General features: G+C 40.4%; 3 protein-coding genes and 1 long non-coding RNA gene across 16 annotated transcripts; 3 read left to right on the plus strand and 1 right to left on the minus strand.

Moving 5' to 3' along the window:
* Window positions 1-68566: 68566 nt before the first annotated feature.
* FMNL2 (formin like 2) lies at window positions 68567-401370 on the plus strand. Of its 6 annotated transcripts, none has more exons than XM_047772630.1 (27): window positions 68567-68887; window positions 258168-258251; window positions 288073-288153; window positions 292023-292099; window positions 302509-302592; window positions 305607-305759; window positions 326310-326418; window positions 333577-333653; window positions 335633-335726; window positions 359996-360070; window positions 365527-365637; window positions 368668-368817; window positions 371511-371612; window positions 373294-373606; window positions 373931-374143; window positions 380285-380409; window positions 381030-381232; window positions 382869-383103; window positions 384236-384304; window positions 384421-384501; window positions 386320-386449; window positions 388898-389061; window positions 389980-390081; window positions 391719-391817; window positions 392590-392713; window positions 397398-397444; window positions 399307-401370. In XM_047772630.1, exons 1-27 carry the CDS (start codon window positions 68771-68773, stop codon window positions 399343-399345), a joined length of 3258 nt encoding a protein of 1085 aa, XP_047628586.1. In that variant the 5' UTR covers window positions 68567-68770; the 3' UTR covers window positions 399346-401370. The 6 variants fall into 6 exon arrangements, with proteins under 6 accessions (XP_047628586.1, XP_047628585.1, XP_047628583.1 ...); XM_047772629.1 differs by having other exon boundaries at window positions 397398-397491; window positions 399307-399439; XM_047772627.1 differs by lacking the exon at window positions 397398-397444.
* A 6564-nt stretch (window positions 401371-407934) lies between these two features.
* PRPF40A (pre-mRNA processing factor 40 homolog A) lies at window positions 407935-456548 on the minus strand. Of its 8 annotated transcripts, none has more exons than XM_047772634.1 (26): window positions 455974-456548; window positions 454710-454841; window positions 439739-439819; window positions 437572-437602; window positions 435176-435192; window positions 431368-431478; window positions 429653-429773; window positions 429374-429427; window positions 427473-427497; window positions 426159-426530; window positions 423902-424010; window positions 422841-422905; window positions 422316-422480; window positions 420996-421104; window positions 420092-420242; window positions 419157-419290; window positions 415078-415192; window positions 414822-414925; window positions 414603-414719; window positions 414269-414406; window positions 413718-413813; window positions 411304-411390; window positions 411121-411217; window positions 410976-411037; window positions 409686-409817; window positions 407935-408303 (listed from the first exon to the last, which is right to left on the minus strand). In XM_047772634.1, exons 1-26 carry the CDS (start codon window positions 456460-456462, stop codon window positions 408211-408213), a joined length of 3207 nt encoding a protein of 1068 aa, XP_047628590.1. In that variant the 5' UTR covers window positions 456463-456548; the 3' UTR covers window positions 407935-408210. The 8 variants fall into 8 exon arrangements, with proteins under 8 accessions (XP_047628590.1, XP_047628591.1, XP_047628595.1 ...); XM_047772635.1 differs by having other exon boundaries at window positions 414822-414913; window positions 455974-456547; XM_047772639.1 differs by having other exon boundaries at window positions 414822-414913; window positions 456100-456546.
* Window positions 456549-456930: 382 nt separating this feature from the next.
* ARL6IP6 (ADP ribosylation factor like GTPase 6 interacting protein 6) lies at window positions 456931-483639 on the plus strand. Its single transcript, XM_047772642.1, has 4 exons — window positions 456931-457772; window positions 459485-459538; window positions 464454-464586; window positions 482776-483639. Exons 1-4 carry the CDS (start codon window positions 457376-457378, stop codon window positions 482867-482869), a joined length of 678 nt encoding a protein of 225 aa, XP_047628598.1. The 5' UTR covers window positions 456931-457375; the 3' UTR covers window positions 482870-483639.
* Window positions 483640-512428: 28789 nt separating this feature from the next.
* LOC125122194 (uncharacterized) lies at window positions 512429-536138 on the plus strand. The gene is made up of 2 exons (XR_007133724.1): window positions 512429-512459; window positions 534467-536138. It is a non-coding gene; the product is annotated as an uncharacterized LOC125122194 (long non-coding RNA).
* The last annotated feature ends 40578 nt before the right edge of the window (window positions 536139-576716 follow it).

A 576716-nucleotide genomic window follows, 5' to 3' on the forward strand; every position in this document is an offset into this window, starting at 1 on the left:
GCAGTAATAAACCCGACTAGTATCCATGAGGACGCAATTTGATCCCTGGCCTCACTCAGTTGTGTTGCCATGGGCTGTGGTATAGGTCGCAGATGCAGCTTGGATCCTATGTTGCTGTGGTTGTGGTGTAGGCTGGCAGCTATAGCTAGCCTGACCCCTAGCCAGGGAACTTCCAACTTTAGGTATAGTCCTAAAAAGACAAAAAAAAATTATATTTATAGTCAAAGTATAAGCAGCATATGATAAATAAAGATGAAGTTTAAGTGAATTATACAGAAATGAGAAAAAAAAAACTTCTCTGTCATTAAGTTCCTTCTTTCCTTTTTGTTTCACATTGTTAGATGCTTTAACTATGGAGGGTGACTCAAGTTAATAAATTACTCTTAAATTACAAAGTATGCAGTTATCAGACTTTGGTCAAGGCTGTTTAACATATTTTATAAATTATCCATTTACAATACTAAATGCAACTTATGGAAAATATTTTTAATGTATTTGGAATGCCTGTCTAGCATTTTAAGAATGTTCTGTAATTCATTCATCCTGATTTTTGTTATACAAAATAAAATGTTAAACCAGGAGTTCCCGTCGTGGCGCAGTGGTTAACGAATCCGACTAGGAATCATGAGGTTGCAGGTTCGGTCCCTGGCCTTGCTCAGTGGGTTGATGATCCGGCGTTGCCGTGAGCTGTGGTGTAGGTTGCAGACGTGGCTCGGATCCAGTGTTGCTGTGGCTCTGGCGTAGGCCGGTGGCTGCAGCTCTGATTGGACCCCTAGCCTGGGAACTTCCATATGCTGCGGGAGCGGCCCAAGAAATAGCAAAAAGGCAAAAAAAAAAAAAAAGTTAAACCACAATATACCATTAGTGATTTATTCCTTTTCATTAAAATTAAGGTGCTTAAATGTTAAAAAAATTTCTCAAAATATCTTACATGTTATATCTCCCTAAACTTTGTAACATGCATTTGATATATTAGCAAAATGGTAGAAAATTTAGTGACTAAAAAATTAAAATAGGAGTTCCCATCGTGGCTTAGTGGTTAACGAATCCGACTAGGAACTATGGGGTTGCGGGTTTGATCCCTGGCCTTGCTCAGTGGGTTAGGGATCTGGCGTTGCCATGAGCTGTGGTGTAGGTTGCAGATTCGGCTCGGATCCCATGTTGCTGTGGCTCTGGCCTAGGCCAGCAGCTACAGCTCAGATTCGACCTCTAGCCTGGGAACCTCCATATGCCATGGGAGCGGCCCAAGAAATGGCAAAAAAAAGACCAAAAAAAAAATTAAAATAGATGAGATGATTCCATTTTTACATAAATAAGTAACTATTGAGAATTCTGTTTGGGAATAATATATAAGCTAATCAATTTATATTTCCATATACAACTATGTAGATATAGGTATATAAAGATTTTTTTAAAAAACCGTCTTAGTTTGCATATGATATTTGTATACTACAGCCCCCAACAGAGAAGAAGAAGCATTATTTTATAATACTGTAGTATGCATTTAATGAAAAAAATTCATGTGTAGAAATGAACTTGTGCAGTTAAAACCCATGTTTTGAGGGTTTGTTTCAAGGGTCAACTATATATGCACAATCTAAATAGATATATAATGTACAATTGTGTCTGTATCCATCCCCCCAAACACTCAGACACACCATACATATGCCAAAGAAAAGGAAAATTAATATGACCATGAATCTTGAACTATACTTTATCATTGCTTCTTTTAAAGTAGCGTCTATTCATTAAGCTTAAAAATAAACAACAAAACTGTTTTATCCAAGGAAGTGATTATTGAGCACAGATCTCTGATAAGTTTGTACAAAATGTGAGAATTCACGTTAGATATAGAAGCATTTATTAGGGACAGTTACCCTTTGGGTATGTCTAGCATTTGATAAAATCATGAAATAATTGCTTTGTATTTCAGAAGAGGCTCCAATTAGTGAATGAGTCAGTTGACTTTCTTGGCCTACATGACATTATCCATTTGCCTGACATATTTCTTGAAGCAATTATTTTACAAATTCAGGTTTTACATTGGTTTAGGGTTTTTTTTCTTTTTTATTTTTTTCTTTTTAGTGCCGCAGCTGAGGCATATGGAGGTTCCCAGGTTAGGGGTCAAATTGGAGCTACAGCTGCCAGCCTACACCACAGCCACAGCAATGCTGGATCCGAGCCATGTCTGCAAACTACACTACAGCTCACAGCGATGCCAGATCCTTAACCCACTGAGCAGGGCCAAGGATCGAACCCACAACCTCATGGTTCCTAGATGGATTCATTTCCGGTGCGCCACAATGGGAACTCCTTATGTTGGTTTAGGTTTTTATAAAATATCTTTTTAACCATAAAATCAAAGGGAGGTTTTAGCACATGACGATTTAAAAAAAAAAAATGAGATACATAAAAAAAAATCTATAATTCCACCATTTGTTTCACTTCCTCCCTCTCCTCCTGCTCCCACTGTTCATTAGTACTCCAAGAAGAGCCTACTGTTTACACTTTGATGCTACAAATTCTTTTCAATTTTCCCTTTCATACACTATATCAATCAATCTGTCTACACAGGTTTTACAAAAATAGATCAGGCTAGCCGTACTTATCAGAACAAGGGCCTAAATCTGAAAAGACTTGGAATGAAAGGCTTGGGCAAATATACCCTAAACCAAGGACCACTAAAGACTATTTTATAGAGTTGGACCTAGATGTTTGTAACTGACCCTCATAGGCCCTCACTATCCCAATAAGGTGGTAATCTTTTTTTTGTCCCCCTAGGTGTTTTGGGTTTTTGTTTTTTTTTAATTTGTTTTGTTTTGGTTTTTTGTTGGTTTTTTTGGGGGGGCGGGGATTTTTAGGGCTGTACCCGAGGCATATGGAGGTTCCCAGGCTAGGGGGCAAATCAGAGCTATAGCCACTGGCCTACACCATAGCCACAACAACTCAGGATCTGAGCTGCAGCTGTGACCTACACCACAGCTCACGGCAACGCCGGATCCTTAACCCACTGAGTGAGGCCAGGGGTTGAATCTGCGTCCTCATGGATACTAGTCAGATTCATTTCCACTGAGCCACAGTGGGAACTCCAAGGTGGTATTCTTGCAAAGAAACAGGACATTGTCTTTTAAGAAGGGCCCTGGGAGACCAGGGGAAGGGCTTAGCTCCATAGCCCATAAATTCAAGGCCCTGAGGCTATGGTTGCCCATTTACGGCAATGAGGAATTATGAGCAGGGATGCAAGATTCTGGACACCAAAATCCTGGGTGCGGCAGTAGTCACAGAGTCTCTAGAGCCCTAACCCAGTCATGGACTTAATACTAAGTCCTGTCAGACTGAGGGCAGGGGAAGGAGTGAGAGGGCAGGATATTTGAATTAGCCTAAGGACTGAGACAAAGCTGAAAGAAATTATGAATTGAGTTACAAAAGCTGGGGAAGAGGACAGATGAAGGTGAGGTGGGGTCTAGCAGTGGCAAAGCCCAGGGATTCTGCATGGTCTGTCTATCGAAGCTGAATTACTTAGATGTTCACCTCCACCTTCATTATGTACCATATCAATTAATTTTACAATTAGTTTCAGAAGGTTTGGGGATTAAGTTGTTTCCTGTGCTAACATATGGATGGGAAGAAATGATTTCTTTAGGAACATTATGTCCTAAAATGCTGAAATGTGAAGAAGCACTGACGCTTAGTCCATGCGTTTCCCCTTTGGGAAGGATTTCCCTCTACATTTTCTAGTGCAGTGTCCAGGCTGGTTTTCAATGCTTCATTTGCTATGGATTTCTTTTTCTTAGCAGTATGTACCTCACTCTTAAGTGTCTCACTGCCAGGAAGTCAAATAGGTTCCCTCCATTTTCCCATTTTGTTTCACCTCCTTATTTGTAACTTGTGATAGTAAATAATTCCTTTCCCAGTATGGCACTTCGAAATAAGCACCACTGTGTTTTCACAAAGCTCTTTAAGACTTTCTATTGCATTCCAATCCAACATTTTACCTACAGGGTCTCCTGGTTTCAAGTACAACCATCGATTTGAGTCAGCACAATGCACTTGAGTGCTCATTGCCTGTTCCACCTAGATGAATATTTGTAAGTGTAGCACCTTTAAAATAGGATAGAAATCCCTTTGGGTATCTCTGGGGTTATTGGTGCTAGAAATAAGGAAGAGAAAAAAATCTGTATTTCATGAGATTGTTCCAGTGAATTTTGAACCTTTAAAAAATTCTAGCTACAAAAACAACAAATCTTAACCACGATAAATCACCAATGGTTTCATTGTCCTGCTTTTATTCATAAAGACAAATATAATTTTCCTAGCCTATCTTCTATTTAAATGAAGCCAGTATAATATTTAGGGTATTTTGGTAGCAACTAGGATATTTCACCTGTAACAGCTAATTTTTCAAGAAAGAATTAAGAGATGGTATCTTCCTATGGGAAAAAAGAATCACGTTCCTGAAAAAGATAACTCACTGTCAAGCCACAAATGCTAGCCGACTGCTGAACAGAAGCTTGCCGCTGTCCAGGCAATTTAGTTGGCAACCCTAACACTACCTGCTGTGTGTGTGTGTGTGTGTGTGTGTGTGTGTGTGTGTGTGTGTGTGTGTCCAGATGGCCAAAATGCCAAGCAAATCCTTGAATCGCAGGTGGTGCTGAGATGCTAATTCTGCATGGGAGATTGTGGGTGGGCACCCACCCGCCGCAGCAGGTAGGCTCTCCTGGCAAGCCACAGAATATTGCCATCCATATGTGGGTGGTGATTGATGATGCTGACACAGGGGAGTCCCAGCCATGGAACCAGGCAGCTGAGTGAAAGGGCATTTTCTTTCCCTGAATACCTGATCTGAGATGTTTCTCAAGGTATTGTTTGAGGACCACCTGAATTGGGATCATGTGAGTACCTAATAAAACTCTTCAGTGGATCCCATCCCTGGCTTATTCAAAATAAACATCTAGAGACAGAATTCAGGAGTCTAAACTTTAAAAAAAAAAATGCATTTAAAATAAGCTCTCTGGATGATTTTTTATGAGCACTAAATTTGAGAACCATTGATTCAATATTAGTGAGAAGATACTTAACATATGCAAAAACATTGCTTTATGGACTTAAAGAGAGCACAAAGGCCCATCTGTCCACTGGCACAGCTACATGCTGGCAGTAACCAAATGGCTAACCATGCAGCTTTCTCTGACCCCTGGGGGTCTTTCCCAAACAGTGAGTTCCCTCAATATTCACATATGTACAATGCAACTTATGGCAACCATGCAATTGTGATTTTCCAGGACAATTCCGATTTCATACTATTTCATCCTTTTCAGTAAAGCAGAGTCTATCTAAAGGAATTAAAATCTTTTAGAATTCTATAGCAAAAAAAGTATTTTGATATAAAATCACCTATTTAAAAAAAAAAACCCTCATTTTCTTTTTCCACATCAATCAAACAGCACCAAGAACACTCTATATGCATTCTCCTCTAGATTGGGGCGATGCACAGAGAGAGGAATTAGTGAAATTGCCAGCTTTAAGCTTTTAAGAAGTCTTAACAATTTCATAAGAGAGGCAATAGTCTGAAATTAAAGCACTTTTGAGTTGCATGAAGCAGAATCCAGATAGAAGTATTGTCTTTGTGGATTGTTTTTAACTCTAAAAACTTGATTTTGAAGATCGCGAGCCAGGTTTGAGAGAGAATATTCTATGTGAAAAAGCAGAGTGGTGAAAATGGAGCCATGACGTCAAGATTAATCTCTTCACAGATAGAACACGAAGTACATTTCTTACCTGCTGGAGTGAGAAATAAGCTGAGTGAACACAACTAAATTTGCCATGGATTATCCTTGAGAAAGGGCCTAAGGCCCTGGGCCACACTCTGAAGGGTGTAGTAGGGGTGGTTTGCTGCAGAGAGAAACTCTGAATAAACTGGGCAAGAATTGGGTCTTGGAGCAGAAGGACTGCTATTACATGTCTTCTTGGGATATTGCTTGGGAGTTTGCAAAGCTCACAGCAAAGCCCTCTGTGCCACGTGAATGGTAGAATGACTGTCTATGTGGAGGGGTCTGAGGGTGGTCAGCTGACTTGGAGAAGCTTAGTATTGGATGGAGGATACAGAATGACTTGCTGGACCCAAAAGCCAGGCAAAAAGGGTTACCAGAACCCTCAGCCGCTGAAGACAATGAACAGAGTATGAAATGAACAACTCCTGGAAGGTCCACAAAGGCAAGCACATCCCCTTTCTCCGTGCCGGGATGTTACATATGTGATATGGAAATGGGGTGAAAAAAAATCTCAAGTTTACCTGAGGGTTTTCACACAAAAGACATGAAGTTTTAAACTGGAAGTCACTGTGTCATGAGGTCAGTGAAACATCAATCTCCATACACCTTCATGAGACTTCATATGAACAAATTCGCAAGTTAATAAAAGAATATTTTTTATACAATATGTTCTAACCAATGGTCATCGTATTGATACTAGCCTGTTCTACCTTTTATTTTCCTAGAACTGTTCTCCAGATATTTTAGGCTATGTAACTTTCAGCTCTCCAGTGGACTTAAGAATAACATGTCCCTTATTCTCTCTCATACCTTCTGCATCTCTGAAATGGGAAGGGACAGAATGAATGAAGGAATGGTACTCAGATTTGTATGGAGTCCCAATTTCAATAAATTAGGTGTTGAGGAGGCAAGCTAATCAATAACCAAGAGGAAAAATATGCCTGGGATTTTTTTTTCCCTTAAAAACTTAGGAGGCCCTTAAACATGAGTATTTATACAATGTATTAGGGTACCTGAACTGAAACAAATCTCATTAAAACAACAAGCTGTTAAAAGTGTCTCTTGTCTCCGTTTTTCTTACTCTGGGTGCCAGAATCTTGAAAATGACAGTCAGCTCAAGAATACAAATCGACATTTTGATCTGGAGGATTCTTTACATCAGAAATAAAAAGATTAGCATTAGTAGAAAGTGGTTGAATACCCACCAGGGGAAAAATTATATACATTTTGCAATAGAGTATGTTTTCTTTTTTGTTGTTCATGTCAGTTCGTTGACATATTGGTGCTATACTTTGAGGCAGAGACTACTGTATAATAACCAAATGACCTGGGCCCTTAGCTAGACTACTAACTGTCTTGCAGGTAGGTTTGGCCGTGTGTCTGATTTCTAGCTAATAGAATGTGATTGGAAGTGATGTAGGCCCTTCGGAGCCTATTCCTAGAAGACTCCCTCATGTGATAACATTCAGTAAACTTTCCTTGTCTGGCTTAATCTAATGAATACGGTGGCCTTGAGGGTCACGTGTTGAAAATGGCAGAATGACAAAGTGGAACAAGTCTGGGTCTCTGAATCACCACTTGCTTGGAGAAGAGTTGCCCACCAACAAGAAGAACCCATTTTGAACATTGAGTGAGTAAGACATAAACTATCACATTAATTCACTGAAATTTCAGGGATTTCTTATTTCAATTACATTAACTAATGTACTTTATTTACAATTTCATATAACAGTTCACAAATATTATACAGAAAGTCTATGATATAAACTTGCATTTTCTTCCTCAATAAGAAATTTGTGGAGTTCCCATCGTGGCATGGTGGAAACGAATCTGACTAGGAACCATGAGGTTGCGGGGTTCGATCCCTGGCCTCACTCAGTGAGTTAAGGATCTGGCGTTGCTGTGAGCTGGGGTGTAGGTCGAAGATGTGGCTTGGATGTGGTGTTGCTATGGCTCTGGCATAGGCCAGTGGCTACAGCTCCAATTGAACCCCTAGCCTGGGAACCTCCATATGCCATGGGAGCGGCCCAAGAAATGGCAAAAAAAAGACCAAAAAAAAAAATTAAAATAGATGAGATGATTCCATTTTTACATAAATAAGTAACTATTGAGAATTCTCAGGTGTGGCCTGAGAAAAACAAAAAGACAAAAACAAAAACAAAAATAAATAAAAGAAAAAGAAAGAAAGAAATTGGTGAAAGCACTTAGATAAATAGGCTCTGATGTTATTCAAGAAAAATATACAAAACAACTGAAATCATTAGAGTGTAATATAATTGCTACTTTATATTAAGAACCTACTATATTCTAGGCATGATAATAAGCATGTTTGCAGTTATCCTCTCTTTTAATACTCATTTATGGTTTTACATTTCAGTACTAAGGTTATAAACTCAGGGAGACGAAGTCAGTATACCAAGATCATACTGCTGGTAAGTGACAGTCACACGATTCACACCCAGACTTGTGATTCCAAACCTCAAGCTCTTGACTCAATGGTATGCCTTGCATCTTCCTTTTGCTTATTTTCTATTCTGGCGTGGTCTGTGATAACTTTTTTTTTTAATTAAAATATGATTGATTTACATTTTTGTGCCAATTTCTGCTGCACAGCATAGTGGCCCAGTCATACATATATATACATTCTTTTTCTCAAACTATCTTCCATCATGTTCTATCCCAAGATATTGTACATAGTTCCCTGTGCTGTACACTAGGACCCCATTGCTCACCCATTCTAAATGTAATAAGTTTGTATCTATCAAACCCAAACTCCCTCCCCCCGCCTTGATAACCACAATCTGTTCTCTACTCTGAGTCTTTCTACCTGTTTTTTTTTTCTCGTTTGTTTGGTTTTTTTTTAAGCTTTTTAGGGCTGCACCTGCAGCATACAAAAATTCCCAGGCTGGAGGTTGAATTGGAGCTGCAGCTGCCAGCCACAGCCACAGCCACAGCAATATGAGGTCTGAGCCATGTCTTCTACCTACACTACACCTCATTGCAACGCTGGATCCTTAACTCACTGAACAAGGCCAGAGGTTGAACCTACATCCTCATGGATACTGGTCGGGTTGTTTACTGCTGAGTCGCAACAGGAACTCCTGGGTATTCTTTTTTAATGTAATTTTTATTTTATATTAGAGGATACTTTATTTATAATGTTGTGTTATTTTCAGGTGTACAGTAAAGTGATTCAGTTATACATATACATATATCCATTCTTTTTTGTTTTTTTCATATAGGTTATTATGGAATATTTTTTAATTTAATTTTTCTTTAAAGTATAGTTGATTTACAATGTTATGCCAATTTCTGCTCTATAGTAAAGTGACTCGGTTAAACACATATATACATTATTTTTTGTATTCTTTTCCATGGTCTATCCCAGGCCATGAACTACTGGATATAGTTCCCTGTGCTGTACAGTAGGACCTTGTTTTTTACCCATTCTAAATGTAATAGATTGCATCTACTAACCCTAAACTCCCAGTCCACCCCTCTCCCTCCCTCCTCCCCCTTGGCAACCACAAGTCTGTTCTTTTAGTCTGTGAGTCTGTTTTTCTTTTTTAGACAGATTCATTTGTGCTGTATTTTAGATTCTGTATATACGTGATATCATATGGTATTTGTCTTTCTCTTTCTGATTTATTTCACTTAGTATGATAATCTCTAGTTGCATTCATGTTGCTGTGAGTGGCATTATTTCATTCTTTTTTATGACTGAGCAATATTCCATTGTATTCTTAATCCATTCATCTGTTGGTAGACAGTTAGACTGGTTCCATATCTTGGCTATTGTGAAGAGTGAGATTTTGCACAGCAAAGGAAATCATTAAAAAATGAAAAGACAATCTATGGAATGGGAGAAAGTATTTGTAACAATCTAGCCAACAAGGAGTTAATCTTCAAAATATAGAAACAACTCCTATAACTCAACAACAAAAAAGTAAACAACCCAATCAATAATGGGCAGAAGACCTAAATAGACATTTCTCCAAAGAAGACATATAGATGGCTAGTAGACACATGAAAAGATGCTCAACATCACTGAATATTAGAGAAATGCAAATCAAAACTATAATGAGGTTCCACCTCAAACCAGTCAGAATGGCCATTATTAAAAACCTACAAATGACAAATGCTAGAGAGAATGTGGAGAAAAGGGAACCCTCCTACAGTTTTGGTGAGAATATAAGTTGGTGCAACCACTATGGAAAACATTATGAGGTTTCCTCAGAAAACTAAATATAGAATTACCATATGATCCAGAAATCCCACTCTGGGAAATATATCCAGTCAAAACTACAATTCAAAAAGATAAATGTGATAGGTTATTCTTTTCTTATGTCAGAGTCTTACTGCTTTTTTACAGTGATTTTTTTTTTAATTTTCCACCTACATTTGTGCCAAATTCTTTTTTTTCTTTTTATTTGTATTGGATTTTCCTGCAAATACCTTCCACAAGTCACATACTTTCCCAGGAATTTCTCCAGTTGCTGGTCCATAATGAGAGTCCTTTGTTTTCTGATGGGAAGTGTGGGTTTTTTGGTTTGTTTGTTTTTGCTCCTTTTGGTGGGAAGAGTAAGTAACCTCATGATTGGTATCCAAACTGAAAGTGGATCCCTTCATTGGGTAAAACATAGATGCCACTTTGTTACAATCATATCTGGCTATAGCAGCTCAGGAATATGACTGAAAACAATTTCATACTTTGTGTTGTAAAGGCTGTTCCAATTATCTGCTGCTATAAATGACCACCCAAACAGTCAAAGGTTTTTGTTTTGTTTTGTTTTATGGTGCAATCAATTGTTTTTAAACTTACTCTTATCTCTCCTAATTCTGTGGATTCACTGGACTTAGTGGGGTCATTCTAATTTGGGGTCTCTGTAGAGTTGAAGTTAGGTGTTGTCTGGGGCTGGAGTTTTCTGAGAACTCAACTGGATCCAAGGGAGTTTATTTCTTCATATCTGGTGCCTGGACTGAGACGGCTGGAATAGCTCAGGGCTTCCTGGGACTATCAATCCACATGGCCCCTCCATGTGGCTAGCTGGAGTTTTATGAAAATTTGAAAGTCTTAGGGAAATCTGAGGTCTTACATGATAACAATCTTCCCCTAGAGTGAACATTCCAAGAGACCAGGGTGGAAGTCGCAGGGTTCTTCTGACCTAGCCTTGAAAGCCTTACGGCATCACTTTCCCTGCATTCTGCTGATTCTGTGATAACCAATAGAATCAAGAGAAGGAAGTACACACAGGCATGAGTACTGGGAGGCATGGTTCATTGAAAGACCCCTGATTTACATGGGATGGTCTTTCCATCAGCACCTATATTGGGGGTTTTTGATTGGGGTCCTGAAAGGGTAGTTCAGTTCCCTCAAAATCTTACAGATCCTTCCATCACTGTATTTTGGTCAAGTTCCTCCAGGTCAAAGGAATTCGGGTGGTGTCATTCAGAGACACACTCAGAATTATTTCTATTCCTCGCCGCGAGTCAGCGGCTTTCTGTTTCCTGGGATTTCTCTATTGGTTCCATATTCCCTTCACTGTGTAACCCAACAGCCCTTTGATCAGAGGTGCTATGTGATGGGATTACTGGGGGTGAGGGAGACAGCAAATGCACAACTTTCATGATCTCAACTCACCATTCTGCAATGTTGGGCTTTTTAGGGGTCAAAACTAAGGCTAAGTTCAAACTATGTAAGAGTGAAGGCACAGAGAGGAGCAGATGAAAATTAAAATGTCAGATTTATAGCTAGAAGTCAGTTTTATTACTGATTTGCGCTCTGCTTTAAATCTGTAGCCAAAGGGATTGCTAACGATCCCACACCCACCTTTCCCATAGGTTAAACTTTCCCCCTGCCGAAACCTGCCGCTAAGTTATCATATCACAGAGAAAAAACCCAGAATGCCAAAGTCATATGGCCAGGCTGGCGCCTCAAAAAACCCCAGGGCAGCCAAAAGTTACCCATAAGGCTAGTCATTTCTCTCAGAAGGTAAAGTGAGGAGGTGGAGAGAGGCTGAAAAGTCTTTTCTTCCACTCATCTCTTTACAGGAAACATGAGAACGGGGTGGGGAGGGTGAGGGTGGGGGGAGGAGGGGTGCTTTTCCTTACTGTGTACTTGGCTACCGCCCCTCCCCCAGGGATGCTGAGAAGGAAGCGCAGAGCACTCGGAAATTCCCAGCATTCACACCTCTCTCTGTAAGGAGGGCTGTTGGTGGCCTGCAGCAGCACGCCAGACTTCCTGAATTAGACATGTATATAAGCACCCCACCTACCTCTGAACTGTTTTTATACTGCTTCAAAAATACCATTGTAATGACCAAACTAAACCACATCTACAGAAGTGAGGTAGGAAGATAAGGATACATACAACTTGGAATTTAGGTTTATGATCCAGATCCTGATTATACTCTTCAATTACGACCTGGTAATTCCAGTTTTTTCCTGGGGTGGCTTATTTGAAGAACTATTTGTCATTGTCTGGTACAAATGAAGCAGGAATAAATACCACATGTTTTATATGTAGGTATATATATATATATATACACACACACACATATGCACACACGTGTGTGTGCAAATATGGGTGTAAATTGCCAGTTCATGGGAGAATATACATGTAAATGTGAGGTCTGTGCTTTTCCAACATAAATATTTCATTGTTTCTTTCTTTCTTTCTTTCTTTTTTTTTTGTCTTTTCGTCATTTCTTGAGCCGTTCCCTTGGCATATGGAGGTTCCCAGGTTAGGGGTCCAATTGGAGCTGTAGCCACCAGCCTACACCAGAGCCACAGCAACACAGGATCCAAGCCACATCTGCAACCCACACCACAGCTCACGGCAATGCCAGATCCTTAACCCACTGAGCAAGGCCAGGGATTGAACCCGCAACCCCATGGTTCCTAGTTGGATTCGTTAACCACTGAGCAACGACAGAAACTCCAATATTTCATTGTTTCTTATTAGGAGTTTTGAAACTGGAGGTTTGGACCCTTGTGTGTTGCCATTGATCTCCCTCTCATTGTTTAATTTGTGCATTAAACATGTATGTGTGCTTTGTTATTTGATAATTGTCACATTTACATAATATATGTGCTAAATAGACAAAGAGCTTATTTTCCTTTTAAATTAAAATTTCAAAAATATGAATCCATCTTTAGAAGCAAGAGCACTGATCAAAGGATGCAGTGATACTAACATCAGGTGATGAAAGACTGCTGTGACTCTGATGAGAAGTGGATTCTGGTGGTGGGCATGGGGAACCATGTGATGAGCTTTACAGGTTACAACTCCACCACAACGCTGCCTGACAAGCAGCCAGCCTCTACTCTGGGTCTCCAGTAGTTACCCAATATCCCAGGAATGTTGTGCACATCAGTTTCTAAGAAAATTTTTTAAGATAATGTAAGTAGATAAGGAGCAAAATGTTATGTTTAATAAATACTTACATAGCACTTATCAAGCATAGTTCTAGGTTCTTGACAGACATTAGCTCATCCAGTCCTCAGAGCAAACCTTTCAAGTGAGAAACTCCTATTAGCCGTGTGCTCCCTCTTGCCTGAGCACATGAACTCAATAGTGTTCCTTTTTTTTTTTTGGCTTTTTAAGCCGAACCTACAGCATATGGAAGTTCCCAGCCTAGGAGTCGAATCTGAGCTGCAGCCACAGCAACTTGGGATCCAAGCCGCATCTGCGACCTACACCACAGCTCATGGCAATGTGGGATCCTCAACCCCCTGAGCAAGGCCAGGGGTAAAAGCTGCATCCTCATGGATACTAGTTGGGCTCATTATCACTGAGCCACAGCAGGAACTTGCGCCCAGTAGTGCTCTAATCCTAGCCATCCTACTGTTCACCTAATAAGCAAATTACTTCATCTTGCTGGGGTTTAAATTCACCTTCTTTAAAAAATGATTGATCTGGAGTTCCCGTCGTGGCGCAGCGGTTAATGAATCCGACTAGGAACCATGAGGTTGCAGGTTCGGTCCCTGCCCTTGCTCAGTGGGTTAACGATCCGGCGTTGCCGTGAGCTGTGGTGTAGGTCGCAGATGTGGCTCGGATCCCGCGTTGCTGTGGCTCTGGCGTAGGCCAGTGGCTACAGCTCCGATTGGACCCCTAGCCTGGGAACCTCCATGTGCCGTGGGAGCGGCCCAAGAAATGGCAAAAAAAAGACCAAAAAAAAAAAAAAAGATTCATCTATAACTATTCTTTATGAAACATACCTTAGTGGTAGGGTAAGAACAAATGGAATGAACTATGATCTTCTCAAATGATTACCCTGATTCAATAGACTTCTAAATGTCCGCAAGTCTTTTGAGTATTTTAAGGCAAGTTTATTGGAGTCCACTATGACCGAACAGTTAAGTATTGAGTGTTGGATTTCCCTCTTTGCTCAGTGGTTAATAAGTCTGACTAGGATCCATGAGGTTGCAGGTTCGATCCCGGCCTCGCTCAGTGGGTAAAGAATCCGCATTGCCGTGAGCTGTAGTGTAGGTCACAGATGAGGCTCAGATCCCACATTGCTGTGGCTGTGGTATAAGCTGGCAGCTGTAGCTCCAATTCAACCCCTAGCCTGGGAACTTCCATACGTCATGAGTGTGGCCCTAAAAAGCAAAAAAAAAAAAAAAGGGATTGAGTATCGTCACTGCTGTGGCTCAAGCTCAAACCCAATCCCTGGCCCAGGAACTTCTGAAGCTGGATGCAGCAAAACAAACAAACAAACAAACAAACAAAAAACAAAGGTAACCTTATCAATTGTAGAGTATTTGTCAACAAATGTCTGGCTTTGTTGTGCTATTCTAATTGTAGCAAATAAGATTTGAGGCAAATTGATCGATGTCACAGGAAAGGGCTTAAATGGAGAAAGTTTCCAAACTTGAAGCTTTAACTCCCCCAGGTTGTTATTTCACTTTGTGAGTTGCTTTCCCTGTGTTCTATCAGATTCCTTCTTCATAGTCTAGCTCCTGAAATGAATCCATCTACTCAGTTGTGTTCCCGTGTCCAGACCTTACACTCTGGCCACCATTATAAACACTAATTGGTAGGCTCTGCGGAGAGGCTGAGGGCTGAATGAGCACCAGGAACAAAAGTAGGTCCTCTCCTTAGAACTGTATGAATGAAAAGGGTGGGAAAGGTCAGCTTGCTGCTGCCTGCCCTGAATCCGCTGTGCAAGAAAGGACTTCGTCTGGCATACCTCCCAGCCAACACAATTTAAAAGAAATCCCATGAGGCAAAATTGTCTCGTTTCATTTTATCAGATCATATAGACCCTGTTATAAAGAAAAACACAAAAAAGAAACCAATCTCTTCCATACCCTCTGGGCCGAAATGAGATTATGTTTAGGCAATGACTTTACGTACTATGAACTTTGCCTGTGGAGCCCTGGTCCTGAGACTTTGCTCTGCTTGGAGCTTCCATTACTGTTGAAGTAGCCAGCGACTTACTCCAGGATCCTAGGGGGGGTCTTGTGGTCATGATTGTAGGGTATTCTGTACCCATAGTGCCAAAGGACAGGAAGGGCAACAGCAGGAGGACTCTCCAGATTCAAATAATCAGAGGAGGGACTCTTGGCAGCTGCAATGGGAAAAACATCACACACAACTTTTCTTTTATTGTGGCAGTGAAATTGTTAGATGGATAGATTTTTATTGGAGCACAGAGATGGGAGAAATTTCTCTAGAGATATCTGCTTGCATTTTTGGGTAATAGGAATGCATGATGTGAATTTAGGCAGAAGTAGAAAAGTAAATGCCTAATGGATTCCAAGACTATGCCTTTAGTTGATCATGACTACCTTCAAAACTTGGAAAATCTGGAGCTCCCACTGTGGCACAATGGGATGGGCAGTGTCTTGGGGGCGCTGATCCCCCGCCCAGCCCAGTGGGTTAAGGATCTGGCGTTGCCTCAGCTGTGGCTTAGTTTGCAGCTGTGGCTCAGATTTGATCCCTGGCCCAGGAGTTCTATGTCCCTCGGGGCGGCCCAAACAAACAAACAAATCTGGATACTCTTATTTCTGAAGAATTTTAGGTGAAAACCACAAATGGTTTTTCCCTCTGCCTAGAATAGATACATGTGTAAGAAGTTGGATAGGAGTTCCCATTGTGGCTCAGTGGTTAACAAACCCCATTAGGATCCATGAGTATGCAGGTTCAATCCCTGGCCTCACTCAGTGGGTTAAAGATCCAGCATTGCCATGAGCTCTGGTGTAGGCTGTGGACTCAGCTTGGATCTTGCCTTGCTGTGGTTGTGATGTGGGCTGGCAGCTGCAGCTCTGATTTGACCCCTAGCCTGGGAACTTACATATGCTGCAGGTGCAAACCTAAAAAGCAAAAAAAGAAAAAAGAAAGAAGTTGAATAATATGCAGCTCATGGACAATGGTTTAAGACAGTCCAAATGCTTTCATAAAATGACCTGATCAAATGAGAAATTGAGTACAAGGTCATTCAACTCAATTATGATGTTCAAGTGCACAGAAAACACTTTAAAGACACACCTCATATCGATGAGTAAAAACTATCCAGTATGTGAGTGTTTTATTTATTTATTTATTTATTTATTTATTTATTTATTTATTTATTTATGCCTGTTTGTCCTTTTAGGGCTGTGTCCGAAGCATATGGAGGTTCCCAGGCTGTGGCCCAACAGGAGCTGTAGCCACTGGCCTATGCCACAGCCATAGCAACTCAGGATCCGAGCCACATCTGCGACCCACACCACAGCTCACGGCAATGCTGGATCTTTAACCCACCGAGCGAGGCCAGGGATTGAACCCAAGTCTTCATGGATGCCAGTTGGATTTGTTGACCTCTGAGACCCAACGGGAACTCCTGTTGTTTTTTTTCAATCAAGCTCATCAAAGACTTGCCACAGACAAACGTACTTTGAAGGCCGTTTAGGTGTTGAAGCAAACTTGAATAACTTCATAAACCCAGTGAACATTTATGACCACTTTTTGATAATAAAAATAGAACTCTTCAGGGTTATTGATATAGACTCAGAATTGCCAATTTTTTTTTTTAACCTAGACTCCCATTTTCTAAACCTAGATTCTCCTTTTTCTTTGTATTTGATTTGACTGGTCTTTCTTAATGCTTGGATGAGTTTATCAGTCCCTTCCCCTTACAGATTTCCTCCATCCTTACAACCATGGAGAAACTCAAGAAAGAGTTGTGCCTTGGTTTTTAGCTTTAATGCCCTTATGTGTTGACTCACTTCTATAGTGAAACATACAAGGACTCAGGCAAACTAAGATCTGTGTGAATATTACAACTTTAGGATTCTTTTTCTTTCCTCTTTTTTGGACACTCTGTGGCATATGGAGTTCCTAGGCCAGGGATCAGATCCAAATTTTGGTTGCAACCTATGCTGCAGCTGCAACAAAGCCAGGCTAGTGATCAAACCTGTATCCCAGCACTGCAGAAGTGTCACAGATACCAGTGTGTCACCGCAGAGATTCCTGGGATTCTTCTAAAATGTGTTTTATTTTTGTACCATGTTATACAGAAATCATTACGGTAGATATTTTAATTGACCTGTATGAATGTATGTAAATTGTGACATATTTACAATACAAGGAATACACTTTTTTACTTTAGCTGGTCCTTTAGTTTATGGGTAAAATTTTTACATAAAAACAGCACAATGCCATTTTCTGGAAATGTTTGCAGCTAAGCAGCTAGACCAATGCATTTTTCCTTCAAAACTACCTTTTTATATAAGAGTTTCATAGCATATCATAGACATTTCCAGGACCTTTGTTCAGCAAACTGACATTAGAACCCTAATAAATTAATTTAATGAAAAAGGAGACGTGCTTCTAAAGCATATATGTGGTGAGACTAATGTCCTGAGGAATTGTTGATTGTAGCAGATGTGCTTCACCTGTCAAAATGATAAAATCTAGAAAGCTTTTACTTCTCCTGAAGATCACAACAATTTGGCTTTCAGACATATCATGGAGAGCCATATTCACCAAAGGCCCAAAAATGAATGTTAACCCCATAAGTACTGGTACCTCATTTAAAATTTTTCTTTTATTTTTTAATTAAAGTATGGTTGGTTTACAATGTTGTGCTGATTTCTGCTGTACAGAAAAGTAACCCAGTCATACATATATATACATTCCCTTTCTTATATTATCTTCCATCATGGTCTATCCCAAGAGACTGGATATGGTTTCCTATGCTATAGAGTAGGACCTCATTGCTTATCCATTCTAAGTGTAATCTACTAATTCCCAATTCCAGTCTATCCCACTGCCTCTCCCCTCCCCCTTGGAAACCACAAGTCTATTCTCTATGTCTGTGAGTCCTATTAATATATAAATTCATTTGTACTGTATTTTAGATCCCACATATAAGTGATATCATATGGTATTTGTCTTTCTCTTTCTGACCTACTTCACGTATGAGAATCCCCAATTGCATCCATGTTGCTGCAAATGGCATTATTTCATTCTTTTTTATGGCTGAGTAGTGTTCCATTGTGTGTATATACCACATCTTAATCTATTCTTCAGCTGATGGACATTTAGGCTGTTTCTGTTTTATAAATAAGTTATTTTGTATCATTTTATTTGATTCCATATATAAGAGATATCATACGATGGTTGTATTTCTATGTCTGACTTACTTCACTTAGTATGGTATTCTCTAAGTCCATCCATGTTCTTCAAATGACATTCTTTTTTATGGTTGAGTAATATTTCATTGTATGTAAATACCACATCTTCTTTATCCAGTCATCTATTGATGGACATTTAGGTTGCTTCCATGTCTTGGCTATTGTAAATAGTGCTGCAATGAACAATGGTATTATTAACTGTAGTCACCAAGCTGTACATTTCCTCCCCAGGACTAATAGCTAGAAGTTTGTACCTTTTGACTCCTTTTACTCATTTCACCTACTCCCCATATTCTACCTTGATAATTTTAACTTTAATTACTTGGTTCATGTTTCTTCACTGTAAAGTTATTTATGTGTACCTAATTACTAACTTATGAGGAGATACTTTGAGATTATGTAAGCAAAAGGTTTATTATAGTTTGGTCTTCCAATATTAGCATTCATTGATGATTCTTTCCTGAAACAATTATTACTGCAGTGTTTGTGAAGTGGTGATTTTCTATTTTCAACATTCCTTCTATTAGTTAGAAATCTGCTATTATTTCAGGAGAAATTCTCTCTTCTTCCTCATTTGTTTATTTATATTAGTATGCACTCAAATTCTTATTTTATTTAATGGGCTGCCATTAATTGCACACACAAATGTACACACATGCACACACTTGTATTTCATCTGTATATATTTATGAAAGTTGAAAACCATGAATTTACAACAATATCTCCAATTCTAATCCAAACACCATAGGGGTCATTAGTTTTCACCTTTTTGCTAACTCCTTTCACTGACAGTGAGATCTAGCCCCAATTACTTGTAATATATTCCTTCTTTGATCAATTCTTCTGAATGTAGCCAATCCCCCATACGTTGTAGCCACCCATCTGTGCATGGATGCCAACCTCACTACACTTGGGCTATAACACATTTTCAGTGTTGCTCTGTGAACATGATGCCTTCCTCATCCTGCCTAGACTCTGACACTCTGTGCCTGGCTATCCCTCCACATGGAGGGGAGTAAATACCTAAACATAACCAAGGTTCAGTTAATGGGCAAGACTAGGAAAGTGGATTTTGGATAGGCAGCCAGCACTGTCTGCTAAAGCACCCATTTCTACTTGATGTTAGTAACACAGTTTTCCTTTGGGGAACCATGTACCTTCTCAAACCAACCTTGTGATCTGAGTTGGGCAGGACCCACTCTTAGCTCCAATGAGAGCAGGTTAACCACATAGCAAGCCCTTGACCAATGTGGTCAGTTCAAGGATGGGCACATGACCTAAGTCAGGCCAAAGAGAATCTCTTTCTACTGATGTTGCAAATCCTTGGACTTCTGTCAGTCATCCTTCCATCACACATGAAAATGAAGCCAACACAGAGAAAAGTATATCTATTATTTGGAGAGAGAGAAAGATTCCATACATCATTGTTTAAGCACTTTGATCAAGCCATGTCTGAAACTAGATACTCCTAGGCTTCTCTGTTATATGAGCCAATAATTTCTACTTTTTGCTTAAGCCAATTTGAAATGGGTTTCTGTCACTTGCAACCAAAAGTGTTCTAACCAATACAGTTGTACCTTAGATGGCTATTATATTCTCCCGATCACTAGGGAAGGCTTAAATACCATAATTCTTAGCCTAATATAGTGGAATGAAGCAAAGACAGTAACTTTAGACTTTAAGTGAAAACTCAATGGAAGAATTGAAGGGTCAACAATTGTTTAAAAAACTTCTGTCGGCTCTAATATATTTTTGAATTTTATGCCAGACCTACTTAACTAGTCTGTTTCCTTTCCACATGTGAAAACTGGTGACAACAATACCAAAACTTTCAAATCACACAAAGATCAGGCAAGGAATTCTGAGCACACATTTTAAAGCAGCATCGGTTCTTCAAGAGATGCAGCAAAGTGTGTTCTTTATTTTCTTTTCCTGTACTGGACTTCGATTCATCCTCCAGCTGCAGCCAATGACAAGTACTGCTATTAGACTCTCCAACATATGGTATATATCACTTTAAAAAACAAACTCATACAAAGAGACTTAGAAGGCCACATCTGGGCATCTCAAGAGAGTGGTTCCAAAAGTCAGAAGCCTGACATGAACAAAATGGGTGTTGCTGTCCAAAGACAATGATTTGGCTTTCTATGTTTACTTTAGTCATCTGTCCAGCATTGGGACAGAGGTCAAGCTCCCAGCCAGGCACCACAGCATCTTGCTTGGGGTTTGCAGAGAGAACCCAGACAAGGAGGAGCTGAGTCGGCAGGACTCAACTAGCAGCTGTGACAGGAAGCAGCTTTTCCCACAGCTGTGCATTTTGCGTTGTCTCTGTAAACCTAAAAGTTGGAATTGGGGGTTTTCTTTCTTTAAGATAACAGATTCCTCTTTGTCTTTGTCTCACCAGTGATTCCCGGGCCCCATCTGTGTTGGCTCCGCCCTTGGTTTGAGGCAGTGATAGTGTGACCCAGCCATGTGGTAGAACCACATGGTCCCCACCAAACTGCCACCCTGTTCCCAGTGGAAAAGACTTCACAGCCATAATCCTATAATCTTTGCTTCAAACCATGACTCCATTTCACTTGAAGAGGTTGAAATGAATGGCTTTTGTTATTTGGAATCTGAACACATCTGGATGAACTTTTAGTTAAACCGTAAAAATGGCAACAATATTCCCATTTTGAGGACAAATGTGATTTCATCATATCAAACCCTTGGAAAGTTCTGCTAGTTCTTGTTTTTTCATCCTGCTGAAGGTGACAAAGATAGCTAAGCTACTTAGTACTCTGCCTCATGCTAATCAGATAAGAAATGTCGTATGGAGTCAGGATAGAGGTGGACTAGTTCTGGCCGCATAGCATTTTAAAGACCTGACGAACAGAAAGCAGATAAAGCTACAAAAGATTGCTGGCAATTTGTATATATATTCTTTGCCCTTGTAGGTATTACAAGGTACTGAATATAGTTCCGTGGACTACACAATAGGCCCTTGTTGATTATCTATCTTATATATAGTAATATGTATCTGTTAATCCCAAACTCCTAATATATCCCTCTCCCTTTTTTCCTCTTTGGTAACCATAAGTTTGTTTTCTGTCTGTGAGTCTATTTCTGTTTTGCAGATAAGTTCTTTTGTATCATATTTTTAAATTCTTCATATATGAGTGATATCAGATGATGTTTGTCTTTCTGAGTTACTTCACTTAATATGATAATTTCTAGGTCCATCCATGTTGCTGCAAATGGCATTATTTCATTCCTTTTATGGTTGAATAATATTTCCATCGTGGCAATTACTTTTAATTATCATAACTAGAATAACTCTAACAAAAAAATTTAGATCTTTTTGAAAAGACAGTCTGTCCAAACTTTCCTCCAAAGACGACAAACCCAGAGTCCAAACACAGGGAAACTCATGATTCCCTAGATAAAAGAGAAGTTTTACAACTTAATTTTTACTTGAATTATACACTTCTAGGGTAGTATGTCTAAGGAATAAATGGGGCTTTGTACCCCCAGTTAGATCTTTGGAAGATAGAAAACATCGTCACTTGATACCTTTAATCTTCCAGCCTGCCACAAGGATGATCTTTATGTTCCATGCTGTAAAGTGTCCTTCCTTTGCTTAAATTGTATTAAACTATTTCTTTATTGAAGTATAGTTGATTTACAATACTGTGTTAGTTTATGGTGTAGAGCAGAGGGATTCTGCTACATATATGTTTTTCAGATTTTTTCCATTATCGTTTTTTACAAGATACTGAATATAGTTCCCTCTTCCATACAGTAGGACTTTGTTGTTTATCTATTTTATGTATGATAGCTTGTATCTGTTAATCCCAAACTCCTAATTTATCCCTCTCCCCCTTACCCTTTGTTAACCATAGTTTTGTTTTCTATGTCTGTGTGAGTCTGTTTCTGTTTTGTAAATAAGTCCATTTGTGTTATTTTTTTTTTCCACTCTCAGGGCCTGTGGAAGTTCCAGGCCAGGAATTGAACCAACCCCACAGCAGTGACAATGCCAGATCCTTAACCCACTGAGTCACTAGGGAAGTCTTGTATCATATTTTAGATTCCACATATAAGTGATATCATATGTTATTTGTCTTTCTCCTTCTGACTTACTTCATTTAGTATGAGAATCTCTAGGTCTATCCATGTTGCTGCAAATGGCAATATTTCATTCTTTTTTATTGATGAGCAATATTCCATTGTGTGTGTGTGTGTGACATTTTCCTTATCCACTCATCTGTCCGTCTATTGATGGACACAGATTGCTTCCACGTCTTGGCTATTATAAATAGTTTCCTTTACTTAAACTTGATCAATGGCTCTAAGTTGCCTCCTGCAGAGTATATACATTCTCTTAAATCTGGTCCTGCTTATTTCTCCTGCTTCAACTCTCTCCCTATCCTCTACCTGATGCTCCAAAATACTGAATTATTCAGGACATCCCTTAACTCTCTCTGGTGAGCCTCTCTCTCACTTGAGCCTTTGCATTTGCAGCTTCCACCACCAGGAACCCACTCTGCTGGTTCATAGCTGGTTAAAAAATCACTGCCGGAATTTTAAAACTTAAGAATACCAATGCTTTGGACTTCCCGTGTGGCTTACAACAAGAATACCACTGCTTCTTAGACATCTTTCCTGGCTTCTCATCTGTTTCTAGGTAGGGAAACTCTTCTTATTTGCATCTGTGTTTACCGTCATCATAGCACTTATTAGTGTCTTTTTAAATTGTTTGCCTTGCCCTCTAGCCTAGGAAGGGCTTTTTCTTAATTCCTATATCCCCATAACCTACCATGGTTCTTGGTTTATTGTTGGTGCTCAAATGTTGAATGAATGATGTGGAACATGGAGAATTGTTCTTAGTTAAATAAAGTTTAATCATTTGTGTTTGGTTGTTTTTAATTGGCAATGGCAACCACCATCTCTAGGTCACCATGTAAATCTATTTTGTTGGACATTTTTGGTTACATTGTTAGAAGCTTTGAAATGCATATCGAATCTCTGCTTCAGTCAACTGTAGCTGCACTAAATTATTCAACACGGAACACTGTAAGGCAAGCACATAAATTCACCATATGGAGCCAATAAAAGGTGTTAAAAACAGGAGGAAAAGTTACTGATAAAATGTGACAAGGTTTTCAAACAGGGGCAATATTTTCCATTTAAATTGTAGAGACCTTATTCACACTCATTGCAAACAAAGGAATAAAGTCTATAGATTTGTTTTGGAATAGTTGGAAGATGGAAATAGTCCTTGTACTCCCTGTACCCGAGTCATTATCTTGCAACACTTATTATCAAAATGTATGCCCCACTAACTCTCCAACCTAAACTTTATATCCTAGTAAAGCTGATTTTCTAACTATTTTCTAAATCCACTGTCGTTAGTGCAGGCTTCATCCCTTGTCCATATAAGCCCTCAATTTGAAATAGTCTGGCTTCTATCCTTTGTCTAAATGACTTGAATTCTTTATTATCTTTTATTCTCCGGCTAAATCCTACTACATTCAGAGAAACCTCCCCCTAGCTATTCTGGCCCATAGGAATTGTACCTTTTCTTCTTTTCCACTGGACTCATGTCTGCAGGACTTGTGCAGCCTCTCTCATACCCTGATTCCAACAATCCTCACAGCCACTGGGATCTACAATCCATGGACACCATTTCACTGTCCCCACATCCCTCCTGTCTCCTCCCCACACCTGGAGTAAGTGACATCCATGAGCAATCATTATAATCTCTCCTTTGAATATATGTCAACTCTTATTTATGATACTTTCTGAGTAAAACTCCAATCCAGGTATAGTTCTAACTCTTTGTCCATGGGACAACTGCACTCACACAGCTGAGCATGGCTAGAAAATTGTCACCATGCTGACTGGTCTCACTTTGAATATATGAACACTAACCTTGAATGGGTTATTAATGCTGCCTGGCAATCTTTTTCTATTTCCTTATTCCTCTTACTTTCCCATCATCACAGACATTGATATTACATTCTCACAGGATTATACATTGGTTTGTCCTCTAGTTATTTGAGGAAACTTGTGTTTGCAAGGCTGTATATAACTTGAGGGCAGGAGCGCATCGTCTGAGGCCCCTTTTATATCCTTAAGAATTCTAAGCACAGGAGCGGTACCCTGTTAATGGACTAAGGTCTTTGAGTAGTTCCCCATCCAATCCTCAGCATGTGACAAGGAATTCTGAGAGGTGAGGAGATTCAGCTAAGTGTAGAAGGCCCAAAGCCATTTAATAGTGCCCCTTACAGAGAATATTGACAGAGAAGGTGACAGGAGAGAGAAAAGTGAGGGTCCTCTGTATTCACTGGAGGCAGCCAATCACGAGGCAAAAAAGCTAATTGTTAGGAGGACCGGCCATAGAGGCAAATGCCTGGGTTTGAATCCCAGTTCCATTACTAACCAGCCACGTGCCACAGGAATATTAGTAACTGATCTTTGCATCTATTTCCTTTTTGGCAAGTGACACCAAAAGTAGAACCTAACACATACAGTTTAGAAAGTTTCCATGAGATATGCATATCAAGCACTAGCACATACTGCTAAATGTCCAATAAACATCAGCTATTATTGTCAAGAATAGGGTGAGGCTGAACAGGTTTGCTTGAGCTTTTCTAGCTTAAACAGCAACATAAATCCTCTAATTCTGGTTACAGTATCTTTAGGATGTTATGTGACCTTAAATTTTTAATCCTGAGACCCTACGAGTTCCTGTTGTGGCACAGTGAAAATGAATCTGACTAGGAACCATGAAGCTGTGGATTCAATCCCTGGCCTTGCTCAGTGGGTTAAGGATCTGGCGTTGCTGTGGCTGTGGTGTAGGCCGGCAGCTACAGCTCCAATTTGACCCCTAGCCTGGGAACCTCCATAAGCGGTCCTAAAAAGCCAAAAAAAAAAAAAAAAAAGAGGGATGAGCAAAAGATGTGAGGTGAGGCTGATGAGCAGGGGACACACCCAGCAAGGTGTACATTTCCTTTTGCTGCTCTTCTCTGCTGTGGCCCTTAGAGTTGGCTTGAAGGGGAGTGAATAGTGTTCTGATTGATGAAGCCTCCAAAATGCTGAGGGAGTAAGCTGTGGCTCAGGGGTAACCAAGTTGAGAAATCTAAGTCTTTAAATCATTCATTCTTTCTTCTCTTCAGTCACTGACTTTCTGGCCTCTTTAGACGTTATATTCGTTTGGGCAGAGAGGGAAGGAAGGAGTGACATCAATAATTAAGAACGGACTTCAGGGAGAGGCAGTAACGAGACACATCGTCCCATAACAGTATTCTTACAAAAACATGTCTGGGCAGTAGCTTCTGACAGCAGTCACTTATTTCCGGAGGTTTTTTCCCCCCTCCTATTAACTCTGTCAGAATCTGATGTAAACTAGTCCATGCTAGATTTTATGAGATTTCTTAAAAAAAAAAAAAAGCCTTCCTCTACTCAATTAAAGCTTTCCTCAACTTTAATATTAGATGAGGGAAAACCCAATGACCTAATTAACATCATTATATTTTGCCAGGAATCTGAGATCTTCATCTGGTTTGAATTAATTTGGGCTGGTTAATAATTGTCATTTGACAATTATTTGTCAAAGTCAAGTCCAAGCAGTTACTAGTCTTATTTGATATAAAGTGCATGATGTGATAATCTGCTAACGTTTCGAGTTTTTTTATACGCCAGTCATTTGCTGAGCAAGGAATCTAATTGCATTGCCCTTGATCTAAGCGAACAGCAGCTTTCAACTTCAGTTGAGTTGGGAGTGGTTATGAATCAACTAATCAGAGTTGATTAAAGTGGAGAATCACCAAAAATAATATATAGAAGCCTTAAAACATTTTGTTTTCACTTATAACATAGAACTTATATTCAGCTGCCAACTTTTTGATGTTTAGCCAATTTTTTTTTTAATATAAGTCTGCTGAATGAAGTTGGGTGGGGGGTGGTTTTTCTTTTGTTTGCTTATTTGATTTCATAACCAACACCCATTTTCAATGGTCTATGATTTCCATGTTTAGTTTATTTTTTATTCTTATTTTATTTATTTATTTATTTATTTATTTATTTATTTTTTGTCTTTTTGTCGTTGTTGTTATTGTTGTTGCTATTTCTTGGGCCCCTCCCGCGGCATATGGAGGTTCCTAGGCTAGGGGTCCAATCGGAGCTGTAGCCACCGGCCTACGCCAGAGCCACAGCAATGCGGGATCCGAGCCACGTCTGCAACCTACACCACAGCTCATGGCAATGCCGGATCGTTAACCCACTGAGCAAGGGCAGGGACCGAACCCGCAACCTCATGGTTCCTAGTCGGATTCGTTAACCACTGCGCCACGACGGGAACTCCCATGTTTAGTTTTTTAAAAGAGCAGCAGGGACTTCAACACATTTGGAAAGCATCTTAGATGCAGACTCTTCCTAGAGTTTTAAGATTGTTCCCTTAATTTTTCATAGTCATTGAATTTAAAGGTATCCATAAGGATATTGGGTGTTTTTTGTTTTTAGGGCTGCACCCGAGAAACATATAGAAGTTCCCAGGCTAGGGTTTGTATCAGAGCCACGTCTGCGACCTACACCACAGCTCACAGCAATGCCCCATCCTTAACCCACTGTCTGGGGCCAGGGATTGAACTTGCATCCTCAAGGGTACAAGTTAGGTTCATTACTGCTGAGCCACAGTGGGAACTCTGAGGATATTGATTTTTGATTGTCATCATGACAGGGACAGCACGTGGCTGAGACTTCCCCTTACTGCTTCCAAGTAGACCAGGAGTTTGACTCTGCTTTCAATTTTAGTGTTGCCAAATTCAATAGTGTTCTGGCCCACAAACTAGTTGAGCAGGAAAGGATTTCCAAAAGCAGTCCAACAGTCATCACATGTCAAACATCCTGTGTTTATTTCCAAGGGACATCTGGATGTAAGACTCAGGATTGTTCTCCCCGAAAGTTCTTATTCAACCAACATATACAGAAGTATCTTCTGTCACAGTCACTTTCAGGAGCCCACGATAACTGCTTCTTAAGTGAATTCATGGAATTTTTTAAAAAACACAAAAATTTTAGACATCAGAAAAAAGATATGGATGGGTGGGTGCTGTTAATGACACTTGGTTGCAGGGTATGGTTAAGTAACCCAGTTCCCAAGTTAATTGCCTCAGGGACAATTCTAAATTGTCCCACAGTCATCTTGGCTCAGTGTTTTATAAATATAATCCTTATGCTTTCCATTATTTTCTAAAACATCGCTTCAGCACCTGGGCTGTTCATGAATCCAGAAAGTGACTTTTAAAAATACCTTCTGAGAAGCAGTGTTGGGCATTAGGTCTATAAGACAACTTTGAATTGTTTCCTAAACAATTACTGAAAAATTGTGGTTTTATTTTCTTTGGATCTTATGGGCTAGATGAGCTGCCCCAAAGCATTCTGCACTGACAGACATATTTATTCTGAGCTGTTTCCACAATAGCCACTAGTTACTTACTAAGCACTTGAAATGGAGCTAGAATGACTAAGGAACCAAATTTTAATTTTAATTTAATGATTTTATTTAAATTGTAAATAGCCACATATGATTAGCATCTACCATACTGGACAGGACAGCCCAGGATGTTAGTAATTACCCCTCTCAGGAAGTCCTGGCCATCCTACCAACAACACAGCTTAATACTGAGGAAATATTTTGTGCAGAGAATGCTGAGCTTTTGTGTTAACTATTTCACTGAAGTTTCTCAGGAATTTGGTGGGAATAATAAGAATTTCTGTGTAGTTAATTCAATTGGACTCCACAAGCATTTATTGGCCACTTCCGTTGTATCAGACTCCATGCTGGTAAAATGGTCTTTGTTTTGAGGAAGCCCACAGACTAGCTTGAGAGAAACAAATAAGCAGGTGATGTCAATTCAATGTGGAGAAGTAGCAGAGGGAACCAGAAGTGGGAGAGGGAACCCCAGACAAGGGCGGGGGCAGAGCGCCTCATCAAGGGCTTCCTGGTCAATCCTGAACTGAGTCTTGAAGGCTTGGTATGTAGGTTAGGCAAAAGGATAAGGGGTGAAGATGAAAGAAGGCTACTTAAGGCAAATGTTACAGCATGGGCAAAGCCTCAGGACTAAGAACAGCGCCCTTTGTTGCTTTAAGGAAAAGTGCAAGTCAAGGAATCACAGAGACAAGGCTGGAAAGGTAGGTGAGTGTCCTACCTCAAAGGGGCTGATTGATTCAGCAAATATTCATTGACGACCTAGTATGTATCAGACACTATTGGAAGCTAAGTTCTGGGAACATAGAGATGAACACATGACTTGTCCTCATATTCACTGAGGAATAGAGAAACACAAGTGGGCGACTCTGAAATTGTGACAGAACAAGAGAGAAAGAGCAAGATGCTCTGGGAACACATAAAACGGGTACATATTCAACGCTGATGTTGGGAAAACCTTCCTTAAACATTCCCATCCATTTATAAAGGGTCAAAATCAAAAGGCAGAGGTTGTAACTCTCATTTGAAAGAGAACTGGGATTTCCCATTGTGACTCAGCAGGTTACGAACCTGACCAGTATCCACGAGGATCCCTGGCCTCGCTCAGTGAGTTAAGGATCTGGCATTGCCGTGAGCTATGGTGTAGGGTGTGGGTGCAGCTTGGATCTGGTGTTGCTGTGGCTGTGGTGTAGGGGGCTGCTGCAGCTCTGATTTGACCCCTAGTCTGAGAACTTCCATATGCTGTAAGTGCAGCTTTAAAAAAAAAAGAAAGAAAAAAGAAAGAGAATTGGACAGCTGTTCTCAATGCTGAGGTTGTGCAGTACAGAATGGATGGGTACACCCCAAACAGCATATCACTTGTCACTCACAGATATGTAATGTATAAAAAGTGTACTGCTCATTAATTCTTCTGGGATTTAGGAGTTCCCATCGTGGCGCAGTGGTTAACGAATCCGACTAGGAACCATGAGGTTGCGGGTTCGGTCCCTGCCCTTGCTCAGTGGGTTAACGATCCGGCGTTGCCGTAAGCTGTGGTGTAGGTTGCAGACGCGGCTCGGATCCCACGTTGCTGTGGCTCTGGCGTAGGCCAGCGGCTACAGCTCCGATTCAACCCCTAGCCTGGGAACCTCCATATGCCGTGGGAGCGGCCCAAGAAATAGCAACAACAACAACAACAACAAAAAGACAAAAGACAAAAAATAATAATAATAATTCTTCTGGGATTTTGAATGTTTCAGTTATCTGTGATAAGACTCTGGAAGGAGAATGGGGTCTGGCAACCCACAGATAATTGGTACTCTTGAAATAAGTTTCCTTTTAGGAATTCTCTCTATTTCCCTCAGCCCAAAGTGCTCTGACTTGTAATTATGTTTAAACCATTAGGTGCCCTTTGCATGTCGCTTCAACTAACATTCATGGAAGATTCTTTTTGAATGTGGGCTCCTTGAGGGCAGAAAGCATATGATTCATCTCTTCCTCTCACCCCCCCAAGCATGGACTCTAACATATAGAGAGGTTCAGATAATATTTGTTGAAAAATAATGAATGTCGGAGTTCCCGTCGTGGTGCAGTGGTTAACAAATCCAACTAGGAACCATGAGGTTGTGGGTTCGATCCCTGGTACTGCTCATTGGGTTAAGGATCCGGTGTTGCTGTGGGCTGTGGTGTAGGTCGCAGATATGGCTCGGATCCCTAGTTGCTGTGGCTCTGGCGTAGGCCGGTGGCTACAGCTCCTATTGGACCCCTAGACTGGGAACCTCCATGTGCCACAAATGTGGCCCTAGAAAAGATTAAAAAAAAGAGAGAGAGAAAGAGAGAGAAATAATGAATGAATTAGTGAAAGAAGGCCAGGCAGGAGATAGATGTTACAAATATGAATTTGGTATCATGGCTTTGGTTGACAAGCTCATGCATGGTCCACGTAAAGAATCAGACACACACTGTCTACCTAATATAAAGTTGCATTTCCCAGGGTGTGTTCCATGAAACTCCTTTGAAAGATGATCTAAGGAAAGTCCATGGTCAAATAAATATATGGAAAGTCATGTATAACATATCCCATCTCTTATAGATTTGCAATTTACTCTAGGATATTAAAAACTCCTGAGAAGTCTGGCAGTAAAGAAACCTATTTAGACTATCATTTGCCAAATTACTTTGATCTGTTCTTTTCACACAACTTCCACTAACATGCCACAGAGCTAAAGTTCTAAAGAGCACATTTTGGGCATTTCAGATAAAATGTGAAAAACACTTTTTGACCGTAGAGATATTATAAATGGATTATGATTATAATAAATAATGTTATAATTATAAACGCAATGTATATGTAACATCTAAAGTGCAAATCTGTGTTACCATAAAGAACCAAACCAACCCCCCCAAAAAAAAACAGAAAAAAAAAGTGATCTTCTCAATATGTACAGAATGAGTATTTGACAGGGACATCCACACTCAGGCACAGCAGAGTCAAACTGCTGAAAACTGAAGAGAAAACCAAAAAACTATATCTTGTGGTATCTGGTGGGGTATAGGACTACAAGAGAAATTTTGTATTCTTCTAACCGAGAAGGAAAAACATGAAAGCATAATGCCTTGGGAACCTTTACATTTTCTTCCCAAGCTTTTGCCACGTTTCTAGGTATGCGATAGACATTGATAGTGGTAACCATAACAAGGAGAACTGCTCATATTAGGCGAGCATTTGTTTAGAAGTAGAAGGCTGTCTAAATGAAACACATTCTCAAAGTTTCTTTAATAATCTGTGTTTACCAAGGAAAGGATCAAAGACTATGGAATAAAACTGAACCCATTGCATTACATGACCCACTGCACATGAAATAGCTTCTGAAACACACCTACTTCCTGCAGTATTAGTTGGCATCACGTTGCAAGCCACATGAGTTTCTAATAATGAAATACGAGCTGGAAAAGCAGGCTTTTAAAAATAAAGTAACACCATTATAGTATACATGCTGGAGGTCATAATTACCAGTTGCTTAACATATATTGTATAGGTGGGAACGGCTTTAAAAAGAGCATTATAAGTGCCGATTTAAAAAAAAATTCCCATTTCTCATATAACTGACAACTGGCAGATAATTTGCTTCCATGGGGGGAGATTCTTGTTCTGTAACATGTTCTGCCTTTATCATTGTGAAGAAGTCAAATGCTTTCCCCTTCTGGGGCCTTGGGCTGAGGTTCCTTCAGCTCTGAGAAGGTACTTAACCATGAATGGTTGTGTCCAAATTCTACCACTAATTCTGTGATTTTGCTGTGAGCAAAGGCGGGGCTTCATAGAAATGTCTTTTTTGGCCCTTGACGGTGTTTCCAGGTTTGACTTCATGTATCTGTGAAACATAGACTGTGTCCTTGACCTTCCATGCTTCATAACTTGTGGTGACCATTGTAATATCATGATTTTACATAGAGCATTTATCCATGTGATATTTACTGTCTCCATACCTTTAAAAGTAGACTTTTATAATTTGCCCAAAGTAACACACTAAGTCAGTGGCAGAGCCAAAATATGAGCTAGGATTTCTTCATTTTTCACTGTTTTGCTCTCATAGCAACTCTAAATTTTGAAGATATTGCAAATAGAAATAAAGGGGGGAGGATGATGCAGCTTAGTGGAATGATGTTTTTCTTTTTTTTTTTTTTGCTATTTCTTTTGGCCGCTTCTGCAGCATATGGAGGTTCCCAGGCTAGGGGTCCAATCGGAGCTGGAGCCGCTGGCCTACGCCAGAGCCACAGCAACGCGGGATCTGAGCCGCGTCTGCAACCTACACCACAGCTCATGGCAATGCCGGATTGTTAACCCACTGAGCAAGGGCAGGGACCGAACCGCAACCTCATGGTTCCTAGTCGGATTCGTTAACCACTGCGCCACAACGGGAACTCCATGAATGATGTTTTTCTAGTGACAAGGAAAAGTCCAGTGAGAGAGAAATACAAGGTCCTGCCCACTCCCCACCTTCATCTCATCCTTTCTCCCCAGTTGCTTTCTCTACTCCAGCCTCACTGGTCTTTTATCCACACCTGGAAACGATCAAGCTTTTTCCCACATCAGGACTTTCACACAAACTCTTTGCTGAACTTGGACCCCTCCTTTACTCCCTCGGCCTCCCTCACCTGATCTTTTAGGTTTTTGTTGACATGTCCCTGCTTCCCAATCTAAGTAAAAACCATGTCTTATGTATCTCAAGTTTCCTCCAAAGCCGAGGCTGAGACTTGTGTGTGAGTGAGGACGGAGGAATGAAAGAGACAAGAAAGATGAGTCAACGCAGGATGGGTGGTTGAGTTGAGCACTGCTATGGGCAACTAGTTTCTTGATCACCCAGGACCTTCTGGGAATCTTAAGAACTGCACCTCAGATCCTTTTGGTCATTTATCCATTGGCTCCTGCAGGGCATTTGGTTGAAAGAGGTTTGGCTGGCAGTCCAGTGCTATGAGGTTTAAAGGTCTCTAAACAACATTCAGTCTTCATACAGCGCAATCTTAAAAACAGGTGAGGTGGCTATTTTCACTGGGCTCTCCTAACCTTTCAGCCTCTGAGCCATAACTAAAGTGCTAGCAAATGTGTAGAATCAAGAAAACTTCATGGTTCCCACTGTAGCTCAGCTGTTTAAGAACCTGTTTAGTATCCATGAGGATGCAGACTCCATCCCTGGCCTTGCTCAGTGGGTTAAGGCTCTGACGTAGCCTCAAGCTGTGGTGTAGGTCACAGATGCATCTTAGATCTGGTGTTGCTGTGGTGTAGGCTGGCAGCTGCAGCTCCAACTTGACCCATTGCCTGGGAACCTCCATATGCCATGGGTTCAGCCCTAAGAAAGACAAAAAGAACAAAAAATAAAAATAAATAATAATGAAATAGCCATTTGTAGCAACATGGATGACCCTAGAGATCATCATACTAAATAAAGTCAGTCAAATACAAACACATATATGATATCACATACATGGAATCTAAAAAATGATACAAAAGAACTTGTTTACAAAACAGAAATAGACTCAGACATGGAAGACAAACTTATGATTTCCAAAGGGGAATAGAGGGGGAGGGGTAAATTGGGAATTTGGGATTAACAGATACATGCACGCGCGCGTGCGCGCACGCGCACACACACACACATACACATAATAGAAAATCAGCAAGGACCTACTGCATAGCACAGGAAACTACATTCAATATCTTGTAATAACCTATAATGGAAAAAAATCTGAAAAACATCATCATATATATATTCAGTTTTGGGGGGTTTTCTTTGGTCTTTTTTTTTTTGCCATTTCTTGGGCCGATCCTTAGGCATATGGAGGTTCCTTAGGCATATGGAGGCTAGGGGTCAAATCGGAGCTGCAGCCACCGGCCTACACCAGAGCCACAGCAACATGGGATCCGAGCCTCGTCTGCAACCTACACCACAGCTCACGGCAACGCCGGATCCATAACCCACTGAGCAAGGCTAGGGATCGAACCCGCAACCTCATGGTTCCTAGTCAGATTCGTTAACCACTGAGCCATGACGGGAACTCCTAGTTTTTTATGTATATATATAAACTGAATCACTTTGCTATACACCCAAAACTAATACAACTATGCTTCCAAAAAAAATTAGTCTATTTAAAAAAACTCAGGGAGGGAGTTACTGTCATGGCTCAGCGGTTGACAAACCTGACTAGCATCCATGAGGACGTGGGTTTGATTCCTGGCCTCACTCAGTGGGTTAAGGATCCAGCATTGCTGTAAGCTGTGGTGTGGGTCACAGAGACATCTCGGATCCTGCATTGCTGTGGCTGTGGTATAGGCTGGCAGCTGAAGCTTTGATTGGACCCCTAGCCTCAGAACTTCCATATGCTGCAGGTGCAGCCCTAAAAAGCAATAATTAAATAAATACCAGGAGTTCCCGTTGTGATGCAAGAGGATAGGCAGCATCTCTGTTACACCAGGATGCAGGTTCTATCCCCAGCCTGGCACAGTGGGTTAAAGGATGCTATGTTTTTTACAGCTATGGTGTGTGTCACAACCGTGGCTCAGATCTATCTGATCCCTTGACCAGAATCTCCATATGCCATGGGGTGACCAAAAAAGAAAAAAATAAAAAGAAACCAAAAAAAACAAACAAATTGCAAAAAACAAAAGGTGAATAGTAAAGCATTTCATGTCACAGGCCCAGAAAACTTACTACTAACTCTCCCACTGCAGAGTAGGAGTATGTGTTTTGTGTGTAAACAAGTTAAGTGTTTTGACCTCTAAAGAAGCAATCTTTTTTTTTTTTTGTCTTTTTTCCCTTTTTCTAGGGCCGATCCTGTGGCATATGGAGGTTTCCCAGGCTAGGGGTTGAATTGGAACTGGAGTAGCCGGCCTACTCCAGGGCCACAGCAACGCAGGATCCGGGCTGTTTCTGCAACCTACATCACAGCTCATGGCAACGCTGGATCCCTAACCCACTGAGCAAGGCCAGCTATTGAACCCGCAACCTCATGGCTCCCAGTCAGATTCATTAACCACTGTGCCACGATGGGAACTCCTAAAGAAGCAATCTTAATGACTCCTTCTTTACTGTACAATTGAAAAACATATCCCTCTGAGATTACATAAGGCAAGAAATTTATTAAGGGATTTTGGTCCGTATTAAACTGTTGTCCTATGTACTTTGTATATCCATTCCTGTCTTCGTGGAATGTGTCAGACATGTTAGACTGTGAACCTTTAGGTAAAGACCACACTGAGTAAGTTGCCCTTTTCTGTGCAAAGCAAAATATTCTGGTGTAAATGCTAATTGTAAAGTTGTAGTATTTTTGAGGAACAGTTGTGAACCAGGATCATGAACATATCAAGGCGGATAAACATAGGAAGTTTACTAGAAGCTGCAATAGTGGCAAATCAGAAGATTGTGAAATGTAATAATTTAACATATATTTTTGCGCTCTAGCATGGCTTTAGCCTTTTTTGTATACAGATCTGTGTGCTTAGTTTGATATCCTGCTGGTATCTTGAAAGTCTTAATGATTTTGTCTTTGAACTTGTGCTCTGTGAGTGAGGTCTGAGGGGACTGCAGAGCATGTGCATGAGCAGAGGAAATGCACAACACTCATATCCACTGTTTCTTCACATCCTATTTGCATATGGCGTTTCCAATGCCCCACAAGCACAAGCATTCTGGTAAACCCACAGAGAGACTCAATACAAGCAAGAGTAAATGTTATATCTGTGGCTAAGGAAGTGGCCCAAGAGGCAGAGCTTTCCGTTCAAACTAGAATTTGTTTCAAACGCCTGAAAGCCAAGGAGCCCTCTCACATCCTTTCTCACTGGTATTGCTTCCCTGTCTTAGCCAGACACTTACACTGAAATGATGACATTTTAGGGAAGGGAAGGCTAAAGCAACCCATAGATCCTTTCCCTTTCTGTTTTTCTCAACATACCAGTAGGCCAAAGTGGAGTGCTGGTAGAATGTGCCCATATCACAAAAGGAAATAACAATAGTTGAGTTTGTCTCGTGCAGCTTTTTTAGTGTTCTGGTAAGGATGAAATGCATGTGCATGTTTGCACTAGGAAATAAGAATTGTGAAATTTCAAGAGTTTCTGTTGTGGCTCAGCGGAAAGGAACCCCTACTAGTAACGATGAGGATGCGGGTTCAATCCCTGGCCTCGCTCAGTGGGTTAAGGATCTGGCATTCTGTGAGCTATGGCGTAGGTTGCAGACATGGCTCAGATCCAGCGTTGCTGTGGCTGTGGTGTAGACTGCAGCTACAGCTCTGATTCGACCCCTAGCCTGGGAACTTCATATGCCACAGGTACAGCCCTAAAAAAAAAAAAAAAAAAAAAAATTGTGAAATTTCAGTGATTCCATATAGGAGTTATTTATTTATTTACTTATTTATTTTTGGCCATGCCTGTGACATGCAGAAGTTCTTGGGACAGAGATCAAACCCATACCACTGCAGCAATCCACAGTAGTGACAACATGAGATCCTTAACCTGCTGAGCCAACAGGGACCTCACACATACGAGTTAATGCTCTTATGTTCAAAACTGGTGTTGAAAAGTATAAAGAGGAGTTGTAAAATTCATGCTAATAATTTTAAACTTTTTTTTTTACTTAGAACGTTTACTAGCAAATAAAAAATATATATATTACAAGTCAACAGAGAGACCAGAGAAGAAAGGAAAAACTTTTACATTTTAGTTTATTTGACACCACTGTTAAATTTTTATTTATTTATTTGTCTTTTTAGGACCACATCCACAGCACATGGAATTTCCCAGGCTAAGGGTCGAATTGGTGCTGCAGCTGCTGGCCTACACCACAGCCATAGAAATGCAGGATCCGGAGTTCCCGTCGTGGCGCAGTGGTTAACGAATCCGACTAGGAACCATGAGGTTGCGGGTTCGGTCCCTGCCCTTGCTCAGTGGGTTAACGATCCGGTGTTGCCATGAGCTGTGGTGTAGGTTGCAGATGCGGCTCGGATCCCGTGTTGCTGTGGCTCTGGCGTAGGCCGGTGGCTACAGCTCCGATTAGACCCCTAGCCTGGGAACCTCCATATGCCGCGGGAGCGGCCCAAGAAATAGCAGCAACAACAACAACAAAAAAAGACAAAAAGACAAAAAAAATGTTATAAGAAATGCAGGATCTGAGCATCTGCTCACGGCAACACCAGTTCCTTAACCCACTGAGCAAGGCCAGGGATTGAGCCCATGTCCTCATGGATACTAACTAGCTGGGTTCATTATCACTGAGCCACAGTGGGAAATCCAGGACACCACTTAAAACAAAACAAAACAACAACAACTTTTTGAACCAGGGTTTCCACAAACAAGTAGCCTTCATTGTTTGCAGAGAGTGGTTTATAAAAGCAGTCTCGACTAAATGTAGAAAGATAGACTAGTGTGGTTTCTAATGGTACTTTTCAGGCCAAATATTCTCCAATTCCTTGTACCTTAGATAAATCTCACAAATCCTTGAAGGTTCTGCTGGGCTAGCCCTACTGAGTGAATCGTCAGAGCATCTCTGCCCAACAAGGACATCCATCACCACCCTTCTGTGCAACTACTAGACACTCTACTTAGTTTTCCTTGAATATACGCAGGACAAAACTTCTTTCCTTATAAATGTGTCTCCCTTTTTAGGCCATGGGCTTCATAGAGGAGAGAGACTTAATTTACCTGATTCTATAACCTCTAGTATCTGGCTTAGAGTAGATATTCAATAAATGTGTTAATAAATCTTTCAAATTATTTTTATTTTTATTTTTTATTACATACGAGTTCTTTATTTCTAATCCCTGAATCACCAGTATAGATTATTATTTGACCAGTTCAAAGTGTGCTGTGTTGGAACAGTAACGATGCATAATATGATTATTACCAGTAGGATACAAGTATTAAAATTGAGGTTAAGCATTTATAGTATTTTACAGAAATTTGGCAGACTAATTGTATGTCTGATAAATCTAATAATTAAAAATGTGAACTTTCATTTTGTATTCCTCCTTTCTTGTTTTCATCCATTTTTTGCTGATAATTCATTTTTATTGCATTATACTGAAATTTAGGTTTGGGATCAATTCAGAAAAAAATCGATTCTCCACCATAGATAGTTTGAAAAGCACTGAATTCTAGAGATAATGATTTTCACAAATTTTTGAGATACTATGCAAAACTCCATCTTTGAAAAAGTTAAAGTGTAGCTTCTCTATTAAAGTGTAGAGGAGGGTAAAAAAGCTCCACTTTTCTCGTTGAGGCAGAAACAAGAGAACCTAGAGAATAGAAAATAATTAACACAAAGGACAAGAGTCATTAAAAAACATAGCATGAATAATGTTTAAAACCTGCTGTGGAGATCAATAACATTTGCATGATTATAGACAATCAAAAGTATAAATATGATTTACAATTAAAAATATTAAGGAAAGATAAAAAAGATCAGAGAAATAGTTAAAGAATAATTCCTGTTGTGGCTCAGTGGTAATAAATTCAGATAGTATCCATGAGGATGCAGTTCAAATTATTTTTAAAAATCATTCAAATTATCATCATCATCATTGCTTTTTTTTTTTTTTGTCTTTTTGCCATTTCTAGGGCCACTCCCATGGCATATGGAGGTTCCCAGGCTAGGGGTCCAATTGGAGCTGCAGCCACCGTCTTACACCACAGCTCACAGCAAAGCCGGATCCTTAACCCACTGAGTGAGGCCAGGGATTGAACCGGAAACCTCATGGTTGCTAGTCAGATTCATTAACCACTGTGCCACGATGGGAACTCCATCATCATTGCTTTTTAGGGTCACATCCAGGGCATATGGAAGTTCCCAGGCTAGGGGTCAAACTGGAGCCACAGCTGCCAGCCACAGCCACAGCCACAGCAACGTCAGATCTGAGCCACGTCTGTGACCTATACCACAGCTCACAACAACACCGGAACCTTAACCCACTGAGGAAGGCCAGGGATCAAACCTGCATCCTCGTGGATGTTAGTCAGATTTGTTTCCACTGAGTCACGACAGGAACTTCCTCAAATTATTTTTAATTACTTATGTATAGAATAGATTCAGGAATGTCTCTAAAGTAGGTGATTTTTCCCCTGAATTATCTGTCCATTTGAGTCAGAAGAGCTCTGGACAGGCACGATACCAAAGGAAGTGCTGGAGCTGGGATTTGGGTGGTGTGTCCAAAACCTGTGCTCTTCTCACTATACTGCACTGTTTGCAATGAGAGGAGAGCTGAGTAGAAAAGCAGGAGCTTGCAGGGTATGGTTCCACCCACCTGCTACAGCTTTAGATGTGGCTCAGGGGCCCAGAAGTGAAAGAGATCCCAGGGACTTGCAGCCTCACCTGTTTTCAAGCCTGCACTATGTAAAAAACAGAGGGTCAGTTAGCAATTCTGAAACCTCCTGCAACATTGAATTGAGAACCAAACATATTTCAGCCAAATGCCTTATTTTGAAATAGATGCCCACTTAGCAAAGATTCATTACCTACCAGAAACTTAGGTGGATCATGCAGATGTAGTGACCTACTTGGTAGCTCTTGGCTCTCTCCCTCCTTTTCTTGTTCCTTCCACGTCACACCCTTGGCTTAGATGTGTTTTGGTGGATGCTGTGTTTGTGAAGCCATTGTGTATATTCCTTTAATGACAAAATATTTGGTTTTAACCATCATAAAAAGGAACATTTTTGGACTTAACAAATAATAACACATCCACTGCACCAAAGGTAACTTTTATTCTCTTTTATGCTCCTTTCAAGGTAACATCCTTGGATATACTAATAGGCTCAAGTCAAGCAAAGCCAAGAAAGTTCCACTGATGCAGCAGATAATTAACCCCCTGGCTAAATCCCACGGCCGAGACCAGTGTTGACTTGGGAAATCAGCCTATATTTTCAAGTGCTCATTAACTGTAAGCCTTTTAAAAATTTCTTGCTTAGTGCATTTTAGTTCATAAGCTCCAGGTATAGGTTTAAGGGCACAGCAAGAGAAATGGTGGCTATCGTTAATGGAAACTCTTGAATCATGTTAATACCCAAGGTCTGTGTGTGTTTGTGTAAGAACAAGGGGCGGGGTAGGGGGTGGGGGGGGTGGAGGTGGAGAAGGAGAGAGAGAGAGAGGAAGGGAGGGGGGAGGAAAGAGAGAGCAGCCAACCTTCCCTCATTCACAAATGGACCAGTTGCCCTCCCAGTAGCAGTGTGGCAAGGCGAAAACCCCAGACTTGCTCTCAGGAGACTTGGGCTCTAATTCTACCTCTGCCATAAGATATCCGTGACCTTGCTTCAGCTCCCCTGAACTCTGATGGAATGAAGAGTTTGAGTATAATGATGATTGAGTTTCTACCAGCCTATAATGTTCTAAGATCTAATCCTAGGATTATCAAAAAGACAGAATTTCTTTCTCTAGTTCATTTCATTCCAATAGGAGGTTCAGATGTGCTTAAGCGAGCTTCCTTCATCATTATTCCTCCTGCCTGGGCTTGCTCCTACACCCCAAACTGGATCTTCTAATTTCTTATACATGGAGACTGTATATAACCTCATTTCTTTATGAGCCAAGAAGCAAGTCGCTAAGGCCCCTCTTCTCCAGTTCATCCAAGCTTGGTGCAGTATGATGTACTTCTAGGAACCAGGATATTGTGCTCTAGTGCTAACCACCGACCACTTTTACTGTGCTCTGAGTTGCGGGTCCACTAGCATCCTCAGGGTCTGATAATAAGCCCCTGAGTTCCTTCTCCTGACCCCTCCTCTCTACCCTAGGCCATACCACTGGGTTTCAGGCCTCTTCCTATTGACTGTCCAATTTCTTATTATAAAAGTACTATGTGATTACCAAAAGAAATTAGAAAAATTAAAGAAGTAGAGAAAAAAACACAAACTATAATCCCACTACCCAGACAACCACGCTCAACTGTTTGGCGTTTATCTGTAGTAAATTGTTGGGACAGGGACTCCACATTTGTCTAGACCTTCCTGTAGCCACGCTCTTGGGTATGCCTCTCTGACCAATAACTCTGGGCTTGACCAATGGGACAGTAGCCAATGGGTCACAAGCAGAGACTAGAAAAATGCTTATGACTGTGCTTGGTTTCTCTTACTGTCCTTGGAACATACTGCCACCTTGTATACAGGACTATGCTAGCCTTCTGAATGACGAGATGCATGCCTAGATGCCCCTGTCATATCAAGACAACACTTAACAAATCCCCAGAAGCAGAGCTGCCCAGCTGATTCGCTCACAGGCATGTTGGTGAATCGAGTCAAGACCAGCAGAAGAACCACCAGCTAAGCCCAGGCCAGAGCTCAAACCCATGGAATCCCCAGCTAAATAAATAGTTGCTGTTTGCAACAAAACACTGTTTTATAGTCTGTAATGCAGCAAAAGCTAACTGATAAAATAAGCTTTAAGTCTTTATATATATATATTTAAGATTATACCAGACATGCTATTCCATAACAAGTTTTCTTCACATGACATTTACCCAGGTCTTTAATATTATTTTCTTCCTCCATGTAAGTTCACCAGAGTGAGGATTTATGTCTGTTTTGTTCAATGCTATATTTCCAGCAAATATTATAGCACTGTAAACATAGAACTCAGTAAACATTTTTTGAATGAGCGAGTGGAGGACATGATCTTTTCTTTTTTTAAGATAATTGAATAGTCATGTGAAGTCACCACCTTTGCCCCATTCTGAGTTCATGTTTCTCTAATAGGTTTGGCATCTCAGGGTCCCACCAGAACTGAAGTTCACAGGGGCTCTCCTACCACTTGGGAAATAGATCTCTAGTCCTAAGTCCCAACCAGGGGGTAGCCTTTGCTAAGCAGCCTTTACAATTCAGTTTAAATAGCATGTCCTGTGGGGACATACTCGTCCCTCATCAGGGTTTGCAGACTGTATTAACCATGTCACGGTACTTTACAGGTTTATTTCTTCTCCTTCTTTGTGAACTTATAAGAATAAGGGTTCAGCTTCCAGAGTGCCTGGGACACAATAGGCACTCAATCAATGGTTGTGGGATAAATGAACAAATTAACTCACAAATCCAACTAGGAACCATAAGGTAGTGTATTCGATCCCTGGCCTTGCTCAGTGGGTTAAGAATCCGGCATTGCCGTGAGCTGCGGTGTAGGTCGCAAATGTGGCTCAGATCTGGCATTGCTGTACTTCTGGTGTAGGCCGGAGGCTACAGCTCTGATTCGACCCCTAGCCTGGGAACCTCCATATGCTGTAGGTGAAAAAAATAATAATAATAATAATAACTCACACTGCAAAGGACTCCTCTGACAGCTGCACATATACAATCTTTCTCTTTTTTTTAAGAAATGCAGTCTTGTTACAAATAATGAATACAAATAATTACAGTACCATTGTGAAAAAGCATATTTATATCCCCCCCAAATCATAATTAAGAAATACCACCAAAGAAGATATTTCTTAAATAGCTTTTATTCCATTTGGATCTTTTTAAGGCATGAGGAAATGAAGAAACTAGGGAAGTGGAAAACCAAAGTGGGACACGGGAAGAGAGCATAATACTCTAATTTAGTTTGTCATGGTCCATTATCTGCTGTGGATAGGAGGGTGACAGTATCGGTTTACATATTGGTTTAAACATAATTAAAACTTAGAGGTTAAAGCCTGAACTTAGGCTAATATCAAGTAAAGAAGGGATATTAGGTCTGCCGTGAATTAGAGTTCTGTTTGGGATTCTTTGTTGAAGAGAAAACACTGTGCTATTGTGAAAACTGCCATTCTGTGAAAACACTACCTAAAAGAGGACTCTGCTCAGGGACATCAAGACATGCATTATTCATGCACACATACACACATGAAATTCCAACACATTACTCTGATTGCTGTAATAAACTTAAAAGTCTGTGGTTTAGACAAGCAGCCTGGCTTTGTTATAATAAGGCGTAAACATAAACTCTAATTAATTAATGTGTAACAGTTCTTTCCTTTTAAAGGATTTTAGAAGTTCTGACTTCAGCTGAACATAATTCACACACATGAACGTTTTAATATAATCACCTCTAAATCTATGCCAATGACATCACTGGCCATTCTTTAACTCTTAGAGGGCAGAGATAATATCTTTTTTAGCGCTCTTAGGCCATGGGAGTGCATTTGAACGTCAGCTCTGTCAGGCCTTTGGCTCCGGCCAGGGGTTTTAACTGTTCTAGAAGAGTTTGGGAAAGCTACCCCAGCCCGCGATCTAGATTCAGGCAAGTAGCTCTGATGATATCTGATTCATCTGTTTACACTTCCTCATAAGATTTCATTTAAACAAAGATTAAAAACAGGTTTTATGTCCCAGTGCTATTAAGGACAAAGTCTTCTATTGAATTTCCTGACCCACAACACTGGCCCATGGCTGTGGTCTCACAACCACAGGCTGCACCTGGAACCATTTTTGTCCATTTTGTAAACAAGAACCCTTTACTCTCAAGAGGGAAGCAGAGAAAGAGGCTGTCAGCAGGTGGCAGGGGGACAGGCTGGAGCCCCTCAGCTGGCCTTTCAGGACCAAGCAAGACTGGAAATCATGGAGGAGCACCTGCATAGTAAACACTGCTAGCTCCATAACACACATCTAGTAAACAAAACAGGGACTACAACAACATTGTGAGGAATCATCTTTATATCCAGAAAATTCATCTTCATTGGGAAATACCTTGCTAACAAAACTTCAGTTTAGTTCAGGGCATCTGTGTTCCCAGTCCCAGGCAAATGAAAATGATTCGTCTACGTCAATAATGACAATCCTGTTTCCTCCTCTCTCTGCCTTTTAAAAAAACGCTTTGTTTTTAAAGACAGTTTTATGTTCACAGCAGGGTATAGAACAGAAGGTACAGAGACTTGATGTATACCCCCCTGCCTCTCATGCCCACAGCCTCCCCAGCTACTGACATCCTGGACCATTTGTTACAACTGATAAACCTAACTGATACATCATCACCCCAAAACCTTAGGATTCATGCTTGGTGTGGTACATTCTATGAGTCTTGACAAATACATGACATGTATTCAGCAGTGTATTATCACACAGAGTAGTTTCACTGCTCTAAAAATCCTCTGTGCTCTGCCTATTTATCTCTCTGCCCGCTAACCCCATTCCGATCCCTGGCACCCACTGATCTTTTTACTGTCTCCACAGTTTTGTCTTTTCCAGGATGCCATATTCTTAGAAGCATATGGTATGTAACCTTTTCTGATAGGCTTATTTCATCTAGTAATATGTATTTAAATTTCCTCCATGTCTTTTCATCGATTGATAGCTCATTTCTTTTGATTGGTGAATAATATTCTATTGCCTGGATGTATGCATTCACTTATCAAAGGACATCTTGGTTGCAGCTGAATTTTGGCAATTATGAATAAAGCTGCTATAAACATATAAACCCTGGAGTTCCCGTCGTGGCTCAGCAGAAATGAATCCGACTAGTATCCATGAGGACACAGGTTCGATCCCTGGCCTTGCTCAGTGGGTTAAGGATCCAGCATTGCCATGAGCTGTGGTGCAGGTCCCAGACTCAGCTCAGAGCTGCCATTGCCGTGGTTGTGGTGTAGGCCAGCAGCTACAGTTCTGATTTGACCCCTAGCCTGGAAGCCTCCATATGCTGTGGGTGCAGCCCTAAAAAAAGACTGGGTATATATATATATACCCAGTCTGCTGAGTGTGTGTAGGGGGATGTGTTTGGGAAAGATTTCACTTTCTTAGGTTTTTGTGTGGATATAATTTTTCAGTTCATTTGGGTAAATACCAAAGAGTGTGATTGCTGGACTGCATGGTAAGAGTATGTTTTGTAAGACATTCCCAAACTGTCTTCCAAAGTGGCTGGACCGTTTTGCATTCCCACCAGAAGTGAATGAGAGTTCCTCTTGCTCCACATCCTTGCCAGCATTTGCTGTTGTCAGTGTTTTGGGTTTTGGCCATTCTAATAGGTATATAGTAGTGTCTTGTTGTTTTAATCTGTAATTCTCTAATGATGTGATACCGAACATCTTTTTATAAGCTCTCTGGCCAAGTATAACTTCTTTGGCGAGGTGTCTGTTAGGATCTTTTCCCCATTTTTTAATCAGGTAGTTATTTTCTTATTGTTGAGTTTTAAGGGTTCTTTGTAAATTTTGGATTATAATCCTTTATCAGATGTGTCTTTTGCAAGTATTTTCTCCCAATCTGTGGACTGTCCTGTCATTCTCTTGACAGTGTCTTTTACAGAGCAGAAGTTTTTTTGTTTGTTTGTTTGTTGGTTTGTCTTTTCTAGGGCCATTCCCATGGCATATGGAGGTTCCCAGGCTAAGGGGTCCAATCAGAGCTGTAGCCATTGGCCTATGCCAGAGCCACAGCAATGCCAGATTCGAGCTATGTCTGCGACCCACACCACAGCTCACAGCAATGCCGGATCCTTAACCCTTATACTAAGCAAGGCCAGGGATCGAACCCACAACCTCATGGTTCCTAGTCGGATTAGTTAACCACTGTGCCAGGACGGGAACTCCCGGAGCAGAAGTTTCTGATTCATTTAAGTCCAGCTTATCAATTATTTCTTTCACAGATTATGCCTTTGGTGTTGTAGCTAAAAAGCCATCACCATACTCAAGATCATCTAGGTTTTTCCCTATGTTATCTTCTAGGGACTTTATACTTTTGCATTTTACATTTAAGTCTATAACTTACTTAGTGTTAATTTTTGTGAAGAGTTTAGTCTGTATCTAAAATCATCTCTTTTTTTTGCATGAAGATGTCCAGTTATTCCAGCACCATTTCTTGAAAAGATTATTTTTGTTTCATTGTGTTGCCTTTGCGTTATTGTCAAAAATCAGTTGAACATATTTCTGTGGATCTATTTCTGGGCTCTCGTTTGTTTTATTAGTCTAGTTGTCTACTCCTTCACCATTACCTCACTGTCTTGATCATTGTAGGTTTATAGTAAATCTTGAAGTTGGGTACTGTCAGTGTTCCAGCTTTGTTCTTCTCTATTATCATGGTGGCTACTCTGGACCTTTTGCCTCTCCATGTAAAATTTAGAATCAGTTTGTTGGTATCCACAACAACTTTCTGGGATTTTGACTGAGATTGCATCGGATCCATAGATCAAGTTGGGAAGAACTGACATCTTGACAATACCAAGTCTTCCTATTCATGAACATGGACTATCTCTCCATTTATTTAGTTCTTTGAGTTTATCCATCAGAGTTTTGTAATTTTCCTTATATAGATCTTGTACATATTTTGATAGATTTTACCTCAATATTTCATTATTTATACTAAATGTTTCATTGAGGATGCTCATGTAAATGCTATTTATTTTTAAATTTCAAATTCCACTTGTTCACTGTTAGTATATAGGAAAGCAATTGACTTGTATATTAGCCTATGATCCCCAAATCATACTATAATCCCTTATTAGTTCTAGGAGTTTTGGTTGATTTTTTTTCCGATTTTCTTCCCAAATAATCATGTCATCTTCAGACAGTTTTATTTCTTCCTTTCTAAACTGTATGCATTTTCTTTCTTTATTCCTTCCTTCCTTTCTTTCTCTTTTTTTCTTTTTTTTGTCCTATTTCATTAGCTAGGACTCTTAGCATGAGGTTGAAAAGGAGTAACGAGAGGGGACATCCTTACCTTTTTCCTGATCTTATCAGGAAAGCGTCTAGTTTTTCACTATTGACATTAGCTGTAGAATTTTTTGTTGTTGCTGTTTTTGTTTGTTTGTAGGTGATGGTCTTTATCCACTTGAAGAAGTTTTCCTCTATTCCTAATTTTTGGTAAGTTTTTATCATGAATGAGTGTTGGGTTTTGTCAAATGCTTTTTATATATCTATTGATATGATCACATCGTGATTGTTCTTTAGCCAGCTAATTTTTTAGATTACCTTAATTGATTTTCAAGTACTTTTCTGCTTTTTAACAGCTGTTGGGGGGTGGGGGTGGAGTTGGGGGCTTGTGACCTTGTTCTGCATGGCCTTAGGTGAAGTCTTCTGAGTGCGTGTAGGGGAAAGTGTTCTAAGAGAGATTTCACTTTCATGGTAAATAAGGAGGAATATAACACCACTCTTCTCTCTTTTATTTGGTTTTGAATGCAGATGTGAAAGCTGGATATACCACTGCTACTTTGCCATCATAAGGGAGGGAAAGGCCAGTAGACTTACAAAGACATTATCTTTGAAATCATTACAGCATCTTGTTATATGAGAAAAATATACTACTTTATGTTTAGTCACTACAGTTGGTGTTATGTTATATGCAGTCAAGCCTACTTTCAATTAATCTCATGTCATATCCATAATAAGACACATAGAAGTCATCAAAGAAGATGACATTATTGCTTTGATTCTGCAAATGCTGCTTTGGTACCTAAGCTTAGGAAAGACTGGCTCGAAGGGGAAGCTGACGGAGGACTGAGTGACAGGGAATCGACAGAGCATCTCATTGCTAGGGAACTCCTGGGTGATACCACTTCAGAGTAGGTAGATGAACATATGGCCAACGGCAAGACCCATGTCTCAGGAAGAGGGCAAAAAGCTATTCAAGAAATGGCAAAGTAGGAGTTCCTGTCGTGGCTCAGCGGTAACGAACCCAAGTAGTATCCATGAGGACGAGAGTTCAATCCCTGGCCTCGCTCAGTGGGTTAAGAATCTGGCGTTGCCATGAGCTGTGGTGTAGGTCACAGATGCGGCTCCCTAGTTGCTATGGCTGTGGTATAGGCCAGTGGCTACAGCTCCAACTTGACCCCTAACCTGGGAACCTCCACATGCCATGGGTGCGGCCCTAAGAAGACAAAAAAAAAAAAAAAGAAGTGGCAAAGTAAAGTGAGGAAGCAACATGGTAGTAGAAAGTAGATGAGCCGAGGAAAGAAATGGGAAATTGAGTCCTGGCTCTGCACCTTTTTCTGCTATATGACTTAGTCTAATTATATAATCATTATTAGCCTCAAGTATCTCTTCTATAATATGAGAAGGAATTGTCTTCCTCACAAGATCATTGTAAAGATTAAAAGCTGTAGCATATTTAGAGATTAGTTACATCACCTTTGCTCCGTTATTCATTTCATATGTTCAGAACCAAAGTAAGGTTAGCAAGGAGATCAAGGCAACCTCTACTAGAAAGGCGTAGAATGGAAGCTGGGGTGTTAATGAGTTATGCTGATAGAAGCTCTATGAATTAGAGGTCTCTTAAAGTCAGCCATCCAAAGCATCTACCTAGAGTCACTCAGCCTTAAACAGGCTGCAGCTAGGGAGCAAAAGAAAAAAGGCTTCCAAACCTAATTGAATACAGGTCAAAATATTAATATTCCCAGGGAGCAACAGAAAATCACAGGTTTCTTGTACTGCTTGTGATAATCTGAATGTTTAAGTACAGTAAATATTTGTTGAATTAATGATATGTTAGAATATTAGTGGTCTCTATAACAATGTTTACCTAGCTTATAAAATCATTTCAGTATTTTTTTCCAGTTTTTCCTGGAGGAAACTACCCAGGAGGAGGTCTAAACTGAATTAAAGAACACCTTGAGAGTTTGGGAATAAATTTGATATGATATTTCATCACAACCAAAGTAAATTAAAACTACATTATTTTAGGAAGAAGGAAAATCCGAAGGAGATTTAGGCAGTTTAACTTGTGAAGGAATGAGGATTAAACTAATTGAAATTGGTATTATGGGCACATTTAGCGAAAATTGCAAATATTTCCTTAGAGTAGGGAAGATTTCCCATGACTGGATTTCCTTCTAAAGTTAGATTTATTCATTCCTTAATCCAATAAGCAATTAGTGGGAATCTTCCATGTGCTAAGCAGAGAACTAGTAGTGCCTGGAGTATTAACAAAAAGCATATGATTGTACTTGGGATCCATTGCTCCTCCTATGCAATGGGTCTCAAGCTCTGTATGCATAAGAACCTGGGTAGCCTGTTAAAGTGCATACTTCTTGGCCTACCATAGAAATTCTGATTCATGATGATGGGACTAAAAATCCTTATTTCCATCAATCATTCCAGATGACTCAAGTGCAGATGGGTTGAGAATCACACTGTGAAGCACATTATTCTCCAGCTAGGACCTATAAGCTAATTGGAGGAAAAAAATATATATATATATGTATATGTATATATATGTATATATTAGGAGTTCAAGGATACAATATGACAGATCAGGATGAAGTGTGTCAAGGCAGAGGCAGGAAATCAGAATATGCTGGTTTAGGAGGCAGATGGACCTGACATTGTCTAGAAAGCTGTGATCATGGGTAATTAGAGCTAGACAAATAAAGAGTCCTGATTAGAACATATAATTATCCCACAAGTCAGTGCAAAGTGATAATTGAGACTAAGCAGAAGGTCACAAGAACCAAGGGCAGTTAAGAATTACAGACTTTAATAGTTCACGTTGGGAGTTCCCATCATGGTGCACTGGAAACGAATCCAGCTAGGAACCATGAGGTTGCAGATTCAGTCCCTGGCCTTGATCAGTGGGTTAAGGATCTGGCATTTCCATGAGCTGTGGTGTAGCATCACAGATGCAGCTTGGATCTGGCGTTGCTATGGCTCTGGTGTAGGCTGGCAGCTGTAGCTCTGATTATAGCCCTAGTCTGAGAACTTCCATATGCTGCGGGTGTGGCCCTAAAAAGACCAAAAAAAAAAGAAAAAAAAATTACAGATTTAAAAAAAAAAAAAGACTAGAAATAAAGAGATAATTTGGGTGGTAATTCAGTTTTATCCAAAAGTTCCTTACAGGCTTCCCATTGGGAAAGAAAACAGCTCCAGGGTGAGGCTTGCAAGCAGAAGCAGGTCAGTGGTGCCCAGAGGAAAGTGAAGGGCTGAAATGGAACCAGGGGGCATGCCCACATTCAGAGAGCAAGAAGGAAAGTCTCCTGGGAAAGTGAAATACGTATGGTTCTCCAGCCTGAGTTTAAACCCCATTAGCGACAGAATAGCCATTTCACTGACTTAGCTACTGACCAGTAACCAAGGCAAGCTGATGGACAAAGGAGACAGCAAAAAGTGAGAAATAACCACTTCTTTTAAATGCACTTGACCAATCACCCTCAAGGCACTGGAACACCACACTCTTGATGACCAATCTTCTTGAAGGCATAGTTCAACATTATGCATCAGTATCCTCATCTGTAAGACAGGAATAAGAATGAAACCTAACTCATCTAGTGGTAGTAAGTATTTAAGATATTAGATGTAAACCACTTAGCTTCCTGCTTTGTCCACGGTTAGCATTCAGGGAAATGATTTATTATTATTATCGTCATTAACCCTTTTCTGGGTTTCCCTTGGGGCCTGAGCAATAATAGGCCACTTTTTGCCATGCTTGGAGCTTTGGGGGCACTTTTGTTAAAATTTTAGTCAGCTGCCTAATTCAGGAATATTTTTCTAATGAGCAGTGCCAGAGATCTCATCATCATGTCCTTTGAATGTGGGACCTACTCCTGGCACTTATCGTTTCTTAACCCCATGCCTGGGGGTGCTTAGTGCCTGGTGTTTATGGATATAAACGACATCTCTCCCTGTGTTGGGTCCAGTATTCAGTGATTTATATGAATTATCAAATTGTTCCTCACCAAAACTACTTGAAGTAAAAACTACTACTGCCCTTATTCTACAGATAAGGAAACAGAGAATTTTTAAAATTGTGTCCACTTACCAACTGCCTTGTTATTGCATGAGCATGATTTCCAGGAAAATTTTTCTTTCCATCTTGCATCTCTGCAACTCATTTTTCTTTTTCTTTTCTTTCTTCCTTTTTTTTTTTTTTGCCTTTCTAGGGCCATACTTATGGCATATGGAAGTTCCCAGGCTAGAGATCGAATAGGGGCTGTAGCTGCTGACCCACACCACAGCCACAGCAGCGCAGGATCCGAGCCTTGACTGCGACCTACACACTCATGGCAACGCTGGATCCTTAACCCACTGAGCAGGGCCTCATGGATACTTGTTGGGTTTGTTACTGCTGAGCCACGACGGGAACTCCTCTGAAACTCATTTTTCATCTGCTTCTTTTCTCTCTGCTTATCAGTCACGATTGTCACCAGGCACCTTTTTTGGGGGGGCGGGGGCGGTGCTTGGCTGCACCCACAGCATGTGGAATTTCTCAGGCCAGGGATCGAACCATTGTCATAGTAGTGGCAACACTGAATCCTTAACCACTGAACCACCAGGGAACTCCTGTCACCACACACATCTAAACTTCAGCCACTTGGAGAAAATGTAACCTGATACTTTAGTCCAAGTCAAAAAGCAGAGGGGAGGGGGAAGGATTATTGCCAAGCCTGGGGGAGTTAGACTCTACCCTATAACAGGTCAACTATGTCCAACAGGCCTAAAGAACTATGGCAGCTTCTTTGTTAACAGCCAGATGGAGTGGAAGGAAGAACAGTTCCTAGAAGAAGGGGGTGCTCTTCCAAGATAAAGCAGTGTTGAAGGAGCAAAAAAAAAAAAAGATGTCTACCGCCTCTGTCTGGGCTATGCATTCTCCACAACCTCATTGCATTTTTAATATTTTGAACTCAAATTTTTAATCATTGTCAGTTCAATACAGATTTAAGAAATACATATTTATTGCTTTGGGGGCTTGCTTCTTTTCATAGATTTCAATTCAGTATTTGGGGTTGTTTCTTTAAGAATTTAAACCAACACATCCCATTCCCTAAAATTGACAAAACAAAGCAACCACGCAATGAGAATTGGATGTGAGACAGGCCTGTCTGGCCCCTGTTGTAAGCACTTTTCTAGAACAGTTGGACAAGGTTAGCAGGGTTCAGTTCTCTTGAGGGCGTTGAGCTCTGCAGGTGTTCGTAACTAGTGATTACAGAGCAGGCAAAGGGCTTGATCCTTTGAGGGAGATCTTTTAGTTCTCCTAATTAGCTGCCCAGCCCTCTCCCCTTTCCTTCCATCAGCGGACTTGTCTTTGATCTTAACTGTGTATGGAAAATGATTGCAACTAACATAATAAAATGCCATAAACATTTGTTTTTTAAATTAATTTGGTAAAGTCAAATGGTATAAGTAGCATTCAGTAGCTCTGGACAATTTTATGTCTTCTATGCATCATGTAATGTTTGGCATGTACTCAGTCTATTTTTGCATATAAATATGAGTTAGGGGGCAGGAGGAAATCTGCATAACCAAAATTCCACCTCAAAATCGGATGCCTGACATCTACCCATGCATCAGTCATGCAATGGAATATACCATAGAACAAAGGATGTTTTCTTTCCCTCCAAAACCTGAAAAAAAATTCAAATATGATGAACTTTTTATTTTTTAAAAGTAAAAAAAAATTAGCAATGAGATCCTGCTGTGTAGCCCTGGGAACTATGTCTAGTCACTTGTGATGGAGCATGATAATGTGGGAAAATAGAATATGTACATGTATGTGTAACTGGGTCACCATCCTGTACAGTAGAAAAAAAATTGTATTGAAATAATTTTAAAAATAAAATAAAATTTTAAAAAAGTAAAAAATTGTGTAAATGTATTTTAAAAGGAACAATCCTTCTGATTGAATAACACTATTTCAATTTTTAGAGTAGTGTATATAATTATTCAATTGCTTTAAAATAACTTGGCATTGTTCCTTCAGTAGAGGCATTATTGCTTAATTGCAGCTGAGTCATTACCCCAGTCCCAAGCAATTAATCAGTGTTTCCTAAACTTGCCTAAAATAGGAATCACTTGGGGCTTTTGCTAAACATACAGATTCCTGGGCCCACCCCAGACCAATTGAATTAGAATTTCTAGGGAAGGCATGTGAGAATCCGTATGGTCAGAAAGCAACCCATGTGGATCTCATTATCAGAGAGGTTTGGAAAATACCTTTGTATTCCTTTGACAGTGGCATTATCTTTTTGAATTACTGTTATACACAGTGACCAGAAGAGTTTTATCGTTGGAAGAACTAGAACATTAGAAGTGCTCATAGATTATAAACCAGCACATGTTCTACTTTATAGATACTGCTTTATAAATTCCTATGATCTGAAACCAGGACCATGGAGTTACATATTTAACCTTTACTCATTCAGGTACTGCAGACATTTTTATTTCCTCAATAATATGCCCAAGATTAAATTCATTACCACCTTGAAAAAAGAACACAAGGAGGAGTTCCTGTCATGATTAGTATCCTTGAGGATGCAGGTTCCCATCCCTGGCCTCGCTCAGTGGGTTAAGGATCTGGCGTTGCTGTGAGCTGCGGTGTAGGTTGCAGACGCAGCTCAGATCTGGCATTGCTGTGGCTGTGGCGTAGGCCAGCTGCTGTGGCTCAGATTCGACCCCTAGCCTGGGGACTTCCATGTGCTGTGGGTGCGGCCCCAAAAAGACAAAACAAACACACAAAAAACAAGGAGGAAAATATCTCTTACTGAACATCTCATCATACGTTGGGCATAATCTTAATAGTTGGTTTATGTAAGTTATTTACCTTAACCTTAACGATTACCTGGTGGGGTAAGTATTCATTTCCATTTATAAATGCAGAAACTGAAGCTTGAAGAGGTTAATGAATTCTTCCACTGTCACTCAGTAAGCAAGAGAGACAGGGGTCAAATCTACCAAGCCCGTATTCTTACCACATACTAACCTTTAGAGTTTAAATTCCAAGTTGCGAAGAATTAAAATTCACCAGGCAGAATAATCATGGGTTTGTGAACATTTCTTCTCTGAAGGCCAAAAGGGGGGCTTCTTTTTTGTTGTTGTTGTTTTGTTTGTGTGTGTGTGTGCTTGTGCTGAGCCAAAGAGGGAGGAAAGGACAGATTTCAGAGAGTCTGATCGCCTCTTCCAGGATGAGAAGCCTCTTCTTGTAATCCGAAAGATATCTAGTTCTCCCCCTAAATATTAACTCTCTGAAGAACAAATGAGAAAATTAATAAAATTGTAAATCTAGATATGTAATATGTGTGATATATAACTGTGGAACTGGATTCTGCTCCCATTCATTCTCTTTTCTTACTCCCCCATGCTGTTTATTCTGGTTAAAGTGGTTGCAGCCAGCAACAAAAATGCACCCTTTAGGCTTTCTTGTTTTTTTTTTTAAAAAAAACATTTTTTAAAGGGTTTGTTTTCTTAGACTTGGAAGCTGTTGAAAGGTGCCAGATGGATGGCCTTGGAGGCCATGAGGGGTGTTTATCTGCAGAGGAGGGCAGGTGTGGATGAGGCATCCTGAGCTTCCCACACAGCCCCGGTTCGGAGCCCTCACCCTCCTGGACCACAGTTAATATTAAGGTGGGAAGTTAAGAGGACTCCCTGAAACAAAAACAGACACTACAAGTCAGCAGCACATTCCTTTGTTGTTGCCTTATGGTTGATATTACAAGCTAAGATCCTCCCATCCAGTTAGTTTTAAAGTAGGCTGTTAAGGAAGTTTTTGGAGGAGGCAATACAGTAGAGGAATGCAGGATGAAGAGAGAAAGTAGGTGACAGAGGTGGGAGGATGGTGAGAAATACTCTGAACTTGACTTTTCATTCAAGGCTATCTGCATTTTGTGAAGATTTCTCCCCCCCCCCCACCTTTTCTCTCTCTTTCCCTTTTTCCCTCCTTCCTTCCTTCCTCCCATTACAAGTGACTTCAAGAGGATAACTAATTAGTCTTTACCCAACTCAGCTACCTTTAAGTTGACCAATTGCAAAGCATTGGGGGTGGGGGAGTATCCATTCACAAAGCCTCAGTGTTTCACCTGTTTTTCCTTCTTTACTGTTAACTTACATTTTTTTGTTTGCTTTTTTTTTTTTTTTTTTTTTTTTTTTTTTTTTTAGGGCCACACCTGTGGCATATGGCAGTTCCCAGGCTCGAGGTCGAATCAGAGCTGTAGCTGCTGGCCTATGCCACAGCCACAGCAACACAGGGCCTGAGCCGTGTCTGCAAACTACACTGCAGCTCACAGCAATGCCGTATCCTTAACCTACTGAGTAAGGCCAGGGATGGGAACCTGCATCCTAAAGGATACTAGTCAGATTCGTTTCCGATGCACCACAATGGGAACTTCTGACTTACAGTTTTTTAAGGTGTTTTGATTTCTGTAGAAACATACTTGCTTAGCATATCAGCTCTTTTGAAAGAATTTTCAGGATTTTTTTCATATATTTATATATGCATATATTCACAAATGTGTATTAAACTTATATAAATGAAATTGTCTGTTTTACTATTTCTATATTATTCAAAAATGATCCAAATTGGGAGCTTCCTGAGTTCCCTGGTGGCCCAGTTGGTTAACGATCTGGCTTTGTCACTCCTGTGCTCAGGTTTGATCCCTGGCCTGGGAATTTTCATTTGTTTTGGGTACAGCCAAAAAACAAAAACCGAAATACAGAAACAACAGATGTGGAGTTTCTTGGTGGTCTAATGGTTAGGATTCAGTGCTTTCACCCCTGTGGCCTGGGTTATATCCCTGGTCTGAGAACTGAGATCCCACATCAAGCCACTATGTGTGGCAGCTAAAAAGAAAAAGATCCAGATGGATTTTTGCCAAATTGAAGGTATGTTTATGTGACAAGGTATACTTGTGGGGCTTACAGAAGGTGGTATCTCAGAGACATAGGCAAAATAAGAGCTGGGATTTTTAAATTTACAAATAGTTTATAATTCTCTGGAACAGGGTTGGAGAAGCTAGCATCTACTAAAATTTTTTAAAGTTACAAAATGGCATTATTTAATTAAGATACTGTTAAAAATCCTGATGTCTGTTAAACAAAAAAGAAGCAGGTAGTAGGTTTCTATCAAAATGGTGAACAGAATATATGTTTATCTTTTTTTCTTCCCAAAAAATCTCTTGAAATGATGGAGCAGAATTAGAAGGAAACAGGCATACCTGACAAAGAACTAGAACTTATCAAAATATCATCCATGAAATTTAAATATCAGTGAATACAGAAACAATAGATTAGACAAGACTATCTGTATTGGAATGCTGAAGAAAACCTTCCAGAGCTGGAATGCTGCAGACAAAGATATGCCAAATATGAAAGAATAGTTCAGAAACTATAGATAGACAATATTTTAAAAGATGACATCTGAGAACTTTTTAGAACTGAAAACAAAAAACAACAAAAACCCCAAACCCCATGAGGTTTCAAACTGAGGAAGCAAACAAAACCCTGAGCAGGATAAACAGGTTCATTAGCATATAGACTCCAGGTAGTAAAAATGCAGAATATTAAAGACAAGAAAATGTTAAAAGAAACCAGAGAAAAAGATACAATATCTATTTTTTCAAGAAACTGACAATGACAGTGACAGATTTCTTATCACCAATGATAAAGGCTAAGAGTGAATGGTATCATATCTTCAAAACGGGGAGGGAGAAGAACTTTCATCCTAGCTTAATACAACCGAATAAACTACATTCAAAGGAAGGCAAAAAACAAAAAACAAAAACAGTGTCAGATACTTTTGCCATTCGCAAGCTCTCATTGAAAGAAACACTGAAGAATGTACTTCTGGAAAATGAAAAATTAATCCAGGAGAAAAGAGCAAATGAATTTGTAAGCACATTGGTAGAAAGAAATCAGGATTGTCTATGCTAGTAATACCACTACTACTAAACTAAGAGCTAATGTGAATAAATAAAGAGGAATTAATAGACAACATGAACATGGAAGGTAAGAGCGAAGAAATTTCTTGGAGGAAGAGGAGAGAGAAAATGACTTATTTTTGTAACAGCTTTATTAAGATATAATTAAACAATAATAAACTGTATATATTTATAATTTACAACTTGATATGTTTAACATACAAATGTACCCATGAAACCAGCACCATAATCAAGTTCATAAATATATCCACTACCCTCAAAAGTGTCCTCAGGACATGTGAAATTCTTTCTGGTCTCACCCTCTCCCCAAACAAACATTAGTCTGCTTTCCATTCCTATACATTAGTTGGCATTCTTTAGAATATTATATCAATGGAATCATACAATACACACAATGTTTTGGAATCTGGCTTTTTTCAGTCAGCATAATTATTTTGAGATTCAACCACTTTGCTGGTATCAATTGTTCACACTTTTACTGTCAGTATTGTATTCTGTGAATATACCCAGGTTTGCTTCTTCCTTCATCTGATGATGGGCCCTTGAATTGATTCCAGCTTTTGGTCATCACAAATAAAGCTGCTATGAATATTATGTAAAAGTTTCTGTTTGGACATACGCATTCTTATTTCTTGAGTGGAATGGCTGGACTGTATGGTTAGGCGTATATTTGAATTTTTAAGAAACACCAAGTTGTTTTCCAAAGTGGTTATACCATTTTATAATCCCATCAGCTATGTATGAGAGTTCTAGATATTCTAAATCCTTGCCAACATTTGGTGTGGTCTTTTTTTTTTTTTGTCTTTTTGCCATTTCTTGGGCCGCTCCTGCAGCATGTGGAGGTTCCCAGGCTAGGGGTCCAATTGGAGCTGTAGCCACCAGCGGACGCCAGAGCCACAGCAACGCAGGATCCGAGCCGCGTCTGCAACCTACACCACAACTCACGTCAATGACGGATCCTCAACCCACTGAGCAAGGCCAGGGATCGAACCCACAACCTCATGGTTCCTAGTCGGATTCGTTAACCACTGAGCCACAGCGGGAACTCCACAAAGAAACAATTTTTAAAAATGCTTTCTAGGGCCCCACCCGCAGCACATGGAGGTTCCCAGGCTAGGGGTCTAATCGGAGCTGTAGCTGCCAGCCTACGCCAGAGCCGCAGCAACGCGGGATCCGAGCCCTGGCTGTGACCTACACCACACCTCATGGCAATGCTGCCGGATTGTTAACCCACTGAGCAAGGGCAGGGGTGAACCCGCAACCTCATGGTTCCTAGTTGGATTCGTTAACCACTGCGCCATGACGGGAACTCCTGGGTGTGGTCTTTTTAAATTTTTGCCATTCTGATAGTTCTGTAGCAGAATCTCACTGTGGTTTTATTTGCATTTCCCTTATGAGGCATGATGTTGACAAATTTTTTGGGGGGGGCCACACCTGCAGCATATGGAAGTTTCAGGGCCAGGGATTAAACCTGTGCCACAGCAGCAATCCGAGCCTCAGCAGTAACAATGCCAGATCCGTAACCGGCTGAGCCGTGAGGGAATTCCAAACATCTTTTTATATGTTTACTAGCATGGATGTATTTCATTGAGTGAGTGTCTGTTCAAGGCTTTTGTCCATTGTTTTCTTTTTACTGAATTTTGAGAATACTCTATGTATTCTGGGTACAGCTCTTTCATCAGATATGTAATTGACTTATATTTTCTTTTAGTTTGTGGCTTGTCTTTTGACTCTGTTAACTGTATCTTTCAAAAAGCAGATGTTTTGATATTTGATAAAGTACAATTTATCAATTCTTGCTAGTAAATCTAAGAAATCTTTGCCTTTACCCAAGGTCTTTTAAAAGGCTTTTTGCTAATAATCTCCAATAGAAGTTACATAGTTTTGGGTTTTGCACTTAAGTCTCTGATCCATTTTGAGTTGTTTCGTACTTGGTGTGGGGTATATATTGAACTTCTTTTTCTACATGTAGATACTGAGAATTCCTCCACAATCACGATTTCAACCATTTGTTGCAAAGACTATTCTTCACCAAATTGCCATTGCAGTTTTTTCCAAAAATCTGATGTCCTTATATGTGTGTGGGGGGGTGTCCTTTTTCTGAACTCTCCATTCTATTTCATCTGCCTATTTGATACCAGTATCATACTCTCTTGATTACTATAGCTTTATAACAAGTCTTGTAATCAGATAGAACGAGTCCTCCCATTTTTTTTCAAAGGAATAATGGAATATTATTCAGCAATAAAAAGAAATGAGCCAGACCCAGAGACTGTACAACACCAAGAGTGAACTCGAAGGTAAACTATGGACTTTAGGTGATTGTGATATATCAGTGTAGGTTTGTCCTTGGTAAAAAATATACCACTCTGGTGAGTGATGTGCATTATGTAAGAGGCTATATATGCTTGGAGCATGGAAATCTCTGCACCTTCCTCTCAATTTTATTGTAAGCCTAAAACTGCTTTAAAATTAGCAAAGTCTTTTTTTTTTTAAAGAAATGTTAAAAAAGTAAAAGTTCCTATAACTTTTTAAATTAAAGCTATACAATTATCATCTAACCAAAATCTGTTTTTTGAAATGAATCCCAAAATCACACACACACACACACAAATGAACTATCAAGTCATAAAAAGACATGGAGGAATCGGAAAGATATATTTCTAAACAAAAGAAGCCTATCTGAAAAGGCTATATACTGTATGATTCCAGCTATATAACATTCCAAAAAAGGCAAAACCTATGGAGACAGTAAAAATACTAGTAGTTGCCAGGGGTCAGGGGAGAGGGAGGGATGACTATATGGAGCATAGGAGGTTTGGGGGGGGCAGTGAAATTATTATTCTGTATGACACTAATGACGAATAGAAGTAATTATATATATTAACCAAAACCCACAGAATGTACAACACAAAGAAGGAAACCTAATGTAAATTATGGGCTTTAGTTAAAAATAGTGTATCAATATTGGCTCATCAATTGCAGCAAATGTGTCATAATGCAAGAAGTTAATATCAGAGGAAGTGGGTGGGGTAGGGAGAGCCCATGGGAACTCTTTGTACTTTCTGCTCAATTTTCCTATAAATCTAAAACTGCACTAAAAAACAAAGTCTATTAATTCTTTAAAAATTAATATTTCATTATGCATTTATTTAATCAGATGTGATTATCTAAATTCACATATTAAAATGTAAACTTTAAAGCCAAAGCCATGCATTTAAGTAATTTTAATAAAGATTTATATTCCAAAGGAAAAAAACAAAACAAACAAACAGAAAAACAAAGTTGTTCTGGCTATTCTAAATCCTTAATATTTCCATGTGAATTTTAGAAGTGGCTTGTTAATTTCTACAAAATAAATCTACGGCATTTTGTTTTTGTTTTTGTTTTGAATGCATGAAACCTATAGATCCATTTGGGGAGAATTTCATCTTAAAAACATTGAGTCCTCTGATCAATGTACACAGTATATTGGAGAGTTTTCAGTGTATAGAACTTTCACATCTTTTGCCGGATTTATCCCTGGTAAAAGGAAAAATATTACATTACTATATTTTATATTTTTGATGTTATTTTAAATGGCATCTTTAGTTTTAAAAAATTTTAAGTTGTATACATGGAGAAATTCTCTGTCCTGAGAAAATGGGAATCATGTGGGTACTGTTTTTTAATTTTTTTGTTTTTTGCCACCCTGCAGCATATGGAGTTCCCAGGGATCAGATTTGAGGTGCAGTTGAGATCTATGCCACAGCTGTGGCAATGCTGGATCCTTAACCCACTGTACTGGACTGGGGATCAAACCTGTGTCCCAGTGCTGCAGAGACTCCACCGATCCTGTGGTGCCACAGTGGGAACTCCTAATTTAAATTTTTGAAAGTTTATTGGTACTACATAGTAATACGATTTTGTGTATCAATCTTGTATTCCTGAAATCTTGCTAAACTCATATATTAGATCTAGTAACCAGTTTATGGATTCCATAAGAGCGTCTATATAGAAGATAATGTCAGTTGTGAATTAAAACAGTTGACTTTATCTTTTCCAAATTGGATTTTTTTTTTTTTTTTTTTTTTTGCTTTTTAGGGCCACACTCTCAGCATATGGAGATTCCCAGGCTAGGGGTCAAATTGGAGCTACAGCTGTTGGCCTATGCCACAGCCACAGCCACACAGGATCCAAGCCATGTCTGCAACCTACACCACAGCTCACAGCAACACCAGATCCTTAACCCACTGATAGAGGTCAGGGATCGAACCTGCATCCTCATGGATGCTGATCAGATTTGTTAACTGCTGAGCCACAAAGGGAACTCCAAACTGAATGTATTTTTTTTTCCTACCTCATTGCACTGCCTAGACTCTTTCATATAATGTTGAATTAAAATGGTGAAAACAGATATTCTTGCTTTACTCCTGATTTTAGGGAGAAAGCATCTTATCTTTAACCATTTTATCTGCATGTTATTGGCAGTACATTTTTTTGTAGATGTCTTTTATCAAGCTGAGTAAGTTTTTTGCTATTTCTAGTCAGTTGAGGGTTTTTATCAGGAAGGGCTGTTGGATTTTGTCAAGTGATTATTTGCCATCTCTTGAAATGATCATGTGTTTTCTTTTTCAGTCTGCTATGGTGAATTACACTGAAATTTCGTGTTGAAACAACCTTGCATTCCTGGAACAAACCCCACTTCCTCTTGACCTATTATCCTTGTTCTATATTGTTGAATTACATTTGCTAAATTTCGTTAAGAATTTTTGCATCTATGTTCATGAGAGATTTTGTTTTCCTTGTAATACCTTGTAATGGCTGGTTTTGGTGTCAGGGTAATGTTTGCCTTCAGAAAAAGTCAGGAAATATTCATTCATTTTCAGTTTTCTGGAATAGTTTGGATATTGTATTCTTTCTACCTTAGGTAGAAATTCCCAGTGAAGCTCTCTGGGCCTATAATTTTCTTTGTGGGAAGATTTAAATGCAGATTTAATTTCCTTAATAAGCATATGACTATTCAGGTCAACTATTTCATCTTGAATCAGCTTTGGTAGTTTGTATCTTTCAAGGGATAAATGTGTCAATTTCATCTACACTATAGAACTTGTTGACATAAACTTCAAAACATACCCTAATTATTCTTTTTAATATGTGTAAAATATACAGTGATGTTCACTGTCATTTATGATACTGGTTATTTGTGTCTTTTCACTTTTCCTGGTGAGTCTCACTAAAGTTTTATTGATTTTATTGATTTCAAGAACTAGCTTTTGGTTTCCTACTATTTTCCTGTTTTCTGTTTCATTGATTTCGGCTCTCTTTGTTATTCCTTTCTTCTGCTTAGTTTGGTTTTCACTTGCTTTTTCTGATTTCTTTTTTTATAATTAAAAAATATTTTTTCTTCTTTTTACTGCCACACCTGTGGCATATATATGTTCCCAGGCTAGGGGTCAAATCAGAGGTGCATGCCTATACCACAGCCACATCTTTGCTGCAGTTTGCAGCAATGCCAGACCCTTAACCCACCAAGAAAGGCCAGGGATCGAACCTACATCCTCATGGGTACTATGTTTGGTTCTTAACCTGCTGAACTACAACAGAAATTCCTTTCTCTGATTTCTTAAGATGTAAACTGAAGACATTGATTTATTCTTTTCCAGTGTAGGCACTTAGTGTTTTAAATTTTTTTCTAAGTACTGTTTTAGTTGCATCTACAAATTTTTAATACATGGCGTTTTCAGTTTCACTCAGTTCAAAATGTGCTATAATTAATTCTTTAATGAAAAAAATAGATCCAGGTGTTCCCATTCTGGCACAGCGGAAACAAATCCAACTAGGAGCCATGAGGTTGTGGGTTCAATCCATCCCTGGCCTCGATCAGTGGGTTAAGGATCCAGTGTTGCCATGAGCTGTGGTGTAGGTCTCAGACACGGCTCGGATCTGGTGTTGCTGTGGCTGTGGCACAGGCCTGCGGCTACAGCTCCAATTTGACCCCCTAGCCTGGGAACCTCCATATGCCATGGGTGTGGCCCTAAAAAGGCCAAAAAAAAAAAATTGATCCATGGTTTTTTTAGAAGTGCATATATAGTTTCCAAATATTTGAGTATTTACCCAATATCTTTATGTCCTTGATTCCTAATGTAAGTTCATTGTGGTAAGCATATATACTTTGTAATATTGGAATGTTTTAAAATTTGTTGAGAATATGGTTAATCTTTTTTTTTAAATATGTAAATGTCTATTTTGTTTCAATATTGATGATTGCCATGAGTATGGTTAATTTTGATAAATGTTTCTTGTATACTTGAAAAGTTATGTCTTCTGCTGCTGTTGGGTGAGGTGATCTGTAAATATCAATCAGATCAAGTTGATAGTATTTTTGAAGTTTTCTGCATCTTTACTGATTTTCTGCCTACTTGTTCTAACAAATATTAAAAGTGTCGAGCTCTCAACTATAACTGTAGATTTGTGTGCTTTTCCTTGAAGTTCATATATTTTGAAGCACTGTTCAGGGCATGTTCTTTTGATGAATTTACTCATTTATTATCATAAAATGGCCAGCCTTGGGTTTTTACCTCACATGCACTTACTAATCAGTACTCAACTAAATACTGGAATGGGAACCTCCACAGACCTATGCTGTACTCTCTTCTTGAAGCTCTCTTCTCTGGGATTGTGTCCTGAGAACACTAGCCTCCCTGGGATCACTGTAGTCCCAGCTCTGTCTTTTCAAGGCAGGGACTCCATCAAGCTCAGTCTGGATTCTCTCTCTTTGCACCATGGCCTGGAAACTTTCTCTAGACTATAAACTGGGGTAATTTCTCCTCATTTATTGATTCATTTCATTTATTTCCCATCTCTTAGGGTCACTGTTCTTCATTGTCTGATGGTCAATGTCTTGAGGGCCATTGTTTAATATTATTTTGTCCATTTTATTTAAAGATTTTATTTCATTTTATTTATTTATTTTTGTCTTTTGTCTTTATAGGGCCATACCCACAGCATATGGAGGTTCCCAGGCTAGGAGTCCTTTCGGAGCTGTAGCCGCCAGCCTACGTCACAGCCACAGCAACCCCAGATCCAAACCTCATCTGCAACCTACACCACAGCTCACAGAAATGCCAGATCCTTAACCCACTGAGCTAGGCCAGGGATGGATTGAACCGACAACCTCATGGTTCTTAGTTGGATTTGTTTCTGCTGCACCACAATGGGAACTCCTGTCCATTTTTTTAAAAATTAGTTTCAAATGGGAGGGTAAATCTGGTCCCTATTATTCCAATCTTGACCAGAGGTGTACGTTTCATTATACTTCTACCTCTAAAAGATTATTTCAGACATTTATTATTTATTTTTTTTAAAGACAGTGAGGGGTAATGGTTTGGGAATCAAGATATGTAAGTTTCTTTTTTTTTTTTGTCTTTTTGCTATTTCTTGGGCCGCTCCCGTGGCATATGGAGATTCCCAGGCTAGGGGTCTAATCGGAGCCGCAGCCACCAGCCTACACCAGAGCCACAGCAACGCGTGATCCGAGCTGCGTCTGCAACCTGCACCACAGCTCACAGCAACGCCGGATCGTCAACCCACTGAGCAAGGGCAGGGACTGAACCCGCAACCTCATGGCTCCTAGTCGGATTCTTTAACCACTGTGCCACGACGGGAACTCCAAGATATGTAAGTTTCAATTCTATGACTTGTATAAACTAGGAAAAAAAATCACTTTTTAAAGCCTTAAATTTCTCATTGTTGTAGTGACAGGATAAAATAAGATAAAGCAAGTAAAAGTACTTTGTAAAATATGAAGCCATATGCAAATGTAAAGTAATATTTCAAGATGCAAAATCTGTAGGGGGTGGTTAGAAGATGTTCCTGTCTACTCATTGTTTCCCATGTCTGTTCTTTTCCTTTTTTGCTATTGGGATCTTGATTCTATCCAGGCGAGGACATATGTCTAGCCCCAGGTTTTATCTCACTCCCCAGTTCTCCCTGTAGCTGGAATGGCCATGTCATTCAGTCCTGGAGAAGGAGAAAAAATGGGCAGTCAGGTAGTGGTAATTCCTGGAAAACCTTTGATTTCCTGATAAAAGAAACAGACTTAACTGACATTGCCTCCTCCTCTCTTTTTGCTCTCAATACAAACTTGATACATGACACTCTAGCAATGATTTATAAGTACTATGTGGGAAGGACCAAGCTATTGCACAGATACTGCTCTCAGCCTAATAGAGCTGCTGAACCAACACTAGCATTCACCTTTCTCCAGATTTCTTGTTCTGTGAGAAAAACAATATTTAAGCCACTTTCACCCCAGTACTCTTTTATTTGGTGGCATAAATATTAGGTCTTAACTGATTTAGGAGGAGAAGGGAGAATTGAGGTATATTTTTGTAAGTTAACTGTCTGGTGTTTATATGAAGCAGAAATTGGATAAACCATGTTTAAATTTTGTTTAAAATCAATAGCAGTCTTGGGCCCATAGTAAGTTATCAGTACATATTAAAAAAAAATATATGGATGGGTATGTGACTCTTGCACTACTTTTGTGAATGTAAATTGACATGAAGCAATCCTTCTAAAATTTCAGCTATTACAACTTCACAATTTTGATTCAGGGCTATTGATGATTTTTGTTCATCACATGGCACTTATTTCTGTATAAGTATCCCCACAAGGAGTCTCTCTCTTTTTTTTTTTTTGTCGTTGTTGTTGTTGCTATTTCTTGGGCCGCACCCGCGGCATATGGAGGTTCCCAGGTCAGGGGTCGAATCGGAGCTGTAGCCACCGGCCTACGCCAGAGCCATAGCAGGAGGAGTCTCTTAAGGTAATACCAGTGCCTTTTAAAGAAGCTGAGTGAACTTAGCTACAGAGCACTTTCTTACATTTAAAACCTGAGGAGATGCCAACAAAATACAGCTGATCTTGTATTTGCTGAGTATTTGCTGTGAATGAAGGAAGAGCTTCTTTGAAAACAATTACACCGTTAAGGGGGAATTCCTGATCAAGCCATCTCTAACATAGCTTGCAAATGCCTGGCACAGGGAAGATAAAGTTCTTAACGTTTCATTTTCTGTGGAAGATGAATGGATAGTTTTAATAGATACCTATCTATCTATCTATGTTTTGGCCAATATTTTGCAACGTTTCATTTTCTGTGGAAGATGAATGGATAGTTTTAATAGATACCTATCTATCTATCTATGTTTTGGCCAATATTTTGCAACATTGCAAGTCATAGCAAATCATATGTATTAATGATCAGAACATGGAATACATATTTAAAAACAATAAACTGATTTTAATTTTGTGGAGAGGGAGCAACAGAGCTACAATGAAAGGAATAGACATGTCTTCTTCCTCTCTCTCCACGCAAATATTTTACTGAGATTTTGGTAGAAATTCCTAGAGAAACTAACATAATGAATGTTTTATTTTTGCACTAATAATAGTCATAAATATAACCAAATATTAGAGATTGCAAACCTTGAAATGGCAGAGAAGTTCATTTCATTCATGGATTTGCACACATTGTCCTTGGCTGCTCTCAAAGTGTGAGATTATGAGAGAGACTTGATGTGATAAGACTTAAGGGGAGAAAAAGGTCCTGGTCACTGCAGAAATATGGCCAGAGGGAGCCATTAAATGTAATTTTAAAAAAGGATTTCTCAACTGAAGAAAAGAATTTTAGCTTTTCCATCCAGATGGGCAACCCTCTGGGTGGGCTGATTTTGTGAGTCAATCAGACCCAAAGTGTATGTCTAGAGATTACAAAGAAAATAAATACATTTGTGGGTCAGAAATGTCTCATTTGGTCTGAACTAACTGCTTTTCTTTCTCACTCATTTGCACTAGTTGGAGTGTGTGTGTGTGTGTGTGTCCCTGTTCTTCTTTTCTTGATTGGTATTACATTTACTATTACTTTGGATGCAGTGTAATTTTAGAAATACAGATTGAATTTATTCAGATTTTAAAATTGAATTTATTTATACTCACTCCCTTCTTTAAAACACTATAGGTGGTTTACTCAAGAGACCATACACAAACAAGATGTATTTGTGTGTGTATTTACTCCATAGGCTTTTATTAAAAATCACTTGTCAGGAGTTCCCATCGTGGCTCAGAGGTTAACGAATCCGACTAGGAACCATGAAGTTGAGGGTTCGATCCCTGGCCTTACTCAGTGGGTTAAGGATCTGATGTTCCCATGAGCTGTGGTGTAGGTCACAGACATGGCTCGGATATAGCATTGCTGCAGCTGTGGCATAGGCCAGCGGCTACAGCTCCGATTAGACCCCTAGCCTGGGAACCTCTATATACTATGGGAGCAGCGCTAGAAAAGGGAAAAAAAAATTACTTGTCAATTCAACAAATAGTCATTGAACATCTACTGTGCTCAAGGCATCTTGGTATTTATAAAGTGGAATAAAATGTGGCCCTTGGTGCTTGAGTCTTCGTGTGTAACCTCATCCAGAAGCAGTGGCTTTTTAACAAAAGAGTAGCAATTCTGGTTTCATATCAGAACCACCTGGGGAGCTTGTTAAACATACACCTGCCCAGGCCCCAGCTCTCAGCTTAGAGGAATTCTGACAAAAGTCAAGGCCCATCGTGTGTGCAGTTTTAACAAGCTCCCCATAAGAATCTGATACACAAACTAGGATTAAGAAACACTGCTTTGGAGTTCCCGTCGTGGCGCAGTGGTTAACGAATCCAACTAGGAATCATGAGGTTGCGGGTTTGGTCCCTGGCCTTGCGCAGTGGGTTAAGGATCCAGGTTGCCTGTGAGCTGTGGTGTAGGTTGCAGACGCGGCTCAGATCCCACGTTGCTATGGCTCTGGTGTAGGCCGGTGACTACAGCTCTGATTCGACCCCTAGCCTGGGAACCTTCATATGCCGTGGGAAGTGGCCCTAGAAAAGACAAAAAGACACACACACACACAAAAGAAACACTGCTTTAAGCTAAGAAAGGACTAATTGCTGGAGTTCAGCCACAAGTCAACCAGGTGGATGGCCCTTGAAATCCACAAAGTGAGCAGCTGGCTCAAGTCGGTTATAAGGCTGTTTCTCTCTATTCCCACTGCTTCAGAAGGGATCCTTAGAATCTGAAAAGCACCCCAGAGGCTAGACTATCTTCTATGTAAAACACCTGGAACAAGAATGTTCTAAAGGAATAGCTACAACCAAAGACCATCTCCAAAGCCTCCCCAAACACTTTATTCTTATTTCTATCTCACACAACGTATGGTTATTTGTGTAAATTTTCTCTTTCCACCAGATAGGAAAGTATTCCAGAGCAAGAGCAAATTCTCTTTTGTTCTCTAGTTAAGGAACACAGTAACCCACACATAATAGCTATTTGGTAAGTGTTTGTTTTGAATTGAATTGAATCCTTCTCATCCAAATCGTGGGGTCTGGCTATATATACCTATATCCGTTGTGGATAGTTATAAATATCCATCAAGGCATATATTTATTAATATTTCAAACGCACAAAAGAATATCTAATATACATACGGAAGAAAACACCCACGGGCCCACATTCCAGTTTATGATGTAGGACCTTGCCAATACCTTTGAGATCTCCTGTTGAACTAGATCCTCTTGAAGAGCTCTTGAAATTTAAATCGGAATGCGTGCATTCAATTACTGACTGGCCCAGTCATTCATTTGCCAAATGGACCTACTAAGTGTCAGAATCAATGTAGACAAGACATCTGACAACGGTCATTTCTTCTATTGAAGTGAGCGGGTGTCAAAAGTGACAAACTCTTTCCAGAGGTGTACAGATTGCCTTTGCTGCAGGCGGTCCTAACCCCTCCTGGGCCCCTAGAGCGGGCGTAGTTTCTGAGTGCGGACACTTGGGGCAGAAACTACGCGTCCCGGCAGTCCGCGGGGCGAGTGGGCGGAGCCGGGCCGGGGGCGGGGGCCGGGCTAGAGGGGGCATTGTGTCGGGAGCGCGGAGCTGCATTTGTCTGCTCGAGGTGCTGGCTGAGAGAGCGTAGTGTTCGCCAGCATAGAGCTAGAAGTGTCAGCGGCGGCCCCGGCCCGGGCCCCGGCTGGAGACGGACTCGGAGCAACCACGCGCCCACTGGCAGGGGGCGGCGTGCCCGCGGTGCAACATGCAGATAGGCGCCCGGCGCCCTGACGACCCCTCCCGAGAAAAGGAGGCCGGGGCGGCGCTGGGGCGGCGGGGAGCATGAGGGAGGCTGGGGGGCGGCTCGGCTCGGAACGCTGCTAGGGAGCGGCGCGCGCCGCACACTCGCCGGGGCGCAGCGGAGGGCGGGGAGCCGGGCAGGTCGCGCCAGCGGGCGGGAGCCGGCTGCCCGGAGCTGTTCTGATTTCCGACGCTGACGCAAGGGGCCCGGAGTAGCCCCCGGCCCCGGCGTGCAGCCAACATGGGCAATGCTGGGAGCATGGATTCGCAGCAGACCGATTTCAGGGCGCACAACGTACCTTTGAAGCTGCCGATGCCCGAACCAGGTGAACTGGAGGAGCGATTTGCCATCGTGCTGGTGAGTGCGCAGCGGTGGTTGGGAGCAGGGCACCCGGGCCCCCGGCTGGGCGGTGCAGGTGACCCCCGCCCCTTTCCTTTCTCTCCTCGCCGGGAGTGAGCCCCTGTCCCGAGGGGTAGGTGCCCCCCTCCCCCATTGTGGCCTCCCCTGCCTCCTCTCTGCCCTCCTTCGAGCCCCTCCGCGCTCAGACTTCTTGGGGTCCCAGGATGGGGCCGGGGACTCGGGGTTGGCTGCCTAGCCGGCCCCGAAGCCATTGTCTGGCGGGAGAGGCACCTCGCAGCGTGTGTGTCCGGGAGGTGCGGTGTGGGCGTGAAGGGAAGGTGGCGCGGGCCGGGGAGGAGGGGGCGGCGAGCTGCTAAGGCTTTTTGTCTAAGAAGAAGAAGAAGAAGAAAAAAAAAAATCCGGCAGACCCCGAGTCCCCGTAGATGTTCCGGCGGGCGCCCAGAGCCGGCCCTGCGGGCTCCGGGACAGATGCGCATGTGGCTGGCCTCGGGCGCCGCGCGGTGAGCGAAAGCGAACTTGGGAGGCGGACGTAGCTGCTTGGCCGAGGGGCGCTCCCCCCAAAAGGGAAGGAGAAGACCCGCGGCAGTGCGGCGCCCCAGTCCCTAAGCGAGAAGGGGGACGTCTGAAACCCATTCGAGAGGGAAGCTTCGCCTCAGCGCGTTCCTTTTAGTCTTAAATCTTAAAACCACAAAAATGTGTAGTTTTGCGGGGACGTGTTGCGAGCTGTCTTGACTCCGGGGACGACCCCTCCCCCCCCCCCCAGCACACCCAGCCAAATCTCTGGCTCCCTCCTGAAATCAGCTGCTCCTAGCTTCCCAGCTTCTAAATCTAAGACACTGACGACTCCCTTCTCTTTCCTGCTGGGTCTAAGTTTCTTGGGCCCCTCCCAGCTAGGGCTTGTCAGCGCTGCGAGCCCAGGAGGGTGTGGCGGCCTCCCCCTCGCCTGAGTCGGAATCTGTACTACAGTTGGTACCAAGATTTCAAATTGTAGTGTCCCAGTCTCTCTTACGGGGCGTTGAGGGGCAGGGGGGAAACGGGCAAGATCGGACACGTTCCTAATACTTTCACTTGTATATTTCCCTTTTCCTAGCTAGTTATCTCTACATTCTGCAATGTTAGGCAGCAAGAGAAATTTGTGTTTAAGGCAGTGGAATTTTGAGTCGGCCTGCGGGGTTTTGGCATGTAACCTCACAACTTTGAGAAACGACCGGAGTCTGAACTCTGGGACGTTAAAATTGCCTTTCTTTAGGCCTTTAAAAGGGACTGCTTTGATATGGGGAGTAGTGTTTTGGATGTTAAGTTGGCTCTGTGCTTTTTGGAAGAAGAGGCCACGAGCTTTTTCACGCCACCTGGAAACTCTGGTGTGGAGATAAATGAGGCTGCCTGCCTTGCTTTGCATCTTCTGTGATCTCCCCCAGCTGCTCCCACTGTTGTGCAGAGTGAGACACTCTGAAATGAAACAGCATAGGCTTAATTACTTCTCAAGGCAGCCTGGATGCATACTTGACCTGTCTTTCAAAATCCTCTTCCTACCAGACGGCAGGGTTCTTACCTCCTAGCTCTGGGTTTTCTGTTTGTCAGCCCACGATGTGTGTGTTTGTGTGTATGTGTGTACTCTTGAAGTGTGAGGACCAGTGATAACAGGAAAACCAGATAATAACAATAATGCAATTAAGTTCTCAACTTGGATAGCCTGGTTTGCATGAGCTATCAGTTACCCTGCTGATTAATAACACCTGGTATGAATTAATCTTTAGACAAATAATGTCCCATCATTAACACGGTGGATTTGCGTTACTTTTAAGTCTAGGAGTATTTATATATATATAATATACATATTATATATTTAGTATGTAGAAATTCATGATTCTACATCACAAGTTGTGTGGGGGCAATGATTGGTTGTGTGGCTTCTTTTACTGTGTGTCACACACAATTACTGGACATGGTTCCTTTCTTAATTGTTTACAATATTGTAAGCCTTTCAAAATAAAAAAACACCAGGCTGACCTTTTTGGGATTGAGACAAAGCTTTAGGAAAAGTCTCAGCTTGAGGGCCCTCTTGTTAGGAATCCACTGGGACCATTGATGTAATGTTTAATGTAACTCTCCGTAGTTGACTCCAGCTGCTCTTTGGAAGCCTACAAGAGTTAAAAGGAATCATCTTTATGGGCTGATAAAAGTAGAGTTATGGTGACTTCTCTTGTTGGGTTTTTTTTTTTTTTTTTTTTGAAGTTGTACATGTGATGCTCTCAACTGTGCTTTTCTTCATGAGTTGCTTAAGAAATCAGCTCAAACCACTTAATTCTGGAGATCAAGCTTAAAGGACAGATAATATATATAGGTGGTAACATTTAAAGTGTATACCTGGAGGAATTCTCTGTCCTGAGACAAAGGGAATCGTGGGGGTATTATTGATACTAGTTTTATTTTCCTATATGGTAAAGATCATATATGTGTTTTGGGAGGAAAATAGGGTAGTAATACTGTACACAAAAGTATACAAGCACTTCCTTGCATCTATGGCAATAATTACAGCCATTTCAGGTATGGAAAACAATTCCTCTCACCCCCAAACTCTGCAGTATTTAAAGTGTTAAAGTAAATAAAAGTTTAAATGACAGAAATCCATCTATCTCTGGAAAATCTTTTTTTTTTTTTTTTGCTTTTGAGGGGCCACACCCAAGGCATATGGAGATTTCCAGGCTAAGGGTCTAATCAGAGCTACAGCTGCTGGCCTATGCTAGAGCCACAGCAACTCAGGATCCGAGCCACATCTGTAACCTATACCACAGCTCATGGCATGGCTGGATCCTTAATCCGCTGAGCGAGGCCAGGGATTGAACCCGCAACCTCATGGTTCCTAGTCGGATTCGTTTCTGCTGTGCCACGACAGGAACTCCTTATTTCTGGAAAATCTCAGAGGAACCAAACCTACTCAATGACTACACCTCCTGCCCCATATTGGTCTATATGAGTTAAATGGTTTATTTCTTAAAAAAAATGAATGGGCATGAGTAGAAAGATTAGAGAGTAAAAGATTAATTAAGTGGAAGGATAGACTTTAAAAAGTATTTTTTTAAAGAGGAAAAAATGAGTTTTTTGAATAGAGATTTGAGTTACTGAACTTTATAGTTAATGACTAGTAAAGGTTGGATCCAAGTCTGAGAAGCTTAATCTTCCTAAGGAGTCTCCTCCCTCTCAGAGCTTGTCTTCAGCATTATTATAATAGTTACAAAACTTATATTTAAGGGAAAAGATTACTGACTGCTTGTATACACTTGACTATTTGCATCCTTGGACGTACCTATCAGTTATAAGGTGCCTTTGTGTGATGTTTCTGTTACACTCTTCGATGGAAGTGTTTCATAAATTATAAATTCAATTCATCTACTTCAGTCTTTGTTCCCTTAAGGTGTATATATTTTATGAGTAATATTGGTTTCTATTTTTTGGGTCCCACACATATGTAATTATCTAAGTGGATCTCCATTGTATTTTAGACATCATCTAATTATTCAGAATATATGCATGTGCACAAAAATATTCCCATGTCCTTATTTACAAAGATGATGCTATGAAGGTGACTTTGGGTGTGGTGAACAACTGGTAGTCTTTGTCCAAGAATGCCTCTTGAGACATTTAAGCATTAGATGCTCCATGTATTGTTCACTAGTTTTTGGCTTGCAGTCACCATTTACAACTTAAAATGTAAGCCCCTCAATTCCTTTGTAGAGGAGTTGTCCTAGGGATCCTTTTTGAGTCTCAAGAGGAGAGATAATTGTAAACCCTTCATCCTGGCTGACTTATCTGTGTGGTAGCAGATGTCGGGTTGCTCTTCGAATTCAAAGATTCAAAAAGATGAGGCAGTGATGATTTAGGGCAGTATTGTCTTACGTTTAATACTGGGAACTACTTGGTGATTAATTTGAGTCAGTTTCCTTTTCAGTTCTTCTCTTGCCCTGAGATTGAATGTAGTTTCCCACTCATTCAATCAGGAAAAACTGTACTCAGGAAAAAGTGGGAACATTTTCTGAACACCTACTATGAGTATGCCTGATGCTTACCTGTTCTTATTTAATCCTCACAATAACTCCAGCTATCAGCAGCATTATAGATGAGGAAATAAACATTACCTAAGTGGCTGGAAGCCATGCAGTTATTGAGTAACCAGTTGAGGATTTTTAACTCAGGTTTGGATTTCTCCTTCCCACTCCCCCTCTCCCCCATTATATTGTGCTTTTTTAGGCCTAGAACTGGAAGAAAGAAAAAAAAAAAGGCCTGGAACTAGAAATAAAGCTGTTAGATTTTTTTCCCCTAAATCTGGAAAGTGCAAGTTTCAAACTATAAAATTGGCAGAAATGTCTTAGCGACCCAAGTGTGATGTACGTGATGTTTTTCTTTAGATGTCATCCATTTTGGCATCTTTACGGACTGTTCTATTTTCAGTCATGGAGTTAAATATTGATTTGGTCCAGAAGTATACTCTTCAGTTTTTCCTTTCCAGGCAGACTTCAACTACCTTGTTTGGGAAGTTTAGGTTTTCCAAATCAGGGGGGGAGAGACAACCTGTCAGTGCAATGCATACATTCCAGGTGTAATTACTTGTGAACGGGCAGCGAAGGTCAAGTTCTAACATTGAAGCTTATTTCCCCTCTGCAAGGTGTTGTTACCTTTCAACCACTTCCAAGGAGAGCCTTTGCCATGAAGTCTGCTAAGCAGATGGATGGGTGGGAGTGTAGTTAGGTCAGATGAGTGCTGATTTGTTTTCTCACTTCCTCTCTCCTGTTGAGAGGGAAGGAGGGAGATGGAGAAGGGGGATGGATGGAGTGTTGTCATTTTGAGCCATTACAGTCTCATCTAGGCAACAACCCCCTCTTACTCTCCAGAGTGGGAATATTTGCTCGTTATCAGGGGTGCATTTCCCCTCTAATAGTACCAGTAAAAATCATGAAGATATATTTGAGTATATAGAAGGTGATCAGAGGCTCTTCTCTGAATTGTGAATGCTTGGCGCCAGGGAGAGACTGGCAGCAAGGTAAACTGATGAAATGTGAGGGAGAGAAGGTGTGCATGCATGCAAACCCCTATGTGATAAGTATTATTTTCACTTAGCAAACAACTTCGGCCAAGGAGGTGGGAGACTTAGTTTCTAGAATCATCTCTGCTGCACCAGCTTGGGCAAGTTAAACTTTTCTTTCTAGTCCTTGGTTCTCCTCCTCTCTCTGCATGGGAATACAATTTTTTTTTTGTCTTTTTGCTATTTCTTGGGCTGCTCCCGCGGCATATGGAGGTTCCCAGGCTAGGGGTCGAATCGGAGCTGTAGCCACCGGCCTACGCCAGACCCACAGCAACGCGGGATCCGAGCCGCGTCTGCGACCTACACCACAGCTCACGGCAATGCCGGATCGTCAACCCACTGAGCAAGGGCAGGGACCGAACCTGCAACCTCATGGTTCCTAGTCGGATTCGTTAACCACTGCGCCACGATGGGAACTCCCGGGAATACAATTTGACAGAACTGGTAGGATAGTCATAAGATTTTTGAAGTCATAACACTTGGAAGTATTACCATTTCTGCAACGTGATCTTTTGTGATCCATTAGCTGACTTTTTGCTTTGAAGATCTTTTGTGTAGAAAAGAGTTGTAGCTGTATTCTATGTGGTCTAGAGAGTAGAATTTCCAGGGCCAGTGACTGAACATCATATAAGCATAAGGAAGAGTATTCTGACATTTAGAGTTGTCCAAAAATATAGAGTGGGCTTTTCATTAGAGTTGTTCAGACAGATGCTGTTATGAAAAATGCTAATAATTTTTTCCAGGTCTTTCCAACCCTAGGCTCTAGCACATCCATTGTTGGCTTGCATGGTGCCCCCTCCCCCTTTTTTGTCTTTTTAGGGCTGCACCCATGGCAAATGGAGATTCCCAGGCTAGGGGTCATATGGGAGCTGTAGCTGCCAGTCTACGCCACAGTGTGTCTGCGACCTATACCACAGCTCGTGGCAATGCTAGATCCGTAACCCACTGAACAAGGCCAGGGAGCGAACCTGTGTCCTCATGGATACTAGTCAGATTTATTTCCACTGAGCCATGATGGGAACTCCTGCATGGTGCCCTTCTTGAGGCAAGTCAGCCTCCTGCAGGTTTTAGAGTTACAGCACCCGAAAGTGAGGAAGCGTCTTCTTGAGGTTTCTCCTGGGCTCAAAGAACAAAAAGGTAGGATAAGGCTCATACTTACTCTGGAAACTCATTTGACTTTACAAAAACTGTTACCTGTTGGTCTTCATGAACTGTGCTCTTCTTTTCATACTTAGGGCTTGGGGAACAAGGACAAGGTGAAGTGGGCTCCTTGGCTCTTGTATCTGAGCAAGCAATAGATCTAAAAGTGGCTAATTAAGGAGGCACTGATTCCAGATGACTATCTCTCTGTCATAAGAGATCTCTGGTACCTGGACTCCTTGAGGCAAGGCAGCGAATCCCTATTAAAAAACAGCTTAGGAGGGAGGGTTTCTAGCTTTGGAGCTGCTTGGCAGACCTCTCCTAGAGCAGCTCTAACACTCTACAGTGGGAGGTGTCTCCCACCTTCCTCCATCAGAGAAATAGATCCTTGGACTTTGGGGTCTTGGTTTCTGTAGAGAGGCTCATGCACCTTCTTGGTTCTCACCTGCTTGAACACTGTAGGCAGAGCTAACTCATTTCTTGTGATTTCTTTAAGATGATAGCTGTTTAGACTGCCCAGTGATCTTCCTTCTCCTCGCCAGTCACCCCATCCTCTTCTCCACACTCCACCCCCTCCACCTTCAGCATAACACCAAGGACTGTGCCATTTCCAGTGGATGTGATACAATTTGGAAGTGATGTCTAGGGAAGAGCTGGTAGGTTAGAGGGCTGCCTCATGCACTCTTACTCAACTGAGGCCCAAAATGTGGACTACGGTGGCTCAGAATCCCCAATGTGGGAAAACCAAATCCCTTCTTGGAGGTCTGGTGGTATTTGATGTAGACAGGTGGAAGTGAACTTTTCACACTCTTAAAAAAAAGCAACAAAGGAAACATGACCAGTGACAGTGGAGCTTATGGGTTGGCACTTTATCACAAACTTTTTATAGTTTTTAGGACACACCAAAACAGTTGCCTTGATCCTATCTTCAGCATCCTTGTGTGGCCTGGAACTGACCTCAGTGACTCTTATTTCATAAGTAATCTTAGTCCACTTTCTTCTTTGCTGAAGAAGCTTTGTTGCATTGATAAACTGCTGTGTCCATTGCTACAGAGGCTTAAAACTTTGAGGTGTTAAATCTTGCTCTCTCCAGGGGTAATCTCCTTTGACTGACCTCTGTGTGGTGGATGGTACACCTGGCCTGGTTTATCCTAAAACCTTGTTGGCTTTGGGAAAGGTGTCAAAGGTGTCAAGTCGTTCACACTTTGGCCCTGAGCCTGGTGCTGGTCACTCTCACCTATCTCAGGTCCTGCCCTTGAGTTAAGGATTTGCTCAGGAATCTGTCTTCTCTTCCTTGTTTTTCTTTCTCCCATGGGAGTTTGGCTGAGCACTTTATTTAAAGGTAGGCGAAGTGAGATTGACAAGCTAAAGTGATGCTTCTCAAACTTGGTTGCGTATCAACATCACCTGGACCCTCAAGAAAGACAGATGCCTGGGGCCTGCTCCAGGTTCTAAATTTGGAGTGTGACCTGGGCATCAGGATTTTTTTTTTTGTCTTTTTGCCATTTCTTGGGCAGCATATGGAGGTTCCCAGGCTAGGGGTCGAATTGAAGCTGTAGCCACCAGCCTACACCAGAGCCACAGCAATTCGGGATCCAAGCCGCATCTGCGGCCTACACCACAGCTCACGGCAATGCCGGATCCTTAGCCCACTGAGCAAGGCCAGGGACCGAACCTGCAACCTTATGGTTCCTAGTCAGATTCGTTAACCACTGAGCCACGGCAGGAACTCCGGCATCAGGATTTTTAAAACCTCCTTAGGAAATGCGAATTCGCAGTCGTGGTTGAGAGCCACATGGTAGAACAGTGGTTTTCCCTTTTCCTACCTGCCCCAGAGACCAAGCATAAGACCATACGAAAATTTAGAGAAATTAGGCAACATTGAGAAGGGTTTTTTTTTTGTTTTTTTTTTCTTTAAAAACTCTTAAAGATACTGATTCAAACAAAAGCACCAAGATGAGAAATAGAGATGGGTCCAAGCCTGCTGAATGTTAGACTTACTTAACTATGCATATAAGAAATGACCATAAAATAATCATAATGAGAATTTGCGGAGAAAGTTCAGTGTAGTATAGCTAAATAGTGAACAGTGACCCTGAGGTGTACTACTGGAGTACAACAATCAATAAATCAATTGTACTTTTGCTTAGGCTCTATTCTCAAGCCTAATTGTTTGTTGGTTCAGTGCAGGCCTTTTGCTTTGATCTCTGGTTTTACCGCTTACAAAGACTTGATGAGCTTGGCTTCCCGGAGTGAAATTCAAATACACTCGTGAAATGTAAACAACATTCACTTAATAAGAATCCTGTAATCAAGGCAAATTGGCATGCTTATATGAGCAATTAGCTTTGAGAATAGAAAGATAAATAGGATGCGAGGTCAAGAATGAGCTGATTGTTCTCAATGCTAGACTCTAGTTATTTCTTTAATAGTTATAACATAAGTAAATAGACATTCCCCTTATTCATAATCTTTAGCATTTGTGGTTTGGGGTTTTAGGGACAGCGCATGTGGTTTTCTGAACTGAGAGGATAGAATCAATTACTGTCTCATTTTCCTCTAGATATAAAAATCTTTCCAGGAAATGTAGGTAGGTTTTGAGCAGATGAAACTTTCTAGTAATTGGACAAAAGAAGGCATAGATTTAGATGGGAATATCAAGGAATAATGGTGTTTTACTTTGGTGCAGAAGATTAAGAATGTGATTGTTGTACAGTGGCAGAAAGATTGAATATAATCTCATCTGCCTTTGGTGAATAATGTTCTCTGTGTGTGTGTGTGTGTGTGTGTGTAGAAGCACATGGGATAACTAATAGTAGTAGGAGAGGTTGGATAAAACAACACTGGACCTGCACCATGGCAACGTTGCTCAGAGAATTCGGTACCACCAAATGTCTCATTTGTGCAAAGGCGATGAATCCTATGAATAGCTTTATGGGTCACTTTCAGTTTGGACCCTTTCAGTTCCCAGTATGGTCAGCTTTGTGGTTCTTCCAGGGATGCTTTTCCTCTTGAGTGACAGTCTTGACTAATTGGGATTCTTTATCCCTAAGGACTTCTGCTTGATGAACCTAGAAAGGCCATTCAGTCCAGGTGTCTTGGCATCAGGATGCTATAAACTTAGAACTGGGGATTCCCCAGGCCTTATCACAACATCATGCTTCTGTTATCAACTAATCAGGCCGTCTAGGTGTGAATCTGGAGAGACCATTGAGAACTGTGTGGCCTCCTGGGTTTGTGGAGCCATTCACTGGAAAAGTTTTGAGTGTCAGGGCAGGCTTTTTGGAAAGCATTTATTTGGTTTGGAAATCTCCAGGTAATCTGTGAATTTACCAGGTCTCAGTCTTCGTCTAATGGGGTAATTCTTTAACATTAGATGTCTACATTTTACCAATAATGATCAGAAATTCCATTAACTTTTCGATTGATAATGGGAAGTTTGAACAATTCCCCTTCTGTTGTTGTTCTCTGGGATGATGTCTTCTAACCATTCTTTTTTTTTTTTTTGTCTTTTTGCCATTTCCTGGGTCACTCCCGTGGCATATGGAGGTTCCCAGGCTAGGGGTCTAATCAGAGCTGTTGATGCCAGCCTACGCCAGAGCCACAGCAATGTGGGATCTGAGCCGCATCTGCGACCTACACCACAGCTCACTGCAATGCCGGATCCTTAACCCACTGAGCAAGGCCAGGGATCAAACCCTCAACCTCATGGTTCCTAGTTGGATTTGTTAACCACTGCGCCACGACGGGAACTCCCTTCTAACCATTCTTAAGAAAATCTTTTTATTGGAGAATAATATACAAATACAGATGGGTCCATGTCATGAGTGCACAGCCTGGTGGATTTTCACAGACCGAACATGCCATTGTAACCAGCCCTGAGATCAGGAATCGGATTCTTCAGCATCCCTGTTTTTCTTCAAACGTGGTGTGTCTTCCCCCTTTGCCTCCCCAGCCACAGTTGCTCACCAGAACTTACTTTCTGAGTGGCCAGATTTACGTGGAAGAGAATAGGTCACAGGATTGTGCCTTGTGGTGTGATTCTAGATGACTCTTAATCGTGAGGTTTCTACCACTTCCCTTGAGAAAATTTCCTCCGTCCAAGTAGGCCTCACCATTAGGAAATACTGACATGACAGTAGCATATTGCTGCTTTTAGTTATATCATTATTGATAACCTTAGTGGCTTTTTTTTTTTTTTTTTTTGGTAGTACTGAGAACATATTTTGATTTGTGTTCCTAGAGTAAAGCATGAATAGAGGAGGGATTTCCATGGGGATGGTGAGCATTTGCCCTTTTGGGTCTAATACTTGGAATTAGACACTTGCAAATAGAGGTTCTGTGGATTCACTTTTAAGCCTAGGTTTTGGCTTGTAGCTTTTGTCATCTCGATGATTCTTTTGACATAGTAAAAGGTAGAAGATGGTGAATTTCATCTTCAGTGCAGTTTTCCCATCAAAGTCCTGTGATCTTGTTCCAGATGTTGATCCAGTTTGAGAGGCTCTTTGGCCATGTTCGTTAACGGTTTACTTTCCATCTTAACCCCTGTAGCTTCCGTATTCCCCTACTCTCCACCCGCTTTCTCATTGGAGCCCTCCACTGTCTGGTCGGACCCATCATCTCGTCCGTTTCCTTACAAGACCCTGACATGGAGTTTGCTTTGTCTCTGTCCACAGAACAGGCCTGTACTTTCCTTCCAGTATGTCTCTTCTTACACGATTCTCCTGCACATTTTGTACTTCCTTTGCTCTCTACTTAATGAAATTATAGGAGTTCCTGTCGTGGCTCAGTGGTATCGAACCAACTAGTATCCATGAGGATGTGGGTTTGGTCCCTGGCCCCGCTCAGTGGGTTAACATGAGCTGTGATGTAGGCTGGCAGCTGCAGCTCTGATTCAGTCCCTAGCCTGGGAACTTCTATATGCTGCAGATTCAGCCCTAAAATGCACGCGCGCATGTACGCGCATGCACACACACACACGAAGAAAAAAAAATTATATCCAGTCTTAAAGTCTCTTCAGAAATCCTACTTCTTTCTTCCCTGTGTCTATGCAAACCCACACCAGCTTGGGGGAGGTGGGAAAAACAACTTTTCTTTCTTTGATCTCTTTATAGTATGAATTATTTCTCTTATGAGGCCCCAGATTAAATATCACCTTATGTGAAGTGTGATAGTAAAATCAGGGGATGCTTTTATGTGTAGCTTTGTAGTCAATCATGACACTCTCGGTCGTCTGTTTATGTTCCTGTTTGATTTGCTGGTTTGCGCTGTGGGCTTCTGGAAGGCAAGAATCCCATCTTACAGGTCCTGCCAGCTTCTCCTTAATCCAGCACAGTGCTTTGGTCCAGGGAAAGGTCTTAGCAGATAATTCCTGACTGGATCAGAGAATGATGCTTGCTGAAACAGGCCAGGGGAATTGAGTAGCTGCTCAGGGAACCTATGAAATTGACTGGGGCTGAATGTTAATTGTACACAACTTGCCTTTGTGTTGAAATGACACTTTGTTGCAGATTCTCACTCATCTTGGTGTTGCCAACCATCACTTGACTGTAGTAGGTGCCCAGGAACACTAAGAATTCAGAGATAAGGTGACATCATCCTTGCATGACTCCCTATGGAAAACTGGTGAATTAGGAGAGGAGGAGGCAGGCCATGGAAACGGCCAAAGGAAATTAGTGGGCTTTTACTGTCACTAAGCCAGATTGGTGTGTCCTGATGTGCTGTCATCAAGTGACTGGTCACACAGTAGCTAGGGCTTTTCTAAAGAAGTCCTTCACAGCATTCCCTGGTGTTCTCTTTGTAATTGAGAACTAGGCAGGTTTCAGTGGGCAGCATTCCTTCTTTTGGCATTTTAATGCTTTGCTGTTTGCAAAGTACTTGCAGATGATGTTTTGTGATTCTAAGAGTTCTTAATAAGGCAAATTGGGCCTGAGGGTATGTGGCTTGACGTTCCGTAGGAGGGTGGTGAGGTTGGTGAGCCGAGCCTAGATCCTAGGTCACTGAAATTCCAGGGGCATTCCAGTGCAAAATAAGATGCAGTTTGTATGTTCTGTGCTTGCTGAGCATTATCTTTGGTGCTCTTGGCAACGCTTGGAGAGAGAGATTATCTTTTACAAAAGAGGTAATGGGGCTCAGCGTGATAAGGTGGCTGCTCCCAAAGGATGGAGGCAGAATTTGAATCTGGGCCTATCTGATGAGAGAACTTGGTTGTTTCTACCGTACCACACTGTGTATTTTCAGTTAGTTATAAGATGTCATCAAATGTTGGCTTGTTTTTTGTTCTTCACATATCCCCTAGACTAAATTAATTAATTCACACAATAGCTATGCCTGGTGTGTATGAGTCTTGCATCAGTATAGTTATAGATACACTGAGCTTTGAGGGTTCAGAAGGAAAGTATCATGTCTGTATTTTGAGTGTTCAGAAATAGCTTCCTTGGCATAGAAAGTAGAGCGATGCCAGCTTGGTCCCAACTGCTGCTAGACTACACTTTTTTTGGGGGGGGGGAGGCTTTTTAGGGCCGCACCTGTGGCATATGGAAATTCCCAGGCTAGGAGTCAAATTAGAGCTGCAGCTGCCTGCCACAGCCAAGCAGGGATTTGAGCCATGTCTACCACCTACACTGCAGCTTACAGCAATGCCAGATCCTTGACCCACTGAGTGAGGCCAGGGAGAGAACCCACGTCCTCATGGATACTAGTTGGGTTCTTAACCTGCTGAGCCACAACGGGAGCTCCTACAATGTGCAGTTTTGGTCATTTGTCACTGCTTAAGAAGGGCTTAACCTTTTATCACACAGTCCAGAATTGTTTATTGAGCAGTTATGTGCTGGGCAGTATGATGGGTACTGGAGAATGTGGTGTTGCATGATGTCCCCCAATCATCAGTCAGACATGAAAGGGGTACACAGATGCCTAAATGGACCTGGGTTTCCCATGCTGCAAAGTGCAGTGAGGAGAATAAAGTAGGACAGTGTGGAGGTGCCTTCTGGTTTCAGATCTGCGTGATGGGAGCAGACAGCCTGTATGTGAAGATCAGGTGAGAGCCCTCAAGCAGGAGTAACCTGGGCTTGATTTGTTCCTTCCCTGCTGGGCTAGGGTGAGGTTCCTCTGGCCCTGAAGTAGCTGGAGGAAACAGCAAGGGGAATGTCCTCCTCCCTGTCAGCTTCAGACCTCATCTCTGGGGAAGCCTCTGGGTAGAGGTGCAGGAGTCTGCTTCCTTGTCACAGTAGAACTGTTTCTTGTAACTGGCTCTATTAAATTCAGACGGTTGTTAAATTTCTAACACATGGTCATTACAATCTTGTCACTGTTCTAAACCCTTGAGACATGAGTATGGAGTATTTGATTATTACGAGCAGTACTCTTTTAAGGAAAGGCCCTCTGAAAGCATTCTCATACTGAGAATGGCCCATTTTAGCTTCTTGAAGCCAGGGGTTGAAAAGAAACTTTTCTGTGTAACTTGTCACTAGCTTGTTGCTCAGATCCTTTCCCTTCTTTTTCTTTCTTAATTTTTTTTTTTTAATTTTAAGGGGCATGTGAGAATTTTATATAAAGATTTGAATTGAAAGTTAAACATAAGATAAAAATTGGTATAGACAAAATTATCCTTCCTAAAGTCCCTTAAGTTGCCCATAAAGGTACAGTATATGAAAATGTGGATAAATAACCTTAGAAAGTAATTCTTTTTTTAATATAATGATTTTAATTTTTTTTATTATAGCTAGTTTACAGTGTTCTGTCAGTTTTCTACTGTACAGCATGGTGACCCAGTTACACATAAAAGTATACATTCTTTTTTTTTTACATTATCATGCTCCATCATAAGTGACTATATATAGTTCCCAGTGCTACACAGCAGGATCTCATTGCTAATTCATTCCAAAGGCAGTAGTCTGCATCTATTAACTCCAAGTTCCCAATCCATCCCACTCCCTCCCCCTTCCCTTCAGGAGAAGTATTCCATTGTGTATATATACCACATCTTCCTAATCCAATTCTCTGTTGATGGGCATTTGGGTTGTTTCCATTTGTTGGCTATTGTGAATAGTGGTGCAATGAACATGCAGGTGCATGTGTCTTTTTCAAGGAAAGTTTTGTCTGGATATATGCCCAAGAGTGGGATTGCTGGGTCATATGGTAGTTCTATGTATAGATTTCTAAGGTACCTCCATACTGTTTTTTCATAGTGGTTGTACCAGCTTACATTCCCACCAACAGTGCAGGAGTGTTCCCTTTTCTTCACACCCCTTCCAGCATTTGTGATTTGTGGACTTATTAATGATGGCCATCTGACTGGTGTGCGGTGGTATCTCATGGTAGTTTTGATTTGCATTTCTCTAATAATCAGGGATGCTGAGCATTTTTTTCATGTGCTTGTTGGCAATCTGTAAGAAAGTAATTATTATGCATGTGAAAGTTCGAGAACCTTTGGGCTTGACTAAAGGAGAAGCCGTGGAAGAGAAGTCTATGTACAGATGTCCAGGCATCCTGTTCATTCTGCCTTAAGCTCTCAAACCTCCAGCAATGACTGAAAAATGGGTGGGAACACTAACTTGTGCATAAATTTACTCAGTATTATATCAAGTCTTTAAATACATATCAGTGGATTTTGTGTCTGGTGAGGATTTTAAGGCGGTCCTTTAGTTAAATGTGGGTTGGATACATGGACAGCAGTTGTAGCAGTCTAGGTCACTATACTAGGTCATTGCTTATTTCTGTGATTATTTCCATAAACATGAAAGGTGACTCAGGAAAGCTGAGAAGTAGGGATCATCCTGTTTTCATCTGGGAGAAACTCAGGATTCCAGTGGTGAAGGAACTTGCCTGAGGATGCACATTTCTAGGAGATGCTGGATCTGAAAATCAAATTTTGCTGATTCTAAAGCTATGCTCTTAACATACTCTTTTGACTCGATTACAAAAATAGAATACAAATATGATACGTGTAAACTTAGTGGTTCAGAGTAAATTGAAAGCCCTGTGAGGATAAGTGCAGTAACTTTTCAGGCCGTATTAATTTTGTTGGTATATACCTAGAACCACTGTAACTATATGTCTTTCAAAAAAAAAATTGAGGATAAAATATCTGGGTGAATAAGCCACTGTCCGCTGTTGAAATAGTAAAGGGCAAGTAAGCTTGTGATCAAATTGGCTTTTTTTTCTGTTAACAGTTGTCCTCTGAAGCCTTTCTGAAGGCTCTTTCAGACAACTGTCGCTGAACCTTTGTTTTTTTTTAAAATGTCCGTAGTAAAATGGCTGTGTTGTTACAGCTTGAAGGCTGTGGAATAAGCCTTTTGATCAGCCCTTGGTGATAACGCATAACTTGGACCTCCTTGTGAGGGAACAACTGTTATTATCTTGTATTAGTAGGCTTTATGTTGGAGGCTGCTTATTTTTAATAAACAGAGCCCAGGCAGTCCCACTGATCAACAAATATGGTATTTTGGTGTTTGCTCCAGGCCAGTCACTGTTAAGATGCTGGGACATAAAGGTGATCAAGCATCATCACTACCTTTGAGGAGTTAACTGCCTCTTGGAAGAGAGAGGCGAGAAAATGAAAATAGTAGCATTTTAAAAGGCATTTCTCTTCAGTTTTGTCCCCCAAATAAACCATAATTCTTAAAAAAACAAACAGAAAATCAAACCAAAAATATAAAAGGCATTTCTCATATCTGTATGTGCTCCGTATATAATGAGCTATAGAAGGGTACATTAAGGTCAAAGGTTTACATTTTAGTAAGCTGATAAACCTTGACAAGTTTGTTAATTTGGCTAGAAGTTGTAATTCATAAGGTAGGACAAAATAACTTTGGCTCTGAGCATAAATTCTTAAAGATTCAGGTGTGTATGAGAGCAGGCACCTGTACCAACCCCTTGGGGGAATCTGGTAAAAAGGGCTGATGCCCAGGGACAACCTTTCAGGTGGCAGAGGATTCTACTCTGAAGAGTCACAGACCCGGGAGGCTTCCTCCTTTAGGCCTCACACCTTAGAAACTGAGCAAATGGCTGCCACGCTCACTTTGCTAGAACGTTGGCAGCCTTCTCTACAGAACTAATCATGGGAAGTGATGGTGTCCGACCATCAGGACCCAGAATTAGGCATTTAATGGAGATGTTTGCAAAGGCTTACTTTAGGAGTTCCCATTGTAGCTCAGCCGTTAACGACCCCGACTATATCCACGAGGACTTGGGTTCCATCCCTGGCCTTGCTTAGTGGGTAAAGGATCCAGTGTTTCTGTGGGCTGTGGTATAGGTCACAGACGAGGCTCAGTTCCTGTGTTGCTGTGGCTGTGTTGTGTAGGCCGGCGGCTACAACTCTGATTTGACCCCTGGCCTGGGAAAGTCCATATGCCATGGGTTCACCTCTAAAAAGACGAAAAGAAAGCCTGTTTCTGCTGTTTCTGGAGTGCCTGCTTTGTATAGTGGGTTAAGGATCTGGCATTGTCTCTGTGGAGGTGCTGGTTTGATTCCTGGCCCAGCACAGTGAGTTAAGGATCTGGCATTACTGTGGTGTAGGCTGCATCTGTGGCTAAGATTTGATCCCTGGCCTGGAAACTTCCATGTGCTGCAGGTGTGGCTGGGGAAAAAAAAAAAAAAAAAGCTTGTTTCTGAGCACAGGTTTTGGGATGAAAACCGAGTTGGAATCAGGATTTTGCTGCTCACTGGTAGGATGATCTTTTAAACCTCGCCTGAGCTCTGGAACTGCTTCTTTGGATTGTTGTGAATATTAAGTGATAATGTTTGGTCCAGTCACATTGTGGTACTCAGGGAAGCAAAAGGGGTGGTTCTGATTATTTTGCTGCCTTTTAATCTGCCTTTATTAAAGCCCTACTCTTTGTCTCAGGGCTAGGCTGGCTGTGGGCTGTCATGGGCCACAGTGTATCTCGTGGGCTGGTGGAACCATTACCAGCCACAGATCTGAAGAGCATCTAGACTTGAACTGCTGGTGGCTTGTATTTGCTCTTCTGCCTTGAGATTGCTCCTGCTGACCTTCCTTCATAAATGAATGTTTCCAAAGATCTGGTCCATTGTATGCAGCCTCTACTTGGATGTTTTTATCCTGATTCCTGTTATGTTTTGTTCTGTCCAGAAAGAAAAGCTTATCATTTCAGGGCATTGGCCTATTCTATTTCAGCGCCAATGGAAGTGTTAGCATTTTCATAATTGGAGCAGACAACCACCATGCAGTATACAACAGTGTGGTCACTAGGCAACTAGTTCACATGAGAAAATATATTCAAGGTTGTGACCATCTAGGCCTCGAAGAAGCTGTGGTTAAAGTTTTGTTTGGTCAGCTCCAATCTGGGATGGATAGAGTCATGTGGATTTTATTCTGAATTCCAATAGTGGCAAAGAAGGGATTTCTGTAACTTGTATTTTTGTTGGAGATAAGAGCATTGTCCAATAAAAACATCATCCTTGTTTCAAATCAAGAATGCGGTGCTACCTGACTTGATCTAGGAAACAAAGGACTAGGAAAAAGTAATTACAGGTGCCTTCCTCCAGTAACCCCTTGCCATACACACACACACACACACACACACAATTTTTTTTTTCTCCAAAAGGTTCTTTATTATCTGTTTGGGTTATGTCCTACACAGTAGGTTTTACTGAATCAGACAGAGTTTGGGAAACTGAGACTAGTCCCAAATCAGATCAATACATTACCACCATCCTGAAATGAGAGCCTAGAATTTGCTGAAGATGCTTTTACACACTTTTCTTTGTTCTTCACTTTCTAGTGAGGAACACTGCCCTTTGTCTCTCAGCTGATAAATGTCACTTGTGCCCTAAAATTTAGAGTAGCATTCTACTTTTTAAAGTTACTGAGATAAAAGACTATTTGGTAGAACTGTCAGGCCAGTATGATGACATTCTCTGTGTTCCCAGACCCTTGAGGGTTCTTAAGTCTCTTGGGCTGAAGTTCTGTGCGTATTTTCCTCAGTGCCCTATTTCCATATCAAATAGCTTTAATTTTCGGATTTGGGTAATGAAGGTAGGAACCCAATCTGTCAGGCTTCTTAATGCCATTTATTATAGCCCTTAGCTTAGATGGCATGAAAGGAAGTAATAAGCCAACTCTAAGAAAGTCCAGATGAAAAGGATTATAACATGGTACAAAAATATTAGCTTGCCTGGTCCAGCCATGTGACTCATTCCTTTTGGAGAATCCATTTTGACAGCTTTTTTAAATCACACATCAATCACCATGTTGGTATTTTTGGCGAGGTGCTAGACTTTACCCCAGTGTTCATGGTGATAACGGCCAAAAGTGAACAAAGAGGAGAATTAGAAGTGAAACATGATAGCATCACAAACACTTTTTTTTTTTTCTCTTGAGCAGAAACCAATTTGGGAGCTAGATGATGTCTTTTCCATCACTCCCAAGAAAACCACTGCTTTATCCCAATGAAAATAAGGCCCTGATGGGTCATCCCATCTTTGGCTATTGAAATTATGCTTCTTAGGCTAGTTTCCATTCAAGAGTTTTCCTTCCCAAACCCTCTCCCCTCTGCTAGGAATCATTCTTTTAGGGCTTAAGGTTTTTTCTCCTGATGTTCTGGTTACTAAGCTTGCTTTGGGATTGTTCCACCCTGGACTGCGTGTTGTCCTTCTGGGAAGCAACTCCTGTGCACTTCAAAGGAGCATCGAGATAGACAGGGTGTATCCAGAAATAAAACTTTGACCCTTTGTCTCTCTCCTTTTCATCTCTCTCTCTCGCAGGCATCCTTTCCTTCTGTGCAAACAGAGACTTGTAATTGTTGTAGTCGATTCATGCTGTTAAATGGTTTGCATCATTGCTCCAAAAATGCTGCAGTTTTACACAGAAATCTCCCTCCATGCAGTTTAATGCTGTTTATGAAGTACATGTATATTTTGCAGCATGTGTATTTCACTACATTAATAGGTCTAATGGACATGTTCTTAATAGTCCCAACATTATGGAATAGTGGGGTAAAATATCACCTACCTCAAGAAATATATATGTCCAAGAGTCACTGTCCTCATCCGCCTTCCCTGTTCAGAGGAAAATTACTCAGAATTGGCATGTGTCCTTCCTATACACAGTGGGCAAAAATAAATTCCAGTTGTCAGAGATTATAGAAATGGTGTCATAACCTATGTGTCCTGTTGAATCTTTTACCTTTGGTTGGGGAAGTATCCACGTTGATGCGTGTAACTCTAGGTTATTTAACTTTTTTTGCTTATTAGGGCCACACCGGTGGCATATGGAGGTTTCCAGGCTAGGGGTTGAATCAGAGCTGTAGCCGCCAGCTACGCCAGAGAGCCACAGCAACACAGGATCCAAGCTTTGTCTGTGACCTACACCATAGCTCTCGGTAATGCTGTATCCTTACCCACTGAGCGAGGCGAGGGATCGAACCCGCAACCTCATCGTTCTCAGTCGGATTCTTTTCCTCTGAGCCATGATGGGAACTCCTATTTAACTTTTGATTCCTGTTCATTGACTGAACGTACCAAAAATTAGAGTTGGTCCTCGTTATTCGTGGATTCTAGATTTGCAGATTTGCGTGTTCAGTGTCATTTACTTGTAATCTTCACATCAATAATTGTGGCACTCCTGTGGTCATTCACGGATTTCAGGGTGTGAAAAATCTGAATCACTTGATGAGCAGTTGCCCAGATGAGGTTGAACACGTGATGCTCTGCTTCTTGTTTCCGCTCTCTGCCTGCAAGTGTTCTTCTGTGTTCTGGTTGGTGCCTTGTTTTTCACATGTTCGCGTTTTTGTTGGGGAATCTCATTGTGTCACATGGCCTCCAGGTGGAGTGCTGAAGTGCTCTCTGGTGCGCCCCAGCACAAGGGGACTGTGGTGTGCTTGTGGAGGAAGTATGCATGTTGGATAGCTTTGTTCAGCTGTTGGGTTGAGGTTAATGGTCATCAGTCAGCAATATCTATTAAGGTAAGTTTAAACAGAATCGCACTTAACAAGTCTTCTGTATTGATGTGACCAGAGGCTCATAGAAACCTCACCAGTGGTGAGGTAGGATGTACCTGGGACCATCTTATCCAGTCCATCTGCGATTTTGGGGGGAGGAATTACTTAATATCCAGCTGTTTTTTTTTTTTTTTTTTTAAATCACCATTTACAAAGCTATTGAGTAGGTTTGGAAGAAGGGGAAAATTGGCGAAATCTATCTGACCTGGTTTATTTGCTCAAGTGAGGATTTCGCTCCTTCTAGAAGAGTTGCATTCATGATCTTTACCACTTTCTGAGGGCTGGCTGTGGGCCCAGCATGCTGGGAGTGCTCCAGGTGTATTTCTCAGAATAATCCCATGGTGTTTAGTAATTTTTTTTTTTTGGTCTTTTTGCTATTTCTTGGGCCGCTCCCGCAGCATATGGAGGTTCCCAGGCTAGGGGTCCAATCGGAGCTGTAGCCGCTGGCCTACGCCAGAGCCACAGCAACGCGGGATCCGAGTTGCGTCTGCGACCTACACCACAGCTCACGGCAACGGCGGATCGTCAACCCACTGAGCAAGGGCAGGGGCGGAATCCGCAACCTCATGGTTCCTAGTCGGATTCGTTAACCACTGCGCCACGACGGGAACTCCCAAGATGTTTTGTTTTGTTTTGTTTTTTGTCCTTTTGTCCTTTTGCCTTTTCTAGGGCCACTCCTGCAGCATATGGAGGTTCCCAGGCTAGGGGTCGAATTGTAGCTGCAGCCGCCGGCCTACGCCAGAGCCACAGCAACATAGGATCCGAGCTGCATCTGCAACCTACACCACAGCTCACGGCAATGCTGGATCCCCAATTAGTAATTTTTAATAAATGGTTTTGTGTGTGATCTGAAGTAGGCACTCTGGGTCCACAGCATACCTTGAGCTATTCTGTTCTGTACTCTCCTTGGTGAAGATGGAGGGTGGAGTGGGCAAGGGTGGAGGGGCCTGGAGTAGAGATCAGGAAGGTGATGTCCCTCAGTAACAAGGGGCAGCCTGGAACCCCAGAGGACTGCTTATGGAAAAGGAAATGCCACTATTTGTTAATTTCTCATTAGCAGAAAGGAGAAACTGCAACTAAAGCACAGTAAGCCACCGATACAATCATTGTTCTTCAGAGGGCTCTCATTTCCTCCTAGGAAGGTGGGTGAACTGTAGGAGATTCAGTTCACCATAAAGAGAGTGAGAGCAGTTGAGGCCATTGCATAGAGTCAGTGCCTTTTTTTTTCTGCTTTTGAGGACTGCACATGCGGCATATGGAATTTCCTAGGCTAGAGGTCAAATGGGAGCTGTAGTTGCTGGCCTATGCCACAGCCACAGCAATGTCAGATCCTAACAGTGTATAGCTCATGGCAATGCCAGATCCTTAACCCACTGAGCAAGACCAGGGATTGAACCCTGTATCCTCATGGATACTAGTCAGGTTTGTAATTGCTGAGCCACAACAGGAACTCCTAAATCAATGACTTTTTTCTTATTGGTAAATAATCTAGGAGTTCCTGTTGTGGCTCAGCAGGTTAAGAAACCAACAGGTATCTATGAGGATATGGGTTCGATCCCAGGCCTTGCTCAGTGGGTTAAGGGTCTGGCTTTGCCATGAGCTGTGGCATAGATTGCAGATGTTGCCCAGATCTAGCATTGCAGTGGCTGTGGTGTAGGCTGGCAGCTGCAGCTCTGATTCTACCCCTAACCTGGGAACTTCCATGGTGCAGGTGTGGCCCTGAAAAGAAAAGGAAAAAAAAAATCTGCACTTTATCTACTGAAGGTAAATTGTCATGGTTGACTCTGAATTAAGATTATTCTTTGAAATTCTTGTCTTTCTAACTCTTGAGAGGGACTAAAGCTACAACATACTCTACATTCATGGCCTAATAATATACATTCTGTATATCCAAATAAAAAGCAATTTTTATAAAATAATACTTACCTTTACTAAGTGGATTGTACTCCATTTTTTATGCCATTCTGTTCTTTTAAAACCTGGTTTTCTTATTTTAGATGGAAGAAGATCCACTATATGATAATTAAATTCCAGAAATTGTTTGTAGTACCATGTTGAAGCAACCAGGTCAGATACCATTTCAACTTCTTAGCTCATTAAAGCCCACACCAAAGAAATTGTTTGCTCTTCAGATTTGATCTTCAGATGATTCCTTAAGTCTTTGATGAGTTGCCAATGTCTATTCCTTGTGGTTATGCTGAGATTGGAAACATTTGCTTTGTAAAAATTTGGACTGCATAATAAACAGTGGAGAAGAATCAAGACTCCAGAGGGTATTGAGAATAGAGCTTAGTTGCAGCAGGTATGTTAATATCTTTGGATCCATAGCCTCATTTTTTTTCTCCCTAGAAAAGCATTTATCTGCAAAATACTATACTTACAAAGTAAAAAACATTTTTTTATTCTTTGATAACTTCTGATTTGTGTCTCCCGAGTTTTGCATATGAATCTGGATAATGATAACAGTTTTGCACATTTTTGTTTGAAATTTAGCTTGATATCTTCAACTTAGTTTTAATTCAATGAAATGCTACCGTTACAATAAAAATCAGAAACCCAAATCACAGGGCGGCCTTTTGGGGGTGTCTGCGCTAAATTGTTAGTGGGTGATTTCTGGGGCCTTTTTTTTTTTTTTTTTTGCTTTGTTTCAAGAATACTTTTGAACTTTCCAATGACTTGATAGATAATTGTTCTCATTTATTATGTCTTTGTTTCCAGTCACATCTGCTCCCCTTGACTTCAGTAGTAAAATATTACCACAGTGGGAGGTGGTTTGATATTTTGTTGCTGAGTGCCTAAATTTGCCGTCTATAGACTTCACAAGGTAGCATTACTCTCAAAAAATCATTCCTTTTCTTGGGTTTATGTTTCTGATTTACGCTTTATCTGTGAGGGCCAGAGAGGAAAACCCAGGGATTTTAATCCCAACTGTGCCAGCCACATTCCTAAGATATCCTGTATTTTAACTTCATCATCCGCAAATGAGAATAAAGACTGCTCTTCCCATCTTAGAATATTGATGTGGGATAAATCCTGTAGAGAGCTTTGGTAGAAGGAAATTCTTTCATAGGTAATGATGTGGAAAGAGGAATTACACTCAATCTCAAAGTCCTGTTACTGTAATGTTATCAAATAGAATGTAATAGTTTACATTCAGTGTGAATGCTAAACACATTTAAAAGCAATTTTTTTCTACTGGTGCAAATAATATATTCTCATGTGGAAGATTAGGAAACGCAGTTTGGAAACAGATATTAACATTTCTATTTCCATTGCCCAGAGATAAGCGCCATTGACTATTTTGGTGTGTATTTTTCCAGTGTGGGTTTGTTTTGTGTGCATCCATGTCATGAACATCTTTTCTTTAATTAGAATTTCTAAGTGCTTGTAAACTGTTACAGTGATGGGCCTTTCCCAGTTTATTTAACTAGTTGCTTGTTGTTGGAATCTCTGGATAGTCTGTCTCAGGATGGTCTGTCTGTCTCTCTTTAAAGTTTCACCAAGATGACTCTCCATGTAGCTGAGTCTCTGCACACATTCTAGGTCATTTTCTTAGGATGATGTTGAATACAGTTTAAAGAGGGGGTTCAGAATGTTAAAAATAAAATGAGAATTAGAGAACGAGCGTTGACTTTTAACTTTGCCATTAATTGTTGCTGTAACCCTTAAATCACTTTCTTTCCTGGACTTCATGTTCTTTTTGAGTACCAGGTAAAATGAGCTAACTCCTGAAGGGGATTTCATTCTGACTACAGTCAATTGGGATATTTTATAGCCAGTAAACTAGGACTTAAATGGACTTCAGTGTCTCTTCTTCTAATGAATTCTGTGTTGAGTGGTTTACTTTTTGTGTGTGTGTGTGATGTAGGAAGTCCTGAGCAGCCTGTGGTGCTTTAAGAGTCATAGTTAAAATTATCAATAATCATTGATTAGAATTAATCATGTCTGAGGCTGAACCTATTCTGACTTCAGGAAACCCCTTCATTGACAAAATTTCACTTACTAAGTTAGTGACTTTAGCATTGTTTTCTCTAATAGAGTCTCATCTCATGGATGGATATATAAAATGATATCTGTTCAGTGGATACTGTTGGGCCATAAAGAGGATCAAAGTCTTGATCATGCTACAAGATGGGTGAATCTATAGAAAATACTATGCTGAAATCTAAGAAGCTAGGCACAAAAGACCATATATCAGAATTCCATTTGTAGGAAATGCCCCTAACAGGCAAATCTTTAGAGACAAAGGATTACTGGTTGCTTAGGGCTGGGGGGGGGGGGGGGGGGGGGTGGGGGGGGTGGGCCCTGGTTACAGGGGACAGGGTTTCTTGTGATGGTGATAAACCCATTCTAAAACTGATTGTGGTGATGGTTGCACAGCTCTTGAATATACTAAAAACTGTTGAATTTTATACTTTTAAAGGGATGAATGGTGTGGTATGTGACTTATCTCAATAAAGCTGTTAGCAAAACCAAAAAAGATGGATCCTAAAAACCTTTTGTTTCATGTTTCTAGATGTTTGAATTATAGCTCAATGGAAGTTGCTATTAAGGTTCTTATGTGTTTTTTCCTTTCCCAAGAATCTGTTTGAATCTCATTGTGGGAGGATGACTGAATTATAAGGCTCTGCTCTTCCCACTTGGAGTTTCTTCAGAGGACCTTTCCTAAGACACTCACTAATCTCAGAACAGTTTCTAAACTGTCACCCTTGTTTCTCAGGGTTTCTGAAGTGCTTTGTACGGTATTCATACTGGATGCTTTTGAAAAGTCATCAGTTTGATAGTGTCATTGATGGGCTGAGTCTCACATTTGGTAACTGATACCTGATAGGCAGTATTGTTCATTAATTTTGCCATAGCAAACCCCAAATAGCTTGGAGTTATTTCTTGATTTTTGTTCTTAATGCTATTTCACTGGAATTCATAGCTTTGGGTTTTCTTGGTTATTGGCCTCTTAATGAGTAGCTCATAAGGTAGTTGTCTGAGGTGCCTCAGATGCTGCTCTGCTGCTTGGGCACTTCTTCCTCTTTGGCGTATTCATCACGGAGAAGTGAGTTGAGCCAGAGAGGGTAGAAGTCGGGGGTGAAAATGGGCTTCCTTGGAAATCTAGACGATGTTTGGTCATGTTCAGTGAAAACGTCACATCCTTGCAGAGTTTCTACCAGATCCATAAACATTAAGGTTAACATTCAGCCAACTAACTTTGTTTTTCCTTACAGAGGCTTACAGGATATGTGTATAGTTATTAAACAGAAGATTTACCTAAGGGATGAATGAAAGAAAATGACAGTTTTGTCCTAAGCCTCTCTTGGTCTGTCATTGCCTGCTGTCATAATACCAAGTAGAGAGCCAGGCTTCCACATTCAAACATGAGTAAACAAAAAACATTATCTTGAGGCAATCTAAGGCAGCAAGAGCAAATTTGGCAGCATTTCTGAAGCAATTCCACAATGACTATTTCTAATAAATCTATTTAGATATGTTTTGGGTACTTTTCTTGGCAAAATGGTAAGTTGTGCAACTAGAGGAGACTAACTCAGATCTTGGAATAAGCCTGTGACTTCGATGTTACCTAAATGAGTTTCTTCATCAACATTTCTGTTTAGTATCTGAAATAAATCCAGCTTTATTCAAGAGAGTTTTAGCTGGACTGTTTTCTGTGCTGTTACTGAGAGTTCAGGATGATGAGTGACATTGGGTTAACAGTGGATTCTTGGGAGATTGAGAGGCCTTTCCCTCCGATCTAGAACATCCCTTCTGCGAACCCTGAATATTTGGTTCAAGCTGTAAATTGAGATCTAAAATGAAGATAGAAAATAAAGTTGAAGACTTTTCAATCCCCGAATAGTATAGCATACCTACTGCGTGCCCAGCACATAACATGTGATTTATTCATTCAGTCAGGACGCATTGGGTGGCCATGGTGTGCTGGGCACTATATTGACGTCTACAGAGATTTAAAAGGCAATGTACTTACATATTTTTATTACAGTGTTTAGAATATATATTAAATGGCAGTCCAGAGGTGGTATATGCTGTTTGTGGGCAGAGGTGAAAGGAATTAACAAAGAAATAAAGAGTGAACTCCTGAGTTGGAGAGTGGAAGATGAGTGCGATGACTTGGAGTTAGAGGCGGGGAGCAGTTTTAGAGGAAGGCGCTCTAGGGAAAGGCATGGAAATGTAGTGGGGCTCTTTTTTTTTTGTCTTTTTGCTATTTCTTTGGGCCGCTCCCGCGGCATATGGAGGTTCCCAGGCTAGGGGTCCAATCGGAGCTGTAGCCACTGGCCTACGCCAGAGCCACAGCAACACGGGATCCGAGCCGCGTCTGCAACCTACACCACAGCTCACGGCAACGCCTGATCCTTAACCCACTGAGCAAGGGGAGGGACCGAACCCGCAACCTCATAGTTCCTAGTCGGATTCGTTAACCACTGCGCCACGATGGGAACTCCTTTTTTTTTTTCCTCTTTATAGCTGCACCTGTGGCATTTGGCCAGGGGTTGAATCAGACCTGCAGCTGTAGCCTATGCCACAGCCATGGCAACACTGGATCTGAGCTGCAGCCTGTGCCACAGCCATGGCGACACTGACCTATGCCATGGCTTGCAGGAATGCCAGATCCTTAACCCACTGAGTGAGGCCAGGGATCAAACTTGGATCCTCACAGACAACATGGGTCCTTAACCTGTTGAGCCGGAATGTGAACTCCAGTGTGGTGGGCTTTGAGGGACTGCATGTAGTTGATATGGCTAGAACATAGGGTGCCAGTAGAAATGACAAGAGGGGAGTTCCCTGGTGGCCTGGTGGTTAAGGATTCTGTGTTGTCACTGCTATGGTGCAGATTCCATCCCTGACTTGGGAATTTCTGCATGCTGTGGGCATGGCCAAAAAAAAAAAAAAGTGACAAGAGAAGTTGTGCTACAAGTTACGTTTTAGGAATGTTATCTGTGAGCAATCTTAAGATGACTTCGAGTGGATGAAGTCAGAGTGAGAAGAGTCAATCCCAGCTCTGCTGCAATAACTGGGCGTGAGCAGCAATGGAGATAGACAAGGCAGGAGTCTCTAAAAGCTGGTGCCAAGGAAGAAAGGGGCTTGGAATCAAATTGGCTCTTACTTGGATCAGGGACTCCTTTGACATTCTCATGAAAGCTATGGATCCTTAGCCCAAGAGACACCTGTAGATATATCTACATGTCAGAATTAACAAGCAGTTCCAGAAACCCATGCACAGAGTGTTGGCGGTGTGTGGATTCCAGGTTCCGAACCCTTAGTCATTAGATGGTGGAGAGACGAGAATAGCCCCATGTTTCCTCGAGCCTGGGAATTAGAAAGATAATTTGTGCAGCCAATAGTCTGGACCAATTGGGTAGATATTTTGTATCATAGAAGGCAAGGATGTATTGTGATTTCTCTGTTAGGATAAGAATAGTGCATTTGCCTCTCTTAAAGTTGGTTGAACATGTACTCTGTGCTAGAGACTGCCTCATGCTGGATTAAGCAGAACACATACTTGACTAGATGCAGAGTGTAGACATACAGACAAATATTACTCCTAGTAGAGCTGTAGCTTCAAGTATAGTTGCTCTGGTTTAAAATACTCTGGTTTTAATTTGCTCATTTAGTATAGGAGGCCGTACGCTTATTGTGTATTATCTGTTTTGACTTTAGGCATTTAGTAGGCATGTACATTCCTAATCTTTAAAAATGTGGCTTATTGGAGTTCCCGTTGTGGCGCAGTGGTTAACGAATCCGACTAGGAACCATGAGGTTGCGGGTTTGGTCCCTGCCCTTGCTCAGTGGGTTAAGGATCCGGCGTTGCCATGAGCTGTGGTGTAGGTTGCAGACGCGGCTCGGATCCCGCGTTGCTGTGGCTCTGGCGTAGGCCAGCGGCTACAGCTCCGATTCAACCCCTACCCTGGGAACCTCCATATGCCGAGGGAGCAGCCCAAGAAATAGCAAAAAGACAAAAAAAAAAAATGTGGCTTATTGCTGAAGAATACTCAGAATGAGGCTGGAAAAAAACATGCATTATCACCTCTAAGCAGGTCCCATTTCTACATATTTAATATCTTTTCACTCAGATACACCATATTTTAGTTGACAGAGTTCTTAAGCAATAATTTCCACATCTGAGGAGTCACTGGAGAATTTCTTGGATTCCTGAGAGCACCGGGTGGAAGGACATTGCGAAGTCAGAGTCTGTCTTCCAGGTGTGTGAGGTCATCTCTTGCTTCCTCTCGACCAGGTTAAAACCACACCTCAGGGCTCCAGGAAGCTGACTGCGTACCTGGTTCAAAGAGATTTTGTGTCCTGGTCATTTAACAGCCACTTTTCCGTGTTCTTTATGATTTCCATCTTGCAGCTCATTGATGAGGAATGCTTACAGGATCTGTTCCTTTGGTCTGACTTCCTGATTCATCCCAATGCCTGTAGCTCAGGCAGTCCTGCAGTGACCCTGCTATACCAGATTGACAGCTGACACCACTCTCATCTAGCTCCTCACTTCTCAGAGTGGTGCCAGGATTAGGAGCGTCATTATCACCTGGCAGCTTGTTAGAAATCAGTGTGGATTCTCAGTTCTGCTCCTAAATTACTGATGCACTCTATATTTTAACAAGATCCCACAAGTGATTCAAGTGCATGGTAAAAGTTCGAGGCTTCCCGGACTAGTTTACCTACTGTACAGAAATCCGGGCTCTTAGAGCCCTTTTGCTGAAGTTCAAGGCTTTTTCCATTTATCTTCTGTTCAGAAGTGATGGGGACCATCTAGTCACTATCATATATAAAGTTTTTGTGGCGTTAAAGATGATTTAAGTGCCTTTTAACCTTTTTAAGTTTTAATAACTGACGTTTGTATAATCGCTTTCCTCATAGAGAAGATTATCTTCTAGCCTTTCATCCTGTAATACTTCTGGTCTCTGTTTCCTAGATGATTAAAAAAATTTCTTTTTATCCTGAAACGGGCAAAATACTCTTATCAGAGTCTGGGTTACTACTAAGTCAGCAAAATAGCTCCAGATCTATGATTTTATATTCCTGATCTAGGGACATTTAGCTGTATTTTTGGTTTCATTTTGAAAGGTTAGTTTTTAAAGCTGTAACAAATAGCAACTAATTCTTCTTTGAGTGAACCTTAAAACCCTCAAAGTACTGACTTTTTTTTTAAGGATGGAACAAGTTGACATGGGGTGTTTGAAGTAACTCTGGGTTGGTTCTTCAGGCTTATTTTTTATTTTAAAAGAAGGAAAGGAAAGAAGAAATTATTAAAATGCATAAAGGGAGGCGAGAAGTGAGGGAATGAAGGAAACTAGATGAATAATCCGAAGTGGAAAAATTACTGAAAATCAGTCACATGGGAAGTGAGAAGTATGCATTTTTTGGTTTGGGGATTCAAAGGCGAATTCTTTGAAGAATTAACACTTTTCTCCTAACTTTTGAATATCAGAGCTTTATCTAACTCTTGTTTATATAAAAAGTTCAATTTTGGTGAAGAAAGAAAGTCATAAAATTATGTCTGCTCTGGTATGTCTGCTCTGGTCCTTTTTTCTCTTTTGCTTCAGAGATATATCTTAATCTTTCTGTTTTGTGTTTTTTTTTTTTTTTTCCTTTTTGCCATTTCCAGGGCCGCTCCCACGGCATATGGAGGTTCCCAGGCTAGGGGTCCAATCGGAGCTGTAGCCTCCGGCCTAGGCCAGAGCCACAGCAACGCGGGATCCGAGCCGCGTCTGCAACCTACACCACAGCTTACGGCAACGCCGGATCATTAACCCACTGAGCAAGGGCAGGGACCAAACCCGCAACCTCATGGTTCCTAGTCGGATTCGTTAACCACTGCGCCACGACGGGAACTCCTGTTTTGTGTTTTTAGTCTGGGCATCTTTGAATTTAGTTGTAGTTCTAAATGAGATGTTCCTTAGTTTTCTGAAATAAAGTATCCATTTGAGAAAGGGGCACTATTTCAGGCAAGTATCTTAAGGTGATTTTTAAAATCTTTTTTTTTTTTTAAGGATTTTATTTGTGTAGTTTTAAAACATTACAACAGCTGGAAAAACCTTGGCATATTTAGGATTTGTATGGTTGTCTTGTCACAAAGGGAGGAAACAGTAGTGGTTAATTCATTAATTGCTTCCTATTACATTTCCATCGGGTTGTAGGTTCAACATTATTTGCTGGACATAATTTAATGAACCTGAAAGGTCTGTCTCACTCAAGTCCAGATGAGTACTTTAAAAAGCCGTGTGTCCCATTGACAGTGGAGATGTGGACAAGTACTTGCCATGCAGTTAAATCGTAGTCGCCTCACTTTAAGTCTGGCTTTGATTGTATAGTAATGTCTACTTACGTTCTCCTTTGATACTCCATTTTATTGAGTTTGTTTGAATCCCTGTTAATCCTCAAAATTTGTAGGTTTAGAAAGGCTGATAGGGGAAGGAGATAGAAGTTCGTTTGTGCACTCAGTGCCGATTGTCTAAACCCCTGAGACGTGTAATTTAGCTTCCATGACTGGACATGTGCATCGTTAACATGAAAGCATTTCTTTTTCTCTAGGCGGACACATACGTCAGAGTTACTGTGAAAGAATGCAAGGATGTGGGATCTTAAGGTTCTAAATGCTTCTGTGTCATTTGAAAACAGCCATTGCCGCCTTTTTTTTTTTTCCTTTTTAAGATTTGGTTGGGGAGAAGCTCATTTTCTAGGGACGCTATAAAAGTCAATAGTGCTTCATGAAGATAAGGCATAGTAACAAATGCTGGGCTGTTGTTGGCTATTTATATACATCTCCTCTCCTCTCTTTGATTTTGTATTTTTGTTCATGTCGTCTTTTGTCACTGAGTAAGGAGTAGAGGATGAAACCTGAGCGAAGGGAGGGTGGGTGGAGAGGCATTAGAACTATAGGGATTAGAGTTGATTTCGTCAAAAGTTTGGGTGACTAAAGATGATTTGTGAACACAGTAGTTATGGCCTCATTCCTTCAGATAATAGGAGCTTTTATTAGCATTAGGGTGGACTCTATTGATTGAGTGAGGTGGATTTTCAGAATTAACTTCTAGCATCTACGGATACTGGAAAGAGGGTGACTAGTAAATGTCAGGACCTGTGTTGGTCACTTAGGAATGTTGTGTGTTTCGCAGAGAATTGACCAAGAAGGGATACAGGTCACTTTGAACTATTGGAAAGGACGAAATTAAAAATAATTTAAAAACAGAAGATGCTGAACTTTTACTTCCTGAGAGTTGAGTTAATCGGGAAAAGTATATTAGGAATCTTGCTGTATGGCAAATTGTTTCAAAGCCTAGAGGCTTAAAGTAATAGCACACATTTATTATCTCTGTTTCTGTGGGTCAGGAATTTGGGTGGTTCTGCCTTCAGGGCCTCCCAAGAGGTGGTAATCCTATGAAGGGGCCGCTGGCCTGTTGAAGGCTTAGTTGGGGGTGGGGGATTTGCTTCAAGGGTGTCTCATTGATGTGGTTGGTGAGTTGCTGCTGGCTGTTGTCTAGAGGCCTAGTGCTTCTTCCTGGAAGCACGTCCCTTGACTGCTCGCTCTTCCCTGCAGCATGGCAGTTGGGTTTCCCCTGAACAAGTGAGCAGTCTGAGAGATAGTAAGATGGAAACCACAGTGTTTATTCCCTAGGCTTGGAAGTTCTACACTGTCATTTTTGTGCTATCCCATTGGTAACACAAGCCAGCCCTGTCATCTTGGGTGGTAACTATGCCAAGAAGCTGGGGTCGTTGGAGGCCATCTTGTTGGTTGGCTACCATAGAAGGACACTTGCTTTTTGTCATCTTAGGTGCCTTTTCCTTCTAATGATAATGCAACACTAATTTACAGCTTTTCTAAGATCACACAGGGAGTGGCGTATATGGGAGATGAGTTCTCAGTTCAGTAAGGAGAAATCATACACGTTTTTCCTGTATCTAACGGTTTTCCTGGATCTAATGAGAGTATTTCAGTAATATAAAAGCATGTACTTATGAGCAAGCATTACTAGCCTGTTACATTTTTGAGCCCTGAGATGACTCTATAGGGATGAACTCTAGTTAGAGGCCCACCAATTGAGGCTCTAATTTAGTATTTGAGGCACATTTATGATTTATAATGTCTTCATTACATGGGAGCTTCTTGTAGACACTGGTTAGTTGCCTGGCCTCAGGGAGCTTAAGCGTCCATTGTGAATCGATAGTTGGAGCTTTTGGCTTATTTTTAGATTTTCATTTTGGCATAGAGTCCTATGGGAGAAAGTTTATTATCACATCTGACAAAGACCCATGTTGGCCATAAGTCTCATCTCACTGGTTTATTTTTTGGGTGCCTTCTACGTGCTAGTGGAGTTTTCATTGAATTCTGCTCATTCACTTGACAAAGATCTTGAATGCACCCATTGTCCTCTAACCTTGGCAAGGTCTTTATGGCTGACCTTGCACTTTTGAGAACTTCTCTGCAATTTCCTCCGGGCAGCCTGAGCTCTGGCCATTTAATACCAATTAGAGGCAAGGGCTCTTCCTCTCAATGGATTGTGATTAATTACAGTCCATATTCCAGTCATCTGAGACGGAGCTGCTTCCTCTAGTTTCATTGAAGACTTATTTAGCTCCTTTTTTTTGGGCGTTGGTTGTTGGCAGATAAAATCTAAGGAAGAGGCAAATGCTCATTTGAGACTGGGAAGAGTATTTTGACCTCAGGGAGAGGTGTCTGGGAATCAGAAGACAGGAGCTCTGTTCTTAAGTTACTGTGAGTGTCTTTGGGCTGGGTTGGGCATATACAGGAACGTGGTCAGATAGCCTTGAACCCAAGTCAGGGGTCAGGGTTCTAGTTCCAGCCTTGACCCTAACCGATTGTGTGACTTGGAGAGAATCATTTCATCTCTTTCTGCACAAGTTTCCTGATCCATAAAATAAAGAATTTAAACTAAGTTATCTTTTATCACCCCTCTGCCTTGAAAATTCTGTTAAAAATTGGCTATTCTCCATACGGGTGATATGAAATGTTAGAGGACTAATCAAGTTTAATTCTTCAACTGGAGGTTTTGAGAATCAGACTTTTACAAGTTCTTTGGGCAGTTAATGGTGATGGGAGATGTCTGGTCCCTCATGACAGGTATGATTAGTAGAAGATTTTCTCCATGAGCAGTTTGAGAGAGTTTGTGTGCCAGAATGTGGATGGAAGGGTGGAATTGGGCTTGGTGTTTCGGAGGCCCTTAAGCTCAGTGGGATTGTAAGGGAAATTCTTAGATGGAGATGATGATTTTTAACTCTTAGAACTCTGGGGTAGGGGAGACCAACCTAATTTATAAAGTGTGATTCATCCGTATGTATATTTTTGCACTAAAAATCTGGGCACATGATTGGTTGAGGCTTTTCTGGGTTTGAGAGGTAGGCTAGGAGATGTTCTTTGCATTCAAAATAACAGGATTTCTTGTACATTGTGATTGGTTAATGTGGACAGTGGGAATGTATATTTGAAACAGTGGTTAATCTATATGATTCTGGACATAAAGAGGCTTTGCCTCTGGGAACTTTTCCCCTTTGGAGTGAAGTTCAGTGTAGAAAACAGCTCAATTGTTTATGTACTACTCATTAAATCAATGTTCTTGAATGAAGAGACATAGTAACTGGTTTAGCATTTAAATTCTGAAGAGGGGGTGAAGGACTGACCACTTTGAAGGCTGGGACATTGTATTTTCCAAGTACTGAAAGGGAGATTATCCTGTTTGGCATATGAATGAGGATCTTGGTCATCAGGGCCAGGTAACACTTTTGCTACAAATATATGGACGAAAATCATTTATTGTGTTCTTTAGCAGTCAGACATTCTTGATCAGATAATACCTTGACAGTTCCAGAAAACTGAATGCTGATCCTGAGTCAGTTGTGACTATGTGAGTTTAGAAGACAATTTATATCAGTGGGTTATCTCAGCTAAAGTTTTTGGAAAAATAAAATAGATAACTGGAATAAGAATGAGGTAGATAACTGCAGAGTCTTTAATGGCCTTACACTTATTCAGGCTTGCTTTGGAATATTTGATAACTACAGACATGGACCAGAGAGAAGGAACTGTCAAAGTAGACTTTACAATTGATTTTCTCTGGGAACCCCATCACTGCCATTTGTTGAAACCCACTCTTCTTCTATTGAATATAGATTTAGATAAGGCTAGTTGGCTGCCACATCATCTTCCAACAGGCCTGTGATCCTATGTACTGATTATTTTCCTTTGCCCCCAGATTCATTCTGTGCACCCCTCCCCCACCTGGCTCACTTTTATAGACTATGTCATAGGGCCCTGTGCGCTCATGTCCAGTTGCATTTAGCCAGTGAAACTCAGAGCAAAGTGAGTTGTCAGCATTTATCCTGTTCCCACTCCCTGCTAAGCTATTCTGCCTTTAGGCCTTGAGGCGGTCACCACTCCTCACTGTTACTGTTGAGTTGGAACTATAGTTTTCTCTTGGTGAATGTGAGATGTACTACAGTTATATATAATATATAATTAAACTCTGTGTGTGTGTGTGTATATATATATGTATTTACATATGAATATGTGTATGTTGTTTCTCCAATAAGTTAAGTCCCTGGAGAATGGAGTTTTATTACTTTCTAGTGCCCAAGAATATTGCTCCCTATTTTTGTAACAGAACCTTCTCATGGAGGAAGAGCTTTGAAATCTTAGCTATTTGCAGTTAATGAAGAAGCAGTAAACTAGGTCTGGAACACTGACCGGGTGTTAGAGGCCTGACAGTTCAGGTCTGTCCACTATTCTCTGCTGACTAGCAGGTCTTCAGACTCTGAAGGAATGGCCAGGAGGCATTGGAGCAGGACTCTAGATAACCCTAAATGCCTGAAGATGGGGGCTTTTGAGGATTGTTATACAAGATAGAGTGCGTGCTTAGAACAGTACGTGGCACATGGCAGGTAGGCAAGGACTGTTTATGATCTGGTACAATCCATTCATCTTATTTCAGGTGAAAAAATGACAGCTGGGAATGTTGAGTTTAATTCAGACAAGGTCTCTCTGATACCATTTTTTTGGTATTCTACTCTGTGGGGCATCTAGACATGTACACCCAGGGCTTAGTTTCTTTATCCATCAGTTGGAGGTGATTTTAGCTCTTCTTTGACTTTTGTATCTTTAAGCTTTCAATGAAAGACAGTTTGCGAAGTCCTTTTTTTTTTGTGGTGTCTTAAACTGAATTTAGGGGACATTTCATAAAAATATCACTGTGAGGCTTTCTCATTTTAATTAACATTTTAAACACACCAGGACTTGGTTATGTCCCACCTCCTGTTTCTTTGTTATGATTGTCTTTGTAGGTTTTCTTTTAAAACTTTGAGATGTAATCCGCATACCATAAAATTCACTTTTAAAATTTACAATTCAGTGGTTTTTAGTGTATTTAGAGTTGTGCAGCCATCACCTGTGTTTTTGGTTAGAGCCTTTTTTTTTTTTTTTTGGCTTTTCAGGGTTACACTTGCGGCATATGGAGGTTCCCAGACTAGGGGTCTAATCAGAGCTACAGCTGCCGGCCACAGCAATGCCAGATCCGGAGCCATGTCTGTGGCCCATATCACAGCCCATGGCAACACCAGATCCTTAACCCACTGACCGAGGCCAGGGATTGAACCTGCAACCTCATCATTCCTAGACAGATTTGTTTCCGCTGTGCCACGACGGGAACTCCAGTTAGAGCATTTTTATTATTCCATTAAGAAACCTCTCTCCAGTTAGCCTCACTTCCTCCTTTCCCCTCCTCCTAGCCCCTAGCAACTACTCTTCCACTTTCTGTCTTTTACTTATTTTGGATATTTCATAAAAATGGAATCATATTTTGTGGTCTTTTGTGACTTGGCTTCTTCCACTTGGCATGATATTTTAAAGGTCATCCATGTTATGGTGTATTAACAGTACCTCATCCCATTTTAATGGCTGGATAATCCGTTGTTGAGTTACACCCAATTTTCTTTATCCATTATCAGTTGATGGACATTGAGTTGTTTCTGCTTTTGGGCTCTTATGAATGATGCTGCTGTGAACAATCAGGACATGTTTTGTGTGGACATGTATTTTCCTGGGAGCTTTTCTTGCTTTGTTTCTAGCTGAATTGTCCAGGGCTGGGATCCTTTTGAGCTGTGCACATTTCTCTGGTACTGTCGGAGGAGAGGGAAGCATTCCTCTGGGGTTAAAGATCTGCTCTTAGGAATTCTACAAGGGATCAGATAAAGCTTTAAGAAGGATCCTTGAGACAGGGTGTCTGAGGAATGGAGAGTTCAGGCACAGGTGCATTATGGCCTTGGGTGATCAGCCTGCCAGCTGCCGTATCTGCAGGGGAAGAGTGATGTTGCTCCTGAAAGGAGTGACCTCTCCAGACACTAGTGAGGATCAATGAGTAGATGTGGCTGTGCTAAGCTTTTTCTTTGATTACTCTCATCTCAGAGGCAGCCTTGTTACAGAGCTGAAAGTAGTAAAATCTATAAAAAAAAGCCTGGACAGGTGCAACTTGTCATTGCTTTCTTGGGAATGGGGGGTTATCGTGTGCTTGGTTGGTTGGGATACTAGTTCATGTCCAGCATTCTAGGTGGAGAGTATCAGATACTGGAAACTTTGTAGACATGTGAGCAACCATTTCGATGAAAGTCTGAGGATCAGAGGACCCACAGAGACCTTGAGAAGAGGCAGTGTTGGGGGTTATGGAAATAAATGCCCTTGGGAGTTGGATAGATCTGAGTTGGAATCCTGCTTGTACCCATCTCTTTAGAGTTACTAAGTAGGAGTGGTGATGACTACTTGTTAGAATTGTGGTGAGAGTGAAATAAGACTGCAAATGTAAAGAACTGTCACAGTGGCTGACACATAAGAGATTATTTGTAAATATTAATTTCCTTTTTTATCTGGTTCATTGTTGCACTTTTAGGCAAACTGTCATCTTGGAGAGAGATTGGGATTGGAGGGCCAACCTAGCTTGTACCTGTTAGAAATCATTTGACCTTGGACAAGATTTTACTTCCCTTTGCTAGATCTTGAAGGTCTATGTTAGTATTAAAACTCTTAGATAGGCATTTGGTATTGTTTTTAGACTTGTAGGAGTGAGTCTGTCCTTTTTAAAAAGAGTTATTGAAATTTAATGCGTTTCCTCTTTATTTTATGTAGCTGTTTTCTCCAATATGGCAGCCACCAGCAGTACATGTGGCCATTTAAATGTTAATTCATTAAACTTACATAAAACTGCAAGTTGTTTCTCACCTACAGTAGCCATGTTTCAAGTTCACATATGGCTGGTCACTACTGCATTGGACAGTGCAGACATAGAAAACTTCCATCATTCCAGGAGAAAGTTCTGTTACCCAGTCTGTTCTTATTCTGTAGAGTAAGTGGGAACTTCAGTAAAAGCTCATTCTTGGCATTTGTTTGTATAAATTCCGTGGCTAGAACTCTCTCATCCTCTTGCTTTGGATTACCAAAATGATCAACCCCTGCAGTAATGACCCATGATACCATCTTTATTCAGACATGTCTCTCAAGTCCCCTCCATTTCAAACTTAAAGATACAAGATACATTTAGCCCATATTTACCCTACAAACAATCTCACCAGCTCTCCAGACCTCCACCAAGTCAGAGAGATTGATATGCTTTTAGTGAAAGTTTATATTATATGCAAGCATCTTTTCAAGGAGGATTATTTGAAAAGAATGTGTTTGAGTTTGCGGTGAGTAGTATTTAACACTTTAATATCTTTTTCCATTTGTAGAAACATCTAAACTAACATATACATCATTATCAGAATTCCAGTGTTTTTCTTCATTCTTTAGTAACTATATATCCACATCTTAATGTGGACTTATAAATCTGTCTGGTCACATTTGGATGTAAGTATCTAGATTTTATTTTTTTGCTTTTTAGGGCTGCACTTGTAGCATATGGAAGTTCCTAGGCTAGGGGTCAAACTGGAGCTGCAGCTGCCAGCCTGTGCCACACCCACAGCAACGTGGGATCCGAGCCATGTTTGTGACCTACACCACAACTTGCAGCAACACCAGATCCTTAACACATTGAGCGAGGCCAGGGATCAAACCTGCATCCTCATGGATACTAGTCAGGTTCATTTCTGCTGAGCCACAATGGGAACTCCTAACTAGATATTTGTAACATGCATTTGATTTCATGTTTTATCTATTCTTCTGTTTTTCTTTTGTATTTTCTTTTCACCATTGGGTTAGCAATTAGAAGACCTCATGTTTGTTCTTTCCACCACCGCAAATCCCTTTCTTGGTTTCCTATTTATTAAGCATTGTCTGTGGAAATTGCTGAGGGTGCAAAATTGATCCAAATGTGGTGTCTCTTCTGTAGGGGCTCCCAGTTCTCTCATGTGTGAAGTGGGGCTGTAATGCATGGCCTGTCTGCCTTATTGCTTTGTCAGTGGATTGACTGAAAACTTAAGTGTGAGCTGCTGTAGACTGCTTATGGTTATACAACCATCAGGTATCATCAGCATCCTTTTAATTTTTTTATTAAACTTAAAAATTTGTTTTTCATTTTTGGCCATCCTGTGGCACATGGAGTTCCCAGGCCAAGGATTGGATCCGAACTGCAGTTGAGACCTAAGCTGCAACTGTGGCAACACCAGATCCTGAACCTACTGTGCTGGGGTGGAGATTGAACCCATATCCCAGTGCTCCCAGCAGGAACTCAGCATCCTTTTTAAAGGGGTAGCTGGAAGTGTGGAGAATCTTCATGGAATGTGTTTTCTGGAGAGATTTTTTTTAAGAGTAAGTAGAGGTGTGCCTTGGACCAGGTGAGGCAAGAGAACCTGTGGCAGGTGTTGTGAGGGATGACTAGGGAAGGATGGAATGGAACAACCACAAAACAAGCCTGGGCAGAGGGAATGGAGTGAAACCCATCTGTCTGTCCTGCTGTCTCTGTGTTTTCTTATGTTCTCATATAGGAGAAGTGGAAACAGATCAGCAGAGTGATGCTGAGCCCTGCTGAAGAGGAGGGGGATAAATTGAGAGGCTGATAATGATATTTTAAAGGTCTTTCCCATGTGTCCATGCACTAAACATGAACCATTTGAGTCAGAAGCCAGTCTCCTGCTTCAGGGCAGGTGCTGGGATGTGCCTGCTAGGACAGTCTCAGCACTGGATTGGTTTATTTGACAAACCATTATCAGTGCTACCTTCCATGTTACTGACCTCTGACTATCCAATAGTCTGTTTGCAATAACTTCATATAAAACTAAGAAGGTTTGTGGTGAGGCATATATAATTTTTAAGAGTGTCGACATGTCATTTTTTACTTAGCTTTCCTTCTAAAACCCCAATATTTTGACAGCCTACTAAAGATGTAGCAGTACTAGAAAGGAATGCTTGCATCAGGTTTAAGAAATGCTATTCTGTTTTCAGGACTGGAGTGGTGTTTGGGGTATATGTGTGCCATATTCCTAGTTTTGTGATAGTAAATGGAATGCTATGAAAACTTACCAGAAAGAGAAGTCTTGAATATTTGGGACAATTGTGATATTATTGTGCATTCTGGTTGATAATTTTTTTTTTTTTTGGTCTTTTTAGGACCATACCTGTGGCATAGGGAAGTTCCTGGGCTAGGGGTCAAATGGGAGCTGCAGCTGCTGGCCTATACCACAGCTACAGCAATGCCAGATCCACCCCGAAATGTATCTGCAACCTACCCTGTGGCTCACGGCAACACCGGACCCTTAAGCCACCGAGCTAGGCCAGGGATTGAACCCGTGTCCTCGGGGATACTAAGCAGGTTCATTGCCACTGAGTCACAACAGGAACTCCTGAGTTGATAATTTTTAGTTGACTCTCTTAAATAAGTAACAGGACCCACAAATGTGGGGAGTGATACAGAACAGATATAAAGGCATTTGTTTGAAGAACTTTGCCTTACCAGATCAAGTTGATTATTTCTCTAATGACAGAGACAAAGACTGGTAAAATCTGTAAGAAAAAAAAAATGAAGAGGTAGGTAAGAATTCAGTAGATTTGTGAAAATGTATGTAAATATGTAAACTTGAAATAGATGCAGCCATATCAAACGTAAGCCTGGATGTGGACAAAAGGGGAATTAAAAATATTTCTGCTGCTCTCCTTTGAACGTGGACCTAGTTAAGCAGCACTAGTCACTCCGATTTGCTATTTTTATAGCACTCGTCACCTTTTCATTATTGTGGCCATCTCCTCCTGGGCTTTGAGCAGCCAAGAATAAAGTTGGTTCATCTTTGTATCCCTAGCATCTAGCACGGTGCCTGGCACGTAAAAGGCATTCAGTAACTATGGACTGAGTGAATGAACCATTTGTACGTGCAAAATCCAGTCCCTGTGTTTGAGCCAAAGGAGCCCATTGTCAACTTTGGCAGCAGACTGCTGGGCAAGCTTTTTGCTGGTGCAGCCAGTTAGCAGCTGAGATCTTTTGTAAAAAGTGAAAACACCTTCACCAGAGTTATCTTTTTCTGATCTTTGTTAAGACAGCAGTGTTGTATCCACACTCTCCTATTTGTAGGTAGTAACTTCTCAGAAGTTTATGAGGTGTTTGTAGCCTTGAGAGGTTTCACAGTCCTGGCATGGAGAAGTCAGAGTGAGGTTGGAGGAATGGCTCATTCTTTCTTCCACAGCCTGGGCTCTTGTCACCTTTACATCTCTCCTCACGTGTTCTTTCCTCTTACCTGCAGTGCCCATCCTCTCTTGCCTTCTTCCCTTTGTCAGTCTCCTAATAGTCACTCTCCAGATTATTTCCATCCTAGGCTGAGTTCATACTTAACCTCTGTAAAAAGACTTTATTTTTTATTGGAGTATAGTTGCTACACAGCGTTGTGTTAGTTTCAGGTGTACAGCAGTGATTCAGTTACATACACACATACATTCTTTTTCAGATTCTTTTTCATTATAGGTTATTACAAGATAATGGGAAAAAAATGAAAAGGAGTTCCCGTGGTGGATTAGCGGTAATGAACCTGATTGGTATCCATGAGGATGTGGTTTTGGTCCCTGGCCTCACTTAGTGGGTTAAGGATCCGGTGTTGCCATGAGCTGTGGTGTAGGCTGGCAGCTGCAGCTCCAGTTCAACCCCCAGCCTGGGATCTTCCGTATGCCATGGGTGTGGCCTTAAAAAAAAAAAAAAACAAAAAAACCCCCACAAGGTAATGAATATAGTTCCTTATGCTCTAGAGTAAATCCTTGTTTATCTATTTTATATATGGTACTGTGTACCTGTTTTAATTTATCCCCCTCTTCCCTTTTGGTGACCATAGTTTGTTTTTTCTGTGAGTCTGTTTTGTAAATAAATTTATTTGTATCAGTTTTTAGATTCCACATATAAATGTTAAATCATATAATATTTGTCTTTTGCTGATTGACTTCACTTAGTCTGATGATGTTTAGGTCCATCCGTGTTGCTGCAAATGGCATTATTTCATTCTTTTTAATGGCTGAGTAATATTCCACCCCCACATTTTCTTTATTCATTCATTTGTTGATGGACATTTAGGTTGCTTCCATGTTTTGGCTGTTGTAAATAGTGCTGTTAATGAACATTGGGGTTATATGTTATCTCTCCAGATTAGTTTTTGTGTTCTCCAGATAGATACCCAGGAGTGGGATTGCTGGATCATATAGTAATTCTATTTTTAGTTATAAAAGGAACCTCCATACTGTTCTTCATAGTGGCTGCACCAATTTACATTCCTATCAACAGTGTAGAAGGGTTCCCTTTTCTCCATACCCCCCTAGCATTTATTATTTGTAGACTTTTTTTTTATGTCCCTAATATTTATTTAGACTCTATACCAGATGCTATTCTTTTTTTTTAATTATTTATAGGCTTTTTGATGATGGTCATTCTGACTGGTGTGAAGTGATGCCTCATTGTAGTTTTGATTTGCATTTCTATGATAATTAGTGATGTTGAGCATCTTTTCATGTGCCTGTTGGTCATCTGTATGTCTTAGGAGAAATGTCTGCTTAGGTCTTCGCCAAGTTTTTGATTTTCCTTTTTTTTTTTGATATTGAGCTGTATGAGCTGTTTTTTTTTTTTTTTGTCTTTTTGTCTTTTTGTTGTTGTTTTTTTTGCTATTTCTTGGGCTGCTCCCGCGGCATATGGAGGTTCCCAGGCTAGGGGTTGAATCGGAGCTATAGCCACCGGCCTACGCCAGAGCCACAGCAACGCGGGATCCGAGCCGCGTCTGCAACCTACACCACAGCTCACGGCAACGCCGGATTGTCGTTAACCCACTGAGCAAGGGCAGGGACCGAACCCACAACCTCATGGTTCCTAGTTGGATTCGTTAACCACTGTGCCACGACGGGAACTCCTGTATGAGCTGTTTTGTATATTTTTGAAACTAAGCCCTTGTCAGTTGCATTGTTTGCAAATATTTTTTTCCCAGAAAAGACTATCTTTTAAATTAGGGGAGAACTTTCTCTGCCCATGTATTCAGTACAGCTGGCTTGCAGATGAATGTTTAGGTTAGTTTACACCGGGTATATTGCACTATGGCTACTTTATAATGTCTGTGCAGACATAGCAACATAAAGGGCAGCATGGATGAGATGATACTGGCACCATCAGTTACTAATGGTGTGGTTTGTGGCACATAAACTGAGCCTCAGTTTTCTCACAAACAAAATGGGCATTGAGCCTAAGTGGGAGAAGGGATGTGGCATTTAGGGATGGCTTTTAGTAGATGCCTGTTAAGTAGAGATTGCTTCCCTCCCCTTTGTTTCAGATGGTGTCGGAGGAGCTTTGTTTCGATACCAAGACTTGGTGATCTTACCAAGTCTTGTCAGCACATATTGATAATTACATACCTGTTGTCAGTTTGGTAACACCGGACTTGTTTTCTGAATCCCTGTGGGATTTAAATACCTGAGACTGATATTACTGAAAACGATAGTTCACAGAAGATGGTGAAAAAGAAACTGCCATGAGAGCGGGAGGTCTTGCAGTCTCGGCCACGGTGTTTTCCCTAAGTCTCAAGTTGGTGTCCAGGGCTTCCTGAGAAGGAATTTTGTGATACATGAGTCCACATGCGTCCTCTGCCTTGTGCCTCTTGCCAGGTCTCCAGGGATGCTCACCGCGGGGGCAGCACCGAGCGGGGCTTCTTGTTTGAATATCGCTGTTCACAGCAGAGATCTTATTTGAAGTTTTTCTCTCCACAGAAAGAGCAGAATGGAAAATGGTTTAATATTCCTGCCCTTGGGGTTCCCACTCTGCGTGTGGTCTCGAGAGTCCTGGCCCTTATTCTGGATTCTGAAATAACCCTTGTTTTATATTTGAAAATGCATCTCAGGGTTTTGGGAAATTGAGAAATGTTTCTGTGAACTTCCCAACAGGGGGGCAGTTGCTGTGGCGTTTTTTTTAAGGAAGAAATTAAAGTGCTGTTTTAAATGGACCACTTCAAGAAATCACCTAACTCCTGATTAGTTAGCATGACAAATAGCAAAATAGATCCCTACATGGCTGTGTTAATGATTTTGTTCTATTCTTTGAAACAGTTAATAGAAGATAAATGTACTTGGAAATGGCATGCTTAATGGAAACCCAGGTACATGAATGGTTCCTGAAGAGTCAATCCCGTACCACCACCACCCCAGGGGTGGTGGTGGAGTATTGCGCTCCAGTTACCTGTGGAGGTTTTGGGCCAGCCAACTGCATTTACTGAGGCAGCCACACAGACTTAGTTGGGATGTGAGGGGAGGCTGCCATTAAGGAAGGTGTTCCCTATGTTCTGCTGCCTCTGGACATCCTGAAGGGATCAGCCTGGATTCTCCAGTAGGAGATGCTGGGAGGCTTCTGTAAATAAGGTGTGGGAGGGCTTTTTGGACCCTCTTCAGTGCTTTCAGGGTCCTAGCATGAGAAGCAGGGCTTAGCAGAGGCTAGAAGGGGGTCCACCCACCTATACAGAGCACCTGAAGCCAACACAGCCTGGCTAGGGAGTAGCTGGAGGCTTCAACTCCTGACTGCATTCTTTTTTTTTTTTCTTTTGTCTTTGTTGGGCTGCTCCTGAGGCATATGGAGGTTCCCAGGCTAGGGGTCTAATCAGAACTGTTGACGCCAGCCTACGCCAGAGCCATAGCAACGCGGGATCCGAGCCGCATCTGCAACCTTCACCATAGCTCACGGCAACACCGGATCCTTAACCCACTGAGCAAGGGCAGGGATTGAACCCGCAACCTCATGGTTCCTAGTCGGATTCATTAACCACTGACTGCATTCTTAAGGCGCTTCAAAATAGGAGTGTGGGAGTTCCATTCACGGCTCAGCGGAAATGAATCCGTCGAGGATCCCTGAGGATGTGGGTTTGATCCTGGCCTCACTCAGTTGGTCGGGGTTCCGGCATTGCTGTGAGCTGTGGTGTAGGTTGAAGATGTGCCTTGGATCATGTGTTGGCTGTGGTGTAGGCTGGCAGCTGTATCTCTGATTCGACTCCTAGCCTGGGAATACATATGCCGAGGGTGTCCCCAAAAAGCAAACAAAAACAAAATAGGAGTGTGGTGAGGGAGGACCCAGAGGGTCTTAATTTCTGGAAGGAGAGATGCTGACGTGAAGCTGGGGAAGGGGTGTGAAGCAAATGGGTCCTGGAACTCTAGAGGAAACTTTTTAGGTGTAAACTCCTGAAGGGTAATATTTCTTCCCTCCCTCTCCCTGCTTTCTTTCCTTGCCATAGTTTGGGAGCCACTAAATTTGAGTTTTGCGGCTTCCTTTTATGAAATGCATTTTATTTTCCCTTTGGAATTTGTTTCTTACAATGATCATTAATTGTTCTTCAGGCAGAGTGTTATAAGCTTACCAATATAAGCTCTAAATATAGCAAATACTTTATATAAGAGCTGCTCTTAATAACAGTATAATTATGATATATTGTCATTATTATATTTGCTGAATGGTTCTAACAGACTTGATGCTCTTTTTCTTCTTAAAATTACTGTGGCAGTTAACCTTGGAAACCCAAGAAGTTGATTAAAGACTTCTTAGCCATCCCCAAACTTAGAGAAAGTGACTTAGGACATTTACTTCATCTTTGAGGGTCTTGATTATTTGTGGTGAAGAAATGAGCAAAAGTCATCATGCAGTTTGATCATTAGCATCTGTTTTGTTGAGAGAATTTTGACATCATAAACCAGGAATTTGTAAAACCTGTGTGTGTGTGTTTTTCTGCATCAGGATAGCAACCATATGTTATACAGATCTCATCCATTACATTTCTAGAGTTGTACTGTCAGAGTGGTGTCTAGTAAAATCTCAATCTCAGCTGGGGTGCCTTTGGAATTGCCCTTTGATATGATAAAGAAATAGGAATATTAACTACCACTTACTGAACGCCTCCTTTGTATGTACTTAATTTTCACAGCAGCTGGGCAAAGTAGGCATTTTAATCTTTTACAGATGAGGGAACTGAGATTCTGAAGGGTGACAGATTTACTCCAAGTGTTGCGACAGATCAGTGCCCAGGTTGGGATCAAGGATTCCATGGCTCGTTTTCTCTTTACTACAGTGGTTTAGCATCCACATTTCACATGTTCTTTTTATCATGCCTTGCCCTCACTGTAGAGTCTGGATTATCAACTTTTTTGGAGTGCAGTAGAAGTTGAGAATATCAAGGCAGGGTTTGGGCATCGGTATTGCTGGCCAGGCCAAGGCATGATGATGGGTGGGAGGTATGGCCTGAGAGATGACTGACATTCAAGAGGGGACAACAGAGTCCTCTTAATGGTGGGCTGGTCCCCCAGTAGTGAAGCCGAGCTTCTTCTCAGGCTTAGCAGGTGGTTAGAGCATCTTTCAAGCTTCATCACGATGAAAGAAGGGTGCTTCTCTCCTTAGCTCAGTTGAGGCAGCCTTGCTGGTTCCTTAGGTTCTCTTTCTCCAGAGTGTCTCAGTTCCTTTTTTGTTTTTTAAGGGCCGCACCCATGACATATGGATGTTCCCAGGCTAGGGGTTGAATTGTCACTACAGCTGCCAGCCTACGCCACAGCAGTACGGGATCCAAGCTGCATCTGTGACCTACACCACAGCTCATGGCAACGCCAGATCCTTATCCCACTGAGCAAGGCCAGGGATCGAACCTGCATCCTAATGGACACCAGTCAGATTCGTTTCCACTGAGCCACTACGAGAACTCTGTGTCTCAGTTCTTAAGAAGCTTGTATCTGGATTTTGGGATAGACTTTTGGTGCAGGGGGCGTTTTATCTTTAGCTAAGGTTGGCCTTCCCTGGTCCAGAGCCTGCACCTTGTTCTAAAATCCTCTCTTAAATTTTCTGCTTTGTCCACCAAGAAAGAAAAGAAAAAGCTACACCCCAGATTTGTTTTATTTCTTCAGTGACACTCCCTTATCTCCTAGTCCTAGAATAATCAGCTGACCTAGTAGATGAATCCCTTTTAATAGGGCTGTTACAAGTGTGTTAGAGGAGGTATTTTTTTTTTTTAGCCGGAAACTCCAAAGGCCATGCTCTAACTCCTTGGTGACTCTAGCGATGAGGTGTGTTTTTTTTTTTTTTTTTTTTTTTTTTTGAGTTTTAGGGCCATACCCATGGCATATAGAAGTTCCCAGGCTAAGGGTTGAATTGGAGCTGCAGCTGCCAGCCTACATTACAGCCATAGTACACTGGATTGGAGCCATGCCTGCGACCTACATTGCAGCTCATGGCAGCGCTGGATCCTTAACCCACTGAACAAGGCCAGGGATCGAACCGGCGTCCTCATGGATACTGGTCAGATTTGTTACCGCTGAGCCACAGCAGAAACTCCTAGTGTTGAGAATTTTAATCCAGGAGCTCCAGGGGAGATATCCCTCCCCACAGAGCCTGGTGTTGCTCCTGTGTTCAGCTAATGCCTGTTTGCTGGAAGAGTTAACAGTGACCCTGAACAATGAAGCATCTGTTTTTGGTGCTAGAAGCAGAAGCATCTAAATTGGGAATGAAGTCATTTGCCCTTGCTGTTGGTTGGCAGGTACATGGTCTCTTCGAGAGGAAAGATGAAATCGAATCCCATCCAGAGAAGGTGGGAGGAAGGGAGGCTGGGAGTGGGAACATGAGCCTGGTGGGTTTGTGAAGGGCTTGCAGCTTTGAAGCTCAGGCTGAGGCCTTTTACCTCATAGTGTTCTCACAAATATGCTTCCAATAAAAACAAATTAAAAGGTGCAATATAGAATTCTTCCATTTAGGAGCACCTTGCTGGGATCTAGGGTAGCTGTTTAAACTGTGCTGTGATTAGAACCATACTCTGTGAATGTGTAAGATGTTGTCAGACCAGATGGTCATAGAAGGTTCACTGTCCCGGTGAGTTTGAATTAAGGAGGACCCCACTTCCCGACTGACCGACCCCCATGGTGGGGGCACCGTGCCTGGGAAAAGCTTGGTTAAGGCAAAATGGATCTGTCTGAGGGGCAGAGTTGCATTCAGTTGATTTGACCTCTGCAAAGGTTTACTGTAGCAGTTCGTCAGTATTCTGTGATTTTTACTATTAATTGGAGTCGTAGGTGTGTGCTTTATGGTTTGTTCATGATGTTTTTTATTTAAATGACTTAGAAGAGTTATTAAAATGATTGCTTTAAAGGCCTAAACTAAGCACTTATGCTGTGGGTTTGCTTCAGATGACCAGCTTAACACCATGCATCAGCAGGATGGCTGCAAAATTGTAAGGAAAGGCTGTCAGTAGGGTCTCACCTTTCTTGCCCCCTTCCTGGATATGCTGTCTTCTCACTAAGCCCAAGTGGCATTCTCTCAGCACTGCAAGTATCTGTCTGTCAGCATCTCAGAGGTGGAGGTCTCATACAGTCCTTATTTCTTTTGGAAGGGAAGGTGCTCAAGTGTTAGAAGAAATTAGAAATACGAGTATCAGGAAAGATTCCATAGTTAGTGACAGTAGAAGGCAGGACCATTTAGAGAAACAAGAAAATGAGCTGAGCTTGCTGAGGTTTATCACTAACACCATCGAGGGTGATTGCTTTGGAATTTATTCACCAGTGGCCTCTGTAAAAGAGAAGAAGTAATGCCTGGAGTCCCCTGCTAGTGTGCTCTGATCCTGCCATGTGCTTTCCTCCTTGATCTGTAGGTGGGAGCGGGGCGTGGGCTGCACTGGATGTAAGGCTCTTCAGAGGACCCTGAACGTGATCTGCTTAGAACCTACCTGAGCTCACCTGCGTGAAGCCTCCTTATTCTAAGATCTCCCCTATTGGCTCTCTTCACTTCTCCCTGAGAATGTTACATCTTAGGAGTGGATGAGCTATGTGATATTTAAATACCTCTTGGAGTTCCCATCGTGGCTCAGTGGTTAACGAATCCAACTAGGAACCTTGAGGTTGTGGGTTTGATCCCTGGCTGTGCTCAGTGGGTTAAGGATCCGGTGTTACCGTGAGCTGTGGTGTAGGTTGCAGACGGGACTCGGATCCCGCATTGCTGTGGCTGTGGCCGGTGGATACAGCTCCGATTCGACCCCTAGCCTGGGAACCTCCATATGCCATGGGAACAGCCCAAGAAATGGCAAAAAGACGAAAAAAAACAAAAACAAAAACAAAAAAACCTCTTAAGTTGGTGGGGTCTGTGCATGTGGTAAGTAGTTTGGCCATCCATTTGTTACCTCAGTCACCAAACTTCAGGCTTCAGCTCATCACTTTTTAATTATCAGTCTCCCTTTAATTTTTACTTTGATCTTCATACTCTTTACCTTAAAGATGCCTGTTCTTCCCTGTAGGACTTTGGTGCTCCTACTCTTTCCTCAGTTTGTTGTCTAATATAATAGTATTTCTTTGAGGCCTGGGGACTTCTTAGGGGTGTTTTCCATTGTCCTGGTTAAACTCGGAAGCAAATTACCATAAAACAATTGACTTTAGACATCCTCCCATACCCTATTTCTATAGCAAATATTCACCATGATCTAATTAAATACAGTAAGTAGTGATACAGAATGAAGTGGCTTCTGCTTTCAGAGTGTATTTAATTCCTCTCAACAGTAAGTAGAGATTCACTTTGTTGCTTCAGGAGGCTGGGGAGTCTCCTGGCCAGTGTTGGCCCTTCTGGCTTCCCGAATTGTCTTCCCTCTTCACCATTTGTCTAAAAAAACTTGAGAGATGGTGAGTTCAAGTAAAAAGGTCACAGGGGAAGAACTGTTCCTAGACATTCATGAAAAAGTGTGTCTCTTATGGTTGAGCCCTTCCTAGGAAGTAGGAGTAGGCTCTTTATTGTTTTGTGGGTGAACATACCATGTAAATGCCTTTCAAAGTCTGGGTTAAATACTAAAGTCCAAGCCTTTATCTGGAACATCTGTGCCATTGCCAGGCTCCCAGTGAAGTGGTAGCTGAGGAGACCATGTTGAAAAACAATGCTTTTGTGTTATCACCCTATTGGATGAGTTTCTACATGGATGCCTTTCTTCACGATGAGCACCAGCCCTTTGATAAATGTTTGTTAAATTTAATTGCCTGCCCATTTGTTGGGAGAGGTGTGATTAATTTAAGCCTAATATGTCTTCACTAAGAATTGTCATTCCGTCACAAACTAGAAAATTCTTCTTTTCCTTATTCTTACACATACATGAAGTATAAAACACAGTTATAAAATAAGTTTGATGGAGAAAGATTGTGGCTTACCAGGGGAAATGTGCATGCCCTGTTGATACTGCACTTGATAGCTGACGTTCAGTTCAGGTTAATGTTTGAGTTTGCATAGTTGTTTAGAAATATTTTTTAATGGAACCTGTCAAGTGGAGGTGTGATTAACAGGGCGTAACACGCCATGGGAAATGTGTTTCTCTTGGACATAGTGCACAGAATGTCATGTTGAGTGCATTGGAACACTCCTTGCTGGCCACTCCACTTCCCCATGGAATGAATGAGAACAGTGCTCTGAAAGCAGTCCTTTTCTGCACTTGGGGGCTTTGCCCTTTACAAACAGATTGCTTGGATTTGGCCGATTGGAAACTCAGCTGCTTTTCTTTTTCTTTTGTCCATTTTAGGGCCGCTCCCATAGCATGTGGAGGTTCCCAGTCTAGGGGTCTAATCGGAGCTGTAGCCACTGGCCTACACCAGAGCCACAGCAACGCAACCCGAGATCCGAGCTGCATCTGCAACCACAGCTCATGGCAACGCCAGATCCTTAACCCACTGAGTGAGGCCAGGGATTGAACTCACCTCATGGTTCCTAGTTGGATTTGTTTCCACTGTGCCACAATGGGAACTCCCAGCTGCTCCTCAACCCATGTTCTCCTGGGCTCTCCTGCTCTTTTGATAGGTGTGGAAAGCCCTGTCTCCTTCCAAGTTTGAGCTCCGTGTTCTAGATGGGCCATGGAGTGATTTCAGCAGTTGCCCAATGCAATTAAAATAATTTACTGCTAAACAAATTGTTGTGGTGGCTAAGAGACTACTTAATTTTAAAGTAATTTTTAAAAAGTGCTTTCATTGGGAGTTTCTGTTGTGGCTCAGTGGAAACAAGTCTGATTTGTACCTATCAGGGTGCAGGTTTGATCCCTGGCCTCACTCAGTGGGTTAAGGATCCGGCATTGCTGTGAGCTGTGGTGTAGGTCGCAGACGTGGCTCAGATCCCGAGTTGCTGTGGCTGTGATGTAGGCCAGCAGCTACAGCTCCAATTCGACCCCTAGCCTGGGAACTTCCATATGCCGTGGGTGTGGTTCCCCCCCAAAGAAAGTGCTTTCATTTATGTTTATTCCTCAGGTCCACCTGTTGAGCTAGGTAGGTACTTTTGGTCTCATTCTGGTAAATCTAGAGATCCATGATTTCCATGATAAGCTTTGTAAATATTACTATCTATAGAGCCAAGAGCAATGTTAGGATTCTAGAACCTTCACCATCACACCTTATTGAGGACACTCAAGGTCATGATCTCTGTGTTTTTAAACAAAGACATTCTCGACCTTCCCTTCAAAGTCATTCCTGATGTTTCCCGTCAAGAAGTCCTTCCTCGTATCTGCCTGGGATGTCTGTGACTTTGCACATTTTCTTTTTCTTACTCAATGAATTTATTACATTTATAGTTGTACAATGATCATCACAATCCAATTTTATAGGATTTCCATCCTGCAACCCCAGCACATCCCCCCACCCCCCAACCTTTCTTCTTTGGGAAGCATAAGTTTTTCAAAGTCTGTGAGTCAGGATCTGTTCTGCAAAGAAGTTCATACTGTGTCCTTTTTTCAGATTCCACATGTTAGTGATAGGATTTGATGTTGGTGTCTCATTGTCTGACTGACTTCACTTAGCATGATAATTTTGAGGTCCATCCATGTTGCTGCGAATGCCATCATTTCTTCGTTTTTAATACTACTTTGCTGGGTAGTATTCCATTGTGTATATGTACCACATCTTTTTTTTTTTTTTTTTTTTTTAAAGAGGCTTAAAACAGCATGCTTTTATTGTATCAATTTCTGTGGGTTAGGAATCCAGGTGCAGCTTTGATGAATCCTCTGGCTGAGAGTGTCAGCCTGAGCTGCAGTGTCATCTTAAGGCTCAGCTGGGGATGGATCTGTGTCATTGGCAGGATTCAGTTCCTCAGGAACTTTAGGACTGAGGGCCTCTGTTTCTGATGAGCTGTTGCCTGGGGACCCCCCTCAGTTCCTTGCCTTGTGGGCCTCTCAGAGGGCAACTCATAACCTGAGAACTGGTTTCATCAGAGCCAGCAAGGGAGGGGCCAGAGAAAGCACCTGGCAGGTAGAGGTCACAGTAACCTAATCTCAGAAGTGACATCCCATCACTGTTGCCCTAGTCTACTCATTAGAAGTGAGCACTAGATCCAGCCCACAGTCAAGGGGAGGAGATTACACCAGAATGTGAAGGCGGGAGATGGGGACCACTGGGCACTGTTTCAGAAGCAGCCTACCACACCTCCCCTCTCCACCATTCTCTTGGCCTCACTGGGTCCCCTGAGACCACAGTTCTCCTTCTTGGACTTTTACTCTTGTAAAAGATGTGCACCACATCTTCTTGATCCACTCCTCTGTTGATGGACATTTAGGTTGTTTCCATGTCTTGGCTATTGAAAATTGTGCTGCAATGAACATTGGAGTACATAAGTCTTTTTGAGGCATGGTTTTCTCTGGACTTTGAACATTTTCTTAAATTTTTTTTCTTTGTTTATTGAAAAGCTTCTGCTTATTTGACTAGTAGGTTAAGGATTAGGACACCTCTGCTTTATTATCTTTCCTTAGTTGAGGTTAGTGCTCCACAGAGGAGAAAAATGCTGGCGGACTAGGGATCAGTTTAAATGTCTCAAGATAAAGGAATGTTATCTTCACCTTCACTCTGCATGAATTTAAAAGGCTATTGATAATAATAGCTGAATAATTCAAGTGCCTAAGGTCACCATAGGGTTTTTTTTTTTTTTTCCTTTCACTTTTTTAGGGCTGCATGTGGGGCATATGGAACTTCCCAGGCTTGGGGTCTAATCAGAATTACAGCTGCCAGCCACAGACATGCCAGATCCGAGCCGAGTCTGCAACCTACGGCACAGCTCATGGCAACACTGGATCCTTAACCCATTGAGCAAGGCCGGGGTTTGAACCCACAACCCCATGGTTACTAATCGGGTTTTTAACCCACTGAGACACAAGGGGAACTCCCACAGTTTCTTTTTTTTTTAATTGCTGATTTTCTAATGGCATTGAAGGGTCTTCTTTAGTGATAGTTTGTGCCCAAATGTTCAAAATAAGGGAAGTTCATGTTACTTTTACAGAAGATGCGTGAACTATAGTGCAATTAGAACCAGTCAACCAGATATTGACAGTTGCACTTGTCACTTTGTGGATGTCTGTGGCTGTCTGCTTTGTATTTATAGAGCTCATGACTTTTTTTTTTTCTTTCTTTTTTTTTAGGGCTGCATCTGCGGCACATGAAAATTCCCAGGCTAGGTGGTCTAATCAGAGCTACAGCTGCTGGCCTATACCACAGCCACAGAAACATGGGATCCATGCCATGCCTGCAACCTACACCACAGCTCATGGCAATGCTGGATCCCTGACCCACTGAGCAGGGCCAGGGATCAAATCCTCATCTTCATGGATACTAGTTGAATTTGTTTCTGCTAAGCCACAATGGGAACCCCTATTTTTTTCATTTTTTAAATGTTTTATTGAAGTTTATTTGATTTACAATGTTGTGATAATTTCTGCTGTACAACAAAGTGATTCAGTTATACACACATCCATTCTTTTTCAGATTTCTTCTCCTCTATAGGTTATCACAGAATAGTGGGTAGACTTCCCTGTCTGTACAGCAGGTCCCTGTTGACCATCCATTCCATATACAACAGTGTGCATATGCCAGTCCCAAGCCCCCAACCCCCTTCCCCTTTCCCCTTTGGTAACCATAGTTTGTTTTTGAAGTCTGTGAATCTGTTTTGTAAACTAGATGATTTGTATCTGTTTTTTTAAAAGATTCCACATATAAGTGATATCATATGATATTTGTCTTTCTTCGTCATGACTATTTTTAAATGAAAATAATCACTTCAGTTATCACTAAAAACAATAATTGCCAGCAGCAATTAAATAAACACTAAAAAACCAAGTTAAGTATAAGTGTGAATGATTATAGCAGCTTTGGTTAGAGCCTAAGTGCTGTTTCCCAATTCATACTGAACTGGGAGGGTGATATAAATGGAACATGTTTTGTTTTGCTTTGTCTTTTTGTCTTTATAGGGCCGCATCCATGGCATATGGATCCCAGGCTAGGGGTCAAATCGGAGCTGTAGCTGCCAGCCTATACCACAGCTCACAGCAATGCCAGATCCTTAACCCACTGAGCAAGGCCTGGGATCGAACTCGCAACCTCATGGATCCTAGTAGGATTCGTTTCTGCTGTGCCAAGATGGGAATTCCTGGAACATGTTTTTTTGTTTTTTGTTTTGTCACAAAAGACATACATGGTTCGAGGGAGATACTTAACCTTAAGACTTTAGGAGTTCCCACTGTGGCACAGTGGGTTAAGAATCCAACTGCAGTGGCTTAGGTCGCTGTGGAGGCACGGGTTTAATCCTTGGCCTGGGTACTTCCATATATTGCGGGTGCGGCCATTTAAAAAAAAAAAAAAAGGACTCTTCAGTTGAAATTCTTTCATACCTCTTAGTAATTAGAACTAATTTATTTCCTCATTTGTGATGCCCAATTACAATGATTAAGGTAATTAATTGTTCAACTAAGGCATGAAAATTTGTGACTTGTAGGAGACAAAGGCATATATTGGCAACGTTTACACCCCGGTTTGTGAAAGGGTTGTTATTTCCCTTTCTTTGCTAAGCCGAGGCATGGATAAAAAAAGGGGGGACAACACTCTTGTGTTTTATTTCTTCAGTTACCATCTGTTCTTACAGCTCTAGCTAAAGCACAGATTCCCTAAATTTCCAGCCTGATTTACAGCACTATGTCTTGGTGAATCGGTAGAAGTTAGTGTCTAAGTTAGACTCACCTGTTTGGGCCTTTTGGACCACTTCACCTTGAGCACTCAAGGTGAATGTGACTTAGAGGATGCCAAATAAACACTCTGGAGACTGGTAGTGACCTTCTGGGAGATTCAGATAGATTGGTGGTTCACAACAAACACAGATAAAATATTGATAGAATAACTGAGAAGGTTATTCCTTTTTTTCTTTCCCCAGATCTATTCTGTGGCCGCCTCTTGGGTGGGCAGTGGTGCTGACTGTATCCTCTGGGATTTTGATTGGATCGGCCAGTGGGAGTGCTTGGGGAGGGAGGAGGGAGCTACCAGGGTCAAGACCCTGCACCCTCGCTGCTTCTCTGCTGTGGTTTCGGCTGTGTCCCACCAAGGAACCACTTTGCCAGGTGGGCACTCTTTAGTGCAGTAACACGCTTTCCTCCCCTTGGTCGTCAGGTCACTTTCTGCCTGGACATCCCTTGGTGATTCCCTTCATCGTCCCCCACATCTCTTCAAGTCAGTCCTTCAAGTCTCTTGGTGGAACTCTGAGTTATTACCTCTTTGCAGTAATCAAGCATACGCAGGACACCGTTGATTAAAAGGCAGATCACCATTTAAAGATCAGGAAATAAATAGTGTGTTAAATGTATGTCATTATAAGATATATCTTGACTTCAGATATAATAAAATTTGAAAAGACTCTTAAAATTGAGGGAAATTTACGAGGTTGTATGAGTACTGGTTTTTCATTGTGTTAATGATACTATAATAAGTATCTTTTTATGCAAACTTGCCCAAATTCCAGGTTGTGTCCTTTGATATATGACAAGTGAGTTAGGGACAATTTTTTGAGACTTGTTTCTTTTTGTCACATGGATTTCTAAAAGGCTGTAACTTTTAGAGTGCCACCAGCAGTATGTTAGCTCTTGTTTCACTGTAACCGTACCAGCATTGCATGTCGTTTCCAAAAATCTTCATTAATTTGAAAGTGATTATTTTCTGCTTTATTAACCAGTTAAATTAACTTAAAAAAAAAAAAAACAAAAAACTCCTTTGCCTACTTTTATCGGGTCTCATTGTTTTTCTTTTTTTTTTTTTTTTTTTTTTTGCGATTTCTTGGCCTGCTCCCACGGCATATGGAGGGTTCCCAGGCTAGGGGTCGAATCGGAGCTGTAGCCACTGGCCTACGCCAGAGCCACAGCAACGCGGGATCCGAGCCGCATCTGCAGCCTACACCACAGCTCATCTTAACACCAGATCCTTAACCCACTGAGCAAGGCCAGGAATTGAACCTGCAATCTCATGGTTCCTAGTTGGATTTGTTAACCTCTGAGCCACAATGGGAACTCCTCTCATTGTTTTTCTTATGCATAAACCCTTTATATAACAGATTAGGGGCCAGTTTTTTTCTGCCAAGAGCCAGATAGTAAATACTTGAGGTTTTTTGGGCCCTGCAGATTCAGTCCCAACTACCCAGCCCTGCTGTTTTAGGGCAAAAGCAGCCTCAGACAATAGGCAAAGGAGTGGTGTAGCTCTGTTCCAGTATGGACACTGAAATGTGAATTTCATGTAGTTTTTACATGTCCTGAAATAATCTCCCTCTTGTTTTTTTTCCCTCTTGTTTTTTTTCCCCACCATGTAAAAATGTGAAAACCATTCTTAGCTCTTGAGCTGTGTAAAAAACAGGCCATGGGCTGGATTTGGTCCGAAGGCTCGTTTGCCAACCCCTGTAATAGAGAACTCATTTAATTCTTTACCATTTTTCTCATTTCCCTTTTTAGAGCAGCATTTTAGACCTACAGAAGTTTAACTTTTTTACATAATCAAAAAAATTTAAGTTTCTGATCATTTTTGTTGCTATTTTGAATGTAAGAATGTCACTGCTAAAGATTGAATCCAAAATACGCATTATTTGTTTTAGCTTTGCAAACTTATATTTTAAAGAATTAATTTTTTTTTTTCATCTGGAATTTATTTTGGTGTGCAGTGGGATTCGGAGGTTGAACTTTATTTACTTCTTTCCAAGTAGCAAACCAATTGTGGATTGTTTTTGAACACTCAGTTTGTACTGGGTTCCCAGCTATGCTTGGGGTGGTTTTGACCTCAGCCTTGCCCATGGTAATGTCCACACTTTGCATTTATGTGATTGAAGTACACCACCAACTTGTGACGAAAGTTCCACTTAGTTCTTCTTGGCTTGTCTGTTCCCCATTTGAACAGGTATTTATAGGATAGTCCATTGGAACCCCTGTAGGAATCGTAGATACATGTGGAAATAGTTGTTGTCTAAAAAAAAAGTTTGTTTTACATAGATACAATTTTTTCTTTTTCTTTTTCTTTTTTCCTTTTTTTGTTGTACCTACGGCATACAGAATTTCCTGGGCTGGGGATTGAACCTGAGACCTAAGCTACTGCATTGACAATACCAGATCCTTAACCTGCTATGCCACAAGAGAACTTCCAGAGATAAATATTTTAAATGAAGAATGACAATTTATCTCTTGTACTATGAAAGAAACGTACAGCTAATAGTTTATATTACAAAATTTTATCTGCTTTTTTTTTTTTTTACCTTTGGAAAATACTTAAGTGTAAGAAAATAACTGATCACAGGATGTCCTGTAAAGTTTGGTAATTACCTTTTATTTCGTCAGTGTAGTTGTGGTGAAATGACTGAAAATACAATTTGAGGATAAGCAAAAATCTGTTGTACTGAAAATTGGAAAAGTAGAATTTCAGGAATGGCTTTCTTATTCTTGAGACTTAAAAACTTATCTGCTCTCAGTTCAGTTGATAACAAAGAATAGATAGAATGCTTTTATTTTCTGATAGCACCAAGCTATTACTGCTGGATGAAAATATTACTAGAGTGTCAGTGATGGGTTTGTCTTATTTTCCCACAAAGCTGTAATTTTTACACATTGGTTCAAATTCCTTTGTTGATTCTTTGGTTCACAGAAGAAAAAACCCTGCTGCAGAACTTCTCTTGATACCAGCAGTTGGTACCAGCAGTTTGAGTGTCCTTTCAGACTTAGGCATGTCTGTATGTTCAGACTGAGTTGCCATGGTGCTGGGTGACATGAAATGGCAAACCCCATGAAGGACTTAAAGAGATGAGTAGTGCTTGCGATACAGATGATGGAAACGTCAACTTGCCAATGAGTTCTAGGTGGGAGGTTGAATGAAATGCCCTAATTCAGAGAGGAAGAATTCCATTCCAAGGTGCCTTGAGTTTGAGTGAGATTCATTGCTTGACTGTGTCCCAGATGGGCTGCTAACCTCACTTGAGAAACTAGTGGTAGTTTCGTGTCTCCACAGTGGTCCACAATTGCCATCTGGACGGATCTCTTAAAAGTAAAATTCCATGTCATCTTTCACCTTGAAATTTGAAACCTGTGTTTGTATCCCGCTAGACTGCGGTGACAGACGTAGAATTTTTGTTCAACATCCCCCATTCTCTGCGAATTTGGAGAAAAAGAGGGATGAGTTAAAAATCAATAGGCTCACATGAAGTGAGAGGGCAGTGTGGAAATCTTGAATTCCTATTTGTGAGCCAATTTTATTTTTATAGGCCTCTAACGGAAGACAGCTTGTTCTTTGGGTAATTGGCCCAGGCTTTGTCCTCTTCTTGTAAATATGTTTCAACCAAAGACCCAACTGTGAGATGAATAGGAAAATAAATTTGAGAAGTAAAAGAAAATTTTTTTTTGTTCTTAACATGAAAACAACAGTCATGTGGAATCTTCCATTTTTTTTTCATTTGTTTTTGATTCTTATGAGCTGCTTTCAGAGTCAGAAAGTCATTGCTTAAGTCTGTTACTAGAGAAAGTAAATGGGATTCTGAAGTCTTTAATGTGGTTCTGTAAATGTAAACCTTGTTGTTCAATTAGGGCATTTCTGCAAAAGTGAACTCCTGCGCCTGCCTCTTTCCCGCCCTCTTTCCTTTTAGTGTCTTAGATCTAGACTAAGCATTTGAACCACCATCACTAAGTATTTCCACATTGGAAAACAAGAGGAACTTGGCTGGATACAGTTCTGGTTTTCATGGAAGGGAATTACTTTTCTCTTTTCTGCTTTTGAAGTCATATACTGTATACTTGCTATTTAGGCTGAACAGGCTTGAAAAGTCAAACAGGAATGAGTCTAGCTACTAAATTTAGAGAACTGATTCATAATTTCTTGATCTTATATAGTAGGCACTATTGTCATTGACCATTTCATTGTTTCAACACTTGCCAGTTAAGAATGAAGTCCAAGTCCCCCGTCTGACCGTCTGTGGCTCTGAAAATTCATGTCTATGTGTCCCATTCACTTCTGAAGAAACAAGGGTAACCAAGTGTCCATAGGTCTTGGCATAGATAGGTCCTGCTATGAGCAAATTTTGGTACTTCTGCAAGCATTTCAGCATTCAGACATTGTCTCATTTTCTTCTCCTAATTAACAAGTATGTTTTTATTTAAGATGAGCTTTAACTCTTGTTTCCTTGATATTTTCCAAGCCCTCTTCCAAATATAGTTAAAATGAGATTTAGAATAACTGGGAAATGACTTTTATTGTAGATGTCACATAAGGATAAATTTAAGATAAAAGAACATTTCCATTTGCCATTTGCTTATTCTCAAAGAGAAATACCTAAATTGCATCCTTTTTGCAGGTTCACTCCCTGGCCTAGCCCAGTGGGTTAAGGGTCTGGCATTGCCGTGAACTGTGGTGTAGGCCAGCAGCTACAGCTCTGATTGGACTCCTAGCCTGGGAACTTCCATATGTCACAGGTGTGGACCTAAAAAGCAAAAACAAAAAAAAAACAAAAAAACAACAAAAAAAACCCAATCCTTTAAAAAAATTTGTGGCCTCCTCTGTATACCACCCCATCCTTATTTCCGAAGCTCTCTGAATTCCTGTTTCCCTTAAGGAATCATAAGACCACGGAGGTGCAGTGTACTTGGCATGTTTAGTATTCTACAAATTTCCAGACTAAATATATTATTCTTTCTGTGGCTCATCCAGAGGACGTCGTCATCTTTTAAGTTTGCAATTAGCACTGTTCTAAAATTGGCTGATGGAAGACGATATACTAAGGTAATGTATGTTTTGGATTTAACATTACTTTACTTACGGATGTTAGATTGGACCTAATCCTGCTTCACCTGGGATATTCAGGAAGGAAAGTTGAAAAAAAACATACTTTTAATTCATAAATTACTAATGGAAGAACTTGGTAACTGGTGGTTTGGAGAATTTAAAAAAGAAATCATAAGAACAGATGACTCACCTGGGTAAGTTGCCTGGAAACCAGATGGGGAGAATGGAAGGGGAGATTTGGGGAAATTGTGTGAATAATTCAGCCTTTTGTTTTACTTTCAAGCCATTTAGATTAGGTTGGGTTTTTGGATGTCAGAATTACCTGCAGGAATTTTACGTGAACTTTGCAGAGTGAATGTCCAAAGGGAGAAGTTTAATTTTACAGTGTACTGTAAGTTAGACAACAAATAAACTGAGCCGTCCGTGCTGGGGTGGGTGAGAGAGCACTTCCAGGCTGTGAATCTCAGGTAACTTCCTGGCCAAGACTTGCAGCTTAGAGTTTTCCCTCCCTCTCTCTTCCCTCTCCTTTTCTCCCTTGCTTCCTTCTCTTAGTCCTTCCATTTGTCAAGGTAAGGTCTTTGCCGAAAAGTAGCCATAATATAGCCTCTCTAACTTCTCATTCCCTTGTAGTTTTTCCCTGAGAGCTGGCATTGGTAAAAAGCCTCAGCCTATTTGTCCTCTGGCCTGAGAACTTGCCAGGGAGGGTAGGGGGGAGAGGAAGCCTGGTATTTAATCACTGTTGTCTCCCAGGGCTACATAAATGTCTGGCCTGTGAATAGGGAAAATTCCACATTATAGAGGCGGTGGGCTGAGTGGAAAGAACTTGGCATTTATAGTCGAGACTAGTTATATGACTTGAGGCAAGACACTTAATTTATCTGATCCTTATCAGTAAAAGTGAAATAATAGCTAGTTCAAAGAGATGGGAGATATGTAAGTTACATAGGAAGTAAAGTGCTTTATATGTTGCATGGTACACATGGTAGGTCCTCAGGAAATAAATTTCTTTCCTTCTCGGCCTTCATAATTAGAATTTTGGATGACTAAATTCACATTCAAGCAATACTTTTTTTTTCTTTAGGGCCACACCCACAGCATAAGGAAGTTCCCAGGATAAGGGTCAAATCAGAACTACAGCTGCGAGCCTACGCCACAGCCATAGCAATGTGGGATCCAAGCTGCGTCTCCAACTTACACTACAGCTCATAGCAATGCCGGATCCCCGACCCACTTAGCAAGGCCAAGGATTGAACCTGCATCCTCACGGAAAATAGATTCATTTCCACTGAGCCATGACGGGAACTCTCTCAAGTGATATTTTTTGAGCAGTTAACAGTGTCAGACTTTTCTAAGCCTTGAGAAGGGTAGAACATGAATAGTGTCTCTGTGTACACAAGACACTGTTTTGAACCACATGCACATTTTATCAGTTTTAATCTTCTCTACATGTCTGCGAGATATGCATCATTATTTCCAGTTTCTAGATGAAGAAAGAGGGTAGGGAATTTATCTGAGGTTACGCAGGTAGTAGGTGGTGGAGTTGGTGGAGACAAAAAGAGAGAAACTTGGGAGTTCCCTGGTGGTCTAGTGGTCTAGCCACTGTTGTGGCTCGGGTTTAATATCTGTTCTGGGAACTGAGATCTCATATCAAGCTGCTGTATACCACGGCCAAAAAAAAAAAAGAAGAAGAAGAAACTGAGTGATGTAATATAAGGCTCAATATGGCACTTACTTTAAGAGAATGAACCATCAACAAAATGAAAGGGCAACCTATGGGAGAAAATATTTGCAAATCATGTATTTGGCAAGAAGTTAATAGGCAAAACACATGAAGAACCCTTATAACGAAATAGCAAAAAGCTAAAACAATCTGGTTTAAAAATGGGCAGAGGACCTGAATAGACATTTTTCCATAAAAGACCCACAGATGGCCAACAGGTATATGAAAAAATGCTCGACATCACTAATCATCAGGGAAATGCAAATCAAAACCACAATGAGATATCACCTCTTACCAGTCAGAATGGTTATTATCCAAAAGACAACAAATAGCAAGTGTTGGCAAGGCTGTGGAGAAAAGGGAACCCTCATGCACAATTGTAAACTTGTGCAACTACTGTGGAAAACAGTAAAGAGGTTCTTCAAAAGGTTAAAAATAGAACTGCCATGTGATCCAGCAATCTCGAATCTGGGTATCTGAAGAAGGCAACTTGAATTCAAAAAGATAACATGCATACCTATATGTTCATTGTAGTATTTACAACAGCCAAGATATGAAAGCTCCTTAAGCACCCATCAATGGATTAATGGATAAAGAAGATGTGGGGGTATATACAGTGGAATATCATTCAGCCATAAAAAGCAAATAGTGACATTTGGAACAATTTGGATGGACCTTAAAGGCATTATACTAAGAGAAATGTCAGAAAGACAAATACTGTGTGCTCTCAGTTACAGGTGGAATTTCAAAAACAAAAAATAAATCTGAGCTCATTAGGTACAGAGAACAGATTGGTGATTGAGAGAGATAGGGGCAAGATGAGGAAAGAGGGCCAAAAAGTACAAACTTCTAGTAATAAAAAGCCATGGAATGTAATTTACAGCATGGTGACTTTAATTAATACTGTATTGTATATTTGAAAGTTGCTAAGTGAATAGATCTTGGAAGTTCTCATCACAAGAAAAAAATCTGGAGAGTTCCCATTGTGGCTCAGTGGAAATGAACCCAACTAATACTTGGGTTTGATCCCTGGCTTCGCTTGTGGGTTAAGGATCCGGTGTTGCTATGGCTCTGGCGTATGCCAGCAGCTGTAGCTCTGGTTCGACCTCTAGCCTGGGAACTTCCATATGCCTTGGGCGCAGCCCTAAAAAGCAAAAAAAAGAAAGAAAAAGAAATTTTGTAACTTCATGGTGATGGATAACTAGACTTACTGTGGTGATTATTTTGAAATACAGTACCCTTGAGCAATGGGGCTTTGAATGGCATGAGTTCACTTATTTTTTTTTCAATAACTGGAACTAATAGCTAATACTAGAAATTACACAGTCCCTGGTTGGTTGAATCTGTGATGTGGATCTGTGAATATGGAGGGCCGATGATAAATTCTATATGGTTTTTGACTGTGCAGAGGGTGGGCACCCCTGCCCCCAGAAGTGGTTCAAGGGTCAACTATGTATACAAATATCAAATCACTATTTTGTAGTGATTTTACATCTGAAATTAATAAAATGTTTTATGTTAGATTCTGTCCCAGTTTTTTTTAAAAAGGTGACAATGACCAGATGATTTAGAAGAGCAAACAATTCTGTTTGGGTTGGGTGGGAAAACTAGGAAAGGCTTCAGGGAGAATGTCACACTGAGCTGGGCGTAGAAGGAACAAGTGCATGGTGGAGAGGTATAGATGGATCTGGAGAGAGAAGGAAGTGGTGCTCTCAGAGGCAGGAAAGCTGGGGGTGGTGCCCAGAGCAGCAGACAGCTTGCTTGGCTTTATGAGGAATTCTGGAAGTGGCCCCTGGACACTGGTGTGCAGATTCCAGACCTGAGGGGGTTTGGGGGGAAGGCTTCCCTGGCCTACGGCTGCGTTGTGACTGTGGTGGAGGCTGAATACTGACAGAAGCCAAATCAGAAGCCAGATGACTATGCCAAAGAAAAGGTGTGCATGTGGCAGAGAAGTGGAAAGTGACCCAGTAGGACATGAGTTGGAATGTTTGAAGTAGTGGTTGCAAGGGGAACCTGGAGAATTCCGTGAGCCAAGGATGGTCTCTACTGTATCTCTTTAATAAATGCTGGAGTTTTTGGACATGGGTGAGACTACCGTGTTCAATGTTCTTTTCATGGTCTTGACAATGAGTAGGAGACAGAAGGCTGCATGGGTAACCTGAGGTGTGGTGTTGGAAACATGGAATCCTTAGTGCTGGTTTAGACTAGAAGAATCTAATAGTCTGTGAAGGTTTTTCAGAAGGTTGGGGAGCAGGAAATAGTGACAAAGTGGGGATTAGGCTTGAGGAAGATGGAGTGTGGGGATGGATTGCATTGTTTTGACTTTTCAGGTTGGTGCTTTTGTATCTGGTGGTGGAATTCATAAGGCTTTGCAAATCATGTGGAGGCTGGGAAGGAGGAAGGAGTTTAAAAAAAAAACTTTCACGGAGTTCCCGCTATAGTGCAGTGGGTTAAGAATCTGACGGCAGCGGCATGAGTCACTGCCGAGGATCAGGTTCCATCTCCAGCTCGGCACAGTGGGTTAAAGGATCCGGCACTGCTATACCTGTAGCTTGAATTCAATCCCTGGCCCAAGACTTTCCATATGCTGAGGGTGCAGCCATTAAAAAAAAAAAAAGACCTGCATGTTTTTAATACTGGGTTTATTCATTTAATAGAGATTTGCATGAGTTCTTTGTGCCAGACCAAGTGTTAGGTAGTGGGTGTGCAGAGCTGAGCAAAACTGTGTGCCTGGATAGGTGGGGAGGAGGAATGGAGTAGGTGGCTCTGAGGTTTTAAACCTCTGTCATGGGGAAAGTGGTGAGGCATTTTCTGAAATGGCAGGTAGTTGCTCAGAGTTGGCTTGGAGGCCCTGGTGATAAAATTTTTGATGACTTGAGTTTGAGGTCGATCATGGCAAATAAACAGTTATAAAATTAGACATCATGGGGGAGTTCCCATTGTGGCACAGTGGTTAACGATTTGACTGGGAACCATGAGGTTGCGGGTTCCATCCCTGGCCTTGCTCAATGGGTTAAGGATCTGGTGTTGCTGTGAGCTGTGGTGTAGGTTGCAGATGCGGCTCAGATTCCCTGTAGCTGTGGCTCTGGAGAAGGCTGGCAGCTACAGCTCTGATTTGACCCCTACCCTGGGAACCTCCATATGTTGTGGGCACGGCCCTAGAAAAGACCCAAAAAAAAAAAAAAAAGACATTATGGGCTAAGGTTGGAGATGGTGATCAATGAGAGTAGATCAGAAAAGTCATGTAGAATTTCAAGGGAAGAGGACAGACAGAATTGTGAGCAAAGCTTACCTTTTAGGGGGCAGAAAGAAGATGCTATGAAGAGAGGATTGAGGAGGAATCAGCGTAGCTTACTTAGGTTTTTCTCCATAGATGTTTTCTAAAGCAGTTTTGGAGTTTGTTGTACAGATTTAGAACAAGGCATCTTAAGCACTAGTTTGGGCTAGATAATTGTTGCATGTTGGGGGAGGAGGGCGGGGGGCTGTATGTAGAATGTTGAACAGCATCCCTGACCTCTGCACAGATGCCAGTGGGTAGCACTGGGCAGCACCTTCCCCTTCCAGTTACACCAATCAAAAATGTCTGCAGACATTTCCACATGTGCGGGGAGGGGCCCGATCACCCATCATGGAGAACTATGGCTTGAGAGGTTTTTCTTTCCCAAACCAGAGCCAGGGAGGAATGATGGGGCAGACAAAGCCAGCAAAAGGTTTGAACCTTAGTATTCTGGGCTGCAAGTGTTTTGTGACTTGGTTCTCAAGAAAGTTGCCGATAGGAAAACATTGAAACTTACACTGTGAAGGGGTTTCCTGTACCAGAGGAGGTGTGGGCTTGCAAGCCGATTTCATTTCAGCTCTCAACAGGCCTGTGCCTGTGATGTGACTATATGTGTGGATATCCGTGTCGGATAGAGTAGGGGAACTTCAGCTCTGGAAGTTTGGGGAATTTATCAGTTTCAAAAAGCATATTATTTTACAGAAGTCCTTGTGCAGTTCTTCAGTGTTTTTAGGAAAAACCATCCATCTAACTGGGTCCTGTCAGAGAAAAAGATGTGTGTCTTAGTAATGGTACGTAAAAAAGTTCACATTGAACGCCTTGCCAAGTGAGTGGACACAAGCGGCGTGCGTGATTCCAGTGGTTTCTCTGTACCCAGCACACTCCCTTTCACCTGTAGATGAGTTAACTGGACTTGAATTGAGATTTTGGCTGTCCTTTATGCTTGAGGAGTTCTTCCTTTTTGATCTTGAAAGAGGAGGAAAAAGTGCTGGGAGGCAGAGAGCGATAGTGAAATCAGCGCACAATATCAAAGGCCAAGTTTATGAGGATGTCAGGAGTGTCCTTGCTTTCACATGGAGCCTGTATTTTCAGGTTGACTGTGGATTCAGGTGTGTTTGTGGGGCAGCAGAGGGGGGAGGGTCCTGATTTTCGGCTGGGGCTGTCTTCCTCCTCCCTGCAGTCCTGCAGGTGCCCCCCTCTTGCCTTTGAACCTCAGATTGTTTTCTGACAGGTGCTGGATGAAGAAGTGGTTACTGGGATCCTTTGGCCTGCTAAGCTATTCATGGGGCTGGAGAAACTGTCAGAAAGAGAAGTACATGGCTGGGGTGGGGGGCGGCGGCATGGGAACTGTTTCTAAGCAGTGTCAGTTATTGTGCTTAATCCTTTAAAAGCCTACAAATGCTAAGAGTTGTTCTCATGTATAAAAAGTGGTGCAAAAAAGCAAAGAGCTATGAACGGGTGTGCTCTCACTGGGGGGTGGGCCTCAGCAGGCCACGCAGACCCTTAATTCCAAGTGGGGATTGGTGGGGAGAAGGCTCTGGGGAACCTTTACCTTGACGAAGGACAGGAAGTGCCCGTTACACCTCTGGCCACCAAGTAAAATCTGGACTACTCTCTAAGTATGGTCCAGCTCTTAGCTGAAGCAGGATTAGACTCCAGCAGAGTTCTGCCTTTAAGACCTTGAGTGACATCTTTAGTCCTTGAGGATGGGAGAGTGAAGGGCCAAAAGGGGCCACGGTGGGCAGCTGCTGCCGAGATGAGCTGGCAGGGCCCCGTCCCTTCTTTCTTGCTCACCACTCTCTTATTCCCTCCTCTGTACCTTTGTGAAATAAAGTTCTTACTGTCAAACAGTTTCAGATTTATGGAAAAATTGAAGAGGTAGTACAGAGAGTTCCCATATACCCTGCACCCAGTTTCCATATTACTGACACTTGACTTTAGTGTGGTACATTTGTCATAATGAGCCAGAGTTGACACATGATTAGTAACTAAAGCCCCTACTTCATTACTTAGTTCTTACCTCATGTCCTTTTTCTGCTCCTGGATCCCATCAAGGACACCCTATGACACTCAGTCTTGTCTCCTTAAAGCTCCTTTTGGTTTCTTAGTCCATCCATGTTGCTAAAAATGATGGTATTTCGTTCTTTTTAATGGCTGAGTAATATTCCATTGTGTATATGTACCATGTCTTCTTGATCCACTCCTCTGTCGATGGACATTTAGGTTGTTTCCATGTCTTGGCTATTGTAAATAGTGCTGCAATGAACATTGGAGTATGTGTGTCTTTGCGAATTGTGGTTTTCTCTGGATAGATGCCCAGGAGTGGGATTGCTGGATCAAATGGTAGTTCTATTTTCAGTTTTCTGAGGAATCTCCATACTGCTTTCCACAGTGGTTGCACCAATTTACAATCCCACCAACAGTGTACTAGTGTTCCTTTTTCTCCACACCCTCTCCAGCACTTACTGTTTGTAGACTTTTGGGTGATGGTCATTCTGGCTGGTGTAAGGTGGTACCTCAGAGTGGTTTTGATGTGCATTTCTCTAATAATGAGTGATGTTGAACATCTTTTCATGTGTTTCTCGGCCATCATGGATGGAGCTATCATGCTAAGTGCAGTCAGCCATACAATGAGACACCAACATCAAATGCTTTCACTGACATGTGGAATCTGAAAAAAGGACAGACGGAACTTCTTTGCAGAACAGATGCTGACTCACAGACACTGAAAAACTCATGGTCGCCAGAGGAGACAGTTTGGGGGATGGGGGGATGTGCTTGGGCTGTGGGATGGAAATCTTGTGAAATCAGATTGTTATGATCATTATACAACTACAGATGTGATAAATTCATTTGAGTAATTTAAATAAATAAAAATTTAAAAAAAATAAAAAAATAAAATTTTTATTGAAGTATTAAAAAAAAAAAAAAAGCTCCTTTTGGTTTGACAGTTCTTGTCATCTGATGACCTTGACGATTTTGAGCAGTACTCATCAGGTATTTTGTAGAATGCCCCTTGGCTGGGATTTGCTTGATGTTTTTCTCTGATGGTTGGACAGGGTCGTGGGTTTTGGGGAGGAGGACCACAGAGGTCAAGGGTCATTTTTTTACCACATGTCAAGGGGAACATGACTCATCCTTGTTATGTTGGCCTTGCTCACCTGGCAGAGGTTGCGTTTGCCAAGTTTCTCCACTGTAAACTGTAATTCATACACCGCCACCCCCTTCTTCCTTTGCACGTTGCAAATTTGGGAAGGGAGCCACTTTGAGTAGTGCACACTTAAGGAGCAGGGGAGGGGGGTGGGCAACCCTGCCTTGAGAATGGAGAATTTCATAAATTATTTGGAGTTCTTGTGCTTGGGAGATGTGCGGCTCCCTTCCCCTCCCCCCTTTATTTAGTCAGTAGTTTATTTATCTCAGTATGGACTCATGGATATTTTATTCTTTGGATTATATATAGTCCAGCACTGTTTTGTCTGGATTGTTCCAGCTTTGACCATTGGAAGCTTTCTGATTGGCTCCTATGTCCCTTTAGCATACGTTCAGGTTCTGTTTTTTTGGAAGCTCTTCCTTCCCTTCTGGCACTGCAGGTTCCTTTTTGACTTTGGATGTGCTCTTGTGATGCTTTGTGTCCAGTGTGGAGTAGTGGCAGATCACTGGCCGAATGGCCTAGAAGTTCCAGTTTCTCTTCGGCTCAGTCGACCAGTTCTCCTCACTTTGTGACTCTGTTGTCTCTAAAATAAATGCACCACTAGTGTATAGCTCACAGAGTTGTACAAATCAAATGAATGTAAGAGGGTTTTACCACGTGGGTTATCACCCCCCCCCCCCCCCTTTGGACATTGAAGCATGTCTTCTGATTCTTTCTCTGCATTTCCTCGGCTGCAGTGCGTGTTTGTTGACTGAACCAGTGCTTGTTCAAGGAATGCAACTCCTGTACTGTGTTTTGTCAGTTGTTTGACCAATTTAATGTCAAAGCTTTTCCTTTCCTACATAAACATTTTGTCTTTGGAGTTAATTATCCTTTATCCCCTCACCCTGCATAGCGTAGCATTGGGTCACAGGTACTCACATCTGCTGAGAAGACAATACTGGAGAAAGTGGATACCAAACTGATTTTAAATAGGAAAAAAAAAAAGGACTATAAATAAACTTTGTGGGTAGTGTCATTTCCTCTTTTTTTCTTAAAATGATCTCTGTTGCTTATATCACTAGCTTGCTTGTGATGAGCGAATGACTGAGTAAATGCCTGGTGGGAACTGAGTGAATGCCTGGTGAGAACTGCATAGAATTCTTTTTTTGTGTGTGTGTGTCTTTTTAGGGCTGTACCCATGGCATATGGAGGTTCCCAGGCTAGGGGTCGAATTGGAGCTGTGGCCACCGACACGACACCACAGCTCACAGCAACACCGGATCCCCAGCCCACTAAATGAAGCCAGGGATGGAACCTGCGTCCTCATGGATACTAGTCAGATTTGTTTCCCTGAGCTACGATGGGAACTCCATAATTCTGATTGAAGTTAGGGCTTCAGAAGAGTTACTTCTTTGGGTATTTCATCAGTGAGTTCTCTTGGACTCCATTTGGCAACGTGGTGGTGGCGTTAAACACGGCAAAGGTAAAGGAGAAGCCCTGTTCATGTTGTTAAGTCCAGTAGGGAGTCAGGGTGCAGTCAGCCACTGTCCCTAGAGGAGGTGCAGGATAGATGTATATTTGTAAACAACTAAATACATAGCATGTATACGAATTAAAAACATCTTTTTGAGGAGAAGGAGATGGTCAGATGTGATATATTAGAAATAACACACTCCAAAATAACATGAACTGGAGGACACTGCACGTTGCTGTTTCTCAAAGGGTCGGGCTTGTCAATGACAAGGTAAATGGGACCCTCCCTCTGGGTGACAGTCCTGGAGCGCTCAGGACCCCAGCTACTACTCATTCTCTTCACCTCTGCCCTTTTAAAAAAAACCTATCAGGGATTCTTACTGGTGGTGGTTCATTCCTGCATCTGCAGGGCATGGTTGGTAGCAGATATATTTCTGTTCTGACATGTGGGGAGAAGGGGTGGGTGCTTGGAACAGAAGGCGGCGAGGGGCAAATTGTTGGTTGTCTTGGTGGTATTGGGAAGCTGCCTGGTCCATAGAGCATCTAGTTGCTCGTATGGACTCTGGGGTTCTAGAAGTAGTTCATTCACTCTTTCTGCCGAAATGAATGTGGGCATTACTATTAAAAAGCTGGATCAGGAAGGGCTTGCGAAGCGAAGGTCCTTCTGACGTTCAAAGCATCCTTTTTTTTACCCCCCATAGTAAGTTTGTCTTCTGTCCTCTCTTGGAAGCCGGTCTGGTTCCTGTCCTCTCACTGACCAGTACCTAGAATGTCAACAGAATGACTCATGTTCCCAACATCCTGTCCTTGTTCTGGAGAAAGGGAACTGTTTGCTTTTGGAAAACACAAAGCTTACCTCTGGAAAAACCCTGAAGCGAGCATTGCTTTGACACACAATTTTCCTTACGTGATGTCTGATTTTGTGTGAGTCTGTGTGTGTGAGACTTAAAGAAAAAGCAACTGTTAGGTTTTCCTGAGTCTACTGTGTGTGCATGAGAATTTGAAAGCTTTAGATAGGGGAAGGACCTGGGCAAGTCTTACCTCTTGGGACTTTACTCAGAAGGGGGCTGGACTGGACTGTTGCTTTTGCTGTCTTAAACTTGGAAATTTTGTGGGTGTTATATATCTATGAAAGCATGCTGTACATCTACTCCACAGTGATCCAGAATGTCTGCAATGTGGGCAAATCCTTAGCCTTTAATTCCAGTATTACAGAATATAGGCGTATGTTGTTGACCTGAATGTTGTTTTAGTTGAAGAGGGGTTACCTTAGTTCTAAAGTTACCTTCCGTGTTTAGTAGTATCTGAGCGAGGAGAGAAAGAGTAAGGTTACTACTGGGCCAGCCTTGGGGTAGAGGTGGTGTTACAGCAGAGAGAAGGGCTGTGGAACGAGAAAGAAAGCAATTAGTGTGTGTGAGTTATGGTCCCATCATTTGATTTCCCATTTCAGTGGTCATAAATGCTGTGGTTGAAGCTATTTGGCAAGTTCTGTAACTATGATACTTTCAATTCCTTCCACAACCCACACTTTCTCATTTCAGAGTCTGGCTTTTATGAGGGTAGTATAACTTTTGTCTGAATGCTGTTAGAGATTGAATCACTGATTTTGCCATTGTTATTTCCTTTTCACAGATGAGAATCTGAGTCTTCGAGAGCTTAGGTAACTTGCCCCAAATTACACAGCTGGTGTAGATAGGTCCTCAGACCCTAACTTCAGAGTTCATGCTTTAACCACAGTACCTTCCAGGTGCTGCATTTTGAGTATATGTTTTATTTATCCCACTTTCTTACTGATTTGAAGTTCAGTGTTCTCTTTTTTCACACTACTCTCTCGTGCCTGGCATAGGACCATAATAGAAACATTTTTATCAATAAGTTAAAGGTAGTGAATGATGAACTGAAAGGGAAAAAGAAAAGCAGAGGCTTCTCTGAGTCACTTAATTGTTCTCTTTGTAATCTTGGGCAAAAAAAAATTCTTTTTTTTCCACCTGAAAAAGTAGGGAAACTCCTATTTGCTGTGCTGGGCTATTGTGACATTAGAAGGAGTGTGTTAAACTCCCTGCATAGTGCTTAGCACATAATAGGTAATGAGCTGTGGCCCTTATGGTTATGTTGCTGTTAAGTTAATACAAACCTAAAATGTGCCTTTCACTTTTTTTTTTGAAATCCCCCTAAGGATAGAACATGTCATTTCTCCTAAATGTCTGCTGCCCTCAGGGAATTCTCAGTAATGGGATGAGCATATCATCCTCAGAATAGGAGGGCTTAATGTTATCTGATAGCATTTCTTTTGATGCCGTTTTTCCCCAGTGTTCAGGGAAGCTCATGTAGCCGGAGGCGCTGCCGAGTATTAGCCTCAGCCCTGCCTGCTGAGGGCTGGCAGGGCCTCTCTTCTGGGATTGGGATGAAGCTTACATGGTAATCAGTTTCTCTTCTACATGCCTCCGTCTCCTCTCATACATCGCAGTTCACTGGAAAAGTCCCTAGAGCTTTTCCTCTGAGAAAGGATGGCCCAGTGGCCAGAAGCGGCCTGTGTATTAATTGGAGAGGAGCCCATTTTTATTCCCTTGGTGGCATTTTGGCATCTGAATTTCTATCTGGACGTTGAGTCTGTTGGCTCCTGCTGCTGCTCTCACCAGCCATCCCTTTTCTGTGCTCGGAAGCAACTCAGGTGCACATCCAGGGCCTGGGTTAGCCTCCTTTCCTCCAGTTTCTGGGGAGGAATAGGTTTTCCAGGCAGAGAAAATGTATCACAGGGTTGAATTAATTAAAAAAGATCACCAGTGCAGTACCTGGCACATAGTAGATGCTTAGTAGATGGAAGAAACTATGGATGGCTCCAGTTGCTGTCCAGTGCCTGGGGCCTGAGGGATCTGTTTGTAAAGGATGAGAGTTACACTCAATGACTTGTGTTGGAAGATGACTCTTGGAACTGAGTGACACATGAGGGTGGGCAGGTGCAGGGAATAGGGATAGATTTGGAGACTCTCAGTAAGTGGGTTAGGGTAGTCCCCAATTCAGAATAAGGTACATACTTGAAAATGACTTAACAGAGAGCTTGGATTAGTTTCTCCTTGTAGAATAATTGACAGATATTAAATAGTTGTGATAGGTTATAATATATACCTCTTGTCTTTTTATCTTCAAAAAACTTATTTTTTAAAAAACACTTTAAACAGTGTATCTACCTGTTTCATAGCCTAATGTTCTCTTCTGTGTCTTTGTTGTGTTGCATTTTTGAGGATGAGTGAGTAAGCTTTGCCAATTGGTTTATAAAACATGTATGAATTTTAAGTCTTTATGAGTGGATCACTTTGCTGTACAGCAGAAATCGGCACCACATTGTAAATCTACTATACTCGAATAAAAAATTAGAAAATAAAGTCTCTGGGGAGTGAGAATTGAAATGACAGTATTTGCAGCTTCACATTTGCTGGTTAATTGCTGGTTTAGCATTCTTTGCCTGTTTGACCCAGGCTTTAGACTCTATCCGTCACTCTGGAATTGTGTGCAGGTTTTATGTTTTTTTTTGGTCCTTGAAGTAGTTAGCTCTGACTGCCACACCTGGGAGAGCTGGTTTCTGTGCAATGATTTCTAAAGTCAATCCTTAGCAGATGCTTAATAATTTTTAGAAGTTTACCAGTTAACTTTACAAAATTCTTCTCAGACTTTTCAAGTCATGAGTCAAGAAGCTTCGATGGGACACTAGGAGGTAATCCTTTTTCATCCCTTCATTTTCATAATGAGATACTGAGGGGCTCCAAGGAATCAAAATATTATTCTAAATGATTACCTGTTTTTTTGCCCAAATCCAGTTGCCATGTACAAGGCCTAAAAAATTCACTGTCTATAGAGGATTAGGAAAGCTGCAGTTGGTGAAACCAACTTTCGTATAAAGGTGATAGAATATCAATTATTCTTTAATTTTTACATATAGCAATTTTTTTTTTTTTTTTTTTTAAGTAAGGAGGTAGCGAAAGGAAGGAAAATCACAGCCCCTGCCCTGGACTAAAAGTGCTCTCAGAGCACTTTCTAGAAGTTTGAAAAAGAGACCAAGAGCTGAGACTGTTTTCTTGCCTGTGGAGGAAGTTAAGGAGAGGTGTGGATGGAGGTCATGGGAAAGGCATTGGTAGTGGAGAGTTTTACAGACTGGTAAGAGCTCCCTCTTTCATTTGGAATGTGATGGTGAGTGATAAGTGAAGTTGACATCACCCAGGCTGTAAGTAGTGACTCTGGGTGCCGGAAAATGTGTTGGCTGTGGTTCATTGGAGTGGAGATCAAGACCTGGTTTATGACAATACTACTGATATTGACGCATTTTTGAGGACTTAGCACGTGCCAAGCACTTGACATACTTTTCCCCCATTTGCTTCTAACAGTGACCATTTTCAGGTGGTAGCTTGGAGGAGTAAACTATTTGCCTGGGGTTTTATCCTTAGGAATAGAGCTTGGATCTGAAACCGTTATATGGTACTGCAACTGTAGATGAAGGCATGGTTATCAAAATAAAAAGAATTGAACCAGAGAAATGTTTCAGAGACAGAAGTCACAATGTTTAGTAACAGACAGGTTCCTGAACTTGAGGCAAAATGAGAAGATTTTAAAATTACAGTTTTTGGTGTTCCCCTTGTGGCTCAGTGGATTAAGAGCCTGACATAGTCCTGGTGAGGATGTGGGCTTGATCCCTGGCCTTGCTCAGTGGGTTAAGGATCTGGTGCTGCCATAAGCTGTGGTATAGGTCACAGATGTGGTTCAGATCCTGAACTGTAGCACAGGCCTCAGCTTCAGCTCCGTTTTGACCCCTAGCCTGGGAACTTTCCATCTGCCACAGATGTGGCCATAAAAAATAAATAAAATTACAATTTGGGGGAGAAAGTCAGATCATAGTGCTAGTGATGGGGGCAGGAAGAATAATCAAAGGCTTCATCTCAGCCATGTTTATGGACTCGTCTTCCTAGAAAACAACCAACAACCTTTTGTCAGTGTTAATTTGATCTTTCAGAGAACAGCTGTCACTCCAAGCACCTGCTGCCAACATGGAGCACAGGTTGTGAGCATTGTGGTTTTGTGCCAGTGCCTGTCATGCGTGGGTGCTGATTCTAGCAGCAGACCAGGGCCCCATTCCCAGTGGAGCCCAGGTTCACACATCACATTGTCAACTTGTTCTCTGATTGAGCTTTCCTGGGCATCTCATCATAGGAGGACAGTGAAAGTCACTAATTGACAGACCCTCCCTGGGGAGGACGACTTTTATTGCAATGCCTCTAGATCGGCCCTTCAGGACCCCGAGGAGAGTCAGCTCTTGGTGGGCCTTCACACTGAGTGGGTGTCACATTCTGAAAGCCCTTGTGCTAAGGTCCCAGGATTCTCGGGCCTGACTGAACAGTGTAGCTGATGAGATTTCTCACTGACTCAGGAAGGATGCTGGCTGAATCTTGACTTTGGTGTTGTGTGACTTCAACAGGCATCTGTCAAGGGCCCAAGCCTGGTTGACTACCCCCCTCCCCCCATGTCTATCCATGCGAGGTTCTCTGAATTCACTGTGAGTCATCAAATATTTTTATTCCCTTTATGCAAGCTTCTTGTTTTGTTTTTCTGGGTGAAAAAGTGAATCTTTCCCAATGAGGCATTTCCTTGGTTAAAATAAGCCTCTCCTTAGAAGAGAATACTAATGTTGTGAGCAGTGTGGCCTCGTGGGCAGCTGGCCGGCTGCCTAGAGATGTACTTACGCCCTTTGTCCAAAATTATTTCCTCCACCTGCTTGCTACACAATCACCCAACGTACTGGTAGCTCTTAATTACCTCTAGTTAGAGAGGAGCCAGCCATATGCACACACCCTCTCCTCTGCCCCTCCCATGGTCTCTGGATCACTTAGAGCAACACTCTCTCTTTCTCTCCCTTCTCATCACCCCCCCGGCCCGCCCCCCACATTTTTCATAGGAACATTAGGAAACAAATTTGAAGCCTTCATTTAGTTTGCAGTTCCTTTCCTAAGGGATAGTCACCAAATATGCCATCCAGAGAGCATTAGACATAGGTAGGGAAGTGTGGGTTGTTGTTTTTGTTTTTTTTTTCTGGCTTTTTAGGGCCACACCTGTGGCATATGGAGGTTCCCAGGCTAGGGGTCGAATTGGAGCTGTAGATGGCAGACGTACACCACAGTAGCACGGGATCCAAGACACGTCTCCGACCTACACCACAGCTCATGGCAACGCCAGATCCTTAACCCACTGAGCGAGGCCAGGGATCAAACCTGAGTCCTCATAGTGAGTAGTCAGATTTGTTTCCGCTGCACCACAACGGGAACTCCAGGCAGGGAAGCTTTTGATAAGTGTTGAGAAAGAGGGAAATTCTGGGAAGGAAATGTCACACTGTGTTCCCTAATAAGAGCCTGAATAAATAGTAGACATACTTGGTTGTGTCTTTGGTTGTGTGCATCAGTAAAGGGTGAGTATTGTAGATAGCACCGATGGGAAGGAGAGGGTTGGTTGTAAGAGGGGTAGATGTTTGCTTGGGACAAGAAATGCACCCTTCCCTTAGGAATCTGCCCATAGCCTACCTTTGCTCATAATGTCCATTCATTTCATTGACAGTATTCTTCTGGAGAGAGGAATAATGAGGTTGTCTTAAATCTGCTCCTTCCCTCTCCTGAGAAGCTCTCTTTATGCTTAACCTACTTTGAGCTAAGGCAAGGGCCAGCCAGCTGTTTTTCGCCCTTACTTGGGTAGGATTATGACTTAGTTCATGCACTGGGGCCTGCACCCCTACCTCTAGTTCCCCCTCCATCTACTCACATTGAATCTCAGCCAGTTTCTGTTACTCCTAACAGCCTTTTACTTAAATGATTCCTGTGTGACCAAGTTCCTGGTGTGCTGAGCACGTGGTGGTACCCTGTTGATGTCATGAGATAACCCTTTGTACCCTTTGGACTTTGAGCTTTCAATTAAGCTTATAGCTAATTCCCCAGTGGACATTTTTTAGGGAGCAGGGTATGTGTTGGCCCTAAGTGTAGCTGTTGTAGTCAGAGGAAGTGACCCAATATAGTGACCCCACAGCTGAGATCATAAGAGCATCCCAGGTGTCATTTGGAGTCAGATGCTGGTTTTCTAGTTTCTTGGAGGGTTCATCTCCTTTCTAAAACTTTATACCCAGTGATTGTTTATCAGTATGAATGCTAACTGCAAACTTCCATTTCCTTTACTGTGTTACCACTCACTAGGAGTTCCCTGGTGGCCTAGATCCCTGGTTAAGGATCCAGCATTGCTGTGGCTCGGGTCACTGCTGTGGGTTCGAACCCTGGCCCGAAAACTTACACATGCTACAGGCTTGGCGAAAACAAAACAAAAAAACAAAAACCCCCTTAACACTCATTAAATTCTTTCTTCTTTGTCTAACCTACATAAATGGGACTGGTTCTTGCTCTTTTGTATTGTCTGTGGCAGGTGGCATTGGGAGCCCTGTGAAGGCTGTCCTTGTGTATTGTTTTCATAAGCTAAATAAGGCACAGACAGAAAACCAAAAGATCGACTTCCCCCCCAGGCTAAAAGGGAAGGGAGGACAGTTTGCAGTTTACATTTGAATGCCCTTCAGAAGGTAATATTTTCTGATTCTGTTTTGTCTTCAGTCCTATATTTCTTCTTCCCTTTCTTTCTTCCATGCAAGTTTGGTACACATTACTTTTTTTTTTTTTTTAATTAGGAGCAAAATTTATGCCAGTCTACTGGTAAATTTTAATTTTAACTGTTTTTCTGGATTAATTTTATTTTTAAAGCCCCTATGAATGAGAGATACAGGTCTTTCTAATGACAGTAGAGCTCATATGGAATAGGAGAAAGAAGGAAAGAATTCCAGTCTAATACATATATGTATATATGTGTGTGTGTGTGTGTGTGTATACATATGTATATTCTGTGGCTAAATGACTACATATTCAAAGTATTTGATTTCATATCAAGAAGCAGCGATTTTAGAACAGGCATTTCTAACAGATTCAGTCTTGACATGTATCAAAGCCCTTCATGGAAAATTTGAAGCCTGTTCATTTCCTTCTATGGCTCTTCCTTCTGCCATAGCCACTTCCTCTATCCACCTGCCTTCTCTTCCTCATTTCTGTAGCTTCTTCACACTCACTCAGGTTTTTGATGTGTTTCTGTTCTTCTTCTTTTTTTTTTCTCCTATTCCTTTTTGTGCAAAAGGTAAGTTTGACATTGAGGTGGCTTTCCTCTTTAGGGAAGGGATGGGGGAATCTTCCTGGTATTTCTTCACCCATAGAGGGAGTCCCTTTGTACCTACCTAAGAAAAAATCAAAACAAAGCCCCTACCACCTCCAATGAAAAACGAGAGCGGTCTTTTGGTAGCGAAAAATGGAGACATTTGGATTGTGACCTAATGTTACCAGAATACTTGAGACAGCTCATGCAAGTGGCTATTATCATGCTTGGCCAAGGTGGGCAGTTTCAGTCATTGGTCCCTTAACACTTGTAGCTAGTAACTGTACTAAAGAAAATTTTTTATTTTATTTTTTATTAATTTTATTACATTTATAGGTATACAACAATCATCACATCCAAATTTTATAGCATTTCCACCACAAACCCTCAGTGCATCCTCCCACCCCCAAACCTGTCTCATTTGGAAACCATAAGTTTTTCAAAAGTCTGTGAGTCAGTATCTGTTCTGCAAAGAAGTTCATTGTGTCCTTTTTTTTAGATTCCACATGTAAGTGATAGCATTCAATGTTGGTGTCTCATTGTCTGACTGACTTCACTTAGAATGATAATTTCGGAACTTGCTATTGTAACAGGTCAAAAATCGTTGAACAGCTGCAGTCTTATAGGAATCAATCCTGTGAACCTGATGAGGAACTGGAGACCCAGGAAGGCTAATCCCTTCATCCTGTCCTTGAACCCAGATAAAGAAAAGCTGAAAGCTGAGATACAGCTATTTTATTGGATCCCCCACCCTTTCTTCCTTCCATCCTTCCTTTTCTTCTTCCTGTCTTACTCTTTCCCATTACTTTTTATCTGTCTTGAAGAGTGAGCAGATATGAAGGAATAAAGGGTATCTTTGTAGGAGAGGCTGTTGGGAGATCAAGGTAACTGATATCTTGGAGCGTGAGCAGGCAGCAACAGCAACACTACCGCTCAACACTAGAACGGTAGGTATACCCAGAGTTTAAGACAAACATGTAGTAGAGGTAGCCTCCATAGAAATCAGTGTATGTAGTCACCGGTCATTTTGTTTGATTGTCTGAGCCACATCGTGTTGTCCTTGAGGAGCACGGATTGTGTAATTTTTCATTGCATTCCTGGCAAGCTGAAAAAAGGCTGCTACCATTTATTGCCGTGTTGATTGATGCCGGGAAAGTTCGCTGCACCTAACAATAGCCCTTCTCCATGAAGCACTGCATTGATGCTTTTAGAACTCATTACTGCTAACCAAACAGTAGTGGTTTTATTACTGCACTAATGGAGCCTGGTACTTGGAGGCTGGGGCTTGGAGGAGGGGGAGAGGGTGGGGCAAGGAATGTGGGCAGGAAAAAAAGACTCCCTTTCCATGGTTAGTGGTGTCCTCCTGAAAAGTTATTAGGCAGTTTCCAATAAAACAATGTGATGATCTAGATACAGTGCGGGGTTTAATATGCATATGCAAGGATGCACTAAATGAATTATTCCTAGCTGTGTGGGACAAGGGCGTTCTCAATAAAGAATCAGCAAGACAGCGGAGTTTTCTGTGGCCTTCCCAGTGAAGTGATTTGCTTTCCTAACGGTGCATGGAGGCGAACAAATGAGTTGTGAAAGATCGGGATGCTGATGCACACAGGACTGGGCTGGGAAACTTGGCAGGCCCTTCATTGTGGGCAGCCAGACAGACCCAAGTGACGGTGGCTGTCCTCGCTCACGTTTGTTGAAATGTACTTGGGTCTTTCGATTCTTTCCAACCTTTGTTTTTGTATATGCTTTTAATTGGGTGGCTTTCCATTTATCTTTCATAGTTACTGACCTTTTTTTTTTTTTTTTTAAATCTACCATCTTACAGTTTGTTTTCTATGCAACCTACCTGTTTTAAGTTCTTTTCTTGACTTCTTTTGGGTTAAGTGAAAGGTTATTCTATTTTCCATGTTTATTGATGGACTGGTTAATTCTTTGACTCTTCTTTCCGTAATTAACCTCGAGAGTACAGGGTTGCATCCTTGACTTTTTACCGTCTAATACAGACTCTTCCTTTTGCTTCTTTGTCTTGGTCCACTGCTTTCATTTGGGAAAGTTTTCATAACTTGATGAATCCCACTGGCAGCGGAATGATTTTGTCCTTACTTCCTGCTTGAATCCCTCCCACGTAGCCCTTATTTTCTGAAATTGCTTATAGCGTTCATCAAAGCTCTTGCCCCGGAATCATCTGCCCTTGGAGACGTGCTCCAGACAGAAGTGGCCGCCCTGCTGCTGGGTCTCGGCTCCCTGGAATAGGTGTGGGAGCTTTCTAGAATCCGCATGAGGCTGTCAGATCTTCCATAGTAAGGGCTTTGCCTTGTACCGTGATAGCTGGTGCACAGGAGCCTGTCGATGGAGATGTGCATGCCTAGGCTCCCCTAAACCAGATGCCAGGGCTCACCTCTGAGCCAGGATGCAAGCTGGAGGGTGTTAGCCTGTTGTAGGTAAGCTCTAATTTTAAAACTCTTCCAGTCCCTTCTAGTTGTTTCAGTTGAATCAAATTTGTTCTTTACTTCTTTTCTTATATCTCTGATGTCACTCAGGGTCCTACACATTCATAACGACTTTCAGCCATACTCACTTGCTGGTTGCTTGCTACCTATAATGCTTTTATTATTATTAAAAAATAAAGTGATAGCGCTCCCTGAAATCTAGTACCTACCATCGTTTTTCAGGGAAAACCTGAGCCATAGGCATGGAAATCCTGGTGGAAAGATCCTTGAATTTCTCTTGGACTTAATGAGCTTTGTGCCTGAAGCATATAGAATATAAAACCCCAGTGCAAAATGTCTTACTGCAGAGTCAGCTGTGCTGTAGGTCAGTAATAGTTAGGTTCTTTTAAGCTGTGATAAGGAAAGCCTACACCTGAGGTATGGACCTTGTCTCTCTGTGTCAGCTTTATGTCAGTTCTGTAACGTTTCTGGTTTTGAAAATAACCCCCGAGATTTATCATGATGAAGTGAACACCCATTTCTCAGTGATGGGAGTTTTGAGATCATGCAGTTCTTTGCTTGGGGACAACATAGTCTGTGCAGAAGCAGCTTGAATTTGTCAAGATTCAAGTTCATCGTCCAGCTGTGCCAGGTTTTTGAATACTTGTGGGGAAGTTATATCGCCTCTTTCAGCCTTACATGTGTAACAGGGGTGATGAGACTCAGCTTACCTCACAGACTTGTTGTAGGGCTAAAGTTACATGTTGGTTCCTGAAAGTATTTTTGAAAACTGTGAGTCACTCTTACAAATTGGATTTGTGCATATGCAGTTTTTTCTCTCACTAGACGTCTTCCGTTTGGGCTGCTTAGTATACAGGCCCACTGCAGGTAGAGCTTGCTAACATTGGTTTATTTATTTTTGAGGTAGGTGGTGAAAGATTGAAACCACTAACCAATATATTGAATTCAAGAGAATCTTTTTTCCCCTCTCTTAACTATGCTATCCTTGAAATGTACTCCAAGGCTATTGTTTGTTTGTTCCAAATGAGCCAGCTTTGGGCTCTGAGATAATGTAGCAGAAGTCAGAGAGGAGAGAGATAGCGCTGCCTTAAAGATTGTAAACTTTTCAGAGAAGAGTTTTCTCAAGATAAATTACCAAGACGTTGTTTCTGAAACAAAGGCACTGGGTTGATGCAAATTGACTCTCCAGAGAAATATTTACCACTACAGCCTCTGCCAAAGTGAATGTGGTCACCAGGGGCAACAGGAGCAGCCGTCTTTATCCAGACAAGTGCTGGGCTTGAATTCAGATGCCCCTTCCTTGGGCTGCCACCCGGTCTGGAGTTTGGAGGATGGAAATGGATGTTCAGTGGCAGCTTTCCTGGGTGGTGGACAGACCCTGTTTGTTGGAGCATCTGCCAAACGTGGATGGAGGAGAGTTTTTCAGGTTCGTAGAAATGCTTCTTGAGAGACGGGTAAGCTGAGGGACAGTTGCATAGATGTCCTGCTCAGGGCTCAAAGGCACTATTGAAACTGTTGTTTAGGCATCTGGGAGAGAAGGGGCAGAGTTCTTCTCTTAATCAGAGTACCTATGAGGGGTGATGGAAGCTAGGATGCCTCCTGGGACAGGGCAGGGCATTTGGTACTTACCACATTCCTGGAACTGTCTTGGAAGAGTGCTGTTAGCTTCATTGGTTAAAACAAGATTAGTTGATAGCAGCCGTAAGTGGTGACCAGCATTTTATCTTCAACTGTCATGAAGAAGGAACTCGTTTCCCAATTTTTAGAAAAACTGCGCCTGTTTAGCCCTCACTGTAGAGGACTGGCTAGCTGTTCGGCAGAACTTCCATGAAATCTCAGTTTTTCCAGCATTTGAAGTGAAAATCTGAAGTTATTATCAAATATGTTTGGTGTGGACTTGTCATTGCAGCCTTTAAAGATGTGTGGTGGTTGGAAGTGCCTGGATCCAGCGTTGTCTGTGCTGACTTCTAGCCAGACCAAATGGTGATGCTTTGGTGATTTGGAGGAGACTTTCCATGGGATGAGATTTTAGTTGCTATATTTAACTTTTAATTATATCCTATTATGGTAAGTTTTAATTTCCCAAGTGTTATAGCCAAGCCATGAGAATATGGGTCAGGTAAACGAACACAATTTAAAAAACAACAACAACAGCATAACAAGCCCTGAAATCTACCATAGTATCCCAGGCAGAGTAAGCAGTGGGTACTAATGTGCGTGAATATATCATGGGTATAGAAAACACAGACTCAGAGGCTCCCACATTGGCAGTCTGCTCTCAATAGGACTTGAAATAATGGGATTTGACTTGAATCTGTGGATCTGGGTCATCAGGCCTTAGTGATTCAGGTATAAGTTTTTCTCTGTGGGTATCTGCCCTGAATTCCAGCTGTGTGTTGACTGCCACGTCACCATTTATCACCCCAGTGTCATCAGGGAACTCAGTCATGTGAGCAAACATTAGCTAGCTTAGACACACAGATTGGACAGACGTGAGGGTCCTTAAGCTAGGCAGAAAATAAGTGAGTTGACCTTTGAATCCTGATGATTGATGCTCCTTGGAGGCCCAGTGATTGAGAGGTGACCAAATTTGTGTTGAACTTCTGCTTGAACTCGCCAGTGTGGAAGTTCAAGGTTCTGGCGGAACTAAAAGAATGCGAAAGTTCTTTGAATCTCATTGACACTCAATGTCAATGAGAGTGCCAAGAGAGCTTGACTTTCTGGCCCCTGAAATCTGCTGACTGGGTTAGGCTGTGGGGCTAGGGGACAGCCTTGCTGTTGGTCAGTGTGGTGTGCTGATGGTGGGGCCAAGAGATGCCAGTCCATAGTGTGGGATGCTGGGGCTGTTGGATGTGCACACGCAGACGTGTTCCTGTGATCTGTGCACATACAGCAAGATAACCAGGGCCTTGAGCCTCAGAACAGATGGGCTGGCTTTCAAGGCAAAAGAAGAGAAGAAGGAGAACATGCCACTGCATGATATATCCCCTGCTTTGCTCTGCTCCCTCTTGCATTTGCCACCCTCACATATTGCCTTACCTGCCATGTGTCCCACTGAGTCAGTACTAAATTCTCACCAGACCTGAACTGTTGTTTTCAGACCTGCCCCATCTGTTCCTTTGTGCACCAGGGAGTGTGTGAGTAAATGCACTGATTTTTAAAATTATAGCAGCTCTCGAAATAGTTGGAACCTAGAAAAGTCACCCATTATTAACCCATTATTTTCATGGGAAACTTCCCTTTCCTCTTCATTTATTATTAACTCATTGTTTTCATGTGGAAATTTCCCTTTCCTCTTCATTTATATACATAGAGATTTTTTTTTTGGCTGCACCTGTAAGCATGCAGAGGTTCCTGGGCTAGGGATTGAACCCATGCCACAGCAGTGACAATGCCAGAGCCTTAATTGCTAGGCCACCAGGGAACTCTAGGTACATGTAATTTTTTTGGCTTTTTTTTTGTTTGTTTGTTTGTTTTGTCTTTTCTAGGGTCACACCTGAGGCATGCGGAGGTTCTCAGGCTAGGGGTTGAATTGGAGCTGTAGCTGCCAGCCTACACCAGAGCCACAGCAATGCCAGATCTGAGCCGAGTCTGCAATCTACACCACAGCTCATGGCAATGCCGGATCCTTAACCCACAAAGCGAGGCCAGGGATCAAACCTGCAACCTCATGGTTCCTAGCCGGATTCGTTAACCACTGAGCCACGACGGGAACTCCTGGCCATTTTTTTTTTTTAATCATAGTAAGATATACATAAGATAAAAATTTATCATTTTAACTATTTTTAGGTGTACAATTCAGTGGCATTCGGTATATTCACATTGTTGTGCAACCATCACCACTGTTTATCTCCAGAGCTGTCATCTTCTCAAACTGAAAGTCTCTACCCATTAGGCAATAGCTCCCCTTTCCTCCCTTTCCCCAACCTGGGTAACCTCTGTCCTAATTCTCAGTCACTGTGAATGTACCTGTTATAGGCATCTCATGTTAGTGGAATCGTACAGCATTTGTCCTTTGTGTCTGGGGTGCTTCACTTAGCATAGTGTCTTCAAGATTCGTACGTGTCATAGTATGTGTTTTTAGGGCTGAATAATATTCCATTATATGTGTATGGCACATTTTGCATATTCATCTATTAATAGACATTTGGGTTGTTTCTGCCTTTTGGCTATTGTGAATAATGCAGTTCTGAAAGGTACTGTCACCTGTTTGTTTCTGCTTTCATTACCTTTGGGTGTATACTTGGAAGTGGACTTGCTGGATCACATGATAGTTCATGTTTAACTTTTTCAGGTAATTCTATGTTTAGCTTTATGCAGTGGTTGCACCATTGCATATTCCAAACAGTGGTGCATGAGGGTTCCAGTTTTTCCATGTTTTCTTTTTTCTTTCCTTCCTCTCTCTTTTTCTCCCTTTCTTTCTCTCTCTCCTCTCTTTCTATCCCTTTCTTCCTCCCTCCCTCCTTCTTTGCCATCCTAAAGGGTGTAAAGTAGTATCTCACACAAAATGTTGTGATTTTGATTTGCACGTGTGCATAAATTTTAAAAAGTTTCAGCAGAACATATATGTTATTTTGTATTCTTGCTTATTAATATTTTATCATGTTTTGCTTTTATTTATTTATTTTTGGCTGTGCTGGCAGCATGCAATTTCTGGGCCAAGAACTGAACCCACACCATAGCAGTAACTCAAGCCACTGCAGTAACAATGCTGGATCCTTAACCCGCTGTGCCGCAGGAGAGTTCTGTATCATGTTTTGCTTTTAAATGACAGTTTTTAATTGCATCTTTCTGGATCCACCTGGAAGCTACCAGTTCTCTGAGAAGTTAGAATTTGGACCAAGAACTCAAACGTGGCCTTGACTACACAAGGGAAAAGGGCAGAGTAGAAGAGCCTGTAGGTGCCCCTGAGAACACCCCAGAGGGGCACCAAAGGGCTGCCTACGGCCATTTTGGGCCTGTGAGCAACACCACCAGTAAATATACAATGGATGCTACAGGCTATGGGAGGGAGTCTGCTTGTAAGAAGCAAATTCCTGGTGAGACAATAATGGATTAGACCCAGGCAACACTAGGCAACAGGGACACAGCAAAATCATCTCATTTATCATCATTTACCCCAAGGCTGAGAGGCTTTTAAGTAGTTTGGGAAAACTTTGAAGGGGTAGGGAAAGCTTGAGAGTAATTTAAAAACTTGTCCCCTACAGGGCAGTTTGTTCAAAGACCAGTTTTACCAAAAGGCTAAGGCTGTGATTAAGCAAAGCCTTTGAAAAAGAATCTTTAAATACCCCATTAGGAGAGATGACAGGGTGTGGCTGCTGAACCTCAGAGTATCTGAAAGTGAACAGTGAAGCAAAAATAAGAACTTTGTGCGGAGACTTAATTTGGTCACCAAAAATTACAAGAAACTTTGAGAAGATGCAGAAGATGCTTGCAAGGGAAATGGAACTCTTTGTAGAACTTAGTTTTGTGGAGATTCATTTGTAAACATTTCTAAAACCAAAGCTAAGTGTTACTTAGTATGCCGATATGAAACCATCCATATCCCTTTGCTATTGACTACTTTTTAACCTGGAGTTTTTGGAAAGAAGCATCTATTCATGAGTCTTATCTGAAAGAACCAGCTCTTAACCACGTCCCGTCCAGAGACTGGATACTTGTTCTATGAGGCAGAGGTCACCAGGATCACATTTGACACTGGGCTATTGGGCATCAGGGGTGAGTTCATCTGGGTTTCAGGAAGTAGCTGACCAATCACCTATGAGTCCAAAAATTGCCAGACAGACGGTCAGCTCTGAGCTGCGTGGTAATTCCAGTTGATTATGTGGAGATTTGCAGATTAGAGCAAAGAGAAGAGGGGATTGAATGGGCCCAAGGGGGCTTTATCCACATCTGCATAATTCAGCTCCATGGTGGGGGCGGCAGGGAGTTCCCCCCATGACAACAGTGCCCCTGTAAAGCTATTGAGAAACCCACTGGTGGAAGGAACATGACCAGGTTCCTCTCTGCATCTGAGCTGTGGAGGCATCCTGAGACTGGTGCAGACGAGAAACAGGAGACCTGAGTTCCTGATTCAGGTTTGCCTCTTAATAGCCTGAGACGTCAGAGGTTGGTGGCTTAATCTTTCTGCAGGGTTTGCTGGCTGCTGTCGGGTGCATTGTGTATGTAGCTCATTTTGGAACTGTAGTTTACGGTAAGCATTGCTATTAGTAAGTCAGATAGTAAAAATGAAAGAATAACTGCCCTGCCCCACCCTGCCCTGCCTTTGTTGACTCATTTCCTCCTCTCTTGGCATCACACAGGGTTCCTTTGCCAGCGGGTGCAAAGCTCCCATTAAAGACTTTGGCCCGGAAGTCATCAGAGTTGAATGAATGGCTTCAGAATTTGAGAAAATAAATTATTGGCTTCTTATGGACCCTATTGTGGCTTGCCTTATCCTCAATCCAATAACGTGAGGTACTTGAACCAACAGTGAATTAATTCTCCTCCTTTTTGGAGTTCCCATTGTGGTTCAGAGGAAATGAATCTGACTAGCACCCACAAGGATGCAGGTTTGATCCCTGGCTTTGCCCAGTGCGTTAAGGATCTGGTGTTGCTGTGAGCTGTAGTGTAGATAACAAACGTGGCTTGGATCTGGTATTGCTGTGGCTGTGGCCCGCAGCTGTAGCTCTGATTCAGCCCCTAGCCTGGGAACCTCCATATGTCATGGGTGCAGCTTTAAAAAGACCAAAAAAAAAAAAAAAATAATTTACCTCCTTTTTCTATTAGTGTTAAGCCCCCACAGCCTTGTCATGCTGCTTTTGGACAGTTAATAAGGTCCAGCCATGTTGGGGCAACGAATCAGTGCTCATGTCTCTGGGAACCTTGGGTGCAATTGTGAAATAGGTGTCCATGTACAGGCCTGGCAAGGGGGTGCCAGAGGAGTGGCTGCTTACTTTGTGGAACCTGCAGACGTGGCCAAGAGTATGTGGTCAGAACATTGACTCCCTCGACTCTTCTTCATAGGATTTCTCCCAGATGCTGCTCACAGGACCATGGATCACCTAGAAACTCCTGGAAATGTAAGAGGGGTCAATTCTGTGGTCAGGATACCTTCCTGCTACTGAACCTCTGCTACTGTGGAGCTCATTGCCTTTTGTGTGGAGTTAGTGGAGTACAGAGTGATGACCTAGGATGTTACAGGAATAGTGTGAGTGTAGGGAAGGGGAGAGGGTGAACTGCCTTGTTGTTTTCTATGATGCTGTCTTCACATAGATTTTATTGTGTTTCCATGTAATTATAGTGAACTGCCCTCACTCTGAGCGCCTGCCACGTGCCATATACAAGGTGCTTGACGTTCATTGTCTCTGATCCTTAGTGACACCTGCAAGATTGATGGTTTTATTAACGAGGAGACTGGCTGAATAGGTCAGAGTAAACTGTCCCAGCTCAAGCAGGCGGAGTTTGGAATCATCTTTGTATCTCTTGGAAGGCCTGAGCTGGTTAGGTCATACTCTTCAGGCCCCTGTATTTAGGGGAATAAACTTCAGGTCAGGGAACGTACTTTCTTGTTGAGGCATGTGTTCTTAGTCACCAGGTGCTTGAACTGTTTTGTGCTTGTGTGAAACATTCTTCCCAGAAGCTGAAAACTTCCCAGGGCTTCTCTGGTTCCCATGATTTAAGTCACGGATACCCAGTGTGGGGAGGTTGTGTGTGTTCATGCTGTCTTGGGAAGAGGAACCAGGAATAAAAGTTTGCATCCTGGATTCAGAGCTCAGCTGAGTTCAAAACTTTCTTTTTCTGGACTTCCCATTGTGGTTCAGTGGTAATGAACCCAACTAGTATCCATGAGGTTGCAGGTTTGATCCCAGGTCCTGCTCAGTGGGTTAAGGATCCAGCATTGTCATGAGCTTTGGTGTGGGTCAGAGATGTGGCTCAGATCTGGCTTTGCTCTGGCTGTGGTGTAGGCCATCATCTGTAATTCTGATTTAACCCCTAGCCTGGAAACTTCCATATGTCGTGGGTACGACCCTAAAAAAAAATTCTTTTCCATTATTGTGAGTAAATAGTTGACTCAGGTTGGTATGTGGTTGTCTCATTCCTTGTTTTTTTTTTTTTTTTATGATATCCAGTTTATCTAGTTTTTCTTTTTTTTTTCTTTTTGCCTTTTTGCCATTTCCAGGGCCGCTCCCACGGCATATGGAGGTTCCCAGGCTAGGGGTTGAATCGGAGCTGTAGCCACCGGCCTACGCCAGAGCCACAGCAACGCGGGATCCGAACCGTGTCAGCAACCTACACCACAGCTCACGGCAACGCCGGATCGTTAACCCACTGAGCAAGGTCAGGGACCGAACCCTCAACCTCATGGTTCCTAGTCGGATTCGTTAACCACTGCGCCACGACGGGAACTCCCCTCATTCCTTGTTTTAAAACTGCTTGATTGAGGCATAATTTATATGTCATGAAATTCACTCATTTTTAGAGCATGTTAAGGTTTTTAGTAGATTTGCAGAATTGTGTCCCCATTGCTACAGTCTATTTTTAGAGCACTTCCTTTGCCCCTAAAAGACACTTGGCTCAGGTTGTCTCCATTTTTTTTTAACTTAATGAATTTTATTATATTTATAGTTGTACAACCATCATCACAACCCAGTTTTACTGATTGTCTCAATTTTTAGCTTCTCTTTTGTGATACCCTCCTCTGTTTTTAAAACCCGATTGATGAAGTTTTCTAAAAGCTGGCTGTGAAGGAAGAAAGCATTTTTTAAAATTACCTTTCAATTTTATCAAACACTTAATATGACGTTCACCACATCAGGCACTGTTCTAAGTGCTTTGCGAACTTATTTAGTTCGTTGATTCCTGGTAACTCCCTTTGAGACAGGCACTCTTATGTATATTTTACAGATGAGGGAACAGAAATACAGAACTGTCTTGACCAGTGTTATGGTGCTGGAGTGACATGGTAGAGTCAGGAATCAGAACATGTTATTCTAAATATTCTGACATACCTGGTGAGACCAGAAAGAGTAGGGGAAACTGTTCATCTTTCCAGATGGATGGAAAACAGCAGAAAGAGTAAGCTAGTGCCCTCCAGGGAAGAGTCATGGCCTTTGGTCAGGCCCTGCTCTTAGACGCCTTAGGAAGGATTAAATCAGATAAATCCATCCTAGTGGTCTGCGTAGCACTGTCTTCTGAGATTCATCCCTCCATTCATGCTCCCTTTTGCTTTGATGTCATAGGGAGCAACCCATGTTTTCATGGATGTACTTTGGTTTATATACTGGACACCAAGAGTTAGAGTGTTTGCTAGAGGTCCCTTACCTGAGAGGGGTGTCTGTTGGGGGATTGGCGAGGAGGTGGAGGCTGTGTTCTGGTCAAGAGTTCCTTGGTGAGAAACTGGTTTGGCGTAATCTAGGGTTGGAACTGGGCCCAGTCCATTGCCCTGGGTCCTGTCCTTTGCCCAGTTCCATTACTCTTCTCTTGCAAATGGTTGTATTAGGACTCTTGGGAGTCTTAATCTTTCCTACTTGGGAGCCTGGGAACCCTTCTCTATTTAGGGGAGGGTATTAGAATTCTCGGGAGCAAGCCCAGAAGGGTGGTAGAGTAATTGAGTTCAGCTCCTCACCAGAAACAAACTCTTTTGGCAATGGGGGAATCTGGAAAATGCCAACTATGAGAATAATTCCATCTTAGCCTCAAAGGGAAAAATGCCACTCTAGTTTTTGCTTGGCATTCCCCTGTGTCCTAGGGACACAGAAAGATTGTGGAACCTTTGGTAGTATAAATGAGGAGACCCCTCACGCTAGGTGTGTGTTCACCTTTGTATTTAATAAATATTAATTAGTGCATTCTGGTGGGTGAAAAATTTGGATCTTCAAATTTAATCTGTAAAGTACTTGGGATTTAATAATTGGTTTTTGCCTTTTTTTTTTGTCTTTAGGGCTGAACCAGTGGCATATGGAGGTTCCCAGGCTAGGGGTTGAGTCGGAGCTATAGCCACCAGCCTACACCATAGCCACGTGAGATCAGAGCCCCGTCTGTGACCTACACCACAGTTCACAGCAATGCCGGATCCTTAACCCACTGAGTGAGGCCAGGGATTGAATCTGTATCCTCGTGGATACTAGTTGGGTTTGTTAATCACTGAGCCATGATGGGAACTGGCTTCTTGTGTTTTGTTTCTTGTATTTTTGTTTTGTTTGGCTTGGGGGCCAACCATCTTTTTATTCTGCTAGTAGGTACAGCCCTCATCTGGCTCCTGGCAGCTATACATCCAGTTGAGAGCATCTTATTACAGATCCCGAGAACATGCCCAAGAAGGAATCAGACAGTATGTGGAATGCAGGGCAATCTGCCAGAACTGCTTGAAAGTATTAAAAATTGGAAAACTGCTAAAGTTGAAACTCCACTGCTTCCCCCCCCCCCCCTTGCACCAGCTTGTGTGGGTTTGTTTTGGATTATAGACTTTAAAAGCAAAATAGGGACATGGGAATCTACATTGGGATCCAGATGAGAACATTGGTCTTAAGTAACTTACATTGACTAGTTTTATAAATTGAATAGCAGCCACAGCATTTGGGCACCTCTGTTGAGTGCTAGGTTCTGAGAATACCTGAAATGTAATGAGACCTTTTTTCCTGGTCAGTGAGTTTTTAGTCTGGCTTCTCTCTCTTGCCTTAATCTGCTTCTTTCTGCTGAGCTCATGAGCTAGGCGTCAAGCGGAGCCACGTTTTGCTTGTAGAGATTAAGTGACATTGATGATGATGTGACTTGGCAGAGAGGCATTTTTTCCTCTTGATTATGCAGCCTCTGCTCTGACCGTAGGAGTCCATGGTATCGGCTTGGTGACAGTGTAGCTTTAGAGTCAAAACTGTCAACCATTTGGAGCCTGCCTTCCTTATTTGAAGGAATGAAGATAATTGGCTCCGTGCTCTCCTTGTAGCTCTCAGAGGGTTTGTGTCTGTTAGATCCAGTTTGGCTAATGTTTGCTAGAATCTTCGAGTCCTAGGTGTTATGTCTTGGGCTGACCCCTGGAGCAACTGGGTTTGAGCTTCGGGAGCCAGAAGAAGGGAGGATTTGAGAGCATGGAAGATGCCTCTTTCCAAAGGATGGTGTGGATTGACGATGGGAAGCTTTTTGGGAACTCAGGGCTGAAGTTCTAGCCTTTGCCCTTCTGAGTTTGCCCACAAATGATGTAGTTCTTTCAGGGTTTAGGGACATTCTTTGGTAAGTACAATGGGTCAGGTGCCCAGTTGAAGAGACTTCCTTGGGAGTTCCTGCTGTGGCACAGTGAGTTAAGAATCCGATTGCAGTAGCTTGGGCCGCTGCAGAGGTGTGGGTTCAATCCCTGGCCCGGTGCAGGGGGTTAAAGGATCTGGTGTTGTCACAACTGCAGTGTAGGTCACAGCTGTGGCTCAGATGCAGTCCTTGGCCCAGGAACCCCCATATGCTGTGGGTGCAGCTTTAAAGAAACTTCCTGGAGTTCCCGTCGTGGCGCAGTGGTTAACGAATCCGACTAGGAACCATGAGGTTGCAGGTTCGGTCCCTGCCCTTGCTCAGTGGGTTAATGATCCGGCATTGCCGTGAGCTGTGGTCTAGGTTGCAGACGCGGCTCAGATCCCGCATTGCTGTGGCTCTGGCGTAGGCCGGTGGCTACAGCTCCGATTCAACCCCTAGCCTGGGAACCTCCATATGCCGGGGAGCGGCCCAAGAAATAGCAACAACAACAATAACAACAACAACAAAAGACAAAAAAAGAAAAAAAGAAAAAAAAGAAACTTCCTTGGCATTTGTGCCTATGCAGATGTAGTTTCTGGTAGTGCAGGAGGCCAGTGCATAGGATTAAGTTCAACTTGCCCTTCTTTGGGAGGACTTTCTCAGCCCTGTGAGATGCCTCCGTCATGCTGTTGAACATGAAGAGCTGTTAGGATGTTCTTACTTGTCCAGTGTAAGCACTAGCTACCTCATGGTTTAAATTAGTTGACACTAAAGCTGTGATAATAGTTTCTGGGACTTGGTAGTTCCATAAATATTTCCTCCTGCCCCATTTCCACCCCAGACTATTGGCTGCCCTGTCTCTTGGTTCTCACTGACCTTTCTTTCCGTCTCTACAGCTTGTTCCGTTCTGCAGTCTCACACTGCCTTGGTCCATCACTTAACTGCTTCATATATGTGTGTAAATATTTATATTTATAAAGGAGCTTCCCAAATGTGTAGAGGTCGGGAATCTGTCCATTCCTTTGTGTTTCCCGTCAAGTCTGGTAAAACATGCGTACATCAGACACCCGCAGGGAATGTTGATCAAAGACAGTGTTGGTGAGAGTGCTGAGGCTGTCATATTTATTCATTCTTAAGCTTTCAGGTGTCTTTTTTTTCCCCTAGCTGTGAATTAGAAGAACAACTTGAAGATGAAAGGAATTGTAGCAAATCTTTAAGCACAGCCAGCTTACATTACATAGGTAGGCACTGAAGCCTGGTATAGTTAGGTCAGCCTTCCAAAGTTCTGTAAGGAGTTAGTTGAAATAAGCAGTATAGTTTTCTGACTTAATTTTCTGGTATTTCATTCCCCCAAAATGCAGTACGGAGCCTTATTAAAACGCTAAGACATAGGCCTGTGAGACCTTACTTTCTAGCTAAGAGTGCCATGTGCTACTGCGACAGTGGGATTGGAGGCAGAGCTGTTTGAGATCAAGTAACTGCAAATAGTCTTACAGTTTCATTCCATTCTGTACTATTGAGTAATGTTAAGTCAGACTTAATAAGGATTTCCAGTGCATATATCAGAAATATTGGTAAAATCCCTGTATGTTAATGGAACATTTTTATTAATTACACAGTATTTTTCTGACTATTCTTCTTGCATACCTTGGTTTAATTTCCAAATAGAAACCAAAAGTAAAAATGATCAGGAGTCCTACTTAAAATTGTACTGATGGTACCACCTATTTATAATCAAAATAAAATAACAAAACTACTATATCCTTACATGTAGGAATCAGTTAGAATTTATTGGTCACATTTTTTTTTACCAGGTATTTTATGGTGAAAGATGCCCTCCACCCCTCATCACACCTTGAATGGAGTTCTACTTAGGACATGTCTGTAACATTGGTAAGGGATATGAACCTCCCCCTAGGCTAGTATAAGTCAAGGTAATGCCTTTTGTGATTTTCCATGTATTTCCAATGAGTATTTCCAAATGATTTCCCCCATCCCCATCAACTCTGGAATGAGCTCCAAGAAACAAACTATATGGTCTTTGACTAGAATACACAGAGAGGGTTGTGAGGCTTTTGCGCAGTTTTTGCTTGGAGGAGCCTCTGACTTCACAGATTGAACATGGCCTCTGTTAGTATTTGGTTATGCATTGTGGCAGAGTTGTAGGAATGGCATATCATCTCTAGGACGATGAAGGTATTTTTTTCCATCTCTCTCATTGCTGTCGTGGAAAATGATTTAAGTCTTACGGCATCTCAATATATGGAAATGGGAGATGAGAAAAGCTCTTTCAGGCTGCAGTGGGCCTTGGGATGTGAATTGAATTATTTTTGTAGTTGTCTGTGGCTGAAATGGCTACCAGAATGGCTATAGGCATTGGGAGTAGCAGCCTAGCAAGGTACCTGCGTATTTAGAAGACCTTTCTAAGCATCTTTAACAGCATGATCAGCTAGTGGAGAGACCTAATGACACCCTCCTACCACCGTCCCAGTTGTGGTAACATCTTAATATCACTTGTTTTATTCCATCCTCCATTAGCATTAACTCCAAAGGCAAAGGCCATGTTACTGTACCCTCTGAGTGCCCAAGAATTGTTGGTGTGTGTAATTCTTGAAAATTCATCTCTTACTTGGTCAAGTAACAGAATGACTAAATGTGCAGCTTTGATGCGTGTGTGCTCTTTGATCATCATTTAAGACACAGGGTTTCTTTTTTTTTGTCTTTTTTTTCTTTTCTGTTGTTGCTGTTGTTGTTGCTATTTCTTGGGCCGCTCCTGCGGCATATGGAGGTTCCCAGGCTAGGGGTCGAATCGGAGCTGCAGCCACTGGCCTACGCCAGAGCCACAGCAACGCAGGATCTGAGCCGTGTCTGCAACCTAGACCACAGCTCACGGCAACGCCGGATCATTAACCCACTGAGCAAGGGCAGGGACCGAACCCTCAACCTCATGGTTCCTAGTCGGATTCGTTAACCACTGCGCCACGACGGGAACTCCCAAGACACAGGGTTTCTGAATTTATTGCTCTGAAATGTGGCACCTTTTAAAAGCTTCCAGGAAGTTCTCTAATGGCTCATTGTCCCTGCTGTGGTGCAGGTTAGATTCCTGGCCTGGGAACTTACATGTGCCCATGGGCATGGCCAGAAATAAACAAATAGAGATATATTTTCCTTAGAGAACACAAAAAGGCATATAAAGCAGTGATAGATTTTACACATGCTTACTACTGGATATTTTTTAGTAAAGCTGTTTATAGACTATACCTATTGTTCATTTGAACTACTGTAGGAAGTAGACTTAATGGTCATGTTCATTGCCTGTTCACATCTACGTAACATCTCTAAGAAACTTAGGAGGGGAGGTCCTGTTGTGGCTCAGTGGTTAATGAATCCGACTGGTAACCATGAGGTTGCGGGTTTGATCCCTGGCCTTGGTCAGTTGGTTAAGGATCCGGCATTGTCGTGAGCTGTGGTGTAGGTTGCAGACGCGGCTCGGACCCCAAGTTGCCGTGGCTGTGGTGTAGGCTGGCAGCTACAGTTCCGATTAGACCCCTAACCTGGAAACCTCAATATGCCATGGGTGCGGCCCTAAAAAGATAAAAGACAAAAAAAAAGAAAGAAAAAGAAACTTAGGAGGTATGTGTAAGAAAAGTAAAGTTGTGGAGTTCCCGTCGTGACGCAGTGGTTAACGAATCTGACTAGGAACCATGAGGTTTTGGGTTCAATCCCTGGCCTTGCTCAGTGGGTTAAGGATCCAGTGTTACCGTGAGCTGTGGTGTAGGTTGCAGACTCGGCTCGGATCCTGTGTTGCTGTGGCTTTGGTGTAGGCCAGTGGCTACCGCTCTGATTAGACCCCTAGTCTGGGAACCTCCATATGCCGTGGGAGCAGCCCTAGAAAAGACAAAAAGACAAAAAAAAAAAAAAAGAAAAGAAAAGAAAGGTAAAGTTGTAAGCACAGCCGGTCCACTTGAAGAAACAAAAATCCAATGCTTGCTGTCTATGAGGCCTGCTTCTGATGCCTGGCCTCCTGGTCTCCAGCCCAAAGGGTAAGCTGGTATAGGTAATAGCAAGCCCGTGGTTTTGTGTTACAGACTCCCTCACTAGACCCTTTCTTACCCCTGGTAGGGGAGAGTTGTGTCTGGTTTGTTTCTCCCCCTCTGATGTTGGAATGATTGGAAACGGGAAATGATTCTGATTAGGCCCCAAACGAGTGTAAAATGAAAACCAATGGTCTAGCCACTGACTCTTAAAATAAACTATGTGAAAGAGGGAAGAGAAGCAAGGGAGAAGTGACAACATAAAATCATGTGTTGTTTTACTTGCTATAATTTTCTTTCTTTCCTTTTTTTTTTTTTTTTTAAAGCAATGTGACAACTCTCTTAAAAAGGAGATTAAGGAGGTCCCATCGTAGCTCAGAGGAAACGAACCTGGCTAGCATCCATGAGGATGCAGGTTCAATCCCTAGCCTCTCTCAATGGGTTAAGGAACTGGCATTGCTGTGAACTCTGTGGTGTAGGTCACAGATTCAGCTCGGATCTGGTGTGGCTGTGGTGTAGGCCGGCAGCTATGGCTCTGATTGACCCAGCCTGGGAACTTCCATATACTGTGAGTGTGGCTCTAAAAAGATAAAAAAAAAAAAAAAAAGGAAAAAAGAGAGTAAAACTTTCAAATATGTGAAGTGAAGACACTTCAAAAGGGTAGATGATGAAAAAAGACTTTTTACCCCTTTCGATGCCAATTTCATTCCCTAGTATTGCCTTTCCAGGTAGCCGTAGCCCAGTGAAGCTTATTTGTAAATCCTTCCAGGATTAGATAGGTATTCAGGCAGGGTCCCTGGAATTGGCTGTGTGGATTGCACGTAGGTTACACCATGAATGTTTCTTCTAGTACAGTTGCCCCATGTGCAGAGTGAGTATACTACTCCCTTTAAAACAAAACAAAATAGGATTACACTCAATGTTCTGCACTGTCGGACGTCTTTTCCATGTAACAGTGTATGTAATGGAAGCTTTGCTGTTATTTTTAAATGGTATTGCTGTATTGCCATATTGTCAAGTTACCCTTTAAAGTAATGATTTACGTTACCATGTATGAGACTGTTTCCTTCCTTCTACTCTTGCCAACTTTGCACTTTATCAAATTCGAAAACTTTGCCAATTGTTTGGTAGAAAACTCATTCCAGAATCATTTTAAGTGACTTCTGTGTGCTCTGTGCTGGAAAACAACAGTAAATCACAGGCATGTTTCCTGCTCTTACAGACGTTTATGGTTTAGTGACAGAAAGGGACAAAAAAGTAAGCGAGTCACAATTTATAATTACTTTATCCATAAATTTCTCCCAGAAACAAAGGGGCACCTGTAGTAATCTGTATGGTTTAATTTAAAGCTTAAAATGCCACAGAAATAGGGCTTATTGCTGCTTATGTTGCTGCATTGTTTTTATTTGTAGTATATTTTCTGTTTGATTTGTTCATGAGTCTTCTGAGTAAACCCATCTCTATAATTCAAAAACCTTTTCCTTTTCACTCCAGATGCAACACAGAGTAGGTACCAAGTCTTTAGAGACCCTTCTCAAAGCTTTTCTGAAATGATACTGCTTTTATTTTTTGAGTGGCTACTGTACAGTGTGTTGGGAAGGTGAGAAATGTCTAGCAATTTGAAACAAGAGTTTGTAGAAGTCCTGTGTTTTAAATAGCGTTTTCTAATTCTGTAATGTGGCTATTGGTCTCAAGTCATTAATGACTTTAGGTGGACATCAAGTTGTGGGGGAGAAAATGTTCCTAGTTATTACACTATGTCATATACATCTTAATATAATGTGAGATGCTGTTTTTCTGGTCTGCCTAGACATCTGCCTAGCACCGTTGCATGAAAATGGTGCAAGCTGAAGGCAGCATGCAGTATCCATTCACTTGTGATCATGCAGAGTTGTCCCCCTTCTGGCCCCTGCTTTCTGTTGTGTTTAAACCCCCTTACTAGAATCTGGTTAAGGGCCTACTGTGAGAACTAGATCATGAATTTGTAGTAATGCCCTACCTTCTGTGAGTTTTTCTTTTCTACACCCTTTCAGATAGAGGCCTTATTGAAATTTAAGGGGAGAAAAGGATCAAAGCTTAGTATTTGCATTTGTCAGCTACTGCTGACCTGAGGGAAAGAACCCTTGCCAAATTGGTGCAGTTGGTTATTATTGACAGATCCCTTAGATGACCCACTTCTCTGATTTCTTTCCTTTCTAAGACTTTTTGTGGTGCCTGTCTTCACCTTGCCTTCAGTGTTGGTGGAATTCTCTTTCATTTTGATTCCCAGGTTTTTAGAAGTTGATTCTCTCAGCCTTGTCCGTGAATTGACACAGGATGATAAGAACCCAAGACCAGATTTTGCTCCTTGGGGCCATGAATGTTATGTCAGTCAGGTTGAAATGTCCTTTTTTCTTCTCCGTAGTTTCCTTCTATCTTCTAAAATGAAGGCACCAGACTCAGTTATCTCCATCTTTTCCATTCAGCTCAACAGTTCCATGCATGTATTGCATCTGTGTATCTGTCTGGAATCTTTAAAAGAAAATGTGGCAGCAGATGTGTACTCTGAACAGTTGATTATTTGGGGGACTTTGTAACACCAGCTTTAACAAAACAGGATTATCCTCTTACTTGCAGAGTGCAGGGTTGTTCATTTTCTGTGTGGAACTCAAGAGATTGTCATCTGAGTTGAGGGAGCGTGTTTTCCTATTAGCCCTCTTTGGAACTTGGGGCTATGCAATCTTTTTTTTTTTGCTTTTTAGGACCACATCCATGGCAAACAGAAGTTCCCAGGCTGGGGGTCAAATCAGAGCTGCAGCTGCCAGCCTACACCACAGCCACAGCAACGTGGGATCTAAGCCCAGTCTTTGACCTACACCACAGCTCATGGCAATACCAGATGGAACCTGAGTCCTCATGGATACTAGTCAGGTTCATTTCCACTGGACCACAATGGGAACTCCCAGTCTTTTGTCTCTTCCTTGGCAAAAGGCACCCCTTTGCTGATCTGCACTTGTATGTGTGTTCACGGCTTTACTTCTCTTTGTTAATGCTCTGTTCTGGGCTAAATGACCATTGTGCTCAACCTGTTTTACTTAATTGGAATGAAAGTGAAATCTCATTCCTGTGGCCTTGGGATTGCTAAGCGCCCAGGTCCCTGGGAAGACATGAGCATTGTCGAGCAAGTTAATGTTTATATACCCACTTTCAGCTCCATTAGCCCCTTAGCTTTTTTTAAGGGTGTGATTCAGGATTTATTTCAACAAATTCTAGCATTAGAAACTTTTTGCTCATTGATAGTTAAAAGTAGACCTAAATAATGCAGTTTCCCAGACTGCCTTGCATCTATTTTGAATGATAGTGTATTGTGTTTTGCTTGACAAAGGCCAAAGTAACTTCCGGGCTGAAAACTCAACTGACCCCCCCCCCCCCCCCCCCCCCCGTTTTCTGCAAGGATCTGGAAAATAATGGCCCTTTTTAGGTCAGTTACTATTTTCTTTATCACACAAAGAAAGAGAGATCACCTTTAGGAATGACTGCTTTAAATCATCTTCCTTGAATATTAGTTTTCTTACATTTCATCCAAAAGTGAAACTGACAGTACTAATGGCCTGAACCCAGGCAGAACACAAATTGGGACTTGAACCATGTGCTGGGGCTCAAACCCAGTCTAAACCCAGATTGGAACTTGAACCCACAGTCTTAAATTAGAATCACTCACCCTGTGTCTGGACTCACTGAGGTTCAGGTTCTTCATGTTTCCACGCAGAAGGAATTCAGCGAGAGACAAAGTGATAGGCAAGAAACATTTATTGATAGGACGCTTTCGAGAGGTGCAGGCAGGCAGGCAGGGAAGCTCTGCCCCAAGGATCCAGTGGGCTACAGTTTTATCCTCCAAGGGAAGTGTGGGGGTTTGGAAAAGCCTGCCTCTTCCTTTCTGGGAATAGTAAGTAGCTCCTCCATGGTATCCGGTAAGGTGTGTATTCACATCAGCAGAAGGGTGGTCCTCAAACTCTTGCCCTTGGTCTGAATCTGAATGCAGGCCTCGTCCAATGACCCGAGGCAGTTCTCCCACTTCCACTAGTCAAGCAAGGCTGCCTTGTTTTGATGGCTTTTTTTGAGCAATTTATTAATTTACAGCGATCTCCCAAAGTTCCCTAGGTTTCCCTCTCTATCTGTGGGCCTCTACTGGGACTTCTATAACTGCCTGTGCCTACTCCATCCCTATCAAAAGTAGAAGAAATTAATCCTTACCCTCATAGGCTCATTATAAAGTTCATTTGAGATAATGATGTGAAGACTTTGAAAATTAGACTTAAGAGAAATTGAGTTAATCTAGGATTACTTATCAAGACTTAAGTAACCTGAAGTTTAAAAGGTGTTTTGTCTACCAGCTTGTTGCCTGTGAACAGTTAATCCAAGAGGGTCCGCTATTTAGCAGATGGAGAACGATTCATTTTTATATGGATCTTATCAGGAGATGAAACAGATTCCATTCTAGCTGCCATAGTAAATGAGGAATATGTTTTTGAAATTAATGTGATTGTGGATTAGTCATTTGGACATCAAGTATACCATTTTTAGGTTTACTATCATAATTCGTGTTAGCATTATATAAAACTTGGAGTACATTGACTAAATAGGTGCCATGTCCCTCTTTTAAAGATTAAATCTGAAAATTTTAAATCTGAGAAGTGTTTTGAATATTTTTGAGAAAAGTTTCTCCCTTTCCCTCTGTTATATGTATGAAATCTTATGAAATAGGCTTTATGTTATCATTTGTTAGTATTTGGCTGACATCCATGTAAAAGGAAGTAGGGTCCTCATATGCTGAATTTGAGTTTTCTTCTCATAAATGGGGATCAGTGGTTCCATTTTTTTTTTTTTTTTTAATTTTTAAAAAATTTTTTTAGGGCTGCACCCGAGGCATGCGGAGGTTCCTGCTAGGGGTCTTAATCAGTGCTGTAGCCGCCGGCCTGCGCCAGAGCCACAGCAATGCATGATCTGAGCCGTGTCTGCAACTTACACCACCACTCACAGCAACACCAGACCCTTAACCCACTGAGCGAGGCCAGGGATCGAACCTGCAACCTCATGGTTCCTAGTCGGATTCATTTCTGCTGTGCCATGAGGGTAACTGGTTCCATTTTTTAAGCGTCTCAATGGTTCTGTTTCATCTCTGCTTTGCTTTCATTCTGGTATTGCCTGAGTTGATCGAGCATGTGAAAGCTTGACATCATGATTCAATCATTTTCTGATTTTTGCAATAATTCAGAGTGGAGCGGAAGCACTGTGAGAATCATGCCAGTTTTCTTAAGGTTCAACACACCCTTCTTAATTCATAGTATTGTTTTAAAGATACACCAGGAAATACACACACACACACATACACACACCAGTGAGACATCTGAAAGGACTTGGCTGTCTCCTGTTCTTTTCCTGTCTCCTCCTTTTGTTTTCCAGATGCATCAGCAGATGGCTTTCCAAATCTCAAAATTTGCACCTTGGGTGACCTTTAGCCTGGAGAAAGGTAGGCAGATCTCTCCTTGGTGTAGATTTTCAGGAGATCTTTTGTAAGTTGTCATAAATAAATCCAAGTCTTTGGCTGTTTCTTCTGAGATTTATCTAGTGTAGGCTTTCTTGGGACTGTAGCAGCTTTCAAGATGAGGGAGAACTGGAGAACAGCACTCCATGGTAGTTCCTGAGTCCTGCTTTGTGAGAGAATACAGAAGCAGCTTCAGTATACTTCTGCAGAGGGCTGGCTTTGAAAAGTTTTCAGGCTGCCTAGCAGATAAGGCATTGTCTTTGGAGCCTGGCAGACTTGAGTTTGAGTTCTGCCTCTGCTGGGTGCTAGCAGACCAAGTGATCTTGCACCTCAATCTAAAATCTCTGTGTTCAAAACAGAAGCCTCTAGAACTAATGAAGAAAAGGGAAGTTGTGTGCCACTAAGCAGAGAATCAGAAACATAATCATGCAGATAATTTTATTGGCTCCTTTATCATTTATTGTGTAATGCATTGTCTTAGGTACTTTTCAACTCTTGTAACCCAGCCAGCAGAGAATGCAGCTTGTCTTAAAGAGGTGGCATGCCCTTGTTTGTGACAACTCATTTTTGGGGGATGAGTTCTGTAGGTTATGTGTGTTTACAGACAAAAGACCTGAAGGAGGAAGAAAGGAATTGATGTGCTCATTCTGGAGAAGAGAAAATAAACTCTGGGGTTCCTGTTGTGGCTCAGTGGGTTAAGAACCTGATTTAGCTTTCATGAGGATTTGGGTTAGATTCCTGGCCTCACTCAGTGGGTAAAGATCTGGCGTGGCCACAGTCTGCTGCATAGGTCTTCAGATGGGGCTAAGATTTGTGTTGCCATGGTGGTGGCAGAGGCCAGCAGCTGCAGCTCCTACTTGACCCTTAGCCTGGGAACTTCCATATGCTGCAGGTGCATCCATAAAAGGAAAAAAATAAAGGAAAAATAGAAGAAAATAAATCCAACCTTGTCCCTCCCATCGGTGGGATGTGGGGTTGGCTGAGAATGGGAGGTCACGTCTCATGTTGGGTTTAACTCTTAATATAGTGTAGTAGGGGTATCATGTTTGGTCTGACCATAAAGTTAAATGCACCTGGGTATGATGTTTGGTTGAGAGATGGCAGGAAAAGTTGGGAAGAATAAGGTTGTTGAGGATATAATGACCTGGGAGTCCTTGAGAAAGATGTCACCCCGTTAAGTCAGCTGTGACTGCTTGACCAAGCCGTTTTCAGAGGGTGGTGGGTAAAAGCAGGGTCAGCTTTTCCCTTCCTCTCATTGCTCTATTCTTCTGGTCCTTCCCTGCTGTTGTCCTCACCCTGCTAAAGAAAAAGCTTTGTAGATGACAGTGGGAGAAAATTAATCTGATGTAGTCTGGAGAAAATTTGTGTCCCGCCCTGCTTTCCCCTGACTTTGAAAATCTCAAATGCAGGGCCAAACAATAAATTATTACTAATAACATGATAGAGGAAGCTGGTACTATTAATGTCATGTAAGGAGAAAGCCCATTTTGAGGAGAAACAGAAGGACGTTTATGAGGGGAAAGTTGGCTGGCGATGGCAAAACTGAGCAGTAGGAAATTTAACTGTAATTATTCCATTGAATTTTTTAGAAGGACTCCTCAAACTATTGAAAGTTGACTGGTAATTAGCAGATTTTTGTTTATGGCTACTATGCTGTGACCTAGAGCAGCAGGGAAGGGAAGGGAAGAGGTCAGCTGTGTAAATTTTGTGTTGACTGTGTTGTAGGGCAGAAAAGTATGTGCAGAGAGTTTCCACAAGAGATCAGCCCCTTTAAAATTTACGAATGCCAGGGCCTGGAGGTGGATGAAGGCATTAGGATTGTCTGTAATTTGGTGGCTCCTTGAAAACTTCATGTTTGGGGGTTATGTTTCTAGTTGCAGCTAAATCTGATTTTGAGATTTTAATCCCTTTGAATCAAACTAGGTATAAGAATTAGACATTTGATCTCATGCATCTTAACCAATACACAGGAACGCTTATGCTTTGTCAGCTGTGACATGACCTGATCCCTGCTTTCCTTTGATTTTGGTTTGTGTACAGTGATTAGGTGGCACCTTGGTGATGGTGGGATCTTCCCTAAAACTGAAGCCCCACCCCCACCCCAGAACACAGCAGGGGGGTTATTAACCAGTCTGAGTCCCGCTTGCCCCAGTGAGCTAGAAGTTGGCTTTAGGTGGCTGATTGGTTTGTTACTGGCTGTAATTAGGCAGGTAGGCTTAGCTCCTTTAATTATTCATGCCACTTGAGGAAAGCATAAACCGCCTATTCAGAGTTCCAGGGCCTGGATTTGGGTGGGAATTCTTCCGCCAGGCCAGCTGCAGGATTAGCATGAATGCGATACTAATCCCTGGGACGGGATTGTTTTTCAAGTCCAGAATTCACAAGCACGAGCTCAGCAGGCCCTAGCACCTAATATTAGACTGTGTGATTATGGCCTAGGAGGTTTGGAGCATTTGTCAGTCTCGGAGAGGGAGACCAGAGATCGTCTGAAAGGTGTTCTGGGACTTCATGTCTCTGGAGGCTCGGGGATCGTTTGGCTTTAATTTCTTTACTCAGGTACCGGTAGGTACACACCCTTCACTGTGCCCTCTCACACACTTGTTTAAGGGGATGTGGAAAGGGATATGTAAAAATCTTTGAGGATTTAGTTTTAAGTTCTCCGTGGATCCAAGGTAATTCTATTTAGGTATCCCATAATTGGTTACACCTGGACATCTTCTTACAGTCCATTTGTGTTTAGGATTTGTTGACAAATGTGATAAATTGCAGACTACTGTCGCTGAAGAGATGTTTTTCCATACCAGTTAGTGGGATGTAAATTGCTAATGTAAATTGCTCTCTCCCTCAGAGAGACCGAATAAAAAACAATTTTTTTTTAAAGCCCTGTATTATCTGGAGAGAACTCTAATTGGAGAAGATACATGCACCCCAATGTTCATAGCAGCACTATTTACAATAGTCAGGACATGGAAACAACCTAAATGTCCATCGACAGGAGTGGCTAAAAAACGTGTGGTACATATATACAGTGGAATGCTACTCAGCCATAAAAAGCATGAAATAATGCCATTTGCAGCAACATGGATGGACCTAGAGATTATCATACTAGATGAAGTAAGTCAGAAAGAGAAAGACAAATACCATGTGATACCACTTATATATGGAATCTAAAAGTGATAAAAATGTGTTTACAAAACAGAAAGACTCATAGACTCATAGAAAACAAACGTACAGTAACCAGAGGGGAAAGGGGGTGGAGGAGGGATAAATTAGGAGTTTGGAATTAGCAGATATAAATTACTATAAATAGATAAACAACAAGGTCCTGCTCTGTATAACACTGGGGATTATGCTCAATATCCTATAATAAACCATAATGTAAAAGAATATAAAAAAGAATACATATAAAAACTAAAGTGGAATTTCCATTGTGTCTCAGCAGAAACAAACCTGACTAGGATCCATGAGGATGCAAGTTCAATTCCTGGCCTTGCTTGGTAGATTAAGGATCCAGCATTGCCATGAGCTGTGGTGTAGGTCTCAGATGTGGCTTGGATCCTGCCTTGCTGTGGCTATGGGGTAGGCCAGCAGCTATAGCTTTAATCCGACCCCTAGCCTGGAAACTTTCATATGCCAAAGATGAAGCCCTAAAAAGACCAAGAAAACAAACAAACCAATAAACTTGAAAACTGTCATTTTGCTGCACACCAGAAACTTAACACAACATTGTAAATCAACTACATGTCAATTAAAAAACCAAAAGCCTAAACAAATGATGGTGCATTGTGTGTCTGTAAAGGTGATACAAAGAGATACAGGTGTGTGCAGGGGGTTCTAGACTCTCCCTCTTGAATATAGATTTTCCAGCATTTTAATTTTGTTCATCGTGAGACTAGAGAGCTAACTGAATCATCTAATCATCTAATCAGCTAATTGAGAGAAATGAAAAATAATTTCACAAACTTAAGTTGGTGATCATATCCTCAGGAAGTCCCTGTGATGGTCTCGTATTTTGTGATACTTTATCGGAATTAGAGGGAACCTGACTGACTCTTCTAGAAGTAAGCCAGGGTACAGAGACTTGACGAGGCTGCCACCACCATGTGCTTCCTCCACCCACTTGAGCCCCAAGATTTTTCCTTCCACATTTTCTTCCCTCACTCTTCCACTATGCAGATGTGAATGAAAAATGTCCCCACTGCTAGGAGACCTTTCTGACTTTTCGTCTCGGACCTTCTTCAATGAAGATTTCTCAAATTGAAAACACCTTGAAGCATTGCAATCCCATGCTTGATAAACTCCAACCTTTCCCCACTGCCTCACCCTGTCACAGACCCAATGTCAAAGTTAGGACCTGAATGCTATCTGCTGCACTGTATTTCAGAATTTCACTGGCTTCTTGTTAGTCTGCTCAAGTTACAGCTCAGTGTAGATATTCTTATTAGGTGAATGGGTTGCCAGACTTGTTTCTTTTTCTGTCTTCCTGTCTCTTCTTTGGACTCCTCCAAGTTTAGCTAACGGTCAGAAAGAGAAGGCGAAGATGCTCCATTTCTTTGCCACCTTTCCCCAGAAGTGATGTTTATCATTTCCCCTTGGTATCTCCGGTACTGAGAAATAATGTCCCTCTTAGACTCAAAGAGCCTGGAAAATGCTATCTTGGGTAGAAACCCACTTTCCAGTGACAAACTGACAGAATGAAGGAAAAGTAGGAATCTTGGTGGACACGTCATCCCCTCTGCCCACATGTATTCCAAGAATCTAGATTGGATAGTATTTGGATGTGGTGGGGCTGGACATTAGATTATCACTGTGTATCTGAGATGGAATCAAGTTAACACTTCTTGGGGTATGTTTTACTGCCCGCCATGCCTGTTTGCACAGGTAGTAGAAAAGATTAAATGAAAGAGAGTGAGAACACATTGACAAGGCAAATCGCCTCTAGCTGCCAAGTAGTGGAATGATGATAGTGAGCCCTCTTTGTGGTGAAAAAGATGCTATAGTGCAGCGAAAATGATACTGACTTTGTGAAACCTTTCCTGACTTGGTTCCAGTCCAGGTTGTTGGATTGATTTAATGCTGCTTTTTTGAAAACAGATAAATCTTGATGATGCCTTTTTTACAGTCTATCAGTTTGTCTGAAACAATCTTTATAATCCCAGTGACAGGGAGAACAGCCAGGGTACCATGGTCCATTGGTAAAACCTCAAATTCAAACAGTAGAAACAAAACTGACACAGTATCCTCCTTGGCCATTCTTCATCACATCTACAAGAATCATCTTTGAACGTCATTAACTTTTTGAGTGTTTCTTGGATTTAGCTATTAAGAGGCCAGCAAGAGACCATTTAGTCAGTTCTCTGTCTCTCATCTGTAGTAAAAGATATATTAGACAGTGTTGGGGTGGTGGGGGGAGAATCCAAAGCTTTTATGAAATGTATGCTTGAAACGAGAGATGGTTGCCTTAACTTTGGCCATGACTGATGAGAGAGAGTGACATGGACATTTTGGAAGGTGTTTTTAGTGAATTTCCCCTTAAAATCTGACTTCTCTCTTCTCAGTGCCAAAATGAGAGGATAGAATGCCCAAATGCTAGCATTTGACACATTAAAAGGGAAATTAGGATAGAAAGTAGGAAATGTATTCAAATGAGCCCACACAGAGGTTTGAAGGCATGAGATGGCCTGTTTGCCATGGGGTTTCAGTGGAGTAAATAGGCGGTGGTGTCATGCACTGTTGACTCATCCTTCTCCTGGACATAGTCATCCAGAAATCAAAAGCAGTTGGCCAGCTTCCTCTTGTATCTAGAAGCAAACTCAGAGGTGGGCCAAGGCCTTGCATTTAACCTAAGGCAGTGGTGCAGGCTTGACCTTAGAGGGGCTGGTGGGGAGGTCAAGTCTCTGGGGAAAGGGAGGGGAAGTAGGCTTTGAGGCTTTATACAGAAATGCAGGACCAGTGTTGTCAGATCTTCAGATTTTTGAAGAGAAGCTGGGAATCTGTTGTGGGGAGGTGGGGATGCATGTACTGTGTAGGTTAGTGAATATTGATCTACTGGTCTTATTTGTCCTGAGAGCCACTTGTCTGTGGCTTCTACTTTAGAGGCATGAGAAGCCGTATTTGCTTCTGTCCACGAGATGGACAGGGAGAGCTCCCTTGTTTGTTAAAGGATTCTTAGAGTAAACGATCAGACTCATACAGTCATGGCTGTGGAGGGGAGGGCTAATATTATTTTGAATCAACAAGGTTATAGAGTTAGATGGAGAACTTGCAATAGTTTGATACTCTTTTTTTAACCTGAAATTTTATTTACTTTATAGAAATGCCATAGTCATTAGTTGCCTACACTTCAGCTTCTAGTACTTGAGATTGGGAAATCAATAAAGAAGGTTTATTTGGGATTGAATGCATAACCGGTTTAAAATCTCTTCAGCTACTGAAAAGAAAGTAAAATAAAAGCATTTAAGTTCTTGGCTGGTCTGTAAAATAGATGGAATTCAGTTTAATTTTTTGTGTGTGTGTGCGTGAGTTGCCATAGCCGATGTAAGTGTTCCAGGTTTAATATCCTTACTTTCTTAGGGGGTTTGGTGTTTAGGGAAAAAAAGTTGCTAGTGTAGAAAAGAAATTATTATGTTACATATGGACATTGACAAAAATGAAACATAACCAGAAATAAACTATAAGAATATTGCATGTCGATTTAAAAATGGCTAGTTTGAAGATTGAAAAATCTAAAAAACTATTCCAAAAAAAAAAAAAACACCTCTGAAAACAATTCAAGTCAGAAACTGAATGCTATATTAGTTTTAAGATTTATTTTTCCTTTTAGAGGACAAGCCTTGGGGGGCGGGGTGTGAGAGAGAGAGAGCATGCATGTGTGGATGCTTTGTTTTTCAGTCAAGCCAAATTTTATTTTACATAATGGGTATTGTAATTAAATAAGAAAATAGCTTTTGGAGTTCCCGTCGTGGCGCAGTGGTTAACGAATCCGACTAGGAACCATGAGGTTGCGGGTTCGGTCCCTGCCCTTGCTCAGTGGGTTAAGGATCCAGTGTTACCGTGAGCTGTGGTGTAGGTTGCAGACGCGGCTCGGATCCCAAGTTGCTGTGGCTCTGGTGTAGGCCTGTGGCTACAGCTCCGATTAGACCCCTAGCCTGGGAACCTCCATATGCTGTGGGAGTGGCCCTAGAAATAGCAAAAAAGACAAAAAAATAAAAAAAAATTTAAAAATAAATAAAAAATAAAAAATTTTAAAAAAGAAAATAGCTTTTAAAACAAGCATTTTTTACCTTAAAAGGCGTTTTGTTGGATGTATGAAAGTGATCCTTCTGTAAGTCATTGTCTCTCTTTAAACTTTGATGTGTAAATTAGGAATAATTTCCCCTACCTTACAGATTGTTCTTTTTTTTTGTTTTAATGTATTTTATTGAAGTGTAGTTGACTTAGAATGTTGTGTTAATTTCTACTGTATAGTGAAGTGATTCAGTTATACATATTGTTGTTACCTGTGCTGTACAGTAGGACTTTGTTGTCTGTCCATTCTTTTAATAATAGTTTGCATATGCTAATCCCAAACTCCTGATCCTCCCCCACACCCCAGGTCATTGTTCAGCATTGAACTTGAGTAACTCTATAATGTGCCTGTTACAAGACCTGGCACTTAATACTCATTCCTTTTTGCAGTGTCCTTGGGGTTAAAGATGGCAGGGCACTCACTCCTAAGGAGGCTACCACACTGATCCTAGCGGGGGAAAGAAGAGAGCTTGGACAATTTATTTGGGTGCTGGATGATGTTTGACTTAGTTCGCTATAGTGTGCCATGACTGTAATTATTATGCAGCAGTTACCTTTTCCCCTAAACTCTTTGAGTTTAGGAAATTCCTTGTATCATATGCTCCTAAACTTCTTGTATCATGTGCTCCTTGTGAGCGTATGATACAGAGGGTACTTAGAGTTAAACTTTTATCACACTTTGTGGAACTGGACAGAAGACTCAGCATCTAGCCCACTAGTAAAAAACAGATAATGAACTTGCAGTACTGCTAAGTGGACTTTTCTACTGAGAGCATCTAAGGAAGACCTACAAAGTGAGAGGTGGGCTTGTCAGTCCCTTGGGGTCAGCCTGCCTTCCCAGATGGAAGAGTTGGGGCCTTATTGCTCATTAATGTGACGTTTAGTACTGAATTCAACTGTGAAGTTGCTTGCTTTTTGGAAGATATGAAAGAGAGAAAAGTTCGATAAATTTGTGTGCTGTGACTTTATGCTTGCAAAGAACCAAAATCTTCTGCCCCTTAGTATGGCTGTAAATACTGACATGTCCTTTTGCTTCTTGACAAACACTGCTGATAAGGACAAGGGAAATGGCGTGATTGACTGTGTTTAGGGTCAGGAATTGCCTTAGCATAAAGAACAGTTTTCTTGGAAGGTGAAGTTGAGACTGTCTTCAGTTTCAGAAGTCCTCCTTGATAGCTTTCTGTGGTTCACAAGAGTGATTAATTTTGTGGTTAAAAATAAACAAAAAGGGAGTTCATGTCGTGGCGCAGTGGTTAACAAATCCGACTAGGAACCATGAGGTTGCGGGTTCGATCCCTGGCCTTGCTCAGTGGGTTAACGATCCAGCGTTGCCGTGAGCTGTGGTGTAGGTTGCAGACGCGGCTCGGATCCCGAGTTGCTGTGGCTGTGATGTAGGCCAGGGGCTACAGCTCTGATTAGACCCTTAGCCTGGGAACCTCCATATGCCTAAGGATCGGCCCAAGAAATGGCAAAAAGACACACAAAACAAAAAAGAGCAGTCTGGGAGTTCCCATCATGGCATAGTGAAAACGCATCCAACTAGGAACCATGAGGTTGCAGGTTCGATCTCTGGCCTTGCTCAGTAGGTTAAGGATCTGGCATTACCGTGAGCTGTGGTGTAGATTGCAGATGGGGCTTAGATCCCACATTGCTGTGGCTGTGGTGTAGGCCAGCAGCTGTAGCTCGGATTCCATCCCTAGAGCCTGGGAACCTCCACATGCCGAAGGTGTGGCCCTAAAAAAAAAAAAAGAAGAAAAGAATAATTTGTTTCAGATGGAGCTTTGTGGAGATCACATCCTTGTTCAAGCTGTGAGTCCTTGGCAGGGGTTCTGCCTGTAGAAGACCCTGACCAGTTTTCATTCTTGCCCCATTGAAGCATCTGCTCTAGTCTCCCTGCCCCAGAAATGGGAGACTATAGGAATAATCAGAATGCTATTGTGGAAAGATTATTGAATTCTTGTTTACTTAAATCTGAAATACGGCTAAATCTTACTAACCTATGATGTGGCTGAAATGCAAACCTCTCAAAAGGTGAGAAGCAAAGAAATACTGCCCTTAAAACGAGAGAGATAGGGAAAGCAAGGTCCTCTGTGACTTGTTAGAAGTATGACTTTTGGAGCCTTAAGCAGCCCCATTTATGGACTGTTTAATATATGCACAGCACTAAATGCGACTATAGGTAATGAAATTTTAGAGTTGGAATTGACCTTAGTTGTCATTTTACTCAGCCTGCTTATTTAGAAAATGAAACCATTGAGAAACAGTTTTGCCCTTGAGGAAGTCAAACTGTTGAACAGATACATGTGTCTTTATAAGTGTTCTTGAGTTTGAAGGTATAGCTGGTGATTGGTATTTATACCGACACATAACACATTTAAATGCTGAGGATCCGAGGGGCCATAAGTTTGCCTGATTGTAGTGCTGTTTCCTAGGAGGAGGTGCGATTTGAACCAGTTTTAGCAAATGGAGAAGGACCTGGGGTAGTGAAGTTAAAGTAGATGTAGGACTGTGATGGGAAATGAGTAACTGATGAGAGCCTTAAAGGCCAATTTGAAGTGTGGGTATAATTTATCAGATCAGATGTTGAGGGTGTAGGTTTTTAAGCAGGAAATAGTGGCTAGGGAGTTTGGTATGTTAACTCTGTGTTGTGGCAGCTCTTGGTTGGTGAAGGTGGGTGGGCAGGATGCCCAGATGAGAAACAGGTAACATTTTGATACCCCAGAAAGGCAGGGCAGAAAGTATGATTTGCAACTGTGTGTTTAGATAGCTTACCTCCTCTGTCTCTGATCCTTCTGAAGGTTACCAATTCCCTCAGTGTGCCGTATTTCTCTTCTTAGTCATTTTCATGTGCTATTCCTTTTGTCAGTAATGTCTTTTTCATACTCCCACCCTTTGACTGACTCATATCTGTTCATTTGTGTGTTTAGTCTCTGTTCACTCCCCACTTCTCATATTGGGAATGATGGTTTCTACAATAAGTGATACTGAAGAATTTGATCTTTATTGATGGGATTATTCCGAGCCGCTGAAGGCTTTCAATCAGGAGAGTGATATGAGCAGATTTATATTTTAAAACAGTGGTTCTCAAACTTAATCATGCATCACAGTTACCTGAGGGACTTGTAACACAAATCGCTGGGCCCCACTCCTTTCTGATTTGGTAGGTCTGGGCTGGAGCCTGAGAATTTGCCTTTGTAACAAGTTCCCAGGTGCTGCTGCTGATCTGAGGCCCTTCTTCCAGAACCACCCTTTTAGTGGGACCAACGCAGCCTCAAGTGGGAGCTGGATGGATGGTTGGGCAAGTCAGGAGGCAGAGAAAATTGGAAGCCATATCACCATTTCAAGATGAGAAATGGTGATGTGGGGGTGGAGATAAGTAAGGCTGTTGAGATGCTTAAGAGATAGCGATTGGTTAGATATGAGAAAGGAAGGAAAAATGGAAGCCCCAGTTTCTCACGGAATGCCATGTTGCTGGGGGTGCCACTCACCAAAAAGCACACAGTGATCGGGTTGGTTGTGAGCAGTCAAGGGGCAGGATGGTGGTGAGATCGTGTGCCTTTTTGGGGGGCAGGGGGTGCGCCTGCATCATATGAAAATTCCCAGAGCGGGGGTTAAACCCGTGCGACCCAAGCCACTAGTAGGGACAACACCAGATCCTTAACCCTTTGCACCACAGGAGAGCTCTGAGAGTGTGCGCCTTTGAGACACATGAGTTGGCTGTTGGGATGCTGGCCTTAAGCTCAGAGGGGAGTGAAGTTGCTGATAACTGCTTGGGAGTCATCAGTGGGGACTGAGAGTGGACGAGATTGGTAGGCAAATGAGTAAGGAGAAGAGCACCCGGGACGGAACCCAGAGCATCACAGTAATCAAGGGAAGCTAGAGGAGGAAGCGAGGGACCAGCCAGAGGTGAAGAAACCCAGGGTGTGTGCTGCTTTCTGTCAAGGAGGCCAAGAGATTGCGTGTTTCAGAAGGGCGGGGAGTAGAAACAGTGTCAGCGCTGCTGGGAATGCAAGGAAACTAAGCACCGAGGAGGGTCCATTTGGTCTCATAGCCTGAAAGTCCCCCATGCATTCATTCAGTGTTGACTCAGCCTGTGTGGGGCCAGGCCCTGGGCTAGACACTGAGGCTTTAACCGTGACCTAGATTTTTGATGGCTGGGAAGAGGCTGAAGCCAGACAGTACTGAGTTTGGGAGGATCAGGACAGAGACAGACTGTTTAAACAGTGTGTTCTAGAAGGTTGGCTGGAAGAGAGAGGAGGCAGGGCAGAGAGGGGAGCTGGTGGTGTGAGGTTTGGGAGGAGGATTTTTTTGTTCTCATTATGATGGAAGAGGCTCGAGCACATTTAAATGTAGTAGGAAGAGTCAAAGAGGGTTGAGGATTTGCAGGAGTGGGGAATGTTGACAAAGGAATGTGGGTGCGGAGGTGGAGGTGGGGTGGGAAGGAAACCACAGCACAGGCCCTGTGTGGGATGGTCTGCCTGCCTGTCCCGCAGTGGCCAACTTTCTGTTTAGACCAAACAGATGCTGGGATGTGAGGGTGCCCTCAGCTAGATTTCCCTCATGGACAGGTCACACAACCTGAATTTCTAGCATTAAAGATTTATTTCTTTGGGCTGTTTTCCTTATGAACATCAAAGATACTCCTCGGAGGCGTAACATATTACAGAAATAGGCTTCACTGAGCAGGTGAGTTCTTGGCTCCTCATTCACCCTAATGGGAGGTGGGTGAGCTTGCGGGGGGCTGAAAGGGAGAAGTGGAATCTTGAAGATACTCGCTTAGCCTGATACCTTTAATTTCTGGTTCAGTGCGGATAAAGGGCCCTGTATCCTATTAGCACAGTTTTTACAGTCATTTCCACGAGATCAGTTTGAAGATGGCATGAAAATAGGACAGAGTCCAGTCAGTGTTCAGCAAGCATGTGGGTACCTTGGTGTCCCCTGCCCCTTGCCCTGTGGGAGGTACACACAGGGTCACAGCAGCAGTATTCATATGGAAATGTCACCAATGCTTTGGGCCCTTCTAGATGAGAGGCAGCATCTCAGTCCTCTTCTTGACTGCTCTGGCTTTTCTCTGAGAGTATCACAAATGGTTCAAGAACAGTCTTGTTTTCCTATGACAGAGCCTCTGGAGGGAGGTTTCTCGCCTCTGCTGCTGCTGCGGGGGCTTTCCTGGAGGATGGGGAAACCTCCCAGGATTCCTATTGAGTCTGTATCTGCAAAGCTTTGACAGAGCCCATTTATATGGATACCTTTGGTCCTGGAGCACCAGAGTCTCATCTCTTTAAAGAAATGAGGAACTCTAATTGCTCCAGTCTGTTTCACTAAGTGCCTGGTGAAGACAGAAGCTTCAGCAGCTGCCTGTAACCACATCTGTTTTCCATGGGCCCAGACCTGGCTTCTGTGGCCAAGTTAGGCTCTAGTCACTAGGCTTTCCTCTTTACCCCAATTCTCTGATGCTTCCTGCTGTGGAATCCAGTTGTGCAATAGATACCTGGAGGCTACAGGCTCTTGAGAGCCAGCTAGAGTCAGAATTTCAATTTTGAGTCCCTCAGAATTAGAGAAGCATTGTCTTCTATGGACTGTCAAATTAAAGTTCAGTTTAAATATTCTGGACGATTGCTGCGCTTTGACACTTTATGATGGTAGAAATGTTCTGGATTTCCCTTCGTGGCGCAGTGGTTAACGAATCTGACTAGGAACCATGAGGTTGTGGGTTCGATCCCTGGCCTTGCTCAGTGGGTTAAGGATTCAGCATTGCCGTGAGCTGTGGTGTAGGTCGCAGACGCGGCTCGGATCCCTTGCTGCCGTGGCTGTGGTGTAGGCTGGCGGCTACAGCTCCGATTCGATCCCTAGCCTGGGAACCTCCATATGCCGCAGGAGTGGCCCTAGAAAAGGCAAAAAGACAAAAAAAAAGAGAGAAATGTTCTATAATCTGTGCTGACTGATGTGATAGCTGCTTGTTAGCTGAGTTTTAAATTTTATTTAATTTTAGCTGCTTAAAGTGAGATAGTGATATGTGGTAAGTGGCTACCATGATAGGCCAGCAGTTCTAAGATTTGGGGTGTCGCAGAATCATCAGGAGGGCTTGATAAAGCATAGATTGCTGGGCGCTACCCCCAAAGTTTCAGATTCAGTAGGTTGGGTTAAGGCTTGAAAGTTTGCCTTTCCCAACAAGTTTCCAGGTCTGGGGAAGCCCACACTTGGGGAACAGCCACTGTAGACCTATTGCTAGCATTTAGTTTCATCTAAGTACCACAGATAGAGAAACCATCAGCCCATACTCAGGGCCCCCGGTCAGTTGGTTGACAAGCAGCCGGGTACCCACCCACCCACCCCCTTTCCCAGACCCACAGTAGAATCCTTTCTCCAAATGAGCACAGCTCATCTTTAAAACTGACTCATGATACTTTCTGAGTGGCCACAGTAGCTGAAACAATGGCCTTCTGGGGAAGGTCCAGCCTTGAACAGACTTTGGTTTTCATTCCAGCTTTATTAATTCATTTTCTAACCGTATAAGAAATTAGACCGTGTGTGTGGTGTATGTAGAGTGTGAGTAATTTTATTTTTGCCAAGTTCATACTTGGCATTATAGTGAATGATTTCTGCATTCATTCTGGCTGGCTGGCTGGCCTGGACTCAAATGGACTGTCCCTAAAATCATGTTTTAACTAGTAGACTTTATTTTTAAGCAAATGACAAAATCATTTTTTAATACTCAGAAATGCCCTCAAATAAAAAATGGTTTCTGTAATAACTAAGCATTCTCTTGTGGGTGATTGCTTATAAAAAGATCCTGCTCAGAATGCATGTGGAATTGTTTATAGATGAAATGACGCGCTGTCTGAAATTCTCTTTAAACTACTGGGTGGGGGAGGGTAGCTGAAACAAGATTGAAGAATGTTGATTGTAGAAGGTCCATGGAGGCGTGGTGCACTAGTCTCTCTGCTTTTGTGAGTGTTTGGAATTTTACATAATAAGGAAAAAATGCTCTTAGAAAAAACTAAATACAGTATTTTTGTGAAGAATTAGGTGAATAGTTGAAGCTGAAAATGAAAAGTAGTTTGTTGGTTTTACCTGAAGGACTTCAACTGGACTAAGATTTTAATTTAAAGGATGCTCTAGGAGTTCCCGTCATGGCGCAGGGGTTAATGAATCTGACTAGGAACGATGAGGTTGCAGGTTCGATCCCTGGCCTTGCTCAGTGGGTTAAGGATCTGGCGTTGCCGTGAGCTGTGGTGTAGGTTGCAGACACGGCTCTGATCCCGTGTTGCTGTGGCTGTGGCATAGGCTGGCAGCTGTAGCTCTGATTTGACCCCTAACCTGGGAATCTCCATATGCCGTGGAAGCGGCCCTGGAAAAGGCAAGAAAAAAAAAAAAGAAAAAAAGAAATAAAGGATGCTCTAAAGTAAATGGCGGAGAATAGTGTTTGCTTCAGTGTAGTGGATTACGGACCATCATTAATGAAGAAACTGCAAATAAGCAAGGTACTTCATTTGTGTGTATGGCATTTAAGGAGGGGGAAATACACGCCAATTTTTTGCACACTTTTGTCTCTTCTTACCAACATACATCCCCAGCATAATGGTGCTCACTCTGGTGTGTCAACATTTCCTTCGTTTGGACAAAGGTAAACTTTTGAAAAGTTTTTTTTAAAGTGGGGGAGGAAAGGAGGTGGTGCCACATGGTATCACAGGAGTCTTTAGGCAGCAAAACACTCCTGATGGCTGAGTTTACATTTTTTTCAAGTAGAGTGATGATATTCATCCTGAAGGAGATAAGAGTGTATTACAAAGAAAAAAAGCAAAAAAAAAAAAAAAAAGGACTTTTCTTGATCTGCACAAGGCTGTGTGCACAAATTCAACTTACTTTTGGTTTAGGACAGGGTCTTAGATTTTCTTTAACTAGATGATGGTAGGAGTTTGGTATTTTTGATTTTCTTGATAATTATAAGACGTTTGAAAGTGGTTTATTAAATAGTAGTGTCATGCCAGTTTATAGTATAGAACCTACCCCCCCATTCCCTTTCTTACAGTTTGTCATCCATCTTTCCCCATTCGAAAAGTCCCTTTAATACATTTCCATCCCATTTCTATCCCCATCACCTTGAAACCCTAGTTCACCCTCTGCTTCAAGTACAGCCTGTGATAGTGCTTCTCCCTTCCATTCCGCTTCCCTCCAGGATTTCCATCTTTTTTTTTTTTAATGATTTTAATTTTTTCCATCATAGCTGGTTTATAGTATTCTGTCAGTTTTCTACTGTACAGCAAGGTGACCCAGTCACACATACATATATACATTCTTTTTCTCACATTATCATGTTCCATCATAAGTGACTAGATTCAGTTCCCAGTGCTATACAGCAGAATCTCATTGCTTATCCATTCCAAAGGCATCTATTGACCCCAAATTCCCTATCCATCCCACTCCCTCCCCCTCCCCCCTGGCAACCACAAGTCTGTTCTCCATGATTTTCTTTTCTGTGGAAAGGTTCATTTGTGCCATATATTAGATTCCAGATATAAGTGATGTCATATGGTATTTGTCTGTCTTTTTCTGATTTAGTTCATTTATTATGAGTCTCTAGTTCTGTCTATGTTGCTGCAAATGGCATTATTTTGTTCTTTTTATGGCTGAGTAGTATTCCATTGTGTATATATAGCACATCTTCCTAATCCAGTTGTCTGTTGATGGACATTTGGGTTTTTTCCATGTCTTGGCTATTGTGAATAGTGCTGCAATGAACTTAAGGGTGCGTGTGTCTTTTTCAAGGAAAGGTTTGTCTGGATATATGCCCAAGAGAGGGATGACTGCCATCTTGACTGTCTTCTGTATTTGGGCCACGTGATTCAGCATGCATTGATTTTTTTTTTTTTTAAGACAAATGGGCCACCTTTGTTTGCCAATTAGTATGCCTCTGTGCACCTGTGGGATCTCTTAAAGTACCTGACACTGCTGGCATTCACTTGAAAATGTCGGTAAAACCAAACAAGACTGTAATGCTATAGAGAATAAATGTTTTGAAGGTGGCATCTTCATCAGTATAAGGCACTGCCTCCAAGCTTGCAGGTTGTACTAATTGTTGTAAACATGTTTCTCCTAAAACTATTGAATTTGTTGAAACACACCTGGCTGCATCTGTAAGGGAGTTGCTTAACATAAATATTTTGCAGCAGAGAGTTTTGCACCTAGGATTTGGGTCTTGGAAAAAAGAAACATGTAATAACGCAAAGGCTGTTCTCTATTTGATTGTGTCAGCAGTTCTTGGTGTTTAAGTATTGCTTGATGTCAAATTGTTGGATACTACTCGTGTAGTCTTGCCCTTTTATGGAGCTGCTTCTAAGGGTGTGTGTAAAGCATTAGTCAAGCCAGTGTTTATACCTGCTTGGGCCTGATTTTGTGTGTGTGTTTGTGTGTGTGTGTGTGTGTTATAAAGGACGCGGCACCTTTGTCCCTTGAATGACACTTTAGTAATGTTCATACAAGAATAACATAAAAGAATCCTCCAGGGACATGAAATGTGAATCGTCAGGACAAGCCTAGACTGCCTCTCCGTCAAACCAATGAGACAAAGACCTTGCTCAGAAACCTCTTTTTTTGACTGATCTTGGAAAGACAGGTGAAACGTGGAATACCATTCTTGGGGTTTTTCTCTTTTGGTTTTTGTTGTTGTTGTTGTTGTTTAAAGCATGGTATAAAAGGAAATCTTTTATAACTTGAGCATGCTCTCTGGAGCTGGATGCATTTACCAAAGTGTTTGTCGAACACCTAGGCATCAGGCTCTGCAATTCTCTTGAAGCCTTGCACCTTTCTCGTGATGAATTTAAAAGTAGGTCAGTGACCACTTACTTAGGTAAGAAAAAAATTTTTGAAAAAAGAAAATCCTTGGGGAGTGCTGCTTTGAAAAGATCTATAAGCTTGCTCCCCAGATGACTGATTCAATGCATGTGTCTGGATTTTTCTCTCTCTCTCATGCTCTTATCCCTTGAAGAGTCTCTGAAATGCAGAATTGTTTAGTGCTTTTAAGCTGTGCACTTTGGCTTTGTGAGAAAAAAATGAAAGACCTGTGCCTGACAAAGGCACGTTGAAGCCTCAATGTCTTTGGGTTAGGTGGCACTCAGTAGTCAAGTTCAACTTTGAACTCAGCCATTCAAGGGTACCAGAAGGGGGCTATCGAATGTGTCCCTTTTTGTAAATGCCTTTGTGCCCCTCAGTTGCTAGAAAAGACTACATGGACGTCCATTTTATAGACACATTTCTTCCCTCACTTTTTTTTTCTTTTTTCTTTCACTCTGGGGTTTTTCTCTCTTAAATGATGGGACGGTTATTGCAGGAGGCCTCTTAAGATGTGTGTAACCTTTAAGCTTAATCCATGGTTATGTGCAGGGAGCAGATGCAGACATTCTGGGATGACTACCTTTTTTTTTGTTGTTCCTCAATCCGAATAGGCTTTGGGATATAAGATTTTTTTTTTTTTTTTGGTTTCCCTGCCATCTTATGGATTTCTGCAAAATTAATCAACAAGTGTAGGATTTCTCAGTTCTTTTTGTGTCCCCCCCCCCCCCCCCCCGTCAATAATATGTGGTTTTATGGCAAGACTGTGAGGCTCCCAACCCCACAGGGAAGGACCAGTCAAGGTTTTTATGGTAAATGCCTCTTTCAGACATTTGAAATTACCTGCTGTTAGCTTCCAGACGGGACGGAAAACCTTGCATTGACGTCCATACCATTTGAGCAGGACTTTGGGGGTTGCACAGAGTAAATGTTCCTACCTGGCTTTTCAGTGCCCGGTCCCTTAGTGCAAATAGTTTATGTAAAAGGTTGTGGCTTTTTAGAATAGAGACAGTCATTTAAAAATCTGTAAGCTTTAAAAATGAAATTGGCTTATAGAAGCTTCTCTGATGTGGTGTCAAACCTATTGGCTACAGCATATTTGACGGACCATATAAAAGCCCTATACTTTCCTACTGTGGTCTAAAGAATTACCATCCCCCTTAGACATTCCAACCCAGGTATAAACTTTTCCTCATTCAGACACATTTCAAGGCTGAGTGTTAGCTTTATTCCACATCTGCCCATTGCTAGAGTTCTCCTGTGTCTAAGCAGGTTTGGAATCTGGCGTTGTCACTGCTGCGACATAGGTTGGTGCCATGGCTCGGGTTTAATCTCTGGCCTGGGAACTTCTGCATGCTGTGGGCATGGCTAGAAAAAAAAAGATTTACCTGTTGCCACTTCTATACTCTTTGCTTACTTTGAAGGGCTCTGTAACTCTCGCACTTTCTCCGTTATCCATGTGGAAAATAATCTAATTCTTGAAAAATGCCCCATGAGGCATTTTGATCACTGAGTGCTCAGGGACTAAAAATCTAATTTTAATATTTGCCTTCGCAAAATAAATAGAAAAATATGCTAAGGATGATTATTTACTTTTCAAAACCAAGTATACAAAACCTGTATTAGAACTTGGGATTAAAGTTGTATTTTTTCTTTGCTTTATGTAGATGGGAAAGCACACACAAGAAAAGCTGAAAGAAAGGATTTAATAAGAACACAAGCTCACTTTTGAGTCAAATAATGAGGTGAGGACATGGCCACAGCTTAAATTTTTACTTCTGGAGTATTCTACAGTAAGAATTGATTGGACAGTACCTTTCTACACACTTCCATGTATTGTAATTACAGTAGCCAGAAATGTGAATGATGGGTTTTGGTGTTATATTTAAGGATAAAGACCAAAAATCTTTTCTCCTTTTAACTAGATTGATTATTCAAAATGACATTCCCCTAAATTTATTTATTTATTTGGCTGTACCCGTGGCTCATGAAAGTTCCCGGGCCAGGAACTGAATCCAGGCTGCAGCAGTGTTGGATCCTTTAACCCACTGTGTCAGGCCAGCGATAGAACCGGTGCCTCCCCAGGGACCTGAGCTGCTGCAGATAGGTTCTTAACTCACTGTGCCACAGTGGGAACTCCATTCCTCCAGATTTAAAAAGTGCTCGTTTCGTCTTCATATCTGTTACACTGCATAGGACAGACACACACACACAGGCCATAAAGTATCATCTTCAGCTCTTCTTCTCCTTCCCTTCCTTTTTCTTCTGTACCACACCCCTCCTCCCTTCTGTGTAAGTCAGTCTCCCCACCTCACTGTCTCCTGTTCAAACACTCACAAAAGTTTTCAGAGCCAGCCTCTCTGTCTTCCTCCTCTACCCTCTTTACTCCACACTTCAAAATCATTGAATGTTGTCTTCTCAAAAAAACATGACAAGGTCATGAGAGTAGGTCCCTGCTCCGTGTGTCTGTAGCCTGTGGTGGTGATTTTCAAAGGTGGTTCTCAGATGTGGCTGGGTCACTGGGTCCCCAGGTTGTTGTTTGCCCCACCTCCATCCTCACAGTTTCAGTTGGAGCAGCTCCACTTTTGTTCTGCCTCTTGAACTTGGAGTAAGATTTTGCTGAACAAAATGTTCCAGAACTTTGAAAAGAAAAAAAAAAAAAAAGGGTTTGAAAACCATGGAATCAGATAACTACCAAACTGCGGAGTCTTCCTCCATGTTCTGCTGGAGATGCTAACTCTGACCTTTTAGCATTCTTTTTTTTTTTTTTTAGGTTTTTATATTATTAAAAATACATCGAATGTGTGTTTATGTTCAAATCACTCAGAGTCCTCCAGTTTGTGGGCTCCTGTTTATTGTGTCTAGGACTTCTCTGCATATTAATTCATTCCGTCTTAATTGACGTCAGTGCTGTTATTTAGCATCATGTTATGGATGGGGAGACTGAGCCACAGAGGTGGACTCTTTCATTCAAGGTATCACAGTTACTAGTGCAGAGCCAAGATTTTGACCTCAGTAACTTACTGCAGAGCCCACATTCTCAAAACACTCCGTGCGTTAACACAATGAAGTGGCTTTCAGAGCCATGACTGGAAGCAGCACAGCCATCAGATGCTTCTGTCTACAGGCTGAACTTTTCAGTTTGGGGCTGATGTGCCCTCACATTATTTTTGAGCCCAGGCCTGTGTAGGGCAAGTCGGGAGTGGGCAGAGGGAGAGGAATGGGAGCAGGAGAGACTGGACCACAAAATTGGGAAGACAGAGTCCACAGGCCATCTTCCCCAAACCCAAAAGGACTTGTCCAGTGGGCTCCTGGGCCTTGGTCTGAAGTCTCTGGACCATCAATTTCTGATGTCAGGATAGTGCCCATGGTCACCTGACCCAGTGGAAGCCTCCCCTATCCCCTTCACTCTGTTCACTCTTAAGTGAACCACTGCTTTGGTTCCTCAAGGTATTAGGATCTCCTTCCTCCCCACAGCCTGAGAGATGGTTGAGGCCTGCAGATGCTGAAGCAGAGTCTCTGATCACTGAAATCAGATTCTTAGGCACGTGGCTCATTGTATCACCAGAAGCACCACCAGAAATGCTGGCAGAGGCAGCCTCTGTGCCCAGTGCCCTGCCTGCATTTCAGTGGCAGACTGGTCGGTCTCTTGCGTGTTCTTTCTCTCTCTCACTCTCACTCTTTCTCTCACACACACACATATACACACACAACGTTTTGCTCCTGAGGGTCATCACTGGAGGGCAAGGGCAGGCTGCCACTTAATTTTTGTGGGCAGAAACCACTACGTAGTGGGTTGGTGGAGCAAAAACTTCTTTACAAAGACAAATGTGGGTTGCTAGGAATTTGAGCAAAAAAAAGTCTTTTTAAAAACACTTTTGTAATGGGACAAATGTGGCTACTCAGAACGGGACAAATATGACTGCTCAGATCATTCCCACATGGGTGCTTCAGAAGATACTTTCTCTCTCTACACATACACACACCTCTTTCCTTTGTCTGTCTCTCTTTCTCTCTCATGTGGGTCAGGGGATAGTTTGTGCAGGACAAGCAGCTGAGCAACTATCTTAACTGAAGCAGAGGGCCTATCTCGGCCCCAGGGCTGCCTGTGCAGACTTTGGTCAGGCCAAGAGGGGAGGGCTGCTGTGCCAGGTCAGATGCAATTAGTGGTTGAGGGCATGTGGGGGAAGCAGCAGGGCTGGTCCCAGCTTCTCAGTCCAAGTGTAAACCAGAGTTTAGCCTCAGTGTGGGCCAGGATTAGGAAGAAACTGCAGTGGAATCAAAGGTCAGGAGTGGATTCCGGGGCCTGGCTGACCTTCAGTAAAAGCAGTCTGTTAAGAAATATCCTATATAAACACATATTTAAAAAGAGCTTTCTGCATCATGCCCAAAAGGTGAATTACTGGACATTATTAACACTTGATGGCGAGGGGTGGATGTTTAGAGTCCTCAGCCTTGGAGGAGGGGAGTTCAGTTTGTGGATTGCAGGGCGCTTGTTTTGTTCTTTTCCTCCCCCTGCAGCCCAGCCTTCTGGCTGTTTTATTGCCTCTTTGTTAGAGGAAGAAACAGACGAGAGGAGTTAAAATTCAACTTCTGGTTTTGCTTCTGGTTTAGCAGCTTGCATTGAAGGTTGGCTGGGCGGGTCAGGAGTGTGGGAGGTGAAGATCTAGTGACCTGTTAGGGTTGGGGGTTAGTCCAGACTGGTCTGCCCGTCTGTCCCTCGCGTGCTCTCTCTTTGGGGTAGAGCCATTATGAGCAGAAAGTGAAAAGGGAGCATCTTTGTAACAAAAAGATGAGGCCTTGGAGCCGAATTGGAAAATATGCATGTCCAAAATGTGCTCTCTTGTAGTCAAGAAAATGGTTTCAAAAACTTGAACAACAGGAAAATTCAATGCAAACAACTGTAGAAACCTTTGATAGCTCAGATACTGTGTGTCAAGAAATGAACAAGTTAATATTTTTTTTTCTTTGTAGTTGGGAAAAGGATATGCAATAAACTGATAAAGATGGCTATTTTTCAGTGTTTACTTAAAAAAAATTTTTTTTTTTTTTTGGTCTTGTATTCAGTTTAAGACTGTAGATTTATCACTAGTTCTTGGAGACATCTAGGTGAAAATCCTCACACATCAAGTTGAAAATCTTTCTCTTCAGGTAGGTGTAGTGTTTCATTTGCAAAAGAACTGTTAAAATTCTTTGGGATCACAGGTAACAGAGTGCAAAAGGCACAGGAGAAACTCACTTTTTGGCTGTGGATGATGCTTTCTGAGCCTACGTCAGGTGACAATCTCTTATTCCTGCTACCATCTGTGCAGATTGGCTCATTGCTGGCTTGCTGTGAAAGAATGTGGGCCTTGAGGAGATCCCAGGAGCTTTTCATTAAGCTCAGGCACCATGTCTTCAAGGGGCACTGAATAACTGGAACTTTAATCAGCGTACATGAGGAAGGGACCTAAGGTGGCTGTTAATGCCATTGAATTAATCAGAGCAAGGACTGAGGAAGGGGCAGGAAGGGGCAGTGACCCCCAGGGAAGCCCTTACCACCTGCAGCTATTTCTACTTGGATGCAAAAAGCAGTGTCCCTTGAGCATGAGCTCCAGCCCTGAGTAGAAGCTTGCATCCCTTGCAGCCGCAGGGCAGGAAAACCCTATCCAGATACCCACCTTTGAAGTAGAGGTAATTGAGGGGCTCCAGGCTTTTGTGGGGAGTCTCTAGTTATGGAGGTAGAAGCTGTTGCACACGGAGGGCATCACAATATTCAAAACCCACCTCAGAGCTTTTCTCTTCTGATGCAGTTCCCTGGAGGGGACCCCTGGAGCGGGGAGGCAGTCCTCCTTTTTATCTGGCCCACCACAGGGAGGCCAGAGAGGGAGGGCGAGGGGAAACCCAGCACCAGAAGGCAGACAGAAAAGAAAAAAAAGAAGCAGACGGAAAACATACTTAAAAGGTTTGGGAGTGGGGGCACGCTACCTTTTAAAGGCAAAAGGAATAAGGCCTTCGAGAGAGAACACAAAAAAGGAAATGAAATCAAATCAGATGAAGTCCTTTTCAGGAAAGGATGGTATTAACCAAACAAATCTATAGATGGAAGATGACGACAGGCACACTTGTGGAAGTGCCAGCGGAATGTTCCAGCTAGTGTATAGGAGAGAGGGAAGCTCCTGTTTGAGAAGGAGGCTGTGGTGCTAAAAGATTGGACCTTGGGGGGTGGGGACATCATTGAGAAGGGACCACCACTGCATGTCATGTCATGGTTCCATGTATTTTCGTGCATCATATGTATTGATTGATGCATTTGAATATAAAGGTGGAACATGAGGTAAATGCAGGAAGGGAAGGTTTTGCGATAATGAGCTTTTAGAACTAGAAATTCTATTCTTTAAGCTCCCTGTAGATCTGTTTCTTTGGCAAATTTCTGTATTAGTCAAAATTTCCCTCCAACTATCCTTTGAAAAGGAAGAGAGAGACTTCACTTAACCTCATTTCTTAGAATCATAGATTTGGTAAATGAGTTTCAAAGAAGTCAAATAAATGAGGCCTCCATCTCTTAACTTGCCCTTCAGTGAGTTAGAAATAAGAAGAGTACCAGAATGTTGCATTTAATAGTTGTCTATGAAGTAGATTGTGAGGAATGTTCTGTTTATGAGTCAAGACCCATTTGTAAATAGTATGCCCTTGAGCTTATTCTTGCTACAAAGAACTTAAGAAATGCAAGCAGCTCATATACCTCAACAACAACAAAGAACAACCCAATGGAAAAATGGGCAGAAAACCTAAATAGACATTTCTTCAAAGAAGATATACTGATGGTCAGTAGGCACGTGAAAAGATGCTCAGCATCACTAATTATTAGAGAAATGCAAATCAAAACTACATTGAGGTACCACCTCAGACCACTCATAGTGGCCATCATTAATAAGTCTACAAGTAACAAATACTGGAGAGGGTGTGGAGAAAAAGGAATCCTCCCACATTGTTGGTGGGAAAATGAGTTGGTATAACCACTATGGAAAACAGTGTGGCAGTTCCTCAGAAAACTAAATAAAGAGCTAGTATGTGATATAGCAATCCCACTCTTGGGCATATATCTGGACAAAACTTTCATTCAAGAAGATATATGCACCCCTATGTTCATAGCAGCACTATTCATAATAGCTAAGACATGGAAACAAGCTAAATGTCCATCAACAGATGAATGGATTAAGAAGATGTGGTAGGTATACACAATGAAATACTTCTCAGCCATAAAAGAGAATGAAATAATGTCATTTGCAGCAACATGGATTCAACTAAAGATTCTCATGACAAGTAAGTCAGAAAGAGACAAATACCATATGCTGTCACTTAGGTGTGGGATCTAAAATATGGCACACTATCCACAAAAACAGACTCACAGACATAGAGAACAGACTTGTGTTTGCCAAGGGGAGGGGGAAGGTGATGGGATGGACTGGGAGTTTGGGGTTAGTAGATGCAAACTGTTAGATTTAGAATGGATAAACAAGGTCCTACTGTATAGCACAGGAAACTATATCCAGTCTCCTGGGATAGACCATGAGAGAAAAGGATATTTTAAAAAATGTGTATATATGTGTAATTGGGTCACTTTGCTGTGCAGCAGAGATTGGCACAACATTGTAAATTATAGTTTAGAAAATTAAAAAGAATATAGAAAGAAATGGTGATTTTTGAAAGTACTAACCAGTAGAGAATACCATTTGATGGTGGTTTCATTATTAAAATATTTTTGAATGACACTGTGTACTTGCTACCATATTTTGATTATGATTATGGGTAGCTTTTTCTGCCTAAAGAGTGGAATTTGCCCTTAATCAGAGTCTGATAAGTATCTGAGACAAATTGAAGAGTTGTGGGAAAGAAATGAAGGTGTGAGATTGGATAGGGTAGAATTAACTTTGAGAACTTAAGACCTGTCTGTTTATTTATTGAGCAAATACCATAGGCTAGGCCCTGTCCTAGGACCCAGCAAAATAAAAGTGTTTAGCATGGTTCTTTATGGCGCCCATGGTAAAATGTGGCGACAACAATGAACAAATGCTTGCTTATTGATTTATTTAAAAATTGAAGTAGAGTTGTTTTATGTTGTGTTAGTTTAAGGTGTATAGCAAAGTGATTCAGTTATATATGTCTTTTTCATTATAGGTTATTATAAGATACTGAATGTAGTTCCCTGTGTTGTTTATCTTTTTTATATATAGTAGTGTGTATCTGTTAATCCCAAACTCTTACTTTGTCCATCCCCACCCCTTCCCTTTGGTAACCATTAATTTGTTTTCTGTGTCAGAGTCTGTTTCTGTTTTGAAAATAAGTTTGTACATTTTAAAAGATTCCATATGTAAGTGATATATCTGATATTTGTCTTTCTCTGACTTGGTATGACACTCCATAGGTCCATCCATGTTGCTGCAAATGGCATTATTTCATTCTTTATGGCTGATGATTAATATTCTATTGTATGTATATCTATATATCTACATTTATATCTATTATATCTTTATCCAGTCAACAGAGATGCTTTTAAACATTACAGTAATTGCAGTGATATGGATTTGCTCCAAGACTTGCCATTGTTTCTGGAGATAAGTGATAAAGGCAGAGAAGTTTCAAAGCTGATGTTAGGCGAAAGCACACTAATTAGACTGGTGCCTAACTGCCCCTTTTTCACTCCTGTGACTTTAAAGCTCTAAAACTTGTGACAGTTACACAGAGTCAGGACCCCATATTGAACTCCAGAGATCTTTCCCTAGTCTTTGTGCTGGGTGGTTATAGGTCTGAGCAGATGATGTAGGTGTAGGCCTGGGTAAGAAAAAAGGATTAAAAGATGCATTCATTTTCTACTGCTGCTGTAACAAATTGCCACAGACGTACTGTCATAAAGCAACAACATGCATTTATTGTCTCATAGCTCTGGAGGTCAGAAGTCAGACATGGATGTCACTGGGCTAAAATCATGGTGTTGGCAGGGCTGCATTCCTTCCGGGGGCTTTAAGGGAGAACTTGTTTCCTTGCCTCTTCCTGTTGCCCATGTTTCTTGGCTCATGGCCTCGTTTCTCCATATTCAAAACAAGTACTGTCATATCTCTGTTTCTCTGGCCATGGCCTTGAAAGGCCCTCCAACTCCGAGCACTCAGATTGTGGTTTGGGCCCACGCCAATAAGCCACCGTAACCTCCCCATCCCAGAGTCCTTAACGTTAATCTTTTTTTTTTTTTTAAATGATTTTTATTTTTTCCATTATAGCTGATTTACAGTGTTCTGTCAGTTTTCTACTGTACAGCAAGGTGACCAAGTCACACATACATATATGCATTCTTTTTCTCACATTATCCTCCATCATGCTCCATCATAAGTGACTAGATATAGTTCCCAGTGCTATACAGCACTTAACTTTAGTCTTAACTTGGAAGTCCCTTTGGCCATGTAATATAACATGATCACAGGTTCTGGGGATTAGGGAGTGGACGTCTTTGTCTATCAGAAAAGGAGGGCTGGGTTCTTTCCCTGCATTTTCTGTGATTCTCTGACCAGGGTGAATGTGCCTTCAGATTAGTTTTCCCCCAGGCTGTTACATCACTGCCATAATTGCTAGAGAGTTCTCCTTCATAGGTCTTTCCTTGGCTCAAAGTACTCCTTGGCCAGGCACTCCGGTCACTCCACAGGAGGTCCTTAATCACCCCTTCTCATCCTGGTCTTGAATGAGAACTCTGTGTTCTGGTTGGATGTGTTTATTTGCCATTGCCCTCTGTCCCCTCTTCCGTTCTGCACATTCCGACTCCACGCCTTTGCTTGATCGTCCCTGCCAAACAGAACATCCTCTTTTATTTCTGCCCATCCTTCCTATAAAATCCTGTGACATTGGTTATCATTATTCCACATTTGGAGTTTATCATAATTACTGCTATTTAACTTTTATGTGAGTGTGTTTAATCTTCTCATCCTGACTGGTCATCCTAGGTTGCTTGTTGAAAGGCAATATACTGGGACTCACCCCCAGAGAGATTGATTGAATGGCCTGGGATGGGGCCCAGGAGTTTGGCTTTTTAACAGACCCTGTGGGTGATGCTGATAGAGGTGGCGCACACGAAGCATGTACTGGAAAGTCCTTGAGGGAAGGAATGAATGATCTGTCCTCTCATGGTGGTGGACATCATGCTGTCCTTGTGTGTGTAGGGGGATTATGATTTTGAGAAATAAATTTTCTGCAAGTTAGTTTTAACCTGGAGAGAAAGAGAGGGTCTTGTGGGAAGTGTGTGATAGTGCACAGTTTGGTGTCCTTCCTTAACTCTGTCTTTCTGGAATGTTCAGTGATGGACAGAGAGTCAGCCTGTGTACCCCGATGAGAATGGGTAAGATCAACAGTACAATTGTGATTCAGAAACAACCTATTGAGATGGCACATTTGCCGTGCCTCTAGATTGACTTAACTTTTCTGTGTTTTAGGGACCTAATGTGAAGCATCAAAAGCAGAAATTCTGTTGTGGAAAAAAGATGGCTAATACTTGGGACCATGCAGAGGGAATTCTGTGCTTTCAGTGTTCATACTGATCACTAGTTCTTGATGACTAGAATGCAAAGAATACCCCCCTCTAATCTGAATTCCCACTGAACCAAGCATTTTTGGAATGAGGCCCTTCATGAATATGCCATGATTTTAATTTCTTCTTTTGTTAAGACCAGAGTGGAGTCTTTGTTATTTTACATTGTTTTCTAGCCCTCTTGGAGAGGTTAAGTCCAAATGATTGGATTTATTTTATGAAATTGGTTTTTTGCCTTTTCCTGTTTTGGGGGGATCTTATAGCATAAACTGAAACTATTAACCAGCTAATTAAGTAAAATATTGCTGTGTTTCTTTCAGTATTCTACTTGTTAATTTTCTGTCAACTTTATGGCAGAAAGGGAAGACATTAATTTTTATTGAGAGTAGAGCTTTAAATAAGGAGCTCTTTTTAGAGTTCCTGTTATAATAGGATTCTACCCAGTGTAAATAATTAAATGAATTTAACCTGGACTAGAAGAGGCAGTAGTAAAAATAGCAGATGTTCCTGTGAGCTGGAGCTGTCACAGTAGTGATATACTTGAATTGGAAATTACCAAAATTTCCTTCTGCTTCCCCAATCATGAAACAAAACAGGCCTTTATTTTTATATTACTGTCTTCTGTTTTAAGGAGAAGCTCTGTAAGATGAGTTGTGCTATGCATTTAATAGGTCTTTGTTTCAGTTTAAGCCCATTCTCTACATGCTGTCTACATTTATAAAATTGCATAAATTAAGTTGTGAAATTTTTTTTCAGTGGGTTCATTTGCATACCTGGTCATGTTGTCTTCACTTGGATCTGTGATGATTTCTGATTCTGATGGAGCTTATAACCAAGTGGGACCCGCAGGGGGTACAGAGCAGCATGCATTGTGCGTCTAGAGCTAATATAAAACGTTGATGATTAATGTAATTATTTGGTTGGAAATGTTTTTTTGCTTTTTTTAAGTAGCCATGGTATGTGCAATGTCCTTCCAGATAAAATGAAATGAAAGGCTGGGGAAGTGACTACTAGGTTGTCCCTGCATATATAATTTCTTCTGGATGGAAACCTGCACTTTGTCACAAAGCTCACAGTTAAAATTCACTGCAGTATCACCAAACTGAGGAATCATCAAGGTATTTTGGCCTAGTATTGAATGAAATGAAGTCAGTATTTGTCTACTGTCTTTCCTGCCCACAATGGCCCTCTCAGTAGAGAATAAGAGAGAAGTAATGTAATCCTTGCCTTCAAAGAATTGATAATTTAGAACAGAATTATGCATTAGAAATATTATGTGAACAGATAACTTGAATTTTCCAGTAGCCACATTAAAAGATTAAAAAAGAAACTGGTGAAATTAATAATGTGTTCAAAATCCAGGTTTTGTTATTTTAATTGTTAATAGATAAAAGCAACTCACTATCAAAGATATCACTCAAGCATGAACTTGGTATAAAAATTACTAATGAGATTTTACATTCTTTTAAAAATACCAAGTTTTCAAAATCTGGTGTGTGATTTATTCTTAAAGTACACCTTAGTTTGGATGCTAAATTTTCATTAGAAATACTTGATCTTTATTTAAATTACAAAATACAGAGTTGAAAAAATACTACTAAAGTTGTCCGGTAACCAAAGTGAACATCTCTTTTTAAATTTGAATTAAAAATTAAGGGAGTTCCCATTGTGGCTCAGCAGGTTACAAACCCGACTAGAAACCAGAAGGTTGCAGGTTCAATCAATCCCTGGCCTATCTCAGTGGGTTAAGGATCCGGGGTTGACATGTTTGTGGTGTGGTTTGCAGATGTGGCTCAGATTGAGCATTGCTATGGCTGTGGTATAGGCTGGCAGCTGTAGCTCCGATTGGACCCCTAGCCTGGGAGCTTCTCCAGGTGCGCCCCCCTCAAATAAATTTCAGTTCATCAGTCACTGTAACCACATTTCAAGTGCCAGCATCCCCATGTGGCAGGTGGCTGTTGTATTCGATAGCACAGATTTAAATGTTATGGCAAGACTTTTTGCAGCTTCAATAGTTAAATAAATGAAGATGGTATGTAATTATAAAATGAACTCCTATGTATTTGTATTGGGTAATTAAGAGAAATCTGGGCTACAGCAGTATTGTACATTAAAACTTTCTGTGATGAAAATGCTCCATATTGGCACAACCCAGTAAGGTAGCCACTAGCCCTGTGTGGCTTTTGAACACATGAAATGTGGCAAGTGCAACTAGAAGCTATATTTTAATTTTAATGAATTCAAAATTAGCCACATGGGGCTAGTAGCTACCATATTGGATAGTGGTGCACTAGTCTCCTAAAGGGGCCACACCGAGAATTAGTATAGACAGTGAGAAAAGGAGAAGACATCACTGAGTGGGGAATAGCATAGACCAGTTGTTCCCAATCATTAGTGCTCGTTGGAATTACAGAGGGATCTTGAAAAAAAAAGATCTCTATTCAGCTACCATGTCTAGACATGATATAATGGATATACGTGACCTAGTTATTAGAGTTTTCCAAAGCTCTCCAGGAACAAATTGGTGCTTGCATTATAAATCTATTTTCTCTTCATATCACACATAAGTTTGCTGGGAACAAGCACAAATAAAGAATGAACCATATTCAGCACATGGTATTTTCTAGGTTCCTAAGACCATTGAATACATACTCTTTTTGGATCATACAAAGCCCTGGAGCAGAAATGATTCCATTTGGCTAGTAAAAAAGAGGCTTGCAGGTTAGTTCACTTGCTGAGGGTCACAGAGCTGGGGGTGAATGTCGTGTCTTGAATCTGGATCTCGTGTTTCTGCCACCACATAAGCAGGGCAATATAGGGTATCCAGCTTCCGCCAGTTTGTGGCTTGTTTTCTCTCTCTTCATAATAGAGCCCTTGTGCTTAGATTTATAAAGAATGTTTCTTTTGATATTTAGGAAAAAAAATCTCATTAACAATTGGATGTTTGTAGTCCAACAGATTCATGATCCTCTAAAGAGCACTGTGCTGGGTGTTGGGAGATCTCTGCCCTTTTCTTGGTACAGCATATGAGCCCAGTGACCTTGAGCCAACCAGTTAGTTGGTGCATCAGATTTCTTGTTGTTAGAATAGGAATGATCAAACCTGCCTGTTTTATAACTTAAAGGATTGCTGTCAAAAAAGTTATTGCCCTGGCTGAAAGACTATTTATACTTCTGCAAATTGTACTTGAAATACCTATGGGAGTAAAACTTTTTTTTTGTTTTTTATTTTTCTCTTGACTCTCTTTAACTAATACATAGTATTTTTCCAATGCCAGAATGAATTGACTCAATGCTCACAAACAGCTTTGGGAGATAGGGTTATTACCCCATCTTATTATTGAAGAAATCAGCGTTCAGTGACTTGCCCAAGGTTGCACATCCTAGGAGAGGCAGAGCTGGGATTCAAACCAAGGTACATTTGCTCCAGAGCCCCTGGTAACATCTGTTCTGGAAAACTAAGTCATACCCTGTGGCCTGAGTGCAGTTTGCCTTCAATTGGGTGCCTACTTGTGTTCTATATTAGTGGTACCAAGAGGTGTCAGGATTCATTAGTGACTTTGAAATTCCTCTACTTAGGCTTAAAATAGATGGTGGGTATTTCCTCAGTCTTAAGTAAAATGTGAGTAAAAGCATCTTTAGAAAATCGTGCTGTTTGGAGTTTCTTTCATGGCTTAGTGGCTAACAAACTCGACTAGGATCCATGAGGACATGGGTTTGATCCCTGGCCTTGTTCAGTGGGTTAAGGATCCAGCGTTGCCATGCGCTGTGGTGTGGGTCACAGACGCGGGCTTGGATCCTGAGTTGCTGTGGCTGTGATGTAGTCTGGTGGCTACAGTTCCCATTTGACTCTTAACCAGGGAACCTCCATGTGCCTCAGGTGCGGCCCTAAAAAACAAAAAACAAAAAGGAAATAGTGCTGTTCATATGGCTAAACTTTATGAGCAGTAAGCTTGCTGTGCAAAGGCAGCTTTCAGACTGTCGTCTTCCCTCTGGCTTTTTCTAATAGGGATCCTGGAGATACTCGTACCGTTCATCCAGATTTAATTTGAATTAGTTAATTAAATGCTGTTTTCTATTCTCTCTGACTCCTCCCCCTTAGAGGAAATTACTTTAAATCTAGAAGTGGGTATCTGCCTTCCATGATGGTTAATCAAACACTGTCTGCATTTTCCCCTTTTTCTTTTCTGTTTGAGTGGTAACAAATAGAAAGCAGGTCTTTTTTTGTGTTTAAATCTTCTCCTTAGGCTAGTTTTAAACATGTTCTTTTAGCTTTATTATTTTTCTAAAGGCTCAGTGCAGACATTTTTTGCTTGGCTCCCATTCTCTGGATATGGTAATTTTCAAAGTTTCTGTGGCTCCTTGGGAATGCATCTTGATGAATTGAACTTTGTCCACTCCCGTGAAATTGTTTGGGGGAAGAGGGAGCAGAATATACTTTCTATAAGTTTCCTCCTGGCATTTGTCTGTTGATGAGCTTTTATTATTTCCATTTCACTGTCCTTGCCCCTAGAGGATAACCTTGGATCTTAGCATAGACTTGATTGAATGTAAAATGAGTTAGCACAAATGAAGTGGAAACAGATTGGTCCATGAGGAGGAGGTTCGGATGCTAAATCCTCTAGTTCGGTGAGATTGAAAGCATTTCCCCCAGAGCTGCTTCGGGTATTGCCTGTTCCATTTCATAGAGGGATAAGCTACTGTGTGCATGCAGTTACTGTTCATGCCTTTGACGTTTGTGCTCGGTTCTGTGGGGAGTGCAAAAAGTGCTCTTATCTCTGGCCTTGGGAGGCTTACAGAATTGAGAAGATGACCGTATTTTCCAGACACTCATCTAGCCCCTTTTTGCTGGGCACAAGATGTGCAAAGATGAAAAAAGCCACAAGTGCTGCTTTCTTGCGGTTCACAGCGGAGAACCCTCCATGTCTTGTGTAACAGTGTGATCTGTACACTACAGGGTTATGAGCAAGAAGCAGTGTGAAGGCACACAGTCCAGAGTGGGTGAGAAACTCTGTCACAGAAGCCAGGGAGACGTCCTCACAGGTGGAGCTGAGAGTTTTGACAAGGTTTCTCCTCAGCCTTACTCAGCAGTGAGCTCGCCTCCAAAGATACCTTATGTGCAAAGGCCCTGAGGTATGAACCTGCCTGGTGTGATGGAGAATGTGCCACAAGAGTAGGGGAAAACCTTAACTATTACTCTGTATGTGGTGGGCAGTGCAGAGGAGCCCAAGAGCAGAGCGCACCAGATTTGGAAACACACTTCTAGGATGTTCCAGATCAGCAGGCTGCATGGACACAGTGGTTAAATGGAGAAAAAGGCATAGGATAGGAAGCAATTCATGAAGTTTAAGGGAAGATACATGGCCCTTTTCATGTCCTGAACAAGACTTTAGATATGAGTCCAAGTATGGTGCTATATTTTGATAATTTTTGCTCTTCTTTAAGGATGTCTTTTACTTCAACACTAGTAATTATTCCAGATGTGACAGTGGATCTTTGCTTCTCCTGTTCAGATTAAACAGTTCGCATGTGTGGGGAGTAGAAGGCTCCATGTTGTGGCCTAGAAGTATTTGCTTTTGAGAGGTCTTCTTTCTTCCAAGGAAGAAAGATGTCAACACATGTGTCTTAATGCCTGGGCCCTGGGACACTGGTGGCTTTGTACCCACAGCAAAGTAAAGGGGTTTCCTAAAATTGTTCTTCTGTTCTGGGAACATACAAGGGTGACTGGGAGACTGTCCTTGATGAAGGCATCAGTTAACAGTGGAGATGCAGGTTTGTGATGGACTGGAGTGCTTCTGGGAAGGAAGCTAAATAGAGGATTGTGGTTTGCTGTTTTCAAGGGGCACTTTGATATTGTCGGGAAAAAAGTGTTGAACAAGGATTTGTGATCTAATCCTTATTTTTAGCCTAACTAGTCCCATCCCTTAGATCTTTCTGAGCTTTAGTTTCCTAATAGACAACTGAGGAATCTACCATTATGTTCCTCAAAATGTCACAGCACTTTACAATTAGCTCTGAGTGACTCCTGTCCTTTGGCACCTCCTGTCCTGTCCTTTGGCCACTGTGTGTCCTCCCGTTGTGGTGAAAGAGGAGGTGCTTCTCAGGGGCCCGGGCTGAACTAGCCTCTAGGCCACGCCCCCCCCCCGCCCCCCGCCCCTGCATAGTTCTGCAAAGCACCTTATCTTTGAAAAGGTTTTCATTATCCGTGACTCTTTTTTTCTTTTCTTTCCTTTTTTTACACTACGCCTACAGCATGTGGAAGTTCCCAGGCCAGATATTGATCCTGCATCACAGAAGCAGCCTAGGCTGCTATGGTGACACCACCAGATCCTTAGCCTGCTGAGCCACCAGGGAACTCCAGACCTTCATTTCTTTAGTTTATTTTCTCTTTGGCATTTTCTTAAACTGAGGTGATTTCCAATAAGAGTCTGGAATTCTCTTTTCTCCTTTAACCCTTTGCAGCCCATCTTTCCCCAGGTACCATGTTAGTATCTGTAATTAGTGGTAGATATAGAGTCTGGGCCACTTTGTTTTTTTGTTTGTTTGTTTTTTCTTTTTGCCGTTTCTAGGGCCGCTCCTGTGGCATATAGAGGTTCCCAGGCTAGGGGGCGAATCGGAGCTGTAGCTGCCAGCCTACACCAGAGCCACAGCAACACGGGATCCAAGCCGCATCTGCAACCTACACCACAGCTCACGGCAACTCCGAATCCTTAACCCACTGAGCAAGGCCAGAGATTGAACCTGCAACCTCATGGTTCCTGGTCAGATTCGTTAACCACTGAGCCACGACGGGAACTCCGAGTCTGGGCTACTTTGGATATGAGTGATCATACTGAGAGTCTGGCCAGTAACTGGCTTTGAAGAAGTGTTGAACCAAAGCCACCTCATGAAATGAAAATGACACCAGGCCATTCTTTTAAGGCTTGGCCTCCTTTGTCCTTTTCTCTCATAAGACGTCTCAAGGGTTGGGTTTTTTTTTTTTTTTTTTTTTTGGCCTTGCGGGGCAGTGGGGAAAAGGAGGTGTTGTGTAGACAGCCCAATAGCTGTAGTATTCCTGAACTCGTTCTATCTGGGGTGTTGTAAATTCTCGCAGATTTCGTCCTTTGTCCTCGATAGAGGAGATCTCTTCTCAGCTCGATCCAAAGAAACATAGCAACAACATCTGCTGTTCTCTGGAGGTGCTGTACTCGGGAGGCCAGCCGTAATAGTCACGTCTTTCTGTGCACTTGCGTTGGTGCTGTTGAGTCTGTAGCTTTCTTCCTTAGAATCGCGCTGCTTGGATTGTTTCTCTGAAGTTTCTAGCGTGGTGGAGAATGATTCCTTCTTCCTGCCTCCTGCCCTTTCCAGCCTGGGAAGCCTTGCTTAGAGCCAGAGGGGCCAAGTGAGGCCTGGCTGCTTCTGCAGCAGAGAGGCCGTGGTGTTCTTGGCCTTCCCCTTGTACTTATTTCTTCCCTGGACTGACACCACCTTAGCTTAACCCTTGAGTAAGCCCAGTGCCTGAGCAAAATATTCCTTCTCCTTTTTTCTTGGTAATTCACACCCCCCCCACCCCCCGCCGCCTCTCCACCAAGAGGTGGGATCGTGGCCCTTGCCATCCACTCCACCACCCTACTCGTTTTTCCTGAAAGTGCCAATACGTTTCTCTGTGTGCTGAACCTGCTCATCAGTAATTCTCAATGGATTGTCATTCCTTTTGGCAAACTGAAATTTAAAAAAACACAAAAATCTCTAAAGAAATGTAACCAGACTCCTCAGACTTAATAAAGACCACATGTGCTTACACTTGGAATTTCGTTTGTTCTGTTTGGTACGTGGTACTTCTCCCACTCTTCTGCCTCTCCCTACCTCCCTGTTTCCTGCAGATGGACAGCTAACAGAGCTTCTCCAGGAGCTCATGACTGTGTAGTTATGCTGCATCTTTTTTGATCCTATGCCCCATTTTGATAGGATACACAACATGTTTAAAGCACTGTCTGTACACACATCGTTTTGTTTATGGAGGTTATTAATGGTATAGGGTCACTTATGCTTGACGCTTTCATAGTGACAGAGCTGTGATCTCTTTCTATTCTATGCATGCATGCGTACACGCTAGTTTTTGCCATACAGCACTTTAGTACTTCTTGGTGAGAGGTGGTGCAAGCCAATAGCGTTCTTTTATTGAGTTGTTAATGTGCACTGGGCAGTGTGCTCAGCTATGTGTTTGAACTGTTTTAATCTGCAAAATCACCTTATTAAATAGGTATTCTCATCATCATCATCAACATCATCTGATTTTCCTGATGAGGAACTCAAGGCAATAGAGGTTAAGCTACATGCCCAAGGTCCTATGGCTGGTGGTCTGGATTTTAAACCCAGGCAGTTGGGCATCCAGATCTAACTGCTTTTATTTTATTTTATTTTTTAATTTTTTAATTTTTTTTTGTCTTTTTGCTATTTCTTGGGCCACTCCCGTGGCATATGGAGGTTCCCAGGCTAGGGGTCGAATCGGAGCTGTAGCCACCGGCCTACGCCAGAGCCACAGCAATGCGGGATCTGAGCCGCGTCTGCAACCTACACCACAGCTCACGGCAACGCCGGATCCTTAACCCACTGAGCAAGGGCAGGGACCGAACCCGCAACCTCATGGTTCCTAGTCGGATTCGTTAACCACTGCGCCACGACGGGAACTCCCTAACTGCTTTTAAACTGCCCACTAAAGTTACATCATGCAAGGAATTGATGTCGCTACAGAATGAGGAAACATAGTCATAGCTTTAATTTAATTAACAGTGATGTCTTTGAGGGACTCTGCAGAGTTCTGACTTTATTACTTTCTTCAAAGCCTTTCATGAAGAAACAACTTTGCTGGATAGATAATGAGATTCCTGCCTGGTTTCCTCAAGAGCAAGTTTGTATGGATCTAGAGCCATATTGTCCAATTCAAGAACCACTAGCCTCGTGCGACTATGGAGCATTGAAATGTGGCTGGTGTAACTAAGGAGCAAACATTTTCTTTTTTTTTTAACTTTGATTTTTTTTAGTACCGTATCTGCAGCACATGGAGGTTCTCAGGCTAGTGGTCCAGTTGGAGCTACAGCTGCCGGCCTATGCCAGGGATCAAACCTGCGCTCGCGACCTTATGGTTCCTAGTCAGATTCGTTTCTGCTGCGCCACGACCGGAACTCCGCATTTTCATTTTAATTAAGTAAAATAAATTTAAAAACAAATACTCGTTTAGTTCATGGAAAACTTCTATGTGTGTTTGGAACAACTTGGGTATATGAATTTACTCTTCTCAACTATGTTTTATGAAATCTGAGCATAAATCAGGTATATCTGATGAAAATTTATCATCTACGTTGGAATGTGTTTTTTTTTTTTCCCCTGTCTTTTTGCCTTTTCTAGGGCCGCTCCCTTGGCATATGGAGGTTCCCAGGCTAGGGGTCGAATTGGAGCTGTAGCTGCTGGCCTACACTACAGCCACAGCAACGTGGGATCCGAGCCGTGTCTGCAACCTACACCATAGCTCACTGCAACGCCGGATCCTTAACCCACTGAGCAAGGCCAGGGATCAAACCTGCAACCTCATGGTTCCTAGTCGGATTCGTTAACCACTGCGCCCTGACGGGAACTCCTGGAATGTGTTCTAAGTGTAAAATATACTCAGGATTTTGAAAACAAATTTTGCATTCTTTTTTTTTTAAATGGCTGCACATGGAAGTTCTTGGGTCAGGGTTGAACCTGAGCTGCAATTGGCACCTGTAGCAATGCCACAGGAGAACTCCTTGGGCACATGAGAATTTAATTCCATATATGGCTCACATTATAATTCTGTTCAGCAGTGCTCTTTTGAAGCATAGATGTGAATACTCCTCTATAGAACAATACTTTGCTAAAGCAAGTGCTCAAAGATAATTAGTAAATGGGAGATTGGGTGGTGGGAGCTGCCTAAGGGAATTGATGCAGCAGGGAAAGCTCATGTAACCCCATGACTTTCGTTGAAATCTGTATCTTATTTTAGGATAGTAATGAAATAATAACACGTAATATTGCTAAGCATCACATGCGTACTACTTGATGGCCTTTTGAATAAATTACCACTTGGAATATCATGTGATCCAGTGAAGGTGGAGAAAATTAACATGAGTCGGTTATTCCCTTGGTCAATAGAAGTTTCCCATTTCTGCTGTGAGGTGGATTTCACTGTAGCACCAGATTTGTTTTTCCTTCCCTTTGATTGGATTTGGTGATTGAGTGTATGAAGCTCTCATGGCTGGCCTGCTGGCCTCTTCTGCCTCCTGCCGCCTTCCCCTGCTGGTCACCAATTCTCTAAGAATCCCTCCACACACATGCTGTTTCAGGCCTCCCTGCTGTTCTGTGTGACACATCTAGGAGGTGGGCAGTGTCTTTCGAATCAAAATTGAGCGTGTTGCCTTGGGAAGCTGCGTGCCCTAGGTGATGACACAGGGCTGCTTCCCACCCCCCCTCCATGTCCCTCTACCTCTGACTGCTCTTCTCCAGCCTTCTTGGTTAGTGTTTCTTTTCCTACATGTCCTGGGGCCACATGTTTGTGTTCTCCGGGGCCACATTCTTCCCCATTTCATTTCTCTCTCATTTCACATCATTCCTGAGCTTTCTCACACCCTCTCAGGTCTCAGTTCCTCTTGCCTGGGGGCCCAGCAGCTGGTCAAACTGGGGAGGAAGTGGAGAGCCTCCTGTGTCCTTAACCTCCTCTTGGAGGGACCAGTGGTGTCCAATTCTGTGCTTAATTGATCATGCAGTTTAGAGTCAGAAAATAAGTCTTCTGATCTTGTCTGCTATTTTTTTCAACCCGGTCATAATCTTTTTTTGCTGTTAATGTCCCAGTCCTTGAGTTTTCCTCCATTGCAGAATGGAGCAGTATTTGCATCCAGAGGCTATCCTAAAGCAGCATTGCACCATCATGGAGAACCATGGTGATTCTATGATGCATTACATGGGGCTCTACACTGAATTTCAGATTAGTTACTTGCTGTTGGATTTGCGACAGTGCATTAAACTGAGACACTGAATTTGCCAATGAGGAGGATTTATTCCTTTTAAAGCTTTTTGAAAATGAGTGTCTTAATTTGTCTATTTCTTTTCTCTTTCCTACCCTTTGCTTTGGTATCTGCATTATTGCTTTGAAAGTTGAGTAGCTCTTAGCTTTAAAGCTAGCCTTTTCCCTTCCCTCTTATAGAGGATGAGGGTGGCTGTTTTAGAGGTAGGTGATAAAATGCAGTGTTGGGGCATATGCTTGGAAAATGGAGCGACTTGGGTGCTTTTCCATGTTTTCCTGTTCAGTCATGGTGTGAATTGAGCGAGCATGTTCCTTTATCTCAGATGGTAGGTATCTCCCTTAGAACAGGTCTGTTATGTAATAATTGGTCAATGAGTATTAATTATTATCATTGGCTGTTTTCTTAGGCCATCATTTGAGGATTTAGATGAAAGTATTTAAAAAGTTGCTGCCGGAGTTCCCGTGGTGGCGCAGTGGTTAACAAATCTGACCAGGAACCATGAGGTTGCGGGTTTGGTCCCTGCCCTTGCTCAGTGGGTTAATGATCCGGCTTTGCCATGAGCTGTGGTGTAGATTGCAGACGTGGCTCAGATCCCGCATTGCTGTGGCTCTGGCGTAGGCTGGAGACTACAGCTCCGATTCGACCCCTCGCCTGGGAACCTCCATATGCCTCGGGAGCGGCCCAAGAAATAGCAAAAAGACCCAAAAAATTAAAAAAAAAAAAAAAAGTTGCTGCCTATGACTTGTCAACCATGGTTGACAATCAAGACATTGTTCGTGGGTCTCTTTTTCCTTTTCTTTTTAGGGCCCTACCTGCCCTAGTGGAAGGGTGCAGCCTTAAAAAGTTTGCAGGCTAGGGGTTGAATCGAAGCTGATTCTGCTGGCCTGCACCACACATGGCTCACCACAATGCTGGATCCTTAACCCACTGAATGGGGCCAAGGATCAAACCTGCATCCTCATGAATACTAGTCAGGTTTGTTACCACTGAGGCACAGTGGGAATTCCTGTTCTTGGGTCTTAATGAAGCAGAGGAAAAGCTGGTAAAGATGGACATACTATCTATAAAGAAGATTCAAAATGTCCTATAAGGAAAAATATGCCTCTCAACTTGTTCTCCTTCTATGGCCATAATGAATACATAGTCTTGCCAATAAAAGTTTTTATAATCTTTGTACAGTGCCACTTCTAGATTCTCTTTGCAGGCTTAATTCCAGATTTATATGCATGATTTAAATTGTATTATGGAATCAAAGTGATGATAATGGTCATATACAGTATCAGGAATGAGTGAATCATATGTTCTGGTTATTACATGAATGGGAGACTTGAGTTCAGTTAGCTAATTTGACCTCTAGTCAGAGAAACTGTAACTAATATAGTTCTCATTTGAAAGTGGGGAAGGAGCAGGAGCTTGAGAGCCGCATGTTCTTTTAATGGAGGCTGTTAGTGTAACTTTTTGTCAAATGAAGGATTGGCTTCCCCCTAACGGTTAACTGGCCTTGCCCTTGATTTCTCATGGTATGACCAAACCCTCTTCTTTGGAAGTGTTAGAGAATGTTTGGCTTCGCATAAGAGACCTCCCTTTCATGTCTAAAGAGGCAAGGAATGTAACTTTAAGTTGTTGGGAAGATTTAATTTTCAAAGTTGTGACATTAAAAAAAGAAAGAGCGTGCAGAAAAGTCCTAGAGGCTGTTGTCTTAGTTTTATCTGAGCTGGCCTTCTTTTTTTACCCTTTGTACCACTTGAACATCCAAGGGATATGAGTTTAACTCCTTTGGCAATTTGGGGCCACATTCTGTCTTTGGGAAAATGTACTTACAAATCACGTTTTTCACTAAACAAAGTGAGGCTGTTCAGCCCTTCGTTTTGATCCTCTGAGGAGTGAGAGGCTGTTTACATTGAGCAAGTAAGATATATTTATTCTTCCTGACAGAGAAAGCCAAATTATTTACCAAAAAGCTCTTTAGTTTCCTGTACCTAGCACTTGACTGCAGGGTGCCTTAAAAAAGCAAGGGACCAAAAATAAGCAAAAGAATGAGCTCTCAGTACAATCCACATGGGGGTGGGGGGGTCGGCGCCTGGGTCTGGTTCTGTAGCAGCCCCGCTCCAGAGCCAGAGCCAACATTTGTTTCCTTGTGGTTAGATTTAGAAACTTTTAACCCTGCATTCTCACACTCCCTGGAATTTATAAATAGGAACCTTTTCTTACGCTGCATCATTTGGAGGCTTGTTACTAGTTAGTTTGGGGTTCGGTATGATGATACTGTTTTGGGAAATAGTGCTCTTTGCTTACAACATCCCCAGGATGTTTGTTGGAGGCGAGGAGCCCCCCTTGACGTGTTTTTAACCTGGTGGTTCTCAAACTTAGCTGAATAGTAGAAGTGCTCTGGGGAGATTTGAAAATTCTGACTATCAGGCTGTACCCTGTACTAAGCCCGTATTGACTGAATCACAGTCTCTGGAGTGGGACCCAGGCATCAAGATTTCTTAAAGTCCCCCCACCACATTCCAGGATACAGCCAACACTGAGAATAGGTCATCAGATCTGCTCTCATCTAATGATGAGTTTCCTTTCAAATACAAAATGACATTCTGAGGATAAGATGGTCAAGCAGAATGATTTCATTGCTCTGATTAATCTAGCCTTTCCACATTACAGTAGTGGAGGCTTTATGAGAGACACATCATCTTCCCTGATTGAAATAGAAGCCTCCCAGTGGTGTCCTGAAGTGTCTTCAGGTACCTTGATGTAGTACCTTTTCATTCCTGGTAATGAAAGATCAACAGGCTCTTGATCCCCAATTAGTGCATGTGAAACCACTTCAGTCACCTCTGTCTTAATTTGTACTTTTTTGTGCAGTCCACAACCCTGTATTTGTATGTATTTTACCTTAAAAGCTTCAAAAAAGACATTTTCTTGTATGGTAATTTGTTGGTTGTTTGCAGAGCCTGGCCAAACCTCCGTTCACCTGTCAGTCACCATGACCTCTGCTAAAAGGAAGCTACTTATGGTCTTGATTTATCCCTCTTAGTTTGAACATTTATCCTGCTACTCTTTTGGCTATGGGGTACTGCCCAGACACCACTGTGAGGGTTAAAGAGGACATGCACTATGTTTATTACTTTTCTAAATTCTGTTTATTACTAAATATGTTTATTACTTTTCTAAATTCTGAATTACATTTGACTCGGGTTAAGGGCTTGTGGATCTGTGTTATGTGGTTGTTAATGCAGTGCTAGAGTCACAGAGTTTGCCTGTGCATTCCAGCTCTGCTGCTGGTTCTGCAACTTTGGGCAAGTTGCTTAATCTTCCTGAGCCTTGGTTTCCCAGCTGTGAAGTGGTGCAAATGATATATCTGCTTTAAGGGCTGTTGTGAGGATTAAGAGGAATAATGTATATAGTGTTTTAGAAATAGACATTTAAGGAAGTTTCGAACACCACAAGTTCCTCCTTTGGAAGTTAAAATGGCACATGGCAAAGCCTCAAATGAGATTCCTTCTAGGTGGGGTTCCCCTGTCTACTAGTACGAGACCCATTGAAGTGTTTTTGTTTGTTTGTTTTTTTGTTTTCCTCCAAGCTGTTATGTCAAGATTGAGTCTTGGAATCTGTGTAGTAGGTTGTAATCTTGTGACCACTTTATATAGGAAAGAAATACAGTAATAGAATAAAAGAACTTGCGCCTTCCATGAAGCCAAAGAGATTTTTGTATGTGATTTTTTTTGTAATTGTCTGTTTTTTAGGTTGTAATCTTGTGACCACTTTATATAGGAAAGAAATACAGTAATAGAATAAAAGAACTTGTGCCTTCCATAAAGTCAGAGATTTTTATATGTGATTTTTTCTTTTTTTTAATTGTCTGTTGTACTTGTGGCATATGGAGGTTCCCAGGGTGTAGGGGGTCAAATCAGAGCTGAAGCTGCCAGCCTACGCCACAGCAACATCAGATCTGAGCTGCATCTGTGACCTACATCACAGCTCACTGCAATACCAGATCCTTAACCCACTGAGCAAGGCCAAGGATTGAGCCTGCGTCCTCATGGATACTAGTCTGGTTCATTAACCACTCAGCCATGACGGAAACACTGAAATTTTTTTTTTTTTTTTAAATACCTGCACATTAGTCACCATCCTTGAATTGTGAGAACAGCGAAGAAATAGAGGATTGAGCAGTCCCCGAATGATTGTTTGTGGTCTGCTTGTTGTTAGTGTAGCAAAATGGTCTAATACACATAGACTACGTAATGATTATTGAGAAAATTGTGGGTATTATAGGAGTCAAAGTTCCTTTTGCATATAGTATCCAAACAAAGCCAGAGATGTCATTTTGTTTCAGTCTGAGCATTGACTTTTGCTCTTCATTTCGCACTGCATATGCAGACCCAGCATTGAAAGGCTTCCACAGAAAATACTGACATTATTCCTCTGTTAGGAAACTCTTAGTATAAGAAAGGCACATACTAAATTTCTTAGACTGTGAATATTTGTATATTTTTATCTCACTTGAGATTTTCTGCCCCTCAGGAGTTTGTTTCATCATAGGCCGAATTTACTTAAAACCAAACCACAGAACTGTCTTTGCTCTTGTCCCATCTTGCTTTCCCTACCAGTGTGTTATCTCAGGGACTGTCCCTGTGCCACTCTACCCTGTCATCAGGAAAGGCGATTAGCTCTGTGATTCACGGTTGTTTTTTGTCTGAATGTTGACTGAAGTTCTACTTCTCAATGCAAAGCATTGTAATTAAATGGAAAATGAGCTTAAGTAATTATGTAAGATGTGGTGAGCACTTCATGCACATGTTGAGACTGAACCTTGTTGACAAGGATTAATGACCATTAGTTGGCTCTGAGTGGACCTGTGTAGTCTTGAAACTTCCACTTAATAGTTATTGATCTGGAGGCTGGGAAGCAGAGGAAAAGTCACATAGCCATTTGAAGGGAGTGTCAGTGTTGTCTTATGTGTATCATTAAGTTGATGGCAGGGATTTTTGTCTTTTTTGGAGACAACATAACATAGCGGGTGGAATAAAAACTTGGAGCTTCACCCTCTACAGCTTATTCTCTGTGGGCAAGTCATTTAATCTTTTGAAACCTGTTTGCTTTCTATAAAATGAAGAAAACTGTACGTGTGTAACTCTCCTTGAATAATTGTATGAAAATGAATGAAATGTGTGAAATCATTTAAAAAAATTGGTAATTGCTATTCAGATGTAACATGTGTGGTGATGCAAACTGGAAAGTTTTTGTGATAGGATCCGTATCTGACTCACCTTTGCACTCATATAAAATGCAGCTAACATAATGCCTTGTAGTAGCTGTTGAATAAATTGTGGGATATTAGTTTGCCTTTGAACCACTCCAAAAGGTGTTTTATTTGTCCTTTTAATATTTAGATGTGAACATTGAGGCAATGAGGATAGAGGTTCAGCCTCTTAGTCGGAGGTCTTGACACTGAAAATGGACTTACTCTTAGATTTAGCATCTTGGGTGATTTATTATACATTTCTACTAAGACCAGCTGTCCCATGCCATGCTGGGATAGTTTCTTCTCCTCTTTTTGAACACAACGACAGTATTTAGAAGTTTCTGCCTTAAATGGTATCTTCAGGAGCCTGTGGATGACGTCAACAATGTGGCTTCCTTTCAAAGAGTCTTTGGTGGCAGCTGGTTGAAATGCCCAAGTTTGCACCATTCTAGGAACAGCCTTACTTAAAGGACCAGCTATCTTCACCATTTGGTGGTATATTTTTATTATCCATTTGTGTTTATGTTCTATTTATGTCCCATAAAAGAAAAGTATTCCCAACCCTTTATAGCTGAGGCATGGAGTTTGACTTGCATTAAGGTCATCCAGTTACGAAATAGCAGATTCAATAAGAACTCTCCACGCAAGACTGAATGCCCTGCCTGAAGTTAGTATCTGACAGAGCTCCTGGGAAGAGTTCTGGACTGAGAGGTAAGTCCCCATCTGAATCCTTTGGGGGCAGAATTTCCTATCTGGAAAGTTACACTGATCGTTTGTGTAACATTCCGTTTACCTTCTCAATCTTCAAACACCAGGATTATAAGCACCATTTAGTTCCAAAAGCATGAAAGTACCCCTGGTTAGAAACAAAAAGTATGGGACTGCTTAACTTTTCTGAAAAGATAGGGCAAGTAACTTGAAACCTCCCTGGTCAGAAAATTGGTCATACTGATCCTGCGCAGTCAGGAAAATACTTAGTTGCCTTAGTTACCAGGGATTATAGACTAATAACTAACTCCTTAAATCCATGAAAATTTACTGGAGAAAAGCCTACTTGTCAGTTGTCATTTGTGGAACTGAAATTTTCCTTGGTTAATTCTGGAATGGATGGGAGCTAAAGGAAGACTGGTATGACCTGGGAAAGCCACTTTACCATCTATGAAAATGAAGGGTCAGGATTAGATGATCTTGGAAAAAAAAACAAGTCATGGTGTCGAGGTTTTGGTGCTGTGCTCCCCACCCAGTCTCACATTTGTGTTTTGAGTTTTTGATTCCTTTCAGCTTTGCTTTGCTGTAGATCAGAGATCATGACAAATTAGATCTCAAAAAAAAAAAAAAAAAAAAGGCAGTAAACAGGACTTGAGTCTGAGCAGATTGTCTGATGATTAATAGGTTAGGTTTTTGTTATTTTTGGAGCCTCTCAGGTCCTGGCCATTCAAATAGGTGGAATTTCTACATAATTTTGCACTGGAAAAAAAAAAAGGCAGAGGGAAGCAGAAGATAGATGTTGAATATAGGTTGGACAATGACAATATAAAAATGACTTGGATCCTTTATAATTATGGTCTGACATGGTTCCAGTAAAGGTGTCTTTGGTTAAATGAAGTGATGCACTGTGTATATATACACCTAAACTACATGCATGTAAACTTAGTAGGTTCTAAACTTAATGCCCCGTTGTTGATTCATACCACATGTAATTTTTATTGAGTCAGTACAGTCTGGTAAACCAAACCTCAGGACACATGAGCCCTTGCTTTAATGGGTCTAAACTCCATTAATAATTCACAGTTGGTGGTTTAAAAAATTAAAATATCATAACCTTTGTTACCCAAATTAAAACTTAAACACAGAACCACAGTATATAAACTAGTTGAAAGCAAAACAGTTCTACTTTCCTAGACTCCTTTGGGGCCTTCATAGGACCTTGGGGACTGAGGTTACACCGTCTGAAAAACCTGCTGGAAATCTCTATTATCATTATAAGGAGGTAAAATAAACCAAATATACACAATTACAAAATATTGTTCAAGTATTAACAGTGGTGAAGTGTTTTTTGCTTTTAGAGCCGTAAGAACTAGGTCTCTTCTTTGAAAATCATAGAGGTTTAACGTTGAGTGATTAGAAGAAATATCCATTATATAAAGACAGATGTAATATGAGATCTGGCTGTGGTGTAGGCCAGCAGCTGCAGCTCCAATTCGACCCCTAGCCTGGGAACTTCCACTTGCCACAGGTGTCTTAAAAAGCACGCGTGGGAGTTCCGACTAGGAACCATGAGGTTGTGGGTTCGATCCCTGCCCTTGCTCAGTGGGTTAACGATCCGGCGTTGCCGTGAGCTGTGGTGTAGGTTGCAGACGCGGCTCGGATCTGGGGTTGCTGTGGCTCTGGTGTAGGCCGGTAGCTCCAGCTCCGATTCGACCCCTAGCCTGGGAACCTCCATATGCCGCTGGAGCAGCCCAAGAAATGGCAAAAAAAAAAAAAAAAAAAAAAAAGCGCACACACACATACACACAAAAGAAAGAAAAAAAAGACAGTTTTTTCTCTGTCTTCTTAAAATATTTAATTGACTCAATTTTGACACCGCCCTCTATCCTTCATAATCATCCGTCCGTTTCCTTTCAAATGTTTAACTTGACCATGCCTCTGACAGATACATCACTTTCAGCAGACAAAAAGCCAGATATTGGCCTTTTTAATAGTACTTCTTTGCCCTGGTTTCGTATGAGTTACAAGTGGGGAGCTTTAAAAAGAAATAATGATGGCTCCTTCCTCAGAGATTCTAATTTAATTGGTCTAGGGCAGGGTCCAGTAACTGGTGTTTTTTGTTTTGTTTTGTTTTTTTAAAGCTTCTCAGGTGATTATAACTTGTAGTAGGAGTTGACCACCGTTGCCATAGATACAGCCTTCCTGCAAACTGTACTATTGAAACTAAGCAATTTGGATTAGAAATCTGTTTTACGTATAGGGATATCCAGTCATCTCCATTGTTCAGATCAACTTGATAATGTCAGATCTTCTAGGAAATTAGCATCATGTCTTTATTTGTATCCTATTTTTAAGCTCCTGCTTTTGGACTATTCCTGGTAGACTGAAGGAGGAAAATTAATCCATAAATAAAGCCTTAACGCTAGCCTGGGGAATCACTGCCTTCCTTTATGACTCTATTGAGTCAGTTGGGTATTTCTCAGTTACCTCTTAAATCACACCGCCTCAGCCAATGTTATACTAACTGATTTCAATTGTGAACTTTTGTTCACCATGGAGAGGAGCCCGCTGGGTTTGCTCAGGTGATTTTTGGTTACACTGAGCACAGCAGAGTCTTGTTAGGGACCCAGGACATAGCATCTTACCTTTCTTTGCCAGATGCCTATGTAAATAGTCAATGACAGGTCACTGTAAAAGTTTCAAATACCTAAATGACTACTAAGCTTTAAAAGGAAGAAATACAAAGCCTCAGCATGTGTGTCTTTTTTTTTTTTTTTTTAAGTGCTTAAATGCACAGACCTGGAACTGTGTATTTTCTTTTACCATATAAATCTTTTTTAGAAGAGGACAGGATTTTCTTTTTCCTCTAGTTAATATTTATCTTTTGGATACAGCTTAAGTGCACGTACATGACTTTCTTTCCACTCACATCTGAAGCAGCATCTTTGTTCCACAAGTAGGCAGGGCTCATACTATTCAGTAATGAGTGATAATTGGGTGCATTGAGTCTTATTCATTCTTGCTCTTATCTGGGGGTGCTCCTCAGCCTGTGGGGAAGAGTATGGTCATTTTCTTAAGACTGTCTTTGGAGTTCCCTTCGTGGCTCAGAGGATCCATGAGGATGTGGGTTCAATCCCTGGCCTTGCTCAGTGGATTAAGGATCCTGTCTTGCCGTGAGCTGTGGTGTAGGTTGAAGACGCTGCTCAGATCCTGCATTGCTGTGGCGTAGGCTGGCGACTATAGCTCTGATTTGACCCCTAGCTTGGGAACTTCCGCAAGCCACGGGTGCAGCCCCAAAAAGCAAAAAGCGGAAAAAAAAAAAAAAAAAGAAAGAAAGAAGACTGGCCTTGATGGGTTTTGAGATGAGACCACGTGATTAGGAGCATATGTAGATGTTTTGGATTTGAATTCTGGCGTTTTGCTTAATAGCTGAGTGACTTGGGTAGGTTTTTTTTTTTTTATTTTGATTCTCTAAACCTTATTTTCTTCACCTGCAGAATGAGGATAATCATTGGTACCTATTTTATAGAGTGATAGTGACAACTGAGTATGTTTCAAGCCTTTAAAACCATTTCTGGCATTCTAGAAATGTTGGTTGTTGATATTTTCTGAGTTATTACTCATATAGTATTATAAAATATCAGGTAAACTGAGGTCATTGATGAATTATTAAGAAAAAGAATCCACTCTCTCGCAAGGCCTTCTTTTGTGAGTTCTCTCATGTGGTCTTGTCGTTCATGAATCTCAGAAGCTTATCTCTCCGTGGTTAATGGCTCACTGAGGGTAGGAATCTTTTGTTCTATTTAGGAAAATTAAAAAAAAAAAATGAGAGAGAGAAATCCTTCTCTCCCTGCCCTTGCCAGGTGGTGCAAAATTTTTGTCTGTCAGTTGAATCGAGTATATGAGGCTATTAATATGAATCTTACAGTATAATCCTATAGCAATGGAAATTCCATAGAGATCAGACAGTGTTTCTTCATGATACATTAACTTAAAAAAAAAAATACTTAAAATAACATCTTGGAGTGGGTGAAAACTGGAAGCTTAGTTCTCCAAGTTCACATCTGTGTCATTGTAGTCATTGACTGGAAAGTCATCGTTTCCTTTAACCCAGAGGAATGTGCTGAAACAGTAGTAGGTGTTCGTTAAAATTAGAATCAAGTATTTCCATAACCAGCACTACAGACATGTTTTAAAAAAAGAAAAAAAAGTGGCAGAACTGGAGTTTTTCCTTGTGGGTTCAAGAGACTTTCAATCCAGTTCAGCTAACTGCCGTTGGAGTCTGTCCTTGAACTTGGCACATGACATTCATGGCAGACTTCCTAAGCCTAGGCTCTTCCCAGGGACTGACTGGCCCTTAGGAGTTGTCATCAGGAGCTGACCAACCAGGCAGACCTCTGTCGTCTCAGTTGTGCCCTCCCTCCCTGACGAGGAGCCCCAGGGAAGGTTTCCACATTGACGTTATTTGCATTTAATAGCTCATTACTGTGTCCACACTCTCCAGCTCTCCTTTACAAGTGGAGAGCCTGCCAAGGCTCCAGCACTGTAACTGTACACATGTGTTTCTAGACTGCTATAGGGATTGTTCATCTCTTGAAGTTATTTATTTGTCACTAAAGAGCTACCCTGAAAAAAATGTTGCTTGAGAAATGCATTGCCGACTAAAAAATAGATGCACAACCTAAAAGCTGAGAGTTAAGTTTTTATTTGGGGCAAAATGAGCACTTAAGCCAGGAAGGCAGCATCTCAGTGACCCAGAGAACACGGCTCCAAGGAGGCTAGGTGGGGAGCAGGGATATATATAGGAGTTTGGCAACAAAGGGCAGGTATTAGAAACAAAAGATTATGGTTAATAAAAGAAAATGAGATATCTCAAGTTAAGGAATTTAGCTCTTTTCTATGTATGGGAAGATGCAAAGGTGTGGGCTCATTGAAATCATTCCTTTGATGGGCACCTCAGCTCTCTGGGGCCAGTATCCTGTATTTTCACATCCTGTGTTTCCTCAGGGTGAACCCTCGGGAGTGGCTGCAGTGTGATGGCTGCTACATGGCAGGTACGCTTGGCTTCCTTCCTGAGTTTACTCAGTGCTCACCAGCTCACCCTTGGAGGGGGCTGCACGACTGTGACATCCTTTGTTTACTGATATGGCAGGCAATATTTCATTTCTCAGCCTACACAGACAGTTTCCATGCAGAGGGGGAAAACTACTACCCACAACCCAGGCGCCTGTTTTGGGGTAAGGAAGATGGAGTTTGCACGAGCAAGACACTCATGATACATTTGTATAAGGGTGCAGGTGTTCGGCGCTGGCGCTTATTGTGTCTGCAGAGTTGGGGCCAGTTAATGGATCCCCACACTGGACACTTGTTTTGAATCAAACCATTGCCAGATGCTCCGAAGTAAGCAATTTCTAGTGTAATGGCTCCAGTCACTTTACAAGTGGTTTATTTTGGCCTCCTTCCCCAATCACATGCAGAATTTTAACAGTGCCACTGGTGTGCAGGGCCAGAGTTCCTCAGTTTTTCCATCAGATACCTAACATTTACAAAATGACTTTAAATATTTGCCTCAGTCCCAGGTCTTGGCATCTAGCACCTTTTTTTCTCGATTACATAATTTTGAAAGTTCATGTTGTCATTTTCTCAATGAACAAGCCTAATTGCAAAGAGAGATCCGTGGACTTAGGGTTCAGGCTGTAAGCAGTGAGGCAGAAGGGGTTTGGTTTACCTAAGGGAAGCAAGATGTTCTTGGGGGATTGGGAGTCTCTGATGCATTATTGTTTCATGTCTTGAAAGCAAGCTGGGAATGAGATAAAATGTCCTGGGGTTTTCCTAGTAGCTCCTAGATAGGAGAGAGGGTCATGTTCAGGATTGCTCACTGGTGGTAGAAGAATGGTGGTTTGATATTTGATGCCGGTTATTTTTATTTTTAAAGCAAAATTATCCTAGAATTGAAAATATTTTGTTAGCAGAGTTTCCATTGTGGCTTAGCAGAATTCCCGTTGTGGCTCAGTGGAAATGTACTCGACTAGTATCCATGAGGATATGGGTTCAATCCCTGGCTTTGCTCAGTGGGTTAAGGATCCAGGATTGCTGTGACTGTGTCGTAGGCTGGCAACTGCAGCTCCGATTCCAGCCCTAGCCTGGGTACTTCCATATACCACTTCTGAGCCCTAAAAAGACAGAACAACATCAAAAAAGCAAAGTAAATATTCTGTGAGGGGTAGTTTTCAGCTTAAAAGTGATAGTGCGTGCATTTTGAAAATTTATCTGATGGTTATTTGAAAACAAAATATTTCCTCCATGCACATGACGTTATAAACATAAAAAACCAAAGCAAAACACCAAGCATATTTAAGTGTGGTAAGAGTGTTCCATGAAGGGGAAATTCAGTGACTCTCTGAATAAGGTTATTGTTCTCTGGTTGAGCTGTGTCAGGGGTTTGGAGGGTACATTTGCCTTGTTATTTTAAGCAAGAGACCCCACCCTCCCACCCATCCTTGTCCCACAGGGAAAGAACAGTTTGAGAGGAAGCTTAGTGAATTGACTGCCAAAAGAAAGCTTTAAAAATATATTTATTTGTTTATTAAACTGTGCAGGGACATGGGAGGAACAAGTAATTTTTGAAAGAGTATTTAGAGGTAGGATTTTATTGTATAATTGGTAAGCGGCTCATCTTTAGGAATAACTGCTTGATTTCATGGATAAGGCCCAACACAGATCCCTTGAGACCTAATAATGGGTAGCAATGGAACATGCTGACCCCACGGTTACCAGGAGCCCAGCTCAGGTGGATTGCTGTCTTGCTTGGCCTGGGTCAGGTCTGCTTGACCTTTCACCTTTTGGCGGTTTAGTATTTGCTCTCCTTCTGGGATCAGCAAATCACTGTAAAATTAATTTACAGGATGTTGCCTACTGCACCTCATGCTAGTGTGTGTTGCAAGACTCGAGTTTGCCGCCACTCTCTGTTGAAGGAGAACTGTTTTATTCTTAACAACATTTGATTCTTTCTTTTTGTAGCTGGGGCCAGGCCAGGTAATAGATGGTGACTGTACGCTGAGCATTTCAACTCAGAAATCAACTTTTGGGATAATCATGAACTGACTCACACAGTACAGCCTCAGTTAGCTTGGCTTACTTGGAGAAAGGGCAGTTTCTGGTGAGTTGAATTGAATTGAAGGTTAAACATTTGACCTTTTCTCAGCCCTTACTATTTACTTATTTTCTTTGGCTTTTGGATCAAAGATGCCAGGATTTTGAAAATAAGTTACTCTTTCTTTGACTTAGTCTTTGGAACATCGTTATGAGTTAGGAGTCTTGATGTTCAGGCTTTATTTTCTACAGGGGTTTAGGAGGCACAGGGCGTGATTGCTGGGTTCTGTAAGTTTATTTGGGGAAAATAAATCACTTTATTGTTTTCCCGTATCTTTCTCAGGTTCCAAAGGAAAAAGCTGTCTTAACCACACCCAACATCAGGCAGCCTAGTTATTTATATAATCCTGTTGTTTGAGGGTTTGCAGATAGTCTAGCAAAATATAATAACAGAAACGAGTTGTCAACAAATGGCTTAAGACAGTGATTTTTCTTCTGTGTGAGTTAAAGTCAAATTGTATTTAATAGGCTGTCGAGTGCTTCTTCTGCATAATCTAGATAATAAATGCATCCAAGTATTTATCAAGCTCTTGCTCTGTGCTCTTGATATACCATGTTAGGCAGCTTTAATGTCAGTAATGATGTCAGAGCATAAATGTATCGATCTCTGATAACCTTTGCATAAATCTTATTTTCTAAGAGCAGGGTAGACTTGTCTGAGTGACTTTGTGGACATAACAGTTTTGATTTCCTTGTTTGAAAGATTGTCAAGCTTGTCTGCTTTTTTCTTTTGCACTCAGTACTTAAAAATAAAGAAATCTTATATCAAAAGTTAAAATACTGCCATTTTCATTAATCATAAATTATAGGTACTTAAGAAGATAGAAATTTTTCCTGAACATTCATAGGGACCTTAGGTGAAAAGATTGCCTTTTTTGTTTGTTTTTGGTTTTTCCTTTTTTGTTTTTAGGGCTGCACTCATGGCATGTGGAGGTTCCCAGGCTAGGAGTCAAATCAGAGCTACAGCTGCTGGCCTGTGCCATAGCCACAGCAACTCAGGATCTGAGCCCTGTCTGCGACCTACACCACAGCTCGTGGCAGCGCCAGATCCGTGACCCACTGAGCGAGGCCAGGGATTGAACCCGCAACCTCGTGGTTCCTAGTTGGATTTGTTGCTGCTGCACCAAAACAGGAACTCCAGGATTGCTTAATTTCATCTGAAATCTATTACTGATTTTCAGATACATCATTGAGTTGAGTGTCTTCAAATAAAGATGGAGATTACATCATCATCTGTTGATGATAGTGAGAGCTAAGAATATTCAGAAGTAAGCTAAGAATAATTTATATTCCAGATTTTGGCTTGAATGAAAATGAAACCTTTTTCTAATGGTTTCTCCCCCTTAGGTCTTGAGCTAGTCATACTGTGACTATAAAAAAAAAATAATCTTTAAGACATACCTGAGAAAAATCTGAAGAAACTGTAGCTAAGGTTAAGATTTGACAAGAGGTAGGTCTGGGTTCATGGGAAATGCATTAAATTCTCTGTACTTAACTTGTAGGAAAATAATAAAAACACTTTTAGGTGAATCATTTCTTTTAGAAACTTAGTTTTTACATATCTGAAAAAGTGTTTCATTTTAATACTATGAGATGAATGGACCCTATGCTGGGTCTTGTTGGAGTTTGTGATTTATAAGTGTTAAAGTGAATATCACACTTCCAAGATAAAGCAGTCTGCCTCTATCAGGTCAGCTTATTATTTGACAATTGAAGACAAGAGAAAAGTCAGACTATTGGTGGAACCCCTAGAGCCAGTAAGTCAAGCAAATACGCTCTTTAGCTGCTTAAGCCTAGTTGTTATATTGGCATTGAAGGCTTGGTCATACCAACAGTACTCGCTCAAGCAAGCAAGCTATGTGCTGGTCATACAAGAAAAATGAGCAATACTGAGATTATAGTCAAATAATTCGCTCACTGTATATCTACTTTGGATCCAGAGTGCATTTATTTATATATATGTAATATATATATATATATATATATAAATTATATATATACACACAATATGTGTGTATATATTTATACACATATGCACACATATGCATATGTATTTTTAATCACATATATGCACACATGCACATATGTATTTTTAATCAGAGTACTTTCTTACAGTTTATATAACTTGTCTCTAAAACTAGTAGCCAGATTAATGCCCAGTGAGTTATTTTGGATTGGCTTGAAATAATCTGCAGGATTTTAACACATGGTTTTGGTGTCAGTTGGAGAATGAGGTGAGGGATTATGGATATTGTAAAACTATATAATGGTTGGATGTATTTACGGTGCAGCCACTTATGTGGGTTCTCTCCTTCCTATTGAAATGACACACACAAAAAAATCATAGGAAATAGGAAAGAAATCCCTAGGTGGCAAGAAATACTGAGGAATTTCTGGAAGATAATGGGCAGCTGGGGTCAGAGGAGCTCTTTATTCTTTCTAGTAAAGAGAAAACAGAGTTCCTGCTGTGGCACAGTGGGTTAATGATCCGGTATTGTCTCTGGTGGTGCCGGTTTGATCCCCAGCCTGGTGCAGAGCGTTAATCTGGCATCGCACAGCTGCAGTGTAGGTCGCAGCTGTAGTTCAGATTTGATCCCTGACACGAGAAAACCCAAGGCCAAAAAAGAAAAGGAGGGAGGGGAGAAGAGGGGAGAAATGGGAAAGAGTTTCTTGGTCACGCCCCAAATAGTGTCCAAGTTGGGAGTCCGCGGGACAGGGAGTGGCATGGTCATGCACTGGGATGGGAGTGCGAAGGGTGCTGTGGAGCGGTGAATTGTGGATTCTGGTGGGCACTCACCGACCTCTCAGGATACCGGGTTGCTTGCTGTTTGCTCACAGGCTAAAACCATGAGAGGATCTCTCTAACCCAGAGGAGGTTTTGGGGGGTGAGGAGGAGGAATAGCAGGGCTTTTCCTCATAGTAGGGAAGACTTGAAGAGAAAGGAACAGCAACAAAATAATTCCTGGCTGTCAAAACAGAACGGAAAAAAAAAACAAAAAAACCTTGTCCCCAAGAATCCCAAAGGAGGGAAATACTACACCTAGAGCTAGGCTTTCCTTAATTGGCAGTTCTGGGACCCCAACTTGTCTTTCTGCTTGTCTGTCCTCCTCCTCATGCCTTCTAAATGCCACTATGGAAGAGGTTGCTTTTCAGCCTTGCCCATATAGGGAAGAGCCAGCTGTAGAAATGACTTACCCTACAGTGCAGGAAGCCCTCCCTGGCTGCCTAGACCATTAGGGATGTGATGTTTAAGGAAAATGAAAGGAGGACCAAGGAGCAAGCAGTATCCTCTGCTTACTGTGTTTAAATGATAAGGCTCATAAGGGCAGAGCAGAGAGCGTGGGGAAGGAGGCGAGCACACTGCCTCCTTTGAGGTGTGTGTGGGAAGTTTCTGACCCCTATACGTTGATGTTATTTCATTGATTACAGTGAACATTTTAAACTTGAACAATTGTAAACAATTTAAAAATGCATCTGCATCTTGAGCTTAGGCGATGGTGTTGTAAAGATGACTTGCCAAAGATGCCATGGTCAGAAAAGTTTGCATGATTGATAGTTTCAATTAAAAATTTTTTAGAGTTCTTGTTGTGGCTCAGTGGTTAATGAATCAGACTAGCATCCATGAGGACGCAGGTTCGATCCCTGGCCTCAGTCAGTGGGTTAAGGATCCAGCGTTGCCGTGAACTATGGTGTGGGTCGCAGACTCAGCTTGGATCCTGAGTTGCTGTGGCTCTGGCGTAGGCCAGCAGCTGCAGCTCTGATTCGACCCCTAGCCTGGGAACCTCCATATGCCACGGGTGAGGCCCTAAAAAAAAAAAAAAAAGTCAGAATATAGTGAGAGTTTTAGTTGTAGTAACTGAAAGTGTGCCACTAGAAGATAAAAAAACCCATGACCTGTATTTTAGTGATAAAATAAATAGAATGGGTTTTTAATTAGCATCTTGTTGCTACTTACTGAAGAGGATGTGCAGCAGAGCCTTTTAGTTTGCCTTCCTTTAGAAAACCAGATGCTGTGGCTCTGGTTTTGCCTGTTTGTGAGGGAGATGTAAAACTTGTACAAAAAATGTCTTAAAGTGTTAATTTTGCCTCACAGAGGTGATGAGGAAACTTAGAAAATGAGGAAGTGGGGGAGGAATGGGTGCCGTGGAATTGAATGGAAAGCATCAGTAGGGAATGAGTTTAAATGAGGGGTCAGGTTAAGTGGGGGAGGTAGGGTAGGATTCAGGAGGATAAGGGAAAATGAATTGCAAGTCTATGGTACAGGTTTTTTTTTTTTTTTTTTTTAAACCAAAAAACACTACCCCACTTGGGCAAATTCTGTGAGGACTTAACTGCCACAGTTTATGATGTACTTAAATGTAAACTTTCCTGGAAGTCTTTGGCCTCTGAGCAAACTTGTTTGTGGGCCAAGAATGCAAGGGCTCTACTGCGTGCACAGGCCACAGATGCGTCTCTTCAGCTCCTGCAGTCCAGAGTGTGGGTGTGTAACTTAGAAAACCTGTTGATTCCATATTGTGTGGTGATGAGCCACAGCTGAAACTTGGGGATCACATTCGGCCTTACACATTGGAGAAAACTATTTTCAGGAGACAGTTTCTGGTTGTGAAAGTACATGACCAAAAGGAAAGTCATCAGGCTCCAATCAAGTTGTTGATGGACCAGTGTGTGAACAGAACATCAGATGGAAAAAAAAAGTTACTGTTGGGTGGGGATGGAGAGGCAAATGTGTTCTGTAGCTGCCAAGGAATATCCGGCTGTGTCCAAAAATGGAAAAAAATACTCTTAAATGTGTTTGATTATTTTTATGCCTTCCATCTTGCTTGCCATTTGCTTAACATAATGCTGCAGTTTCTAGAGCCCGCTGTGTTACTCTGCTGTGCTGTTTGTGGGGGGAGCCCAGGGGGGGTTGGTGATATTTGTGTTTACCTCCTGCTCGCTTTTGCTGTTGCCTGTTGCTGGTTGGAAATCACTGGTACAGTGAACATGTTCTTATTTTACCCCTGACCCCCTACTCCCTATTGTTAAGTGGTGACAGTGGGGGGTGGGGGTGGGGCAGTTGAAATGAGCATCTGGCAAAGAAGCTGCCTCATTTAAGGAGGAAGTCCCCTGGATTTACGAGCTCCCTTTTCTGCTGGAGTATAAACTGGAGAGAGACTTTGCTGCACAGTTATTCAGGGGTCAGGGGGCCGGGGTGGGGTGAATGGGGGCACTAGGGTTGCTGCTGAGGCCGGAAAAACATTTTGCATCTGCTGAATGGCTGCTGGCCTGCCAGGATGGTGGTGGTTTCTCTCCTGATTGAGTTTTGCGAAAGGACAGTGGGTGTGAATTGAAAGCTCTTATCCTCTTGATCATTCACCAGAGTTAAGCCATGTGGGCCACAAGAAATTCCAGTCTTATAAATCTTGCCTGCTAATCTCCCAAATTTGGTTTTGTTTACTGTCTTCCCTTGAAGTATTTTAATTTATCTTCATAATGACTATTAAGGGTGGTTTAAAAAATGAACTCTATGGAATTTCCCTTGTGGTAAAGTAGGTAAAGGATAATGGCATCGTTGCAACTTTGGCTCATGTCGCAACTTTCGTGTAGGTTCGATCCCTGGGACGGGAACTTACATGTGCCACAGGTGCGGCCAAAGGAAAAAATGAAAAAAAAACAAAAAACAAAAAACAAAAAAAACTTTATAGTACAACAGAATGATACTGATCTAAAGTATATATTTCTACTTAATCACCTATATACCATGACAAACGAGCACTTTTTTTTTTTTTTAAATTAGTGGCATGGAATAAGGACTTAACGTTCCTGTTGAAGGGGTTTGGGGCATCACAGACATGTAATAAACCCTAGTTTAGGGATGGTCCTGTCTGTTAAACTCATGGCCATTGTATAACCCATCTCTTCATTCTTCCCTCAGAACATTTTCCTTGCTTTGTGTAATTTCTTATTAGAATAATCTCTACCTCCAAAAGCAACTGGGCTAGATTAAATCGAAGCTCATGGTCAGACTATAAAAACAGGAACTTTATTTCAGGGAAGATTTTTGTAAGATCACTTGGTAAAATTGCAGTATATCGGAAATATTTCAGCGATGCTTTTTAGCAAGGAAATTAGTTCAATATTTTTGGCTTTGTCATCTCAGTAATAAATATGCTTTGTTGTTATTACAGTTTTGGCTTTTATCAGCTGGAGAATGACTTTAGTTTAAGTGCTTTGAGATTACACTTTTTTCCTCCCATTTTAATCTTATGCCTTGTAAGTTGGATGCTCAGGTACAGAGCAGATCAGGAGAATACTCTTCCTTATCTTTCACCATTTTCCATATTTGTGTTGAATTAATTAGCTTTGATTCAGACAAGAAACTAGTGTTTTCGAAAATCTGGTGTCTTAGCATTTTGGGGGTTAATCATCCTTTATTCATTTGACACTAAATTTTTCTCAGGACCTAAGAAGATCAGTTATTGTTCTTTAACTTTATTAAACTTGCTCAATGAAATTCGTTTTAACCAAGAAGCAGTTTTCATGGACTGGTGGTAAAAAGAAAGTAGCCAAGATATTAGTGATCTGTTTTTTTTCTTCCCTATTACTTTGTTGTGCAAGATAATCTCATTGTCTCTCTAACAGTGTTCATGAAAACAGTCACCAAGAATTAGGTACCTATTATTGCCCAATATGATGCCAGCCACAATCATGGGTAGGACATTAGATGTCTATTTCCTGGCTTTAAAGAATGTATAACGTTGTCATATTAACAAGAGGTGCATTATTGTTACTGCCCTGGGTTCTTGGCTTTCCTAATCAATAGAGATTGGTAAGAGGCCAGACAAGAAATTCAGGCAAAGCTTTACTGGGGCCCCTGCTGCAGCAGAGGGGAGGGAAAACAAGCAGCAGGTTCCCCTGCTTGCTTATGCGCTCCCTAAAGGTGGGTGAGCTGGTTCCTTATGAGGGGTGAGGGTAGGGGTAGAGCCAGAAGTTAGGCCAGAGGGGTGGCTGAGGTGGTTTGTCCACCTCTTTGGTGGTGGTGTGCGCAGGGGGCATATGTAGTGTTATGCTTTTGCTCCTGATACCCTGATTTTGCTTTGGGCTCTCCAGAAGTGGCAGTTGGTTTTTTCTAGTATTTTTTTTTTTTTTTTTGGTATCTTGTTGTCCATGATTTGCCCCAAGTGCACGTGCACACAGTTGTTTTTAATCTCTTACAGTTTCTTTGTGTTTTGTTGCTTGAGGAGATCTTTGTCCAGGTGCAAACACTGCAGCTACTGCAGCAAAAGATCTCAGGTCCAAGCCTGTCTCATTGTGAAGCAGTGATTAGATGATTAGAAGCAGTTAATAATTAAAATAGGCTTTGTAAGAATAAGTTACAGATGGTATGGTGCATCCTGTAAGAGCTATAAGAATGTAAAGAAGCATTAGATTGTTGTGCAATTACAGAAAATGTTCTTGAGGAAGAGGAAGTTGAGACTTGGAACTATTTTCTCACTAAACTTGTCCTTCTTTTAAATTGAGCATTTGATAGGTTTCCAATTTAGTATCTTTCCCCCTTTTACATAATGCCTGAGAATTCTGAAAATGTTCTGTATAAGGAAAGATAGCAGGGTCTTAAAACTCAGCTGTCCTGACTTATGGTTAACAAGGGGGAAGGGAGAGGGAGTGGGGTGAACTGGGAATGTTTGGGTTGGTAGATGCAGACTATTATATTTAGAATGGGTAAGCAGTGAGGTTCTACTGTACAACACAGGGAATTATGTCCAATCTCTTGGGCTAGTCCATGATGGAAGGTAATACAGGAAAAGGAATGTGTGTGTAGTGTCTGTATATATATATACATATGTATATGTATGACTGGGTCACTTTGCCATGCAGCAGAAATTGGCACAGCATTGTAAATCAGTTATAATTTTAAAAAGTAAAAAACTCAGCTGTCCTGTCTAGAAAATTGTGTACTGTGGAAAGAATAGAAACTAAGGTACTGATAAAATGCATGGCCTCAGTCACTTTTAATTTGAGCTTTTAGGGTAGCAGACAGGATCTTGCAGTTTTTCTTAAAAAATCATAAATACCTATTTCAGATATTACCAAATCATTTGGCTTACATATGTTATTTGCTTGGTGAGGACACAGGCTTGGTTAAAAACAAAAGAAAATATACAATGTTGGTTTTTAAGAAAACCAGCTGCAGTAACAGATGAATCCTTTTAACCATCTACCCCAATGAATGTGGCACTGGCCACAGTCAGACTGAGGCCTCTGGAAAACTGAGTGATAGATAAACCAGGGCCCAGCCAGTGTGAGGCAGGTGCCATGAGTGTGGTCAAAAAAAAAAAAAAAAAAAAAAAAAGAGAGAAGGAAAATGAAACACATGGCATTAAATAAAAACTTATTAAATTTCTACTCGATTTTCTCCTTCTGAAAGGATATCACTAATTTGATTATTATCATTTGGGTTTAATTAACAATGGTTTCAGAGAAGTTAACCTCATTTTGGTGAATGAGTTTTTGCCCAATTGCCTGATGATTTCAGGCTGCTCTTTAAATTTGACTCAAAGTGAAAAGTTTGATGAAATGCACCTTCCCCTGTCCCTAGGCTTTTGTCAGAGAAAGTCCTAGGTATCAACCTGTTAGAAAAGCGACATGGTATATGCTTTGGGACTCTTGGCTCTGAAAGCACATGATCGGGACCATGCAGATTTGATTTATTTGACAAATAGTTATTGTACATTTATTGTGTTGCAGCTAGTGTGTGTGGAACACATGAGTCACTTTTACAAAGTCAGCTCTTTTGTTTTGGCTCAACTTGATAAACAGAGGAAAAATTTTGTTCTCAGGAATGCATAGATCACCTGGGAATTCTTCATTGTAACACTTTATTTGGCTGTACTGTCTGCCCACTACTTCTGTTATTCTATATATATTCTCTTAATGTAAAGAGGAGTTCAGAGTCCTTTTAGGAAAACCTTTTATCTTTATTTTTTTGCTTTTCAGGGCCATACCCCTGGCATATGGAAGTTCCCAGGCCAGGGGTTGATTTGGAGCTACAACTGCCAGCCTCTGCCATAGCCACAGCAACGCGGGATCCGAGTCACGTCTGTGACCTACACCACAGCTCACGGCAGTGCCGGATCCTCAACCCTCTGAAGGAAGCCAGGGATCGAACTCCCTTCCTCATGGATGCTAGTTGTGCTCATTAACCGCTGAGCCATGAAGGGAACTCCCTAGGAAAGGCTTTTTATTAAAAGCAGTACTAAGAAACAACTGGAGAGCCATTCAGGATTAAAGAATCTTTGAGTTCTACTCTTACTCCAGGTAATTCCTTTGATGCAAAGGGCACATATCATCTGTAGGTTTTATCATGTTCCTCTTCTGTGACGATCATACTACCAGACATAGGGACTATGAAGGCAGGTAAGATTTCCACCCTAAAAACCTTCAGCTCCTAGTTGAGGGGATGGACAGACACATGTTCCCCCAACACATATGTGCACATAAACTACATACCTAGAGGCAGCATATACTAAATACCACTTGACCAGGATGCTTTGTTTAGTGTTTTAAACTAGAGATTGACATGGGTCAATCTGAATCTGTTGTTTTTGCTCATTAATTTTAGCATCCATCGATTCCCTGTCTGAAACAATGCTCTGGTGCTTGCCAAATAAGGATTTTTAAATTTCCATCATCCTTCCTTCATTTATTAGAATTCTGTGAGGAAGAGCTCTTCCTTCTATCCTCATTATTTAGCCAGTTATTTATATCAGTACAGACTTGTGGATATTTTTCTCTTGAGTTATATTCTCTTACAATCATTTTTATGTGTGTTGCTCAGATTGTTCCAGATTGGGCCATTGGGAGCCCCTTAAATTTAGCTCCTGTGTCCTCTTGACATATTCCCATCATATTTCAGGAACCATTTTGAACTTTTTGACACCATAAGATGTGCCAGGCTCATCCTGAATTTTTCCTGCTTCAGCCCTAGGATCAGCTATTTTTCCAAAAAGCTTTAGTTCTTTTTATCGGAGAAACATATATAGAAACCAAAATCTGGGTGCTAGGTATGTCCATTGCTACTGAGACATCGTTATTTCCGGGTCCTCTCAGCAGATGGAATTTGGAAATATGTATGTATACATGTACACATGTCTGTCTACATGTAAACCACAAGGTTTTTTTCTTAGCTTTACCCCTACTTGTAGCTCCTTTCTCTGAAAGTGAGAAACCTTATTTTCATTAGCCTCAGTATATTTACTTATCTGTGCAGTCCTAAACTATACATGAGGTAGTTTCAGAATGCTAATACACACCCTAGTGAGAAACAGATTTACTAACTAGGATACAGTATTTGTGGACAATGGTTTCATTTTCAGCATTGGGATATTTAGTCAAGCTACTGTTACCCAGAGTTTTTTGGGTTAGTTCTTTTCTCCCCTCCTCCCCACCCTTTGGGTTTTTGTTATCCATTTGCAATCAATTAGGTTCACATATCACTGTCTTATTTTGATTCCTCCCATGTCCTGGATGATTGTAATTATTTTTAGGTTATGTGAAATGTCGCCTTAGTTTTAAAAGCTGTAATAATATAAAAAGTGTATTCACAAAGTATAATTTTCTCATCATCGGTTGTACTGCTTTCCACCCCATTTCCATCCTCTCTCTGTGGGTAAATCTCATTACTTCTTGGCTTATCCTTTCTGTATGTATTTTTTGTGCAAATCTGTAGCCACAGGAGTATTTTCTTATCTCGTCCTTTCTTATATGAAAGGCGATATATTTCCTGGTTTCCTCTTGCTGCACAAAAATTACCACAGACTTAGCGTCTTCAAACACATAAAATTGTCTCATGGAGTTCCCGTCGTGGCGCAGTGGTTAACGAATCCGACTAGGAACCATGAGGTTGCGGGTTCGGTCCCTGTGCTTGCTCAGTGGATTAACGAACCGGCGTTGCTGTGAGCTGTGGTGTAGGTTGCAGACGCGGCTCGGATCCTGTGTTGCTGTGGCTCTGGTGTAGGCCGGTGGCTATAGCTCCAATTCGACCCCTAGCCTGGGAACCTCCATATGCCGCGGGAGTGGCCCAAGAAATAGCAAAAAGACAAAAAAAAAAAAAAAAAAACCAGTCTCAGTTTTCCTAGGGGTGGGGTGGGGTGGGTATATCTTAGCTGGGTCCACTGCGCAGGGTCTACCTAGGCTGAAATCTGAGGCACAGGGTCCCCTTCCAAGCTCACCGGTTGTTGCCTGAATTTACTGCCTTGTGGTTGTGGGACTGGCGCTTTCATCTCTTAGAAGCTGCCCTTTGAACTTACCTGAATGTTCAAAGACTTGACCAGTGAATGTGCATTATTGAAAACATGGTAGATGGTCCCTACTTTATTTATTTATTTATTTTATCTTTTTGTCTTTTTGTTGTTGTTGTTGTTGCTATTTCTTGGGCCGCTCCCGCGGCATATGGAGGTTCCCAGGCTAGGGGTTGAATCGGAGCTGTAGCCACCGGCCTACGCCAGAGCCACAGTAACGTGGGATCCAAGCCGCGTCTGCAACCTACACCACAGCTCACGGCAACGCCGGATCGTTAACCCACTGAGCAAGGGCAGGGACCGAACCCGCAACCTCATGGTTCCTAGTCGGATTCGTTAACCACTGCGCCACAACGGGAACTCTGGTCCCTACTTTAGAAAGAGAAGAGAGATGTCCTTAATCAATTAGTGTAGAAATTTGGCATCTTTGTAAACATAAAAGGCCTATAGGATGAATATATGGCTTCTTGTAAGGTGATAGGCATGAGGGAAGAGGGGGCTTTGGCTATTTATAACCCAAGCAGGATAGGAAGAACCAATGGCATTCTTTAAATAGAAGAACTGAGAGTTAATAAACAACTTCTCTCGTTTGGGAGCATGGTAAGCTATGTTTCCCATTCAGTCTGATGTGAGGAGTGAAAGTCTGCCTGTTTGGAAGAGTATTAGTGATGACAGTGCTGATTCTAGAGGATCAGTGTTCAGGATGTCCCTTCAGGCTCACTGGAATTCACAGCTGAAAAGCCCTTGAGGCTCCAGAAAATGAAATGAACAAATAAGTGGTCAGAATTTGCATTGACACAGTTTTCCGTATGGTGGTCGAGAGTCCTGAGGATGACTGTTTTGAAGCCTTGCCTCCCTGTTCATAGGCCTTTGATTTGCTATTTTGGAGGATAGCTGAGTGTTTGGGGTGTTGGGGTTCCCAATGTCTAGGACCTTAGATAGTACAGCTCTAGAACTTCTCATGACCATGACTTAGTTAATAACCAAGGCCGCCCAAAATCTACATCAGTGAAATCACTAGAATGGATCAAAGTGAGACAGTACCTAATCTATGAAGGGGTTTCCTGACTTGGTTACAGGTCACTCTGGATCTAGTACACCCCCTTTTCTTTTTTTTTTTTTTTTTTTCTTTTTAGGGTCGCATTCAAGGCATATAGAGGTTCCCAGTCTAGGGGCTGAATCAGAGCTATTGCTGCCAACCTACACCACAGCCACAGCAACTTAGGATCCAAGCCACGTCTGCAACCTGCACCACAGCTCATGGCCACTGATCGAGGCCAGGGATCAAACCCGCATCCTCATAGATACTAGTCGGATTCGTCTCCGCTCTGCTACAGCGGGAACTCCTTTTTTCAAGGTGTATCTTTTACACCTGAGTAGGTTCTAACCTATTGGAAGAAGCTCGGGTGTGGATGGTGGGCAGACTTGGCCATCAGCCTTTCCAAGATTGTGATTCTTAACAAGATTCTCTTATGTGGCACAAGCCCAGAAAATGTGTGATTGCTAAAAACACAGGGGTGTGAGCATATATTAGCAAGCAGCATGTTGAGTTATAAATTCTTGTTTTTGTTATTTTCGTCATCTGGTGGTTGTGGTCATACTGGTTTCTCAAGAATGAAGTTGTGCTGTGTTTGTTATCCAAAACCCAACTCTGGATTGACTAAAGAATTCATCCTTGAGTTTCACTCTGAGTTGCCCTCCTGCTGGAGGAAGTCCGTCTGCTTTGTCTTTGGCACAGTCAGGGGATGGAGCTGTGACCTCTGAAGCAACATCTGATGTTGCTAGAGCTCTCGGATGTTAATGAAAGCAGAACAGTAAATCAGTGCTGACTGCGGAGCAGGACTGCTTGACTAGGGAATCTCCTGAGGATAACGTGTGGTTATAGGCAACACTTGGAGGAAAATTGACAAGCTCTGATCAAGACTGGTGGATTATTTCTGGTCCACTGACAGAGCCATAGAGTGAGAACTAAATTGTCCCCTCAAATAAACTTAAGTAAAGAAATCAGTCTAAGTCTCTTTATACATGACTTTTATCAACCAGGAAAACAAGATTGGCCCTAGGCAAAATTGACTGGGGAGCAAAATTTATCATTTTTGTTTTTTCCCCCCTTGTTTCTCCTTTGGTCCTGAATACCGGAGTAATTAAACCCTCCCCATTTACCCCCTCAAAACCTTTCCTTGGAAGCCACCTGAGGTTTTTTTCTGCTGAAGAATCAATAGCTGCTTAATGGCTTCAAATAGACCCCTTGTCCTCTGTTATATTCCAGGGCCCTAATAATACCTTCTGACAAGGGTCAAAACTCAAATGTCTACAGGGCAAGGTAGGTCCCTTAAATTAGTAAAACCGCCTGGTTTTAATATAGAAGGAAGTGTGTGTGGGTCCTTGGTAAGCCAGACAGTAAGTGCCCTGACCCTGGAAGGGATTTACTCAGCGTTAGCTTGCACTGATGAGGCTGGCCAGAGTTTCAGGGCCTTCCAGATTTTTATGAGAAGGCGGAAATTTGAATTCTTTTTTTTTTCTTTCCAATTTTTGGCTCTCCTGCAGCATATGGAGTTCCCAAGCCAGCGATTGGATCCGAACCGCAGTTGCGACACCAGATCTTTTAACCTGCTGTGCGGGGCCAGCAGCGAACCTGTGTCTTGGCACTGCAGAGATACTGCCGATCCCATTGTGCCACAGTGGGAACTCCAAAAATTTGGATTGTTAAATTAAATCTTCCACATTTGACAACATTTTACAGTTCTGTGGGTGATAAAAATACCTCTTTAGGTCTGCAGTGCCCCTATAATCAAACCATGTAGTAGTTCCTAAATAGAAGTTCACAGTGTAGTCCACATTCTTAAGGCTAAATTTATTTAATTTAGGGATTTTTTTTTTTATTCTGAGATTTTTGTCTGTGCATATTGTTGCTATAAGACTACTTGCTTTCATCAAATGACTTGCGGGGCAGGGTTCAGGGAAGAAGGTGGCTTTTCCCTATGTTCAGTGAAACTAGAAGGATGGACGTCCTGAAAGGTGGCTTGGGAAATGTATCTTTAGCTTTTCTAAAAGACATGGCTTATAACCTAAAAGCACAACTCTTTAGGAGCTGATAGAGTGCGAGATTAGGTTGATGAAACCAGTAACCAAGGCTGTGTTCGTTTTTATTGAATATTGAATGAGCAGCTGGTACAGAGGCTCCAGCCGAAACTGGCCAGCACCAGCCAGCTTACTCTGATGCCTGAGAAGTGGAGGCAGTCTAGGGTTTTGAGTGAAAGGGCTTTGGGAATATTTACATAGAAAGGAGCAAAGAGGAGTTCCCGTCGTGGCGCAGTGGTTAACAAATCCGACTAGGAACCATGAGATTTCGGGGTTCGGTCCCTGCCCTTGCTCAGTGGGTTAACGATCCGGCGTTGCCGCGAGCTGTGGTGTAGGTTGCAGACACGGCTCGGATCTGGGGTTGCTGTGGCTCTGGCGTAGGCCGGTGGCTACAGCTCCGATTCGACCCCTGGTCTGGGAACCTCCATATGCCGAGGGAGCGGCCCAAGAAATAGCAAAAAGACAAAAAAAAAAAAAAGAAAGGAGCAAAGAGCCCGATTAGCTTTAACAAGTTGAATATTCTGTTTTACTCTGTATATGTTCGATTAGCCTTTTTTTTGGGGGGGGGGGCTGCCTTTTTTTTCCCCCCAGAAATTAATTGCCAAGACTCCTTCATCTAGAAGGACAATTACTATGTGGGTCTGGTGAATGTAGATGCTGTACGGTTTCTCTGTTGGCATCCTGTGCACCCAGTGCCTTAGACATCGGCAGCAAGGTACAATATACACTCTGGATGTGCTCCAAATGTTCAGGTCCTTTTAAATTGCATGAGTGGCAGTTTCCTGAAAGAGAAACTGGTAACTGAGGGTGTCATGGCAAGTGTGGAGAGGATGCAGAGATTTACTTTTCACAGTTGTACCCACCGTCTCAAAGTAGTCCTGAGTAATTCTAAAACCAGCAAAGGCAAGAAAATATTGGTGCCTTGACGTTTTGCCTTTCTTTTCTCATACTAGGCTATGCAGTGAGTTTTTCTTGTGGAGATGAATATTGGGGCTATTTGCCAGGCTTGGGGGAAGGTGGTAGCAGTGAGAGTTTCATTTGAAGTACACACTTACCTGATATTCCCTTCCTACTTAAATATGGAATTGTTTCATCCTTGGAGCTCCTGCTTGGATCCAGTTCTATTGGAACCCTTACTAGTGAAAATGGTTGCAATTTATTGAATAACTTTTAATGTGCCACTCATTGTCCTTTGCGATGTATGGGTCTTAACCTTTCATTTCCACAATGACCCTATGAGTAGAGAATACAGGAGGGGGTAGTCTGTAAAGCTAGGAAGAGGTACTTCCTTTATTTTATTGAGGAGAGAGAAGAGGAGGATACAGATGGGAGGTAGGCTTGTACATTTCATAGCAAGAAGTGGCGAGGGTTCTGGTGAAAGGGTGTTTATTTCCCTTGCGAGGTTTAGCGGGGTGAGGAGAGGGAAGTTTGAAGAGACCTGGAAAGGGTCGATGCAGTGTGCATGCAGAGTGGGCTGGTCGGAGAAATGAAGGTGGTTGGATGTGCAGTATTGAGGGCCATATGGGAGTGGTGGTTGTCACTCTGTAGTGGGCCAGCTAACCTGTGGGTGGTTCCCTGTGGCAGTGCTCCACTGCTGACACACCTGGATGGTAACCAAGTCTGTCTCCATGGGGGAGGTAGGGAGCGGGTAGTCTCAGGTGGCTGGCTGTGCTGAAAAGACAGCTAGTGGAAAAAAATACTATAGTGTGTTATCAAGAATGTTACTTAGCTGGACCATGGATGCTGATAAGGAGGGAACTGTAGATAAGAATGAGCTGTAGGAGTTCTTTATTAATAAGGATCTGCAAATTTGGGGAAAGGATTATAGTGTAGGAGGAAAAAAGCCATCCAATAAGAGCCTCAAATGCTTCCTTGCCACTGAGTTTCTACCCTCAGCATCTGATAGGTGATGTTTTTATACTTTTCTCAGTGAGGAGCATTTGGTCTGTTTCTGATTTGTGCATTCTTTCCCATGATTCTGCCTTTCCGCATGCAGGTAGATGTCTTAAAAACCTGTCCAGTCTGTCTCTCCCATAGCTGTTTCTTATTTTATGGTTTTTTGTTTTTTGGGTTTGGTTTTTTTGTTTTTTTTTTGGTCTTTTCTAGGGCCACACCCATGGCACATAGAGGTTCCCAGGCTAGGGGTCCATTTGGAGCTATGGCCGCTTGCCCATGCCACAGCCACAGCAACGCCAGATCTGAGCTGTATCTGCAGCCTATACCACAGCTCACAGCAACGCCGGATCCCGAGGCCAGGGATTGAACCCACAACCTCATGTTCCTAGTCGGATTTGTTAACCACTGAGCCATGGCGGGAACTCCTTATTTGATGTTTTTTAAAAATATATATACACATGTATAACTAAATCACTTTGCTGTACAGCAGAAATTACTGCAATATTGTAAATCAACTATACTTCAATAAAACTTTAAAACATGAAAAAAATATACATTCATGTTCAAAATTGTGAGAAAAGAATAGATGTGCTATTTACTGAATTTAAGCCTCTTTCTCATGCACAGAGGCACTTTAAAAAAAAATCGGATCTTCTAACTTTATGCTTATGAGGATCCCCCCAGAGGTTTGTAAGATGTGGATTCTGGGGCTAAGGCCTAGGAATGTGCATATCTGCATGTTGCTACACTGAGGACGTTTGAGAAATGCCCTGGTCATTTTCCTTCATTTTAGGCCTTAAATGTAGCAAGTACTAAGGTGTGGGGAAGAGCATGAATGAAACTAGTGAATTTATCTCAATACATCACATTTGAAGCACAGGTCTCAGAAATGGAGTGAAAACATCTCATGATATTCTCTCCATCTGTTTAGCTCAAGTTATTTGTAGTACTTCTGGCCTGGCTGTCATGGACAGTCAGACTGGATATGCTTATTTTTTTGGAGTTTGTATTTTATTAAATCAAAAGATTATTTTTTTCCCCTTCACTCTGAAGCACGAGAGGTTTTATGAGGAGATAAAACATCTTTACATCATTTTTAAAGAATGAGACAATGTGTAAACTCTAGTCAGTGAGTTTCTTGGGAAGAAGATAAAGTATTAGTGTTTAAGAAGTGTGGGTTTGTTTTTTTTTCTTTCTTTCTTTTTTTTTTGTCTTTTTGCCTTTTCTAGGGCCTCTCCCATGGCATATGGAGGTTCCCAAGCCAGGGGTCTAATTGGATCTATAAGCCGCCGGCCTACACCACAGCAACGCAGGATCTGAGCTGCATCTGCAACCTACACCACAGCTCATGGGAAACGCCACATCCCCAACCCACTGAGCAAGGCCAGGGATCGAACCCACAACCTCATGGTTCCTAGTTGCATTTGTTAACCACTGACCCACGACAGGAACTCCAAGAAGTGTGTTTTTTGTTTTTGTTTTTTGGCCATGCATGCAGAAGTTCCTGGCCAGGGATCAGACCTGTGCCACAGCAATTAGAATTTGCCTAAGGGCAAGTTGGAGAGTTACAAGGAAAAACGTTGTTAGAATCAGTGAAAAGATCCAGTTGCAGCTATTTTAAAGTGAAATATGAAAACAATAAATAAATGAATTGCTTTTCTTACAGTCTTTAAATAAGTAAAGCCAAATTGTTACTTACTATTACAAATTATTATTAACAACTTGTTAAAACATTCATATAGTATGCAAAGTGCAAAGCCTTACTCATCAGTAGCCGCTGGAAGTACTGATTCACTGTCTACCCCCAGTGACTTCAGAGTCACAGGACTGCAGGGTTAGAAGGAGGCTGTTGGGGTCATCTGGTCCCAGCCTGGTGTTTGAGTCTCTGCTCTTGAGTTTTTTAAACACTGAAATCATTTTATAATTCTCATTCTTGCTAAGTTCCAAACAGACAGTCATATCTTAATTTCTTTAGCATGTAATTGTTCTTTAAGTTAGGGTGGCCATAAATCTTCCAAACTGTAGTACTTTTAAGAATGAAAGGCACTGGACAACAGGTCTTTCTGAATAATACTCCATCACAAAACTAGGTTCTGTAGTTTTGAAACACAGTGTTTAGCCTGAAAAATGCCTTTAGAAATTACATGTAGAAAAAAAAGATTATCTGGGAGTTCCTGTTGTGCCTCAGTGGTAATGAACCTGACTAGTATCCATGAGGATGTGTTTTCGATCTCTGGCCTTGCTCAATGGGTTAAGGATCTGGCATTGCTGGGGCTGTGGTGTAGGCCGGCAGTCGCAGCTCTGATTCACCTCCTAGCCTGGGAAACTTCCATATGCCATGGGTGCGGCCCTAAGAAGACAAAAAAAGGAAAAAGAAAAAAAATTTTTTGAAGTTTATTTACCAGGCAATTAGGGTGTTGCATTTTATGTGACACTTTATCTGAAACCCCCAGAGAAATCTCTTTTTATGATAAAATTTATTGATCTAGTTGAAAAATATGTGTGTCTATTTTTCTCAAGTTAGCCTCACCCAATTCTTGTAATAACTTCTCATATATGGCTTAAGATGAAAGTTTAAAATTCTTTACAGAGGTTCCTTTTATTTCAGAATACTTGCAGAAAGCTGTAATCAGGTGTGATGGGGGAGAGGGGGGATGTATTTAGACCAGAGGTTTTCACACTTTCTCAGTTCACAGTGCCCTTAATGTTTCAGCAATTTTTCATGGTGCCCGAGGCCAAAAGGAATACCCAAGCTGCTCCCATTTGATAAGTGTTTATTCCACGTAGCTTAATAAGTATTTATGCCCTAATAACTTAGTGGCTGTTAGAAAAAATACTTACATGTAAAAATGAAAGAAAAATACTTTCATTGTATTCTTTTTTTAAAAAATACGCAGTTGTGTATAAATATGTTTGAGCACTGCATGACTTCTCTAACCTTGAGTTCAGATTTGATACCATTGCCCTCATTTCCTGTTGAATTTGTTTTTTTTTCCCCCATGACTTGCTTTCTGTCACAGCAGCTTCTAAAAGAAAGCCAACTTGGCAAAGGTTCGTTGTCATGGAAAGGAATATAATGCAATTAAAATAAGTGGGGAGTTCCCTTGTGGTGCAGTGGGTAAGGACCTGGTGTTGTCACTGCAGCAGCTCGGGTCACTGCAGGACCCGAGGCCCAGGAACTTCCACATGCCTCAGGCACAGCCAAAACAAAACAAACAAAATCCCCCCAAACAAACAAAAAACCTCTTTGAATTCAGTATAGTGGCTTGTGTGGCGTCAGTGGACTTTGAGTTTCGTTGCTTCCTTAAATTCATCATTTGGACTCTTAGCTAAAATTCGTTGTTTTATGGTGCCAGAAATTCTTACGCATGTCTGTTGAGATGATCTCAGAAACATAATGTTAATGAAGGTAAGATGCTCTCATCTTTCATCAACCCCTTTCTTGAATTTGGTTGTATTGGATTCTGGTGCTCAGAGCTTCAAGTTTATTGGACCCTTACTATGTTGAGCACTGGACTCAATACCATATTTTACATGTTCCCTCATTGAATTTTCAGTTTTCAGAGCATTCCTTCTGTATAAAGCCTCTTCTGTCAGGTGCCTCTGGAAATAACCCTGGAGTAGACTGCATCCTCATTTTATACGTGAGGAAACTAAAGATAAAAAAAAGTTAAGTGACTTCCAGTGAACATACAGCAGGTAGTTTTACTTCTAGGATATGAACTCAAGTTCTGTGGGTTTTTTGTTTCTTTCACTCTGAAGGCGAGAATCTTTGGCCCCATCACAGCCTCATTGTAAGACAGCACACTGCTGTCCATGTGTCTCCTGCTTTGAAAGGAATACCTATTTTGTGGTGAGGTTCTTTTGTCCTCATTTTCAGAAGATGCCGATACTCAGAGAAATTTACTTGCCAAAATGAACAGCTAGTAATTGGAATTTGAACCCAGGCCTCAGTAATCCCAACCACAGTTTATTATTGTAATCTATAGGGATGACCAAAAGACAGGGTAAAATCCTGGAGGTTTTTCAGTCATTAAAGAAAGATTAAGTTATGATAATATGGCTTTTGTGCTAATGTATTTTGATAAGTCCTATTCACTTTAAAATCATGCATGGTATGTGTGGAACCTCTCTAGTAAACAGTGTCTTTATTGGCCAACCATGTGGAATAACAGAGAATATATTGTGCTTACCATTTATAAATATATGCGTAGAGGAGAGAAAGGGAGAATGAATGGAGCTATTTGTCAGCAGGTCTGCTGGCAAAGATGGGACACCATGCTGATGCAGGCCCATAGGCTCCCTGAGGTAGGAGCATGTGTGGTGGGCTGCATAATAGGACCAGGTTTTAAAGATTCATTTAGGAAGTAAAGTAAGTACAAGGTAGTTCTTCAAGTCACAGATTATAAGTTCTCTTGACCCGTCACTTCTCCTTAAAGCTTACTCTCCGGCAGTGGTTCATTTACACTGAAGTTCATGTGGAGTTGCATTGGAAGAAGACAGATCCTAATCAGAGGCTCAACTTGAGGTTGGCAAACTCTTTGGGTGAAGATTGCTGGATAAATTGTATTGCATTATCCCGGGAATCCTCAGGACTTGAACTTGAGGTTTAATTTGCCATAGGATAATTAAATCATGAATTGGTTCACGATGACTTGGGTATGGTTTAATCTCGAGTCAGGACAGTAGAGTTCTTACAGAATGTAGGAATGCAAAGGTTAAATGGCCACTGTCGTATTTGGGCATTTGTCCAAATACTTATGGCTCTCTTGGAGAAGCATAACACTGCTTTGTAAGAAACAGAAAAGTGTTTACATCCAGAACATATTGAGTGGGTGTACGGAGTTCAGTGGCCAGGGTCATGTCCCCCAGGCCTACTGTTGTAGTTTACCCAGCTGAGAAGCACAGGGAATCAATACAGTCCGATCCTCCCCACTCCTGCCCCCCCACCCCTCTGTTTTTCATCTCTCTCTTGCTTGTGTGCTTTCTCATTCCCTTTTTCTTGCACACAGCCAAGCCTAGCACTTAAAATTGAAAAGTGCACACCCTGGTGCCTGCTGCCCAGAAATCCATCATCTGTAAATAAGGTGTTTGCTTTCCCCAGAAGATATTTTGTTCTTGTTGGTTTGCCTGATGCATGCAGTGCAAATGTGACCATTCTTCCTCCTTTTAGACAGAGACCAGATCATATGCTTAGGTAGCACTTTATGTCTAGGACACATCACTTCTTATAAAAATATAAAACCAAGAGTAAGTCAGGAGTTCCTGTGGCTCAGTGGTAATGAACCTGGCTAGTATACTTGAGGACGCCAGTTGGATCCCTGGTCCCTCTCAGTGGGTTAAGGATCTGGTGTAGGTTGCACATGTGGCTCAGATCTCGCATTGCTGTGGCTGTGGCATAGGCTGGCACCTGCAGCTCCAGTTTAACCCCTAGCCTGGGAACATCCATCTGCTTTGGGTATGGCCCTAAAAAGACAAAAAAGAAAGAAAGAGAAAGGAAGGAAGGAAGGAACCAAAGAATAAATTTTTATTTCACATGAAAGTTAATACTCTCTTAGATAGAAATAGCAAAGATTGAAAACCTACACCCAAGTGAGAGATATTTCTTACCCAGGTATCTGAGGGTATGTATTTATAATATATGATTTAGTTCAGCTGTTAATAATCTACTACTTAATGTCGTAGTTATTTTGCATTGCATGTATAAAATCTAAATTACCATATATCAAACATCAGAAGGTTTGTCTAGTACTTTGGGGGTGTTTACTTAACTCATGAATGTTTATTAAATGCTTTATATATGTGTCTGCTCATGTCGTAAGTACTATAGGAGATACAGAAGTATATCAGCAAACTTTCCCTCACTGGAGAAAAAACCTACACAAGTGAAATGGTAGAACAACACACATGATCATGCTTGGTCCCCAAAACAAGATTAGTTGACCCTTGAACAATACGGGTTTGAGCTGTGCAAATCCACTTATATGCACATTTTTTTCATAGTAGATACTACAGAATTATATAACCTGCATTTGGTTGAATCCATGGGTGCAGAACCATGAATGTGGAGGGCCAGCTATAAGTTACACATGGATTTTTGTCTATGGGGAAGTTTGGTCCCCCACTTAACACTGTGTTGCTCAAGGGTGAACTGTAGTACCAGAGATAAGTAGAAAAGGCAGCTCTAAGCATGGTATATGGGAGACCAGGTGGAGGTTTTGGTGGAGGAGAAAGATGGAGTGGAGGCTGTAAGATGAGCAGATCAGGTACCAGCTAGAAGATGAGAGGAGAAGATTCATTCTGGACCTTTTCAATGTGTATGCACACACGCATATATGTAATATATGTATATGTACGTATAAATATATATATGTATATACATGCATACACATATATATTCTTTTTTTAAAAGTAGTTAGTAGTAATTCTGTAATATTTAATAACTGCCTGCAAATGGATGGTGGCTAAGTCTGACACTTCGTTTGTGGCCCTCATTTCTTTTTTTTTGGACACCCATAATTGTGGCATATGGAAATTTTTGGGCCTGGGGTCTAGTCGAAGCTGCAGCTGAGACCTTCACTGCAGCCACAGCAATACTGGATCAGAGCCACATCTGTGGCCTACGCCACAGCTTGTGGCAATGCCGCATCCTTAACCCACTGAGTGAGGCCAAGGATTGAACCTGTATCCTCACGTACACTATGTCAGTTTCTTAACCTCCTGAGCCACGACAGAAACTCCAGTCTTACTTGTTAAAAAGAAGGTAAAAGAGGAGTTCCTATCGTGGTGCAGTGGTTAACAAATCTGACTAGGAACCATAAGGTTGCAGGTTCGATCCCTAGCCTTGTTCAGTGTGTTAAGGATCCGGTGTTGCCGTGAGCTGTGGTGTCAGTTGCAGACGAGGCTTGGATCCCGCACTGCTGTGGCTGTGGTGTAGGCCAGCGGCTACAGCTCTGATAAGACCCATAGCCTGGGAACCTCCATATGCCGTGGGAGCGGCCCTAGAAAAGGGAAAAAAAAAAAAAAAAAGAAGGTAAAAGATCTTGGAGGGGCAATATCTTTAGTTTATTTAAACACAGCTTGTGTGGCTGTGATATGAACCTTTTGGGATTTGGCATTGCAGAAAGAGGGAAGTGTGCATTGGGGAAGCAAAGTAGGGGTCAGCCTGAGTATTAGTTTTCTATTGCTTCTGTAACAGGTTACCATGGACTTAGTGGCTTAAAACAACTCAGTTTAATTCTCTTCCACTTCTGTAGGTTAGAATTGTGACAGGGGTCTTACTGGGTGAAAATTAAGCCCTTTGACAGGGCTCCATTTCTAGGAGTTCTAAGGGACAGTCTGTTTCTTTGCCCTTTCCAGCTTCTAGAGGCTGCCCACACTCCTTGGCTTATGGACCCTTCATCTTCAAAGCCAGCATTGGCTGGTCAAGTCCTTCATGTTGTATTGCTCTGACATCTCCTCTCTGACTCAGTTCTGCTGCCTTCTACTTTTTTTAAAAACTATCTTTAAAAATAGTGGTTTAATATCCATGCTGTGAAGTTTACCATTTAACCATTTTTAAGTGTACAATGCAGTGACATTAAGTAATTTACAATGTCATGCAACTATCACCACTACCTATTTCTAAAATTATCACTCCATTAAACTCTGTACTCATTAAACAATCATTCCCATTCCACACTTCCTGCAGCTACTGATAAATTCTAATCTTTTTTGTCTCTCTTTTGCCTACTCTAGATCTTTCATATGAATAGAATCACACAGTATTTGACCTTTTGTGTCCGGCTTCTTTCACTTGAGTATGTTTTCAAGGTTCATTCATGTTATCATATGTATCAGAACATCATTCCTTTTTGGGGCTGAATAATACTCTTTTGTATAATAAGCTATGTTTGTTTAGCCATTCATCTGTTGATGGACACTTGGATTGTTTCCACCTTTTGGTTATTGTGAATGATGCTACTATAAATATCAGTGTACAGGTATCTGTGTTTCTCATTTTGATTATTTTGGATGTATACTTAGGAGGGCAGTTGTGGGGTTAGCTGTTAATCCTATGTTTAACTTTTTGAAGAATCACCACATTGTTTTCCACAACTGCTGCACTGTTTTACATTCTGAACAATAATATACAAGGGTTCCAATTTCTCTCTCTCTCTGTTTTTTTACCAAGCTCCATTTTTAAACAAGATTATTATTCTTTTACTTTTGGACTTTTTGTGATTACTTACATTGGTCCCGCCCAGATAGATGAGGGTAGTCTCCCAATCTCAGTGTTCTAAATCTAACCTACAAATCCCACCTTAATATGTAAAGGAGCTTTCACAGGTTTGGGGGATTAGGATGAGGATATCTTTGGGGGCTGTTGCTCTATGACAGCAAGTTTGCCCTTGAGGTTGTGTGTTTACACAGGAGGAGTTATTGATTTGAGGTTGTAATTTTTGGTCACAGTTGTGGCAGAAATCTTCAAGTCAGAGCGTACTATTTCTCCTGCTATCTCAGAAGATCTGATGTTAGTTGAGCATAAACTGTTTTTTCCTTCGATTGCCCTCATCATGAAATTGAAGAGTGAGAGGCAGTAAGTTGGGCCACTCTTGACTATGGAACCCAGGTTCAGTCATCTTTTCCAGAGTAATTACCCTGAGAGGGGAGAAGAGACCAATGGTGACCCTACTGATCCAAGGAGGGAAATGTCAGCTTGTTGCTGCAAAAAGGGTAGGGAGAAGGTGGTCAGAGTTGCAGGTGAAAAATGTACTTGATGCAGATCAGCAGGTAACAGACATCACGTCTTACAGCTTGATTGTGGTAGAATTTATAATATGTTGTAATTAATTCGAGTGTGGTATCTTCAGTTTTCAAAATGTTTTTACTCTAAAGAATGTTATGCCATAGAATATTGATATTTATCAATAGACTAAGAATTCTTTTCCTGGATTTTGCCAGCAAGCCCAGCCCTTGACTTTATTTGCTCTTAGAATTGTCACCTGGTTGCCCATGGAGCAGTTTCTGGTATCTTAAGCATGTAACTCTCCATCCAAAGACACAAATGTGTACAGGTAGACAGTGTTGTTGGCAGACAGGTGGTAAAGAACTGTTTTGAGTTCCAGAGCATGTCAAGGAATTGGGCATCAGGTCCTTAATGGAAATCAGATATGAGGTTTTGAAAGAGATCGAATGAGTGTTTCTTTCCATTATTCCCTTTATTTTTGAACATGCTTAGAATCTGTATTTCAGGAGTCCACTTGCTGGCCAGAAGAGGGAAGTGTGGCTTTGGTATCTATCGGGTGTTGAGTCACTTACGCTAGTGATGTAGGGAGTAGCAGAAAGATGGGCTCTGAGAAAACTTGGCCCAGATTACTGTAGCTGTGCCCTTCTATCTTGTAGTAGAGAACATGGGCTCTTCTACCCACTTCACCCCAATGGATGGTACTCTGGCCTTGCAATTAAGTGTAAATAATATAAGCATAAACATATTTACAATCAATACCTTACTCCAGCTTGCCAAAGTTAGTGAAAATGTGATTAATTTAAAACAGTTGATCATTTTCAAGTAACTTTGGGACGTTTATTGTTTTAGTTGGTGCTCACTGGTAAAAACGAGCGTTTTAAGTTTCTAGAGATTTGTAATTTTACAAACAAAATGAATTGTTCTCTGAATACAAAGCCTCGAGTCAAAGAGAAATGATGGACATAGGTACGTGCTGGGACTTCTTATGATGGTATAAGAAAAACTTGTATAGTCAGGAAAGTAGGAGGGGTGCATAATAGTAATTCCGTGTATTCCTTACAATGCCAGTAACAAGAGTAACAATGTCAAGCATGTAGTGCTTGCTGTGTGCAGGATTTTGTGCTAATAACTGCATTCATTATCTGATGTCTAAAATACATGTGTGCCTCTGTGTGCACATGAGCCCACACACACACGATAGATGTCAGTGGGCTTTCTTTCATGATCATGGAAAAAGAATAGAAGACATGTTGGTCTAGATTCTTTTTCTTTTTGTCTTTTTGTTGTTGTTGTTGTTGTTGTTGTTGCTATTTCTTGGGCCGCCTCCGCGGCATATGGAGGTTCCCAGGCTAGGGGTCGAATCGGATCTGTAGCCGCCGGCCTACGCCAGAGCCACAGCAACGTGGGATCCGAGCCGCGTCTGCGACCTACACCACAGCTCGCGGCAACGCCGGATCGTTAACCCACTGAGCAAGGGCAGGGACCGAACCCGCAACCTCATGGTTCCTAGTCGGATTCGTTAACCACTGTGCCACGACGGGAACTCCCCTAGATTCTTTTTCTATCTCTGTGTAATAACCAGTTACATGAACTTGAACATTGCTTTCTTTTTTTGGAAGTGGGGGCGAAAGAGGAAAAGATAAGCTTTATTGCTTTGCTAGGTAAAGGGGGCCACAGCAGACTAATGCCTTACAGACTGTGTCCCTCTTGAAAGGGATTAGGAGGTGATTTTGTACTTTGGGGAGTGGAAATGGGGCTGTAGATAAGGATCAGGGTAAAGGCAAGTTTGCATTTTTTCTCAAAGCTGGTGTAGTGGCCCTCCTCCTTCTTGGAATGAAGAATGCTTCATCAAGTAGTTCTTCCATTTGTTGGGGGTTTTAGTTCTGGTGTCTGGACTTACTGAGGTTCAAGTCCTTTGTGCCTCCATGCAGAAGGAATTCTACGAGAGACAAAGTGATAGGCAAGAAATAGATTTATTAAGATAGGATGCTTGCGAGCGATGCAGGCGGGCAGGCAAGGAAGCTCTGCTGCTTTCATTTTTTTGAGTCTGTTTGAAAGAGAAAACAGAATGGGACTAAAATATCACAAGCATCCCTTCCAGCTCTGTACATTTTAGATTATAAAAATAAAGTTGCAGAGGAGTCCTTTGTATTTAGTTCAGTCCTTAAAGAAAGCCTTCCAAGAAAACAGGCTGTTACTGAAATTGTGAATGGAAGATTAGAGAGACATCTTACTCTCACAAGTTCCCCAGAAAGGACAGCTTTTCAGTCTGGTTTTATTTTGAAGATGTTAACTAGATCAGGGAGCAGCCTGGTTCCTCCTAGTGGGCTTTCACTGGCAAGTGAATGATAATCAGTACCCTCAATGATCAAATCAAAATAACAAGTGACAATGAAAGATGGCTGAGTGATGGTTTGCTTTGGGGAACTACTTGGCTGCCTGCCTGAGTCCTGTGCCAGGAAAGAATCTGACTGTATTTCAGCAGCATCCTCTGGGCTAGGAGGATATTAAAATTTAGGATGTCAGGTAGTTGGTTGGAACGAGAACAGAGTTCATGGAAGGAAATGGCATTGAAGTTCGTTGAATGGAGAGACAGGTCATATCTTGAATTTGCAGCCGCCCTCCTCCTGCCTCAGATATTGCAATTTTTTTTCCTCCTTTTTTGGCCGCCCTGTGGCATATGGAGTTCCCAGGCCAGGGATCAGATTTGAGCCGCAGTTGTGAACTATGCTGCAGCAGTGCTGGATTTTTAACCCACCGTGCCAGGCTGGGGATTGAACTTGCATTCCAGCGCTGCAGAGATGCTGTCAATCCTGACGCGCCACAGCGGGAACTCCCAGATGTTGCAGTTTGAAGTAAATTCATAGGAGATTTGTGCATTATTCAGTATCAAGTGATTCAACTTGATGTCACATTAATGGTATAAGGAAAAATGGCAATCTGGGAAAAATTACCAGAGAAGGGACACCTCTTTACCTATTGTGATTTGAGGGCTCCTAAGGCTGGCTTTTCTTAGATATTTCTCTGGCTGCTGACTCAGGACTGCCTGTCCGATGACTTGGAAATTCTCAGCTCTCGTGTCCAGGGCCCTGCTTTCTAACTTGCTGTCACAGGACCCACTCTTTGACCCTCTGATTTACTCTGAGTGGTTCATGGTCTTCTGCCTTCTCCTGTGTTCATACCTCTTGTCGCACTATACGCATGTCTCTGTTCACCTAGAATAATGAGAAGAATAAGATCTAACATAGTGCGTGCTTTTCATGTACTTGCTCTGTGTTAACTATGGGCATTTTTCGGTTGCATTTTTCTCAGTCTCCATGAGGCAGGTAATGTCATTACCACCATCATCTTCATCCTCATCAGGATCACCACCATCATTTCCATTTTTTTCCAGGTGAGGAAAATGAGGTTTAATTTCAAGAATGTACCCAAGATGACACTGTATAAACGAGTGGTGGAATCAGGATGGCAAGCCAGGTGACCTGTCTCCAGAGCCCAAATATTAAAAAACATATTGAGCTGTTAAATGCCATTCTTAATGCTTTCCTCACACATCTCAGCCTGGTCCATAGCATTTCTCACTTTTCTTAACAAAAAAGTAATAGCTATTTCTCTGTGGTTTGGTTATATAACATGTTCATTTGTGTATCGTTGTATTTATCTTCTGTCCTTATGTGCATCGTCAAAGCCTGAGTTTACTTCATATTTGTATCTCTGCCTTCTTTTGAGATTTAACAGGGTTCATTAAGTATTTGTTGAATTGACACAGTACCTGGCTGTCTATAGATTTGATCCTGTAACTTTTTGGGGGGGGGAGGTTCTAGTTTATATTTTTAAAGAAATTGAAGAATTCAGTTAAAATGACACTATTTTGCCTGAAAATGTTAATAGCTTATTAAAAATATCGATAAATATGAGCATTTTAACCCTGCCCTTGAGTATGTCTCTGGTTCTTCCAGTAGAATGGTTGGATTGCTTCACGCAAGTCATATTTTAGAAACATTATAGTTTATATGTCATTGAAAGCAGGAGATCATGAGACCTCTCTTTTGAGCCTTGGATTTGCCATCTCTCTCATGCGTGGAAGAGCTGCTTAACCTCCCTGTCCTTTAGTTTCCTTCTCTGTCAAATGGAGAAGATAATACCTGCTTGTTAGGATTTAAAAGCAGATTAAATTGAATAATAAATGCAAAGAGCCTAAGTGCCTGAGATGTATCAGACCATCAATAAATGGTACATCTTGTTGTTTTGACCCTTAGTTTTGATTCTGATTGGGTGCTGACCTTCAATTTTGAATTTCATTTACTGGCTTTTTCAACTTGAGATTTGCTTTTTGATTCAAGTCATGTGGCCCAAGATCACTAAGAATGGGTGGTGAAGTCAGGAATGGAATCCAGCAAGTCGAGTCCAGGGCGCAAGTAAGTCCCTGCTACCTGTTACCGCACTAAATGCAATTCTTTTTTGTTCGTTTGTTTTGCTTTTTTTGCTTTTTAGGGCTGCACCCACGGCATACGGAGGTTCCCAGGCTAGGGGTTGAATCAGAGCTACAGCTGCCGGCCTACACCACAGCCACAGCAATGTCAGATCCTTAACCCACTGAGCGAGGCCAGGGATGGAACCTGCATCCTCACGGATTCTAATCAGGTTCGTTAACTGCTGAGCCACGAAGGGAACTCCCTAAATGCAGTTATTAATTCTGCTCTCCAACCATCCAGTTGGAATCCATCACATTTCCATGCTTTTTGTAGCAAAAAGTAATGATTTTGGGGAGGGGGAAATGAAAATTACTGTTCAGTGGGTACCAAGTTTCAGTTTTGCAGGATGAGTTGTAGAGATCTGCTAAATGATGCTGCAAATGTAGTTAACACTACAGGACTGTCCAACATGGTTTAAAAAAGACAAATTTTGTATTATGTGTTTTTTACCACACATTAATTGAAAAGAAAAAAAAAAAAGGAATGGCTCCATCCTTTGAGTGTCCTATAAAGCGTTTTTACCTTTATCATTCAAGAACTCGTCATAACTGCCTAAACTCTTTCTCTCGTGACATCTTTCCCCTGCTTCCATCAGCAACACCACTTGTAAAGCCCATGTCCTTCTTTCTCGGCAGGTGGTTATGTAATAGCAGAGTTTCTGTTGTAGAATCGGGTGACCTTATACTTGAAAGCTTTAATTTAGAGATTATAAGAACAAAGGTCTATTACATAAGGTATATTAGATATGATTTCACTTTCATTACTGTGTCTCCATATTGGTGTGGGTTTTTCAGTAGGAGCCTTGAGGGTATCAAGGTAAAAGATATTTTGCAAGTTTTTATTGTTTCCATGAACTGAGGCAAGAGCTGAAACCAGAAAACTATTTCTAGGGCACAGGTTTATTTGGTTCAGAAAGATTTAGGTACCTTCATTCTGCTCTGTGTCGTATATCATAACCTATGTCACTTTTAATGCATGGAGTCCTAGACTCTTTTCTTTTTAAATTTTTAGTTTCTTAGTAAAGTATAGTTGGTTTATTTTTAAAAATTTTATAATGATCTTTATTTTTTTCATTATAACTGGTTTACAGTGTTCTGTCATATAGTTGGTTTACAGTGTTGTGCCAATTTCTGCTGTAGAGAAAAGTGACCGAGTCATACATACATACACACATTACCTTTTTTTTTCTTTTTCTTTTTGTCTTTTTTTGCTATTTATTGGGCCACTCCCGCGGCATATGGAGGTTCCCAGGCTAGGGGTCGAATCGGAGCTGTAGCCACCGGCCTACGCCAGAGCCACAGCAACGCAGGATCTGAGCCACGTCTGCGACCTACACCACAGCTCGCGGCAACGCCGGATCGTTAACCCACTGAGCAAGGGCAGGGACCGAACCCGCAACCTCATGGTTCCTAGTCGGATTTGTTAACCACTGCATCACAACGGGAACTCCACATTACCTTTTTTATGTTATCTTCCATCATGGTCTCATAGACTTTCTAACCATAATTAATTTCTCCATGAAGTACCCCAAACTTGCATATCCCATTGTTAGTCATTAAGCCTTCTGTTTTAAAAAGATTCTGGAAGGAAAAGCGCCTTTAAAAACAAGATAAAATTGTGTAGGTAAGGATAAAACCAGAATATAGACCACGAAGGATCCTATTGTTTTCTAGTCATTAAATCTTCTGTATTTAAAAGGTACCGAGGTGGAAAGTGGCTTTAAAATGAGGGTAAGATTGGAGTTCCTGTTGTGGCGCAATGGAAACGAATCTGACTAGTAACCATGAGGTTGTGGGTTGGATCCATGGCCTCGCTCAGCAGGTTAAGGATCCGGCATTGCCATGAGTTGTGGTGTGGGTCGAAGACACGGCTTGGATCCCGAGTTGCTGTGACTGTGGCGTAGGCTGGCGGCTACAGCTCCGATTGTACCCCTAGCCTGGAAACCTCCATATGCCGCAGGTGCAGCCCTGAAGCAAAATAAATAAATAAACAAATACATAAATAAAGGGTAAGATTGCGTAGATAAGGATAAGGCCAGCATATAGACCATAAAGGTGACTACCTCTTGGATTGGCCTAATTATTACAGTTGATACTGATTTGATTTTACTGGCAACAAGAACAAAAGAAAGTTCAACTTCCGTGGTTTATTATCTGCGGCAAAAGAATGCCTAAAATACTTCTCTTTTCAAGGAAATGTTGCTAGAATTGAACTTAAAGATTTTTCCACCATGAATTCCTATTTGGAAGATCACTACTAGTAAGTCATAGGCATTGTCACTGATGAAGGTTTTTATGAGAAACAAATGCTCTTCAGTGTGTAGGCTTTATTAGTAAGTGAAGCATAGATATAAACCAGTAATTTCAGACTGAACAGTAGGACTGTGTTTTCCTTTAGTTAGCAACCTGCTTAGTGCTTACTGTTTGCCAGATGCTGTGCCTGACAGTGGAGATGAACAAGAGAAATTGTCCTTGAAGTACTTACTCTGGGAGGGATTTTAGGCAAACAGGTGGTTAGGCTACAGGGTGTGCTGTGCTGTAAAGGAGGAACGTATGTAGCCCTTCAGAGCCCATGAGATGGTGTGTCTTCTTGGAGTAGTTGTGGGAAGGTTCTAATGATAAATGATATCTGAGCTGATTCTTAAAGATCGGCATGTTGAAAGGAAAGAAAGGTGGGAGTTCCCATCATGGCTCGGTGGTAACGAACCCGACTAGTACCCATGAGGACGAGGATTTGATCCCTGGCCTCACTCTGAGGATTGAGGATCCAGCTTTGCTATGCGCTGTGGTGTAGGTCACAGATGCAGCTCAGATCCTGTGTTGTAGCTGTGGGTAGTCTGGCAGCTGCAGCTCCGATTCGACCCCTAGCCTGGGAACCTCCATGTGCCACAGGTGTAGCCCTAAAAAGGCCCCCACCCCCCCAAAAAAAAGGGGAAAAAGGGACATTCTATACAGAAATAAATGCTCTTGAATGATCTAATTTATTTGAGCTAGGAACTCATACAATCTAGAAAGTAAATAATTAACATTTACCTTCTTTTCAATTCAAGCATCGTATGTCTTCTTGTGGCCCTTTGGCATGTACCTGAGAGCAGCAACTTCGTATTAAATTCTCTCCCAGGCCTGCAGTGCAGATGTGCTGGCACCCAGTCAAAGCCTAGTACATACTGGATGAATCTATGGGGGAAGGAAAGGGAAGGATGGCCCTTTGTCTAAGTGTGGATGAGCTGGTGCTGTTGCTGTTAGGACATCTTGGAAATTGTACATTTTCAGCCAAATAGAAGGGCAGTCCATTTTTCTAGAGGCAGTAAAGGGGCCTGAAGAGAGAGCCAATATTTTACTCAGAAAAAAGCTTGGGCTCTTAGGACTTAGCTACCCAAACAAACATTTTAGACTCCTGAGTCCTGCCCTACACAGTACAAAAGGAATGAGTTGACTCTAAAAAAAGTCTAGGGCAGTTAGTGCCAGCTAATCACAACATCCCTGAACTTTGGCCAGGCGTCTGTGGAGGGTCTGATTTTAAATGGAGCTGCTTTCCAGTAGAATTACTAAACGGGGGCAAGGTACGCCTGAATTGCCCAGAGGCCCACCGGTGGAAGGGGTTATTTTAGATGCTTGGTGAATGTTTGCCAAGTGCAATTTTAGTCTTGATGTATTGATCCTGAATAACTTCTCTGGCAGTAATTAGTCAACAGGCTTAAAGACTTCTTAAGACTCTTCACATTCAGAAAGATACAGACCTTTCTTCTGAGCTCCAGGATTGTGTACCTGCCAGCCTGCTTGACTGTTTTCTTGGATCTCATAGCCGTCTTGACCTAAACAGGGCCATTTAGAAATCTTACTCTTCACTCCCTCCTCCCGATCTGTGCCCCCTTTGCAGTGTACCCCTCTCATTAAGTAGACCATCATTTACTTAGCGACTCAAGGGAGAAGCAAGCTATGAATTCTTGACATCCTCCCTCAGCCTGTAAATCTACCCAGTTTCACTTCCTGTTCTGAAATCTAGCCACCTGCTTCAGCTGCTGTGCCATCCTCCTGTCCAAGCCACCACCATTCATTTAGCTACTGCTCTGGCCTCCCTGCTTCCACTTTTGCTGTTTCTAATCAGTTCTCCACATAGCACCCACAGTCATCTTTATAAAACATAACCTGATGATGTCATCTCATGCTTGCAAGCCTTCACTGGTTTCCCATTGCACTTGAGATGAAAGGAAAAGTATTTACCCAGCCAACATGGCTGGGCATGACATAGCCTTGACTCACCTCTCCCGTATTATCTTTTCCTCATTCCCTCTCCTTTACTGTCTCTCCAGCCACATTGACTCACTTTCAGCTCTTTGATGTGCCCAGCTGTTTCCTGCCTTAGCATCTTTTCCCTGTTTTCTCTGCCCTGAATCCTGCCATCCACTCTTCACCTGGCTCACCCTTTCTCATTTTTAGGACTAAACTTGATTTTTCTTTGAGAGGTCTTTCCGGATCGTCCAATCTAAAGTTGCCTTCTCATCATCTCTGTCAAAACCTAGCAGAGTTTGGGAAGCTTAGCTGGTTTCATCTTTCTCTCTTACCATAATATGAGGCGTCATGGAGACTGTATCTGTGTGTTTCCCCATGGTACCTTGGAACATGGTGCTTGTATAAGGGTGATGCTTTGTAAGCATTTGAATGAAAGACTGTTTTATTAAAAGTTGATCCAGAAAGGAGCATCTTGGCTTTCTCTTTGTAGTAATAACTGAGCCTGCATCTGATTTCCGTAGCAGAGTTTGCAGACTGCTTCTGCAGGAGTATCTTGTGGAGTACGAACAGAAAGTCAGTGATTTGCCATTTTACTTTGCTGCCAAAAAGAAAAGAAAGCTTAGAGGCATTCTTAGTGTTCTTGGAGTCTGACAGAGTATGTGTAGGTCCTGTTTTCTTCTGCAAAGCTGTCCAACCTAGAGCAGGCACTCCTAGGCCTATTTTCCCTATTTGTAAAGTAAAGAAAATTGTGTCTGGCCCATGGGCTTGTTGTGAAGATTAGATATGTATGCAGAGTGCCTCATACAGTGCTTGACACCTTGTAGGAGTTCAAGCTTTCTTTGTCTTATCCCCTTTATATCGTGAGAGATTAATAAAGACTTGGAAAAAAACTGATTTAACCTACCTTATAATCTTAATTGTCCTTATTTGATGCATAATCACACCCATGGGCACTAAGATGTGGGTCAAAATAAGTTTAAAGAGGAAATAATCCATCTCTTGGGTGCAAATAAGCAGTGATGGGCTGGTTATTTAATGGTCAATAACATTGGGCTCCCTCAGAAAAACATACACGGAATTCTCCTTTGCCTTGTTGGGCTCGTTGTTGAACATCGTAAAATTGTAATTACAAGTAAATGCAAGCAGTTATGTTCTATTACAGTTTTTCAAGTAGCTCTTCCATGGAGATCGGCCATATGAAAACATCTTTTCCCATTTTAGACATTTTTATGGAGAAGCCCTGGCTTCTCTGAAATATCTTTGAAAACTCTGAAGTCCAAAGCTCTTCTAATTATGTTGTCAGCTTTGGGGGTAATTAAAAATTTAATATTCTGAAGGCCGATTATTACATGCAGATTAGGAAGTGGTATAGATCTACTACCTACTGAGGCATACCAGTCTGGATGCTAGATTGAGTCTTAGGGAAAATGCTTGAGTTATTTCAATCAAAATCATTAAAGGTTATTTCTCTGCTATTAAGTCAGAATACCTCACCCACCCTTGTCTCCGTTAAATGTGGTTTCACTGAATGACATGGAACAGTAAACTGTGGCAAGGGGAACCGTTTCTCTATGAGCCGAGTACTGTTTATTGTGAGTTAAGTATGATTTAGAGTTGATACAAGGGGTTAAACAGGATAGTGGATACATGTGAGACATTGACTGGTTCCTTAGCGCAGTTGTTTAGAGCCTGGGAACTTGAGGGAGGCCAAGGAACAGATACGCATCCCTTCTGGGGCTCTCTCACTTTGCCATGTTCTGTGCCCCAATATCTCACTTCACACCCAAGCCTAGTATCTTTAAGATGTGGATGATTGGTTATTTGGGGACGTTTACTTAGTTACTTGTGTATGTACCTGGAAAAATCCACAATCAACACTAGAGAAGGTGTGCTGTATTGACAGAGATGGGTTTTATGAGTACCCATGTCTAGATAATCTCTTTTAGCTCCTGGTCAGTTTCTCACTGTAAACCCAACTTCATAAACCAATATAGCTAAACTGAGAATTGTGGTTGCTGATGTTAACGTATGTCCTAAAGGATTGCTGTCATCTCACAGAGGGAACAGAAACTGATTGCATTGTTTTCTTCTTTTTCATCTGTTCTTTTACTCATAGTTGTCTGTCAAAGTAAGTGAAAGATGATGTTATCCACCAGTTGGTTTTGTTCATTGAGTTTGCTTTTGGTGTTGTCTGTTCTTTGTCTGGTGGGGCTGTCGTGCTTTAAAAAGGAGTCAGGGGTACAAACCTCCAGTTATATAATAATGTCATGGGGTTGTAATATATAGCATAAGGAATAGGGTCAACAATATTGTAATAACTTTGTAGGGCGAGGTGGTTACTAGACTTATTGTGATCATTTCATAATGCGTGCAAACGTCAAATCATATATAGTATACCTGAAACTAACATAACATTGTATATCCACTATATTTCAATTTTTTAAAAGTCTACTAGAAAAAAAAAACGTCCTGGAAAGAGAGCATCTATGCTGTCAGTCTGGGGTGACCAGGGAAGCAAAGGACATTGCAATAGGCCCCTGGTGGCAGGAAACTGGCACATGGTCTTTTGAGGTCTTTTCCATTACTCGTTTGTTATTTCTAAACAAATTTAAGGAAGAGTATAACAAGACTAAGTTCCCACTGTCCAAAATTAAAGACTCTTAGGCTTGGGAAAAAGATCAGGGCAATATCTTCTCAACAATAACCTCTGACCTTTTGTTGAGTAGACTGGGAGCCTGCTTTTTTTTTTTTTTTTTTCCTTTTTAGGGCCACCTTGGTTTTTTTTGTTTGTTTTGTTTTGTGGGTTTTTTTTTTTTTTTTTTTTGAGGCGGGAGGTGGCTGCTATTAAGTGAAGAAATAATGAATTACCTTTGCTGAAGTGCAAACTCTCTCTAGTTCAGAGGAGGCCACTTCTGTGTTCCAGCATATGACTGGCAGTCTGTCTCCTCCCATGCAACCAGTTTGATGTTTAAATGACTTGTGTAGGACACTTCTGTTTAATCAGATGCTAGGAACTGAAAAATCCTAAAAGAGCCATGGTAGTATTCTTTGGTCTGCTCAGGAGTTATCCATTTGCAGTCTTTTGTGGAATGTGACATAGTTCTCTTTTTTTTCTTACAGAATGCTATGAACCTACCCCCTGACAAAGCCAGGTTACTGCGGCAGTATGACAATGAGAAAAAGTGGGAACTGATTTGTGATCAGGTAAGAAACATTGATGCTTTTTTCAAGAAATAAGAGAACCAGATTTCCTCCCTAAATATATCAGACTTTTTTTAAGGAGATGTGTGGATTTTTGTTTTGAAAATCTTTGCTTTCCTGTTTCTTATGACCAAAGGAAAAGTTAGAAACTGGTATTTTATTTTTGCATTATATTAATTCTCTCCTTTATTTTCAAATGTTTTGTAGTTAAATTTTCTGGAAAATCTGGTCACGTGAGTAGGCCCTGTTCAGCTGCTGTTTCTCTATTTACCTTGCATAGCAGTTTATACTTTTTTTTTCTTTTTTGTCTTTTTGTTATTTCTTGGGCCACTCCTGCAGCATATGGAGGTTTCCAGGCTAGGGGTCGAATCAGAGCTGTAGCCGTCGGCCTACACCAGAGCCACAGCAACGTGGGATCTGAGCCGCATCTGCAACCTACACCACAGCTCACGCCAACACCAGATTGTTAACCCACTGAGTAAGGCCAGGAATCGAACCCGCAACCTCATGGTTCCTAGTCGGATTCGTTAACCACTGAGCCACAACAGGAACTCCAGAAGTTTATACTTGTTGAATAATGTAGGTCCTCTAATTGAGTTGGCTTTCCTTTGCATGTATATTGATGTATATTCATGTAAGAAGGCGAATTGTTTAAGAAGAAACATTGCTTAGGCTGATAAATTATTTCATATTGTAGCAATTCTCCAGGTGTTTATATTTTATCATTAACTCATAACAAATTCAGATTCTTCAGAGGGATATAAAATGAAAGTGGAATTCTCCATTTCTCTCCACTGTCCAAATTTTTTTTTTAATTATAGTTTTCTTTTTTTTTTTAATAATTTTTTTTATTTTCCCACTGTACAGCAAGGGGGTCAGGTTATCCTTACATGTATACATTACAATTACATTTTTCCCCCCACCCTTTCTTCTGTTGCAACATGAGTATCTAGACAAAGTTCTCAATGCTATTCAGCAGGATCTCCTTGTAAATCTATTCTAAGTTGTGTCTGATAAGCCCAAGCTCCCCATCCCTCCCACTCCCTCCCCCTCCCATCAGGCAGCCACAAGTCTCTTCTCCAAGTCCATGATTTTCTTTTCTGAGGAGATGTTCATTTGTGCTGGATATTAGATTCCAGTTATAAGTGATATCATATGGTATTTGTCTTTGTCTTTCTGGCTCATTTCACTCACTTTAGAGGTCCACTGGTAAGACTCTGAAGAATCTTCTTCTAGCTTTTTTCCTTTTTTGGTTTTATTTCTTTAAGATAAGTTGTGAATACCCACACATACTCTCTTGCATCTTGATATTTTCATCACTATATTCATCAGTATATATGTTTCTACCTCATTCCATTTTAATTGGTATTACTTTGGGGGGAAGATTTTGCTCTGGACCTAATTATAGGCTAGTTGTTTTAAGCTTAGAAGGCTCACCTTCTGAAGTCAAGATAGGCTTTGTATATTAAATATTAGCTCTTTTATTTTGTGCCATGAGTGTCTTCAGTGTGGTTGCATGTCCCCCCAACTCCCTGCCACCCTGAACATTTCTGAGGAGTGTTGTAATTCCTCTTAACACAGCTCCCATGTGTTTCTGCTGTGGGACAAAATGTGTCAGGGGAGCAGAGGGGTTTCTGATGGTCCATGTTCACTAAGGCATAGTTGCCCATGGTTCAGATGGAGCTTCAGAAGTGCCCATTATGTGGTGTCTTACTTTAGCTCCTAAATTAAAATAGTAACGAAGAAGTTCCCATCGTGGCTCAGTGGTAACAAACCTGACTAGTATCTATGAAGATTCAGGTTCAATCCCTGGCCTCGCTTAGTGGGTTAAGGAGTTGTCATGAGTTGTGGTGTAGGTCTCAGATGTGGTTTGGATCTCATGTTGCTGTGGCTCTGATCAGACCCCTAGCCTGGGAACTTCCATATGCCTCGGATGCTGACCTAAAAAGCACATACACGCAAAGTAATGAAGTGGTGGAGACATCATCCTCTCTTCTCCATCCTCTATTGAGTGCCACAAGTAGGAGCTGAAGAGAAAGCTCACTGCGTATGTGACCACGATGTGGAAGAATAAAATTTTGCTGACACAACCTTTTTCCTTGAGACTTTATTTTAAATGAATATTACCTAAGCCTATTATGACCAGGAAAAATGATTTTACAGCAATAATGAACAAAGAGAACAGGGATACTTAATATAAAGGAAAGATAATCACACAAATGGGATTGGTCCAATTGGTCCGGGGGTATGAGTGTGAGAAATTAGGCAGCATGACAGATCATAATAGAGCACAGAGTGCAGGCAAAGGAAGGTTGTCTTGGGTGGTGGTTTTGTTAGCACCATGGGGAGGGGCTAACCTGTCTCTCCTTCCTCAGACCTTCATGATTCCCTGTGAACTCAGCCTGCCCTGATCCCTTCAGGCTGTATTGAATTATTCATTTTTGTATCTCTGTCATACCAGAAAGGGAAGCCCGTGAATGATGGAGATGTGTAACATCTGTCTTCTCCTCTCAGCCTAAGTAGCTGCATAGAGTTGGTGGTTGGGTTGACGGAATCTGGAGGCAGGGGAGGAGCAAGTCTGTTATCTTGATTATGTTTCTGATTTTCAAATCCTCAAAGATCAGGTTATTTTCACCCTTAAGTGTTGACATGCCAGGACGTGGAGAATTAAGGTACTTCATCTATTCGTTGCCAGCAGTCACTTTCACATATGCTCAAGTTGCAAACTGATGTGGCTGCATCAGTTCTGAGGTGGCTTGTGTGATTTTTTAGTAGTGGCGAAATAATAATTACTGTTGCCAGTACCCTGCACTTAATAAGCAGATTTTCTTTCTTTTTTTTTTTTGAAATTTTATTTTTTTTTAGAATAAAATACATATATTTAAACACAATTACATTCACACAGATTATTATATCATGGATCTTAAGAAACAGATTAAATGACTCCCTTTGGAGAAGTGGAATGGAAAATATGCTGAGACAAATAGGAAATTTATTCTATACTTTATCCCATTTTGTATGGCTTTCATCTTTACTATTTAGTATTATCTATTACATTTCAATTTTTCTTTAAAAATTAGCATTATATTAAAATTGTATATGTTATGCAACTAAAATTTATAAAGAAGAAAGCCTTATATACCATTAAATATGTTATATAGCATAATAAAAAGAATAACTGGTAAGAATAACAAAAATACCCTCTGAAAATAAGTAAAATATAAAATGCATAAATTGGTTAAAAAACAGTGTGACCATATAAATATGTCCTCACAATTCGTTACATCTTATTGATTCTTCAATATAGGCATTACACCATTCTAGGTGATGTGATAAACAAGACATTATAGACCTTACATTGTACCATGGAGAGAAATGGTTATTAATAATACAGTTGTAGAACTGTATTATTTAATTGTACAGTTGCATTATTTAATTATAATTATCATGAAATTCTTTGATGGAGAGGAAATCAGAATCAGATCTAAGAAGACTTCAGCATTCCAAGAATGATGTCAAATGACCCCCTTCATGGTGGATTATGTACTTATTTACTATGAGATATATTTCTTCTCCAGAGATTCCTTCTTTGTGTATCAATTTTAGATTTTTGGTTTGCAGTTATTCTGAAGTTTTGATGTAAGAGTTATATGTATATGAGACTATTTTAAGTTCTCTTAATTGCAAGTTCATCTCCAGTGTCCTGCATTTGTACCCACCTCTTCTCATGATTTCTGATTTTGGTAGTATAATTGTGCATGGATGATTTCATATCTTTACTATATATATACCTTTACTGGTGAGCCTTGTCATTTGTGGAATTTTTTTTCCCTGTTGCTGTCTTTTCTTTTCTGCCTATAGAAGTTCCTTTAGTATTCGTTGTAAGGCTGGTTTATTGTTGCTGAATTCTCTCAGCTTTTGCTTATCAGTGAAGCTTTTGATTTCTCCTTCAAATCTGAATGAGAGCCTTGCTGGGTAAAGTAATCTTGGTTGGAGGTTTTTTCCTTTCATCACGTTAAGTATATCATGCCACTCCCTTCTGGCCTGTAGAGTTTCTGCTGAAAAACCTGCCGATAACCTTATTGGGGTTCCCTTGTATGTTACTTCCTTCTTTTCCCTAGCTGCTTTCAAGATTTTCTCTTTGCCTTTAATTTTGGTCAGTTTGATTAATATGTGTCTTGGTGTATTCCTCCTTGGGTTTATTTTATATGGTACTCGTTGTGCTTCCTGGATTTGAGTGAGTGGTTCCTTTCCCATGTTAGGGAAGTTTTCGGCTCTTATCTCTTGGACTATTTTTTCTGTCCCCTTTTCTCTCTCTTCTCCTTCTGGCACCTCTATAATACGGATGTTGGTGCATTTAACGTTGTCCCAGAGTTCTCTGAGACTCTTCATTTGTTTTCAATCTTTTTTCTCTTTTCTGTTCTGCATCCATAATTACCACTAATCTGTCCTCCACCTTGCTTATTTGTATTTCTGCCTCCTGTATTCTGCTGTTAGCTGCTTCTAGTGAATTTTTTATTTCAGTTATTGTATTTTGCATGCTTCTTAAGTTTGATATCTTGTATCTCTTTGCTCAGTGTTTGCTGTTATCTATCTTTGCCTCCAGTTTATTTCCAATGTCTTGCATCATCTTCAGCATCAACAGCCTAAAGTCTTTTTCCTGGAGGCTGAGAATTTCCTGATCACTTAGCTGATTTTCTGGGTTTTTTCCTTTCTTCCTCATCTGAGTTATAGTTCTCTGTCTTTTCATTTTTATAGGTTTTTGGTGTGGTGACCTTTTTACAGATAATAGAGTTGTAGCCTCTCTTACTTCTTATGTCTGCCCCCCTGTGACTGAAGTCAGTATGGGGGCTTGGTGTAGGCTTCCTGATGGGAGGGGCTGATGCCTGCCCCCTGGTAGGTGGAGCTGATTCTAATCCCTCTGGTGGGTGGGGCTTAGTCTCTGGATGGGATTAGAGGCAGCTGTGTGCCTGAAGGGTCTTTAGGTAGCCTGTTTACTGAGGGGTGGGGCCGTGATCCCACCTGATTGTTGTTTTCCCTGGGACTTCTCAGCGGCTGGCTGACATGGGGCCAGATTTTCCCCAAATGGCCACCTCCAGAGAAAGGCAGCTGCTGAATATTCCCTAGAGCTTTGTCTTTCAATGTCCTTCCCTCACAACAAGCCACATTCACCCCTGTTCACCCCAGGATGTCCTCCAAGAACTGCAGTCAGGTTTGACCCAGATTCCTATGGAGGCCTTGCTCTGCCCTGGGACCCAGTGCATGTGAAAGTCTGTGTACGCCTTTTAAGAATGGGGTCTCCATTTCCCCCAGTCCTGTGGAGCTCCTGTGCACAAGCCCCACTGGCCTTCAATGCCAGATGCTCCAGGGGCTCTTTCTCCCAGTGCCAGATCTCCACACGTGAGGGTTTGATGTGGGGCTCAGAACTCTCACTCCTGTAGGTGAGTCACTGTGAACCAGTTAGTTTCCAGTCTGTGGGGCTTCCCACCCGGGAGGTATGAGGTTGTTTATATCATGAAATCGCCCCTCTTACCTCTTGATGTGGCCTCCTCTTTTTCTTCTGGAGTAGGATATCTTTTTTAAGGTTTCCGGTCCATTTGGGTGGAGATTGCTCAGTCTTTATTTGTGCATTTTGTTGTTTTTAGGAGAGAAGTTGAGCTCCAGTCCTTCTATTCTGCCATCTTAATCCCGTGTCCCCAGATTTTCTTTACAAAGACTTTGCATTAAATTTTCAAAGCAGTCATATGGACTAGTCTCTCCCTTTGACATATGGGGAAAGGTGAGACTTAGAGATGGAATCATGGGCCAAGATCACACAGCTGTTACGTGGTAAATGAGCATACACAGTTTAATTCTGAGAATATGCACATTTTAGGTCTATACCCTTAACCTTTAGCTCTCTACTCCCTTCCTCATAAAGTGCTCAAATTTATGAAGGATATACTAAAAATAAATCAGTAAAAAATACCTATTTGTTTTTTGTCTCTCTTTCTCTGACCTACATTCTGCTATGCTTTCCTGAGAGGAAGAGAAAGCCAGGAGATGTGACACAGGCGCAGAGCTGCTATCATGGTGAACTACTATTTGTGGTTAACTGTGGGTCATTGTGGGAATTGTGGCCAGCAGAAAATTAGACTTTTTGTCACATTTAGGTAGAACCCATTGGTATGTCACATACATGAATATCATTTCTCTATATATGTTTGTGAGGGAAAAGCTGAAAACCTGGAGCTTAAAGCATTCGTATGTACTACGTAGATGGCAATTCTAATGTATTGGTTGTTTGTTGACTATTTATCTGTTAGCTACATGGGCCATGTCATATATATATTTCATACCTATGTCTATTTGTCAATGGTTCCTAACCTGATGGACACTCAAAATACATCTGCTGTTATGATTACATTTATATGAAATGTCGAAAATAGAAAAATCCATAAAGATAGAAAGTAAACTCATGGTTGCCATGGATTGGGAGGAGAGGTAGGGAGTGACTCCTAATGGGGTATGAGTTTCTTTTTAGTGTGACAGAAATTACACTTAATTACAGAGTGGTGGGAATTACATAATGCGATGGTTGCAGGGCCTTATGAATATAGTAAACTTGTATACTTTGATAGGTGTGAATTTTGTGATATGTGAATTATATCTCAGAAAACAAGATAGATAACTTGCTTCTGTAGCCGTCAGAGATCTACAGGAAAAAAGGGGGAGGGCAGAGAACATGAGAGAACTAACTGAATGTTTGTGTGGATTTTCTTTGGATCCTAGTCTGAACAAACTCACCATAAAAAGACTTTTTGAGAAAACTGGAGCTATTTGACTAGTGACACCAAAAAAATTATTAGATGACTCAAGAAACTATCATTGACTGTTGGATTTGGTTTTGGTATTGTGATTATGTAAGAATCTGTCTTTATTTTTTAAGAAATGTGTTCTTATGTAGAGGGTGAGATGATATGACTAGAGTTTGCTGTATAATACTTTATTAAAAAATGGCAGATAAAGGAAATGTGGAAAAATCTTTAATTGTTGATTCTTGGCCGGATATGTTGGGGTCTCTTAGAGTATACTCTCAACTTCTGTGAAATTTTTAAAATTTATAATAAAAAATTTAAAAATGAAGATCTTAAGTAGCAAATATCTTTATTTTTTTCTTCATCTATAAAATGTAGTTCATACTAGGATCCTTAAGTTATTTTGAAGATTATGGGCAAAATATGTAAAGAACATAGACTAACACTTGGTATGTAGTACGGGCTTTATAAGTGGTATGGCTGCTTCTGCTGCTGCTGAGGAGCCCAGGTATTAAATATTGGAACCATGATTATTTTTATTGTCAACGTGTCTTCAAAAGATTCAGAGACATTTATTGTATTGAATCATTCATCATTTATTACCCAAACACACTTCATGGTTTGAATACATGTTGCATAATGCTGTCAGGGAAAGCCACGGCTATGGATTTTTCAGTCCAAGGAGACATCAAGGCGATCCTCTTGTCTTTTTTGTGATGTCTCAAAACTAAGACTGTGGTGTGTTGTCATTACTACCTGACACCCAAGCCATTCCCTGGCCCTTGATGCTTTGTACACAAATAGTGCACTAAATACAAATATGTACTTCTTTTAAAGCAAATAATGCAGATATAATACCACCTGTTATTTAAAATACATGTTATGGGCAAGGTATGCAAAGTGAAATAGGATGTTAAAGACATTTAATTCTAAAGGGAAGTTTGTGTACCAGAGTGTTGGAGGACCAAGGGAGAGAGTTTCAGTTCCATGAAAAATTGTCATGTGGACACTGTGAATCATAGAACTGGTCATGTTTCTCCTCTTTTCCTCTGGCTGCTGGATGTGCAGAGCCAAGTTTGTGGTGTGCTCTTACCAAGTGTACAGTATCTTAGCGGCCTATGTTTTATTTACCAGCCTTATCCATGGCTTCATCGAATTTTTCCTGCCCACATTTTCCAGCCACCCTGATTTCCTTACTTAAAAAAATCTTGTGAGAAGTTGTAAAGTGTTATAAGTCTTTTCCAACAAGGTGAACATAAAATATATCAGCATTATTGGTGAACAAAAACTATGTTTGCATGGATAACAGCACCTAAATTTTCTGTCTGCTGTGGGCATTGTGCAAAATTGTACCTCAAATCTGCTGTTTTCTTCTAAGGAAGCGTATATGGAAGGTCAGAATAATATCATGATTCAGCTTTCAATTCATTTGAATACAATTCACTATTGGAAACATCAGGTGTTTTTTTTTTTGTTTGTTTTTTATTTTTGGTACTTTCATATGGTTACATTAGTCTGTCATTTATTTTGTAAATATTTCAACATGTCTCTTCTACCAAGAGCAAGTTCTTCAAGGGCATGAGGCATATTTGTTGGTGCACCTCCAATACCTTGCTTAGTGCCTGAAACTTAACAGGTGCTTATTGAAAGTGTGTTGAATGGAGGAAAGAACAGCTAAGCTTTGGGAGACAGTGAGCAAGGAGGAGAAGGAGGTAGATGGAAGAGGTAGCCTGGAGGTGGAGGTTTGCAGTTTCCCCACGCTTTCACCTTCCTCTACCTGTTGGTGTCATTTGCTTGTAATAAGTGAAATGAAACTTCACTGCTCAATTCTGGAAACTTAGGGAAGGTTACCTGATGTAGATAAGCAGGAGTTGATGTGGACATATCTGCAGTGAAGTTCTGTCTCTACCTACCCACGGGCACCTGAAAATCCAGTTCTTTGGCTAATTTCAGGAGCAAAATAAAAGTTTTTAAGTGATAACGTCTCCCATCCCCAGGAGCTTTCAACATTAACAGTATTCTAGCAGCATCCCTTAGTCCTTTCCTAGATTCCTGCATAAATTTGAAGATGACTTGACTTCTAGTGGGTCTTAAAGGTTAAACACGGGAGAACTGTGTAACTCTGGTCTGAGTGTGTGTAGAAGCCAAAGAAAGAGAGGCTTTGCTGCTGGATTTTGGGCAGGTGTGAGGTGCATCCCAGAGAACTTATTTCTGTGCTGTGGTAAACAGGCAGAGTTCCCATGGGGATGTCAATTCGAGGACTCAGTGGGGACATGAGGGAGTTCCCGTCGTGGAGCAGTGGTTAACAAATCTGACTAGGAACCATGAGGTTGCAGGTTCGATCCCTGGCCTTGCTCAGTGGGTTAAGGATCCGGCGTTGCCGTGAGCTGTGGTGTAGGTCACAGACGTGGCTTGGATCCTGCGTTGCTGTGGCTCTGGCATAGGCTGGCAGCTACAGCTCTGATTAGGCCCCTAGCCTGGGAACCTCCGTATGCTGTGGGAGCAGCCCAAGAAAAATGGCAAAAAGACAAATAAATAAATTAATTAATTAAATAAAATAGCATGAGATGATAGTATAAGAGTAAAAAACTAGAAATACTGAGTTCTTTGGACCACTGCAAATGAAAACCCACAAGCTACGTTGCAATAGGAGGGCTCTTCCAGTGGTCTTTATACCTGTGAGAGGGGAGGCCCTGTACACACTCGGGTGCTCCCTACACACAGACTCTGTGCTACACTGGTTGGCTTTGAGGTCTTGACTGCTTCCTACAAGTTAAGGGTAAAGGCTGTCCATAAGGAGCTTCAGAGATCCTGGATGAACTTGAGACTTTCAGATCATTTTTATCTGGAAGGGTTGTTAGGGACCATTTATTTCAGGTTGTTCTTTAAATTTTTCTACTAGAAAAGTTAACACATGCTGTCCCCTCAAAAAAAAGATGAACCTATTGCAGCATATGAAGTAAAATGAAAGTCCTTTTGCCTTTCCTACCTTTTGACTAAGCCCCTTATTTTTATAGATGATGAAACGGGCTCAAGAACAAAAGTGACTAGGCCACTGCCAAGGCCACCCCAGCTAGTTAGACAAGAACATCAATTCCAAACTCCCAGTCATGAGTCCTTTTAATTAGGGATCTGGAAACAGTCCATTAAAAGAAAGATTGTAGTAGGTAAGGGGCTGTCGTCAAGGCTTCTTTCTGTGGCTTCTCAGGTGATTTTGGTGTGTGTGTATGATATCTATAGAATTTACCACAGGTGGGGGGTGATCCTCATTCATAACTATGCCTCCACTGAATAAGCAAGCAAAGCGGTTAGTCAGAAATTCAGGACATTTTAGGTGATTAATTCTGATGGGTATAGATTCCGTGAATATAAATAATCCCATCCCAAAATGTTAACAGTGTCACACTTGAGCTGGATTAGAACGCGTCCCTGTGGGCGTTCCTGTTGTGGCTCAGTGGTTAATGAACCCAGGTAGTATCCATGAGGATGTGGGTTCGGTCCCTGGCTTCTCTCGGTGGGTTAAGGATCTAGCTTTGCCATGAGCTGTGGTGTAGGTAGGCTCGGATCCGCTGTGGCTGTGGCTGTGGCTGTGGTGTAGGCCAGCAGCTATAATGCTGAGTCAGCCCTAGCCTGGGAGTCCATATGCTGCAAGTGGGGCCCTAAAAAGACAAAGAAAGCAAACAAAGTGTCCCTGTGGCTTTACTGGTGGTGACACGATTTATTTTTGTGTGTGTGTTGGCGGGGGTGGGGGTTGGGGGGAATCTGGCATGGCTCGACCTTGCCCCCTAATGGCAGGTTATTGCTTTGCATCCTGGTGAGAGATGGGGGTCCCCCATCCCTTACTTGTATAGAATGATATGGAGAAGGGAGATTAAAAACAAAAACGAAAGGAGAAAGAGTGAAGAGGTGACAGAAAATCATACCCACTTAGACCCAGCTTCCTGTGTTAAGCACTTTAGGGAGATCAGATTGCAGCTCTCAAGGCCTGGCATGTGTCCTGGTCACGAAAAGGAAAGGCCCTTGCTGCCACTCAGCCAGAGCTGAGTCAGGCCAGTGCACTAAGATACTCCTGTACAGTGAGCATTGCTTTCTTGTCTTTTTCAACACCATTGACCCATGCCATTTGCATGTATTTAATCATTAAAAGTAGAATTATTTTTAAACCCTTCACTTATTTGCTAACACTATTTCTTTTGAAAGACAAGAAAATTACTTATTGGATAACTTACATTATTAAGCCAATTTGCCACTGGAATCAATTTTCCTAAAATATTGAGCACACATGTATGTCTGATTTGTTTTTTTAACTGTTCATGTTTCTGTGAGCCAGTTAGAGTTCTTCTCTACCATGGAAGCAAATCTTACTAGATCCTGATGAATTATTTCCTGTGGATCATTAGAGTCCAGGTAATGAGGGCCACTCTTTGGAGCCTCGGGGGAAATCAGTGAGTTGGGACGAGAGTGAGTTGTAGCCTGAGTTAGTGTTGGCTGCCATGTTAGTCCTTGGAGCAGGTGTATGCACAGCTCAGGGAGTGGGGGACAGTCGAAAGGAAAGATAGTGGTGGAGTAACAGCTTCCCCTTGGTCAACCCCCCTCTCTCTTGCTCCCAGACTCTGGACTTAATCTGCCTTCAGCCTCTATCCCCGAGTTCCAGGCTTTGATTCTACATTTAGCCCCACTTGCTTCATTCATTGAGGCTTTCCCAGCTGTTGGGTCAGCAGACAGCCATCTCCTCTTCCCCTTCCCCCTTATTCCATCCTCTGGCTAGCTGACATTATTACTATATATAATATTGTTTGATGCTAAATTGTTTGAATTTTTATTGTTTTTTCATAATTCTGTGGTATGTTGAAATGCTGTTTATTTTTAATCATTACTAGGTTTGGGGATCTGTTTCGTTCTTCTTATTTATTTTTTATTTTTCTGTTCCATTCTTTTTAAATTCTATCTTTCAAACCCTTAGCGTTTTTCTATTATTGGTTCAATTTTGATCTTTCCCTTCTGTGTAATCCTCCTTGTGACTATGCATTAGTTGGATTTTTTTGTTTGGTATTTTGTTTTCTAGTTTATCTAGTTCACTATGCATCTTATACAAATGAGAATTTTCTCTTGTGTCCAAGTAAACTCATCACAATTAAAACGAGTAATAATTTCTTAATGTTGTCTATTGCCCAGTTTCTATTTCCCACTTTTATTAGTGTTTTTCCCACCTGGCTTTGTTCAAATGAGAATGTATTCTAGAATCAGTCACATATGGCATCTGGTGGTTGTGTTCTTTAAGTCTCTTTTAATCTGGAACACACCTTTAGTCATGTCGCTCATATAGTAAAGTGACATTCCATTTTGTAGAAAGTTTTGTTTCCTGTATGTACCTGATTGTCTCCTAGAAGTGTCTGAGCTTCTGAATTTCCTATTAACTAGAGGTTAGATATAAAGATGTGATAAATTGATGTTGAACATCTTTGTCTGAAATATCTTGAGACAAATGCCTGATGTCTCACCACTAGATAATATAGGTCAAAGGATCAGATGACAATAGTGTAATTCCTTTGTTGTATGTTTTTCCCTTATGCAGAAAGGAATCTGTAGAGTTTTATTTTGGCATCATATATATATATGTCTAATTTTCTGTCAGTCTTGTACCTAATGAGTTAAAGCCAATTGATTTTTTGTTGTTGTTGAATTAATTTATCATTGGGAGTTACAGGGAAAAAGTGACATTATAATTTTATTTCCCTTCAACATTAAGTCAGCAACAAGAGCCTTTACCTGGTCTTGGTTTGTTTACCCTGGAATATAATTATTGCTGCAGTTCTTTCCTTTAATTGTCATTTTTTAGACTAAGGGCTTAGTTTAATAGATAAGTCAAAAGGTGACACATGAGTTTTCTTTGGCTTCCTTTTGTGAATATCATTGTGAATCCATGGATTTTCATAGTTGGTGTGTTTCAATCAATAGGATTTTTTTTTAAGGCTTACACTGTCAACACTTTAACATGGGGAAACCCCTTCGTGTTGGATCCTCTGTCCTTTTTACACGACCCTGTTAATCCTTACAAGCTCGTTTTATGGTGCAAAACCATTTCTTAGGCTTAACTTGTACTTTCCTTGCCCGAGACCTTGAATAAGACATTTCTCCAAGGAGCCCTATTCTTTTTAGTGAGGGATGGGATTAGAGGTTGTCATATTATTAGGTTGTCACAGCTGCTGGGTGAGTTTGCGTCTCAGTTTAAATGTCTAGACCTTGAAAATGTACGTCTAAACACGAGTTCATACTGATATTTCCAAATCAATTTTTAATTTTAATTCACTTATTTTTTATTTTATAATTATCACTTTTTTCATTGAAATATTTGTTTCCTAACATAAATTATCTTTTCTGATAATATTAAAAATGTCGAAGTAACAGTTACCAATATCATTGCTAACTAAAACGTTACTTAAAATTACTGGATGAAGGATAAATTTTTTTGGTACTTGTGTGTCCTCAGAATGCATCCTTATTAAAGGATGTATAAAGTACTGTTATTTAAAGTCAATTGATGTGGATTCTTTCCTGTTACTAACTTAGAGTCTAAATTAGGATCACGATGTCTGTGATCCACCTAACAAACAGATGCTATATATATAGATTCCTAGGGCTGCCATCACAAACTATTACAATCCTGATGGCTTAATAAAACAGAAAACATTTTGCCATCGTTCTAGAGGCCAGAAGTCTGGAATTGAGCTGTCTGCTGTGCTGCGTTCCCTCCAGAGCCTCCAGGGGAGGGTCCTTCCTGTCTCTTCCTGCTCCTGGTGGCTACAGGCAGTCCTTGGCTTGTGGTTCTGTAATTGCAGTCTCGGCCTCCTTCACATGGCCTTTCCAAACTCTTGTCCTTGTGTCCCTTTCTTCTCTTCTGTTTCTGACAAGAATTTGAGCCCAGCTGGATACTCCAAGATCACCTCACCCCAAGATCCTTAACTAAATTGTATGCACAGAGACCCTTTCCCCAAATAGGGTCACATTCGCTTGTGCAGGGGTTAGGACATGGATGTATCTTTGGGTTGGGGTCAGGGACCCCCATTCAACTCACTACAAATGCCAAGCCACGTAATGATTTACTTAACAAGCTTGCATTCATATAACAACCCAAGTTGGTATTGTTGATCTTTGGAGGTTAATCCTACAGAATTAATCAGGGGTCCAGTTGAGACTATTTTCAGCCAAAGGCTTCAGGTTTGCCTCACAGGTTGTCTCCAGTCAAAGGAAGAGAGGAAATGCAGGTGCACATCTGGGGTGTTTTTTGGACCAGGCTTGAAAGTGGCATGTGTTACTTTGCAGTCTGATTCCTTTGGCCAGACCTGCCAAGGAGGATGCAGAATGTAGGCTGCTGGTTGAATACCCAGGAAAGGAGAAGAAAATGCTTAGTAAACAGCTAGTCTCTGCTATGATTACTGATTTTGGTAGTCTGATAGTTTCATTTGGTTTAGGTTGTATTCAGTTTTAAAACTTGCTTTTATTGATGTATTGATTAGTTTATTCACTGACTAAGCATTTAGTTGTATTAAGTGAGGGAAAGCAAAGAGTGAAGTAAAAGGGCCTGGGTCTGAGTTTTCCTAAAACAGATACCTCACGTGATACTTTGAGCCAGAAAGAGACTCTAAATGGTTGAGAGTACTAGTCTATTCTGAGTTCCAGCAGTGGGCCAGGCCAGGCATGAACTGGCTTTGGGGATATGCATTTTTTTTTTGCCAAATTTTAAAAAAGTATCTCTGGGTTATTTTTTTGTGTGAGATTTTAAAGTTACCTTCCTTCCTTTCTTTCTCTTTCTGTCCTTTTAGGGCTGCACCCACGGCATATGGAGGTTCCCAGGCTAGGAGTCAAATCAGGAGCTGTAGCTGCCAGCCTACACCACAGTGACAGCAATGCCAGATGAGCCGTGTCTGCCACCTTCACCACAGCTCACACAACGCCGGATCCTTAACCCACTGAGCAAGGCCAGGGATCGAACCTACATCTTCATGGATGCTAGTCAGATTTGTTTCTGCTGAGCCACGATGGGAACTCCATATCTTCCTTTTCTTGAAGTCTCCAAACCTGAGGAAATCTACCGAGTTATTAGTTGCTATTAAAAAGAAGACAAGCTCCTTTCAGTTTCCCTCCTGAAAGCAAAGTTTCTCTTCCATTAAGACTCCATCCAAGGCTCTGATTTCTTGATTCAAAAATATTGGAGAAGCAGTCAGAGGAGCAGATGCCAGCTCTATCTGGAGCTTTCTCACATTTAATATCTCTGGGGTCATGGAAAATTGAATCTGAACCCAGAAGCGAGTTCACATCTTTCCTCTTCCAGAGGTTCCCTTTGTCTTACATTTTTTAATAGTGAGAAGAAAAGATACTGGCCTATCCCACAGGGATTGAGAAGGGGCAGAAAATGAGTAGCTAAAGAAGAGGGGGCGGAGGAATGATTCCTTTTTAAATGAATCCTTTTGAGCAACGTGATGCAAGTGCTCTCTTAGAAGTGCTGTTTGGCATCAACAGCCAGAGCTCGAAGCCTGGGGCTCGGTCTGATGTGAAGAGTTTAGGTTATCTTTTGCCAAAATGAACATCACATGGCCTGCCTTCCTGCCTGGTAATACAAATGGAATTGTAGATTCCCCCCTGCCCCCCTGCCCTCAAACAACTGAATTGCCTGAGCTGGCTGGGACAACTCGGGTTTGAGATAAACTTTATTGTGGGCATCTCTTTAAACTTGGGAAGGCTGTTATAGGAAATGAAGAATCATCCAGCCTATTTAATGTATTGGGCCAGATTGAAGTTGACCTTTGACACTATCTTTTAGAAAATAGTTTAAGGGATTTATTAAGGTGTATTGGTCAAGAATTTCGACTAGGGGGTGATACACGTACTACTTTATGTTGTTTTAACACGTGGATATTTAACACATCATCTTTGCTGTGGAAGGCTGTTTTTGTTTAATGTGCATGAAAAAGAAGAGTCAAATGACTTTCTGGAAGTTATCCAGCAAGTGGTTGAGCTGATACTAAAAAATTCTGAACATTTTTATGCTCGAAAAAGTGCTATAATGATTTGGAAAAGTTTTTGAGAAAATTGCCAATGGATAACCTGGATCATCATGTGACTGTGGCTCCTTTCATCAGCCCATTCACCAGTTAAATGATTTATTGAGTACACACTGAAGACTGATGAGCTGAGAGCACAGTGCTGTAGAAAACATAGTGCTGAATCTTTCAAAAGAAGGGATTAGAAGAAAGAAGACATCACCTTTAACATAAATTCTGGAAAGCCAGAATTTATAGCAGAGCTTTCAGACCCCATATTCTCTCCTACTTATCTATAGCATTTACTGTAGATCTTTATGATCTTTCAAAGTCATATGTTTTAAAAGAAGTTATTTTCTGAAATTAATGAAGAAATTAAGACATTGCTTTATCCCTGTGATAGTAGCAAAATAGCACTTTTTAAATTCAGTGGATTTTATTATATTTATAGTTATACAACCATCATCACAACCTAATTTTAGAACATTTCTATCCCAAACCCCCAGCCCATCTCTTCCCCTTCAACCTGTCTCCCCTGGTAACAATAAGTTTTTCAAAGTCTGTCAGTTTCTGTTCTTCAGATAAATTCATTGAATCCTTTTTTTAGCTTTGACATATAAATGTTAGAGCATATGATGATTGTGACTCACCGTCTAACTTCACTTAGCATGATAGTCTCTAGATCCATCCATGTTTCTGCAAATGCCATTATTTCATTCCTTTTTATGGCTGAGTAATATTCCATTGTGTATATGTACCACATCTTTATCCACTCCTCTGTTGATGGGCATTTAAGTTGCTTCTATGCCTTAGCTATTGTATATAGTGCTGCAGTGAACATTGGGGTACATGTATCTTTTCAAGTCATGGTTTTCTCTGGATAGATGCCCAGGAGTGGGATTGCTGGATCAAAATAGCATTTTGATGATCTCACTTAAATAGCAGAAATAGGTATTGGTTTTGGTTCCTAGTTTGACTGTAGATGTTGAGGGTACAGATAGACGGAAGGAAAGCAAATTAGAAATACGGTTTGGGTTTTGTAAGAAATGGACAGCTGTATGTAGGGGCAGAGACTGTAGGTATTCTATATTAACATGGTAGATACTAGTTATGGACCAGACCCTGACTTGCAGCATCTTCAAGTACTAGAAATACCAAGATTATACAGATGTTTGTTACCTTTTTACAAGAACTTTGACCTAGTGACTCTAGCTGTTGATGTATGTGCTCATACTTTGAGATACAATGTTCCAAGTGTATCTAAAATCCTATAAAATGAACACTCATAATAGGGGTATTGTGTTGATATATCTTTGTCATCCCTCCACAATGAAAGTTTCAGAAGAGCTGCTTCTACTTCCATTTTCAACCCATCCTTGTCAGGCTGTTATCTGAGAGCCTGATTTAAAGACTCATTTTGACCATGTGGATCACACATTGGAACTATCCTAATCTTGTGAACTGAAGATGAAAAGAAAGGCTGAGAGGGGAAAAGAGAAGAAAGGAAGGGGTTTGTGTATGTGTATTTATTATGTTAAATTTGAGATTATGGAATAGCTAAGGAGAAACTGTAGGAGATCCAACTGGAGGTTGGGTTTAAGATGTACGTTTTCAGGTTGTTAGCACACATTGCTTTTGTTTTTATGTTATAGAAGGTGGATATATAGCTAGAAAATGGGGATATGTTTTGGGTGGGGGAGGTAGGGTGGATTGGATGAAGACGGTGGATTAAGCAATCTCATGAAGTGAGTGTAGGTGCAGTAATAATTTGAGGTATGGAGGTACATTTAGACTGAAAAAAAAAACTGACACAGTTCCCCCAATTTTCTTTAAATAGAGTTATGAATAACTTGTGATGTAAATATTTTGAAATTGTAAATCTAAGAGGTTTATAGAACCCCCTTGGAGTGCTTTATTTCTTGAAAAAGTATTAATTGAAAAGTTGACTGTTTGGCTTATGGATTTCTTTTTATTGTGGCAAGTGAAGCCAACAAAATATCAAGAAAAGCTTTTCCAAAGAGCTGTGTTCAGTTACAAAGTAAGTAAAATTAATAAATTATTTTGAGATATTGTTTTTTAATCATCTTTACTGAGGTATAATTTACATACAATAAAGTTCACAAATTGTGTTTTTGGAAGTGGGTGGATAATTTTGTATTCCCACCAGCAATATCAGAGTTCCACTTGCTCCAAATCCTCATCAACCCATGGGTATTGTGAGTCTTTTTAATTCTAGCCATTTTTTATGGAAATGTGGTTGTATCTCACTGTGGTTTTAATTTGCATTTCCCTAATGATGTTGAGCATGTTTTTATGTGTTTGCTATTTATGTATTTTCTTCATTGAAGGATCTGTTCGAATCTTTTGCCTATTTTTAAAAATCAGGTTATTTATCTTATTGAACTGTAGGGACTTTTAAAAAAATTCTAGGAGTTCCCGTCATGGCTCAGCGGAAATGAATCTGACTAGCATCCATGAGGATGCAGGTTTGGTCCCTGGCCTCACTCAGCGGGTTAAGGATCCAGCATTGCCATGCATTGTGGTGTAGGCTGGCAGCTACAGCTCTGATTCGACCCCTAGCCTGGGAACCTCCATATGCTGCGGGTGCAGCCCTAAAAAGCAAACGAAACAAAACAAAATAAAATAAAAATTAAAAAATTCTGGATACAAGTCTCTCAGACATATATTTTACAAATATTTTCTCCTAGTTTTTGCCTTGCCTTTTCACACTTATAACAGTGTCTTTCAGAGAGCAAACGTTTGCCTGGTAGTCAGAACTTATTTTTTAAGTGGTTCATGCATTTTTGTGGTCTAAAGAAATCTGTTGTGCCTCAGAAATGTGCGCAATTTAAGTCATAAAGATTGTCTCCTATGTTTTCTTCTAAAAATTTTGTGGCTTTAGTTCTTATGTTTAGTCTCTGACCTATTTTGAGCTAATTTTTATGCATGGGGTGAGGTAAGGCAGGAGATGCACTGTTTTTTTCCCCATATGTACATCCAGCTGTTTCAGCCATTTGTTGAACAGGCTGTGCTTTTTACATGAACCACCTTGGTATCTTTGAAAAACCAACTGGCCTTATATGTGTGGGCCTAATTGTGTATTCTCTGTTTTGTTCCCCTGATCTTTATTTCTGTCAATTTGCCCATCCAACAGTCTTGATTACTGTCTTGAAATCAAGTAGTATGAATTCTCTGGCTTTGTTCTTTTGTAAAATTATTTTGGCTATTCTAATTTTTCTTTCATTTTTATGTAAATTTTAGAATCAGCTTATTAGTTTTTAAGAAAAAGCCTAGAGGCTTTTGATCAAGGTGGATTGACTCTGTAGATCAGTTTCAGGACCAATACTTTAACAATAACTGTATCGATTCTTCTGATTTATGAAGATGGTATCTTCCTTTATTTAGGTCTTTAATATCTTATAGGAATGTTTTGAAGTTCTAGTGTTCAGGTGTACACATTTTGTTACTTTTATCCCTAAGTATTTCATGGTTTTTAGTGCTACTTTAAGTGATGTATTTTAAAAATAAAAGTTTCCAGTGATTTGCTTTCAGAGAAATACTGGTTTTTAAATAGCTTCCTACCACTTTGTTGATGCCCTTTTGAAGAAAAGTGGTTTATGTCATCTATATTGATGCATTTATCAAAGCCAAGTTCAGCAATCAAACACTATCTTAATGGCTTTTGTACTGTAAACAATAGCCATGGAAAATTATTGACACTGAGTATTCTGAGCTTGGCTCTTATTTTAAGTCTGTGACTAAAGTAAGTGAAGGGAAGTGGGAAGGGAATGATTAAAATCTTAGAACTTTTCCCTTATTTTCAATCCCTATGTTCTATTCATAAGGATGCTTTCTTTGCTGTATCAGACACTTGTTGACTTTACTGGAAGGCAGCTTCCTTCTCCATGTCTTCCCACACTATTTTGAAGGTTCATTTACATAAATTCTGCTCTTCATAAATATGTTTTTCAGTTCAGCAAGCACCTATTGAAATTCTGTGAATTTTACCCCTGTGTTTGCACACTGTTCAAATTGGGGCAAATGAAGTTTCAGAGGGTCCAGTTGGTATAACTTCAGTCAGGAAAGCAACCTTTCAAATAAGAGCTTGCCATTCTTACAAATTCTTGAGTGATTGAAAAATATTAGCATTCTATCTAAATCTTGGAAGTAAGTTATTGGCTTCTATAAAAAGTCTAAGGCTCGTGCTCTCTCTCTTTTTTAACCCTGTCCTGGGCAGGATCAGAGCTGTTATTTCTTTTTTTATCTCCTCTTTTATGTTCGTATAATACACGGTTAGCTGAGGAGACTTTTAAAGATCTTTAGCATGTTGTTCTTGTTGGGAAGGCATTGTCAAGGTTCTGGGAATATGTAGTAATGGAGGAGAAAGAGTTTACTATTCCCCCTTTCAGAGGAAGAAACAGTGAGGCATGTTTATACCCTCTGCATTTTTATAGGGAGAGTATTCCTCAGGGATCTTGCAGATTTTTCATGAAAGCATAGATTGTAACTATAGTTTTATAATGTAAGTCTCTATCTTTAAACTAACTGAAAATATTCCTAAATCTTTGCTTACCAATTCTCTTTGTAGATTGAGTGAAGAGATTCAGGTATCCAAAGTAGGAAGTATAGTCTAAAGTTATGACTAATAAGCTTTCGTGGAGTTTCCGCCATGGCACGGTGCAATAAGAATGCAACTGCAGTGGCTTGGGTTGCTCTGGAGGTGTGGGTTTGATTCCTGGCCTGGCACCGTGGGTTAAAGGATCTGGTGTTGCTGTAGCTGTGGTGTAGGTCATAGACGCACCTCAGATTCGATCCCTGGCCTAGGAACTTGTATATGCTGTGAGTGTGGCCATTAAAAAAGAGCTTTAGTGATAAAAGACCTACTTGGGGAATTCAAGAAAACAGATTCTTGACTACTTGGTAATTGGATCAGGAGAATTTTTGCCATTTAACAAACATCCTCAATCACTTTAGATGCAGGTGTTTGAAAGTGTAAATTTTAAGAAACACCAGTCTAAAAGAAAGGAAAACTGTGGCTCTTGAAGGGTCAGAGTGAAGGATTCGAAGGTTATCTTAAAGATTTCCCAGGATAAATCCAAACTTCCTTCACTCTACTAGTTCTTAGATCTTCAGTGACAGTGACAGTGACATCTATACTTACGGAATATTGCTACATGGCAGGCACTGTCATGGTTCAGTATTTACTTAGAACAACATCAGATGATAAACTTTATTAGTATGGCCTCCTTCCTTACAAATGCAATTAAAACACTTCAAATTGGAGAAAATGATGAGCTATGAATATAATTAAAGAAACCCAATGAATATGACATACTAGAGAATGAATTATAGGATGTTTTGATTAGGAAAGACCTGTTGAACTAGAAGAGACTTTTGCTAGTCTAAATAAAGGAAATCATTTGGAAAAGTCTCATCAAAAGTTATTTTCAGTGTGCGAGCTGTAATGGAACACTTGGAAAGTTGTCCTCCTCCGCTCAGACTAGGAAAATGATTTCATATTCAGAGCCGAAGAATGTTTCACGGCTCTCCAAGAAACTGTGGCTGCAGAATGAATCTGACATGCTGATTTTTCATGTCTGGTCTAGTGCAGAAATGTTCAACTTTTCAAGTTAGGAATGGAGAAAGGGGAGTCATACAGTATCAATTGTATGTTTGTCCATAGCTCGTCATGGGTTCCCTGTTTTCTGTTCTATAGGCATTAGCCTATTACTTGACACCTGCCTTTGTCCTTTCCAACTCACCCATCCTTGTGCCATTGCCTCTCATAAACTGTGTTACTGGAACCCAGCTAAAAAGCCCTTGAAGTTGCTAGCACATGCCCTCTGAGTCTCTGCCTTTGTTCCTACGTTCCCCCATCTGGAAATCTCCTGTCTCTTGCCTCTTATACTGTCGCAGGATATCTGTATGCTGCCTGCCCTTCAAAACGAAATTCAAAAGCCACCTCCTTCAGGGAAGTTCCTTTGATCATCTCGGTTGGAAAGAGCCTTACCTTGCTTTCAACTTCGAGAGGATCACATATGTATTACAGAAATGTCTGTTGTATCTCAGAGATGAGATTTAACACTTTGGAACTGAGTTTGTTTCGTTTTGTGTTTTTTTACACTGTCTCGCATAATGAGTTCTGGATGAATGAAAGACAAAAGAATGAAATGACCAAAAAAAAAAAAAAAAAATGTGTCCCTTCGCTCCCTCTGCCCGCCCCTCCCTTTTCATGTTAGTGCCTGGAAACATCTAAATGTGATAGCAAGATTTAAGATGTTCAGAGGCAGGGGCTTGTCTAGCAAAATGTTTTCATCCCATAATAACCACAGGGATCCTTCTAACTAGTTGCACAGCTGGTACTAGCTGCCTCTGGTAGTTATTGCACAAAATTCGAGTCCCATCTGAACATGCTTTCTTGGCCATCTATTATTATAAGTAGGTGGAATCTTAATACTTTTTCTTCCTTTTCTCTAAAGTGTCCTCTTCTTTCATACACATGCTTTCTGTGGATGGGAGAGTCATCTAGCAGCCTCTCTAAAGTTTTAGAATTTGATATTTTTCTTTTTCTGGAAATGCAGACTATGCATTCCCTTGAGGATTTTGGTACCTTCAATTCCTAGGGGAATCTAGGTTCCTTTGTTTAAATTGTTTTTCCCTGTGCATATAAATTGTTACGCCTGTGAGGGCTGAGAGGTTATGACTTAGCTTGGTCCCGCTTGCTTAGGAACCTGGATTCTGCTCCTGGCATCCTCCCCCGACATGTGCAGTCTTTCTTGACCTCTCCTGTACTAAATAAATCATTTCTGCCTATATACAGTATTACTGCAATATTTTATTTTTATCTTTTCTTCTCCTTGTCGGTCCATGTCAGCATTATCCATCTCAGAAGGGAAACCCTTTGAGGACATAGATTATTCCTGTCAGCATCGCTCTGAAGAGCATTTCGCACCAAGCTAAGTCCTGAACATTAGTACTCGCTAGTAGCGATGATGCTGGCTATAATTATAGCTCATTTAGAGACAGTTTGCTTACTCAGTCTTGGGAAAGAAAGCCCAACTACTTTCCACTTCTAGGAAGAAAGACCATTCATGTGTAGTGAGCTTATGTGCACAAAAGCAAAAGCCCCTTGAATTTTCACTATCTGAATTTATTACAGGGGCTGAAAAATGGAATGTTAATAATGGCATAATGATGGTGACATCTAATTCATCCCTAAGGGTGTTCAAGCCGTTTATGTAGCTCTGCTTAATCCACTACTGAAATAGAGCCAGCGACCCCGTGACCATCCCAAACTGAGAGAGAAACCCTGCACTAAGCGTGTCCCCCACCAGCCACTCATTTCCTGAAGATTCATTAGGATTTCCTTTCTTAAACCTCGGAATATTAAGGTATAAGATAAACTTGAATGAAAGTCTGTTTGATTTTGGAGCTGCTTATCCACATAGACTTTATGGAGTGGAAATGCTTGTAACATGCTTGTTGTAAGTGCAGCCAACGCCAAATTAACCTCAATTAAGTAATTCCTTCCTGTAATTATACACATGGATAGAGAGGGATGCAAAGGATCAGAAATGTTTTGCTAGATGAGTAGAATGTCCAATTCCAAACCTTTATGCAGAAAGACTTTCAAGGTTGACCTTGATTAGATTTAGGTGGGGAAAAAAGGGCGCGGAAGGAGGTCCCAGAGAAAACAGTTCAGCTGATGAGAAGGAACCCAGGCAGGGCTGCCTGCCTGTGTCTCGTAGAGAAGGCTGTGTGGTGGCACAGCTGACGAGTTCCATTGACTGTGACTTCCCCAGTGAACATAGCATTTCCCTCTCATAGCCCCTTCATTTAGCTCCTTTAAGAATGGCCTGTTTTCCAGTAGATTTGAACCTTGATCATTAAGTGGTATCAAATCAATGCTTTTTTTTTTTTCCCTTATGTGCGGGGCTGGCCTGTTTGTAGGCATAGTAACTTTCCTGGTGGCCAGTGAGGAGAGGGGAGGCTGGTGTAATAAGCCTTAGTGGATTGAATTAATGAGAAATGTATAATTATGGAAGGCACTCAGCAGTTTCAGAGCCATGAGAAATACAACACAAGCTTGTCAGCAAATGTCCTTTAGCCTCATGACATGAGTTTGGCTGACATATCTAGCACAGAACCCACTGGGTGTATGCTTTGTGCAGAGTGTTTACAATCTCTTTGTGTACTTTTTTACTTTATTTTATTTATTTATTTTTTTCAGAGCATATGGAGCGGCATATGGAGGTTCCCAGGCTAGAATGCTGGCCTACACTACAGCCACAGCAACATCAGGTCTGAGCCATGTCTGTGACCTACATCACAGCTCACAGCAACACCAGATCCATAACCCACTGAGCAAGGCCAGGGATTGAACCCTCAACGTCATGGTTCCTAGTCGGATTTCTTTCCACTGCGCCACAATGGGAACTCCTACTTTTATACTTTAAAAACTTACCCTGAATTTATGAGAGAAATGACTTGTGTTTTGACATTTAAAAGAAGTCTGAACATTAATTCTTTGAACATTATTTAGGACTGCATGCCAAGTATTCTTCAACATTCTGGGATGCAAAAGTAGAACAAGTTTCTTGTCTTTTAAAAACTTATTGTGTGAAAAGCAAGATGAGCATACTTATTACAGGATCTGACAGTCAGAAAACCTGAGTTTGAATCCTTGATCTGGGGGGTGGTGTATGTATGTGTATGATTTAAGGGAAGTCATTTAATTTCTGAACCTCAGTTTCCTCATCTATAAAGTGGAGTTAATGTCCACTTGGCATATGGGGGACTTGGATACGTTAGGAGGCCTAAAGAATATGGTAAACTATGAAGTATCTATTAAAAGTAAGTTAATAATCTTTGAGAAACGAGAAATGCTGCCCCAGATAAAAGGGTAATTGTGCTTCTAAGCTTGTATAAATGAAGTCGCTTTTAGCAGTGAGAAGAAATTTTCTGGTCATTACCAGAGAAATTAAATTCCTAACATTCTAATTGATTTAAGTCAAATATTTGCAAATGACACAGACACTTCATGACAATTTTAAAATCTGTTCTCCCCTCTCTGCTTCCCACACTTTTCTCAATGCAGTTTATTCACATAATGTCTGATTCTTTGAATGTTTACAGAGAATAATTAAAGCTCCCAGAGCCATTGTTATTTCCCATCTAGAAACATTTCATGAAGAAAGTTTGGGAGTTCCCACTGTGGCACAGTGGGTTCAGAATTCAGCTACAGTGGCTTGAGTCACTTTGATTTTTGTTTTAGTTTTAGTCTTGTCTTTTCTAGGGCTGCACCTGTGGCGTATGGAGGTTCCCAGGCTATGGGTCTAATCAGAGCTGTAGCCACCAGCCTACACCACAGTCACAGCAACAGCAAGACCAGATCCTAGCTGCATCTGCGACCTATACCACAGCTCATGGCAATGCCGGACCCTTAACCCACTGAGCTAGGCCGGGGATCAAACCCTCAACCTCATGGTTCCTAGTCAGATTCATTAACCACTGAGCTACGACAGGAACTCCACTTGGGTCGCCGTAGAGATGTGGGTTCAATCCCTGGCCCAGCTCTGTGGGTTAAGGGATCTGGCATTGCTGCAGCCTTAGCATAGGTCATAGTTTTGGCTTGGAATTGATCCCTGATCCAGGAACTTACATATGGCACAGGTGCAGCTGTTAAAAAAAAAGAGTTTGGTCATGCAAAGAGATAAGTGGCAACAGGTCAGAGTGGTGATGATGCTGTATGACTAGACATTTTGAGGGAAAATTTTATTTATGTATTTATTTATTTAGGCCATGCCTGCAGTATGCAGAGGTTCTTGGGCCAGGGATCAAATCTGTGCCACAGCAGTGACAATGCCAGATCCTGTCTGCTAGGCTACCAGGAAACCCTAAGAAAATTTTTTTTTTAAGGTTCTTTGAGGTGACTTATCCATCCCTGTTGAGAAATTACTGTAATTTATCCATAAGAGTAATATTTCTATATAATGTAACTCAAGTTTGGGGGCTTAATCTAATTAAGCTAGTTTATCGATGTTGTTGAACAAGCAGGTAACTAGTTATTGAAAGTAACATGTGGGATATGAAGCAGTTCTGGAAGTGAGGATGACGGAAAACTGCCAGTTAAGGCAATTTCAGGTGTGAATGCAAAACCTAAAATTACATTACCTGGAGGAAAAAAATTACTGTTTTAAATAAATGTGCCAATAATCCATCCAGAGTCATTCAAAATAAATGCGTTTTGGCAAGGTGCTGAAATTCTCCAGTGTATTTCCCCAAATGTTTTTATTATCCAAATGGCCATGTTGAAGACAGACAGACAGACAGACAGAAAAGGCTTGGTGAGCCAGCTGCTGGATTTATAACTCAAATAGTAGCTCCTTTTGAGATTAGACAACCTGAAATTTTTGGAAAATTGTTGAGGGTTTGTATTTTTCCTCCTTAACAGTTTCATTTGAAGCCCTGGAATGTTTTTGAGAAGTAGCTATGATGTAGACCTACTGTGTTTTAAAGAGTCAGTTTTCTTCATTTTCTGTTTCTTGGAAATGAAGTGAGGAAAAAAGTGCCTAAAACACAACAGCGAATGCTAAGCACATTTGAAAAAGTATGAGTTTATTAAAATTTAGGCCTTGTTAATAATTTCAAGGAATTAAATATAAAGGAATATAATAAAATCAACAGGCCTAGTGAACATGTCTATGTGAGGAAAGCCCCCGCCCCCAAGTGACCACAGTTTTAAGAAACAGAGAGTTGTATATCTTGACTGTCAACAATGAGATTAACTAATTGAGTGCATGTCAATGTGTTATATGTGATACTCAACCAGGCTTTGCTATTTTATTAATTACTTTTTTTTTCCTTTTTGGGGCTGCACCATTGGCATATGGAGGTTCCCAGGCTAGGGGTCGAATTGGAGCTACAGCTGCTGGACTACACCACAACCACAGCAACTCGGGATCTGAGCTGCATCTGGGACCTATACCACAGCTCACGGCAACACCAGATCCTTGACCCACTGAGCGAGGCCAGAGATGGAACCTGCGTGCCTATGGATGCTAGTCAGATTCGTTTCCACTGATTCACAACAGGAAGTCCCCAGACTTTCTTATAAAGGAATGAATATGGCTCTTGTGGTGTGAACACATTGTCTAAAAGAACAAACATTAGAAATCTCTCAGCAGCTGTTCACAGTGCTTTCAAATTTTAGGTCCTTAAACAAATGGTACATGAACCAGAGTTAAAATTCATTGAGTTTCATGTGTTAGGGACGTTATATTTACAGGGAGGTGGGATTTGCTATAGTGGAAATGGAGTACAGTTTGAATTGTCACTGATCATGGGGTTTTTAAAAATGCGGATAATTGTGTAATTAAAAATGTTATTTTATTTATATCCCAGTGTATTTCTGGCATCAGCTGTTGTCATATACAAAATTGGAAATAATAACTGGTTTCTAGATAGCTTACTAGCTCATTTGGGGGAGCTTTTTGTGATTATTTTAGCCCTCAGCTGGGCTATTGCTAAAACCATGTGGCAGTTCGATCCTATCTGATCTCTTAGTAAAGTGATAGTGTCTTAAAATAAATAGGACCTTATTCATAGACACAGTGATGGCACTAGAGATGTTCAGTGTTTGTGAATCGTTTATTTAGAAATTGCTCGTGGGATAGAAAATGAAGGGGGAATAACTAGAAATAATTTGACCATTTGGGGGGGAAAAAAGCTTTGTTGAGTGAGAGTTTGTGTACTATGAAATTTACCATATTTTAAATAAAGGGGAGCTATAGATGCATGTCTCACTATAAACCTTTATCCTCTATTTTATTGTTATTTTATTTTATTTTTTGTCTTTTTCAGGTCATACTTGCGGCATATGGAAGTTCCAAGGCTAGGAGTCAAATCAGAGTTGCAGCTGCCAGCCTACACCACAGCAATGATGGATCCAAGCCACGTCTACAACCTACACCACAGCTCATGGCAGTGCTGGATCCTTAACCCACTGAGTGAGGCCAGGGATCAAACCCCAGATCTCATGGATGCTAGTCGGGTTCATTACCACTGAGCCACCACGGGTGTTAAACAATTGTAAAATATATATTTTCATTAATAAGGTGATCTCTTGATAATAGTAAGGTGATCTTTAGCATTTCTAAATCTGTAAGCAAGTAAGGCCTGAGTGGGCCAGGAAGAATCTTGTGGTTCCCTGTGTTGGAGAAATGCAAATTTATGTGGGATAAACAAATGGTTAACAGCTGGCCAGTTGTCAGTGTTGTGGAATACCAAAAAACTCCATTTGGGCATAAGCACTAATCTGGTTAAAAAGATTTAGTAGGCAAACATCTTTTGAGTTGTATGTCGAAAAGAAGCTGATAAGAATTGTTCTGATTTCTTGAAGAATTTTTGTTTTTGTCCTTCTAGGGCTGCTGTATATAAACTTTTTCTGTGTGTCAAATATAGTATGTGTACAGGAAAGGTTGTGAAACTTGAGAATAGCATAATAATTAAGATAAAGCCAGTACCTGTGTGACTACTACTGGGATCAAAAAGTAGAACTTTGCCAGCCTCTCAGGATTGAACTGTATTTCCTTCCCCCACCTTGGCCTTGACTATCATTTTTCCTGCACTTCTCCCACCGCGCGTGTGTGTGAATGTGTACACCACCTGTGTGTGGGTCCCTATCTGCTACTATTGAATTTTGCTTTTGTTCTATAAAATTAATCACTTGGGTTTTTTTGGTCTCAACATCAGATTTATGAGATCCATCCACTTAGGACCATGTGGTACAGTTTGTTCTTTTGCATCAGAATGTAGTTATATATGAGTATAATATAGTACTTACCACTTTAAAGTGTGGGCCTTTGGGTTTTACCCAGTTTGCTGCTGCTGCTTCTGCTTTAGACATTATGGTGTATAAAACGTGATTCATGTGGGCATGAGTTTCTCAGTGTGTCATCCCTCCATCCACAGAATCAGAATGAAAGTTGTTAGAAATGCAGATTTTTTATTTTTATTTTTTTGTCTTTTTAGGGCCACACCCACGGCATATGGAAGTTCCCAGGCTAGGAGTTGAATCAGAGCTGCAGCTGCCAGCCTACACCACAGTCACAGCAACGCAGGATCCGAGCTGTGTTTGTGACCTACACCACAGCTCACAGTAACATCGGATCCTTAACCCACTGAGTGAGGCCAGGGATCAAAGCCACGTCCTCATGGATACTAGTTGTGTTTGTTACTGCTGAGCCATGACAGGAACTCCAGAAATGCAGATTCTTGGGTCCCACCCCAGATCTGCATTCAGATATCACCTTGGGGGTGTGTGTGTGTGTTTGTGTATAATATGCTTTTCAATGATTAATGCCCCTGTTCAAAATATTTTGGGGTCTCTGATTTGGGAACTGCCTCAGGAACCCCTTAGTAGTCACGCATATGCACACACACAAATACCCACAAGCTCACTGCAGTCTCTTAGCATTAGATTCATTACTCACTTTTGAAACAAATTAATTTTATCTAGTTTGTGTCAAATTTTTGGTAATTTCAAAGATAAGTATTCAAAAGAAAAATACTTGCCGACATTGAAGATATTCAAAAGAATATGCAATAAACTGAAAATCTGTTAAAAGAGGACCCTCAGCACAGGTAGGGCAGAACAATATTTCCAGAAGGAGAGCTGCAGAGCCCCACCAAAAGCAGATCAAGCTCTGGAGTTGGGCAGACATGGGTTCGAATCCACTGGTATCCCTGACTTGCTGTGTCATCTTAATAACAAGTGGATTTCTCTCAGTTTCAGTTTGCTTCCATGCAAAGAGGGGATAACAACATAAACTGTAAAGATTGAAAACCAATGCCTGTTGGCAGCGCCGCAGTCAGACTGCAGATGGGTTTTGGCTTTGGGTCGGCAGCATGAGTCTGTATATATGGGTGATTGCCGTGCCTTCGTAGCTTTCATGCTTTTTACTTTGACCTTTGTGCTTTCTGCAGGAACGATTCCAGGTGAAGAATCCTCCCCACACTTATATTCAAAAGCTCAAAGGCTACCTGGATCCAGCTGTAACCAGGAAGGTAAGATGGATTTGTTTCCAACTTCGTGTTGTCCCTTCCTCATTAGCAAGCAGAATTCTCCTGCACTGGAGGCGACCTCCCTTCCTCTCCATTACAGCCTCTGCCAGAGCCTCCAGGAGAAAGAACAATCTGGAGTTGTTGGAGCTGGACAACATGAAAAGACAAAGAAAGCCATCCTCGTTTGAGAATGTTTCAAAGAACTTTCCTGGGATGGGAGTCCTGTCGCCCTGATTGCTATGGAGTCACTGCCCTTTTGTGATTACACAGGGCAGTCAGTTCAGTCCAGAGGCATCTGGGACCCCAGAGAAGCAGGCCTAGCTGAGAGAATACTTCCATGCCTTGGTGAATTTCCAGAGACCTCGAAAAATCACAGGGGCTTTGCCATCCCAGCTGTGCACTCCCATCCTGTGTTGATGTTTTTAGCAGCTTCCCCTGCCCCAGCCAGGCCCCTGACCACAAGAAGGTAAGGAGAGAATAGCTGGTTCCATTCTTAGCAGACTCTCTCCTTTACAAACAAGCCCTTCCTTGTCCAGCCACACAATTAGTTTAAGCTGATGCCTCGTGGTAAAGCATGTAGCCTGGCATGGCCCCGCGGGCCTGGATCAGTCCTAGGCAGAGCTGTCTTGGATCAAGATGGGTAAAGGGCTCATCACCAGACAGCGCTTGTTTTTCAGTTGACCTTCCACAGCTCCTGCTTTCAAGGCTGCCTTGAAAATATCTTGAGCTGAATTTCCTCTTTTGTTTCAGTGTGCGATTCATGAGGGAAAGGCACACTTTTCCTAGTTAGCCTCTGTTGCCTCTTGACTCTCATCTATATTTTTTTGATCTCCTTTTTCTTCATCTTCTGCTTCCATTCTAAACACTGCCCTCTCCTCTGCCAAAAGAAATCAAGCAAAGGAGAACAGCTACTATTTCCTTTTGGACGTTTCCTGGCCCTTTGTCCTGTGGCTGCTCTGCAGACAGGCAGAAGTAAAATCTAAGAGTGATGATACAAATGGGCCGTGGACCTTTTCTGTGACCTAAATGCTGTGTGTGACGAAAGCTGCTCTTCTAAGAATGCATCTGACAGAGAATCCTAGTATTTTTCTTCCTCATAAATATGGCATGCAGGTGTTTCCTTTTTTTTAAAAAAAAGAGCTTTTATTGGGCCCCCTAAATGAGACAGCTGCTTAATTCTTAATTTTTCTTGTCCCCTTCCCAAGGGATATAGTAGCCTTCAATTTCATTGGATTAGAGAGGGTTTAGAGGAAGGCACACCCACATACACAGAACACAGCCCAGAAAAAAACCAGGCTGTTTCTTTACACAGGAGTAGTAAGATAATATTCAAGAAATATTTTCAGAAATCCCCCAGCTTATAAGCCTTCTGGCTGGATGGCTCAGAGTCCGGCATCATGCTGCACTGGGTGTAGCAGAAATGCCAGTGTTTGTGCACAAGACCCAGGGCTTCCTTCCCCCAGAGTGTGTCCCATCCCCTGACAAGTGTTTTGACATTTGTCAGCTTCTTAGACTGCAGCCCAAGGCTCCTCGAGGAGGAAGATGTCGGAGAGAGAGGTGGATTCTTCCTGGCCCAGTCCCCGTTTTCCTTTGGAACAGTTATTCCTGAGTTAAGACAAAGAATGTAAAATGAAAAACAACACATCAGCTGCTCAGAAAGTGTTTTGCTTCCTTGCAAATAATGTCACAACAAGGCTGAAGACAAAGGATGTCTGTTTGGGCTGACCTTCGTTGCTGAAATCTCTGCCCGAGCCATGCCTCTTCACCTGCATGGCTGTGCTTGACCTATGCCTCATCTTTGAAGATCAGTCATTCTGCTCAGAACAGAATTAAATGGATGTTGGATCAAGCATCTGTGCTTTAGTAAAAGTCTGTCAGGAGCTGGCAGTGGGGAAAACTCTGTTCCACTCAACGGAATTGTCATGCTTAGAGCCTGGAAAAAAGGAAATTTTGCTTGGAATAAGACATGGTGCGCGGTTAAAATGAGTTTACGTTTCTCAGCTGTATTACAGTGGGGGGAAGAGATTTCCAGTCAGACTCTCAATTTTAGCCAGAGAGTCTGGTCTTCCCTCTGCTGCATCTGGAGTCCTCAGGCACTGCATTCATTAATTTTTGGTTCACATTGAATAGAAGATACTTAATTTGCTGTCTTCTTAAAAAAAAATTTGCTTAGGTATATCCCATTTTGATTTTCTTCTAAGTAGTTTTAAATGAAACCCTGTAGGGCAGTGAAGGAAGAGCCTAAATTAGGTCTCTGTGGGACCGGACCTCTCCAGACTGGCTGCCTTATTTAATAACTCGGGGTTCTCAGTCTGTGCTTTGGGGGCACATGCTCACTCACGTCTGACTTGGAGAAAGATGACAGGCCAGGGGGAAAGGGGTCTGGTCCTCTGTGAGTGGCAGTTGTGAAATGAAACCTCTTGTAGGCGTCTCTGGGGCTCAGCTGTCTTGGTGGGCTCCTCCCTGGGCCTCCCAGAGAGCCCCGGGACAAAGGTGAGCACTGCTAATGAATAGTATCCGGCCCTTCTCCACCTCTCCCCCTCCGCTGGTTCCCACAGGCATACATACAGATGTTCCCGGGCTAGGGGTTGAGTCGGAGCTGCAGCCACAGCCACAGCAGCTGGATCTTTAACCTACTGAGCGAGGCCAGGGATCGAATCCACATCCTCATGGATCCTAGTCTGGTTCATTAACCACTGAGCCACAAAGGGCACTCCCCTTTTTGAAGTTCTTTAAAGCCTTCTGGATACATTGTAGGTATGCAGAGTGGTTGGCACTCATTGCTTACGTGTTAGGAAGTGGATGCTGAGACTTCCCCTCGGTCCAGAGTCCAGCTGAAAAACAGTTACCAAGAGGACAGAATACAGGGCAAAGTCAGTTTAGTTCTACCTTAGTTATCCTAAGTTCTGTTTTAGTGCATTTGTGCACTAGGTGCACAACCCCTGTAGTAAATGCCTGATAAATGTTACCTGCTGCTGTTGTCATTCCTGTTATCCCCAGTGTTTTTTGCTTTTTAGGGCTGCATGCATGGCATATGGACGTTCCCAGGCTAGGGGTCAAATTGGAACTGCAGCTGCCAGCCTGTGCCACAGCCACACCAACATGGGATCCTTAACCCACTGAGTGAGGGCAGGGATCGAACCCACATCCTCATGGATATGGGTTCATAACCTGCTGAGCCACAAGGGTAACTCCCAGTATCCTAGTGTTTTAATGGAGTTATTTTGCCTCTTAATCTTTCAGCATGCCCCCCTTTATACTCTGTTGGGTCCTCGGTGCTATCTTGAGTGCCCTTGTGGCTCCCAGTGCATGTGAGGGCTGACCTTGCCCTGAGGATGCTTGAGGCAGAGTTAGGGAACCAGCACAGGGTACAGGGAACAAGCCAGAACTTTGCATAATGCATCGTCAGGATCACTGAGTTGTTTTCTAAGGCTACATGGGCAGACAGCCCAAGACTTGTGACTCTGACATGGCACTGGCCCCTCAGGAACATCCAGCAAACTGGGGTGATTTGAGGGAGCAAATTGTGTGCTGAGTCCTGTGAGCCATAGCAAATAATTGAAACAGGGGTGACTTTAAGGACTCTGACACATAGGTATGTCACTGAATGTTACTGTATCATAGGGCAGGGAAAAATAATCTGCTTACTCAGAGACACTTACACACAAAATAAGTCATTTTCCCCAGTCCTTCCACGTAAGCTGATTATTATGATGAGGAAAATTTGTGTGCTTTGCAAAAAGAAATGTGAGAGAAGCCCCCTATAGAAGCAGAAGATATTTTTTGTATTCTATCATACTTATTACAAGCAAGCTGAAGTTCTAGCACTTGCTAAAATATGTTTTGTGAGAATATGTGTTCTTGAATTATAGAAATTCAGACGGCGTGTTCAAGAATCCACACAAGTGCTAAGAGAACTGGAAATTTCTTTAAGAACCAACCATATTGGGTAAGTGTGCCCACTTAACACTTTAGCTCTAAGGCATTTGGATGCTTGACAGAGTGACTGAATCATATAATTAAGCTTCCCTCCTGTCCATTATCAGTTTAGAGGCTGAGGTTTAGGTGGGTGGAACCTCTGCTTTTAGTTCTCAAATTGCTTGCTGTGCAAGAGTCAGTAGAAGCAGGACAGACAGTCCATGATTTGGGACATTTGTAACAATTGTGAACCTCTTTGCTTGATTGCACAGTAATTCCCTGGGAAGTCGGGAACTCCCAACAAGTAATGTAGATGGAGGTCCTGGGAGATCTTGAAGCCTTCACTGGTGTTTGAAACTGCTTCATTCTTTTCTCAATACTTTGGCCAGAAGGGGACAGAATCTGGAGTGACTGCCACTTGACACACCTCCTTACACTTAGATACCTGGTTCTGAGTCTCTTCTTCCCACCTCCCAATATTTCAGGACCACGAAGTGCAAATCCACGCTGGAAAATAAAGTTTGGGGAATCTCTGCACTAAGTGCTTCTAAGAGTTTTTCATGCAACAGCAGGGTGGCTTTGCCTCGAGCAAGTACAATTTCATTACACACTCCCTTACTTCCGAGATGGCAGAATTGTGCAGTACCTTAAAATAAGATGGTTTATCTCTAAGGCAGAATGATGCCAGTCTTTTGTTTTATAGCTTTCGTTCTTCCTAAAGTACCTGTTTAACATCTGGCAATTATTTAACCCCTCTGGAGTTTGACTCTGAGATTTACAAGGAAAAGACTGTAGACTTTAGATCTTTTAGAATTTTCCTCTGTGACAGCTTTATTGGAAATGAAGTTTTACATGTATATTACATTGTTGTTTTACAGAGTATTCTGTAAAGTAAATGTATTACCTAAGTAACAGTTCACATCCACTTCTGATTGTGTTTAGTATAAGCCATTCAAATGGTTATTTTCCAGTGATTCCAGAGTAAACTTTTTTAAGTCATAGAAATGCAAGGTTAATTTATAGCTCCATAGCTTGGATGACAATATTTCCTTAAGGATAATTTCACACATTTGTAACCTCGAGAATGAAGTATTCAGAGAATGAACTGATTCTAACCATAAGTTGATAATCACCTTTGTCCCAGAAAATGGACTGTAGATCAGTGGATCATAGTGTCATGAACATAGAAGTGGAAGAGAAATTAAGGATTGCCAAGTCCCTCATTTTAAGGACCAGAGAAGGTGAGAGTCATGCTCAGAGTTTAGAGCTGTAGGGCCAGTTGCTTGATTCAAAACGCTATGTTCTTTTTCTTATATATCCTAATCTGGCAGCTCTTTCCCTGAAAGGAAATAAGATAATCAGGGCTCTGGTTTCAAAGCAGTGACGCTTGTCTATTGGGGGTAAAAGTGGTGGTGATTTAATATAGTTGAGCATCCACAGCTTAGGAAATTCAAGTCCTTTCCAATATTTGTGGATCAAGAACTAGATTCCATTTGGTAAAGTCCAAGCCCATACTGTTGGCACTTCTTCTGGACTGAAAATGGAGGGAATGAGCTGTAGCCAGTATTTTCTACCAATTGTCGAAAAGCATTTCTTCAAGCATTGCTGAAGTAACGTGAAATTGACCATCAAATACCAAAGCAAGATGATCATTTCCAATACACGGTTGCCTGAATAGAAGAGCTCTGGTTGGGTGGAAGCCAGTGTAGGTCTGCAAGCAATTGGAGTAGTCTGTTGTTTAGTATACTATTGGCTTGTTGAAAGATTCTTACGTTTCTTTCATCTTCATCAGTTGAAGTTTTTCCTTGTCTATTACCTGTGTGAGACACTCTGAAAGCTTTGGCTTTAGCAGCAGAAAAATTCTTGGAAGTGCATTTTCTGGTTTTTAGGAAATTAGTTATTGACATAACCTTATGGGGAAGGAAACCACATACCAGGATTTTGACTGATCTGGCCTGTCCTGAAAGCCCAAACTTAAACTGGACTCTTCTTTATGGAAGGAAACTAACTGGCTTCACCACATTTGACTGGGAAAACCTCTGATGAAGAGTTACTGAGTAATGTGAAAATAATCAATTACTACAATGAGGAATTCTGGGAATGTCAGGTGCTATATAGGGAATCCTTAGATTTTTTTGTTTTTGTTTTTTTGTCTTTTTAGGGCTGCACTTGTGGCATATGGAGGTTCCGACAATAGGTGTTGAACTGGAGCTATAGCTGCCAGCCTACACCACAGCCATAGCAACTTGGTATCTGAGCCTTGTCTGTGACCTACATCACAGCTTACAGTAACACCGGATCCTTAACCCACTGAGCAAGGCCAGGGATTGAACCCGAGTCCTCATGGATACTAGTTGGGTTTGTTAACTGCTGAGCCACGACAGGAACTCCCGGGAATCCTTAGATTTTTATTGCACTCTTTGAGGTACCATATTAGAAAGGTAACTGGGGAGTTCTTGTCATGGTGCTGTGGGAACGAATCTAACTAGGAACGATGAGGTTGCAGGTTCTATCCCTGGCCTCATTCAGTGGTTTAAGGATCTGGCATTGCTGTAAGTTGTGGTATAGGCCACAGATGCGGCTTGGATCTGATGTGGCTATGGCTGTGGCATAGGACAGCCGCTGTAGCTCCGATTGGATCCCTAGCCTGTGAACCTCCATATGACACAGATGTGGCCCTAAAAAGCAAAAAAAAAAAAAAAAAAAAAAGGTAAATTGGGTGCCCATTTACCTTAGGGAAGGAGTGTTCTTGGCTCATATTTTTGCCTCCTTAGTATTTGACGTAGGTTACATTGTAAATACAGAGAGTTTATGTAACTTCTTATCTGTAAAATGAGGCTAATACTTATCTCCTAGGAATGTTGTAAGAATTAAATGTGATAACTTATGAAAGACCTAATAGAGGGCATACTATGTAATAATTATTGAATATATGATAGCTGTTACTTGTTCTTACTGGAAATAATATATCTAAGAAAAATTCAACAATATTGAATAATACATCCCTGAAGATATCCATGCACAGAATGTTACATTCTCTATTTAAAACGAACCAGATGCCTCAGAGTCTGTGATTCCTAGAAATTAAAAGGAAGAATTACATTTAAAATATATTTGTCCTGAAGAAAAAATTATTTTTTGGCATGTACTTTCATTTCAAGGTTAAAATCTGGAATTTTTCTGAGATAACATCCCAAGCTACAGCTTTGTCAAGCAAAGGGTCTGTTGTGAATTTTGATGGAAGCCTAAAACTCAGTAAATGGAACTGTCTTCTAACAAAGTTAATTTTTTTTGGGCCAAATTGAAATGTGAATTGGACTACAAATAATCTCATTCACTTACTCTTAGGAACTATAATAATAGAGAAGAATTGGATTACGATTTATACAGGCCCTTGAAATGACTTGAAATACCCTTGAAACACTTAGGCTGTGCGGTGCAAGGCAGATGTCCTGATTTGGATGTCAGGGTGGTTAGATTCTGATGGTTGTGAGCTGATTAGGTTGACGGGCTTTAGTCTATGAAACTGGGGTGGAGGTTTGCTCTCCTTGTAGGTAATTTATTTCAGTAAAACTTCCTATTACAATAGAAAACTACTTTTCACTGGGAGTGTGAAATCATAGAAGTTCTGAAAGATGCTTGGTTCACGTGTCTCAGTGAAGGAGATGGGAAGAATGGGCATGGGGCTGCAGGTGAAAAGTGCAAATTGGCAAGGAGAGGAGGAGATTGTTGAAAGAGGAAGGAGCTGGGGAATGCGCAGCAAGCCTCTTCTCTCCTGCACTTCCCTGCTTCTTTGTGAAACAGTGAGCGACAGAAGAACTAAGGCTGGGTTTAAGGGATGTACAGCAGGTATGTCTGTGTGCATCAAGCTACCCTGTGATTGATGAATTCAGTCTTAGGTGGTACCTTTTGTTTTTGTTTTTGCCGAAGCATGTGAAAGTTCCCAGGACAGGGATGAAATCCAAGCCACAGTGGGGTTTTGTTTTGTTTTTTTCCATTTTCATTTTTTATTTGATGTTTCCAAACATAAAAAAAAAAACTTGGTTCTTACACCAGTTATCTCAAATGAGACCATACAAAGCAATTTAAAGTGTGTACAACAATCATCCCCCTTCAGTTTTGCTGCTTGATACAACTTGTGATTGACAGAAAATTGGATGGCATGTGCCTGGTTGGAAAATTCCACCTATTGACAAAAACAAAAGTGATCCTTAACCCGATGCACCACAAGGGAACTCCTAGACCCTTGAGTTTTGGAAATCCTCAAAATCATAATCATTTTGCCACTTATTAAGCATTGTATTTGGCAAGTTAAATGTGTTATTTATTTCTTTCAGAAATCTTTTTATTATTGCCCTTTATCTCTGAACCTCCATTTTGCAGATGAGGAAACTGAGAATCAGCAATTAAATATCTTGCTCGGTCAAGTCCACACAGTGGAAGAGCACTGAGGTTTGAACCTGGAGATGTCCAAATCTAAAGCCTGTTATCTAAACCACCAGTCCTTAAATTTTTTAGTTTTAGTACTCCTTTACTCTCAAATTATTTTGAATATCAGTAAGTTTTTATTTATGTGGGTTTTATCTATTCATGTTATCATGTTGGAAGTTTAAATTGATGAACTTTGGATATATGTATTTACTAAAATGTATATTTAGCAGTAAATATTTAAGAAATGTAAATATATAAATAAAATAAGCATAAGATAACACAAGTAGCATTTCATTAAAAATACCTATCTTCCAAAGCAAAAAAAAAAAAAAATTAGTGACAAGAATGGCATTGATTTACATGTTTATAAATCTCTTTAATGGCTCACTAATAGAAGGCAGCTGGGTTCTCATAGCTGTCTGCATTCAATTTGTGGTGATGTATTTTGGTTGATGTATATGAAGAAAACCTGGCCTTAAACAGATATGCACTTGGAAAGAGGAAGGGTTTTTAAGTAGCCTTTTCAGATAATGGTGGCTATTCTTTGATATTAAACTAAAATTCAAGATACGCACTTGGAAAAAGGAAGGGTTTTTAAGTAACCTTTTCAGGTAATGGTGGCTGTTCTTTGATATTAAACCAAAATTCAAGAAGTGGTAATTTCTTAAAGTTAGTTACAATGTGGAATCTGAAACCATTATCAGTGGGCTTTTGTACTTTGTTACACTAAAATCCATTGTGCTCTCTTGCTCTTGGGTATTTTTACCCATGTGTAATTTTGTAACATCATCAATAGGTCACTTGGAAAATTTCGTTTCACTGAGTTATCCTGATATTTGAAAAATTTTGCAGTTCCTACTGATGCCTGTAGCATCTCGCTAAAGGAGACTGGCCAAGGAAGTTCACCATTTGTCCGTTCATCTTGTGTATCTTGAGTCTGCTTTGTTTGTAGACATTTAAAGCCGGTTATATCCTTTGATATTTTTTTTTCTGGATGAGAACAATGAGGTTCTAAGATTTGGGGGGCAGAGAGAAAACAATAGCAACCCGGGAACAAAGCTTTGACCTGTCCACAGTAAAAACAGTAGCTATTGGCGACTGCATTTAGAGCCCTTCCTCAAGTAAGTTTCTTTCCAGAGATATTTCTCATTATCACTGTCTTTCAGCTCCTAAGCAGCTGCTTTGGAATTTGCCTAAATTGAGATTTGCAACATATGGTAATTATATCGAATCTGTGAGGTTCTTAGTGACTGTCAAGAGTCAAAAAATTCTACTTTCCAAAACCTGTAATCGCCCAATTTGAAACTATTTGCATTTTGGCAATATATTAAAGTATGTGTAGGGGTTCCTGTCATGGCTCAGTGGTTAACAAACATGACCAGTATCTATGAGGACTCAGGTTTGATCCCTGGCCTTGGTCAGTGAGTTAAGGATCTGGCATTATCGTGAGCTGTGGTGTAGGTCACAGACGCAGCTTGGATCTGGCACTGCTGCGGCTGTGGCGTAGGCTGGCAGCTGTAGCTCCAATTTGACTCTGAGCCTGGGAACCTCCATATGCTGCTGGTGTGGCCCTAAAAAGACCAAAAAAAAAAGTGTGTGTAGGATGCACAGGGTTGCAAATGGAAATCAACTATAGGAACCTCAAATTTATGATATGTCATGAATCCTATACATAAATCTACAGATTGGGGTATCCATATTTTTATGCCTTAAAGATACTGCTTTGAAAATTGCTCTTATTTCATCTCTACCTATTTCCACATTCTTTCGTTTCCAAAGAACTTCATGCTCACCTCTGTTCTCTCCCAAACAGAGTATCTTAAGTGAAGAAGGGATAGGAACTGATAGGACCTGGGGAGGGGAGTGAAGGCTGTTCCTTTCTTATCATCCATAGCCCTTTCGCTGAGATGAGTTTACTAACCTGCTGTCATGTGACAAAGAGGGTAAGGTAGTCAGTTGTGAGGGATCAATATCTTATTCATTCATAAATCATCTACCGAGGTCTGGGCCAGATCAGAGATCCAGGTAGGATCTCACAGTTTGGAAAAAGAGGTTAAGGGAGTTCCCGTTGTGGCTCAGTGGTTAACGAATCCTATTAGGAACCATGAGGTTACAGGTTCGATCTCTGGCCTTGCTCAGTGGGTTAAGGATCCGGCCTTGGCATGAGCTGTGGAGTAGGTTGCAGACGCAGCTCGGATCCAGCATTGCTGTGGCTCTGGTGTAGGCCGGCGGCTACGGCTCCGATTTGACCCCTAGCCTATATGCCACAGAAGCGGCCCTAGAAATGGCAAAAAGACAAAAGAAAAAAAAGAAAAAGAGGTTAAAAAATGAATTCAAATCTCTGAGGCAGGACATATTACACTCTTACCTACTTTTTAGGAACTGGCTCCTGACTTTCACTTCAAAATTCATTTTTAAAGTGTTCTCACTCAAAGTTAGCAAGTCAGGGCAGGGGCACTTATAGGGGCATTGAACTGAAGTAAAAATTAATAGGCTTTGTCTCTGCATCACAATATGTGCATATTAGTACTTTGGATCAAGAGAATTGTAGCTCTGGCTGTGCATGGCTGTTTCTTACTAATTCATTCTTCCTTCCATCTTTTTTATTGTGATTTTTAAATTTTTTTTTAGTATCTGTGAGTCATTTGCCTCCAGTTTATGGCTGAACTTTCTTTTTCTTTTTTTAATTCTTTATGGCAGCACCCCTGGCACATGGAAGTTTCTGGCCAGGGATTGAATCTGAGCAACTGCTGTTGCAATGCTGGATCCACTAACCTGTTGTGCCAGCTGGGGATTGAGCATGCACCTCTGTAGTGACACGAGCTGCTGCAGTCAGATTCTTAATCCACTGTACCACAGCAGGAACTCTTGTGGCTGAACTTTCTAAATGGGATGGAGGTGCTAGTGGTTGAGGCAAGTCCTTAGGGTTTCCTGGACCATCTCTGCTGCTTTTTTTTGTTTGTTTTTGGTCTTTATAGGGCCGCACCTGCAGTTTATGGAAGATCCCAGGCTAGGGGTTGAATTGGAGCTGCAGCTGCTGGCTTATACCATGGCCACAGCAACATGGGATCCGAGCCGTGTCTGTGACCTACATCACAAACAGATCCATAACCCACTGAGTGAGATCAGGGATTGAACCTGAATCCTCATGGATACTAGTTGGATTCTTTTTTTTTTAATAATGATTTTTATTTTTTCCATTATAGCTGATTTACAGTGTTGTGTCAGTTTTATGCTGCAAGGTGACTCAGTCACACATATGTGTATACATTTCTTTTTTCTCACATTCCAAAGTCAATAGTTTGCATCTTTTAACCCCAAATTCCCAGTCCATCCCACTCCCTCCGCCTCGGCCACCACAAGTCTGTTCTCCAAGTCCATGATTTTCTTCTCTGTGGAAAGGTTTATTTGTGCCCTATATTATATTCCAGATATAGGTGAAATCATATGGTATTTGTCTTTCTCTTTCTGACTTACTTCACTCAGAATGAGAGTCTCTAGTTCCATCCATGTTGCTGCAAATGGTGTTTTGTTCTTTTTTATGGCTGAGTAGTATTCCATTGTGTATACGTACCACATCTTCTTAATCCATTCATTTGTCAATGGATATTAAGATTGTTTCCATGTATTGGCAATTGTGAATGGTGCTGCAATGAACCTGCGGGTACATGTATCTTTTTCAAGGAAAGTTTTGTCCAGGTATATGCCCAAGAGTGGGATTGCTGGGTCATATGGTAGTTCTATGTATAGTTTTCTGAGGTACCTCCATACTGTTTTCCATAGTGATTGTACCAATTTACATTCTCACCAACAGTGCAGGAGGGTTCCCTTTTCTCCACACCCTTTCCAGCATTTGTTATTTGTGAACTTATTAATGATGGCCATTCTGACTGGTGTGAGGTGGTACCTCATAGTAGTTTTGATTTGCATTTCTTTAATAATCAGTGATGTTGAGCATTTTTTTCATGTGCTTCTTGGCCATCTGTATATCTTCTTAGGAGTTGGATTCTTAACCCGCTAAGCCACAGTTGGAAACTTCTATCACTACTTTTTAGAGGCAGTGTCTCAAAATTCAACCAGAAGAAGCTATAGTGGCTGCTTTTTTCCGCTCCTAAGTTAGAGTGGTCTTATGGGCCACTGACATAGAATATGTGAAATCAAGATTGCTCTCAAAAATCTGGACCCTTCGGTTACTTTTCATATTAAAAAGACCCCCATACCCAGCTCTGGGGATTCCTGCTGTGCACCCATTACTCGGGGCCAGTTGAATCATGCAGTTAGAGCCAAGCGGCCTCATAGAGGCTAAAGGGCTTGAATTTCAAGAGCATGGCTGGTTGTCTGATTTGATAGTTAAGTTTCAGCCTTTTCCTAGTCTCCTACCAGTTGTAAAAAAACAAAACAAAACAAAAAACCCTATTTTTAAGCTTTTAATGATCAGTGCTTAAAAACATCCAGGGTCTCCTGAGATCTAACCACATTGGGAGTAATTGAAAATAAATCAAATGAAAATAAGTATCTAGAAGCAGATGCTGTGAGATCATGTATGTGGTTGTTTTGAAATGAAACTTCAGCTTCTACTAGTCGCCAGCCCCTGTCGTTCTGGGAAATTCCATAACAAAGCCACTTTGTAAGACCCAACAGGTAGTGTTTTCTTTGTCAGTGTTTCCACTCTAGGACTCTTTTAGATTAAATATTATATGCTTACACGTGGCTCTGTTAAGTACATATATTTGTGATAGCCTGCCTGAGGCACTTGGGGGGAAATATGAGGCAAGCGGTCTACTTTTTCCACTTTACCATCTTCTGAAACTATGCATTATGCAGTTAAGACTCGAAAGGCTGAGCTTGAGGATAAAACAAACAGAAAAGTCCCCCTATAAACAATAGATGAAGACGAGGCATTCTGAGTCCTGATAGGAGATCTGATTTTTTTTTCTCCCTTTAAGGCAAAAAGTCAATGGACAGTAAAGACAGTAGAATTGACCCACTGTTCCAATAGGTCTCAGAACTGGTTTCCATAGTAGCCATCGTCCATCCATAGCTGGTGGACCTTGTTGGCTCGGTGTTCACAGAGGAAGGCAACCACTGTGGAATGCTGTTGGCAGATGCACTCCAAGATTCATTTCTGTGATAGTATAACGTTTTACTCATCACTAGTTGGAGCTTCAAACATAGGGGAAGGCTTAACGGGGTGTCACATGTTTTTGAAGGTGGGTGTCCTGGGAGGAACTCTGTTAACAGGTGCTGATACTCAGTACCCAAAGGTTCACTCTATTTGATCACTCTGCTTCATCTAGGAGTTGTTGTGAAGAACAAATAAAATTGTGTCAAACTGCTCAGTGATCTGTATTCAGATTCACCATCCAAATGTCCGGTGGATGATCTTAAAATGAATTTTTAAAAGTCACGTCTCAGCTTTGATAATGGTGCGCGGTGCCTGCGAATTTTTGCAAAGGTTTTAACATTCATGGAAAAAATTAAGCAAATCATTGCCCCTATTGAATTTCCAGAAGCCCATAAACACTGGTCTCTCATTGGCTAGTGGAGTGTTTTCTCCAGCTTAGTGTGCCAAGGGGTTGAATGTGGATTTGGAATCAGGCCTGGATTTCAGTGGTTATGTCGTCATGTCCCTTGTCTGCCTGATTCCCCGTGCAGACTTGGCTCCTTAAACAAGCAGGGTATGGATCACTGATGGTGGAAAAAGTACATTTAGCAAGTTCCTTTTTTAGCAAGTTCCTTATAGGTTGAGTCTCCTAAGCAGTAAGATACACGGAAGGCACACATGTACATATACCTTTTGCCCACTAGTCCCACACATTGAAATGCTGTGGTTTTCTTGGTCGCTGTAGCTCAAAGCTCCCACCTCCTGGGATACAGTCTAGGCCCTTCTCCATAGTTTCTTTTCAGGCAATGAATGTTTCTGGTGGAAAAACAAGTTTTCACTGTGTCCTTTTCATGGTAGAGCATATGGTGAACTTTGCCAATAATTTTTTTTTTTTTTTTTAACAGATGGGTCAGAGAGTTTCTGAATGAAGAAAACAAAGGTCTTGATGTCCTAGTGGAATATCTATCATTTGCACAGTATGCAGTAACGTAAGTAAAACGTGGCCTGTTTCTTTTTAAATTTTATGTGGTCACAGAAGATGCAGCTTGGTGGTAAAATTGGATACCACACTGAGGGAGAAACGTGAAGCAGATGTGGTAAGGTTTAAGGAGGTTTGTTTCTATTCGAGTAACTAAAGGCAAATCACATAATTGTTACTAGAATGCTTTTAAGGGCAAAAATAAAACAGGGGAGTAAAGTCACCCTTAGAAGAGTCCTTATTTCAAAAAGAATTGCTTTCTAGTGCTCAGGTTACGTATACCCATATGGTAGAATAATCTAGCAATTACTGGGAGAGATATATGATATATTGTTGAGTGGATAAAAGCAAGTACAAAAGAGTGATTCCCATTTTATTTAAAACAACAACAACAACAACTTGGAGTTCCCATTGTGGCTCAGTCATAATACATTTAACTAGTATCCATGAGGATGCGGGTTTGATCCCTGGCCTTGCTCAGTGGGTTAAGTACCTGGCTGCTATGAGCTGTGGTGTACGTCACAGACATGGCTGAGAGTCTGTGTTGCTGTGGCAGAAACAGATACCAAACATAGTGGGAGTGGAGGAAGTAGGGTGAGCAAGAGGCTTTCCCTTTTTACTTTGTGTACTGGTACTGTTTTGATTTCCCCTCCACAAGGGGAAGGGGAGAAATGGGACAGAGCAAGAAAATAATTCATTTATTTCACCTTGCTTTTGAACGTAAAATATTCTCATTTGCTAGGCTTCTGGAAAGATTTACAATAGGAATGAAAAGTGTATATTCGAATGAGACATTCTCTTCTCCACATTTCCTCCACTAATCAAAACCTATTCCAGTGTTCACAGATACACTCTCCCACACACAGACTGAGAAAAGAATACTGTGTTTTTAATTTGACAGGAGGACATTTTTTGGCCCAGGTGGTGTTTTTTTTTTTTCCTTTTCCACTCTTCTTTTCAAAGCAGTGACTTGTTTTTTTATGTTGCCCCACTTTAAGAAAGTCCTGAGATCTAACCCGATATTATCTTAAAATCCTTATCACTTTCTTGAGAATTTGTGAAGAGAAAGCTATAATTATTCCTACCTCGTAGGTGTGGAAACTAAAGGGTTAACTGAAACTGGTTTAATGAGTTTCTGTTTTGATAAGTCTTGTATATTAGATGGAACAGAGTAAGAAAAACCAACAGATACGTTCTTATCTTCCTGAGAAATTGTCCTCTGAAATATAATTCTAGTTTTTATAGCATACGCTTCCAAAGGTCGTTCCTTATTCTCCGTCCATCACATCAAAAACTGCTTATCCCCCTTACACTTCATGTTGTATGACAAGACAGAATAGTCATATTATCCTGCTGCGTATTTTACAATCTGTAGGAATATTTAGTAGGGAATTAAGAGACAGCCAAGAAGCTCCAGGAATAATGGAAAAGAGTTGCACGTGGTCTGTAATAGGTTTGCTGTAATCAAACCTTTACCTCAGTCACAATAGAGCATGTGAATCAGCTTTCCCACATGCACCTTCCCATTAGACCAACAGGAAAAGATAGTATGTCTGTGAGGGAGTTCTTCCAGTCCTCAGGCTAAGAGCAAAGAAAACAAAAATTGGAAATCAGAGGTTTGGGTTCCTAATTGTCTACCTTTTTTGTTTCTTTCCCCCATTAGCTTTACATTCTTTGATGATTTGTTTTGGTTTTGTTTTGCCTTAATTGGTTGAAAAGTTATATATAGGTGCATAATTTATGTTCTTTCTTGAAACTAAATGGGCTGAAAAAAAACCGTCTTAACTATTTTGGCATGTGACACCTTTCTAGCCCATATAATAGGAAACAACAGACCCACGCGCCATCCTTAACACAGAAGCTTCCCAAGGGGCATGTTTCCTTTTTCTGCTCAATGAGAGCTGGGGTTGAGCTGAGAGGGGTGTAAGGAACACACGGGGGCTGCAGGGAGACTTGGCAAGAGTGGTAATGACATGAGAGATTTAGGACCCCCCCAGCCTTACCTTTTCCAGCATCAAGCAAGGGCTTCAATTTTTTGTTCTTAGAATCTGTTTGATTCCTCAGTTCTACCTCTTTTCTGCTTCCTAAGGCTTGACAAAATTGTTAGACGTGACTTTCTTCCTCAGTCTCTGTCATCTGGATTAGTATTTAATGGTGGAAAGCATCACCTCGTTCACAGATGGTTGTTCTAACCAAATGCTTTATTTTGGCAGACATACTCATATAAAAAGTCATAGTTATTATTGCCAGTATGTATTGTTGATGTTTCTTCCGTGATAGCCTCCAAAATCTTCCAGATGATATTAATTATAGCTGCATTCTGTTTATTCTCTATCTGATCAGGTGTTGCTTGGTGGAACTCTGGGTAGAGACAGTTGATAGAATATTTTTTGAATAATGCAGAGCTACTGGCTTTGGAAGGGGAAGAATGCATAGAACACAAAGGCCTGTCTGTTTAAAAATTTGTTCCTAAAATTATACAAGAATGAGCAATTTAACTTGCCATTTATTCTAACATGGTTAACATGAGTAATAACCTCAAAAAATGTCAGAGAAACAACAGTCCTGCTTTAAAGAGCACCGCATTGGGAAGAGATTCCAAAATCAAAGCAAATTCATAACTTTGCAAGTAATGTATCACATATGGTTGGAAAAGTACACTTGCCAACACACTAGGAGAAAATGCTTGGTGAAAATTGATGGGTTAGGAATAAATTAGTATGAGCCTAACATACTGACTTGGTAAAGCAAAATGAAGACAGCTCTAAGATCTTCCCCTCCACCACCATAGCTTGTTAGTAATCGGTAAGTTGGCAAGTAACCCATCCCTGTTTGTCATTCTGTATTTTCAAAGCTAACACTCGGTCTGTGAAAATTTGCTGTATTTCCTTTTCAGTTTTCTTTGTTTGCAAAAACTCCCCATATTAAGGTGCATGTGTGTACTAGGAAAGAGCAAGTTATGCACGTCTGTGTATCTGTATGAATGTGAATTAAGTCTCGAGTGGTGTTTCTCTCTTGTTTTAGTTTTGACTTTGAAAGCGTGGAAAGCACGGTGGAGAGCTCGGTGGACAAATCAAAGCCCTGGAGTCGGTCCATTGAGGATCTGCACAGAGGGAGTAACCTGCCTTCCCCTGTGGGCAGCAGTGCATCCCGCTCTGGAAGACACTCTGCACTGCGGTGAGTGCCTTGATTCCAGAGAGAGGCAGGCATGGTTGGCTGTGCCAGGACAGCGGGGGTCCTTTGCTTCTCTGGGGCATCATGGGTCTTGTATTGCGCTTACCTTGCCCCAGAGCAGTTGCATTGTTTTCAAGGATTCCAAGTGCAAGTTTCTTTGGGAGTTCATGGGACCATCCCTTGAGCAATACTCAAGGGCTTTAAATAGCTTACTGCAAATACCGTGCCTTCGTTTCAGCCAGAAAGAGAATGTTGCTGCCAAACAATCCAACAGAGTAAATAGTCTCCATCAGCAGATAAGTTTCTGAAAGTAGGGAGATACTGACATCCTCATTTAGGCTCTGATTCTTGGGTAGAGGCAGCACATTGAGGTCTGAGAATATCAAGAACTCCTTGTTGCTCTTTAAACCCTATTCCCCTCCTCCTTTCCTCCGGTGGTATCTCAGGTGTGTGTTCTGAGTGGTGTGTTCTTGGTCATAGGCTCAGGATTCTGTAGTGATCATTTCTATTAATGAGATGCCTTTAAGCATCAAGTGTTGCTTTGGTCAAGTGTGCTCTCAGTGTCAACCTTCTATTTCCTCCTAAGGATTCCTCTCCAGTCTTTCCTGGCTGAAATACCGCTGTGCTAAGGGAAGATGGGGGATGACCACCTGTATTACTAATGGGGGTAATAATTATGCCCCAAGGTTGTTCATTGACTCGTACCTACAACCATTGACTGAAAAATATTTTTGAGCTTTTATCATTTGCTAGACACTGTACTTAGAGTTAATATGTGTGGGTGGGTAAATCAAAACTCCTGCCTGACAAGATAAGAGTTCTCACCTAAAGCAAGTTTCTAAAGGATTCTGTGTTCCAAGTGTTTAATAAAAATGTTTATTAGTAAGCCCCTCATTTCCAAATGTTGCTTGCTCTTTGTACCTTGGCAGTTTTCTCTCACTTATTTCAGGCTTGATCTGGCAAGTTTTCATTGTTCCTGAGAGTGTTTAAGAGCCCTCTGGGTATTGGATCACTGTAGTAGAGTCTGTGTGTCAAATCAGTGAGTGTGTGGCTTTCAGACCTTTTGCATTTGCTCTCTGCTTTTTAGGGCTGCACTCATGGCATATGGAGGTTCCCAGGCTAGAGGCTGAATCAGAGCTGCAGCTGCCGGCCTCCACAACAGCTGTAGCAACACCAGATCCTTGACCCACTGAGCAAAGCCAGAGATCGAACCCGCATCCTCGTGGATCCTAGTCGGATTTGTTAAGCACTGAGCCACAAAGGGAACTCCTGTTAGCTTTTTATTACCTCTTGTCCCTTTGACGATTGGAATTTTTTGGTTGTGGAAAGTTAAAGTCTTCCTATCAACCATTCAGATTTTCCTTGATTGGAAATGCCAGAAATATTAGTGGCTTTCGAATGATTCAGTAATAATGAAGAACAATGTTTCAGTTCATCTCGTGGTATTTGCAATAGGGCAAGGGTCATATAACCTACTAGTCTGCATCGACTTTACACAGGGACAGAGGAATATGTGGGCTGATTGGGAAGTTGAAGGAAGGCCAATTATTCCTGAAGAATTCCCTAATCACCTTGTAACTTGAATGGAAATTCTTACCATTAGTGTAGCTGTAATTATGTGTAAGGAATTTAATTGACAAAGTATGTTCTAACTTTTCCATCATTTCTTACCTGGAAAGTATTGTGTTGGCCAGCTACCACCTTAACAAGACTCCTTTTTGCTGATTAATAATGAATTATGTCTCTGTTCAAACTATTGAAGACTGTTCATTGAGAATACATTGTCTCTGGTAGAGTAGAAGAGTCAGGACAACAGAAGAAACACCCCAGGTCCAAGACAGTTGTGATCCTGAACCCTGGACACCATTGTACAGTGACATTAGTGATCAGCCTGATTTGCCTCACAGTTGATTTAAGGTAGATCCCACTAGAATTCATTTTAAATTGGGGTGGGGGGAAAGACCCAAAGTATAGAAAGAGACATGATGGAAATGTTTAGAGAAACTCAGGAACTGTGTGACATTTCTGGTTGGCAGGTGTGCTCGAAGATGACCAACTTAGGAAACCAGCATCACATTCTTCTGTGTGTTTAAACAGTTTCAAGTTCAGGAATGGAACGTGGGTACTTCCTTTGACTCTTTCATGGGCTTTAGCACCTCAGGAAAACCAGAATAACAGTAACTTTCATGCCACTTGTTGGCCCTGAAGCTTGGGTTTTTGTTTTTGATTGTTTGTATGTATGTATGTATTGTCTTTTTAGGGCTACATCCACAGCATATGGAGGTTCCCAGGCTAGGGGTCAAATGGGAGCTGTGGCTGCTGGCCTACACTACAGCAACGCAGGATCGGAGCCGCATCTTTGACCTACACCACAGCTCATGCCAACGCCAGATCTTTAACCCATCGAGCAAGGCCAGGGATTGGACCTGTGTCCTTATGGGTCCCAGTCAGATTCATTTCTGCTGAACCATGATGGGAATGCCTTGTTTTTGATTTTAAACAGTGTGTATCAATGATAATCCAGCTGTGTGTGCATCTATTCGAATTCTGTATTTGGTCATTTGATAGTACCTCTGACTTTCTGGCTTCTAAAAGCAGCACTCAGAAGTACAGGCATAGGGTGCATGCTGCTTTTCGTAAACCCAAAGATTGTTCACATTGTTTTCTCCTCCTCCTCCTCCCTCGCTCCCCTTTTCTTTCTCTGCTTCCTGCACTTCCTTCAATTTTTATCTTTTCGTTGGCTGCCTTTTTCATTCTGCCACCTCATTTCTGATCATCTCCTCCTCCTCTGCCTTGTCCTCTCTGGTCCTCCTGTCTCCTCTTCCTCCAGTTCCATTCGCCTCTTACATCTCCACTAGATTGGTTTCTCTGCCTGAGTATCTTCAGGTCAAATGCCACTCACTAGAGCTGCTTCTTTCCCGGTGGCCTCTGGAGCAGCTTCAGTTTACACACTGATGATGAGGCTTCAAACCGGAAAATCGATTAAGTCATGGGTAAAAATGACACCCGGTAGAGCCTGTAGTGCGAGGTGGCAGAGCATGGGAACTGTTCTCCATGTTATAATATGAAAATCCCATGGCCTCGTGCTGGCACTCCATACTGGGGTAAAGCTCAGTGCCTTTTAAACTTTGATACACTGTTATCATACTATGATTCTTCATTTTAAGAATTTGTACCTTTAAGATACACTACATTTTTATTAATAGTATAGGGTTTGGGTTTTTTGTTTTGTTTTAAGGAAAAAAGGATACTAGGTCATGTTCTGTAGAGACAAATTATTTGGGTAGCTTTGTTTGCTTAGTATTGGTCTTCTGTATCCAAATATAGATTTTAGTTTCCTCATCTCTATCCTCCTTAATAATGTAGATTCAGTCATCATATCCTATATCACTTGGTAAAAGTAAACTTTTTTTTTTGTCTTTTTGCCATTTCTTGGGCCTCTCCCGCAGCATATGGAGGTTCCCAGGCTAGGGGTCGAATCGGAGCTGTAGCCGCCAGCCTACGCCAGAGCCACAGCAACTCGGGATCCGAGCTGCGTCTGCAACCTACACCACAGCTCACGGCAACACTGGATCGTTAACCCACTGAGCAAGGCCAGGGATCAAACCCGCAACCTCATGGTTCCTAGTTGGATTCGTTAACCACTGCGCCACGATGGGAACTCCGGTAAAAGTAAACTTAAAGGAAGAAACAAAAGTTCAAGAAATGTACAATACTTTATAAATGGAGCTTGATTAAAGAAAAGGAAAATGCTCTGTTTTTAAAGAAAATTATAATGATGCACACTCTCCTCTTTGTATTTAGACTTTATTTTTTCATTATTTAAAATAGATGATTAGGAGTTTGCATCATGGCTTAGCAGTAATGAACCCAATTAGTATCTATGAAGATGAGGGTTTGATCCCTGACCTCACTCAGTGGGTTATGGATCTGGTCTTGCCATGAGCTGTGGTGTAGGTTGCAAATGTGGCTCAGATCCAACGTGGCTGTGGCTGTGGCTTAGGTTGGCAGCTGTAGCTCCAATTCAACCCCTAGCCCGGGAACTCCATATGCTGTGGGCGTGGCCCTAAAAAGACCAAAAAAAAAAGATGGTTAAACATTTTATGACATGACATTCACCTGGACTTATATCAACTATTAGATTCTGTTTTATCATAAATTTATGAGGTTGGCCAGAAGTGAAAATGTTTATCTATGTGGTAGAATCCTAAAATGTGCCTTATGAGAATAAGCTTAGGGTCTGGTGTGCCTTCAGTTAAGATAGATTTCTATTAATGCGGCTACAGGTCTAGCTAAATTAAATGATACTATACACACTTATCTGTGCACAGTAGATTTTTGAGGACAAAGGCTGCATTAATTCAGATGCAAGAGAACCACTTAAAAGTTTAAAATTTTTAAGGATGTTGTGGTTAGGGGATCTGGCATTGCCGTGAGCTGTGGTGTAGGCCAGCAGCTGCAGCTCTGATTCAACCCCTAGCCTGGCAACTTCCATATGCCGCAGGTGAGGCCATATAAAGAAGAAAAAAAAAAAACCCTTCAACTTCAGAATTCGGCTTTTATCTGGTAGGCAGTAGAATGGGAAGTCATGTGAGGTGGTACATCTCTTCAGGTATATGGGGTCTGGTGAGTGTCCTGGATGTTGATTGGAGGAAAAGATTGCTGAGGCAGCTGGTCCTTGGACCTACCACATGAGGTGCTCAAAACTTAGAACATAGAGCACAGGCCAGGTATGAGGACATTCTCAAATTGACTGGGTGCTCAAAGTGCTTAAAAAAAAAAGAGAGAGGAAGTTTTGTGTCTGGTTCATTTGAGGGAGAATAGAACCATTAGTAGAAACTGAAAATCTGGAATCTGGACGGCATCTCAGATATCATTTAGTTCAACTCTTTGTTGAGAGGTACTAGCGGCCCAGCTCCAAGACTTCATTCTCTAAGCAGTTAGCACCTTCCTGCAGACCTATTTCCTGGTATGGGCTAATGGCCCATGTGCTTCATTGGCCTTCGCTGAAATGGACACTCCTGTTTATAGTAGTTTTCCTGATCTCTTTGTAATAGTGATCCTATTTAAAGATATGGGAACACCGACTCTATACCAGTTTGCTTATAAAGTAAGTGGTATCTTAAAAGATTTGAGCTTTTTCAAGCTTTTATAAGTTTTTATTTCTGCAGTATTAATTTCACCTTGATGTTTTCTTTTTTTTTAAATGGTCACACATATGGCATATGGAAGTTCCTGGGCTGGGATTGAATCAGAGCTACAGCTGCAAGCCTACGCCACGGCCATGGCAATGCCATGTCTTTAACCCACTGAGCAATGCCAGGGATTGAACCCACATGCTCATGGAGACTATATTAGTTCTTAACGTGCTGAGCTACAACAGGAACTCTTACCTTGAATTTTAATTGTTGAGGGAGGATCACCTAACCTCGTAAACCATTACAGTGTCACATAAAAAATGTCTTTGAATTCTATAGTTGAAAGCTAAAGCACTTTTATCTTGAGTCCCAACAAGGAGATGCATCTCTATTTTGTTCATTCTCCGGCTTCTATAAATTAGGAATATAATTTGGGAAATGTTCATTATTTCCCCTTTCTTTTTCTCCCTCCAAACTATACAAAATCAATTCAGATCTTGTATAGTTTTCATGAGTGAGAACTGCAGTCTGTATTTTATTCTACATGTACTCCTTCCCTTTAACTTTGTTCTAAATTTTCCCTATGGAAAGATCTTGAAGAATTGGCCCTAGCGCCAAGGGGAAAAACGATGAAGGAAAAAAAATTTTTTTTTTTTTTTTTGGCCATATCCACAGCATGCTTAAGTTCCTGGGCTAGGGATTGAATCCAAGCCACAGCAATGACTCAAGTTATAACAGTGATAATACCAGATCCTTAATCACTTAGTAGCTTAAAAAAGTTATTCTCAAGGCTTGAATTTTCTTTGTTCACTAGATGAAATGGCAGATGCTGATTACAATTTTCATTTAACACTTAATTTAAAAGGAGAGAAAATACTATGAAAGAGTGGCAGAAAAAAAGAATAATGAACGATGTGGCAATCATTGTAGTCAACCCCTGAGTTTGAATTCTGAGGGAGGAGAACTGTTGAAGACATTCCTTAACCTGCTAGACTGTTGATCTGAAGAACCAAGGCTGCAGAAAATGCAATGACCATCTATAACATCTTACAACTTTTCTAAATCTCTAGACTTTCCAAAAATAATCTGTAACTACAAATTCTCACTTTTCCTTTTCAGCACATTTGTAAGCAGAAACAAATGAAGGTGTTAGGTTGTTGTGTTTCAGATTTTTTCATTTCTTTCTTATGTGGTGTTGTAAAAGAGAAAAAATGTACTTGGGTTAAGAATGTACATCCAGATCCTCAGCTCAGAATTTATTGTAATGACCTTGCTAACGAACAGGTGACAGTTTTAATTCCAGCTTGTGGGTCCACTGAACCAGGAGATTTGTCAGATATTTTTCACTGTGAGAGAGACTGACCTCACTTATTCCATATCTTTATTGGGTCTTTCCTCCAATATAAAACTGACTGAAAGAGGCTATGTGGAAATGGAAAAACAAGTCACTTGGCCGTGCTTGACTGGGGATCTGTCTCACAGATTCTCAGATCACATCTAGGACCTGCCTCACCTGTTGTGAGATTAAATTAACAATTCCTATGGAGTTCCTGTCATGGCGCAGAGGCAACGAATCCGACTAGGAACCATGAGGTTGTGGGTTCGATCCCTGGCCTCGCTCAGTGGGTCAAGGATCCTATGTTGCCATGAGCTGTGGTGTAGGTCGCAGACTTGGCTTGGATCTGGTGTTGCTGTGGCTCTGGCCTAGGCTGGGGGCTACAACTCTGATTAAACCCCTAGACTAGGAACCTCCATATGCCACGGGTGCAGCCCTCAAAAGACACACACACACACACATATATATGTATGTATATGTATATATGTATATATATAAAATAATTAATTAACAATTCCTATAAAGAACCTGACAATACAGTGAGTAGTCAGCAAGTTTTAACTATAGGATTGAGGAAAATACTGAAGCAATTTCCCATAGCTATGGTCTAGTACCTTCATTGGCAAGATTGCATACTTACTATGTGGAGGATGCTTCACCAAGTGCTAAGGATACAGAACGATGTATTGAATAATATATTTGGATATGATTTGTGACGGATAAAGGACTTTTTCATACTTACATCATGATATCTTCCTGAAATATTTGGGAAGTGTTCAAGAGTTATTAGCCACATTTTATAGATGAGGAGGCTGAGGCTCTGAGAAATTATTCATAGTTATCATAGTAAGTAACAGAGCCAGGAGTTGAAATGAAAGTCTTCTGACTTTTTTCCACTGGGTCACAGTGTCTTTATATACAGTTGTTGTTGTTGTTGTTTTCTTTTTAGGGCCATACTAGTGACATATGAAAGTTCCCATGCTAGAGGTCTAATCGGAGCTACAGCCACAGCAGCGCGGGATCTGAGCCTCGTCTGTGACGTAAACCATAGCTCATGGCGATGCTGGATGGATCCTTAACCCACTGAGCAAGGCCAGGGATCGAAACCGGGTCCTCATGGATCCTAGTTGGGTTCGTTAACCGCTGAGCCACCAAGGGAACTCCCTGTGTACAGTTTGAGAAATAAGTGTGTGTGCACATGCGTGTTCATGCACATATATACTGTCACATGTTATGTATCCCATGTGTATAGCCACAACTAGTGATATGGAACCTTAGAGGCTAGGAACAAGCAAACCTAAGGAAGAGTCATGAGACTTTGTCTACATGTGAAACAACCCCAAGGAAGGCTGGGAGGAGTGGTTAGGCGTGGGGGAAAGTGGGGAGAGTGGAATGAGCAGTGGGTTGGTAGTGAGATTACCTGGTTTGTTTAGAAAACAGTGAAGAGATGAGTCTGGCTGGAAGTAGCTTGTTAGAGTCAGTTTATGTACTGTTTTGAAGGCCAGCTGTGGAGTTGTCATTTTAGCTCATTGACAATGACTTATTAAAGGCTTAATGAAAATTGAAGGGGTCCCAGTTGGGATGAACATAGAAATATTTCTATTGAAAGGTCATAGGAGTTGAATGGTTTCAAGGAAACTTGGGACACTTTTCGTCTAAGGGTATATCCTGATTAATTAGGCACTCCAGAGCAAATGCCTTTGGCAAAAGGAATATCATTGAAAATCAGAACATTTAGACTAATTCATATGAAGGTTTGGTCCCTGCCAATTCATTTATTCCATTCAGAAAGCATATATTGAGATCTTTTGATTTACAGGTTCTGTTTTAGCTGTCACCAGGTCTTCTAATAGGAAATACAGATGAATAGGAAATTTCAATAACTGATTAAAAAGAAAAAGTTTCTTTAGGAGTTTTGTGTATTTCCCCCTCCCCCCATCTCTCTGTTTCTCTTTATCCCTGGCTTTAAACTCTGGATTCAGCTATTTCAACTATTTATTTGGCCATAGAGGCAGACAAGTGCTTGGCTCATTTTTTTTTAAGCATCATATATCTTTTGGTTTAATTGATAAGAAAAAAATATGCTCAGGTGATGTCATGCCTGATGGATAAGGGAGAAACAACCTAAAACCCCAAATCTTGGTAAAGTTCTATGAACCCAGGCCTTGGAGTCATAAAGGACTAGTACCGTTATGCCAAAAGATGTGACATACTCGGTTGGCATTGCATTGTGATTGGGCTGAACCTTTATATTAGCTTCCAAGGGAGTTCTAATTAGTAATCTTTGTTTATACAAAGATATTAGTTTATCTGAATAGTTAGACCATTTGAAGGTACTTTTTGTAAGAGGAAAAAATATATATAGCTTGTCTTCTTCCTGTTGCCATTAGAACCTAGATATTAGAAATTTCACAAATGTTGGCATGGAGACTCAACAGAAGATTTTTGGAAACCTTGCTAGGCTCTGAGAAAACTTGCTTAAGTCAGTCCAGGTAACACTCATTCAAGATTCTGCAGTAATGTATGGTGCTTGGCTAATACAAGCTTAGAGGGAGAGGCAGACATATGTAAAACTCATGTGCAAGAATATGTCTAGAAGTAAGTATATGCTGTCAAGACAAGAAATAGGTGATCAGACTTTTTTCAGAGCATCACTGGGTGAACATTTGGTGTTGACTAGGTGCTTGGTGCTTTGCAGAGGTAGCTCTCTAAACAAATTCAGGATGTGATCACATCTAGCTTTTGGTCAGGAGTAGGTCTTTCTCCTGTACACCCAGAATTATCAGAGACACATTATTTACCTTTTTTTTTTTATTGAAGTATAGTTGATTTATCATGTTGTGTTAGTTTCAGGTGTACAGAATAGTGATTTCAGTTATACATATATATATTTCTATTCTTTTTCAGATTATTTTTCCATATAGGTTATTACAAGGTATTGAGTAGAGTTCACTGTGCTATACAGTAGGTCTTCCTTGTTTATCTGTTTTATGTGTCATGGTGTGTATATGTTAATTCCAAACTCCTAATTTCTCTCTCCTCCATTTCCCCTTTGGTAACCATAAATTTGATTTCTATGTCTGTGAGTCTCTTTCTGTTTTGAAAATAAGTTTATTTGTATCTTTTTTTTTTTTTTTAGATTCTGCATAAGTGATATCATATGATCATTTGTCCTTCTCTGTCTGGCTTACTTGGTATGATAATTTCTAGGTCCATCCATGTTGCTGAAAATGGCATTATTTCATTCTTTTTATGGCTGGGTAGGATTCGTACATTGTATACATGTATACCTTCTTTATCCACTCCTCTGTCGATAGACATTTAGGTTGCTTCCCTACCATTCATTCTTAGGTTATCGCCCGTTTTTTTTAAACCATTGCTTTTATTTTTTGTTTTTGTTTTGGTAAAACCTTATCATGTGATCTACCATCTGTGCTATACAGTAGGTCTTCGTTGTTTATCTGTTTTATGTGTTGTGGTGTGTATTTTTTAGGTATATAATACAGTGTTATTGGCTACAAGCAAGGTGTTCTAGCAGATCTCTAGAACTAACTTGCCTTGTATAACTGAAACTTGATAACTATTAATTAGCAACCCTCCATTTTACCCTCTTGTCAGCCCCTGGCAACCACCATTCTACTCTCTGCTTTTATGAGTTTGACTATTTCAGATAACTCATATAAGTAGTATCATACGTTTGTCCTTCTGTGATTGGCTTATTTCACTTAGCATAACGTCCTCAAGGTTCATTTGTGTTATTGCACATTGGATTTCCTTTAGCTGAAGGCTGAATAATACTGCAGTGTGTGTATTTACTTCACTTTTTTTGTTATTTTTTTGTAAGTTTTAATTTTGATATCATTAAAAACTTGAAAAAGGCAAGAATAATACAATGACCTCTTTTATGCTCTCTTTATACAGATTTCAATAATTGTTTTAATATTTTGTCCCTAAATTTGCGCATTTGTTCTGTAAACCTACATGCCTTTTAACCATTTCAGAATAGGTTACAGAATCATGCCCTTTTATACCTAATTATTTTAGAATAGACATCCTAAGAACAACTCGTGCTTTTTTGTAACCGTGGTACAATTACTTAAAATGAGAACTTTTTTTTTACTTTATGGTTGCACCTGTGGTATATGGAAGTTCCTGGTTCAGGGATTGAATCTGAGCCCCAACTGCTACCTCTACAACAGCATGGTATACCTATACCAATGCCAGATCCTTTAACCCACTGCACTGGGCCAGGGATTGAACCCATGACTCCGCAGAGACCTGAGCTGCTATAGTCATTTTCTTAACCCACTGTGCCACAGCAGAAACTCCTAAAATCAGAACTTTTTAACACTGACACAGTTTTTAGTCCAGGCTGTTTAGTTTCATCACTTATCTCAGGTTCACTCATTGTACTTAATTGTGTCTGTGTAGTGTCCTTGAACTTGCCACAGTTCCTCACCTTTTCTTTGTTTTTCATGGCTTTAATATTTTGCATGTGACTATGTAATGCTAATTTAATTTTTTATTGGAGATATAGTTTTTATATAATACTGTGTAAGTTCAAGATGTACAATGTGTTGATTTGATACCTTTCTGTGGTTCAATGATTACTACTGTAGCATCAGCTAACACTTCTATCATGCCACATCATTAGTATTTTTTAAACTGTATTTTATCTGTATTTATCCATCCATCCATGGATGGACATTGAGGTCTATCTTGGACATTGTGAATAAGGCTACAAGGAATAGGTGAATGTAGATACCTCTTCAAGATTCCAATTTCAGTTCTTTTTGGGTAAATACCCAGAGGTCAGTTTGCTGGATCATTACATATAGAAGTTTGTTTTTTGTTGGAGGAGCCTCCATACTATTTTCCATAGTAGCTGTACAATTTACATTTCCACCAACAGTGTGCATATGTTTTAATTTATGCACGATCTTGCTGGCACTTGTTTTATTTGGTTTTTGTTGTTGTTGTTTATAGTGGCCATCTTGACAGGCGTGAGGTCCTGTCTCATTGTGGTCTTCATTTGCATTTCCCTGGTGTTTAGTGAGCGTTTTCGTATAGCTGTTGACCATTTGTATTCTTTGGAGAGATGTCTATTCAAGTCCTTTGCTCATTTTAATTGGGTTATTTATTTTATTTGCTTTTGCTGTTGATTTGTAGGAGTTTCTCACATATTTTTGTTATTAACCACTTATCAGATACATGGCTTGCAAATACTTTCCCCCATTCTGTAGGTTACCCTTTCACTATTTCTTTTACTATGCAGAAGCGTTTTAGTTTGATGTGCGCCCACTTAACCTGTTGTGTTCTTAAACATAAGAAACTAGTTGAAAATTACTGTAGCTTTCCTTTTAGACTCGCTTACGAATAGTGGTTTAAGGACAGCAAAACATGGTTCTAACCAGAACTCTAATGAACATCGTATGTGATTCAGGCTATGAACATGTACCTGGCAAGAGAAATTACTGTGTATCTAACCTGTGATCAAGCAGATCCAAGAGAGCTACTTCCCCAGGTTTCCTTTGCTGACCTTGCCATTCTTTTGGCCTTCTGGAGTCAAAAATTTAGGTTTTCGTTGCCATGACATTTATTAGAAGAAGTTGACTGGTTGGATCTCACTAATCAGTCATTCTGACATGCTTTCAAAACAAAAATAGCCTTTTTCTGCATAGCACCTGCTGCCAGTGCTGTGCAGGTGGAGGGCCTCACTACTTGCTCCTGGCAGATTGATTGCCATGTATGCAGTAGGTGGCAGGCCCAGTTGTCACTCTAGTGCTAAACAGGACATGTTATATAGGTTTCTTAAAAGATACTTGCTGGAGTTCCTGTTGTGGCTCAGCAGTAATGAACCCAACTATTATTTAATGCGGGTTCTATCCCTGGCCTTGCTCAGTGGGTTAAGGATCTGGCATAGCTACAAGCTGCACAGTAGGTCACAGAATTGGCTTGGATCCAGCATTGGCTATGGCATAGGCTGGCAGCAGTAGCTCCAATTCCACCCCTATCCTGGGAACTTCCATATGCTGCACATGCAGCCCTTAAAAAAAAAGATATCTGCAAAAATTTCTTAGTTGTTTATGCTTTTACTCCCACTGGCATTGACTATAACATCTTCATTTATTATTATTTCATGTAATTTATAACCACTGGTGTGTAAAATTAATACAAGTGGTTGGAATCATTTCTCTTTAGTTTTGATCTTAAGTCAGTTTTGGCATCTGTTTCTTTTCACATTCACAGAACTTGGTGAATTCTACCTGGCAGCTCTTCCAAGATCGTGTCTTATCTTTGAACATGAGGCTAACATTTAGTTTTCACTCAGTGCTTGACAAGATAGAAGACAATTCTCAAAGTTGAAGGAGAAGAGGGCCTGAGAAATTTGGTGGTGTATCTGTCCAAATGACCTCTCAAAAAACAGGATTTCTTGGAGTTCCCGTTGTGGCGCAGTGGTTAACGAATCCGACTAGGAACCATGAGGTTGCGGGTTCGGTCCCTGCCCTTGCTCAGTGGGTTAATGATCTGGCATTGCCGTGAGCTGTGGTGTAGGTCGCAGACGCGGCTCGGATCCTGTGTTGCTGTGGCTCTGGCGTAGGCCGGTGGCTACAGCTCCGATTCAACCCCTAGCCTGGGAACCTCCATATGCAGCGGGAGCAGCCCAAAGAAATAGCAAAAAGACAAAAACAAAACAAAACAAAACAGGATTTCTTGAAAACTCTTGAGAAATCAAAAGAAGTCCTAGGAGTTCCTGTCGTGGCTCAGCGGAAATGAATCTGACTGGCAGCCATGAGGATGCAGGTTCGATCCTGGACCTTGCTCAGTGGGTTAGGATCCATCGTTGTTGCGAGCTGTGGTGTAGGTCACAGACTCAGCTTGATCTGGCATTGCTGTGGCGTAGGCTACAGTTCCCAGTTGACTCTTAGCCTGGGAACCTCCATATGCTGTGGGTGCAGCCCTAAAAAGACAAAAAGAAAAAAAAGGAGTTCCTAAATATCCTTTCTCTATTATATTTCCTTAAAATGACAGGAGCCCCCAAAGTTAGACTCAGACTGTTTCTGCCTCTGGGAAACCCTTTTTTTGTGTCCACACCCAGAGCCTTAAAGTTCTACCTGCCCATCTAGGGGAGGAAGGGTGCTCAGGATGGCTACAACCCCTCTCTAAATATCTCATCCCCTTGTTTTTCCATTTGGAATCTGAGGTAGTTCTCAGATCCTAATGTCTCTTGAAGAATCAGCTCCACAGCACCAGATAAAGGTAATTGTTACAGCATCTTGTTTGAGTATTCCCTTTTTTTTTTTTTTTGTCTATTGTCTTTTTAGGGCCACACCCATGGCATATGGAGGTTCCCAGGCTAGGAGTCAAATTGAAGCAAAAGCTGCCAGCCACAGCCACAGCAATGCTAGATCGGAGCTGTGTCTGCAACCTACACCACAGCTCATGGCAATGCTGGATCCTTAACCCACCAAGTGAGGCCAGGGATTGAACCTGCAACCTGATGGTTCCTAGTCAGATTCGTTTCTGCTGCGCCATGATGGAAACTCCTAGTATTCCCTTTAACTTGAAGGAATTGTTGCATGTATTCAGAATGAATACCTTCTGCGGGAAATGATCTCTAAATGTCTGTTGTGGAATGTCAGTGAAAGTGGTGAATTACAGATACTTATGAAGCTCTCATCCATAAAAGCAATGATAAAATAGGCGAAATATGCCAGAATCAACTTTTTCACAACCTTCAGGGTTAAAGTCTTTAGTATCTGGGGAGCATCTATTTAGGAAAAATGACCGAATCTCAGTAAGAACAGCTAGTTTGGTGACATTTGGACTTGTGCTGTTTTTCCTCCCTTCCTCTCTAGATCCACAGTATCCTTGAAAATGATTAGTTTGTAATCACAGTGCAGATTCTTACCCTGTAAGCAATGGAGAGGGGCGGTATGGAGTTGATATCTTTCTAAGCCCTGGTCCTTCTTCTGCTTCTCTTCTTCCTTCTAGATTAAGCTGTGATGCACCCTGAGATGTGAGAACTAGTGAAGAAGCCAGTTTCAGTGTCAGTGAAAGGGACATGCACCGTTAGCTGTTGACAAAATCTAGGATCACTCAAGACGTGGTAGATGGTGCATGGTAGACTAGAGTTTATCAGCCTCCTTATCCATTGGAGACCCCAGGAGAACTGGTGCTGCCTTCACAGGGGCAGTGAACTGAGGACAGACTTCTGTGTGGCTCTGTTTTATATGATGTTATATAATAACTTCAGGAGGAAAACACTCTAGTAATTGGTTTCACTATAGGTAATTCCGTAATGGAACACTTGCCAAGGGCATTAGTTACTCCACAGAAGCACCCCATACCTCCCGCTGAGTCACTGATGTAATCCCTCTAAAATGCAGGTCTTTGTGGAAAGCTTATTCAAAAAGCCAATGTAGGATGGTCAATGCTTGCTTAGCCTAAAGGGCTGTGGCATAGAACCAGATGCAGTCTTATCTTCTGTTTTAAAGATTGTGTGATTCACCATATTTACATGGGTTAGGATGACCACGCAGTAGTACTTACACATATAATGTTTGGTTGTGATAACTAGTTTCATTTGAGCCGTTTGAATTTGTAACTGGTGACAGATCATTGCTGTGATTTTTTAAGTCCTACCTAAGTGAATCACTGTGACCATCCACTTGATAGACATTTGTGGCACTAATCACATACCGTCATTTTTTTTCTCTGGAAACAGATCCAAGCCTCGTCTGTGACCTATACCACAGCTTACAGCAACTCTGGATCCTTAACCTGCTGAGCAAGACCAGGGATCAAACCTGCATCCTCAAGGATGCTAGTCAGTCTCGTTAACACTGAGCCATGATGGGAACTCCTCTGGAAACTGTTAATTGTGTTCAGGTTTATGGGCATCCAGTGGCATGTGTGGCACCAGGGAATAGGATTTTCAGAGCTTGGTTGTTCTGATGATACTTGGATCTTTGAAAGTGGGAAAAGGATTGTCATCACATGATCTAGGTAGCTGTGTCTTTAGATGACTGTAAACCTAGAGCATCTGCAAGTTTTTTTCTTTATTTGGAAATAATGTACATCCATGGTAGAAAATTTAAAATACATGGAATTTCCCTGGCTTGGTGGTACAGCAGGTTAAGGATTCAGCGTTGTCACTTACCGTGGTGTGGATTTGATCCCTGGCCCAGGAACGGCAAAAAAAAAAAAAAAAAAAAGAGAGAAAGAAAGAAACTACAGATTTTTTAAAAAAATGAATGGAGGGAGTTCCCTTCGTGGTGCAGCAGAAACGAATCCGACTAGGAACCATGAGCTTACGGGTTTGCTCCCTGGCCTCGCTCAGTGGGTTAAGGATCTGGCGTTGCCATGAGCTGTGGTGTAGGTTGCAGACACAGCTCGGATCTGGCATTGCTGTGGCTCTGGTGTAGGCCTGCAGCTGTAGCTCTGATTAGACCCCTAGCCTGGGAACTTCCATAAGCTGTGGGTGTAGACCTAAAAAAACAAAAACAAAAAAGAAAACAGAACAAAAACCAACTTTTATGTGCCTAAGGACAGTCAGCAAGAGTTAGGTCTGCGTTAACTAAGTCAGTTGATAGAGAAAAGGTTATGTGAGGATTTTAAGCATGAGGCTTTGCAAAAAAAGTGTTCCCTTTGTGGGTATGACTGTTATCCTCACTGTATTGTGCTGTGTAGGTGTGTGTAGTACTATTGAATTCATTTTATACATTAAAATGTGCATGTAAAAGAAGGGGTGGGCTGAGTGTGGACAGAGTAGAGAAATGGTATCGATACAATCTCGTGCTTCCTGAACTAGATAGTGGCGGAAGCAACATCTTTCATTTTCCCTTAGCTCTTGGTAGAGTTTAGCATAAACAGTAGATGCTTAGTAAAAACAACTTTGGGTCTTAAACATGAGATTTAGTTTGATTTCCTGTGGTGGGTAGAGAGCACTAGAGGCCAGTTATTCCTAAGTTCCTCACCTTGTCCAGGTGTCCTTGTTGTGGAAAATGGAGGTAGTAAATTGTTAGTCCTAATTCTGTTGGTATTTTAGAGTCAATTTGGGTGATCTGTTAAAACCAGCACCACGGGTACGTGTTCTTTGGATGGTATCCACATTGTGCATTGGAGCTGAATTTAAAACATATCCGAAAAAGGTATTACGTTACTCATATGATAATTAAAACAAATAATCCAAATACCTAATTATGTAAGTTGTCAAATTCCACAAAATGTGCATGCCGAAGAGTAAATTAAGGTACATGCTCACCCACGGCACACCCCCTTAAATCTAGCCTTGGAGACTTCAGGTGACCCTCAGTTCAGTTGTTTGTAAATATTTCGTTCTGCTGAGGTAAGGAGTTATGACGTTCATTGGGGGTGCATTTATGTAATGGACAATTTTTTAGAACAAGAATTCCAGTATATAGAGCAAAACATCCTACTAAGGTTAAAAAATTCCTCACTTGCTTGATAAGTGATTTAAGATATAAAGATGTTAGGAGTTCCTGTCATGGCAAAGCAGAAACGAATCTGACTAGGAACCATGAGGTTGTGGGTTTGATCCCTGGCCTCGCTCAGTGGGTTAAGGATCCATTGTTGCTCTGAGCTATGGTATAGGTCACAGACACGGCTCAGATCCCACGTTGCTGTGAGCTGTGGTGTAGATCGGCAGCTGTAGCCCGGATTAGACCCCTAGCCTAGGAACCTCCATATGCCGCAGGTGCGACCCTAAAGAGAAAAAAAAAAAAAAAGATGTAAAAAGAGACCATCACTTACCAAGTGGGCCATCCACTGTGCTCTAAAGATGCTGCTGTTCTTAGCCAGCTAAGCCTTAGGCCTGTGTCATAAAACCATTGGAGGGGTAGAGGAATGAAACTTGTGTTGGACCGAGGCAGAAAATGCTATTGGGATGAGAACATTTGACAAGGAACTCATAGGCACATACAGCTGTAGGCAGCAGCTTTTTCTCACGATCATCTGATAGACTGTTGATGAATCAAGTGGAGAAACAACTTGTAGAAAGTGCCTGCCCTGAATCCCAGTGAGGAGACTTGGGGGTCTGGTCTCATCCCCTACTTCTACTTGCTCTGTAGATGGAACATCTTTGGGCTTCCGTTTTCTTATCTATATCAGGAAAGGTTGATATACATGAAATCACAGATCTCCTTCAGTTGTTGATGCTATAGTGTTTTGTTGTTACTGGTTGTGGTGGTGGTTTAAAATTTATTGTAATGCTGTGATTTTAAATACAAATTCAGTTGTTGACTTTAAATTTCACTCTATTTTTGTATAAACCAAAAATTGGAGAAAAATAAATGTTAAATATCATTCATTTAAGGAAAAAAGCTTAGCTCTATTGTTTTAAAGCATAGAATGTTATTAATAAAAATAATACATTGTTTAAATTTATTGACAACTTATATGTTGTGTACTTTGATAAGTATGCATGTGCTATTTCACATTAAATACATTTCAAATATTGATCCAGGAAATGTATTTGAGATTAATCACCTGCTACAACAAATACAAGCCTTTTGTGTTACTATTTAATAAGTAGGATGTTATAATCAATTTTTACAGAGTTCCACAGATAACGTAAGTAATGACAAAGAAATTTTTCTTTCTTAGAGTCTTATTACAATATAGCTGAAGAACTGGATTAATAAAGAAATGTATGTTACTGTACATCTCTTATGAAGTGTGGAAGTTTGGTCAGCTTGCTGGAATAGTTAGTCTTTATGTGGAAGTGATGCAGAAGTATGTGCCTGTGCTGTCCCATCTTCCTCAAAGACTAGTTGGCTTTAGCCAGTCCATCTTCTGCAGTCACTGCTGCACATAAATATATTTCAGCAATAGACAGTTAGCGCCCTTGATAACACTTTTTTTTTAAACTTAGATGACTTGTTTTACACTAGTAGCCATTGCTTACAGTTAGAAAGAATTCCTCTCTAATTTATTATTATGTACACAACAAGTGATTCCACCAAAGAAACACAAGCCTGAGGTTAAAATAAATGATGACTGGAGTTCCCACTGTGGCTTAATGAATCTGACTAGCATCCATGAGGATTCAGGTTCGATCCCTGGGCTTGCTCAGTGAATTAAGGATCTGGCATTGCCGTGAGCTGTGGTGTAGCTTGCAGATGCGGCTTGGATCTTGCGTGGCTGTGGCTGTGGCGTAGGCCAGCAGCTACAGCTCTGATTTGACCCCTAGCCTGGGAACCTCCATATGCCACGGGTGCAACCCTAAAAAGCAAAAAAAAAAAAAAAAAATTATGAATGGCAGAAGGAGGGAAAGATGTTTGGGTATAGACTAAGAAGATTGAAGAGTCTTAAGTCCAACTTGTCATGTGGCTGTTCAAAGAGGCCGCAGTCTCTGTGAAGCCTCTATCATTGTTTTAGCTGTCTTGCTCTGGCCAGGGTTATGGCAGAGTGACACTTTTTTTTTTTCTCTCTTTCTTTTTAGGGCTGCAAGTGCGGCATATGGAGCTTCTGGGGCCAGAGATCAAATCAGAGCTGCAGCTGCTGGCCTATGTCACAGCTACAGTAAATTGGGATCTGAGCTGCATCTTTGACCCATACCACAGCACACAGCAACACCAGATCCTTAACTCACTGATCAAGGCTAGGGATCAAATCCGCAATCTTATGGTTCCTAGTCGGATTTGTTTCTGCTGCACCCTGATGGGAACTCCAAGAGTGGCACCTTTTAAAGTTTTTTTAGATTCTGAAATTGAGCTTACTAACACCAAAGTCTGAATGTGTTTTTTTAACTTTGTGTTCACATTCAAAACTGAATTAGACCAACTTTCACTGCCAAAATACTATTTCCCAGTGTAAGTAGAGAAGGAATTTCTCAAATAAAGCATTCTTCTTTAAAACAAGCACAAGCAGACCAGGTTTTTCATAGTCAGATAGAAGAAAGTGGCTTATCGAGGCGCTTTTCTAAAATTTACTTGGCTCATCATTAGGCTTATGTGAAAGAATCATCTTTTTTCTGTTTGATAGTTTTTGAGTAGAAAATAAATTGAAAAAGGGTTGCTCAGCTGAACAGTTGTAGACAAACTTGTCGATTCAGTTTTCAACTCGTAGCCTGCACCTGTGAGACTTTTCAAAGCAGTTAATATTAATCATGCCCTCCTTGAAGTTTTTCCATTAACTTAATTCGAGGAGAAGATAGGCCTCTAGCTTTTCTCTTGAAGCATTTTTGTCACTGACTCTGTGGGAAAGTGGTTGACAACTTTGGAGATTTGCTTTCATTTCAGGCTTGGAGTTGCAGAGAACTTAGCTGTGTTTCCTCTCTAAAGCAGTCGTTTAAAGCTCACACTAAAGCCCTCAATGTTGTCATCTTCTTCTTTGCTCCATCTTACTTTGTCACTGCTTGATGACTTGCAGACTCTTAGAAAGCTGCAGAGAGGAGATCTAAAGGTTAGCAATGTAGGGTGTCCAGATGAACCCTAATGTTGAAGCATCTTAACCCTTTGGATTGCCAGCATAATCCTATCTTGGTTTCAGCTGCCCTGTAGGCTTTGGGTGAGGGATCAGGTTGTGGAGGCATTTGCATACTGTTTAGATTTTACGTCCTCTTAAGGTTCAGAAGGACCTTGCCTAGGCTTAAACTCTAAAGCAGGGGTTCCTGAGAACCATGATGGGATGGTGCTTTAAAATTGAGTCAGATGATAGGAGGTCCACATATAAGCTAACTTGTACCCTTGATCACAAATGCAGTTTGCATGCATGTTGTCACAAATCACCTCCGCCCATCTAGCTCGGCCTGCTGACTAGAACCTGGATTGTTGACAGAGCTCATGTATTGTCTGATTTGTTCCATGCTGTGAGCAGGGTGGAGTTTTTCTGTGGGTATCTGGTCTGACAATTTGATGACCACTACGCAGAGTTGTGTGGGCCTCATAGCCTACAGAAACAACCTTGTGGTGACAGTTTAGTTAGTGGTGCTTTGACCCGCGGTCCTCATTGAACTGTAGGTACAGGTAGAGAACAATGTCCATTTTTAAGTGCATGTGCCTATACTACAAAAGTAATTTATAGTTTTATAGAAGTTTCCCTTTTTATTTTTAGATATAATACTTTGCCAAGCAGAAGAACCTTGAAAAATTCAAGATTAGTGAGTAAGAAAGATGACGTGCATGTCTGTATCATGTGTTTACGTGCCATCATGAATTATCAGGTATGTTTGTGTTCATGATCTTTTTTTTAAAAAAATCTGAATTTATCAGACTTAGATCTTACTCTTTGATGTCTTTGTATTATTTTTGCTTGAAGTAAATATCAGGATTTCATGAGATTCTGTCCAAAAAGAAGGGTCTGCTCATTCTAGTGTTCATAATTCATCGCTCTTATATTTTAGTTAGCATTTATAATTTATAATGTATTTAAAGGGAAGACATTTTCCTCCTACCATGATAAACTTGTCTAGATTACGTGATACATGTTTGTGCCTCTTGAAGACAGAGTAAGCCACTGCTTGTGGGCACTAATGTAACAACTTTAGAACCTAAGAGTGAATAGACTCACACACTGGGCGGGTCATTGTTTCTTAGAGGCTTGTATGATGAACAGGCACAGAGTCATAATTGTGATCATTTGGACCCAGTAGCTCCTAATTTTCATCAAGTCTTGGAAGGTTCTTTTTGAAGTGCAGAGTCCTCCTGGAGACGCCTGATGCAGGTTGTCCCTGCTCTGAGAAACACTGGGAGTGACAACAGTGTGTGGGGTTAATCCTAACCACAAAGTGGGTGTTAGAGCCTGGAGTATCTAGGATTTGTCAACAGGGTCAAAGTATAGTTAGAAAAACAAACCAGGGCTGAGAATTAGACACATTTCAAATAAGAAAATAGGATTTGATTTCCATTGATGCAGATGCTATAGGTGGGTCTAAGAGGAAATAGGCAATAAATACATAGGTCAGTATTAGAGTTCAAACCCAACATATGCATGCCAGGTTGAATTTAAGAAGGGAAAGATACATTTATCTTTTCTTTTTTTTTTTTGGGGGGGGTTCTTTTTGCCTTTTCCAGGGCCGCTCCTGCGGCACATGGAGGTTCCCAGGCCTAGGGGTCCAAATGGAGCCTCAGCCACTGGCCTATGCCAGAGCCACAGCAACGCAGGATCCGAGCTGAGTCTGCAAACTACACCACAGCTCATGGCAAAGCCAGATCCTTAACCCACTGAGCAAGGCCAGCGATCGAACCTGCAGCCTCATGGTTCCTAGTCGGATTCGTTAACCACTGAGCCATGATGGGAACTCCACATTTATCTTTCAATCATCTTTAACGTTTTTTTGAGCATTGCTAGACAGACCATGTTCTTGGCACAGGGAACACAGCATCAAATAAATAAGTGCCCCAGGGAACTTACTTTGTATTGAGGGAGGCAGATGATAAATAATTAAATTGGTAAACTATATAGCATTCCAGATAGTGATAGCAATGAAATAAAAGCTGACACTTAGAGAGTTCCCATTGTGGCTCAGCGGTAACGAGCCCAAATAGTATCCATGAGGACATGGGTTCGATCCCTGGCCTTGCTCAGTGGGTTAAGGATCTTATGTTGTATAGGTTGCAAACGCAGCTCAGACCTAGTGTTGCTGTGGCATAGGCTGGCAGCTACAGCTCCGATTCAATCTCTAGCCTGGAAACTTCCATATGCCCCGATGCAGCCCTAAAAAAGAAAGAAAGAAAAAAGAGAGCTGGCACTTACATAGTGCTTCCTAAAGTCTAGTATTTTTAAATCTATTAAGTAACCTAAGCCTCATAGTAGTCCTGTGAGATTGGTAATATTACTGTCCTCATTTTTCTTATGAGGAAACTGAAACACAGAGAACTTAATTTGCCCAAGATCATATGGTTAGTAAGTGCTGGAATCTGATTTGAACCCAGGAAGATGGTTCCAGAGAACTGTTACTCTGTATTGTAGAAAAAAAAATAAGAAATAAGAACAGAGAGTGCTGAAAATGTGAGTTGTTTTAAATAGGCCAGCCAGAAAAGTGACACAGAAGATAACATTTATGTACCAAGAAGAATGAGAGAACAAGGTAAGGGATATTTAAGAATGAAGATTCTAGGCAGAGAGAAGAGCAGGTGCAGTAGCCCCAAGGCAGGAATATGTCTGCTGTGCTGAAGGCACAGAATGGAGGTCCTGTTGGCTGGATCAGAATGTGTAAGAGGGAGGGAAGAAACCAAGGGTTCACAGGGGGTCCTGATTATGTAGGGTTTTGTAAGGCAGTGGAAGCATTGGTTCTACTCTGATTGGAAATCTATTGCAAGGTTCTGAAGAAAAGTGTGACTTGATCTGACACTTGAATTTAACTTGATCACTCTAGCTTCTGGGGTAGTATTGACCCTGTGGAGACAAAGACAAAAGGAAATAGACCTTTTAGAGGCTGTTGTGTCAGTTTAGGTGAGTGTCAATGGTGGTATGGACCAGAGTAATAGAAGTTGAGGTGATGAGAGGTGGCCAGATTCTGGTTTTGTTCTGATGGTAAAGGCAGTAGCTTTGGATGTGTGGTGAGGAGTGGAGGGCAGCTCCAAGGGGTTATCTTGGGCACCTGTAAGATGGAGTTGCCATCTACTGAGATGGGGAAGGCTACAGGATGAGCAGATTTGGGAGATGTCATTAGAGTTCAGTTTGGCAGATGTTAGCTTTGAGATGTCCACAGACCTACAGACAGAGATTTTAAATAGGTGGTCTAATATTCCAGTCAAGAGTTCAAGGTCTGCTTCAATATTCGCAAATCAATCAGGGTGATACACATATTAACAAACTGAGGAATAAAAATCATATGGTCCTCTCAATAGACACAGAAAAAGCCTTTGACAAACTCCAACACCCATTTCTGATAAAAAACCCTTCAGAAAGTGGGCATAGGGGGAACCTACCTCAACATAATAAAGGCCACATATGACAAACCCACAGCTAACATCATTCTCAGTGGTGAAAAGCTGAAAGAATTCCTGCCGAGATCAGGAACAAGACAAGGATGTCTGCTCTCACCACTACTCTTCAACATAGTTTTGGAAGTCCTGGCCACAGCAATCAGAGAAGTAAAAGAAATAAAAGGAATCCAAATTGGAAAGGAAGAAGTACAACTATCCTTATTTGCAGATGACATGATACTATACCTAGAGAATCCTAAAGACTCTACCAGAAAACTGTTAGAGCTCATCAATGAATTTGGCAAAGTCACAGGATACAAAAGTAATACACAGAAATTGATGGCGCTTCTATATACTAACAATGAAAGATCAGAAAGAGAAATCAGGGAAGCAGTCCCATTTACCATCGCATCCGAAAGAATAAAATACCTGGGAGTAAACCTACCTAAAGAAACAAAAGACCTGTACTCTCAAAACTATAAGACACTGATGAAAGATATCAAAGATGACACAAATAGATGGAAAGACATACCATGCTCTTGGATTGGAAGAGTCAATATTATCAAAACAACTATACTACCTAGGGCAATCTACAGATTGAATGCAATCCCTATCAAATTACCAAGGACATTTTTCACAGAACTCAAACAAAATATTTTAAAGTTTGATTGGAAGCACAAAAGACCCAGAATAGCCAAAGACAACCTGAAAAAGAACAATGGAGCTGGAGGAATCAGGCTCCCAGACTTCAGACTATACTACAAAGCAACAGTCATCAAAGCTGTACGGTACTGGCACAAAGACAGTGCAACAGGATAGAAAGCCCAGAATTAAATCCACGCACCTACAGCCAACTAATCTATGACAAAGGAGGCAAAAATATACAATGGAGAAAAAACAGCCTGTTCAATAAGTGATGCTGGGAAAACTGGACAGCCACATGTAGAAGAAGGAAATTAGATCACTCCCTAACACCATACACAAAAATAAACTCCAAATGGATTAAAGACCTAGATATAAGACCAGACACTATAAAACTCTTTAGATGAAAACATAGGCCAAACACTCTCTGATATAAACCTCTTAGAGTATTGACAATAAAAACAAAAATAAAAAAATGGGACTTAATTAAACCTAAAAATTTCTGCACAGCAAAGGAAACCCTAAACAAAACAAAAAGACAACCCACAGAATGGGAGAAAATCTTTGCAAGTGAATTGACTGACAAGGGATTAATCTCCAAAATTTATAAACAACTTCTGCAGCTCAATACCAAAAAAAAAAAACAAACAACCATCAAAAAATGGGCAGAATATCTAAACAGACAGTTCTCCAAAGAAGACATACAGATGGCCAAAAAACACATGAAAAGATGTTCAACATCACTCATTATTAGAGAAATGCACATCAAAACCACTCTGAGGTACCACCTTACACCAGCCAGAATGGCCATCATCCAAAAGTCTACGAACAATAAGTGCTGGAGAAGGTGTGGAGATAAAGGCACACTAGTACACTGTTGGTGGGATTGTAAATGTGTGCAACCACTGTGGAAAGCAGTATGGAGATTCCTCAGGAAACTAAAAATAGAATTACCATTTGATCCAGCAATCCCACTCCTGGGCATCTATCCAGAGAAAACCATGACTCAAAAAAGACACATATACTCTGATATTCACTGCAGCACTATTTGCAATAGCCAAGACATGGAAACAACCTCAATGTCTATCGACAGAGGAGTGGATCAAGAAGAGGTGGTACATATACACAATGGAATATTACTCAGCCATTAAAAGGAATGAAATACCAGCATTTTTAGCAACATGGATGGACCTAGAAATTATCATGCTAAATGAAGTCAGACAATGAGACACCAACATCAAATGCTTTCACTGACATGTAGAACCTGAAAAAAGGACAGACTGAACTTCTTTGCAGAACAGATACTAACTCACAGACTTTGAAAAACTTATAGTTTCCAAAGGAGACAGTTTGGGGGGTGGGGGTATGCACTGGGGACGTGGGATGGAAATCCTATAAAACTGGATTGTGATGATCATTGTACAACTATAAATGTAATAAATTCATTGAGTAATAAAAAAATTTAAAAAATAAAGTTAATACAATACAGAAAAAAAATCAACAGTAATCAGTTACACTTTATTTATTTATTTATTTTGCCTTTTAGGGCCATATCTGCAGCATATGGAAGTTCCCACGCTAGGGGCTGAATGGGAGTGCAGATGGGAGTGCAGCCATTGGCCTAAGGCATGGCCATAGCAACGTAGGATCCAAGCTGCATCTGTAGCCTACATCACAGCTCATAGCAATGCCAGATCTCTAACCTGCTGAGTGAGGTCAGGGATTGAACCCACGTCCTCATGGGTACTGGTTGGTTTTGTAACCTGCTGAGCCACAGCAGAAACTCCCACATAATATAATTGTTAAAAATCACTCCTTATACTTACAGGAGCAAAATATTTTAAATATAAAAACATTGATGCACCTTCTCAGAGCCTGACATAGGAGAAAAAAATTGTGTTGCAGATTTGGACAAGGCGAAAATTGTGTCTTTAAGAGAAAATGTTTGTGTATATATATTTACTTATTTTAGGATTCTTCAAGTTTTTTGTGTTGCAAAAATGATACTTATAAACTGTGTTATCAGGATGCATTAACATCTAATTCCTTATAATGCCACACCTTTGAATAAACATTTATTATTGATAAAAACAAAAACAAACAAAGAAGAGTTCGAGATCTGGATACCTGGGCTGGAAACAAAATTTGGGAGACAGTAGATGGTATATAAAGCCAAGGGAGTGCAGTAGATCAGCAGAGGTAGACAGAGAATCAAAGAGGTCTCAAACACCCCTGGGGCACTCTGTTTAAATGTCAGAGGTGAGGAGGAACTAGGGAGACTGAGAAGTAACCAGGAAGGTAGGAGCCAAGTGCAGGAGCTTTCAGGCAGCAGAGAGTGATCAACTGTGTCCAGCGCTGACACTAAGTCATGTAAGATAAAGAGAGCTGCCCATGGTCTCCAGCAGTGTGCCCATCTTTGGTGAGCTTGGTGCAGTTTCATTGGAGTGGTGAGCATGGGATGGATGCCCGATTGAAGGTGGTGTCAAGGGCGGAGAGGAATTGGAGACTGTGAGTGATTGGAGCTTTGCTGTGAAAGGATAGGACTGAGGCAGTAGCTGGACCTGGATTGTAGGGTCAAGAGAGATTTTGTTGTTAAATTGTTCAAGGTAAGAGATATATATATATATATATTTTTTTTTTTTGCTTTTTTATGGCTGCACCTGCAGCATATGAAAGTTCCCAGGCTAGGGGTCCAAGCGGAGCTACAACTGCCGGTCTGTGCCACAGCCATAGCAATGTTGGATCCCAGCCGCGTCTGCGACCTACACCACAGCTCCAGACAATGTAAGATTCTTAACCTACTGAGGGAGACCAAGCATCGAACCCACATCCTCCTGGGTCCTATTTGGGTTCTTAACCTGCTGAGTCACAATGGGAACTCTTGAGATAAGAGAATTTGTATCATGTTTTCCTGTTAATGGTAATGAACCAGGGAGGGAATGATGGGAGAGTTGCTGGAGCATGTAATACCCCTGAGTAGGGGAGAAGGAATGGGGTTAAGAACTCAAGTGAGGGGAATGGCCTTGGATGGGAGTATGGGGGAATTCATGTTGAGAAAAGTGAGGAGGGAAGCCACAGATCTGTGTGGATGGATTGATGTAGTGGGAGCTTTTGGAATTTGTTTTTTGTTTGTTTGTTTGTTTGTTTTCCTGATTGCTTTGATTTTCTCAGTGTAATTGGAAATAGATCTTAAACTGAGAGTGAGCTTGGAGGACAAGGATTAATTCCTCAACTCAGCAGAAGCAAGAATGATTCTTGATCCTGTTACTGGATTTACTTCATTGCATAGAAGGATAAAGGAACATGCCTCAGAGCAAGGCGGGTTTTTCTAGGCTTGGGTGCTGATAGCCACTGCCCAGAGAAGGGACTAGAGGCGGTGGTTGTCAACCCTGGCTGTGCAGTGAAGTTAGCTTTAAAAAAATCAAATGCCAGGGCCCCATCCTTGATATTCAGAATAAATGGACCTGAGGTGGGTCCTGGAGAATTGGTGCTGGGATTTGTTTACTTTTCCAGGTGGTTGTGCTGAGCAGCTAGGATTGAGAGTCACCGGCTGGAGCCTTTTCATCGTATTATTGGATACATGTAGTTCATTCATTGATAATGGGAATATGGTGCCTTGATAATAGCGTCATTCTTGAAATTTTGCATAGAGAAATATGTGCAGACAGGGATGTGCTAGAGACATGAGTGCATTTATGATGGTATAAAATTACATTAAGTAGAAACTCAGGTTTTTGGTTTTTAATCAACATTGACAGTCCCCTCAATTGACTCCTAATGCTTTGTTTTTTTTTCCACATCAATTTCAGTATGGTTTCAACATGGTCATGTCTCATCCACATGCTGTCAATGAGATTGCACTAAGCTTGAACAATAAGAATCCAAGGTAAGCTGGCTCTGTAATGTACAAATCTGAATCGAACTAGGGAAAGCAGAGACCTAGTCTGCACTTACTCAATAGTTTGGAAACTTTCAAGTATGAAAGTTTTTGAAATAAGACTGCCAATAGATTCCTTAGCCCTGTAGAATTTTCTATTCAGCTTTTGTTACATTTTTACATGTGACAGAGTTGAGCAGCTGGTGACAACTCTGGCCCTTCTCTTGAAGCTTCCATTCTTCTTAGGCCTGGTTCTCAGCATCCTTACAGATTTAGCAAAATGAAGTGAAGAGTATGAGGCTTACAGGGTGTCAGAACCAAGGCCAGGAGAGTCTTGATATAGACTCAGCCACACCATTCACCGCTGAAAGCTAACTGAAACCACAAGCCCTTGTCCACACTTCATTTGCAATCTTTACACATGTAGCTTTTTATTACCAAACAACAACAAAAAAAGAAACAAAACAAAATGAAAATAATTCATGCAGATTACTTTTCACAGTCACTTTCCTATGAAGACCACTGCCTTGTATTATTCATATCACAGATTACCTCTAGAAGCCTTTCTTTATGAGTTTATTTTAGTTAGTGAAATGTGTTTTCCATTCTAGTGCATCTGTACATTTCACACTGTTACTCCCTCTCATCAGATATCTCTGATAAGACTGCATATCGGAAAACTGTTAATTCAGCCAAAAATATGATTATAAATTAGATCCTTTCTGATTCCAAATGCCATGCAAACTGTAAATACTGTTTTAATGTTGAATATTATTTCATGCTTCCCCTAATTAACGCTCCTGCCACTTTGTGATTGCTCCCTTCGTTTACTAGAGTCATGCTTCTTTGTCCCTGAAGAAGTGCTTCCACTAAGGGAAGTCATTATTCATTTTTCTTCAAGACAATTGATGATGTGGATTATCAGAATGATCTTTGTTTAGAGGTTGGCAATAGCTTTTATTCTAGAAAAAAGATGAAATACTAAAATGAGCTTACTGTGAAGAACAGTACTGTCCTTGACATTGCATTTGAAAACTTAGATTGTATCTCTAAGGTTCTCTTCTAAAAATATTTCAAACAGAAATTTATTTTCTTGAGTCAGAGAAAATATTCTTGTATTAGCACAGCTGTAAGCCAGCTCCTTTCAGATCTCCTGTGTGGGAGGAAGAAAGGATGGAAGCTTGTATTAACGTGGGGGATTTTTATGGAGCCATCACAAATGAGCAGATTTCAAATGTAGAACAGAGATTTCAGTTGATTTTGAACTTTTTAGCAAATGTTATCTCTCTGACTCTAGAACCAGAGAAAATATTTAACCAATGGGTGGTTTTTCTGAATATTTTTATGTTTCCCATTGTCTTTAGCTAGTTGAAAATACTTTCTTAACCATGTTATACTGGGTCACCTGATGATAGAGCTAAAAGACTTAATCTTCCCAGAATTGCTTTTCATTTGTGAGTAATTTGTAATCTTGGGAGTGGGAAACATGCCTTCCAAAACTTGCTTTCCTGGATAAATCACATATATAGAAATTCATGAAAGTTTAAAAATGTATGTGCTTTAATATAACTATGTCTAAGTCGGTAAAATTAAAAAAAATATATGGAAGATATCTTATTATCATATTCATCTTAGAAGGAACAGCTGGGAAGTTTCCTTGATGGCTCAGTGGTTAATGAACCTGACTAGGATCTGTGAAGATTTGGGTTCGATCCCTGGCCTTGCTCAGTGGGTTAAGGATCTGGTGTTGCCCTGAGATGTGGTGTAGGTCACAGACGTGGCTCAGATCCCACGTTGCTGTGGCTGTGGCATAGGCCGGCAGCTGCAGCTCCAATTTGACCCCTACCCTGGGAACTTCCATATGCCTTGGGTGTGGCCCTAAAATGCCAAAAAAAAAAAAAGAGGAAGGAACAGGTGATTCATTATTCATTCATTTTCACTGATTTGTGGTTTTGGTTGTTGTTTTTTTTTTTCCCTTGTTTTGACAGAACAAAAGCCCTTGTCTTAGAGCTGTTGGCAGCTGTTTGTCTTGTCAGAGGCGGGCATGAAATCATTTTATCGGCATTTGACAACTTTAAGGAGGTAGGATATTCTAGTTTTTAAAAGAATGCTCACACAAACATATTTAGACATTTTTGAACAGAATGTTTACCTTCTGTGTTTTATTATTGAGAAATAATTTAACATATAACATATTAGTTTCAGGTATACAACATAATCTTTCGATGTTTTGTGTATCTTGCAGAATGCTCACTGCAATAAGCCTAGTTAACATCCAGCACCATGATTTACCTTGTTATTTATTCTAGGGCCTAAGGTGCCTAATAGTTTTCTAAGACATCACTGAGGGGGAAATAATGAACTCAGTTTAAATATCTTAAATGAGAGTTCCCGTTGTGGCTCAGTGGTTAAGGAACCATACTAGCATCCATAAGGACGAGGGTTCGATCTCTGGCCTCTCTCAGTGGGTTAAAGATCCAGCATTGCTGTGAGCTGTGGTGTAGGTCACAGACCAACACAGATAATGTGTTGGTGTGTCTGTGGCGTAGGCCAGCGGCTATAGCTCCGATTAGACCTCTAGCCTGGGAACCTCCATATGCCGCAGGTTCGGCCCTAAAAGACAAACAAAACAAAAATAAATATCTTAAATGAATGCATTAAGCTTTTATTGGTTTCTCATTTCCCAAAAGAGTTAAAAAGTATTTGCAGGACTCGCTTTCCTTTGGAGAACGTGGAATAGTCCAGTTTGAAGACAGTTTTGTTAAATGTATGCGGTTTTCATTATACTCGTTATTTGAGCATCCGCTTTGTAAAATTTTACAAACTTTTTCCTCATATTTACTTTCCTTGAGTCATATTATCTGACTGCTGCTTTGTGGGGTGCTATGAGAAACCTCAAATCAAGAAACACTGATTTTAGCAGTCTATAATCTTAATCAGGTGATTCTGTCACAGGAAAACAACAAACCATTGGACATGCATGATTGAAATGGAAACCAGGAGTTCCTGTTGTGGCACAGCGGACATAAATCTGACTTGGAACCATGAGGTTGCAGGTTCGATCCCTGGCCTCTTTCTGTGGGTTAAGGATCTGGCTTGCTGAGAACTATGGTGTAGGGTGACAGCTGTAGCTCTGATTTGACCCCTAGCCTGGGAACCTCCATATGCCTTGGGGGCGGCCGAAAAAGCAAGAAAAAGAAAAAAGGGAAACTAAATGACTACAAAAGAAAAAACAATTACACATAGATAATATGACTCATAAATAATATAATTTAGGATTTTGAACTAAAAAGTATCAAGATACCACAACAGAAATCATAGCCAGTTTCCCTTGGTGGTGGTGGGCAGCCTTCTTTCTATAACCAGAATGGGTGCCTGCCAGCTCCCCTAGTAGGTGTCTAACATCTGAAGCTGCTTTGAGGTGGGGCATTACCAAAGTAATGGAAGGCACTCAGAGCTTCAGGTTACAGTGGGACGTCAGCCAAGTTGCCTTATCCTGGTAATCCCATTTGATTCCAGATGATTCTGGATTAAGACCAAAACTGGATTAAAATCCAGCTCTCAGGATTTCCCCTTGTGGCTCATCAGGTTAAGAACTCGACTAGTATCCATAAGGAAGCAGGCTTGATCCCTGTCCTTGCTCAGTGGTTTAAGGATCTGGTGTTGCTATGAGCTGTAGCGTAGGTCGAAGATATGGATCGGATCCTGTGTGGTTGTGGCTGTGGTGTAGGCCAGCAGCTGTAGCTCTAATTCAGCTCCTAACCTGGGAAGTTCCATATGCCACAGGTGCAATCCTAAAAAGAAAAAAAAAAAATCCAGATCTCAGAGGGACTTCCAAACTCTCATCTTTTCTGGAAGCCTGGGGAGTAGAACTCAGCTAGTATTCATTGAGGACTTACTATATGCCTGGGGCTGTGCCAGCTACACACGTAAGATTATCTGGTTCTGTAAGACCTAAAAGAGACAAATATTACTCTCTCCATGTTATAGAAGAATAAACTAAAATTTCAAATATATATTTGCTCATGGTCCCATGGCCAGATAAGCGGCAGAGCTAGGAGCAAGATTTGGCACTTCCACCCTAACCCTAACCCCACTTAAAATCTCAAGTGCAGAATCACTGGCTGTATTTGCCCTCTCCCACACCCTGAAAAATAAAATCCTGTATCCAGCAAGATTAGAATTATGATCTTCCTGAGAATATTTTCACTTCAGCTGAAACATCATTTTATCTTTTGCTACTTTGGGAGATTTACAGATAGAATTTTTATTTTCTATAATTGTCTTGTGATTTCGTGTATTATAATTTGTCTTAAAGTTTTATGTCTTTGCACCTACTTTTAAATGGATTCTTTCTTGACGAGAAGATAGGGTCTGTCTCATCTATATCCTTGGAGGATGCAAACTGTTTAATGAAGGTAGTATTTATAGAAATAAAATCTGTTATAATTGGAAAACAAATGGCTAACTGAAAATAAATATATTAAAATCACAACAAAAAATATATCTGAGGAAAGATTAAAAAAAAAAAAAAAGATTTTGCACTTCCAAGAGTTCCTCTTGTGGCTTAGCAAGTTAAGAACCCAGCTAGTATCCATGAGGGCACACATTTTGATCCCTGGCCTTATTCAGTGGGTTAAGGATCTGGCATTGCTGTGAGCTGCAGTGTAGGTCGCAGATGTGGCTTGCATCCCACGTTGCTGTGGCTGTGGTGTAGGCCAGCAGCTGTGGCTCCTATTCAACCCCTACCCTGGAAACTTCCATATGAGGCCCTTAAAAAAAAAGAGAGAGAGATTTGGTGCTTCTGATCTTAAACTTCTGTTTCTGGTGACAGTTAGACCCAGTTGTGTGTTGAATTTCCTGAGGGAAATACTGCATTCGACAGGACCTAGGGGCCCATCCCCCCACCCTACCTATCCCCTTAATTGGACTCATTCCCTTGGCCGACTGATGTACTACTGAGCGAGCCATAATCCTGTACTTGGGCTGGCAAACTTCAAAGACGTCTCAGTCAATAGGGAAAGTAGTCCTCCTGTCCCCTTAGTCATATTGCCTCCCTCCCCCCAGTCAATGCTTTAAGATTTTGATATTATTCATTTTGCTAAGGCCCACCACAGATAGAACCAAATATCACCTTTTTATATATTCAACTTTAGTAATAGTGAAAAATACCCAGGTTCCAAGAAAATGGTGAATAATAGTAGTTACCTTTAGGTTCATATTCTGGCTTCCAAAACAAATAGATACTTTAAAAATAAGAATATATGAGTGCTTGTCTGTGAATGTTTTTGTATATCATATATCAGTACATAAAACTTACATTTGTAATGAGATGTGTGTTTGGGTGCCTGGATCTAATATGAAAGTAAGACAGCATGTGAAGTTAATAGAACTCCCAAATCTTTATCATTAGATTGAATTTTGAGCATAACACGTGTCAAATCTTTTCCACACTGGAAGCACTTACTATACAGTTTTCAGTGACCCTTGTTGTAGTAAAAGCCATATTATAACAAGCAACTGATTATACTGCAGGTCAAATTATGTGCTAAAATTATAATTATATAGAATCAGTATTCATTAAAGCCAGTAAATCATGACATGAATGTTAAATTTGTCTTTTTTAGAGAAGGTAGAGTGCCTTCTTATGCATAATAGGCACACAAATACGTGCAGAATTTAGTTTTAATTATCTGGTGTCAGAATTATATATGGTTTAGCCATTTAGGCCATAGTATGTGCTTGGTTGGAAAAAAAAAAAAAGAATCCTGCTAAATCTAAAAGCTAGTGATAAAGAGAAGTAAATTTTAACTTTAAATTTGTAGAACTTTAACCAAAATCTCCATCATTTCTGTAATTCTTTTATGAGCGATGGTGGGTTTCTAAGTTCTGGTTTCTCCTTGGACAGGCATTTGCATCTTAGAGAAAACAAACCATTCCCTGTGGCAGAGGGGATAAGGACACAGCTGGTTCTGTGTATGCTCTTGGCTCGTGCTAACCTAAGGCTGTGATGTCCAGGTAGACAGGCCAAGAAAAGGGTTATCCTAGTAGCTGTGAGCCTGAGGACAGGCCAGGAGCATGCCCCCAACAAACTTATTCGTAGGGAAAGATCCAAAGAGTACCCTCTTCTTATCTGTTCAATCTGAGGGTAAAACAAGGGTCAGTTTGTATTGATTAAAAAACAAAAACAGGGAGTTCCTGTCGTGGCTCAGTGGTTAACAAATCTGACTAGGAACCATGAGGTTGTGAATTTGATCCCTGGCTTCGCTCAGTGGGTTAAGGATCTGGTATTGTGGTGAGCTGTGATGTAGGTTGCAGACACAGCTCAGATCTGGCGTTGCTGTGGCTGTGGTGTAGGCCAGTGGCAACAGCTCTGATTAGACCCCTAGCCTGGGAACCTCCATATGCCATGGGTGTGGCCCTAGAAAAGACAAAAAGACAAAAAATAAAAAACAAACAGGAGTTACCATGATGGCTCAGTGGTAACAAACCCAGCTAGTATCCATGAGGATGTGGGTTCCATCCCTGGCTTCACTCAGTGGGTTAAAGATTTGGCATTGCTGTGAGCTGAAATGTAGGTCGCAGACACAGCTCGGATCCCCCGTGGCTGTGACTGTGGTGTAGGCCGGCAGTTGCAGCTCCTATTTGACCCCTAGCCTGGAAACTTCCATATGCCATGGGTGCAGCCCTAAAAATGCAAATAACAACATGATGTCACCCACAGGCCAGCTTCTTTTGAATCTCTTCCTTTTCTTTTTTTCCTGTCTTTGTGAGTGGATTTGTTTTGTTTGTTTGTTTTGTTTTGTTTTGTTTTGTATCTATATCATAGGAAAGAGTGTATTCTTCATCATTTTAGCACACATATTGGTGAAGTATTCTGGGTTTAGGGCATTTTGGGGAGCCAGCTGTCCTAATTAGGAAAAGTTGTCCTTATGATCTCAGATTCCAGTGCAGATCAGGTCTTGGTCAGTGAGAAGTGCCTGAGGAGCTGCTCACTGAAGAGGAAGCACCAGGTATTGGGGCCCTAGGGAACAGGGCCAAGAAAGAAGTTGGGGGAAGTAGTTGCCCTCAAGATTTTTAAAGCTTTTATCCCATTTAGTAAGTTAGGATTCCATTCATCTCCTTAAGAAGGATGAAGGGAATTATCCCCATTTTCACTGTAGGGCTTGGTGTAGGGTGGTGGCAGGCTTTGGAGTCAGATAGCAGTACCTATTTTTGTAGATAAAGTAACAGGCATCAGAGTGCCAGGCCCTTTGGGCTTTGATCACAGTTAGAGCGTAGCCAGATGCTAAAAGGATATTTAAAGACTATCCATCTTAAGTATGTAGCACAATTCTTTCCTTCTCTACTTCTTAAGCCAACAAATTCATTCTGTTTTAGTCGATTAACACTAATTAATTCAAATGTAAGTTAATGGAAAGTATCTTTTAGCTTTTGGTAGATTTTAATGTATGATCACATAAATTTCTTATATTTCAGTTAATATTCAGATCCCTAACAAGTGTAGTTTTCTACGTTTTTACAAAGACATCTTAAGCCCTGTGTCTTATAATATGTGAAGTACACACAGTAGGAAAATAGCACTTCCAATTTAATGGCATCTGATTGCAGGAAGAATATTAACCCAAAGCCCTGAGTCTGGGGGTTTGGGCCTAAGCCTGATACCACTGAGCAAGCACATGTATCACTTCAATGTATGTGGTAATAAATGAGTTTTAATTACACAAATTCATTTAGTAAACTTGTACCAAGCATGGTGCCTGAAAATGTTGAGTGTAGTGAGTAGATGAAGACAAAACTTTTAATCATCTATTATGCTCCTTGAATTCTGTTCCCTTTAAAAAAAAAATTAATGGAATTAACGCATCTCGTTGTGACATTGAAACATCTCCTCATAAAAATTTAGGACCAGTGTGAGAACAAGGAGTCATCTATTTTTCCTAACTGGCTAATTTTAGCTACATGGAAGGACAGAATCCTGTCTTCTCTGAATTGATGCTTCTTAGTTACCTAGCAATATGTATTTTTGAGCGTTTGGTCTACCACACAGAAGAAAACAATGCATTTGGAAATAAAGGTGGTTCTGTCGGTATTTGCATTGGTTCAGGGTTTTATTTGCAAGAAGCAGAAACTGACTGTAACTACCATTCAGGAGAAAGGGTTGAGTGGAAGGATGTCAAGAAATGCACAGAGTTGACAAGGAGCCTGGAGAAACAGGCCTGGAAAGTGGCAGTCCTTCCTAAAATGTGGCTAGACTCTCAGGCTGTGCTCTGAAGCCTGGCCACTGTAAACACTACTTGGGGTTATGGTCATATTTTTTTCTTCTCTCCCAAATGACATGGAACATAGCTGACAATCTACTGGGTCATAAAACTACACTCACTGGCTATGGCCATCAGCTGGCCCCCCACACCACATTTAAGCCAATTTCCCTTAGGAACCTTGAGGTCCTCTATCTAGACCTTGCTCTCCTCAACTCTTCCTAGTCTTCTGACTTTTTATTATCTATCTATATATTTTTTTTCAAGAAAATTACTGTATATATAATAATTTGTATATATATATATATATTTTTGCTCTTTAGGGCCACACACGTGGCATATGGAGGTTCCCAGGTAAAGGGTCGAATCGGAGCTACAGCTGCCGGCCTGTGCCACAGCCACGCAAGATCTGAGCTGCATCTGCAACCTACACCACAGCTCATGGCAACGCCGGATCCTTAACTGAGCAAGGCCAGAGATCGAACCCTCAACCTTATGGTTGCTACTCAGATTGATTTCTGCTGTGCTACAACGGGAACTCCCTCTATCATATTCTTTGATATGTCTGAGAAATTGCCTATAATGTCCACAAAAGTCTGGCTAAAAAAAAAAAAAAGCCCCCATTTAAAATCAGAGGGGAAAGAGTATTGAGGCTGCGTAGACTCTGCAACAAAAAAGCTTACTGTGATGCTAGCATTAAAACCCTGTGACGGCTTTGAGCTACCAGCTCCCCCAGGCTGCGGGGAGGTGCGCCTGGAATTCATCAGGATTCCGGATCGATTATAACTGTGTTCTCATCTGCTTCCAAAATGACAACATCTGGCTCTGACAAATAAGCCTTAGGCTCAAGTTTGGTTATTAAAGGCCCAGCACCTTCCCACTTCTGACCTTCCAGCACAGATAGACAGAGCCCTGTGAAATGAGTCACTCAAGGCCACCAGCTCTCTTATGCTCTGTACTCTTGGCATCAGCTGTTATTTTTTTCACCTATTGCTAAAAGGCTTCTGAAGTAAGCTGATGTGGTTGAGCTACTGGGCATCTGAGAGCACTCGTGCTACACATTATTAAGTTGATTTAGGGAAGCCTGTCAAGTTTTATTTACAGTGGGCCCAATTGGGCAGGAAGGAGAACAGACGTTTTGGTGTGCTTCCAGCATCCCTCAGCATTTAATTCCATCTAATCTAACCTCACAAACATTTGAAGGGTGTAGGATTATAAATCCAGCGCAAGACTATCTGAGTAACTCGTTCAATGGTGAAATTTTCAGCATTGAGAGCAGGGTACTTACTATTTTCAGTCTCTTCTCTGAACCGTAAGTAGTGCATTCTCTCAGATCTCAAACTCTGGGAGCAGCTGTTCTGGAGCATGTGTGCGTTTTGCCAATATTGGCCAGAATTCAATTGATCTCATTCACCTGGACTCTTCTCTGGCCTGTCCATCTTCCTAGGATCAGGAAGCAAAGTCACAAGGTTATCTTTTGGACTGTGTATTCACTGTGGCAGTTATTGCTTGTTCATAATGAGTTACCCTGACCTCAGCTTTCTGAAGCTCAGGGGCCCTGTAGATCAGGAGGTCGGGCTGGCCGTGGCAGAGATGATTGTCCTTGCTCTGAGTGTCTGGGCTCTCGTCATTGAAGATCTGACTGACCAGGGGCAGGATTTACTTGGAGGCTTCCTCGTCATGAATTTAGCTTCTGGGCTGAGATGACTCAAAGGCTGAGCTCAGCGGAGTCGGTCAACTGTAGTGCATCCATATAGGGCTCCACGTGACTGGAGCCTCCAGTAGTCTGACAGCTGGCTTCCAAGAGGGAGTGCCCAGGAAGGAGCATCTGCAGAGCAAGAATTCGAAGAGACAGAAGTCACAGTATGTCCTCTGAACTAGTCTCTGAAGTCATCAGTGTTGCTTCTGCTGCATTTTCTTGGTGACAAGTGAGTGGCTAAGGCCAACCAAGGTGCAAAGGGGAAGGTGGCAACTTCACTTCTTGATGGTGGAACATGAGGGTCACAGGGCAGAAGAGCATTCTAGTGGGAGAGACAGCTTAGTCATTTTTGGAAAGTACAGTTCACCTCTATAACTTTTTAAGAATTATCAGTTTATTTCCATCTGTTCCTCTTCTGTTTTCTCTGTCTCCTTCACCCACGGTAACACTTTTTTCATTGGAGAGAGAAAGGATGGTTATTACTTTGAAGCCAGTATGCTATGCTTGGGCAAACAGCTGTTTGTGAGAGCTGTTTTAGAGGAGAAAGGAGCCATCTTTACAGGATTTCTGAGCCCCTGGTAGTGAACTAGTTACTGCTTTATCATCTGTATCTTTATCATGCAGTGAGGAATTGAAGGCTAGTACCCTACTACTGATCATCAAGGAATGAGTCATGCTAACTTACTGGAGAAAATTTTCATGAGTATTTGAGTGCCCTTATGTTTGACAAACATCGATAAACACAGCAAATAAGAAGATGAATAAGACCCTTAAGAGCAAGCATCCCAGTCTAGTTAAGGATGCACATATTTCTGTAGTTATCCTACTAGGCTATATAAAAGTAAATGCCAGGTTCTTTGCAAAGAGGAAGAACAGCCAGCCACGAGGAGGAGGGGACAGGAGGGCAGACATGGGGAACGAGCTTTCTGGGGAGGTTTCCTATAGGAAAGGGTGCCTGGGCTCAGTTTAGGATGAATGAGAATTAACCAGGAATGCTCATTCCTCATCACTGCTGTAACAAATTGCCACAAGCTTTAGTGGCTTAAAACAACACAAATTTATTATCTTGCCCTTCTTTTGGTCAGATGTGTAAAAAAATGGTGGTTTTCTTCCAGGAAGCCATTTCCTTGCCCTTTCAGCTTCTGGAAGTTGCTTCTGCTTCCTAGAAGATCTTGGCTCGTGGCCTCTTCTCTGACTCTGATCCTCTGGCTTCCTTCTTGTAATGATCATTGTTCTTACATTGGGCCCACCACAGTTGTCCAGGATAATCTCCCCATGTCTAAATCCTTAATCATATCTGCAAAGTGCCTTTTACCTGTAAGGTAAATATTCACAGGTAACAGGGATTAGGGCAGAGACACCTTTGTGGAGGCCATTATTCAGCCTGCCACACCAGGTAAAGATGCCCTTTTATACAAAGAAGGTGGCATCTTCATAAAGCTTTAAGAACTGTCGTTTCAAGAAGGCAGGATGTGGGAAGAGAAAAGGTGAGATAGGAAGTAAGGGCCAGATCGTGAGACAACCCCCCGTCCTCGGCTCTTCTCCCCAAATCTTCATATTGCCCAGTGGACTGAAAGCAACAAGGAGCAGTGGCAAGAAATGAATTCCTTGTTCTTCTCTAAGCACTGCTGTTAAGATCGACTCTCTCGGTGAGTCAAGAAATGACTGTTTTATTTTGCAGCAAAAATCAGGTGGTTGGGCTCAGCATGAGGTCACTTTGACAGAGCAGGGTGTGCTTGGGGTCTGAGGTTTCTTTCAGACATTTTGCCATTCACATTTCTCACTCCTTGGGCCTTTTCCTCCAATGACAGCAGCTCCTGTATTCATTCGTTCTAACATCTTCAGGATTTTCCTTTGATATGGGCCCAAGACAGCTTTTTTAAAAAGAAAAGAAAAAAGTACCCAAAAAAACCCAAAAACAAACAAACAAAAGGCATTCCAGTTGTGGTGCAGTGAAAACAAATCTGACTAGGAACTATGAGGTTCGTGTAGGTCGCAGATGCGGCTTGGATCCTGCTGTAGCTGTGGCATAGGCTGGTGGCTGTAGCTCTGATTTGACTCCTAGCTTGGGAACCTCCATAGGCCGCAAGTTCAGCCTTTAAAAAAAAAAAGAAAAAGAGGAGTGTTCCCGTCGTGGCGCAGCAGAAATGAATCTGACTAGGAACCATGAGGTTTCGGGTTCGATTCCTGGCCTCACTCAGTGGGTTGAGGCTCTGGCATTTCTGTGAGCTGTGGTATAGGTCGCAAACGTGGCTCCAATCTGGCGTTTCTTTGGCTGTGGTGTAGTCTGGCAGCTACAGCTCCAATTAGACCCCTAGCCTGGGATCCTCCATATGGTGCAGGTACAACCCTAAAAAGACAAAAAAAAAAAAAAAAAAAAGAAAGAAAGAAAGAAAAAAGAAAAATACAGTAGGATAATGGTACCTGGGGCAGATGAGATTATCAGGTATCTGGTGACCATTTGTAGAGATGATTTGCTTCTCATCCTGACTTTAATAAGACCCTCTCCTCTCTCCACAAGCCTTAGTGACAAATGGTGTACAGCAGGGAGCATCATCTTCTAGTTCATTTGTAGCAGCCCCCACCCCCCCTTTTTTTAAACTGGGTGTTGTTGCCTCCTTGTTTTTAATTCATGTAAAAATGCCATTTCTGTAACCTGTGCCCTTTGCCAACTGTGAAACAGTTGGCCATTGTGCCCTGATACCATATTCTAGGCAGGTAACAGTGAAAGAGCTTGAATGAAAGCAGCGAGAGCTGTGTGTTACTTTAAGGCCCCAGAGACTCAGGAGCAGAGGCTGGCACAGGGCCCTCAATGTGGAACTCTCACTTGGGAAGTGTTTCTTTGATATGTAGAAGGATAGTCTATGAAGCCCTCTGCCGTGAATTGATAAGAGAATTGGAATCAAAACTCTTCTAGCTTTAGCAGTATCATCAACAACCATCAGAATGGGAATTTCCAGTTCCCACTCAGATTTGGTTGTCATTCTGGTGTTTTTATTTCTGCAGAATAAGATTAAAGGGTCTTTAACTTTAGGTTAACCTTGGTTTCTTTTGCTTTGTGAAAGAACTGCCCACTTATTCTCTCTTTGCCTTGCTCCACCCTGATTTGCATATTAAGGGTACACATTTTTTTAAGTCTGTGTCGTAGGACTTAAGTATATTTCAGTATCCTGTATTTGTTCTAGCTGTTATTTATTGGTTTTTCTTTTTAGGGCCACACCTATAGCATATGGAACTTCCTGGGCTAGGGGTCAAATCAGAGCTGCAGCTGCAGGCCTACACCATAGCCACAGCAACTTGGGATCCTGAGCTGCGTCTGAGACCTTACGACAGTGTCTGAGACCTTACGGCAATGGCAGATCCTTAACCCATTGAATGAGGCCAGGGATTGAACCCACATCCTCATGGATACTAGTCCAATTCTTACCCCACTGAGCCATGACCGACCCTTCTCTCCTAGCTGTTTTTCAAAGTAGCTTTAAATCAGTGAAAATAGAAATAATTGCTTTTAAATGTCAACTATAGTTTATTTTAGTTGTTATGAAGTACACTGGTAAGCAGTAGCTAAGCTTCAGATGCAGGACCACATTAACCATCTTACTAAATACGCTTCTAGGTTCAAATAGAGCCATTAAAATAATTATGAAAATGCTTGTAGTGGATCTGTTAACTAGGGGATGGCTAAGACAGGTCATATATATGTATCTGTGTATATGTATATTATGATGTATGTGCATGTGCTACGAGTAACAGTGGAAAGACATATTTATGCATAGTAATAAGCCCTGAAACCAGGGAAGGGATTTGGAGTGGCAGTGTTGCTTCTAATTTGTATGCGTGTTTATTTCTACTGCTTATAATGTTTGGGAAGTAACTTTTTTTTTTTTTTGTCTTTTTGCTATTTCTTTGGGCCGCTCCCGCGGCATATGGAGGTTCTCAGGCTAGGGGTTGAATCGGAGCTGTAGCCACTGGCCTACGCTAGAGCCACAGCAACGCGGGATCCAAGCCACGTCTGCAACCTACACCACAGCTCACGGCAACGCCGGATCGTTAACCCACTGAGCAAGGGCAGGGACCGAACCCACAACCTCATGGTTCCTAGTCAGATTTGTTAACCACTGGGCCACAACGGGAACTCCGGGAAGTAACATTTTGTCTTATGTGGCTAAATGTCCCTCTTGTGCAGCGTGAGATTTTCCCTTCCAGGAACATTTTGTTTGAATTGCTTTCTCTTGTCCTTTCTAAAGATGCTCAGTTATCTTTTATGTAAAATCTCTCCAAAAATAAAGGCATTGATCATTACTCCTTTTTCTTTTCCAGGATTAATAATGTCAGAATTCTTTGGAAATTCTAGAGAGTTGCTGAACAAATATATTTCTTACCAAAGAAAAAGCACTGTTATAAGATCAGGAGGGTTTAAAAGAACAAAAAAAGTATGATTTTTGTTCCACAAAATATCCATTGCCTTTGGAAAGACCAGACTAGGAGTTTCCATTGTGGCTCGGTGGTAATGAACTTGACTAGTACCCATGAGGACTTATGTTCGATCCCTCTCCTCACTCAGTGGGTTAAAGATCTGGTGTTGCTGTGAGCTGTGGCATAGGTTGCAGATGTGGCTCAGACCTGATGTCGCTGTGGTATAGGCTGGCAGCTCCAGCTCCCATTCAACCCCTAGTTTGGGTATTTCAATATGCCACAGTTGCGGCCCTAAAAAGCAAAACGAAAAAAAAGGAGGAACACCAGACTAACATTAGTAGGTCTTTAGTTAAGGACCAAGTATATGCTAAAGCTAACAATAAATCAGAACTGTTAGAATTGTGTTTATATATGAGCTAAAGATAATGAGTGAGAGAACAGGCCTAACAGAGGTAATTGGGAATTGTGTGTGTGTGTGTGTTTCAAATAGAGAATAGGATTGTACCTAAGGAGGTGAACTCAACAGGGGCACCAAGCTAGGATGAGCTAGAAGCATGCTCAGAAGAGACCAGCACAGAACACAAAGTATAGTCACAAGGAGAAAAAGATACCTAGTAGGTCTGGTAATTTGTGCTGCTAAGTTCTTGCTTCAGGTGACAAGTTAGTCTAATGGGCTCACCATCCCTTCCAATTCTACAGTTTTATGATTTTTAAAAAATTTTGTCTACATGTGCCTCTGCGTGTAATATGTATGTTCAGATAGTTCTGTCTGAGAAAGATTAAGTGCTTCTTTAGCTATGGCTATAGAAACGAGGTACCTAGATAATAAAATGATAGATACAAAAATTTATGAACAGGAACGAAAAGTAATGTGTCCAGGAAGTTCCCATTGTAGCTCAGTGGGTTCAGGACCCCATGTAGTCTTTGTGAGGATGCAGGTTCAATCCCTAGTCCTGCTCAGTGGGTTAAGGATCTGGCATTGCCTCAAGCTGTGGCATAGGCTGCAGATGTGGCTCAGGTCGGTGTTGCCATGGCTGTGGTGTAAGCTGGCAGCTACATACAGCTCCAATTTGACACCTGGCCCAGATATTTCCATATGCCTTGGGGGCGGGGGGGGGGGCAATTAAAAAAAAAAAAAGTAATGTGTCCAAGGCCAGTTGGTAAGATAGTAACAAGCTTAAGACAGAAATAGATCACTGTGGTTTTAGACTCCATTGTGATTTTAGTCCCTAGTTCACTTTTATCACTATTGGGATGGCACTTAAGAAGTCTGCGTGTGGGAGTTCCTGTTGTGACTCAGCTGGTTGCAAACCCAACTACTATCCATGAGGATGCGGGTTCAATCCCTGGCCCTGCTCAGTGAGTTAAGGATCTGGTGTTGTCGTGAGGTGTGGTGTAGGTCACAGATGTGGCTCTGATCCCACCTTGCTGTGGTATAGGCTGGCAGCTGCAGCTCCAATTTGACCTCTAGCCTGGGAACCTCCATATGCTACAGGTATGACCCTAAAAAGACCAAAAAAATAAAAGTCTGCAGTGTCTTCCAGGAGCTTGCTGCTTCCCTAACCAGCAAGTGAGCTGCCTGTGCTGGGCACTCTGTGGGTGCCTGACTCTAGTAGGATCCAGTCTCTGAAAGCATCCTGGCTTGAGCAGTGTTTGAAAGGCTGGGCTTTTGAGTCAGTGTTGAAGCTCTTTGGTTCCTGTTCACTGTAGGTCCACAGCCAGTTTTTATTCCTTTCACCACAGTGGTGCTTGTGATTCCCGCCCAACTCTTTCATTCTGTGTATCGATCTGCCAAGACTATATAGTCAGACTCAGTTTTCATTCACAACAATTGACTGAAACACATGCAGTAGAAGAAATGGCTCAGCAGTTCCTGATTATGTTCCAACAATCACTGTCAGTCCCCTTTCCTCATCAAGTGGAGTCTCTGACAGAGTTTCCCCAGAGCTCTGAATCACTGCAGAGTGGAAATGGCCAGTCACAGTAGCATGAGCTATAGTTCTCTCTTGTTTCAGTAGTTTGGTCTTGGCCATGGAAAATGAGGGTTCCTTCCCCACCAGTAAGCATGCCAGCAACACAGGTGGTAACCCAGATTCACTGGTACACCACTAAGAATAACACTGAATTTTCCATGTTGAAGTATTTTCCAGAAATAGGTGTAAAGCCAGGGAAGAATGTATTCTATGTGGTAGGTATCAAGGGCATGTTTGGTGCATTGGTAAAATCATCTTTTGGTTCCTTGGGTGTTTGTTCTTGGCTGGTCCATTGGATTAGGGTCCACTGTTAGGACTTTATTTAACCTTATTTATCTGCTAAAGGTCCTGTTACCAAATGGAGTTGAATTGAGGGTTAGAGCTTTAAGATGAATTTTGTAGAGACATAATTCAGTTTGTAACAGTGGCATTATTTTACACTTTTATACCTCTTTTAAAGTGTGGCTTAATAAAAGGTAGCTTCATTCTCGTATCTGCTTCTGTGTTCAATTGCTTGTGTTGTTTTGGTTGAAGTAGTTAAACAAAATCCAGCACCATGAAAATACGCAGATGGAGAAGGAAGTATTTTATTTTATTTTTATTTTTTATTTATCTTTTGTCTTTTTAGGGACACACCCATGGCATGTGAAGGTTCCCAGGCTAAGGGTTGAATCAGAGCTGTAGCTGCCAGCCTATACCACAGCCACAGCAATGCCAGACCCAAGCTGCACCTACAACCTACAGCTCACAGCAACAATGGATCCTTAAGACACTGAGCGAGGCCAGGGATTGAACCTGCATTCTCATGATTACTAGTCAGATTCGTTTATTCTGAGCCACAATAGGAGCTCTGAGAAGGAAGTATTGTAAACAGCATTTTCAAATTATATTCTTTTTTGATACTGTACTATACAAACACTGCATAAGTAGTAGTTTCTTAAAGGTTAGTTGCAAAGTAGAATCTGAAGCAATAATAATGAACTTCTTGCACTCTCACATTAAAACTTACTAACTTATCTTGCACTTTGTTGAACGTATGCATAATTTTGTAACAGTATACAGTGGTCACTTGGGAAAATATCAATTCACTGAATTGTTCAGATCCTCAAAATATTGATATACTTCATAATGCAGTATTTTTAAAAATCAATGTTCGTTACTATTACCACCACTCTTACCAGAAAAGTCTTTAAATGTTGGAAAGCTGTCAAGCTCATGGTGGATACAAATTTTCCAAAGTTCTCATTTTTACTTGAAGGCTCAGTTTTTAAACAAATATTATCAGTTGTTGTCTTTGAAGTAAAAGGCTCATTTCATTGATTTTCAAGAAAATAACTTCCAAGTACATGAGTCTAAATAACTAGTTTGTCAGTCTCTCAAAAAGGAAAAAGTGGCTAGTTCAGCTTACAGCTAGAGTAATTACAGAAATGCTTTCCCTCAAAACAACCATATGTTAATATGCAATAAGAGTGCTCTATGCAGGCTTCTCATTTTCTCATATAGAATATTAAAAGGTGTGTATCCAGGGGTGGCAGTTTAATGAAGTTAATACTTTTACTTGCATTATCAAGAATATTAAGTGAAACTGGCCTTTAGAAAACAACAGAGACAGCCTGGCTGTGATAAATACAATGACTACTAGTATAATTGGGTGTCATTGCCTTGATTTGTGTTAAGGCACCAGTAGTTTTATTCACCTACTGACTGTTCCTTTTGCACCACCCAGACCCCTCACAGTTTTAGAAGACCCCACTTTAAGACCTGCTGCCCAAGTCTCTTGTCTGCTGTCATCCTGGATGGGGTGGAAGTGGTTACAGGAACTGAGAGCTGAGTCCTCCTGAGGAAGGCCTGGAATTGGGGCAGAGCACTGAAGAAAGTAGAAGAAATATGAAATGAGAGTTAGAAGGGAGCAGCGGACAAACCTTAGGCGTTTGCCTATTTGTGGTCTGAGGTCTTTGATCTAGCAAACAAAGAGTCCTTGTCTTTAAGGGCTCTGAAGTCTTAGCACATCTTTGTTTGACTTAATTTCATTTGTTGTGATTCATGCAGGAGGAGAGCATGGGTTGACGTCTGCCTCTAGAGCAGGTCCAGAGGTCTGTGGTCATAATGCTGCAGGATTTACACAGCTCCTGCCATGTGCTGTTGCCATGGTTTAGTGAACGCGTGATGGTCACTAGAAATGTGTCATTGTGTCCCCACCCTTTCCTTGCTTGAGCAAATTGGGTTTGTGTTCAAAGGACAGAGTTGAGAGGAAAAATGAATGGAATATAGGATAGTGTTAGGCTTTCTTCTACTGTCAAGGGATCCAGCTGGCAAGTTGTCCCAGAGATGACCAAAGGCTTACATCCCATTTAAAGATCAGATGTTTTAAAGAACTTGAAAGTACTGTGATCTTGCTGTAGCGCTAGAAGCCTTGAAAGATCTGTATGTATCCTTACTGATGACTAAGAGATTTGAGTCTTGCATTGAAGCCAGAGATTCAAGCTGGACATTAGGACTATTTATGAAAGATGTCATTGATGAGGAATTGTATTGTGGAGCCTTACTCTCTAGAATTTAATGAAGGTCATCTTTTTTTAGGGGAGTGATAAAAATGCATTTCTCATTTAAGGTGTGGTATGTCAACAAGTCATCCTCTAGGGATTTTACTAGCCCTTTGCGTCTATGTCAGGATTCTTTATTCAGTACAACAAAATATATGCATAGAAAGTAAAACAGTCATCTGGATGCTTTTTGTGCCTTGTGCCAAACATCTGGATATTTGGAAACATCTGGAAAAGCAACTGAAGCTTTCATAGGGGTGCTTAACATTATGTGGATGAAGCCTCTGGTTCCTGATCAGATGTCTGCGAGTCCAAGATGGATATAACTGTTTTATGAATTTAGAAGGAGAGGGGGCTGGACCAATTGTAGCCTGCTCAGTTGTTTAGTTTTTGTTTCAGTAGAGTGAGATCAGGTTGTTTCATTTCAGAATGCTTCCATCTGATGAATATTTCTGTATTTAAATTCCAAAGAGACGAAAGAGCCAGCAACAGGTTGGAATAGTCAGTCTCTGTCACAACAGCCATTTGGTGGCTGTGTTTGGAATGTCTGGTCACCCATGGTCGGGGGTGGGAGTAGATAGTAGACACCCACAATCACAGAACAACCTGAGAAAAGTGGTTTTGTTGAGCCATCATGGTGTCAGTAATCTTTAGATTGCTGGTACTCTGGATGGAAGGTAAAAGATGCTTTCACCTAGGACTAACGATGCAATAACTGTTTACTTCATGGAGCCCTGAAAAGAAAACGGAACTTTTGTTCCCGGACAGACCCTGAGAAGGGGAATCTAAGCAGTCATAATAGATGGTGCCTTTAAAACAGTGCCTTCCTGCAGGGAGCCCTGTGGATCACAGGGGCCCATTGTAAGAAAAGAAAAAGAAAGTATTGAGGCAGGCGCCAGGCAACGGGGCAAGAAGGAAACACTTAAGCAAGGGGCCTTTAATTTTTATATAACTAACCCAGAAGCATGCTTTATAGCCACCTCATAAGTCAGACCTCAGTCTGGCTGCAGACTTTGTGTAGTGCCCTGGGAGCTGTTGCTGGGGGAAGCCAAAGACAGTCACTGACCTTGATGAGGACTGAGAGGTGGTGGTTCATTTCAACATCTGGCGAGCAAGATAACACTCTTTATTACAGGGCTTTTGTAAAACCACCTTTTTTCTGCTCTTAGCCTTTCGGGAAATCATTCCCTAAACTCTCCCCACCCTTAGAGCGCTTTAAACCACTGCTTGTTTTGCAACTAGGACCCCCAGTTTATCCAAATGGTTTGGGACACTGTTGGGAAATGTTTTTCCCAGATGTTGGAGAATAGGATTGAGTTGTTTTTTGGCAGGAGCTACCCTTTTGCTTCAGCTCCCCTTGCAGTGAAAATGCAAATGCATCTTGCTTGCCTTGGGTGTGGCCCATTTGATCTGGGCAGGGCAGGGTTTATCCGCTTTACCAGTGGAGTGAGCCAGATACCTTGAGATAGTGCTTTGGCCTTCAGCTGGGTGCTCAGGGCCTGCAGAGCCTAGTGCTTCTCGCTTAGTTTGGTTTGTGCAGAGCTTCCAGGCCAGTCAGTTTGGGAATATCACTTTATATTACCATGCCTAGGTTAGAATTTGAGAGCTTCAAGATATTGAGTGAGAGAATTTTTTTTTTCTAACTTTTATTAGCAATGAAATCTTTCAATGAAACTCCCCCCCCCCCCCCGCCCAGAAATCTTACCAGGTGACTTGATATAATAAAGCAGAGTTGGATAAATGAAGATAGAGGTCTCAAGACCTTATTTGTGCTTTTCCTTTTCCCCCCAGGGCCCCCAGCCCTGGTGCTCCCCGCCCATGTTTGAATCATCCCAAGCTTTCCTCTGTAACTCTTTTGGCTTTCTAGAAAAGGGTTTGTAAAACCAACAGTATAATCTAAGACTCTCAAATCAATGGATATGAGAACCAAATTCCAGGGAGGTTTACTGAATTGCCCAAGCTCACAGCAAAGTGGTGGTGGGGCTGTGACTTATAACCTAGGTTTTATGTCCCTCTTTTGAATATGCCACATTGACCCATTTCTGCCCTCCTAATCTCATCATCCCCACCAGTGTTAGAGCTTAAAAGTGCACAGGACTGGATGTGTTAGGCAGGACCCCACAGGGATGGGTGGATGGGTGCCTGTGTTCACAGACAAGTCTGTGGTACAGGATCAATCCCAGCCTGAGTGTGTTTTTTTGTTTTTATCTTTCTATGGCCACACCTGCAGCATGGAAGTTCCCAGGCTAGGGGTCGAATTGGAGCTGCAGCTGCAGGCTTATGCCACAGCCACAGCAACACCAGATCCTTAACCCACTGAGTGAGGCCAGGGATCGAACCCACACACTCATGGATGCTACATCTGGTTCTTAACCCGGTGAGCAATAATGGGAACTCCCTAGCCTGAGTGTTTTCACTTTACACAGTATTAATCAGGGTCAATGAATTTATTCACATGAGACTGATTTATAAATGATTTATATATGAAGATACGTCTTAAGTTTACGGGTAGAGTATATGCTTTTCCAGAACATGTGCTTTTTTTCTCCCTAGTTGGCTTACTTTTGATAGTCCTGGCTGCCAGCAGTGGAAGGCTAGTTCCTGATGGATCAGGTGCCTCTCTAGTCTCTGTTCAGCCTGCCTACGACTGTTTCTCTCTAATTCACTCCCTACCCTACCTGCTTCAAAGGCCTTTTGTTTTTGATAGAGGATATCAATGTCAAAGCTAATGGGAGAATGAGAAATGCCAGTGACTATAGAAAAGTCAAGAAATAACAGATTTCAGTTGCGATAGTACAGATGTTTTACTTGAAAGTTTTCGTATATCGTCTGGACTTTGTTGGCAGATGGAAGTTGTGTGAAGCAGGTTAGAATGTGCAGTAATATATACATGCAAACATGTGCCTGGCCCTCCTATATGTTTCGATGGAGCCCCTTGAGAACATCCCCACGAAGGCCGTTGGGTAGATTCAGTGTCTTGTTCCTTTCATCCTCATCAGTTTTCTCAACGAGGCCAGTTTCAAAGGACAGAAGAGGCATTTACCATGATGATTTCATTTGAACCAAGCGTGTGGAGGTGGTCCAGATGTGAGCTGTATGAATTGAGACAACCTTCCTTTGATGTGGGATGAGACCAGCCTTCCCCAAACATATCTTACCATTTCCTGTGGGATTGTAGTATACACTGGTTTAATGATTGCTCAAGTAATATGGAAACAAATGTGAGTCTGGCTTGCACGCTTCCTTTTTTTTCCCAGCAGAAATGAAGGGAGCCTCGGGATCCATGCTGTTCCTATGCAGCAGTGTCAGAAAGTACCACCCTGAATTCATTAGTTGAGATTGATGGCAGAGCTGTCTGTCCAAATCTTTCCAGAGAGGGTCTTGGTGGAGCTGACCGGAGGGGCTCTTACTAGTTCTTACAGTGGATGAGGAGCATGGTCAGTCTTTCAAGGTTTCCCCAGCCTGGCATCTGTGGTGTTTTATGCATTTGGATCATTGTCACCAAGTTCATAGGTGCTGTAAATTGGAAGACATTTAAGTCTATTTTTAAAGATTAAAGGTATTGAATACTCTGTTTTATAATGCAGATATTCTCAGCATGGATTTGACTGTTGACAGGATGAGAGATTTCTAGGAGTTACTGTTGTGGCTCAGAGGCAACAAACCCGGCTAGTAACCATGAGGACGCAGGTTTGATCCCCGGCCTCACTCAGTGAATTAAAGATCTGGCATTGCCACGAGCTGTGGTGAAGGTCGCAGACTCGGCTCAGATCCTCAGTTGCTGTGGTGTAGACTGGCAGCTGCAGCTCTGATTCAACCCCTAGCCTGGGAACCTTCATATGCTGCAAGTGAGGCCCTAAAAAGCAAAAACTTTAAAAAAATTTTTTAAAAAGAGGGATTTCTAAAGAAAGACATATATCCAGGGCTTCTCTTAATGTCTTTTTCACTCTTATCTATCAGGACTCTTAGTATACTGACTCTGGGGATCTTTATTCAGCTTGAAATTAATCAAATATTACTTATTCTGTATTTGATGCCATCTCTTTTTATTAATAATCTGAGTAGCTTTCTTGCTGTCTGCATATGCTTTCCTCAAGCCATATAAAATCTATTTTCTTTAATGTCCTGGACACAATACCTAATTATTTTGGGAGTTAGCTTATAATTAATGGTACCTATGCAGGAACACTGAGCCATTACCTGCCACATTCCTATGATACCCAGTTACAGTAACTGTGTTGGTTTTTTGAGTAGTTAATTGGAAGTTGAATGAGTTGTAGAGTTAATGATGTAGCTATCCAGTTTACAGTTCGTAGTCAGAAAGTCTGAGGATTTAATCAGCTAGTCTAATGACATATATGCCACTGGTTCCCAAATGTTGGTCCAACAATTATGAGTACTTTTTAAAAACATGAATTCCTGGTTCTATCTGTGGAGACTCTCATTCAGTCAGTACTGATTTTGACTCTAGGAATCATCCATTTTTAGAAGTTCCGTGGGAGATTGTAGTGCACAGACATCAAGTGCTTGCCCGATGGGATGATTACGGCTTTTCATAATAGCATTTTTCATCTCTGTTGGTGTCTTAGCTAATTCTGGAATGCCTTCGCTATTGTCTTAAATGAGCATTCTGGGCTCTGTGGGAGAAGGAACAAGGCTGGCAGTTGGGGACCTGATTCTAGCCTCTGCATTAACGTTGCATCGAGTCAGAGTTATTTGTGCCGTCTGGGTGTCAGTCTCATTCATAAACTGAGGGCACCAGATTCCTCAAGGTACTTTGCGGATTCCTGACATTCTTTGGTTTGCAAGGTTTTGCCCTCCTAGGAATTGTGTTCATTATCTCTGTTCACGGTGGCTACCGCCTCTTCTAGCTCAGTGAATGCCTAGCCACTCAACAGAACATTCATCACAGCCTGCTTCTCAGAAAAGCTAGTAGCTATCCTCAGGTCCAGAACCACTTCTCTTCCTTTCTTTTGTCCCTGCCTGCCTCTCAAAACAGATTGAAGTCAACTGTCCTGATGGGAAACAAGTTGTTATATTGAGGTTTCTCTTCAAGAAAACGGACCCTTTCTATACCAAGCCTTGGGAGTATTCACTCTTTGGGCTTTTCCCCTCCCTCTCTTCCTCCCTTCCTTCCTTTCTTTTTGGCAGTCTAGGGAGACTTGTGCCTTTGGGCTCAAGGTGTGAGTGAAGTCGTGGTCTAAGGAGCTGGTCCTGCCCTGGCACACCCCATTCACCAAGCCATTGTTTGCAGGAACTTGCAGCATATTCTCTAGAGGGACTGATGGGGGCCAGGGGCAGAACATGGCATCCTTTAAATCTCTGGTTCTTAGTCTTTGCAGGGCATTGAAATAGGCCATAGTGCTTTTCAAATTGTATGCAACCATGTCACTCCTCGCCCCAACTGGGCCTCCTGAATCAGGCTCTATAGGATGGGGTCTGACACACATTTTTCGAAAGCTCTATTTTAATGGCTGCAATGATGGCACATGAAAGTTTCCAGGCCAGGGACCGAATCTGAGCTGCAGCTGCAGCAGTGCCGCATCCTCTAACCCAGTGCACCAGACCTGTGCCTCCACAGCGACCCAAGCTGCTGCAGTCAGGTTCTTTAACCCACTGTTCCATAGCAGGAACTCCTTAAAGGCTTTTCTTTAAACTCTCCCTTCTGAAGCCTCCTTCCCTTAACCTCCAGACTGGGCCCATGTACTGTTCCTCTGTCTTCTCTAATTCTCTTTTGTTAAGACGGGTATAGGAAAATGGGGAGTTGTCATCAGAATAGAGTAAACTGTGGTCTGAATCTGGAAGGTTGCTCATCTTAATTTTCTCAGCACTTGGGAAACTGCCACTAAAGATTTACTCTAGTCCCTGTCCGCAGTGGTCTTGATGATTTTGTTTTACTCTAAAACATCGTGGGGAGTGGTAGTAAGTCATGCACCCCTTCTGTTAAGGATATTTTAACGTAATTTCTTATTTATCTTCTCTATTCAGTGCATTTGACAAATACTGAGGATTTACAGTATGCTAAGGAAGAATTATTCTAGATGCTGAGGATAGAATAGTGAAAAATAAAATAAAATTCTGCCTTTATTGGACATTCTCTTCACCAAAATATATTTGTGTGTTGTATGTACATACACATAGGGAAATTTTTTTTTTTTTTTTACAGCCACACTCCCAGCATATGGAAGCTTTCAGGCTAGGGGTCAAATCAGAGCTACAGCTGCCAACCTATGGGCATCTGCAACCTACACCACAGCTCACAGCAATGCCAGATCCTTAATGCACTGAGCAAGGCCAGAGATCGAACCTACATCCTCATGGTTACTAGTCAGGTTCATTACTGCTGAGCCACAGTGGGAAGTCCCACATGGAATTTAAAATGGCAGAATTAAATGACTGCATTATAGCATTTTGAATATCATTTTAGGAGAAATCTTTAGGATTTAGGGTTAGCCTGTGTATTCCTAAGATCACAAAGGGAATCAGAACATTTAGTTAAACATGTTGAAACCTGGATTAAATTCCCAAAATCTTAAGACCAGAGACTGTATTTTACCAACACAACAAGTAGCCCCGGGGTGTTCGGGTCAATATTTTGTGAAGGTGGAATGGATAAACCAGTGGGTTTAGGACTTTTCTCCCAAAAAGGTAGACAGGGACGCTGAAAGAATTAAAGTTCATCCTTTGATTTAGAGCGTAAGTATCCAGACAGGGGTTTTTTTTTTTGGTTCAAATCTTTCTTTGATTCTGTGTTTTTAATGTCTTGTCTTTAATTCGATGTGTATACAGAAAGAATACTTTGGGGCCTTGGAGTTCACAGTATTATATCTGCTTATTTTACCTGTTCAGCGAAAGCATGAATTGGAGCTGAATGTGTGTCTTTCAGTCCTCTGGAGTACTACTTCACAAATTACTGCAGATTTCTATGTTCACCTTGAATGAATTACTAGCTTCCTAAAGTTTTTGTGTTGCAGTTTATGCTTAAAATTATTTGATTCGGTCAGACATGATGTGAACATTTTGAATCGCTTCTCAGGAAATTTAAATACAAAATCATTAAAATCTTTTAGCATGTCTGTTTCAAAAGTACTTTTGTAAAAAGGAAAAGTGGTCACTTTTTTTTTAAACCATAAGCAATATTCTGGGCTTCTGAATCCCAGATAAAAGGATTGGTGGGACAAACAAAGATAACCAACCAGTGAAAGAAGAGCACATTTGGTATGGATTTCAAAATATCAAGAGAACATGTAAGAGAAATCTGGGGTCTGCTTTGGTCCTGGCTCACATTGCTATGTGTGCATTAACTAGTTTAGAAGGGAAGTAAGAGAGGAGGGAGAGAGTGTGTGAGAGGGGAAAAAATAGATGTTCTGGAAATATTGTTAACGCTGAAATTTCTGCTTCTAATTTTGGAGTGCTTGTGTTTGGAATTTCACATGCACAATGATAATGTGTGTTTCAGGTTTGTGGAGAAAAACAACGCTTTGAGAAGTTGATGGAACATTTCAGGAATGAGGACAATAACATAGATTTTATGGTGAGTTATTTCAGTACTACATTCAATAAAGTAAACTCAGTTTTAGCAGTTATTTCCTAAATCCATGTGTATTTATATACTACAGATACATATGTATGCATTTGTTACAAAGGATAGGGAATTGAGTATAATATGCTATAGATCCAATCTAGACTGGCCAACTTACACTGTATTTTACCTTTATGGCATTTATTTGTAGTTTGTTCTTTGCATACATACTATAGTAAAGGCCACAGGTATTGATTATAGTACTTTTGTACTATTTTGAACATTGCAAGGGGTGGAGAGCACCAACCCACCCCACGGTGGAAACCTCCTATTAGCTTAGAGTTGACTCTCTAGTTATCCACAGATTCAGCTGACAGTGGATTGTGTAGAATTTACTGTTGAAAAAAATTCAAGGAGTTCCCATTGTGGCTCAGCTGGTTAAGAACCCAACATAGTGTCTGTGAGGATGCGGGTTCGATCCCTGGCCTCGCTCAGTGGGTTAAGGATCTGGTGTGGCTGTGGCTGTGGCATAGGCCAGCAGCTGCAGCTCTGATTCGACCCCTAGCCTTGGAACTTCCATATGCCGCAGGTGTAGCCCTAAAAAAAGGAAAAAGAAAAAAATTCAAGTGTGAGTGGACCTGCCCAGTTCAAAATCTATGTTGTTCAAGGGTAAACTGTATTTATGCACAAAAAAAGAGGGGGAGGTAGGAGTGGAATAAAGTCATGCATTTGGGAAAAGGAAGCTCACCCAGCACAGGTGGCTGTGATAGCCAGCTTTAGCTGTCAGTAGTGCTGCATGAGAATCATTAAAGTAGAAACCCAGAGTGTTGACCATTTTGCCTTTTGCACACCTCCGCCAGTGGCCTTCCTCAGACTGTATCCTCAAAGACTAAAGTGCTTTGGTTTGTAGAATTGACTGAGTGAATACACAGCAGTGACTTTTTTTTCTCCCTTGATTTCCTGCTCTAGTAAGCCTGGGTAATACTGGAGGTCTCCTTAGCAGGGTAAAGACATGTGGTTCAGCAGCAAGACCGTCTTCTTCGAGTACAAAAAGCAAAGAGTTTGAGCACTTCTGAATTCATGTACCTAAATCTTAACCCTAGACTGTAGATGGAATCTACTATAGAGAATCTCCAGAGCCAGATTACCCTGGAGTGTAGCCAGATCTGCATTCTTTGACCCATTCCAGTTGACTTGGGAACTTCTGAACCCAGGTGTACTTGGGCTTAATTTCCCAGGTCACTGCTATCCTGGAGCAGATATCCCATTCAGTTCTTCCATTGTCAAGTCTTCTAAAGCCTTCAGTGACTATAAAACAATGGAACATAGCTTTGTAGATTACTGACCCTTTTATATGAAAAATATTTTCTGGGTCCTCAAATTTTACCTACATCCTGGTCTCCGCCTCTTCTGAAATCTGTATTGGTTGAAATCTCTTACAGAGCTTTTCTCTTCCATAAAGCGTATGTATACATGCTTTTTAAAAAGGTAAAAAAATAAATTTGAAACAAGGAGTACTTTTACCTTGCCTTTTTAATTCTTGTTATTTTGAAACATTTGCTCTGGTGACAAATAGGTAAAGAAGTTGTGCTCTGGCTCATTTGACCAGGTTCTTTCCTCTGCCTTCGTAGGGGGAACTTACTTGTTCCTTTAGAGCTGAGGTTGCAAAGTGGAGGCTCCCAGGCTGAAGCCAATATACAGGCTTGTGAGTTTAGGCTGACAGTGATGTCCTTTCATTTAAAAATTTGGAGGAGTTCCCTCAGTGGTGCAACAGGATCAGCAGTGTCTCTGGAGTGCTAGGACGCAGGTTCAATCCCTAGCCCATCACAATGGGTTAAGGATTTGCAGCTTGGATCTGATCCTTGGTAAGGGAACTCCATATGCCATGAGGTGGCCAAAAAAGAAAAAAGTATTTGGAAATTGGAAATTGTACCTAATAATACAGATTTCTGATTTTCTTAAAAATATTTGGAGTTCCCCTCATGGTGCAGTGGAAACAAACCCGACTAGGAACCATGAGGTTGCGGGTCCAATCCTTGGCCTTGCTCAGTGGGTTAAGGATCTGGCCCATTGCCCAGAGTTGTGACGTAGGTCACATATGCCGTGGGTATGGCCCTAAAAAGCAAAAAAAAAAAAGAAAAAGAAAAAGTCTGGTAATGCTAGGTTCTACTTATTTACTTCTTTTTTTTTTGGCCTGGCCCACAGCATACAGAAATTCCTGAGTTCCTGGCCTGAGATCAAACCTGAGCCACATCAGTGACAATGCCGGATCCTTAACCCACTAGGCCACCAGGGAACTCTGCTAGGCTCCTCTTCTTACAGAGTATCAGCAGCTGGTGCTGTGTAGTCCCTATTGCTTAAGTCCGAAGATATCCTTTCCAGTTTGTCACATTCCACACTATTCCCTATTGTGTTACACATAGCCCCCTTCACTTGTTTGTCATACCAGATCTCTCTGCCATTTGAGTTTCTACTGAACATACCATGTTGTTAAGCCCTTTTGAACACCTATACTGTTGACAAATGACAGCATGTTTCCTGTCAGTTCATTTATTCAAATGCATTGGGGACCTTATTTAGGGGCTGCTGGTATATGGGTATATGCTCAATTCATGTGCCATCCAGAAAATAGTTGCCTTGTAGGCATATTAAAAAACTCAACAGATCATTTAGACCTGCTTTCAGAAGAGAAATGGAAAGATGCCAGAATCCAACTTTTTTTTTTTTTTCCAGAAAATGAGGCTTTTCATAAACTGTCTTGGGAATGCACTTAAGCTGCACAACCTCCCAAACAATATATTCCTTTGTAAAACATAATATAAAGTCTTTGAATGTGGCACAGGACCTTTGTATATATCTTTTTTGTGGGCAAAAGAAACAAAAAAGTGACATAGTCTTTTTTAACTCATTTAATCACAGCACCTGAGGTCATTTTGAGTAACTTGCAGTAGAGTCCCCATGTAACCTAGAGAGTTTATACATCCTCCAGAGATACCCAGTGTATAACATTTACTCAGAGAGGAATCTAAAGTGTGGGAGGCCCTCCTGTAGCTCAGCGGTTAACAAACCTGACTAGTATCAATGAGGATGTGGGTTCGATCCCTGGCCGAGCACAATGGGTTAAGGATCCAGTGCTGTGGTGAGCTATGGTGTAGGGTGCAGATGTGGCTCAAATCCTACATTGCGGTGGCTGTGGGGTAGGCTGATGGCTGTAGCTCCGATTCAACCCCTAGCCTGGGAACTTCCATATGCTTCCGGTGTGACCCTAAAAAGACCAAAAAAATAAAATAAAATAAAATAAAATAAAGATAAAGGTTGGGGGGGGGGAGAGGAAGACTGAGGCAGTTTTCAGAATAAATGTGACTCTGAGTCCCTCAACCATTATACCTCCTGTAAGAGTCTCCATGTAACCATAGAGGGAAAGCACTGTGAGAGTTTTTCACTGTAAAGTGTCCCTATTGAAAGTGAAATCTAGGGAGTTCCCTTCACGGCTCAGTGGTTAACAAATCCGACTAGGAACCATGAGGTTGCAGGTTCAATCCCTGGCCTTGCTCAGTGGGTTAAGGATCTGGTGTTGCCGTGAGCTGTGGTTTAGGTCGCAGACATGGCTTGGATCCTGAGTTGCTGTGGCTCTGGTGTAGGCCGGCGGCTACAGCTCTGATTAGATCCCTAGCCTGGGAACCTCCATATGCCGTGGGTGCAGCCCTAGAAAAGGCAAAAAAAAAAAGAAAGTAAAATCTATATGTTAAACTCTATTCTGATATTTACTAAACTGGGGACTGGTTTTCTCTGTGGCAGAGCAGAGCCATCGATGCAGTTATGGGGACAAACTGGCAAATCCAGGGCTTTTATGGAATGGACACTGGTTGATTATTTAAAATGGAAAGATAGGTCAAAAGTTCTGTTACTATCCTGATGCTGGGGCCCGCAGTGAAGTTTTTAGAAGTTATTACTTTGTGATGTGATTGCAGGTGATTTAAATATTCTTCATTGTAATAATTTTCACATTTTCTATGATGTGCCTATAAAAACATATAATTTGTTCTCTATGCCAATAAGATTTTTTAAAAAATACCTTTACTGAGATGTAATTAACATACCTTCCAGCCTATACATCTAAAGTGTACAGGAGGTCCAATTGTGGCTCAGAGGGTTAAGGACCCAGTGTAGTCTCTATGAGGATAGGGGTTTGATGCCTGGCCTCTCTTAGTGGGTTAAGGATCTGACATTGCTGCAAGCTGCAGTGTAGGTTGCAGATGCAGTTTGGATCCAGCGTTGCTGTGGCTGTGGTGTAGGCCGGCAGCTGCAGCTCTAATTTGACCCCTAGTCCAGGAACTTCCATATGACACAGTTGTGGCTGTAAAAAAAAATAATAATAGTAATAAATTGTATGGTTTGATGCATTTTTAGTGTATTTGGAGGGTTGTGCAATCACCACTGTGGTCTAAGAACACTTTGTTGGCTGCTCCCCACACAAGAATTCTGTACCCATTAGCAGTCATTTTTCCCATCCCCAGTCCTAGACTGTCCATTTCTACAGATGTTCCCATTCTGGATATTTCACATGAATGGAATCATCATATGTGTGGCCTTTAGTGACTGACTTTTTTCATGTAGCCTAGTGTTTTCAAGTTCATCCATGTTGTAGCATGTGTCAGTATTTCATTCATTTTTATTGTTGAACAGTATTCCGCTACATGGATATATCACCTTTCTTAATCCATCATTTCATGTGCATTGGGGTTTTCCTCCCACTTTTTGGTTATTTTGATACTATGAACATTTGTGTACAAATTTTCCTGTGGACCTGTGTTTCCATTTCTCTTGGATATTTTCCTAGGAGTAGGGTTGCCGGGTCACATGGTGACTCTGAATAACATTTTGAGGAACTGTCAAGCTTTTCAGAGTGGCTGCTTTATATCCCCACTGGCAGTATGAATGAGGCTCCAGTTTGTCTACATCCTTGCCAACACTTGTTATTGTCTTTCTTTTTGATTATAGCATCTTAGTGAATGTGAAGTAGTAGTATGTTATTGTGGTACCTCTATAAGTTTCGATTTTTTTTTAGCCCCCCCCCTGCCCCTTTTTTTTTAACAGCCGCACCTGCAGAGTGTAGAAGTTCCTGGGCTAGGCCTATGCTACAGCCATGGCAATGCCAGATCTGAGCTGCATCTGTGACCTATGCCACAGCTTTCAGCAATGCCAGATCCTTAAACCACTGAGTGAGGCCAGAAATTGAACCCACATCCTCACAGAGACAAAATTAGGTCCTTAGTCCTCTGAGCCACAAGGGGAACTTCGACTTTTGAATTTGTAAAAGTTATAAAATATTTTTACAGTCCCAGCAAAATGAAAGAAAAGGAAATTGGTAAATGAGCTTAGATTGTGAAATTTCAAAGTACATGCCTAAGATTCAACTGAGAAAACAAGTTTTGAGCCCATCTAACCTGTTGGCAATTGCTTTTCAGGTGGCCTCTATGCAGTTTATTAATATTGTAGTGCATTCAGTAGAAGACATGAATTTCAGAGTTCACCTCCAGTACGAATTTACCAAGTTGGGCCTGGATGAATACTTGGATGTAAGTATAGATGTAACCTTTGGTTCCACTATGAGATTTGACTTATTGCCTACCCTCAAAGATGCACTTCCGTAATGACCAAAGAATGCTTAGAGCTCTAGGCAGTCAGATGCTATAGTGCTAGTTTAAAAAAAAAAAAAAACAAAAAACAATCTGAGTGATGCAATCTGCCAGAAAAGCTGGATTCTTGCAGACTTCCTGGGACCACACAGTGTCCTCTGCCAGCAGCCATTTAGTCCTGGAGTCAGATAACCTCTTGTGGCCTTGCTGCAGCTTTCCTCTGCTTTTGAGCTCCATCTGGGTCAAGTCTTGCTGCACCCTTCATCCGGGCTGTTGGGCAACGTGCATTCTTGGTTACTCTTGGGACTCCATCTGGTCAGGGAAAGTCAAACCAAGACTGCCAAGGAGTGATGAATAAATGCTTAGAGCATCAAAAAATAATAATAATAATAATAATGAGGAAACAGACACTAGAGGCTTCCTCATGTTGCTGTTAAATTCTGTTTAAAGCGTTTGTGGCTTTAGAAATTCTACTTTTGAGTCCTTGGGACTGGGTTGGTCTGAAGTTTCTCTTTCTCTCACTCCCTTGTGGAAGTGCTCAGCCAGTTCACTGAAATTCTTTGGCTAAGAAACAAAGTTGATGTGATTATCATAAATGGACTTAAGTAGCTTTGTGCACCCAGGATGTACCCTTGACTCTTGAGCAGTTTTTCCTTGTAAAAGAATGATCCACTCGCTCTGTGTAGGCCAGTGGCTACAGCTCCAATTAGACCCCTAGCCTGGGAACCTCCATATGCTATGGGAGCGGCCCTAGAAATGGCAAAAAGACAATCAATCAATCAATCAGTCACAATAAAATAATTATTAAAAAAATGATCCACTTGAGTTTGAAAGACCACTTGTGATAGGTCGAGAGTTGTGGACCTCATTTCAAGGCTGTTTCTAGCTACGAAGAAAATAGAAGTACTTCCCTCTCCAGAGTTCACCTGCCCATCTTTGAGTGAAGCCAGGGAATTACATAGACTGTACTCTCCATTTATTGCAAAGTGGAGTCATGGAGTTGGTTACTCTTGAACTCATGGCCTTGTTTATCAGACCAGCTGGGCCGCCCTTAGGGTAGACTGGCCTAATGTTGTCTAAAGACTCTGCTCAGGTAGAGCCATGATAGATTTCCATTGAAAAGCTTTGTCTGAATTGCTCTCCTGTTTAAAGACCCACCAATATCTTAGACAGAATGTTGGATTCAAAAGCTTTTTCCTGCTTTGAAATCAAGGTTTGTCTATCCCATTTCTCCACATGCTCGGAGTAGCAGTATTTGAATAAAAATGGGGGGTATTATCCCAAATGATATTTTGGGTTCAGGTTTGTGATGGCTACGCAGAGCTCATTTCATTTCAGGGACCAGGACACCATGACAAGTAGTAACATCAGTGCCTGTTACTTCATTGTGGATCTTGTGAAATGTCCTGTTAAAGCATTCATTTTCTTTTCTAGACTTTGCCCTTTTTCAGAAATCTTTTTTGGTTCTGACTCATAAACTGAGATGGAACATACTCTCTTCAAGAGGGCTAAGATGGAGAATTCTAGATAAGACATAGGAGAAAATCTGTTCTCCTCAGAATTTATTTGTAGAGCAGAATGCCTCTTAAAAAGTTTAAGATTTCCCCCCCAAATTTTGTATTTCTTTAACTTCCTGGTCTGTTGGTTCTGAACTTTAATAGATAGAAATGGTTCAAAGAAGAATATGAGCATATAATACGTAAACGGTTCGTTAATTTCCTTTTTTTTTTTTTTGTCTTTTGTCTTTTGTCTTTTTAGGGCCTCACCTGCGACATATGGATGTTCCTTCCCAGTCTAGGGGTCTAATCGGAGCTGTTGCTGCCAACTTAGGCCATAGCAACGCCAGATCCGAGCCGTGTCTGCTACCTGCACCACAGCTCACTGCGATGCTAGAACCTTAACCCACTGAGCAAGACCAGGGATTGAATCCACAACCTCATGGTTCCTAATCAGATTCGTTTCTGCTGCGCCACAATGGAAACTCCTAGTTCGTTACTTTTCAAAAACTCATCCTCGCAAGTCACCACTGATTTGTTCAGAAAATGTTTATTGGCTTCATCCCTGTGCCAGATATTCTAGCCATTCATCTGCTCCCAGGGGAAAGCCATGATGTAACATTATTTGTAAGAAAGATTGACTGACTGACTGACTTGAGCTAGTTGACTTCCTTTGAGATGCCTGGCCCTAGAATGGGGTAAAGGGTCCTGACTGGGTTTGGGGAAGCCTGAGCTCATATTGGGGCAGTGTCGTAGCTAAGTAATTACGGAGGGGTAGGTTTTAGCAGTTAGTGCTGAAATAAGCCCCCAAGGCTGATGTACGCTGTCAGTGTCCACTCCACCTCCCACACACCCCTCACCCCCAAATGGAACTACCATCACTACCCAAGCAAAATACCACCCATTCTGATCTCTTCTACCACACAGATACTCTCAAGTTTTATATTGCTCGTGACTCTGTTCCCTCTTGATTTTTCTATTGTCTTGATTTCACCTGCATCAGAAGTGTTTTAGGGAGTTCCCGTTGTGGCTCAGCGCAAACAAATCTGACTAGCATCCATGAGGACGCAGGTTTGATCCCTGGCCTTGCTCAGTGGGTTATGGATCCGGTGTTGCTGTGAACTGTGGTATAGGCCAGTGGCTATAGCTCCGATTCGACTCATAGTCTGGGAACCTCCATATGCAGTGGGTACGGTCCCCCAAAAAAGACAAAAAAAAACTGTTTTAGGTTGGAATATATCTGCCTGGGAGTATATCTACAGGAAGGATTGGGGGGAAATGTGTGTATATTTGGGATATCAGAAAGTAATCTGATGGTACTCTCATAGGTGGTTACTCTAGAGCTCTCTTAAGGAGGATGAGATATAAAACCCTCTCTTGGAAGGAACAAACAAAAATACATAGGCTGTTGGGTAATTGTGTTCTGTTTCTACAGCTATGCTAACAGCACCGTCTCTTATGTTTTGATTTTTAGAAGCTGAAGCACACTGAGAGTGACAAGCTGCAGGTCCAGATTCAGGCTTACCTGGACAACGTGTTTGATGTGGGTGCTCTGCTGGAAGATGCTGAAACCAAGAATGCAGCTTTGGAGAGGGTGGAGGAGCTGGAAGAAAACATCTCTCATGTAACTACTTCTCAGAGAAACAAACATTGCTAACTTTTCAACTAGGTGCAAAACAGAATAAATGTTAGCTTTTGTGGCAGTGAAGGAAGGGACTTGAAGTATAGGAATGAGCTGCAACTTGAGCTCAGGAACAATCAGAAATGATTCTGGCATTATCATGCTCTGTCATATGTAACTAGACATAGTTCTCAGTGCTACACTGCAGAATCTGTTAATCCATTCCAAAAGCAATAGTTTGCATCCGTTAACCCCAAGCTCTCAATCCATCCCACTCCCTCCCCGCTCCTGCCCCCGGGCAACCACAAGTCTATTCTCCAAGTCCATGATTTTCTTTTCTGTGGAAAGGTTCATTTGTGCTGTGTATTAGGCTTTTTTTGTAGTTTACTGAAAAGTGAAATACAAACTTACCACATTAAAAAAAAAAAGAAAAGAAACCATTCTGGGCTCTTTCAAAGAAGGCAAATGTGTTATTAAAAGTAGGTAGAACCCATTGCTTTGCCTTAATTTGCTGCTCAGTTTCTGCTGTGTCCAGATTTCCTGGCCATCTTAGTTATAAGCATAGGAGGGTTAAAAGATTGGCATTCCGTGGGGCAAATGCAATTCAAATATGTCAGTTTGGTGAAGAAGTTTCTTCTGGAGTTCCCATTGCAGCTCAGTGGAAACAGATCTGACTAGCATCCATGAGGAAGCAAATTTGATTCTTGGCCTTGCTCATTGGGTTGCTGTGAGCTGTGGTGTAGGTCGCAGACACGGCTCGGATCTGGCATTGCTGTGCCTGTGGCGTAAGTCGGCAGCTACAGCTTCAATTCAACCCCTAGCCTGGAAACCTCTGTATGCCCCAGGTGTTGCCCTAAAAAGTCCAAAAAAATAAAAAGAAGAAGTTTCTTCTGAGTGTGAGTCATCTTGTACCAAATGCGTCCACACAAGCTGTGGACGGGCTGAGCTAGTGTTGTCAGGATATAAGTTTTCACTTTCCTGCCTCATGGGTACCCAATTTCTAAATTCTTCTCAACAATAAGCATTTTCAAGGAAATCAACAAGTTTTTCCATATATCCTCTTTTAACAAGTGTCTTCTTAGTGTAACAAATAGGAATATGGTGCTTCTTAAAAAGGCAAACATCATGAGGGCCAAATTCTTTTACTGACTTCTGATTGGACATGTCCTTGACTGTGAAATGAATGTCTCTTCTTGAGGGGATGTGGCTTTCCTCTTTGAATTGTCCATTTATTTTTCTCCGCATTTTCCTAGTTAGGAGTGTTTCTTGTGGGAGTTCCCATTGTGGCTCAATTGATTAAGAACCTGACATAATGTCCCTGAGGGTGCAGATTCGTTCCCTGCCCTTGCTCAGTGGGTTAAGGATCTGGCATTGCCACAAGCTGCAGTGTAGGTTGCAGATATGGCTCAGATCTCACGTTGCTGTGGTGTAGGCCTGCAGCTGCAGCTCCAATTCAACCTGGGAACTTCCATGTGCTGCAGGTGCAGTCATTAAAAAAACAAAAAACAAAAAAGAGTATTACTTCTGCTTGTGATTCTTCTTCCCCTTTCCCATCACTCTGAAAAGGGGCATCCTTATGGCTTATGGTCAAGCCCATTTGCCAACACCCCTCCCTCCGTAAGTATTGTGGTGACCTAGTTGTCACTTGCTTAGGAAAAGCATTTACTCTTCCTTTTTTTCTCTTTGTCTCTTCCCTTAAAATAGTTATATTATATTCTGAACCTGAGTGGTGTAAACCTGCATTCTTACTCCCCTTCTTGGCTCCCTGATTTTTATTTATTTATTTATTTATTTTTGTCTTTTGAGGGCCACACCCGTGGCATATGGAGGTTCACAGGCTAGGGGTCTAAGTGGAGCTGTAGCCACCTGCCTGTGCCACAGCCACAGCATTGCCAGATCCGAGCCGCGTCTGCCACTTACACCACAGCTCATGGCAATGCCAGATCCCCAACCCACTGAGCAAGGCCAGGGATCCAACCCGCAACCTCATGGTTCCTAGTCAGATTCATTTCCTCTGTGCCATGAGGAACTCCCCAGATTTTCTTTTACATGGAATCTTCTCAGTGAGATGTAAGAAATCAGAAGTCAATTTCAGAGTCTTACACAAAAAGTAACTGTCTCTATGGCTCACCCCGTCTTTCTCTGAAGCCTCAGCTGACATCGCATGACTGTACTTAGATAACCTGCTGTTAGAGCAGCCATCTGTTTATTTGAACTGCCCCTCCAAAATGACTTTTATTGTTTACGTAGTTGGGGACAAAACAAGCAGTAGTGTTTTTTTCAACTGGTGACTTGTAATAACAAAACCAAGTTTTCTGGGTCAACGCTTTTCAAAAGCTCTTGCCAAATGGTCTTTCTCAAGGAGGGAAAGGTGACTCGTCCTTGTCTCTCACCTACTGTTCTCTGCTCTTGCCAGCCCTGCAGAAATGTGAAAGACAGACTGTGTATGTCTGAGTGCTAAGGAGCAGACGTATGGGTTTTTTTTTTTTAGGATCCCTTAGAAAATAAATTCCTGTTAGAAACAAGTTATGTGTTCAGAACCATCTTGTATATAGCAGCATTTTCAGACAACTTGGGGATCAGAGGCAGGATTCCGATGCGCCCCTAGTGGTCTCTGAGCTACACTTTCTGAAAGCCAAGGACCTCATCAGAATGCTCCTGTATGGTGACACGTCTTCCCTTTCAAAACTTTACAGTTATCTGAAAAACTGCAAGACACAGAGAATGAAGCCATGTCTAAGATCGTGGAACTGGAAAAGCAGCTCATGCAGCGGAATAAGGAGCTGGATGTTGTGCGAGTAAGTTTGATGGCAGCCGCCCCAGATGTGTATTATGGGGAACGTGCTCCAGGTTGAGCCTGTAGCACATAGAACATGGAACACGTCCCTGTCGGAGGAGTGCATGGATGCAGCATACTTACTGGAACCATTTCAGAGGGGAAGCTCAAGTGAAAAGTACACAGTTAGGCTGTGTCTTCACATGTTTATGCAATCAAATGCTGGGGGGTCAGAACTTCCTTATCTCAGGTTTGGGGAGCAACAATATTTTTGCATCTGGAGGAGTCTGTGTGGATTCTCTGGATCACCCAGTTGGTTGGAAATGAAAGCACAGCATAGATTTAATTCGTGCCCTTTATTTATTTTTATTAAGACTTGGACTTCTTCATATTGCTTTGCTTTGCTTCTGCTTGAAACCAGATTTGGTGGTTGCCTTGGAAACGGTGAAATCACAACACAGGCGTGATCTACTGGCATTCACCAAAAAAAAGAAAGAGAGAGAGAGCGCGCGAGCAGAAAGCAAAACCAATCCATTTTATTATCAGATAATCCCAGTTGTTTTGCTTGGCCTTAGCATTGTTTTACCTTATGGGTCAGGTATTTATGGAGTGCCATCCGTGTGCCTGGAATTGTACAGCACATCAAAACATTAAAATAAATGCCTGTAGGGCTTTTAGGCAAATGGCTTTTGCCTTTACACCACTGTTAACGATATGGCATATTTTATGCGATGGTTATCATGTCTATGTGTGTTGCTTGATGTTCTGACAGGTCCTACAGTTAACTCTAGGACTTTTATTTTCTGGCACGCCATGGAGACAGAATTCTAGCATATGGACTTAATTCAAGTTCAGACTCTCAGATTATTAATACTAGGCAGGGTGTGAAGAATGTTTCCCTGCCTGCTGGAGGTTTGTGGTGAGAGATCACGTGCATAAGGCCCAGCTAGTGAGTGCCACAAACCCTAGCCCTGGAACTCTGTGCGCCCCTTATAAAAAGGAACCCAGACAGCCTTTGAATTGAAAATTGTAACTTCTTTGTTTTCTGCTAAGACACTAGACAGAAATAAGTAATTAGTGGAGGGAAGCATTGGCCTGTTTTATTAACCAGAGGGAAACTGTTACAACAGTTGCGCTCCTGAGCTTGCTCTCCTTGAAGGCCACAGAATCCACTCAACACAGTCAGCCCCTCTTACTCATGAGTGGATTATTCCGATTTGCAGATTTTTAATCCCATTCTGACTTCTATGCAAATCTGACTGAGGGACCTTTTGTCTGCTGTGAGTGGGTACGGGTCTAGGAGTTACAAGCGAATTTTAATAACAGTGAAAGGAAAACATGCTGTGCCACCAGAATACCCTCAGGAGATTCTAGAGTCAGCTGTAAAATTATTTGGGGGTCATCTCTGCCCTGTTCCTCTTCACCTGCAGGGAAAATTGACTTACCAGCATTTATTAATGGAAAGAACTGGGTTAACAGTAACAATTGCTAGAATGTATCACATGCATTAACAGGGTACAGTTGATAACAAATGGGACTTCATAGATACTAGCTGTGTTCCACAGAGTTCCTATATATGTATAAAGTATACTTTTCCTTTTTGAGAGGAGAGTAATTTTCATTATCTTCAGTTTGCCAATCTAATGGTAAATGGGCATGAAGGTCATGTGAAGACAAAGTCTTGACCACGGGCTCTTTTGCAGGAAATCTACAAAGATGCAAATACCCAGGTTCATACATTAAGGAAAATGGTCAAAGAGAAAGAAGAAGCCATTCAAAGACAGTCTACCCTGGAAAAAAAGATTCATGAGCTGGAGAAACAAGGGACCATTAAAATTCAAAAGAAGGGGGATGGGGACATTGCCATACTGCCGGTCGTGGCTTCTGGCACGCTGCCCACAGGGTCCGAAGTGGCAGTGGGTAACTTTGTGGGACCAGTGTCAGGGGCTGCCTCCTCAGGACCCTTGCCTCCTCCTCCCCCACCGCTACCTCTGTCGTCAGACGCTCCTGAAGCAGGTAAGAAGCCTTGGCAGGAGAACTGAGGTCACATTGAGGTATTTGTGTTTCTTCTTTTACCCACTATAGGTTTATGTCCTTTGTCTGCATGTTCTTTCACTTGCTGATTTTAAGAACTTTTTACTTTTGAAGATTATATATCACCATTTCACATATGTTCTGAAATACTCCTCATTTTGTCACTGAAGACATTTTGTAATCTTTGGAAAAAACCTTTTGTCCTTTTCATCGTTTTGTTTTCAGATGCTTTATGTACACATGCCATATTGCAGGGAAAACTTTTCCACTATTTTCAAAGTCAATTTGTTTCTTTTCTTTTGCTAGTGCAAAATGGTCCAGTAACACCGCCCATGCCTCCACCCCCTCCGCCTCCACCCCCACCCCCGCCTCCCCCACCCCCTCCACCCCCTCCACCTCTGCCGGGTCCTGCAGCTGACACTGTGCCCGCTCCTCCTTTACCACCTCCCCCTCCTCCCTCTGCACCCCCGCTGCCCGGGACGTCTTCACCCACAGTGGTTTTCAACTCAGGATTAGCAGGTAAGAGCACGCAATTAAGACCCAGATACTTGAGTTCCCATTGTGGTTCAATGGATAACGAACCTGACTAGTGTCCATGAGGACCCAGGTTTGATCCCTGGCCTCATTCAGTGGGTTGAGGATCTGGCGTTACATGTATTGTAATGTAGGTTGCAGATGAGGCTTGGATCCCGCATTGCTGTGGCTGTGGTATAGGCCAGCAGCTACAGTTCTGATTCCATCCCTCGCCTGGGAACCTCCATATGCCACAGGTGCAACCCTAAAATTAAAAAAAAAAAAAAAAGACCCAGATGCTAATACAAATGCATATCTGTCTTGCCTCTGGAGAGTTAAAGCCATTCTTTCCAAGTCCAGGTCTCTTGCAAAATCAGATGTATCTCCTCTTAACATAGCTACATACCTGCTGATGTAGCTGGTAAAGGGGAAATTGTCACACACAGGAGGCATTTTTCTCTTAGTAGCCTTTGTCACTCTCTCCCTATCGAGAAGCTGTGATCTCACATCGTTTTCTCACCTTTTCTCTCTCCACCTAGAGAAGGGAAGAGAGGTTACCTTCTTTAGGGATCAGTGCATTTCCATGGGTTCAGCAAACATGATAGTCCAAGCTCTGACACGGCATGCTTCTGGTGCTTCTGGCTCTTTTCTTTGAAGGTATTTTCGACAGCATCTGTAAAGGGGGGAAATGCCTTTCTGTGTAATTGCCTGCTGTAGGCTCCCAGGCATTTCTTGTGAGCATTTGAGGACATCACAGTTCACCATAGAGGAATTAAGCTTCAAAGGAAAGTGTTGCCAACAGCAGCGTCTTCTTGCCTTGAAATACTTCCAGATAATGCATGTGGTCTTCCTGCTGTCCGGGACAGAATGCAGCATCACTGCTTCCTCACCATAAATACAACGGGGTGGAGGTGGGCGAGAGGGAAAGAGTTACTCTAATGCCTGGAAATACATGTTGTTCTTTTTGACTCATGGAAATGAATTTTTACTGTTTTCTAAAATACTGCAAGCCATTTTCCCAGTCACAGAGCATTTCCCTGGCATTTGGAATTGCTCTGAGCTGTGCCGAGCTGTCCCTGTGACATCAGATAATTCTGCCTCCTCACCCATTTCAGTCCTTTTGTGAGGTCTCTGATTCCTGATGAAACACTACTCTACTAATCTCCATTTCCAAGGCTGCAATAGTTTCCAGAGCCTTTTGTCCAAAATCTAAACAACGGTCTTAAGCTGTAAAAGATTTCCCAGGCTCCATCCCTTAGACCATCTGTCCTGTCAGCATCTTTACCAGACCGTCCTTAGGACTAGTTCATCTCTTTTTGACGCCTGTAAGCCTCCATCACACATTTGTCGCACATCACATCCGAGGTGTTTACTTCCACCCCAACTCCTATAAAACTGTCAAAGGAGGTGCCTGTTCAAAGTCATGTTGGCAGTAAACCAGTGACTTATTTCCCCTTTCAAGGTCTCCCTTGCCTGTCACTTTCTCTTAGAAATGTTACTGTTTCTGAAGGACAAAAGTTAAAGGAGCGTCATCATGGGACTGTTGGATTTTGAAGTGTAGACTAACAGAAAACCTCTTAAGGAGCCCCAGGAGGCTGTTCCATCAACATGCTGTTTTTAGTGACAGGGTATGAAAGCTTGTCATTGTCATGTGCACCTGGGCCCACTGATGAGGCTTTTCCTTGGAGCTCCCCAAGAGCACTCTCTGCTCGATGTGGCTGCTATGGTGTCTCCTTTGGTGCTGCTGCTTTTCTCCTTTTCTCTCTGGCAAAACTTCCATTTACCTGAACTCCAGTTCAGGTCTCAGAACTGCCATGGGGCAGCAGAGAGCCAAGAGGCTGAGATATGTGGGTCCAGGGCTCCCTTTTGAATGAATCTTGTCCTCTCCTGGGTTCTTCACATTACTTAATCTTTGAAATTTGTCAGCTGTCTTGATTGCCTCAGTTTTTGTGTAGAGCTCTCTGCTCAGCTGCTCGTTGACTGCTACCTACACTGTGGCTACATCTGGAAGTTGTCCTTTCCTGTCTTACACAGTTTGAAGGACTGTACGTGGAATTGAAAAAAAAAAAAAGCATCCATTAAACAATGACAGGATATTCTGTTTTACAAGACGTAAGGATTATAAGATCCTGGTGAGTCTTTGATAGTTTGAGATGAGGCAGTTTCTACAAGGCCTTTAATCTCTTTTCATTACTCATCTTTAATTTGGCCGTTAATACTTAGTAGTTGTTGCCCATTCTGTGCGATGTTTAGCCAATGTGTTCAGTGACACCCTCTCTCTGGAACCAAGGGGCCAGAAAGAATCAGGATCTCTCGGAGTTCCAATTGTGGCTCATTGGTAACGAACCCAACTAGTATCCATGAAGACACAGGTTCGATCCCTGGCCTCACTCAGTGGGTTAAGGATACGGTGTTGCCGTGAGCCATGGTGTAGGTCACAGAGATGGCTTAGATCTGGCGTTTGCTGTGGCTCGGATGTAAGCCGGCAGCTACAGCTCCGATTTGACTCCCAGCCTGGGAACTTCCATATGCTGTGGATACGGCCCTAAAAAGACAACAAGAAAAAGAAAAAAAAAAAAAAGGAAAAGAATCAGTACGTCTCCATGAACCCAAGAGACAGTTGAGATGATATGCTTAGGGCTTCCAAGAAGCCGGAAACCTGTGATATTGTGAGGCTCCTGGATTCACAGGCAACAAAGATGTCTTATCTCTTCCCCAGGCAATCAGCAGGTGTGTTCAGGGGACCAAGAGGAGGCCTCCTACATTCATCTTGTTGACTTTTCTTTGCATTTCCTAGTGTGAAATGTGCATCTGAAGTGTAAGGTGTACCTCCTAGAGTCTGGGTTAGATCTGTCTGGTTCCTGTTTGCCAGGCCAGGTCATTGATGACAGACCGCTGGGTCGTCTGCAGCCTTTTACTGTCTCTTTGGAAGACTGTGCTTTGGAACTTCATGATGAGCATTTGGACTATCAGCTGATTGATTTTCATTAAAAAAAAAAAAAAAATTGTAGGAGTTCCTGTCGTGGCACAGTGGTTAACGAATCCGACTAGGAACCATGAGGTTGTGGGTTTGGTCCCTGCCCTTGCTCAGTGGGTTAACAATCCGGCATTGCCGTGAGCTGTGGTGTAGGTTACAGACGCGGCTCGGATCCCGCCTTGCTGTGGCTCTGGCATAGGCCGGTGGCTACGGCTCTGACTTGACCCCTAGCCTGGGAACCTCAATATGCCACTGGAGCGGCCCAAGAAATAGCAAAAAGACAAAAAAAAAAAAAGTTTATCTCTTAAGGAATACCTAGCACAGGTCAATATGGCCCTTTGGGACCCCCAGAAGGAAATCATATTTCTCCTGTTTCTACAAAAATTTTTTTAAACAAAAATAGTAAAGTCATCTGACAGGCCTGGGTGGACATGAAGGTTTGGCTCTGTGCTTCTCTGTAAAATATGTTCCAGTGCATGGAATTTTCTGCTGAGAGTGTATAAACTGCTAAGAGGCTGGACTCTAACCATATCTAATATTTTTTTTGCATTTTCTTTGTTCTTTCTGCTTCCACAAAAGACGGGCCAATCAAGCTTTTCTGTAGGTTGCTCCTCCCTGAGTGTGTCGCGTGTCTGCCATGTGTTCCTGTGGGTCACATTGTGCTGTGACATCTCCACCTCATCTCCCATTGAGCCATCGCGTTTGCTCTGTTGTCTGCAGGAGGCTTGGTGCTGGCTCCCTGCCGTTAGGCCAGGGTTGCCCACACACTGGTTGTAGTTGAACCTATAGAAGAGATCATGGCCCTTTAAGCAGACATTCTGCATGTGATGTGCTCCTTTGTCCCTGAGCAAAGGAATATTTTTTCTTTTAGTTTAATTTTGATAGTTGGATCTAAGGCCTCAAATCTAGAAGGATTTTAGATTTATTCTGAACAAGAAAGAAGAGCTCCTTTCTGGAACAAGGGAAACTCCTGGGAGTGGCCTTTCTAGGCCCCTCCCAGTGGTGCCCAGCCCTCCCCACCGAATACCCACCCAGCCACCCACATAGAGCCACTTCCTGTCACCTGGACACTGGGAACATGGCGTATATCATGGTTGCCTGTAGACCCCCACTCCCGCTAACCCACCCAGCTCCCCGGGGTGAGCACAGCCTTTCCAAAGAGAACGTTCTTGCCTGTGTTCTCATCTCAGGCTTATTCCTAATCTTGCTCAGAGAGTTGAGGGTAGGGTGACTGCAGGTGGAGTGACTCATAGAGGGTGTCCTGAGGCCTGTGTTGTCTACAGAGGGATACTGGAGCCAAGTGGTGCTGACCTGTCACCTCAGGTTAGGAAAAGAAGGTGCCCCTAACTTCGCTGAAGTGCCAGACTAAAGGACGGTCAGAGCCTTTGTCCCATTGAGGACATGGGTTTTCCTGGGCAGTGTAGACAGAGATGGAGTGTGGTGAGAAATCTGCCACTCCTGGGTAGTGGGGACCAAGGTGTCATAGTTGGTGGTAGAAGGGCTGGTTCGGCAAGAGCTGTGTTTCTGTGTTCCTGCATGCTTTTGTGTGGATTTGGCAGGTGACATTTCTGCTGTTTATATGGCCTGCATAACTCTGGAGGAACGAGAGGCATTGTCTCAGTCCCCTTTTTTCAGTGCGGCAGGCAGCCAGGGAAAAGCCCAGTGGTATCCTACTTGGATTTTGTCCTGTGCTGAATTTCTTCTCCCTCCCTTCCCAAATAATGTGGCCATCCCGAGATGGACTTCAGAAAGTGAATATTTAGAGTTCTCATCGTGGTTCAGCAATAAAGAACCTGACTGGTATCCTTAAGGACATGGGTTCAATCCCTGGCCTCACTCAGTGGATTAAGGATCCCCCGTTGCTGTGGCTGTGGTTTAGGCCAACAGCTACAGCTCCGATTTAACTCCTAGCCTGGGAACTTCCATGTGCTGCAGGTGTGGCCCTAAAAAGACCAAAAAAAAAAAAGAATGTTTATAGCTGATTAGTTTAGGAAGACTTCTTTGTGGTGTGTCATTAAGTAATGGAACTTTTAATAGATTGCCCTTTTTAGCTCATTTTCCCAGAGTAAGAGGAGCTGGTGCTCCTCTACTCCATCCCCTCAAAGATGGAGCCCTTCCTCCCTAGTAAGAGGTTTTCAGTATTTCTAATGGGTTCATTAATACCTTCTAGTCACACCTGGCTGACTCTTGGGGCGAAGCTGCTCTTCAAAAAGAGGGGAGGGGTCTGTGGCCCTTCTCAGAAAAGCAATACAAACCCAGATTTCTGAGTACTCCTTTTATCTTCTTAAATATTTTCTATTAGGGCCGTTTGTGGCTCTTAGTCTATTTAAATAAGTCAGCAGCCAGTATAATCCCTATCATCGAAATCGTCCACAGGAATGTATCACTTTGGCTGAAAGTTAGCCTTCTTGACATTACATTCCTGGTGGTTTAGGCAGACACTGTTTTCAGTCTCTGATCATCTTCTAAGAATTGTTTGGAAATATGTGTTCTAGAACCAGGAATTGAGAATATCAAAACTCACTCATGTTCACCAGTATCAGACTGAGTCACAGAGTATTTGCCCTCTCTGCTAATAACATGGAAAATAATTTCTGCTCCCTTGTCTTAAGTTTTGTCCTGACACTGACTATATTTCAGCAATTCAGTTGCCTACATTAAAAAAATAAATAAAGGGAGTTCCCGTCGTGACTCAACAGAAATGAACCCAACTAGAATCCATGAGAACATGGATTCAATCCCTGGCCTCTCTCAGTGGGCTAAGGATCCAGTGTTGCCTTGAGCTGTGATGTGGGTCGCAGACATGGCTCAGATCCTGCATTGCTGTGGCTGTGGTGTAGGCTGGCAGCTATAGCTTTGATTAGACCCCTAGCCTGGGAACTTCCATATGCCGTGGGTGCAGCCCTAAAAAAACAAAATTAAAAAATAAAAATAAAAAATAAATGAATAAATAAAAGCAACCCCCCCTGGCTCTTAGGCAGTTTTAACACACTGTTGTATCAGTCAACCAAGTGATGACCTCAGGTTGCTGTGGTCAAAGCCTTGTGTGATGTTTTCCATGTTTACATACACCTGGCCATGTCTTCCTCCAGTGTTAGAGTGTCATCTGCAAGGACTGTTAATTGAGGGTCTTGGTGGAATCTTAATTTCATCCTCTCTGACCTCTGTAGCTGTGAAAATTAAGAAGCCAATCAAGACGAAATTCAGAATGCCAGTCTTTAACTGGGTTGCCCTGAAGCCAAATCAGATCAATGGCACAGTCTTCAACGAAATTGATGACGAGCGAATTCTGGAGGTATCTTTCTCATTGGTTAGAAACAAGGGTCTCTCCCTGTGCAGCAAAGCCAGAATGGGCACTCTGTTAGCCCAAAAGTCTCAGCAATAAAAGCTAGTGTTTTAAGTGCCTTGATATAAAGAATACAATTGGATGCTATTTTGTAAGGTGGTTCTATGTTTAAAAAGTTAAAATGGAATAGTTTTGAATATCTTCACCGTCAAAAAAAAAAAACCACATCTGGTGCAATCTATGCCCTTAATTTATTAAAACAATTAAAAAAAAAAAAAAACCCTGTATTGAACTATAGGTGAAAAAGGACTCAAGAATCACACCCTCTAACTGGATAGATGGTTAGTTTTAGTCTGTGGTGGCCTTCCCTACAAGCCAGCAATTGAAAGGTAGTTGAATTGGATGGGTGGAATCAGTTGTCTGGTTCAGGCATTTTTGTCTGTTTATATGTGGCATGAGTCACACAGCTCTGACACAAATAGGGAAATAGAGCAAGCCACAGCCAAAGACAAGTACTTAGTAGGGAAAGTAACTTCTCTGATGCCTAGGAAACTATCTAAAGGGTGGCTTCCTGACTTCTTTTGCAAGTATAGTCTAACTTGCCTGTTTCATTCCTTTCCCTTCCCCAGGATTTAAATGTAGATGAATTTGAGGAAATATTTAAGACAAAAGCCCAAGGTCCTGCCATTGATCTTTCTTCAAGCAAACAGAAGATAACACAGAAGGGATCAAACAAAGTGACGTTACTAGAAGCAAATAGGGCCAAGAATCTTGCCATAACTTTGAGGAAAGCTGGAAAGACCGCCGATGAGATCTGTAAAGCAATTCATGTGTAAGTTCAGGACATTCTGGAAGGTTGTATCATTGTAAATTTAGGATAAAAATGGTAATGCTGAAGAGGTGGACCAGAAATGATCCTCGGGGTGCTGTATTAGAATGAGTAATTAATTGTTTTAGAAGAATAACAACTGCATCGTGACATCATTTATTATCTCTGTCTGCTGTCTTATATATGCCTGCAGTCACACTTACATAAAAGGAAAGTTGAGAGAAGTATTGCAGATGCTTTTAAAAGGGAGAAAATGTCAGTTTTCTATGGAACATCTGAATTTTATCCAGACTTGTTGAGTACAAATTTGATGGCATTTGTGGAATGATACAGTTCAATGCCAGATGCAAATATGATACAGATGCATATTTTAATTCATAACAGTAGGAATGTGGTTCTTGTTGCTCCTTAGCACTTTCAGGACATTGTAAACCAAGTTTATTTCTTTTTTTTATCCTTGAACTGAAGAGAAGGTGGTAGTCTTTTTTACTCTTCGATTTAGAAGAATCTTCCTACCCTTCTTGTGGTTGTGGTGACTCTCAAAAATAAGGATGTTATTAGATGTTTTAGGAACTAATTCATCATTAATTGATATTTCATACATTTCGATCAGAGATTCTTAGAGGAGTAAGTGACAGTGAGAAATCATTCGTTCCAGTTTCATGTCCTCAGCCAGGATCATGATCCAGTCATTTAGTGCATCCTATAGTCTGTTCTGATTTCTGATATTGAAACCTGATATACATCTTGTTTTTTAATGTTTATATATCTTGTCATGATGATTAAGTATAATTCTATTGTTTTGCTGAACAAAGCTTGTCCAGAGAAGAAAATAGAGGTTGAAGCAAATATTTCTTTTGTTCGGATTGCACATACATGCACAAAGACCTATCCCTTCAAGGGATGCATGCATTTAAGTCAGAACATTCATATGGTGCAAGCATTTGAATGCATATTGGTTTTTTTTTAATTTAATGGCTGCACCTGTGGCATATGGAAGTTCCTGGGCCAAGGATTGAATTTGAGCCGCAGCTGCAACTTACACCACAGCTACATCAGTGCCAGATCCGTTAACCTCCTTTGTTTAGCCGGGATCAAACCCGTGCTTCTTCAACGACCTGAGCAGCTGCAGTTGGATTCTTAACCCACTGCTCCACAGCATGAATTTCAAGGTGCATATTTTGTAAAGAAAAAATATTCCAGACTAAATGGTGTAGTTGAAATAGTTTGTTTTACAGAGTTCATCAGATATTCCATAATTGTGTGTAATATTAAATTTCCTTAATGAGTAGTACTTCACATGCATAAAAAAGGCATGTCCTTGAACCACTTAACCACCAGATACTTCAGCCTTCCTTTTGCTTCTTTCTTCCTGCTGTCATTTACTATTGCTTTCTAGAGGCCTAGAGCTATACTATTAGCCTAAAAACTGAGCGTGGCAGGTGTGAGAAAGTCCAGGTTTCCAGGAAGGATGAACGAAGGTGCTTGGTGCAGAGTCAGGAGCTAGCACTGAAGGGCATCTTCACATCTGTAGACATCATCTCATCAACTAGGTGGTGCATGAGCTGGACCGGATGGAGGTGTGGTTGAAAGGGGAGGAGATTCTCTCTGATACTGACATGCGTACTGCTGTCTTCAGATTTGACCTGAAGACGTTGCCTGTAGACTTTGTAGAATGTTTGATGCGGTTCTTGCCAACTGAGAATGAGGTGAAAGTGTTGCGGCTCTATGAGCGGGAGAGGAAGCCCGTGGAGAACTTGTCGGATGAAGACCGGTTCATGATGCAGTTCAGTAAAATTGAGAGGCTCATGCAGAAGATGACCATCATGGCCTTCATCGGGAACTTTGCCGAAAGCATCCAGATGCTGACTCCTGTGAGTGGACCAACTCTGGCAAGGGAGGGGGTCCAAAGGGATAGAATTTTTTTTGTCTTGAGTTCCTCTCAGATGGCAGGTAACATTATGAGTGTTACAGACTCCTTTCCAGAAATTTATAGATGGCATTTTTATTCTTGCCATCTCTTTCACATAGTGTATGCCAGATAAACCTGAAAACAGTGAAATTTCCATGTTGCATGTTGCCCGTCTCTCTAGAGAATGTCATTTCTCATGTCTACAAATGTTCTCTGCATTTCAAAGGACACTTGACTACAGAGAAGAAGGAAAATCATTTTCTCAGATTCAGTCCCCTCCTAGAGGTACCAGTCCTCTGGCTGGGTTGGCAAGACTGAAAATGTGTGACTTTACTTCTAAAAACGATCTCGTAGAGTGAAAAGGCTTTTGGACTTTGATTGGAAGCATGAAATTTGTCTCAAGAATCTTTTTCCTTGAAAGCTGTTTCCAGGACACGTGGTGATGCGGAAGTAATAGCCAACCCTCTCTCGTTCCTCTGTGTTCACCTGGTAGTCCTAAATAGTTCTTCCCAAGGAATGTCCCAAGTGGTTCTTTCCGAGTTCTTTCCAGGTCTACTTTGAAATAAACGATTGTTAATTACTGATTTTAGTAGCATGTCTGTCCAAGACATGTTCTGAGAACTTCTGCACAGTGATTATATTTCTTTGGTATTTTGTTTTGTTTTCATTCTTGGCCAGCTCCATTGATTTAAAAATATGAATTGTATTGCATGATTAGAGACAGTGGGCAGGGAACTGGGTTCTGCCAGAAGACATTGCTGACTCCTAACTCTTGAGTCTCATTGCTGACAGATTTTACGATAAGCTAGTTCATCTTTGTTTTGTTTTGTTTTTTTAAGCTAGTTCTGATAACACTTCTTATTTCAAATACTTTGAAATGAGCTTGCATATATAATGCCATAGTTAAGACCTAGTAGGACAACTTAAATAGGTTATGCTTAGGAAAAATAGAATCTCAGCATTAAGGCTATAAGGTCTAAAGGGAGGCCTATTTTCTTCTGTGTTAATTTTTAATTTTCAATTAGAGTTTCCCATTTTTAACATGTCTTTTTTTTTTTTTTCCCTCCCCTTCCTGTCCTTTGACTGGAATCTAGCAACTGCACTCAATTATAGCAGCATCCGTTTCTATAAAGTCATCCCAAAAACTCAAGAAAATTCTGGAGGCAAGTGAAGTTTTCCTCATATACATGCGTGGAAGAGCTGACTCGTCAGCTGCCTCCCTGAGCCTGGGAGTGCCTATGATGCTGAACTGAGAGGCTTCTCTTTTCTCTCTCTGCAGATCATCTTGGCCCTTGGAAACTATATGAATAGCAGTAAACGAGGAGCAGTTTATGGATTTAAACTTCAGAGTTTAGATCTGGTGAGTGGGCTAAAAGAAATACAAGAGTTGTATGAGGCACAGAACAGCTGGCAAAGATTAAGTCCTGGGGCAGAGAGAGTTTGCTCTGGGAGGTGAGGGTGGGATATTCCGGTGAAGATTGTCTGCTAGTGGGAGGAGCAGTTGGTACAAATTTTTGGGAACACTGTTTGGCAGCAAGCACTTAGAACCTTAAAAGTGCTCATACTCAGAGTTCCCGTTGTGGCGCAGTAGAAACAAATTCAACTAGGAACCATGAGGTTGTAGGTTTGATCCCTGGCCTCGCTCAGTGGGTTAAGGATCCGACGTTGCTGTGAGCTGTGGTGTACGTTGCAGACGTGGCTCAGATCTGGCATTGCTGTGACTCTGGCGTTGGCCAGCGGCTACAGCTCTGATTAGACCCCTAGCCTGGGAACCTCCATATGCTGCAGGTGTGGCCCTAAAAAGACAAAACAAAACAAACAAAAAAAAGCTTATAATCTTTGACCCAATATTTCCATCTCTAAGAATCTTTTCCTCAGGAGTCTGAATTATGGATGCTATCTTTCATTTCTAATTTGCAAGCAGTTAGCAACAATATAAATATTCAACATCTGGGGAAATGATTAAATAATGGTTAATATAGCAAACTGTTCTTCAGCTGTTAGAATATTTGTGATGAATTCTCCAAGGAATAGGTGATGTTGTGGTTAGGAAAGAAAGCAGAGTGTAAATTGCCTGTATGGTTTTATTTTAATTAAAATATGGAGAAAAAAACTGAATAGAAGTAGGTTAAGATATTAACAGAGAGGAGTTTCTTTGTGGCTCTGTGGGTTGAAAACCCAACACAGGAAGTTCCTGTTGTGTCTCAGTGGTAACCAACCCAACTAGTATCCATGAGGATGTGGGTTCGATCCCTGGGCTCGCTCGGTGGATTAAGGATCCACTGTTGCTGTGAGCTGTGGTGTAGGTTGCAGACATGGCTCATATCCTGTGTTGCTGTGGTGCGTAGACTGGCAGCTGCAGTTCCTATTCAATCCCTAGCCTAGAAACTTCCATATGGTGTGGATGTGGCCGTTAAAAACAAACTGGATTAACATAAAGGTTGAATGGAATTAAGGAGTTTTTTCAAACCGCTGCTTTATACTTTTCTGTATTTAAAATATTTTCTTTTTCCCTGAGCGCAAAAGGGTGCTCTGCTTTTCAGAGTCACCTGACTTAATATGAACAGGAACAGAGAAAATGCTGCATGGACCCCTGTTCCTAAGCTACATCTGTTAACTTGGCTTCCCTGGGAGCAGGTCGCACAGCAGTTGAGTCCCCAGCAGTGGGGAGATGTGGTTAAAATAGAGTGTTGAATTAGTCACAGTTCTGTCCCCCAGAACCCATGGTCCCTTAAGCACATCTGCTTTGCCTTGGGGAATCAGAGGGGCTGAGCGGGATGTGAAAACTATGGCATCAGAGCCCTGCTGGGAGGGGTGCACCTGTGCACACCTGCTGCCTCCACCCTCACTCCTGCCCTGGCCATCACTTGGGAGAGCACTGGAACTGGAGTTTTCTTTCTTGTAAGCGGGGAGGTGGGAAAGCAGCTGGGGGCTGGAGGGCTCATGTGAGGAGAGGTGTAGGAACAGCCCTGGTACATAAGGTTGAGCATGTTCCCTGGTCAGGAAGTCCTCTTGTCACTCGATAATCACTGGGCTGGTTCACCCGAGAGCGATCTGACTCTCCTGTAGGAATGTTTTTTTGTCCCCTTGGGGCACCTGTGCGCAGGTATTCATTCTCATCATCATCATTCACTCTCCCCTCATCTTGTGCTCTAACCTGTGTTCCTTTGGCTTTCAGCTCCTAGATACAAAGTCAACAGACCGAAAGCAGACACTGTTGCACTATATATCCAACGTTGTCAAAGAAAAATACCATCAAGTGTCGCTCTTTTATAATGAGCTTCATTATGTGGAGAAGGCTGCTGCAGGTACTTGACTTCAGCTGTTAACGTTACTCTGGGGTTTGGAGGCCTTGACTCATGGGGGGACCATTCCCTGCTTAGATGACCCCCATCAGAACCCCTCCATAGGAGTTCCTGTTGTGGTGCAGTGGAAATGAATCCAACTCATATCCATGAGAATGTGGGTTCAATCCCTGGCCTCAATCAGTGGGTCAGGATCCGGTGTTGCTGTGAGCTGTGGTGTAGTTTGCAGACATGGCTCAGATCCTGCGTTGCTGTGGCTGAGGCGTAGGCTGGCAGCTGTAGCTCCGATTTGACCCCTAGCCTGGGAACTTCCATATGCTGGGGGTACAGACCTAAAAAAAAAAGAACCCCTCTGTAAAGGCAAAACTTAAACATCAGAGGCTCTGAGCTGATGGCATTGCCCCCTCCTGGGAGCCATATAGTCATAGATGTGAGGGTGACCTCAGTGTCCTCTTTGTAAAGATCCAGGTCTTTGGGCCTCGTGCACCTTCCCTCTTCATCTGTTGCCCTTATTATTCGGTTGCTGTCATTTGAAATAAGAGAATGAGAATCTGAGACCCACCCCCCAACACGCACTCTAATTAGATTTTGTGCTGTCCCAGTTTCTCAGGTGTGACAGTTCTAAACATTTTGCTTTTAGCCCGAGCACAAGTTAAATTACCAATACCTCTTGGTTGTTACTTTCCTATGACAGTTATGCATCTTCTCATTTAAATCATCAGTGAATCTGCGATAGTTGGGCTGTACTGGGTAATAGTATTCTTATGTTACAGATGAGAAAACTGACATTTAATATGTTAAATGCCTTTCCCCAGAGTCACATGGGTAGAAGGTGATAGTAACAGAACTCAAACCCAGGTCATCTTCTCATATGGTGTGTTGTCTAGTGTACCATGTCCTCTCAAAAGAATATTAGGCTAGAAAAGGAACAAGACGCAGGTCAACCTTGGAGTTGGTTACATGCTGTGATTCTCAAATTATGATCTTGAACCATGATCAGCAAAAGTGGTTTTTATAGATTCATATTCCTGAGACCTCCCCTAGACTTAGTGAATTGAATCTTTGAGGCCAAGACATTCTCTGACTTTTCAAAGTAAATGGCTGCTGCTTCTGTGTTCTTATTCAGGAGAACTCCACACAACCCTCTTATATAAGTCATAATTTTTTTTTTTTTTAGAGCCACACCCAAGACATCTGGATGTGTCCCAGGCTAGGGGTTGAATTGGAGCTGCAGCTGCCAGCCCAAGCCATAGCCTTGCCAGATCCAACCCGTGTCTGTGACCTACACCACAGCTCACGGCAATGCCAGATCTTAACCCACTGAGCAAGGCCAGGGATCGAACCTACAACCTCGTGGTTCCTAGTCAGATTCGTTAACCACTGAGCCACGTTGGGAACTCCTTTAGCAACTTTTCTAATCAAGAAAAAAAAGTTTAAAAAAACTCAAGTAGCACATTTTCGTGTGGCCCAAATGAGATTCCCCAAAAGGGTTATTTCAAAAAAATCAGGATGGAAATGGGAAGATTGAGGTGCTCTCCGGCTGACTTGTCTTCTGTCTCTGGGGCCCAGGTGACCAGGTGATATGGATTCCTTATCCTTTCGCCCATTTATTCACTCACTCCTTTGTTTATCCAGTGGACCCTTTGGAGTTCCTGCTGTGTACTTGGCACTGGCCTAAGCACTGAAGAGTCAAAGATGAATAACACAGTGTGGGTCTCGTGAGGGAAAAACATGCCTCATTGGTCCGTAATTCTTCCATGTGCAGAGCTGAATCAGGCAGTGGGGAGTGGAGATGGGGCGCAGACCTCCTGTAGGCAGCCACGGGACTAAATGGAAAGGTTCATGCTAATAATCTCTTCATAAGCACGGAAGGGTTGTTGAGTGAGAAGAAGCTGTCCAAGGTTGCTTTGCATCCTAGCAGCCAATACAACTGAACTTCAGCAGGTAAAATGTGCCCCCTGGTGGAGAGCCACAGAAATGCAGGAGGGTTCACAGTGTCAGGTAGAGGATGAGCACTTGAGCCTGTCACAGTTAAGGAACTTCTGAGCCTACAGGCCAGCCAACTGGTTACCATCCCCTGAGAGAAATGGGATAGTTGGAAACAAGCGCAGGATTTGGGGTCCACGGTTGTTCTCTGAACCCCATCTCTGCCGCCTCTCAGCTGTGTGACCTAGGACAGGCCACGCCACATCTTTGTGCCGCTTTTCCTCATTGGCAGCAGGGGCTAATAGGGCAAATGAATTCGTGCCTATTGGGACTAACTTCCATGCTTGATAGTGAGCTTCGAGTAAATGATTCCTTTTTAAGGCCCTCTGCACTGAAGGCTGGAGACTGGATGTAAGGCTCTTAGCTGACCCTAGGAACCCACTGAGAACTCACTTTGTCAGCCAGGCCCATGGTGGCACTGCCTTCCCCTGTTAAAGTCCCAGGCCATTGCTTTCTCTACTTCAGTCTCCCTTGAGAATGTTTTGCTGGACGTCAAGGAGCTGCAGAGGGGTATGGACCTGACCAAGAGAGAGTACACCATGCATGACCACAACACGCTGCTCAAAGAGTTCATCTTCAACAATGAAGGGAAGCTGAAGAAGCTGCAGGACGATGCCAAGATCGCACAGGTGGGTATCTGTGCCCCTTGATGCCCAGCCAGGAGGGATTGGATCCCTGACGCCACCTGGGGCATTGGCCCTGGCTTTGAGGGAGAATTGCCCCCTGTCTGCTGAGGGTTGATTTCTTAAGCAGCTGTTATTATTTAGGACCAAGGGGTTTTTCTGAAATTGGTACCTGGAGATGCCCTTGTCCTGCTCATTGTCCTCTTCTCATTTGGGATCTTCACCCTCCTCTCTTGAGGCCCTCCCCGTCCCCTCCCCTTCCCCTCCTAGGCTGCCTCTATGTAGGTCCTGTATTCCCTACAACCAACACGAGTCAGGCCTCTGCTCAGGGTTCCCAGGGTGTTGGGTTTCTGTAGGACTTTGAACTCCTACACTATACTGGGGGTCAAGTGTATGCACTTGAGAAGCAGCCAGAATAGACTGCACACCATCAGTAGAAGGGAAGGCAGAGTTGTTGGAAATCAACAGATGCAGTGGGGTGGCTCCCTCATGAGGCTGGCTGTCTTATCCCGGGAGGCTTCAAGCAGAGACTTGTGTGTCTCTACTGTGGGGCTACTGTCAAGGGCGCTGAAGCGGTGAGCTGGGATCAGAATGCTGAGATCCCCGTCTAACCTTGCTGGTTTTAAAGAGACCTGCATGGCCTTAGGAAATTCCTGAAAGGAGTAGTTCTTTGCTTACGTAAGTATGTGTAGAAGTGCAGGAGGTCCTAGAGATGGATTCCTAAACTGCATCACACTACATTCTTCCTGTTGCCTATGTCCAGGGTTTGGGAGGAAACCCAGGCTGTAGAGAATTGTGGAGAAGTAAGGAGGTGAGGGAGGGTGATGGCCGGAGAGCTGGGGAGCCCCTGCAGCCCTTTCCCCAGAGCGTCAAGTTCAAGTGCCGGAGCTAATGACATTCAAGAGAAATTTCACTTCTTCACAGGATGCCTTCGATGATGTGGTGAAGTACTTCGGAGAAAACCCCAAGACAACACCACCCTCTGTCTTCTTTCCTGTCTTTGTCCGGTTCGTGAAAGCCTATAAGGTAAACAGGAGTCTGATGTCTTCTTTCAAGCCTTTCTTGGCATTATTTCTCAAGTGAGTGCCCTCCTGGAGTGGTATCTGCATCTCCGCCACTCTGCAGAGGCCCCGCCGGTGCCTCTGGGCAGCAGATCTGGGTGGTCAGGATGAGATGGCCGTCTCTCGCCCTCAGCCTAGATGCTCTCTGTCTCCACCCAGCCAGTTGGGGTTCAGCCTCCAAACAAAAGCCCTTGGCTGCCCTGTGGGGCAAGGGGGATGCTCAGGACCATTGCTGCTCTGCTGACTGCTCACCCTACAGGCGGGTCGAAAGACTGAGAATCCCAGGCCTCCCACGGAGCTGTTGAATGTGTAAAGGGTAAAAGGAGTGAGCCCTGGCCTGTGGCAGAGGCACTCTGGCTGAGGGCAAGGTGAGCCCGGCTGTGTTAGTCCTGCCAGGTCTGCAGGTTTCTGGACCAGCGTCTGTCTAGTGTGGACTGAAAGGTGGCTCTAGGGGTTATGGCCCCGTGGTTAACAAACACACTAGTATCCATGGGGACGTGGGTTTGATCCCTGGCCTTGCTCAGTGGGTTAAGTGTAGGTATAGGTCACAGATGTGGCTCGGATCTGGCGTGGCTATGGCATAGGCCAGTGGCTACAGATCCAATTTGATGCCTAGCCTGGGAACCTCCATGTGCCACATGTGTGGCCCCAGAAAGACAAAAAAATTAAAATATTTTAAATTAAAAAAAATTTTTTTAATTAAAAAAAAAAAAAGAAAGGTGGCTCTAGGAAGCCCACAGATCTGGACAGGACTAACACAGGCAGGCTCACCTTGACCTCCCTAATTCATCCAGCTCGACACCACCTCCCTGGAAAGAAGCAAGCTGTGGAGAGAGAGCCCAAGAGTGTCACTTGGTGAGGCCCCTGAGGAAACCAGAGGCCAGGGGATGGAGATTTTCCCCAAACGATGAGCAAAAGGAGAGGAGCCTGAGCCCCTTCTTTCAGAGAAGCCATAGGGAGGTTGACAGATTCTGGAAGAAAAACAATCTCACGAAAATCACTGAGCAGAGCTGCCAAAAGGGGAGGTCCCACCACATCTGTGGGACTGAGACTAAGAAGCAGCGAGTAGGGAGAGGTCTGTCTGGAAAGGACTGCCGGCAGAGGTGACATTCAGCCACTAGAATGTGAAGAGATGTGTTAATGGACAGACAGCAAGACCCTAACTCAGAGGCATAGGCAGGCAGAAAGTGTAGCTCTTCTGAATCTTCTTGGAGTTCCCATCGTGGTTCAGCGGTAACAAACCTGACACAAGTATCCATAAGAATGCGGGTTCGATCCCTGGCCTTGATCAGTGGGTTAAGGATCCAGTGTTGCTGTGAGCTGTGATGCAGGTTGCAGACCTGGCTCAGATCTCGTGTTGCTGTGGCTGTGGTCTAGGCCAATGGCTACAGCTCCAATTCAAAGCCTAGCTTGGGAACCTCCATATGCCACAGGTGTGGCCCTAAAAAGACCAAAAAAAAAAAAAAAAGGCAAGAACAAAAAAACCTTCCCTTTACTCTCTCATCCCTGGTTCACCAAGGGTTCTCTAAGAATGACTTTTTGAAGTGTCAACTGCTGGCATTTGCAGTGACATAATCTTTTGCTTCTTTTGATTTTACCCAGCAAGCAGAAGAGGAGAACGAACTGAGGAAAAAACAGGAACAGGCACTGATGGAGAAACTCCTGGAACAGGAAGCCCTGCTGGATCAGCAGGACCCAAAGGTGAGGTGTGCCAGGCTCCTAAGAATGGCCCTTATCTGAGGGGAGGCCCTGACGGCTCCTCAGAGACATGCAGGCAAGGTGGACAGCCAGCCAGGTCTGCACAGGGTGCTTCCCACTTCCTTCAAGGGCTTGGGAACTTGGCAGGTGGGCACTTGTTCTTTCATTCGTTTGTTCAGCCATCACTGGAATGAGGCTATAGGCCTGGTTGTGTGGCATTTCCAAGTTGCTAGAGATCAGGAATGTAAATCTCAGCTGGATCTACAGAGAGGCCATCCTGTGTAACCTGATGATTGGATGGCTTAGTGTCCAGGGATGGAAAGACTTCCTGGGGTCACCACTTGTGTTGTCATGATAGCTGGAGGTTTGAGAGGGACTGAGAGGGAGCATTCCATGGAGGAAACAACATGGGTAAAGACCATAGAGGCTGGTGGGTCAGAGTATTCTTCACCACCATCCTCTGAACCAAAGTTGAAGAAGTCAGTGGTTATTACCAGCTGCCTCTTGTTGTGTAGGATCCAGCCTTCCCATTGCAGCCAGTTGTGTCTGTCCTTCAGTGAAAAAGTTTCTCTTCCCAGAAGCATTCAGGGTTTTTTGTTTGTTTGGTTTTGGTTTTGTTGGTTTTTTTTTCTGTTGAGCAGAATATTGAGATGGCACCATTTCTGTTTTGGGCAGAGGCTGCTTGTTAGTATCAAAATGCTCAGATACATTTTAGATTTTTCCAAACCTCCAGCAAGTGCTGGTCCCACTGATCTCTGCCATTCTTTTTTCTCAGTCTCCTTCCCACAAATCAAAGAGGCAGCAGCAAGAATTAATTGCAGAATTAAGAAGGCGACAAGTTAAAGATAATAGACACGTATACGAAGGAAAAGATGGTGCCATTGAAGATATTATCACAGGTAAAATCGATTTCCTCATCCTGGCCCATGGAGATCCCATTGGCCTCGCCCTTACTGGCCATTTACAGGTTTTGTTGCTGCTTTTGTCCAGGGTTTACAAGTTCTTCAGTTGACTTTATTCAGATTCAAACTGAGGAAACTCTGTGACAGTATTTGAAGCATATTTACAGTAGCTTGTGCATTGCATGTCAAAGAACCCCAACACACTCTCTGTAAAATCTCTTTATTTCTCAGTATCATTGGACCACTATAGATTTCACCAGACTCCTTTTTTTTTTGTCCTTTTAGGGCTGTCCCCGTGGCATATGGAGGTTCCCAGGCTAGGGGTCAAATCAGAGCTACAGCTGCCAGCCAACACCACAGCCACAGCAATGTGGGATCTGAGCCGCATCTTCTACCTATACCACAGCTCACGGCAACGCCAGATCCTTAACCCACTGAGTGAGGCCAGGGGTCAAACCCTAGTCCTCATGGACACTTGTCGGATTTGTTAACCACTGAACCACAATGGGAACTCCACCAGGCTCCGTCTTCTAACAGCATTGCATTGTCTTCAGTTTGTTGCCACGCTCCATTTTCTTCCTGGTGGCCACTCCTACAAACCTGCCTGATTAATAAATGCAATATACTAACCACAGGTGACACATGTTTTTCCAACATGCTGTTTGTATGTCCTTTTACTCATTCAAAGCCAACTGAAGACATTAGGAAATCGCAAGTTGGTGCTTTCCTGTGGGTGGAAACACAGGCTTGGGAGCCCAGGGTTGGGGAAGGGGCCTTTTCTCAGCTAGGAATGGCACTAACCCAGCTTTGCCTAATGAAGTTATAGCCTAATGCTTTCTGCTGGAACCAGTTCCTTAGAGTTTCTGCATTCCCTCTTAAAGATCAGGGCAGTTAATTTGGGGCAGTGGCTACAAGTGACTTTCCTTTTATGTTGGTTCGATAAGAATACTGTTTGTCATCTTGCAAGACACTTATTTTTTGGTAGGAAATGTCATTCAGAAGTATAGCGAAACATATCCAAAAATAGAGAGGACAGTATGATGGATCCTCATGTACCCTTTACCCATCAGCAGTTTTCAACATGTGGCTAGTCTTGTTCTATATTGCTTCTCTCTCCTCCCGATTCCCCAACCTCTGAGATTATTTTGAAGCAAATCCAAGACATAACATTCTATCTGGAAACATTTCTGTATGTATCTTCAAAAGATAAAGGCCCTTTAATAAAGCCAATAAACATACCCACAATCCCTTCATCACACACCTTCAGAACTAACAGTTCCTTAATATCAAATAGATGGTTATTATTCACATTTCCCCAGTTGTTCTAATTTTGAAAAACCATAACTCTTGGACTTTTCATTTCTTCTTTTTTTGGCCTTTTTAGGGCCACACCTGTGGCACATGGCAGTTCCCAGGCCAGGGATTGAATCAAAGCTGCAGCTGCTGGCCTACAGCACAGCCACAGCCATGCAGGATCCAAACCACATCTGCAACCTACACCACAGCTCATGGCAACTCCAGATCCTAACCCACTGAGTGAGGCCAGGGATCAAATGCTCATCCTCATGAATACTAGTTGGGTTCGTTAACCACTGAGCCACAATGGGAACTCTTTCATTTCTTATGAATAATTGAGTCAGCATGGTAAATAGGGATCTTAGAATGCCCAAATCAAAATTTTTTTCATCAGCTCAGACCCAAGGAAATAAAACCTGTGAATAAATCACTCCAAAGGAAGTTAGTAAAGAGCCCCTTGCCCAGAGTAGACCCATAAGCAGTGGGATAGGTAAGTGGCTGGTGAAAGTGCCCGTCTTTCCATCGTATCTCCATGGGGCGGACGCATGTTCTGGGTATTTGTGCTCACCCCACAGTGGCTTGCAGGTGGCTCCTACACAAAGTTTCCTTGTTTAGCTTCCTTGTTTTAGATAGAGCTCTCCTTGCCTCCCCCATAGTGAGGGAGAAGCTCTGCTCTGAGCAAGACCGGAAACTGATCTCCTTGGGTAAGCACCTCTTAGCCCCAGGACTGCAGTAAGATCTATTTGTACATCCAGAAGCATCCAGCCCTGGCACGTCAAGAACTTAGAGTTCTGGGAGTTCCCGTCATGGCTCAGTGGTTAATGAATCCGACTAGGAACCATGAGGTTGCGGGTTTGATCTCTGGCCTTGCTCAGTGTCTTAAGGATCCAGCGTTGCCGTGAGCTGTGCTGTGGGTCGCAGACACGGCTCAGATCCCGCGTTGCTGTGGCTCTGGTGTAGGCCAGCGGCTACAGCTCCGATTCGACCCCTAGCCTGGGAACCTCCACATGCCTCGGGAGCGGCCCAAGAAATGGCAAAAAGCTCCCCCCCAAAAAAAGAGAACTTAGAGTTCTGTTTTCGTCAGTCTGTTCTCCATCTTAGGGACACCTGGCTTACAAAATGAGTAAAACGTACACGTTCTGTTTTGCCTGACCTGATCTGCCATAGGAGGTGAATGAATTATTGAAGGGGCAGGGTTTTTTTTCCTTTTGAATAGGAATTTTCCATGTTCTATCCCAACACCGTGCCTCAGACCAAGAAAAGATTGAGTAACTCTTCTAGGCATTATGAACTCGGGTATATGTTGCCTTCTCCCCTTCCTGCTCCCCTCCCCCCTCCCCTACACCAGGGGTGATTAACAGAGCACTAACTGTGTACTAATGCAACAGATCTTGGCTTCTTACTCTCTTGTGTTTGTCTTGTTCGGCTGTCATTTTCAATGCAGTGCTGAAGACTGTGCCCTTTACTGCTCGCACCGCCAAGCGTGGCTCTCGATTTTTCTGCGAACCTGTTCTCACTGAGGAATACCATTACTAAACTATTACTCTTTCTCACCTGATGCTCTTAAAAGGTTGCTACAGATTTTTTGACCTCTAATGACCCTCTGTCTGTGTGTCAGGGCCACCCAGCATTCTAGCATGGAATTGCCATATCCCTCATCGTGTTTTGTGTTGTCTTCTCACTGCATGGTTTTGCATTTCAGTCATAACTGCTTACTTACTAGCCCTTTCAGTACAGCTACGAATCCACATGACTGTGATGGTGTGTGAGAGTTGAATTATACAATTACTGTAGAAATTTTCAGAAAATGGTAACTAGAACACTTCGTTAAGAATCAGGATTGGGACCAACTAAGTTGCTTGTAAGATTTGGGGGCTGCTATCTCTGAACACAAAGTGATAGTCATTAATAACAGTAATTACTATACTGAACGTTTATTGAGCACTTCTTAAGTTTGAATAGATTTATAGATATATTCAGCTGGCCTTTTTGTACTCAGCATGCTTTGATAGTAAAATGAGCTGCTGTATTACAATCTCTCAGGATTACAAGGTGCTCTGAAGTTGCAGAATGCTGAGCTGTGAACTACACACAGCTGTAAATTGGGTCTTTCTTTCTTAATTGCCTTCTATAGTCTGTAGCCATCATCCACAGTGTGTTGGAGCTCATGGTACAAGCTAAACTCATGGAGCTCTTTTGACCCAGAAGCCAATCCATAGCTTTGTACTCGCCTCTTTTCACTCTGAGTGTTATGCCCAAATTCCATGTTGGAGCCCGAGGCTGTGAGGCAGGAAATGAACACAAAGGCTTAGGAGCTCCCACAGTCTTATTTCATCTATGCTTCTTCACTGGTGGCTCTGTTCCATGTCAAACCCAGGGTATTATTTCTGTGATGAGACACATCTGGATCTACTTATTTGGTCAGGATGGTGGCACCGAAAATACTAATAGCAAATACCTCTTTCTGGAAAATGTCACTGTTCTTAGAATTTTAAAAAAATGATCAAATTTTGCCAAGAAGTAACTGCCTGGGATTAGTTCCTGATGGCTAGATAAGAAACAAACTTCTTGGAGTTCCTGTCGTGGCCCAGTGGTTAACGAATCCCGACTAGGAACCATGAGGTTGTGGGTTCGATCTCTGGCCTTGCTCAGTGGGTTAAGGATCTGGCATTGCTGTGGTGTAGGTTGCAGACACGGCTTGGATCCTACGTTGCTGTGGCTCTGGTATAGGCCGGCAGCTATAGCTCTGATTAGACCCCTAGCCTGGGAATCTCCATATGCCGCTGGAGTGGCTCAAAAAATGGCAAAAAAAAAAAAAAAAAAGACTTCTTTGTAGTGCCTAGTTGATTGGAAAAGCACTAAGGCAAGTACAAACTCTAACTGGAGTACATGAAATAGCTGCTGTTTGACTCCCATGCTGAGATTGACATGGAACTGATTATGTGTTTATTTTGTGGTGTTAACTTTTCTGTGAATTGCACTTGTTATGTATGTTCCCTTGTCTCTGAATATTTCAAAGGACATGGTGTGTTGTAGCCTGCTCTGCAGTGTACTTACCCACCAGTGCTTATTAACAAGGCTTAGACACTGTCATCTACTTGGCTAATGTGTTTTGTCAGTTTTGCTGCTGCACTGTTGTTCTGGAGCCAAACTTCAAAGCAGCTTGGATCTGGGTGGTCAGAGAGCTGGGTGGGAAGCCGTGCTCACCTTTCCTCACTTTTCCGTCGTTTTCTCTAACACCTGCCTCTCATGGCGTGGCCTCCCACTTTCTTCTTCTGTTGGCTAACGTGCCCGGGAATGTTATTCACTAAGTTGAATTGCTTTCCATTTTCATCCCATTTTTACTTAACCATCATTTTGTGTTTTTGTTTTTTTTTCTGTTTAGCTTTAAAGAAGAATAATATCACTAAATTTCCAAATGTTCACTCGAGGGTAAGGATTTCTTCTAGCACACCGGTGGTGGAGGATACACAGAGCTGGCAAGCATCACTTTTTACTTAGCTTCCTCCTCTCTCTATATGCAGATCAGTGATTTCAATCTATGGCTGAGGGTAATACTGGTGAGAGTCTGACCTGGGAGAAGTCTTTGTACGTCACCTTCCAGTGACGTGAGGCGGAGCCTCTCTTTCAGACTCTTTTTGGTCTGCTTCCATGTTCTCAAGTGTGATGGCTGGGGCAGGGGTATTTGCTGGTGATTATACTTGCTTTGGGTGCTAGGCTGTCCTTCCTTTAACCGCTTCTTGGCCTTCAAGTTACTTGGTTAACTCCATTTTGATCCAAAGAAATTGAGAGCAAGTCTTGGCCAGGGTAGTGACCTATATACTCTTTGAAGAAGGATTAGGGTTTTTAAAACTCAGAGGACTTAGGAACCACAGAACTGCAGGTCACTGTATCCTTAGCCAGAAATAGAATTTTGATCTTCTGTTACCACTCTAGGCGAGGAAGCTGAGGCTCTCAAGGATTAAAGCATGCAAAACTATTCTTTGATTAAATTTAGTAGTAGGGCAGGGTCGCAAATTCCAGTGAGTCAGGAACGGGGGGGGGGGGGGGGGGGGGGGAGGGACTCTGCTGAGCTCTGGCTTATTTTTTGCCTTGTAAGAATTTGGGCCCAGTATCACGAGATCCTCCTTTTTCAAGAGAAAACTCTGGTTTTTATGTTCATTACCAATTTAAATATCAGGAAACTGTATTTAAAACTTTAAGTCAGGGGCCCAAGCATTCTGTGGGCCAGGTATAGCCCATCTGTTTTCAATCTACTGAGTAAGTGAAGGGATAAAAAATATGCAATCTGTTTTAATTCTGTTGTTTCCCTTTCTAAAGGTAGAACACTTCTAAGCAGAAGTCAGCAATATTAAGTTAATGAAAGGGAAATAGTTGCTAATTAAAACAGGAGGGAAAAATACCAAGCCTGCTTTTTCTTGTTACCAAGCCCTGACCTCCATTAAACGGAGGCTACCTGCTGGGTAGGCTTCCTGCCTTATTCATCCAGAAAGCATGCTAAGAGTGTTTACATAAAATAAAATTCACTTCATCCCTCCATAGCAATGCCTACTTGAAGTGCAGTTGTTGATTCATTCATTCAACAAGGCATTTTTTTAGTGGTGGTCGTGAGGTATCCTGCTGTTTATTGGCAGCACAAACAGGAGAATCCAAGAGAGCCCATACAACCTTTCCTCTCAAATGAAAAGCAAAAAATAGAGTGGCAGGAAAGAATGTTGAGGAATGAGGTATTATTTTGATTTAGTGATTACTTTTATTCAGTGTTTTGAGTATTATGTTTCTAATTCACAAAATAAAAAACTGACCTCAGCTGATTTTAATGGAGTAAAAATAATGGAAGCTGTGTCTGCAAACTAAGCATAAGTTCCTTTCTTGATTATAATTTCTGATAAGACTGGACAGAGCAGTCTGTTTTAATAGTTTTGCAGTTTGAAATTCATTGCAATTATTGTTGGTATTTGGGTTTCCAGAAAGAAAAACATCTAAGCAACAGCTATATCTAGTGGAAGAAAAATTTCAAAATAACACTTCAGCTAGATTCTCTGGCCAGTGACAGAAGCAATCTCATATATTTTCTATAAAAGCCAGAATCACACCAGTATTACATGCTTTTTTGTTTGTAAATATTGAGGGCAAAGTACAAGTCTTTGGCTCAAATACTCAATGAGTTTGAAGGGCCCATTAGCCTACTCTTCTACACAAGCTGCTTTGATTGGCTGCCAGCTGGCCTTTGTCTTGCTTAGACATGTGATATTGAAGGTTGCAATTCTCTCATTGGTTGCCCTTTTTTACAGATCTTAGAAACCAACCATACAGACGAGCCGATGCGGTGAGGAGAAGTGTCAGGCGGCGCTTTGATGATCAGAACTTGCGTTCTGTTAATGGTGCCGAAATAACCATGTGAACCTGAGATCTGCCTGTATAAAGAAGGTGTGCGTGAATGAAACTGTCCACGTGAACTTTATGTGCTACCATTTAACTGTAGCCTTGAACATAGATGAAATATTCTAAGGGCTCAGATCTAGCAAACATAGGAATTTAAAAATGTCGGGCTCTCCTTTCAACCTTTGTTAACAAGTGCCTAAAAGTGGAAGTACCTGCTCAGATTAATCAAAGCAATAGGATTTGATTTGATTAGGTATCTTTTTACACCAGTATGTTATTCAATTTTTTAACCAAAATATAAATTTCATATTACATTCATTACCTGCCATTGTGATTGTCCCATAATGGCCCACCCTGATTTCCTGGTAAGTTGTAAATAACATGGAAGAATATGCTCTGGGCTTCCTTTGCTGAAATGTCTTTTAAGGAGTTAATTTTGTGTTTCAGTCGTACCCATCAACTTTGTATTTTTAAGGGCGTGCAACATGGAAGAAGGAAAAGAAGTCACACAATAAACTCCTTCTGTCCATAACTGAGCCCCACCCAGCAAAGTACAAACAGGATGCAAATGCAGTGGCACAGAAGTCAGTTATCTTGTTTCACATTCTACTTCTGGGCTGGGGTACATGCCCTGTGAGAGACAGACATTGGTGTGAATGTGACCATACAATGGCATACAGATTGTTGTACAAGACTTACTTGCAGTACTGTGTTCTTCAGCTAGAGGCAGCTTAAAAAAAATGCAGTTATTAATTAGCACTAAAATTAACATCTCAGTAATCAGTGTTAGGACTTCTGAGGACCATTATGGGTCAATCCTGAGAATAGAAATCAGTGCCTTGCTAGCAAGAGTTCACTGGCTGTTATCAACAAGCGTTCAAGATTACTTCTGCTAAGAGTAGTGTTAGTAACCTGGCTTTGCTATCCTCTGACAATCGCAGGGTTTCCCCCCCGCCCCATTTTTGTAGATTGGATTAGATATTTGGCATCAAAGCTAAGAAATTCTTGTATTTCCCAGATTACATTAAGGGTAATTACAATTAAATTGCTGAAATGCATCAGGATTAAGCTTCAATAATATGTCATGGGGACTAATTGGCCAACAAAGCCAGTTATTTTTCCTTCCTCTCTGGCAGGGCACTTGATCCATTCCAAAGTCAAAAACTGGACTGAAGCTAATTTGTACTTTTCATAATAGACATTCTGCTTCTGGCTTACCTTATTGGTACATTACATCAATATATTAATTGTAAAGTTTATTGTATAGTATTTAACCACTGAATTTCTTATGTTGTGCTTATGTGAACTCCTGGTGAAGGTCCCATTTCCCTTGGATAATGTGTAGTTATATATCTCTTTTTAAATGTACAGATATTTTGCTATAAAATTGGTGCAGTTTTTTATGGTTTTTACACTTCTCTTTAATTCCCACCTAAACCTCTGGGTAATATTGTAAATATTGTTTAAAGATGCATCAGCCTATGCTATACAATCTGAATGTTATTTTAACTTATAGTTTTTTTTTAATATATATATTTAACTACAAGGACAGTTTAGGGATCAGTTACATTTCACTTTAGCATATCTATTTACATAAAGATTAAACTGCCACTTGCTAGCACATTTCCATAAATGTGTACCTTAAAAAAGAACATGCCAAGATTTTGTCTGACTAAACATTCATTTTCATGGGGGGGAAAAAAAAACAATTTGACAATGAGATGTAACAGAGTTGGTCCTTTAGTGCAAGCAGCTGTTTTCCAGAGCTCAATACTGATGAACATGTTAAAATAATTGCCTATTTATTAATCTACACATAAGAGAATAATGTTGGCATGTTCTTTTCTGTTTGTCTCTTAATGGGCCTGCTTCTTAGCAATATTAGAAATGTTTTATAAAAGCAGTTCACGTTACTTTCTTGGTCTTTTCATGGCATATGAGCAAATAAACTATTTACACTACTTATCCTGTAACATGTTGTAGTCTTTGAGTGGTATATTTTAAGGTGTTTAATATACTATATTTTTATTTTGGCCGTACCTGTGGTATGTGGAAGTTCCTGGGCCAGGGATTCAGACCCATGTCACAGCAGTGACCATGCCGGGTACTAAACCCACTGAGCCACCAGACCACTCCCATACCAGTTTTATATATGCTTCGATCTTCTAGAATCAGGTCTTGCTGCTTGCATTCATAGTCTAAATATACTTGGTAAATTTTAAGAAAAACTCCTCCCTCTGCAAACTCTTGCTGTATCGAATATGAACAGACTTGAGTATTGAGGGATACACTCCAAAATCAATTTCCAATTTATTCCTTCCAGAGAAACAGCATTCTTTGGTGAGATACATCCTCTTTCCACCTTTGTTGTGGCAGTGGGGGCAGCGTGCATACACAGGTAGGTAGGCTACATGTGGACCGCATAGAGGCAGCCTACCTGACCACAACGTCTACAACCATTTTGACCCCAACTGCACCAGCACACGTGCGTGTGTGCACACACACACACACATTGCTAATAATTCCAGGTCCTCAAAGTTTAGTACATTTTCCTTAGTATATTCCTATTATTTAGTGTTTTTAGGGAAGCAAGGAAATTTGTAATTTATTTTAGGAAACTGTCAAAGTGGCTTAAAACACTTAGAGGGGCATAAACTAGTCTTAAGGAATCTAATTGTTGCATTAGGTCTTTGTTCTCAAAGTACAGATGTTGTCTTATGTTCTGGCATTTACAGATACTGCTTTTCTATTAATAAATTGAAGGCTGATGAACAACTGTGTGTTGTCAAATGATGGTTAGCACTCAAAAGCAATAGTTATCCCTGAAATTAAGGCAGGTACATTGCTTTCTTTTTTTTTTTTTAAGACGTAATGCTATTATTGTACATATAATAGATTACCAGGTGTACATAGAATAGATTTCCAAGGTAGACCTGTAGTTAAAGCTTTATTTTATAAAAAGGGAAAAAAAGTTAAATCTTGCAGTTAGTAAGACTAGTTTGTTTTGTACCAGGACAAGTGCTTCAAGGTAAAGGAAATAAGGTCTTTAATATTCTACAAAATCAGAATGTTTTCAAACCTAAACTACAGCACTAAGTTCAGATAAGGTGGATATGGTTAGGTTTACATTTTATACCAGCAGCACCCATTTATTTACTAATGACTCAGTTAAGTAGGAAACAATCTCTGACTAAAAATCTAAATCTTAACCCACTAAAATCACTGCAGTGACTGCCCAGTGACTCTGCTGACTCGGTAAAGTGCTCAGTAGATAGACAATGGGACTTAATATCCACCACTGACTCTGCTGGCTCAACATACTGAATTTTGTAGAATTACCTCATTTTACATTACAAAATATACTTTTATAATTCACATCTTAATTTTATTATGAAATTATCAGCCCTATTTGAGAAATATGTGCAAAGATACACTATCAGCCCACTCATCCAAAAGTATTTCTCCTAAAACTAATACCCCGTCTAAGAAAAAAATTTAACAAACATTGATGTGCTGTTTTTATTTTTGTCTTTTTTTCAGGGCTTGCACCCACAGCATATGGAAGTTCCCAGACTAGGGACTGAATCAGCTGCTGGCCTCTACCACAGCCAGAGCAATGCCAGATCCGAGCCGCATCTACAGCCTACACCACAGCTCATGGCAATGCTGGATCCTATAACCCACTGAGTGAGGCCAGGGATCAAACCTCCATCCCCATGGATACTAGCCAGGCTCGTTAGCCATGAGCCATGATGGGAATTCCCTTGATCTAAGTTTTTATAGAAAAAGCAAATACTGTATACATTGAGAAAACAATGTTGGCATCATCACACAGCACAGAACAGCTGCACATGACAGTGCTTAAAGGAAAAAGCTGACACAAATCCAATTTAGTAAAAGATGCCATTTTTTCTAATAAATTATATTTATTTACAAAAGGTCTACTTTTATATAATTGAGTCTTTTTACATCAGAACAATATATAAACAGAAGAGAAAATCTGGTTAATTACAAACACAGAAAGTAGAAACTTTGTTACCCCTATTACTCACCTTTCAGAATAAGTCTTCAGTTTAATTGTAGAGGTAGGCAAGAGAGAACACCTACCAAAAAAGTTTGCAAGCAGGACCAAAAAAAATTTGCTTATAAATACATTTTGATACCTCAAGGAACAGCATAAAAGAAGGGCATCAAATGGCTTAGTTCATATCTGATGTGATTAGGAGCCACTTTGTTTCATAGTCTGAATGAAAACTGGAGTGAAGGGTCAGCCAGTTCCCTTGAAATGCAAACATCAATCTTCAACCTAGGGCAATCATCATCAAATTTAACAGTCAATTACTAATCACTAACGATGAGATGGCCTTGAACTAGATCATACTGAATCACAAAAGCAATTTTTATATAGCAAGTTTAAAAAACATAGAAAATCTGCCACAATGAAGGAACTTAAGCCAGGTAGACAAACCAGTAAAATGGAGGGCTAAAGGGGAGTGTACAGGTAACTGGAGAAAAACCTTACTTCCCATCTCACCTTTTAGGTCAGCTCCAGTAACATCTAAGTGCTTGCCCTGTCACCATTATTCACCCCATTATTTAAAAACAGCCTGAAATGGTTAGTTCTCAACTTAGAACATAAATAGGAATTTTGCCCATCAAGGCCTTTAGATCAACTTTGATCTAGCTAAATATTAGTTCCTCAAAAGTTACTAGTTTCAAACCACTACTATGATAACAGTATTATGAATATGAAAAGACTATGTTTCAAATCATCATGGATTTCCTTTCCTACTCAAAAACCACATGAAAGTTATATGTTCTTGTGGATATTTTTGTAGTTAAGATACAGTCACTACAACCTTATTGTACTTCAATTATGTTGCTTTAGTTTGGAGTTTTAGTGTGGATTATTGCAATGATGCTTTTCCAAGCCCTTTTAACACAGATGATGGGTACCATGGATGATGGATGAGTACAACTTTTAACTGATATTTTACATTCACTCAATAAATGCCTATGTGTCAGGCATTGCTCTAATTCATAGGCTACAACAGTGAAACAGAAACCCCTGCCCCCAGGGAATTTGACCACCATTTAAGTCAAGACAATTGAAAAACTTAAAAAAGCAAGAAAAGAATAAGGAAGGTAAGAATTATTAGACTGGAACAGGCCATTACTAGAACCACACAATGAAACATAAAAAGTATTAGAGCAGAGTTCCATGAAAATTACTCATAACATTATTTTCCCTTTCCTTTATGTAACATGAGTCCTAGAAATATGTAAAAGAAAAGTCTGGTATTGAGAGAGACACATCCCCAAGGGAAAACAAAACATCTGACTTAAAATATAAGGAATTAATGTTCTTTACCTCATTTTGCTTTTAGAAATGTTTATTTAGTTTAGTTTTGTAATTTACATTTACATTATTTAAATACCCTATAAACTCATTAAAAAAAAAAAAAAAGCATTAATCACTCTTCCCTGGGTACTATTTGGTTAGAACCAGTTCTCTCTCAAATAGTATCCAAGTTTTAAATAAAAATCCTTATATAAAGGAGCTATCTTTCCTGGATGCAAAAATAAAAGTGGTCAACTGAGTGCTGAGAAGGCAGTCACTAACAGTGAAAAACAGGATTATTTAGGCAAATGCTTTTTTAACACAGGATATAGGCCCTTTGATAACCAAATGACAACTATGGAACATCGTTCCAGAAAAATATACACAGATGTTTTAAGAAGTTTTACAGTCTTACCACTGTGAGTTGAGATGACTCTGGGCCAATCCTTTTCATTTTATAGCTATATAAAAGGGGGGCCCAATTAGCAAAAGTCAGAAGATAAAAATAGCTGTGATACTTTGATCATTTCCAAATTGACTAGGAGGCATAACAAGTGTGTTTATTGTTAAAAAAAAAAAAAGCAGGAATAATCCAGACACTGAAGCTACACTGGGGAATAGAAATGAAGTGCTATCACTATGTTAAAAAAAAAAAAAAAAAAACGTTGGAAATATTGCTTTTGTTTAAAAGTATTAAGTTGCTTAAATACACTTGGGGAAGGTACAAATAATTTTTTATACTTGGTTAACTTTTCATACAAGTTCAGTTTTCCCACATAGGAATTATGTACTGAGGGAAATAAAAATATCAAATATTTGAGTCTCATCTTGAATACTAAGCATAGTAAATTATTCGTGAATTTAACCAAAGATTTCATTAATAGTAATGAGGGAAGATAAGTCTTCAACATTTACCTAAGAATCTGAAGATTAATTAAAAAGTACAAATTCCCCTTATCTGAATATAAACACTCTCTCCTGTTTGAACACATTTTGAGCCTATCTGTTCAATATTCCAAGAAATTTCAAGTTTTACCAGACTGATTTAGAAACCTAATCAAATGAATTAAAAGTAATAACTTCTTGTTTTAATAAAATTTTCACATCACCTGTATTTTCAGGCTGTCGTATCTTCTTGACAATTAAATACCATTTGATGGGATCACTATAGGATTATAGCAAATCAATTACATAATTTATAACAATGACGTATTTTGAGTTTCAATTTGTTCACTAATTTTGTTTTTTCAAATAATTTTTGTGGGCGAACTATAAGAAATCTTGAATTTGTATTATCTTGTAGGAATTTGAGGTTGTGATAAGACAGTATCTCTAAGAAATACAGAAATCTAATTTGAGGACATGCTAAAACACATCAAAAGCCTTTTATTTAAATATAAAAATCAAAACTTTAAAGTTGTGTTTAAAAAATCATTCATGGAATTCGGAGTTCCCGTCGTGGCACAGCGGAAATGAATCCAACTAGGAACCATGAGGTTGTGGGTTCAATCCCTGGCCTTGCTCAGCGGGGGAACCTGTGTTGCTGTGAGCTATGGTGTAGGTTGCAGATGCGGCTTGGCTTGGATCCTGCGTAGGCTGGCAGATGTTTTCTCTGATTAGACCCCTAGCCTGGGAACCTCCATATGCCGAGGGTGCGGCCCTAAAAAGCAAAAAACCAAAACCAAAACATCATTCATGGAATTAAGTTTTACAGATTCTAAATTCTCTTGTGAAACACCATTAGTATTTCTGCCAATAACATATGCATATTTTAAAGGTTTTACCACTGACTTCCATGTCCAATGTTTTGACATGATTAGAAATACTAACATTACAATGGGACCTCTGAAAATTAGATCTAGGCAACTTCCCTGTTGCCAAAGTTGTTGAATTATACAACAGACTAACCTTAAGCAAGCAATTGGTTACTTCACATTTTCTAAAGATAGTGATTCTCAATTCCTCATGTCATATTTCACAGCAGAAAAATGACTTGGCAGAGAAATTCAGAAACACCCCCATCTCCTTGAGGCTTTTAAAAGTAGATGCTAGATTTAACTGAAACATAGGGGACAGGGATGGAAAAGAGTCATCCTAGTCAGTCCCACTTTTTAAATTCATTAGGATGGAAAGAAAAGGAAAAATAAAATGAACTTTTTGTTCTTTTAAATCTCAGCTTGAAATAGGATTGACCAAAGCGTCCAAAATAAAAAAATGCCAAAGACGAAATGCTAAAATTCACTTACTTAAAAAAATCTTCACTGAAGGAAAAATAGTATAAATTACATTACCAACCTTCAAAAGTTAGCATGTAGAGTATTCTAGCTTCAAACCATTGCCTTTCTTAAAGTATTCTGTAGGAAATTCATAGATCAAAAACAAATATGGGGCCTCAAATGTACTGATTTAAAATATTCTTAAATATTAAAAAAGGAAACTGTGGGTAAAATGAAACAAAATTGAGGGATTTAGTATCTTTAAATGATTATAGTTTTTTTTTAAGAGTTGAGCATTTTAAGTAGAAATAAATACTAGTACACGCTAGAAGAGAAGGTTTAATAATTGATAAAAATGTACAAAAATATTCAAATCAGAAATGCTTTAGAATGTGTACCATGAAGTCAATACTTTCTTAGTGAGTAGGGAAGGTAAAAGACTTCCTCAATGAAAAAAGAAAGATCGGATTAAAAAAAAAAAAAAACAACTGTTAAAGAAATTGTTTAAGTCAACATTGACTTGTTTTAGACAAGGATATTGCAACCATCACTTAAAAGTTTGGTGGCACATTCTTTAGTAGGTCCTTAAGGCAATATATTTAAACTAATTTACAATTTGATGTTAACTTTTTAAACATCACCTCAAAATAATGCCCTCACAGTAGCCTTTTTAAAATGTATTCAGATGGTTCATAAAAAATAATGGTGGCTTTATTATAGTAGTGCTCAATAGTACCACTACAGTTAAGGGTCTACCAGGTTTCCATTAAGAACACCTATTTCTGAGATCACCATAAAAGATCATATCAGCTTTAACCAGTTGGGTAGTGCACAAAAAAGCAGTTTTATCAGTTGCTGGTGCTTTTTTTGTACTACTAGATATCAAAAAATTTTCATTATATCTTCAAAATCCAACTTCTATAAAGTAAATCAAATCACCTCATGACTCAGATTTGAGAACAAAGTAGAGACACCTGCAGTTATCAGTAAATTGCCACCTTTAATCCATCCTGCAGTGCCCTATGAAAGGGTCACAGAGAGACAGTTATGACTGTATGAAAATATGATTCTTGATACAGAATCAAAAGTATTTTCAATTTCCTTTGCTTTTATAAAGTCCACAATAACAATACTTAAATGCACTTTTTTTTTTTCTGTGATATAATTAAAACCCAGTGTTATTTCAATTGAACTTAAAATAGAGTCCCTGGTCTGAATTAGACTTTAAATCATACTGTAAACATATTTGGTATAATTTATTGATCATCATCCAGTTGCTCCAGAAGGGTCCTTCTGCGCTTTTCTAATTCCCCTTCACTCAGTTCACTGCCAGAAGTGTCCCAATTACCCTAGAAAGACAATGAATACAATTATATTTGATGTCAGTACTCAAAAGATTAAGTAGTAATGAATCTTTGAAAAAACAATCTGAAACCTATATGGGTTCTCTTCCGGAAACAAACACATTACAAGGTTTAAAGACTGACCTCTTCCCCAAAAGCCTCCTGATGGGTTGTTAACTAAGTACTTCTTTGTTACATTAAGAGAGAAAGTTAGAATGAGACTTCCACTTAATGGGTGTTCATTTCCTAGGTATTACATTCATTGCTAATTTTAAAGATTTAGGTTGTCCTATAAGAGTTTTGCATTACATAAAAGTATTATGCTTCAAAAAGCATACTATAAAGCATACTATGGTGTCCAACTACAGAAACATTTTAAGATTTATGAGGACAACACTTGGGCTGGGAGAAAAAAATACTGCATTATCTGTAAGAAGCAACTTTCAAAAGTGGACAGTCCACAATCTAGCTTTCCCCTTCAGGGATTTATTTAATCTACTGTAAGGAAGAAACTATTAAGCCACTAAATAAGCATAGAGGAAACATTCAATCCTCAACAAGGATGTGCATTAGAGTCACCAGGGCAGTTAAAAAAAAACAAAAAAAAAAGCCTCCACCCTATTCCCACTGAATCAGAATATCCAGAAAGAAGACCAGGGCTTGTCTACACAGTTTAAATCCTCAACTGGTGATTCAGAGGCATCACCCCTGCCAAGTTCATAGCATCTGTGGAAGGAATAATAAGGTGAAGAAGGCTTGTATTGTGCTCTGGCATATGTGCATACACACAAATGGGAAACTAAGGACCTAACTGTATAATTTGATATTAAAATTAATTTGGTTTGTAGTATCCCCCCTTATTTAATACCTTCACTTCTTCCCCCACAATTTTTCTTTCTTTTTAGGTGCTGTACCTATGGCATATGGAAGTTCCTGGGCTAGGGGTTTTTATAAGGCTGCAGCTGCTGGCCTTCACAGCCACAGCAATACAGGATCCTCAACCTGCTGAGCAAGGCTAAGGGTGGAACCTGCATCCTCATGGATACTAGTTGGGTTCATTTCTGCTTTAAAAACTGGAGTTCATAACCATGACAACTATGGACATTTGGAGGGAAACCTCTGATGTCTCTTAAATTTTATATTCCTAAAAAAATTAGATAGAAAATTTCCATTGGCATTTCTTAATGAGAATGTACAGAGAACATACCTTTCTTAGGGTTAAACAATAGTTACAGAATTCTGTACTTCTTTCTAAGGAACATGAAATTTAGGATGCTTAAATTGGGTCATTCATAATCACATGTTAGAAAACTACTTTTTATGAAAGGTAGTTCACTGGCATTTCTATATTTTGAAAATACAGACATGAAATAATTCTAAATACTTACAGAATCCTTTCCAGTCTTTTTCTTAGGTGATTTGTGTTTTGATTCTGATCTTTGTCTAGTTCTGTCTTTTTCACTTTCCCGGTCTTTTTCTTTTTTATCCTTCTCTCGTTCAGCATCTGATTCTGGGGAGTCCTGTGTTAAATAAAAAATGTTAGCATTTTGATGAATAAATTGTTCTAGTAGAAAAAAAATCCCTATATAGGTGATATTTAAGAACCTCCATGTATAACAGGGTATGTTTTCCTAGAGTACTAAAATTTGAATTATTAATCTCAAGGAATCTACAGCATTCCCAAGATTCATGGGAGAGGAGTTCCTGTCGTGGCACAGTGGAAACAAATCTGACTAGGAAGCATGAGGTTGCGGGTTCGATCCCTGGCCTCGCTCCGTGGGTTGAGGATCCGGCATTGCCGTGAGCTGCAGTGTAGGTCGAAGACGAGGCTCGAATCTGGCGTTGCTGTGGCTCTGGCGTAGGCCAGCAGCAACAGCTCTGATTAGACCCCTAGCCTGGGAACCTCCATATGCCAAGAGTGCAGCCCTAAAAGACAAAAAAAAAAGATTCATGGGGAGAGTTGGTCTTTCCTGAAGGAAAAATGACATTTTGATAGGGTTTAAAATACCACTAAAAAAGAACATCACAAATTAAGTGTACCTTCATCCCTAAGATCAGAAGTATCTTGATTTGTACCTAATGTTAAGAACTGAGAGTATAAGTTGTTAAAACATTTGACTTTGTGGTTCTTAGCAACAGCTGCAATATATACACATACATGGATCTTTCTCTAAGGTTACTATTAAAAAAAAGAGTGGGGATCTTAACACTGTGGTTCTTTTTTTTTTTTTCTTTCAAAGCTCATCAAAAGATTTTCAAAAGATTTTAATGGAAGATTAAGGTGAACAACAGCTATGACACTCTTGAATTTTAGGTGCCCACCTGAATTCTGTTGACTGTACAGGACTAGACAGAAAATTAGGTTCTACTGCCATTGAGGAAATTAAGGGCAAAAGCCTAGGTGCAGAGTTCCCATTGTGGCTTAGTGGGTTACAAACCCGAGTAGTATCCATGAGGATGGCCTTGCTCAGTGGGTTAAGTATCTGGCCGTGCCTCAAGCTGTGGCGGAGGTCGCAGATGTGGCTTGGATCTGGCATTGCTGTGGCTATGGCTGTGGCCAGCAGCTGCAGCTGATTCAACCCCTAGACTGAGAATTTCCATATGCTGCAGGTGTGGCCCTAAAAAGTGCGCCCCTCCCCCAAAAGCCTAGGTGCAGTATAAAAATTAAGTCTGCTTACAGATTTATGCCTTCTCTTCTTGCTTTTCTTCTTATGTTTTTTTGATTTCTTATAACTTCTCTCTAAGCAGCACAAAAAGACACATGTCAGAATTTGAGGACATCCAAGTGTCAATGATTTTCATCAAGTTAAAAGATATGTTTACCAGATTCAGCACTAGAAGAATGTTCTGAAGCAGAGCGAGACTCTGATCTCTGTCTTTTTTTCTTTGAATGGCTGTCATCATCATCTGAATCTGACCCCTAAACAATACAAATAATTTCACTCATAATTATGCTAACAAATATTTCAATACACTTATGGTGCCATTTTAAATAAACTTCCTTACTGATCGAGAGCGGGAACGTTTCCTGTGATGTTTTTTAGATTTCTTAGAATGTTTCTTGTTCTTTGAATGATGATGTTGACATTCATGCTACATGGAGTGAAAGAAAAAAATTTTCAAGGAGTTCACACTTTAGACAGTAGATCATAAAATCTTTTTAAAGCTTCACAAGTAATTTTAGAATAAAAATGCCTTCAGTATGCTTATTTAGAACGTACTCCCCCCATGAAACTGTGCAAAGAATTATCTAAATGTTCTCTTCTGTTCCTTCTTAACTATCCCATACCCAACTCAATTGACATCTAAACACAACGATGTTATTAAAATACTTTTTGTAGCAATGAGAATGGTGTGGGTACAATAGGGATAATTGATACCCTCCATAAAGGTATAATCTGCAGAAGAGTTAACACTGCTTTCAAAAACAATGAAATACAATTACATTGAAACATAGGTTTCTTGATGAATGTCGTTTTGGTTAGTGAGTTAGGCTCAGCACTGAGATAAAGAACCACCCCAGAGACATCCTTGAACTTCACTGAAGTTGGTCTCAGACATTAAAATGCAAAATCTACTCTTTCTTTTCACCCAAAAGTATCCCCTTCCTACTCAAACTTAAGACATTCAAACACAATCTAATAATTCTAACTTAACATTTTCTTTTCTGGTTTCATGTGGTATCTGTGGGCTTGAACTATTTTACTATAACAATTAGTAGGCTAGCAGGAAAGGGGATATATAGCAATAAAAGCTCCTTGCCCCCAAACATACCTAAGGCTTTGAAAATAAATTCTGCTTTGGTTTACAAGTGGAAATGGAAAATCTAGTTCAGGGACTCTCATTCTTTTTCTTAATATTACTGAATGTTAACTCTCCTTCGTTTTCTACCTCAAGGCCCATATTATTAGGGTCCAAAACCTATCCTAATATGTTCAGCCCTTCCCTATGTGCCGGCATTAGCTCCATTTAGCAATTACCCCCAGCATAGATCACGAAAGAGACTTCTCTTCTTTGGAGACTCCCAAATTGGGGGAAAATGTTAAGACACTACCTAGAGCAGAGCTTTTCAAAATTAAATGTACATTCTAAAGCTTGACAATCTTGTTAAAATGATGATTCTGACACAGGACTTCTGCTGATGGGACCTAAGGTTCAATATTTCTAAGAAGCTTCCAGATAATGCAGATGTTGGTGGTCTGAAATGTACTACGGGTAGAAAAGATCTACAGGCAGCTGAGCAATAATACACTGTAATGTAGGTGCATGTTAACAGAGCAAACTGTTGTCAACATTGATATTCATCAAGAACAATAAATCCAATGAAAGAGTCAACAGTCAATTAAGTGATCTGCTCTGCCCAATGACTATGCAGCACTATGATATTAAGTATGTGCTAGTTTTCAGCTTGTTGTAAAATATTTCTCTACAACTGAAAGCTTATTTGTTAAAAATCATTGGCCTTTGAGTCAAAAAGCCTTTATTAGATAGAATCCCTTCCCTGCAAATTTTTTCTCTTTGCCTCAGGTAGCTCATCTGTAACTTCACAGAATTGTTGAGAGGATTAAGTCCATATGCAATATTTGTAAAACAGTCAGAACATGCCTGGCCACACAGGCACCAAATACTCAATAATTACTGGGTCAATTTACATTTCTTATTCCCCATTAGTGTCTACCTGAAATCTTCACCAAAATACCCTTAAATCATCTAGTAATCTATAATTTTATCATTACTTATTTTAACAAAAACCTAATATTCCTGAGCTTCCCACACATCTAATGTAGTATAATTCTTGAAATGTGCTTGATAGCTGTTTTCTGACCACTTTACAAGATTCTAAATTCTCTTAGGATCTGTTGTCATCCCATGTGAGTGTTAAATTGCTGAATTTCTGTAACGCTGTAAAAATATAAAACAAATATGAACAATCTCCACAAATAGATCTTTAAATTCCTATGCAAGCTTTGTTTAACTTAAAAGCAATTTTGGAGCTCCCGTCGTAGCTCAGTGGTTAACGAATCCAGCTAGGAACCATGAGGTTGCGGGTTCGATCCCTGGCCTTGCTCAGTGGGTTAAGGATTCAGCATTGCCGTGAGCTGTGCTGTGGGTCGCAGACGAGGCTCGGATCCTGCGTTGCTGTGGCTCTGGTGTAGGCAGGCAGCTACAGCTCTGATTCGACCCCTAGCCGGGGAACCTCTATATGCCATGGCAGTGGCCCAAGAAATGGCAAAAAAAAAAAGCAATTTTTATAGAAGAAACCATTCCCTAATCATCCCAGGTAAATACACTGTATAAATAAATGCAGTATAAATAAATAAATTTTAGAAACATAATTGGATCATTCCAAATTACTGTTTCTGTTTTTATTTTTATACATTTTGTAGTATTTTAGCCATTTATGAGAATACTAAAATTACCTCGAGCACATGCATAAAATCTTTAAATATTCGTTTTCTTTCAGATTCTAGAGTTATATCCTCAAACGCTGGCTCTTTTACAAATCTCTCCCGGATCTGAAAAATTCAGATATGGAATAAATATATCAATACTGAGAAAAGTACACTAATATGACTAAAAAAGTAATCAAAACAGCAAATGAAGGAGTTCCTGCTGTGGCTATAGGTTAAGGATCTGGTGTGCTATGGCTTGTGGCTTGGATTTGATCCCTGGTCTGGGAACTTTCATATGCCACAAGTGTGGCCTTGGCTCCTCCCCCGACCCCACAAAAACAAACTCAAAACCACAATTAAAAACAAACAAAAAACGGCAAAGTAAAACTGTGACACCTCTCCTTAAAGTTTTTATTTCCTTTCCTCTAGTATTCCTAAATTCAGTCACAGCTGACTTCATACTCTACAAATAACTTCAGCTTATCACTGTGGCTATAAAATAGGAAATAAATTAAAACTATTTTTATCTTCAATTGTAAAGGAAGCAGTTCATCAGCAAAATTTAAAAACATACATACATCTTCCCAGACAGCATCCAATTCTATTGGAGGAGTTGCTTGTTTCAACATACTCTTAAATGCCGATTCTTTTCGTTTCATCTTCCGAGCCTCCTCTTTCTCCCTTTCACGTTCACGGGCTTCTGCCTTTTCTAGTAACTTTTAGAAAATCATATTTAATCAGTTATAATGGTACGATTATGATTTGTATTAACTAATAAAATTCATTACTCTTAAGTATTCTTTCATCACCTCTAAGTTAAGGGCCAATTTATAACACCAGTTACATACAACTTAAGTATTTTTGGCCAAATATATTAAAAACTATTTTATAATAGTAAAGACAGTAACTTACACTATTGAAAGCTAACTTAATGTTTCCTGCATCTAATGTGGTTGATCTTTTTGTTGAACTAATTATTGCCACAAAGTCTTCAAAAGTAGTATTTACTTCAACTACAAATCCTTTATCCTAAAAAACAGAAGTTTTGTTAATATTATAAACCAAAGAAACACAGTATCATGTTTAAAAATATGCCATAGATTAAAAATTAATAGCAATTATACTATTTACCTTTAGAATGTCTTTTATTATCTTCTTCTCATCATGGTAACGTGCTTTAAGATCCTCAACATAAAACTTGAAAAGGTCAAGTGCAGTTGATCCTAATGAAAAAACTAAAGAAGTCAAAAGCTAGCTCTAATCAAAGAGCTGCAATTACTTTGTTGTTTATAAAATAAAAGAAAGCACCCCCATGCCCCAACACAACCACTCTTCCCTCTGGCCCATTCCAACTGTAACTACACATTAGGAAAGAGAAGAATCTCACCCGGCTGACCAAGCATATTAGTGAATCTAATATCAGAACTAATTGTTGGATATAATTCCATCCAAGATGACATAGAATGCAGTTGTCCATGTTCATGCAATTCATCTAAAAATATCTGGGGGAAGGGCACAACAACAAAACAAACCCATTATATACTGAAAAGCTATCTTTAAGGGTATTAGAAATATTAGTATAATATGAATAAAAATACATGTTAAAAGCAGCAATATTTAAAACTCTTTTACCCATGTTATCACAAATATGTTTAGGTGCAAAGAATACTTGCTCTTTGATGAAAGTAAGATTTGCTTTTAGGCAGAAAAAAGCTACATTACCTTTCCAGTTTTCAGTTTACTGTCCATTAAGCTAGATCATCATTTCCAGTTTAAAAACATATATTGGGTGAAATAAAAGGTTACTAAAATTAATAAGCATGTCCATTCAGTTTATATTTCTAAAATTACTTTCTCAAGCTAATCTCCATCCTTTTGCCCTCACCCTTTAACATAAATGGGATCCTAGCCCACTCTTGCCGTGTGATCACCAGGTTTCTCACCTACTCCTTCTTTTGAGTCCCTAATACAGCTTAGAAACCATCTTCAAAGATGCTCTCTAGAATCTTAGAATCTACTCCATTCTATCATACCTGCTTTGCTTGATACTTTTGAGACTGAACATTTCAATAGTGCATCCCCTAACCAGAGTAAAAATTAGAATCACCTAAGATTTTTTAAGAAATATAGAGTAAAACAAAGATATCTGTCATTCAACTTTTTAATAATCCCCCGGTAACTGTGATGTGAATTCAGGTTTGAAAACCATCATGCAAAATTGCACGACTCTTACTCTCTTTTACTCACCCTATCTTGGGAAGGGGAGAAGATGAAAAGTTATTTCAAAGATGGCTGAACCTGGTATTTCTCCTTCCTTTAGGGGAGAGGCTCCCAACATTGGAGGAGGGATTCGGTGGGTGTCCTGCACACTGGAGGATGTTTAGCAGTACCTCCGGCTTCTATCCAACTAGATGCTGGTAGTAACTTCTCTCCAAGCATGATCATCAACAAAATCACTAGCTGAACACAACTCGCTGCTTCAGGTCAACTCTGTATTTTTTCCCTGATCTCCTTCCTTCTTTTTGTCCTCTTATATGTTATTCATAGAAAAACTAATATACACTTGAATAAACCTTCAAAGATTTTAACAGAATACCCCTATCCTTCAACTCTTTCTCCATTCTCTCTCCTGTGACTAGTTCTCTTTTAACCAAGAAAAGCAACACTCATAACCCTGAGCTTACTCTTAAACTCTGCTTTATAAAAACATCTGAGAGGAGTTCCCTTTGTGGCTCAGAGGAAATCAAACCAATTAGTATACATGAGCATGAAGGTTCAATCCCTGGCCCCGCTAAGTGGGTTAAGGATTGGTGTTGCCATGGCCATGGCAAAGGTCAGCAGCTCTAGCTCCGATTTGATCCTTAGCCTGGCAAATTACATATGCTACAGGTGTGGCCCAAAAACAGGGGGGAAAAAAAAATCAGAGAGAAAGGTCTAATTTTGCTTCTCTTTCTACCTTTAAAGAATTTGGCAATGCTTTAACTTTCCCCGCCATGTTAAGAGTCATTAAACACTGTAAATATTACATTAACAGTATTCTTTCAATTTCATTTCATAAAGACTCTCAACATTTGCTACTTTTTGTGGATTTCTCAATGAATCATGCGAAGAAATGGCAAAAATAAACCCACCCCCAGAAATTGATTCACTGGGGTCTCAGTGGGGTTCTGAGAATTTGCACTTCTAATAAGGTTCCTGGAAAGAGTGATATGCTTGGGCCCATACTTAGGGAAATACTAATATTCTCATACCTAGAGCAATGCCCTAGACCATCAGCCTTGTCTGCATGATTAGGGGGTGTGTTATCTCCATGATCACCTTAAGTAGAAAGGGCAGTCTTTTAAAAACCAATGATGTTGGAGTTCTACTTGCCTCCTTCACATTCAATTGCTAAGAATTTACTCACATTACCACAAGTAGCTACAAAGGAGGCTAGAAAACCTCTATTTTAACTAAGCAGTCATGGGCCCAGAAAGGGGAAAACAGATTTTTTTTAGAAAGGTGATTAATACTGCAACCACTGAACTTTAATCTCTCTTATAAAGGCTTTGCAATGATTTATAAGGAGACCTATATGATAAAATAAGACAAAAATCTGGGTCATAGAAAATGTAATAGAAAGTACAATGTCAACAGTGGGAGTGGAGAATATGGAGCAGAAATTCTACTGTAAAGCGTATTTAAATTAAAAAAAAATTTTTTTCTTGATTTTTTAGGGCTGCAACCAGGGTATATGGAGGTTCCCAGGCTAGGGGTCAAATAAGAGCTGCAACTGCTGGCCTACGCCACAGCTTGCAGCAACACTGGAGTATCCTTTAACCAACTGAGTGAGGTCAGGGATCTAACCCACATCCTCATGGATGTTAGTAAGATTCTTAACCTACTGAGCCACAAAGGGAACTCCAAAATTTATTTTTTTTGCCACAACCATGGCAATGAAAGTTTCTAGGTCAGGGATTGAGCTCAAGCCACAGCAGTGACAACACTAAATCCTTAACTCTACAGTACTCCAAGGGTCTTTCACTTAATACTACAGTACTCCAAGGGTCTTTCAGCTAAGCCAAAATTCATTTTTTTAAAAATAGTAAAAAAAAAAAATTTTTTTTTAAACTACAGTTCATTTACAATGTCAGTGTCAATTTCAGGAGTAAAGTTATACTTACATATACATCTTTCTTTTTTTCAAATTTTTTCCAATAGGTTATTACAAAATACTGAATATAGTTTATAGTTTTTATTACTATTGATATAACTGGGGTTAGTACGATATACTAGTTTTGCTTCAGATATTCCGCTCAGTAATTTTCCTTTGCTACTATATTTCTTGTCAAAAGGTTTTAGTTTCAGTAAAAAGAGACCTAATGAATCAAATTCTGGGGGTAAGGCTCAACAATCCCTGTTTTAACAATATTCCAGTGATCTTTTGGCAGAGCACTAAGAGTAAAAAAAAAAAAAAAGAGTAATATATGTTGCGTTTTTATGGAACAAGGACTGAAACAATGCTATCTTTTAAGTTTAAGATGATTAGTGATCATTGGCACCACGGGGAGTTTTCTAACAGCCCTACAGGTGATTTTGATGCATGCTAAGTTTTGAGAACCATTGCCTTAGGGTATGACAAGGCACTCTACCATGGACTAAACAACTATTATTTCAAGAAATAAAACTTATTTAAGCCACTGTAACTTAACAGTTACCCTAATACTATGTTTAATGAAGACTGCAATTAAAACATGGCACAGATTCAAATTCTGGCTCCACTACTCAGTGGTTGAATTTGGGAAGTCATTTCATCTCTCTGAGCTATACAAATGGACATAACAAAAACAGTACCTACTATTAAGGTAGGCTGTCATATATAAATTGAGGTTATAAATTTAAAATGTATAGCAATAAGCAATTAATGCTAATTGCTACTATAATTATTACTGAAATGGGAATCTGGTGAAATTAAAAAATGCAAAAATTATTGCTCCATGACAGTCTCCATTACTGAGCAAAGAAAAGTGATACTTGAAGGTAAAAATAAGCCCCTGGCCTATATAAAGAACATATAATTTTAGCTCCCCCATACATGTTTTAAAATTATGGCCCATACTCAAAACTAGACCACAGCATTCCCTATGGTTCTCTAGAGCCTAAAAATCATTTAGTTAGTACTAATGACTAATCACACATATTTTATTATTAGTCCCCCCCATACTGTCTTTTCCTCTTTCCCAAGTGAAACCTTATCTAACAGTGCTCACTTTAATAAGTTAGTTACAGCTTTCTGTTCCCGTAGCCTGAAATGGCTACTCTCCTAAAATGGATTCTTAATTAACTAACAGTAGAACTTAAAAAGGTAAACGTGCAAAGCTCAAGCTAATGATTTCAGATTAGGATTCTCAGAATTGTATATATCACTGTTAGAGCTCATTAACCATATTATGAAACTAGATTAGAAAACAGAGCTTTTAAAATTACCTGAAAAGATTCTCTATTTTTACGCTGTCGTCTCCTTTCCCTCAGCAAACTCTTCTGTTTTTCTTCTTCTTCTTCCTTTTCTAAAGCCCGAATGTGTTCTTCAAAGCAAATTAATGCATCTTCTTTATCCATGTCTAGAATTTTTTTTTCAGTTAAAAAAATTAAAGTCAATTAAGGAAAACAGTTTACTTGCACTAACAAAATTCAAATTCACCTTACCAAAATACTTGCACTTAAATATGATTTTTAATTATCTAAAATAGAAAATGTTGAAGGAAAATTTCAAAAAGACGTTAAATCATACCATGAATCCGAAGATGAAAAACAATGCATATGGCACAATTAATGAAAATTATATTGTTGTGGAAAATTTGTCGGCAACATCAGAATTGTTCAAGCAGGTTTACGAAGTATAGAATTCTAGGCCCTCCCCTCAAACCCACTGAAGCATAGTATACAGAGGGTAATTAAAAAAAACTGTAATTTAAAAAGCAACTGGGGGGGGGGGAGAAAGAAGCAACTGGGTAGGTCAGTAAAAGAACTTGGGAAAGCTTTACTCTAAGATAATACTAATGCACTGTTTTGCCTTTTGCAAATCTCTAAAGCCATTACCCTAAGAGGATAGCAGGAGTAAAATGTGGTCATTAATTTGGTTCCCACTAAGCCCACATATAAATGGCAAAAGACAATTTGACCTAATTAACATATTTCAAGAAGTATCTGATAAAACTAACTTCAAATGCTGGGAAAAATATTTCATCCTGAATCACAAAACTCAATGGAAAGAAATATCCTATTTGGAAACAAATATCTTTTCAGGCGTGGACAAACAACTGTGTAAAATTCAGTTACTGATCTCATTAAAAAAAGTGAGCACTGTCACTGCTGGACAACTTTAAAAATAACTGTTCCCCCCACTTAGTCATCATTCTTACTCTGTAATTCCTCATCTTCTGCAAAAGTTGGATTATCCATCAGATACTGCTGGGCTTCGGACCAAGTAGTAGAATATGTCACATTAGCCATGTTGTCAAGTATGTTTTTTAAGGCTTCCCAATTTCTTTTTCGTAACTGCTTTGCTTGCTCCTAAATCAAAAAATATGAATACATGTTTTGAAGTTCAAAGAAAGTATAATATTTGAATTACAACTAGTGAAGGTTTCTTCACATTCTAACTAATGTCCAAATTTCCAATGCTACCTGTTTTTTGTTTTTTTTTTGCCATTTCCTGGGCTGCTCCCAAGGCACATGGAGGTTCCCAGGCTAGGGGTCCAATTGGAGCTGTAGCCTCGGCCTACGTCACAGCCACGCGGGATCCAAACCGTGTCTGCAACCTACACCACAGCTCATGGCAACACCAGATCCTTAACCCACTGAGGAAGGCCAGGGACTGAACCTACATCCTCATGGATACTAGCCAGGTGTGTTACTGTTGAGCCACAACAGGAACTTCAAAAGAGGAGTTCCTACAATACTATCCTACAAATACATTTTAGGGGTAACAATTATACATTACTGTCATTCTTGTAAAAGTATCATGAATGTATTATAAGCAAAAATACTATTTTTTAAACCCAATAAGCTGAAGAAAAAAAAATTTTTCAAAGTGGGCTAAGACAGCTTATTAATGACAATTTAAGAATTAGTTGCATATATCTCTACCTATTAGGTTCACAGCATTGTTTATTATTACAGGAGCTATCTGTTTAAACTTTTAAACAATAGATAAGCAGCACCATATAAGCTAGATAAACCAACAAAATGGATGTTATAAAGTAACTCCTAAACAGAAAGAAGAAATATCTTGATCTATAAATGTCAGTAACTAAGAGTGAATACCTTTTCTTTTTTTGAAAGAAAGAATAAAACATCTTCATAGATTTCAAGACGATCACGTTCTGATATTGCATTCCAGACTTCCATCTCTCCAAACATTTGCTCTGCTTTTCTTTATGTTAAAAAGATTAACTGTTACTCTATATTATACAATAAAAATTAATTTCAAACTACACTTTAATTTTACACTAAATTTAAAACCACCAAATGAACATATTTTTTCCACTCTCAAGTTCATGACCATATTATAAAGGAAAACTTTTAGACAGTTAAGAAAAAAAACAGCTCAGGCCTTGATCGCTCCTTAGAGAGAGAGGTTTTATAGTTAAAGACTATTCCTATTTCCTCTTTTTTTTTTTTTGATCTATTGTCTTTTTAGAGCCGCACTTGAGGCGTATGGAGGTTCCCAGGCTAGGGGTTGAATCAGAGCTATAGACGCTGACAGCACCACCAGATCTGAGTCGTGCTACCTACACCACAGCTCATGGCGACAAGGCCAGATCCTTAACACACTGAGCGAGGCCAGGGATCAAACCTGCGTCCTCATGGATACTAGTCAGATTCGTTTCAACTGAGCCACAATGGGAACTCCAAGACTGCCCATGGAACTAATTTACAGACTTTCAGTTTTTCACTAAGGTTTTTCTGGAAGATGTGAGGTAAATAAAAAACATACAGGGAAAATGAACATAATAACTATCGCAAATAATGTTAATACTCAATTACCCACAGTTTTAAATAATAAACCACTCCAAAAATGAAGAATGCTATATAAATGCAAGTTTTCAAATATGCTATACTTAATAAAAATAGTATATTTCTATTCCACAAACATAAAAATTAAAATTTTTATATTAAAGACAAAGAGAAGCCTTCAATTTTTTTTTTTTTGGGGGGGGGGTCTTTTTAGGGCTGCACCCATGGCATACATAAGTTCCCAGGCTAGGAGTCAAATGTGGGATCCAAGCTGTGTCTGCGACCTACACCACAGCTCACGGCAACACCAGATCCTTAACCCACTGAGCAAGGCCAGGGATAGAACTGACATCCTCTTGGATACTAGTCAGATTCTTACTGCTGAGCCATGACAGGAACTCTCACAAGGCTTCATTATTAAAGTTTTTCTTGCCTTTTTGTTCTAGTCCCAAATTAATAACTCAAGTCTATTAACTACTGACCTATCTTCCACCTTACAAAAGTGTCATATTCATGATCTGGATTTAGCTTTACATAATGAGCATCTACTCTGGATTAGTTACTGCACTTGGCAAAAAGTCTAATGCAGAAACAGTAAACATATACCATGATCACCAAAAATCTTACTTGTATCTAGTTGTAGAAGTCATTTTCTCATGATTTTCAAGAAAACGTTGAAAGGATTCCTTAGCCTCTTTGTATTTGGATCTTGCTTCTTCTTTTTCTTCTTTTTCTGTCTGGACTTTATAAGCATTAAAGGCCTGCTTTTTTTCACTCAACTTTGCTAAAGCACTAAATAGAAAAATACAATGTAAGAATAAATGAAGGTTAAGATGATCAAACATTAATGCTTTGAAAAAACAGATTTCATTCACAAATTAAGAACACTTAAGAAGTTATTAAAGATAAATCATTACAGAACATAATTTCTACTTAAAAAATATTTCTACTAACATCTGTAGCAGGGTGCTCAATTGTATGACATGCCTTTTAGCTGTTTTGGTTCTTATCAGCCATCAAGCAACTCTATTACTGGTGTCCAAAATAACTGAAGACCATGAGGATGAAAAGTTATATTATTTTACACAATTTGCATTTTCTAGGCTTACTCTGCTCAAAGTGACAAGTAAATTTAAAAAACCAAAATATTACCTGTATCGTGGGTCATTAATAATCATTTTCATAGCTTGTTCCCATGAAGCATTTGATGGTACCCGCTGAAAATCATTTAATGGAAAATTAAAATTACACACAAATATAGTGACAGTCATACAACAGAGAACAAAGTATAATATTCACTGCAAACGTCAAGCAATTCCCTTTGCAGGAGTTTGAGCTTGGATTGGGTGTTGCCATAGCTGTGGCACAGGCCTCAGTTGCAGCTCCAATTCAATCCCTAGCCTGGAAACTTCCGTATGCCACAGGTGCACCCATAAAAAGAAAAACAAGAAAAGAAAAACCGAAACCAAAATTTAAACAGACCATCAATACATTATGAATAAAACACCTTTTATTAAACACTGAGGTAGACTGTACGGTAGTACTCTGTACATATCTGCAGGAATTGGGGGGGGGGGGGTTGAAAATCAGTTTCACAAAAAAAGTACAATAAAAAAAGGACAAATATAATTCATTTTCAATCTCAACAGTTTCTTAGATTTTTTTTTTTTTGTCTTTTTAGTGCCGAACCCTTGGCATATGAAAGTTTCCAGGCTAGGGGATGAATGGGAGCTGCAGCTGCCACTAATGCTGGATCCTTAACTCACTGAGCAAGGCCAGGGATCCTCAGAGATACTAGTCAGGTTCTTAACCTGCTCAGCCACAATGGGAAACCGTAAGATTAGTATTTAATTTTAACTTTTTATCTTGTCTTTTCTAGGGCCACACCTGCGGCACCTGGAGGTTCCCAGGCTAGGAGTTGAATCAGAGCTATAGCCATTGGCCTATGCCAGAGCCATAGCAAAACCAGATACTAGCCGCGTCTGCAACCTACACCACAGCTCACAGCAATGCCAGATCCTTAACCCACTGAACAGGGCCAGGGATTGAACCCGCAACTTCATGCTTCCTAGTCGGATTCGTTAACCACTGCACCACGATGGGAACTCCAGTATTTTAATTAATAAAAGCAATAAGGTACCAATTGCATTAAAGGATAATTTCACTTATTAGATATTTATTATGTGTCATATAAAAATAAGTAACATAGGTACCTTTTCTTTCAGTAATTCTTTAAATGCTTGCTTTGCTTCCTCCTTTGTATTCCAAGTATACGTTTTTTTTGCTGGTTGGTTTTCTTCCTCTTCTTTTTTAGGAGTAAAACTAGAGAGAAATTTATACACTGTGTTTATAGCTTAAATAAACATTTGCTTCATTTAGGAAAATGTTCCAATTAGTATTTAAGTATTTCGTGTTGAGATAAAATTTGACAATTTTAGAATAAAGTATCCTATATGAGATACATAAATAAAAAAGGTTTTTTCTGTAACATTCAGTTATTAAGTCCTTCCACAAACACCTACACTACACCACCAGTTCCATTAGTCCACAACTTAAACTTAATGGCTTACAAAACTTCAGTGTCATTTTAGTGTTTAATAACTGAGCATTTGGGCAAGTGTACATAAAATATAATAAAGATGTAGAGATCAATCTAAAATGGGATTGGCAAATGATGACCCACAGGCCAAACAAGTCTTCTGCCAACTTCTGTAAATAGTTTCAAAGGAACATAGCCCTGCTTAAGAGTTTATATATTGATTATGGCTGACTGTATAATACCAAAGCAGAAATTGAGTCACCATGAGACTATATAACCCACAAAAACAAAAGTATTTACATTTTGAAGGCCTATGAAAAAGTTTTCCAAACACTGATCTCAAATAGAAAGAATTACCCAAACAACTGTACTCGCCGAGACCTTTACGAAAATAAATTTATGAAAATAATCCTAACAAGAGAATGAAGAAAAAACAAAACAAAAAACAAACCAAGAAACACATAAAAAACCCACCACCTTTAAATTGAATACTTAGGGGATGATACTGAAGTATGTACTAACAAAACTACACATATAGTCACACCCTCTGCATCAGGTAACCTTATTTGGGAAAATTTATTTAAAATTATCAAAAATACTGTAAAAAGCATAGCTGGAATTTACCAGCTATAAATGATCCATATCAAAGTAATTAAAATGTAAAGATTATTATAATGACTCAAGTACTATAATAAGGAAACAGGAAAAAAGGAAGCAAAATACAACTATTTGTTGAAAAATTGTGACAAAATTATTGTGAAAAAAAACACTAAGTGCAATTCAAAAGATGTAAAAAAATATTATTCCAAAAGGCCTAAATGTCAATCATTAGGTAAACACTGATATTAATGTATATATTAATAATAAAATAATGACATTATTCAACTTGATGGAGTATGATCTCTAGTGATATAGTTGTCTGATACTTTTTAAAATTTAAAATACGCACATATTTTAAATGCAGAGAATAAGGCAGAAAGATATTAAAGTGCTATCACTCTTTTATGCCTTCAACTATACTATATAGATATATTTTTTAGACTTCTAAGTATCAGAAAAAATTAAAGCTATTTTCACTTTGGAAAAAACACATAAAAATATAGATCATGGAGTTCCCGTTGTGGCTCAGCAGTTAATGAATTCAACTAGGAACCATGAGGTTGCGGGTTTGATCCCTGGCTTTGCTCAGTGGGTTAAGGATTCGGCATTGCCGTGAGCTGTAGCGTAGCTCACAGAGGCAGCTCAGATCTGGTGTCGTGGCTCTGTGTAGGCCGGCAGCTACAGCTCCGATTCGTCCACTAGCCTGGGAACCTCCATATGCTGCGAGTGCGGTCCTAAAAAGCACACACACACACACAAAAGATCATAAGGTACACAAGTACATGCAAACTGTAAACTTAGAAATGCAGCTATTTTGCCTTATTAAAAAGCTGTACCAACTTCATTTCACTCATCTTTTTCCTGAACCCTGGTGTTAACTTGATTTGTGCCTAACCTGATTTTTTCTTGTTTGTTCTGTATCAAACTATAGCAACTTCCCTGAAGTGCTGTGCTAAGGGATATTTGAGACTGAAAACAGAAAGAAAATCTAATTCTGGATCCCATTTTTATTTAAAATGTTATTTTATTAATCATCAAGTTTTAGCCATGATTTTGACTTAAAATACTGCATTTTGATACTAAGGTTTTTGGAACCCCTTGAAGTTTGTCTCTCATATCCCCAGCTCTGCTTCCTGAAACTTCTGTAGATTACTTCCGCAACAGTTTGATAGCATGACCCCACAAAACTCAATCTCAAAAATTATCCACTGTTTAAAAGGATATTTATTTCAAAAAATTCTTAAACACTTAATGACCACTGACTAAACTGGCAATTTCTTATATTAATGAAGTCTGGTACTTATTTGCAGAGAACAAATTACTAAACTTACTCAGCTACGGCTTCCTGCTTAGATGTTTCTTCTCCAGTATTACTAGACACTTCAACACTTTGATCCTGAACAGCAGGGGTACTAGTAAGTTGTGCTTGTTCTTCAGTCGAAATTGTTACTGTATTTTCATTATCTACAACAGTAGCAACAATCGAAGTAACCTCAGGCTCAGGAACGACTGGAACAGTTCCGACAGTACTAGAAGCAGAGGTGGAAGCACTGGCATTGGCTGCAGCAGCTGCAGCTGCGGCTGCAGCTGCTGCCGCAACAACAGCAGCTGCTGCTTCTGCAGCAGCCATGGTGCTCATTGTGGTTGGAATTTCTGTTGTAGGAACTGGGGCTGCTGATGTTGTGGTGCACTCTTCTTGTTTACTATATATTTAAAAAAGAGAAAACTGGTCATTTCATTACAAATAATCACAAAGCCAAATAAAGCTAGTTTTAAATAATTGTAAAAATGAGTAAGATAAACTACTAAGAGGGGAAAAAGGCAGTGCTGTCAAACTATTAAGTTACTCAAAAGATTAAAACCATAGTATGAAATTGGATTACTCTGATTTAATTCAGCAAACATGTGATAATGTATAATGCACTCTGTAACAATGGACATTTCCAAAAGCCCAATAATTGTTCACATTTACAAAATATCCTATCAGATTGTATTATGCCATAAAATTTTACCTTTATCACAAATTTTTAAAATTTTATCTCCTTTACCCATTAAAAGGAAAACCTGAGTAAAGGAAGAGATAGATACAATACTTTTATCCATTCCCAAATTAACTCAAATCAAATTGTGGACCTTTCTGTAACAGTCCTAATTTAAGAATGCAGTCCAGGAGTTCCCGTCGTGGCGCAGTGGTTAACGAATCCGACTAGGAACCATGAGGTTGCGGGTTCGGTCCCTGCCCTTGCTCAGTGGGTTAACGATCCGGTGTTGCCGTGAGCTGTGGTGTAGGTTGCAGACGTGGCTCGGATCCTGCGTTGCTGTGGCTCTGGCGTAGGCTGGTGGCTACAGCTCCGATTCGAACCCTAGCCTGGGAACCTCCATATGCCGCGGGAGCGGCCCAAGAAATAGCACAAAGACAAAAAAAAAAAAAAAAAAGAATGCAGTCCAAACTCAAATGACCACTGTCAAGTAAAGCATCATGCATGTATCTTGAATAAATAATCCCTCTCTCTGCCCCAAATCCTCCAAAGACATTAAACTATCAGGACTACCATGTTAAGTACTATTTACACAGACATTTAAATCAAGGATATTACAGGAGACACTGAATCTACAAATATGTACTGATGTCCAAAATTGCTTACCTGCTTTCTTCAGCTTTGATCATTGCTATTAAAGAGAAAAAAGAAAGCTACTTACATACTACATAGTGTTTAAATATGATCACTGAAAACAAACTTTAAAAGGAGACAAAAGTTCCACATAGTAAGATTTAATTTACCCAGTCTTTAAAAACAAACAAACAACCTCCCCCCAAAATAAAAAACAAAACCACACTTTCAAAGAGCAAATACTTGCTCCAAAGTTCCGGGGCAGCAATTAAAGAATGAAAACAAATTTAAATAACATCAGGTTTTAGGAAAGATTTTCCCCACAATGCTACTTTCTCAAAGGCTGCTGGCTACTGCAAAAACTCCTTGAAAGTATCTGCATAATTCTGGAATAAAACAGTATTTTCCCCAGCGACAAAACTATTTGATTTTTTTTTAAGATACTAAATTCAAAATGGGATCAAATGTATGTTATATGAAATTCCAGCACATATATACTAGCATTGACAGGTAGATAGATAGTTATGCACAACAACTATTTGTAGTAGGGTTATATCAGAAATGAGCTTGATATTTCTTACATGAATAAACTGGGAATCTACCTATCTACAATATTATTATTAGCCAATGCTAGTATAGAAATATAAATTGAGCTTTAAAGATCTGCATTCAATATTTCAGCTTCATTTTAATTATAGTAAACATTTCTTTAGGAGTAGCAAAGATCTCATTTATTCAGCATTATTAGGGAATGAGGTGCTCCATGTAAATATTATAAGCTAAACTCTATGAAAATATTTTAAAAATACATCCCCTTTTAAAGGAAATCACTTCCAAAAATCTGTTTAGGATGGCTGACAAAACATATTTAAAGGAGTTATCGTTACCAAACTTTCAGGATATGATGACCATCTAGATTAATGAGGCAACACAGTGAAAAGGTTAAGTAGTTTTAAGACCATGGTGCATTTAAGAAATTTTTTTCTTTATGGCCACACCCGTGGCATATGGAAGTTCCCAGGCCAGGACTGAATCTGGAATCCAAGCCACAGCTGCTGACCAATGCCGAGGTTGTGGAAACACCAGATCTTTTAACCCACTGTGAGAGGATGGGGATCAAATTCACACCTCTGCAGCAACCCGAGCTGCTGCAGTCAAATTCTTAACCCATTGCACCACGGGAATTCCAGCCTTTAAGGAATTTTTTTCTCTTTCCTGCCAGATATCATCACACATTGTAGACTACTTCACTGGTCCCATTCTCTTAAAATTTGTTGCTTCTAACCAGATAGTTTACAACATCATATTCTATTAGAAGTGAGAGTTAAATAACTAAATTCTCAATTTCCACTCATAACTCTGCTGTTTTAAGACCTAGGTTTTAGATTAGATAGTATTTCTAGATTTCCAGGGGTATTCAGAATAGTGGGGGATGTCAGAAAATGCTTCCTTTGTTAAGTGAGGCATGGTATTTTATTTAATTCTCCAATAATAAACATAAAAGCTATTTTGCAATGTTGTGCTAAAATAAAAATCAGCATTAAACGTATAGTCTGACAATACATTAACAAAATTTAAACTGATAAAAGTTCAAGGTTCCCTATCTGCTAAATGAGTTAAGTCACATATCCATGTATGGACCAACACTCACAGTTGTCTTCAAAATATTGTGCATGATGTCCTTTATAAACTGTCCTTATTGTAAACTGTCCTTGTTAATTTTCCAATGGCAAGTGGTGTTTTTTTGTGAAAAAACAGTCAAAGTACAACAGTAAAGGCTACAAGCTCATTTATAATATAACCCTTAAATGAAAAGAATTGTTTGAATTAGAGATTTCTCACTGCAGATTTATCCAATTGTGGTTAGTGAACATTAGTGACATATTCTAAAAACGTTAAATAATGACAGAAAATGAATTATCAAAGCAGCTCACCATGCAGGTTTGATTTTGTAATAAGACTTCCAGCAACAATGGTATTCTGGTATCCTAGTTTCAGTGGAATCAAATCAAATAAAAATCTATTTAAAATCTATAGAACTGAGATCTAGAGCAACAAGAAAATAAGAGCCCATAAAACTGTTACACCATTTAAAATGTTCTAATCAATTAAAAATTTAAGCCTTTGAACAATCCTATTTATGAAGGATTATTTAAATGTGAATGACACATATGTAAAAAAGTAACATTAAAAATTATTTCTTTCTGTTTTACCTTCAAGATCCTCAAGTTCTTTAGGTTTGGCCCAGCGGGATTCTTTTGTTTGAGAATTATAATAGTAAGGCTTTCCAGAGTCAGATTTGTATTCCTTCCAAGGGCATTTAGATAAAAGTTGCTAAAGTGAATAAACACCTTCAGTTAACAGTAATATATTTAGCATCTTTCATCATTCATATCACTGTTTTTACTAGATATTATCAACATATACAATTCTAAAGCTTGTGAGATGGTGATAATATAAGCTACCAATTACATGATACTAAGCGATGTTAAATTATTTGAATATATTTTACTTGTCTAAGGTAATGTACCTATTAAGGGGTAGAAACAAGATTTAAAACCAAGTCTATCTGAATTTTAAATCCTATGTGCTCTTTCCATTTACATACCACAGTAAATAAAAATTACCATCCATTTTCACAGACTTCTCAAATACTCACACAAGCAGAAAAAATATAAAATTTGGGAGAAAGCAAAACTGATTTAGCCATGCTTAGATTTCAGTTTCATAAACAATTTATATTCAACCTGTCAGGATGGCACAAGAATGCTATTGAAAACTCAAACCTAATCAGTGTCTTGGCAATACTATGTCAGTATTGGGATAAATAGAAAATTTTTACCATCTACCAATTTCCCCTCCTAAGTATTGTCAGGCTATATAAGTGTGGTGACCTGCAAAAATATTTTTAGCTTCTCAAACTCTTTTCTCTCTCTTTTTGGGGCCACATCTGTGGCATGTAGAAGTTCCTGAGCTAGGGATCTAATTGGACTTGCAGCTGCTGGCCTACACCACAGCCACAGCAACACCAGATCCAAGCTACGCCTGCAACCTACACCATAACACCATAACTCACAGCAATGCTGGATCCTTATCACTGAGAGGTCAGGGACTGAACCTGCATCTTCATGGTATAGTTGGGTTCGGAACCTGATGAGCCACAAAAGGAACCCCCCTCCTCAAATTCTTAAATAAGAGTAGGGGGGAAAAGATACGCTGCCAGCTAAAACCTTCAAGCAAAGCTTTGACATTCCAGATCAACCCACACTTAGGACTCCAACAGAGTTCCTATTTAAATCACATGCAATATTGGATTATTTATTCTTCCAATCTTACTTCTGTATCTGTATATTTTGAATGGAAAAGTTTACAACAGAAAATGAAATACACATACATTGGGGGGTGGGAGGATAGGGAAGATATTTTCCAAAAAGATACATCTCACACTCTAAAAAAATGGAAGTATTTGTAATTTAATTTCTCATCTCTATTACCCCAACCCCACTCGAAAAATTTAAGAACGCACATAGAAGAAATCTGAAATCACTTAGGTTTAAAGCTATCAAGAAGAAAACAACTTGAAATGTGAATTTTAAAAATACAGAGCAAGCAGAAAGAGTACTTTTTTTCTTCCAATTTAGTCTTTAAATCGCCCTTCTTAAATTGATGCCACCTGACAAAGATTCCTGAGCAGGGGCAAAAATCATTAAGTATAACTGGTCTCCCATAGAAGGGAAAGAGTTTTGTCTTTTGGCTAACTGGTATGACTATATAAATTCTCTTCTCCTCTCAATGCCTCTGCAGCATCCTTTTCTGATATAAGCAGTACTGTTCTTTGGAAAGTCAATTACCCACCAAAATCCTAAAAAATAAAAATTTTTTTTAAAGGCCAAATCTAATCCCTAAACTCCAGTCCTCAAACTTTTACCTCAGCAGGGGTTTTAAGATCATCTGGCTTCTCCCAAGTAGACTGCTTTGTTTCAGTATTATAGTAGTAGGTCCTTCCATCAGGTGACTTATGTTCAGTCCACATTGATTTCTAAAGAAAAAGAAATACAAAAAGATTTATTTAATAGTGCCATTGACAGTAAATATCTGTATCACTAGTTTCAAAGCAATATATGAAGAAATTAATAGTATAAAATAGGCATATTTTTGACAGTGTTTTTTGGAATAATTCATCAATGCCAGTAGGAGAGGTAACTGAAAAAAAGGATATTTTAAAAGCACTTCAAATGTAGCATGGATCAATTAAGGTTTTGGGATTGTTCTCCATTCTAGTCTCAGAATTATAAGAATAAGAACGCTTATAATTTCTACGCATGAGACAGTCTTTCAGCAACACAAATCTATGCCTTGTGGATAAAGAAGAATATATGAATGAGATGCTAATATAGGTAGAATGATCAAGCACTGAACAACTCTAAATCAAAGAATAGTTACCTCAAGTTGGCTTAAGTTCTAAATTGACATGCCATAAAGATGCAATCATCAAAGTTAGAAAGGATGCCTTTGGATGACAACCAGAACTTAATAATCAACGAGGTGAAATTTAACAGGGATCCAACGTAAATTCAAATGTATCAATACCAGATACATTAGATAAAGTTTTACATGAAACTGCTCTGATACAGAATATAAATCCACTCCTGAGGTCCAAAACAACTACTAAGAACCTACTAAAAGTTGTTAGTAAGACTGCGAATATCAATAAACATAGTATCTCAAATAAAGGTTAGTTAAGGGTTTTATAAGGTCACTTGGAGTTCCCGCTGTGGTGCAGCAGAAACTAATCCAACTAGGAACCATAGGGTTGTGGGTTTGATCCCTAGCCTCAATGGGTTAAGGATCCCGCATTGCCGTGAACTATGGTGTAGGTCGCAGGTGCGACTTGGGTGGCTCTGGCGTAGGCCAGCAGCTACAGCTCCGATTAGACCCCTAGCCTGGGAACCTACATATGCCTCAGGTGCAGCCCTATAAAGACAAAAAAAAAAGTTTTATGAGGTTATTATACACACACATGCAAGCACACACAAAACAATAAAAGGAGTTGGGAGGAACTTTTGAGAGATGATGGAAGTCTTTGGTTTGCTGGCAGTGATAGTTTCATGGATATATATATTCATTCCCCAGATCATCCAGTTGTATACATTTAATATGTACAGCTTTTCAGGTCAATCATATCTTAAAGTGTTTTAAAAGTAATTTTACAAACAATCATGAATAAATGAATTACTGAATGAGATCAAAATTGCTAAGCCCAGTTCTGAGCACTAGGTTTTTCAGATAACAAACTATAAAGTATGCTCAAAAAAGGTGTTATAGAAACGATCTATACCACATTTCTTCAGTAAAACAAAAGTTATACATTCCTCTAAGAGAAAAAAAGTAAAATCACATTAAAACTTTTGAAAGGATTCAATCATACTTAGACACTGGCATTATCCCCATCACTTCTGTAAACACATAAAAAGGAAAATAGGCAAAAAAAAAAAAAAATCTATTCCTTAAACTTTACACTGAGACCACTTTTTTGTCTCCAAGTTGTTGATGTCCATTATATTTCCACACAATATCATCCCCTATAGTATACCAAGAATCCGACTAGTTAACGCAGTATTTCTTAAAAACAAATCATAAAACTAAATGCACTGGTACTGGTTCTTAACTTTTTTCTGTACACCTAATTAAAACTGATCAATTTTTCTTCCTTCCTTATCAACTTTACTGAATAATGGAGCAGATCTACTTTTGATTTCTGCTTTGGTAATGTGGCTACACACATGTGATTCATTGCTTTTCCTACTCTCTCACCATAATCATTTTTTTCCTAGCTGATAAGAGTGCTATGCCATTATTTCTAGGATTTTCTTGCAAACCACTGACATTCCTTCTTCTGATGTTGGCAATTTTGCTGGTCAATCATGCACAACTAGGTGGTAATTGCTGCCTGGAGAACCAAGATCATAAGACACCATGGATGGTAAAATGCATTTCAATTTCACCTCTTAGGGAAGGTGGACTGGAGTATAGATGAATAAGGGGAAAAAATATGAGGGACACTCACTCCATGGATTAACAATAATTACCATAATCTGAAAAGTATAAATAACTCAAATTTGCATAACTAAAATCCAAAAAAGAATAAAACCAGAGAAAGTTTTAAATAAATATACAATATTTTTGGATGGAAACATTAAAAACAAAAAAATATGAAAAAGTCAGTTCTCTTAAAATTGAAAGAATCAAATTTAATCCCAGATAAAAAACACAACTTTGGAGTCTCCTTGTAGAGCAGTGGGTTAAGGATCCAGCATTGTAACTGCAAAGGCTCAATCCCCAGCTTGGGAAATTCCGCATGCCATGAATGCAGCCAAAAATTAAAAAAATTTGAGCATATCTGTGTGTGTGTATTTACAGACTGTTTTTGGTGGGGGAAAGGGAAATTCATATGCTAACAAGTGAAAACAGGGAAATAATGAAAAGAGAAACCATGAAAGAACTGTCTTATTAAATATTAAATTTACCCTAATCAGAGAAAGTATAATATTGTATTAGATATAGACAAATAGATAGTGGAAAATAACAAACAGAAATAGATGTCAAAATATGTGAGAATCGATGACAAAAAAGATTTCAATTAAGCAAAATAAAAAAAGGTTTGACAGACAATTGACACAACCAATAAAAATACTAATCATGGTGGTTCCCTCACTGTAGAAAAACTTAGGGTAATTTACTTTCTTCTTTTTAACTTAGGTCTGTTTCATTTTCTTCCCAGTGAGTCCACGGTATTTAAACAAGCAGGAAAAATATGAAGCTTTCATTAGTCAAAAATAAAGACACTTGTAATGGAAGAGGACCAAATGGATATTTTTATAACCATTCAACTTTTAAAGCCAAAGATAAGAGAAAGAGAATTCACAAAAGTCTTTCCCCAAATTAAAAAATATTAACATATTTGCAATTAATTCACAGGTTTCTGCATTTTTCTCAATCGTATGAGAATAAGAGCTATCTCTCAGGACTATTGTTTTGATTAAGTGGGATTACAGACTCTTCACTGATCTTTAAGGAATTAAAATAGCCACCTTTAAATGAGGCCTGAGGCATACATTATTTTCCCAAACACCAATAAAATGTATGAGAATAGAGTATACAAAACATTAGCAAAAAGAACTGGATCTTAAAATCAAGTATTAAGAAAAAGAAAAAAGAAAACAAAACAAAACAAAAACACTGTATAGCACCATCATTCTCACCTTTCCTAAGGGAAAATCAAGCAATTATGAATATTCTTTTTTTCTTTCAGACACTCTATTAAGGAAGGTCCAAGCAAAAAAGTATTTTAAACTACATGTTAGGAAAAGTCTACATCAGGTTTACAACAATAAACAAGGTTAAATTTTGTGTACAAAAGAATACCTTCTAATTTAATGCTTACCTGCAAATTATCATTACTATGCACCTACAAGTTCTGTTTCCCTTCTACTGCAAAGGGGAGAATTCAAAATCCTTAAACTGACTTATATCTGATTTCTGTATCTCTCATTAAGTCCCACGAAAAACAGATTTTAAAATAAATCATTCAAACAATTTTTTCAACTTTTTGCATTAAAGAAAGGAAAAGGGTTCAACTATTATCTATTATTAGTAGATAATCTTTAAAATAGAAATATTGATCAATGCAGCAGGCTAAAGAAGTATATAGTGAAATATATTCCAAAAGTACTTACGGCGCCTGATGTTGCACCTAATAAAAATAAAAAAAATAAATTTAGAACAATATCACAATGTGAGAAAAATCATGCTCTCCCTGAGGTTTTAAAATATTCACTTATACTATTTTTTCTTCTTATTCTGTCACACTAAATATCCTAAGCTAGTCCCATATGACCTATGTGTTTGCTCTCTTTCACACACAGACAAAAAACCTACAATTAAGATAATTTTCAAAATTAAGTTGGCATTCTAAACTTTCAATCTCCAAACTCATTTGGAGCAGTCTAAGAAGTATTTTCATTCTCATTTTCTTGCTATTCTGAGTGTCTATCTTGACTAATTCCTCTTTCCCTGTTATACCAGAAAGTTCAATAATGTGTTGGACCTCTGATCCTATGCTTTAGATTTCTAGCAACTTCAATTATCTAGGTTCCAAACATGTGCAGTACAATACAGTATCCTTTAGCCATCTCATATCCCTGTTAAAGTTAAAATTTAAATTAAAATTTTAAAACTCAGTTCCTCCTTTGAACTAGTTGCATTTTAAGTACTCAGTAATTACATGCAGCTGTGGCTACTATATACAACACTAGAGATTATGGAACACTGCCACCACTGCACAAAGTTCTGCTGGATGGTAGTATCCTAAATTACTAACCAAACCCCCCTTAAGATATAAGGGAAATTCGTATCAGTCATGAAGTTCATATGAATAATTTTAACTTTAGAAACTAGTCGGTTTAAACTATATGTAAAAGAAAACAAAAGATTGGAAAAAAGAAATGAAACTAAGTACTTATATACTAAAACAGCAATCAAAAGAAGCTAATAAAGAACATCAACAGAGTCAAAGCATTTTAAAACTAAAAAAAATTTTAAAGGTGTTTTTCCATGATTATTCATGATAACAGAAACCTGCTCCATATATCAAAATAGGCTAGAATACTATTCCGAGGTATTTCATTAGAGCTTAAATAATCAAATCTGTGAAACATCTTAAAAAGATCAAGTACGGTCCATATAAAAAAGCACATATGAAATTTAAACATGTGAAAGCACATGTATGAAAAGCACATAGTGCAATTTAAACATGTTTCAACCCATAATGTTTAAAAGAAAAAAAAATATTTTGGCATAATCATGGGACAAAGTTCAGCACCTAGAATACTAATTTATGTGGAATATTTAGTTACTCATGTATAACTGAAGCATTACTATTACCTGTTAAAGTCACACTAGTCATAATAAACTCTTATGGGTAACCAGTTGAAAACAAACACTGTCACTCGGCTTGCCAAGTGCAATGACTACAGGGCCAACCAGGTACCAAAAAAATGACTGTCAAATAGTCCAAAAGCTGAGAGGGCATGTTCCATATGTTAATATGGAGTTGTTACCCTATTCCACAATGTTTGCTAAGTATAAATATGGACTCAACCATTTTCCCAGTCAAATATTCTTTGAGTACCAACTGTGTTGAGAAAGACCACTGTTAATAATGAAAATTACTACAAATTTAGATGACAAAGTTTGTCATCTTTTTCTTTCTCTTTTTTTTTTTTGCTTTTTAGGGCTGCACCTGCAGCATATGGAAGTTCCCAGGCTAGGGCTCAAATCGGAGCCACAGCTGCCAGCCTACACCACAGCCACAGCAACACGGGATCCAAGCCACATCTGCAACTTACACAGAGGCTGACAAGAGGAGCTCCAAGTCATCTAATATTTTAAGATAAATTCAATCTTTACTTAAGCCTGCAGACTTTAAATGTTAGCAACTAGGGAGTTCTCATTGTGGCACAGCAGAAACGAATCCAACTAAGAACCATGAGGTTGCAGGTTTGATCCCTGGCCCTGCTCATTGGGTTAAGGATCTGGTGTTGCCATGAGCTGTGGTGTAGGTCACAGACACGGCTTGGATCTGGCATTGCTGGGGCTGTGTGTAGGCTAGCAGCTCCAGCTGTGATGCGACCCCTGACCTGGAAACTTCCATGTGCAAAAAAACTTTAAAAATTTTAAAAATGTCAGCAACTAAATACAAAATTTTAAAGCATCATGTGGGCCAAAGTGCACCTGTCCACCAACTTTGGACCCAGAACTCCTGATCCAAAGTTATGATAACTTGGGAGTTCCTGCTGTTGCACAGTGGGTTAAGGATTTGGCATTACTCCTGATGTGGCTGGAATTCAATTCCTGGCCTGGAAACTTCGATATGCTGCTAGTGCAGCCAAAACAAACAAACGTAGAGTTATAATTTCTTATGAATTATGAATATTATCCATTTTTCATTGCTTAAAAAAACAAAAACTGGGAGCTGATTTAATGCCGAAGAGACACTGTTTTATTCCTCTTTAATACAATTGCTACTGTCCAAACATCATCTAATATTTACCACCACAAATGGTATACATACCTGCTGCTACATCCATATTATTTACTCCTGGCTGTTAAGAAGAAAAGTGAAATTAGAAACATTCAGCTTGCTTAAACTGTATTTTATATAAGATCCTCATAAAGCATGGTCAATCAGTCCTCTCTATGTTTTAATTCTCAAGCCACTGACTCAAAGATTCTTGGTTAATTCTTAGTGTTCTCAGTTCCCTAAGCTTGCTATAAACTGTAAACAAACAAATATTGGTAACCTGGGGCTACTGAAGCATGTTAATCTAAGTGTTGTACATAATACTATACACTCTATGCAATGTATACAATACTGAAAAAATTTCATAATGTATCTGGCCCTAGGGGTTTGGATAAGATACTGCAAACTTACTATCCCAGTGAAATATGCCACATCTGTTCATTATAAGTAATTAATAAAGAAGTCATGCTAATTTGAGCATCATAATGATTTCTACACATTGCTATACTATCCGATAAGGCTGGTAAGACTATTCAAAGATTTTCTAAGTAATGTGCCACAGGTGAAGTCTCCTGAAATGTGGATTTCAGGAGTTCCTGTCATGGCTCAGTGGTGACAAACCTGACTAGTATCCATGAGGATGTGGGTTCGATCCCTCACCTCGCTTAGTGGGTTAAGGATCTAGTGTTGCTGTGAACTGTGGTCAGAGACGTGGCTTGGATCTCCCATTGCTGTAGCTGTGGCACAGGCTGGCAGCTATAGCTTCAATTCAACTCCTAGCACAGAAAATTCCATATGCTGCAGGTGTGGCCCCCAAAAGACACACACACATTCACACACAAAGGTGGATTTCAAATGAAATCTGATTTCTAAATCTAGGATCTAGTACTAAATCGTATCAATTTTTTAAAAAAATTTATTATAGTTGATACACAATGTTGTTAGTTTCAGGTATACAGCAAAGTAATTCAGTTATATCTATCTACCTACATATCACATTATTTTCCATTATGGTTTATTATAGGATATTGAATACGCTATACAATAAGACCTTGTTTATCCATTCTATGTAAGAGTTTGCATCTGTTAATCCCAAACTCCCAACCCATCCCTCCTCCCATCCCCCTTGGCAACCACAAGTTTATATCTGTAAGTCTGCTTCTGTTTTGTAGGTAAGTTCACTGGTGTCATATTTTAGATTCCACATATAAGTGATACCATACGGTATTTGCCTTTCTCTCTATGACTTTACTTATTATGAAAATCTCCAGGTCCATTGTGTTGCTACAAATGATATGTATTTCATTCTTTTTTATGGTTGAGTAGTATTCCATATATACCACATCTTTACCCATTCATCTGTTGATTGACATTTACGCTGCTTCCATTTCTTGGCTATTGTGAATAGTGCTGCTATGAACATAGGAGTACTTTTTTTTTTTTGGTCTTTTTAGGGCCACACCCACAGCATATGGAGGTTCCCAGGCCAGGGGCCTAATCAGAGCTGTAGCTGCCAGCCTATGCCAGAGCCACGGCAAAACCAGATCCTAGCCGCGTCTGCAACCTACACCACAGCTCACAGCAAGGCCAGATCCTTAACTCACTAAGCGAGGCCAGGGATCGAACCTGAAATCTCATAGTTCCTAGTTGGATTCGTTTCCTCTGCACCACAAAGGGAACTCCAGGAGTGCATATATTTTTCTGAATTAGTTTTGTTCACATATATATCCATGAGTGGGACTGCTAGATCATATGGGAACTCGTATTTTTAGTTTTTTGAAGAACCTCCATGCTGTTTTCCATAAAGGCTGCACCAATTTACATTCCTACCAATAATATAACATACCCTCTCTCAACTTTTAATTAGCACTCAGTAAAACAAACGTCTGCTTTTTAAGATTTGAATGCTAAGAGACCAATAAAATGCTCTCACTGAAAAATTATGCTTTTTAGAATTCTAGTCTTGTTTAATGAATTTAATAATAATTTAATGTGAATTTAATTCAATAAGGATGTATATCTAGAATAATATAAACATAGGAAAACATATAAATGCCTAGATTCAAGAAACTAAAAGTCCACTGTTAATTCCCATCTTACATTAAAGTACTTGGGAGGCCTTTAAAAAGCTGACATGATTGCCTACAAAATATTCTGTCATTATTTCATACACAAAAGAAATAAAATCATCATAAAAAAGTTACTTTCACAAGATTACCGGTAAAGCAGGTTGCATGGAAGCCTGAGACATATGAGACATCATCATTCCAGGCATTACTGAAGACATCATTCCAGGCATCTAGAACAAAAGTAAAAAAAGATTACTAATAACCAAGGCACTTCATAGGATTTTAAGAATCTATCTGGTTATTAAAGCTAATACGTATAATTTATGATTAAAACCCAATGAACGTTATACTATATGAACAGTATGCTTAGTAAGTGCTTGTTGAATGAATGAAGTATTTTATCAATGATTTATTTTTAGTATTTGTCATTGTTTACATATAAAATCAAAATTAATAAATTTAAATCTTAGACTATTATGTTTTTCTAACCTAAATTTAAGAACATTAATTTCCTTTTAATTTTAACTCAATATCCATGTTTTCTCCCTTCTTTTGAGCAAGGCAAAAAATTTTTTTAGTATTTCTTACCTTTGATCTTTAATACCTTTGGTAAATAAATTTTATAGCTATCTGGTCTTTTCAAAACTTCTAGCTCAAAGGTGCTTGTAATTCAGTGACTTTAAACAAATACATAAAAAACAAAGTTTTCAAACTCAAATCATCTTGTGCTCTCTCTGGCAAAGAAAAACTTAACATAAGCACATACATACATGTATATCTGAAGAAAGAAAATACTAGTTTGGGGGCTTAATCTTATCTCCCAATGACTATCATCCAAATATATGAATTAATCTTCACTACTAAGTATGAATAAAAATCATGAAGATCAGCATGAATTTCCAAAGGATTCTATAGCAATTTTCACACACACACACACACACACACACACACACACACACACACACACACCATCATCATCATCATTTTGATTTTAATATGAGTAAATGTAAGGAAAACATGAAAAGAGATAAATACAATAATCATAGGTATAGGAATAAGGTAACCAGTTATTCAACAGTTTCTAATTTAAATCAACCATCTGAGAAACAGGATCAATGAAAAGGGAAATAATAAGCAAATTGGTCAAGAGGAACATACAAAGCCTACTAAATACAGAAGAGAACACAGAACACTGACATTTATTACTTGTGAATGTCAACTCAGGAAGCAAAATCAGGCTAAATTACCATTAAAATGAAATAGCATGGTATTAGTAGATGGAAAAAACCAAAAAAGCCTTTTTGTTCCTCAAAACATTCAATAAACTGTTTAAACATCACTAAATAAGAACTTGAAAGAAAACGTGTAACTAGAACTTGAAATACATGGTCTAATAATAGTTTTTACAAATGTACAGAATTTTAAAAAAAAGCAGTCATAAGCCTCTACAACTTAGACTACCACAATTTGAATCAGGCTTTTCTCCCTTTTCCCCCAACAGATATACCCTCACAATTAACTTGGCTTAAGGCTAACAGCAAAGTACACTTGAATTCTTTAAGTACTAAGTAACTAATTATAGGAGGATGCATGGTGGGCAACAGAGTGAAATGGCCTGATATTAAAATAATCTGCATATAAAATCAAAAGCTACTAACATATCCAAAAAGCTATAATTCTAAGCTAATTGGAGAAACTGAAATTTGAAAACTTAAATGAATATTTTCTCATAATAATTAAAGACATCAGGGAGGAGGGATAAATTGAGGAGTATGGGTTTAACACTACCATATATAAAACAGATAAAGAGCCAGGATTTCTGTACAGCACAGGGAACTATATTCAGTATCTTATAATAAACTATAATGGAAAAGAATTTTTTAAAAAATATAGACACATGCATATATATGTATAATGGAATCATTTTGCTGTACACTTAAAACAGTATTATATCAACTATACTTAAATTCCACATTAAGCAAATATCAAAACTATGGCTACAAAGACTTTGTAGCAATATGAAAAATGCTTACGATTCCATGTTAAGAGGAAAAAGTCATAATCAAAATCGTGTACACTATGATTAAAAGTTGTAAATAACAGGTGCACACATAAAATTTTGAAATTTACCAAAAATGATAATAATTACATTAGGGAGATGAACTATGGGTTATTTATTTCTCATTCTACTTTCCACACTTTCTGGAATGGCATTTTTAAAACTAAACATGTAAATACAGAGCATTTCCACATGATAACAGTATAAATGACTGTACAAAAGAAGTAATTTCAAGACGAAATACCCTACTTCATAGGAACGGTGATCAAATCCAATCTAAGAACAAAGCACAAAGGAAGAGTTCCTGTTGTGGCGCAGCAGAAACAAATCCAAATCCGACTAGTAACCACGAGGATGCGGGTTCAATTAAGGATTCAGCATTGCTGTGAGCTGTGGTGTAGGTCGAAGACTCGGCTTAGATCCTGCTTTGTCATGGCTGTAGCATACACAGTCAGCAGCTGTAGTTCTGATTTGACCCCTAGCCTGGGAACCTCCATATGCCACAGGTACAGCCCTGAGGGGGAAAAAAAAGAACAAAGCACAAAAGAGCTTACATATAATATGTTCACTAGACTAGGTCAATGACACGGCAAACAATATTTGAAAATCATTAAAGAGCAGAATTTGACAGTTTTCACAACTGCTGCTCTTACCACACTTCAAACTGAGACCATGACTCAAATTTTCTAAGTTACCTATTTTTTTGTTTTAACAGTACACTGATAATGGAAATGGAAGTTTATGAGAATTGGCTTGTGGCTCAGAAGTTATTTTTTCCTCCCTTTGCCCATAACCAAAGTTGAGACACTCAAGTTATTTTACTGTCACTTTTTGCATGGTAGATTTACTTCTTGCTTCACATGGAGAGAATAGTTCTTTGGCATCCCAGCTTTATTTGCAGACTTCTCATTTTAGGGTTTTTTTCCCCCCTCTTGCTTAGGGCAAGTAACAAAATGGAGTGTCTTATCAATGATGACATCTTAAGTTCAATGAAGATAAAAACTTGGTTCAAAGTGGTTAAAAGGAAAAATAGTTGCTACTATAATGCCACAACAAATTCCATAAGCAAAGTAATTCTTAAAACTACAAAGTGGTCGATCATACTGAGCTTAATGTGAAGCACACTATAAAATTATGGAGTTCCCTAGTGGCTTTGAGGGTTAAGAATCCAGGACTGCCATGGCAGTGGCTCAGGTTTCACCCCTGGCCCAGCAACTTCCACATACCATAGGTACAGCCAAAAAAAATAATTTCACAAACAACCTTGTAGAGCTTCACACATTTCCATAGAAACTACTTTGGCAAAAATGTTACATGCTATAATTAATAATTTTTAGTTATTAGGAGACAGAATAGAATGAGAAGAACTTATGTGAGACATAAGGTCATCTGCCTAAAATATTAAACATCTAATTTTAATGGATACTTTGACACCTTTAAAAAATAATAATTCAGATATACAATATGGTTAACAATTTGTGGATATGTTTCTTTTTTTTTTTGTCTTTTGTCTTTTTGTCTTTTTTTGTTGTTGTTGTTGTTGTTGCTATTTCTTGGGCCGCTCCCACGGCATATGGAGGTTCCCAGGCTAGGGTTCGAATCGGAGCTGTAGCCACCAGCCTACGCCAGAGACACAGCAACGCGGGATCCGAGCCGCGTCTGCAACCTACACCACAGCTCACGGCAACGCCGGATCGTTAACCCACTGAGCAAGGGCAGGGACCGAACCCGCAACCTCATGGTTCCTAGTCGGATTCGTTAACCACTGCGCCACGATGGGAACTCCTATGTTTCTATTTTTAACAATAAAATTTAAATCAATTATGAAGATGTTCTCAGAAGAATTACCCATTTGAAGAAAATAAAAAATGAGTAATGATTAGAGAAAATGCAAATCAAAACTACTATGAGGTACCAACTCACACCTGTCAGAATGCCCTTCATTAACAAGACAACAAATAACAAATGATAGAGAGGGTGTGGACAAAAGGGGGCTTCCACTATGGAAAACAGTATGGAAATACCTCAGAAAACTAAATAAAGAACTACCACATGACCCAGCAATCTCAGTCTTGGGCATATATCCAGACAAAACTTTCACTGAAAAAGATACATGCACCTGTATGTTCACTGCAGCACTACTGACGATAGCCAAGACATGCAAACAATCTAAATGTCCATCGACAGATGAACAGATTAGGAAGATGTGGTACATATATACAATGGAGTACTACTCAGCCATAAAAAAAAAAAAATAACGCCATCTGCAGCCATATGGATGTAACTAGAGACACTCACACTAAACGAAGTCAAAAAGACAAAGAAAAATACCATATGAGAGTTCCCTCGGTGGCTCAGTGGTTAACGAATCCAACTAGGAACCATGAGGTTGCAGGTTCGGTCCCTGGCCTTGCTCAGTGTCTTAAGGATCCGGCGTTACCGTGAGCTGTGCTGTGGGTCGCAGACACAGCTCGGATCCCGTGTTGCTGTGGCTCTGGTGTAGGCCAGCGGCTACAGCTCCAATTCGACCCCTAGCCTGGGAACCTCCATATGCCGCAGGAACGGCCCAAGAAATGGCAAAAAAAAAAAAAAATACCATATGATACCACTTATATCTGGAATCTAACATCAATCTTTCCACAGAAAAGAAACTCATTAACTTGGAGAACAGACTTGTGGTTGCCAAAGGGGAGAGGGAGAGAGTGGGATGGACTAGGACTATTGCATTTGGAGTGGATAAGCAATGAGATCCTGCTGTATAACACAGGGAACTATATCCAGTCAATTGTGATGGAAAATGATGGAGGATAATGTGAGAAAAAGAATATATATATGTATGTATGACTAGGTCACTATGCTGTACAGTAGAAATTGACAAAACACTGTAAATCAACTATAATGGAAAAAATTAAAATCATAAAATCAAAAAAAAAAAAAAGGTAACTAGGGAGCACCACAAAATCCACTTATTTAGTACACCAGTTTAGAAAATTTCTAATGTTAGATAAAACAAACATGATTCACTGATTGCTCTAGATAAAAAGGTACAGTAATAAAAGGAATTCTATCAATGCTACAGCAAGTCAGTAGTACAAAATTTAAAGTAAATCAGCCCAATTTTATTATGATAGGAAAACAAAAACGTACGTCTGCACATGGGCACCTCAAAAGTTCTTTGTTCAGGGGTTCTGGTCATGGCTCAGTGGTTAACAAACCCGATTAGGATCCATGAGCATGTGGGCTGGATCCGTGGCCTCACTCAGTGGGTTAAGGATCTGGCGTTGCCATGAGTTGTTGTGTAGGTTGCAGACGTGGTTTGGATCCTGCTATGGCTGTGGCTGTGGCTGTGGCACAGGCTAGTAGCTGTAGCTCCAATTCCATCCCTAGCCTGGGAACTTCCATATGCCACAGGTGCGGCCTTAAAAAGAAAAAAAAAAGTTTTTTGTTCATGATTATTATTTCCTGACCTTTTTCCTGTTGGAAAGAAATCACAGCATAACCTATCTTTTGTCTAAATATTAAATCTTAACTTTGGTTGATTTTTAAAAACAATTCTTGCTGTTATAGCTGCAAACTGATTACCTAAAAAATTAATTAATTCTTGCCTTTATACTCTGTACCTTTAAGTGTTAAAGATAATTCCACAGTACACCTAAGAGAGACTATTAAGTACAGTATTTAAAAACAATTATTTCCTACACTAACTTACCTTATAAACAAACATATGAATGAATATAAAAAATACATTTTTAATAAATGTAGAAGCTACATCTTTGTAACTCAATATTCATTCAATTGGAAATAAATAGAAACGCCTATTTAAAGCATTCCTTAACAACCTAAAGTAAGCTGTTGCCTTTTGAAACAATCATTTAACCTTAATTCCTCGTCACCTACAATTATATATAAATTCCAGACGTGTCATTTTCTTTTTCTTTTTTTTTTTTTGTCTTTTTTGCTATTTCTTTGGGCCGCTCCAGCGGCATATGGAGGTTTCCAGGCTAGGGGTCGAATCGGAGCTATAGCCACTGGCCTACGCCAGAGCCACAGCAATGCGGGATCCGAGCCAAGTCTGCAACCTACACCACAGCTCACGGCAACACCAGATCCTGAACCTCCTGAGCAAAGCCAAGGATTGAACCCGTGTCCTCATGGATGCTAGTCAGGTTCGTTAACTGCTGAGCCATGACAGGAACTCCAAGAAACATTTAAATCAACTTAAAAAAAAAAAAAAAGACAGTATTTGCATAAACTGCTACCACATGGAATAGAACCTTACCATTTAATAAGTCAACTGCCAGTATTCAAAAGTATTTAGCCTGCTAAATTCTTTCAACCTAGAGAGTTTAGAACCCCTGCGTATATATACTACTCCTTCAGACTGTAAGGAGGTTAGCTTCATGTGACATTATTTCATGCTGCCACACAGGGAAGAAGCCTAGTATAGTAGCTATTTATTGCATTCTGGAGTCAGACTGCCAGAATTCCCACCCCCATTGGCCACTCACCAGTTGTGTGATCCTGGGTTAATTTACTTAACCTACCTGGGTCTCAATTTCTTCACCTATAACACAGGGAAAAACAGTACTCATTTGATAGGATTCTGCAGGGATTAAATGGAATAATACATGAATACACTTAGAACAGGCTTGAAAAATGAAAGCCTTTTTATTATCACCAGTCTCTTTCAACTCATACAACAAAAGTATCTCTCATGTTGCCCCTTCCTCATCTATTCCTAAGCTATCTGTTTAGACAGGTACTTTGGTTCTTCAAAGGTGCTACTAAATATCATAAAACCATCAACTTCAGAAGGAATCAATACATGTAATGAGAAGTCACTCCCAGACTAAGGAAACTTTAGTGCTGGCTCTTTAATGCCACTTTACAGTTCACTCAATTCTCTAGGCCCTACCATTCCTATCTATTAATTGGACATCTATCTAACCAATCCACTTTTCAGTCAGGAGGATCAAATTTAATATGGAATATAAATAAGTTAAATACAAACATGGTGGTAAAAAATTGTAATTCTAATAAATTAGGTATCATAGTTCCATTCCCTGAAATCTTAAAATAAAACAAAACTATGTGAAAAAAGCCAAGTAAATAGTTTAAATTATTCAGTGATACTTAGACTACAGTCTCTGGCTAAACTCCAAGCTAACATCTTAACTTAAATGAGGGTACAGAAAATATAAAGAGAAAACCACTGGGTGTTGATTTGTGACGCAAAAACTTAGAAAAGGAGCTGAATAAAAACGAACTGTATCCTTTTATTTTACCTTTATTTTTTGCTTTTTTAGGGCTGCACCTGCTGCATACAGAAGCTCCCAGGCCAGGTTGGGGTCGAAGCTGCCTATGTTACAGCAATGTAGGATCCAAGTCGCAAATGCGACCTACACCACAGCTGACGGCAATGTTGGATCCTTAACCCACTGAGTGAGGCCAGGAATCAAACCTGCATCCTTATGGATACTAGTTGGGTTCATAATCTGAGCCACAATGGAAACTCATTTCATTTTTAAAAAGCTCTAAACATTCTGGGGATATAGACACACAAATGACAGTGTCTCAGTTAAGTCACAGAGAATCAAAGACTTTACAGAACTTACTCTAAAAGTCATCTAAGCCTCCTTTTGACACAAGCCCTCTAGGATGCAAGTACAGAGGAACCCAAGATTATTGCTATCTCCTTCCCCAATTCCTTTAAGCTAGATTCTGTATTATATCTAGCTAAATCATTATATATTTGTCTATGTAAAACTTTACTTTCAGTTTCTTCCCAATCATGTGGCACCTTTAAGACTTAGAGCATATTTTGGGGGGTTTTGTTTTAGTGGCCACAACTGCAGCATATGGAAGTTCCTGGCCACAACTGCAACCTTTACTGCAGCTACACAGATCCTTTAACCCACTGCACAAAGCTGGGGATCCAACCCACACCTCTGCAGTGACCCAGGCTGCTGCAGTTGGATTCTTAAGCCACTGTGCTACACTGGGACCTCCACAGAGCATGTTTAATGTATGTAAGTATTACTAGTGTAAGACACAGACTCAAACACTTCTAGTAGACAATTTTATTACTAGTCCTTATATAGGTACAAGAAAAGAAGGTAATTTTCTATTATATTCAATAAATACATAATCATAAATGTAACGATCTTAAAATTTTTTTTTTTGTCTTTTTACTTTTTCTAGGGTCACTCCTGCGGCATATGGAGGTTCCCAGGCTAGCGGTCTAATTGGAGCTGTAGCCACCGGCCTACACCAGAGCCACAGCAACACGGGATCCAAGCCACGTCTGCAACCTACACCAAATTTCTAAAAAAAAAAAAAAACTTTCAGAGAAGTAACAACTTTCTTGATACCTAAACCAAAGAAAGTATACCAAGCACATGTTTTCAAACAGAAACTTAATACACATCATTAATCAAAAGGTTAACTTAAAAAAAGTCTTAGTCCAAACAGGAGATCAGGACTAATGATTAAGATTATGGAAATGTTGTTAGAAAAATAAAAGTCTAAGATAAATGAGATGAAAATTTTGTTTTTTGTTTTTGTTTTTTTTTTTAAAGCCTAATATAAAGCAAACTGTATTGCAATCCAGTTCTCAACTGCTGGCATTTTTAGTCCTTTAAGACACAAGGTTAAAAACAACACTCAGATTTGGAGATGATTGAGATTTCCACTTTGAGTGCAATGTACCAAATGAGAAAGCAGATTTATCTCTCAAGCCTGTCAAGCAAAATACCACATCTTCAGAAACCACTAACAATTAACTTTTTATAATGAGTAAAAGAAACATGATAAAAAGAAAACAAATAAGATGCATCTCCACTAAATACCCAAATGTTCAGAAATACTGTGACAGCCAAATCAGCAGTAAAGAAAACACAGTTCAGCCAGGCATCTCAGTGAAACCTGTAAGTTTCCTGAATGCAGAGTATATATATCATTCATCTTTGTACTAATACCACGGCCAAGAAGAGGCTTAAAGGGCTATTGACTAAAGTGGACAATGTCTATAGGCTAAACTGACCATGGAAATATGAAGGTATGGAAATAAGAATGAAGACTAAGGACCACCTCATATAAGACAGTGTATACTACTCATTCCCACTTAAAAACCTTCACAACTTAGACCTATTATTTCTCTAGATAAAGCAAAAACAAAAACTCTAGCACGTAGCTCTGGATATACATAGGTGCCAAATCTATACTAACTACCGATCTATTACTTCATAATGGCTGGATGTCATATCATCATTTCTAACAAACCCAATTAAAAACCAACAGGTTAACCTGTTGAGATTTGTTTGATTTCCTTTTTTGCACTCACTCTTAATGACTACAGCTGTTCCACACTACAAGTTGTTACATTTATGTGTGTTAATACTAACTTATTTCCATACTGCCTTTTTCTCCTTAATAGGTAAGTGGTTCCAGTTCAGCATTTTTACAAAATGCTAATTCCAGGCAATGTTAATTCCATGCAATGTGCTAGACAAAGTAAAATAAACAGGTACTGGGAGGAGGGGGAGTGGTTAAGAGAGACTGGAAGTCTGGGAGGGAAGATGGTCAATAAAGAGGAAAAAAAAAGAAAAAAAAATATACATATATATTTTGTTTTTTTAGGGCCGCACCCACAGCACATGGAGATTCCCAGGCTAGGAGTCGAATGAGAACTATAGCTACTGGCCTACACCACAGCCAGAGCAATGTCAGATCTGAGCAGCGTCTGTGACCTACACCCAGCTCATGGCAACGCCAGATCCTTAACCCACTTAGTGAGGCCAGGGATCAAAACCGTGTCCTCATGGATACTAGTGATTTGTTTCTGCTGAGCCAAGACAGGAACTTCGAAACCAAAAAATATTAAGTTTTTAAAGGCTTCTACAAGATGTCTTCAGAAAATACTGTGCCCTGTGACTCTCAAAGGGGTGGAGAGATACAGCTTATTCTTTCAAAGTTATAGGATCTTCTTACATTTCTCCAAATAATCCCTGTATACTTAAAAACACTAACTACTTACTCTACCTGAAGATTATGAATAGATTAGTTCATATTTAAATGGGCTGCTATCTGAAGACAATGAAAGTAAAACCTATCAAAATCTAACCATATACACCGTCCAAAAGTTATACCAACACATTAGCTATGGGTCAATTCCATTTTTAAAATGTACTCACCTGGATAATGTGTATACAAAAAGTTGCCTAGATTCAATAATCTATGAGCAGATAACCTAAAAAAGGTCCCTCTGTCACTGGCTAATGTCCAATTCAACAGCAAGGATTCTGTAAATACTCAAAAGTGAGAATAACTCAAAAAGTAACAGGAACAAATCAATTTATCAGATTAGTCAGATAAATCAAAGAAACTAATGCACTGGATATTTCTGGCAGGTCTATAGTCCAAATCATTTTCCCTTAGGGTATGGAAAAATCTGTGGTAAAACTTAAAGATGATCACCTGTGAAGCCATACAACCAGAAATACACTTGCCTGTAGTTTGAAATAAATGGAAGTTTTTTAGTTTTATTCATCAAATAAAAACTACTTATGTATTTCATTTTATTTACCTGCCGTTTTGTCAAAAGAAAAAGCAACAATAGAGGCAGACACTGAAAATCAACGGTAACAACATTAAGTTTTAAGTAACTACTAAAGACAGTCACAGCTAACAATGACTAACTTTCTGGCTTACACTGTAGGAATCTGTGTTCACTTCATTCATTCAACAAGTAATTTACTGAGCACCACAATGTGCCAAGAACTGTGCTTAGCACCTATAAACATCTTAAAGTACAAAATAGAGCCCCTGCCCTCAAAGAGCTTACAATCTTTTACTCATTGGGAAGACAAAGCAAATAAACCATAAAACAAGTCAATAGTTAAGTCCTAAAATGGGTGGAAGAGTAAGAGTTATGGGCAGATTACGTAGCATTTTATTTTAATAATCTGAAAGAAAGATGTACTCTGGGCAAATTCATTGCTGAGGACCTCTTGGAGAAGGCAGGACTTTGGTAAATAAAGTTTATGGTGGTAGTGAGCTGGGGGCAGGAGAGCAAGAAAAACAGCTTAAGCTCAGGGATGAAGTAATAAAATCACTCAAGATACCATGAAAAGAACCAGCCTGGGTTCAAATTAGGGAATGTGAAGACATGCAGCACAGAATCACGCTGTGAATTATACTATAGGAGTTTGTTGAAAGTTAAGTTGTGGAATGTGGACATTATGCTACAGTCACAGAACAACACTGGAAGGTCTTGGAGGAGGTAACTCACTGAAATCTAAGAGAATGTGTGGGAAGGGGGAACCAGATTTGAAGCAAGAAAAACAGCTTGAAAAGTTGTAAAGAGTATACCAGGCATGACAGCACAATGACTTAAGCCCAGAGAGCAGCAGGAATAAAAATAAGATCTATAAAAACCTCCCCTACTCAAAATGAGAACAGGAAAATCCAATATATTTGTAAAGAGCAATTGTTCATTTATCAGTTTACTGAACAAAAGAAAAAGGTGCTAAATAATTAGAATTAGAGAGTAACTAATTTTGTTTTTATTTCCATATCAACTCATAAAACCTTATATATACCACCTATCCTTATCAAATGATCTAAATTGAATCAAAGTCTGTTAAAGCTAAAAGGGACCTTAATTCTTCTCATTAAAAGAGAAAAATTAAGAACTAAAGAAAGAGGACTTCCCATTGTGGCTCAATGGGTTAAGAACCCAACTAGTATCTATGAGGATGCAGGTTCAATCCCTGGCCTAACTCTGTGGGTTAAGGATTCAGCATTGCTGCAAGCTGCAGTGTAGGTCAAAAACATGGCTTGGATCTGGCATTGCTCTGGCTGTGGTGCAGGCCAGCAACTGCAGTTCTGATTCGACCCCCAGACTAGGAACTTCCACATGCGACAAGTGTGGTCCTTAAAAAAAAAAAAAAAGAAAAAAGAAAAAAAATTTAATGGGGAAAAAAAAAAAAAGCCAGATTCTCCTGGGCTTAAGTTAAGGCATAACCACCTGTGATGAGGATGGTTTATATAGAAAAGACAACAAAAGAGTAAGACATGAAAATATTTTAAAGCAAAACATTATTTACAATACATTGGGAAAAAGACAACAGCTTCATATGTAATTATATCTTAATACAAATCTCTACTGGAAATTTGCATACTGCTACCAAGCAGGAAAATTATTACATTATTAACATTTATAAACTCATAAGGTATCTTCCAACTTACTCAAAATGAGTTTCCAACTGTAAGACCCTATAATTCTGTAAAAGCAGATGCATAGCTTCCCAAATGAACTTAATGTACAGTAAGAGTCAAGTTTAACTTGTATGATAGATAATTGAGATAAACTTCAAAGTGTATTATTGAGCTCTATTTGATAATTTCTAAATATTTATTACCACTAATAGATTCAAGCTGAATTCCATAAAAGGCAATCTAGGTTTTCTCTTGGATTAAAACAAAATGCAAACTACTCCCTTAATCTAAATAATTTGCTTCATTTCAAAAAAAATTAATGTGAACTAGGCAATATATATGAAAGTTACAGCACCTACAGTCCCAAAGTCTAAGAAATAACTTTTTTTGCTTTTTAGGGCCACACCCAAAGCATATGGAGGTTCTCAGGGTAGGGGTCGAATCAGAGCTACAGCTGCTGGCCTATACCACAGCCCCAGCAACGCCAGATCCGAGCTGGTCTGCGACCTAGACCACAGCTCACAGCAACACCAGATCCTTAACTCACTGAACGAGGCCAGGGATCAAACCTGCATCCTCATGGATACTAAATGGATTCATTTCCGCTGCAGCCACAAAGGGAACTCCCTGAGTTAACTTTTTAAAATTAGATAGCAGTTGATCCCTAACAACTGTATATCACTGCAGTGAACTATATAGGCACACTATTTCTTCTCATTACCTTCTGACTACTTACCACTTACTAATAGTTCTGAGGGTGGGTAGACAGAGGAAATAATGTGGAAAAAAGAATCAATTTTGCTAAATATTTTTTATTTTAAGGAAGTTGTTTATAGGGCTTTAAATTTCAGATTTCTGGACTACATGATTTTTATATTATCCATACCCTCCCAGACTATTAACAAAGTTAAAATAAGAATTTTTACCAAGATTTGGGCCCAATATTTGTTAGATATCAAGAAAGAAAGAAAAAAAAAGAATAATCTAATTTAAAAGGGAAAAAAAGGGGTCCTCTTGAATCCCTCAGAGCTGAACTCTAAGGCATTCATTCATTATCCTAACAGGAGCCAACAGAGAGAGACAGACTTCTAAACATCTAAATATAATGAGGTAAGCTTAAAGGCCCATGGCATATACTGGCCTAGGAAAAAAGTAGAAGAAAACCGTAAGGTAAAAATTCAGAGTTTCTGAATGGATGTGAGCCAAGTAGCAAGTAACCTTACTAGGAAGACAGGCACCATACAGCTAAAGAGAAGGGGCCGTAAAGCAAACTGTGACCAGCTTATGTCAATGAGATACATGACAGTACTTAAAAAATAAAATAAGCTCTGCATTGTACTAGAAAAACTAGCTGGTATCTTGGTTTTGATAGTGCAATAGCACCAATACAGCAAGGGTAAGCAGGTCAATCCCTTGCAAAACTTACCTTGATTGGCCCAATGGAAACAGAAGGCCCCAGAAAAGAGAGAAGCATCTGGCAGTAGCAAATTGTTTTATTTTATCTTTCTGTGGAAAGAAACTAATTTTAAATAAGAACCAGAGCATTTAAAGAATAAATATTTTTTAAAGCTCATTATCTAGTTAGAGTAGCTCTACTAAGAAAATAAGAGCTCCTTGCTGTTTAGAGATGGAAAGAAACAGAAGAGGAAATCAGAATTGTTTCTCCATCAACTAGGGAGTTTAAAACTTGTATTATTCCAGAGTAACAGAATAAATAGTTTTTTATTTAAAGAACTCCTAAAGGCAGAATCTTCTGGGCATAGTGTCTTTGAATAAAGACTTTTATACAAAATTACGGGCTATACTCCAAATAAAAAAGAAAACCACCTGACATTAAGCTCTTCTACTCTTATGTAAAAAGAAGCACACAGAGAGAGCTCCTTTCTCCACTATAATTTCACCAGTAACTCAACCATCAAGGCTTAAAAGATTATCAAAGTAAACAGTACTAATTAACAAAAAGATCATACCTAATTGATTGGCTTTCCAAAATATTTTGTTAGCCTAAATATTTGATGCTTTATTGAGATACTAAATGGAAAGAACTCAGCCACCAAAAGATATGGTATAATAGAACCTCAGAGGGGGCACAAAATTAGTTATGGTAATTGAACCTGTTACCTTTCTAGGATGCTTTTCTAGGAATTCAGTTCTGTTGAATTCACTGAATCAGCATTAAAACCTTTTGGTCCAAATCACTCCCACAAAATGTCTGTTTACAATTTATGTTGGAGATGGAAGGGACAGCTCAAAAGCAGGAGTGCGGAAGCAATAAGCATTTTAAAAAAACGAGGACACAAGACAGTGTAAGTGGAAAATGAACTATATGGCACCGTCCTATGAAAAATCAAATCAGAGTAGAACTTTCCCACCTCCACCCACCCCCACCACACAGACACCACAAATAGGAAGCTATTTCAGGAATAAAATTCATTCTAAGCCAAAGGCTTAAACAATTGCTATTTCCAGATTCTATGCATAGACATGGTCCACCAATATAAATTACATTGACATAGTACATTTAGTTCAACTGACATACTTAGAGGTGAAAAGTAATTAAACTAAAAAGCCTAGGTATACATTGCTACTTTCAAATTAAACAAAACAAAAACAACTCAGCTTTGTTGCTGCAGAAAGTTAACCTCTCATACAGAAGACTTTCCATTACAAACAAATTTGGTAAATGACACAATTCCACATTTCACTTATTTGAAAATATTATTTTGGCATAAACTAAAACTTAAAACAGCTGCAAATATTGACCCAGATTTTGAATTTTGACACAAGAACACCAGAGGTAAAAAGTAAACAAATAAATACATAGTAAAACAAAACATTCTTACTTGTCCCATTGGTGGCCCTCCCATAGGGGGCATCATTTGCGGCATCATTCCATGAGGTACAGGAGGCATATTTGCTCTCTGACCCATAGGGTGCATTCCCATTGGGGCATAATGCATGCTAGGGTGCCCCATCTGAAAAAAAAAAAGAAAAAGAAAAAGAAAAAAAAAGGAAAATTTACAAATTAGCAAAGACCGATAAATGCATCTCAAAAATTAACAAGGACTAATGCTTCTCAAAAATCTGACTTCAACAAGTCAGTTATGCGCATAACATTATATTTGTCTAATATGTGACTAAACTACTGATTCAACATTTACTTTCTGGTCTTAAATCTGCAACTTAGCAAATTTCAGAAAATGGAAAAAATTAAAATCATTACTGGATACCTAATTCATTTTTTAAAGCATGATGATTTAATCAATTACTAAATGGCTTGCTAAAGTGAGAGAATACAGTTTAAACGCCAGCCTAAAAACTATCATGGTGAAAACCACAACTTTGTCCTACTTCACAGATATAAGACAGCTTATTTTTATTTTATTGCGCCATTTATCCTTACTTTCTACACTGATTTTAAACTTTAAAATGCCGAAGTTACCAAATTAACTCAGATAAGGGCTACCCTTATAAAACACCAACAGTATGGATCCTCAGGAACACTTCACTCTTAATACATAAACATACTACTTACAACAGAATCTTTGAGAAAAATTACTATGCCAAAAAAAAAAAAAAACCCCAAAGACTGAGGTCTGTCATTCATAGATACTAAAGTAAATAACTAATTCATCCATCTTAACGAGCTCCTATAAAAAGACAACTACTTTCTTTACCTGTGTCTTCATTGTTCCAGGCCTTAAAACCAGGTAACTATCTCCTGCCAATTCTCCCAGCTGTCCTCCCACTACGGACACCACTAACACAGGTGAAGAAATTCTGGCAGCCTGTTTTAGACTCTACAGAATCAAATCTCCGCCTCCCCAACACGGCTAAGTCAGGCCTACCTCTCCAAAACGCTCACCCCGCCCGCGACCAGTACAACCAACGCGCAACTGCCTAGGCCAAACCCACCAGCAACTTCCAGGGTCCCACTTCCTTTTCTTTGTGCACCCCCGCCCTCCATTTCTCTCCCCCGGAACATATCCCACCATCTCGAGCTCTTCCTTCGTCCACTCTCATCTTCTTCTCCTTTGGGAGAAAGCTTCCTCTCTCTCTGACTCCGTTTTCATTGTGCCGCTTTCCCCTGCCCCACCGATCCCTTACCGAGGGCCGTCTCCTCAGGAAGCCGTCAGCAGAGACCCAAGAGCTGGAGCAGAGGCTTGAGCCGGACAATCTCCGCTCCCCGTCCCCGGGACCCCGCGAGGGAGGATGGTTCTCCATTTCACTCACCATGAGGCCTCCTCGCTCAGCTCCCGTCCCCGGCCTCATCGTCGGGCTCAGACTGCTCCGCCGGCGGCCACTGCCGCTACACATACCAACAAGAAGCGATCTGAGTGGCTGGAGCCCACTGGGGCCAAAGGTTAAAGGCTGCCCTGCGCTACGGGGCGGAACCAGCGGGGCCAATAAGCTGACAGGCTTCTCCACTGTCCAATCAGACTGCACTGCCGACACGCAGCTCATCGGCGATTCGCTCCCAACCTCAGCCTCACTCGGCGTCGCCTGCATGGAGGGGGGAGGGGGACGGAGGAAGTTTCTGTTGCAAGTCCTCTTGGGGAAAAACTCCACTAACTTACCCCAGGGAAGGGAAGACATCTGTGTCTCAGCCTCCCGAGCTTAGTTCGCCTCACCCCGAAGGGGGTGGGGCAGTGGGGTTCTGTCACCTTCACGCCCCCGCCCGAGTTACGTACGCCCCCACAAACCTGAGGCCGCCTGGGGTGGGGTGGTAGGGTGGGGGTTGGGGTGGGGTGGGGTGGTAGGGTGGGGGTTGGGGTGGGGAAAGCTTCTAGCGTTAGCGGTGGCCGGATCGAGTTGGAGGGAGGGGGCGAAGAAGGCTAGAGGAGGGGTCTTGAGAAGGTTCGATCTCCGTAAGATCCAACTGGGGAGCGGGCGCCGGGATAGGGGAGTGAGGGGAGCAGGAGGCGTGCCAAGCTGCGTGGTGGGAAGTTGTAGTGGGGCGGGGAGAACAAAACGTAAGGGAAGGAGGAGTGGGCTGTTAAGGGAGGTGAGGGTGCGGGGTGGTGAACTGCCGTGGAGGGAAGCGGGGGTGCGGGTGGGAGCGAGTGTAAGGCGTAGAAGTGAGAAAACAAATTGAGTCGGTAATGTGTATTAGGGCGCTAGGACCGGGCGCCAGGAAGGTGCGACTTTGGGGCTGCCGGGCCGCGCTCTTGCTTAGAGGCGACGCTGCGATGGCCGAGGTCTCAGGGCGAGACGAACCTGTGCAGGGATAGGGGACTTGACTGCCTTCGGCCTCTTCTCTCCTCCCCCCTGCGCTCTCCTTTGCTCGCCTTCCCTCCTACAGCTTGAGGGTAGTACCCTGATCCTGGGACGCCCAGCCTCTCCAACTCCACAGCACCTTACCCGCCCAGCCGTCCACTCTTGCGCACCCCTGCGCGCCTCTGTCTGGTGGTTTAGGCCGTGGGGGGCCGGGCCGTTGATTGGCTGCTGGGACCGCGGGGAGGGGCTGGTGAACAACGCTCGCCCTCCGGGCCTCAGTGTCTTTCCCGCCATGTCGTTCGTGGAGAGCGGGAGGCGCCCGGCCCCTCTGCGCCGTCGTCCGGGTACCCCTGTCCCGTTCGCTCGGCCGGCATTTTCCGCTTCCACTCAGGGAGACAGCTGGGGTGAGGGTGAAGTCGATGAGGAGGAGGGATGCGACCGAGTAGCCCGTGACCTGCGAGCGGAATTCTCGGCCAGGGCGTCGCCCGAACCTAGAAAGGACTCGCTCCTCCGGCCAGATGGGGACGGGTCTTCCCTCCTGGCGGATAAGCGGAATGGCATCTTGGCGGATGCGGGCGGTCGAACCCGAGCTCGGCGCTGGCCGGTCCAGGTCCTCTCAATTCTCTGTTCGCTGCTGTTCGCCATCCTCCTCGCCTTCCTCCTCGCCATCACCTACCTGATCGTAAAAGGTACTGAAGTCCAGAAACTGTATAGTTTTTTAAGCTGAGGTTGGACGTGGCTCTCGGCTTCAGCTCCTTCTCCCTATCAAAGGCCACCAAGCTGTAGCGACTTCCATCCAGAGTCCTCATCCGCATTTTTTGGCCTTCCCGTTTTGTTTTCTTTTTCTTAAAGGTGGAAGACCTTGGTCTGTGGTCAGGAGACCTATTTTAAGAAAGGGTCTTCATTAAGTGGGTAGTCATGAAAAAGAGAAAAAGTATCTTAAAGTCAGTGAACACTTGGGGTAAAACCTTAGCAAACTTTAGCAAAATTCAAGACAACCATCATTAAAGGAAGACGGTGAAAAGTGTAATTAAAGTAGGCTATGCAAGTTAAAAGACTTTAATCTGCAAATGGTTAAAGATGTGTGTAATACACTGATTCCTCTGTACACTTAAGGAATTCCTGAAGGACAAGGATTTGCATCCTACAACCCAAATTTCTCTTGTATAGATAAAATTAGTACCTCTCGGTTTCGTATTAGGTTTGCACCCAGTGTAGTGGTAAAGTTCTGTTGCGGGATCTTGAGTCTGTTTCTTCTCCGATTGATAGTTTTATTTTCCGGTGTCTTAAGTTGAAATATTGGCCAGGTTGGAACAGATGTGCCTTGAAAGGTTTTCCAAAGCTTATATGAATATATTATGTGGTTAGGTAATTTATATTGCAGTGGAAGGAATCAGACCTGAGTTTAAATCTCAGTTCTCACTGATGTATGACTTTGGCTAAGTTACTGAAAAAGGAAAAAACAAAACTACCTTAGTATGAAAAGCATCCAACGCATTGTTATCCGAGTCAGTTTAATTCAAGTTTTTATTTTTCCTCATTGCTTCCAAGCCCCTTGTGGGCTGCAGATGCATGTAACAGATTACCATGCTGGATTTTCATAGAGAAGACTAATTGGCAAGTTAATATGAGAGTTTTACCTCTTCAAAAAATAGTATTGGGTGTAAACTCAATGTCAAACTTTGACAATGTTTCATTCCTCTATCCCTTTTCTCCATTTTTTCCAAAGCAACTCAGAGTTTTGTCTTTTAGGCAATTTCTTTCTTTCTTGCGCTGAGAGATTCTTTGTTCATAAAGTCATAAAACTGGATAAGTGGAAGTCCACTGCAGAAGACATTGAGCTGTGCCTATTTTGGAGAAAGGAGCTGAGCTCAAAACGAAGTAATCTGAATTACATAAAATGTCTTCACAACATTCCTAGGGAATAAAAATTCCCATGTTTTATGTACATGTCAGTTGATTCACAGAAACATCTTATTTGCTTACTGAAGGTCACATAGCTAGTAAATGATATCAGAATTTGAACCCAGTTGTTTCAGACTCCAAAGAAAGCACTTTCTGCAGTTCCACAATGTCCTTCTAGCCTTTGAATTACTGTTCAAAGTACAGAATCTTTTTTTTTCTTTTTTTTTTTTGTCTCTATTTCTTGGGCCGCTCCTGCGGGTCAGATCAGAGCTGTAGCTGCCAGCCTATGTCAGAGCCACAGCAACTCGGGATCCGAGCCGTGTCTGCAACCTACACCACAGCTCACAGCAACGCCGGACCCTTAACCCACTGAGCAAGGGCAGGGATCGAACCCACAACCTCATGGTTCTTGGTCGGATTTGTTAACCACTGAGCCATGACAGGAACTCCAAAAGTACAGAATCATTTTTTACCAAAGCCCTTTTTGTATTTACAGAGTTACATGCTGAAAATTTGAAGAATGAAGATGATGTTCACACTGGGCTGTTAGGTATGGACTTTATTGTCATTTGATTTGATTTCTAGGTCATGTTTAAACTGTACAAAATTTTGGGTAAAATATCTACTATATTCATTTGTACAGTTGATTGTCTTAATCTTTCATTTGCATACATGTGTGGTAAATTGTATTAGATTTTCTTTTTATATATGTATGGGGGTATACTACACACACTAGGAATATATTTTTAACACTACTGTATGTAACAAAGACCCAGAGAATCTTAACATTTTTTTAGTTACCTTTTAGAAAAGACTCTTTACACTTCCAAGAAATTAAAAAAAAAGTAAATAGAAAACATTCCCTCACAAACTTAGCAAAGATAACTTCTTTAGCAGACATCAGGAGAAATTTAAGTTCTAATCTCCTTATAAGCGTCTTAGTTTTTTAAAAATGTAAAAAATACTGGGCATATTTAACACAGGTTAATCATGACAGGAAGAGTCAGAAATTAATGTCTGTAGAATGCTATAGTTTACAGGTTTGTAGTGAAAAATTCAAGGTTATTTATCATTTCTCTGCTAAAATGATTTTAAAGAGTTCAGAACTTTACCTCTATCACATTTTACTCCTATTAGCTATAATTTATTTGGCCAATTACCCCAATTGCTGCGGGGTGGGGGAGGCAGTGTAAGTTAGGTTGATCTCCTATCGTGCGTGTTATTCTCTCCCCCAATCTTAGCTAAGCTATTTAAACTACCTTTTCAAGGCTAATGTCCTCATGAAGTATAGTCCATCTGATCTTGCAGAAGGGAAAACCTTTATCTTCAAATTACAAACAAATTAGTTTGCTAAATGTCTCATGAAAATCTGCCTATACTTGACTCAACTTCTTGCTTAAGAAAATATGTGCTTTTTAGTTAAACTCATTTTGTCAGTGCATGTAACAACACTGTTTCATCTCTGAAAAACAACCAAGATTATAAGGCTTTTTATAGAATTTATTGATCTGTCAACCTGTAAAGCAGCAGAAAAAGAATCTTAAGAATTAGGCATGAATTCTAACTTGCTATTTAATGGTTGACAAGATTACCAACTTATAGCCGAGGAAATGCCTTAGCTGAGGAAATGCCTGTAAAATTATATCTTTACCTTTTTACAATTGATATAAAAGTTTTCACATAAATTCAGAATCTTTAACAAACATTTAAGTCATCAGTGTAGCTGCAGTACACCAACTGTCTGTTCAGGTGGCCCTGGCAGGGGAGGAAAGGCCTGTTTCCTCTGCTCCTGCACTTGGAAATAATAAGTTTGAAGATCCAAGGCTGTCTAGCTTTCTACCTTGACATTGCTCAAGGGATTTAAAGACTGGAGCTACTTCTCAAATGTGATTTAGTTTGGAGAGAATACTAAATTATTCAAAATACTTCTATCCTCCTAAATTGGAAAAACTATAGAGTCTGATATAGTTGGAAAAATTTGCTTTTGATTAGTTTTATGTATGAGTACTATGTTGGAGTTCCCATCATGGCTCAGTGGTCAACGAATCCGACTAAGAACCATGAGGTTGGGGGTTTGATCCCTGGCCTCGCTCAGTGGTTTAAGGATCTGGCCTTGCTGTGAGCTGTGTGCTGCAGACGCGGCTCGGACCCCAAGTTGCCGTGGCTGTGGTGTAGGCTGGCGGCTACAGCTCCGATTCGACCCCTAGTCTGGAACCTCCATATGCTGCAGGTGTAGCCCTAGAAAAGGCAAAAAAAAGAATATGTCTATGTTAAACTCTGACAGGTGTTCTGTTAAAGCACCTGAATGAAAAAGCTTGATGGGCTTTAGACTCACATTTTGTTATTTTTTATTATTTTGTGTCTTTCTCACTTTTAGATAGTTAGATGGTTTCCATCATTCCACAGCAGTCTCCAAACATGCAGTCTCCAGGTTGGTAGGAAGTTGCACCTCAGTCTTTACTAAGGGTCTCTCTATTCATTGGATAAGGTTCTAGAGGCTGACCATGCCAGGATATTAGGATGGGAGTGCAGTCTAGTCCTCAAACAGCAAACCATTTGCTGTTTCTGTGCTCCACTTAGGGCAGATGTGTCTGCAAGTTTGGCTCTGGGCCCATCTGCCAAAATGCTGTACATAGCTCCATTTTCTCTTGGGTCGTGTGGCTTCTTTATGGCTCCAGGAAGCCTAGCAGCACTACCCCTCTCCGAATACACACACAAGTGCAAATACACACACACACAGCACTCTTCTTCAAAATGGGAGCCTCTCACCTGTAGATAAACTCTCACTCTGTCTCTTTGTCCCAATCAACTCATTATCCTTGCTATCTGTTGAAGACATTTTGTCTTTTTCTACCATCCTCCTCATAGCACTCCTACTAGTTCCTTTAACTGTTTTGCAACATAAAAACCAAAGAGAGATTAGGGCCATTTCTCCATTCTTTGCCACATCCTTCTTCTGGGGCAGTGAACACAAAGTCCATTATCAAAGGGGGGAGAGAGGGTTATCAGGAGAAAAAAACTAGATTCATCTTTCAAAAATACTTTGTCACAGGTTTTGTTTAAATCATTGCTCTGAGTTTGTTTTTTAGTGGTTTGATCAGTCTGTTACTGGGCTTCACATGGTTTACAAATAGTCCAGTGCACATATTTCCTGCTTCTTGCCAAAATAAAGCTATCTTTGTACATTATGTACAGCCAGGAAATTTGCTAATTCTTAAGTCATTCTTTACTGTAGTCAATGTTTCCTTCCCTCAACTACTGAGGCCTGGGACACACACATTCCTAGGTAGTGGTAGTAGGTAGTGGTGGCTTAATAAACTGGTTGGTTTTTTTGTTGTTGTTTTGTGGATTTTTTTGGTCTCTTTAGGGCCACAACCATGGCATATGGAAGTTCCCAGACTAGGGGTTGAATCAGAGCTGTAGTTGCCAGCCAACACCTGAGCCATAGCAACACCAGATCGGAGTCAAGACTTTAGCGTACACCACACATACACAGCAATGCCAGATACTTGACCCACTGATCGAGGCCAGGAATTGAACCTGCATCCTCATGGATACCAGTCAGATTCGTTTCCGCTGAGCCACAATGGGAACTCCGTACACTGTCTTGAAAAGTAGTTTGAATGTGTATCTAAAATCCTTCAAATTAATTTATTCCTTCTATTATTAGTTATTAGTTTATTCCCCATATCCTTCCATTTCTCAACCATTTTCTTCTTTCTGGCAGCATGTAGTACTGTGCTTTTGCCTTGGTATCTTTTACAAAATGCAGTCCCAGTATGACTGAAAATAAAATCTAGGATCCTAACCTATTTATAAATTGGAAATTAACTTCTAATCATATATTGAGCAAGGTTAAAGAATCATTAGGTTTTTACTGTTTGTAAGAAAGCAGTAAGAAGTAGAACTCTAAAATTTATTCGTATGTCAGAAGTGCATGGTATGGAAAGAAAGGTATCACTTAGTACCAAGTAATAAAAGGCAGCAAACTATGATTCACTAAGGTAAATGAAAATGTCAAGACATTTTAACCGTGAAGTGTTTTGCCATTTTTTCTACAGTTGACCTTTTTTTTTTTTTTAATGGCTTTTTAGGACCACACTTCTGGCATATGGAAGTTCCTAGGCTAGGGGTTGAATCGGAGCTACAGCTGCTGGCCTAAGCAACACAGGATCTGAGCCTCGTCTGCAGTCTGCACCACAGCTCACAGAAATGCCAGATTCTTAACCCACTGAGCAAAGCCAGGGATCAGACCCACATCCTCATGGATCCCAGTCAGGTTTGTTACTGCTGAGTCACAACAAGAACTCCCTCTATAGTTGAATTTTATAAAACTGAAGTTAAATATGTAACTAGTATAAATATATTCTTTAGTTGAATTTGTACTCTTTTCCATGTAGTAAATTGTAATTAAAATGTTCAATGGACAGTTTGGAGATACCTTAGAAATCTATACATAGAACTTCCATATCACCCTGCAATCCCACTCTTGGGCATCTATCTGGACAAAACTCTACTTAAGAGAGACACGTGCACCCGCATGTTCATTGCAGCACTATTCACAATAGCCAGGACATGGAAACAACCCAAATGTCCATCAACAGATGATTGGATTCGGAAGATGTGGTATATATACACAATGGAATACTACTCAGCCATAAAAAAGAATGACATAATGCCATTTGCAGCAACATGGATGGAACTAGAGAATCTCATACTGAGTGAAATGAGCCAGAAAGACAAAGACAAATACCATATGATATCACTTATAACTGGAATCTAATATCCAGCACAAATGAACATCTCCTCAGAAAAGAAAATCATGGACTTGGAGAAGAGACTTGTGGCTGCCTGATGGGAGGGGGAGGGAGTGGGAGGGATCGGGAGCTTGGGCTTATCAGACACAACTTAGATTTACAAGGAGATCCTGCTGAATAGCATTGAGAACTTTGTCGAGATACTCATGTTGCCACAGAAGAAAGGGTGAGGGAAAAAATGTAATTGTAATGTATACATGTAAGGATAACCTGACCCCCTTGCTGTACAGTGGGAAAATAAAAAAAGTTATAAAAAAAAATGTTCAATGGTATGACTTCTAGTTGTGTTTTAATATTTTATACTTCCACATGGGAGAATACTAAGTTCAAATCTCTTATATTGCTACATGTAATTTAGAAGATGCAAATACGTATGATCTTTTTTGTGTTTGTTTTAATGGCCACATCCATGGCATATGGAAGTTCCTGGGCCAGGAATTGAATCCAAGTTGCAGCTAGCTGCAGTAACACCAGATTCTTTAACCCACTGCATTGGGCTAGGGATTGAACCCACACCTCCACAGTGACCTGACCTGCTGCAGTCGGATTCTTAACTGTGCCACAGCAGGAACTCCTGTATGATCTACTGAGTTAATTTAAATTGCTGTAGTGTTAATATTTCAACTCTTCCCCTTTCTTTTCATTAAGGATTCTGGACTCTACTTATAATATCCCTAACAGCTGGATTCTCCTGCTGCAGCTTTTCTTGGACAGTGACTTATTTTGATTCTTTTGAACCAGGAATGTTTCCTCCTACTCCCCTTTCACCTGCCAGGTTCAAGTAAGTATTCCTGTTTCTTGTTTCTTTTTCAACTGACCCTGACATACTAAAATAGAAATGAGATACTGCCCTTTTATGATGTAATATGTTGCGGATTCAGTTTTTATAAAATTCAAATGACTCATAGTTTTCAAATACCATCTGTAGGTCATGCAGTGTTCTTAGGGGTTTTTTTTCTTGTTTGTTTGTTTTTTTTTTCTCATTTCTCTCTCTTTTTCTTTCTTTCTTTCTTTTTTTTTTTTTAATGGCCACACTTGCAACATATGGAAATTCCTGGGCCAGGGATTAAATCCAAGCTGCAGCAGCAGTGATGCCAGATCCTTTAACCCAGTACACCAGGCTGGGTATAGAACCTGCACCTCCTGCAGGGACCTGAGCTATTGCAGTATCTACTCACTTACCAAGGCTTGAAATACTTTTTCACTATAGCCTTTCACCAAGTTCAGTTGTTCTTGCCTTTTGAAATGTTGTAAAAAAAGAAAAAGAAAGGTTGATGGAATACTTTATCTTAGCACCCACAGTGTTGTTGCCCAATTTCAGGCCTTGGTTAGTGTAATTGACTCCTTGGAGTCCCCTACTCCAAGCACTCTTGTAATTCTCTTCTGTATATTATAACCTTTCTAAAACCATAGCTTTGTCACGGTTCTCCCTCATTTAAAAGTCTTCAGTGGCTTTCCCATGCCTTCAAAATAAAGTGCAACTCCCAAGTATAACATAATTCTCCTTCCCCAAGTGACCCTACTTTACTTTTCCAAATTTTTCATCCACTCTTTATCCACTGCTCCCTCTCCTGTAGCCACATATCGTGACAACCAAGCCACATATCCTATCCAATTACCCTGACAACCCCCAAACAAACCAAAACTTTTTTTTTGCCTTTTTTTGTGCCTTTTTTTAGGGCTGCGTGTGCGGCACATGAAAGTTCCCATGCTAGCGGTTGAATTGGAACTACAGCTACTGGCCTGTGCCACAGCCACAGCCATGCCGGGTCCGAGCCTCATCCGAGCACAGCTCATGGCAATGCTGGACTCTTAACTCACTGAGTGAGGCCAGGGATCAAACCCGCATCCTCATGGATTCTAGTCGGGTTTGTTAACCACTGAGCCATGAAAGGAACCCCAAACTACAAACTTTTAAGATGTCATGACTTCACTCTTGGTGTTCTCTCTTCCTGGAATGTCATTTGCCCTTTCAGCTTCTCTTCCACCACCACCTGAATTCATAAGACTCATATACTAGAAGCTTTTGGAGTTAGAGAAAAGCATTTAAGTGTTCCCTTAAAGATCTGAAAATCCGAGGGCGTTTAACTAATTTCTTAAAAATTATCTTTGCATTTATATTAGACTGGAACCAATAATTTTGGTGTTTTATTAGCCATTCAGTTTTTATATGAGATAGTGTCAGATCAGAGACTTATCTGACACATATTTCAAAACTGCATTTCTTAGACTATCTAATACAGTCCAAAAAAATGCAGTTTTGAAATATGTACATTGTATGTACATATGTATTTGAATTCTTTTCAGTAAGGATAATTTTATATATCATAAATCAGCAATTAAATATGGGAGTCAGACTGTAATTTAAAATTATCATGTTTAATAGAAGCACAGGCCAAAACGGCACATAATAAATACAGTGATATTTGATCACATATTAACAGAAACCACAAACTCCAAAATGGCATATAATATAGTGATAATTGGTGATTTTTTTTTTTTTGTGGGTTTTGTTTTTGTTTTTATTTTTGCTTTTTTTGCTTTTTGCTTTTGAGGTCTGAACTAGCAGCACATGGAGGTTCCCTGGATAGGGGTCTAATCAGAGCTACAGCTGTTGGCCTATATCACAGTCACAGCAATGTGGGATCTAAGTCACGTCTGCAACCTAGACCACAGCTCATAGCAATGCCAGATCCTAATCCACTGAGTGAGGCCAGGGATCAAACCTGAATCCTCATGGGTACTAGTTGGATTCATGGATTTCTTTCTGCTGCACCACAATAGGAACTCCTCTGTGGTTTGTTTGTTTGTTTTGGTGAAATTGTTTTATAGTGAAATCCCTGCCCTCTAGTGTTGTAGAAAATAATGCAATTACTTCAGAAACTGAAAAATGTATATTCTCTATGTCACCAGTAGAGTGAGTGCTTGTACAGGGAAACAACTTCTCTACATTTCGAGAAAGTTGAACTCTTTAGACTTTATTTTCTCAGAAATCAGGTTGGTGTATTTTGTTTTTTAGCAACGTCATGCTTTTATAAAGTTATCTTTATAATGGGTTATATATTTTTTTATTATCAAAAATAAACAGTGATATTATATAAATATTTTCTCTGATTGTATAAAGCAATGTAGGTTCATTCTTGAAAATTCAAGAAACGAAAATTAATGGAAAAACTCAGAGAAAGTGAATGCCAACATTTTAATGTGTATCTTTCCATTCTTAGCCTATTTCAAAAAATTAAAATTGATATCACAGTATACATATTTTTAATGCATTTTTTATTAACATTCTGTTGGAACATTTTCTATTCAGTATTTCTTTGGAATTTTCGATGTTTTAAACATACTTTAAAGATTAAACATTGTATATTCCAATTTTATTTTCTTTTTTTTCCTTTCTTTTTGTTGTTGTTGTTGTCTTTTTGCCTTTTCTAGGGCTGATCCCTTGGCATATGGAGGTTCCCAGGATAGGGGTCTAATCAGAGCTGTAGCCGCTGGCCTACGCCACAGCCACAGCAACGCCAGATCCAAGCCACGTCTGCGACCTACACCACAGATCACTGCAACGCCGGATCCTTAACTCACTAAGTGAGGCCAGGGATTGAACCCGAAACCTCATGGTTCCTAGTCAGATTCATTAACCACTGAGCCAGGATGGGAACTCCCAATTTTATTTTCTTTTTACTGCCATACCTGGAAGTTCCCAGGCCAGGGGTCTAATTGGAGTCACAGCTGCAACCTACACCAGAGCCATATCTGCAAGCTATGCTGGGCTGCAACTTTGGGCAGTGTCAGAGTGTCAGATCTTTAACCCACTGAGCGTGGCCGGGGATCAAACCTGCTTCCTCACAGAGACAAAATCAGGTCCTTGACCTACTGAGCCACAACGGGAATTCCATGTTCCATGTATCAGTGTTTTTTTTTTGAGAACTCTATTATAAATGATTTCTAGATTCTAAGATAATTCCTTAAACAGGAATCTGCTTAAAGAAAGGCACTATAATTGAGACATGGCATGAAGAGACTTTTCTTTCTCTCTCTCTTTTTTTTGGGGGGCTATCCCACAGCACACAGAGTTCCCAGGCCAGGGATCAGATCTGAGCCACTGATCAATGCCAGATCCTTAGCCCACTGTGCTGGATGGGGGATTGAACCTGTGTCCCAGCACTCCCAAGATGCTGTTGATCCTGTTGTGCCACAGCAGGAACTTTTCCAAGATTAAGAGTTTTATTGAAAATATTCCCTATTTCTAACTCCTTGAATATCAAGCATGAAGAGAGTAAATAATCAAGTCTAACTGGTGTGTTAGAAAAGCAGTCATTTTCAGATTTTAAAACAGGGCTTTTTTCTTTAATTTGAGGGGAAAATTTGAGACCATGTTTACTGTGGCTGTCAATTAGTTGTACTTCCCTAGAAACAAACTTCTTAAGGGAAGAAAATAATAATCTTTATTGATATGTAGTAAATATTAAGTGAAACATTTAATGAAATTACAATTTGGAATTATAATTCATTAGAGGAGTTGAGATAGGAAAACTCTTTTACTCGTTAAATATTTAAATATTTCATATTTGGGGTTTGTTTTTGGTCTTTTTGTCTTTTTAGGGCACCCATGGCATGTGGAGTTTCCCAGGCCAGGGGTCCATTCAGAGCTACAGCTGCTGCCCTACGCCAGAGCCACAGCAATGCCAGATCCTTAACCCTCTGAGTGAGGCCAGGAATCAAACTCGTGTCCTCATGGATGCTAGTCAGGTTCGCTAACCGCTGAGCCATGAGGGGAACTCCATTTTTTTTTTAAATCATAATTGTTAATTTTTAGTTCAGGCTGCTAAAATAAAGTACCATAAACTGGGTGGCTCATAAACAACAGAAATTTATCTCTCACAGTTCAGGAGACTGGAATTCGAAGATTGGGGTGTAAGCATTATCAGTTTCTGGTAAGGTCCATCTTCAGGGTTACAGATGGCCTCTTCATTGTATCTTCACAAGGCAAAAAGCAGAGCTCTCTTATGACTCATAAGAGCTAATTTCAAATATAATTCATGAAGGCTTCACTCTCGTCACTTTATTTAATCCTAATAACCTCCCAAAGGCCCTACCTCCTAATACCATCACGTTGAGAGGTAAGGTTTTAACATTAATTTGGGAGATGGAGATAAATGTGGTCTGTAACAGATAAAGCTTAGAAACTTTCATATATATATATATATATATATATATATATATATATATATATATATACACAAGACCTTTAGGAAATAACAAGATTGTTAAAGAAATTTATGAGGTATGTTTTCAGTCAGGTACTTAATGGGCTTCAAAACTTTTTTTTTTTTTTTGTCTTTTAGGGCCACACCCCATGGCACATGGAGGTTCCCAGGCTAAGAGTCAAATTGGAACTGTAGCTGGTGGTCTATGCCACAGCTGCAACAATGCCAGATCTGAGCAGCATCTTTAACCTATACCACAGCTAACTGCAATGCCAGATCCTTAACCCACTGAGTGAGGCCAGTGATCAAACCTGTGTCCTCATGAATACTAGTCAGATTTGTTTCTGCTGAGGCACAACTGGAACTCCCAAAACATATTTTTAAGAAAGATGGTTATCACACTGACTTTGTAAAACTTTGCTGGGTTAGAAAGTATACTGCAAAGTCACAAACTTCTCTATTAGGAGACAGTCACTTTCTTTGTGGAAAAGAAAATCTGGGTTAATTGTACTTCTGAGTTATTTTCTTAGTTGTTTCTGAAAATCTGTTGAAATGCTGAACAACGAGACAGGGGCAGTAACATGAGGTTCTTTGTAGTATCTGTATAGGCATTGCCCACTTCTCAACACTTTATATAATTCATTATCCTGTTCCTCTGCACTACTTAACATCTTCTCATTAGTTTTCCCTATTCACTCATGTTTTGTCGCTTTTTTCCAAGCAGGCAAATTTAACAGTGTGTAAATAGTATTTCACATGATGATGATCTGCTTTAATTATAGTTTCTGGGAGTTAATTACATCTAAGTTTGTGGCCTTCCCTTGCAAAGATACTGAATTTAGAGAGAACCTAGAGCTTGAAGGAATCTTGGGGTTCTTTCCAGGTGGTGCTGGTGGCAGCACCAGAACTTAATTATTTAAGTTCTTTTGATTGGGGAGGAAATTATATATGGATAGGATATGTACCTTGAAGTTGCATTTTTCTTAGCAAGTACATCTTTTTAACAAATATTCTAGGATTGCTAGGGGTGTCTTAGAGGCTCCTATTAAAGATTATGGGAGAACTAAGGCTCTGCCAAGTCACCCTTAGGGATTATTATTAATCTAGGTCTTCCTTTTTTTTTTTTTTTTTAACAGATGAAGAAACTGAGTCCCAAGGAATTTAAGTACCTTGCACAAAGTCAAATAATTTGCATATAGCATAGCTAGAACCTCACTCAATGTTTGTTTTTGTTTGCTCTACTGGCTAGCCTACCGCCCGCCTTTTCATTATGAAATGAATCAGTAGGAGGAATTTCACACATTGAAACAACATAATTTTAGTGACAATTCAAGGCACTCTTTATGAGCCTTTGCTGTATGGCATTTTTGCTCATGCATTATTGCCAAGTCCAGGTAAAATCTGTTCTTCAAATCTTAGCTCTTTGTTCTCTCCACCGTTTTCTCCCAGTGACCATGGTTCTCTATTTCAGAATGACTGCTCTCCACATTTCACATTACCTGTGTAAAAGCCCCATCTAGTGGTGCAGGGATATGGCTGCAGATTTATAGTTTGCTAAAAATAAAAACCACTCAATGATTATGATAGGTCCTAGTTAGAGTAAAATATTACTTTATAGTCTAGAAATAAATTTAGTGGGGAAATGATTGTGTGATTGGTCTAACAATGCAGTGTAGACAGCTTATTTTATAATTGAGTCAAAATATTCAATATCAGCGACATGGAAAATAGTGAAATAAGTTATTAAATTTGTCTTATAGTACTTTCACATAGAGTCAGAGATCAAGGGCCATTATTTTTTAAGGGCCACAATTCTTAAAGAAGTTAAGGATGTTATTGCATTGCAAGTGCTAGTGAAAATTACAAAAGTGTTATTGCTGGTATGATCTTATTTAGATTAAATTTCAGATTTAACAGCATATGCTCTTATATAACATTCAAGCCAGGAAGTTAACTTTGTAGAGATAAGACTATTATTTTGTGCTGGATATACCCACAGAGACTTACTTTCAAGGAGGAAAAACCCAATATTTTTATTTGAAATTATAAAGGATATGGGAGTATTTGTAAAAAAAAAAAAAAAAGAAAAGAAAAAAATAAGACATTGTTTTTGTTTTCCTGTATAGCTTTTTTTTTTATGCTTTGCTTTTTTTAGGGCTGCACCTGTGGCAGATGGAAGTTCCCAAGCTAGGGGTCGAATCAGAGCTACAGTTGTAGCCCAACACCACAGCCACAGCAATACCAGATCCAAGCTGCATCTGCAACCTACACCGAAGCTCACAGCAATGCCAGATCCTTAACCCACTGAACAAGGTCAGGGATTGAATCCACATCCTCATGGATACTAGTCAGGTTCACTACCGTTGAGCCACAATGAAACTTCCACCTAGATAACTTTTAAAGAGCCCTAAATCTTCAAAATTACCTCTCACGTAGCCAATTTGAATTATTAGAAATAAGCAAAGTTTTTTTGGTTTGGTTTGGTTTGGGTTTTTTTTGTTTTTGTTTTGCTTCTTTGCTTTTTTTTAGGGCTGTACCTGAGGCATATGGAAGTTCCCAGGCTAGGGGCTGAATTGGCTACAGCTGCCAGCCTATACCACAGCCACAGTAATTCAAGATCCGAGCCGTGTCTACCACCTACACTACAACAGCTCACAGCAACACTGGATCCTAACCCACTGAGTGAGGCCAGGGATTGAACCCGTACCCTCATGGATCGTAGTCGGGTTTGTTAACCACTGAGCCAGGAAGGGAACTCCCAAAGTATTATATTTTTATTATAATTCGAAGAGTTAGTATTTTTGTGTATGTTGCCTTTCATATGGTCATATCTGTGCATTTCCTAAAATGAGGCAGATTGGAAGGCATAGTTGAATATTCATTTTATAGAACTAAGAGTATAAATTCACTTGTTAGAGAAGTTTGGAATTTTTAAATGTATTATTGGTTGTATTTATGACTTATATGGGGCCTATGGTCAAAATGCAGGGAAACTTTATAATTATTGGCTTTTAGTATGTTATGATTTCTAGGAATATGCTGAGGTAGCTACTGTCTTCATGAAATCCTGCTTAAAATATCTATAGAATTTTATTGGCAAACTACAGTCTTTCATAGTTAATTTACAAACCAGGAGCTATCTCCTCTCTTCCTAATGCTGTTGGTCTTTCTGTCTAGATTACTCTGCATTATTCACCTTTATTTTTTTATTTATTTTTTGTCTTTTGTCTTTTGTCTGTTGTTGTTGTTGCTGTTGTTGCTATTTCTTGGGCCACTCCCGCGGCATATGGAGATTCCCAGGCTAGGGTTTGAATCGGAGCTGTAGCCACTGGCCTACGCCAGAGCCACAGCAATGCGGGATCCGAGCCACGTCTGCAACCTACACCACAGCTCACGGCAACGCCGTATCGTTAACCCACTGAGCAAGGGCAGGGACCGAACCCGCAACCTCATGGTTCCTAGTTGGATTCGTTAACCACTGCGCCACGACGGGAACTCCTGTTCCTTTTTCTTAATTCTAATTTACTTTGCAAATATCAAATACCATCATAAGGCAATACAATTAGAAAAGGCTGAATAGAAATAAATTTAAACTGAATCAAAAACAAGTATTTGTTGAAATTGGATGTCCTGATATTTATCAAATACCATTTGTGATTGGAAGAAGAAATATAAAGGTGAGGAGTTCCCGTCGTGGCGCAGTGGTTAACGAATCCGACTAGGAACCATGAGGTTGCGGGTTCGGTCCCTGCCCTTGCTCAGTGGGTTAACGATCCGGCATTGCCGTGAGCTGTGGTGTAGGTTGCAGACGCGGCTCGGATCCTGCGTTGCTGTGGCTCTGGTGTAGGCCGGTGGCTACAGCTCCGATTCAACCCCTAGCCTGGGAACCTCCATATGCCGCGGGAGCGGCCCAAGAAATGGCAACAACAACAACAAAAAAGACCAAAAAAAAAGAAAGAAAAAGGAACAGTTGATTTTCATTTTAATTACTTTTTGGTAAACTGGTTTTGATAACTGTTACAGAATAAAAATTAACACGTGATCTCATGCTCTTGCATGTGTTATTTCCTGTATAAAGTTCTGGGTGTAATCATTTGCTAAAATCTTTAGATCTTCATTACATTTACGGATAAATATGTATTTATTGTTGTTACTCTTCTCATAAGAGGGAAGCAGACACTGAGTAGAATATTTAATCCTAGAAAATTCAGGATTTAAGATTGGCATTGCTGTTATAATACTCTTTTATCTGCTCAACATTAAGTTCATTTTTCTATGTCATTAAAGGGTGTTCTCTAACTTCCTGTTCATCTTGACATTGGGGGCTTTAATTCTTGGGGGTTAGAAGATATAGTACAAATGGAAGGGTGAAATCATAATAGGAGGAGATTATGGATTCCTAACTTGGGCGATAACAGAAGTCTTGGAGGTCAAGAAAAGTAGGTGATTTACTATTTAAATTAGAAGTTTCTTTTCCAAGCCAACTAGATTTAACATTGAGCACAATAAATTGATAATATGACTTGGAGAGCTGCCTCTTTGTTGAATCAGATTCTTTGTTGCCATGGACTGATGAAACAGATGTCAGATGGCTAATTGCAGTAGGAGGGAAAAGCTACTGACAGAAGAGACCAAGAATTTGGCCGTCATATTTGAGTATCTTGAAGTTTCATTAGCTAGGGACTGTTTGGAGTTATCAATTGTAATGCTGTCACTATTAATGAATATATTGATGACACTGCACTGCGGCTTCTTGAAGAGAAGAGTTAAAAGATATGCCTTTTAAAATATATTCTATTGTATAGTTCTGAATGGAGAGTAAATAGATGTAACGAGATCCTATAAGAAATCATATTAAATATTCTTGATTTCTTTGTTACTTTCATAAAGTAATATGGCTAATAAGTGTTTTGCACCTGTTTGCTATGGCTTTTGCTTAAACTAATTTACAGTATGTTATGTATGGGCTGCTGAAAGGACACAGGTGTCCACATGCAGAGGATAGCACTGATAAGGACTACCTAAGAGATAGCACTTGGCAATATTATACTTGGCACCCTCTCTGTGTGTTCAATAATCTTTATAAATTATGGGTCAGCTTGGTATATTAAAAGGACTTATCACTCACAAAGTAGCTTCCAAATCCAGGCTACACCGTATACTACCAGGAGAATATTTGACCAAGTCAGTTAGAGTCTCTGAGCCTTAATTTCCTCCTCTCCAAAATGGGATAAAAACAATGATATCTACCATCATAGGCAATAAATACAGGTTTATTAGTTAAAACAACAGACGTATCATATAATAAAGCAGACATAGACCCGGAGTTTTTTTTTTCCTTTCTTTGATTGGGATTTTTCAAGCTCTACGGATGTTTGACTATGGCCTAACATTGTTTGCCAGTTATCTTTTCTTGAGTAATTATTATTTGAGATGTTTATCTTTCCTATTTTTTTCCTTTTCTATTCTTGTGATATTAAGATGCTCTTTTATAAATAATGCTGATAGTAGATGGTAGTGGTTTTCAAACCTCGTTCTTGGCAAAACAAAAGTCTAGCAACAAAGCGTGGTGTCAGTTACTTCCTTTAAAAAAAAATTTTTTTTTAACTGAGTGGTAATCTAAAGACTTGGGAATCCCCTTTTCCTTGTATTTTGTACTGCTTGGCTTAACTTTTTAAGGAATAAGGACTTTGTCTAATCAAGGTAGTGTCTAGGAAAGACAGATGTCCTCAGGTTTTTTTCTACCTGATACACTGGTGAGTAAAGTTAATGGGTCTGACATTCTTCAATTTGCAACCAAGTAGACTGCCATATATAAGTAAAGTAGGTTAGTATGCAGTTTCAGCTAACCAGATACACATTTTTTTCGCTCACTGATTTTCAGGGAATTGTAGTACAATAAGAGATTCTTTTTTTTCTTTTTTTCTTTTTATGCTCATACCTGTGGCATATGAAAGTTCTCTGGCCAGGAGTTGAATCAGAGCTGTAGCTACAATGCCACAGCCATAGCAACACTGGATCTGAGCCAGCAATAAGAGATATTTTACATGGGGAGTTCCTGTCGTGGCACAGGAGAAATGAATCTGACTAGAAACCATGAGGTTGAAGGTTCGATCCCTGGCCTCACTCAGGGTTAAGGATCTGGCATTGCCATGAGCTATGGTGTAGGTCGTAGATGTGGCTCGGATCTGGCATCGCCATGGCTTTGGCATAGGCCAGCATCTGTAGCTCTGGTTGCACCTTTAGCCTGGGAACCTCCAAATGCCGCAGGTACGGCCCTAAAAAGCAAAATAAATAAATAAAATGTATACATTTGTGATTCCATGTTAAAGAACTTTGGACTGTTTGGTGCCTGTAGATGATTATGTTAGTTAATATCACACTAGCAAAGTGTAGCATTGTGATTCAGTTAAATTTCTAGTTGCTAAGATTCTAGATGAAAGACTTTAGTGTATATATTGAGGTATATTTATGACAGAATTGAGATCCAGAAGGGGTTTAAGAGATCATAGAGATTCCTTATGCTCAAGAAGTGGAAGTAGGGCCAGAGAAGTTGGCAGTATAGCTAGAGAACTAAATACAATTCTAGCGAAAAGAGAGTCTTTTTGAAAAATGAAACTTTTAAGGTTGAAATTTTGAATTCCACTATAACATAGTTTACTATTATGTAGATTGATAAATCAACTTGCTCCATTAAAATGGTGAATACTTTATAACGGATACTTGTTCATAATGCAAATCATTAGACTAATTATACAGGGCTAATGAGACAGTAGAGCTAATGCTCAAAATGTTCAACATCATCTTCTACAGATTTTTAGAAATGATACATTACAGCTCAACATTAAGTATATGCATGTATGCTTTTTATCTCACCTTGTACACCTTTAAGTAAATGTCCAGATAATCTTTTACTTCAGATTTATCATAATACCTTGAAATTAGCACGCAGTCGTATTTCTAATGACTTCACACTTTAAAAGCATTTTCTATTTTTAATAATAATTGATAAATTTATTTGCTAGGACAGTGACTGATTTAAAATTTCCTCTTATTGATTTTTTTATGGCTATAGAGCTAATCCATGCAGCACAGAAATATATAACTTAGAAAGTAAAACCTACAAAATCTTGTTTTAAATAAACTTGAAATAACTAGTGTTAACAGATTAGTGTTAATCCTAGGTTAACATCTGGGATTATACCTCAGATTTTTAAAAACTATACACATATGCATATTTCTGTTTTTATAAAAGTATAATCATTTAGCACTTTTTCCTTGATCAGTAAAATCTTATGACTAATTACATATATATATGCATTTGTGTATCTGTGGTTTGTGTGATGTATGCATTTGAAATGCATAACCCAACTATAAGTATACCTTAAAATCTGATAAACTAATATGATAGTTTTATTCTTCTCTGGCACTTCACTCTAAAAATATTTTGCTGTATTTTACCCTGATAGGTTATTTGAAATACAAATGTATATATGCAAAAAAGAAGGGAGACATAAATGGGAGAATTTTTTTTTCTCCTACATAGGCTTTTACCTGATGTCTTTCTTTCTGTCCTTTTTTTTTTTTTTTTTTTCTTTTAATGGCTGCACCTGCGGCATATGAAAGTTTCTGGGCTAGGGGGTCAAATCAGAGTTGAAGCTTTCATGTAGAAAACAGTTGGGATGTTTATGTATATATCTTAGATGGAGTGGGGTTGTCTGTTCATGATAATTCCATTCTAATTGGTTAGTTTAAAGTCTTAAGAATATGACATTTCTAAAAATCACATTTTACACTAATTTATAATGTTTCATATCTAAATGGTAAATGTATTAATTTTCCTGAATATCTGAGTTCTAGTAAATAAATGGTGATAAAGTAGTAATGAAAGGTCAGCTAAAGCCTATTTGAACAAGCCAGAAAGCTTACAACTTGAGGATGTTTAAAATTAAAGTAAATCAGTTATAATACCCATTGTATTAATTTTACTCATTTCTTTTAGATTGTGAGTCTACAAGTTACTTACTTGCCAAGTATGGGAAATACTTTTTTTTTTTTTTTTCAGGATTAAGAAATAGAGTAGTAAAGATAAGTTAATGGCAAGGAAAATAATTTTTATTGAAAGTTTAAAATAGGAAAGCCAGGAGTTCCCACTGTGGCTCAGCAGTTAACAAACCCAGCTAGCATCCATGAGGACTCGGGTTTGATCACTGGCCTCTATCAGTGGGTTAAGGATCTGGCGTTGCTGTGAGCTATGGTGTAGTTCACAGACACGGCTCAGATCCCATGTTGCTGTGGCTCTGGCGTAGGCCTGTGGCTACAGCTCTGATTGGACCACTAGCCTGGGAACCTCCGTATGTCAAAGGTGGGGCCCTAAAAAGACAAAAAAAAAATAGGAAAGCTAGAATACATACATCAAACTTTCCCACAGTTGTTAAGAACAATAAGGAAAACGAGCTTTTTACTAGACTTTGTGTAATGAAAGAAGGATGAAGTACCTGCCCTATAAAAGTGCAAAGTTACAGAGGTCAAAGAAAGGTCAGGTGGGAGAGAGCCTGGAGCAAAGCCAGCAAAATGTTAAAATAGACCTCAAATTCATTCTAAAATAGGCCAAGAGCTGTGTTCTCAATAAGAGGATACAGAGGCAGAGTTGAATTATCCAAACTAAGATTTGAATAACGAGAGTTTACAACCTTCAGAGTCTTAATAGAATCTCATTAGCTAGCACTATTCATCCATCTGTCCATCCATCTTACATCCTTTTCCTGTTTTTTTCTGTGACTATTCTAAATCTTCACTTTGCACTTTTTCAGTGGACCTCTGAGTTTTTTGAAAGGTCATCATGAGGGAACTTCCTCCTGCTTCCCTTTTTATAATTACAAACTTGTGTTACAGTCACATCCATCATTCTACTAATTCCTCTTATCTCAGGATGAAGTATTCTTTTTTTCTTTTTTTTTTTGGCTTTTGGCTTTTTAAGGCTGCACCCACGGCATATGGAGGTTCCTAGGCTAGGAGTCCAATCGGAGCTGTTGCTGCTGGCCACAGCCGCAGCCTCGCCAGATCCAAGCCTTGTCTGTGACCTACACCACAGCTCATGGCAATGCCAGATCCTTAACTCACTGAGTGAGGCCAGGGATTGAACCTGCAACCTCATGGTTCCTAGTTGGATTCATTTCCATGCACCACGATGGGAACTCCAGGATGGAGCTTTCTCCTCCTCAAGCTTACTTTTACATTCTATGCTGTAGAGCCACATGTACCCCCACCTGTGCCTTCCCGCTGCAGTTCCCCTTTTCATATCTTTACCCTTTCTCTTTGCATCCAGTAGTCTTATTAGGATATTTTTAAACATTCTCGTTTCCCCTGTGTTAGAGTAAAAAAATCCTTATACCTAAATCTCTTCATAACTAAGTATATTGGAAGACTAGAGAAGAGATAGTCCACATCTTCACACTGACTATAGTTAAATACCATGTGTTGTGCAGTCACTCCTACACTAAAATTTTTCTCCTTGAATTGAATGCAGACCTCTTAATTACAAAATTTAGCATTCATTTTCAATCCATTATTTTAAAATGGTTTATCTTTCCTTTTCAAAATGCTTTTCCTTCTTAATTTCTCTGACACTACCCCATCCTGTTTTGTTTTCTTTCCAGCTTTCTGATCACTACTTCTCAGTTGTGGAATCCTTTTTCATTAGCTACTACTCTGAGAGGTAGAATTACTATGCTATGGGATTGAACATTCAAGAGAGTGGAGTCTAGTATGTAGTACAGAGATTCAGTTTGGGGGGGTCAATCACAACCAGAATAAAAACAATAGACAACATAAAACATAAAAAGATGTGCTTGAATCTGTTGGTCTCAAATAAACAAAGGTAATTTTAATTTATAGTAAGAAAGTGTCACTTAAAAAGTCACTTGCCAAAATCATTGAATGCATTTGCATGTATTTTATTTTTTATTTTATTACTCAATGAATTTATTACATTTATAGTTGTACAATGATCATCACAATCCAGTTTTATAGGATTTCCATCCCACCCCAGCACATCCCCCCACCCCCCAAACTGTCTCCTCCAGAGACCTTAAGTTTTTCAATGTCTGTGAGTCAGCATCTGTTCTGCAAAGTTCTTTCTGTCCTTTTTTCAGATTCCACATGTCAGTGAAAGCATTTGATGTTGGTGTCTCATTGACTGACTTCACTAAGCATGATAATTTCTAGGTCCATCCATTTTGCTAAAAACGCCAGTATTTCATTCCTTTTAATGGCTGAGTAGTATTCCATTGTGTATATGTACCACATCTTCTTGATCCGCTCCTCTGTCAATGGGCATTTAGGTTGTTTCCATGTCTTGACTATTGACAATAGTGCTGCAGTGAACATTGGAGTACATGTGTCTTTGCGAGTCATGGTTTTCTCTGGGTAGATGCCCAGGAGTGGGATTGCTGGATCAAATGGTAATTCTATTTTTAGTTTCCTGAGGAATCTCCATATTGTTTTCCACAGTGGTTGCACCCATTTACAATCCCACCAACAGTGTACTAGGGTTCCTTTTTTCTCCACACCCTCTCCAGCCCTTATTGTTTGTAGACTTTTGGGTAATGGCCATTCTGGCTGGTGTAAGGTGGTACCTCAGAGTGGTTTTGATGTGCATTTCTCTAATAATGAGTGATGTTGAACATCTTTTCATGTGTTTTTTGGCCATCTGTATGTCTTCTTTGGAGAATTGTCTATTTAGATCTTCTGCCCATTTTTTGATGGGGTGGTTTTTTTTTTTTTTTTTGGTGTTGAGCTGCAGAAGTTGTTTATAAATTTTGGAGATTAATCCCTTGTCAGTCGATTCATTTACAAAGATTTTCTCCCATTTTCTTTAGGGTTTCTTTTGCTGTGTACAAACTTTTCGGTTTGATTAGGTCCCATTTGTTTATTTTTGTATTTACCATCATTACTCTAAGAGGTGGATCTGAGAAGATGTTGCTGTCATTTATGTCAGAGAGTGTTTGGCCTCTGTTTTTCTCTAAGAGTTTTATAGTGTCTGGTATTATATCTAGGTCTTTAATCCATTTGGAGTTTCTTTTTGTGTATGGTGTTAGGGAGTGTTCTAATTTCATTCTTTTCCATGTGGCTGTCCAGTTTTCCCAGCACCACTTATTGAACAGGATGTCTTTTCTCCATTGTATGTTCAATGGAGAATATTTGTCATAGATGAGTTGGCTGTAGGTGCATGGGTCTAATTCTGGGCTTTCTGTCCTGTTCCACTGATCTATATGTCTGTCTTTGTGCCAGTACCATACAGTTTTGATGATTGTTGCTTTGTAGTATAGTCTGAAGTCTGGGAGCCTGATTCCTCCAGCTCCATTGTTCTTTTTCAGGATGTCTTTGGCTATTCTGGGTCTTTTGTGCTTCCAAACGAATTTTAAAATATTTTGTTTGAGTTCTGTGAAAAATGTCCTTGTTAATTTGATAGGGATTGCATTGAATCTGTAGATTGCCTTGGGTAGTATAGTCATTTTGATAATATTGACTCTTCCAATCCAAGAGCATGGTATGTCTTTCCATCTATTTGTGTCATCTTTGATTTCTTTCATCAGTGTCTTATAGTTTTGAGAGTACAGGTCTTTTGTCTCTTTAGGTAGGTTTACTCCTAGGTTTTTTATTCTTTTGGATGCTGTGGTAAGCAGGATTGCTTCCCTGATTGCTCTTTCTGATCTTTCATTGTTAGTATATGGAAATGCTGTCAATTTCTGTGTATTAATTTTGTATCCATTTGCATGTATTTTAACTTTCCCTTCATAAAATTATAGAAGAAGCAATGAGCAAAAAATGTATATGCTCTGCTCATCTTCTACTCTGTCTTCCCTAGCTTCCACCCCTATATTATATTACCATTTGCCTAGCATTGGATCACTACTTCAGATTATGGAAATAAAAGGTCATGAATGACCTGTAACAATAAGGACCATTTCACTTTTTTTATTGTTTATTTTTAGTTTTTGTCTATTTTGGGGCCACGTCCACAGCATATAGGCTCCCAGGCTAGGGGTCCAGTCGGAGCTGTAGCTGCAGGCCTATGCCACAGCCACAGCAACACGGGATCCAAATTACATCTGCCACCTACACCAGAGCTCTTGGCAGCATCAAATCTTTGACCCACTGAGCGAGGCCAGGGATTGAACCTGCAGCCTCATGATTACTAGTTGGGTTGATTAACCACTGAGCCATGACTGGAACTCCAATAAGGACCATTTTGGAATCCATAGTGGACTCCATGATAAAACTGATTAAAACAAGACACAATAGGAGTTCCCGTTGGGCTCAGTGTTAACAAAGCTTGTAATCTCGGTAAAATTAAGTTATATCAACATTGTAGTTATAATTTCCTAAAATATAGTAAATTGTACTTACAAATTTCTCTATTTCTGAAATTCTGTCCCATTATTGACTTAAATAGTATGAATTTAAATGTTCTTGGATCAGTATTTTTTTTTTACAATGAATTATAAATGCTGATAGTTAAATTATGTAGTTAGATTTCACTAATCAATTTCTGTTTGGGGAATTCCTTTTTTTTTCTTAAGGGGCAGAGCATTTAGTGTATCTATTACATTTTACCATATAATAGGCAATACAACTAGGTAGATTAACCCTAATAAGGCACATGAGAAGCATCTTAAACTATTCCCAGGTGAATAAGACTGAGTGGAGAGAGTAAGTAGTAATGCCCTTGGATCAAGGAAGCATCAGGGTCTTCTGTAGCCTCAGGTGAATGCAAAATATTGTTGTCTTTGTTGTCTTTAATCATTATAATGAGGTTCTCTTAAGATGTTAATTTGGATCTAAGTATTTTCTTGGCTTTGATCTGAGCTTAGGAAAGGAGGAGAGGACGGGGCACCATAAGTTTCTTGGTCCACGGCCCTTATTAATAACTTAATAACTTTCGTCTCTTACTACCGTCAGTGTACCTCCCTATACGTCCTCAATTTGGATTGCTACACTGCTTTCTATTCTTTTTAGCATGTCTCATCCTTACTAGGATAAGCAAAAGGTATCACAGTACAGTTAGTGCAAGGAATATTAAGAAAATATAGTAAAATTGCTGCAGGATATAGGGAACAAATGTCAGGGAAAATCTGTGTACATTAACTACTTGGCATTCATAAAAATTATAAGACTCTGCTGATAACTTAGGAACTTATTAAAAACCACTTCGATTAAGTATATGAGATTAAGAACTAAAATGTCTATAAAAGACAATGATTTATGACTTACATATGGACAAGTGCTATTTTTAGTGCTCAAAGAAAAAATAGTTCCTTCAGGTAATCTAAAAAATGGTACAAACAGGACAAATACTTGTAATAGTACAAGTGTTTGTAAAAAGAGAGTAGGGAAACACAAGTGCTAATTAATGAAAGAACATGCTTTGTAATATAACAAGATTTATACCTTAAAATTAGGTGATGATATACAGCTATGACTCTGATGCACAGTGAAGAAGTTATAGGGATCAAACTGAACATTTTACTCTAAGTAATGGAACTGAAAAAGTACATCTGATAACAAAGACAGTTTTTGACAGCTTAAGATCTATTACTAATTCTGCAGATGGCCAATATTTTTTAACTTGTATATTAATATATAAAAGTTATTTGGGGAACATGTTTCCAGGTTGTAAGAATTTTCAATAAAAACTGATGGTGTTTTTGTTATACCAGATTACATTTTCCTTTTTTATTTGTTTTCTTTCCCCCTAGGAAACTGACCGGACATTCTTTCCACATGGGCTATAGCATGGCAATTTTGAATGGCATTGTAGCTGCTCTTACTGTAGCATGGTGCCTCATGTAAACCCACAGTTAACAAAACTTAGTCATGAACATCATTGCCTGCTTGGAAGACCAAGAAACCTGCTGTTCATTATGTGGTTCAAATATCATCATCATCATGGAGGACTTTTTGAGCATGGTTGTAGAGCCTAGGCATTGGGAATATCTAAGTATTAAGTTTCAAGTAATTCTTAAAAGTGTGAGATGTTTACCTCATCTTTTTACTTTTGTGTCTCTTGTCCTTATAGAAAACATTTTAATGGAAATCAAACTTGAAAACTTGAATACAGGACATCTTGTATCAATGCCTGCCTTTCCATGTATATGTATATACTACCTTTTTGCTGAGATACTGATAGTACGGTTAATTAAGATAGAAATATTTCTTATTTATTCATTATATTAGAACAGCAAACAATGCCTACTACTTTTATAGATGCTACTTTTAAATCAGAATAGTTTTTGATATATAATCAATACAAGGTGCATTTATATTTTTTAATGGGGCATAGTTCCTTATGTGTTTTTTTACATATTTTCCTACTATATATTGAATTTGTATGTTTTTAGACAAATGTAAATATTATTTTTTAGCTGGTATAAACCTAACAGCTACCATTTTTAATAGGTATTTTTGTCTAAGAAAAGTAAATTGGGGACTTACCTGGTGGCCCAGTCAGTTAAGGACAGGGAACTTCCTCATGCCATGGGCATGGCCAAAAAGAAAAAAAAAATACATTGGCTTGAGTTTAAAACTAAGTAGGAGTTCCTACTGTGGCCCAGCAGGTTAAGGACCTGATATGGTCTCTGTGAGGATGTGGGCTCCATCCCTAGTCTTGCTCAATGGGTTAAGGATCTGACTGACGTTGCTGCAAGCTGTGGCATAGATCGCAGATGTGGCTCAGATCTGTTGCCATGGCTGTGACATAGGCCTGCAGCTCCAGCTCCAGTTTGACCCCTAGTCTGGAAATTTCCATACGCTGCAAGTACTTCCATAAAAAGGAAAAAACAAAAACTAATTTTTAACCAAAAATGAAAACAGTTGATTTAAGCCATAAAAATACTGAGGGAACTTAAAGCTGTTCACTATTTACATTTTCACAATTCCAAATATTTGATGTATATGTGGTTACTTCAGAAGAACTGATATGATTTTGTTTTTAATAGATATAAACTTGGAATTTTTATATTTAGAAATGCTTGACCAGTTTGTTTTTAATCACCAAAATAGAAAAGGTATTTTGATAAAGCATATGTATAATTTTTTTATATATAGTTTCATTGTTTTCCTGTTTAAATGTGTTTTTTTATTCATTTGTTTTGCTGCTTCCATGGTATGCAGAAGTTCCAGGGCCAGGGATGGAACCTGAGCCACAGCAGCAACAATACCAGATCCTTAACCCACTGAGCCACCTGGAAAATGTTCCTTTGTAATTGTGCTGGGGTTTTTTATTGTTTTTGTAGTAATTAAGCCTTACTTATTCCTACTTCCTTTCTAAGTACCTGTTTGGAGTAGTCTCCCCAATTTTAGAAAGATAGACTATTTAAAATACTGTTTTTCCGGGCTATAGAAAAACCTACATTAGGGTAGCATTGTGCAGCAAAACTACTTATTCAGGCCAAGTGGGAAATGAATGTGTGCAGTGTGTTCCTGTTATCTGCTGATAATTGTTACTGAGTAAATGATTTAATGATGTTTCTAAAAGTCTTAACATGTTTTTTTTTACTATTCAGAAACATTTCATTGGAAATGCCAAATTCTGCTCCAATTTAAATTATGTTTAGATTAATATGGGAGGGGGTGTGTAAGATATACAAACATACATACATATATACAACTCCCGTGGCTTAGGTATACCTTCCAGAGTAGTGGCATAATGAATCTATTTTCATTTCCTGCCCTCCTCTCCCCAATCTCCTCCTTTTCCTCTAACCTAGGCTCCCAAGGGCAAAGAAATTTACAAGTAACAAAATCAGTTTTTCTTCTCTCTACCCCTCAAGTCCCCCCAGCCCCTATCAAATTTGGATAGCTTCTTCCTAGACTCTTTATATGTAACTATCTTTAAGATATTGTGTCTATATATAATACACACATGCATGCTTTGCCTGCATAAGATACTTCTTCTGTAACTGTTCTTTATTGGGAAAATACTCCCCTCTCTCCATTATAACATAGGATCCAAATATAAACTATCCTACTTCCTTAGAGCGATTGATTTAGGACAGCTACCTAACCAAAGCTGGGCCAATCCTAGTTTCTCATCTTTTCTGGCCACAATGATTACAACAGCAATAGAGACATGACTTAAATTAAGCCAGTCTCTTCCCAGGGTTTTTCAAGATGAAATTAAGGTAAATTAAGCTAGGAAGATACAAGCCCAGGAGATGCTGGCACCCAGGAGTTAACCAAACTCAGTGGAAAAAAAGAAGGCTGATGTGGATACTGACATTTCTCTAGTCCCTGAAGCCCAGTGATGACCCTGCCATTCTTGAAATTTGGTTACATGAGCCCATACGTCCTCCTTTGGCCTCTGCATTCATATTGGTTCTTGTCATTTTCAGCAAAAGAAATCAAGATGAGTAGCAGCTGGAATCTCTTTATTATCAGATTATCTCATCTCTTTATGTATAGCATTACAACAAACACATTTCTCATGGTTTTAAAAGCAGGAAGGCCAAGAACATGGTGCCAGCATAGTTGAGCTCTAGTAAAGACCCTCTTCTTCCTGGTTTACAGATAACTGTCTTCTCTTTGTATCATCACTTGGTGGGGAGAGAGAGGGCTACCTCTCTTCCTCTTAGGGGGATTCTAATTCTTTCATGGGGGCTCCACTCACATGACCTAATTAGCTACCAGAGGCCTCATCTCCTAATACCACCCTGTTGGGGGTTCAGATTTCAACAAATGAATTTGGTGGGGTTAGGGGGTATAAACACATATCCCATAACAATATCTAATACCAAAAGTGGGTTCTTTGAAAAGGTAAGATAGACTTTGGTAAAACAGACCTTAAAAGAGATTTTCCATGTTTGTCTATTTTTCCATTTTGCCCTTTTTCTTGATTATATCAGGGCCCTGTGTTGCAAGCAACAGATACCATCTGACTAACTTAAGGAAAAGGAATTTATAGGCAAGATATCTAGGACTCTCAGAACTGGTAGGCAGAAATCAAAGTACTAGAAGGTCAAGGAAGAGGAAACAAGGGGACTATTTGTTAGAGTATTCTGGTCAGGATGATATAATGAATCCTTCCAACATTTATTTTTGTTCCTTGCAAGATCAGCTCAAGGTTTAGAGTCTTTGGAGAAATTGCCCAGTTGGCCAAGATTTGGTCATATACCTACTCCTTTGACTTCTGTACTTGAAGTTTGTACATCTGCAGTTTTCTGGGGGAATGGGTGAATGGTTACCAAGCAACCATAAAAGATATGTTCACTGCAGTTTGCTCTTGACTATTCAATTTTCACACATAAACTATTCCCTTCATACTCATACTTCCAAAAGTAACTTATGCCCGGAGTTCCAGTAGTGGCGCAGTGGAAACGAATCCGACTAGGAACCACGAAGTTGCGGGTTCGATCCCTGGCCTTGCTCAGTAGGTTAAGAATCCGGTGTTGCCCTGAGCTGTGGTGTAGGTTACAGACGTGGCTCAGACCTGGCATTGCTATGGCTGTGGCGTAGGCTGGTGGCAACAGCTCTGCTTAGACCCCTAGCCTGGGAACCTCCATATACTGCAGGTGCGGCTCTATAAGGACAGAAAAGACCAAAAAAAAAAAAAAAGTAACTTACGCCTAACAATGCAACTATCATTTACTGCATCCAAGGCCAGGACTTCAGATTGTGTTCATTCAAGTTTTGCAACATTCTCTTAATATTCTGCAAGTTATTCTAAGTCATCTTAATACAAACAACAGGAAAGACATGGAAATTTGTTAGAATATATGTTGTGTATATGACAGCAAGAAAACAGAAGTTACTGTCTTATTCCCTGGTTGTGAGACCTTCCTTCCTTTGCAGCTGTTCTTTTATCTTTGTTTTGGCTACTATCTTGGCAAGTTAGATTTCTTTCCTAATAGTGTGACCAAATTTATATCCCACAGGTCTAAAGTCTTACTGGTTCTTGCTACCATGTATGGTAGGACAGGAACTCACCCTGGAGAAACCAGTTTTCCCTCTACACTTTTCCCTGCTTGAATTGTGTGGCAGAAACTATCATAAGGGTGAAACATGCCAACTAACTTAGCAACCTTCTTTTTTTTGCCGGATTGCCTGGTGGCATAAAGAATCTAAATTATCATGTGGCTGTTTTGATTCTTGCAATTCTTTTGAACTTCTTACATACTAAAACCTTTAAAAATAGCAGTGTCCAGAGTCAGAGGAACAAACAGCAAAAACTTTGTGAGTGTGTAATTGGGTGTAACATTGAGAAGCCTCAGTTCTTGGACCTATGTATAATAGGAATGAGAGAAATAACATCAAAAGTCAGTTGTTGGATAAAAATAGACACTATATCTGGAAAGACCCCAACTTTAAATGTTGTCTCTTAGCTGGCTTAACAACTAAGTCTTTGGTAGATTATTACAATGTTCAGAAACAGCAGCTGATAAGGCGTAGGTTAACAAAACAAGAATTAAATATATTATCTGACCTCTTTAATGTAGTAAGTTTTTGTCGTTTTGTTTTGTTTTTGCTTTTTAGGACTGCACTCATGGCATATGGGGGTTCCGGGGCTAGGGGTCGAGTCAGAGATTTAGCTGTTGGCCTACACCACAGCCACAGCAACACTAGATCCAAGCTGCATCTGTGACCTACACCACAGCTCATGGCAATGTCCAATCCTTAACCCACTGAGTGAGGCCAGGGATTGAACTCACAACCTCATGGTTACTAGTCAGATTTGATTCTGCTGTGCCACAATAGGAACTCCTGTAGTAAGTTTTTTTGGCCAAAGCAGTGTTGTGTGAGAATTCATGATAACCTACAAACTATTCAGTAAATCCATAAATGGTGATGCTGCTAAAAGTATTACAGACAAGAAAAGCAAATATAAGACCATAATACATATACCAATGAGAACACAACTGCTGAAATGTTATCCCTTCTGATCCAATGAGTTGGCTACCAGGTAGCTGTGCTGACCCCCACCTTAACATATGCCATGAGAAGTGCTCTTGGTAAAGGGGAGGTAGGAGGACAAAGATGGGGAAGGGATGTGACAGTAGCCAGGGAAGACTCCGAAAGTGTAGTTCTTTCTGTAGATTCTATCCTTGCTATCCTGGTACTGTTTATTCTCCCGTTAAACACTGGCTTAACAAAAGATTAACATTTACAGAATATGTTATCTTTTCTACCTGATTATTCAGAGCCACTTTCACTGTGAATGCTTTGCTGTGAGCATTAACATAGCTCAGACATGTTCTCACACTCTGGATCCATTTTAAGAGATCCATCTGCATACCCCTTCCCAATTTTTCTTAAATTGCCACCAATTCTTTTCTAAGCTCCTGACAATCCAGCCAAACTACTAATTCACTTTCCATGAATATGAATAACCTCTATTTCATAGCCTATCTTTTCGGGCCAAAGAGGCAACAAATATGAACTGCTTGAGGTTCTACTCCGTAGGATTTTCCCTCCCTATTCTTCACTGCCACCCATGAGCCACTTCATTTTTGGTTGGTAGTAACAATACACCCAACCAACTCTAAGTCAAGCTTGAATTTTCTTTTCTCAAATCAGTTATCCATAGGAAACTTTCATGAGGCCATAGGTTTTTGTTTTTGTTTTTGTTTTTTTGTCTTTAGGGCCAAACCTGCAACATATGGAGGTTCCCAGGCTAGGAGTGTAATTGGAGCTGTAGCCGCTGGCCTACGCCACAGCCATAGCAATGCCAGATCCGTGCCACGTCTGCAAACTGCACCACAGCTCACGGCAATGCCGGATCCTAAACCCACTGAGCAAGGCCAGGGATCAAACCCACAACCTCATGGTTCCTAGTTGGATTCGTTTCCACTGCGCCACACGGGACCTCCCAAGGTCGTAGTTTTCAGTTGAATGAAAAGAGGCTGCATGACAGGAGAATGCACGCTGGGAATGTGATCACCCTTCCTTTAGGACTGGAATTTTTGAATGATGGAATTCAAAAGATGCACCTATGTCAGTGGTTCTCAGGTGAAGGCAATTTTGCCTTCCAGGGGCAAAATTTAGCAGTTGAACTAAGTATTTAGCAGTTTAGAGACACTTTTCACTGTCATAGTTGGGGGATGCTACTGGTAACAGGTTGATAGAGACAAGGGATTTTTCCCTTCCCGTTGATAGAGACCAACACGAAGTTGGAAGTTATTAGCCAAAGAGGACTTGTGTCTATGCCAGTACTTATGGACCTCTGCTTAGCAAGGTCTGTGACATACACTAGTCATTAATTACTATGATCTGGTATATTAAGATTGCCCGCATGATACTACTTCCAGTCAAAAAATTAAGTTCATTAAAAATTTTCACCCACAAAACGTTTTCTTCCCATCTGCCTTTTTTTGTACTCAAGAGAGGAAAGTTATATAAAATGATGTTATTGTTGAATCGGAAGCTGAGACCACATTTGGCCATTTCAGATTCCTTAAAACCATTGAGCACACAGGCAAAGTGGATGTTAAGGTACAGATGGGAGTGATTGATAATCCACCACTTGGAAATTGAGTTTATTGCTACATAGTGGGAGCCACGAGGAGAATGGACAAAACCCCAAAGTCCCAAGTTACTTCCTTATTATCCTCTCATATTGAATTAGTGGAATATTACACCAGCCTTATACAGGGAGAGCCTCAGATCCCTCAGGAAGGAGGTTTTTGTCACTCTACTGGATAAAAACGCTACACATGTTAAAGAATTCTGGATGAAAGTCAAGGGAACATGAAATAGATAACTGGACAAAATAATAAGGGCTAGGTATTTGGGGTCTCACAACCAGTTTCAAAAGCAGAGCTCGAGCCTCTGGCCATATGCATTTCTTTTTATCTGTGGCATGCTTGTATCTTAACTAACTTTATTTTGTTCCATTGTTTCATTTTTGTTTTCTGTGTTTGTTTGTCTTCTTAGGTCCACTGGCATATGAAAGTTCCCAGGCTAGAGGTCAAATCAGAGTTGCAACTGCTGGCCTATGCCACAGCCACAGCAACGCCAGATCCAAGCCATGCCTATGGCTACACCATATCCAGATCTTTAACCCACTGAGCGAGGCCAGGAATTGAACCCACATCCTCATGGTTTCTAGTTAGGTTTTTTACCACTGAGTCACAGCAGGAACTCCTGTTTCTCTGTTTTATATGAAGTATTTTGGCATTGGCTTACTACAATGAAGTGCATTGGTTGCAGAATATTGTGGTGGGATTACCAAAGAACTGGGGAGGAATGGACATAACCTGAAATACTGGATATGGAACTAAATATAATAACCTATGAGACTTTTGTCTTCCTCTGATGAAGGTGCATTCTCAATTGAATGAGCAATGGTAGTATATTATGTTAGGTGGGATACTTTTTTGAAGTGTAATCATGAGAAATACTGAATATGTGTATACTGGGCAGGAAATGGGGTGGACTTTGGTGGATATTTTTAATAGTCACTTATTGACTAGTAAGTTCCCAAAACCCATTTTTAGTGTGGGAGAATTCCTTGTTATGTGAATGTTCATTGGAAGGCAAGGCTCCACACTGCATTAGACAAGACTGAGTGATTATATATTTTCTTCTCCCAAACTGATTGCTAATATGTAACCTTGATGCCAGCAATATGTATTGCTTTTGCCTGAGTTTTGAGTTGTGAGTGAATGGCACAATAACAGAAAACTTAGAATTCATTCATAGTTGTGCCATACTATGGTATTGGCAAGAGTTTGTAGCAGTGCTCTACTGTGATCAGGCCAGTAATAGAATCCTAATCAGGCTATTTTAATGCATAACTTTAGCTATATGCTACTAAGCTTTCTTTGGTTTTTGTCATTTTATGATCCAGGTTTTCTGGCCTTTCTTTCAATTCTGTGAGCTACTCCCTAACCTTATAAAAAATTATTTTCTTCCTAGCCAGCTAAAACTAGATTCTGATGTTTAAAATCAAGAACTAAGAGTTTGCGGAGTTCCTACGGTGGCACAGTGGGTTAAGAATCCAACTGCAGCAGCTCGGGTCACTGCAGAAATGCAGGTTCAATCCCCAGCCTCACCAGTAGGTTAAAGGATCCAGCACTGCTGTACCTGTGGCGTAGGTCACAGCTGGGGCTCAACCCAGGAACTTTCATGTGTTATGGGTGCGGCCATTACAAAAGAAAGAAAGAAAGAAAGGTAATAGGAATATATACCTATTCTTTAAAATAAAATAAAACCTATTCTTAGGTTTCCTTTAGGTTTAACCATTTGCAGTGCCATTGGACTGAGCAGACAAGTCCAATAATTAAAGAACAACCAGAATGCAACTTATTTAGTGTTCAACTCGGAATCCAAGCCACTTGTGCAACTTAAACCACAGCTCACGGCAACTTCAGATTCTTAATCCACTGAGCGAGGCCAGGGATCAAAGCATCCTCATGGATACTAGTTGGGTTCGTAACTGCTGAGCCACGACAGGAACTCTCAGAGTAAAGTGGTCTTAAATATTGAGTCACTGGGATAAAGACCTGAACTGTGCAAAACTTCAGGTCATTTCTCTGAGTAAAGAGGTACCCAGCAATATAAGATGATTAGTCAAACAACAGTGCTTAGAATGATATTTTTATGTATAATCTGAAAAAGTTGTAGACAACAAAACATCCCAATTTATGACACTAAACTTCCCTAGATCCTGAAATTTGGAAAAACTCTACAAGAATATTCCAGGAAGACACACAAGTGGGCAGGAAAATGACAGACACACTGTACATGGGAGGAAAATCCAAACGTGTACAAAGGAACCTCGAGGAAAAGTATTAAAAGCAAATCGAAATACATTCTTTGAGCTAAAGTTCTGGCCTCTGCTACTCAAGAAAAAGAAGTGTTTCAGGGAGTTCCCGTCGTGGCGCAGTGGTTAACGAATCCGACTAGGAACCATGAGGTTGAGGGTTCGGTCCCTGCCCTTGCTCAGTGGGTTAACGATCCGGCGTTGCCGTGAGCTGTGGTGTAGGTTGCAGACGCGGCTCGGATCCCGCGTTGCTGTGGCTCTGGCGTAGGCCGGTGGCTACAGCTCCGATTCGACCCCTAGCCTGGGAACCTCCATATGCCGCGGGAGTGGCCCAAGAAATAGCAACAACAACAACAATAACAACAACAACAACAACAAAAGACCAAAAAAAAAAAAAAGTGTTTCAAATCCATGCTGAAATGATGGACCAAAGTTGAGTATAAGGAATCCTCAGTTTGAAGTTTAGTAAGTTTGAGTATGTTGTGGGGGCAGGGCAGGGGGAAGTCACTGGTGGTTTATTAAATAACCAAGGAAATGAATAGAATTAAAATGGACATGGGCAAATTCCCAATATATAAAAATGATAAAGCATCCTTACATTTGTAGTGGTGGTGTTAGAAGAAAAAAAATCCTTAGTTCATTGCAAACTTATAATAGTTTCTACCTGTAGATAGTATGGCTTAAAAATCTAGATAGCTTTGGAAAAGGTTTATGAAACAATGGATGATGAATGCTGCAGTTTTTTTAAGGTGGAATGCTTCAATGCTTCAGAGGTACAATTGATTTTGTGGGGAGAAGGATTCTGGAAAGTAAAAGTTATTTTGTGTTATCACTGAGAGAGAGCACTGAACTGAATGAAAATCACTGCCATTTACTGTAAAAGCCTTTTCTTTTCAACCAAACTTAATAAAACGAAGTTTCCTTGCTGCCTCTTCCATCACCATACTCCCTGTTCCTCCCTGTATTTGCAGGAAAATCAGCACTTGTTTTTTAGTTGCTCACATGAAACTAACCCATCCTGGACTCAGTGAACTCACATTTTCCTTCTCTTTAGAGAAGACTGTAAGGCCAGCCACTTGGTGGCTTTGGGTCAGCTCCAGATGGAATGAATATTCAGTTTAGTGCGATATGTTAGGGAAGATATGAATTCCTCACAGCAAGCCAAAGTTAAAACAGAATCCTGACTCCTCCCCATCTGAAACTTTTGTTAAGTGTTGGCTCTGCTGCTGAAAGTTTAGCCTTGTTAAAAAAAGAAAAAAGAAACCTACTGTTTTAAATTCTGTCAGCATAATTTGTATGCCAAAAGATAGGACTTTATATATCTGTATTTTAGCTAGGTACCGGGAAAGTAATTACTATGACTTCTAGGGAAGTTATAATCATTTATAATTCTTAGTGCTGTACAAATATGCCTAAGGTGAGAGTCAGTATGCTGAATCTAAAAATGTAATGAGAGTATAATTTTCCATTTTGCCTTAAATACAACAGGTGCTTACACTGTTGGATGTTACAAGTTCCTATTGATATAAAATAGAGTGCATGACATTTATTCTGTATCAGTTTTTATATAAAATTATACTTTCAGATTGTACAAATTTCCATGTGTATTTGGGTTTAGAAAAACAGAGAGAGAATTATACTTTTAAGTATCATGTAAGATTTCCCGTTGTGGCTCAGTGGTTAACAAACTCGACTAGTGTCCATGAGGAGTCAGGTTCAATCCCCGGCCTCACTCAATGGGTTAAGGATCCAGTGTTGCCGTGAGCTGTGGTGTAGGTCACAGACACAGCTCTGATCCCAGGTTGCTGTGGCTGTGGTGTAAGCTGGCAGCTACATCTCTGATTCTACCCCTAGCCTGGGAACTTCCATATGCCATCTGTGCAGCCCTAAAAAGACAAAAAACAACAACAAAAAAAGTATCATGTAGGCATCCAATAAGAAAACATTTTCTATAATTGATAAATTGTTTTAAACTGAAGGACCTACTGGACTAAATCTCAGAATATGCTTATTAGAAATCTTTTTTTCTTTTTCTTTTTTTTGTCTTTTTGCCATTTCTAGGGCCGCTCCCACGGCATATGGAGGTTCCCAGGCTAGGGGTCGAATCGGAGCTGTAACCACCGGCCTACACTAGAGCCACAGCAATGCGGGATCCGAGCCGCGTCTGCAACCTACACCACAGCTCACGGCAATGCTGGATCCTTAACCCACTGAGCAAGGCCAGGGACCAAACCCGCAACCTCATGGTTCCTAGTCGGATTCGTTAACCACTGTGCCACGACGGGAACTCCTTAAAAATCTTTCTTGATAAACACATTTTTATACGAGCCTAATGGCAGGTAACAGTGGAGACAAACAAAGTGAATCAGAAGTATATTTTGTAAATTGAAATTATTAATAGTTCCTATTCATTTCCCAGTAAGAACTTAATTTTTACCTTATAGAAGTGTCTCAGAGGATCAGTGGGGAAAAAAGCTGATTTTAGTAACACAGACGTTAAAGGGAAAACTAAATAAGCAGATTTTCATAGAGAAAAATCTTTGATAAGAAATTTAAAAAATTTCTAAGTTATTGCTACCCACAACATGCAGATACTCCCCCAATCCAATAATAAAAATCTTAAACTGGAAACTTCTTGGTGTTTAAAAAATATATCTTAAGGATGTAGGTAATATAAAGAATATGATCCCCTCTACCATAGAATACGAATAGAAAAACTAAAGGACCAAATTTGAAAGTATATTATAGCAAAGGTCTTAAAATTGTTCTGTTTATTCATATATTCCTATGTAAATGATTTTTTTTATAATATAAGAAGAAAAGATGTGTAGTAAATGGCTGCCGTTGATACCATGAAGCTCGAGGGTTATTAAGAGTGCTAAAACTGTCACTTAAGACACCCTCCTTCCTGGTTGGGTACCTGAAGGCTTGGTGGGAACAATTCAGTGAGTGACTAATGAACCTCAGTTCAGGAGTATGCATAAAGAACTTTCATTTCCTAATTTCACTTCTAGGGCTCTATCCTAAATAAGTAATATAAAACACAGGAAAATCTCTACACACCAAAGATACCCTTTGTAGCAAATAATTTCTTATAGTAGGAACTAATGGAAACTAAAAGACCAATAACATATGATACAGGAACAATGGAATTCTACATAGCACAGCATTTTTTAAATGTCTGACTTAAGAGTAACATAGGAAATTGTATAATCCAAATTAAAAAGTAGGATACAGAAATGTATAAAGCTGAATTTCAACTATGTGAAATAACAGCACAGAAGGAAGGTATGAAGGAGAATCACTTGAATACTGTCAGGTTTTCTCTGAGAAGCTAAGTTATAGGCAGTGTTAATTTTCCTTTTTTGGGGGGGGGCATTGGCAAAGTTGTGGCATATGGAAGTTCCCAGGCTAGGTGTCAAATCATAGCTGCAGCTGCTGGCCTACACCACAGCCATGGCAATGCCAGATCAGAGCCACATCTGTGAACTACACCACAGCTCACGGTAAGGCTGGATCCTTAACCCACTGAGCAAGACCAGGGATTGAACCTGCATCCTCATGGATACTAGTCGGATTCGTTACCACTGAATCACACCAGGAACTCCCTAGGTGATGTTAATTATCTTTATGGATTTCTATATTTTCAGAATTTCCTATAAATGTGCATTATTTAATAATTAGAGGAGTTCCCATTGTGGCTCAGGAGAAACAAATCTAACATCCATAGGATGCAGGTTTGATACCTGGCCTTGCTCAGTGGGTTAAGGATCCGGGGTTGCCCTGAGCTGTGGTGTAGGTCGCAGATGTGGCTCCAATCTGGTGTTGCTGTGGCTGTGGTATAAGCCAGCAGCTGCAGCTGCAATTTGATCCCTAGCCTGGGAACCTCCATATACTGCAGGTATGGCCCTAAAAAGACAAAAGACAAAAAACAAAAACAAAAACCTAGAAAAAAATGTAAGAATTTTTAAAATAGGAATAATACTTAGCTACATATAGTTCTTCTGAGAGTTCCATAAGATCCAAAATGTGAAATATTCTAGCACACACTAATTATTTCCTTGGAAACACAAATAAGAGAAGGGGTGGCTTCCCTATCTAGCAACCAGGGTGGCTTGCATTATTGTCTGAAAACAGTAACAAAAATTTCTGCATGCTGCATAGAATCAAACTCTGTTGCTCTACACGTTTTCAGGGATATTAATTGAAAAATTTTTTTGATACTGAAAAGTAGGAAACAACCTAAATATATTTTATTCACCCTGCAATGGAATATTAGGCAGTCATTAAAAAGAATGAAATAGATGTGGAAGCACTGAAAACCAAGATGTCCATGATATAGCTTTAAGTGACATCAGAGTTTCAAAATAGAATTATCATATAATCCTAACTTCATCAGAGACAAAATAGGAAAAAAATCTTATATTTTATTGGGACTAAATAGGTACATAACTGAATATCTGATCTAAAAATCAGAAAACATACTTTTAGCTCACATGCCCAACTATATTTAAGATTTTAACTTTAAAAACACAGTATAATCTAAATACTTTTGGTGTTGCAAGACACCAGTAACTTACTGAGATTAAAGTATCTCAAGACTTTTGGGTGCACGTAAAATAAATGTACTTGGACTACTTTTTTTACATGGATGGTCTGGAATCTCTCAGAAACAAAGGCAGAAATACAAAGGACTTGGCATAGTCTCCCTGATAAATGCTTTTGTATGCTTAAGGCCTTGGGCCTGCTGTGCTTTTTTGACAAGAGAAATACACCCTAACAATGGGATTGAAGGTAAATGACTTTTTATTCAGGGGTGGGAGGGGCTGCAATCTGAGTAGCTGTAGTCAGTCACACAGGCACTACATGCATACATGACTGAATACCAATAAAAATCCTGCACACCAAGGCTCAAGTGAGCGTCTCTGGTTGGCAACACTTCACATGTGTTCTTTAGAGAATTAAATGTGTACCCTGGAAGGGGACACCTGGAAGCTTATGCCTGTTTTCTCCTGGACTTCACCCCATGTACCTTTTCCCTTTATTGATTCCAATCTGTATTCTTTCACTGTAACAAATTATAACCATGAGTATAACATCTTTTGAGTTCTGTGAGTCCTTCTAGCAAATCGCAGAGACTAGGGTGGTCTTGGGAAATTTGATACAAAAGTTAACTGAAGATTTGTTAGAAGATAGAGTTACTGTCCTCTTCCTGGGACCTATATAAGTGTTAAACCACCTTTTCCCCAAATAAGAAGCTCTGACTCATATATATTTGCCAACAGGTCCTTAATTAGAGGATGCTAGCACTGGAAGTGATTTAATCCAGCCTTCTCATTCCATAGATGAGGAAATTAAGGATTAGAAGAAATTACACTGAGTGACTTCTAAGCATCATGATGTTGACCCAGGTTGACTCTTCCTTTACATTCTCACCACAGGGGCCTAGAATAATTCTCTGGGTTTGTAATTGGGTAAGGACAGTTTAACTTGCATCTGTTTGTAATTGTAAGGACAGCTAATTTATAGCTCTGTGCTTATCTCTCAGGCCACCTGGAGCCATGGTACTGATTTTTGACCAGCATGGGAATGGAATATGCTACCTAATGGTCTATAATGTAACCTGATCTTTGAAGTCCAAAGCTCCCCCAAGGTATCCTGTACCAGCTTCTCTACCTTGTTTAATGACAATGTATTGATTGATGGCTTTTTCTTTCTGTATTTGATCCCACAGACTCCTTTTTTGCTTTAGCCGTATTCTTCCTTACCTCCATTTTGGGGTAGCAGCCCAATTTCCCTTTGGTAAAGAGAACAGTAAAAAACCCTGGTTTCTTGTTGTTTCAGAAGCATGGAGAACCTAAGGTGGCAACTGAGTGGCAGTTTTATCTTTTAGTAGTGATTTCAGTGAAATCACTGTTGGGTTTCCTAGTGGAAGTATTCATCTCACTGGGATTAAGACCTTGTAACCAGCAGAGCATAAAGTCTTAGAAATAGGAAGCAAAAATTTTGCCAGTGGATTACTGGGAGTACTCATGAATAGTGCTACTCCCATTTCCTCTCCTTGATTCCTGGACCAGTGAGTCTTGGCTGTGAGAGAAACAGCACCTTATACTGTATGCTTATCGATAGCATATACAGCCTTTTGGAGAAACTGCTCCTCTCCTGCAAGGTATTGTCACATAGCTGGCACTGTAACTGAGTCTTTAAAAGTTTATCAAGTCAGCTGCTTCGGGATGATGGGGAACATGATTAAGGTCAGTGAATTTTGTGAGTACGGACCCATTTTACTGTGAATTTAGTATCTTGTTTAGAAGCAATACTGTGCAAAAAACCATGATGGTGGACAAGGCATTCTGTACGTGCATGAATGGTAGTTTTGGAAAAAGCATTGTATACGGGGAAGGTGAATTTGTATCCAGAGAAAGTGTCTTTTCCAGTAAGAAGAAAACACTGCCCCTTCAATGATGCAAGTGGTCCAATGTAGTTAAACTTGGTACCTCTCCAACTTGGTATATTAGCAGCTCATTTCATAAGTCAGGTTTGCCTAATTTTTTTTTTAATTATCCAGGAGTGATAATGGTATCACTATCATTTTAGTCTCATAAATTAGTTCAAGAACACCTCCATTTTTTATTCCATGAATTTGTTTATGGAAGGAATTGTTTTTTCCTTGAAGGTTTGCTAAGTGTTGATTGTAAAACCTCCCAGGTGTGGTGCCTATGATTTGACTTTGCTCTCTCACTCTTGTCTGAAATTCTTGATTGATTTGAACTTTGATGTTTGTGGCTTAAATGATGACTCAAGGCTATTACTCAAAATCTTACACTTCATGGTACAGTTATATTGCTATAAAACCATAAGATATTGAATTTAATCTTAACTAACTCCAGAGTATATTCTAAGAACTTGCATTGAAAATATATTTACTAATGATGCTTGGATTATAAAGAATAGCCCTAAAATAATTAAATTACCTGCTTGAAAAAATTAATTACATAGAATTAACACTAAATTCTTTCCAGATGATTTCATATATGTGGGTTTTGTCTTTCTAGCTAAATTATAAAAGCTTATAAATGTAAGGGCCGTGTTTGGATACATCCTTGTATCCTTCCTAATGCTAAGAGCTGTGTTGGATAGATACTTTTGACTGATTTCAGCATCTGCTTACCATCTACATCTTTACTAGTGAAAGAATGTGTGTGGGGGGGGGAATTCAGTTTATTAAGGATTCTGGTTAGTTCTAATAATTTATCAAATTTCTGTAAAATTTATACATTAACCATGTAATTGAGTACAGTTCTTTTGACATTGTTGCCCAGCTTTACATTTGATCTTCTGACTTTTTATCATTTTGACTGAATGACTATCTTAGGCTGCTCCTAAAAGTAATGACCCATTCATTTACTTAATCCATCTCTATAACTGACGCAGTTCATTGAATTCAGCTGGTGGGATTGATATTGAAAATAAATGTAGCTGAAATAAGTATGATAGTCAGTCTTTTAAGAGCCTTGTTTGTCTACTGCAGTGTTGTGACCCCTAGAATAAAAGGGTTTCTGGGGAGGCTTCTCAGTGGCCAGAAATATCCAAACAGGAATGGTCTGGGTGGGTATTCTTTTTTTTCTTTCTTTTTTTTTTGTCTTTTTTTGCCATTTCTTGGTCCGCTCCCGTGGCATATGGAGGTTCCCAGGCTAGAGGTCGAATCGGAGCTGCAGCCACCGTCCTACACCACAGCCACAGCAATGCGGGATCCAAGCTGCGTCTGCAACCTGTAACACAGCTCACGGCAATGCTGGATCGTTAACCCACTGAGCAAGGCCAGGGATCGAACCCGCAACCTCATGGTTCTTAGTCGGATTCGTTAACCACTGAGCCACGACGGGAACTCCTGGTCTGGGTATTCTGTTCTTATCAGTCAGAGTAGTTCTTCTCTTTCACTTACTGAGATTCCCTACTAAGTGTTGTTTGAACAAAAGACTTTTAGGCTAAAAACAAATTTTGAAAACTATTGGCAATTATGTAAGTATGATCAGAGTCTTTTTAGATCTCAACTACATCATTCGTTAACTTATTTACTGATTATTTTTTCAATAATTGTTTATTGAGCACATACATGTGCTAAATACAGACTTAGATTCTGAAGAGAAGCCCCTGTCCTTAAGAGCACTAGAGCCATCTGTTCAGGATGCAATAATTTGTGTCTAGTTAGGGCAAATAAAAGACAATTTGCAGGGTTTTTCTCTTCTGTTGTTCTTCTATATATTTTGGACATATTTTCAAAATATAATTAATATTCAGAACTTGGTTAAGAGATTTTAAAAAGTTACTATGTGAACGCTCTTGCACCATTTGTGGGAATGTAAATTGGTACAACCACTATGGAAAACAGTATGGAGGTACCTTAGAAAACCATATATAGAACTACCATATGACCCAGCAATCCCACTCTTGGGCATATATCCAAACAAACCTTTCCTTGAAAAAGACACATGCACCCTTATGTTCATTGCAGCACTATTCACAATAGCCAGGACATGGAAACAACCTAAGTGTCCATCGACAGATGGATGGATTAAGAAGATGTGGTGTATATACACAATGGAATACTACTCAGCCATAAAAAAGAACAAAATAATGCCATTTGCAGCAACATGGATGGGACTAGAGACTCTCATACTAAGTAAGTCAGGAAGCAAAAGACAAATACCATATGACATCACTTATATCTGGAATCTAATATATGGCACAAATGAACCTTTCCACATAAAAGAAAATCATGAACATGGAAAACAGACTTGTGGTGGCCAAGAGGGAGGGGGAGGGAGTGGGGTGAACTGGGAAGTTGCGGTTAATAGATGCAAACTATTGCCTTTGGAATGGATAAGCAATAGATCCTGCTCTAGAGCCCTGGGAACTATATATAGTCACTAATGATGGAGCACGATAATGTGAGAAAAAAGAATGTATATATGTATGTGTGACTGGGTTACCTTGCTATGCAGTAGCAAATTGACAGAACACTGTAAATCAGCTAAAATGGAAAAAATAAAAATCATTATAAAACAAACCAAAAAAAAGTCACTCGGTGAAATTGAAATTGACCTCCAACTCTGCATTGCCTAATTACCCTGAGTCTAGTGGCTATTAGAACAGAAGGGTCTCCTAGAGATTGCTACAGGGCTTTCTCCCCTCTGGGTCCAGTGAAACCCTTAAGACCAGCATGGCATGCTCCATATTGAAATCCTGTAGAGAGCCGACCTTAAGGATTCCTGACTTTCCAGGAGAGGGTAAACTCTCCACCTTGAGAAGAGCAGAGTGGTTTCACCCTGATGGCTTGATAGAGGACTGACGACCTTCTTGTGGCTACAGTGCCAGCCCAAAGGGCCTTCCACCTTTTGTGACTATCCTCACTTAAGGTATCAACCTCAACAAAGTCCCCAGAGTCCCAATGGGCAGATGAAAAGCTGCATACTAAAGCAGGCTTAACAGTAGAAAGAGATAAACAAAGGGAACAATCTAAATAGGCCTCTAAATAAACAGAGATACTGAAGTTACCTAGTTGAGGTGAACTGTAAATATAGCATTTATATGAGCCGTGCAATGCTCATTAAGGAATTCTACCATGAAGAGTAGAGTATAAATGATACAATAAAGGCCATGATACAATTAATTATGACCAAGGATGTGTCATAATAGGAATGCAATCTATAGCAACTAACATTTTTTTTAACATAGTACTTTCATTGTACTAAGCACTACATTTATTATCTCATTCAGTCCCAATAAAGTAACTTCTATATCTTCCCCATTTGATGCACTAGAAAACCAAAGGGGTGGGGTGGTATTTCACTTACCCATCCACAAAGCTAGTAAGTAATCGAGACAGGATCCAAAACATAGGCTTTACCTGAGTGCAGTAAATTCTCCTTACCTGGAGTCTCCAGAATCAAAGAAGGTGTATCCATTCTGTCTTTGCTACTGTTCTGGGAGAAGGGTGATCTGATGACAAGTCTGGATTTCTGAAGAAAGAAGTATTCCTTGAAACTACAAAATAATTCATCACACAGATTTAAGCAGATTTCTGTACTTTGGTGTCAATACCCCCTTTGCTCATTCAGTTCTTTTATCTTTAATTCTGGACTCTGAATCAACACATTAATTTCCAATCTATAATTTGTTTTGCTGAATGATCTTGGCCCTTGTGACAGACTTTTCTGAGAGACATATTTTCCTTTATCAATCCTTAAATTGGCTTCCTATGAATGTGGTTAACATGGGTGATTTTCTCAGACCCAAACATGACTTTTCAAACACAGTTTATTCATATTTTATCTTACTCATTTTAATTATTATTACTTTTATTATTTTGCTTTTTAGGGTCGCACTTGTGGCATATAGAAGTTCCCAAGCTGAGGTCGAATTGGAGCTCCAGCTGCCAGCCTACACCACAGCCATGGCAATGCCAGATCCAAGCCTCGTCTGTGACCTGCACCACAGCTCACAGCAATGCTGGATCCTTAATCCACTGAATGAGGCCAGAGATTGAACCTGCATCCTCATGGATCCTAGTCAGGTTGGTTACCGCTGACCCACTAAGGGAACTCCCCTGTTATTAGGCCCACACAAATGGCACATGGATGTTCCCAGGCTGGAGATTGAATGGGAGTTGCAGCTGCCAGCCTACACCACAGCCAGCCACAGGAATGTCAGATCCAAGCTGCATCTGTGACCTATACCACAGCTCACGGCAAAGCCTTAACCCACTGAGTGGGGCAATGGATTGAACCCAAGTCCTCATGGGTACCAGTCAGGTTCGTTACTTCTAAGCCACAATGGGAACTCTTTTTTTTTTTTTTTTTTTTAGCTTTTAAAGCAGTAACAGTTACCCTGTGAAACTCAGTCCCAATAGTTATCACTCAGATTTATTATATATTTATCTGAAATAACGAAGTTATCTCTCACAAGTGGGTACTTTCAGATGAAGTAAATAGGGCTTATACTATAAATGTTCTTTTTAAAAACAAACATAATAAAGAAAACATGCACAAAAACATCAGTGAATTATGTGAAGCCCACTGAAAATTGCACAATGGAGACATATAAGGTTTGTTCACTATCCTCTCAGCTAATAAGTTCAAAATTTGCCTTCAAATTTTGTTCTCTCTGGCCTCAAGAAAAGGGAAGTTAATAATAAAGGGAGATTTATATAGTACTTGTTAGGGACTTGGTATATTTGATGCTATTAGATGAATACTATTATTATTCCATTTTACAAATAAGGAAACTGAAGCCCAGAAAGAGTAAGTAGTTTGCCCCAAGTCACACAGCTAAGATGGGCAAGGCTGAGCTGTAAGCTCAGACTGTTAGAAATTCACCACCATAGTCTTCTTTTCTGTTTTCTATTCCGCTAAGAACACTCAAACCCTCTGGCTTCTGCCTTCCTCTAGGGAATTCACTGAACTTTGTCCAGGGAACTTCCTTTTTCTCTCTCCTCTTACACAAAGGAATCTCCTAAATCCCCAAGCATGCACACTAATATCTTGTTAAAATGTTCTCTGAGTGAAATGTTTTACATCCTGTTTCTTAGGTAAAATGAATGCAAAGAAAGATCTCTTTCACAGAAGAGAGGTAGTGAGAGGTACCAGAACATGCCATCCAAAATATGCCTCTTTGGCATATGGATTATTTTGAGCTAAAGGCCATGGAGCATCATTAGACTCAGAAAAAGCTCTAAAAGCAGGGAACAAAGTTTCTTTTGTAAAGGAAACATACATTTATAAAGATTTCTGTTTGTAGAAATCTCTCTTTCCCATTCAGAAAAAGGGATTTTACCAACTCTTTTTATGACTGGAGAAGCCTAGACTTAAATCTGCACAATAAACCTTACTAAACAACCCTTGTCTACCATACTTTTCCTGGTCACTTCCCCAGACTTGCCTCTGCCACCCAGAAGTCTCTAACCCTTTTCCTTTACTGGTATTTAAATCCTCCAAGTTCTAAATTTCAGTTCAGGCAACTCATCACTGAGTGCTCCCATGTGTACATGTTCAACACACATGATAATGAACTTCTATTGCATTTCTCTCGTTCATCTAATTTGGGCCAGTATAATTTACAGGGCCCCAGCTGGTAATATTGGTAGAGGAAGAGATTTTTTTTTTCTCCCCTAAGATGAGAGAAATAAGGAAACATCCCCAGGATCATATCACAGGGCAAGTGCCCCAAGCAGGACTAGAACTGATGACTCATCAATTTCACATGTCAGATGGAGCCTCTACCATGATTGAAGGCTTGGAGCTTTGGAGCTTTTCAGCCTTGGGGCTACCTATGCCAAGAGGTAGAAGTTGTATTTGCAGTTGAAGGGTAGCAGAATATGTCACCCAAAAATATGATTGTAGGAGTTCAGTACCTGCCAACCCAAATACACCGCTTTGGTATTTTGATTATTTTGAGCTGTAGGCATTTGAAAAACAGCAAATGCAGGAAGAGGCTTTCTTCTAACTCTTCTTATCTGTCTTAAGACAAATCCTCCAAAAGGAACTCAACTGTCATAAATCTCCTCCCTAGGAAGGAGTTTTATCAACCAGGGAAGATTAATTTATCACAGGAAAGAAAACTAAAAATTGACAGCACACCCAGACAAACTTTGTCACAAACTATCACACCTCCCATGTATTTCTCTAAGGGCCCATTCGTCTTTCCACCTTTTATAAAAATCATTTACTGTCCCCCAAAAGTCTGTATCCCACCTCCCCTTTCCCTATTGAGATGGTATTTAATCCTAAATTCTAAAGACACCTAGGGGAATGACTCTTTTTATCCTGGGCACCTCCTACGTATACATGTGTATACATGTTAATAAACTTATGTTAGTTTTTCTCTGGCTAACCTTTTTTCACAAGTGTATCAGCTAAGAACTCAGAAGGGTAAAGGGAAATTACTTTTTTCCTCATACATAGTCAAGTTCTTCAGAAAATGTCCAATCAATTTTCTGATATAATTAATGGGAAGCAGCTGTCTTTTCCCTTTTATTTAAAAAGTGGAATTTATGGGAATTATATGGAGATTAATATTTATAAAGCGCTTTCTGAAAGGAAGAAGCACTGTGATTATTCAATAGAGTGTAGAGTTATTGGAGAATGAGGTCAATCTATCTCTTGTAAATCTCTTTAAGTAGGCAAAATGAACACGACAAAGGATCTGATCAAAAGCCACCAAAAGACATCAGGTGCTCATCAATGCACACTGTCAACTCTACCAGTATTTCAGAAGCCTCCAGAGTATCACTCCTTCCATCTGTTCCCTCCCAGTGTAACTTACTACTAGTACATAACCTTGTAAAGCTCATGGGCAGCTCTTGCCCACACTCATTTAGTTGTTATTTCTAGCAAGATGTCACATTATAAAAAATAGGCCCAGGAATTCCTACAGTAGAACAGTGGGTTAAGAACCTGACTGCATGGAGTTCCCACTGTGGCTCAGCAGGTTACAAACCTGACTATTATCCATGAGGATATGGGTTCAATCCCTGGCCTAGCTCAGTGGGTTAAGGATCTGGTGTTCCTGTGGCTGTGGTGTAGGCTGGCAACTGTAGCTCCTATTTGACTCTTAGCCTGGGAATTTACATATGCCACAGGTGTGGCCCTAAAAAGGCAAAAAAAAAAAAAAAAAAAAGGCCGGGCCCCTAGATTAATGTAGATTTTTACTGAAGATTTAATGAGGAATGGAGAAGAGAATTTAGACTGCATATACCACAGTGATATCTAGTAAAATCTCTATGCTACATTTTTAATCTATGCCCCAAATTTCTTTCTGGCTGACAGTATCCTTCTGTCTATGTGCTAATATCTTCCATAGTCTCCAAAAGCTTATCTGTTTTCTGGAACCCTTCAGCTTTGTCCAAGCTTCACTTTGCAGAGCAAAGCATGCTGGCTAGCCAGATTTTTGCCCTTCAGAAATCAATTCAGGTTCTGGGATTATCTATTGTTACTCAAGTCTGTCCCTGAAGCTTTAGTCCAGGATTCCAGGAAACAAATCCAATAATTTAGGAAGCAAAGTATTAACACAAAAAGGTATGGGGGGTAGGGGTGGGGGGGGGGGGATGAGGCAATTCTGCTTTAAAAGAGGTAAGATTTTCTTTTTTTTCTCCATATGCTAACATCTGGGTTTGTTTTCCCATCTTTAGATTTAGCTGATACACAGAGGCAATCAATAAACATAAGATGGCATTTGAGATAAATGATAACATGAGGAAATATAAAATGACAATATCTAAATTTCTTTACCGTTCAGTGTGTCCCAATAAATACTTTCAATTTAAAATAGTTTGTGAACAGAATTAAGTTCAAGAAATTGCAATTGAGTAATAGTTTTTATTTTTTACCACACCCATGGCATGTAGAAGTTTCTGGGGCACAGCAGCAACCCAAGCTGCAGCTGGGAAAACACCTGATCCTTAAACTGCTGCACCACAAGAGAATTCAAATTTTTTCTTTTTTTAGCTGATAAAACATCTGTGTGGATAGTAAAATATCACAAATATATTCAAGAAATTTGACTAACACTAACAAAACAGAATATTAACACCAATCTAAGAATTGTTAAAAAATATTCAACTGAGTAAATAAATATAAAGATCTGATTGGCTTTATTCAATGATTCATGAATTGGACCGCATCCAATTTAGCAAACAGGAAAGAACTCTGAGGAGCTCTATATAATGGAAGGTTTTTATAAGCAGAAGGACAAAAGAGTAGATTATTTCAGGCAAGGCACTTTCATTTGGAGAACAAAAGGGAGCTATCAAGTGGATTACCTCACTAGTGCTAATCCAGGAAATTCCATACTGGAATTTCAGTCAGTTAGGATTTTACTCGTGGTACTGCATAGTAGTTTTGATTTGCATTTCTCTAATAAATAGTGATGTTGAGCATCTTTTCATGTGTTTTTTGGCTATCTATATGTCTCTTTGGAGAAATGTCTATTTAGATCTGCTACCCATTTTTCGATTGGGTTGTCTGGGTTGGTTTGTTTGTTTATATTGAGCTGCAGGAGGTGTTTGTCTATTTTGGAGATTAATCCCTTGTCAGTTACTTCGTTTGCAAATATTTTCTCCCATGCTGTGGATTGTCTTCTCATTTTGTTTAGGGTTTCCTTTGCTGTGGAAAAACTTTTAAGTTAAATTAGGTCCCATTTGTTTATTTTTGTTTTATTCTCATTACTCTAGGAAGTGGATCTGAGACGATATTGATGTTTATGTCAGAGTGTTTGGCCTATGTTTTCTTCTAAGAGTTTTCTAGTATCTGGTCTTACATTTAGGTCCTTATAATCTATTTTGAGTTTATTTTTGTGTATGGTGTTAGAGAATGTTATAATTTCATTCTTTTGCATATAGCTATCTCAACACCACTTATTAAAGAGACTGTCTTTTCTCCATTGTATATTCTTGCCTCCTTTGTCATAGATTAGCTGACCCATAGGTGCATGGGTTTATTTTTGGGCTTTCTATCCTGTTCCATTGACCTATATTTCTGTTTTTGTGCCAGCCCTGTTTTGATGACTGCAAATTTGTGGTATAATCTGAAGTTAGGAAGCCTGATTCCTCCAGCTTCGTTTTTCTTTTTAGGACTGCTTTGGCTATTTGGGTTCTTTTGTGTTTCCATACAAATTAAGAAATTTCTTATCCTAGTTCTATGAAAAAGGCTATTGGTAATTTGATAGGGATTGCATTGAATCTGTAGATTGCCTTGGGTAATACAGTCATTTTGACAATATTGATTCTTCCAATCCAAGAGCATAGTATATCTTTCCATCTGTTTTTGTCATCTTTGATTTCTTTCATCAGTGTCTTATAGTTTTCAAAGTACAGTCTTTTGTCTATTTAGGTATTTTATTCCTTTTGATGCAATGGTAAATGGGATTGTTTCTCTAATTTCTTTTTCTGATTTTCATTGTTAATATATAGAAATGCAGTTGATTTCTGTGTATTAATTTTGTATCCTGCAACTTTACCAAATTCATTGATGAACTCTAAAAGTTTTCCGGTAGCATCTTTAGGATTTTCTAGGTATAGTATCATGTCATCAGCAAACAGAGATAGTTTTACTTCTTCCTTTCCAATTTGGATTCCTTTTATTATTTTATTTTATTCTTTAGGGCTGCTGGTATGGCATATGGAAGTTCAACTCCTAAGTTGAATTGGAGCTACAGCTGCCAGCCTACACCACAGCCACAGCAATGTGGCATGTGAACCATGTTTGCAACCTATACCACAGCTTGTGGCAATGCTGGAGTGAGGCCAGGGATTGAAACTGCAGCCTCATGGATACTAGTTGGGTTTGTTTCCATTGAGTTACCATGGGAATTCCTGGATTCCTTTTATTTGTTTTTCTTCTCTGATTACTGTGGCTAGGACTTCCAACGCTATGTAGAATAGTGGCAAGCACAGACATCCTTGTCCTGTTCCTGATCTTAGTGGGAATTCTTTCAGCTTTTCACTATTGAGAATTACATCAGATGTGGGTTTGTCACATATGGCCTTTATTATGTTCAGGTAGGTTCCCTCTATGCCCACTTTCTGGGCGGTTTTTATCCGAAACATGTATTGTATTTTGTCAAAAGCTTTTTCTGCATCTATTGACAGGATCATATAGCTTTTATTCTTCAGTTTGTTAATGTGGTGTATCACACTGATTGATTTGTGGATATTGATAAATCCTTGCATCCCTGGGATAAATCCCACTTGGTCATGGTGTATGATCTTTTTAATATATTGTTGGATTCAGTTTGCTAGTATTTTGTTAAGTATTTTTGCATCTATGTTCATCAGTGATAGTGGCCTATAATTTTCATTTATTGTGGTATCTTTGTCTGGTTTTGGTATATCAGAGTGATGGTGGCCTCATAGAATGAGTTTGGGAGGTACCACTTTACACCAGTCAGAATGGTCATCATCAAAAAATCTACAAATAATAAATGCTGGAGAAGGTGTGGAGAAAAGGGAAGACTTTTACTACACTGTTGGTGGGAATGTACATTGATGCAACCACCATGGGAAACGGTATGGAGATTCCTCAAAAAAACTGAAAATAAAACTATCAAATGAACAAGCAATCCCACTCCTGGGCATCTATCCAGAGAAAACCATAACTGAAAAGATACATGCACCCCAATGTTCACTGCAGCACTGTTTACGATAGCAAAGACAGGGAAGCAACCTAAATGTCTATCAACAGAGGGATGGATAAATAAGATGCAGTACATATATACAATGAATATTACTCAGCTATAAAAAAGAGTGAAACAATGCCATTTGCAGCAACATGGATGGACCTAGAAATTATCTTACTTACTAAGTGAAGTTAGTCAGACAATGAATGACAAACCTCATATGATATCATCTATACATGGGATCTAAAAAAAGGGATACAAATGCACTTATTTGCAGAATAGAAAAAAACTTAACATACTTTGAAAAACTTATGGTTACCAAAGGGGAGGGAATACAGTGCTTCAAGAAAACTAGTATCATTATTATAAGCGAGATAATTCCCAATGTTTGGAGTATATTTTGGAACCATGGTCACCAAGATCTAACCAGTAAAAGTTAAATAAATCAAAGAAAGATCCCGTTAGAGGAGTCACCTTTTTAAGCCAAGCAGCTCGCTCAATCATTTTATGTAACTGAGTTTCAAATTTCCCAGAAGAGTTAACCCAGGAGGAGCAGGATGCTGTCGGCCACAGCATGGACACCTTGATCAACTAAAAGACAATCAACGGCTATCTTATTATCAAGAACAACTTTGGCCAGAGAGTCTAAGCATTTGGGAGGCAGCTATTAATTTGGGAGGAGATTCCACAATACTTTCAAAAGTTAGGAAGAGGTTCCTAATGATAGCCTCCTTTATATTTACTCCTAATTAGGGAAGTAGGGCCCTGTGAAAGGAAGTAAATCCCAAATCATGAATGTCTCCAGGTCATTCCCTTTTGTATCTTTGGCTCAGGAATGGAAAGCTGATAGTCATGGAGGCCAGTGAAATTTTAAGAATTTGTAGACCACACAGGTTGTTTTAGTCTGGTTACTTTTGCCTTGTGTCCTTTGCATAGGGCCTGGATGCAAAAGTTCCCTAAATTTCGGGTTGTTAACCAGAGACAGGGAAATGGACCAGGGGGTCTCTAGCCTCATGGACAGATCAGAGTTTTTGATGACAAATCCAGCAGTCTGAGAAAGTATGCCCCTTAGCAATGGCTTGGAGATAATGGTGATGGCATTATCTTTCCAGGCCAATGCCAGAGGAAAAGAAAGAAATAGAAGACAGGGTTTCATGTTTAGTTACAGTATAAAGTTTTGATCTGGTGTCTTGGGAGAATTCTACCTCACTATTGGTTACTTTTCTTCCTAGTCAATCTGATTTACAGCTATCCAACATTTGCTTAGGGCCAGATGTCAGGCAGAGGCTTCTTAAAAGGTTCAAGTTCCTGAGGTTTGGCTACCATCTGGGTAATGAAGAGAACTTGGTATAGTCCCTTGCAAGGAGATTCAAGGGCAGACTTTGTTCCTAGTGATTCCAATTTTTGTATGTATATATACATATATATATACATTCATACATACATATATATATGTATATATACACACACACATATATATTTATTTCAAAGACAATTAACAGGATTAGAATCTAATATCTACAAAGGTGAAAACATAATTTTTCTCTCTATAATCATCCCCATTTCTTTTCTAAGGATAATCACAGTAAAACAAATTTGTTTGTATTACTTGGCCTGATTATTTACATAAGCACAGCAAAAATAGCGACTGACCATATAAACTTTAAGTCTGCTTTGCTGGAATGAAGCAAGGTAAAAAGTCAGTTTTTCCAGGGGGCATTTTTGGTGCCATAAACTCAACCTTAATTTCTTAAAACTGAAATATCTGAGTTTATGCACATCTCTCTCAAATATGGCATTCCAGTCAAAGTCTTGGGAATAATGGACAATGTTTTTGAATGTGTCCTGTTATAAGGAGAACAGATTCTAATTAAACTCATGGAAATAAGTAACTATATTGCTATGAAAAGAATACTTAAGAATTTCCAGGAGTTCCCCTCGTGGTTCAGCGGTTAATGAACCTGACTAGTATCTGTGAGGACTAGGTTAGATCCCTGGCCTTGATCAGTGGATTAGGATCTGGCATTGCCGTGAGCTATGGTGTAGGTTGCAGATGTGGCTCAGATCCAGCAGTGCTGTGGCTGTGGTGTAGGCCGGAAGCTACAGTTCTGATTCAACCCCTAGCCTGGGAACCTCCATATGTCTCGGGTATGGCCCTAAAAAGACAACAAAAAAAATTCCAAATTTTGGAGGGATCAAGTAGGGAGAAAAAAATAAATGTTTTATCTTTGTTTACAAAGGTATACTTTACCAAACTGCTGCATGTCATAGATAGCTTAAGAATAAAGGTTTCCTTGAATTGGGAAAAATAAAACACTAAGGAACCAGCAATGTTTTAAACAAAAAAATTATAAAAAACGTAGTCATCCTCTTCAGTTCACTTAGTTCCATATAATTAATACTTGTTTTGTTTGAATCCAGTTTTTCCATTAGTCCTTGAAATTCTTACCCTGTTTAGTTTCGTGATCTTAAAGTTATCAGAAATCTGTAACTGTCAAATCCTTTTTCCTGAATCTCCTTGAAGATGATATAATTTTTCAGGAAGACTATTGCAAACCATCAGAGTAAAACAATAATTCTCTGTAAATGACAAAAGACTTAAAGATGTCATTATTAAAGATCTGATGAGAGTTCATTATAATGGAACAGATAAGAAAATATGGATATTTCTATGACATTTTAAGATAATAACTGAAATTATCACTGATAACATTATATCAGGACATATCAGATTTCCAGGAATTCCACAAAAAATCTGGAACACATAAAACATATACTAGTATGAACACAACATAAAAAAGGCTTAGTATTACTTACTATAACTTAATATGGAAATAAGCCTAATTAGTTTAAAATAAGTCTAATTAGTTTAAAATCTCCCTTTTTGTAAGGAGAGAGAACAAATATTTTGAGATGCTCCAGGGGCCCACTGGAAAAATCCCAAAGTTAGTTCAAGGTCAAATTCATTTAGAATTTGATTTTGGGGAAGTTTGTAAAAAAAAAAAAAAATCAAAATGATTTTAAAGCACTTGGTCAAATAGGACCATAGATCATAGTGGAATAATACTTAATTATCCATTTAAGCATATGACAAAGACTTTACAGGCAAGCACAGAAAGATGAATAGTTAAAAAAAAACTTTACTTTTTAAAAAGAGAAGATTCAGCTTTCTTAAATAATCAAAAACCTGGTAAAGTCAACACAAAATTATTTTTGACAAAATACGGAATCTTTGTTTTCTAGAGAGATTATTTTAAGAGGTAAAGAAAAACTTTTTACAATCTCTTATCAGGAGCAAAAAATATATTTTACATTTTTAAGGAATATGTGCTTTCTCAGTATTTTTCTCAGGAGATGGGATTAAGATGGTGGAATAGAAGGACTGGAGCTCAACTTCTCCCCTAAAAACAACAAAATTCACAAATAAAGACTGAGCAATCTTCACCCAAATGGACTGGAAACCTTCAAAAAGATATCCTACTCCAGAAGAAAAACAGGAGGACACATCAAGAGGTAGGAGGGACAATTTCGTGATATAAACAACTCCATACCTCCTGGGTGGGAAAGCCCCACAGACTGGAAACTAACTGGTTCACAGTGACTCACCTACAGGAGTGAGAGTTCTGAGCCCCACATAAAACTCTCATGTGCGGGGATCTGGCACTGGGATAAAGAGCCCCTGGAGCACCTGGCATTGAAGGCCAGTGGGGCTTGTGCACAGGAGCTCCGCGGGACTGGGGGAAAAGGAGACCCCATTCTTAAGAGGCGCACACAGACTTTCACCTGCACTGGGTCACAGGGCAAAGCAAAGTCTCCAAGGGAATCTGGGTCAAACCTGACTGCAGTTCTTGGAGGACATCCTGGGAAAACAGGGGTGAATGTGGCTTGTTGTGAGGGAAGGACATTGAAAGACAAAGCTCTTGGGAATATTCAGCAGCTGCCTTTCTCTGGAGGTGGCCATTTTGGGAAAATCTGGCCCCACCCTGTCAGTCAGTGCTGAGAAGCCCCAGGGCAAACAACAATCCAGGTGGGATCACAGCCCTGCCCCTCAGTAAACAGGCTGCCTAAAGACCCCTCAGGCACACAGCTGCCTCTAATCCCATCCAGAGACTAAGCCCCACCCACCAGAGGGATTAGAATCAGCTCCACCTACCAGTGGGCAGACATCAGCCCCTCCCATCAAGAAGCCTACAGCAAGCCCTGCATACCAACTTCAGCCACAAGGAGGGCAGACACCAGAAGTAAGAGAGGCTACAACTCTATTATCTGTAAAAAGGTCACCACACCAAAAACCTATAAAAATGAAAAGACAGAGAACTATAACTCAGATGAGGGAGAAAGGAAAAACCCCAGAAAGTCAGCTAAGTGATCAGGAAATTCTCAGCCTCCAGGAAAAAGACGTTAGACTGTTGATGCTGAAGATGATGCAAGACATTGGAAATAAACTGGAGGCAAAGATGGATAACTTAACAGGAAACACTGAGCACAGAGATACAAGATACAAAATTTAAGCAAGAAGAGACGCAAAATACAATAACTGAAATAAAAAATTCACTAGAAGCAGCTAACAGCAGAACACAGGAGGCAGAAGAACGAATAAAAGAGGCGGAGGACAGATTAGAAGAAATTACAGGTGCAGAACAGAAAAGAGAAAAGAGATTGAAAACAAATGAAGAGAGTCTCAGAGAACTCTGGGACAAAGTTAAACACACCAACATCCATATTATAGGGGTGCCAGGAGGAGAAGAGAGAAAGAAGGGGACAGAAAAAATATTCCAAGAGATAATAGTCATAGTATTTTTCTCAGTGTGGCATGAAACATGTTTACGACTAGACCCAAATATAGTTAGTTTCTATGTAAAATTAAGCCAAAAATGGATAAACTTATGTTCATTAATTAATGTTTCAGTATTTTATCTTATTTGAAAATGATAGGTATTTAATAACTATCCATCATTTAATTAAGGAAAATTTTAATGTTTCAGATTACTGAAAAGATTTGGGGAAACGCAGTCTTTATAACTTCTGGGTTTTTTTTTGTTTTTTTTTTTTGCTTTTCAGGGCCATACTTGTAGCATATGGAGGTTCCCAGGGTAGGAGTCAAATCAGAGTTACAGCTGCTGGCCTGTGCCACAGCCACAGCAACTCAGGATCGAGGTGTGTCTGTGACTACACCACAGCTCATGGAAAAGCCAGATCCTTAACCCACTGAGCGAGGCCAGGGATGGAACCCACAACCTCATGGTTCCTAGTTGGATTCGTTTCTGCTGCACCACAATGGGAACTCCAAGACTTTATAATTTCTGTTTTAAAATTATTGCCATGCAAGAATATATAATGGAAAAAAGACAATCTTCTAAATAAGTGGTGCTGGGAAAACTGGAGACAGCTACATGTAAAAGAATGAAATTAGAACATTCTCTAACACCATATACAAAAATAAACTCCAAATGAATTAAAGACCTAAATGTAAGACTGGATACTGTAAAACTCCTAGAGGCAAACATAGACAGACCACCTTTTTTTTTTTTTTTTTTTCCGTTTTACACCCACGCTTTGGAATATGGAAGTCTTCAGGCTAGGGGTTGAATCAGAGCTGAAGCTGCAGACTTGTGCTATGGCCAGGCAACATCAGATTTAAGCTGCATCTGTGACCTACACTGCAGCTTGTGGCAATGCCAGAACCTTAACCCACTGAGCAAAGCCAGGGATTGAGCCCATATCCTCACAGATACTATGTCAGGTTATTAACCCACAGAGCCACAATGGGAACTCCAGAAGACTCTTTGACATAAATCGCAGCTATTTCTTTTTGGCTCCATCTCCTAGATTAATGGAAATGAAAACAAAAATAAAAAAAATAGGACCTAATTAAACTTAAAAACTTTCACACAGCAAAGGAAACCATAAAACAAAAAGACAACATACAGAATGGGAGAAGATATTTACAAATGATGTGACTGACAAGGAAGTAATCTCCAAAATATACAACAGCTCATATAACTCAATATCATAACAAACAACCCAATCAAAAAATGAACAGAAGATTTAAATAGACATTTCTCCAAAGAAGGCATTTAGATGGCCAAAAGGTGCATGAAAATATGCTCAAAATTGCTAATTATTAGAGAAATGCCAATCAAAACTACAATGAGGTATTACCTCATCCCACTTAGAAGGGCCATCATCAAAAAATCTACAAATAATAAATGCTGGAGAGAGTATTGAGAGAAAGGAATTTACATTCCCCACTGTTGGTGGAAATGTAAATTGGTGCAGCCACTATGGAGAACAGTACTGAGGTTCCTTAAAAAACTAAATATAGAGCTACCATATGATCCTGAAATCCCACTCTTGCACATATATCCAGAGAAAAGCATAATACGAAAAGATACATGAACCCCAATGTTCACTGAAACACCATTGAAATAGCCAAGACATGGAAGCAACTTGTGTCCATCTACAGATGAATGGACAAAGAAGATGTGATATATATTAATTAGAAATCCTTAACCATGGAGTATTATTCAGCAATAAAAAAGAATGAAATAATGCCACATACAACAAGATGGATGGACCTACAGACATGCTACGTGAAGTAAGCCAGACAGAGAGAGAAATATATCATATGATATTGCTTACATGTGGAATCTAAAAAAGTATACAAATAAACTAATTAATAAAACAAACTTACTGATATAGAGGACAAACTTATGGCTTTTAAAGTAGATTGGGGGGGGGGGGGGGGGGGGAGTTCCCGTCGTGGCGCAGTGGTTAACGAATCCGACTAGGAACCATGAGGTTGCGGGTTCGGTCCCTGCCCTTGCTCAGTGGGTTAACGATCCGGCGTTGCCGTGAGCTGTGGTATAGGTTGCAGACGCGGCTCGGACCCCGCGTTGCTGTGGCTCTGGTGTAGGCCGGTGGCTACGGCTCCGATTGGACCCCTAGCCTGGGAACCTCCATATGCCGCGGGAGCGGCCCAAGAAATAGCAACAACAACAACAACAAAAGACAAAAAAAAAATAAATAAATAAATATCCTTTAAAAAAAATAAAGTAGATGGGGGGATAGTGATAAATTAGGAGACTGGGATTAAAATATACACACAACTGTATATAAAATAGATAACCAACAAGGACCTACTATAGAGCACAGGGCACTATACTCAAAAATTTTGTAATAACATATAGTGGAAGAGAATGTTAAAGAAATATCTATCTATTTATATATGTATATAACTGAATCACTTTACTGTATTCTTTTTTTGTCTTTTTTTTTTTTTTGCTATTTCTTGGGCCGCTCCCGCGGCATATGGAGGTTCCCAGGCTAGGGGTCCAATCGGAGCTGTAGCCACTGGCCTACGCCAGAGCCACAGCAACGCGGGGTCCGAGCCACGTCTGCAACCTACACCACAGCTCACAGCAACGCCGGATCGTTAATCCGCTGAGCAAGGGCAGGGACCGAACCCGCAACCTCATGGTTCCTAGTCGGAGTCGTTAACCACTGCGCCATGACGGGAACTCCTGTATTCTTGATACTAACACAGCATTGTAAATCAACTACATTTTAGTGAGAATTAAAAAAATAAAATACTTCAATGAATCAGGTACAAAACTCAGTATTTACAAAAAAAGTTTGATCTAAGTTGTCTTTCTACTAGATAAATTATTTACCTGCTCAGTCAGCTAAAGCTTTTTACTAACATTAGTGGAGAGAACACTTAAAAGATTTTTCGGTAGCCCAAGTTTCAAATGGCTTTTCCCATTTTCAGTTTTCTTTTGATAAGAATTACCCTTCCAGTGAAGTTTTTAGAACACTTACACCTCAAAGGCACAGGCAAATAATGCAATTTTCTCCAAGAAGGATTTTGGTTTTTTGGTTTTCTAAGGCCAGAATTTTTATAATATGAACAAGTCTTTTGAGATAAATAGGAAAGGTTTTGGGGTTGGTAAAAAGAAATAGGTGAATTTTGAACTGCCTCTAGAATCGCATTTCTAGTTTTGCAGAGATTTGTAAGATAAGACATTTGCTCTCAATTCCTCAAATAATTGGATTGTAGCCTAAATGACATCATAGGTTTACTGACCCATCCAACTACATTATCCTTAATTTGCTTTTTTATATTAAGGAGATTTATAACTAAGATGGTAATCAAAAGATTTCTATATTCTGTATTTAGAAACTTCACCTTTGCAATGTTTTCATAAATCCTTTCATAAAGGCTTTGGAAGGTTTTTCTTTCTCTTTTCCTCTGGGTATATAGCTGCATTTTAGCTTAAGGGAGGAGAACAACAGTAGCAAAAAAATACCTATCAGGCTCTGAATATCAGCTTCCAAATTTCTGACTAACTTCTGACTATAGAGCTACTTAAAAAATTCTTTAAAAATATCTTAGGTTTCATGGAGTTCCCGTCGTGGCGCAGTGGTTAACGAATCCGACTAGGAACCATGAGGTTGCGGGTTCAGTCCCTGCCCTTGCTCAGTGGGTTAACGATCCGGCGTTGCCGTGAGCTGTGGTGTAGGTTACAGGCGCGGCTCGGATCCCGCGTTGCTGTGGCTCTGGCGTAGGCCGGTGGCTACAGCTCCGATTGGACCCCTAGCCTGGGAACCTTCATATGCCGCTGGAGCGGCCCAAGAAATAGCAACAACAACAACAACAACAACAACAACAACAAAATATCTTAGGTTTCAGCTGGGACAGTAATTATTCTTGGCAATATTGAACAACCCCTTGGACTCAAGACACATCCTAAAAGAGGATGCAGAAGATATTTCACTTTCCTCTTTCTATGGGGTACTACAAGTTTAGGAGTGCTGACTCTGTTAAGAATTCTTACACATAGCCAACTTCTGCCAGTTTTCCTGGGTTCTCTCTGTAGCTCTGCTATCTACCAGAAATTGGCAAGGTTTTCCTTTAATTTCAGTCTCCCCTTCTATGTTTAGAAGAATAACATTGCAGTTTACCACAAAATCCCTCAGGGTCCCCTCAAATTTAGAAGGCATCCATATGGGGGCCTGCCTTTGAGGGTAGATATGAAGATATCTGTAAGGTCATTAGTTTGGTAGTCTTTTGTTTATGGACATGTAAAGGCAATTCAGATAGGGGATTATTAGAATGAATAAACAAATAAAGGAGGAAGGAGGGAAGCTTAGGAGTTATGTCAGTCTGATTGCTTTTAGGTACCCCTGTGTCTTTAATTTTTCATTAGCCTTTGCAATGAATCTTTTAATGAAGCTATTTTGGAATTCTGAAAACTTTTGGAGGTTTTGCATACCAATTAAAATTAGGTATCCCATTCTGCTTGCTAAATTTGAGAATCTTTACTTTCAAGTGTACTTCTTAAATGATCTTGTAACATTCCTCATAATGGCCATGGTAATTTCCCTGAGGGCTAGCACTAGATTGGTAGAACCCTTAGCTTCAAATGGAGTTTAATCCATGTTTCTGTCCAGCTATATCTAGTCACAATTGGGATACAATCCACATTTCTGTCTCACTATTTCGGTGGCCCCCAAACTGATAGGTACCAAGCTAAGTTCTCAGGACACACAAGACTGATCTTGTCTAATTCTAGTCTCTTTAAGTAAGATTTTGCCATTTTTGTAGATATTTATAGCTTCTAGGACTCTAGTTCTTAGACGTAAAATAAACTGGTATGCTGGAAGATAGCATGCTTAACTCTTTAGGGTTAAACAATTCTATATCTTTTAGCTAAGCCTTTGTGTCTCTTGGAGCCAAACTAATACCTAAGATGAATATGCTACTTGTTTGAGAATTGTGCATGGTTTCACAGTGTATCTTGTTGCACAGAAATTTTCTTGAGGTTGGCAGGTGACCTAGTGTCAATCTAACCTATTCTGTGACTACGTTACCCTAACATGGGGGTCTTGGAGTTAGGTGGCAAGTACTCTGACAACTTTAAAATGCTCAATCCATGCCCACCAATTTTGCAGGGTTTTTTGACTTCTGAGGTTCCCATAAGCAATAGCCCTTACTGTACTCATTCCAGCTCAAGTCAAACCTAGTCCAACCCCAGATCCAGTTTAGTTCTGTACCTAGCCCAGTTTTTTGTTTGTTTGTTTGTTTTGTTTTGTCTTTTTGACTTTTCTAGGGCCACGCCCATAGCATATGGAGGTTCCCAGGCTAGGGGTCTAATCAGAGCTGTAGCTGCCAAGCCTACGCCAGAGCCACAGAAACGTGGGATCCGAGCCGCATCTGCAACCTACACCACAGCTCACGGCAATGCCAGATCCCTAACCCACTGAGCAAGGCCAGGGATCGAATCTGCAACCTCATGGTTCTTAGTCGGATTTGCTAACCACTGAGCAATGACGGGAACTCCTGTATCTAGCCCAGTTTTAAGTCAGACCCAGTCCATTTTTTAATTCTGACTCAGTCCAACTCTGGCCAGTTACCACCACAGTTTCCAATGTGGAATCTGGGGATTGAGAAAAGCACCTGAAACAGCAGATCCCAAAGAATGGGTACTGCAGACTGATTCCAAACAAATAGGGAATTAGAGCAGTCACCAGAAGTTCCCACTGTGGAATCTTGGACAGAACCAAGGGCTTGGGTTTCCAAGCAATGGGGAACTGTGAGAAGCTAATTAGATTGGGAGCTGGACAAAGAGAGCTAAGCTCAAAACCAAGAGGAACTTAACAGCTGGCCCTTAGAAATAGCAAGAAAGACAGAAAACACAAAAGGGTTCATGGGTACCACTCCTGTGTTTTGCATTGACCCAAAGCTGCCACAGCTTTCCTTCGATCCCACCACTGCCACCAAATCTGTTAAAAAATTCAACTGAGTAAATTTGAAGATTTTAGTGGCTTTATTCAATGATTCAATAATCAGTCAGCATCCTGTGTAGCAAAAAGAAAGTAGCTTTAAGTAACTGCACAGAATAAAAAGACTTTTATAGGCAGAAGAGGAGAAGGGTGGATTGTTTCAGACAAGGTTCCTAGAAGAAGAAACTTTTGGGGTGTGGGGGATGAAAGAAGGCTATCAGGTGGATTACTTCATTAGTGCTAAGAAATTCTAGACTGGTTAAGATTACATTTCTGAGGGAGGCTGAATCTGCAGTTAGGTATTAAGCCTTGGTTTGGTGACATGGGCTTAGCACAAGTAATTCCATTTTGGTCCTGTATTCTCTCTTTTTTTTTTTTTTTTTGCCATTTCTTGGGCCATTCCCATGGCATATGGAGGTTCCCAGGCTAGGGGTCCAATCGGAGCTGTAGCCGCTGGCCTACACCACAGCCACAGCAACTCAGGATCCGAGCCACGTCTGCAACCTACACCACAGCTCACAGCAATGCCGGATCCTTAACCCACAGAGCAAGGCCAGGGATCGAACCCGCAACCTCATGGTTCCTAGCCGGATTCGTTAACCACTGAGCCACGATGGGAACTCCTGTATTCTCTTTCTTAACAGAAAAAAAAAAATGCATAAAAATTGAGTGAAAGATGACATTCCGAGGTTATTTAAAATAAGCAAGTAGATAAACTTACCTTTGGGGGAATTTAAAATTCAAAATGTTCAGAGAGATAATTAAGCAGGTTTATGTTTTACATAAACCTAGTTTGAAACAAATATAGTAGAATGTAAAATGCAGAGAAAGTATAATACTTACTAAAAGGTAAATTGAGGCATTAACATTTTTATGAGTTTATTTGAGCAAAAATTGATTAAAATTGGGCTGCACCAAAACAGTAATCGTTAGGAGTACTCCTGCAACAGGAGCAAAGGGAAAGACTTATAAAGAGAAGGTATGGAAGGAAAGAAAGGAAATTATTTGATCAGTTATGGCTTAAAACTTAGTTGGCTGTTTGTGATTGGTTGTCCTTTGGGCTTAATCTCTTAGTCTTGAGGCTTATCCAGGTTTAAGTTTTGTTTTGCTTACATTGGCTACCAAAGCACTAGAATCACTTCAGTCTAATATCCCCCTTGTTTAACTAATTTAACATACTGAATACTATAAAACATACCATAAAGTTAAATTAAGAAAATGTTTATAGAGGTTGAGTCCCCATTGTGGCTCAGTGGGTTAAGAATCCAACATAATATTCATGAGGATGCAGGTTCCATCCCTGGCCCCCCTCCGTGGGTTAAGGATCTGCAATTGCTTCAAGCAATGTCATAGATGCAGCTTGGATACTGCATTGTCATGGCTGTGGTGTAGGCTGGCAGCTGCAGCTCCAATTCAATCCCTAGCCTAGGAATTTGCGTATGCTGCAGATGTGGCCCTAATAAGAGAAAAAAGAAAGAAAGAGAGAAATAAAGAAAATGTTTATAAGGATGCACTCATTAAGTGATAAAAATTATCCTATTCAGCCATAGAAAAGAACAAAATAATGCCATTTGCAGCAACATGGATGGAACTAGAGACTCTCATACTGTGAAGTAAGTGAGGAAGAGAAAGACAAATACCATATGATACCACTTATATCTGGAATCTAATATATGGCACAAATGAACCTTTCCACAGAAAAGAAAATCATGGACATGGAAAAGAGATTTGTGGTTGTGAAGGGGGAGAGGGCGGGAGTGGGATGGACTGGGAATTTGGGGTTAATAGATTCAAACTATTGCCTTTGGAATGGATAAGCAATAGATCCTGCTGTAGAGCCCTGGGAACTATATCTAGTCACTTGTAATGGAGCATGATAATCTGAGAAAAAGAATGTATATATGTATGTGTAACTAGGTCACCGTGCTGTATAGTAAAAAATTGACAGAACACTGTAAACTACTTATGATGGAAAAAATAAAAATCATTTAAAAAAATGAATAAAATTAAGGAGTTCCTGTCGTGGCGCAGTGGTTAACGAATCCGACTAGGAACCATGAGGTTGCGGGTTTGGTCCCTGGCCTTGCTCAGTGGGTTAAGGATCTGGCGTTGCCATGAGCTGTGGTGTAGGTTGCAGATGCGGCTCGGATCCCGAGTTGCTGTGGCTCTGGCGTAGGCTGGCGGCTACAGCTCCAATTCGACCCCTAGCCTGGGAACCTCCATATGCCGCGGGAGCGGCCCAAAGAAATAGTGAAAAGACAAAAAATGAATAAAATTAAAAATTTTTTCAATATTCAAGATGGACACAAAGAGTCATTTTTAAAATAAAGTAATCAAGTGTTATTATCAGGAGATAATGAACAGGGATAGATCACTGAGCTCTCTGGAAAGAAAGAATCCCCTTGGTGGGAATTATTCTAAAGGTGAATACTCTCAGTGTAGCCCACCTCTCTATAGCTCTCAGACATGTGAAGGCCAAACCTGTCACCAATGATAGAGGTTGTTATTGCTTTGGATGATTCTCCTAATTGTTGCAGATTAAAAATGCTGGCAATTCTGCTGTTCAAACAGTGCTTTAAGATTAATGAATTGACATGCTTTGTGTATATTTTCTAAATCTTTAAAGCAGATCTTTAAATATTGGTATAATAGGGAAAAATGTGTGGTCCAGTGAATAACTACACATTGTCTAGAGCATATCCTTCTAGGTTATCTGATATTAATTCTGTGGGAGCTATTTCACAACACTAATATTTGTAGATAACTGATACAATGCAAAACAATTCTTGTCTATAGACACATAAGCACTGTCCTGTTCAATTTAGGAATTAAGCTAGTTTTGCCTCCATTAGCACATTCAACGTTCCTTATCTATAAATGTGTCTGTTCTTTGAATTCTCCTTTGAACAGATTATAACATCTGACCCATTAATCAGTTAAGAAAAGCTTTACTGTGCTTTCACTTTTATATCTGTATGAGAGTTACAATGTACTTGAACATTGATTTTCAACATTACTTAGGAAATAGTCTTCCATTTATAGCCAATTAGTTGAAACGAGTGACCAGAACATTTATTTCAATGGCATGCTATATCTCCCCACACAAATTAAACATATCCTCTACTTATGGTAAAGAAATTTCTGCTCTAATTAGTTTCTCACTAAACAATCATTTTCAGTCTGATTGTCTTCTCTTCAGGGGATGCAAGGAAGTTGGGCTCACTCTAATGTAAGCTCTATAGCTGTGTGCTACTGGTTCTTTCTGCATTGCATCTGTTTTTCCTTTCTCATAGGGCTGGTACTAATCTTTGAAGTATAAAACTGAATTACCTTTTAATCTCATAGTTGCTGACTGTTCAATTACATCTTATGTAGAAATATGAAGTCCCCCAAAAGAAAACCTCCTTTGTTTTCTCTATGCTCACAACACTTATAACATGAAATGTGTGGAGCTTTTACCCACACCAAACAATTCTCCAATTCTCTGTGGACACTAACTGGGTATCCTACAGTTTAATTCATTTCTGACACCTACTGCCTAGAGTTAGTGCAGATCCCACAGGTTAAAGACTCAGGGCCACAAAACTGCCTCCCCTCACTTCAGATACCACTTCCAAGTCCAAGTTTTCATATGCATCTGACCAACTGGCTGTAAATCAGAAATTCCCATAACCTTCTTCTCATGTTTGATAATTTGCTAGAGTGGCTCACAGAACTTGGGAAAATAGTTTACTCACTAGATTACTGGCTTAGTATAAAAGATACAATTTAGGAATGGCCAGGATGAAGAGATGTGCAGGGCAAAGTATGGGGAAGGGATGTGGAGCATTCACATCTCTCTGAGCATACCACCCTCTCAACACCTTGATGTGTTCAGCAACCTGAGAGCTCTCGGAGGAATCCCTTTGTCTAGGGTTTCTATGAGATGCCATTACTTAGGCAACATTAATTAAATCATTGGCCACTGGTGATTAAGTCAATCTGTAGCCCTTTTCCCCCTCCCTGGAGGTCAAAGGGTAGGCTCAAAGTTCCAAGGTTGGGTCTCCTGGTAAATAGCAGCCAGCATTCTGAGGGGCTTTCCAAAAGTCACCTCACTACATAAATTCACGTATGGTTGAAAGGGGGCTCGTTATGAATAACGAAAGACTCCCTCTTCACCTTTACCACTCCGGAGCTATTTCAGGAATTGGGAACAAAACCCAAATATTGTAACAGAAGGTGCTCCTTTAGCTCTTATTGCTTAAGAAATCAATATGTGTTTTTAGGAGCTCTGGCCAGGAGCCTGGATGACAAAATATATGTTTCTCATCATACCACAAAATTATAGCCCCTTTCTTTCCTAAATAATGGAAGAATTATGGTGAATATTAGTCAAGGAAGTAAGTTATCTTGTAATAAACATTTGTTAAGTACCTAATAGATGCTGAGGTCTTGGAAAGTTGCTGTAGTGTGTAAGATGCTTTTCCTCAATGACTTTTATGATCCATTTGGCAAGAAGAAGTTAAGGAGGAAGAAAATAGAAATCAATGAAAGACTAAGTTGGAGGATATTAATAGTGTAGTACAAGTTCAGAGAAAGGAATAATTGCCATGGGCTGCAGTATTAAGGGAGGACTTCCCATAGGAGTGATACTTAAGCTGGTATCGAAAGATGAACTGAACTGAGAAATCTGTGTTGGGCGTGAGAGTTTAAGGATTTTTAGCCTGGGATCCATGCCTGAGCTTCAGAAAAACCCTAAAATTGTTTCCTAAATTTGGGACATATTGTGCTTGTATATTTTTCTCATGAGTGAGTCCATAATGTTTATCAGCTTCACGAAAGGATCTGGGATCACTCAAAAGTCAAGAACTAGCACTTAAAATTGCATATTTGGGAACAAGGAAACTTAGTCTTGATGTTGTCCCAGGAAGTGGCAAAACAGTACAGTTAATGTCATCTCAACACTTAAAGTAATGAAATACCAGAGAACAGTCTCTAACATGCAGTGATTAAACATTGAGAAGGGGAATGAAGGGGCTAGACACATTCCTGCCAGCAGCAGCAGGAGAGAAGCCATTTTCTCCAACTTTATTATAATCAATTTTCTAAACATACATATAAGTCTTTTATTTGGATTTTCTAACTTAAACTGTATACACACAAATACACATTCATATGTAGTTTCTGCTTGGAAAGTGTTAAGTTGTTAGAAAATAGGTAGATCTGATAAATTAAACCATGTTAGATTTTTCTCTTCTCAAACTTGAGCATGCCTTTGCTTTACTCTAGGGCAAACCCCACTCCCCTTCCACTGAACACAGAGGTGTTACTAAGCAAGCGCTCGTGTGCCCATGGCACAGAAAGCCATTCTTAGGTAATGGGTATTTGCAGCAAAGTGAGGGCTCATTTGCAGGGAGAACAGGCAGCTCATGCTTAAAAGGCCTGAACCCTTCAATGACTTTCAGGTTAGGGTTTTGTTTTTGTTTTCCTTTTTACAGCTGCACCTATGGCATATGAAAGTTCCTGGGACAGGGGTCAAATACGAGCTGCATCTGCAACCTATACTACAGCTTGCGGCAACACTGGGTCATTAACCCACTGAGGGAGGCCAGGGATTGAACCCACATCCTCACAGAGATGTTGGGTCCTTAACCCTCTGAGCCACAATAGGAGCAGCCAGGTTAGAGTTTTTAAAGAGAGTGTCAGGGGATAGGGTTTTAGGATATGTGATCAGCTGATGGACCCTCCTCTGATTGGTTGATGGTGAGGTAACAGGGTGAGGTTTAGGGAATCTCCATCATCAGCCTTCTAGTTCCAACCAGTCTGGAGTCTACCAGCTTGTGGTAAGCATATAGTCAGTACCCTCTACCAGTGGGGTTCTTGGTTTCTGCAGAACAACTCAGAGATATGCATCAATTGTTATCTGTGTTCCTTTAGGAGGAACTAGAAGTCTTGTGACTCTACTGTCCTAGTCATTAACTGCCTGAGCCTGCTCTTTTGAACTCGGGGAAGGCCTGTGGGCTTTTATACCCAGGAAGTAACCCTAGGGTCCTGCTGGGTTTCAAAAGGATAGGAGGGTAAGCCATCCTGGGTCATCTGTACAAATTGTTTCTCTTTATTTCCCATGTGTCTTTTTTTTTTTTTTATTTTTTGCTATGCCTGCAGCACGTGGAAATTCTTGGGTCAGGTATTGAATCTGTGCCACAGCAGTGACCCAAGTTGCTTCCATGACAACACTGGATCCTTAACCCATATCCTTATGTGCCATAAGTCCCATATCCGTCTTGAAGGTAATAAAAACATCTTTCCTTTTCCTTTTTCCTTAGAATTTTGTGTCTAATTTAAAGACATGCTCAATAAGCATAGGAATCTTAACTAAGATGAAAATTTCTATTTTAAAAAGGATATGAAAAAATAGAATCCCTTACTGGGAACTCTTAACTCAATTACTTTCACTCTATCATAGTTTCTGAGGGCGCCAGCTGTGTTTTCCTTGTGGTAAAGGCAGGCAATTTGAGTGAATTAAAGAATGTTTGCAGTTGATATGTACAGAGCTGTCCTTAGAAGTGTACATGGTATTTTCAAGATGATAGGCTCTAATAAGTGTTTCATCTTTTCAGTGGTAGGACTGATAAAATGCTATCTTTTTTCTTTTTCAGTTACGATGAGAAAACTAACACGGTATAAAATTTTATATAATAATATCTGTACCAGTTTTCTAGGACTACTATTGCAATGTACCATAAGCTGGTGGCTTAAAATAGCAGAAACATATTATTTCACGGTCCTGGAGGTGGAAGTCTGAGATAAGATGCTGGCAGGATTAGTTCTTCCTGAAGGCTACAGGGGGAAATTTTTCCGTGCCTCTCTGTCATGTTCTAGTGGTTGGCTAGCAATATTTGGCTTTCTTTAGCTTGTGGACACATTGCCCAACCTCTGCCTTCGTCTTAACATGGTATTCTCCTTGTACGCATGTTTGTGGACAAATTTCTCCTTTTTATAAGGACTCCAGTCATAGTGGTCCAATATGACCTCACTCTAACTTAAATTTTTTTTTTTTTGGCTGCACATGGTGTGTGGAAATTCCCGGGCCAGGGATCAAACCCATACCACAGCAGTGACCAGAGACTTTGTAGTGGCAACACAGGATCCTTAACCCACTGAGCCACAAGGGAACTCCTAATTTAATTCATTACATCTGTGATGACACTATTTCCAAATACTGTCAGATTCTGAGGTACTAGGGGTTAGTACATGAATACATGAATTTTGGGGATAGACAATTCAGCCCATAACAATACCACTTATTGGATACCTTCCATATGACTTGGTCAAAGCATAAGCACATGATCTGAAGATGTTTTTTAAAAAATTTTCACAGTATTGAACCAGTAGCACAATCATGCAGTGTGACAATTTACTGCACTCATTACTCAGTGTCAGAAAGTGCCTCATGTTCTTGTGGTCTATTAAATACAAATGATTTCTTTTTCTTTTTCTTTTCTTTTTGTGTGTGTGTTTTCTAGGCCTGCACTCGTGGCATATGGAGATTCCCAGGTTAGGGGTCGAATCAGAGCTACAGCTGCCGGCCTACACCAGAGCCACAGCAACGCAGGATCCGAGCCATGTCTGCGACCTACACCACAGCTCACAGCAACGCCGGATCCTTAACCCACTGAGCAAGGCCCGGGATGGAACCTGCAACCTCATGGTTCCGAGTCGGATTCGTTAACCACTGAGCCACGATGGGAGCTCCATGCACATAGTCTAAGACTATCATTCCCTTATTATCACAGCAGATTTCTTTGGTAACCACGAGTGCCTATTTCTTCAAACTTCTTGTGGCAGTGGTGAAGAGTAGTGAAGCCAGACAATTACTATACCAGACAGAGTATGGCCATGAGAAAAATTGTGTTGGTACCACTGAAGCAGCTCCTGCCATGTCAAGCTAGGGACGTCAAAGTCAAGGCTTGCTCTGGGGGGAGGTCAGAAGACAAGCTATCTTGTATAGCTTGTTTATTTTCTTCTTTTTTCCCTCCCTCTCCCTCATTTCCTAGGTCTAGCAGAATAGGTAGGGATTGTTTCCTTGATAGTAGGTGTGTTTAGATTAAGACCTAGGGCAGAGATGGCACTTTGCCTGTGGCACTGATAGTCTATCTGACTTTTCCAACTTGTTATCAGACAGGGATGATACATGCCGAAATATATTCAGAGTGTAATACAAAATAATATGTATACCCAAAGTTATGAAATAAATTTCCCTTTGACTAATTTATTTATTCATATATCCATTCAATATTCAATGAGAACCTCTGTAAGTTAAGGGTGAAGGCCAAAAGGCTTGGGATATATGCATGAAATATATATATATATAATATCCAGTTATAATCTGGATTCTATTATTAATTATATGATCTTGGAAAGCTTCTTTAATTTTCTGTTTGATCATTTTGAAACTTAGTTTCCTTATCTGTATACATTTGAAAGAATAAGACTGTCAGGATGGATTATATTATACATCTTGAAATGACAAAAGTTTGTTTCCTGCTTATGCGACATGTCTGTCATTGCTGGCTAAATTCTCTACACTACATGGGCTGCCCTCCAGAAGGACAGATCAGCCAACATTTGGGACATTTCCCATTACTATGAAAAAATAGTGCTGGAGGAGTTCCTGTCGTGGTGCAGCAGAAACAAATCCAACTAGGAACCATGAGGTTGCAGGTTTGATCTCTGGCCTCGTTCAGTGGGTTAAGGATCTGATATTGCCGTGAGCTGTGGTGTAGGTCTCAGATGTGGCATTGCTGTGGCCGTGGTATAGGTCGGCAGCTATAGCTCCGATTTGACTCCTAGCCTATGAACCTCCATAGGCCATGGGTGCAGCCCTAAAAAAAGCAAAAAGCAAAAAAAAAAGAGTGTTGGAAAGACATTAAAAACATCATTTTTGCTTATAACTTTGGCCAGAAACAGTCACTGACCTCACTCAACCACAAGAGGTCAGGAACTGCGGTGCTACCATGGAGAGCTGTAAAGACTTCATAAACAACACTCAGACTGTCACAAATACCCTTCTACAAAGTATAAAGAAAAATTTCATGAGATTATGTGTGTGCATGTGTGCATGCACACACAAATATATGAAGGGGTAACAAGTAAGAAAGCAGTGACTGTGGAGAGCTATTGCCAATTACCTTGATTGAACAAATTAATATATCAATTATTATATCTGTTTATTAAATGGTCTTAAGGGAAGTGGGCTAGTGTCCAAATATTATCTAATTTAACCTTCATGCTATCCTACAAAATAAGTTCACAAATGAGGGTATTAAAGCCCAGGAGGATTACGTGAGCTGCCCAAAATCACACTGCTTGGCCAAGGTCAGACTGATGCCCTGGAGACAATACTAGAAAATTCTCTGAAGATTGGTATCGTACTTCTTGCTGAGTGATGTTAGGGGTATGGGCTTGAAGTGAAATTTAGTATATTTGATAAATATAAATAGTTTTAACTGTGGATTTGGGATGGTGTTGGTATGATTTCTTTGTTGTTATTTGTTTTTCTCATTGTAAAAGTGGGTTAATAATAACCATTTCACAAAATCTTTTTGAAGTATGTGATATTAATTCTAAGTTTTAAGAATAATACTGTCCATACAGTAAACACTCAAAAATGTTCACTATCATTACTGCATTAAATTTAATTGGTAACTAGAAAGTACAAATGAAGTGGTAAAAACTACTGGTTTCCTTATAGATTCCTCTGTAATCTCTGGGCCTTGTTGCTACCTTGTCCCTATAAGGAAGTGAAGATGTTTCCATAAAGTCAGAGGGATTCATTGTAGCAGCCTATCCTGTGTGTAGAATTCTCCCCTGCTTAAATTCCTAAGCCAGCTGAAGCCATCTGTCCCATCCACAAGAACTTGGACCTCTTTCAGTGTTCAAGGACAGAGACATATCACTCCTCAGAGGGAGCAGGCTAACCAAGAAATTGTTGTAAAATTGCCTTTCCTGTTCCTCCTGCCCAATCTAGAGTTAGGATGAAATCTACCATGGTAGCATTGATCTCTGTGTGTGTGTGTGTGTGTGTGTGTGTGTGTGTGTGTGTGTGTGTGTGTGTGTAACCTTCCCAGGAGGCAGTAGTATGAGGCAGTGGTTGTCCAGACTCTGGGACCAAGTTTGCCTTGTTTACTCCCTACTTGTGTGATACTAGCCCTGGACACCGGTTTCTTCAGTGGTACCATGGGTGTGACAGAAGTGTGCAAAGCCCTTAAGAGTATTGCCTGGCACATAACAAGCACTTGAAAACTGCAGCTCTTCTAACATAGCTGGAATTCTAACCCAGGTGTTTATTGAACATCTACTGTGTGAACAAGGCCTGTGTGGTTTCTGCTCCCACATAACTCCTATTCACGAACTGGTTTCAGGGTCTTCCCATGAGACCTCAGTTGTTATGCAGGAGGAGAAAGGCAATCCATGATAACTAAAGTCACAAATGTGATTTTAAACTAATATTTCTTAAATGTTATTAATCTCCCTCACTGTAAAACTGGCAAACAATAAGGAAGCATTTAGGATGTCATGTCAAAGCCCCTCTCTGTTTTCTTTACTCTCAGCACACACACACACACACACACACACACACATATCTATATTTAAAAATAAACCATGTAGGAATTCCTGTCATGGTTCAGCAGTTAATGAATCTGATTAGGATCCATGAGGAGGCAGGTTCTATCCCTGGCCTCGTTCAGTGAGTTAAGAATCCTGCATTATTGTGAGCTATGGTGTAGGTCGCAGATGTGGCTTGGATCCCACATTGCTGTGGCCGTGGCATAGGCCAGCAGCTCTAGCTCTGATTCTACTCCTAGCCTGGGAACCTCCATATGCCGTGTGTGTGGCCTTCAAAAGACAAACAGACAAACAAACAAATCCTCACCATATATGTGTATATATAAACATATATATTAAAAATATATATTTAAACATATATTATATACGCACATCTATATAGTAAAAGAAGGAAACTGTACTACATACAACATATTGTATTTTTACTTCATTTTTACTTAAGTGTATATATATCAGAGATTTATCCATGTTGATACATATATATCTAGTCCATAATATAACTATAGCACAATTTTTTAATACTCCCTGTGAATATTTAGTTTTTTTCCCTCAAAATTTTTTTTTTTTTGCTTACAAACAGTACTGCAGTGGACATTTTTTGGTACATATGAGAATGTTTATTTAGATTAGAATCTTAGGAGCTGAATTGCTGGATTTAGGGATATATTCATTTATAAAGTTTTGCAGACACTAATAATTATCTTTTAAAAGGGTTTTACCAACTTTTACTCTCATCTCTATGTATTTATAGTATATAATAATGCCTGTTTCCTTGCATCCTCTTCACAACTTCCTGTTATCAACCTTTTACATATCTGATAATCTTTGGAAAATAAAATTTTATGGCTGCCTTAGTATGTATTTCCCAGATTATTCAAGAAACAGAGAATAATTTCTTACGTTGATTACCTGTATATTATTTTAGTGTACTGATCATTCGTATCTTTTGCCCATTTTCCTATTGGATTGTTAATATTTTTCTTATTGATTTGTAAGAGTCCTTTAAATATATAGAAATTATTTGTTATGTAGGTTGCAAGTATTTTTTTATTACTCAATGAATTTATTACATTTGTAGTTGTATAATGATCATAACAATCCAGTTTTGCAGGATTTCCATCCCATAACCCAAGCACATCCCCCCATCCCCCAAACTGTCTCCTCCAGAGACCTTAAGTTTTTCAATGTCTGTGAGTCAGCATCTGTTCTGCAAAGTTCTTTCTGTCCTTTTTTCAGATTCCACATGTCAGTGAAAGCATTTGATGTTGGTGTCTCATTGTCGACTGACTTCATTAAGCATGATAATTTCTAGGTCCACCCATTTTGCTAAAAATGCTGGTATTTCATTCCTTTTAATGGCTGAGTAATATTCCATTGTGTATATGTACCACATCTTCTTGATCCGCTCCTCTGTCGATGGGCATTTAGGTTGTTTCCATGTCTTGGCTATTGAAAATAGTGCTGCAGTGAACATTGGAGTACATGTGTCTTTGCGAGTCATGGTTTTCTCTGGGTAGATGCCCAGGAGTGGGATTGCTGGATCAAATGGTAATTCTATTTTTAGTTTCCTGAGGAATCTCCATACTGTTTTCCACAGTGGTTGCACCCATTTACAATCCCACCAACAGTGTACTAGGGTTCCTTTTTTCTCCACACCCTCTCCAGCCCTTATTGTTTGTAGACTTTTGGATGATGGCCATTCTGGCTGGTGTAAGGTGGTACCTCAGAGTGGTTTTGATTGGCATTTCTCTAACAATGAGTGATGTTGAACATCTTTTCATGTGTTTTTTGGCCATCTGTATGTCTTCTTTGGAGAATTGTCTATTTAGATCTTCTGCCCATTTTTGGATGGGGTTGTTTGTTTTTTTGGTGTTGAGCTGCAGAAGTTGTTTATAAATTTTGGAGATTAATCCCTTGTCAGTCGATTCATTTGCAAAGATTTTCTCCCATTCTGTCTTTTTGTGTTTTTTGATTTTTGTTTTTTTTTTGTCTTTTTGCCATTTCTTGGGCTGCTCCCGCAGCATATGGAGGTTCCCAGGCTAGGGATCTAATCGGAGCTGTAGCTGCCAGCCTACGCCAGAGCCACAGCAACACAGGATCTGAGCCGCATCTGCCACCTACACCACAGCTCACAGCAACGCAGGATCGTTAACCCACTGAGCAAGGGCAGGGATCGAACTCGCAACCTCATGGTTCCTAGTGGGATTCGTTAACCATTGCGCCAAGATGGGAACTCCTGTCTTTTCGTTTTGTTTAGGGTTTCCTTTGCTGTGCAGAAACTTTTAAGTTTATTAAGTCCCATTTGTTTATTTTTGTTTTTACTGTCATTACTCTAAGAGGTGGATCTGAGAAGATGTTGCTGTCGTTTATGTCAGAGAGTGTTTGGCCTATGTTTTCCTCTACGAGTTTTATAGTGTCTGGTATTATATCTAGGTCTTTAATAGGTTGTGAGTATTTACTCTAAGTTGCTTGCTTCTCTTTAATATTGCATATGGTATCTTTTACTAATACAGAACTTAAATCTCCTGTATTAAAATTGGTCTTTTCTCATGGCTTCTGGATTTTGTATGTCAATTTGGAATATCTTCTCTATCGAAATAAAAATAATTCTCCATATTTTGTTCTATTAATTAAGTTTCTTTTCATAGTTTATTTTTAATTTTATTATTATTTTTTATTGGCTATGTTATGTTGGCAGCATGTGGAAGTTCCTGGACCAGGGATCAAACCTGCGCCACAGCAGTGATCCAAGTCATGGCTGTGACAACACTGGATCCTTAACCACTGTGCTACAAGAGAACTCTCCATTGTCTATTTTTTAGGCAAAGTGGAATTAACTTTCGCATAGGATCTGAGATAGGGATCTAATTTTATCTTTCCCTAAAGGATTAGTCTCTTGTTCCAAATTCAATTATTGATTTGGAAATTTGACCTTAGTTACACACCTTAATGGCAGTTAGGACTGATCCTCCCTCACTGTTCTCTTTCCAAATATTTTTGGCAATCTTGTGCTTTTTCACTATGAACTTTAAAATCTGATTTTTAAGTTACATAAACTATTCTTTTGGGATTGCCCCAGATGTATTGATTAATTGGGGAAGAATTGGCAACCCATACTATTGAAGTTTCACGTTTGGAAAGATGATATATTTTTCATTTATTCTGGTCTACTTTTATGCCCTGCAGTCATGTTTGATAGTTTGCTTTATGTAAGTCTTATATAGTTCTTTTTAGTGTTATTCCCCAATATTGATGAGTTAATCACCATGATTTGGAATGGAATACATGTCCCCATTGCATTTTCTGATTTAATATTGTTCATATATAAACTTTATTTTTGTTGTTGTAACACTGGCTTTTTAGATTTTCATATTGGTTTTAACAATTTTTCATTTGCTTTATTTGAATAGTTTAGGAGAAAAGTGTAGAATTTACAAATATTAACAGTTTTTTTGTATAGCCATTCTTACTGGGAAAATAGAAACTACTTTAAGTATTTACTACAAAGGGAATTTAACATGGGAAGGTGATTACATAGGTGAGGGGCACTTGACAAATTAGATCAGTAACCAAGAGATAACCCAGGGTTATTAATAGCGGGAAGCCACAGACACTAAACTGAAGAGGTAAAGAGAGGAGGTGGGAGTACTAGAGCCTGGGGAAAAGAGTCACCCCAAAGAAACTGGAAGCATGGTGGACCAGTCCAGTGGGAGTCATGTAGGAGACAAAGCTGCTGCCACAAAAGCCATTCAAAACTCAAAGGGGAGTTCCCGTCGTGGCGCAGTGGTTAACGAATCCGACTAGGAACCATGAGGTTGCGGGTTCGGTCCCTGCCCTTGCTCAGTGGGTTAACGATCCGGCGTTGCCGTGAGCTGTGGTGTAGGTTGCAGACGCGGCTCGGATCTCGCGTTGCTGTGGCTCTGGCGTAGGCCGGTGGCTGCAGCTCCGATTCGACCCCTAGCCTGGGAACCTCCATATGCCGCAGGAGTGGCCCAAGAAATAGCAACGACAACAACAACAACAACAACAACAAAAGACAAAAAAAAAAAAAAAAAAAACCCTCAAAGGATGTGGGAGAAATATCTAGCCTTCTCCCTTCCCTCACCCTTCAATCCACCTTCTACCAGGGCTTTCCACCTATTGGATTCAGCTGGACATCAGGTGAAAGTGAAGCACGGGAAATGCACCCTGCAGTGGCTGGCCTTATGATACAGAGCAATGCATGAAGTGTTTCAGGAGTGGATCTGAGCACAGGTAGGTCTAGGATTGTCTTTCCAATATTCATGCCTCTAAATTCTTTTTCTCATTTTATTGCACTGGTGAGTACTTGCAGCACAAATTTGAAGAGTGGTTGGGATAGGAAGTCTCCTTGCATATTACTGATTTGGTAGGATTAATTCTAATGTTTCAGCCTTAAATAGGATGCTTATGATTGCTTATAATTACTATTTATCAAATTTAAAAAATCAAATCCTTTGTAGCATATACTGAGATGATTATATAAGATTATATATATACACACACCCATGTATACATGTTAATTTACTATATTAGTGTAGTGAGTTGCAGTCATAGATTTGCTAATGAGCAAAGGTGAATCACCCTTCCAATGTTTGAAAAAAACTTACTTTGTTAGAGTGTATTGTTCCTTTTTGGTAAAGTGCCTTATTAGATTTCTTAATATTTTATTTACCTATCTACATAGGTGTTATGAAACTAGAGGATTATGCTAGCCATGAGAATGGCTGAAGACTATCTTTTCTATACCTTGTATATATAAAGTTTTACTTGTCTTTGACTGTTTAGAACTTACTTAAAATCTGATGTTTGATGCCTTTTTAAGGGGTAGAGTTTTCATAACCTTTCCAAGTTCTTCCATAACCATGCTTTCTTTCCTTCCTTAGCTACCTGCTAAAAGTTGCTTTAACAAAATTTTGTCTGGTCAGGAAGGCAGGACAGTTTATGGGCATCTTGGTTTCTGACTCTATCCACCTGCCTTAGAGACATAGCCCTTGTGCAGTTGAGGGACGTTGCATAACCAAGATGCATGTTCTAAAACTAATGATTTGCATAGGAGAAATATGTTCCTCATTAGGTTTCAATCTGGAAAATGGTGTAAAGAAAGATTTTTCACCTTAGAAGCCACTAATTCCGTTATTTCAGGGATATATGTATCTGATTGAAACTCACTTAGAAGTAAACAGTGGTATCAACTTAGCCAAGGAAATGCTGTCTTGGGGAAAGTATCCCAGAAATCTTTTCAGATGTGAGGTGAGAAAGTGCTATTATATTTGGATAGAAAGTGGGCCATTCCCAGGGTGAGCTACTTTAGCTAATTAAATCCATTTTAAGACCAGAAGTCCTTTTGTAACCTCAGAACCCCAAACTGGCCTGTCTCTAACAAAATATACCGAGTTGCTTTTCAGAGACCACAGAACCAAACCACCAGTTATGCAGCTGAACAGAGGAGAAAATCTTGACCTCAGACAACACCCAGAACAATTTCTACGCCCACAAAGCCAAAGGAACAGGACATGACCAGAATGCCGGAACACTTTCAGATGTGAAGGGTCCTTTGTCCTGGAATATCTGGGGCTGAAGCCCCTTTACGACACCTTACCCTAAAGGGCCAAGTTCCAAAGCCCTCCAATGGAAACTTGCCAAACCAATGCTTGTGCAAAATAACCCTCCTCGCCTAACTCATAAAAGTTTGACTGAACCCTGGATAAGACAAACTTGAGCTGTGCTCCCTGTATCTTTTCTGGTTGATCTTGCAATAAAGCTTTTTCTTTCTCAAAAGTTGGTGCCATAGTAAGAAATAGCTACTTTATTCTTACGGAGCAATGATCTCTCCTGTCCAAAGACAAGGGATGGGGTCTCCTAGAGAGTTGCTAATATCTGTGTGGGTATCCTCCAAACAGGGAAGGCTAGCATTTTGCTATTCAAAGAATGCTTAATGTGCTGTAGAACCTGCAGGCAGAACTTGAGTATCTTTAGAGTTGTATGGAGAGAGAGTTCTTGGAGAAAGTACTGTGAAACTATAAATTCCCTTATATTGGAGGGTGATTACACAGATTTTGCCCAACCTGAGATGCTTCTGAAAGTGCAAGGGGACACTATAATTATCTCTGGACAACAGTTGTAAAATAGGACTGTAAAATAGGTCAACTGGGATGTCTGATTACTCTAAATTTACTTTAATAAACTTCATCACAGAGAGCATGACATATGCATGTTAATTAGTTTTAATTTACTTACCCTATGGGTAATTAGTTAGTATCTGAAGTCCCCTAATTCAGCATGCACACTCCAAAGTAGCTAGTTAACATTTGAATGACTGACTAATCAGGAACCCACTCTCTGAAGGCACATTGGCTTCACTTGTCTTTGTAATTAGCATAATGAATATTAGAAAGTTTTCATTAGTTGAAATCAGTGGTGTTCAAGATGTGTGGATAGACCAATAATATTGGACAGCCATTTTCTCCTTTGTATCAACAGGATATAAGTACTCAGGAAATTCAAGAGCCTAGGCTATTTGAAATGGCCCCCTAGGTTTGGGATTCCAAGGAAATTGAGACTGTTTTCGATTTCTTAAATGAAAGATTTTCTTACTTGACTCTGATCAGAAGGCAACTGTATATCATTGTATCTGCTTCAAGAAAACTTTTCACACATGATTAGACAGAAATCTTGAATTTTATGAAGCCCACAGTGCAGGTTGTAAGACTGTTTTCCTGAGTGTGTACGGGTAGCAAATTTGTTGTAGTGTACCACATGGTAGCAAAGTTGAGGGGAAGGATCTATTTAGTCCTTAGTTCCTTTTTTTAAAATTAATTAATTTATTTTTAATTAATTAATTTATTTTTTGTCTTTTTGCCTTTTTTAGGGCTGCTCCCTCGGCATAAGGAGGTTCCTAGGCTAGGGGTCTAATTGGAGCTGTAGCCTCCAGCCTACACCACAGCCACAGCAATGCGAGATCTGAGCCGTGTCTGCAATCTACACCACAGCTCATGGCCACGCCGGATCCTTAACCCACTGAGCAAGGCCAGGGACTGAACTGCAACCTCATGGTTCCTAGTCGGATTTGTTAACCACTGAGCCACGATGGGAACTCCAGTCCTTAGCTACCTTTAACTGTGGAGACTACAGGTATCTTCTAAGGAGACTACAGGTATTTGCTTAGGCCAGTGTATGACACTTGTCATTTTCAGCTTCCTCTCCACTGTGGAAAAGAAAGGATGCTTGACATTAGTCCTCTGAGATCTGGGAGTACATTGGAACCTAGAGACAGATGCTCATTGGGCTCTGGAGATTTCTAACATAGGGAGGCTAATACATGTTTCCTAAAGTAACTGTGCTGTAATGCATATAGGAGATGGAGCAGGGAGTGGGGGAGAGCAACTGCTAAGATGGCCAATTATCCAAGATTCCTGAACTTGTAGAAGAGGATTCCAAATGAAGAACCCAGAGATTATTGGAGGGTCAGAAGCCGAGGTGTGGGCTAGAGAAGGGGTGAGGATTGTACCAATGGAAGGTCCATGAGAGACACAGCTGTCATTCTAAAAGGGACTTCTTTGATAGAGGAAACAGAGTGAAATTTTACGTCCTTCCAAAAAACCATGCACAATGATTATGCAGTAACCACTGAATCATTAAGAGGCCTTCAGCACTAGTTTGCAGAATGGGAGCAAGCAGGTAGGGGTGGAGGAGACCCTTTCTAATACTGGAAAGTATTCTCTCCATGACTCTTCCTCCCCATCTCTCTCCCCTGACCCCACAATGGGTCTTAGAAGAGGAAGAGGGAATACATGTCCCAGAGCCTATTTCTTCCTCCCCACTTCAAGCTCTCAGAAACAGAAAGATGGATATTTTACCAAATATTTTGTAGATTAATCAGTGTTTGTTTCATCATTGCTGGGCTGCACTCTGCAGGCCAACAAGGCCTGTGCTTGCCTGAGTTTAAGACTGAAGAAAGAGCCCTGAGTCAGTGACAGAGACATCAATGGTTTAATGGATGCTGGAGCTTACATGTTTGAAGAAAGGTTCTGGATTGACACCCCATCCACCATGTGCTGCCGATGGTGAGCAGGACAAAGTGGCAGTCTTGGCTCCCAAGAGGAAGGGAAGATTGCCATTTATAGGGGGAATTGACATCAGGTTGGCTCATTAGTAACCAGGGAAACTAGCGAGGAGCATGCCCCTTATTCCCCCCCCCCCCCCCCCCCCGATAAGAACAATCACTAGCTGGGACCAGGGGCAAATATATAGGAAGACCAGTCAAGTTCATAGAGTACAGGTGAAACAAGCACTGGTTGGGCAAGAGATGAACAGAGAGCAAGGAAACAGCTACCTTGAGAGGCCTGACCATGCAATGATGTACTAAAAGAAGAAACTGATCAAATTCCAATTGTTTATCTCTGTTCTTTCATTTGTTCTAGAAAAACTCTCCCCTAACTTTCCTTTTATGTATGGTTTAAATTAGTATCTTCAATGAGACTGCTACCATCAATTAAGGGAAATCCATGGGAGTGTTGTTAGATTGTTTCCACTGAGGGAAAATACTACTGTTTTGGTGAAGTTCAATGCCCTACAATGTGCAGAAAAGTTCAGCCTAACAAAGAATTGTACCTTGTCTTTCATGAGACTCTTGAATGTCCTGCTGGATATGTAAGTGAGAAACTCTGTAAACATCTGAGCACAGAACTTACCTAAATGTGTTCGTGTGTGTGTGTCTTTGTATATTTGTGCATATGTCATGTTGCATGATTTTAATACACACCCAGTTTTTCAGGAATACTACTACCTTGCAAATCAAGAAAAGTTGGTGGCTTGTTTTCACTTTGAAATTTTCTAAGAGAGCACTTATCTTTTCAGAAAATTATATCATTAATGGCTATACCACTTAAGGCATTTGAGAAGCCAATGAAATCTACTAGTATTAGTCTGTTTTTATAGCTATTGCAATCTGGTGATTCTAAGGTTGGCACAAGCATCTGACTTCCTCATTAAGTGTTATAGTATAGTCAAGGCTGAACAGTTATACATTCAAATACTATTCAAATGTTATTCACTTTTTTATAATTAGGGTTGCCAGGCTTAACAAATAAAAACATAGCATGCCCATGGGAGTTCCTGTTGTGGCACAGCAGAAACGAATCTGACCAGTAACCATGAGGTTGTGGGTTCGATCCCTGGCCAAGCTCAGTGGGTTAAGGATCAGGCATTGCTGTGAGGTATGGTGTAGTTCGCAGATGTAGCTTGAATCTGGCATTGCTGTGGCTGTGGTGTAGGCTGACACTGATTCGACCCCTAGCCTGGGAACTTCCATATACCATAGGCACGGCCCTAAAAAGCAAAAAAAAAAAAAGGAAGCCCAGTTAAATTTAAATTTCAGATAAGCAACAAATTAATTTTTAATTTAAGCCCTAAATACAGTTTATTTACTCGGCAACCCTATTTATATTACATTTAGGGAATTTCATTGAATTGCTTGAAATGTTATAGATAGGAAATATTATCTAATATTTTAATTTCTGGAAATTAAAGGGATATTATCCAAAATCCATCATAAGAAGGGATCAGAGGAGCTAGATAGAATTTAAAACCACTGGCTTAGTTGCAAAACAGATAATAGCAAAGGAGGAACTACCTATTGTCTATGACTTGCTCCTTGGACAAAGGGTCTCACACTATCCCCTTTCCTACCCATTCAAATAGTTAAATGTTCTTTCAATTTTTTAAAAACAGCATCTTCCTTACAAAGAACTGTGCTGCCAGGAAACAGATTTCCTTCATTTTGTTACATTTAAGCCCAGATTAAATCCAAGTATATCTTCTCTGTATGGAGAGGAGGGGGTGTACAACATCTAAAACACCTGTAACATTATTACAATTTGTATTGCTTTGCAGACACTAAGATACCTTTTCTGTTTTTTGAAATAAAAGTATAGTTTTAATTTCTATAACTTTAATATTTAATTAAAACATTTCTACCAAAATGGGTAAAATAATATTTCAAGGTAGCATGCTTTACTGAAAATGAAGATTGAATTATGGCTTTTTAATTAGATTCAGGGAAAATCTGAAGGCCATAAGTATCAGAATGCCTCTAGCTAAACTTTATAAAGTCCAGGATAAATCACCAAGTCATTTAAAAAGGATTGAGATATTTTATGGTTCAGAAAACTGCAAAAGGATAAATAAAAATGAAATAATAATCATTAAGAGAAGAAAAAGCTTATCTGGTTTATTCTGGTATAATTATAGCTACTGGAGCCAGAAAGACCTCCCAGCGTTGCCATCGGAACACATTATTCCTCTGGTTAAAACTCCTTAGGGACTTTGCATTGAACTCAAAGCAAAGTTCAAAATTCTCTACAAGCTCCTGTATGACCTGTTTTCTGCTTCTTTCTCCAGCTTTAGCTCACCCATCTGTTCCAGCCCCACTGGATTCTGTTCTCTCAGGTCATTTTCCTTAGGCTCCTGCCATAAGGTCTTAGAACATATTCCTTCTGCCTGAAACTGCTATGCTTTTCACCCTTCACCTGGATCAACTATTGCTCAGGTCTCAGCCCAAATGTATTTCCCTAGGGCAGCTTCCCACTTCCCCTAAATTAGTTTTAGGGCCTGCATTATATGCTTCATAACACCCTTGTTTAATCCATTAAAATTATTTGATTTAATTCATATAATATATGAATTGGGTTAAATCAGTGTGTGGCATTTGTCCTCCCCTGCTATGGGGAAGAGGATGCTTGACGTTAGTCTTCTGAGATCTGCTTAACCCAAACCCTTGAATATCTATATTCCCTATAAGACCACAAGTTTTGTTAGGCCTGGGGTCCTACCTACCTATCTTGTTTTTTTCTTTTAACATCTTCTATTGATTGACAAAATAGATGTTTAATATTCAACTTTTGGTTACTGTAGTAGTAATGTTAATAGTGTCATCTTTGAGAGTAAGTAATAAAAAAAATATATACTCCTTATGTAGTTTATAAATGTAGAAATCACGTTAGTTTACTTAGCATTACATTGGTAAACTCAGATGTATATAAAAAAGACTGATTCATGTACTCAATAAATTTGAGTTCAGTTCTTACCATGCGCACATGAGGAGGTTTTCAGAGGAGGAAACGGACGGCTTTGCTGGGGACAGAATCTGAGCATCAGCTGGTTTATAAGCTCCTCGGGTGATTCTATGGGTCCAAGAATGTGAATCACTGAACTGGAACCTTTCTACTCAAAATGTGCTCCTTGTGTCTGCTACATCAGTGGCACCAGAAGTTTACTGGGTCTTCCCCAAGTCTCAGTCAAAATCGGTGTAACAAAAGCCCCAGGTGATTCATATACACATTACAATTTGAGAAGCACTGAGTTAGAAGAACTTAAAAAAAGTTACAAACACTTGTTTGTTGGCTTTGGAAAATTGCAGTTTGACATGTGCCATGTGTACTCAGTTAAGTGAATTTAAAGATTACATTTTCTGGTTTTACCTAAACTAACTGCCTAAAAATTGGATATCCACAATGGTGTGAGTAAAAGGTTAGAAAACGTTTTCTCCTTCTGCATGAGAACTTTTTCTTTGGGGATGGGTTGGGGGCAGCTTTTGTTAGCTTTCTGGCTTCTCCCTCGAAATCCTGGTAAAGGTAGTGAGTCAAGTAGGCTGGTAGGCAACATTGCTTACTGGTAAAGATGATTACATAAAAGGCTACAACTGGCCTGAGGGAACTATAATTTCCTAATGGGAACATCATGGCTTTTGGTTGATAGTGGTAATTTTAGAGCTGAGTATGTACCCATGAGAACACCAGAAATTATGCCTATGGAGTTGCTTTAAAGAGACATTTTAAGAGACATTGGCTACCAGGGTGGCTCCTGAAACAAGCCAGAGAGGAGGATCTCATAAATTTGAACCTGGACTGTCACATAGGGAGGGCAAAGGCTATTTCCTGGACTATGGCAAGGGCTGTTGAAGGACTCTTGCAGAAAAGGAGTGCTTAGATTTGACCTCTGGCAAGCTGTATTCCTAGCCTATGTGCTTCTGAATGAATCTGAAGCCAAGGTTGGCCTATAATAGTCCAAGAATATAAATATCAATAGAGTCTTAAGACCCCCTTGTGGGCATTGCAGCAGCCTCAAAAGATTCCTGCAAAAAACTTGCTGATTAGAAGTAATGCTAGTAACACAAACACAAGCAGACAAGAAGAAAACGTGGGCATCAATATTTCTTAGTACAAGCTCTTCATCAGCGACATTGCAAGATAAAAACAGTGACACAGTAACCAGATCTAGTAAGTCTAGGAAGCAGTCAGCAAAAAAGATTAGAATTATCAAGAAGACTCTGAAATGAATACTATCAGTAATGATGTATACCTTGCAGATACATGGCTATATATTGAGTGTCTGCTGTGCCTTCAGCTATTCTGAGATATTATGCCATGAAATTATAGCTGAGAGTTCCCTTCGTGGCTCAGTGGAAACAAATCTAATATCCATGAGGATGCAGGTTCCATCCCTGGCCTCGCTCAGTGGGTTAAAGATCTGGTGTTGCCATGAGCTGTGCTGTGGGTAGCAGAAAGCAGCTCGGATCTGGCATGCTGTGGCTGTGGTGTAGGCCAACGGCTATAGCTCTGATTTGACCCCTAGCTTGGGAACCTCCATATGCTGCTGTTGCTGCCCTAAAAAAAAATATATATATATATATATATATATATATATATATATATATATATATACAGCTAATGGTCTGATGAAGCCATCATGTGTAGCAAACATTTAAGAACTAAGGTACTGGAAACTTTTTCTTTTTTTTTTTTTTGCCTTTTTAGGGCCACACAGGTGGCATAATGGAAGTTCCCAGGCTAGGGGTCTGACTGAGCTGTAGCCGCCGGCCTACACCACACCAGCAACAATGCAGGATCCAAGCCGCATCTGCGACCTACACCACAGTTCAGGGCAAGGCTGGATGGGTTAACCCACTGAGCGGGGCCAGGGATCGAACATGTATCCTTATGGATACAAGTTGGATTCCTTACCACTGAGCCACAATGGGAACTCTATGGAATCTTTTTAAAAATAATTTTTCAATGGATGGCGAAAGAATTTTGAGGCCATTGAGTAAATAAAAAGTGTTTAAAATTGTTTTATCTTTTTAAAATTTCATTTAAAAATATTTTAAAAGTATATGGTACATAGAGTAAAACTGGCTTATATTTCATAAAACATACATACATATACTACAGATATATGCTAAATTTTTTTCCACTACGGACATAGAGAAAAATACTTAGAAATCACAGCTGTGAAGTAATGATTCTCAACTCTGACTAGTATCGGAATCATTTTTTTCAAAACTTTCAGAATGCTTGGGCTCCTTGTCAGACACACAGTGCTAGAGTATCTGGGAAGGAAGCCCAAGGATTAATAGTTTGAAAAGCTCCACAGGTAATTCTGATGTAGAGCTGTCTCCTACCTCTGGGGTCAGTCCCCAGAAAGGTCCTTTTGTCCAGTGTCATTGGATCCAATACAATAAGCGTGGCTCAGAAGCAAAGAAAAGCTTCATTCTTAGGTGAAAAAGGAAAATGTCTCAACGTGGGCTCCGGAGTTCACATTCTTCCCCACAGGCCACAGTTGGAGGTGGGGATGGGGTGGGGGGGGCGGGGGTGGAGCTCTTGCGGTCACCCGCGGACACAGCTGTGCTGCTCCCAGCTGCCGCCTGCCGCCATCTTGAGCTGCTGTGTTGTGCCAAGCGTCTCTGCACACCCCCGCCCCAGAAGTTGCAGTGTTGGGCGCAGAAGGTTTGCACCAGGAGCTCTGGTCTGAAGGGCTGGGTGCAAGATCTCTGCACGTGGCACCCTATGAGCAAGGAAAACTAAGCACAAAGGAAAAAACAAGGTTAGACTTTATGTTATTATCCAGACTCTATTTTCACTTCCCAGGAATTGTTAATGGGGTTTCCAGAGGTGGGGTGAGGGGAATAGAGCCACACCAAGGGACCACGGTCTAGAGACAAGGGAAGAGTTTCTCAAGATATACTCAGTTCCCAGATTACTTGCAGCAGGATGACCAGGGGAGAGGGAATATTGAATCACATTCCAGGACTGTGCTCTATATTTAGTACCATGCTAAGGCTTTTGCTTATATTTTATTTTAAACTCTCAAATACATTTAATGTAGATATAACTCCCATTTTATACAAGAGACTACTATGGGTTAGAGAGGATAAGGGACACTGAGGATAAGAATCATTGAGGTGCCCAAGGGAATCTGAATTGTTAACGAGCTTTATAGGGGAGACCTATACACACCAGAATCTGAGAAGCACTAGTACAGAGCAGAGAAGCATCTCCCCCCATCGATCGCCTTCACATTAAGAAATTTCAAAGTAGTAACCAGGAGAAATTATGCCAGAGAAAAATTACCTTTTCGCCCTTAAACATGCATAGCAATTATAGGAGTTCATCAGGATGAAATCTATTCACATTAAAGAGTCTCTGGGTTAGCATTTATCTTACTTTGATAATTCCTTTATTACAATATAGTAGTCATTCACTGGAAAAGCTCAAAACCATAGCTGTTCTCTTATTTCACATTATTCATATAAGCAGAATAAATATAAGTAAAGCATAATTTAAAAAATTTGAGTATAACCAAGGTTGACAGAAACTAATTAAGTAGGACATATGCAGAAAGGCTCTTAATTAGCTTTTAAAACGTTGTCACTTATCTTGTTACTTTAATTCTTAAGAAGAAAGGAGCCAGGGGGAAAAAAAATAAAATAAAAAGGCAAAGCACATGTGTTGAGGAGGGCCATGACTCAGACCAGCTGGTCACAGAGGCAGTTGTTAAAAACACAGTCAAATGGCTAAGGCAGGATGACTCTGACCTTGTGTTTAAGAGTTGTTATCTAACCAAATGGAAGGAGAAACCCAATATAATAATTTCTCCTGCTGGGATTAAATTCATGTTATCATGTTGAGAAATAATCAGTTAGAAGAGAAATAAAGGGAGGCAGGTGGTTTCTGACAATATATCTCAAGAAATGTGTTTATCCCACACAATGTGTGTATGTGTAGATATGACATGTATTTGTTTATGCACACTGAATTCAGCTTGTCTCACAGATGTTAGCATTTTTTTTTGTCTTTTTGGATGAATAAAGATAGCAAATTTGTGGCCAGGTGGGTGGCACAGGACAGCAACAATTTTTGGTTGACCTCACAGTATTGGTGAATAGTATTTTATTTTATTTTATTTTATTTTTTTGTCTTTTTTGTTGTTGTTGTTGTTGCTATTTCTTGGGCCGCTCCCGCGGCATATGGAGGTTCCCAGGCTAGGGGTCTAATCGGAGCTGCAGCCACCGGCCTACGCCAGAGCCACAGCAACGCGGGATCCGAGCCGCGTCTGCAACCTACACCACAGCTCACGGCAACGCCGGATCGTTAACCCACTGAGCAAGGGCAGGGACCGAACCCGCAACCTCATGGTTCCTAGTCGGATTCGTTAACCACTGCGCCACGACGGGAACTCCTATTTTATTTTTAATGTTTTTTAATTTAATTTTTTTTTGTCCTTTTGCCTTTTCTAGGGTCACTTCCACAGCATATGGAGGTCCCCAGGCTAGGGGTCTAATCGGAGCTGTAGCCGCCAGCCTATGCCAGAGCCACACCAGATCTGAGCTGTGTCTGTGACCTACACCACAGCTCATGGCAATGCCAGATCCTTAACCCACTGGGCGAGGCCAGGGATCGAACCTGCAACCTCATGGTTCCTAGTCGGATTCGTTAACCACTGCGCCACGACGGGAACTCTGGTGAATAGTATTTTAATAATTTTGACTTCACTCTCAATGTTTAAAGGTGGAGAAATTCCATATAACATTCCAGGTTTCTATTTCGCTTTCATCATGGGAAGATTTGGCAACATTCGGTCTCTGTTCATATGTGACACTCAGACAGTCTCTTATGTTCTGGCTTTTTATTCTTTTACCTTCATTTAATTTGTGATAGCTATTCTGGAGGGATAAAATGAGGAAGTGATGAATTTATCAGGTCTTTATTCTATGCGTGCTAATATAAGCATAGAGTTTTATGTATAATATAAAGCTAAGACATTTATACTCTTTATTTTATTTAAAACTGTCAAACCACAGTTATTGGATGAGAATACTGAGATTCAGAGAGGGTAAGTCAGTCCACCAAGGTCACACAGTTTGTGGCAGAGGCAAGAGGAAATCAAGATCTGTTTAGGCTCTTTCTGCTAAAAAAAAAGAGACAAGTTAAAATAGGGTCCTCGGAGTCTTGCGCTCACACTTCTCCTTCCTGTTCTGACTACTGTTGTCACTGAGTCTTGTTTTCAGATGTCTTTCTGCAGTATCAGATTTATAAGAACCAGAGGAAACATTAACAAATGTTTATTAACAGCTGTTATATGAAAGGTAATGAACCAGATTATATGTTTAGCCCCAGTTTATACTGGAGTAGAAGCATTAAGAGAAACGCACAAATAACTACAATACTAAATGCAGTGTATGGAATATATCATGAGTGTGGTAGAAAGAAATTGCTACAGAAGATGAGAGAAGGAAGAAATCTTCAAGGATGTGTGGCATGAACTCCTGGGTGAGCTCTGTGGTCACTGGCTATCACATTTTATCTTGGTTTCTTCCTGTGTTCTCAGGTCTCTGGCTGTGTATAGAAATAGGTTAAGATGTAATTGTTTATATGTACCAAATACACTGAATGGGCCAGGAGAGTAATCTAGAACTCATCACATAAGTCAGAATCTGGATCTTTGCTTTTAATAGATTGCAAGTGCTAGTATGATTAACTTTGAGAGGCAATGTAGGCTCGTGGTTAAGAGTTCACATTTGGGGCCACACTGTCAGGGTTTAAATCCCAGCTATGCTATTTATTAGCTGTATAACCTTGGGCAAATTACTTAATCTCTGTGCCTCAGTTTTCTTGTTTGTAAAATGGGGATGAAAAGAGTTTACCTGCTTTCTGCAGTTATTATGAGAATTAACGTGAGTTAATATACATAAATTACTTAGAATCATGGCTTCCTCACAATAAGCACCATATTAGAGTTAGCTATTGTTGTTATTATCTTCACCATTATTATTATAACAAAGTAATACACTTTTCAACATTCAAATAAAACCCTGCTTAGGAGTTCCTGTTGTGGCTCAGAGGGTTAAGAAAGAATCTGGCTAGCATCCATGAGGATGCAGGTTTGATCCCTGGACTTGCTCAGTGGGTTAAAGGATATGGTGTTGCCATGAGCTGTGGTGTAGGTTGCAGATGAAGCTTGGATCTGGTGTTGCTGTGGCTGTGGTGTAGGCTGGCACCTGTAGCTCTGATTTTACCCCTAGCCTGGGAACTTCCATATGCCACAGGTGTGGCCCTAAAAAGGAAAAAAAAGAAGCTGCTGTTCTTGAGTCATCACACATTTCCCTCTCACTTGTGGGTTTGATGTAAGGCCGGCATGTTTCATGGTTAGCACCACCAGGAAAATTTTAAGAAAATATAAGAAGAGAGAAGAGTGGATTTTAAGTAGTATTGATAGTTTTTGATGCATCAAACTAATGAAGAACCACCCTACCTGCCATCCCTTCAGTCACTTGGATCTAAAGTACCGCTGTGTCAGGGGAAGACCAAATGTGTTTCATGGCTCAATACAGACATTATTCTTTCTCCCCAGCTCCTTATTTAGGTCAAGTGCCCAATTTTTTGTATAAAGGAAGAACCAGGGACACATAAATAAAACACAGTTGAGATTTTAAATTTCTTCGTGCATATTTTCTGTTTCATTTTATGGGAAAATATAGATCTTGCACTGAGAAAAAATACCTTAGATACTTGATAATTTATTCATATGTAGTAAGTGCTGTGTATATATGTTAACATTATAATAGTACATTAGGTTTTAGAAATTAAATATCAAATCCCTAAATGTATCTTCTAAACAATTTTAATGATATAAATATTCAAATAACTTTACTGAGGTAAACAAAGTAAAATTTACACAACAAAATATCATTCATTTTAAAGTGCAAAATTTACTGACATTTAATACCCTCAAAATTTTGTGCAACCCTCCCTACTTCTAGTTCCAAAACATTTTGATCATCCTAAAAGGAAACCTTGATCCCTTAAAGCAGTCACCCTATTCTCCCCTCTTCCTGGCACCTGGAAATCCCTAATCTTTTCTATCTCTATGGATTTGCTATTCTGAATATTTCATGTGAGAATTGAACCATACAATTTGCAGTCTCTTGTGTCTGGCTTCTTTCACATAGCACAATGATTTGGCTGTGCACTCTCAATTGTATTCCATCGGCCTATATGTCTATCCTTATGCTAGTAGCATTCTCTTTGATTATGCAGCTTTGTAGTAATTTTTGAAATTCAAAGGTGTGAGCACTCTAACTTTATTATTCTTTTTCAAGATTCTTTTTGGCCATATGAATCCCTTGAAATCCCATGTGAATTTTAGGATCTGCTTTTCCATCTGCCAAAAAAAAAAAAAAAAAAGCCATTGATATTTCATTAGGAATTGCATTGAATCTATTTTGCTTTGGGGAATATTGCCGTCTTAACAATGTTGCCTTCCAGTTCATGAATGTAGATATCTTTCTATTTATTTAGGTCTTCTTTCATGTCTTTAAGCAATGTTATGTAGTCTCCAGTGTATAAGCCTTGAAGCTTTTTGATCAAATTTATTCCAAATCATTTTAATCTTTTCGATGCTATTGTAGATTGAATTTTAATTCTTTCTGGATTATTTATTGCTATAGAAAGACAACTGATTTTTGCATGTTGATCTGTATCCTGAAACTTTGATGAATTTGTTTATTAACTAATAGTTTTTTACAGATTCTTTTAAGATTTCCTATGTATAAAATCATGTCATCTGTAATAGTGGTAATTTTCCTTATTGGATGCCTTTAATTTATATTTTTGTTTTTTTTTTGGGGGGGGCGGAATTGCTCTGGTTAAGCTTCCAGTGCAGTGTTGAATAGAACTGATGAAAATGGGAATCCTTGTCTTGTTTCTGATCTTAGGGGTGAAAGCTTTCTGTCTTACATCATTAAGTATAGCATCAGCTGTGGGTTTTTTTTCCCCATAAATGCTATTATGCTGAGGAAATTCTCTTCTTTTTCTAGTTTTTTGGGTGTTTTTATGTACTATTTTAAAAAATTTAATTCTGCTATGCTCAAGAAACCCTTTTATTACCTTTTTAAATTTATTGAGATTTGTTTTGTGACCTATATATATAGCTATTTTGGTGAAACTTTATATGCACTTTAAAAGAGTGTTCTGCAGATTTGAGGTATAGTGTTCTACAACTGTGAAGTAAGAAAAAATTGATTGATAGTCTTGTTCAGTTCTCTTGTATTTTGCTAATTTTCTGTCTACTTATTTTACCAACTATGAGACAGGAGTGTTGAGATTTTCAACTGTAATAATGAATTTGCCTATTCTTATTTTCAGTGCTGTCAGTTTTAGTTCATGTATTTTAAAATTCTATAATTATGTACAGACACATTTAGGGTTACTATGTCTTCTTTGATAAATTAACTGTTTAATCATTAGGAAACAAACCTCTTTACCTCTGGTAACATTTTTTTTTGTCATAAAGCCTCATTTGTTTAAGCTAATGGAGTCACTCTAATTTGCTGATGATTTTGGTAAAATAGTCTATCATTTATGATCCTTTTTCTTTTAAACTGTATCTTTATATTTGAAAGTGAGTTTATTATAGATGATGCAAAATTGAATGTGACTTTTAAAAAGTTTTGCCAGGTGATTTCTTCTTTTAGTGGAGTACTTAACCATTTACATTTATTATATTTATCAATATGATTGATCAATTTAAGTCTATAATAATATACTGTTTTATATTTGCCCTTTCTGCATTTTGTTCCTTATATCCTTTTAACTGCTTTTGAATTAATTGACTATTTTTTAGCATTCTATTTTATTTTCACTACTGGCTTATTAGCTATATTTCTGTTCTACTGTTTTTTACTAGTTCCTAAGATTTATGCTATGTACCTTTAACTTACCACAACTTGCCTTCAAATAATATACTATGTTACTTATAATGTAAGAACATTAACAAGATATAATTCAATTTTCCCTCTTCCATCTTTTGTTACTATTTTCTTACATTTATCCTCTACATATATAAGCCCTATAATATCTTGTTATTCTTATTTCTAATAAAGTCAATAATCTTAAAAAATTAAAAAAAATGAGAATATATGGCATTATGTTATATAAAAGTATCAAATCAATGTGTACTTCTTCAGCTTACACAATGGTATATGTCAATTATATCTCAATGAAAAAAAGAGAAAATTATTATTATTATTTTTTTGCTTTTTAGGGCTGCACTCGCAGCATATGGAGGTTCCCAGGCTAGAGGTTGAATCAGAGCTGTAGTTGTTGGCCTACACCACAGCCACAGCAATGTTTCATCTGAGCTGTGTCTGCAACCTACACCACAGGCAACACCAGATCCTTAACCCACTGAGCAAGGCCAGGGATCGAACCTGCGGCCTCCGGATCCTAGTTGGGTTCGTTAACCACTGAGCCATGGTGGGAACTCCCAAGAGAAAAATAATTTTATTTTTACTCACATATTTACTATATCTAGCATGCTTTGTACATCTGTGTTTCCATATGGTATTATTTTCCTACCACCTGAATCCTTGAAGTGTAGATGCTGACAGTAAATTTTTTTTTCAGCTTTTGTTTGCATGAAAACAAAAATGAAAATGAAATGAATGAAATGTCTTTATTTCTCCATTTTTGAGGAGTATTCTCAATACAAGTAGAATGCTAGGTTGATGGGCCTTTTTTTGGTTTGTTTTGAGTTTTCATCAATTTAAACGTTATTACATTATCTTCTCTCTTTCATATATTCTGATGAAAGGTCCACTCTTACTCTTATCTTTTCTTCTCCATGTTGTATATCCCCCATCTGCCTTTTTTTGTCCCACCCCCCTTGGCTTTAATGAGGTATAATTGACAGATAAAAATTGTATACACCACACACACAATTGTAACTATATGAGGACATGGATGTGTTAAATAACTGTATTGTGGTAGTCATTTCTCAATATACATGTCTATCAAATCATCACATGTATACTGTAAATTTACACAATGTTATATGTCAATTATATCTCAATAAAGTTGAAAAAAGAACTAAAGGATAAAAACCCAATATTATAACCCTAAAGTATAAAAAATACATAAGTAAGTATAAAATATGTATAATATACATACATGTGTGTATATGTGTAAAATATATTTAAGCTGTACAATGTGATGTTTTGCCTTTTGGCTCCTTTTAATTTTCTTTAAGTTTTATTGTAGTCAATATACAATATTATGATAATTTCTGCTATACAGCAAATTGATTTAGTTATACCTATACGCACATCCATTCTTTTTCAGATTCTTTTCCCATATGGATAATCACAGAATATTGGGGAGGGTTCCCTATGCTACATAGCAGGCCCCTGTTGGCCAGTCATTCCATATACCATAGTGTGCATATGCCAATCTCAAATGCCCAGTCTATCCCTCCCCCTAACCTATCCCCTTTCATAACCATACATTTGTTTTTAAAGCCTGTAAGTCTGTTTCTGTTCCACAAATAAGTTCATTTGTACCCTTTTAAGATTCCACATATGAAGGCTATTATGTTATATTTTTCTTTCACTGTCTAACTTCACTTAAGTATGGTAATGTCTGGTTGTATCCATGTTGCTGCAAATGGCATTGTTTCATTCTTTTTTTGGCTGAGTAATATTCCATTGTATATATGTACAACATCTTATTTATCCATTCTTCTCTGGTTGCTTCCATGTCTTGGCTATTGTAAATACGGCTGCAGTAAATTTTGGGGTGCATGTATCTTTTCGAATTACAGTTTTCTCCAGATAGAAGCCCAGGAGTCAGATTGCTAGATGGTATGGTAAATTTTTTTTTCTTTTTTTTGATCTTCTTGTCTTTTTAGGGCCATACCCACAGCATGTGGAGGTTCCCAGGCTAGGGTTCCAACTGGAGCTGTAGCCACCAGCCTACACCAGAGCCACAGCAATGCGAGATCCAGGCTGCATCTGTGACCTATACCACAGCTCATGGCAATGCCAGATCCTTAACCCACTGAGTGATGCCAGGGATCGAACCCATGTCCTCATGGATACTAGTCGGATTCTTTAACTGCTGAGCTGTGACGGGAACTCTGTTAGTTCTTTATTTTGTTTTCTGAGGAATCTCCATACTGTTTTCTATAGTGATCTCACCAATTTACATTCCCACCAACAGTGTAAGAGGGTTCCCTTTTCTTTGCACCCTCTCCAGCATTTATTGTTTTTAGTTTTTAGACTTTTTGATGATGGTCATTCTGGCTGGTATAAGGTGGTACCTCATAGTAGATTTGATTTGCATTTCTCTAATAATGTTAAGCAGCTTTTGATGTGTTTTTGTCCATCTATACGTTTTCTTTGGAGAAATGTCTATTTTGGTCTTCTGCCCATTTTTTTATTTTTATTTTTTTTTGATACTGAGCTATAGGAAGTGTTTCTATATTTTGGAGATTAATCCTTTGGCGGTTGCTTCATTTGCAAATATTTTCTCCCATTCTGTGGAAAAAACATCTGCCTTTTCACTTTGGTTATGGTTCCTTTGTGTGCAAAAACTTTTAAGTTAAATTAGGTCTCATTTGTTTATTTTTGCTTTTATTGTCATTTCTCTAGGAGGTGGATCTGAAAAGATATTGCTGAGGTTTATGTTAGAGAGTGTTTGGCCTATTTTTTCCTCTAAGAATTTTATGGTATTTGGTCTTACTTTTAGGTCTTTAATCCATTTTGAATTTATTTTTGTGTATGATGTTTGAGAGTATTTTAATTTCATTCTTTTGCATGTAGCTGTTCAGTTTTCCCAGCACCACTTATTGAAGAGATTATTACCATTGCATATTCTTGCCTCCTTTGTCATTAGTTGACCGTAGGTGCATGGGTTTATTTCTGGGCTTTCTATCCTTTTCCACTGTTCTATATTTCTGTTTTTATGCCAGTACCATCCTGTTTTGATGACTGTAGCTTTGTAGTATAGTCTGAAGTCAGGGTGTCTAACTCCTCCACCTCCATTTTTTTTCCTCTTTTTCTCTCAGCATTGCTTTGGCTATTTGGGGTCTTTTGTATTTCCATACAAATTAAAAATTTTTTTAATTCTTGTTCTATGAAAATACCATTGGTAATTTGATAGGGATTGCATTGAATCTATAGATTGCCTTGGGTAGTATAGTCATTTTGACAATATCAATTCTTCCAATCCAAGAGCATAGTATATATTTCCATCAGTTTTTGTCATCTTTGATTTTTTTCATCAGTTTCTTATAGTTTTCAGTAGAAGAACCATATCAGTATTGGTTATTCCAATATGAACAGAAGTAAGTTAAATTTCGATAATTAATGAAGCAGGTTCATGGACAGAGTGCATCTTAGAAACTTCTTTTATTTTTTAAAATACCACTTATAGCATTGATTGGAAAATAGTCTCATGATTTTAGCAGGACTTAATTGCATAGGGGCAGAATAGTTTTGGAGAGATTCAGAACCAGAACCAGACCCAGTAGTAGGTTGGTCACAGGAAGAACAACCCTAGTTCTAGCACTAGAAGAACTTTAGTCTAGAGTCACAGATATTACATGGTATCCAATACCATCAGGAAGTTTCAACCTATGGATAATAAGAGAGACAATATGAATTAAGTCCTACTATATCTAATCACTGTGCTAAGTGTTTTATAAACTGTAATGGAAGTCCTTTTTTTGTTGTTTTTGTATGGCCTTTTCCCTCTCTTTTCTGGTAACTTTCCTTTGGGGAAGAGCTCCTCTCATAGTCCATGTGGTATTTCCTCATTCTTCTCAGCCACAGGTTATAGGCAAACAAAACAATAACTCATTTTGTTATTGATTGTTAAAAGATACTCGTGTGATCCAAGAAGGGCCAAGTAAATGTATTCCCTGAGATTGATACAGAATTTTTTTTTTCTCTTTTTACAGCCACATCTGTGGTATATGGAATTTCCCAGGCCAGGGGTCAAATCGGACCTGCATCTGCAACTGACGTCACAGCCATGGCAACACCAGATCCAAGCCACATCTCTGAACTTTGCCACAGCTTGTGGCAGTGTATCCTTAATCCATTGAGTGAGGCCAGGGATCAAACCTGTATCCTCACAGAGACACCATTGGATCCTTAACCTGCTGAGCCACAATGGGAAGTCCTAGACATTCTTGAAGAAAGAAAATCTCTGTTTTTACCTGGTTGTTCAGTTGGAATGATTTAAGTCTGCAGCTGCTTGTGGTTATATTCCATAGGTAGATGAAGACTCCTCTATAGCAAGAGAAATGAGCTTTGAGCTCAGAAAATCAGAGGCAAAAGGTGAGGAGAGGGTCTAGAGATATCTTTGATTGCCTAGATCCATCTGTGCCTAAAATTAACAATTTTGGGGGGGCTTCTTTTTAATTCTTGAATTAGATTTTAAAGATTTCCGGCTAACACACATATTCTTTCATATATTCTCATATTAACTTTGTGAAGAAGCTATTATCATTACCCTTGTATTTCAGAAAAGGAAACTAAGACATAGGTTGGATAAATCATCAAGAAATTACACATATCCAGTAAGGACAAAGTCAAAATTTTAAACCAGGCAGTCTGACCTCAGAACATGGGTTCTTTCCTGCTAAATTAAATTACCTCTGAATAGTACCTTCAGGATAAATAAAGACAACTCAATAACAGAGAACTGAGGACTGAAGACTTCAATAGTCCAGGCAGGCATTATGCTGTTATTCCTTGGGAAATCTGTCGGTGACAAGGCCCAGCCCCAGCCTGAGCTTTAAGCATTATATGCTTTGAAGTGGAAATGATACAAGACAGGCATTTTCTATCTTCTTCCATCATGTGCCATCTCTTCTCATCCTCATCATGTATTGAATATCTACTTTGTGCTCAGGGCCAATCACTTTCTCATTTAATTCCTTAACTATTTTCACCAGTTTAAAATGCAGAACTTTATAAGTCATATTTCTGATCATAATCAATAAAATAAAAGTCAACAATAGGTCAAAAATTTTCAGCCTTGAAAATTAAGTTAAGCCTCTGATTATAAACTACAGATAACAGTGAAAACAATGAAAAGGATAACAATGAACCCCAAAGTCTTTGGATTACAGCAAAACCTGGACTCAGAAAAAGATGTGTATCACCTCGGTAATGTTTTTGTTTGTTTGTTTGCTTTTTTTTTTAGGGCCTCACTCTTGGCATATGGAAGTTCCCAAGCTCTAGGGGTTGGATCAGAGCTGCAGCTGCCAGCCTATACCACAAACACAGCAATGCTGGATCCAAGCCACGTCTGCAAACTACACCACAGCTCATGGCAATGCTGGATCCTTAAGCCACTAAGCGAGATCAGGGATCAAACCCTCAGCCTCGTGGTTCCTAGTTGGATTCGTTTCCACTGAGCCACAGTGGGAATTCCCATCTGAGTAATGTTTATTATTAAATAAGAAAGACTAAAAAACAAGGAATTTAGGGTCTATCTTAAGAGATTAGAAAAGAACAACAATAATAAAATAGGGGAATGTGGTAAGAGGGAATTTATTATTGTGTGTCCCAACCACAAGGACTCTTTAACAGCTCCTTCTTAGATCTGTAGCCCTACCCCCTCCCTTTTTTTGTGTGACTGACCTTTAGTGGATGAGGAATGCTCCCAAGCCAGATAAGTTCCCCATCAAATTTTCCTCTTGCCTTCATCTGCTGGAAAGAACGAAGAGTTCTGGAAGAAAAAAATTCTTAAAGGAAACTGGAAGAATGTCTTTTGCTGATGCAGATCATTAATGGCCCTCAAAGACTAATGGTCATGAGACCCCCTAGGGGCCAGAAAAAAACCTGATTCGCTAGGTACTTCTCCCTTTGTACTCAGATTCTGTTTTTTGCTTTGTCCCCCTTTAAGTCCCTGGATCCTTTTTGGTGAAGTGAAGAGCAGCTGTGAATGTCTCTGGATTTTTGTCTGCCCTATCCTGCCTCTAAGTTACCCACAGTAAACTTTATAACTGCTCTTTATGGAGTTGCCTGCTTCTTTTTTCAGTCTCAAAGTTCCTTCTCAGTTCAGAGGATATTATTCAGAATAACTGCCATCCAACAATAATGTTATAAGCTTTTTAATAAGATAATAAATAAATCCATGACCCGACTATTTAAATAGTCCAATTAGATAAATTAGATAATTCCTTTATGAGCCTGATTAAGGAATGAAAGAGGAAAACGAAAACATACAAGATGACTACTGAAGTTGGTGAATTATTATTATACAACACTATGCTTCATTCTATGGGAGAAAATCAGAAAACCAAGAAAATCTGGATGGATTCTTAGCAAAATACAAGGGACCCAACCATAACATAGTGATGGAAAACTTGAACAAAGTACTGTGAAGAGAGTAGAAAGCTGATTAAAGAATACCTGAGAAAAGTCACCAGAATTAGATGGTTTCTCAGCTAGGTTCCAGCTAGCCTTTAAAGAACAGATAATTTTAACATTATTACAATTATTCCAGATTTAAGGAAAATTGTGGGAAGGACCCTAATTCCTTTTATGAGGGCAGGACAATTTTAACATAGTAAAAACCTGATAAAAAATTTGTAGGAGTTCCCATCACGGTGCAGTGGAAATGAATCTGACTAGGAGCCATAAGATTGCGGATTCAATCCCTGGCCTCGCTCAGTGGGTTAAGGATCCGATGTTGCCGTGAGCTGTGGTGTAGGTCACAGATACGGTTTGGATCTGGCATTGCTGTGGCTCTGGCATAGGCCAGTAGCAACAGCTCTGATTAGATGTCTCTACTGGGAACCTCCATATTTCATGGATGTGGCCCTAAAAAGACAAAAGACCAAAAAAAAAAAATTGTAGCAATAGTGAGTACAATAACAAAAAGAGCAACCTAATACTAAAGCCTCATTTCATTTATTCAGATGTAAAGTTTTTTTTATTGTTATTTCCTCAATACATTTTTTTTCTACTCTATACCATAGTGACCCAGTTACACATAGAAGTATACATTCTTTTTTCTCCCATTATCATGCTCCATCATAAGTGAATAGACATAGTTCTCAATGTTAAACAGCAGGATCTCATTGCTAATCCATTCCAAAAGCAATAATTTGCATCCATTAACCCCAAGCTCCCAATCCATCCCACTCCCTCCCCCTTCCCCTAGGCAACCACGAGTCTGTTCTCCAAGTCCATGATTTTCTCTTCTGTGGAAAGGTTCCTTTGTGCTGTATGTTAGATTCCAGATATAAATGATGTTATATGGTATTTGTCTTTCTCTTTCTGACTTACTTCACTCAGTATGAGAGTCTCTAGTTCCATCCATGTTGCTGCAAATGGCATTATTTTGTGCTTTTTTATGGCTGAGTAGTATTCCATTGTGTATATATACCACATCTTCCTAATCCAATCGTCTGTCAGTGGACATTTGGGTTGATTCCATGTCTTGGATACTATGAATAGTGCTGCAATGAACATGTGGGTGCATGTGTGTTTTTTAAGGAAAGTTTTGTCCAGATATTTGCCTAAGAGTGGGATTGCTGGGTCATATGGTAGTTCTATGTATAGTTTTGTAAGGTACCTCCATATTGTTCTCCATAGTGGTTGTATCAGCTTACATTCCTACCAACAGTGCACCCTTTCCAACATTTGTTATTTGTGGCCATTCTGGTGTGAGGTGGTATCTCATGGTAGTTTTGATTTTCATTTCTCTAATAATCAGGGATGTTGAGCATTTTTTCTTGTACTTGTTGGCCATCTGTATATCATCCTAGGAGAATTGTCTATTCAGTCAGGTCTTTCACCCATTTTTCCATTGGGTTGTTGGCTTTTTTGCTGTTAAGTTGTTTAAGTTGCTTGTATATTTTAGAGATAAGCCCTTGTCAGTTGCATTATTTGAAACTATTTTCTCCCATTCTGTAAGTTGATTTTTTGTTTTCTTTTTGGTTTCCTTTGTTGTGCAGAAGCTTGTCAGTTTGATTAGGTCCCATTGGTTTACTTTTGCTTTTATTTCTGTTGCTTTGGGAGACTGACCTGAGAAAACACTTGTAAGGTTGATGTCAGAGAATGTTTTCCCTATGTTCTCTTCTGGGAGTTTGATGGTGTCTTGTCTTATATTTAGGTCTTTCAGCCATTTTGAGTTTATTTTTGTGCATGGTGTGAGGGTGTATTGCAGTTTCATTGATTTGCATGCAGCTGTCCAGGTTCCCCAGCAAGATTTGCTGAAAAGACTGTTTTTTTTTTCCCCCATTTTATGTTCTTGCCTCCTTTGTTGAAGATTAATTGACCATAGGTGTCTGGGTTTATTTCTGCATTCTCTATTCTATTCCATTGGTCTGTGTGTCTGTTTTGGTACCAGTACCACACTGTCTTGATGACTGTGGGTTTGTAATATTGCCTGAAGTCTGGGAGAGTGATGCCTCCTATTTGGTTTTTGTTCCTCAGGATTGCTTTGGCAAGTCTGGGTCTTTTGTGATTCCATATAAATTTTTGGATTGTTTGTTCCAGTTCTGTGAAAAATGTCATGGGTAATTTGATAGGGATTGCATTGAATCTGTAGATTTCTTTGGGTATATGGCCATTTTACAATATTAACTTTTCCAACCCAGGAGCATGGAATATCTTTCCATTTCTTTACATCTTTTTAATTTCGTTGATTAATGTTTTATAGTTCTTATCAAGTAAGTCTTTCACCTCCTTGGTCAGGTGTATACTCAGGTATTTGATTTTATGAGGTGCAATTTTAAAGGATGTTGTATTTTTGTATTCCTTTTCTATTTCATTGTTAGCGTAAAGAAATGTGACTGATTTCTGAATGGTAATCTTATATCCTGCTACTTTGCTGAATTTGTTGATCAGTTCGAATAGTTTTTGGATTTAGTCCTTTGGGTTTTCTACATATAGTATCATGTCATCTGCATACAGTGACAGTTTTACCTCATCTCTTGCTATTTGGATGCCTTTTATTTCTTTTGTTTGTCTGATTACTGTGACTAGTACTTCCATTACTATGTTGAATAACAGTGGTAAGCGTGGGCATCCTTGTCTTGTTCCAGATTTGAGTGGGAAGGCTTTCAGGTTTTCTCCATTGAGTATTATATTTGCTATGGGCTTATCATAAATGGCTTTGATTATGTTAAGGAATGTTCCCTCTATACCCACTTTGGTAGGGGTTTTTATCATGAAGGGATGTAGGACTTCATCAGGTGCTTTTTCTGCATCAGTTGACATGATCATGTGGTTTTTAACTTTTGTTAAGGTGGGATATGACATTGACTGATTTGCCTATGTTGAACCATCCATATGAACCTGGGATGAATCCTACCTGGTTGTGGCATATGATGCTTTTGAGATGTTGTTGAATTCAGTTGGCTAAAATTTTGTTGAGAATTTTTGCAACTATATTCATCAAAGATATTGGCCTATAATTTTCTTTTTTTGGTTGTATCTTTATTTTGGAATTAGGGTGATGGTGGCTTCATAGAATGTCTTTGAGAGTGTTCCTTCTTCTTAAACCTTTTGGAAAAGGTTAAGGAGGATGGGCATAAGTTCCTCTTTGAGGGTTTGGTGGAATTCACCTGTGAAGCCATCTGGTCCTGGACTTTTATTTGTAGGGAGTGTTTTTATGACATAGTCAATTTCATTTCTAGTGATTGGTCTGTTCAGTTGATCTGTTTCTTCTTGATTCACTTTTGACAGGCTGTAAGTCTCTAGAAAGTTGTCCATTTCTTCTAGGTTGTCAAATTTGTTGGCATATATTTGTTGATAGTATTCTGTCATGGTTTTTTTGTATTTATGAAGTATCTGTTGTGACTTCTCCTTTTTCATTTCTAATTTTGTTGTTTGGGTTTTTTCTCTCCTTTTCTTGGTGAGTCTAGCCAGAGGTTTGTCAATTTTGTTTACCTTTTCAAAGAAGCAGCTCTTGGTTTGATTGATTTTTTTCTATTGTTTTTTGAATCTCTATTTTATTGATTTTTCTCTCTGATCTTTATGATTTCCTTCCTTCTGCTGGCTTTAGGTTTTTCTTGTTCGTCTTTTACTAATTCATTTAGGTGGTGGGTTAAGTTATGCACATGAGATTTTTCTTCTTTTTTGAGGAAGTCCTGTATTGCTATGAACTTTACTCTGAGCACTGCTTTTGTGGCATCCCATAGATTTTGACTGATTGTGTCTTCATTATCATTTGTCTCAAGGTATTTTTTAATTTCTTTCTTGATTTCCTCATTGACCCATTGGTTTTTTAGTAGCATGTTGTTTAGTCTCCATGTAGTCAGTTTCTTCTCATTTCTTTCCCTGTGGTTGATTTCTAGTTTCATGCCATTGTGGTTAGAGAAGATACTTGAAATCATTTCTATACTCTTAAATTCATTGAGGTTAGCTTTGTGGCCCAATATGTGATCAATTCTTGAGAATGTTCCATGTGCACTTGAGAAGAATGTATATTCTGATTTTTTTGGATGTAATGTCCTGAAAATGTCGATTAAGTCTAACTTTTCTATTGTTTCCTTTAGGATCTCTGTTGCTTTATTGATTTTCTGTCTAGCAGATCTGTCCATTGATGTGAGTGGGGTGTTACAGTCTCTTGTTATGATTGTATTCCCATCAATTTCTCCTTTTATTTCTGTTAAGTCTTTGTTGTAGGTATCTGGGTGCTCCTATTTTAGGGGCATATGTATTGATGATTGTAATATTCTCTCTCTTTTTTTTTTTTGGCTTTTTGCCATTTCTAGGGCCACTCCCTTGGCATATGGAGATTCCCAGGCTACTGGTCTAATCAGAGCAGTAGCCGCCGGCCTACACCACAGTCACAGCAATGCCAGATCCAAGCCGCATCTGCAACCTACACTGCAGCTCACGGCAACACCGGATCCTTAACCCACTGAGCAAGGCCAGGCATCGAACCCGCAACCTCATGGTTCCTAGTCGGATTCGCTAACCACTGAGCCACGATGGGAACTCCTTATAATATCCTCTTCTTGAATGGATCCTTTAACCATTAAATAGAGTCCTTCTTTGTCTTTCTTTTTGGCCTTCATTTTAAAGTCTATTTTGTCTGATAGGAGTATTGCTACTCCTGCTTTTCTGTCTTGTCCTTTGGCATGAAATATCTTTTCCCATCCTCTCACTTTCAATCTATATGTGTCCTTTGCCCTAAGGTGAGTTTCATGTAGACAGCAGATTGAAAGTTTTTGCTTTTTTATCCAGTCTGCCACTCTGTGTCTTTTGATTGGAGCATTCAGTCCTTTGACATTTAAGGTGATTACTGATAGATATGTATTTATTGCCATTTTAAACCTTGTTTTCCAGTTGATTCTATGTTTCTCTTTTCTTCTTTTTTTGGTTGGATGGTTTCCATTTATATTATGCTTGAGTACTTTTCTTTTTAGTTTTCATGAATGTAATGTTCAGTTTTGATTTGTGGAAGAACTAGGATGGAGGAAACCACAATTGGAAAGCAGTGACTTAAATAAGCCAGCATACAGATCTAAACATGAAGATGTTAAAAAAAAAAAAAAGACATCAAAATCATACAATGTGGGCAAGGGAAGCAACAAAAAATAGATTCTTTTTTTTTACTTTAATGGTGTGTTTGAGCCTATATGATTATCACGCTAAAGTAAGCAGATAAAGGAAGGAGTTAACATACTTAAAAAACGTACTTAAAAAATGGCTCTGATTAGACCCCTAGCCTAGGAACCTCCATATGCCATGCGTGTGGCCCTAAGAAGACAAAAGGCAAAAAAAAAAAAAAAAAAAGAAGGGGGAAGTGAGGTGAAGGAAAGGCAGCCAAAAAAGTTGAATTGTTAATGCAGCTAGACACTGGGCAACTGGAGCTTAGTCAGTCAGGGAATGTGGTAAAAACAGGTACCTCAAACTTAGTTGAAGGTCAAGAGCAAGAAGGCTTCATGAGCCTGTGTCCAGTGCAGTGTGCAGAGCTGACATATGAAAGAACGCTACAATTGGGGTTTAATGTTCTAGGTAGCCCCTTAATTCTTTCTCTTAATATTTAAGAGAACACGTACTTAATTCTTTCTCTTTGAATTTATGTTTTCTAAGTACATTCTGATGAGACCATAGCACATCCCCTGGGCTTATAGTCTCAGGGCATGCCAGACCCTGTCTCCTGCTGCCTCCCTGCAATAGCTGCCACTTTTAGTTGATGGCAGTGACCTCACTCGTAGTTTACGTGGGCACTGGGTTGGGGAGCATGTTCTGCTCTTGTTCTCTACCACAGCAAGATCATGGGTGTCAGTGCTGGGGGTGTGGTGGCTGGGTTTGGTTGTACAAGTCTCTGCTATGGACTGGCAGTGCCATGACAATGTTGTGGTCAATTTGGTGAGGGCCTTTTGCCAATCCTTGATCCTTAATTCTTGATCCAGAGCACTTCTTGGTGTGGGAACTGCAATTGTTTGAGAAATACTTGATACTTAGCCTGGGGAAGTGGGTGCATAGGAACTGAAGATTTATTTCTACCCTCCAGCCCCTGGGCCTTGAATTTTCCTTTTACCTTGAGCCCTGCAAATTATGTTGTTGACTTTGGTTCAGAGAACTGGATATTTCTACACCGGCTCTGGAGAATCATTGGAGGAGTATTACTGGGTGGAGGCAGGGATGGTGTTAATTTTCAGGCCCTTTGAACCTGGGGAGTAGGAGTCTAGTGGCCTTTTGACGTTCTCATAAAAACCATTCAGGCACAGAAATTTAGACCTTTGCAGCTGGAAATATGCTCGGGCACATGGAAAGTTCCTAGGAATATGGTGAGAAGGAGGAGGTATTGATAGCATCTGCTAGACACCTATTAGTTTAATACGTAAAAATAAATATCCTTGGGGAGTTCCTGTCATGGCTCAGTGGTTAACGAATCCGACTAGGAACCATGAGGTTGTGGGTTTGATCCCTGGCCTTGCTCAGTGGGTTAAGGATCTGACATTGCCGTGAGCTGTGGTGTAGGTGGCAGATGTGGCTCGGATCCTGAGTTGCTGTGGTTGTGGCATAGGCTGGTGGCTATGGCTCTGATTTGACCCCTAGACTGGGAACCTACATATGCCATAGGAGTGGCCCAAGAAATGGCAAAAAGACCAAAAAAAAAAAAAAAACCCACCAAAAACCCTCAGTCCAAGTACTAGGTATTAAATAGTAAAAAAACTTAGATGAAAATTAATGAAATCCAGATTAAAGAGACCCTTTTAATCAAGACAAGGACATCAAAATCTATAAAATAAAATAGACATATATGAATACAAAATTTTAGGAAAAAATTTCATAAGTGAAATTAAATGGCAAATGAGGCACTGTGAAAAATATGCAATTTATAAGATGAACAAAAGATAAATATCTATAATCAATAAAGAACTTGTGACAAATGGCAAATACTCCAATAGAAAGACTTTCAAAAGTTGTGAATAGGAATTCACATAAGAGCAAGTCTAAAATGACTTATGAACATAGGAGTTTTTAAACCTCACTAGTAATCAGAGGAATGCAACTTAACCAATGAGTTATTTTTCAACCATTGATTGAATTGGCAAAAATTAAAAAGACCCAAAATACCCATTGCTGGTAAGGATGTGGGAAAGAGAACCCTCATGTATTGCTCCTGGAAAAATTAGTTTTTATGACCTTTTTGGAAAATATCTGGAAATATCTACAATACACGGAAATACACATCTGATTTGACTCGGCAACTTTACTCCAGAAACTCTATTCTATAGAAATAGAGCTCCAGGGTTTCTCTTGTGGTGCAGCAGGCTAAGGATCTGGCATTGTCCTTGCAGGTTCTTGGGTAGCTGATATAGTGCAAGTTCAATCCCCGGCCCAGGAACTTCTACATGCCACTGGTGCAGCCAAAACAAACAAACAAACAAAAACACTCCAGTATAAGGATATATGTGTGTACATCCCCTACACTCAAATGCTAATTGCAGCATTTTTCTGGAAATAAGCTAATGCCTGTTAGTACATTATTAATGCAATTTAAAATAAAAAATGTGATAGTTCTATATAGAACTATACTAATTGCTTGGAGGGAGTTAATGATGTATTTTTAAATAGGAAGTAGATGTATATACTATTAAAAATAACAAAGAATGAGGGGAAAACCCCCCGTGTGTGTGTGTGTTGGTGTATAGTTATGTGAACATGGAAAAGGAATTGAGATCACACTAGCTTGTGAACAATGGTTTCTTGGCTGAGGGAGAAGGAAGTGAAATGTTGAAGATGGAATGAAAAAAAAAGGGGGAACTAAGGAAGTTCTCCACACTAACAAAAGCAATATATATTAGAGAATTTCATTTATATAGAATTTTATACACACTTGTGTATGTGTGCATAAAGAAATGAATTAAGGTTGGCCATACATATTAGTTAGCAGTTCTCTCAAGGTAGTGGAATTTCAGGTGATTTTTACTGTATCTTGACAAATGTCCCAAAGATACTAAGTGGAAAAGGTGGAGTTCAGTGCATTTTACCAAGTGTATCTGACCTCAAAGTTAGCATGCCTCTTCCTATGAGACTGCAGCACTGGTCACATTACCAAGATGGGGTATTAGTGGGGGAACATACTGGGCCCTGGGCAGAGGAAGGAGGCAGGAGTCCGATTGTCAGAACTGGGACCTCAAAAGCCTTTCTTTATGGACTATGTGGGGCTGAGTCCCAGAGCACAGGGAAGTGCTGCTTGATTACATCCTGCTGGAGGTTGGGCCTTGTTCAGACGGTGGTTCTCCACGATGGCTATGCCTGGACATCCCCAGGGAAGAGTTAAAAAAAAAAAAAATACCAGTGCCTGCCCCATTTTCCCAATTTTTATTTATTGGGTTTCATTCTTAACCTGGAAGTAGGAATTTTAAATTGCTCTGCAGGTGTTTCTAATATGTAGCCAGAGTGAAAGAGAAATCTACATCTAAATGTATCCTGCACCCAATCATACATTGAAACCCCAAGGTGATGGTATTATAAGGTGGGGCCTTTGGGAGATGATTAGATCATGGGAGCCACCCACATGAATGGGATTAAAGCCCCAATGAAAGAGGCCTGACAGTGCCTTAGCGCCTTCCACCTTGTGAAGACACAGTGAGAAGCTGGCAGTCTGCAACCTGGGGGACCTCCCAGAACCTAACCATGCTGGCACCCTGATCTTGAACTTCCAGCCTCCAGAACTGTGAGAAATATATTTCTGTTGTTTGTAAGTGACCCAGACTATGGTATTTTGTAATAGCAGCCTGTACAGGCTACAATAGATAATAAACAAGTAAACCAAGAGATGACAGCTGAATTGTAATAACTGTAATGAACAAGAAGTTTTTGTGGTCGAGCAGTGGTACTCCAACTTCCATGTGCACCAGAGTCACCTAGAGGGCCTGTTAAGACACAGATTGCTGGGTTCCACCCCTAGAGTTTCTGATTCTGATGTCATGCCTGGGAATGTGTGTTTCTAATAAATACCTAGATGCTGCTGAGACTCCTGACTGGGGCCACACTTTGAGAACCACTGACCTCGAGGCTAGAGATAGAAGGGATCTGAGGCTGAGGGTCAAGTGGCTGCAGCTGTGAGGAGAGTGTGCTGCAGAAACTGGGAACCACAAAGGGCTGGAGGACATGATGTAACTTTTTGAATTTTCCTATCAATCCAGTCCACCTGCCAACTTCCTCTAAATCAAGACAACTTCACCTACCTCAAAAGAGACTTAGGCATCACTAGTTGTAATGAGATTTTATACTAATAAGACTTTATTGCTATCCATAAAATATATACTCTGATGGTATACTACCAAGCAGTCTGTCCCACATGAGAGGAACCTAACTGCCTGACAGGATAAATGGATGCGATACATTTTGTAAAGCAGTGTCTTTCATCTTTATGTTGAATACTGACATTTTCATTATCTGAATCCAACAGCACATCATTAGTGGGGTTTCTGGGTAATTTTCATAATGTAGCAAGAATATAATACCTTCTGAAACCACTGGGTTAATTGATCCAGATTTATCTTTTCAGCATCCCTGGTAAATAAGTATCTGTATCAGTTCTACTGATAGGACTCATCTACCTTGAAAGGAGTAAGAGGAGCTGTGTAACTCAGCTCAGGTTAGTGGTTAGGGACTTTGGACTGCTGGAATATTCCTTCTAGAGTGAGTTTTCTTTTCTATTTTTATTTTTGTCATTTTACTTTAACCCCTGAGCACAAAAATTAGTGCGATTCAGGGTTTGCAAGCATTACTACCTGCGTATATTCCCCCACAAACCTGCTCCATTTTCTTAATTCCTACTATGTTGGGCATTCTCTTAGGTTACCTTAGGTAAGGTAGGTTTAATGTAAGGATGAATAGTAAGGAAATACAGTCTTTTAAATCCCACTTTGAAAAATTCATCTTTAATAAAGATTAGAGTGAAATCAGAGGAAGCAATTTTCAGTGGTATCCACTAAGATGTTTTGACTGAAAAATTTGAATGAAGATTTACCCTCCCACCTGAAATAAGCCAGATAAAATACATGAGGCAATGGTTTTCAAATTTCATTTAGGTGATGATGAAAAGTGAGTCCTGAGAGATGAAAAACAAATAAGGTGAGTCCCAGCTTGCTGTGTTGAGAGTTTCCAGGATGCAGCACAGAGAGGGTGAACCCAGGTGGAGGCTGACAGACACCCCAAGTTGAGGAAATGGAGCTGAAAGTCCAGGGAGACCAAGGCAGTGCGAGTTCTAGGAGAGGGTACCAGAAAAGAGAGCCACACAGGGGTCAGCAGTGTATTGATCTGCCTTGGGTCTGAGGAAACTCCCTGAGACATGGAGAAGAAACACTGAAAATATTATGGGGAACAATGCTAGGGCCTGTTCTTGTATGTCTGTGACCTACCCCGACCCCTAACACACACTGGGAGAGAGTATTTTTGCAGGTCATCTTTCCTCTCCATCCTCTCTTTCCAGGGTCTCTGCCTCATTTGAGAAGGTGCAGATTTGGAAATTAAGCCTATTTATTTGTAGGGTCAGGACAGAATATTTCTGCTGCCCTGCTCCTTTGTTCTGTGTTTGGATCTTTCCCAGGCAAATTTTACTTAGGCGAATGTTGTGGTCTGAATGTTGTGGTCTGAATGTTTCTGTCTCCCCCCAATTAATACAGAAACGTCAATTAAATAGAGTCAGGAGGCCAGCAGGGGGAGCTCTCATATCCAGTGATGATAGAACAATCCAACAGGAAGAAGAAAAACTCTTCTTTCTGGGAGGAACATAGATAATGAAAAACCATTGGAGTCTTTATTAACTATAGTCCTCCAAACTCCTTTTCCTGTCTATAAAAGCATTTTTCTTTCCTTGCCATGGGGACACTTGCACATGGCTTTCCAACTGCAGATCCTGAGTTGTAATTCTCTACTGGTCCTTAATAAATTCATCTTTGCTGGAGAAATATCAGAAATATCTTAGGTCAGTAAGTCCTCACCCCTAATATGATGATATTTAGAGATGGGGGTGTGGATGAAGTTGTAAGGGTGGGGTCTTCATGATGAAATTAGTGTCCTTGTAAGAAGAGCAAGAAACCATTGCTCCCTCTACCATGTGTGAAGATGGTCATCTGCAAGCCAGGAAACAGGCTCTTAGTGGGCACTGAATCTCCTAGCACCTTGATCTTGGACTTAGAAATAATTTTGTATAATCTTAGAAATAATCCTGACCTCCAGAACTGTGAGAGATAAATGTTGATTGTTTAAGCCGTTTAGTCTATGGCATTTTATTAGAACTACCTGAGATGACTAATACACTGAATTTCTAGTGTGAGTATAGTTTGCAGTATACACAGCCATATTAAATAGATAGGCAATTTTACTTCTTTGGGTCTAGCCATCAGCACCTGCTGAAGTAGAAGAGTGGAACTTGCAGAATAATGAAAAGTGCAGGGTCTAGCTGTTCCCATCGTGGCTTAGCAGATAATGAATCTGACTAGCATCCGTGAGGACACAGTTTCAATCCCTGGCCTTGCTCACTGGGTTAAGGATCCGGTTTTGCTGTGACTGTGGTGTAGGCCAGCAGCTACAGCTCCGATTTGACCCTTAGCTTGGGAACCTTCATATGCCGTGAGTGCGGCCCTGAAACCAAAAAAAAAAAAAAAAAAGTGAGAGAGGCAGGGTCTGGAGAAGATGGCAGGAATCTGAGGATGCTGACTCCACCTATAAATAGCTTTGTGACTCTGCGAAATCTAAGTAAGATTTTTAAGCCTCAGTTTCTTCAAGCTATGACATGGAAGTTATAATTATAGAATCTTCCTTATAGGATAAATTTAGAGGATTACATGATAATGTGTGAAGCATAGTGCCTATCACATGGCTGAAGGCACCCCCAAATCAGAATTCCTGGCAGCTCCTGGGTCTGCCCCATAGAGACCGTAGTTTGCTAGGTATCAAGGGGGCAGGGTCCAGGTTGGCCATAGCTACTGCATTTGTGGTATTAGCCCCAAAGAGGTAGCAAATTGGTGGCTGTGGTTGCCACTTAGGATCCAAGTTTGTTCTCCAGTACCAGCTTGTTCCCACTTGTGGGGCCTGAGTGCCAGGAGCTCTGTCTCAGGCAGCCAAGATGACTGTAAATGCTGGTTTCTTCTCCATGCTCTCTCATAAGCCTTGCCAGTGGAGAGAATTGGAAGAGTTCTTAAGAGCTTTTGGGAAGTTCAAGTGTTTCTAGTGTAAATAGCCCTAATAACTTAAATTCCACCAAAGTAATTGACAGTTCTGGATTATAATTATGTTTCTTTCTACATTGCTCTTTATAATGTCTTTAATCACATAACTATTTTAATGACATGAATCCTTTTAGTAGTCTGGAGAAGCTTCTAAACTCCATAGAATAATGCTATAAATGCATAAAATAAAATATCTAAGGTTATGAAAGAAACCAATTACACTGAAATACAATTATCAAAATTTAAAAATTGTAGTTTATGTTCTTTATTAACACATTAAATAATAAGGTGTAGCAGAAAGTCTAATAACTAATTTTAAGTAGAAATGAATATAAACAATGTTTTTGGAAATCTGCTATGACTGTAATATCCTATAAAAAATCCATGATTTCAATTATTGACGAAGTTACAGATGCTCTTAATTGAATTGTGGTTTGTTGCCTACATTTATAATATAAGTACATGCTAAATAATCAGTAAGATATTCATGCAAATAAAGATGTAAGTTTTTCCTCCATCCGAGTTTCTGGACCTTTGAATTTTTTTTTTTTTTGTCTTTTTAGGGCCACACCTGCAGCATATGGAGGTTCCCAGGCTAGGGTTCAAATTAGAACTGCAGCTGCCAGTGTACAGCACACCCACAGCAACACCAGATCCGAGCTGTGTCTGTGAACTACACTAGAGTGGGGCTAGGGATCAAACCTGCGTCCTCATGGATGCTAGTCAGATTTGTTTCTGCTGAGCCACAACAGAAACTGTACCTTTGAATTCTTGAGGGGTTAAGGACCTCTGCTCTGTTTGGAATATATATGCAGACTTTTTTTTCTTTTTTTTTTAATTACTCAATGAATTTATTACATTTATAGTTGTGCAATGATCATTGCAATCCATTTTTATAGGATTTCCATCCCACAACCACAGTGCATCCCCCCATCCCCCAAACTGTCTCCTTTGGAGACCATAAGTTTTTCAATGTCTGTGAGTCAGCATCTGTTCTGCAAATAAGTTCTTTCTGTCCTTTTTTCAGATTCCACATGTCAGTGAAAGCATTTGATGTTGGTGTCTCATTGTATGGCTGATTTCACTCAGCATGATAATTTCTAAGTCCATCCATGTTACTAAAAATGCCAGTATTTCGTTCCTTTTAATGACAATAATATTCCATTGTGTATATGTACCACATCTTCTTGATCCACTCCCCTGTCGATGGGCATTTAGGTTGTTTCCATGCCTTGACTATTGAAAATAGTGCTGCAGTGAACATTGGAGTACATGTTCTTTTTGAGTCATGGTTTCCTCTGGGTAGATGCCCAGGAGTGGGATTGCTGGATCAAATGGTAATTCTATTTTTAGTTTCCTGAGGAATCTCCATACTGTTTTCCACAGTGGTTGCACCCATTTACAATCCCACCAACAGTGTACTAGGGTTCCTTTTTCTCCACACCCTCTCCAGCCCTTATTGTTTATAGACTTTTGGGTGATGGCCATTCTGGCTGGTGTAAGGTGGTACCTCAGAGTGGTTTTGCTTTGCATTTCTCTAATAATGAGTGATGTTGAACATCTTTTCATGTGTTTTTTGGCCATCTGTATGTCTTCTTTGGAGAATTGTCTATTTAGATCTTCTGCCCATTTTTTGATGGGGTGTTTTTTGTTTGTTTGTTTGTTTTTTTTTTTTTTTGGTATGGAGCTGCAGAAGTTGTTTATAAATTTTGGAGATTAATCCCTTGTCAGTTGACTCATTTGCAAAGATTTTCTCCCATTCTTTGGACTGTCTTTTCATTTTATTTAGGATTTCCTTTGCTGTGCAGAAACTTTTCGGTTTGATTAGGTCCCATTTGTTTATTTTTGTTTTTACCATCATTACTCTAAGAGGTGGATCTGAGAAGATGTTGCTGTCATTTATGTCAGAGAGTGTTTGGCCTCTGTTTTCCTCTAAGAGTTTTGTAGTGTCTGGTCTTATATCTAGGTCTTTAGATATAAGAGTTGGAGTTTCTTTTTGTGTATGGTGTTAGGGAGTGTTCTAATTTCATTCTTTTCCATGTGGCTGTCCAGTTTTCCCAGCACCACTTATTGAACAGGATGTCTTTTCTCCATTGTATGTTCAATGGAGAATATTTGTCATAGATGAGTTGGCTGTAGGTGCATGGGTCTAATTCTGGGCTTTCTGTCCTGTTCCACTGATCTATATGTCTGTCTTTGTGCCAGTAGCATACAGTTTTGATGATTGTTGCTTTGTAGTATAGTCTGAAGTCTGGGAGCCTGATTCCTCCAGCTCCATTTTTCTTTTTCAGGTTGTCTTTGGCTATTCTGGGTCTTTTGTGCTTCCAAACAAACTTTAAAATATTTTGTTCAAGTTCTGTGAAAAATGTCCTTGTTAATTTGATAGGGATTGCATTGAATCTGTAGATTGCCTTGGGTAGTATAGTCATTTTGATAATATTGACTCTTCCAATCCAAGAGCATGGTATGTCTTTCCATCTATTTGTGTCATCTTTGATTTCTTTCATCAGTGTCTTATAGTTTTGAGAGTACAGGTCTTTTGTCTCTTTAGGTAGGTTTACTCCTAGGTATATTATTCTTTTGGATGCGATGGTAAACGGAATTGCTTCCCCAATTTCATTTTCTGCTCTTTCATTGTTAATGTATAGAAATGCCATCAATTTCTGTGTATTAATTTTGTATCCTGTGACTTTGCCAAATTCGTGGATGAGCTCTAACAGTTTTCTGGTAGAGTCTTTAGGATTCTCTAGGTATAGTATCATGTCATCTGCAAATAGGGATAGTTGTACTTCTTCCTTTCCAATTTGGATTCCTTTTATTTCTTTTACTTCTCTGATTGCTGTGGCTTGGACTTCCAAAACTATGTTGAAGAATAGTAGCGAGAGCATACATCCTTGTCTTGTTCCTGATCTCAGTGGGAATTCTTTCAGCTTTTCACTACTGAGGATGATGTTAGCTGTGGGTTTGTCATATGTGGCCTTTATTATGTTGGGGTAGGTTCTCTCTATGCCCACTTTCTGAAGAGTTTTTATCAGAAATGGGTGTTGGAGTTTGTCAAAGGTTTTTTCTGTGTCTATTGAGAGGACCATATAATTTTTATTCTTCAGTTTGTTAATGTGGTGTATCACACTGATTGATTTGCAGATATTGAAGAACCCAGGCATCCCTGGGAAAAATCCCACTTGCTCATGATGTACAATCCTTTTAATGTATTGTTGGATGCGGTGTGCTAGTATTTTATTGAGGATTTTTGCATCGATGTTCATCAGTGAAAATGGCCTGTAGTTTTCTTTTTTTGTGGTATATCTTTGGTTTTGGTATCAGGGTGATGGTGGCCTCCTAGAATGGGTTTGGGAGCATCCCTTTCCCTGCAATTTTTTGGAATAGTTTCAGAGGGATAAGTGTTAGCTCTTTGCTAAATGTTTGATAGAATTCGCCTGTGAAGCCATCTGGTCCTGGACTTTTGTTTGTTGGAAGTTTTAAAATCACAGTTTCAATTTCAGTACTTGTGATGGGTCCATTCATTTTTTCTATTTCATCTTGGTTTAGTCTTGGAAGATTTTATCTTTGCAAGAATTTGTCCATTTCTTCTAGGTTTTCCATTTTATTGGCATATAGTTGCATATAGTAGTCTCTTATGATCCTTTGTATTTTGGTGTTGTCCATTGTTACTTCTTTTTCATTTCTAATTTTTTTGATTTGAGTCCTCTCTCTTTTTTTCTTCATAAGTCTGGCTAAGGGTTGATTGATTTTGTTGATCTTTTCAAAGAACCAGGTTTTCATTTCATTGATCTTTTCTATGGTTTTCTTTGTTTCTATTTCATTGATTTCTGCTCTGATCTTTATGACTTCTTTCCTTCTACTAACCTTAGGTCTTGTCTCTTCTTCTCTCTCGAGCTGCTTTAGATGTAAAGTTAGCTTGTTTATTTGAGCTTTTTCTTGTTTCCTGAGGTGGCTTTTATTGCTATAAACTTTCGTCTTAGAACAGCTTTTGCTGCATCGCATAGGTTTTGGAGTGTCGTATCTTTGTTGTCATTTGCTTCTAGGTATTTTGTAATTTCCTCAGTGATCCATTGGTTGTTTAGTAGGACATTGTTTAGTCTCCACATGTTTGTGTTTTTTGCAGTTTTTTTCTTGTTGTTGATTTCAGTCGTATAATGTTGTGGTTGGAAAAGATGCTTGATATGATTTCAATTTTCTTAAAGTTACTGAGGTTGGATTTATAACCCAGGATGTGATCAATCTTAGAGAATGTTCCACGTGCACTTGAGAAGAATATGTATTCTGTTGCTTTTGGATGGAATGTCCTATAAATATCTATTAAGTCCATCTGGTTTTGTGCATCATTCAGGGCCTGTGTTTCTTTATGGATTTTATGTCTGGATGATCTGTCCATTGCTGTAGGTGGGGTGTTAAAGTCCCTCAGTATTATTGTGTTATTGTTAATTTGTGCTTTTAGGTCATTAGCAGTTGTCTTATATATTGTGGTGAACCTGTGTTGGGTGCGTAGATATTTAAAATTGTTATATCATCTTCTAGGATTGATCCTTTGATCATTATGTAATGACCTTTGCTCATTAAAATATTCTTCATTTTGAAGTCTATTTTTTGTCTATTATGAGTATTGCTACTCCAGCTTTCTTTTGATTCCCGTTTGCATGGAATGTTTTCTTCCATCCTCTCACTTTCAATTTGTATGTGTCCCTAGATGTGAAGTGGGTCTCTTGAAGACAGCATATATATGGATCTTGTTTTTGTATCTATTCAGCCAGTCTTTGTCTTTTGGTTGGGGCGTTTAGTCCATTAACATTTAAGGTAATTATTGATGTATATGTTCTTATTGCCATTTTATTAATTGCTTTGGATTTGTTTTTGTTGCTCTTTTTTCTTCCCTTCTTCTCTTGTTTCCCCCTCTTTTGATTTGATGACTATCTTTGGTGTTGTGTTGGACCTGATTTTTCTTATTTGTTTGTGTATCAATTGTAGATTTTTGGTTTGCAGTTATTCTGATATGAGTCTATATATATATGAGATTGTTTGAAATTGTTGGTCTCTTAATTGCAAGTTCATCTCCAGTGTCCTGCATTTTTACCCACCACTTCTCATGATTTCTGATTTTGGTGGCATAATTCTGCGTCGATGATTTCATATCTTTACTGTATATATACCTTTAATGGTGAGCTTTGTCATTTGTGGTATTTTTGTTTCCTGTTGCTGCCTTTTCTTTTCTGCATAGAGAAGTTCCTTTAATATTTGTTGTAAAGCTGGTTTAGTGTTGCTGAATTCTCTCAGCTTTTGCTTATCAGTGAAGCTTTTGATTTCTCCTTCAAATCTGAATGAGAACCTTGCTGTGTAAAGTAATCTTGGTTGGAGGTTTTTTCCTTTCATCACGTTGAGTATACCGTGCCACTCCCTTCGGGCCTGCAGATTTTCTGCTAAAAAATCTGCCGATAACCTTGTATGTTACTTGTTTCTTTCTCCTAGCTGCTTTCAAGATTTTCTCTTTGTCTTTAGTTTTGGTCACTTTGATTAGTATGTGTCTTGGTGTATTCCTCCTTGGGTTTATTTTATATGGTACTCGTTGCACTTCCTGGATTTGAGTGAGTGGTTCCTTTCCCATCTTAGGGAAGTGTTCAGCTATTATCTCTTGGAATATTTTTTCTGTCCCCTTCTCTCTCTCTTCTCCTTCTGGCACCCCTGTAATACGGATGTTGCTGTGTTTAACGTTGTCCCAGATTTCTCTGAGACTCTCTTCATTTGTTTTCAATCTTTTTTCTTTTTTCTGTTCTGCATTGGTAATTTCCACTAGTCTGTCATCCACCTCCTTTATTCGTTCTTCTGCCTCCTGTGTTCTGCTGTTAGCTGCTTCTAGTGAATTTTTTATTTCAGTTATTGTATTTTGCGTCTCTTCTTGCTTAAATTTTGTATCTTGTATCTCTGTGCTCAGTGTTTCCTGTTAAGTTATCCATCTTTGCCTCCAGTTTATTTCCAATGTCTTGCATCATCTTCAGCATCAACAGTCTAACGTCTTTTTCCTGGAGGCTGAGAATTTCCTGATCACTTAGCTGACTTTCTGGGGTTTTTCCTTTCTCCCTCATCTGAGTTATAGTTCTCTGTCTTTTCATTTTTATAGGTTTTTGGTGTGGTGACCTTTTTACAGATAATAGAGTTGTAGCCTCTCTTACTTCTGATGTCTGCCCCCCTTGTGGCAGAAGTTGGTATGGGGGCTTGCTGTAGGCTTCCTGATGGGAGGGACTGATGCCTGCCCACTGGCAGGTGGAGCTGATTCTAATCCCTCTGGTGGGTGGGGCTTAGTCTCTGGATGGGATTAGAGGCAGCTGTGTGCCTGAGGGGTCTTTAGGCAGCCTGTTTACTGAGGGGCAGGGCTGTGATCCCACCTGGATTGTTGTTTGCCCTGGGGCTTCTCAGCACTGACTGACAGGGTGGGGCCAGATTTTCCCAAAATGGCCACCTCCAGAGAAAGGCAGCTGCTGAATATTCCCAAGAGCTTTGTCTTTCAATGTCCTTCCCTCACAACAAGCCACATTCACCCCTGTTTTCCCAGGATGTCCTCCAAGAACTGCAGTCAGGTTTGACCCAGATTCCCTTGGAGACTTTGCTTTGCCCTGTGACCCAGTGCAGGTGAAAGTCTGTGTGCGCCTCTTAAGAATGGGGTCTCCTTTTCCCCCAGTCCCGCGGAGCTCCTGTGCACAAGCCCCACTGGCCTTCAATGCCAGGTGCTCCAGGGGCTCTTTCTCCCAGTGCCAGATCCCCGCAGGTGAGGGTTTGATGTGTGGCTCAGAACTCTCACTCCTTTAGGTGAGTCTCTGAACCAGTTAGTTTCCATTCTGTGGGGCTTCCCACCTGGGAGGTATGGGGTTGCTTATATCACGAAATTGCCCCTCCTACCTCTTGATGTGTCCTCCTGTTTTTTTTTCTGGAGCAGGATATCTTTTTGAAGGTTTCCGGTCCATTTGGTTGAAGATTTCCCAGCCTTTAGTTGTGAACTTTGTTGTTTTTAGGGGAGAAGTTGAGCTCCGGTTCTTCTATTCCACCATCTTAATCCATCTCCCAGACTTCTTTCCTTCTTCACATGAATACATGGACAAAAACCAGACAAACTTTGGAAATCCAGTTATTGCCTCAGCTACAAATATGCTGGCAGGCATTTTTTCATGTATATATTTAAAATTTTTATTGGAGTATAGGCTACTTATAAAGTTGTGTTTGTTCGAGGTGTATAGTAAAAAAAATCAGTTATACATATACATATGTACATTCCTTTTCAGTTTCTTTTTCCATATAGGTTATGGGCATATATCCAGAGAAAACAATAATATTTTTTTTTGTCTTTTTTCCTTTTCTAGGGCTGCTGCTTCGGCATTTGGAGATTCCCAGGCTAGGGGTCTAATCAGAGCCGTAGCCACTATCCTATGCCAGAGCCACAGCAACGCGGGATCTGAGCCACGTCTGCAACCTACATCACAGCTCACAGCAACGTTAGATCCTTAACCCACTGAGCAAGGCTAGGGATTGAACCCGCAACCTCATGCTTCCTAGTTAGATTCGTTA

Source organism: Phacochoerus africanus, chromosome 3 (assembly GCF_016906955.1).
Source record: "Phacochoerus africanus isolate WHEZ1 chromosome 3, ROS_Pafr_v1, whole genome shotgun sequence".
Classification (NCBI taxonomy): domain Eukaryota; kingdom Metazoa; phylum Chordata; class Mammalia; order Artiodactyla; family Suidae; genus Phacochoerus; species Phacochoerus africanus.

Bases quoted from the DNA above. Each gene is read 5' to 3' on its own strand.
- ARL6IP6 (XM_047772642.1), top strand. From the start codon at position 457,376: ATGTCGTTCGTGGAGAGCGGGAGGCGCCCGGCCCCTCTGCGCCGTCGT. The intron at 457,773-459,484 runs GTACTGAAGTCC...TTGTATTTACAG, and splicing joins CACCTACCTGATCGTAAAAG to AGTTACATGCTGAAAATTTG. The intron at 464,587-482,775 runs GTAAGTATTCCT...CTTTCCCCCTAG, and splicing joins CTTTCACCTGCCAGGTTCAA to GAAACTGACCGGACATTCTT.
- FMNL2 (XM_047772627.1), top strand. From the start codon at position 68,771: ATGGGCAATGCTGGGAGCATGGATTCGCAGCAGACCGATTTCAGGGCG. The intron at 288,154-292,022 runs GTAAGATGGATT...CTTGAATTATAG, and splicing joins ATCCAGCTGTAACCAGGAAG to AAATTCAGACGGCGTGTTCA. The intron at 390,082-391,718 runs GTAAACAGGAGT...GATTTTACCCAG, and splicing joins GGTTCGTGAAAGCCTATAAG to CAAGCAGAAGAGGAGAACGA.
- PRPF40A (XM_047772634.1), bottom strand. From the start codon at position 456,462: ATGTCTTCCCTTCCCTGGGGTAAGTTAGTGGAGTTTTTCCCCAAGAGG. The intron at 439,820-454,709 runs GTAAGAATGTTT...CTTTTGTTCTAG, and splicing joins GAGGGCCACCAATGGGACAA to ATGCCTGGAATGATGTCTTC. The intron at 422,906-423,901 runs GTACCTATGTTA...AATGATTTTCAG, and splicing joins AAGAATTACTGAAAGAAAAG to CGGGTACCATCAAATGCTTC.